Consider the following 482,315-nt stretch of genomic DNA (forward strand, 5'->3'; position numbering starts at 1 on the left):
AAAAATGAATTCAAGATGTATGCCAGAAAAATACACATGGAAACCAAAAACAAGCAGAAGACTCGGTATGCAAGAAATGGTGGAACCAGCCTAAGAATGCACGACCTTCGGGCAGCAGGCCCCGGAAGACACACGAACCAGAAGCTAGAACAGGAAGGCAAGGCGCTCTACGAAAAATGCCTTAAAGAAGGAAGTCGATTTTTTTCACGCAAATTAGATTCTTGAAGATTTAGGATGTTCTCAAAGCAAAAGGTAAAAGGAATGCACCTCTTGTGTCAACAAGTTTAATGTCTTTTTAGCGAACGCAGAATAAACACTCCCAGGATCATGGGAATTTGGTGCACAGGATCGGTCACCCAGGTGAGGGGAGGTTCGAGAAGCCCACTGGAGACCAGGAGGCAGCCAGGGATCGGACGCAACAGTGAAGGGTGACGTGCTGATAAATGCCCAATGCCTGGATCTTGGAAAGAACCCCTGACTTGTTCGATTTTTCAACTGTGGGCTGTAAATACTACTACCGTGGCCCATACAAGTTACCAACAAGAGGTCCCCGAGCAAGGAGTTGGGAAGAGATGTGTCCAATCAGTTTCTGTGAGCTGGTCCATGCCGGCCCCAGCACACCCCTGGTAGCAAGGTGCCGCCACACTTTGGGACAACAGGAGGAGATGTTACCCGAGCCCTGGAACCAGAGCCACTTGGTAGGAGATGGGACTGGAGAGGAAGTTTTGTTTTCCTTTCTGTTGGTCCAATAACATAGTTACGCTACAGTGGAAAATATTTACACAATTGTATTATAGATACTGTCTTGAGTAGAACAAAACAGTACCTATAATAATATAGATACAAATGGTTTGAAATCAACAGCCATCACAATGCAGTCTTATTAAGAACCCTACTGTGTGCCAAGCAGAGGATTATTCTAGGTTCAAGGAGTACAGAAGTGAACAAAATAAAGTCCCTAAGTTAATATATCACAATTTGTTTATCCACTCACCAACTGATGGATATTTGGGTTGTTTCCAGTTTGGGGCTGTGATGAAGAGAGTTGCTATAAACATCATTGTACAGGCCTGTGTGGCCATCCACACTCATTGATTTTGGCGACATATTTAGGAGTGGAATTGCTGTGTCGTATGTTAGACGTGTGTTCAAGTTTAACAAGAAATCACCAAAGAGTTTTCTAAAGTGGGTGTGCCCTTTTCTGCTCCCACCAATAATACAGGAGGATTCTGGTTGCCCCACATCCTCACCATTGCCCGTTATTGTCAGTTGAATTGTTTCCTGTTTGTTTATTTCAAGGTTATCAGGTCTGTTGAAGTTTTACATAAAGTAGAATTCATCCTTTTTAGTTCTGTGTGTTTTGACAAATACAGAGACGGGCAAAAGTAGGTTTAAAGCTGTAGTACAAATAAAGAATACAATAAGTAATAAATAATAATACAAGAATAACTCTGTTTTGCATACTCACAACTGTAAGCCTATTTTGCCCACCCCTGTATATACGTATGGTCACATAACCACAACCACAATCAAACTACAGAACTTCTAGACAGGCTTACTGAGGCACCTAATAGCTGTATGTTTAACTTGGTAAGAAAATGCCAGTCTTTTCCAAAATGGTTGTACCATTTTGCATTCCTACAACCAATGAATGAGAATTCCAGCTGTTCCATATCCTTAACACCACTTGGTATTGTTTGTTTTTTAAAAAAGTCATTCTGCCCTGGCCGGTGTGGCTCAGTGGATTGAATGCCAGCCTTTGAATCAAAGGGTCACCAGTTCTATTCCCAGTCAGGGCATATGTCTGGGTTGCTGCCTGGGTCCCCAGTAGGGGGCGCAGGAGAGGCAACCACACATTAATGTTTCTCTCCCTCTCTTTCTCCCTTCCCTTCTCTACAAATAAATACATAAAATCTTTTAAAAAAATAAAAAGTCATTCTAATAGGTGTGCGATGGTCTTTATTTGTGGTTTTAGTTTGCATTCGTCTGATGCCTAATGGTGTTGGATATCTTTTCATATGCTCATTGGATATTCACGTATCTTTTTCTGTGAAGCATCTGTGAAGTGTTCACAACTTACCCAATTTTTTGTTGGGTTGTTTATCATTGTATTATTGACTTACAAGAGTTCTTTATATATTCTAGATCCATTGTCAGATATATGTATTATGAATATTTTCTCTAAACCTGTGGCTTGCCTTTTCCTTACCTTTCTTTTGCAAGTGATTCATTTTTATTTTGTTTTTTAGTTATCTTGACAACAACGTATAATATTCTACAAATTTGGGACCTCTAAAGTTTTACAATCCAGCAATATAATGCTTATTAAAACTTTTTATTGGCATAAAATTTACATGACATAGCTCTGGCTGGTGTAGCTCAATGGATTGAGTGCTGGGCTGCGAAGCAAAGGTTTGCTGGCTTGTTTCCCAGGCAGGGCACGTGCCTGGGTTGCAGGTTCAGTCCCAGATCCAGGCACATATGAGAGGCAATCTATGTTTCTCTCTCACATCAATGTTTCTCTCCCTGTCTTTTTCCCTTCCTTCCCCTCTCTCCGGAAAAAATAAATGAATGAAATCTTCAAAAAAAAAACCAAAAAAAACCCGACACCTTCCCTCATGGAGCTTGAGGTAGTGACCATATGCTGGTTTTGCCTGTCATAATCCTCTCCCCTTCTTCAAGCAACAGCTGCTTCTTCTATTCTTTTTAAACACTTTATTTGCCCTGACTGGCGTAGCTCAGTGGATTGAGCTCGGGCTGCAAACCAAAGCATCGCAGGTTCGATTCCCAGTCAGGGCACATGCCTGGCTTGCAGGCCATGGCCCCCAGCAACTGCACATTGATGTTTCTTTTTTTCTCTCTCTCTCTCTTTCTCCCTCCCTTCCCTCTCTGAAAATAAATAAATAAAATCTTAAAAAAAATGATTTTATTTATTTTTAGAGAGACAGGGAGGGAGAGAAAAACATCAATATGTAGTTGCCTCTCGTGTTCCCCCAACTAGAGACCTGGCCTGTAACCCAGGCCCACAAGCCAGGCATGTGCCCTGACTGGGAATCGAACCAGCGACCCTTTGATTCGCAGGCCGGCACTCAATCCACTGAGCTGCACCAGCCAGGGCTAAGCAATAGCAACAGCTTCTTCTTAATTCTCCACTGGGGAGCCACTGCCCACGCATTTTCATCCCGTGTGGTGCAGATGAGGCTGACCACAACGTGTCCTTCCTGAGGTGGACATGTGACCCTTTTGAAGATGGTCATGTAATCCAGGCTTGGCCAGTGAGCATCAGCCCTGGGACATTTTTCTAGAACTACTTGGAGAATTAATTTTCCTTTTTTTTTTTCCTGTGGCTTTTGAAGTGGGAGAACTGAAGAGGCCACTGCTGCCTGAGAATGATGCCAGCATCAGAGTTTATAGGTAAGAGACAGGTGGCCATCATTTGAGCAGCTGGTTCCCGCTGTGCCTGAAGCTTATACAACCCCTGGGCTTTCCTATTCTGACTCAACAGAATTTTTTTTTCACTTAAGACCGGTTGAGTTGAGCCTACTTCCCCCTGACAAACATAAAGAAATTAATATAGGCATTAAGAAAAAAGGCAGGGTCAACAGAGGCGCCTCAGGGAATCTCCCTGGCCAACTTTTGAGACAGTTCTTACTGAACTCCCTTCTGCTGGATACGTGGGGCCTGCCCCTCCATTCAGTGTGTCAACAAGCCCTTAGAGAGCGGTATTTTCCACACCGATGATAACGACCCACTAGTGAATCATGAAACACATTTAATGGGTTATGGCCCGCACTTTTTTTTTTAATGAAATAAAATAGAAGGAACAGAAAATATCAGAGCGTATTGCATGTTGTAAGTCTAAGTATTGCTTATGGAAGTTTTCTTTCTGTGGTATGCATGTGAGCAGTGTATGTAAAACGTTTTTCTTCCTGTGAGATATGGTCAAATAAGTTTGAAAACTGCCACTGTAGAGCAATTTGTGGCAAACACTGAGGTTGACTATAGTGCCCAACAGCACTGCCCTCTTTCTCCTTCTAAGGGAACTATGAATTTGTTCAGGAGCAGAAGCAGTCCTGGCTGGTGTGGCTCAGGGGACTGAGTGCCAGCCTGTGAATCAAAGGGTCGCAGGTTCAATTCCCAGTCTAGGGCACATGCCTGGGTTGTGGGCCAGGTCCCCAGTAGGGGGCACAAGAAACGCAACCGCACATTGATGTTTCTCTCCCTCTCTTTCTCCCTCCCTTCTCCTCACTAAAAAATAAATAAATAAAACATTTTTTAAAAAGGAGCAGAATCAACCACATGTTTATAGGGAAGTTGAGTTGTGCAGAGTTAGGGGTGGGGGCTAAGACCTTCATAGCCCGGGGAGTAAGTGTTGATTGATCTAAGCCAGCGGCTTTCCAAGTAGACCCCAGAACCCCTGAGAGTCCCTGAGAACCTTCCAGCGGGACCATGAAGCCCTCCTTTTTGCAACAACATATCTATGTGAGGCCAGAATTTCTTTATATATTTCGAGCAAAACAACACATAATGGATTGAATGTAGAAGCAGAAATTAGAATCCAGCTTCTTCTATTCTAGTAAGAATTCTTCTTCTTCTTCTATTAAGCCAGACATTAAAGCAATCAAGAAAAATGAAAAACAGTGCCATACTTTTCACTAATTGTTTTTTTGAAAATATACCTACTTTTCATAAAAATTATTTTTTATATTAACATGTAAAGGGTAACTTTAAGTGAATGAATGAATGAATACATATATTTGAAATGTTCAGTTTTAACTTCTAATACAGCAAATATCAATCACTCTAGCCATGCAAACCAAAGCTCTTTGGGGTCATTAACAATGTTTAAGAGTTTGAGAACCACTGATTTAAGCCACTCATGGTTGTTTTCTTCCATTGCCAGTGATATTTATTAAGAATTTGATACGATTCCAGAAAAATGCAACTTAAAGTCTGCTAAGGTCTTCTGAGAAACTTTTCCTTTTAGAAAAAAAAAAAAGGAGCTGCATATGAGGAAGCAGTCCCTGTGCTTCTACCCCACTGAGTTAATGTCATGAGATGTGATGCCTGGAGCAGTGGCAGCCATTTTGCAACTATGAAGTTACAAGTCTGAGGACAAAGTTTATACACTGAGGATGGTAGAGTGAAGGAATGGGAAGAATATAGGTCCTTGAAGGCAGTGTTGAACCTCTGTAGCTACCAGCTTAGGACCACCTATCTCTGAATTTCTTGTTGTGTGAGATAGTAAATCTCTCTTCATTAGAACATAAGATCCACAAAGGCAGAATTTTGTTTCAATTTTTCATTTTTTATATGTGTTTTAATTACTGTCATATTACAGTAATGGAAACAGTGCTGGAAACATAGATGATAGGTAAATGTTTGTTAAATAAATTAATGACTCCTTAAAGATAATGCTTGTCAGCGTAAATTGTTATTGTTACTTAAAGTCAAAGAATCCTAAGTGTCCAATACTATTCCAGTTTCCATCTGTGGGTATCCCTTTCAGGGATCCTCTTCAGTAAGACTTCTATCAGTCAGCATCCCAGCCTATGCTGAGCAAGCTCTAATTTATAGACTCACAACACCATGGGGTTATCTCTGTTTCAGCACTTGTCACTCTTTATTATTTTTTGATAACTGCCTCTTTATTGGCTCACACAAAATCAAGTTTATTTCTCTCTCATGTAACAATGCAGACTCGGGTGGTTCTAGGGTAGTAGCATTGACAACCTTAATACACAGCTTCAGTCTCTGGATCCAAGGTAGCTGCTCCAGCACCTGCCATTATATCTGTATCCTGGAGGCCAGAGCAAAAGGGCAGGAGGAAGAAAAAAGACAAAACATATCCTTCCCTTTCCATGGAATTACCTGGAAAGGGCATGCATCATTTCTGCTCACCTCTCACATAAACTCACATGAACATCCCAGAATTTAGTCACAGAAGACTTAGATCCAAAAGAGGCTCATAAAATGTAATTATCAACTGGATAACCATGTGGCAGCTAAAACTCACAAGTTCCACTATTAAAGAAAGAGGGAAGAAGATATGTTAGTGGTCAACCAGCTATCTCGGCCACAGCACTTGGTCTGATTTGTCTAAAACAAGACTAAGCAATAGTAAATGCTAAGGAAATGCTCAATGAAAGAAAGAACAATGGAGAAAAAAATAGAACTCAAGATTCCTGCCCATGATGGATGTACCACTCATCAGGAGCAACAAAGAGAACCCGGAGGAAGAGCTAATAAACCACAAACAACACAAAACAATACTTGGAGACATGTTAAACAAATTAACATTGCCTCCTGGGGATAGATCATTTTGTCTGGCCCCACAAGATCCCTCAACCTCCTCATTTCCAAAGGCACTAACCCTCTAGAATGTGACCACTCTATGGAGCAAAATCTCTGTGGCCCATCCCTTTGCCTGTATCCACTTTCTAATGGACTAATAATAATAATAATAATAATGGCAACAATGGTCAATAACTGGACAATTGCAACCCTCATGAACTCAGAGACCTATGTAGGTTTAGCCTTGGTGATATGTCACATTCAAGAAACACGGTTCAACAGCCAAAAGTACTTAAAAAGGAATTACATTTCCCCCTCACATCTCTCAAGAACACTGAAAGAAATTCGCCGAAATGCTAAATAAAAGTCCCTGTCTCTTCCAGGCCACACCTCACGCGCTCTGCTCAAAGGGTGGTCCACGGACTAGCAGTGTTAGATTATCTGGCAGCTTGTTAGAAATGTACATTCTTGGGCTCCGCCCAGCCCTATTCAATGGGAATCTCTGACGGCGGCCCAGGTGACCCTTCTGCATGCTCAAGTTTAAGAAGCTGCTGACCTGGGTCCGTGGTTCTCAACTTGGGCTGCTCGTTAGAATCGCGTTAGGCGAGAAATCTGGATGCCCACGCCACACCACAGGCCAGAGGAGTCAGAATCTGTGGTGGAGGCATGCAAGCTCCAGCATTACGCAGCCAGGTTTAAAAAACTGCTAGACTAGGACTTAGCCCTTCCTCCTTTCCTCCCTTCTGTTAGGACTCTTTCTCGGAACCATGAGCCAATCAAACTCAAACTGGCTAAAGAAAAAAGAAACTTAGAAATGTTAAGACCTGTAGAACTGAGATCAAACGTCCAAAGCACTTCGATCTTCCAGCACTGCAGATCTAGCTGCTCAAAGATGCCGTCAGAATCTCTTCCCCCCTCATGCTCTGTCTGTGTGGGCTTCACTTTCTCAGCGTGATGGCAAAGACAGCTGGGGAGTTTCAAGAAAGGGGCGCCTCTGACAGTTTCAGCAGAGTAGGCCAAAGTGAATTCTCTGATTGGTCCAGATTGGATCATGTGTTCAACCCTGAACCAATCGCAGTGGCCAGATGAATGATGTCCTCTGATTGGCTAGACCTGGGGCACACTTGCACACAAAAAATTGAGGGACCCAGATGTGGAATAGAAGAACCAGAGAATGGCAATGAGGGCGGAAGCATCCACCACAGCAATGCTCAGCCGGTAAAAAATACAGACCTACTCCCTAACTCCTTCACTGTCTGTCTCCTAGTTCATTCTCGGGATCACAAAATTCCAGGGAAACTATTGGGCAAAAGCAGTCTTCTTGGAGGGCCTCGCTGCTGAACAGGCAAAGACTGAATGCTCTTTTCTTTGGGGGCGAGGGTGCTGTAAACATGTATATTAATGATTTAATCATGTAAATCAATATGGGTCATTCTGGATATACTTTAGGGAAGATTCTGAATAATTCATATTTGATTTGTAATGCATACATACATATTCTAATGCCAGGTAAGTGGAAAATTATACACCAGCAATACTGTTCACGCAAATAGGCGTCTTCATACACTGTGCATAAAGAAGGTGCCATGGCTTAATTGATAACAATGAAGCCAAAGAGACAGTAATTATAATTCCATTTTAATTCGGTATTAAGTTGTGTTTAATTGGTTATAATGCATTCAAAATACGTTTATGATTTAAAGGTTATTTTTCCAGTTTTATTGAAAAATAATTGACATCCATCACTAAATAAGTTTGAGGCATACAGCAGGATGGTTTGATTTACACATATTGTGAACTGATTACCACAATAGATTTTGTTAACATCCATCATCTCATATAGATATAGTAAAAAGAAAGAAAAAACAAGAGAAAATTTTGCTTCTTGTGATGAGAAGTCACAGGATTTGCTGTCTTGAAAGCTTCCCAGCAGATGACACAGCAGGGTTAGGGAAGTCGCATGTTGTACATGACATCCCTAGCACGCACTTACCTTGTCATAGGACATTTACACCTTTGACCACCTTCGTCCAGTTTCCTCTCCTCCCGCCCTCAAAGTCTTTATATGTGTACATGCTCATGTCTGTAATTTTACATAAAATTGTCAAGGAGACCATACCTTATATATGGGAGGGGGTTCCTTTTCTAATGAAATCTTTTTGATTTTCTCTTCTTTTTTTCTGGTTAGCTCCTCCCTCCCCTTTTCTCCTTTTCATCCCTCTTTCTTTTTTTTTAATGTTTTTTAAAGATTATATGTATTTATTTTTAGACAGAGGGTAAGGGAGGGCGAAAGAGAGGGAAACATCAATGTGTGGTTGCCTCTCATGCGTGCCCCCTACCGGGGACCTGGCCCACACTCCAGGCATGTGCCCTGACTGGGAATTGAACCAATGACCCTTTGGTTAGCAGGCCGGCACTCAGTCCACTGAGCCACACCAGCCAGAATTTCTTTCTCCTTTCTCACCTGTAATTGTATACTCTCAACTTCTTCTCTATACAAATACATATACACAAAAGTATTTGGATACATAAACAGTACAAATACATATAATAAGAAGATACATACAAACACACACATATGTGTGCTGGATACACAGGAGTTTATATAAATTGGATCATGTTGACCTCATTTTTCTACACCCTGCTTTTCTTACTTAACAGTGTCACCTGGCAGGAAGTGTTTTAATATTATGCCACCAATATTCTATAGTGTGGCTATACTACGATCCATTCAACCCTTCCCTACAGATGGATATTTACTTTGCTATTTTTGACACATAAATAATACTATATAAGTCTTTTTTAAAGATTTTATTTATTTTTATTTTTAGAGAGGGAGAGAGAGAAACGTTGATGTGCCAAAGGTATATCAATCGGTTGCCTTTCACATGCCCCCAACTAGGGACCTGGCCCACAACCCAGGCATGTGCCCTGACTGGGAATCAAACCAACGACCTTTCAGCTCGCAGGCCCACACTCAATCTACTGAGCCACATCAGCCAGGACACAATACTATGTAAGTATTTTTGCATACGTACCCTAAGAGTGGAATCCATCCCATCAAATGTTAAAAGATATTGCCCAGCCCCGGCTGGATAGCTCAGTTGTTCAGAGCATTGTCCTGGTATGCCAATGGTGTGGGTTCAATCCCGAGTCAGGGCACATGTAAGAATTAATCAATGAATGCATAAATAAGTGGAACAGCAAGTTGATGTCTCTCTCTCTCGCTCTCTCTCTCCTCGTCCTTCCCCCTCTCTCTCTGAAATCAATAGATTTTTTTAAAGATATTTCCCAAAGCCCATAACCATATACAAATGTAGAAGGGTTTCCTCCATATGGCCACCAGCGATAACTGTTACGGCTCATTCTTTGTTTTTTTCTCCCTCCTCATTCTTCTCCTCCTCCAATTGGAGTGAAATTCATTTCCCTGATGGCTAACACGAAATCAACCATCAGCGGTACTCAGCAGTCGCAGTGTTGTGTAACCATCACCTCTCTCTAATTCTAAGACATTTTCATCTCCTAAAAAGGAAATCTCCCTTAACAATGAGCAGTGATTCCCTCATTTCTTTGCCCCCAGCTCCTACCAATCAATCTACTTTCTGTCTCCATGGATTGACCTCTTCTGGGCATTTCATATCAGTGGAATCATACAATAGGTGGCCCTTCACACGGGACTTCTATCGCTTGACGTAATGTTTCCAAGGCCCGTCCACGCTGCGGCAGGGACCAGTATTTCACTCCTCTTCGTGGCTGGACGAGACTCCGTTGTGTGGCTGTACCTCCTTTGTTCACCCATTCACCAGCCCGTGGACATTTGGGTTGTATCTACTTTGTTGGCCTTTGTGAATAGTGGTGCTGTGAACATTCACGTACAAGAATTTGTGTGAATACCTGTTTTCAGTTATTTTGGGCATAGACCTAGGAGTGGATTGCTCAATCATAAGATAATTGTGTGTGCTTCCCTTTTCGAGGAAGCACCAAGCTGTTTCCCACAGGGGCTGCACCGTTCCACACCCCCGCCGACAGCCACCAGGCATTGGGCTAGGCCCCGCCCTCATCCAACACGACCTCATCCTAAATTCACGGATTACATCTGCAAAGACCCTGTTTCCCGATGAGGCCACGTTTACAGGTACAGGGGTTAGGAGTTGAACAGATCTTTTTGGAAGACACAGTTCAACTCACAATAGGGTGTAATGTCTTTTCCTACCCAGGAAATAGAAGCGGCTGTTGAGAAGCGTAACTAATTCAAGATAACACCGATAACAAAGTGTCTTTTCCTTAAATCATAGGAATTTCAGCTATTTGTGCAAAGACAAGGCCACGGAGCATTGAGTGGCAGCCAGATGGACTTGGCAGAACATCGCCGTGGATAAGTTGGCTAATTTTAGTTCCTGAATACTGCATTTGAATAACCCTTACTAGCTCATAGAGTGGATTACTGTTGAGTGTCCTGTGGATGTATCCAGACATGAAAAATTATGGCCGTGTCCACCATTCGGGTGCAAGTACTGAAGGGAGGATGAGGGGTTTCGCTATTCCAAAACACTGTGGCTGTCCCGACGTTTCCCCGGGCAGATAGAGTCACTTGGCTGAGCCAGCTACTGTCCCCAGCCTCTGACTCTCGTCCTCCTCCTGTTTTAAAAGCTGGGAAGCTTCTTTGCAGTTGTGGTTGCCAACTATGCTGCTGGATTTCCAGGAATATGTTTGCTTTTCTGATAAAAGGGACAAACAGAACTGGTTCCAGCCCTTCCCCTGCCTCTTCCTGCCCCGAACACTGCGGCGATGCCTGGAGCCTCGGCAGCCTTCTTCCTGCTCCACGAGGAAAAGGCCAGGATGCTCACCGAGCAGCTGGCTCTCTCGCCACCCACCCAGCAACAGTGGCTACCTGCTTCCAGAGTCCTTGTTTGGGGAAAAAATGTAAGCCGCTCTTAATCAAACTTTCTGCTGTTTATAGCCCCCAAACATTCCTCAGTGATTCATTTCTTATGCTACTTAAATACAACAGGACAATCCCGTAATTATAGTTATGATTTCATTTTGCTTGGCAATTCAAAACCCATTCCCCAATGTCAAATCTTAATGGGTTCCTTGAGAGTTGGTACCCCCTGGGATTTTTTTTTTTTTTTAATGAATTGGAAATTCAAGTCTTACAAATAAAGACAAAAACAAATCAGACCCTCCCCCATCGGGGAGGCTGATCTTCAAAGGGATCACATAAGTTCCCCGGAGCCATGGGGGCGGGGAGGATGGGGACAGTGACACCAGTATTATCTAGGTGGCTTTCTTCTCCTTGTAGCCAGGACTATCAAGAGATCCCTGAATTCTGTAGGGATCTGCACAGCCCCACTAGCAGTTGCTAGATGCTTTTAACCTCTTCCACAGTGCTGCAGAGTATGCAAAAAGCCATCTACCCCTGGTTCAAAATCTTACTCTTTTTAAAAAAGATGTTATTTATTTATTTTTAGAGAGATGGGAAGGGAGGGAGAAAGAGAGGGAGAGATACATCAATGTGTGGTTGTCTCTCGAGCGCCCCCTACTGGGGACCTTGGCTCTCAACCCAGGCATGTACCCTGACTGGGAATCGAACCAGCGACCCTTTGGTTCTCAGGCTGGGACTCCATCCACTAAGCCACACCAGCCAGGTTATTCTTTATGTTCTTTTGGCACCTTGCAACATAAATTTTTCTAGGTTGTTGTTATGAGCAGCGATTGAAACGATCGAAAATGTAGCAAAATTTCTCAAAATTACAAATAAAGAGGCCTTCCTCTCCAGTACCTGGCCAGGTGGCCACATGACCTGGGCAATCAGATGCTCCCACCCAGGAGTGTCAGCCCTTGAGCCAGCGCAGCAAAGGTAAGTGTGCAGTGAGTTAGACTTGCCCCGCACGTGGTGGTCAGGGGTCAGAGGCAGTGTGCTCGGCAGAGACAGTGTCTCGCTAAAGATGTGTCTCGAGGTGGCAGCAAGTCACCTGGACGGAATTTCCCACGCGTGGCCTCCCTTGTGTTCTGCTTGCTTTTATCTTTCCTGCGATTCTGTAAATTCCCCACCGCCTCCCAGTAAATCCCCTTGCCTTCTGGGTTGGCCGGTGTGGGTCTGTGTTGGTTGCAACAACCTTGACTGATAGAATTTGTACATGCAGAGGCTCTCTGGGAAGTGACAGGAGAAACTGGCGATGTGGCTGCTTTGTTTTTTAATTTATTGATTTTTGAGAGACAGAGAGAGAAAGATCAAATTTGTTGTTCCACTTAGTTATGCATGCACTGGTTGATTCTTGTATGTGCCCTAACCGGGGATCGAACCCACAACCTTGGCTTATAGGGAGGATGCTCTAATCAACTGAGCTACTCAGCCAGGGTGTGGCTGCTCCTGGAGAAGGCAACCGGGGCGTGAGTCAGGGTGGAAAGCACATGGCCTGTCATATAGGCCCTTCTGTTCTACTTGAACTTTGGTCATTTTAAAATCCCTTATGCATGACTTTTTAATGAATACAAAATTCAAAGGCCAAAAAAAATCAAATTTTATTTTTAGTTCAAATCATTGTCAGCTGGATGGCGCTGCTGTGCTCATTCTTTGGGTTGCTCAGTATGTGCGCCAACGCACTGTTCGTAAAAGTAAGCACAAAGGCAAACATCCCTGGAAAGCTGTGGAAGAGACCAGTCTGGGGCCTGCTTGTCCCGTCTCTACCCCTCTAGGGTGGATGTGGCTGGGTTAAGTCACCTTCCTGTTTCAATGAGGATTACCTGATTGGCTGAAAAAGAAGCAAAGCAGAACCTCATGAGTGAGCCTATGTGTCTTGTTTAGCTTCAGAATTTGAATTTAGTAAAAAGAATTTTTAAAGCCCATTTTCTTACTTATGGGCCTTCGCTTTTAAAGAGCTCATCGGAGTATTTCTACATCACACGTTGTTCCTCCTGTCTCATTTATTCCCACACACGGGCTCACTCATTCATTCAGCAAACGTTTGTCCTGTGACCTGCTGTGTGCTGGGCAGCAGGATGGGCGGGGCAGGAGCTGTGAGTTATTTAAACTCTTCTGGCTGTGAGAAACCTAAACCCAACTCAGACTGGCTTCAGCAGAAAAGGGGTGCATTGGCTTATGCAACTGAAAGCTTCAGGGGAGCCTGGCTTCAGGCACAGTGCGTTCCAGAGGCACCCCCGGATTTAGTCCTCATTTCTCAGCTCTGCTTTCTTCTGTGAGGGCCTCACCCTGCAGCAGTTTCTCCCGGAGAGAGTGGATGGCAGTGATGGCCTCCAGCAGTTCCAGATGTACTGGCTTAGCCACCCCCAGGGGAAGAGAGAGCTTTTTCCCCAGCAGTTCCAGCAGAGATCCTGGAATGGCTCTTACATGGCCCAGTTTGAGTCACAGTTGCCTTCACTTGATTAATTGAGACATGCAAGACACTGATTGGCCAGTGTTCAGTTACGTGGTCAAACCAGGAAGTGAGAGCAAAGTCAGTTTCATCTGCATCACATGGCTTGAGAGTAAGGGAGGGGTAGTTCCTCCAACAGAACACTACAGTACAGTGATCAGAAGAAGGAAGAATGGATATGGCCAGGAAAAAAACAACAGATGTCCAACTTCCGGTGTAACAAAGAGGAATAAAATACCCCAGGACTATAGAAACCCCCATGGCTGCTGGTGTGGGTGAAGACAGGGAACAGCTATGCTGAAGAGCAACCAGGCGGTCCTTGTCACCCACAACATTAGGATCGGGCATCTTCTCTCATGAACATAGATGCCACAGAACTGCACATTCACTCCACAGGGGACATGCACAGAGATGCCCACAGCAAGGACATGTGTGGGCAGGGAGGTGGAGGCGGCGCTGGGGAGCCCACTTGTAAGATGCGGTGGCTGCACAGAGCACAGGGAAGCCATTAAAGGAAGTGGACTTGATGCCCACAGGCAGGGGAGTGGACCTTAAAAATGGAACAAAAACCCTGGCTGGCGTAGCTCAGTGGACTGAGCACAGGCTGCAAACCAAAGTGTCGCAGGTTCGATTCCCAGGCAGGGCACATGCCTGGGTCGCAGGCCATGACCCCCAGCAACCACACATTGATGTTTCTCTCTCTCTCTATCTCCCTCCCTTCCCTCTCTAAAAATAAATAAATAAAATATTTCTTTAAAAATGGAACAAAAAAAGAAACTGAATGAACTCTATCACACAAGACCATTTGTGTACATGCAAAATGTATACTTACACTGTTAGTAATCAGGATAGAGTTATCCTTGCGGATGTGACTACAAAGAAGTATACACTAAAGCCCTGGCTGGTGTGGCTCAGTGGATTGAGCGTGGGCCTGCTGAACCAAAGGGTTGCGGGTTCGATTCCCAGTCAGGGTACATGCCTGGGTTTCGGGTCGGGTCCCCAGTAGGGGGCGCACAACAGGCAACCACACATCGATGTCTCCCTGTCTTTCTCCCTCCCATCCCTTCTCTAAAAATAAATAATCAATAAATAAAATTTTTAAAGTACACACTAAAGATTACATTTCTGCCCTGACTGGTGTGGCTCAGTGGGGCGGGCATTGTCCTGTCCCGCAAACCCAAAGGTCACACGACTGGGTTGCAGGCCAGGTCCCCAGCTGGCAACTGATCAATGTTTGTCCCTCACAGAATGATGTTTCTCTCCCGCTCTTTCTCCCTCCCTCTAGGTGTGGCCACGTGACAAGTTTCTGGCCAATGGGATGGAAGCAACTCCTGGGATCAAGGCCTCGAAGGAAGGGAGAGCCCTTCCCTCTCTTCCCACTTGGGAGCTGCAGCAGCCACCTTGGTCCCTAACGTGAAAACCGCATGTCGAGGATACTGAGCAACAAGCTGGAAGGAGCCTGGGGCCCAGCCTGGTGACACAAAGGCACTGGAACAGCTCTTGTTCCCTTATGTCCTGACTACTAGAGAAATAATCTCTCGTTGAATCTACTGTCCGCTTTTGGTCTTTGTACAGCTTTAGAATCTGCATACTAATGCAGTGCTCCATAAGTGTTGTTGATTTACTACTATTATTATTGTTATGATAATTACTATTTTATTGGCCTAAAGAATTTTTCAGCTATAGTTCAGCTAATTTCCTTGGCACCCTAGCCATGGAGGCTGTCCTTGTTAGAGTTCTTTAGTTACAAGCAAGGGAAACCACCTCGGGCTAAATTAAGCAAAACAAAAGAACGCATTGGTAGGCCATAGGGTAGCTTATTAACACAACAGAATGGCTAAAAGCCAGGCTTCTGAAAGGCCAGGGTCGGGTGCTAGGTCTGGACCTGGGTGGCAGGGGCTGAGCACTGGAATTATAGAGATTGACTGCAGCTTTGAGGGGGGTGCAGGGGGAGCTGGGAGGCCCTGTTGGCACCAAAGCATCTGGCTGGGGGGCCACTTCAGAACAGACATTGGGTAGACCTCTCAAGGAGGTGACATTTAAGCTGAGAACGGAGGATGAGAAGGAATTGGCCCTTTAAAATATTGCAGGAAATTGTCTCAGGCAAAATTCCTTTGGGAGGGGATCTTTGTTTCAAAAATACAAGGGGCCCTGGCTGGTGTGGCTCAGTGGATTGAGCACCGGCCTACAAACCAAAGGGTCGCCAGTTCGATTCCCAGTCAGGGCACATTCCTGGGTTGTGAGCCAGGTCCTCTGTTGGGGGCACATGAGAGGCAACCACACATTGATATTTCTCTCCCTCTCTTTCTCCCTTCCCCCATCTAAAAATAAGTAAATAATATCAGAAAAAGAAAGAAAGAGAGAGAGAGAGCGAGAGAGAGAGAGAAAGGAAGGAAGGAAGGAAGGAAGACAAGGTCTCCTTGACCTGTTAGGCTCAGTTGGTTGGGTGCCATCCCACAAAGTGAAAGGTCACTGGTTTGATTCGCAGTCAGAGCACAGCCTGGGTTGCGGTTCAGTTTCCAGTCCTGTTGGGGTGCACGTGGAGGTGCTAGTGGAGGCAGGGAGACCAAAAGATGGTGCGGTGGTGAGACAGGGACGGGACCTGTGCCCACAGGGTCTGCTACTCCTGGGTGTGGCGTGGGAGGGGACAAGAGGACAAGGACCACTCCTTTTGTGCTCCTCAGAGTTGAATGGAAGGGGCAGATTTTGGTCAGCCAAGAGGCAGTCAAGAAGTTCATTTGGGGGAGTGCCCTTCTAGTTGCTAGATGGGATGCCGCCTGGTTAATTGCTTAATAAAGCCAATTTTATTGTATTTGTATTTTTTAATTTTATTATTTTTTTACCCTCACTTGAGGACATTTTTTCATGGTTTTTAGAGAAAGAGGAAGGGAGAGAGGATTTAGAAAGAGGGTTGGGAGAAAGAAAGAGGGGGGCGGAAACGGGAATGTGAGAGAAAAACGCTGATCAGTTGCCTCTCACATGCATCGCGACCAGGGACTGAAACCGCAACCCAGGCATAGGCCCTGACCTGGAATCAAACTGGCAACCTTTCGATCCACCAGACTACACCCCACCAATTGAGCCATACTGACCTGGGCTAAAATCAATTTTTAAAAAAGAAAATTGTTTTGGACAATTGATAATGGCTGGACCTACCAGCCTATAGATTCGGACGTGCTTTGGAGAGGAGACATAATTGGGGAAGTCATCAGCACCGAGATGCCATTTAAGGTCTGGGCACTGAACAAGACCATCCAGAGAGAGGGCAGTACCCAGAACCCAAATGGACCCCCTCCCAGATGGCATTCCAGGGACGGCTCGTTTTTCTGCTCCCTTTTTTTAGTAAAAGTTCTCAAAGGCTTGTTTATAGTTGCTGTCTCCCCTTTTTCCCCTGTTCTCTCCTCAATCCACCTTGATCAGACTGAAATAAATATGTTTTTGAAAGTGAGTCAATTGAATGAAAATGAATCCATTATAATGACAGGGCAAGTGGATCCTGGTTAATAAAAATATACATCCTACTCTATTACCTAGAACCTAGTTCAAGTCCTCAAATATGCCCAACATGCATGCCCCAGGGCCTTTGCTCTTACCGTTATCTCTTCCTGGAGCATTCTTCCCTCAAATAACTGCTCCTCTCTTTACCTCTCCTCCCTAAAGTTTTTCTTTTCTTTTTTTTAATTTGTATTTATTTTTAGAGAGAGGGGAAGGGAAGGAGAAAGAGAAGGGGAGAAACACCAGCGTGTGGTTGCCTCTCACATGCCCCTGGCCTGCAACCCAGGCATGTGCCCTGACTGGGAATTGAACCGGCGACCCTTTGGTTCTCAGGCCAGTGCTCAATCTGCTGAGTCACACCAGCCACAGCTCTTTTTGTTTTCAAAATTGTGTTTATTTATTTTTAGAGAGAGGGGAAGGGAGCAAGAAAGAAAGGGAGAGAAACATCAATGTGTGGTTGCTTCTTGTGCGCCCCCTACTGGGAACCTGGCCCGCAACCCAGGCATGTGCCCTGACTAGGAATCGAACCAGCGAACCTTTGGTTCCCAAGCTGGCATTTAATCCACTGAGCCACACCAACCAGGGCTAAATTTTTTCTTAAATGTCTTCTTCCCAATGAAGTCTGGAGACCTCCTTCCTTATTTTTCTAACTGTGTTTTATTCATTCACTCATTCGTTGATCATTCACTCACTGATCATTCTTCGTCGGGAGGGCATTCATCAAAACAGAGATTCAGGCTGCTCTGTTTATTTCTGCATCCACAGCACCTAGAATAGTACTGGCACATAGTAGGCTTTCAAAAAAAATACCTGCTGAATAAATGAATGAACGAATGGACCCGATCATGAAGCCTGAACTGGCATTCAGAGAACACATGGCATTTTTGTAACAATCTTATGAGGTTTAGTCCTGCAAATTCCTCAGCAGGATCCTTGGGAAGGTCAAAAGGTCAAAGTCCTGATTGTTCTCAGCTTGCATTCACCATCTTTATCCATTTACCCCAGCGCCCTGAGCTCTCCAGGGACCGGTCCACCGCCCTTCCTTTACATTCCTCAGCTCTGAAGTCCCCACCCCCTTTCAACACCCTGAGTTCTTTCTGACGATGGGACGGACTGAGTAATATTTTCCATGTTAGTAATGGGGCTCAAGAATGCTGATGACTCAGAACTGAGCGCCCAGCCAAGAGAGCGGAACGCTGCTCTCCAAACATCCACCAGGGGGCGCCATTCCTCCACGGAGTTTAACGAAGCCTGTTATGCAAGAAGCTGAAGTTGGAGAAAGAGAAAAGGCTTTTTTGCCTGTAGTAAAATAGCCTTAGTTTGAGCAATGTGGGTTTGCAGGTGATGGGAGTGCTTGCTTTGAGGCCTAGAAAGAAAGTGAAAAAAAAAAAAAAGAAATAAGGTGATTGCGCGGGTTTTCTCCTGTTTTTAGTTAGATAGGCCAGCATTCAAAACCAGACTTTAGACTACTTTCTGGCTGTGTGATCCTGGACAAGTCACTTAATGTTTGGGAGGTTTGGTCGTCTCATCTATAAAATAATGACAATAATTGGGACCCCATTGCTGTGAGGCTGCAATGAGATGCACCTTGCAGGCATCAAGAGTTGATCTAAAATGGCACACGGTAAAGCCCATCACGGTTGTCAGTGATATCAATCAATTCAGAGCAGCTGGTCTCAATGCGCTTCCCTGGATCAGTGGCCACACTTGGGAACTTGCTAGAAATGCACATTCTCAGCCCCACCCGACCTTTTGATTAAGCTCTGGAGTGGATCGCTCCATTAGCGTTTAACAAACCCTCCAGGTGATTCTGATATATGCTCAAGTCAGCTTAGAGAGGTAGAGATTTCCCATAGAGCATAGCTGTTTGCAGAGGGAACTTGGAATTGAAAAAGATTATCTTCCCGACTGCAAAGCTGCACCTGGAGCCGATGTGCGTGTGTGCGCATGCGCAGACACACGTCTCTCAGTGGCTGAAATCCAGAAACACCCCTGCGAGTTCTCTTTAGAGCTAGTTTAAGGCTTTTACTGCTCTAAAACTGTGGTTGTCAGTCCCGGCTGCACGTTAGAATCAGTTGGGGCTCTTTCAAAACGGTCCGAGCCTGGCCCTCTCCCCAGACCAATTAATCCAGAATTTCTGGAAGCATCTGTGCTTTTGAAAACTCCTCAGGTGATACTGATGCCCAGCTGAGGATTGAAAACCCTTACACCGGAAGCACCATCTCATTGTTTGTAATGAAGCCTCCAGCGTTTTGGGGAGTGAGGAAAATGCTGAGGTCAGAGAGCACTGGGGTTCGGAGCCTGGCTCTGCTGCACTCTGAGCCTGGTTTCCTCAACTGCAGAATCAGAACTGTTACACCACCCTGGCTGGTGTGGCTCAGTTGGTTGGAGTGTCATCTGGTGCACCAAAAGGGTTACCAGTTCGATTCCCAGTCAGGGCACATGCCTAGGTTGCGGGTTTGATCCCCAGCCAGGGCTCATGCAATAGGCAACCGATTGATATTTCTCTCTTTCTCGCTCTCTCTCATAAAAAAGAAAAACAAACTAAAAAAAAAAAGGCTTATATCATGACAATAAGGATGAAACTAGAAAAACCACCAAAAGCACTTGGCCCTGGGAAGAAACGGTAAGAAGGGGCAGCGAACAGTTAAGCACTTGCAGTGTGTGGAAATCCTTTTAGGAGTACCATCTCATCTAAAGCTCACCCTGTTGCCCACTTCATGGTTTCTGGGATGCCAAATGTCGTGGGGCCTGGCCACCTCCAAGTCAGCCGCAGAGCCAGGACTGCAGCTCTGGACTGGAAAGCTGGGCTGGGGCCAGGTGGGGCAAGGAGACACTCAGAAGACAGCCGTTAAGGAGGCACTGACTCTCAGAGTTGTGCTAATGCAGTGTGGACACCTGAGGGCAAGCGCCTCCTTAAATGTGGGACACGGGGCCTCCCTAGCCTCCCCTTAGTCCCAACCCCCCTCCCCACCCCCACCCAGAGAGGTTGTCTTCTAAACTGCTAGGGTAGATCCCACTCAGCACTAAGGAGGGACAGGGTGCAGGCAGGTTTGCTGAAAAGCCTAATTTTGTTACAGCAACAGAATTTTCATCCCCTTAAGCGAGAACAAATTAATATATAAAAACATAAATGCATGCCAGGAGGTAAGAGAATTAATAAGCAATTTACAGTGGGCCTGTAGTGCAAGCATTGGGAGAAGTTTAACTCTTCAAATTTTTCAGTCTGCACCCTCCTGCCCCCAGAATTAATGAACAAATAGAGAATTAGTTTACTAAGTGTTACCTAGACGTGAGCTGCAGGGGGACCGTGGAGCAGGCACATTTCTGCTCTCCAGAAACCGAGCCTCCGGTCAGAAAAGCAGATTAACTCAGAGACCTCCCGTGCAGGCTGAGAGATGGAAGTAGTGAGCCTCATTCTACCGCACTTTAATTTACCCAAATACATGGATCGGCACACTTTGCAAAGAAACCTACGCATGTTAACATCTTATTTTTAACTGGGTTTGAACAGAGTTCAAAAGAGTGAGGAGACCTGGCTGGTGTAGCTCAGTGGATTGAGTGTGGGCTGTGAACCAAAATGTCACGGGTTTGATTCCCAGTCAGGGTACATGCCTGGGTTGCAGGCCATGACCCCCAACAACTGCACATTGATGTCTCTCTCTGTCTCTCTCCCTCCCTTCCCTCTCTAAAAGTAAATAAATAAATAAATAAATAAAAGTGAGGAGTGAGTCGTCCCTCGTTCCCTCCAGCCCGGGTCCCAGGCTCTCATCCCCAGAAGCCACCCCAGCTGCCCGTTTCGTTCCTGCGCACCCTTCTGGAAACACTCTATCTATTTTTCACTAATGAAAATGTTGTGCCTGAGTCTGCCCACCATTCCCACTTGACCTGGAGGAAAGGAGCAATGGACACTTGTCCCCACTGGTCCCAGGACCAGCCTTGGTCCCAGTGTGCTCGACCAACTGTCCCGGTGTGCCTGGGGCGGAGGGGGTTTGGGAATGTGAGATTTTCAGTTGTTTTGTTGTTTTGTTAATTTCTTATCCTCACCTGAGGGCATTTTTTCACTGCTTTCGGGGTGGGGGTGGGAAAGAAACATCAATTAGTTGCCTTCTCCTGCACACCCCAACCCAGGATCGAACCTGTCCCCTTCCGTGTACTGGCCGATGCTTCAGCCAACTGGGCCACACTGGGCAGGGCAAGATTTCCAGCTTTACAATTTGGACAACCCAGGGCAAAGCAGAAAGAGTGGTCCACCCAGTCCGCTCTGTAAAGTAAGTGTGACTCTAGCAATTGAAGAGGTATGTGTTGCATACAATTTACCTCTTAACAGCTACTTCATCTGGAGCTCAAAGAAACAGTTATTTTGTCCCAGTGGAAGAGGGGGGGAGCTGGCCAGGTTGGACCAACGGTGATGTCAGAAGGGGTGTTCCAGGGCAATCGTACAGTGTATGATTCATGCTTAACAGGCTGACATCAGAATGGACCTGCCCGTGTAAGTTTTTATTAACAGGCAGTGGCTTTGTTAGGATAAAGCTGGATTACTATAAAAAAGAGAGAGAGAGAGACTCCAATGTCAGCAATCACCAGAAAAACTCGTTGTTCAAGCAAAAGTATGTTGAGTCAGTAGTATCTCAGAAGGAAGAAGTTAGGGGAGGGAACGTAACAGGGTTTTAGGCTCTTAAACCTGGTGACTTCAAGACAGGTCTCGAAAGACAGGGAACTGGTTAGAATTGACAGCTTTAAAAAAAAAGATTTTATGTATTTATTTTTAGACAGAGGGGAAGGGAGAGAGAAAGAGAGGGAGAGAAATATCTATGTGTGGTTGGCTGTTGTGCGCCCCCTACTGGGGACCTGGCCCACAACCCAGGCCTGTGCCCTGACTGGGAATCAAACCAGTGACCCTTTGGTTTGCAGGCCGGCACTCAATCCACTGAGTTACACCAGCCAGGGCAGAATTGACAGCTTTTGACATATAGCTTTGGACTGATGGGCACAGCAAAGCAAGGGCCTTGAAGTAAGTGCAGACAAGCAACTTATTCACCTTGATTAGTAAGCTATCTTAGTGGGTTCACAGTTAGTTACACATTCCAGGAGCAAGGACTTCCTGCAGCAGGTAGCTGGCTCCCAGACTCGTTCCGCACAGAAGCAGGAAGGGACGTTGGTTGCAGTCTGCCTGACAGGCAGCTCTGCTCCACGTCATCATCATTCAGGCCCCTCGGTCTCTTCTGCTTCCTGCTCCGCCATCCCCAGGGTGCCGCATTTGTCTGCATGATCGGTGCCAGGCCGTCCCCTCCTCCTCACTCCAGCCTGGATACACTCAAGCAGGAGAGCACCTGGATGCCCAGCAGGCTGTCAAGCAGGTTTTCTCCTACCTTGCTCAGGAAAGAATCAGACAGCCCTGGATTGCAAGCCAGCTCTGCCACCTCTGGCTGTGTGACCTGGGGCAAGTCGCTTCCTTTCTGAGCCCGTTGACAGAGTTGGCTGCACTTGAGTCACATGGCCACGCCTAGCTGCACATGAGCCATGGTTGGGACCAGGAGGCCCTGCTAAAGGATATGCAAAAAGGTCAGTGCACTTCAAAGGTGAGTCTGGGACAGGGAAGCTGGCATTCCACGAAGGATTGCCCCAATAAATCTGTTCTTATGAATGTGCTATGTGCCAAGAAGAGTTAAAAAAGGAGTAGAGGGAGATTAAGGCCCTGGCCAGGAAGATCAGTTGTTTAGAGCTTTGTCCCAATACACCAAGGTTTTGGGTTCGATCCCCAGGCAGGGCACTTACAAGAATCAACCAATGAATGCACGAAAAAGAACAACAAATTGATGTTTCTCTTTCTCTCTCAAATCAATCAATACATTTTTTAAAAAACTGGGAGTGGGGGTGCCACCTTGGGTGGTCAGAAAAGGCTTTTCCAGGACAAAAATATCAAAGCTGAGGAGCAGATGAGTCAGTGAAGACAGGCTCGAGGGGACCTAGGGGGGCAAAGTTCGGAGCAGAGAGGACAGAGCCAGGCAGGCAGGAGAGGGCGCTGGCGTGGTGGCTCCGGTCGCAGTGGGGGCGGGGAGGGGCCGAGGAGGAGCTGGGACAGACGTAATTACGCTGAGATGCAGGCCTCTGGACCCGCTGCCGGGTTCCGTGCGAGTTCGCACACGCACACAAGAACGCAAGAGAGGAGGCAAGGATGACTCTCCAGCGCCTTTCTCAAAATCGTGGTAAAAAATACATAACATGAAAGTACCATTTTAACCCCTTTAAGTGGACAGTCCATCGGCACCCTGTATCTTCACATTGTTGTGTGACCCTCAGTACCATCCATCTCCAGAGCGTCCCCCCCACCCCATCTTCCCAAAGGGAAACTCACCATTAAACACTAACTTCCCCCTCCCTCCTCTCCTGCAGGCCTTAGCAGCCACCCTTCTCCTTTCTGTCTCTATGAATCTGCCGGCCGAGGCACCTCCTAAAAGGGGATCGTGCGGCATCCATCTGTCCTTCCGCGTCTGGCTCACCTCTCTTACACTAATGTCCCTGAGCTCCACCCCCAGGGCAGCGTGCGGCTGCTCGGGCACTGGTCGGAAAGTATTGTCGACCCCTCCTCCTGGAGTCGGTCTGGCCACTTGAGGGGCTCCTCCCAGCCGTGGCTCCTGATACTTTCTGAACTTGAGCTTGACCTGTCCTACCAGGTCCAGCGTGACCTATTCCAGAAAACTCTCCTTGGACACAGAATGGTGCATGGCAAGTGGGCTTTGGGATGCGAGGGAACAGCATCCGTATCCTGATTCTGCCGTTTACTTGCTGGGCGGCACTGGATGAGCCTCTCCGAGCCTCAGTGTCCCCATCTCTCGGTGCTTGTTCCGGCACTTACACGAGAGGACACTATTTGCCCAGCGCTTGGAGAGTAGGACAAATGTCACCTGTTCCCATGAGCTTGGACATCCTTGCTCTGTTAGTATCTTGTCAAAACCGAATGGTTGGCAGACACGCACACCAGCATTCTTGTCACTCTCTAGCTTTGTCATTTAAATCTCATACGAGACCTGACTTCATCTCTTCCTCCCAGACTCTAGGCTTTTGAGGAGTATCTCTTTGCACGCCCTCAGGACTGAACACTGGGCTAACACAGTGTGGTTTGATAAATGTCTATTCTGCCAGTGAATGGTTAAATCCCGTCCCTCCGTCTGTCTTCCCAGCAGGGCCGTAGCAGCAGCCCTGTCCGGGGATGAGCCTCTGTTCCTTACAGCGTCCAGCCCCAAGCCGGAGACTTTCTCCAGAAGCATCCCACAATCTCAGCTCTTGGGCACCATCACCCAAAATTGGCCCTCGCCTTAACACACCCAGAATGAAGCTCTTAAAGAATTGCCTTCACGTCCCTTCTCCCATCCATAGTCGAGAAGCATGCCCATCAGCCTCATGGCAATGACATCAAATTTAAACACACACAGACTCTTACACACTTATGTTTACGCCAAAGCTCAAATGTCCCGAGACCCACGGACCCAGCAATCCCACTTCTAGGAATTTTTCCTATGGATAACCCTTGCCCCAGACAGCTGAATGCGGATATTTACTGTTGCATTGTCTGTCATAGCCAAGGCTGGAAGCAACCCAGATGTCCATTGAAAGGAGATGGCTGAATAAATTATGACACAGCTGCGCAGTGGATACCGACTCCGCAGCCATTTACAACGAACGAAGCAGGTCTCTGTGGACTGGCAGCAAGCAATTCTCCAAGGCAAACTGATGAGCTTGAACAGCGAGGGGCAGGGCAGCGAGGGTGGCATGTCACTACTTGTATCCGCAGAAGGAGGGGACGGGGCTGTGCCTGCCTGCACAGGCGCTTTCTGGGGATAGGGACCGCCTCTGGGGAGGCCATGGAAGGGACGGAGGGGGACAGCATTTTCCCCTGGATAAATTCCCACGTCTCAGCTCTTGACCGTGTGCGTGCATTTCCTACTGAAAATCATTTTTGAATTCATGTGATACGTGTGTTGTGTCTTTGTGAGGAAGCTGCCGGTGTGGGGTTTCGGACCACATACTAACAAGGACGTGCCGTTCCTGAAAGGTTGAGAATTCTCAGTCTGTTTTCTGCTGAGTGATGTCAGCAGAAGCCGAGTGGGGCGACCTTGAGAGCTGATGTCAGTGGAGGCGTCTTTACATAACAATCCCCGGCCCTAGAAGGCACTGCACCCTTTACAAGGTGAGAGGCTCTTTCCTTTTCATGGCTCAGATGTCCTTGGCCCTGAGAATGCTGGGGAGTAACTGGGGCGGGCAGGCACTTGTCCAAGGTCACCCAGTTAGAAAATGCCCGAACCTGGCTTGAACTTGGATCTTGCCCCCTGCTCCTTTCACATGCTCAAAGTGACAACCTTCGGAGGTCATCTGAGACAGCCCAGCCGGTTCCGTGTGCCGGTGGTGGTTACCTTTGACCTCCACGTTGTGGACTTCTAGGGGACAGTTCTCAGGCCTCCTCCACCTTGACTGGGGAGGAGTGTTTGACAAGGTGTTCACTCCTTCCTCCCACAAACATTTGGTTCCCTGGGGTTCTAGAACACCCCTGTCCAGGGGCTCTCCAGCTCCTTAGAAATGTCTTGTCATGTTTGTTGGTTCGCTGCCATAGCCAAACCTTCCAAGCGGGGTAGCCCCAGGGATGGGCCCTTGAACTGAGCCTTGTCCCCCCAGACGCCTTGGTCCAGCGATCTTGTTCTGAGGGACGATGGCTTTAAACCCCAGCTAGCTGGGGTCCCTCCCACACGTAGGAGCTGAAGGTTCAGCTCAATCCCCTCCCTCTCACTCCCTCACCCAACCGCCTCCTTGACCTCCCCACGGGGATGACCAGTCGTGCCCCAGCCCCTTGCCTGTCCTCCCTTCCAGCGCCTTTCCTCACTGGCCCCATCTCAGCAGGCACCAGTCCGGTCCTCCCAGCCGCCTAGGCCAAAACCCTTGACGTCGCCCCTGCAACAACCCACACAAACCCTGTCAGCTGACCCAGCTCTCGCCCCTTCTCTCCCACTCCGAAAGTCTGAGCCCCCTTCACCTAAGGCCTGGAACATTCCACAGCCTCCCCACTTCTGCCCTTCTCCTGACTTCTGCTCTTGCCCCCTTGCGTCCCTGTAGCCCCAACCCTGTAGCCCGAGCTAGCCTTTTAGAACGTGTCACTTTTGTCTCTTCTCACTCCCGAAACGCGGTTTCCTGTCTCACGTAGAGCAAAAACCAAGCTCTTTAACATGGCCTACATGGCCTCCTGTTCCTCCCTTGCTCGGCGCCCTCTGACCTCCTCCACCACCGTTTCCTCCCACAGGGCAAAACCGGCCTCACCTCCTGCTCTTCCTCCAGCGCCAGCCAGTGCCCGGAGGGTGCTCTCAGGGCGGGGCTTCCTCTCCCCTCCAGCTCTGGCTTCTCGGCTGCTTGCTACCGGACAACTGGGGCTGGACGATTCTTGGTCCTGGGGGCTGTCGTGTGCCTTGTAGGATGGCACCCAGTAGCTGCCAGTAGCATCTCTGAGGCTGTAGCAACGGCCACATGTGCCCTGGGCACCACTGCCAACATGTACGGCTCCTGCAGACATCCCCGTTCCTCTTCCCTCATCCGTTCCAGTCTCCAGCAGTTGTCACCTCCTCACCGCGTCCTCTGTCCCCCTGATTCTCACTGCTGCCCGCTCCGAGCTCCCCATCCTCCTTCCCACTACATTTTTCTCCAGAGCACTCGTCACCATTTTTGGAAGAAATGATCTGCCCCGCCCCAGCAGGTGTGGCTCAGTGCACTGAGCGCCTGCTGCGTTCATCGCGGTATCCCCGGCGCCAGCAGCAGGACCTGGCGCATCGCAGACACCCAAGAAGCAGTTCTCGAAGGGACGAATGAACCCAGGCCTTGTACCAGACGCATGAGGCAGGGCCTTCGCCTTGAGGATCTCCCGCCCACTGTGGGTGCTGGGGGCAGACCAAACCAGTGAAGACAGGCAACAGCAGGCGGCCACCAGAGCAGGGACGAATAAGAAAGCAGGCAGATTGGCTTCCTGGGGCGGCTTTGAACAGCAGGGGTTTACTGTCTCACCCTAATCGAGCCGTGGGCTGGGACACGCTCCTCAGCAGCCTGCAGGGGTGACTCCTTCCTGGCTTTCAGTGTCTGCTGGTTTGCCGGCCGTCTCTGGCTGGCGTTCCTCCGCCTGCGGCTGCCTCACCGTGATGCTCTGACGTCACAAGGCCTCCCTGGGTCTCTTCACATCGTCTTCTCTCTGTGCGCGTCTGTCCCAGTGCCCACGCTTCATGTCGAATTAGGGTCCGCCCCGTGACCCTATTTTAAACGGAGTACCTCCATAAAGACATTATCTCCACGTAAGGCCACGTTCTGAGCTACTGGGGGTTAGGACTTCAATCTTTTGGGGGACACAGTTCAACCCCCAAATGGCAGGCCCCGGGAAGCAGAGGGTGCTGCTTTAGGGGTGGGGGTCAGGGAAGGCCTCTCCGGACTGGTGGCGTTTGAGCAGAGACCTGAACGAAGAGAGGGTCCTGTGGATTGCTGGGGGGACAGGCATTCCAGGCAGAGGGAGCAGCAAGTGCCAGGTGGCATAGTCAAGGTGCGCGCCTCGCCATGCTGTGAGGACTCAGCGACCTGATACATGCATGAAAGCTAAGAGGCAGGCCTGGCACAGAGTTAGCAGGCAGTCGATGTGAGTTGTTATTACTACTCATCCTTTTAACAGGCCCTGGCTGTGGGCCTGGCAGCCTTCTGGAGCTGGAGATCAGAATGAACTAGCCAGAGAGATGGCTTCCTGTCTTCTGGGTGCTCACAGCCTAGTTGTGGGAGGCCAAGGGACCAGCAGGTTAACGGAGAACAGCACGTGGTATGATTGTTCACAGATGCAGCGCTCACTACAACAGGGTGAGGGCACAGAGGGTGACTGCTGGGTGGGGGGGCAGTGGGGAGGGCAGGGCTGGGGTGGGGTGTCTCCTCTAAATAAGGCAATCAGGGAAGGCTTCTCTGAGGAAGTGTGCTTCAAGCTGAAGGATCTTTCCCAATGATCATGTTATTAGGGGAAATTCATGGAGAAAGGTCCACTGGTCTGGTTGAGATCTATGACCAGGTTGGCACTGGCCACGGGTGGGGGGAGGTGCCCCACAGGTGAGAATCCAGTCACTTCCGGTTAGTTATAGAAAGTGTGGGTCCTGATCAAATTAGTCTCAAACCTCAGACTTCCTTTGCCACCCACCCCCATAACCATCTCATTCTTACTACCAAATAAAGGAAATGTGAATGAGAAATAGAAAATCACATCCTGAGTCTGCCCCCAGTGTTCATGGTAGACTTCCAGCTCAGGTGGGAGCAATTAAGAACAGGTCCCGTGGATGCTGCTGTTTACCTGTCGGGGGACGTGCAGAGAGAGAGTTAATTGGTGCCCATCAGGTGGCTCCCGATTCTCAAAGGGCTCTCTGGGTTGGATTCAACCCCTCAAACACCCTGGGAAATCTTCTCCTCCTGGGAATGCATCTATCCCCTAATTATGGCGGTTTTCCAGCAGATGGGAAGGTGTGGTAGGTGTTTAACGAATGCCGAATGCGACTGTGTTGAATCCATTTCTTTGAAGCCCCTTCTTCGCAGCGAGAACCGCCCCCCGTGTGGCTGTTTTGGCATCTCCGTGGTTGTGTTTCTTTCCTTCGGATGCTACATTTTATTAGTTTGCTTCATTGTGGGAGGAAAGCCAGAAATTTGACTTAAACCTAATCCCACTTTCCTGTAGCGGGGGCTATAGAGAAAACACAGGAAGATAGACATGGGTTCAACACTGAGAGAGAGAGAGACAGAGAGAGACAGAGAGAGAGACAGAGTTGTCTTACTGTGTAATGGAGGCTCTAATGGGTTTGCATTCACTCATTCCACAAATATGTACGGACTGCTTACTGAAACACTGTACTGGGCTGCAGGAGTCCATCAACAAAACCTGCTCTCCATGCCCTGGCCAGGTAGCTCAGTGGGTTAGAGCATTGTCTGAATGCACCAAGGTTGCGGGTTCAATCCCCAATCAGGACACATATATACGAGAGTACAAGAATCAATAAAAAAATGCATGAATAAGTGGAACAACAAATTGATGGTTTTTTTTCTCTTCCTTCTCTCTCTAAAAAAACAAAACAAAAAATGACAAAAAACCCTGCCCTCCTATGGCTTACAGTTTATTGTACATTCACATCTGATTAGGTTCAAGAAGAACTTTAGCCTTGGCTGGTGTGGCTCAGTGGATTGAGTGCTGGCCTGCAAACTGAAGGGTCGCCGGTTCAATTCCCAGTCAGGGCCCATGCCTGGGTTGTGGGCCAGGTCCCCAGCTAGGGGCATATGAGAGGCAACCACACACTGATGTTTCTCTCCCTCTCTTTCTTTCTCCTTTCCCCTCCCTTTGAGAACAAATCAATAAAATTTTAAAGAAAAAAAGAAGAAGAGCTTTAGCATTAGAGTCCCAATGACTTGACACTTGACTTCTTGGCCCTCCCACTAAACAGCTGCCCTCAGTCTTCCTCCAGGAAAATGGGTCCAACCGTCTAGGTCAGGCAGCTCCGAAGGGTTTGTGGAGCGGCCCCCAGGAGACGGCAAACGGAAGAGCAAAGGAGGGTGGGCCCAGTGGCTGTTCTTTATGGAATCTGCATTGAATGCTGAGAACCGGGTAGGCAGGTAATTTTCTTAGCATCCTTACCCCACCCTAAGTGGCAGATGCTGTTACCTGCCTTCCCCAGAGGCAAAAACGGGTCCGAGAGGTTGAGTTCCTCTTCCTGGGAGGCTCAGGATTCCAAAACAGAAAGGTAACAGAGAAAACACTGCTGGGAAGGGTTTCATGAGGCCGGAGAGTCAGGAGTGCCAGATTAAATACAGGATGTACTCAGACTGAAAAAATTGTTCCTTGTTTATCTGAAATTCACATTCACATTTAACTGGGCATCCTGTTTTTTTTTTTTATCTGCTAAACCTAGCCACCCTCCGGGGGTTCTGACCTCAGGCTGGTGGAGGCCTGGGCTGCAGATGCGACCACGAGAGGTGTCAGGGTGAGCTCTGGTTCTGGGGCTGCAGAGCCAGGGGTGGGTGAGAATGGCTGAAAGGGGCGAAGATGGGCAGGCCCGGAATCCAGGCCAGGTAACCCACTGCTCCTGCCTGGGGGCCTCCGCGGCAGGCATTTCGGCTTTCAGCTCCTCAGCTGCTCCTTAGAGCTGCTGGAGAATACCAAGTAGGCTGGCCCAGCCCTGCTCGGGCCTCCTTCCGGCCACTCCCAAGCTCCCTTTGCACACAAATGCCTGCGGCTGCCTCTTGGGACCTGGTTACCCCAAAGAGCTGCCGTGTTCCTGCAGCCCGCATGAAGCTCAGCTCGGCTAGTCAGACTTGCACGCAGGGGGTTCAGGCATCCTCGGGGCTGGTTCATTCAGCCATCCCCTGTTCAGCATTCCCCAAATTATTTTTGATCACCTAGGAAGATACAGAACTGACAAAACAGACACTAAATAAAAAGTCATCAGGCCCCGGCTGGTGTGGCTCAGTGGATCGAGTGACGGCCTAGGAACCAAAAGGTCGCCGGTTTGATTCCCAGTCAGGGCGCACGGCTGGGTTGCAGGCCGGGTCCCCATGTGGGCGCGTGCGAGAGGTAACCCAGGTGCCTCTCACACACCGATTTCTCTCCCACTCTTTCTCCCTCACTCTCCCTCTCTCTAAAAGTAAGTAAATGAAATCTTAAAAAAAAAAAGAAACAGTGGAATTGACACCCAGTTATTACACACGGATTAAGTATTAAATTATGATTTCCATAAACACTGGTGAGGGCAACACGTGTATACAGCTAGGGGATCTGATGGACAGCAAGGTGTGTCCAGGAAGGTCAGCCTGGCAGAAGGGATTTTGCGGTGGGTTTTGAAGGATGAGTAGGAGTTTCCTGGTAACAACAGTGATAGGTAAGTGGTGTGAGACCCTGCAGACCGGCCCTTTCACTACAGGAGCTAGTTTAGTCCTGACTACGCTCTGGGGGGGTGTTCTTGGGCACATTTTACAGGCCCGGGGGAGTGGAAGTTATTTGCACAAGGTTGCTCAGTGAGTGAATGGCAGCATTAGGATTTGAGCTCTGGCAAGTCTGGTTCAGAGCCTCCCCAAACGGCTGGGGTCTGGAGCCCAGAGACCGGACCCAAAGTTGAAGGGAACCCTGTAAGCGCCGGATCCCCGCCAGGACTCGGTGAGCGATTTGAAACCGGCCTGAGAACAACGGGAAACCTTTGAAGAGTTTCTGAGGTGGAGGTTGGGGGATGGGGGATGCCTGGTCCAAATTGAAATTTCAAAAGATCCCTCTGGCTGCTGAGGGCGGGGGGTGGGAGCTGACCGGGACCTGGGGGCTGGTGGGAAGCGAGCTGCTGCTTCCTGCCCAGATACACAAGTAATGGGGATCCGAGCAAGCCACCAGCTCTGCAGCATGGTGCTCCGCGGCCGCAGTCGACAGTGGAAGGCGCCCAGAAGGTAGACCCCACAGGGCTCCAGGATGGGAGGTGGGAGAGGGAAGGTCCTGCCCAGGTGTGGTTTGCAGAATTGGATGGGGCAACGTGTGGTTGCCTGAGAGCACCTCAAAGTTGAGTTTTGATCCAAGGTCCCTGTGCCCGGAATTTCCTTTTTGTCTTGGTGTGGCTTTTGTTGTCGTCGCTGAATGAGTTCCGGATCGCCTTTGGGTGTTTCCTGTAACTGTGGGTTCCCTTTCTCCACGGTATTTGTTTCTTGGACTCTCAGAGCTCGGGAGGGCTCTGGCTTCGTTTTCTCATCGCTGCCTTCCTTTCTCAGATGGGCGAATGATTTCGTTTTTCTGTGCCTCGGTTTCCTCATCAGTGGTTCATAGAGTTTGTGGGGAGGTTTCAATTAATTAACATGCCACATGTGCTGAGACAGTGCCTGCCTGGCGGGGGTGAGGCGCTGGAAGCGTGGCTGCTCTTGCAGGGAAAGATGGTGTTGACCTTGTAACAAGGTCATGATGGAGGCAGGGTTGGCTGCGAGGAAGGGCGAAGGCCCACAGAAGTTGATCCAGTTATCTGGCAAGTACACAGGAAGCATCTCTGTGTACCAGTAATAAGCAATCTATTTTAAAATTATTTATTGATTTTAGAGGGAGAGAGGGAAGGTGAGAGAGAGAGAGGGAGAGAGAGAGAGAGAACATTGGTTTGTTTTTCCACTTATATAAATAAGTGGAACGACATTTATTGGTTGATTCTTGTATGTGTCCTGACTGGGTATTGAACTTGCAACTTCAGTGTGTTGGGATGACATTCTAACCAACTGAGCCACCTGGCCAGGGCAGCAACCTATTTCAAGAGGATGCGCCGAAGCTCAAGATATTTAAATTCACCCAAATGAATAAACATCAAGAGACTCCCAAGTGCTGGACCTGCTCTAGGCACTGGGGTTGCACATGTGTATAGGAAAGCAAATTTCCTGCCTTGAAAAGCAAACACGACACCTCATTTCAGAATGTGCTAAGTGCTGGGAAGAAAAATGAAACCTCTCTGGTGATGTAATGTGATCCCAGGGACCTTCTGGAGGAGGTGACATTTGGGTCCTGGGTCTGAAGCATCAGAAGGGAACAAGTGCAAAGGTCCATAAGGGGTTTGGCAGGAGACACCTGGCACATTTGAGGTCCCCATAGTAGGTCTAGATGGCTGGAGTAAACAGTCGACAGAGAGAATTAGCTAATTGTATCTCTGCCTATCGCCATAGATGAAATGGCTGCTATTTGACTTCTATTCATGTACAAATTGAAACTTTGTATGGTTCAACCTAATAGATTGTGCAAAAAGAGGATACATCCATACTAGGGCCGTAGGTGATCAAGTGGAGAGCTTGTGCAGAAACTGCTTTAAGTAAGAAGGAAATGCCATTCACTGGACAAATATTTATTGAGCAACTACTATGCCTCAGGCCTGCACTGGCGCCAGGAACACTGGCGAGCAGATAGATACACAAAGGCCCTGCCTTTATACAGCGACAAAAGGTAAGTCAACGAAATAAGGTGCTTGTATGTTGTGCTAAGTCCTAGGAAGGAAAGAACCCAGGGACATGTGTCAGAAAATATAAGGAAGTCGGTCTCAGTGGACCGTCAGGAAAGGCCTCTGGGAAGAGTGACATTTGCAATGGGACCTGAGTCAGGCGATGGAGCCACCATGTGAAATGGCGTTCCAGGCACCTAGGACAGGAGGCGGGAGCAAACCTGGGGAGGCGGAGGAGGAGCTGAGGGAGGAGGACAGAGTAGCCAGAACAGAGGGACGGAGAGGGGTCATTTGCAAGGAGATCACGGTGGAGACCAGTGGGGGACAGGGAGGGCTCTGCAGGCTGCAGGGTGTGTGCAGGGCGACAGGCTTTTCTTCTGAAAAGGTGGTTGCAAAGGTTTTCTGTAAAGGACCAGATGGTAAACATTTTAGGCTTCGAGGGCTATGGAGAGTCTGTTACAGCTACTTGACCCTGCCGTTGTAGCCCTGACGCACAGACCGTAAGTGACGGCTTGCCCACGGCTGTGTTCCAGTCGGACTTGACTATGAACACTGAAGTTGCAATTCCCTATAACTTATGCATGCCACAAATAATTTTTATTGTTTTTTTTTCCAGCTATTTAAAAACGTAAAACACTATTTTGAGCTCAAAAGGCCAGACATGAACAGGTGGTGGGGCTGGATTTGGCCCCTGGGCCGCAAATTGTAGACTCTGGTTTTAAAGTCGTGGGAAGCAACCTGGCCAGTGTGGCTCAGTTGGTTGGAGTGTCGTCTAGTAGACCAAAAGGCTGTGGGTTCGATTCCAGGTCAGGGCACATATCCAGGTTGCAGGTCGGATCCCCGATTGGGGTGCTTACAAAAAGACAACGAATCAATGTTCCTCCCCCCACACCCTGCCCCTTCTGCTCTTGTGAAAAGCAATGAAAAAAAAAAAAGTCCTCAGGTGAGAATTACAAAATAAAGTCATAGGAAGCCATTGGAAGGTTTGACTAGGAGAATAAAAGAATGCGATTTATGACGGGAAGGTACGAAGATATGGCTCGAGCTATCGTTTAGTCCTTCAACAAACACCGAGTCCTGTGATAGTGACAAAGCTGCTGGAAGGGCCGTTGTCTGTAAGCCACAGGTGTGTACTTGCAGAGTCGGCAGTGTAGCTGGGGAGCTCGAGAGCAAGCTACGAGCACCTACAAATAACCGCAGACTTCAAGGGCAAAAGGGAGACACAAAAAAAGCCAAAGTTGCAACGAAAACCAGCAAGGTGGCAGACGGGTGGAGTGAGCCCCCAGGAAACTGGTAGGAGTGGAGGGGAGGGCAGATGGAGGAATCGGGAATAGGGATTGTACCCGAGGTTAGATGCGAAGGCTGTAGAAGGGTTTTAAAAAATGTGATAAAATCCACTTTATGTAAAACTTAACAGTTTTTTAAACGATTTTATTTATTTCTTTTTAGAGAGGGAAGGGAGGGAGAAAGAGAGAGAGAGAAAAACATCAATGTGCGGTTGCTGGGGGCCATGGCCTGCAACCCAGGCATGTTCCCTGACTGGGAATCGAACCTGTGACGCTTTGGTTCGCAGCCCGCACTCAATCCACTGAGCTATACTGAGCCAGGAAACTTAACTGTTTTAACCATTTAAAAGTGCACAATCCAGTGGCATTTAGTACATTCCCAACGTTGTGCAACCACCACTATCTAGCTGCTTTTTGCTTCTTTCACTTGCATAACGCTGTCAAGGTTCATCCCTGTTGTAACGTGTATCAGTGCTTATTCCTTGTGACTTGGTTGAGTAATCTTCCATTGTGTGGATAGGTCATACAGGGGGCAAAAGTAGGCTCACAGGTGTTCATATGGGAAATAATACAATAATTAATGAATACAAATACAAGAATACACCCTGTTTCGCAGACTCCCAAGGGTAAACCCACTTTTGTTTCATGCTGTGTTTTGTTTGTCCGTTCATCTGCTGAAGGGCAGTTGGGCTCTTTCCACCTTTTGGGTGTCGTGAGTAGCGCTGCCCATGAAGGGTTTTGAGCAGGCAAGCGACATCTTGTTAACAGGATCCCCGTGGCTATCGCTGGCTGAAGAGCCCAGAAGAGGGCAGGAGGGGAGGCACAAGACCAGTCAGAACAGGACTCGTAGTCTGGACTGCCCAGTATGATTCCCTTGGGGGTGGCATGCACTGTAGCTACAGGGTCAGAGCAGAATCCCCAGGTGTCAAGGGGGATGGAGGATGGGAACCACTGGGGCAGAGAGGGCTGGAGGAGTTCTGTGGGTGACCAGGGCGGTGGCACCGATGGAAGGGTTTGGGGCCGATGGAAGGGTTGGGTCCATGTTCAGAATATACATTTGGAAGGCAGAGTGGCAGACTTGCTGATGGTTTGGAGGAGCAGGTTTGAAGCAGCTGGTGGAGGGTGATTCTGTGGGGTGATTCTGTTGGTTGGAACGAGAGCTCTGCAGAGCAGCCGGTTTAGAGTCAAATAGTTGGGTTGCCTTGTTCAAGGAGAGGTCCCAGCAGCTCCTCACATGGAGAAGTCATACAGGAGGCGCTGTGTTTGTTTGTTTGTTTTTTTAATTTGTTTTGAGAGAGAGAGAAATATCACTTTGTTGTTCCACTTATTTATACATTCATTGGTTGATTCTTGTACGTGCCCTGACCGGGGATCAAACCTGCAACAATGGCATATCGGGGATGATGTTTTAACGAACTAAGCTACCGGGGGCCAGAACTGGGGGCTGTGTGTTTTCATATCCTAAATTCACTGACTCTGCAGTACAACCTTATGACATAGGAAGTACTATTCCTATCTTATAGGTGGGAAACCAGGTGTAGAGTTATGGGAATTATTTGGGCTTCTGTTGCTAGGTAGTGGCTGACCTAGCCCCAGGTAGTTAGGGTCTTGAGTGTATATGTTCCTTTTTTTTTTTTTAAATAGGGACTATCTATGCTTTTTTTTTGGTAAGGATTTTATTTACTTATTTTTAGAGAGGGAAGGGAGAGACGGAGAGGGAGAGAGAGAGAGAGAGAGAGAGACATCAATGTGGGGTTGCTGGGGGCCATGGCCTGCAACCTAGGCATGTACCCTGACTGGGAATTGAACCTGCGACACTTTGGTTCGCAGCCCGCACTCAATCCACTGAGCTACACCAGCCGGGGCAAGTGTATATGTTCTTAATTATCTTTCCATGGGGCTCTCATTTAGGGTAGACTCAGAGACAGTGTGCACTAGATGGGAGAAGGGGGGATAGAAAGAACATTGTGGTGTAGTTTGAATCTGAGTAACAGAAAGATGGTGGAGGAAGTCGTGAGCTTGTTTCTGACTCCCTCCTTGCTCAGGTCCTCTCCCATGCACTGGCCTACTTTGGCTACATGTGGCCTTTCCTTTTTTTTTTTTTTTTTTTTTGTTTCTCTGCAACATTACGCTACAGAGTTCAAGCCTGCCTCAGGGCCTTTGTACCTGCTGTTCCCTCCACCTGGAAGGCTCCATGTTGACCAGCTCCGATGTCAGAGCCTCACTGGAATCCTCCCTCACCTACCTGAAGCAGGCCTCCCCTCGCCCCTCACCGTGCTTTGTCTGTCTTCATAGCATTGTTCTCCCTTTGATATTTCGTCTTGCTCACATATTTGTTTAATTGCTCATTACCTCCTCTGCTCTGGCTTCAGCTCCTTGAAAGCAAGAGCCACAGGCAGTAAATCTGGCTCTTAGAGGGAGAGGAGACGCTCCGTGCACTATCTGTGGACCGTCTGTGTCAACAGCAAGGATGTGCTTGCCCAGTTTGTTATGTGTTAATTTGTCATTTGTTAATCCTCATATGTGGCCTGACCAGGGATCGAACCCACAGCCTTGGTGTACTGGGAAGATGCTCAAACCAACTGAGCTATGTGGCCAGAGCCTGTTACTATTATCTTAAGTGTGCTTCCAAGAGATCCTATGTATAAGCAACCCTATTAAAAAGATACATACATGCACATACAGAGGTGTGCCTATTTTTTAAGAATGGCATTATAGTTCATATACTGTTTTTTTTAAAGATTTATTTATTTTTGGAGAGAGGAGGAGGGAGGGAGAAAGAGAGGGAAACATCAATGTGTGGTTGCCTCTAGAGAGCCCCCTACTGGAGACCCAGCCCACAACCCAGGCATGTGCTCTGACTGGGAACGGAACTGGTGACCCTTTAGTGAGCCGCACCAGCTCGGGCCATGTACTTTTTTTTTTTAACTCATGATATACTTTACAGTTTGTTTCACATCAGCACATTAAGAGTCCCCAGATTCTTTTTTCACAGCTGTACAGTATTGTTTTGTGGTGGGATAATGTTTATTTAATCAGTCCCTTATCGATGATGGCATGGTGACATCTGAGTAAACAGGTAACTGGAAGGCATTCAGGAGTGGGTGAGTATCGAGGCAGAGGAGAGTGGACAAGATGTTTGCTTAGAATGGGACTTTTAATCGTTCCTACCTTAGTTTCCTCATCTGGGAAATGGGACTGATGATTATAACGGCGCCCACCTCATAGGGTTGGGCAGGTCAATAGGTTAGTTCATGCAAATTGCTTGGAACAGTACTTGACGCAGTGCTGGGAACATGTCAGCTATTAGTGTTTCCCAGTGTCCTCCTTTGCAAAGTTGGATGGTGGAAGAGGAAGAAAACTGAGTTGGAAGCGTTTAGAAAATACCTTTTTAAGAGCAAGGGGAGAGGGAAGCAACAGCAGCAACTAAGTAAATACCGGCCGTACTGTGTTCTTGGTAGGACTGGTCCATCCAATGCTTGCAGGCAGGTGTTCTGATGGCTCCCATTGTACAGATGAGAACATCGAGGCACAGAGAGAATTGGGAACCTCAAGCAAGACTGCCCAGCTGGCAAGTGGGGCGGCTGGATTCACACCCGGGCAGTCTGATGCCAGCAGCCGCACGCCCAACCGCTGCACCGTTCTGCTGCTTGATGTGGGGAAGGAAGGAAAAAGGTTCAAGGTGCTGTGCCAGGGCACAGGCAGAAAGGCATCTGCTAGGGGGAGCAGGGGAGGAGATGGCGCGTGGGGCTGGGGAATCCTCTCAGAAGCAGGTGAGAAGGCAGGAAGGAAGGAACAGACATGTGAGGCTGGAGGAGGGAAATGGCTTACTGTTAGGTGGTTTGGGGAAGTGGGGAGACGGGCTGGGAGGAGGGGCAGAGGCAAGATCAAGTGCCAAGGCCTAGGGGAAGGAGGGAACGGAGCTGAGGCGGTGGAAAGAGCAGATGGATGATCGGAGTGGCTGCAGGGGAGTGAGTCCCAGGAGCACTTAGGCTTTTAGTCTGAGTGGGGTGGGAGCTACTGATGGACTTTGTGCGGGGGGAGGAGGTCTGACTTGCTACAAAAGGACTGCGGGCTGCCTCTGTGCGAGCAGCTGTGGCGTGCCCGCGCACAGGCATTTACAAGGGCAGAGGCAGGAGGCCACCCGGGTGGGGGACGAGATTTTACTGAGCTCGGACACATACCCAGCACAACGTTAGATGCTGAGAGCACAGCGGTGCAGAATTCAGACAAGTTCGTTGCCTTGGGGAAGCTCTCCCTCCAGTTCAGGGTTGTCCCAAGCGTGGCATTCCCGAGTTTGAGAGCTGACTAGTTCTCTGGCGTGGGTGGTGCTGGGCCACACCCTTTGCATCTTGGGCTGTTTAGCAGCATCCCTGGCCTCTGCCCTCTGGACGCCAGTAGCACAGCCTTCCTCCAGATGTCACAACTAGAAACGTCCCCAGGCCTTGCCACTGGTCAAGCGGGAGAGAGAAACAAATAGAGTGAACACCTGTTTGCTCTTCTTTCTATAGTAACTGCTTGGGAATAAGAGAGTGGGGAAGTGGAGGTCTGCGGCATCTTTCTTTGGATTTTCAGTTGGGTTCTGCATCCCTCACAGCTCCCCCCACCCACACTGTGGCCATCTGCCTGACGGTCCTGTACCATCCCCCCCTGCCCTTCCCGTCTCCCTCCATTTGCCTAATCCTGCCAGTCCCTCCTAGAAAGAAGTTAAAAAAAAAAACCCCAAAACCCAAAACAAAACCCTTCCTGGGGACACCTCTTCTTCAAGGTAGGGAGCCCTAATTGCCTCTTTGCGGCTGTAACATGACTCCGTGTTCCGAAGGGGAGCCCTCCGGTCACCGCGCCTGCCGCAGGCCTCCGTTCCGATTGGCCAGAAAGGAACAAAACAAAACAAGATATTTAAAACACCTCCCTGCCTCAATCCTGTCGTTTTGCATAACGGACCGCGAGGCCTGCTGCTAGCATGTGGCCAGATAACTCAGAGTGTGCTTATTTTCACAGGCAGCCCAACGGGCTATCTCGGGATGCAGCTTGCTGAGGCCGCTTCTCCTGCTGCTCGCCTGGCGGCGGGCCAGCGGCAGCGGAGAGCCATTTCGGGGAGGCTAGGCCTCTGCTAGCTGGGGTGCCTGGGGAAGGGAGCTGGGGCCAGCCCTTCCTCTCCTTAGAGACCAGCTTTATCACGGAGACTCTCTGCCTGCCTTCCTTCTGCCTGATTCTGTCCCCCGATTCTCTCTGTCCCCTGGGAATATTAAGAAAGACAGGCTTAATCTATTTTTATTAGCTCATTGCTTATTAATAACACCATGGAACCTGCTTGTTTGGGCCTGTGCTGGCTTTTCTATCCAGACGTATAATGAATGGTTGGATACTTTTTTTTTCTTTTCATGTAAGCCAAGGATTCCCTACCTGGGCATCATAGGACGGTTGGATCACATAATTCCTTGTCGTGGGGACTGTCCCGAGCACTAAGGGGTGTTTAGCAGCGTCCCTGGTCTCCACCCACTAGATAGATGCCTGTGGCACATTTCCTCCGAACTGTGCCAACCCTAGACCTACAGATGTTACCCTCATATTCCCCGGGGGGGATGGGGGCAAAGGCACCCCTGCTGGAGAAACACTGACTTGAAGGAATACACAAGCCTGGTTTTAGAAATGGCAAAGTGACCCCCTTGGACGTCTTGCTGAGGGTGGGAGAGGAGACTGCCCAGGGCCTTTGCTGAGTCTGATCTGAGGTTCTTGCAGCGCCATCACTCAGGACTTACAACTCGTCGTCAGAGGAGTCGACCTCCTGAAGAAAACCCGGCTCAGGCTCCTCTTTTGTTTCTTCCTTTGGAAGCGAGGGAAGATGCAGGGCTTAGCGGATGTGGAGTCATAACTGGGTCGGTAGTCTGATCCCTAGCCCTTGCCAGCTATGTGACCTTGGGCGGCTCACTTCACCTCGTTGGGCTCGGTTCCATGCCTGTAACAATGCTTCCTATCTGCTGAAGTCAGGGAGTGAAAGGCCGGCCAGTGCCCGGCCCGCTGTGAGCGCTCGGCAGCGGCCGGGACCCCTCCGTGCAGGGAGGGTTTGAGAAGGGCCGCCGAGTGATCTCTACGTGCAGACCAGCAACATCGGGCTGGCCTCTTATCAGCCACATTCCATCAAGCCCAGGGGTGGCCCTTAGTGGGCCTGCCCTGGCCTTCCTTTTCCATCCATCACTGTCCCAGGATTCCATACGCCACCATACCTCTGTCTCTGTCCCCAGCCCGAATGCACTTTTCCAGATAACCTCAAACCTGCCCGAATGCCGACAGCATTCCTCAAACGGAGCTGGGCTGCCAGAATGAGCCTGCAGCTTCCTGCTCTTTGCCCCAGAAAACATTTCAAGTGATCAAGTGATCAGAGAGCGGAGGGGAGGGAGGGGGAGGGTGCTGCAGCTGCTTATGCAACAAGCTCTCATCCCGGGTTAAAATCCACCCTGCGGCGCCAGGGGCACATTTCCTCATTGGGTCACGAAGTTAGCGAAGTTAGCCCCACGCAAAATCTGCCGCAGACTCACAGTCACATTTGTTTGCCCGTCCCCCCCGTCCTCCCCAAAGGCAGCACCCGCAGAAACAAACGGTATTCCCATGGGATGGCGGTGGAGGAAGCACAGTTTCATTAGCTCTGGCCTTCGACTCTTGTCCCCCATTTGGTCTCCCCGTACCGGCTTCCATGCCCAGGAAGAGGAGGCCTCTCCCTTCGGGTGTGGCCCAGGCCCACTGTCCCAAGTGCTGGCCTTGTGGAGGTGGAGGCCTCCCTCCCTGCATCCTGGCCTCTTTAGCCTAAAATACAACAACGACAGCAGCAGCAGCAGCAACAAAATCCCCTCCCTGGTCAGAAAGCCTGGGGCCTGCCCCTGCAGTGTACTGTGTGTCCATTCCTGGCTTGCTCCTGTTCGATCGGTTTCCCGGCAGGAAGAATTTATGTACACACGGTGGGCATCTGTTGTCCAAGGGGGGGGCATGGGGGCAGGGAGGGCTGGCCAGCAGCTCTGTTTTCTTTGTGGGAACCAGCGGGCGTGGGGCAAGAAAGCCCACGAGTCCTAATTTTAGGAGGAGACTCGGGGCACTGTTGGGCTACAATTTTACCTCCTGGCCTATGGCTGCCTCCCCTCTGGAAGCTTTCTCCAGCCTCTAAACACTGGTGTTTATTTAGTTTCTGTTGTTCCGACTTGCTGTGTGTGTGTGTGTGTGTGTGTGTGTGTGTTTTAAAGTCTTGTTAATTAAGCACCTTGTCTTAAAAAAAAAAGAAGAAAAAGAAAGCAAGCGTGGATATTTTGGGATCCTTTTGATTTGTCTTTTTCTTCTTAGGGTACAGACCAACTACAAAGGCAGCTTTCCGGAGCAAGCAGGCAAAGACCACCTAATACTATTGAAATGGGTGGGATTATAAGCAGCTCTGAAAAACTAGTTAATATTTTACTGGGCAGCAGTGCCAGAGATTGGGGGGGGGGGCGCTCCCAAGCTCTGGGCTGCGTGTGAAAAGCTGTTCCATCTGCCTTAGGGGGCGAAAAGAAGCCGTTCTCTGTGGAAATAAATTTAAGCAAGAACCCTTAATAAAGCTTGTGGGATTCATCTGCCCACCAAGGGCCCAGCTCCCTAAGCACACACATACAGGGGAGATTGTGACAGCAAGGGCTGAGCAGTGGGTGTAGGCCTGACTAATAATGGGGGTTCTTGTTCCCTCCCCGAGTTGACATCTTGCTTTCTCCCTCTGGATTTAAATGGCTTCTCAGACCGGGAGGCACTGCCTGTGCCCTGGATTCAGAAGGTACACGCCTCCTTGGGAAGCAAAGGCGAGAGACAGCGGCTCTCTCTCTCCCTCCCTCCCTCCCTCCCTCCCTGCATCTGCCAGGGGAAGCTGCAGCTGGTATTTTTCCATAGGCCTTTTCTGCGATCCCAGGGCCTAGTCTTTCCCAGCCAGGCCCCGAGTCTGAGAGAGGGTTAATAGGCAGGAAGCTGAAGGCATCGCAGGCTCAGACGGAAGTCAGATTTTTGTTTAACTGACAGGTTTAGCAGGCCTCGGCCGCGGGGGAGGGGACCGGGAGGGGAAGGGAAGTCCGTAGGTCTAGGCATGTGGCCTGCTAGGAGCGCAGTTGGCTTTTCTTAGGGTAAGGCCGGCGAAGGGGGGCTGCCTCTTGGCATCCTGGCAGGGAGGCAGGAACCCGCTTTGGTTTTTCCTTGGGAGTGCCGGCTGAGGGGGACTAGAGAGAGCATGGAGTCTGTGCCAAGGGGAAAATGGCTCTCCGGCCTGCTTTTTTCCAGGAGGCGTTCTGACAATGACTATGCAAACTTGACCACTCTGTTCCCCTCCTCCCCTCAGCAGCCTCGACCCTCCTTCCGAGGCCGAGAAGCCACTGCTGCTCTGTAGCTATTTTTGGGGGGTTAGCCTGTCCTGTCTGTCTGCCCCCAGCTTCCACAGAGGCCTGCCTTCAGCCCCTTTCTCCTGCTTAGGTCATTTCCTGGGGCTCCTCACTCCTCGGCTTCACTTGCCCCTCACCCCCCTTGCTGGATTCTGCTAGATTGTGCTAGGAAAGAGCCAGACTTCCCCCTAGCAGGGAGCCGCTCCTGTGGGGGGCAGGTGAGGGTGAGCCCTTTCAGCTCACCCCAAAAACTCTCTTCCCAGGGCCCCCCCAGGCCTCAGGCTTAGCTGGAGCAGGTCAGGCTGGCTGCACCGGTTTGCCCGTGCCGAGAAATCGAGCCAGGGTGCGGGACAAGTGCGTCTGGGGGCCCCTTTCCCAAGTTTTTCTTGCTGCAAAAGGCCTAGCTTAGCCTGTCTCTTTCTATGCACAGGATGGCTCTTGCTCACCAGAGCCTCACAAAGATAATCGCTCAGGAAGTGTTTCAGCCAATCCCGGGCCGCCTTACACTCCGCTCTGCCGGGCCAGCCAATCGGGGATGAGCTCTTATTAGGCGGCCAGATCATCAAGCCGAAGTGCCAAACCCTTTTTCTGTGAGAACTAGGAGCCTGTCCTCCATGTTTTATAAGTATTGACATTACACAGTGTTAACAATGCATCCACAGAGGTAAGCTCGACTTTTTAACCATCTTTTCTCCCCCTCCCTCTGAGACATCCGAATTGTGGGCGAGCAGTGTGATTTCTCTGTGGCTGGCCGTGCCACACTCACCCCCACAGCACTTAGGTTAACTTGGAACTGTTTAGAGAGAATTTTTAGCTAGCTTTCTTGGGTCACATGGCTAAGGAGCCATGAGCCACAGCTTGATTTTGCAAAACTGGCAAGGGCCTGGCACACCTTTGCTTCCACCAGGACATGGTGTTTCTGGAATAGTTTGAAGCTAGATCCTGGTATGCCAAAAAAGAAGCCTCTTTTTTTTTCCCTCCCTTTCCTCTCTCTTTCTCTGTCTCTCTCTCTCTGAGCAGTTCCCCCCCCTCCCCTGCACTATTGTCTTCTCTTGTGTCACATGCCTGCTGGGGGAAGAAAATGGAAGGTGAGCAGGCAGGCTCCTCTGTAAGCAGAGCTCATGGCAGACAGCGAAGCAGGCAAGTTTTCCTCTCCAGAGAGGTTCTGGGAAGGCTGGACGAAGTTTTGACCAGAGAGGACGCGTGTTTCTAAACAGAACCAAGCCCTTCAGCAGAGCAGGGCTAAGGAGAGCGAGCGCCTGGCTCCTGGGGCCTAGGTGGGTGGTGGTGTCTACATGGTCTTTTCTTTCCCTACAGGGTTTCTGCACTTGAGACTACATTGTTCAGCCTTTTTTCCTGACTTCTGTTGATACAGAGTGTTCTTCTGCAAGCCAGCCTACAGCCAGCAAATGTTGCTGAAAGTGTTTTCTAGGCTTTGGAGGAAGTTTTTTGGAGCAGGGATGGGGGGTGGGGGTGGGGGTGGGGGGGGAGGTTGGACAACATCCTGCAATAAATCTGGGAGGACTCTTTTTGGATCCCTTAGCTCTCTCTCTCTTCTTGCATGATTTTCAATGAACTAATGTAATTGTTTCATCCTTGGTTTCTTTTTCCTTTCCCCTTTTATTATTATTATTATTTTTTTACATTGTATCACCCTCTGCCCTTCTGTGTGATAGTGCAGAGGAAATAAAATCATGTCTGTGGCTCATGACAGCATTCCCTATTCAGTTGTTGGGTTGTGTTGTTGTTTTGTGTGTGCTTTTAATGATCCCATGTAACTGTTTAAAAAAAAATTTCCTTTTTGATCAAGTCCCAAATCTGCCAGCCTGTTCTCTCTTCTTAACTGGGGAAAAATGAGACGGTTGCTTGAACATGTTGGGTAAGTAAAGCTCTCCATTTCCTCTGTGACCATATGTACAAAGAGTTTGGCAAACATTTGGGGTCTGTTTGTGGCAGGGGGTCTTGGCTATAGCAGTGGAGGGCTTTTCATGAGCAGGAACCAAATGAGGGCTTTTTAATAGTGTCTTGATTTTTAGGTGACTTTGAATCCACTGTTTTTCCTGAGAACCTGCAGCTAGGATCGAAGATTACACTTCCTGTTAACCCTCAGACAGGGGAGACATGTGCAGTTCATTGTGACTTACCTGGAGACCTTTCATTGGGTTTGTTTGGATATTAGCTAGAACTCTGGGTAGGTGATCTGGTTGTGAAATATAAGAAAGTGCTTGTTCTGAGAGTCCCAGAGCCTTAAGCAAGTGGCGGGGCAGGAGCTGCTGGTGGAGGGGGTGGGGGTGTGTATGTGGGGGTGGGGTGGGGGCGTGTGTGTGGGGTGGTGGTGTGTGTGGGGACGGTGGTGGCAGGAATCAGGTTTTAAGATACTGACAGTGAGTGCAGAAACCCAACCCCCAGCAAACTTGGTTCAGCACTCACTGCACAACAGATTCGGCCTTTTTCCAAGTCTGACCCACACACATCTGTATGCACGCTTGCCTTTAACTTATGATTTATTTCTCGCTTCTTACACTTCCCCGAATCTCTTAATGTTGCAGTTAGAACTTCAGAGTGGGGGGGGGGGGAGTGGACTCTTGTTGAGTGTTAGCTTCAGAATTTCCCTAGAAGTTCACTGCATCAGTTCCCAGCCTGGAGACCAATCCAGCGTGACTGTCCATGCTGGAACTCCATTTGATTGCTGTGTTATGCCAACCTGATGGAGTCAGTAATTAATCCCTTTTTTTTTCCCTTTTAAATTACTGTCCAGCTTTTAGCACCTTAATAATAAGAAATGTACCAATTCTAAGTTAAGAAAAGTCTGTGTAAGGCCAGCTTCTTAGAGGAAAAGTGCAGGGAGTTAATGATGTTTTCTGTACCTAAAACAGGAACAGTGCTCCTGCCCCCCACAAGTAAGTTCAGACACTTAGCTATTCTCTTTGTTCTTATCTCCTGGCTGTAAATGGTAATGACATACCGAGGTTCTGGTGGCCTCCCTGGAAGCAGAATCTAATCACAAGACCCCTGGTTTGGTACCTCCAACGTTTGCATAATGACGTGTTTGTTGGGCTGGAAGGAAACCTAAGGGCAAGGCATTTGTTCTCTAAAAGCTCATATTAAAATGGCTCCCACAGGTTTGCAAAGCCAAGATCTGTTTTCAAATGTGCAGCCCCAGCAAATTCCCAGCCCTGGACCAAGCGAGCCCCTTGCCCTGGGTCCCGTGGCCACCACCAAGCATGAGTCTGTAAAAGTCAATTGCTTTCAAAGTAGCCCGATTTTCCAGTTCCACTTGGGGGGGAAAAAGAAATGTCTGCAATGCAGCAGGACTAGGTAGGCACAGCAGTGCTGGCTCCCAGAGCAGCCCAATGGGCCTCCTCTCTGCAGCTTCTGAACCAATAGACTGGGAGGAAAGGTTACAGATTGACTATTGCAGTGGCCAAATTGAGACTGGGCCTTCTGGAAATTTCCACCATCTTTGTTCCTTTTAGGAAAAGCAGATGCACCAAGCTGAAGAGGCTCCTGCAGTCCATTCTTAGGGCATCTCCCCCTGCCCCCCTTCTTTTTTATATCAAGGTAGAATGTTCTCTCTGCCACGTTGGCAAATTGCAGAGGGAGGGACAGAACACTGGGCTGTTTTCCCTTTCCCTTCTGCCTCCTCAGTCCCCAAAGAGGGTGCACAGCTGCAAGGAACAAACACAGACACATTGGAGCTTTTGATTCCTCTCTCCCCCTCCCTTTTTTTTTTTTTTTTCCTTCTTCTTCCTTCAAGACCCTCCAGGATGGATTCACTTTCTGCTTTGGGAAATTAAGTGGCATTCATGTGGGGGAGGGGGAAGTCACTGCTTTTATTAGCTCCAGAAAATGGTCAGTGTTCCATCTGTAACTAGGAATTAATTATATATAATCACCCACTAAACTTTCTACAGAGTTTTTCTAATTGCTGTGTACGACCATGGTTAGCTTGTTGGAGCCCTGTCCAGTTACGTTTACAATTATCAGCTCAAAGATTTGAGTCAGAAACAGTGGGGCATCTTAGATTATAAATTAGGGATGAAAACAATAGCCCCCCCCTTCCTTCCTTCCTTCCTTCCTTCCTTCCTTCCTTCCTTCCTTCCTTCCTTCCTTCCTTCCTTCCCTCTCCCCCTCCCTCCCCCCTCCCTCCCCCCCTCCCTTCCCCCCTTTTCTTTCCCTAGGTAGCAGGGGGGAAATGGCTTCAGGTCTTAAACAGGAGAAGGGGAAAGTGAGTCAATCTTTAATAAAAAGCCAGGATGGTAACCCAGAAAACCCTGAAGGCGGAGGTAGGTTTCTTGAGTCCAACCACTTCAAATGTGTGCTCTTTTTGTTTCTTTTGCCTTCTTTTCCCTTGTCTCTCCTGTGGCAGAGGCAACAAACATTTGTCAGCCGGGAAGCCCTAGATCTGGCTTTGCCTCTGGTTGACCCTGAACAGAAAGACACACGCAGAAGTGCCTTTGCCATCTCACAGCGGAGGGTTTTCGGAAGGGAATGTGTTTAGAAGCCCTTGGGTTGCTCTTAAATGCAAAAGCCAGGATTCACCCTTGGCTTCAGGTTGCCTAGGCTATGGCCGCCCTTCCCCCTCCCCAGTCTCCTTCCAGATAAACAAGCAGGCGGGAGCCATTTCAGCCCTGTAGCTAGCTAGCTGTGCTGCGAGGCTGTCCGTCCTCATCAAGATTACCCACCTACCGGCCGGCAAGGAGCCAGCTGCCCGTCCTCGCCCTGGCACAGCCTTGGGCACCATGCCCTCCCGTCTCCCCTGGAGCTAAAAAGCAGTCACCTTGAAACTCCCCACTCACAGCACTGCAGTTCTGAGGCCCATGCTCAGACCTGTAACCGTAAATTACATTATCCACTATGAGGCTATCCGTTTGGCCTTTGAAAGCGGGTTTTGCAAAACCCGTTGTTAATTTTCAGGGCTCTGTTGGGGGTGGACAAAAATCTAATTTGTGAGTATCCCGTGCATTGGCTGGGCGAATGTTTTATTGTTGTGTCTCTGCAGACTCCGATTGTCTTTCCTTGATGCTGAGTTAGGACTGGCTGGGTATTCGGTGGCCGTTTTCAGGCGTGCACACCGCCTTTTGGCTTTGCCTTGGCCTCAGAGCCGGGTGCAGCCCTCGGGCTCGGCTTTTCGGACGCTGTTGTCCTGGAAGCACGTTCATGTTATCTAGCTCCTTTCTGCTGTGGATGCAGAGCTGGTTTGTAAAATACCAAGAAGGGGAAGTGGGCTTCCTTCCCCTGCGCTGCCTGCCCCCTTTTCATATTCTTGGGTTTTGCGCAGACACCTGTCTCCCTGCAGTTTATGCCACAGGGCTGCCTGTTTCCTAACCTTCACCCACCTAATTCGAGGGCCAGGGGGGCCTCCTCTCAGAGCCTCATGGTAGAAGGCTCAGGATGTGGGAGAGGGAAGGCTTTTCCTTAGGAACCTGTGACTTCACAAACTCCCCCTGTCATTGCAGGGTTTTTTTTTTTTTTTTTTTTCCCCTAAGCTTCTAAACGTTGGGTTGCTGCTGGTGTCCTCTGGTTGAGCTTTTCCTGGTTCTGATATTTAGGAAGGTGGCTTTGAAACTAGCAGGGCTGCTTAAACAAGAGCTACAGCTATTGAACAAACTGCTACCATTTTAGCTTCAATACAGGAATGAGGCAGTGTTGCCAGACGCCATTTTAAGAATCCTGCATAAATAGCTTAGCTCCCGATGACGGCCTGTTTTAGGTGAGTGCTTATATAAAGCTGCTCTGCTAACCATTCCCTTCCCTCCCTCAATTAAAAAAAAAGAGAGAAAGAAAACAAATGAATTGCAGATTGAGGGAAGCATGGTTTTATAAAAATTTTGATGTTGACTATTTTGTGAGCTAGAAGAGGAAGGTGTTGTATCTTGGGGATTAACTATTTTCTTGCAGCCTGGACCAGTTTGGTATTTTGAATGAGAGTAAAAAGCTGGAGGAAAAAGTCCTTTGGAATGATGCATGCTTCTTGAATTGCTGTGCATTGATCCTCAGCTGTAGGACCAGAGTCTCGTGCATGCTGGTTGTGTATTCCAGATGGGTTTAGATATTCTTGGTTAAAAGGCAAATAGTAGGGGCACTTGGGGAAAGGAAAGATGTGGGCATTGTGTATCCAGGCATTTTTATATAAAAACTAGATTTTTTTTCCTTTCTCTCTTTCTCTCTCTCTCTCTCTCTTTTGGGAGTGTTGAGGGGATGGGGTTCCTAGGTATTACGGACCAGCCTTCAGTCCTCAGAATTAATAATCAGAAGGCTTAAAGCATCCTGGAGGTTCAGCAGTTCATCTGCAACTTTTAATTGCTCTTTTTCAGTGCATGCAGGTTAAGAAGGAAGCTTTGGTTTTCCTGCTCAGGCACTGGGGGAGAAATGTATTCTTTCTGGGACGGGATGGCATGGTGTTTGTTGTATTTGCAGGTGCTGTTATTTCTTTAATTGTCTGAAATGTGTCAGTTTGTGAAATCCAGAGGCAAGTGACCTAGGGTAACTGTGAGTGCCAGAAGGGGTGGTGGTGGTGGTGGTAACATAATATATACAACTAGTTGATGGTGAATTTTCCTGTTGGGGTGAGGGACTGTTGTTTGCTTTTCAGCCTTTCTTGGTGTGGGCCCCAGTCTCCTCTGCAGACCTTAACAAGGGAAAAAAAAAAAGTAATGTCAGTTTGTAACAAGGGCTTGTTGTTCCATTGTGTTTGATTGAAATAGTCCCGGGTTGCTGGCAGGGAACAGATAGGGAAGGAAAGATGCTGTATATTTCCTAAGACTTGAATGTGTTAATGACAAGAGTTCAAAGTCTTCTCTCCAGATGCAGCCGCCTTTTCAACAGTGACTGTTATTTGACTTTTTTTTTCCCCCCGAATGACTGAACAGTTCTTAACCTAAATTGATCAGGATCTGTGGGGCACGCAGACAGGTACAACACATCTCTTCTTACCACCACTTTTGATGTAATATTCATAGTTTTTTCTTTAATAAACATCCTAGTACTTAACACTAAACCAAACACACACACACACACACACACACACACACAACAAAACCACCTGAGTTCAGTGGTGTAGGAAAAAGGAAGTCCCTTTAGATGTGGCTATTCAAAAATGACTGATTTTGCATTCTGGTCTTTGCTTTTTGTAAATGAATTTTTTTCCCTTTTACTGCACAGACTCTGCAATTTCCTTTAGTCACATGCAGTGTATTTTGTGTGTGTGTGCATGTGTGCGTGTGTGTGCAGACACGGGTTCTCTTTGAAAGGATGGCTTGCTGGTCTGTGAAAAAGATGGCTTTCTGAAATTGTACTTGAAATCCTTGGTGAAAGCTGGTGGTGCTATTGCTAAAGTTAGGTGATTATGGTGCCCACCCCGTAATACTTGGAAAGATAAAAACAGCTTAACTTTTACCCCCTTCTTGTCTGCTCCAGAATTGATTATCTTCAACTCAGCAGCAAATAGCACCCCCCCCCCCATCACTAGTTTGCATTTTCTTAGCCTCTCAGCAGCATCTCCGCCTGAAGTGTTCAGCTCCTGTGGGCTGTTCCCAGCCAAATCATTGTCTTGAATGCAGCCCTGCTCCACGACCACGGTACCTTGGACTGTTTTCCTCCCTGCAGAAATCCTTCAAGTGGGTCTTGGGAGTTCTGTTAGGCATTCATGGTTTCTTTCCCTACTGGGCATTTTGGTGAGATCCCAGATTAGCATTTTTTCTCTCCATCACTCCAAAGGTGAGATCGGTTTCAAAAGTTGAGGATTTCACACACTTCATGCTAGAGAGGGAAACAATTCTGGCTGGCAGAAAGGTTGGGGTGGTTATTTGTTCTTTTGAAGTGGACCATCTACCCACCTCTGTGGGCTGCATGGGGTTTTCTGTTAAAGTTGATTTCCAGTCGGTCCAAGCAGGAAATGGTCGCCAGAAGCCCTACGGACAGCCTTTGGGGGGGTGTGTGTGTGTGTCTGGGTTGAGAACGGATGCCTCTGAAAGTGGAGTGAGTTACTAGTGCCCGGATCGCCTTCCTCCCCCCACACCGCCGTAGTTGTGCGTGTTAGCGGTGTGCTTCAGTGTAAAAGGCTGCTTTCTTCTGATGCAAACCATTTGTGACAACACGTCAGTTACTTCTTTGGAGATTTGTGTCACAGCCTGTCTCTACAGATGCGGTGCAAATGAAATTGTTAACGGGTCCGGTATCAGAGAGCTCAAGGTGTTAATGTTCTGATTTAAAAGCAAACTAGCTTGCTTCTGGCTGCTGGGACTAGTTAACTTCGAGGCCTCCGAGTTCTTATAATTTAATTCTGAGCTGTCCTCTCTTCCTTTCTATCTAGTTCCCATTCTGAACCCTTTTCCCCCCAACAAACATGGAACTCTCCCCTAAACACACCTCCACGTGGCCAGGCCTTTTGGGACTCATCTTCTGTCCCAGACAATCCCAGACCACGGAATACGGAAGGGACATTCTAGGCCTTGCTCTCCTACCCAGCCTCCCTCCTGTCCTGGCTTTGAGGCTTCCAGATGGAAAGTACCAGCCGCAGCAATTGGGGGTGCACCCGTATCTCGTTGAACCACAGTCGCAGGGAATTGCATTAGAGTAACTGTTGCGATTTTTATCACTTCACTGTCAGCCCGAACATTGGGCAAGTTCAGCACCTCACGTTCTGCACCTATTGAGGCAGCACTTGACTGGCTTGGCTTAGGGCGGTGGGGGTGTGGGGGTGTGGGGGTGGGGTGGTGAAGCTATGGAGTGGCCTGTGCTCTCTGTCTCTACCAGGAGGAGTTCCAGAAGAGAAAAGAAGCTTTCTGGCGGACCTTCCCCGCCAAGGGGCCCGCTTTTTTGCTTCTCTCCCCAACCCCCAACTCTCAGCCTCTCTTTCAAGTAATCCCTTCCTCATTCCACCTTTGTGGTGGGGGATAATTAGTCACAGCTCAAAAGAGTGCCGAATGCTCTCTCTGAGCCACGCCTGCCTGCTACCCAGAGGAAACCTCCATGGGGTAGGGGTGTGTGGACCCCAGTCCTCATTCCTGGGATCAGTGCTGGGGGGGTTGAGTGTTTGGAGACCGGGCCTTTTAGCCTGGGCAGATTTTTCCACATTGTAATTCTGTGCATCTTTTCATGCTCCTGCCTCGTCAGGAAATTGTAAGATTTGGCAGGGAGGTCTGAGAAATGCTTTTTTGCCTTACAGAATTCAGACCTCAGAATGCCGGATACTCCGAACCTCCTACCTGAACCCTGGGTTAGAATGGGAAACGTGTTTACTCAAGGCTGGGTGGGGCAGATTGTAATTGTGTGTCTAAAAAAAAAAAAGAAAAGGCTTTTTTGCACCCCCCAAGAGCATGACAAGTGGGATAGTAATTTGACTTAAAAAAAGAACAACTTAGGGTTTTAAAAATACTCCTTTAGGAGGCTTAACACTTTGTTTGCAATCAAGTGTGGATTCCCCCCCCCCCTCCGCCCCGCCCCGCCCCCATCCCTACATAAGGATGGGGGATTCTGTTCAAGTTGGATTTGTCCTTAGGACTTCTATAGACACCCCCATGACACCCCCATGGGGTAAGTTCTCCGTCTGCCTAAACCTGAACATCATTTGCTCTGTTTCAGCTTGGCTGAAGAGGAAATAAAAACAGAACAGGAGGTGGTAGAGGGCATGGATATCTCTACTCGCTCCAAAGGTGAGTCAAAGTCTTGTCTATTACCTATTCCAGAGCAGAGGAGGAAATTGGAATTTCTCTCTCTTATTGTAGTGCAGCAGAGTGTGTCTCCGTGAGCCGAGCTTGCGACACTCGTCTGATTCTGAGATGCGGGACCTTAGGAGGATGATGCGGCACCTGATTTATGGCGAAATCGCTCTTTGCTTTCCTTTCCCTTGCGTGCCTGTGCACGTAGGCCGACCTGCCGGGGACTGTTCGTGACGGCACGTTTTATGTCTTGACTGAGGGTGACGGGCTGTCTCTCTGCAGAGTGACTTTCAGGAATCGGAATTTAAATAAAGGGCGCTCTGGAAGGCACCCATCTCGAGCGGCTGCTCCGGCTGGGAATTGAAGAGCAGGCCTGTCTGGACTCACAGGAGTAGAGGGGAATGTGGGACTGCCGGAATGCTGGGGCCAGTAGTTGCACTTGGGACAAAGTTTAGCAAATTCGACCGAACACCGTTGATATTGGCTAAGACAGAAACCCGTATCAGACCCCTCCGACTTCTCGTTGGAGGGTTGGCACTTCGAGTTTGGCCTGTGGGCGATATTACGGGAAGCGGTTGCTCACGTTTGCCTCCAAGGGTGCTTGTGAAAATGAGGTCCTCGGGTGCTTTTCACGTCTTCGGTGGATGAAAATGCTCATCTCTAAACTTCGTGGTTGCAGCACGGCGCTGCAATGCCTGGGCAAGGCGCTGAGGGCCTGCCTGAGGGTGGGGGGGATGGCGCGAAGGGCTGGGGAGAGGGTTGGGACGGAGTCTGCCGGAGAGCCCCCCATCTGGTGGAGAGGAGAGTGGCACAGAAAGTGGCTGGCGCGAGGCATCGGACACCACAGAGCTTTTTGGAGATTTGCACAAGCTTGGCATTTGGGGCAAAGATGGGGGTCAGGTAGTCATGACTGCAACCTGGGAAGGGGGGGTGGACCCGACAGATGAGGAGTTGGCATGGTCCAGAGAGGGGGCCGGAGACCCCTCAGGTGGGAGGAGCCAGGCTGCCTGTGTGGGTGGTCTGTGCCTGGGGGGCGGGGGAAGGGAGAGGTTGGGAGGGTGGGCCCAGTTAGTGGGCCTGTCATTCTTCATCACAGCCCCCATCCAGCCAATGGGGGGCGGTGGGGGGGGGCATGAGCGGGGGAGTCGTGAGCAAGGAAAGAACCTTCCTGAAGAAATATGTTGCGACAGCTGAAGGGAGTGTGGCCCAGCCCCTTCTTGTGGTCAGAATGTCAAGGGAGAAGCCAGAGGTGGGACGCTGGGAGATGGGGGTCTGTTGCTGTTCAGGCTCCCGCGGGGCTTGGGCACCTTGTGTCTCTGTGCCTCCGGTTTCTTCTGTGAAACTGGGTGTCAGGTTAGGTTCTGAAATTGCCTCCCACCTTGGGCCTCTGCTGGAGAAAACCTCCTCACAGTGCTTAGGAAGGCTGTGCTGGACCAGGAGCTTTCTCTTGCTGGGTTCCTCCCGACCCCTTGTGAGGGAGGTGTTGTTCCCATTTTGCGGATGAGGAGACTGAGGCTCCAAATGGTAATGTCTCACGGGTAGTGAGTGGCAGAACCGAGCCTCTGCCCCCAAGGAGGAGGAGGTGCTTTCTTCCTGGAGCCTCGCTATGGAGACTTCTCCAAGAGGGTCAAAGCCAGGGATTGTCACTGGGGCGGGAGGCCTGCTCTGGTCAGGGCAACCCCTGCCCCCCATGTGCAGAGACCTGTCTTCTCTTCTCTCATCTCCCTGCATACTGCTCACCAGGTGGCATCTCCCTGTGACTGTGCTCCCTGAAAGCGACCACTCTGGGGTGACCCTGGTCCCTCTTTCTTATCTACCCCACTGCAGTCCTCCACCTAGAGCAGCCTGGGCGGTCCAGAAAGCTTAGATCACACCTGTCCCCTTTTACTAACTTCTTCCCCTGACCTCCAGGGATGCCCTGAGGCTTAGGTCTGAGGTCATCATGCCTTATCTACCTGGGCCAACCTGTTCACCCTGGGACGTTCTGTGTAGCTCCTGCTCTCTCTTCCCCTGACTCCACCTGAGCCACCTGGCCTCTTTCCCCCGTGTTCCTTCCGTGGGGCCGCGTACGTCCTGTGCCCTTTGCTGGGAACGTGGTGTCCCGCTGCCTACTTCTTGTCTCTCAGATTCACCTCCGACATCAGCCATCTCCATCAACTGATGGAGTTGACCGTGATCACCTGGCTCCGGTGGCATTGGTCAGTTTTCTCCCTCCCGTGTTGGACTCTTTAGAAGGAAGTCACAAGGCCCAGCTCAGGTGCAGTGGGGAGTCATATTCCTACCCTTTAAGGCCAGAATATCTACGTAAATTATTTGGAGAGGCCTTCAGTGGCCACTCAGTGCAAACAAAGGAGCCGTTCTGTCGTTTTTCTGTTACTTTTCATAATAAGCTTCTAATTTTAGGTTTGCAGATAAGCCGTGAAGATATTGCAGAGTCTCCCCGTATCACATTCCTGCACACACGCACACAGAGTTTTCCTCCTATCACAGACATCGGACGTTAGGATGGTTTACTTGTCATAATCAACGAGTTGATGTGACTGTGTTGTTACTAACCGAAGTCCCTGCTTTGTTCAGATTTCCTTAGCTTTCCCACCAAGGCCCCTTTTCTGTTCCACGATTCTGCCCACGACACCTCAGCGTATTAGTTATCGCGTCTCCTCTGTCTCTTCTCGGCTCCGGCAGTTTCACAGGTTTTTGTTTTCCATGACCTTGATTGTCTTGAGGAGTATCGTCAGGTATTTTGTAGGGTGTCACCTGGGATTTCTCTGCTATTTTTCTTGTGATTGAACTGAGGTAGACAGCAGGTGGGGGCGGTGATTAGGTTTGGGGAGCCAGTGCCCTTGCATCACATTACATCCGGGGCACGTAGTGTCAACTGATGGAGTTGACCGTGATCACCTGGCTCCGGTGGCATTGGTCAGTTTTCTCCCTCCCGTGTTGGACTCTTTAGAAGGGAGTCACAAGGCCCAGCTCAGGTGCAGTGGGGACTCATATTCCTACCCTTTAAGGCCAGGATATCTACGTAAATTATTTGGAATTCTTCTCTATGGGAGATTTGTCCCTTCCCCACGTTTATTTATTAAGTCATATATTTATATCATCACAGACTCTTGTTTTCTACTTGGGTTATATTTATTTACTTTTTTGCAAGAATTATTCTAGCTTGGCCCATTGGAAACATTTCAGTATCCTTTGGCTGGAGGTTGGCGGATTGATTGATTGGTTGGTTGGTTGAACACTTCCTCCCTCTATGCCTTGACAAGGGGCTCTAGGCTCACTCATCTTGTATAATTTTTCTGTCACCGCGCTGGCGTTAGTCGTTTCCCCAGGGGTCCTGCGTTCCTTTATCAGAGAAGAGCATTAGCAGCCAGGATCTGGGCACCCAGCGTGCTCATCGCCGCCGAGGCGTGGGGCGCCACTTTAGGTCCTCTCAGCAGACAGAGCAAGGGAACGCCCCACCCACTAACCCACCTGTGCGCACGAGTCTGTAGATATTTCTGTCTCTATCTCACATTCAGCGAGCTTATACCCTTGTCTCCAGTTCTGCTCCTTCTCCCTTTCCTTATCTGTAACCTCCCACCATCCGCCGCGTTTACTATTTCCTGGTACCTTTTAAGTCTAAGGTGTACAGCTTGATGAACTTCTGACGCAGGTACACTAATGGGACCATGACCCAAAAAAGATAATCAAACGTTTACGGTGTCCTGCAAGGTTGCTCAAAATTACTCCCGATTTTCTTCCTATTTTTCGTCCATGACCTTGGAGTTCTCATTTATTTGTTTGTTGATGGTCTTTGTGAGGATGTAGCCTCCTTTTCTCCCCTGGGTCCTTGACCCTCTTCTTCAGTGCCCCCCTTCCATGCGAGATACAGTCTGGCAGGAAAGTTTAGAAAACCTTGGCTTTTAGTGCCAGACTTCTGGGGTTCACATTCTGGCTCGTGCCCTGCCTCACTGGGTTATTGCTTGTGACTCAGTTTCCCCTCATACACGGGGATGGCGGATGAAGATAGAGGGTTCTGGTGAAGATGCAATTTGCTCACATGGACAGCGTGCCCAGAGCGGTGCCTGGGATGTGGTGGGCGCTCCGAAATGTCAGCCACGGTGAGAGCCGGCTCGAAGTGGGGCGAGCTTGTGTTGGTAAGCCCGTCACCCGGAGGTCCTACTTACCACGTTCTACTACTGGCCCCACTTACACCTCTAGGAAGAGGGTGTGGAGGGAGGTGCGGAAGCTGTGCCCCGGTGATGGAGGACTGTGTGGGGCTGCCTGGCAGGCAGGCTGCAACGGGAGCCCCGGAACCGGCGTCGGGTCCCGTTGGACTCTCAGACATTTGAAGGAAGCTGGGCTGCAGCTGTTTGGGCTGAGTTTTTCCCAGGCCTCTGCAGCCCTCGTCCTGGTGGGGAGTCTGTGAGCAGGGGAAGGGGTCACCGGGTGTCAAGGGAGACCTTTTTCTCTCTCTCAGGGGCATGGCTTTGTGCAGAACTGAGCCCCGTCATCCAGGGCCGCCTCTGTGCCCGGGGAACCTTTCTCATGGGGCCCCGAGGGTCAGGCAAGGACACCGCCAACACAAAGGGCTGGCGTTTTGGGACCGGCTCGCCGGGGTGCTGAGCGCTGAAGTCATCATGGTGGACGTGAGGTTTGCAAAGGCTGATGGGGTGAAGCCTTATCTCTCTTTCAGTCCTAATTATCTCAAAATCTGAGGTGTGGTGACGTGGGCTCGGTGAATGCATACTTAATCCTCCAGCTGTTTTGTCTTGCGGTTTGGGAGATTCCTGGCTTTCAGTCCCTACGTGACACCATCCCCGCCACCGACCCTGCTGGGGTTCTGTGGTGGCCAGCCCTGGAAGCCGGCTGCTGAGGAGCCGAAGAGGAAGGCCGTCGGCCTGCCTGAGGGGTCGGTGGGAACGCAGGAGGTCCGGGGCTGCCCTGGGGGTGGGTGGGTGGGGGAGCTGTGTGCGGCCTCCTCAGGAGCCACAGGGCAAAGTCCCCAGGGAGCGTCTCAGCCAGGGTCCCGTGTGTCTGCCCTTTGTCCAGGGCAGGGCTGGGATCCGGACACCGAGACCCATCAGCACTGCCGCACCGGGGGAAGAGACAATTCCTTAAAAGAAGATGGAGCTTCCCCGACTGCTGTGACTCAGGGGGTTGGGCATTGTCCCTAGAAGTGAAAGGTCACGGGTTTGACCTGGTCGGGGCACATGCCTGGGTGTGTAGGGTTTGGTCCCCGGTGGGGGAACGCAGGAGATGCAACTAACTGATCGATGTTTCTCTCTCCTGTCTCTCTTTCTCCTCTCCTCGCCCTTTTCTCCTTTCTCCAAAAATAAATAAATAAACCCTTTAAAAAAAAAGATGAGACGACTCCTTAGGCATCTTGGGAAACTGGCAACATTTTCCCCGTCTTATAGGTAGAGAACAGGCTGCGAACTCGGCTACATTTGGGAAAGTTAGCAGTGCTGTCAGAAACTGGCTCTGCATTCTGAAATCCTGTCGCCGCACCGGTCTGTCTGACCTTCCAGGTTCTCCGACTGAATTTCAGTCGGTGCACCCCCCCCCCCCCCCCGACACACGCTCCCTGACCAGCTGAGTGATTTCCGAGCCGGTGGTTGTCGCTGCACCAGCCTTGGCTGGCATTTACCGGAGCACTTTCGTCCTCGGGAGACCACGCTTCTGAGCTTGCCCGATGTCGGGTTGACATTTGTATGCGAGGGTGATGACCTGCGGAAGGATGCTCGGGCACACGACGGAAGTACTGTCTGGGTGTCCGCCGTGTGTGCCCAGCTAATGTCCTCTGAGTGCTTGCTCGGGGGCAGGTAGGATAGGCACATCACTTCCTTTGGTGCTCCCAGTAATGCGATGATGTAGGTGCGGTTTTAGTCCCATTTTACAGTTACGGACACTGAGGCTTGGGCTCATGAGGTGGCAAAGTGGGGAACTGGGGTCGGGTTTTATCTTCAAATTTAAACCTTCGTCTGTCCTTGGTTCTGAGCTCTGTCCCAGGGGTTCCGCGTCGGTGGGTGTCTGCAGGGGCAGCAGGCAGACCTGCGAAGGTAGCTGGCCTCGAGGGTTTCTGGGGCCTTGAGAGTGACCAGCAGGCATATGGCTCACCCGGTGTTAACCGGATTCTTTGCCCCGAATGTGGTCCGTGCAGCCCGTTTTCTGAAAGACCGTGTACGAACCCAGCAAAACACATCTCCAGGTCGGAAGGGGCTGAGGGCTGCTGTCAGTTTGCATTCTCTGCACGAGACAAGTCTCAGCGCAGTTTACTGCAGATTTCTGGCCACCCTCGCACGAGTCCGGACAAGCCCCTCGCCGGCCCAGGGACTTGAAGTCTGAACCACGACGGCCCCCGAGAGTTCATGCCACCGTACAAAAACTTCCCTGTTGGGGCTGCTCGTGTTTGGACGCTGCCCTGTGTGTGCATTTTGCCGTGATGATTGCGGGGTGCGGGTGCTAGGCTGCCAAAACCGAAACCGTTTTAAAAAATGTCTGTGTAATGTCACCCGCACAAGGGGAACGCGCCACTTGGAAACCGTGCCCAGATGCAGCGGAAGCCCGAGATATTAAAATTGCGAACAGTATCATTCTTGCTGAGATTTGCCTGGGTATGGATATGTTTTCTGAGACAGGATGCTGGAGAATATGCAATTATAGCAATTTGCTAACCAGCCCCAGACCTTAATTAGTCCAGGAGCCTCGTTCTCACTGTTGTATGTAAATTAAGACTGTTTCACAAAGGGATTGTTTATGAGGATGGAGATGAGCTAGAGACCTTCTGTCATTTTTTTTTTCTCCAAGGAAACTCTTTAAGAAAAAGTAACTGTAAACACTCCTAAATCACAGTGAGATGAAGAAGTGCTGAGGATTTTTCTTTCAAAAGAAAAAAAAAAAAAAGAGCATCAGTATTTTTAACCCTATTTTGGCTCGCCTGCATCTCCTGCAGCCCAAGAAGTGCCATCCGTGTGCTGTGCAGTGGAAAGAATTTGTTTGCGAGTCAGATAACTACCAGATTGTTCCTCTCCCAACAAGGTCTGAGATGCCCAGAACTCGGAAGATGGCGGGTAACGGCTTTCCAAGTCTCTACCTTCTCTTGGCCGGCATAGCATCCCGTGAGCATCTGTTCTCGGAGTCCTGGCGGCACCGCCTGTGCCGCGTAGCTCTGCGGGTTCACTTGTGCGTGAGCCCCACGCTTGCCCCCCTTCTGAAGCCTGCCCCACGTTAGATGATTTAGGTGACGACGTGCCTCCTGGGCCAGGACCCTGGGATCGAAGCGGGCTGTTTCCGACCTTCGTTTACAAAGACGGGGCTGCTGCCTTTTCCTCTTCCAGAGAGATGCCTGTGGCATGCACGGTCTGCATTGGAGGCCTTTTCAGAGATCCTGGCACTTTGCTTTTTTGGCAGAGAGGGGCAGCAGGGGGCTGAGTTTCAGACACTGGGTACCTCCTTTTGCTCCAGTGAAGGTGGATCCTTGACTGTGGACTCTCAAGGGGACCCCGTGTGGAAAGGCTGCTGCTCCCAGAGGGGGGACGAGGCAGGGAGTGGGGGGGTGGTGTCACAGCGCCTTCCCGGTGCTTCCCCCAGGCCACCCCACCCTCCCCTTCCCCACCCTGTCTTCCCTCCGCCTGCCCCAGCTTTCCTGGGAACCTAGAGATCCGTTATTTCACAGACTTTCTTTTTAGGCTTCACTGAGATGTAATTTACATGCTATACAATTCTCCATTAAAAAATATACACTTGAGTGGTTTTTAGTGTTCACAGAGTTGTACCACCGTCGTGACACTCAATGTTAGGACGTTTTTACCATCCCAGTAAGGAATCCCATGGGCGTTCGCTGTCCTGGCCCCCTCTCCCCAGCCCCTGACAACCACTGACCTATTTTCCGTCTCTGTGGATGGGCTTATTTTGGACAGTTCATGTAAGTGGGGTATACCCTACATGTGTCTGACTCTTTTCACTCAGAATAATGTTTTCAGGGCTCATCTGCATTACGGCACATCTGAGTACCCCCTCCCTTCTTACGGCTGCATCGTGCTCTGGTGCGGGTATACCACGTTTTGTGTGTCCACCCGTCTGTGGATGGACAGTTGAGTTGCTTCCACTTTTTGGCTGTTACGACTTCTGCTGATGCGAACATTTGTGCATGCGTTTTTGTGTGGATGTATGTTTTCATTATTGGGGTGTAGACATAGGAGTGGAATCGTGGGGGTCGTTGGTTCAACTCTGCTTAACCTCTTGAGGGATGTGGCCTTATTTGTATTCACTCTTTGAGGTGATTTGATTAATGACATGGTATAGGTTTTAAATGTACAGTTCTTTGTTATGTCATCTGGATATTCCATTTGTGTGGCCCCCACCTGGAGTCAAAAACGCCCAGTCCTTTGAACCCGCTCAAGTCTCCCCAACATTTATTCTCACGACCCTGTGTCTTTCCGCTGGACCGCTCTCCTGTTTCCAGCCTCTAAAGCCGGACTTTTCAGAAGTGTGTGGACTCGATTCCTGGCCTCCTCCCCTCTCGCTTTGCCCCACCAGTTGCGCAGTGGCTTCTACCCAGTCCCTCCCTCTGTACTGACAGTGCCCGCTGGGCTTCCCGCAGGCTCCACGCTGCTTTCTCGGGACAGGTGTTCAGCACCCGTCCCCCTTGACCTAAGGGAGTGTTGGACATCGCTGATCATTCTTCTCCTGGAACCATCGCCTCCTCTGGCTTTGTTGCCACCGTGGTCCTGGCTTTCCGAGTGTTTCTCCAGCACCTTCTCTTCTCTGCATCCTTTCAGTGTCGGTGCTGCCGAGCGCTTGGCCTGGCCTCATCCCCCCCTCCACCTCCGGCGTGTTTATTCCCTGGGGGATCTCGCCCACATCCGTGGCTTTGTGATGACTCACACGTTTTTGATTTCCAGTTTAGGTTCTTGCTAAGTCATGGCGCAGAGGGCCCGCTGCTCACCTGCCCTCTCTCTTTACTCACGGGTGTCTCAGACTCAACATGGCTGCTACCAACTTCACATCTCAGCCTTACCCCCGTGTCCCCCCGCCAACACCCGCTCCTCCTGCACCATGAATAAATCCCCCAGCACTCTGCCAGTGGGCAGGGTCTGGGGATGTGCGACTTATCCTCCATTCTTCTCTCCTTTTGCCATTTTGTGTCACTGACTTAGAATTTATGTCTTTTTTTTTTTTAAAGATTTTATTTGTTTATTTTTAGAGGGGAAGGGAGGGAGATAGAGAGAGAGAGAAACATCAATGTGCGGTTGCTGGGGGTTATGGCCTGCAACCCAGGCATGTACCCTGGCTGGGAATCGACCCTGGGACACTTTGGTTCCCAGTCCGCGCTCAATCCACTAAGCTACGCCAGCCAGGGGTGGAATTTATGTCTTGAAGGCCACTCTTATTCCCATCCTCCCCATCGAGCCTCGGGGGTCTTTTAGCTGGTCTCACCACCTCTGTCTGTCCGCTGCTCCCAGTCTTTCTGAGAGAGAGGTCATCTCCTCTGGCTCTTCCCTCTTATTCCAAACTGTTAAGTGCTTTTTTCCTTGGCTGTAGGATGAAGATCAAAATCCTAAAATCCTCATTTGCGGGTCGTTGCCCACCTTCCCAGCTCCCTCCCCTCCTGTCCCTCTTTTCTCTCTGCTCAGGCCCCCGGATCTTCCCGGTCTTCGGAAGAGCCATCTCTGACGGTCAGGCCCTGGCTTGGGCCTGGAAGATCCTCTTCTCTCTCTTCTTTGAACCTCCCGCCCCTGTAGATTCTAAGGCTCCAAATGAGGGTGGGTCCTGCCTTTTGTCTTAACTCATCTTATCTTTTTTTACCCTGTGCCCACGGTGCTACCGCTATGCCTGGTCGGGCGGGGGTGCAGTGCATACTTATGTTGAATGCAGGAGTGAAGGACTTGACTTTGTGTCTCCGAGAGATGGAACTTCTTTCCCGGAGAGGGAAGTAAAAGCGTTTCTGCTACAGAGGACGGCTTTGTTTGCAGCATAGTCTGTGCCTGGAAATAATTACCGAAGCTCAAACGTTCGTTCTCTTGGAAACGATCGGTGGCCTGTCTGTCGTTTTCCCCAGGGATGTGGTACTCTTTGAAATGGCCCCCTTCCCTCTGACTTCTTTCCTTCCCAAGGTATTAATACCACGTCTAGTAGTGGCCCTGGGAACCTGCCACCCTCCCTCATGGCTGTGTATAGGTCCTGTGGCGGGCCAGGGTCCCCCTGCTCCTCGCCCAGTCACACCTGTGCAGGGCCAGGCTGCTCTCCCTGAGGATGGCCTTTCCTTCACCTTCTCTGCATCCTTGGGGACCCAGGCCCCCTGGTCCTGAGCCTTCATTTACATCTCCTGCTGTGGAGTGCTTTAGTTTCCAAAGTCAAAATCACCCTGGAAAGTCCCTGTGAAAGTACACTAATCAGCTCTCATCAGACAATGTTACCGCATACTAAAGGTTTGCGCATTGCCAGGCTAGGCTAAAGGAGGAATCAAGGGCAAGTCCATATGCATGTTGCTAGGCATCAAATCATTATGCCCTTGAGGCATCTCGGATGGGCGGAGGTTTCTACAGTGGCCCTTGCCAGGCTCGCTCCAGTGTGGTAAGTATGGAGCTTCCACACCTACACAGTCCAATCAGGCAGCCAGTAGCTGAATGGGACAGTTTACATTTACATTAATTAAAACAAAAGATTCTTCCCTGGGTCTCACTAGCCACGTTTCAGGTGCCCGAGAGCCACATGTAGCTAGAGGCTGCAGCGTGAGGCAGCACAGATGGAGAACACAGCGTTATTGTGTACGGAAAGCTCTCGTACTTGAATACATTAATGGACTTGTTGTGAGTGCCGTGCTGGGTGCTGTAGGTGAAAAGAGACTTAGCCGGGGACTGGCACAGCCTAGAACATGCTCTGTAAGTGATTGCACTGGGGTCTGAGTTTTGTTTGATCCTCCTGGGGCTGCTCTTGTTTTGAAAAGCTCTGCAAAGAGAGAACGTGGTTATTTTCTTGTCTTCCCAAGCGGGCATTTCTTTCTTTCTTTTCTTTAAAGGTTTTTATTTATTTATTTTTAGAGAGAGGGGAAGGGAGGGAGAAAAAGAGGGAGAGAAACATCAACATGTGGTTGCCTCTTTGTGTGCCCCCTACTGGAGACCTGGCCCACAACCCGGGCATGTGCCCTGACTGGGAGTCGAACCTGCAGCCCTTAGCAGGCTGGCATCCAATCCACTGAGCCACACCAGCCAGGGCCCAAGTTGCCATTTCTTACTGAGGCCTCACCAGACTGCCTTTCCATCAGGCCCTTTGGCATCTTGGCACTGGCTGGGGGGGAAATGCCACAGGGTATGCTGGCCCGCCCTCTCCCCAGTCTTCAAAACGCTTTATTGTAGAATTCGTTTACCTGTGTGTCTCCTCACCTAGACTGATGGATATGGGGACCAGGTCTCTATCACTTTCTTGACAGACACGAGGCTGGCGATGTTTATAATAGTTGCTCAATAAATGTTTTCTGAATAAAATGACCTTTCAAGAAGTACAGACTAATTAGAATCTAAGGGGAAAAATAGGTTATTGGTTTTCTGTTTCAAACGGTCAAGTCCAGGTATCTGCTTTGACCAGCCAAGGTACACCCAGAAGTAGCTAAAACGCCCCCCCGCCAGGCAGTCCGTGTGTTCACCGTTTGCTGTATTTCCATCTGCACGCTGCCCTCTCCTGTCTCTCTGAAAACAAACTTAGATCAGTGGTTGAACTTTCTAGAACTTGGCCATTCTATTCTAGCCAAGCATCTGTTCTCTCTTACTCCTCTGTCTCCCTTCTCACCCTTCCCATTCACTCCGTCTTTAAGAGATTTTCAAGGTTAGATTGAATTATCCGACAGTTAAGAATGACGGAGACCCTGGCAAAGGGGAACTTTCCTTCCATCCGAAGCGGGCGGCTTGGAGGATTATTCCATGTGGAAGTGGGGCCCCGTGTGGTTGGACGTTCTGATTGCTCTGTTTGTTTGTGTGCTTAAGAGAGGCCAGGAATGGATCTCCTAGACTGATAGTCCCCGGGGGTTGCTGCCCTTCTTGATCTCTGGTGCATCTCACAAGCTGTCACCAGGGCTCTCTTCTGAATAAGTCTTTGGAGTCTTGTCCCTGATGTCCCAAACCATCTCCAATAACTTTCTGTCCCCACATAGTAATTGGGACTGTCTTTCGAACCAGGCTGTCATTGCTTGGGTTGAGACCAGATATACTAGGGGGTTGGTGAGAGCCATTCAACAAATAGGAATCTTTAAAATCTGGACTCCTCTCAAGGATGAAGGGGGCTGTTGAGAAGAGATCCTCAGACTTAAAAAGGGTCCAATAAGAAAGAGGGCAAAGCATCAGCACTGAAAAATTTGGTTGAAGGGTCATCACCGTGGGGGTCTCCCAGTGGGGAGCACAGACTGAGTGTTTTCCCTGGCACAAGTCACTCCTCTTTTTGAGCTAGATGATCTTCAGAGCGACAGCTCTCCCCAGGAGGAGTGGAGCTCCGGAGTGGAGTTCGTGGCCTGAAAGGACCTCGTGGGTTTCCCTTGTTGGTTTTCAGTAATTGTGTTCATACGCTGCACGGGCCCACCGCATTTTCAGGGTATACCTTCTTACCGAGTTCCCCGCTTTTGGGGAAATGGGCTCTTTTCGGCAGGAACCAAGAATGGCTGAGTACCTTTTGAAAGGGGATTTTCCTGCTCCAGTTTCTTTCGGGCCCTGAGGTGGCTGTGCTGCCTGCCTTTGTGTGATCTTCCCTGTGGACCTCGCAACGCTCCTGTCCTCTCGCTTTGCCGCAAGGAACCCTGAGACCGGGGGAGAAAAACTGGAGTTTCCTGAGAGTCAGGTCTGCTCAGCGCACCCGGCTGCTGCGTTAGCCATCTCCTCTTGCTCATGCGTTTTAGCTGGTTGGGTGTGCGTTTGGGGACACGTCCGGGCCAGGCCGTGTGCCAGGCACTGGGCCTCGGCAGAGAGAGAAAAACTGAGATGAAGCTCACGTTCTGGAGGAGAAACATAAACCAGTGAACCAGCAAAAAAAAAAAAAAAATAACACCCCATAGTTTATGGACATTTTCAGCTAGAGAGGACTGCAAGTGACGGGACAAAAGAAAGACTTCAGGGTGATTGAATGAAGCAGCTGGAGGCCGAAGTGGGCAGGGGAGGCTTTCTGGGGAGGAGGTGACATTGGAGCCAAAAGCTGAAGTTGCCACCTATGGGAGAGTTAGGTACAGAACATTCTAGATGGAAGGGCCAGCGAGTGCACGTGAGTTTAGCGCGTTTGGGGCCGTCGTGTTTAGGGGTCAGTGAATGGAGGAGAAAAGGTGAGCAGGGCTAGATCGGGGGGTGGGGGGCACATCTCGATATTGATCTTGATGAGAGGTTGGGGGTCTAAGGCCCTTGGCAGGTTTTATGTAGGGGACGGCGCATCTGAGTTTCGAAGGAGGCTGCTGCAGGGGGGCAGGGGGCTTGCACCAGGGCCGGCAGCTGTGCAGGTTGGACTGAATCTGACCGGGCAGAAGTGAGGGTGGGCAGGAAGGAGCAGCCCCTTCGCAGAGCCCTCGCGATGTGCCAGGCAGCACGTAGGCGCTTGCCTGCATCCTCACCCTGCGGAGGTTTGGCATGCTCAGTGCATTTTGCGGATTACTGGGATTCTGAGGTCAGCTCCCTCCCTGGCTTCCTGGGCCTCTTCTGAGCAGCGAGGACAGTGCCTTTGGAGGAGGCCCCGGGGATGAAGTTCAGGGATGAAGTTCAGGCTGACGGGTGGGGCCGGGTCTGTGGGCCACCTGACGCGGCCGCCTGCTTTGATCTGCGTGGAAATTCTGAGCCCTGAAGGGCTTCCCAGCCCTGCCTGGTTGGCCCCACACCAGCCTGGGCGGACTGAAAAAGCTTGTGATTCTCATCAGTGAACCTTTTCAGAAACAGGTTGGGAGGAGGGAGCCTGGTGCAAATCAAGGTGAAGATACAAAGAGATTGGGAAAAACTGGTTTGAGGTTTCTGGGTAACTGTTTTTTTCCGGGCCCTGGCCCCTCCTTCCCCTACAGGACAGAGTATCAGCAATAACTGGCAGCGCTTTGTGCCAGACGCCGCTGGTCCCCGTGCCCGCGCTGTCCCACTTAACCCTAACAGGCCTTTCGGGAGCGGTCCAGCAGCGCAGCTGGTTGGCTGCGGCACCGAGAGGCCGAGTGGCTTGCCAGAGCCCACACAGCTGGCAGGTGGCGGGGCTTGGATTCCGACCTGGTGGTGGGGCTCCAGAGCCCACGCGCTGAACAGCAGTGCCGTGGTGACGTGTCCAACACCAGGCATGCCTGTAGTGACAGAGAGTGACAGGGTGGCACTCACAGCCCCGGGGAGGGCAGATGACTGGTGCCGGTAAGGGTTTGGGAGCGGTCCCTGGCTGCTTTGACCTGCCTTCCCCTTTTGCCTCACTGAGTCTCACCTACAGAAGTGTCCAAAAATGCCATTTCTACCTCAGGGATTCTTGGGAGGATTCAGAAAATAGTAGCTCCTTAGTAAAAAAAAATAGCTGTGGATCGCACCAGCCCAGTTGGAGGAGGACATAGAGAAGTGTTTTCCTCGCTGCCCCTTCTCCCCCCAGTATGTGTGTTCACGAATTCCTGGTGTTTCTCCTGCTCTGCTTCTGTGCATCCATATTCAGCTTCTGATTCTGTGTTTGCATACTGAGTATATTTTGTATGCATTCTGTATATACTAGCCACTTCCTCAGGGGCTTTTCCCCCCTTGGGCCTCAGTTTTCTCCTCCATAAAAGGGATACTTTGTCCTGACCTCCTCGTGGAGCCGTGGTGAGGAGTAAGTCAGTCGATATTTGTGTTTAGAACAGTGCCTCGCAGATGGAGCGGTCACTGAAAGGTAGCTGCGATCACTGGTACTCGATCACTGTCACTTGTTGCCGGCTGTCCTCCCCCCAGGGCAGGGCCTTGCCGACAGTTCCCCAGGTAGCCTCGGTGTCGTGTTGAGTAGTTCTGCTCAGTGGCTGTTTGTTGACTGACTGGTTCCATTGTTTGTGTTTTTCCTCTTTGAAATCTGAAGTCAGGCCGCTCGGTGACAGACAGTGGGCATCGTTTTGGTGCTTCTCGGTCGTTCGCGGATGCCTCCGTGGGTGGTGTGTTGACACCGGGGTGGACCTGCCTGGCACCAGGGACTGTCAGTGTGTCCTCGGCCTTGGCTCTGTTGATGGTCTGGGCCTGATCGTTCACTGTCGGGGGGCCGTCCTGTGCACTGTGGGGTCTTTCACAGCAGCCCCAGCCTCCCCGCCCACTAGGTGCCAGTAGCAACCCCTCTTTTGGCCGGGCTGACAACCAGAAAATGTCTTCTGACATTGCCAGAGGCCTCCTGGGAGACCTGGGTGAGAACCCCTGCTCTACAGTCTTCTAAACACTTGAGTCCCTTCCAGGCGGCACGTGATTAATGTCGGGGGGCGTGTTCCGGGCTCCTGTGTGTCGGGGTCCCTGGCTGGGGCCAGGGCCTGGTACATAGTGAGTGTTACGTAAATAATAAGTATTATCAGACATGCCCTGGCCGGGTGGCTCAGCTGCCTGGAGCTTGGTCCTGTACGCGCTGAAAGATCCCCGGTTGAGGTTCGTACAGGAGGCAACTGATTGATGTTTCTCTCTCACATTTGTGTTGTTTTCTCTGTCTCTCTCCCCCTTCTTTTCTCTATAAAATCATAAATATTATATCCTTGGGTGAGGATTTAAAAAAAATTATCATCCATTTCCCCCACCCCGGGCAGTTTAAATGTACCTTACGGGGTTAAGTGTGTGAATGTGATCAGACAGAATTCAGAAGTGAGTCCAGCGTTTGTCTCCTGGTCCCGGGTGTGTCTGTGGGCCTTCTCGAGCTCAGAGCCCACGCCGCCCCTGTTTCTTGCACCCGGTTCTATTCCTGGCCTTTTTTCACTTGGGTTTTGTTCTGTGTACCGCAGAAAGACGTGATTCCCTTTTTAGTCCATTTTTTGGCTGCAGCATGGATTTTTGCATCTGAGTCCCCTGTTCATGACATTGAAGTTGTCTCCCGGCTTCGGGGTGCACGAGGCTTGTGCGGTGGGTGTAGGGCCCGTCCCGCTGGGCGCTCCTGGGTCTGTGGGCCGCAGGGTGCTTCCTTAGATCCCCCACTGAAGTCTGGGTGATGGCGCGCATCCTTTCCACTCGCGTAGTTGGGTGACACTGTGGGTCTGACATCTTTGCTTTTTCCCAAAGGAACATGACTAGGTGACTGTAGGGGGCCTGTCCCTTCTTCCTTGGTGTCTCAGAGAATTTTCTTATCTTCACTAATTAAGGGGGCTTTTAGAGAGGCCGGACCCTCCACCCAGGACATGTGGGGCACGTTGCCCGGTCATTAGTAACACCTCCTTCTTCCTCCGCCCCCTTCCCGAAGCCTCTGTATTTCCCTTTTCAGCTCACAGCCCACTTCTCTGCTCCAGCTGCTGCCAGCCAGGCCTTGTTTTGTTTCCGAATTGGCCCTCTGACGCCGCAGTTCCCCGTTACGGTCGGAAAAAGCCACCCACCAGCACCCGAGCTTTCTAGAACCTCTTCTGGCTCGGAGGGTGGGGCCCACCACAGTCCCCGCAGCCTGGGGAAATAATACAAATGGGTTTCTAGCCACCGGAACCAGCTTCTCCTGTGAAAGCTCTCCTCATCCAGCTCTGAAGTAAAGGCCAGAGGCAACCGGTTATTCCACATTTTTCTTTGTGGTGGTTTGGCTGTTTTAGGGCCTCAGACATGTACACACGCGGGACACAGCCTTGGGCCTGGCCTGCGGTGCGGGGTGGGGGGTGGGGGCCGAGGCTCCTCCTAAGCAGTTGGGTTCTGCCTCCTCCCTCTTTGTAAAATTGGAAAAAACTTGGCATTCTTGAATCAGGAAATTCCTGTTGAGATTTTGTGTTTTTTTTCCCTCCCCCCCACCCCAGAAGGCCTTATCCCAGCCGAGGGGCAGAAAGAGCTGCCTTGGGTTGCGATTGCCTCCAGTTGTTGAGGGCTAAACAGTGAATTCATTTGTAAATCAGCCTCCTTCCCCTAGATTGAAGCAATATCTGCCCTGGCAGGAGGGTTTGGAGGTTCACCTTTTACATGTGAATGTGCTCTTTAATCACCATTTCTGCATTATGGGAGGGAGAGAGAGAGGTTGGGGGGGAGGGGGGCAGAGAGAGAGAGACACACACAGGCAGACAGGCCCTGACACTGTGCAAATAGGGGGAAAGATTGGTTTCCTCGTTTCCAGGAGAGGCACATCAGCACTAAAGAGAACTTGAAACAAACAGGCATTAAAAAGCTGAAAACGCCCCAGCTCCCTTCTGCTGTCCTCCCTCCAGCCGGCAGAACAGACGCAGGTTGTTGTGTTGATCCACATCCGGTGGAATAAATGGCCCTTCGGTGCAGAGCACCGAAGACTCCCAGCGCAGCCGAGCCGCTGTCTGTCCGGGGTGATGAATTAGAGCCGAGAGCCCCGGGACACAAAGGCACGTCGCCACCCTGCCCCACACTGTCTGATCGCAGGGAGGTGAGGGTGTCCTTGCCCCGCCGGGAGACCTGGTGAGTACGACACCAGGGCTGGCCTGGTAAATGGTGACTCTTAGCCTGTCCTCTCTGCTCCTTCCTCCTCCCCCTGGGAGAGGCCACTGAGGATCCGGAAGCAGGAATGTCTGCCGCGTGTGAGCCTCTGTTCTCCTTGAAAGAGAGCCTAGGCCCTCTGAGCAGCAGAGCGTTCTCAATGGCAGGTAAGTGCCCCTCTTCCCGGGGTCGCCTGCCCTTCCCTGGCTTTGCCTGCCAGGTATCTGGGGTTCCCGGTGCATTGCCATTTGCCCACGTTGAGAGTGACCCTTAACTCCACTGCCTCCTCCCGGTTCCAGCCCTTCTCTGTCCGAGCTGGGCGGGAAGTGCGGTTCCCACGCGGTGGGGGAACCTTTCAACGGCCCAGCGCTGGCCAGGGAGCAACCACCCCAGGGAAGGAGCCTGGGGCCTCGTCTCCCAGAGTCTGTGGGTCTGGGAGACGTTCTGTGTGTGTGTGAGCCTGAGAGCTGTTTTGCCTGTGTTCCTCAGGACTTGGGCATTCTCTCCACTAAGAAAAGAATAGGGTTAGGGCCCCACCCCACCCCCTTCTCCTTTGCTGATTCCTCATTTCTTTTCTGGGCCTGGAGGAAGTTCAGGGCTTTTGTTTCATTGTGATGTAATTACTGGCTGCCGAGGGCCCTAAGATTCCTGGGGAGGGAGGCCTGTCTGGGTACCTGCTCTGTGTCTTTGGGAAACGCTGTGAAATGATTAACTCTGCTCTTGCTCTGCTGCTTCTGAGAACGGCATGCGGTTGTGTTTGAAGGAGGCTGTCGCGAGGGCTGGGGATCGCACTGGGTGCCAGGCCGGTGCCTCTGAGCCAGCTGCCTTTGCAGTTAGCTCGGAAGACCCGGGCTTTTCACAGTCCGATGGAAATGGAGAGATCATTTCCTGGGCTGATTCCGGCTTCCACTTGGTAGCCTGGCGTTTCTATAACTTCGAACCTGCGTCATTAATTTAACAGGCTCAGCTGAGCATCCAGGCTCTGCTTTTGGAGAGCAGTGGTGGAGGAGGAGGAGGAATGATGGTTGGCTTTGAAAAATAGCTTCCTTTTATCGAGTGCATGCTCTTTGCTAGGTATTACACTGAGAGCTTCATGTGGATTAACTCATTCAGTTCTTCAGTAACGCCACAAGGTCCTGTGACACCCACCTTACGGGAGAACGGAGGCACAGAGGTTACACAGCTTGCGCAAGGCGGCCCTGCTGGGCGGCTGCAGAGAACTAGGCACCCAACCACTGTGACACCCTGTCTGTATCCCCTGGACCAGGCCTACGAGAACACATGTCCCCTGACTTCCACGTAGGGTGACCAGCTCATCCCGCTTCGCCTGGATCTGGCCATCTCCGGCTGCCCCAGGGTTGGCCACCCTACTTCTGTGGCCCGCGGTGCCTGTCCACCGAGCAACCCTTTTCCTTCAGGCCCCGCAGGCTTTGCTGTGGACGTCATGTAGGACATTTCACAGCCACGATACACACCACAGGGCTGGGCCTTGTCGGCCTTCCAGCTGGGGCCCTTTCCTTCTCTGGAGGACACGGGTCCCTGTCATGGTGTGTCATTTCCCAGACTCGGGAGCATGGTGAGTGCTGTGACTCAGGCTCCGGATGTGGGCGGGGGTGGGAGCGCCCGTCTGGGACGCCTGGCTGGAGATTGGAGAGGAGTGTCATGGGAGAGGAGGTGGCAAAGGCCAAGTTCTGATGCCTCCATCGGAAGATTGGGGGGTGAGTGCACTTTCTGGGGGCAGCCTCTGAGATGCTGGCGTGCATCGTCTACGAGGGACAAGCACCACGGTCCATGTTTCTCCCAGTTAGTTCCCGGGGCTCCCAATCGAACGTCCCTCCACCCCGTCCCCCCCAGGTCACATCTGCAGTGGGGACAGAGAAAGGCAACATGAGAGTGTGCTCTTAACACCTAGACCCTGCATTAGGACATCGTCTCACCAGAGCTGAGACAAGCCTCTCCTAAGCCTCCCAGCCCCGCTGCCTGGGTTCAAATCCCAGCCCCCCCACTTGTGTGCTCTTGGGCAGTGACTTAGAGGCAGGACTCGAAGGGCATTTTGAACACTGCCTGGTACTTTGTATGTGGTAACAGAAAGCCTTAGCTGTTACTACTGTGGCTCAGGGGCCATGGCCGGGTGGTTCAGTTGGTTGGAGCATCATCCTGTACACCAGGAGGCTATGGGTTCGACACCCGGCTGGGCTGTGTATGGGAGGCAACCAGTTGATGTTTCCCCCGTCCTCCCTTTCTCTAACTAAAATTGCTAAGCATATCCTCGGGTGAGGATAAAAACAACGCCGTGGCTCAGGAAAGCTGAGAAGATCCTGGGTAACCTGGAAGTAACATGTCCCTTAAGTCAAGGGACATCTAGGAAGGGTTGAGCGGGGGTTGTGAAGTCCAGGGCTCATTTCTGGCGGCCCACAAGACGGCGGGCCGGGACCCGTCTCATCCTGTGCTGGGGTCCTGACACCCACAGACCTCCCTGCATTATTGAGATTTCGGTGAACTGTCTCAAGGAGCGGAACTTTCTGTGCTTCCTGCTCCATGCTGAGCTGTTTTCCTGAGTCACTGCTCTGTCCTTTTCCTCCCCGCAGCTTTCCTCCCTCGCCCACGTTAACTCCTTCAGAACCAGGCTTATTCGGGGGCCTGGGGGTGGAAAGTGGGGGGGTTGCTGGTGTGCCAGCTCAGTGGAGTCGCAAAGTTCTGCTACCTCCCAGAAAGGTCCTTCAGATCAAGGGGGGACCATCTCCCTGCTCAGAGCCTGATTGTCATCCTTCCAAGCTTATAGATCAAACGCGTTTAGCAATGCCGCCTCGATCAGAATTAAATCTTTAAAGAAGGGAAAAAATACTTGACTCAGCTTTCTGGGAAAGGTCCTCAAGGCTGCTTCGTCACCATGACGACAGCAAGGGCCACAGCACCCCGGAGAGGCCTGGCCCCCACCGGAGTGGGCAGGCCTTTATGTCAGGATGCTGAAATACCTCTCGTGCCTCTGATGGCTGCCATAGCCCGGTTTTTCTCCCTAAGAGCCTTCATGGAAAACTGTGGCTGTTGACGGATGGGTGTGCGTGTTGCTTGGAACCTATTAAATTTCTGCCCTTTGGATGCAGCCGCTGGAGCCCCGTTAGCTCTGGAGGGAGTTGGTGTGTTTGTAACCGGGAACAAAATTGAGGTTTTTATGTTTTGCCGAGACAAGAAGGTTGGGGTCCTTTGAGGTGAAGGCAGCCTTGGGTCCCCCGTTTCCCCTTTTGTTTTCTGTTGGGCTCCTTAGTTGTAAATTGCTCATGAGTGTTTTCATTTCCAGTGATCTCCCCTGCACCCTGTCCCCCCTTTCCCACGGAATTAAAGAATTCGAAAGTTCAAAAGGAATGTGAGGTTTAAAGGACCCTGTTCTTCTTGATCTTTATTGCTGATGACACCTTTGGGAAGGTGAAGTGGGCATGGCCCTTCTTCCCCAAAAGTGGCACCCACCCTTAGAACTGTGGCACGTGGGACCCACCCCGGAAGCACGGTCGTGGGCTCCAGGTGAGATGTTCTAGTCTGGCTGCTTTCTCTCCTGTCCTCCTGCTTTCCAGGTGCGGCCCTGGGGCTCTCAGAGGTAGTGACTGACCTGGGGTTGTCTCCTGGTCAGCAGTCTTTGGTCCCTCGCCACTCCTCGCCTGACTCCTATTTCCTGAGTCCCGGGCCAGGGCCAGCCCCACAGGTAGCGGTGGGGAGGAGAGGAGATTGGTGTATTGTGCTCTCTAGGTGTGAGAGTTCAGAGGCCGCCCCCAGGCACACTCCCAAGAGCTTTGCAAACCAGTCAAGCCTGTGTGAGAGCTTCTCAGTCCTCCAGAGGGCTTGTTAAACCCCTGGTGGCCAGGCCTCTCCGGGAGTTTCTGGTTCTGTAGGTCTGGGGTGGGGCCTGAGACTGCATTTCTTGCAAGTCCCCTGGTGAAGTCTCTGCTGCGAGCGTGGAGACCACACGTTGGGAACCATCGGTCTCAGCTGCAGGTGGGAACTCAGAACGCCCGAGGAGGAACTGACGCCCTTTCTGGCGTCAAAGGTTGGCTGCACGTGGGCTCGGCTGCCTGCCCCGTGCCCCAGCTCAGCAGCGGTGTCCTCCGGGAGTGTGTGGGAGGGATGTGGGGGCTCTTGTTTGGCCAGTGTTTGGGATTGCTGACGTCATTGCATGGGAGGGTGCCGGGGTGGCCCTTGCAATGAGGAAGAGCTGTCCCTTCCAAAATCCAGTAGTGAGTGCTCCGTTGAGAAACATCAGAGCACACCACGTAATTTTTCCCTAACGTGCCCTAATTTTCCCACTGGTGTGCCTTTCTTCGTATGCTTTCTTGCTTCAAAAGTTACCCCAAGATGGAGAAGAAATACAAAATCTAAACCTCGGCCCAGTTGCTTTCGGTTTTTACCCGGCCAGGATGCCATTTCTTGTAGGACACAGGTCCTCTGAGTTCCCAGAACACCTTTCGCACACAGCCAGACACTGACACCTGCGCGGAGATATCTGCGTTTGTCACATCTGTGGAGATCAAATCCCAGACACCTTCCTTTGATCAGCCCCGACTCTGTCCATGCGGCGCCGTTGTTTTATATCCTGAATCAGGCCTCCATCACCCACTCTTCCTGGCTTTGGTTTGTACCTCCTGCCTTTCCCCCCAATGTGAAATTGAACCTCCTAAATACTCTATTTTGATAAAGTTGTCCAGATACCTGGTAAATACTGTACACACGGGTTACACAGTGAAAAGCAATCCCTTCCCCACACCCACGCAAGTTCTCCCCCCCTGAGGCAACCACCAGTCCTTATTTAGAGCAGTTGGTTCATCCAGGAATATTCTAGGCTTAATACAAACGGGGAGACACATATATTACATCTGTTTTTTTGGGGGGAGGGGCATGTGTGTTGGTCCCTTAATAGTGCTAGGCATATGTTGCCTTTTTAACCCGATGCAGAAGCTCGGAGACCTCCGGCGTCAGCCCAGGCCGAGGCGCCTCATTCCTCTTGAAGGCTGCAGAGCAGCCCACTGTGTGGCTGGGGTGGAGTCGTCTTGTGCGTGCTTTGCTCCCCCGTGACTGTGGCTATAGACCATAGACCGTGTTTCTTGGAGGCAATTGCTGGGCCAAAGACCTTGTGTGAAAGGGAGAGTTTTGGTGGTGGAGTGGGGCGGGGATCCCTGGGGGATGGAGGAAGTTTACCCCGGGGGAACGGGCTGTTCCCAGCTGTGCCTTTTGACTGCGTTTTCTCACTAACTAGCTGCCGTGCGCCTCGGGGCCAGCCCTTTGGGCTCCGCAGGCCTCCTAGTAGACGTTTGTGGGAGGACCCCTGCCCTTCAGGGGTCTGTTCTCCCTCCAGGAGCCTGTGGTTGGCATTTAATTTCCTCTCGGGGCTGTGTCTCGGGGAGAGACCCTGAACATTGGTTCCGGCTTTTCCTGGGGCCTGTCTGGTGAGACTGGATTTTGTCACAGCCGCTCATTGTCTTGCTTTAGAGCCTGCCTGCCGCGACATGCTCCGCCTTTCGGACCAGAGTAAACCATTAGGAAGCCTTGCATGTGGCCGTATTGGACCCTGTTAATCTGCCCCGCAGTGGCTCCTGTCCAGACACAGAGGATGATGACACACGGGACACAGTCTGCGTGCTGGGACTTGCCTGGGAGTTAAAACTGGAGGAGGAACGTCGCCAGGCTATCTTTGGGGATAATCAGCTTTCCGGATTCCGTGTTTCATCCCAGCACCTGCACTCTTCCACGTAGCCCTTCCCTCGCCCGGTGTCTGTAGCTCTCTCATTTCTCAGCGTGTCAGGTGCGCCAGGCCGCGCCCTCATGCCATCCCTAAGCTGACCAGACAGCTGTCGGGCATGGAATGGATTCAGAGTCTTGCAGGTGAAGATTGGGGTGGTGGTGGAAGTGTATCTGGGTTTCAGTGAGATTCTGGGAGAATTAAAATAGAGAAGAATGAATGGACAAAGGCGAGGTGGGCGTTTTACAGATGAGAATCAGTGAGAATGTGATTTGGGTCGATTTCTTTGGAGGAGAGTTGCACGCGCAATGCCCACCGTGGGCTGGGGCCATGGACGCTTTCTGGCCGGTGGGTTGTATTCTTTTTGCCTTGGTTACACGTTGTTTGCCTGATAAAACATCAATAAATGTTGCCGTCGTCCATGATCAAGTATGTTCGCCTTTGTTTTCTTAAACGCGTGGCCTTTCTGGTCTGTCTTTCCTGGTTTCCTGCTCTCGCTGTCAGAACCGGATGTGGACAAGAGATACTTCTTTGGGATAAGGATGATGCCAGTGCCTGCGTGACAACTCGTGGCCGCTGGATCACAAGCCTTGTCAGCAGACAGCAGCAGGGAAGGGTGGGGATTGTGGCGAAATAGAGGCCCCATTTTCTCGTAGAAATGCAATGCATGCCTGGTATTCAGATCATTCTGTTGCCATAAGGCCCTGATCTGTTTTGTGGGTTTTTTTTTTTTTTTTGAGAGAAATCAAAGTCCGAGGTTATTTTGTGGAGCCTCCCCAATTTTATATTTTGGCAGCGAACTAAAAACGTTTACACAGATGTTCCGTAGGCCAAAGAGAGGCGGCCTGGCCTCTGAGATAGGTAACTGAATGTGGGGGCGGGCGGGTGTATTTTAGCAGGAGGGTTTGGGGGCAAAATGCCTGGGGTCCTCCACACCACCTCCCTGTGGAGAGGGGGGTGCCTGGGCCTCCCTGATTGCTGTAAAATGTCTGGTCCTGTGTGTCTCTTTCAGATCCTGGCTCCACAGAGAGAACGGCCCAGAAAAGGAAGTTCCCAAGCCCTCCGCATTCCTCCAATGGCCATTCTCCACAGGACACATCAACTAGCCCCATTAAAAAGAAAAAGAAACCGGGCTTACTGAACAGTAACAATAAGGAGCAGGTAAAGGGCCGCCGGGAACGGTGTCCACACCCGAGGGACAAAGGCTGGGTCTCAGGAAGCGCAGCTGTCTGGGTTTCTCTAAGAGCTGGCTCTTGGCATTTAACTCAGGGCCTGACTGGCTGCCATTGGCCTAGGACAGGAAAGGGCAGCTCAGAAGGGGCCCGTGCAGACATTTCTGGCGGGTGTTCAGATCTGTTCTGGGGACAGGGCGGGGACCCAGAGGCGCTGAAGATCCTGTGCTCTAGGGTCTGGGGCTTTTCCTTGGGTTTCTGTGTGTCCCCCCGCCCACCACCCCCCTGGCTGGGGAGGATTTTTCCCTCCAGGGCCTCAGCAGCGAGATAGCTCTCACCTCTGCCTGGAGGCATTTGTGTGGCTGAGGCATACTCCCTTCTGCTCTCAGTTTTCTCATCTGTAAAATAATGGGTTTAGGCCTGTGGGCCTGTGGGGAGACACCGCCCATTGCTCCTGGTAATTAGTCTCCCTTCCTTCTCACTATGCCGAGGCCCGGGGCAGCAGACCCCAGCCTCCCTGGGCAGCTGGGGCCAGTCTCCTAGATATGAGTGGCTATTTGCCACCTTGGATCCTGCTAATAAAGAAACCTTCTAGCTGTAGAAATTCTCTGATGCGGGCTAGATGCATTTCTGATTTAAAAAAACGAGAGGTACTTCTGTGTGGACCATGAGGCCACGTCTCATGGTGCCAGAGGAGACAGGATGACCTGCGGTTCTGGTACCACTTAGGCAGGGATTCCTCCATGTGTGCATGCCTTTCGTGCGCCCCGGAGTGCCGAAGTGAGCTCTGGGGATTTGAGGTTGAATAAAACAAGATGATTGCTTTCACGGGAAGAGAACCTAGCAGCGGTTAAATGCCCAGAACTGTGAGAGGGTGCGTTTCCGCACACTAATCTATTTTCATTCTCAAATTATATAGCGAAATGCCAGCCCTGCTTTTGCTCTATGGCTGTGGGCAAGTTAACCTCTTTGTGCCTAGTTTGCCCCGTCTACTGAAATGAGGATGCGACTCCTGCTATAGGTTTTCTAGGTTGTTAAGATGAAGTGAGCGAAATGACATAAATAACAACAACAACAACAACAACAACAATAATAATAATAATACTAAAGCCAGGCTCCGTACTAAGTGGAAAAACCACACAAACTACACAGGACATAATTCAGCAGCAGCTCTAGAAATGTCCTAGGCCTGTGCTGTTCTGTATGATTGTCACAGGCCGCATGTGGCCGTGGAGCACTGGCAAGCGACAAATGTGGCCCAGGAACCGAATTTCTAATTTAATTTAAATTTAAGTGGCTACCTGTAGGTACCGTGTTGGGCACTGCAGGTCTAATCCTATTAGAACTGGAGAAATTGGTGGGTCCGAAACAGATTTCTGGGGGGGCTGCCCCTTGAAGGACATACGGTAGTGTCGGTAATCATGAAAATGAAAGCGGTGCCTGTAGTGTGCTGTGCCCTGTGGCAAGTGCTGTCCCATGTTAATCTTTAAATTTTTTTTACTGAGTCATAATTATTAAAAACTTGATTTTTAGAGAGAGAGAGAGGTATTGATTTGTTGATCCACTTATTTATGCATTCATTTGGTTGGTTCTTATATGTACCCTGACCGGGGATTGAACCTGCAACCTCGGCGTGTTGGGATGACTCGAACCAACTGAGCTACTCACCCAGGGCTGGCATATGACATTATGTTAGTTTCAGATTCCCCCCCCCCGCCCCCTTACCTCCATTCTCAGGTTTCTTTGTTAATGTTACCCTGTGAATAAGGGCTGTAATCACCTCCGTTTTGCAGATAAAAACAGGTTCAAAGAGGTTAAGTTGCTTCCTTGAGGCCTTAGAGAGAGTAAGAAGCTGCCTTTGAGTTTAGGTCTCCCTGTCACCCAGGAGCTACTGTACACCTGTTGGGATTAAAGACTAAGAAAGAAACACAAAGGCCGCAGATAATCCCCAAGCCCTACTTCAGCCAGTCATTAGCTCCCTGGGCAAACGCTTCCTTACCGACTACCTGTGTGTGGGTCACCAAGCAGTTCATGCATTATTCTCTCCCTCCCCGTCCGTGTATTAACACCATTTCTGCAACACTTACACCTCACAACCACATCGGGGTGTCTGTCCATCGGGGTCCCCCTCTGGACCGTCGGCTTCAGAAGAGAGGCCCGTGTCCACACTGACAGTTGCTGTCTCCCCAGAGTCTGACCCAGGGCGGGAGGTGATGAATGCAGAACACGTTCAGGGTGTGGTGAATAGCAGGGCACGGGTGACTGGACCAGAGCACTGTGCTCCGACTCCGCCGTCCTGGCCAGTCCTGGGGGCAGAGTTTCCAGGACGTGGCACTGGAGGGAAGGTGTGGCAGGCCTGCAGGCAGGGAGGGCCCCTTTTCGCCCCCCTGCACCTGGGGAACTGGCCGTGTGACCTTGGCAGTCGTTTCCTGTCCATGAGCTTTAGTTACACTGCACAAAAGGGTTCGGACTAGGGACATCAGCAGGCTGATCGCAGGGGCTGAATGGCCAGCAGTTGGCAGAGGGGAGATAGTCTTTGCTGAGAGGAGAGGAAATGGCTGACCTTGACTCTGACTCACTGTAGCACATAAAGCTTCTTACATCCTATGGGCGGCCCCTCCCGTGCACAGCCTGCTTTCCTAAGGGGGACTTAAATCCTTTTTTTAAAAGAACACATGGCCTTCAGGATGCTTTCCTTTTTCTATTCCTTTTCCTGTCCTTTCTTTTTTAGAATTATGGAATTAAAGCCAAATTGTAGCTTGCACATGTTGTGTTTGACGAACATAATATAATTCTCTTTAGTCACCGACACTTGAAGATTATGAGATTTCAGATAACAACTTACATTCCTGGGTTCTTCTAAAACTCAGAATCCAGCCAATAGCTGGAGCTGAGTGGATCCTGCCCCTTTGGACGCAGGGTCTGTGTGCCCTGGTTTTCCACACTCCCCACCCCTCCCTACTGTACCATACCCTGCATGCTTCACTCATTCCTTCTGTCTCTAGCTTTCTTAAGTGTTTGAGTTCTTTTGATTTTTGACATACGAGATCTGTCCAGAAGGTATCCAGACATATAATACGAAAAAGAGGCATTTATTGAAGAAGATACAAGATACAAGAAACATTACACATAGGACAGTGACTCCTCAGTCCCCTTCAAAGTAGGCACCTTGGGACCTCACACAGTTCTCCCAGTCACCATCAGCTGCCCCATCACATTTTCCTGAATCTTATCAACAGTCTGAAATCTCTTCCCTTTCAAAGGTGATTTCAGTTTTGGGAAAAGCCAGAAGTCACGGGGCACCAAATCCGGGCTGTAGTGGGGCTGAATCATCTGGGTGATTTGATGTTTTGCCAAAGCACCCTGCACAAGACGTGATGCATGAGCAGGCGTATTGTTGTGATGAAGCCTGCTGTCACCAGTTGCTCATAGCTGCGGCCTCCTGAGCCATCCAAATACTTCCCGTGGAGGAATATTGAGGCTTAACACAAAATGTGATGCGGATTCATTGCTCTGTTCACTCTGTCATTGTGAGTGTGACGACCACACAGTACACATTCTCACTCAACAGCATCTACCGCCCCACTGTCTAGTACAGTGAAGTCATCATTGTTCACGCATGTGCATCCTGGTTGACTCTCCTTGGCTGCCAGGTTACATCAATGTCAGGCAGACTGTTCTTGTTATATGAACAATGGCTGTGCCTTTTCTGGACAGACCTCATATATTAAGGTTCTCTACCTCCTTCCTTTTTTCTTGTCCTCTATTCTCTTTTGTATTCTAATGTTCTGAAAACAAAGCCATTCTGGCCTTATTTTTAAAAATCCTGTATGTTTCCGTTTTTGGTAATGACCTTTTATTACCAAGTACAGGTATGGGTTGAGTTTTCAGGTTGGGACCCTGTTCTCATGTATTGGGGATTCAGTACTTTTAGTGGAGTTTCAAGAAGAGCTTTAAAACATACTGTATTTTTAGGGGGAAAAGTATTCTAAGATTTATAATTAATTTTTAATGCCTTTTCGTCCAGTGGTTTCACCCCTTAAGAAACTTTTGAAACCATGTAGGTGCCTTTTCTTGGTTCTACTCCGAGAAATATCCCAAAACCTAGAAGGATGCTCCTGGCTTTTTGTTTTGTTTTTTTTCATCGTCATCTGAGGACATTTTTCCATTGCTTTTAATGGGAGGGAGGGAGGGAGGGAAGGAGGGAGGGAGAGGAACCTCAATGAGAGAAAGAAGCTTTGATCAGCCGTTTCCCAGATGTGCCCAGACCAGAGATTGTAGGCACCAGGACTAAGGGAAGGAACCTGCAACCCAGCTATGTGCCCTGACTGGGAATTGAACCCATGACCTTTCGGTTACTGGACGATGCTCCAACCAGCTGAGCCACACAGGCCAGGGTGCTCCTGACATTTTGTGGAGGAGGGTCAGGTTGCCAAACACCCTGCAGTTGATGGGAGATGAGAAATAGCTTGTCCCCAAATGACATTAGGGCCATGACTGCAAAATAGCACTCTTATCTTTAGTTCTCGGGTCATCTGAGTTTGAAGATTCCTTTTGGAAGCCCTCCTTCCTTCCTTTCTCCCTCCCTCGTTTTCTTCCTTCTTTCCTTCCCTCACCAAAGTATTGAGAAGTAATTGCTAACAGACTCGTACAAAATGGCCTTAGGTATACTTTGATCAAATACGACAAAGAAATCATGGTGCCCTCCTCACCTCTGAGTCCAGGGTGCGTACATATCATAACTGGGCCGGCCAGGACTTATGTTGGTGGATCCATGCATTGTCTTCAAACCCTGGGCGTTTCACAGAAGTCCTTTTTTGGGCAGCGGCAGTGTATTAGCAGTCGAGCCAGTGCAGGGGCCAGCTGGGTTGCTGGTGTGGTCCTAAATCGGGCGGCACCGTGGTGGGTGCCCACCTTGCTGCCTTGGCCAGTGGGGCCGGGTGGAAGTGCTCCCCTGCAGTGGCCGTGAGCCCTGCCCCCCTCCCAGCCGTCGCCCAGGGTCTAGGCTGCGTGCCAGGGCCATTCTTCACGGTCTGGCCGGCAGGTGGCCTTCCTTTGGGGAGACCCATGCTTTTATCCAGAGTGGGAGAGCAAAGAGCAAACGCTGGGGCAAGCTGGGGCCAGGGCCCTTTCTTTGTGTGTGTGAACTCCGTGGCCCCTGTGGAAATTTGAATTTGTGGATCCCCACCCCCCATGCTTACCCTGGGCTCACACGACAGCCAGAGCACCCATCCCCTGGCTTAGGTAGGCCAGGCACCACAAACCGTAGCCTGTGGGCCAGGTGTGGCCAGGAGCCCGTCGTTTTAACTTAATTTAATTAAAATTTAAAAAAATTATTTTTAAATTACAGTTTATATTCACTGTTTTTTTTTCTTTTGTATTAGTTTCAGGTGTAGGGCATAGTGGTTAGATAATCATATAACTCACAGAGATCTCCCCCTGGATATTTCCAGTTACCCACCTGGTACCATACAATAGTTAATACAATTTTCAGAGCCTCTTTTTGTAAATAAAGTTTTATTGGCCCACAGCCACATTCATTCATTTACATATTGTCTTTCTTGCTCTGGTGCAGTGGTGGCTGGGTTGGGTAGTTGTGGCTGAGACCAGGTCATCTGCGAAGTCTTTATTATTTGCTGTCTTTCTAGAGCCCTTTATAGAAAAAGTTGGCCAGCTCCTGGTGTAGACTAAGGTGTTCTAGAAGTGAGTGAATGAGCCTGTCTATTTTCTCGTTAAGCCAACCTGGGGGAGAGGCATGGACATAGGAACATTTGTTCACAGAGCCTGCAATTACCCCGTAATAACACAGGCTGCAACCTGTTTGCCTTAAACCAGCAGGCGGGTAACACACCTTATGCTTAGGAGGGAGAAAAAGTCATAACTCATTTTACCTGAAACGATTTGCTTTTCCAGTTTTAAACGTTCCATATTGGTTATCAGATTGTTTCTGATGGAGCAGGAAACATTTACAAGGAGCAGATAAGGCAGGTATCTGATGGACAAGGAGATTATCGGGGAGGCAGTTCTCAGCCACAGCCTCCCCACTCCAGCAAAGGACAGAAATCTCCTGAAAAGAGACTGGATTAGCCTGGCCCTCTTGGCTCCTCCGGATCCTCTCGGGAACACCCGCCCCCAGCTGGGCGTGGGGCCGGGGCAAGGGCGTGGGGGACATTTCGTTGTGGAGGTGGCAGTGCCCTGGGTTCTATGAGATAGAAAGGACTTTGGTGCTGGTTAGGGATGTTAACTGCCCTATTTGAATTTTCCCCTTATATTTAGATCTTAATGGCTCTTCCTGCCCTATTATTAACTCACTGAAAGGAAGTCGAGCGCTGACATGGGGCTTCTGCTCTCATGCGAAAGCCATGAAAGCGGCCTAGAAGGCCCCGTCCGGGCTAGAGATCGTGTACTTGCTCGACGGGGACAGTTCTGGGGCGCTCAGGTTTGAGGCCTTGCTCTGGGCTTGGGGGTCGGATAAGTTGTTGGTTTTTTTTTTTAATTTTATTTTTCAATTACAGTTTACACTCAGTATTATTTTGTATTAGCTTCAGGTATATAGCAAGGTGCTTCGAAAATCACATACTTGACAAAGTGATCCCCCCGATATTTCAAGTACCCGCCTGCTCTGGTACGCAGTGATGACAGCATCACTGACTGTATCCCTGTGCTGTGTTTGACATCCCCATGACTGTTCTGCAACTCCCAGTCTGCACTTCTTCACCCCTTCTTTGCCCCTTCCCCCAGTCTGCTGCCAGATAAGTCTTTTTTTTTTTTAAGATTTTATTTATTTTTAGAGAGGGAAGGGAGGGAGAGAGAGAGAGAGAGGGAGAGAGGGGGAGAGAGAGAGAGAGAGAGAGAGAGAGACATCAATGTGGGGTTGCTGGGGGCCATGGCCTGCAACCCAGGCATGTGCCCTGACTGGGAATTGAACTTGCGATGCTTTGGTTCGCAGACCACGCTCAATCCACTGAGCTACGCCAGCCAGGGCCAGATAAGTCTTTTTAGCCTGGTTTTCTCATCTGCTGAGTAAGACTAGTGGTCCCCTTTGAGTGGTCGTGAGGACGAAAGGAAGATGTCACACTGTGTGTGACAGTGCGTTGACAAACGTGACTGACGGGGGAAGAATGTGGTAGCGGTGACTTTGTTCTCTGGAACCCAAGTGGATGCTCCGTCTTAACCGGCGAACCGAAACAGGGAACTGGCTGGCTGGGCTCAAGAATGACGTAGTCCTGGAGCCGGGTCTCAGAGCTCGAGCTTATCTGCCTGTGTCTCTGGGCTTGGTGCCATTTTCTGCAACTAATAAGTATCTACTGTCTTTGTTGCAAACTCCTGTTTGTGTGTGTGTGTTTTTAAAGATTTTATTTATTTATTTTTAGACAAAGGGGAAGGGTGGGAAGAGAGAGGGACAGAAACATCAATGTGTGGTTGCCTCTCATGTGCCTCCCCTACCAGGGACCTGGTCCGTAACCCAGGCATGTGCCCTGACTGGGAATCCAACCAGAGACCCTTTGGTTTGCAGGCTTACACTAAATCCACTGAGCCACAGCAGCCAGGGCTCCTGTTTGTGTTTTATTGGGCTTTGATGCATGCAGGCAAATGGACCCCTTTAGCCTGTTCATGATTTGGGCTCCTAGCATGGGGCTTTTTGGCCTGTGGATTTCACCCCCGGCTTGGGGCTTGCCACCAGGCGCCCCCCGCCCCCGTCCAGCAGCTGCCCAGACCTGTTGTGGCTTGGAGGTGGAGGCCAGATGGCAGTCTGTGACCGGGCAGCCCCGGACCACGGCGCTTTGGTGTGCAGCTCAGGGAAGGAGGAAATGAAAAGGCCTAGGTTTGGAATTTGCCCTGGTTTTGGAAACTGAAGACGTCTTGTGCCCCAGGCTCAGGAGAGTGGATCAGCCCTGCCTACCACACCATCAGGAAACTAGACTGAATGATGTCATTGGCCTCAGGACCCGATATGGTGGCTGACCGCTCCCAGCCCTGGCCCCAGCTGGTCACTAGAGCCCAGCGCCTTAATCACCGTGGTTTTTATTTTCTGGGCAATGGGTTTTCTTTCATTCTTTTATTTTATCGATATTTATTTTGTTTTGAGGGAGCAGTAGCCATGTGAGATTGATTAAATCAGTCATGAAATCGAGTTACTGGTTTGTGAAGAGACAAAAAGACTAACACAAAAGTTCAGACACTGACTCAAATACATGTGGGAATTGAGGGACCCCCATTTCATCAGAGCAGTTTAAGGTGGACTGTCGTGCCTTGTTGTACCTCTTCTCATTTCTCTAAATCCTGGAGCTTTTCTTTCAGACGAGTCACTGTGATGAGCAGTTTGCCCCTGGCTGTGTTCTGACTGCGTAGGGGCCATCGGGAGCCAGGCTCTAGGGCCCGACTTTGCCTGTCTCCAGGCTCGGTGCCATTTCCATGCACGCATAAACCTCTCCTTCCCTCGCTGCAAAAGCAGTAAATTAAGGCATAAAAGAAAATCAGATGAGATAAAATAAAAAATAAAATAAAATCATTGTTGAAAGTCTTTTTCTTGGTGGAAATGAGAGTAGGGGCCTTAGAAGGGCTGGTTGGTTAACAAGGAACTGGGAGGCATCCGTGAGGCCGTGTGCTAAGGAGTGTAGGACGAGCAGGCCTTCGGAGAACAGTAGAGCCTTCTAATGAGATCCAGAAGCAGGACCTAGGTGCCTGTAGCCTTGGCCACTCTCCCCGCTGGGGGTTCTAGCCATTCAAGTGAGGAAAAAAGACAAGTAATGTAAAAGCATTGGACACGAACAGATAGAACTAATATTACTTAGAGACAAGATTTATAATCAGTACACTGTTAGAAAATCTTAACACAGCATTTCTGTGTACCAACAATAACTATTTAGAAGATATAATAGAAAAAGATGCCATTCACCATATCCACAAAAATTGTGCAGTCTCTAACCAGTATACGAGATCTTTAGGGAGGAAATGAATGTTTTACTCAAGGACAGAAAAAAAATATTACGCGTGGAGGCTCATTCAAAGGTGTAGGTACTATGGGTCATGGCTAAGCTCTTATGCACGGCATCGAGGCCCAGAGTGGGCTGAGCAGCCTTCTGAAGGTCACACAGCCAGTTGCATCAGGTCCCCGTGACGCTGACCACCAGTCTTTCTCATAGTTCCTAAACAGGGTTCCTTACCGGTTTCCGATGGACATTTTTCCTGATGAGTTTCTTGGGAGTGATTTTGTGTGTTGGAGTGTGGCGTTGCTGGATTCTATAACATATCATTAGGGAAGTATTTCTCTTCGTATTTTGGCATAGAAAGAGGTCTGACTCCCATGAATTGGCTCCCCCTCTCATCTTTCTGCTGTTGTGGTTCTAGGTGGGTGAGGTAGGTAGACCCTGGCAATAGGAACCTACCATATTTAAGACATACAGCTTCAGCCCTGGCTGATGTGGCTGGCTCAGTGGATTGGGCTCTGGCCTGCGAGCCAAAGGGTCGCCGGTTTGATTCCCAGTCAGGGCACATGCCTGGCTTGCGGGCCAGGTCCCCAGTGGTGGCGGGGAGGCTCATGAGAGGCAACCACACATTGATGTTTTTCTCCCTCTTTCTCCCTTCCCCTCTGTCTACAAATAAATAAATAAAATCTCTAAAAAAGAAAAAGAAGTATGACTTTAGGGTAGCTTATTGGCTCATAATACTTTTAAGTATTCAAGGTAGATTTAAAAAATGATCACCCATTTTAAGTCCAATTGATCTGTTCTCCAAAAGTCTGCTGTTGACAGAGTCCCAGGGTAAACTGACATTGTTTTGTTGGCTTTGTACATTTAGGCTCACTGTAGTTTGGGCTCGTGACTATATCTACAATATTAGTATTGATAGCACTGTGTTAAATGCATACATCGTATCATCCCATTGAATCCCAACCATAATACCATGAAGTTAAATATTATACCCATTTTACAGATGAGAAAATTGAAGCTGAGAGGTTGAGACTTGCCCAGCATCGTGTAGCTAAAATGTAGCTGGTAGAGCTCAAGTTTGAACCCGGGTATGCCTTGGTTGTAGCCCTCAGGCTGTCCTGCTCCAGGGCTGCCTAGTAACTCTTAGACACCCGCTTTTCAATCTGTGTCCTCTTAAAATACAAGAAAAAAAAAACTGTAATGTGTAATGATCTGTAAACCCTGTATTTACTAGAGTAACCCAAGATGGCTTTTTAATGAATGTATGAAATGCTGTGCTTTTCTTTTGTTGTTATTGATGTATTTGTTCAAATTCCTTTTGAGAATGCACATTTGTTTTGAAACCACACCTGTCTTTCTTGCCTACATTTCAGTCAGAACTAAGACATGGTCCGTTTTACTATATGAAGCAGCCACTCACCACAGACCCTGTTGATGTTGTACCGCAGGATGGACGGAATGATTTCTACTGCTGGGTTTGTCACCGGGAAGGCCAAGTCCTTTGCTGTGAGCTCTGTCCCCGGGTTTATCACGCTAAGTGTCTGAGACTGACATCGGAACCAGAGGGGGACTGGTTTTGTCCTGAATGTGAGGTTAGTTCTTGGTGAATGAATGCATTGTCTGCCTCGCGTCTTCTCCTGGCTCTTTCTCCCTTTTATTTTTTACCTCTTCGAATCATCCAGGTGTAGGGAAGAGAGAAATTTCTTGCCTTCCACCTGCTCTCTCCCAGTCATCCCCTTCTGGGACCCACACTGGCAGTGTGGCCCCTTGGGAAAGACAATTGCCCTGAATATGATTTCGATTCTTCACGGGTCTCTGGATCCTTTGAGATCTGCGGCCTTCTCTGATTCTCTTGTAATGAACATTTCGGAAGCCGACTTACAGATCTTCACTTACTTTGAAAAGCTCTCATGCTCTTTTCCCCCTTCTTGGACGTTCTGTCCTGCTGCATCATGGGCTCATCGGCAGTAGCCACGCGAGGAAGACCAGTCTGGTTGTGTGCTCCATGTGGTCGCCGTCTGACGCTTTCGTGCAGGCAGCCGCGATTTCTTGCGTGCTTTTTAGGTGCTAGGGATTCAGCGGTACACAAAAAGAGGCACGGATCACACCTTTTGAGGAGGAAAGGACAAACACGGGAATAAATGAAGTTACACACAGTGTGTTAGGAGTGTCCTGGAGATAATGGGTTGCACTGAAGATGAGGACTAGGGCGCGAGGAGGGTGCGAGGCGTTTCCATTTTAAACGAAGAGATCCGGGAAGCCCTGCTAGGATTTGGGAAAGACTTGAAGAGGGGGAGGAATGAGCCACGTAGCCAGGGGTTTGGGGTCGGGGGACACCCCCAAGGCAGAGACGGCTGCAAGTTCAGGGCCATAGGCAGAGAAGCGTTCTGGCACAGTGAAGGGAGAGTTGTGTTCCTGTTAGCAGAGTCGAAACACTCTGCATTGAAACAATCACGGCGGTTTCCACTGTCTCTGGTGGCTTCTATTCTTGGTGACATGCAGTCTGATGCATGTTCAAAGTGCCGAAACTAAGAATGTCACCTACAAAATTACCTAATACGGAATGTCGCTTAGATTCAAAAGCATCCTGGAATTAGATCTCCAATAAGGGAAGGCTTCTAGGGGCGAAATGGAACGTTCTCCCAGATGTCATTAGTGGGGGAAAAAAGCCAGCCAGAGGGCAGTGTCTGTCGCACCGCTTCTGTGTAAGGAAAAAGAGGCAGGTAAGAAATGGAAGAGAAGAAGTCAGACACGCCCTCGAGGATGGTGACCTTTCAGTGGTGTTCTGTGTCTGGCTGTCTTTGGTGGCTTATGTTGGAAAGGTGGCCAGGACACGTGTGGTTCGGCTGCACCCTCCCGTTCAGAGCCTGCCCTCGCTCTTCTCCATCTGCCTTGGAGCCTTCCTCTGTTTCCTTTTTCCTTGGCCAACCCTTGCCTTCCGTACAATTACTACTTAATAACTTTGCAAAAAAGATAGTGGCTCTGAGAGGATGCTTTTGCTGCAGACCCCAGGTCTGGAGGAATGGTGCTGGCTGAAACAGGAGAGGTTTATTATCGTGCGTGAGAAAATCCCGGAGGCCGGGCCAGGCCTGAGGGTGCCCAGAGCCAGAGCCAGACTCTCCCCATTCCATCCTCGAGGCCGCGTGTCCCCGTGTGGCCCTCAGAGGGCCGCTGGGGATTTCATTACGTGCGGCGAGACAGAAATCCCCTAGTAGGAGTGTCTCTCTTCACATCCCTTTTTATTGAGCAGAAGGACTTTGCTCTCAGCCTCCAGCTGACTTGCCCTTGAGCTCATTGGTCAGGATTGGATCGCCAGTCCTTATGCAAAAAAAAAAGAAAAAAAAAAGCCTTGAAAAATGTGTGTCTGGCACTTTCAGTCTCTGTTGTGGGAACCAGGCACTGCCAGGAGAGGTGAAGGGGGTTGGGGGCGTGGCTCAGAGGAGGTGGGTGGCGGTTGAGCATGCCATCCGAGTGCTCGCCAGGGATAAGTTACCTGGAAGCAAACGGGAATTCAAACAAGCAGGTGTGCTGTGTCTAAGGTTTCAAGCCCCGGTTTTCTTCCGGGTGAGCTGGGAGGGCAGTCAGCTGAGAAGACTGGCCCTTTTAGGCTCCGATGGCCAAGCAGTTAGCGAGACACTTGAGTCCCTCACCATTTCCAGCTTCAGGGCGCCTCTTGCATTGTCCTTTTCCTCGAAAGTCCCCTTTGGGGGATCCACACATAGGAAGAATGGCAATGAAATCCAAATTAATTGGAGGGAACTTTCTCAGCTCTCTGTACACAGATGGTTCGAGTGTTTCCTGAGAGCTTCAGACTTTGCTATTTTCGTTGTTGTTGCTACTTCAGGGGTCTGGAGCTCTGAGATGCAGTCCTGGATTCACAGAGCGGCATCCGGTTTCCACGTTTCTCGGGGCCTCTTCTTGGGTGGGAATTTCCCTTAGCAAATGACATTTATTGCCCATGGAGATAGACAGCTAAATGACCCATCTCGTGTACGTTGCCAGAATGTCCCGGGGAGGGTTTGCATCAGTGGTGACGGAGAATTCAGTCATATTTATTTTCAGTTTGCTACCATCTCTTTGGTTCTTCTACCGTGAAGACGGTCCCATTCGGGCAGTGACGTCATTGAGTTAATGCTGGTTCATGATAGGAAGAGATCACCCCGAAACCATCCGTGGCCTCTGTTCTCATCCCCTTCTTGAAACCCGAGGTTGTAATAATGACGGGTTTCAGGTCCCGGCCTCGCCGAGTCTTTCTCAGATTCTGTCATCTTCGCGAGCACAGAGGCGCTTCTTACAAGGTCGTTGGTGGTCTTCCGACTTTCATCCGCTGATCCATGCGGTCAGCCGCCAGGTAGGCTGGAGGCCTTGCTGAGCGCAGCAGCCGGTGGTCACCTTCGGCCGTTAGTTTTCACGCGTGAGCTCACTGGAACATTCGGAGGAAAGGGCATTCAGCATGCGGAAAGGAGCTTTTTTCCCTAACTGGACGTGTGTGTGGTTTTTGGCTCGTAGAAGATCACAGTCGCAGAATGCATCGAGACCCAGAGCAAAGCCATGACGATGCTCACCATCGAGCAGCTGTCCTACCTGCTCAAGTTCGCCATCCAGAAGATGAAACAGCCGGGGGTAAGACGCCAGCGCCTCTCGGCATAAGCGGACGTGGAAGCGGTGACGGCGGTTCCGTTAACATCTTACTCCGCGTAGCTGGAGCTTTTCAGACACCCGCACGTAGCCCTTCCTGCAGGCCCGAATCCGGATGTCTGCACGTGAAACAAACACACGGTGTGACGGCAGGCGGTTCTCTGTCGTGAGCCCCGTGCCCTCGGGGACTTTCCCTGGGAAATGACACGTAGTAGGAAGTTCAGGGGGATTTGACGTTCTGATTGGTTATGTAGGAAGCCCTACACCACTGCATCAGGGAGGGGGAAGTTTGTGCCTTCCCTCGGGAGTGAGTAAAACTGCACTGCAGTGAGAAAGCTGGGTACAACCCAGTTTATTTATAGTCAAGGTCAGATGATAGAGCCTTCGCGTAAAACCGAACCAGCGAGATTTCCCGTCAAGGGTGAGGACTCGGTGAGTCCCCTCTGCGTGGCGGTGAGATCTGGTGCCCCGTGGAAGCGGGGCTGCCACGCTGAGCCGGAAGGTGGCGCCCTTCGCATGGTTTTCCTCCCGAGGACCAGTCTGGCCGTAGCCACGGTCGTTTTAGTTTTTTGTGACTGTTTTCGAGAAGATGGCTGTAGCATACCTTTCTTTTAAAAATCATCAGTCTGTGATGTCAGTGTAATTGCTATATTGTGACATCTTCCCTCCAGAAACTTGGGGACGGAGTTCTCTTTCTCTGCTCCGCACAAAGGCACCCTATGGACCAGTAGTAAACCCTGGTGAAAGTCTCCAGAGTTTGCTTTCTAAGTCAAATGATTCCAGAGAAATGTAGACGCTCAGGGTATTTAGTAGCCACTGTGGTTTAATTTCTTCCAAACAGTAAGCTTCAGTTTTGAGGTTATATAGTGGAATTTGATACGGTGGTGCGAAAGATTCAGAGCATGCCATTTGGGTATTGCTAAATTAGGAACCTAGCTGTCTCTTTAATAAAATGTCTGTCAGTGGAAGCAAGAGCATTATAGCCTCAGTTTGGTTAAAAAGACACAGTTTTTTTAAACCTGTGGAGTTTCACATGTTGAGTGACAAGGAATTACTTTTCTGCTTTTCATAGGTGGAATTTCATCTGCTGAGGACTGTTGACAAAAAGAAGAGAGTCATATAGACTTGTCAACGCTGTAGAATTATAAAAAAAAAAAAGAAATTGGAGAGAGTGTTAATTTCTCACATAAATTGTTTGATATAAAATCATTCAGGGCAGAAAGTTGCTGGGCTTGTGGTAGCATCTTTTAAGCTTACAGTGACCACACTCTCATTTTGGATAAAAGGCCTCAGTTGACGGCAGAGGGTAACCCATTCAGATGCCTTGCTTTGAGTATATTTTGGTGTTGAAGTAAATCTCTTAATGTTTTTTTATTTGTAAGTAAACAACACCCATAAACAAACCAGCCTTACATTTTCAGCTGATTCAAGTAGGGCTTAAGAAAATGGATCAACACAAAACACTTTGACATAGTTCCTTTGTTGAAGGTGCTTTGGCTTCTCAAAGGAGCAGGAAAATCTCACTGTTCAAATTTCCCCCCTCGGTGTAAATAAATTATCTGTTGGTACTTAGGGGAACTTTATTTGGTGTATCATCTCTAGGTACGGCCCAACTTCACTCTCATTCAGTTTTGATTATGGGCATTTTTGCAGTATATAGGTAAGCTTCGTTCAGAGTTCTTGGAGTTTTTGTCCGTCTTAATAAAGGGTGGGGCAAAAGTGTGTTTACAGTTGTGAATACGTGAAGCACAGAGTTTATTCTTGTATTGTTATTGATTGTATCATTTTTCCATTTGAACAACTGCAAACCTATTGTTGCCCCACCCTGTACAAGAGGACAGGACCTGTTCTGAGCATAGATCTTGAAAAGAAAATGAAACAGACCACAACTGAGCCCATGATGATTGATAAAATTAGAAGGGGAACCGATTTGGAGCTCCTCAACGTCATTCTTTTTGAAAACTTTTAGAACCGTATTGTCTGAAAATGGGACTCCATTCTTAAAGGGCTTGGCTGGCTTGGATGCTTGGTCTTCCACAGCAGAGACGAGCTGGCATCTGTGTATCCATCTTTTCCTTACAGACAGATGCATTCCAGAAGCCTGTTCCCTTGGAACAGCATCCCGACTACGCAGAATACATCTTCCACCCCATGGACCTCTGCACGTTGGAAAAGGTCGGCCTCCTTCCGAGAACCTCATCGTTGTAGCCCGCAGTTGTCACGACGACTCAGGACCCTCCCTCCTTTTTCGTGCCCCCGCCTCAAGTTAGATGGTCTCTCTCTGTTTCCTCGGCCCCATTGTTACTGGGTTGGAAGAACTTTGATCCCTGGAGTTCTTCCGTGACATTCTTTCCAAGATGGCAATGGAGTGTTGAAGTCCACGGAGTAACTCCAAACGTTACTTCTGCTCGTGGTTCTAGTTCTTCCCCTGAAAAAGTCATAGCTTCTTAGAATTAGTGATTTGATGGGTGTGAGTCTGGCCCCTTCTCCTTCCCCCTTTCGGAGGTGCTAATGAGGGCCCCGGGAGGGAAGAGGGGAAAGTTGAGTGTCTGGGAAACCTTCACATTAGCCATACATTTATGGCTTCACAGGTCGTGATTTATTCTACCATTAAGGGTATTTCTTTAATGCCTGAAGGTGTTTTAAGAGCTCATGCTAAATCTCCGTGCTGGAAGTTATACTTGTAACCCTTACGATTGTGCACGACATCCTGGTGCTGATTTTCAAATCGTTCGCACCAAAATCTGGGTCAAGAAAACACGGAAGAGGACAGATTGCCCCCCCCAACACACACACACAAGAAATCTACCCTTCTTTTGGAAAATGGCACATACCCTCGTGGCGTTCCAGAAAAAAGGCATTGAAATAACAGGGTTGGAATTCATAAACTAATAGCTTTGGGACTCTGGATACTTCTCTTAACATTCCCATATCTTGCCCCCTCCCCCCCGTCTATAAAATGGGGATGATAATAATGGCTTCATTGAGTTCTCCATTATGAGGCTTACAGGAGACTATTACTAGTAACAATAAATACATAAATATGTATCTATAATGTCCTGGTTCATTGGAATAAGCTGCTTGATAAAAGACAGCTGCCGTAAAATGAGAAAACCCAGGTTAGCGTGATGCATTCAATGACTGCGTTTTTATAGGGTTATAGATCTCAACTATGATCGCATCTTGGGAAATGAGTACAAAGCATTAATTAATTTGGCAAATGACTGCTAAGACAATTACGTGAGGGACGCAGGTGTTGCCGGCTGTGGCTTGCGGAGGCTCACGGGTGATTATGTCCCGGCTTCTCTCCCCAGAACGCTAAGAAGAAAATGTACGGCTGCACAGAAGCCTTCCTGGCCGATGCCAAGTGGATTCTGCATAACTGCATCATTTACAACGGGGGTGAGTGGCGCAGGCGACGCCTGCAAAGGAGTGTGCTGGGTGTGCTGCCTATCCTTCCACCCTGCTCTTCTTCATGCATCAGGGCCAGTGTCAGGATACTGTGTATGGATCGCCAATATTTGGGAATAGGGACCAGTGACTATGTGCATTTTGTAAGTATGACCTGCCATCCCAGCTGGCTCGTGGCTCTGTGATGCTGCTACCTGTCCTTGCAAAAAAACGTCGTTGTCATGAAGGAATAATTACATACAATCAAAAGCCCAGGTTTTCCGTGTCACCACAACCCTAATAAGACCGAGACTAACATTTTCACGGTCCTATTGTATTCCTACTTTCCCTTTTCCAGTGAGCCTGCCCCTGCTCTTTTGTTCTCGGTCGCTGTAGGTTAGTTTTGCATATTCTAGAATTTCATTTAAATGGAGTCCTAGAGATTGAACTGTGCTCTTTTGTGTCTGGCTGCTCTCATGCAGCATCGTATCTTTGGGGGGTTCATCCATGTGGTGTGTATCGTTTCTTTTTATTGCTGAGTGCTTTCGTTTGTTTTATCAACACACAATCTATTTACCTATTCATTGCTGGGCGCGTGTGTGTTTCTGCTCTTGGCTGTTAGGAACAACACTGCTGTGAACATTCTTGTCTGAGTCTCCGTGTGGACACAGGTTTTCATTTATCTTGGGTGAATACCCAAGAGTGGTATTGCTAGATCATTGAATTTGTACTTGACTTGATGAGAATTTTTGCCCAACTGTTTTTGCAAAGTGGTTGTATCCTTGTGCACTCCTTCTAGCAGCATGTCTGAGTCTTTGTTGCCCCACATTCTTGGCAACACTTGGGATTGTCTGTCTTTTTCATTTTAGCCATTCTCGAAGGTATGAAATATTAGGTGGTAATGGTTTTAAGTTGCCTTTCTCTAGTGACTAATGGTATTGAGTATCTCTTTATGTGCCTTCGTCATTTATATATCTTTTGGTAAAATACCTTTAAAAATCTCTTGCTCCTTTAAAAACTTGGATTTTTGTGTTTTATCATTGTTGTAGGGGAGCTTTATATCTGGGTAAAGTTTAATCAGTTGAGTTGTTAGGGGTTTAGAGGATTGAGCGTCTGGGCAGACAAGTCTCCTCCTGGTACCTGTCCCACTGCCCCAGCCTCTTTACTCCTGTCCTTTCTGTTTACCTCCTGGCCGACCCATCGTTCAGCGACCTGCCCGATCCCGCTCCTTGTGTCCCCAGGTCTTCTGGTCTCCTGCGGAACAGTCTTTACCTCTTCGTCTTGCGCTGGCTTTTTCTTATTCTTTAGTCTCAGCTTCTCAGGTCTTGTGACCTAGACCAATCGTATGCTCTCGTTAGGGACTGTCACAGTACCTGTGCTTCCCCGTGGCAGCACAGATGGCATTTTCTGGACGGTACTGGTTGTATCTGTTTGACTTGCTCACCAGGATGTAGGCTCTTTAAGGGCAGATACCTCGTCTTGTGCCTGGCATCCCCTTGGGTCTAGCGTAGACTCTTCGGTAACGTTTAAGGGAAGCTGAACGAATGGGTAGATGTTTGCTTAAAGCGCGTGTTTGGCATTAGTCGCTCAGTAGCAGGGTCGGGGTGCAGGGAGGGAAGAGCGTCAAGGCACTGAGACCTTGTGTAAAGATTTTAGACTCAAACGTACAAACACGTGGGTGAGAACTGCCTGGAGACACACAGAGCACAAGCCAGGACGGGCCCCGACTGGGGACGGCAGGAGGCAGCGGGGAGCAGGGGAGTCCCACCTGGTCTGGCGGGGTGGCCTCTGGCCACCCATGGTTTGTGGGAGACAGAGTTCTCAGATCTTCTGAGTTTCCAAGGGAGCCAGAAATCTAGGCGTTCTTGTGTATGTGTGTGAAATCCTTTTGCCCACAAACACACCATTTCTGTAAATAAGTCACGTTGGAAGAAAATGTGGCTTTCCGACCCTTTCGTCTTCTGCTTTGGTGCGAAGGTGAGGGAGTTGGAGTTACACCTGGGGCCATCTTGAGCTCATTAGCAAAGTGGGCTCATGGAAGCAATGACTTCTGAGCCTTGACTTACTTGTTAATGAAATGGGAATATTTGTATCTGCTTCCGATATGGCTTCTTGCTGCATTCACAAAAAAATGCGTTTTGGAGCACTGGGTACAGCAGAGCTACTTAGTTAAGTGCCGTCCTGGGTTGGAGTCTGGGACAGTGGGTGGAGTGAGCCTCCTTTCCAGCAACTTGAGCCTTTAAAGCGGGAAGGCATTTTTCAAATATTAATCCACGCCTTGCAGGGAAGCCCCACTAACTGCTCAGTTTCCGAAAAGATGACATCCAGGCCCCAAAGCTTGGCAGACATGCATGGGAGGAGTCACACGATTTGAACTGGGATTAGAAGGTTTTCAGCCTTTCAAAGCTTCATCCCGGGGTGGGTGGGGGGACGGCGGGGGGGAGCAAGTTAAAACGTTGTTAGAAGTAGAGTCCCAGGGTTGGGTGTTACACGTTTTCATTCGGATTAATCTTATTTTCTTATTCCCTTAGGAAATCACAAATTGACGCAAATAGCGAAAGTAGTCATCAAAATCTGTGAGCATGAGGTATGTGCTTCTCCAGTTGTGTTTGAAACGCGTCCAGAAGGAGGGTTGGGGCGGCCAACGTTGCCGTGTGCATTCTCCCAGTGGGTCGCTGGAGTGGTTTTAGGACTTGCTGAGTCACAGACAGTTCCCCTCTCTTTAAGGAAATGTAACAGCAAGAAGGAGGGGAGCCCCCCCCCACCCCCCAATATGCTGTAGAGCACCTTTACCTTTGTCGTGATCTACAGGAGTGGAAACGGCCATTTGTTTCTAGCTTTGAGTCATGGTCAAGCCCTGGACATGCCGAGTTTTCTTGGGGGCATAGATGGAGTTCATAATTCCTTCTCCCCCAAGTCTGTGGCACTGAGTCTGGTCCTTTCCAGTCTTGCGGAAGATGGCTGGTTGTTGACATTGTTTGGGGAAAGGTCCTGGCTCTTTCTCAGAGAGCAGCACAGCTGTCCTGGAGGGTCTGTCCCTCTCGCAAATACCTGCGGCGTGACGGTGTGCGTGAGTCAGACCCGCTGGGCCGCGCCGCCCCGAGGCTCGAGTGCTTGTGGGACAGGCGGGTGGCAGACGCCGTACGAGAAAGTCTTTGTGTGTGAGGTCCCTGTTTGCAAAAGCCTGAGATGGAACGGCCTTCACCCTGTCAAGCCTGATCTTTCTTCTTTTCTTTTTTCTTTTTCTTTTTCTCCTCTTTCTCTCTCTTTCTTTCTTTCCTTCCTTCCTTCCTCCCTCCCTCCCTCCCTTCCTTCCTTCCTTCTTTCTTTCATAAGGAAAACATGGATATCTTAGGGTACATTCATGTCTACAGATTTACATAGAGTTTTACAGTCTACATTTTCCACTTAGTTGGAGTGTCTCCCTAGGTAACTAAACACACAGGAAGAACAGAATTTTTCATGGCTGTTCTGATGGTTTTCTTAGTATAATTGTTAGAAGTATACCTACCAGGTCCAAGGCGGTAAACAGGCAAAGGCATTAGGTACTTTCTGATTGTCTTTTGGAAAAGCCGTAGCAATTTATGCAACAGCCTGGATCGGACGGACGTGGTTTTTCTGTGTGCTTTCCAATACCGAAGTTCCGGTTGGAGAAAGTACACGTATGCATGGTTCCCCTCCATCACTGTGACCAGCGCCAACAGGGGTGACCACTCTGATTTTGGTTTGCCTTCCTTTGATGACAGGCGATCACCGGCTGTTGTCGATGACTGTTCATTGGCGGTTCGTGTGGGTGACTTGTTCGGTTGTTTTCCCCTTGGGGATTCATGTGTTTCCCTGGACTTGGGAGCTGAAGCATAGGCCGTTGATTGGTGGGGTGCCCCGAGGTGGACTTGACTGGGCTCAGATACTCTCTGTCTGGCATTTTGGAATCGACCTGTCGGCAGCACGCTGCTGCCTTGTGGGCTGCAAGGCCAGGGCTGTCCTGGACCCGCTGTTCCCACTCTGTTCTACCCACTACATGTAGAGGAGGGGTAGACTGGGTAGAAAGAGGTATTACACTCCACCATTCCTTCCTCAGTTATAATTGCAAATTATAATTCTAAAATTAATACTTAACTGAGCACCCACTGTGTATTTGGCACCTTGCATGATGCAGGAGATAACAGGAAGCCCCACCTTGACAAGAGGGTGTAGTAACTGCGGGGCAGCGGTGAAGCGCATGAGCTGGGAGCCCGACTGCCTGGGTTCAAATCTTGGCCCTGCCACTTCGCTGCAGTGAGACCGAGACCGTGGTACTTGACATCATCTTGGGGCCTCCCTGTCTTCCTCTGTGAAATAGTGGGGGCTGAATTCAGATCCGCGATGGGGCTTCGGGAGCCCTTGGTTCTAAGGCACGATGATTCCTTGGGGGAAGGCGCTTTCTTCAGAGGGGGAGGGATGGTTAGTCATAGAATTCCCAGGCTGGTGTCAGTAGCACAGGGCACCATGGTATTGACTGACCGCTCCGGGTGGAGTGAGTGGAGACTCAGGGACACCGAGCGCAGCACGTGGTGGCCTGCATGGCCGGAAGGCAGTGGGGAGCTCAGACAGGTATGCCGAGGCCAGACCACACCCAGCCTCAAAAGGAACTGATCGGGTGTTTAGATTTCCTCCTTGGTTTCTCAATCTTGGCACTGCTGACATTTGAGGCCCAAGGATTCTTTGTTGTGGGGACTGTCCTGCACATCTCTACGTCATAGATCCCTATCATGGCTGGCGTTATCAGCCCTGAGTTGTGATAACCAGACCCGTCTCCAGACGTTGCTAAGTCACCAAACATCTCTGAGGTGTTAAGCTGCCCTGGTGCAGAACCTCTGATACGAGGGGAGGGACGAGATCGAGTGTGTGTTGGTAGAAGGTGGCTCCGGCTGCTGAGTCTGTATGGGGAGTGAACCGCAGTGGAAGCTGGGAGACTTGTCTCGGAGAGCGAGGGTGGCGGCTCAGGCTGCGTGGGGCGTTGGGGTCGGTGAGACGTGATCCCGGTGGTGTGACTTCGTTCAGCTGATGTTATTTGTCAGTGTCATCCTGCATTTCTCGAGGGCCTAGAAGTGGAAGGCCCCTGGGATGCCACATTCTAACTTTGGTTTTTGCGTTGTTTTGTTTTACAGATGAATGAAATTGAAGTTTGTCCAGAGTGTTATTTAGCTGCTTGCCAAAAACGAGATAACTGGTTTTGTGAGCCTTGTGTAAGTTGGATTTTCTCTCCTTTTCTGAACCCCATGCCCGGATGACTGGTTACCCAAGACAGCCTTCTCTTGGTGCCTGTTTAACCAAACTTTTTGGATGAAGTTTTTAAATAATTCGTTTTACTGATAAAAGCTACAGTAGAGCCCTGGCTAGTGTGGGTCAGTGGGTTGAATGCTGACCTGCAAACTGAAAGGTCGCTGGTTCGATTCCCGGTCAGGGCACATGCCTGTGTTACTGGCTGGGTCCCCAGCTCGGGGGGTGTGAGAGACAGCTGACCCATGTTTCTTTTTCTCTCTCCCTTCCCCTCTCTCTAAAAATAAACAAAATAAAGATCATAAAAATATATATATAGCAGAGTGAAGGTAACACAGGTAGGAGAACCCCCTTTGGCTGAAAGGTCGTGGGTCAGAGGCAGCATGGGAAGTGGGTTTATTAGCCTGGGCAGACTTCAGGGTTCAGAGTGGAAGGGGGCCCCTCAGGGAGAGTGAGGATTCGCCAAACAATGCCCACAGGGACATGAGTGGTACGTGGATGGGTCACTCACTGTTCTGTTTTAAGAGGTTGGGAACTATCTCCTTCTGGCTCCTTGGATCAAGTCTATGATATCTTCATCTGTAGGGGTCAGGGGCTAGTCCAGGGAGGAAAATCACCCTTGTTTTCCCCGCAGATCTGCATTTTCTAAGCTGGTCTTCTCCGGGGAGAGGTGTAATTTTGGAGGGGGCTGGCGGTGGTAGTGGAGTGTACTGGGGGACAGGATGGGGCAAGTAAAGTTGAGAATGAGAACACAGTTCGGGTCTCCTCCTGCCGTTGGAGATTACCACCTCAGTTGTTTAGGGTTTGAGTAGCCCTCCCTAAAGAATAAGCGTGGCTGATAATGCCCTGATTACAATCTAGTTAGAAGGCACATTTAGTCCTCCCTCCCACCTGACAGAGGCTGTAAGGGTTACCGTCTCTGGGCTGCACAGAAGGGTGGCATCTCTGGCTCCCGGCCACCCAGATAATGATGGCACAGCCCAGCCTCACACCCAGAGCTGTCAGTGCCCAGTTCCTGGTTTCACCCCGTAACCCCACTCCCACCTCCACCTCGTCCTACTGGCCACACCCCTCCGGGGGCACGCCTCTTGGGGAGACTGTGAGACAGTTATCTTGCAGCTGGTGGCCTCTGTCACCTCTACTTCGCTTTATCCCCAAACCCCAAGCTCTATGTGTGTGTGTCTCTTGCTGTCCAGTGCATACAGACTCTGCATTTTGTTTTTCTCTTCCTAGAGCAATCCACACCCCTTGGTCTGGGCGAAACTGAAGGGGTTCCCGTTCTGGCCTGCAAAAGCTCTGAGGGACAAAGACGGGCAGGTCGATGCCCGTTTCTTTGGACAACACGACAGGTGGGAGTTGAACATGGGCTGCAGACATGTAGTGTTCACTGAGCCTTGGCTATACCATTGGGTATGAGAGGGCGCAGAGGGGGTGGCCCCCACTTTGCTGAGGGTCCTGGTGCTGACCGGTGATCGTGTATCTGGGAGTTTAAAGGTGTCGTCCTGCGCTGTGTTCGGCCTGGGAGTGTGTGGGCTCCAGCTGTTGCAGGTGTGTTAGAAGAGAATCTTGCTTTCCTGCTTTTGGTGGTGAACCCAGCACTGGAATAAGGTTCCATGGCTATTGTAAATGTTGCTGTTCTTAAAAAAAAACCAATTTTTTTTCCTGGAGTAAATCAAACCACTGTGCTAATTGGTTTTGAAAATAATGTTCTCAGGGATCAGAGGCATTTCCCCACATCACCAGTAAATGGATCCCCTATCATGGCGAGGGGTAATTCCCCGCGTTCCTTTTCTCTGAAGCGAAAATGGGAAATGATAAGGGGCTGCTGTTTTGACAGGTGCGAGCCCTCCCTCCCAGCCTTTCTGCCCTCCCATTTCCCTTGCTCGCAGCGAAGTAAATTATTGCAGTGATTAGCAGTTCCCTTCAGAGCGCAGCCCCCCCGCGTGCTTGAGAACGACAGGTAGACCGAGATGAGCAGCAGTTAATACCTGAGCTCCATCTTAACAAGTAAAGTCATGATTAAATAAGGCACAGGCCCTCTGGAAGCCTCACCAAGCAGGTTGACGAAGTGTGGGAGCGTGTAGGGGAGGCTGTTTAGGACAGAATGCCAAACACGCAGGGTCCGGCACAAATAACGCCCCGCTTTGTTATCACAAAATCGTTCATCATGAAATCGTAAGTGTGTAAATCTCTAGCATAACAACATCGCCCTCAAGCATACCCTGTGACAGGTTAGCTGAAATGTTCAAATTAAAACTACAAATGATCACAGCTGTAGTATTACCCGACCAACCACACTCAAGCAGGCGTTACTTCGGCCGGGCCCTGTGTTGTAGACACAGCCACGGAACACACAGGACATACCGTTTATAATTCTGTGCAACACCGGGATCTGAAGCCCTGCTCTCCGCGTTACCTTCCACTCGTCGTCTTGCAAACCAAAGACAAGAGCGAATTCCAAAGTAATCCGTGAAATCATTTACTAGGAGCCCAGGCCGTGCAGTGTCGGGAGGCGGCGTGGAAGGTAGCCGAGATGATCGTGGGTTTGCTAGGAGGTACTCTATTACCCTTTATTTGATTTTGACCTTTTTTTTTGTTGGAAATCTTTTAAAAATTCATGTATTTGTTCATCCAAAGAAGTATGTATTTGGCGCCTGCTGTGGGCCGGCCAGCCAGGCTGGGTGCTGGGTACTGGGTACTGGGGGTTTAGGGCTGGGTAGGAAGACGCTGTCTCTCTGCCCCTCAAAAGGCTGACATTCTGGTGGGGAAGACAGGTACCGTACAAGTAAACAGACAGGCACAGTGGTCTTGGGGCAGGAGGTACGGGGTTGTGGGGGGCGGGGGGCGGCGGGGGGTTGTATGTGAGATGCGGTAGAAGGACCAGAGAGAGCAGCGGCTCAGGCTCGGAAGGGCCAGGGCCTGTTACGGGATGGGGGAGGGGAGGATGAAAAGACATGGGGTGGGGGAGGTGGGGTTGGTCAGCCCGCAGACCACATGGGCTGTTGTGAGGAATCTGGCTTCTCTTTGAAGAGCAGGGGGAATCGCTGGCAGGTTGTGTCGCTTCCTTAGAGCACGCAGGTGTTGGCCATCTCGATGATCTGGGATTGTTCTTACTGTCCAGTATAGCACAGTAGGATAGACTGAGGATACGGACCCAGAGGCACCCAGTGTTTGCAGGCCCTTAGAGTCTTTTGATTCTGCCTTTAGCTGAGCCACTCTGCACGGACATCCTAACTCCTACTGACAGCCGTTGAAGGTGACTCAAGGGCATGAGCTGTGCTGGCTCTGTTGCCAGATGCCACCTTCCCCGTGGGGCCCCTACATTTGGGAAAAAGTCAGCAGCACCAGTCTGATGTTTGTGAGGTTTCCTCTAGCCCCCGTTGGTGTCCCCTCGGAGGGATGTGCTGAGCTGCTGGGCTGCTTCTGGGGGAAGGAGGTGTACTGGGCGAGGTGTGACGGACACCCATAGTGGTAGAGGGGCGGCACGTCAGCCTTGCAGGCCTATGTCAGCTGGCCTTGAGCAGGGAGTCTCTGACAGCCGTTGGAGAAGCCACTCCTAAAAGGGCGAGAGTCCCTCCCTCCGCAGAGATGTCCTTCAAGCAGAATGGGGCCTGTTTGCTCACAGTCTGCTCTGGGTCAGACCCAGGAGCGCAACCGGGAGGCTCCAGGGGGGAAGAACACGCCCTTTTGCAGGGGAGCCTGCTTTGGGGTTGTAGAGCCAAACCGTGAGCCGGGACAGGTGTCAGGGAAACCCATCAGGACAGTGGAGTAAGCCTGGCTGGTGTGGCTTGGTGGTTTGAGCGTGGGCTGCAGACCAAGGGGTCGCTGGTTCAGTTCCCAGTTGGGGCATATGCCTGGGTTGCGGGCCAGGTCCCCAGTGGGGACCACATGGGAGGCAACCGCACATTGGTGTTTCTCTCCCTCTCTTCCTCCCTTCTTCTCTCTCTAAAAATAAGTAGATAAAAATCTAAAAAAAAAAAAAAAAGACAGTCGAGTAAGATTTCTTATAGGCCACAGACCATTCCATGTTCGTTGTCAAGTGAGTAAATCCTGGAGCCAGGGAAGGCTCTTCATGCAAATCAAGGCATGTTCTGAAGAGTCCCATCTCATGCCTTTTGTCCTTTAAAATACCTTGGTTTTCCTGTTTCATGTCATAGACACACAAGGTAGTATATAAAACTGTAGAAGACATTCTGTTAAATTCCTGCAGAGCTGGCGTTAACTGAGGGCCGACTGTGCAGCAGGCACTTTTTTTTTGTAGAAGCCGTGTTTCTGCCCGTTTTCCCGATGCCAGATCTGAGGCCCAGAGCTAGAAAGTGTAACGCCAGCTCCCCTGTGTGACTCTGCGCCCCCCCCCCCCCGCCCCCACCCCACGACATTGCCCCCACAGACTTTCTGTTGTTAAGCAAATCTAATTTTCCTTTGAATATTTCCTGGGCCTGCTTAAAGGAAAAGAAACACTCACTTTCCTGAAATCACTTGCCAAGCAGCTTCATTGAAGGCCCTTAAGAACCTGGGGAGGAAAAGGTAAGGCCCCGATACCAGATGACAGTGTGGGAGAAATGCAGTCACAGTGTCCGCAGGGCTCATCAGCGCCTGGTGGTGCCAGGACTGGGGCGTTTCCTTTGCTCCCCTTGGCGCCCCTCCAGGTTGAGGCTCGTCCTCCAGCTTGGTGATGGCAGCACTGAGGCTGGCTCAGGCCAGGGGAGTCACTTGCTTGCAGAGAGCCCTGGGGATCACTCCCATCCGGCCTGGATTCTCACCCACCCTGTTGTAACATGTGGTGGAGTCCAGGCCATTCCGACTGGCTGCAGTTGGGGTTCCTCTGGTCTCAGCAGAGAGATGGCGGAGAGCTGGATGGACGGGAAGCCAGTCCTGGCCAGCACTCGGAGAGAGCAGACTCCGCTGGGGTGTGCAGTGTTAGGGTGTGTTACTGTCAGGTTGCACACAGCCTGTGCGCTTGCTTTATTTGTCCGGGGTCGCTTTTTCCTTAAAACTAGGGACAAGATGCCGACTGTGAAACTTGGGGCAAAATGTAATAGAAGAAGCTCATACTTTGTTTCTCTTTGAAACCTTGGAAGGCTTGGTAGGGTGGGGTTCAGATTCCTGCATAGATAGGGGGTGCTCGCTGTAGGCTGGCTGGGAGCTTCACTCCTCCTCACGGTGCTGTTTGCTTCCTGCAGCTGGGCGCCAGGCTGGAGTTCCTGGGCTGGGAAGGACAAAAGGCTGCCTTGGAAGGCACACTCCACCTGGTTCCCAGCGGCAAAATGGCTCAAAACGTGACCAAGTCACACCTTGGGTCTTCCAGTATTGGCTCTGCCTTCTGCAGAGCGTGGGAGTGGTGCGCCCATATCCTGGCTGTGGCCACTCAGGGCCACTGATTCCAGAGAAGCAGCTCGTGTTCTCGCGAAGGCTCTGCAGGGCACAGGGTGTGTGGGGTGTGGAGGGTGGGAAGGCAGGCCCAGCCTGGGGAGTGGAGGGTGTGTCCCGGAGGACTACGGGGCTGTTTTCTCGTTATTTTCCATGTGAATTATTTTCACATTCAAAACCACGCTCCTCCGTGGAGGGTTATGGTTTTTCCGACATTTCCTCCTAATCCCATGGAGAACTCCAGTTTTGAAAGAGTTTCTTCTTGTTTGAGTGCAAAAGAGTGAGATTGGGGAATAATTTTCTCTTGGGAGGTGTGGTCTAGGATGCAGTGACTATTTTGTTATTCTCTACCAACCCAAAGCCAAGGGAGAGTTATTATTTTTTTTTAATGGATTAAAGTGACTAAGTCTATTGAGCCCTTTAATGTTTTGGCTAAGTTCATGTTCACGTTCAGTCCTGATGATAGAATGTGTTTGTTACGTGGATCGTTTATTGACCATTCCAACCAAGTCATTTTAGAGAAATGGAATATGCATTTAAAAGTCTTGGCAAGCCTGCTAGGCTAGTTGGGTTTGCCTTAAGAAAAAAAAAAAAAACAATTCTGAAAACAACTGGAATGTTCGTTCCGCCGACAGACGCACGGGTCAGGGAAATGCGGTATGCGTACACGGTGGGACATTTTCCCTCCTTAACGCGGGAGCCACGGCACGGCCGAACACCTGGGGGCCTCCTGCTGCGTGGACGAAGCCAGTCGTGTCAGGGCAGTCACTGCGTGATTCCATTCCAGGGAGGGCCCTGAAACGGCCACAGTCATACGCTCAGAGTGGAATGGTGGGTGCGGCCATTTTTAAGGCTAATGAAAGGGAAAGTCTTTGCTCTTTCCCCCAAGCCCGGGCAGGAGGACCAACTCTGCCTAACGCTGCTGCCGGTCACTGGCAGAAAGACCAGGCCCCACCGTGCTGCCAGCGCAGGCACACCGGACACCGGTGCCCCGGCTGGGCTCACCAGGCGCAGCCGTGGTGCTCACTGCAGCTGGGGCGACCGACCCACAGGAAGGGTCCGGCAGGCACCTAGAGTCTCTGCCGCCACCATCCCACCGGCCCCTTCTCTTTCTAAGCTTTCCTGACTACGAGGACCTCCCTGTCCTGCCTTTTCCCATATTTTCAAATCTAAAAATCCCTTATCAGGGAGACATTTAACAGCTGACATTAAAAAGCTGAATTAGTTTAAAACATTGCTCATATTCTTTAGAGAGCTCATTGCCTATGGTTGAGTATTTGTAGAACCCCTTAAAAAAACTCCTTAACACATAAACGAACCTTTTCTGCAATTCCTCCTGCCGCAAGCACGGCGATTACAAAACCAGTTTCAGTTTCACGCCACCTGCACTCTCAGTTCCTGCTTCTTGCTGGTGAGGAGAGTGCGGTGGGTCACAACTGTGCTGTTGGGGGAAGGCAGTCTGGGAGAGGGGTACTGGATATTTGGGGCACCCTAACCCTGCTTATGGGTCTCAGTTTCTCTTCCCAGTCGTCTAGACCAGCTAGCTGGGAGGGCTTGGAGCACTGGGTGACCAGCCCTTAGATTGCGCCTCCCTGGATGAGCCAAAAGTTAAATTACGGGAGATGGAATTCCCTATGAGTACCCTACACGTCTCAGGGATTAGACCCCAGACACCTCCACGAGGCCCCCACTCACGTAGGGACGCCCGAGAACTAGAGCTGGAGGGAGAAAGGGCCTCTTTTCGTCAGAGCTTGGTGGCTGCCAAAGCCCTCATATAAACCTGGGAAGCGGTCTTTGGAGTTCCATAGAAACCAAAACTTTCACAAGCTATTGGCTTCCCTGATGCAGGCTGACGGAGCGAAAGGACAAGGATGGAAGGTGCCGAGAAAAAGTGGCCTTTGGCCAAAACAGGTTACCTGACTGCCTTTTTTCAAGGCCAACTCTTTGCTCTCACTCCCACGCCTGAGAACTAAGTTTTCTGTTTTCAAAAGTGGTCGCAAGAGAGGACGACCTAGAAAGAAAAACCTATTTCCCTGGAGTCCAAGGCATCCTACGACATACCCAAGAAAGAGTGCGGGTTGTCGGCCCTTACCTGGGCTGGTTATGCGTAAATCCACCCGAAGTTGATGCGTTGTCCACAGCAACGGCTCGTAGCCACTGGCTTCAAGAAAATGATCCTGATTCCTTCCGGGCCCCACGTTGGGCGCCAGCTGGCACGGCCACCGACTGGCAGTGACCGTGGAATGCTGTGGATGGCTCGTTGAAACACGAGAGAAACATACACAGAGACAACCAGGTCCTGTGGGGAAGTAGGGACGGAACAGCCACTCTCTCTGGTGGGGAGCGTCATGGCCACCCTCCCTATGGGAGAGCGTCCCGTTCTCCCCGCTGAGCAGGCTTTTGTTGGGTTCGTTTGCATAAGAATTCAGGTAAAGCTCATCACTCATTGCCAGGAAGTAAGGATCAAACAATAGGTAACAAGGAAGTCTGAGGGCCTATTTTGAGTCAGGGTCAAAAGAGTTGTAAAACTTTAAGGAACAAACTTACTTCTTCCCTGGACCCTTATCATTCAACTGAGAGCATTCTAAACAAAGCAGGTTTCACAGGATTTTACATATTCTTTCTTAGGCCTGATCACCGGGGGAACCTGCCCTTTCCAGCACAGGGCTGCACCACCCTGTCATTGTTTCAGGCTTAGGGTGGAGCAAGGGAAGTAAGGCAACCAAGAGATAAGAAGATTTTCTCCCAGCGGATGAGAACTCAGGCTATGTCAAAGCTGAGAAGCAAGGGTCCATCACCCCCTTTTGCTGTAGCCCCCAAAGTCCTTCCTTGGGGGCCTCCCACATGACCGTGCCTGTCTTAGGTCGTTCCCCCCTTGGGGAATCTTACTCGTCATTGGCTAACCGACCTAGCACTGGGGGCCAGTTATGAAAGAAGCAGCAGAAGCAGCGCTCCTGCCAGGGAGATAAGCTTGTCTCCTTGGTGGTATACGGTTCCAAGGTCATTCCCTCAGCCTTAGCCCTGGCGGGGGCTACAGCTTCTGATACCAGGCAGGGCGGTTCCCAACAGGGTGCCAGCGGTTGGGGGAGGCCGAATGGGGGACCGCTATTGGACTGGTGTGGAGTTTGGTGAAACAAGGTGAATACACTCTGGGGACCTGCCCACTGTGCAGCCCGGTGCCTGCAGTCGGCAGTTCCTGGCCGTGGGCTCACGTGTTTGTTAAGAGGGTAGAACTCACGTCCTGTGCTCTTACCGCAATGATGTTTATGAGAGAAAAGCAGTTAAAAATCTTGGAAATGACCAAAGTTGACTTAACCTCTCTTTTTTTCTTTTGCCCTCCTAGGGCCTGGGTTCCGATAAATAATTGCTACCTCATGTCTAAAGAAATTCCTTTTTCTGTGAAAAAGACTAAAAGCATCTTCAACAGTGCAATGCAGGAGATGGAGGTGTACGTGGAGAACATTCGCAGGAAGTTTGGGGTTTTTAACTACTCTCCGTTCAGGACGCCCTACACGCCCAACAGCCAGTACCAAATGCTGCTCGACCCCAACAACCCCAGCGCCGGCGCCGCCAGGATAGACAAGCAGGAGAAGGTCAAGCTCAACTTCGACATGACGGCGTCCCCCAAGATCCTGATGAGCAAGCCCATGCTGGGCGGGGGCGCCGGCCGCAGGATCTCCTTGTCGGACATGCCCCGCTCGCCCATGAGCACCAACTCCTCCGTGCACACGGGCTCCGACGTGGAGCAGGACCCCGAGAAGAAGACCATGTCGAGTCACTTCAGCGCCAGCGAGGAGTCCATGGACTTCCTGGACAAGAGCACAGGTCAGCCCCGGGCGGGGGAGGCTGGGGCAGGCCCTCGGGGGCTCGGGTGTGCACTGGCGCACACCTGGCTGACCCTCCCTGGCCGGCAGCGCCGAGCCAGGGGGAGCTTCCTGGAGTTTTACGCCAGTGGGGCGGATTTTAATTTTAAATGAGCCACGCCCCTGAGTTCCTGCAGGCCCTTTTGCAGGGAGGCGGCTAGACGTCCTTGCAGGCTCAGCCCAGACGCCTCTTAGAATAAACCACAGCATCTTCCCGCCACAGCTTTTTCTGTCTCAAGCATTTTATTTTAATGGAAACATTGTTTTTCTGTCAAAACCATGCAGTCAACATCATTTAGTGCTTAAATATCAGAGAAACATGCCAGGTAACCCATAACAGTCTTTTCCCCATGTGCTGTCCCCCTCTTTAAAGGTTGCCTTGTTGAATAGTTGTCTTGCATTTTTGTGTTTTTTTTTAAAGATTTTATTTATTTAATTTTAGAGAGGGAAGGGACGGCGATAGAGAGAGAAACATCAATGTGCGGTTGCTGGGGGTCATGGCCTGCAACCCAGGCATGTGCCCTGGCTGGGAATTGAACCTGCGACACTTTGGTTTGCAGCCCGCACTCAATCCACTGAGCTACGCCAGCCAGGGCCTGTCTCGTGTTCTTGACACTTGCTACAGCGAGGTGGTTAAGACTGAGGACATTGGTCTCAGATTCCAGTTCTGCTGCCTCTCCCTGCGTGGCTCTGATCGGGGTACCTCATCTCACAGGCCGTACTTCCGTCATGCGTAACATGAGGGCAATAGAACCTGTCCCCGGGGTTCTGGGAGGGGTAAGGGAATCAGAGAGCAGAGTGCTCAGCATGGTGCCCGGAATAGATAGTAAGTGCTACAGAAATGCTGGCGACTCTGTTACTTCTTTCGGTGGTTGCTGATCAGATGCCTGTGTGCATGGCGGGGGGTGGGGGGGTGCGGGCACTGAGGGGGTCTGTGCTGGCCGAGTGTGCAGATCATAAGGGTGCCTTGAATTCTTTCTACCCAGACGTAATTTGGTTGCATGTTAAATACTCAAGAATTCTACTACTTCCACGAGGAAGTAGGTTTGCTGTTGTTTTTCTTGAAACATGGCCTTCACTGTTTATTCTTTGTTATTCTACCTCTCAAGATGTGGGCCCGGAGAAGCTTCCCTGCTAAGCATGCTGGTAAAGGCAGCCAACCCTCAGGCTCCGTGCTGGGGAGACCCCAGGGCACATGCCCCATCTCTGGCTGCAGCCTGTGGTTGCCAGGCAGGACTGTGGACTCATGGTTTTCAGATCTTCACACTGTTCCAGAGACCTGAGAAATCTGTATTTATGACATGAAAATGTTTTTATATGAAATCTCCCGTTATTAAATGTCAACTCAAAATATTTCCGAATATTTTTCAGAATGGATAAAGCTCACCTACAGGCTGGACTGCTGGTCTTAGACCTCCAGCCAAAGCAGAGACCTTGGGTAGCTTTTCAGACTGACCACCCCCTCCCCACCCACCATCTGCTTCACTCAGAACCGTAAGGAGCAGGCCTCGGTTCAAGAGACCACAGGAGGCCCCAGAGGATGAAATGATAGGGACTCAGTTCACTGTGAGCTCCACCCACTTGGGTTGTGTTGGTTCTGGTTGGTTGGTTACTTTCTCGTGCTGCTTGTAGCTGTTCCCACAATGGCTATAGGTGGAGAGGAGAGAGCTAAGTAGAACCAGTGGCTTCTGGTCCTTGAAAGTAGAGGCTGCAGCCTTCCTCGTTCCCATCCCAGCCAGGTGTGCCCCGTCCCAGATGACGGAACTTGGCTGACAGTGTCAGAAAGGCTTCCCTTTGTCTGCCCAGAGTCCTTAAAAGCTTACGCGGATTCCCACATGGGAGTCCATTGAACAGAACACGGTGGGCGCATCATCACCCAGACTCCCCAGCCCGTGCATCCCCACGGGGTGCACGCTGTTGAGAAAGTGCTATAACCTGGGCCTCGACCCTTGGCAGGGGTCACTGTTGCCTGAACTTTCATTGCTCCCCCAACTACCTATTTCATTAACATTCTTACACATCAGACCTCTGATGTAGCTTAATCCTAAGCTAAATAAGTGAAATGTGGAAGCTCGTGTGCTTAAATTGCTCATGGTATTTTTTTTTCTAAAATCCATGAAATGAGTACCTAACTTACAAAATAACAACTCTTGGGGCCCATGAACCCCCTCTTGCTTCTGCTCCGTATTTCGGGACACATAGTTTCTTTCATGCGTTACGAGAATACCTACCCTGTGTCGCTGCTTCTTCCCTGGGGAGGTGCAGAGGTTGAAATGACATCAGGAGTCCTGACAGAATTCCCTCATCATTTGAGTAGGTTTTAGATGCTTTAGTAGACTTGAAAGTTCCTTTTCCCAAATATAATCCCCTTGTGGGTGTGTGTCTGGGTCATTTGGATAATCATGAGTACAGGAAGAAAAGGTGATACAATTGCTTTAATCTTATAAATTGCCCTCTTTTCTGTTAAGAGCCAGGCAGTAAATATTTTAGGCTTGGTATGTTTCATGAACTGTTAATCCTTTTGATTATTTCCCCCAGCCATTGAAAAAAAGTAAAAGAAATACCCTTCTTAACTTGCAGGTCACACAAGAACAGGTGGTGTGCTAGAAGTGGCCTGTGGGCTGGTTTGCCAGCCTCTATTACAGACTAAGAGACACGGGGCCAGTCTCTGCATTTTATGGAAGGCAAGTTGAGGTTCCTATGAGGAGTGTAGGGAGGTGTCCAGGGTCCCACCCCTGCATCCTGAATCTAGACCGTTTTTTTTTTTTTTCCCTCTGCACTCTACTGCCCTCTGCTGTTTGCAGTGATGACAGCATTTAGTGGAAGCTGGGGAACATTTATTGAAATGCTCCCATACTCAGTCAGACAAGACTGTGATTTATCCAAAACTGTGTTTAAAAAGAAGAAGAATGCCATAGGAATAGAAAAACCAGATTAGTTAAGACAATGAAAAATGTGTAACCAGCGACATAAAATTTAAATTACATAAAACTTTTATGAGAGTTTAGAAACCCTTCTCTCGAGGTGGGGGGGATGTTGAGGAGCTCAGAGTCCTGTGTCTCTAATCCTTAGAACTGGATTCATCCTTCTAAGAAACACTTGGTTCGGCCTGCAGCCTGTCACTCCTGGTTTCCTGGAATCCTGTTGTCTTAATATTCAGAATGGTTTATCTTTTTTGGTGATTTTTCTCATTCCTCCTGTATCTAGACCTCCTGGCCAGAATGGATGACTTTGCCAATACTTGGCTTGTGGGATCCCAATTTAAGTTGTTAATAATGCGTCAGGTCCTGGGGCCTGGTAGTCACTGCCCTGTGAGCTGATGGTCCTTCAGTCGTGTAGCTTAGGGCTACGGCTTAGAGAGAAGGGACAGGTTTCCATAAACCCGTCTTTATTGTGACATCATTATGTGTGTGTTGTAGAATAATTGTTATTCATAAAGGCTAAAGCCACACAGTGTACCACCTCCCACAGTCAGCCCTCAGGTTCCGGGACTCTCCCCATGTTGGTTTATAAGCCGTATTATTAGTGGGATGGCTAGGCAGGCGTGGGAAGGCGTGAGGCTGGGAGTGGGAGGGGCTGGGGTGACCTGAAGCAGAAATACACCCTGATCGTGACCGAGGACAGGTACACACGTGTGCACACGTGACACTTCCCAAAGCACGTGCCGCTCTGAGCTGAGCTTTTCTTACTACAGGGCACAGGGGCCCTTTCCTCCTCCTGGTTGTAGCCAAGTGGGAATGGGGGAAGTCCCAAATGTTTTTTTAAAAGGACTTTCGTTGACTTCCGGCCAAGACGGAGGCATAGGTAGACACACTGTGCCTCCTTGCACAACCAAGGTAGTGACAACAGCAATTTAGAAACAGAATAACCAGAACTGACAGAAAATTGAACTGTATGGAAGAAAGGTGGACAGCCAAGGAGTTAAACATTCATCCAGACAGGTAGGAGGGGTGGAGTTGGGCAGCAGGGCGGAAAGGGGTCGCACGGCACACAGAGCGTTGGGACTGGGCATGTAAGACCGCAGTGGGCAGACCCTGGGTGCGGAAGCGGCAGCTGGCAAAATCCCGGCCGAGGGGTGGCAACTGGCAGGCGCAGCAAGGTGGGGATTGTGAAGCAAGGCGCTGTGCGCAACCCAGGATCCCAGTGCTGCTGGGAAATAAGGGCCTTGGGGCACTGATTGAAAGCACCTGTGGTGGTTGAGGCACAAGGAGAGGCTCCCAGTCTCACAGGAGAGGTCATTCAAAAGACCCACGGGGTACACAAGCCCACCCACATGGGAATCAGCACCAGAAAGGTCCAGTTTGCTCAGGGGGAGCGTCGGAGGGGACTGAGGTCCCATGGAGAGTGGAGGGAGAGCCATTGTTCCCTCTCGGACCCCGCCCCCACATATATCGTCAAAACCCAGCGACTGGGGTGCCCCACCCTGGTGAACACCTAAGGCTCCACCCCTCATACATAGTAGGCGTGACCAGACTGAAAGGGGGAGAAGGGGTGGCTCGAACAGAAGAAATGGAAGCCCCAGAACTGATCCTTTTAAGCAACTGAGAGATAGCCAACCTATCAGACGCACAGTTCAAAACACTGGTGATCAGGATGCTCACAGAACTGGTTGATTTTGGGCGCAAATTAGATGAAAAAATGAAGGCTACGATAATGAAATGAAAGAAAATGCACAGGGGACCAACAGTGATGAGAAGAAAACTGGGACTCAGATCAATGGAGTGGATGAGAAGGAAGAAAGAAACAACCAAACAGGAAAGAATGGAAAAATAAGAATTCAAAAAAATGAGGAGAGGCTTAGGAACCTCCAGGACATCTTTAAACATTCCAACATCCAAATTATAGGGGTACCAGAAGGAGAAGAGGAAGAGCAACAAGTGGAAAACTTATTTGAACAAATAATGAAGGAGAACTTCCCCAATCTGGCAAAGGAAATAGACTTCCAGGCCGTTCAGGAAGCTCAGAGAGTCCCAAAGAAGTTGGACTCAAGGAGAAATACACCAAGGCACATCATACTTACATTACCCAAGATTAAAATGAAGGAGAGAATCCTAGAAGCAGCAAGAGATAAGGAGACAGTCACCTACAAAGGAGTTCCCATCAGACTGTCAGCTGATTTCTCAAAAGAGACCTTGCAGGCAAGAAGGGGCTGGAAAGAAGTATTCCAAGTCATGAAAGGCAAGGACCTACATCCAACAAAGCTTTCATTTAGAATGGAAGGGCAGATAAAGTGCTTCTCAGATAAGGTCAAGTTAAAGGAGTTCATCATCTCCTAGCCCTTATTTTATGAAATATTAAAGGCTCTTATCTAAGAAAAAGGAGATAAAAAACATGTATAGTAAAATGACAGCAAACTCACAATTATGAACACCTAAAATAAAAACAAACTAAGCAAACAACTAGAATAGGAACAGAACCACGGAAATGGAGATCACATGGAGGGTTAGCAACAGTGGAGTGGGAGGAGGAGAGAGGGGGAAAAGGTACAGAGAGTAAGTAGCATAGATGGTAGGTAGAAAATAGACGGGGGAGGGCAAGAATAGTATGGGAAATGTAGAAGCTAAAGAACTTATGACACATGAACATGAACTAAAGAGGGGAATGTGGGTGGGAGAGGGTGTACAGAGTAGAGGGTAATGAAGGGGGGGTAATGGGACAACTGTAATAGCATAATCAATAAAATGTATCTTTAAAAAAAAGGAGTTTGTTCATTGGCTCAAATTAAAAACCAAAACAAAACAAAACTACGTGCTACATCAAATGCACCTGTGAACTGCTCATTCCTGGATTACCTGTCTGCCATGTCTGGTGTGGCCTGTTTAGCATTTTTTTTATGTTTTCCCTTAACCTTGTATTCTGCATACTTTTTCAAGTTAGTAAATAACCCTTCAACACAGCATTTCTGTCCCACCACAGACGGTTCAGGGACATTCTGCCACCAAGACTTGTGTAGGACAGTAAGTACTTTGAACATGAACATGCAGGTCGTTGGCAGGGTTTTGTAAGGGGAGGAAACTTAACATGAATCAGTACCTCCTCCACCCCACCCCACCCAGAGAGTTGGGGTGCGCGGGAAGGAAGGGACATTTTCTTCTAATTCAATTCTAAGACTCATGTTTCATGTAGTCAGAACAGGGCTGAGCACAGGCCAGGGTTTTGTAAATGTAGATAATAAATGATGTGTTTTAGCCCACACTTGTGAATTGCACGTCAAAGTGTAAAATCTTATTAAATTATTGGTGACTTCAAAGGCTATTAGTTCTTCCTTTGGGCAAGATTTATGGCCTTATAAAAGGATTAGCATTCATTTCAAAGCTTAATTGAAACAAGCATTTCCCAATGTCTTTTTTTTTTTTTTTTTTTTGCTTTTGAACATGTCTAGAGTGATTTGAAACAGGGTTTCTCGATCTTGGCACTGTTGCCGTTCGGGGCCGGATGACTCGTTGCTGTGGGGCTGTCCTGTGCACCGTGGGACGCTTAGTGGCATCTCTGGCCTCTGCCCACTAGATGCTAGTAGCACACCTGTTCACAATGACGACAGCCAAACACGTCTCCAGACATTGTCACGTGGCCCCTGGAGGTCGCAGTCACCCCTTCGGTCCCTGTGGAGAACCACTGATTGAGTGTATCATGCTTTTGAATTTCAGCCCTGACAAAATTCTGATTGCTTCATGTTTATCTTTGTAGCTGTTCAATATTTACATTTAATTTTGTCTCTCTTTTTTTTTGAGCATAAAATATTCCTTTTAAATTTTAATATTATAGAGTTAATAGCAGATCATGTTTACCCCAAGAGATGACAACTGTTAAAAATCGGCTGTCCCTTCAGATTTTTGAATATGTAATCACAATGGTAATACTTTCTTTTTGTGATGGAAGGGGAGCATGCTCAGCTTTTTGCTGCTTTCAGTTTAGCCGTGTTTCTGTGACTTCTTGTGGTGCCTTGTGCGTAGAATTCTAGTCGTCAGCAGCACATAGATTGTACGTGAATATGTCAAATGTTGGGATCATGACTGAATTTTGGGAGACATTACTTGGGGAAGAAACCTGGTTTTATGAAGTAGTATGAATGCGATTTATTTTCCTTCTCTTGTTACCCTTCCATTGCGTTGAGAGAGAGAAGGATCAGTGTGAGAGAGAGAAACATCGATTGGTTGCCTCCCACCTGCACCTGGATTAGGCATCTCACACGCCCAAACCGGGGGTGGAACCTGCAGCCCTTAGGTTATGGGATGACGCTCTGATCCACTGAGCCCTGCTGGCCGGGATGCAAATGTTTTAAATGTGGATATACTGATTTGTATTCTTAATGTAATGTGCCCTTGCTAGCTTTCTATTGCCCAATGCTGTAGGCATTTTGGCCAGCCTGGTATTTTTTTACATTTCTCTAGATGGCCACAAAGAAGCCAGAATATTTCTCTGCTTTGTACATGAAGATCTGTTGAGTTTCTGAGAACCACATTTTGCCCCATATTGCCCCCTCGAGAATGCTTGGACCACAGTGATAGCTGTGGAGGTGGCGGTCAGTGGGCTGTTTGGGGTATATTTTCGAAGGGGTGTTCAGAGGCCCCGCTGAGAAGCTGGATGAGTCGAGGCAGGAAGAACTGAAGTGGCCTCGGCCGGCGTGGTGGGCGGTCCTACCATTGACAGGTGTTGAGGCAGGTAGGAGGTCTGTCACAAATCGGGTAGGCAGGGCATATGGCACTCAGTGGTGGGCACGGGCCACGCATGGTCCCAGGTGTCTGTGAGGGTGGTCCCTTTGCTGGCTTGGGTGGAGAGCGAGCCAGACCTGTCTCCGTGGGAAACCAGTGTTCTCCCATCACCTCTGCTCTCGCCATACCCAGGTGCTGTGTTTGAAAACTGAACACCTAAAGCATGTTTCTTAAACCTCAACACTGACGGTTTCTTAACAGCAGAAACTGTTTTTTATTGATCCCATGTTTGAAACAAAGGAACTTTATATGTTTGTGAATTTGTGGCTTGTTTCTGTTATTTATTTTTAACACACACACACACACACACACACACACACACACACACACACACAATTATAAAGATGATGACCGTGCGGGTGATGTAGCTACTACCATCCCCTGCAGGACCACACGTCGGCCAGGGCTCTGTAGGTCGCCTCCCAGCCTGTCCTTTTCCTTTTTAAACTCGATCTCTTAAGCAGGGAACGATGAGGTCTCTTGTGGTGGTGGTATCTTTGCATATTTTTTGTCCTTGTTCCCTGAACAATTTGGTTTCCTTGTCCCACAGTTCCTTGCAGTCCCCAGCCGTGCTCTGCTGGCGGGCTGGGCAAGACCCCCTCTGCTGGACACGCTGGTTAGCTTGTTTGCGAGAATGTAATTAGAAAAGCCTGGTTTATGATCCTCTGGGGGAGTCCATTGTACCCACATCTTCAGTCCCTGCAGAGTTCTTGGGAGCAGGTAAAACATAAATGAATGCATTATTTAAAAATAAAATCAACCCAAACATCTTAATACTAAAGGTTTTATTAGAAACATTTAAGTCTTTTAAAATGTCTTGAACGTCATTTGCTCATGTTTCTCTGGGTAACAAGCCCTTTAGTTCTGCTTGCTGTCGTACTAGAGGTTATAGTCACCCAAGGTCTTAGCAGTAATAACAGCCCCCGGGCGACAGAAGGCCGGGTACCCAGCCAGGCACTCGTTAATCCATACGGCAATACTGACTTCACTCCGTATTCAGAAAAGCTTAATTCTCGAAATAATTTCCTGTGTTTATTGAGCACTTGCTAAGCACCAGTTGACCTGGGTTACCCCATCTTGTCCCGCCTCCTCCCTGCGTTTCCAGGGTTGCAGCTGCTTCAGCACCACTGACGTTGGGGGCCCAAGATGATTCCTTGTTCCGGGAGGCTGTCCTGCGCACCGTGGGATGTTAGGGGCACCCCCGGTCTCCCCCCACTAGGTGCCGGCAGCACGCTGTCTGCTGTCTGCAGCCGTGGCTCCGTGTGCCCTGGAGGGGAGAAATCACTCCCGAGTGAGGACCATGGGTTTAGGTGATTGAAGCCAGAACCCTACAGGTTAATGGGGGATAGAAAATGATACTACACCAAGAGCAAACAGTAATATCGTCCTTAATAGGTGCCAGGCGCTGTTCAGATGATTCATTGGTTTGATCGTGACAACTGGAGGAGGGTGGGTACTTTTACCCTCCCCTTGTGTTGTGTTGTCGGTATTCCTCTGTGCTGCTGCCGGGAGAGGAGATTCAGAGACAGCAGGTCACTGACCCGAGGCCGCCCAGCCAGTGCGTCAGCAGCGGAGCTGGGGTGTGCGCCCTGTCGGGCCCCCAGTCCGCGCTGGAGTCCACTTCTCTCTGCGTCTCGAGCCTTCCCCGCTCTGTTATGTGAACTACGGCGTTGGCGGGTCCTGGCCCTGGACACGCGTAGGCTACCTCCTGTATACTGAGTAGCCACGCTGGGGTACGCGTGTATCCGATTGAATGCTCACTCTGAGCACCCCTCTTTGGCAGCCCAGGGAATCGAGGCAAGCGCTTTGGACGTCCCCATGACGTCTTGGTGCCTGACGCCTTTGCCATCAGCAGCTTTTTCTTAAGGACCAGATCGCCTCAGAGTCAGTACTTCCTTTGTGTCTGAGGAGAGCTGGCTGTGTCATCGCCACCTGTCACACATTGAGTAACAGGGCCATCCCAGTGACGCCCGAGGGCAGGATCTCCAGGGGCAGGCTCTAGGAGGCCCACCCGAACCTCCCCGTTTAGTTAGATGGTTTGGCGTCTGTTCTGCCTCCCCCTACCCCGTGGATGAGGGTCAGGGAGCAGCTCGGAAGCAGGTTTAAGGTATTTATAAGAGCCTTGGGAGTGGATCTGGCCCGCCACCCTCCTGTCTGAGTTTGAAGCACAGTAGAAGGGAGATAATTTACCAACATCTTGTCGTTGCATCTGGGGTTGCATGTACTTCCTTCAGCAGGCAGAGCTTTTGAAATGGGAGTCCCAAGCCCTCCCAAGGGGTCAGGTCGGCTCCTGGCAGGTGCGGTGGCTGTGGGGGCCGGCCCCCCCCGCCCCCCGCGCCTCCCGCAAACGGACGGCTGCCATTTGTAAGCCTGGCTCTGGCCTCTGCATCTGGGCCGTGGTGGGGGCTGGTTTAATCGCTATTTATTTTGAGATTTACACCCGTGAATGGGCCAAGCTAATTTCAGTGGCAGCTTAGCCGATTTGTCTTAGAGCTTTGTGTCTGATAGAATAACCGGGGAGGCCTCTTTCCTTTGTGGCTGTAACGGTTTAACACTGGGGGGAAGCCCTTTGCTTTGAAAGCAGTGGCCAGCCCTGCCCGCTCCACCCCATCCATGCTGCTCTGCTGGCCCGTGGCAAAATCAGATACGTTTCTCTGCTTTCCCTCCCCCCACCCCCACAAGCTTGACTTGCCTATTTCCTTGGAAACCTGCCTTTTAACAAGTGCCCTACTCTTTTCAGCGTCACCGGCCTCCACGAAGACGGGACAGGCGGGGAGTTTATCTGGCAGCCCGAAGCCCTTCTCTCCTCAAGCGTCCACGCCACTCACGACGAAAACGGACAAGACATCCACCACGGGGAGCATCCTGAACCTTAACTTGGGTCAGTGGGAATGTTTGCAGGTCTCTTTCTCTGGCAGCCGTGAATAGTTTCACACGTCGTGATGTGCTCTTTCCTGTGTGGTTCTCGAACTCTGAACTCTCTGAGCAGGCTGTTGAGAAGGTACAGTGGGTGAACATGCAGAGACCGATACAAGGAACAAGTTAAGGGGTTTCCTGGGGCCCGAAGACATGCAAAGCTGTTTATGGTGGAGTAACGCAGGCCAGTGTTTACGACCTTACTTGCTCTTGACCACAGTGACCCAGTTCTCATCTTGTAAAAATATGTATTTGAAGTTTTATATATATACACTTCACATATATCAAGTATTATGAATCGGTATTTGTCTTTTCTCTGCACAGTGTATTCTGATACAGTGTTCCCTCAGTTCTCTTCAATTTTTTTTTGTAAGCACTAGTTTAGGCCAAAGTCAGCAAAAATTGGCACTGGAAATACTGATTCCCTAACTTTATGAAGTTATTGTTTTGTTGATTCCTTCCAGTGCGGTTCCCATTTTTTTTTTGAGCATCTATTTTGTGCTATGTACTGCTTCAGAAACAGGGCAGAATGTGGTCAGTGGGGGGCGCTGTTGTTAGGGAGCTTGGGTTCTAGAACCGGTTGGAGACTAATCAAGGTAGATCAACAGGAGGGCGGATACCATGAGATAAAGTGGGAAACTAGGATAAGGAGAGGGGTGGGCAGGCTGGGGGTGGGGAGGAGAGGCAGTGGGAGGGGCAGGGAAGGCCTGTTTGAGTGGAGAGCTCCAGGACAGGAAAACAAGAGCCAGGCCTGAACCAGGAGGAACATTCTAGAAGGAACAAGAACTTTACAGGCCCTAGGGTAAGGAAGGAACTGCGTTTGTTACAGGAGTGGCAAGGAGGCCCAGGCAGTGTGTCCTGGTCATGGGAGGGGGGCGGGGCGGTGAGACCATGAGGTCAGAGAGCACAGGGCCCCTGAGGACCCTGGTTTGCGCAGTGGAGGGCTGTGAACTGACTGAGCACGTCAGAGGGGCCTTTTGGCTGCTGGGTGGAGACAAGCCTCTGTCCACCCAGGCAGTTCCTCTCTTCCCCTGAGTAACACGGTGTCTGGAGACATTCGTAGTTGTCACAACTGGGGGTGGGGGGTGCTGCTGGCATGCAGCAGGCAGAAGCCAGGGATGCTGTTGAAAGCCCTAAGTAGCCCCCCCACCAGGAGTTCTTGGGTTGTCCAAGTAACCGTGTTGGCGGGTGGGCTGTGGCAGGAGGAATCGGGACCGAGAGCGCAGTTTTAGATTCCCAGTGTTGGGTGCCCTGGGGCTAGGTCAAGGCAGGAGGTATATTCTGATTTATGCACGGGGGTGGGTGGGTTAAGAGCAGAGGCTCTCACAGCGCTAGGGCCGGGGCGGGGCGGCAATGCCGGCTGCTGGCAGTGAGTGGTGCGTGTTTGCAGGCCAGGAATGCCGTCACACACCCTACCGTGCCCCCCTTGCTCACCCCCTCGAATGGCAGTAGCGCTGAGATTCGGATCCTAGTCTAAGGCGGAAAGGAAGAGTGAGGGCCCTGGGGCACTTGAGTGAGGAGGGTGGTCCGCAGACGGGGCTGAAAAGGCCCCCAGGACAGAGACGAAGCCACGCCCTGGAGGCCTGCAGCTCAGGGTTTCGGGAAGGACGCCTGAGCCGGAATGCAGAGCCTTGGGGTCAGGCAGTGCCTTCCCTCCGGCTTCCTCTGGTCCTCAGGTGCCCTTTTCAGGTGGAGAAATGAGGTCTGGAGAGAGTTGTCTGGAGAGAGTTTTCTGGTGCTCGGCATGGCAAAGCCTGACGGTGGTGGGGCTGGAGCGAGCCTGTGTCTCCGTGGAGGCCAGTGCCTGGGTCCCCCCAGGTCCCCTGTCAGTGCAGCCCCTGTGCGAATTCTCATCTCCTCGTGTCTCCCAGAGGGTGTCTGCTTTGGGCTGAACACACTCAGCAGCTGCTCCCCCATCCTGGTTGCGACAGAGGTGTGCCTCGCTGCTCTCAGAACAGTGGAGAGTGGTCAGAACAGAGCACCTCGGCTTGCTTTCTCGGCTGCTGGGAGGCGTCCTTTGTTTCCCTTGGGACCTTGGGAGTCAGGCATTCTTCCGGAGACTCGGTGCAGAGTAGGGGCCCTGGTCTCCCCGAGATTGTCTGGACTTCTTTTTAAATCCTTGCCCGAGGATACATTTGTTGATTTTACACACACACACACACACACACACACATAGAGAGAGAGAGAGAGGGTGAGAAACTGGTTGTTCCCTCTTGTGCACGTCCCCACTGTGGACTGAACCAACACCCAGGCATGTGCCCTGACTGGGGATCAAACCTGCGACCTTTTGGTGCACAGCATAATGCTCTAATCAACTGAGCCACCCTGACTAGGACTTGACTATTTTTTTTTTTTGAAACGGAATCAAGTGAGGAAGATCTCTGTGTGGCTCGATGGATATGAGCGCATCTGCCAGGGTCTCTTGTCTGAATATCGTTCCCCTGAAGGGCCCGCCATTCTGTGGCTCCTGGGAGTCCATCCATCATAGTCTGCCGACAGCTTTTGAAGAAAGAAATTTTTTTTTTAACCAAAAAGGAAGTGGTTGTATCTCTCTTTTAAAAAGTTTATTTGGCTTTTGTAAGTCATGAGTGCGCATGGTAAAAGAAATTTCTAAGTACAGAAAGGTGTTTCGTGAAAACCCACACTGGCTGCCACCTCTGATCACCTGCCTCTGTGCCACCTCCTTACAGGTGACCTCTGTCCCCCTGTTGTTAGCCTCTGTGGAGAGCTCTCCTCGATGTACGCCAGTGGTTCTCCGCCTGGGGGATGGGGTTCCCCAGGGGACATGGGGCAGTATTTTTATTGCCACAGCCGGGATGTGGGTGCTACTGCCATCTAGTGGGTGGAGGCCAGGGTTACTGTGCACAGGACGGCCCAGTCCCCCACCACCACCTCCCCCAACAAAGACCTGTCGAGCCCCAGCCGTCACAGTGCGTTGAGAAACCCCCAGAACCCACACGTATGTGTATCTGTGTTTCACTTCCTTGTTTCCTCCCCCACACCAGTGCTGGCGTGTTCTGCCGCTGGTGCCTCTTTCACTGAACGGGCTGCCTGTCTGGGCCCGCGTACAGGGATCTGCCTCTGTTTTCCGTCAGCAGCTGTGTTTGATCCATCTCAAGGCGAACTGTGACTTATTTATCTGGGCACCTTATTCACAGACTGGAGGTTGTTGCCCACTTTTTGCTGTCGAACAGCTGCGGTAAAGAGCCTTTTGCCCACGTGGGAGTATGTGTCCATCCGGTAAATTCCCGGACGTGGAGCCCCAGGTCGGAGGGCGCGGACAGTTGACATTTGGAGAGATACTGCCCCGTTACCCTCTCAAGGGGCCGTTCTGGTTGACGCGGTCTCCAGAAATGTGAGATCCTGCCTCTTTCTTCAGCGCCGGTATTTTCTTTAATCCCTGGTTTCCATTTATAGCCCGAGCTGTCTTCCTATTAGCTGAGCAGTTCACAGTGTTGGCAGTGAGTGTGGATTCTGGAGATGTTCCTGATACAGAAGGGCAGGGGTGGAAAGAGTCTCGATAAGCTACTGTGAGCTGAGTAAGACAGCAGCCCCTCCCTTCTCCCTGTGGAGGAGGAGAGGCGAGCGCGGCTGTGAGTTCCAGGAAGATAATTGCATTTGGCTAAACTGAAGGTGTGTCCCCAGGGACCTGATCCCAGCACCGCCCCCCCCAACTTTTGGTGGTCTCCTGTTAGAATAAACATTACAGTAGCTTCCTGGTTCCAGGGGCCTTATTTTGTAAAATGAGGTGCTTTACTTTCTTTTCACTCCTCTTGATTATGAGGTGTAGGTCCCTTTCTCTGAACCCTAAAGTTTGGACGAGTGGTTCCGTTCACACGGATATGCCAGGATTCAGCCAGATCACAAGGAGATTTCTTGACTCAGTGTTGGTTGAATACAGGGCTGTCAAGCACAGCTGCATTAGAATCACCCAGGGGACTTTGCAAAGGCCATGCCCAGGTTGCACCCCTGGCTGGTTAATCCAGAGTCTCTGGGGAGGATGGCTAAGGCATTAAGATTAAAATAAAATTCTAAAGCGAGTTTCTGTATGCAGCCATGTTAGCCGTCCCTGGGAGTCCTACAGTACAGGGGATGGCAGATTTTACAGCCTGCGCACCAAATCTGGCCCCCCCCCCACCTGTTTTTGTAAATAAAGTTTTATTGAAACACAGCCACACGCATTTGTTCACATAGTATTTCTTTTCGCTTTTGCACCAGATCCTGTGTGGTCCCCAGAGCCTAGTTTACTCTTTGGCCCCTTCCAGAAAAAGTCTGCTGATCCCTGGTATGGTAGTCGTGTCTTTAAATAGCTGCTATTTGGAGGCTATTAACCACACAAGAATGTTACTGAGGACGTTGATGAGCATATCACTTGGGTAGCAGACCTCTCCCCAATCCTGCTTCATGGGAAGTATTTTTGTTGAGATACTTAAGAAAAGATTTTATTCATTTTTAGAGAGGGGGGAAGGAAGAGGGTGAGAAACATTGGTGTGTGAGAGAAACATTGACTGCTGCCTCTTGCACGCCCCCTACTGGGGACCTGGCCTTCAACCCAGGTGTGTGTCCCGATTGGGAATCACACCAGCGACCTTTCAGTTCACATGCCGGCCCTCAATCCACTGAGCCACACGAGCCAGGGCGAGACACTTCTTTTCTAACTTATGCTTGAAAAGGCTGTCTTTTTTTCTCTGGAGTCTAATATGCTCCTCATTTAAAAAAAATTTATTGATTTGAGAGAGATAAAGATAGAAACATCGATTTGCTATTTCACTTATATATTCATTGGTTGCTTCTTGCATGTGCCTTGACTAGGAATCGAACCCACAACTTGGCATATGGGGACGATGCTCTGACCAGCTGAGCTCCCTGGCCCGGGCTGCTTCCTCATTTCTGAGAGCAGACATTACCAGACAGACGTCATATTCTTCCTTTTGCTGTCACATTCGGTGCTTCACTGTCGAAGCCCTTAAGTTCTCTTTGTATTGTCTTTCATCGGACCTGCTCTTGTTTCCCTGGGCCTCCTCCTACTTGCTGTTTTGTCACTGCTTCCCTCTCTGTCTTCTCTTCAGAAGGTGCTTCTCCAGGAAACAGACATTCTTCCCCCTCCAAAGTGGCCATGCGTGCACACCTGTGAGTGTCTTCCGTCCTGGTGCTGGTGGGCTCTCTGAAGAGCCTCTGGTCAGCATGCGCATGTGCATGGACACACGTGCCAGGAACACACGTGCATACCCATGCACACTTGTATACATACACCCTGATACGGTTTTTAGAGCCTTTTCTTGAATGCCAAGGATGCTGTCTCTGTTTCCTTGGACCACTCACTTCTTGAATCTTCTTGGCCATCCACCCTGAGTGTGTTTTTGGGAAAAGGCCCATCCTAATCTTATCATAGTGGAGGCCTCGTTATGGTGACAGAACCAAGTCTGAGCAATTTGTTGCTCTGGTCGCCTGTGGGTATGTTGGGTGGGGCATTTGGGAGGCCGCCTGTGGTCCCTTCACAGGAACCAGTCTGGGCGAGCAGGGCAGGGAGGAGCCCTGTTCCTGGGGGAAGGAGACAACAAAAGCCAAGGGAGAGAGTGAAGGCTTTGAGTCTGTCTCCTGGGGGCGGAGGTGGCCTTTGGGAGCAGAGTGTTGCAGGAAGTCGGGGCGTGAGCTCTCAGCTCGTGCGAACAGGCTGGAAGGTCGCTTCTCCTCTCTGTCCTTGTTTCGACGCCACGTGTTTTCTGACTGATGCTCTGGGATCAGTGCGGGTGGGACAGGTGCCCACGTTCCCTGCTAGGGGTCGGTCGGAGGGGCTGCCCGAGGTTGGTGGGCGGGGTGAGAGACGATGCTTCTGCCTGCAAGGTCTCTCATCATCGCTTCCTGGGCCTTCCCAGCCTCCTTCGTTTTGTCCCCTCTTTATATTTCCCGACCCTGGAGGAGGCAGTTGAGGAAGTGGATGAGGAGGTAGGGAAGCAATTCAAGAAATGCAAACCCATGGAATCTAGTTGAGTTGGTGCTATAAAGCACCCACGGCAGAAATTGGCAGGGGGTGTGGAGAAGGGGGTGCCCTTGGCCATCATCTGCAGTCCGAGTCCCTTGCCTGGGATTAGGGCAAGGACCTCGGCCTCCTTGTCCCTGAGCGAGAAGACACAGATTTACTATCCAGGGCTAATCTATTTACCTTCCCTCAGGTGCTGTGAGCCAGAGGGGGGAGCCAGAGCGGGGAGGGACGGCGGGCTTGCTGGGAGGAAGGTCTGCCTCTTTCCTCTCTCCCCTCCCTTTCTCACGTGAGCTCCAGAGTAGGTGGAAGAGGAATAAAGAGTGAAGTCCCCGTGGTGAAGGAGGAGCTGGGGCCCCAGTGTCTCTCCTCGGAGGGGCTCGGCGTCTCTCTTGGATACAAGCCCTCGCTGACGTGGGCCTGGAGTTCGAAGCACTCTCCGGCCAGACGTGGTGTCAGCTTATCTGCTAATACTGAGATTGAGCGTATTACTGTAACCTTTGGCTTTCGCGATTCCCTAATGATGCTGAGCTCCACAGGCAGCCATCTGGCTGGGATCATGCATGGTAAATGCCGAAGGCGACCCAGGCGATTGTTTAGCAGACTGAGTAAACCTGCCAAGTGCTTTCTTGGGGCCATTATCTCCAAGTCAGCCCATGCCATTGGGCTGATGACGTTGGGACCAATGGCAAAAATGTTTCAAATTTTTTTCCTCCCATGTTCTGAATGTGTGTGTGTGTGTGTGTGTGTGTATGTGTGTGTGTGTGTGTGAGGACACTGGGTTGCGAGAGTCGCCTCCCCCCGCCCCGCCCCGGGTGCCTGGGCTGATGAGCGCCTGACGGTGTCTTGCAGACCGCAGCAAGGCCGAGATGGACCTGAAGCAGCTGAGCGAGTCTGTCCAGCAGCAGTCCGCCCCCGTCCCTCTCATCTCCCCCAAGCGGCAGATCCGCAGCCGGTTCCAGCTCAATCTCGACAAGACGATAGAGAGTTGCAAAGCACAATTAGGTACGTCTTTGGTTTGCTTTCCTTGCCACCAGTGTCGTCATCGTCACCAGTAGGGGTGCCACCCAGGTGAAACCAGAGCTGGGTCCGGGCTGCTTTGAAGCTAGAATTGTTCAATCCATTAAAATGTATTTCCGCCCAGGGCAGCGTGTTTCGGATTTGTTAGCTAGTTGTTCAGACAGGCCCTGCGAGTCCCTCAGAGCTCCTTCTTCGCTGGGGGCAGCCTGCAGACTCGAGGTGCAGGAGGCGAGAAGCTTTAGGAGCAGAAAGGCCCTCCTGCGTCTGCCCTCTGCAAACCCTGTCGGTACCTGTCAGTGTCCTGACATCAGGATCGAGTGTGTCCCCAAGTGTCCCAACCAAAACCTCCTCCTTCAGATTGGGCCCACCCCACCTGGCAGACCCATCCTGCTTCTGTGTCTGTTGCCTCCCTTCCTCTGTCCCCGTGCTGCCTGCACTCATGCTGCCTACCTGAACTTTGTCCTGAAGGCTGAGCTCAGTGTCACCTCCTCCAGGAAGTCCCCTCTGACTGCTCTCCCCATCTGCCCACCGCCTTTGATACTGTATTGCTCAAAAGCAACAGTAGTGCATTTGTGTGGGGGCTATCCTTCCCTCCCAGGTAGCCTGGGAGCTCACTCAGGGCAGGGAGGTTGCCTTATAAAGATTTGCCTTCTCCAAGGTACTGGGTCTTGTGCACAATGTAATGCTCTGGAATATTGGTTGAATAAGTAAATAAAACCAAGGGGGCATTTATGAAGAAATAGGGGGTGATTGGGCCTCAGGGGAGAGAGCCACTCCACGGTAAGGTTTACGTGTCAGGGGCTGCTTTGGACCTGTGGGTAGGGAAGGAGCTGCAGTTTGGCGTCACCTGGGCTGTCGGAGGAGTTTGGTTGGGACACTGATTGGCGTGGATGAAGCTTTGCGGTCCATTTAAATATCCCTCTCGGGTCCTTCCATGCAGGTGGTCCAACTCCTTGATTTATTATTACTGTGAATAAGAATTTTAGTATGTCTGTTTACTGAGTGCTTCCAACGCACCCTGCACTGTGCTTGGTGAGCACTGCACAGAGGTTGTCCTGGGAGGTTGATGACTGTTATCAATTGCATTTTGCAGATGAAGAAACTGAGGCTAGAGAGGTAGGTCCCTGGTTCAGGGTTACACAGCTCATGAAAGCAGTGGAGCAGGGGTTGAATTCCTATCCTTTGGGCTCCGGTACCTAAGCTTTTCCTGTCACATGTGCGGTCACACCGTCATGCTCGTCCTCCTTATGTCTGACTGCAGTGGCAAAAGCCCGAGGATTCAGAAATTATACCAGATCTGGGTTTTTGTATATTTTGACATCTCTCTTTTTTTTTAAAGGTTTTATTTATTTACTTTTAGAGAGAGGAGAAGGGAGAGAGAAGGAGAAGGAGAGAATCATCACGGTGTGGTTGCCTCTCACACGCCCCCTACTGGGGACCTGGCCTGCAACCCAGGCATGGGTCCTGACTGGCAATCGAACCAGCGACCCTTTAGTTCACAGGCCGGCGCTCAGTCCACTGAGCCACACCAGCCAGGGCTGACATCTCCTCTTTTTGATCGAGCCCTGGTGGAGGCGGCCCAGTGATTCTGCCGGTGTCAAGCGCCCAGGGCTGTTCGTGGCTCTGCCCTTTTGCGAGTTTGTCTTCACTGTGTCCAGGTCAGGACGTCATTGCTCTGGAATGAGCACAGGACAAAGCGTTGACTGGGATTTTCTCTTTTCAGAATTTTAGGGTAGAGTATTCGTCACCTGCTGCCTGGTGACGCTCCTGGCTGGTAGCAGGAGACAAAGGCGGGTTAGAGGGAGCTGCCCGCAGAGATACACTTTGCCCGTCATCATTTGTGTGCATGTGGCACGCCTGCTGTTTTGTCTCTCTCCCCTTTTGATAGACACGTGGAAGTACGTGTCTTCCCCTTGGCTCCGCTGCCGGTGGACGAACAGCACACACGCAGCGGCCGTCCACTCTCCATCAGCGCAGAGGGCGAGAGGGGCGGGCCGCTGGGTCACCTGCAGTCAGTGCCGCCCCACCTGACGGGGCCAGTGGCCTCTCATCCCGGGCCAGCTGTGGCCTCGCAGGCCTGTTCCCCAGAGTGGCCAGGTCTGCACTCTCAGCAGACAGCCCCCCATCTTCATTTCTGGGTGAAATTTCCTGCTTTGCGAATTGGGCAACAGGTTCCAAATTCAAAATCCATAGGCAACAACAAACTACCCCGTGAGCCAAGCCGTTGCTCCCCAAGTCAGATGGGTCGGCGGGTCAGGTGCGGCTCGTGGCCTGTGAGTTCGCAGCCTCAGCTCGAGCCTTGGGCTTGTCTCTTTGCGCCCTGGACTCACCCCAGGGTTTGGGCCTTGCCCCTGTCTTGGTTGTCTCTGTGTCCTAGGACAAGTGATTGCTCTGGGCCTCTACTTTCTCCTCTGTAAAATGGATCAGCTTTAATAGTTTATCTCTGGTGTTCCCTTCCATCCCTCCCGTTTTCCATGTCCCAGTCACCAATATTGCAAAGAGCAAGCTCCAGATAAAGTCAAAACTTGGGTTGTTTGGTCCCATGCTGTCTTTGAAACCCTCTCCAAATATAAATGCCACTTGTCACCTGTCTTCCTGGAGGTCGCTGCTAACCCCACCAGGCCGGTTGTGATACAATTTGAAATTTTTTTTTTTTAATTTCCAGCGTTTGGCATGGAAAATGTTTGCGTGTTTGGTCCTGCTCTTTGTTTTGTGACAACGCCACATTCCGGGTTTTCTTTTTGAATTTAGGCATCAATGAGATCTCGGAAGACGTCTATACGGCCGTGGAGCACAGCGACTCGGAGGATTCCGAGAAGTCGGACAGCAGCGACAGTGAGTACATCAGTGACGACGAGCAGAAGTCCAAGAATGAACCAGAAGACGCAGAAGACAAAGAGGGGAGTCGGCTGGACAAGGAGCTCTCCGCTGCCAAAAAAAAGCCCAAACTGGCAAACCCGGTGGAGGTCAAAGAGGAGCTGAAAAGCCCGTCGCCACCCAGCGAGAAAGCAGACTCAGACCCAGCCAAGGAGAAGGCAAGTCCTCAGCCCGAGAAGGACTTTGTGGAGAAAGCCAAACCCTCGCCCCATCCCACGAAAGATAAACTGAAGGGAAAGGATGAGATGGATTCCCCAACAGTCCACTTGGGCCTGGACTCCGACTCGGAGAGCGAACTTGTCATAGATTTAGGAGAAGACCATTCTGGGCGGGAGGGTCGGAAAAATAAGAAGGAACCCAAAGAACCATCTCCCAAGCAGGATGGTAAGTGACTAAACCGGTTTCCGCTTTTCTTGATTTGGTTTCGAATGCTGCCTTTCATTTGTAGGAGCAAAGCTCTGTGACCCCGGAGTTTGATTGGCTCGAGGTCACTTAGCTGGTTATCTCATAGGACCAGGACTTAAACTGGGCCCCCCCACCTCTTACTGCTCAGTACCCGGCGTGGTTGATTCTTTTTTTTTTTTAAGATTTTATTTATTTATTTTTAGAGAGGGAAGGGAGGGAGATAGAGAGAGAGAGAGAGAGGAACATCAATGTGCGGTTCCTGGGGGTTATAGCCTGCAACCCAGGCATGTACCCTGGCTGGGAATTGAACCTGCGACACTTTGGTTCCCAGCCCACGCTCAATCCCGTGGTTGATTCTGAGTGCAGAAAAGTAAAAGTCTCCCAGAAAGTAGTAGTTGCTCTTGGTAATCAAGGCACGTTTAGCTCCAGCAATTTCTTTCCTAGTATGTCTGTTTATTTTCCTAAAGCGTTTGGCAACATTTAGACATTTGACAAGGCTGAAATTGTTAGAAGCCTTCGCTTTGAAGGTCTTGATAAGTTTGGCTTCCCTTTCTTCCCCTCATGCTGGCCAGGCATCTCAAAGTGCGTTTTCTTAACAGAATACGAGACCATTATCGAGAATTGGGGTTCCAGAGTAGAGGGTGCTTCTTGGGGCACTGGAAATCCAGGGGGCGTGACACAGTGCGCAGTTGAATTGATACTCCACCATGCTGGCACTCGGTCCACCTGGTTCCAGGGTTTTCCAGCACTGGCACTGCTGACACTTTGTGCCGGGTAGTTCTCTGTCCTGCGCTCCTGGATTCCAGCGGCACCTGCCCAGCTGTGGCGGTCCGAAGTGTCATCGCCCCAGCACATCGGCCCAACCCCGGAAGGAGCGCGTGAACGCTCGGAAGGGCGTCCTTCCTGTGGACAAGGTGGTCAGCATGTTTTCTGGTTGGTTCGGCGAGCGGGCAGCGAGGGGATTCCAACAGGCACAAGGAAGGTCGTGAAGAATGAGCTGAGGGCCCCGAGAGGCATTGCCTGGGGACAAAGGAGAGGTCACCGCCGTAAAACCTTACGAACTCGGCGAGGAACTTAAGGGACCGCCAGGTTTAGTTTTGGCTCTGCCTGATTTCTGACAGGAGCTGACTTCTGAGCCATACCCTTGAGTAAGATGGGGTTCTCTGCCCTCGGGGATTTCTCAGTCTGGCCGGTTCAAAGGCAAGTCAGAGATGGGCCTTGAGAATCTTTGCTCTGTGGTTACGCCAGCCTGAGCTGCTCGGGACCCTCCGCCGTGCAGGTCACCCAGACAGGCCAGGATGTCTTTGGATGGGACAGAGGGAGAGAAGGCAGTTACTTGAGTGGGACTGAAGGACAGAGAGACAACCCCACCGTCCCAGGTCCTCCCTGAGCTGCAGGGATGGCCTCTGAAAAAGGCAATCACGTGGCGGGACCTCCTCTGATGTTTCAGAGAACAATAGGAGTAGCATTTGTTCCATTTGGGGGACTACTTGGGTGCAGATGGCAGTGTTCCTATGAATGGATATATTTATACCAGTTCTTTCTTTCAGCCTTTTGATTGGTTGGTTTTATGCCCCTTTCTCTTCCAGAAAGAACTTATAACAGATTGACAAGAATACATAATCATGAGACAAAATGCAAACAAAATCAGAATAGTGAGAAGTTTGGGGAAAGTTTATATGTGGAAATACATACTATTTTAGTCTTGCTGTGAGCTTCCCAGCAGTCACAGCAAAAAGGGAAATACAGTTCCTTAAAAATGTTACATGTTCCAGAAAACAAAAAAAACATTCAGTTACTTAAATGAAGTAGAGCTCTTCCTTGCACTGCTCTCTGAGGGAAATCTCTTCAGGAGACCCTGAGTGGTGGATGAAGCTGAAGATGATTCTACAACATAATTCAGTTAGATCAGATTCCTAGCATTTGGGGCAAAACCGACTAGTCTTAAATCCATAATCCCTAATGGTGATTTGGGTCTTGAAGAATTGGCTTCATGTTGGACTCCGCAGTAGACAGAGCACCTTTTTTCAACAAAGTGTTGCTCCTTACACATTTATTAAGCGAAGGGCATTTTGGAATGTGCTGTGATGACCTCCAGCTTACCTTCAGCGAGAACTACGGCTTATGTGTAGAATGTGAATCTTCAGATAATAAAACAGCCTTTGCAGCCGGTGACCGCAGAACAGAGGCAGAGGGAGCTCGCCTAGAGACCTTTGCTATGCCCACAACACCAGCAGTTTCTGTCTTTCTCTTAAAAGGCCCTCCTTTATGTCCAAGGCAGTGACCGAACCCTGGAATGAGTAGGTTAATTGGATGGGACAGCTTCCGGTGTGCTGGCCTTCAAGAAACGCGCCCTTTGTTGGGCTCGAGGCGGTTGATCGGACCCTCTTGAATTTCTGGGACAAGTGGAATTTTCCATAGCCCTTTTTTCTTCTCCATAAAGCATCAGAGCCCCGTAGACGAGAAATTAAAATGCTTCAGTGTCTAAAGGAAACCCCCAAGGGGCACTTGGAGGACGGGTGGGATGCGTGATTGTGGCAGAGCCGTAGCCCGTGTGCAAAGCCTGCCGTTTGCTGTTACACGTCTGGACAGCAAAAAAGACCTTTTCGTGGTTGTCCTTTGTGCGGGGGGTGGGGTGGGGTAGGGGGTGGATAGAGTGTGGATTAGGCTAGTTAATCAACAATAACAACGTGTTTTTTGGTAACTTGGCAGAAGATGGGGAGGCCCTGAGTGTACTTTTGCAGGTTGGAAACCCTGCAGGTCAGCCACCCCATACGGCCTCTTAGAAGGGCTGAGTTCAAAGCCACCTGTCCCCCTGGAAGGGGCAGGGGCTCTATCCAGTGTCTGGGAACGGATGAGGGCTCCGCACCGTGGGGAGTTCCCCTTCCAGCCCTGCCCTTGAACTTGGCTGAACTCTCCTCTCCAGAGGAGCAGGAGCGCCAGCCTGATGTGATAGCCACCAGGAAAGCCCCCAGGTAGAAAAGCCAGCTTCTCTCTTCTCACTTTCCCTGGCACTCCAAACCGCACAGCTCACCGCAAGGTCTTCCTTAGAGTCATCCAGCGCGTGTCTTTTCCGGGTGCACTAACTCTGAGAAGGCTGGCGGAACCTTCATGAAAGGAGTTTGCCGTTCAGGCACATTGTCTAGGAGCGGAGGGCTGCCTTAAACCTGTGTGGTGTGTGGGGTCCTCGGGGCCTCCTCCCTGCGGGGAGGCTCCCCTCCCCGGTGGCCGGCACCCCTGCAGTGATAGACGCCACCCCATGTACAGAGGAGCCCTTCCACCGTGCTCCGTGCCGCTGGCTCTAACCTGCCTTCCGGCCGCTCCCCACTGCCTACCCTCACTTACCCGCAGTGCGGTGCTCCCTCTCCCTCAACACGTCTTGGTGGATGCTGTTCCCCCCAGATTCTCACCCCTGCCTGTTGCAATCCTACCCTCTCCCCGCACAGTCCAGCTCTTCCCAGAACATACTCCATAAAGTAGCTTATTTCAAATTTGAGGCATTCACATTTGTTATTTTGCCATTCCCAAGTCCTGCTCGTATCATTATTGACTTAATATTTTTATTGGAAGCAACCTTCTCTTTAAAAAAAAAACAAGTCCGTGTTGGACTTAAACTTGACCACCACACAATAGGTGAACCAGTGTCGTGTGCTGCACCTCACGACGAGGCAGGAGTGAGTACAGTCAAAACAAGAACAAGGTCCCCCAATCCTGGATAAATCCCATCGTGTGGGCAAGGTCCTGGTCTTGGGGCGGAGTACCCTGTAGGGTTAGGTGTCGGGGCTCCGTCTCGCTGAGACGTTGTCCTGGAGGGACTCAGACGAGGTGAAAAGGGTGCTTTTGTTTCTGAGCGGTTCAGTGTTCTTGGCTTTGGCCATTGGGAAGCCATCTGGGTCGTCCCGGTCCCTGCTTTATCTAGCCGGAGGGTTTCTCTTCGTCCCTGGGTTAATTCAGGTGGGTCTTTCTCGAAGCGCTGACCCGATTCTCACTTTGGAAAACAAGACACTTGTCAGTGATTCAGTTCATCCACTGCCGCATCTGCGAGTTGACGGACAGCTTGAGGGCAGGGGCTGGGCCTGGTTGACCCGTGTCCCCCAGGGTTCTTGACCTTGCTGACTTGGGTCTCGGATGTGAGCAGGCTCCCCTCATCGAAGGAGGGCGTGCTCCTCTGGGCGTCCTCGGGGACAGAATTTGCTGGGCCTTCCTGGCCTTCTGTTGCTTCCCCCCAGAACTTGCGGGAGTGGAGGACCCTGCAGGCAGACCTCAGTCACGTGACTTTCTGTTTGTTTTTTTCCATGCATCGGCTTCAGCGGTAGCTAAAGCTCCGCCACTGTCCACTACGGCAGGCAGCCAGTCTCCCCCCGACACGCCGGTCCTCACCCGCTCGTCCTCCCAAACTCCCACGGCTGGGGTCACGGCCACCACCAGCACCACGTCCACGGTCACGGCCCCGGCCGCCACCGCCACGGGAAGCCCAGTGAAAAAGCAGAGGCCGCTTTTACCGAAGGAGACTGCCCCGGCCGTGCAGCGGGTCGTGTGGAACGCATCAAGTAAGTTTCAAACGTCCTCCCAAAAGTGGCACATGCAGAAGATGCAGCGCCAGCAGCAGCCGCCGCAAAGCCAGCAGCAGCAGCCTCAGTCTTCCCAGGGGACGAGATATCAGACCAGACAGGCTGTGAAAGGTACCGAGCCCCTGTTCTGTTCTCCGTGGCACCCGCGCCCTTTTTGCCACATTGACAGGAGAAAAAAAAAAAAACCAAAACCATTGTTTTATTTTTTTTTCAGTTCCCGTTTGTTTCCCGGCTGTCACATGCTGCGGGCCGTACACATTCCACGTGGCATTATTTTTAAAAATTGTTTTGCAGCTCGATTTTTTCCATTTATTTACAATTATTTTTTTATTTTACAAACAATACGTGGTGTGGATTCTCCTTAGAAAGGGGGCAAGATATTTACACGAAAGTCTGCTGCCCCAATGGACTGATCTTTCATTTTATGGTTCTCCCTTTCTCAGCGGCCGCTGTTAACTGTAAAACCTTTTTTATGCATGTATGCATATATATTTACATATATATGACTCTTCATGAAAATACTACTTTTTTTTTTCCTTTTTTCTTTTTTTAAAACATAAAAATGGTACCATTTTTTTCACCCATCAGCATGTTTTGGAGATCCGTCCATGTCAGTACATAATAGCCCTACCTTATTCTTTTTGACTGCTGCGTAGTATTCCATAGTTTATTGAGAGCGCTCCCCTACTGATGGGCATGTAGGTTGCTTCCAGTTTTTTCCTGTTGTAAGCAGTGCTGCATCGCATACCTTCGTGTAAGTTTCCCGTGCATACCTGTGAACCTCTTGGCGTTGCTTTGGAAAGAGTACAGGGAGAAATCGGTAGCAGGGGCTACCTTAGTGACTAGGGATTAGCCACACCCACAGGGAAAGCCAGCCTTGGGCGCCAGTTGCTGAAGTTGTAGAATCAAAATATCCTCCAGCCGTGCAGGAGGCTCCCTCGGGAGCCGATGAAGGGGCAGAGTTCTCGCTGGACTGGGGTGCCTGTTTGCCTAGCTTCGTGAGCACCGACATAGGTCTTACTCCACGGGGACCCTGCACTGAGACCCTCGAAAGTTGGGCTCCTTGTTGGAAACTCCCGTGTCGTGAGCGCACCCTATTGGGAGTAGCTTCAGGACAGGAGGGTGGAAGGCAGCAGCCAGAGCTTGCATCGGGCCTCCCAGTGCAAGCCTTCCGAGACGGGGGAGCAGGAGGACCAGAAAGTTGGGCAGGCAGAGTTGGGGTGAGATGGACTGATCTCCCAGTTTACAGAGTCGGCGGGCCAGAGCCCACCACTAAGGGGTTGTGAGGTTGGAAGGAACTGTCCCCGGCTTCTGTGTTCTTACCCCGTTGGCGGGACAGCCCCCCCAGGGGAATTCAGGCCAGGAGAGGCTCACGGATAATGGGACGGCGCACAGGGTCCACATGCCTGTGTCAGACCACCCAAGCGGGGCGCTGGGTGCAGTGGTATGGACGGGATCTGCGCCAGTGATTTACTATTTGCAGTAGGGGAAATGTCCACTGTGAACTGAAGTCACCTGGGTGTGTACAGGGGCGACTGGGTGTTTAAAGGGGTCAGGAGGGGGCAGTGGGCACTGAGGAGAGGCGGGGAAGGGGCAGCGTACACCGAGTGGGAGATGGGGGATGGCACGCAGGAAACCCTTTGGGGTTTGCTGATTACGCCTTTCGAAGTCAGGCTCCTGCCTTCCCGTAGACACTGGGAGAGAGGTGCCCTGCCTTTAGGTATCGGATGGGACAGCCGATTATTTGGGGGGCCTCGAGTTTTCTCAGGCAGACACTTTAAGCGGGGCTGGGTCACCGAGGGATGTTGCCTGGAGCTGTTAGAAGCTGTGTTAGTGTTTGTTCAAGCCTCTCTAGGTCAAGTTTGAGGGTTATAATCAAGAAAGGGCTCAGAGGAGCCCGGCCAGCGTTTGGTGAAGGAGAGAGCCCCTGTCCCTTGAAAGTAGAAAAGCTCACGGGGGTGCCTGTCGGCCCCACTCCCTCACCGCCGCTTCGTGCTGGGAACGGGGCCCTCCGGCGGCAGCGGGGTGACCGGGGCCCTTTGTTTCCCCAGCTGTCCAGCAGAAGGAGATCACGCAGAGCCCGTCCACCTCCACCATCACCCTGGTGACCACCACCCAGTCGTCGCCCCTGGTCACCAGCTCGGGCTCCACAAGCACCCTCGCGTCCTCAGTCAGTGCAGACCTTCCCATCGCCACCGCCTCCGCCGACGTCGCCGCGGACATCGCCAAGTACACTAGCAAAGTGAGTGCCAGCGGGCGCCTGGGGGTACGTCGGGGCCCGGCGTCCTGATGAAAGCCAGTTGGGTGGTTGTGGAGGACACTGGCCAGCAGTATCCAAGTTGGCTGTGGTTGTTCCTCAACAAGTGAGAAAAATATACACGGAGACAACCAGGTCCTGTGGGGGAATAGGAACAGCAGGGCCACTCCTCACGCGGGGAGCGCCTTGGCCACCCTTTCTCCTGGAGGGCGCCATGTCCACTCCTCACGTGGGGAGCACACGCTTGGCCACCCTCCCTGGTGGGGAGAGCACCCTATTCCCCCTCTGGAGAGGCTTTTTATTGGTTTCGTTTGAATAAGAAGTCAGGTAAAAGCTCATTACTCAGTGCTAGGAAGTAAGGATCAAAGGATAGGTAACAAGGAAGTCTGAGGGCCTATTTTGAGTCAGGATCAAAGAGCTGTAAGACTTTGAGGAACAAACTTCTTCCTTGGACCCTTATCATTCAGTTGAGAGCATTCTAAACAAAGCAGGTTTCACAGGATTTTACATATTCTTTCTTAGGCCTGATCACCCAGGGAACCCGCCCTTTTCAGCACAGGGCAGCACCACCCTGTCATTGTTTCAGGCTTAGGTGGAGCAAGGGAACTAAGGCAGCCAAGAGATAAGGAGATTTTCTCCCAGATGATGAGAACTCAGGCTATGTCAAAGCCAAGGAGTGAGGGTCCATCATCCCCTTTTGCTGTAGCCCCCAAAGTCCTTCCTTGGGGGCCTCCCACGTGATTGTGCCTGTCTTAGGCTGTTCCCCCCCTTGGGGAATCTTACCCGTCATTGGCTAACAGACCCAGCATTGGGGTTCTGTTATGAATGAAGCAGCAGAAGTAGCGCTCCTGCCAGGGAGATAAGCTTTTGTCTCCTTGCTGGCTTATGGTCCAAGGCCACTCCCTCAGCCTTAGCCTATGCGGGGGTTACAGCTCCTGATACCAGGCAGGGCAGTTCCCAACAGGTCGTGACCTCGCGGGTCTTAGGGGCTGCTTAGGAGGGCAGACCCTGTTCGTACTGAGGAGCTCCAAGACTACATGGTAACATTTGGGTCCGAAGTTGCGTCTAAGCGGAGAAATGTACAATAGACTTGAGTCTTCCTCTAGGAGGGGGTTGGTCCTAACGTCAGGGCCCAGCAGGAAGATGGGTGGCGCAGCCTCCAAGGGACCCTCCAGAATCCAGGTCACTCGTTAAGGACAGATTTTCTGTTCCTTCGGTTAACAACAGACTGGGGGTTGGTGGGTATTGCTGTTAGAAGCCACGTGGAACCAATGTGACAGAGGCTTAATTGTGAGACTTGAGGTGTGACATCCACGCCCAGTTTTTTTGTAGGAGCCAGAAAGGCTCCTACCCCCACCCCCGGCCCCCGCCCTGGGGCACAGAGCCCTTGCTGAGGGGTGGGTGGGCGGGCAGGCGTCCCATCGTGTGCGAGTTACGCTGCTTTCTTTTTCTCTCTTGATTTGCCACCTGCTTTTATGCTTCCGCTGGATTCGGGCAAGTAGGAGTTGGAGGTCTCAGTGACACCCGAGGGTGCTCTGGAGGGACGCAGGGACGTTTCGATAGACAGCTCGGGGGCAGGAATAGCTGTCAGAATGTCAGCTCCACAAGGACAGGGGGTGGTCTGCTCTGTTCACGGCCAGGGCCCGAGCAGGCCTGGCACCCAGGAGGTGGTTTGGTGGGGTTGGTGCGTGAGTGCGTGTTGTCCCTAAGTCCTCGTCACGCGTGTGTTAGTGTCAGTAACTGTCAGTTGTAGCTGACGAGTAATAATCTACGAAGTACTTCATAAATTACCAAGTAGGTAATGATAATTTACTCTTTAAGAGTGAGCCAATTACTAGTGAGTTACTGATAAGTCAACCCTTAAGTCTATAGAGAGAATGGGTGAAAATACTTAAGAATAGTTGTCTCTTTTGTGAGGAAAAGAGTTGCTATTATGTTGCGTTAAAGGTAGACTCTTTTTTAGTTCTGGATGCATGAGATACACACCCATTCACACATCATTTTTTTACCAGTGAGTTTTTGATGGCTATGAAAAAAAATTTCTATCAAGGTGTACGAGTCACCTGTTGCGGCATGACAAATGCCTACCAAGTGTAGCAACTCCAAACATCGCCAGCTTCTTAACTCCCCGTCTCTGCGGGGCAGGCTCAGCCGAGTCCTCGGCCTCAGAGCCTCTGGCTGAGCGCAGTCCTGGTGTCTCCTAGGGCTGGGGTTTCGCCCGGAGATTGACAGGGGAGGGACCCACTTCCTCGGGCTCTGTTTCTCAGCTCCTGTGGCCTGGAGGCCACTCTCATTCAATGCTGCGTGGGCTGCCTGGACATGGCGGTTTGCTTCATCAAAGCCAGTGAGAGACAGAGCTGGCCACCTTCACCTTCGCCGTATTCCGTTGCTAGAAGCAGGTCACTGGGCCAGCCGTCTCGGAGTCTGTCTCTTGCTAAGGTGACACCAGCAATAGCTTAGGTTGGCTCGGCTTTCACTCGGGGCCACACGCTGTTGTAAATGCTATTTGTGTGTTGCTCAAAGTGGCAAGTCGATGAGGTTGGTGCTTTTTTGCCCCCATTTTATAGATGAGAAAACTGAGGTCCCGCGAGGCTGTGCAGCTTGGCTAGGGTCACATAGTCAGTGAAGGATTGTGCTGGGATGTGAATGGTGTCAGCCAGGATCCAGGGAGCGGCTCTGCGCTGGTTTGTGAGTTCTCACGCAGCCTGCTGACTGCGGATGTCTAGATGGGTCCACACACTGATTGTGCTTTGCACGTGGCTTTTGAAAGCACTCCTGCTTACAGTGCGATACCTAAAGAGATCATCAGAATCCAGTCTTGGGGATAACTTGGTGTCTTCTTTAGCACGTCTGCGCCCTTTTGAATAAAATGTGTGCATCGTGATCAAGTCCCCAAACTTCACAAGGGGACGATTCAAATGCCAGCTATTTTTGGCCGTCCTCAGGTTCTGCCTTTACCCGTTCTGCACCTGCACTAGTGTTGACTTAACGTTATTACTTAAATTACATTTTATTTAAATGGGCCTGAAATTAAGTCTGCTCTCACCAGATACTCTTCCCTGTCCACTCCTTTTGTTTAAGGGAGAGATTTGGTCTTGTCATCCAAGTGTTAAAGGCACGATGGCGCCAAACCCAGACTTAGGATCCGCACGTGAGTTTCCAGGGAGTTGACAGGAGGCTCATTTTTCCATCACTGATTTAAGGAGGTGCCTGGAATTGCCTAAATGGTCTCTCGTTCTGCTTGTACTTGAGCCTTGTATCGCCTGCCATCGATGTGGTCCACGCTGTCTGCAGACAGAGGGGAACGCAGCCCCGGGTCTGCCAGTGGTCCTCGCCCAGCCGGCCCCCCCCGTGGCCGCCCCTTCTGCTCGAGCAGAGCCGTTCGATAGCCGTTTTCCATAGCCGTTTTCTCTGCCGTGAAGAAAGTGAACACGGTGACGTGTTTTTGGAGCTGACGGACGTCCCTGTCTCCGAGGTGACCCCGAGCCGAAGACCCCGATCTGTGTGTTTTGGCAGCAGGGCGCTCCTCGTTGACGTTGAGCCCGTGGCTATATTTGGGAGTGAGAGTGGACGTCAGTCCACAGACTCGTGACTTCTTTAGGCTGGAATGCAACTGTGGCGTTAGGGATAAATATCGACTTCATCCATTTTCTGAGGTTTTCACGTGAAGCGCTTTCGTCTTCACACTTTAAGTCCACGTGGACGGTGCGGCAGGGTGAGGGGGGGCTGCGTAGAATGACCCCACGTACAGCGAGCGACACAGAGTTGTTTTTCTTGGCAGTGTCCCACTGTGGCTCCCCGGCACACGGGAAGCGGGGATCCCCACAACATACTTGACTCATCTCCCTGCTCGTATTTTGGGGTGAAGTTGGGGTTACTCTTTCAGGGGCTGGCAGCATTTTCGTAATTACATGCTCACGTGGGTTTAGTTTTCTGTAAAGATCAGATGAGCACCTACTGTGCTGGGCTGCAGTCTGTGCGTGCTTCTCTCGTTCAATCCTGCACACGCCCCGAGAGGGGCCACTGTCACCATCCTTGCCTCCCACGTGGGGACACTGAGCCTCAGAGAGGGTGTGAGTGGTGTGAGGTGGTGCTGGGACAGATCTTGGGCACCAGACATGAGTGAGGGTGCCCTTTGCCCCACCTTCAGGCTGCAGAACACGGGAGACTCGGCCATAGTCAGGCGGGGCCTGGTCAGTTGGCACGTGGGAGGAGGTAGGAGAGAACCTTGTCCTGCAGATGCACGTGGTTGTCCGATTCCTGGATGTCCGCGGTGGACCGGGGCTGATGCCACACCCTGGCTGGTGCCCTCAGGGCTCAGTTAGTTAAAGAAGCTGGAGGGGCAGTGCCCTGCTCACCGACATTAAAGTCACACCCTAGCTACACCCGCACAGTGGATTATATATTTTTGGCTCATAAAAAGGCACGGGGCACTGATACAGCCGTGAGTGCAGGGTGCTACATCCAAGAAGCCCGTCCGGAGGAGGGCCACAGGCGGTTGGGCTCCGCATGCGTGCAGCCTCTGGATTGAGCTAATCCGCGCAGACAGAAAGCGGATCGGCGGGTCTCGGGAGTGCGGGGCGATGGGGATCCTGGGGCGTGTGAAAGCTAAGGGGGACTGGAGCGTCTCTTCGGGGTCGTGAAGACCTCCTGAAATGGATCGTGGGGATGGAAGTAGGACTCTGAATGTGCTGGGAGCCATTGAACTGTACACTGCGAACGGGGGACTGTAGGGGTTACCAGTGATATCTCAGTAAAGTGATGGTGGTTTCTGTTTTTAAGGGGAAAGAATTGAAAACAACAGCAACACTACAAAACAGTTCCTCCCTTGAACCCACTGTGCTGTGCTGGCCACTCTAGACACAGCGGGGGGCCAAGTTGGGCTCTTCTGCCTAGCCTGTGGCTGCAGAAAGTAGCTTTACGATTGTGAGGTTTTCCTGGAGTAGGAGGCGGGGAACTTGTGGGTGGTCCCTGTTTTTCTGGTTGATATCGGGGTTTCGCCGGCTCAGTACTTGTGATGTTTTGGACTGGGTGATGCTCTGTCGTAGGGGCTGCTTGGTGCACCCCCCGGTGTTTAGGGCATCTCTGGCTTCTACCCAGTAGATGTCAGTAGTCGCCCTCCCCCACCTCCCACCCCTCCCCCACCTCCCACCCCTCCCCCACCAGTCCTGAGCTCCCAGTGGAGACCCGTTGCTTTATATAGGAAGGGTTTAGATACAGGCGTGTCATCTAGAAGAGCATCTGGGAAGCGGTCGCCTGAAGGTTTCTCTCTCTGTCTTTCAGATGATGGACGCCATCAAAGGGACGATGACGGAAATATACAACGACCTTTCTAAAAACACTACCGGAAGCACCATAGCCGAGGTCAGGGAGCACACGTGCTCTCGCTTTTGCCGCAAGTGTTTCGTGGGTGCTGTGGGGTGGGTGGCCCCTGAAAACATGTCTCCAAACATCCCTCCAGGGTCCCGGGCCCAGCGCCAGGCTTGCTCGGCCGACGGGGGCTGCTGGGGAGGGTGTGTATGTCTCTGGGCTGCGCCGGCCGGCTGCTGTACTGGGGGGACGCACCCTGCTGTGGGTGATCAGCTCCTTCTTCGTGAAACAGCCCCGACCAGGGCCTGAGTTAATGGTGCTGAAACTGGGAACCAAGTCTTTCTGCTGCGTGTAAAATCGGCTCCCCGATCTTCTCCGGAAGACAGGGCTTTTTTTATGCAAGTGATCCTTGTTGTCTAAGACTCTGTGTGCTGAGCCTCCGCCGCTCATGTGATAGAGACATGCAGGAATCTCGTGCAACATCACAGACCGACGAGGGTCCGGCAGGGCTGGGCTAGCTGTCGGGCGAGGCAGAGAGAATCTTCAGGAAGGCGCCCCAAGAAGCCTGCATGGACAGAAAGGCTTGTGTGAGGGGTTTCACGGGGGATCAGTGGATTGCCTTGATGTTTTTGCTGATACGACGCTCTTTCAGATTACGTCGGGACATCCAGCAAGAGGGGAACATGTTGCTTTAAAGAAACCTCCCCGCCCCTCACCCCCCACAATACTTCATTGCTGTTCGTTATTTTTTAACATTTAATCACTTTTTATTTTTCAGTTCCAGTTGGTTGTACACCCCAGTGATTGGACATTCTATAACTTACTGTTTATCCCTGTAAATCTTGTACCCATCTGACCCCATGCATAGTTATTACGGTATTATTGATTATATTTTCTAGGCTCTACTTTACATCCCGTGATTGTTTTGTAACAAGCAGCTTGTACTTCTTAATCCCTTCACCTTTTTCACTCATTCTCCCGTCTGGCACCTGACAGAACGCTCTGTCTGTGAGTCTGTTTCTTTTCTGCTTGTTCCCTGATTTTGATTTTAGATTCAGTTGTTGACAGATGTCTGTTTCTTGTCATTTTTTGTTAACATGAACAATATTGTTTTGACTTTTTTTCCTTCTCCTTAAAGGAAACCCTTTAACATTTCACGTAATACTGGTTTGGTGGTGATGAACTCCTTTAGTATTTTCTGGTCTGGGAAGCTCTTTATCTGCGCTTTAGTTCTAAATGATAGCTTTGCTGGGTAGAGTAATGTTGGCTCTAGGTCCTTGCTTTTCAGGATTTTGAGTATTTCTTGCCAGTCCCTTCTTGCCTGCAAAGTTTCTATTTGAGAAATCAGCTGGCGACAGTCTACAGGAACTCCTTTGTAGGTAACCAGCTGTTTTTCTCTTGATACTTTTAAGAAGAGTCTCTCTTTCTCTCTCTTTTTTAAATATTTTATTGATTATGCTATTACAGCTCTCCCATTACCCCCTCTCCATTCCCCTCCACCCTGCACGCCCTCTCCCACCCCATCCCCCGCAGTTCATGTCCTTGTGTCATAAGTTTTTTAGCCTCTACATTTCCCATACTATTCCTGCCCTCCCCCTGTCTATTTCCTACCTACCATCTATGCTACTTATTCTCCGTACCTTTTCCCCCTCTCTCCTCCTCCCACTCCCCTGGTGCTAACCCTCCATGTGATCTCCATTTCTGTGGTTCTGTTCCTGTTCTAGTTGTTTGCTTAGTTTCTTTTTGTTTTAGGTGTGGATGTTAATAATTGTGAGTTTGCTGTCATTTTCGTATACGTGTTTTTTATCTTCTTTTTCACAGATAAGTCCTTTTAACATTTCATAAAATAAGGGCCATTTCATAAACTAAGGGCTTGGTGATGATGAACTCCTTTAACTTGACTTTATCTGAGAAGCACTTTATCTGCCCTTCCATTCTAAATGAAAGCTTTGCTGGGTAGAGCAATCTTGGATGCACGTCCTTGCCTTTCATGACTTGGAATACTTCTTTCCAGCCCCTTCTTGCCTGCAAGATCTCTTTTGAGAAATCAGCTGATAGTCTGATGGGAACTCCTTTGTAGGTGACTGTCTCCTTATCTCCTGCTGCTTCTAGGATTCTCTCCTTCATTTTTACCTTGGCTAATGTAATTATGATGTGCCTTGGTGTGTTCCTCCTTGGGTCCAGCTTCTTTGGGACTCTCTGAGCTTCCTGGACTTCCTGGAAGTCTATTTCCTTTACCAGATTGGGGGAGTTCTCCTTTATTATTCAAATAAGTTTTCCACTTGTTGCTCTTCTTCTTCTCCTGGTACCCCTATAATTAGGATGTTGGGACGTTTAAAGATGTCCTGGAGGTTCCTAAGCCTGTCCTCATTTTTTTAAAAAATTCTTATTTATTCATTCTTTTCTGTGTGGTTGTTTGTTTCTTCCTTCTGGTTCACTCCATTGATGTGAGACCCAGCTTTCTTTCCATCACTATTGGCTCCCTGTGTGTTTTCCTTCATTTCACTTATTATAGCCTTCATTTTTTCATCTAACTTGCGACCAAAATTAACCAATTCTGTGAGCATCCTGATCCACCAGTGTTTTGAACTGTGCGTCTGATAGGTTGGCTATCTCTCGGTTGCTTAAAATGATCAGTTCTGGGGCTTTCATTTGTTCCTCTGTTAGAGCCATCTTCCTCCCCCTCCCCCCACCCTTTGGTCGCACCTCTTACGTATGAGGGGTGGAGCCTTAGGTGTTCACTAGGGTGGGGCACCCTAGTCGCTGGGTTGTGACGCTATGTTTGGGGTGGGGTCCGAGAGGGAACAATGGCGCTTGCTCCACTCTCTGCGGATTTCAGACCCTTCCGCCGCTGCCCCCAAGCAAACTGGACCTTTCAGGTGCTGATTCCCATGTGGGTGGGCTTGTGCACCCTGTGGGCCTTTTAAACGACCTCTCCTGTGAGGCTGGGAGCCTCTCCCTGTACCTCAACCCCCACAGGTGTTTTCAATCAGTGCCCTAAGGCTCTATTTTTCAGCTTTGGGATCCTTGCTTCACAATCCCCACCTCACTGGGTCTGCCGGTTGCCACCCCTCGGCCTGGGTTTTGCCAGCGGCTGCTTGCACGCCCAGGGTCCGCCGCTGCTGTCTTACACGCCCGGTCCCAACGCTCTGTGTGCCGTGTGGCCCCTCTCCGCCCGGCTGCCCAGCTCCGCCCCTCCTACCGGTCTGGATGAATGTGTCTATTTTAACTCCTTGGTTGTCCGACTTCCATACAGTTCAATTTTCTGTCAGTTCTGGTTGTTACTCTGTTTCTAAATTGTTGTTGTCCGTATGTTGGTTGTGCGAGGAGGCACAGTGTGTCTACCTGTGCCTCCGTCTTGGCCGGAAGTCCCTCTCTTTCTCTTTAGGCTTTTGCATTTTAATGATGATATGTGTTAGCTCGGACTTCTTTGGGTTTATCTTGTCTGGGCCCCTCTGAGCTTCCTGGAGTTGTATGTCTATTTCTTTCCCCAAGTTAGGGAAGTTTTCTATTATTTTTTTTACATAAGTTTTCAATTCCTCGCAGCCAGTGAGAGGTCGAGCTTCTGGGATCTCTTCGTGAACTGCACCCAGACCTGCCTTTTAAGTCTGACTCTGACTCTTTCCTGCAGATCCGCAGGCTGAGGATCGAGATCGAGAAGCTGCAGTGGCTGCACCAGCAGGAGCTCTCCGAGATGAAACACAACCTGGGTAAGGCCTGGCGGGTGGGTCTGCACTGAGCAGGGTTCGGGGTGTGACCTTCTCTGCACCTCCTGAGTCAGGCCCAGGTGTGAACTCAGGCAAATGTGGGCCTGGGGTGGTACCACTCCTGGGGAGACCGCGGACTCCCGGGGAGTCCAGCCTGGAGAAACCGGGTCTAAAAGCCAGTTTTAAAGCACAGTCATACCTGGTACTCGTCGGCTGCTGAGCTTGTCAAACCCTGTACTCGTCCCATTTTGACGAGAAAAAGTGTTTCAGCACTTGGCGCTTGCCTGGGTTTTGTCGCACTTGCTAGAACTTGTGTGAGTCACAACGCCGCCCCGAACATGCTTCATCCTCGTCGTGTGCTCGGTACTCGTCGGTTTCGGCACTCGTCACGAGTTCCGGAACGAATCGGTGACGAGCACCGAGAAACTGCTGTGCCTCCTTTCTTCTCTGCAAAACACCAGCCTCGGCATCAAAGTAATAGCAGCAACAGTGCTAGCAGCTCCTCCTTATTAATCTCTTTACTCTGTGCCAGGATCCGTTTTAAGTGCTCTTCCATGAAGTAGCCAGTTTAATTCTTACCAAAACTCTTATGATTAAGGGCTTTGCTATCCCAGTTTTTAGGCGAGACTGAGAGGCGCAGGCATGTTAGGGGAGTTGTGTAAGATCACAGAGCTGGGATTCAAGTCCAGACTTGCCCCCTTCTCCAGTGAGTGCTGAGTTTTGTCTCTGAGTCTGAAATACTCCGTGCCCCCCACACTGTAGACAAAGCTGCTTTGTGGGTCCCTGCATCGGACCGACGGCTGTTTCGCCTACCATTCTGTGTACATACTGTCGGAGGTTTTTTCCCCCAAAGGTAGAGCAGGTGTCAGACCCTCACGTAGCACCAGCCGCAGAGTCCGAATGCGGGAAGCCGTAGGCTCTCCTGGGTGGCGAGGCACACCCGGCCGTGCACCGCTGGTCACTGGTGATGGACTGGGAACTCACGCCTTGCAAATTCAGATCCTTATTGAGCCACTCAGAGGGGGAACCCCCGACTCTGTAGCTTGTTGCCGTTCAGGAAGTTTATTCGGATGTTGCTTCTCTTTTCTAGTCAAGTCAAACAATATTTTTATGCAAAGGCTCTCCAGTTTCAAGTAGTGACTGAGCGTTTGGGTAAGAACCACCGGTGGGCTGACCAGAGCCGGCCCCTGGTTACAGGCGGTCATGAGTGGTGGAAAGGAGTGTGGCCAGAAGGGATGTCTTCTTTACAAGGGATTCATTTTCCTGCCTGCTCTGTTTTGGAAAGGTCGTCCTGTTTTAATTTCAGAAAGAGGATCTTAGGGAATTGAGGAAGCTTTTATTTGAGTGTTCGGGTTGCTCCCTGGTGGATTGCAAATGGACTTAAATTCTTTGAAGTAAAATGAAGAGAGAGCTCAGCAGACTCAGTAGTTGGATGCCCTGTGAGCATCATGTCAGCCGCCACGCCCTGCCTGCTAGATGTCCTCAATGCCACCAGGCGGGCTGAGAGGGAGTGTGTCCGAGTTCTAGTCCCGGCTCTGCCCCAGTTATTAGCTGTGTGTCCCAGTTTCCTGCCCTGTGGAAAAGGTACTATAGTAGTACTTACCTGCTAGGATTGGTGTATTGATTAAATGAGTGAATATTTACAAAGTGTTTAGAACAGGGCATATAGGAGGTGCCATATAAATATTCTATAGAAGAAAAGGCTTGTACTTGTGATACAATTCAGAGGGAGTTTAGGGGCCCTTGTTTGAGGGTGTGTTGGAAGGCCCCCCCAGAACCACTGTGGGGCTGTCATTTCCGCTATGTTGTTACTGAGCTGTTGATCCACGAAGGTCATAGTTAACTTAGCCGCCCGGTCAGGTGCCCATGTTCCAGATGAAGACGTCGGGGCTTGGGGGGCGGGGCTACACAGCCGGGGCATCCCCGAGCTGGGACTCACGTCTGATGTGCCCTGAACAACCCCACGCCCGGGCCCGGGGACGGGGGATGAGGCCAGTGTCCTCCCCGCTCTCGGCAGAGCTGACCATGGCGGAGATGCGGCAGAGCCTGGAGCAGGAGCGGGACCGGCTGATCGCCGAGGTGAAGAAGCAGCTGGAGCTGGAGAAGCAGCAGGCCGTGGACGAGACCAAGAAGAAGCAGTGGTGTGCCAACTGCAAGAAGGAGGCCATTTTCTACTGCTGCTGGAACACCAGCTACTGCGACTACCCCTGCCAGCAGGCCCACTGGCCCGAGCACATGAAGTCCTGCACCCAGTCAGGTATGCTGTGCAGGGTGTCCTGTCCCTGCTGGCTGCAGCGGGGGAGGGGGGTGGCGGGGGGCCGCAGGGCCCCAGGGGCAGTGGGTGGGGGTGCTCACGCGGTGGGGGCAGCTTGCCCAGCCCCTCGTCACTCTGACTCACACACAGTGTGTCTCGTACACACACAGCAGTGTGCACGCCACATGTAGCAGAGACTCGAGGTGCAGGTGTCTCAAACCTTCGTGTCGTTTGCCAAATATGGGGCTTGTCGTGACAGCCCAGGTGACGTTAGACCCGTGTGAGTTGCAGTGGTTCTCAGCTGGGGGCCATCTTTGTGTCCCGTCCCCCAAGAAGTTGGCAATGACTGCAGACATGTGCGGGGGTTATAACAGAGGGGGGCGCTATTGGCACCTGGAAGGTAGAGGCCGGGGTGCTGCCGAACCCCGTGCAGTGCCCGGGGCAGCGGCCCACACGGGGCGGGGGCACCTGGCCTGATGTGCCAGTGGCTCTGAAGTGGAGAAAACCTGCAGTTTAGGCAATCCCGGACTCGGGGCTTTACATGGTTAGGATCCCCAGTTCTGATGCCGAGAAGAGAGTGTTGGTGTGGATTCCATTCTTGGAATCTCTAACCTGGCGCAAGCGGGTCCCAGGCCAGGAGACGCTGTCCATCTAGAACGTATTCACAGTATCCTAGAAGTAATTGTTACAGCTAGCTTTTATTCACGGCCAATGATACTAGCTTCATGTGGTTAGAAGCAAAAGCCTCCATTTTAAAGGCTTTATATAATAAATCAAAGTGACATGGATAATGTGACAAGGTGGTGTGTGTGCAGACTGGCAAAATTTCCCAGGGCGATGTGGAAACGACCAAGCGCGAGAAGGGGAAGCACATCCTCTAGGGTCGTGGGCTGCTTGGTCTGTCGAAACTGCTCAGCTCTGCCACCGCACGGACAGTGTGTGCGTGGCAGGGGTGGCCGTGTTCCCATTCAGTTCATTCACAAAAACTGGGGGCACTGGGCTGCCGACTCCCGCTCCCTCCTGCCCTTCCGTTCTGTTGTTTTTAAAAAGGCAGCCGTAAGCTGTATGTCGCTGTGTCCTTTAACCTGCCTGAGGGCGATGTCTTCTTAATCGCCGGTTTAGATCTCTTCCAGCGGGACCGTTGAGGCCCCCTAAGTTCTGGAATGTGTCTGATGACCCCCTCCCACTATTACGAGATGGCCAGAGCCTCCCTCGGCTTTCCTTTCCGTGTGGCATCGTGGTATCCATCCTTCCGAACCTCCTCTCACACGCCCTCCGTTCCCGCCTGTCCAAGTGCTGTCCACCTCCCGAGGCCCGCGCCCCTGACGTCATGCCGCACTCCCCGTGGGTTGGTTTCCCCTGGGCTGGGATGGGAGCAGTTCCACGGGGCTGACGCAGGCCGACACCTGTTCATGAGGGCTGCCGTTCCGGGTGAGCAGTAGCTGGCTCCTGGTTTTGGCCTTCGTGTATTCTATGAACATGCTTCCGTCTCCAGAAGAAGTTAGTGAAGCATGAGACACTGTAACAATGAACATATATTTTTTAAAGATTTTATTTATTTATTTTTAGAGAGGGATGGCAGGGAGAAAAAGAGAGAGAGAAACATCAATGTGTGGTTGCTGGGGGCCATGGCCTGCAACCTAGTCATGTGCCCTGACTGGGAATCGAACCTGTGATGCCTGGTTCACAGCCTGCGCTCAATCCACTGAGCTACGCCAGCCAGGGACAATGAACACATTTTCACACAAGGTCTGGGTGCAGCTCCCGGAAGGAAGACTGGGGGTCCGGCCACCGTGGCTGGGGCTGAGGGGCTGCTGCCTCTGTCACGGCACGTGTGGTTGGGCCAGAGGGTACTGGGCGGTGGCACGGCCCCCGGCATAGCTGGGGTCCCCACAAGCCACTGCCCTCCTCGTCTCACGTGTGGCTTTTCTGCCCTTCGCCCCCAGCCACCGCCCCTCAGCAGGAAGCAGACACTGAGGTGAACACGGAAACACTAAACAAGTCATCATCCCAGGGGACCTCCTCCAGCACGCAGGCAGCCCCCCCAGAAACAGCCAGCACCTCGAAAGACAAGGAGACGTCCGCCGAGAAAAGCAAGGACGGCGGTGGCTCGGTGAGTGTGCGCATGCCGCTGGCCAGGGACACTGATGCTTTGGGCCGGGCGGAGCCTCAGGACCTGTCCCCATCCATGCCTGCCAGCTCCTCAAAGTCGCCTAGGTTTGTCTGCCGTCCAGGTGGGGCAGTCAGACTGCAGGAGGGGACGAGCCTTTTCAGCGGTGGGCACGCGGGCAGGGGCGGAGGGACACGGAGTCCCCGCAGACGTGCGTGTGACGTGACATCTGCGCCCTGGTGACTCTCGAGCTGTAGACCAGCCCTGCCGCGTGGACCCTCCCGTGACGACGGGCGTGTTCCGTATCTGCCCTGCCCAGCGCGGTAGCCACTAGCCACGTGGGCCTGCGTGAGCACTTGGGCTGTGGCCAGCGTGACCTGGGACCTGGATTTTTTAAACTTTATTCTAACGTTTGCCATCGCAGGTGACCAGTGGCTTCTGTGCTGGACAGTGGAAGTTGCCTCTCTCAGTGTCCCAGTGTGGGGGACGTGTTGTCTCTAAACACAATCACGGGTGACACAGTGATACTTTCTCACCTCTTCAGTCCTCATGTATTTATTTCAGGATGCATTGGGATTAGGGGGGAAGGTCATGGTCCCATCAGTCAGAACCCTTTGATGTCACCAGTACTATTGCCTAGTGAGAGGTGCATTCATACAATTTTGGAGTCATACACTTCCTCCTGTTTTGGATACGGCAGAACTCTGGGGGACTGGCAGGCCAGGGAGGGAGCGTGCTGGCAGCCGAGGCCACAGGGTTGAGGAAGGGTCCGCCCCAGGGCTGCGCTCCAGCCGTCTGCAGACGGGGTGTAGGGAGAGGGCCACCCCAGCCGCCCTGGCCTCCCTGACTTCGCTCGCTGGGCAGAGGGCTCGAAGGCACCTTGGGGGCAGAACTGAGCACCCCCAAGGATCCCCGGGCTCCCTGGGGGCTACAACGGCCCCAGTGCCTTGAGTCCATCTCTCTCTCTTTGTGTTTCTAGACCCTCGACCTTTCTGGCTCCAGGGAGACGCCCTCCTCCATTCTCTTAGGCTCCAACCAAGGCTCTGGTACGTTGCCCCCTGGTGGGTGAATGGTGCTGGCATTCCACACGGGCAGAGGGGAAGCCGTTTTCTCAGAGAGAACTGGAAGGGTTAATGGTTTTCACACTGCCGTGGATCCTTAGGGATCCTTGGGGGTGCCCGGGGCGGGTCAGTGGGGGTGAGGGAGTGGCTGGGCAAGGCAGCTGTCAGACCCCCCTCTCGACTGACCAGCACTGACCAGCACACCACGTCCTCCCTTCATGCTGTCGATAGGTTCTGCCACTTTAAGGGAGACGACGTGTAACGAAACCAGTGCTACCACAGGCTAATTGATACAAACAACAATGAAGTTCCTGTGGCATCTCATCAATGTTACAATGAAACGAGGTTGAAGGATATGGCGTTATTTGAGGACCTGCTGTATTTATTTATTATTTGTTGGGGAGCCACATAAAACTCCATCTGGATAGGGGGTGCTGTTGCCGACCTGGGCTGGGGGAGAAGACGTGCTTTCAGGTGGGGCAGCTCTCTGTCCCTAGGGAAGTGACCGCCGCACACGGAACCGAGTGGACCTTGGTTCCTGATGTGCCGTCACCTGTGTTTGGTGGACGAGGGCACTTGAGTCTTTGGGGAAATGAAGAGCTTCAGGCAGATGATCTTTCTGTAAAAGCCTTTCCTCTCAGGGACTGACTAACCTGGTAGACTGCGTCTTCAGATTTTCCGAGACTAAGTTTTGGTTTTTCTTTTCTGTGAGTTTGAGCTGTCCTTCTTTCTAACCCGGAGGGCCTTTCCCCTGCACCCTTCTGAACCTGTTTTGGGCCGTCCCAGAAGGGTTCGGAGATGGTGTCTTCGTTGAGGACAATTCTGCTGACTTCAGGGTTTTCCAGCGTTAAGATCCGGTTTCTTTCTGTTGGATAATTCAGCAATTTTTGTTCCACTTTTGCGTAGTGGATGCCTGGAGGGAGTGGTGGCTGGAGGTCTCCCGAGGGGGCTGCGGGGGGTGCTCAGACGGGGGGTGGGGGGGTGGCCTGGACTGAGTTTAGGGGAATAGGGCCTTGGCATTGACTGCTACCAAGCCGCCTGTTGAAAGTGTAACTCCCTTCCCGCTTCCTCCTCAGCTCCTGATTGAACCTGAGCACAGGTGCAGCTTGGCACTGAGCTGTCTTCTGCAGTTCTTTGATATTTTCTCGTTTTTAACAGAGAGAGAGAGCAGACTGTAGGCCTGAGCGGCAAGGTACCTGCTGACAAATGTAACACTGATTTGTTTTTCATTGTGTTTATTCATAGCGTTGCCTTCTGCGCATGGGCAAGTATTCATGGTTTTTCCTGCTTTGGGTGGTGATAGAAAAGCTTCTGTTTTGTTTAACGATGAGTTTAAAATAAAAACGTGAACTAAGTAATAGGTAGGAGGGTTGTAGAGGTGTCAGAATCGCCTGGTGGTATGAGAAAGGCCCCAGTTGGAGACACACTGTTTCAGACAGGGGGCGCTGTGGAGCACGTGGCGCTGCAAAGTGGTGGGAGCATCGGGCAGTGGGGAGGCCGCTGGCGCCCTGGTGGGGAGTGGCTTCTGCTGCCATAAGCAGGATTGTAGACAGGGCCGTGGTTGGGAGCCGTGACGTGTTCCATTTTGGAGGTGACGGAGGTATCACCTGGACCAGGGGGCGGCAAACGGTGAAGGACCACGCGGTAAATATTTTAAGGTGCGTGGGCCATGCGGACTGTGTGTCCCAGCTGCCCGACTCCGCCGTTGTGTGGTGACAGCGGACGTGGAGAACACACACGCGTGTGTGGCGTGCTCCGGTGGAACGGCGTTCGGACAAACAGGCATTGGGCCGGGTTTGGGCCGCAGCTGGCTGGCTGTCACCTACGGCACACAGGTGTCCAAGGGGCTGGGGAGGGAGGTTCTGCTTCACTGCAGGTTAGAATAAGAACATGAACCGAGTAACACATAGGAGCGAGGAGGCAAGAAGCGCTGGTAGAGGCTGGCGATTTGGTGCCAGGTGGATTGGGGCAAGAACACGGTCCCCAGGAGTCTGTTGACTGGATTGGGGTGGCAGGAAAGGGGAGGGAAAGGCCCTCAATTCTATGGATTCCTGGAGGGTGCACAGCATTGGCTTTCTGCAGAGGGATCAACAAGAGTGCGCTGAGTGTTTCTGGGGCCAGCCCCCTGGGGGGGAGCGGTGAACACGGTGGACAGTTCCCCTGGGGATTCTCGGGCACTGACTTCTAGCTCTTGGTGTTGGTGGCGGGCAGATGAAGTCTCATGGAGGAAAGTGGGCTCCAGAAAACACTGGGGTTTCTGAGCTCGTTCTAGGCTTCTGGGACGGGAAGAGGAAGAGGCTAGTTGGAAGGGAGAGAGGGTTCGTCGGGGCATGAGCTTCCTCGGGGTGGGCGTGGGCCTGGGCCTGTGGCTTGTCCCTCAATGGAAAGATTCGAATAAAGCATCACATGTGCGCAGTTAGAGGGAATAAAAGCAGACGGGAAATGAGTGCCTGGGCCCAGCCTCGCCGCCGTGCGCCTGATACTTCCTCCGTGTTGGTGAGTCATGTGCTTCCCTGCGCTGCTGGTTCTGCGCTTCATCTGCAGAAGTTGCTCATTGATTTTCAGCTTTAAGTGACGAGAGCTGGGCTCATACAGGACGCCTCTCACTGTGTCCCAAGCTACCTGCGTCACTATTGTATGTGCTTGTGTGGTCGGTCCCCCGGTCTAATACAGCTCTGGTTTTTGAGCTCTCACTCTGTCAGCCCGGGGGCAGCACTTCCTGGCCCCTGCCCCGGTGGCCCCTCTGCCCCTCACTGCCCCCGCCCCCGCCCCACCGTCTCCCCCAGGACTTCCCTCCATCAAGGCTGAGAACGCGCACTCTGTTTTGAAATGGTCGCCGGAGGCTGTGGGTGGAGGCTGCGCCCGAGTGTGGCCAAGTTCACGTGCTGGGATCATGTTCCCGTTCTTGCACGGTCTTGCTCTTTCCAGGAGTTCCTGTTTTTCTCCCCTTCGATCGTGTTTTCAGTGAGTTCCTAACAAACTCTCCACTGTTACTGGTTATTTTCTGGAGACTCCCTTCACGCCCGTGATGTTTGACTCTTCAGTTTCCGGTGTTATGTGTTGGTGTCCGACCGCCCATCGCGGCTGAGGATGTGGCCCCTTCCTCGGCCGCCCCCCTGTTCTGTGCCCGCCCTTGGCCGTGGGTTAGTTACGACTCGCCCTGAGAGATCTGACCGCCTGGGGTGCTGCCCCCCATCATCCCGTGGGTTCTGTTTCCCTGGCTGAGTTAGGCTGCTGGCCGCCGGTGGTTCTGAGGAGTTTGCTTTCAATGTTTTGAGGACCCGTGGCTTACGGAGCTGCCTGTTATACCTTGTCCACCTCGTGTCCGCCGTGAGGCCGTGCCGTATCCAGTGATTGTGCCCACGGTTTACTGCGCGTCTCTGAAAAGCCCGAGAGCCCCGTGAACGCGAGAGGTTGGGCCCGGTGGCGGGAACGAGGCGGTGCTGAGAGCAGTGGCCCGTCCATGGCCAGGAGGAGCGAGTCCCCGGGCCCGTGCGGAGTTGAGCTCTGGCGGACTCCGAGGGGGCCCGGGCTGTCTCTCCAGCCTGCCTGTGTCCCCGCCGACGCCGCAGCCCGCCAGGTGCACCCCACCCACCCCACCCGGGCGTAAGCAAGGCCCTGGCTCACGGAGGCCGCCAGGGGTTCCTCCCGCCACGCGGAAGGCCCGTGGTGCGCGTGTGGGCCCCCTTGTGGGTGTTCTTTTCAGTGATGGGTCTTGCTTTGGCTTGCGTGTCTTCTTAGCCGGGCCTCCGGCGGCCATCGAAACTACCAGAGCTCGTGGTTTGGCTTCTTGAGGGGGCATTTTCGCTCTTTTCCTGAAGGCTCCTAGATGAACACTGGTCGTCCCCCGCACGCAGTGATCGGCCACACCAGCCGGCGCCCTGTGTTGTCCTGTGTGCGGAGCCAGGGCCCACAGGTGCCGGGGGGCGCTGCTCAGCCCGGCTCCCCGCCCTTCTCTGCGTCACCGGAGCTGGGGACACTTGCTGTGGCTGGACTGCGTGGTTGTAGGATTTTCTCACATGTGGTGACGACCAACATCAGCACTCGGACACCTTCCGGAAGATCGAGAGGGGCGGGTGTTGTGCATTGGGCGGAACGCTAAGAAGAGGTAGAGTGAGGGTTGGTAAGGTGGGGGGAATATAGTCAGTAACTTTGTCATAACCGTGCACGTGCCAGGTGGGTACTGGAAGTATCGGGGCAGCACTGTGGGAAATGTGTGATTGTCTAACCACTAAGCTGTACGTCTGAAACTAATACAAATAATATTGAATGTAAATTAATTGGGAAGAAAAGTAAAAAAGGAAAAGAGCCAGCCCTTGACCCCAGCTCTGCAGAATACTGCCCCCTGTTGGCCATTGGTGCAAGCGATGAAAGCGTCCCCCCTGTGAGGGACTGCAGCCTTGGGAGGTCCTTGTTCTGGTCAATCCTGTCTTCCAGAAACGGCTCACAACTCAACAGGCCGTAAGCAGTGTCATGCCCTGGCCCGGGGTGTCCAGCCCGAGGCCCAGGGGCTGCATGCGGCCTAGGATGGCTGTGAATGAAATCCAGAAAATTGTAAATTTACTTAAAACATTGTGAGGTTTCTTGTGATTGTGTGGTGTGGCAGATTTAACGTGAGGCCCAGAGACGCCAAGAGGTTGGACATCCCCCCGACGACGACGTGGCCCCTTCTTCACTCTGATTCTGTCTCTAAACCTGCAGTTGACTTCTTTCCGTTCAGTAGTCTCACCCTGCCTTGGGAAATGTTAAAGAGTTTGCCCCAGTCTGTCTGAACCAGGCAAATGGTCTCAGTTCTGCTGCTGTGCTTACTCAGCCGTCCAGGCGTCCTGTAGTCTTGGAAGCTCCTTAAAGTCTCATTCTGCTCCTGCACCCTTTGGTGACCCTCACTGTCCTTACTGGGGACCGGGTGGTCCGTGTTCCTAGCTGGACCTGACTGATCTGGTCCACATTCCTTATCATCTGCTTCTTTGGGTGGTTTGATGTAAGCCTGTTTTTCGAGTTGCCTATATAAATTGATGAAAGAAACTTTGTTGATATGAATAAGCAGATCAAATGCCAAGTTTTGGTGCCTTTTTCCCATGCCCAGGGTCGGGCACACTGACCCAAGGGTGCTTGGTGTCACTGACGTCATACAGATGCGCAGTTACAGCAACTTTCTCACCGATCTTGAGCCTCTGTGAGCGTGACGCCAAAGTGTTTTTCCAACCAGCGGGTGTTCGATCCTAAGGAACATAAGTTGTCCCACCTTTGTCCTCTTCGGCCCCACCAGTGCCGGGGACCCCGTGGGGGCAGTGTCTGCCCGCCAGAGTTGTGTGCGGTGAGAGGGGGTGGTGGCTTCCCGGCCCGGCGGCAGGGGCCCGGGTGCTGACCGCCCCTCTCTGTTCCTCCCCCCCAGACCATCCCCGGAGCAGCAAGCCCGGCTGCTGGAGCGGCAGCGACGAGAAGCGAGGCTCGTCGCGTGCCGAGCTCAACAGCGGCACCAGCGCCAAGAGTCTGCTCCCGAAAGAGTCCCGGCTGGACGCCTTCTGGGACTAGGGACAGGCTGCGCCACAAGCACGCCGCCCCGCGGAGGAAGAAGAAACCAGACCCCAGGAGAACAGGGCGCAGCCAAGAAACGTGAGGCCGAACCTCCGCCCGCAGACTGGGGAACCCCCCGGCTCGCGGGCTCGGCCTCCGCCCTGGGGGCGTCTACACTACGTCACATCCGGCATTAGCTTCGACTGAGGACTGTTAGACCCACCCGCCACCGATGCTTTAGATGTAAATAATGTACAATTTGTGGATGTCACCAAACCTAGAGTACCTTCCCCTTTTTATATTTGTATTGACTTTAACTTATAAAAAAAAAAAAAGAAAAGCAATGGAAAAAAAAAAAAGCAAAACCCCAACAGCAGAAGGAATGTTTTGGTGTTGGCGAAGGGGGTGGCCCATCAGCCCGGCCGTCACACACAGCGCTAAGGGGACTGGGCCCGGGGCTGTCTGCTGCCCAGGGGAACTCGAGCTGCGTTCATTCAAACCGTTCGGACGGGGCACAGCGGGATCGTGAGTTTGGGCGCGGATCCTGTGCTGCCGTGGGCACATGAAGTCAAGCCCTTGGCCGCTCTCAGCTACGACGTTGCTAGGCTATCAAATGCAAGCTGTCTGGACCAGGACACGCGGAGAAACTGGTTTATTTTATGGGATTTAAACGATGACTCTACTCCTAAAAGGGAAAAACCTAATGTCCTTGTTTACAGAAGGGAAACAAACAGAAACAAGCCCCACTCAGCTCAGCGGCGGAAGAACACGGAACATTTCGCGTCACAAGGTCTGAAACGGCGAGATCCTTTCTTTGCATTGCGGTTCCTTTAAATACACTCACTTGGAAAGAGACACACCGCGCTCCTCGGGGGCGAGGACTCAGAGGCAGGGCGCCCGCGGAGGACCCTTGAGTCTGGGGTGAAGCATGTCTGTAGTATTTATATGATGGAATTTTACATTTTTATGTAAGCATGAAACCAAGGCAGTGGGAGAGGACACGCCCGCCATGCTGTCGGTTACACTACGTAAGCTGTAGTTCCATTCTGTATGTCGTGTAAAACTAAACGCATCGAACAAAGCGGAAGGTGATGTATGTATATGGGAAAATTAATTGTACGATACCATTCCAGTACATTTTGTTGTACATTTTAGTCTCGTTTACTTTCTCCTCATTGTCGATAAGAGGATGCGAACTGTACAGTGTCCAGCTAGTTACCCACCTTAGAGAAGAAATAAAAAAAAGAGTATTAGAAGAAACCAGGAGGGAAAGAACATTTGTGAATTGCAGTTGTCAAAACAAAACAAGACAAAACAAAAAATAGCCTAGCTGGCCTTATTTGTGAAGCATAATTGCTTTTAGCATATGGAAGTATTTTTTCACATTTTCTTTGTATAAAATTTGTATTAAACTTAAATATCTTTTTTGATGGCGGTGTTTCTTTGTGGCTGAGCCAGTGGACTCACGGTGTGTTCTTTTGGGTTGCTCCCCCCACCCCCCTAAGTTTTTAAGATTCTTCACCTTTTCTAAATTAAACTGTTTTGGAAAAATGGCTTGGTGGTCCTGGAATGTGCAGCCTTCCACGTGGTCGGCCACGGGCCGCCGTGGCAGGCGCGCAGGGCCGGGCGCAGGAGTCAAGGGCGCGAGAAGTCAAGGGCGTCTGCGTGGGGGTGTGGGTGTGGCATACAGGAGGCCACCTTCCAGTCGAGTTCCTTGAAATTTTTTAACAGAGATGTGAAATACAGGAAGTCCTGGGTCAGTCCCAGAAAGACAGTGGGGAGGGAGGGAGTTGTCTTTCCCTGGGAGATTCGGGCCCTGTGCTCGTCTTTCCGTGGGCAGCCCTGCCCGGGCCCTCCCCATCCCTTTCGTTTTATGGGTCACATTATTTTGATATTTTTTCAACCACTTGAAGATAGAAACACTATCCACAGCTCACAGGTGGTACAAAAGCAGGGAATCGCTGCCTTTGGCCCTCAGGCCGTCCGCTGGCCAGTGCCGTGAGAGGAGTGAAACGGCCATGTAAAAGTAAATGTTTTTCAGTTACAGTTGTTACAGACTGTTGGTTTCCGATGTGACGTGGTGAGGAGGCACGTACGAGGTGCTCACCCTGAAAAGTGTAGCACAAGAAGGGGATGTTTTAGGGGACATTTGACCTGAAACCTGATTGAAGAGCTGGCTGTGGGAAGATAAAGTGGGGGAGCATCCCAGACAGAGGCAGTGGCCCCAGAGGGCCTGGGGCACATGTGGACTTGACGTGCTTGATCCACAGCAAGGAGGCCGGTGTGGCCTGGAGGAGTGAGCAAGGCAGGGAGGGTACCGGCTGTGTCTGGCCCAAGTGCTCCCCTGGTGGGGGCTGGGGCCAGGGTGAGGTTTTCCCCTTTACCCTTGGTCCTGCGCCAAACCGGAAAGGGCTGTTCGCCACTCTGCGTGACCCCCCGCTGGCCCTGGTAGAAACAGGCCCAGTGACTGGTTGAAGGCGACAGAGCTAGTGAAAGATTCTAATGGGACTCCTTTTGAACTGCTCTTTCTGATAGGGTGTTAGCCAATTTTTTTTTTTTTTAAGTTAAAAAGTTTAGTTTCCTTTTATTGGGTGTATGCGTGCACCCTCCCTGTATTCCTCACTTTCATCTGAAGGCCATGGAGCAGGTGGCACAGTCTGGGTGAGGGGAAGAGCCCCCCCCCCCCCCCTCCGGGGCGGCAAGAGGGAGGCACAATCGCCCCACCATCCTCTCTCAGCCCTAAGGAGCTGGGCCCTTTCTCGTTTCTCGTCCCTGGGCCTGGTGCACCCTTCCATGTCTGGCACCTTGTTCTCCAGGTTGTCTTTCTGTCTCAGCCTCTGACTCCTGAGCAAAGTTCACTGTCTCTGTTTACTGCTGTGTCCCTTGACCCCCACATAACCTCTGCCCTTACCGCCGCAGCTGCAGCGTCCCCTAGAAGAAAGGACTCCCAGGAAGGAGCGGCTTATCAGTGGTTGAGAAATGGTTACTTAAAAAAAAAATGTGCACTTCATGTTTACTGATTATCTCACTAGGCGATGCAGCCATATGCCTGAACTGTGAAGAGAGGGCTCCGTGTTTAGTCCCGCACCACCGCGCACCCTGCGGTCTCTGCGTTTCCACAGCAGTGCAGAGGACGTTCTCTCCCCCTTTGTGTGCATAAATGGTAGCATTTGATACCCACACTTCTGTCCTGTCTCCTTTGTCACGTGACCTAAAGCCTGGGCTGTGGTTCTATGTTGGTACCTGCCTGGCGTGACCCTGAAATATGGAAGAGGACAGTGCCGGTCACAGCCCCCCCACGGACGGGTATGCAGATTGTCACACTGACAGGACACACAGACCTGCGCTCCCGTGACGGTCATGAGCTGTGTGAGGGGGTTCGGGGCACGCCTGCCAAGTGGCTGCACTGGAGGGCCAATGAGGGGCCAGATTAGAGGGCAAGGACTTGGACGATCCAGGCCGGGCTGCGAGGCCCCCTTCCTCTGACTTCAGTCTGGGTCCAGCATTTTCAGAGGCCCAGTGTCCCTGAATCTAGGAATGAGGAAAAGAGGGAGGGCACCATGGCACCTGCCCTGGTCTTTGCTCCTTCCTCTTAGCGACGGCCAGGCAGGACGGTCTAGGGGTGACCTTGAATGCAAACAGGCACTCCCGCCACCTGGTGGCCCCTATGCGGAACTGCAGCTCTGGAGACGGAGCTGGTCGGGGAGAAGGTGGGCTGAAGTCGTTGGTTTATTCAGGGGACTGACTCGGTAGCAGTCTGAGCCAAGCGCTGACCAGAATAGATGTGGCCTCTGCCCTTACCCATTGGACACGCTCACTGGGAAGCTGCCAGATGTGCATATAATGCCATCTGGGTGGGACAGGCGCGTTGAAGGCAACCAAGCAGGGTAAGCAGGGGGAGGTGGATGGCGTGATTATGAGGGCCCGTCCGAGAAGCTGCACTGTGAGCAAACACCTGGAGAAAGTGGGGACGGAGCTGTGATGCCCCAGGCAGCGGTTCTAAACTCTGGAGGAACATGAGAAGCCCCTGGGGAGATGGGAAACAGACCCAGGATGCCCAGGTGCCACCCCAGCCCTGAAGAATGACATCGGTCTCTCTCTGGGGCTTGGCATCTGTCTGTCCTCTGGCAAAGCTCCTCATGGGAGGAGTAGCCAGAGTGACTCACCTGGTTGGAAGAACATCCCAGGGAGAAGGAAGAGCAAGTGCAAAGGGCCCGAGGCGGGGACCTGGCATCTTTCCAGAAGAGACGGCAGGCCAGTGAGGCCAGAATGGAGGGTTTTGGGTGGGGGTGGGGCTGAGCGCTCAGAGGGAGAAAGGCCTGGGTTGGGGTGGCAGGTGGGATGGGTATGTCTGGATTGGCTAAGCCTAGGCTCCACGTGGGTGTAGGTGATTGACTGAGTCTTCAAAGTACCTGGATGTATTTGATTGGCTGATTGACTAAATCTGAGTACCTGGGTATATTTGATTGGCTGCACCTGCATACCATCTGGGTCTGATTGGTTGAGTGTAGGTCACATGCTTAGAGTCTCACTGCAAGGGAGGCTAGAGATGTGAGATTCTGCCTGTTTCTGGTACAGACTCCCAAGGTGGGAAATTGCCCGAACAAAAGAGTTGACAAAGACCTTGACAGCACCCACGGCAGAACTGTCTGGAGTTTCCGTCAGTCAGGTCGGGTGTAGAGAGCAGCCGTCACCCAGCCAGTTAGAGCAGAAGGGTGTACTCTGTACTGGGTCAGTTTGGCGAGGCTGGAACTGCATTGCCCAGAATCCCTTTCCTTGAGTGGTTCTGAGTTAAAATTGACCAAAAGAGCAACTTGTGTGAGATTTTTGAAGGTGGAAAGAGCAGCCTCTTCTCTAGCAAGGCCACTGTGGCCAGACGTGGCGACAGACAGCTGCCGACGTGCCTGCAGGCTCCACCCAGTCCTCGCCGTCCTCTGCGCTGCATCCAGGTGGCCTTGACCCGTGGATGTCAGGGCCCGGCTCACCTCTGGGCGCTTGGCGGCAGAGGCAATGGTTCCACATCAGCTTCTCACCAGTGCCCCTCTGCAGACCCACTCGGATGGCCGGATGTGCCTTGCCGCTTCTCGGGTTGCCTGGCTGTTGACTCCCGATGCTCATTTTCCGACCTTGACCTCCCCAGCTCCTTCCACCACTGTGTAAAGTCCAGGTCCCATCATAAATTATTTACCCCAAACTCCTGGGCCAGATCTGACCGCTTCCCTGATTGGGTCTGATTGACATGTTAGGAGTATTTACAGAATCCCAAGGAAGACCAAGGAAGCCACAGGGCAGGACTGAGTCAGCAGTGCGGGCCGGGGGGGTGGGGGTGGTGCTGCTCCCCCAGGATCCTGGAGCGTGGCTGCTGACTCCAGGGGCAGATGCATCTGCTTCCGGGGCTGCCCTGCACCAGCTCTGCTCTGGCCACACCTGCAGTCTGGACGCCCCGCGCACAGCCAGCTACCTTTCTCCCCACTTAGCTCAGTACCTAACAGCCTCTGGGCACGCAGCTGATGGGCGGGCCCTCCATCGCTCCCAACCCTGGCTGTAAGGGAGTCTGGCGAAGGGTGTGTGTCCCCGCACAGGCGCTGCTCATTACTGGGATGTCTAAGTGGCCTCAACAAGCCAATTTACCACTGAAACCAGGGCAGGGCCTGACGGAGATGCTGTGGGAATGAATCCCTTCAGGGTGGCTCAGGCGGCTGCGGGGCCACACTGCCCTCTGGTGGTCAATGGAGAGTACAGCTCCGCCTGCGCTGAGACTCTACCCAGAACAAACTGTCCGTCGCAGATCCACGCAGCCACCTGGAGGTGTCTCAAAAGCATCGCGAGTGAATGGATCCAGGCACAGAGGGGAGCATTCTGTCTGGGCCCGTGTCTATGAACTAGATCAGGCCAGACTGGTGACAGACATCAGGATTGGGATGGACTGTGGGCTGAGGCTGGGAAGGGCCAAGAGGGAGCTTTTGGGGGCGGCGGGTGGGGGGGGCGGAAATGTCTCTGTCTTCCTCGGAGTAATCACAGGTAAAAATACATCAAAATGCGTAATGGCGCTTTGTGCAGTAAACTGTGTGTAGTTTACAAAATAAAGCTAGAGAATCTCAAGTTCATGGGGAATCTTGTGACCGGACCTCCGCCTCGGCCCCTCCCACTCCCAAGCCATTCTCCCCACAGCGGCCAGGCGGGTTTTTGAAATGTCCATCAGGTCAGGCCACTCTCCTGCTTAAAACTCTCTGGTGTCTCTTTGTTGGATTTAGAATAAAATCCCTACTCCAATAAAGTCCAAAATCCACCACCAAAAGGGTCCCATCAGACCTGGCCCGGTCTCTTTCTTTCCCCCTCGCTCACCTGGAAACTCGGTGCCTCCCGCGCCTTTCTCCGGCTTTTCTCATCACCCGGGTCTGCCCTCGGCCGTCACCTCCTCGGAGGCCCTGACGCTGTCCCAGTCACCCTACTGCGCACCCTCGCCCCACCCTCGGGCCTCCTTCCCACCGTGGCCAGGGTCCGGGGAGGAGGGCAGCCTCCGTTGCTGGCAGAACAGCAGCGGTGCCTTCTGAAGGTCCCAACGTCCGCCAACAAGTCCCACCATGATCACCCCCGGGATGAGCAGGGGGCGACTTGATGGGCCCGAGTGTCTCACTGGGAAGATGCCGTGGTCTCTTCCAAAGGGACCCTCTCAGGACCCCTTTCAACTGGCCTTTTTGATGTTGGCTAACTGCAGCCTCCAAGATCCACCTTCGCCTCCCCGCTGAGGGTCACACAGCTGTCTCTCTCCCTGACCTCAGGACAAAGCCTGTGCCGGGCCTGTGGGGGATGGGCCGTGTGTGCTGGTTTCCCGCTCTGGCTGGCCTCCCTCTGCCTTCCTTCTCCTGGGACCAGGCTGGAGGGTGAGAGAGTCTGGGTCTCACCGTCAATCTGCCTCTTTCCTTCAGGTTCCCTGCACAGGAATGTCTGCTCTGTCGTGAGGCGGGCCGGCCTTGGTCCGCCTGCTTCCGCACGTCGAGGAGGGCGCTGGGTCAGGGGCCGACCCTGCCTGACCTGGTGGCGTGGAAGAGTGGCGACAGCACCACCACCACGAACCTGCCAGGACTTTCCCCGCTGTCCCCGGCCCACACTGCTGTCACCACCGGGCCCTGCTTGGGCAACGGTGGCTTGGCGAGAGGCCCCCGGGGAAAGGGCCAGTGGTGTCATTTGGGGGAAACGGTGGCTAGAACCAAGCTCCGTCTACCATCCACACATCTGTCCACTCGATCACCCCCTCACTCAGCCGTCTCTCCAAAATCACACAGCCAGCTGCCCACCCGCCCATCTCATCACACAGGCACGGGGTCATCCATTCAGTCCTCCGTCCAGTCGTCTGTCCACCCATAATCCCTCTGTACAAAACCGACTCATCTTCCATCTCCACCGACGTGGCTACTCCAGCCAAGTGGTAACCCTGGATTTCACCCATGCGGACAGCAGGGGAGCCTATGGTTGTATTTAGCATCTAATCAGGTGGATCCAGGCTCTGCTTGGAACACTGTAAGCAGCACAAGTACTACGATGTCCTCAGAAGGTCTCCCACTGTCCCTTCCTGCCCCATCGTTTGGGTCCTTGGCCCACCCACTGGAAAAGAAAAGGTCTTGTCATTGGGGTGGAAGTTGTGTTTTTCAGCCCTCATTTTCCCCAATTCTTTTAGTAACAGCCTGATGATTATTCCTTTGGGGGACCAGCTTGCCCCAGCTTTATGTGCAGGAGAGATTGAACCCCAAATCCAGCTCCATGGAGCCTGTGACTCAGGTGTGGCCAGCAAGACACACTCCTTGTCAGATCCCCTGGGCAGGAAGTGCTCTCTTTCTGCCAGTGCGGTTTTGCTAAAAGGGTCTCAGAGCAGCCTTTGCACACAGGGAAGAACCTGCAGGGGGAGTAGGGCCACATAGGAGAAACTCATTTGAGCACCTGGATCCAGCTATGCCTGAAGACAAAAATGATCATATCTCAAGTTTCTGAAGATTTTTTTTTTTTTTGGCTTAAGCAAGTTTGAGTTGGATTTTATTCCTTTGCAACTGAAAAGGTTCTGGAAAGACCCACAGATTCGGAAGCCGCAAGTGCGGCAATGAAGTAGCAACACCTGACCCACTTCCAAATGTAAACGAGGTTTTATTTAATGCCTTTTCTCCGTCACAAAGTACCGCCTCCTCCCCACGAGCCCCTCATCCTAAAAAACAAGATGGCAGCATAAGGCACGTGCACTTGCCCACATGACGTCAGGTCAGGTTCTTAAACACAAAAATAAGCGAGAGTCTTCCCACTGCCCCGAGTCGCCTCCCTCGCTGATTGCTCAGAGACGGTCACCCCCCGAAGCACAGCCTGGAGCCGAGAGCTGCGGCCGGAACTGCGCACCGCCCCACATGCCATTTAGAAACGAAACGAGACCAAGGACTGAGAAAACCAGCAACACAGGAGCGAGAGCGTAATACCGGAGTAATGGGGTTAGTCCATAAATTAAGAAGAAGAGAAAAAAAATACCGAGCCTGTCCCCTCCTCATCACCAGCCCTCCCCCAGGTCAGCACTTCCTCGCGTTTGTTCCGCGAGACTCCTAGAAAAAGTCTGGACTCCGCGGCAGCCCTTGTCCCCGAGGTTAAATGTTCCGCAGCCACGGCCGGGCACTCTGCTTCCCAGGACCCGCGTCTGGACTGAAAGGACATCTGTTGAGAAGGTCACCGGACTCGTCCTCCTGGCTGTAGGGACCCCGCCCAGTGTCCAGCATCTGGTGGGAGGCGAGGGGCCCGGGCGGGGGACGCACCTTGGAGGGCAGGCGGTGACTCCGTGGGTTCTGCTATAAATACTCCAGCTCCAGGGCGTGCCTCAGCGCCTCCAGGTCTGCGTGGCAGGATATCCGCCAGAAGGGCATGTTGTGCTGCAACACAGAACGCCAGGCGCACAGTCACCCCCGCCCCGCGCCCCCGGGCGCCGCCCCCACAGTTAGAATCGCACGAGACGCCGACGACTTGCGTCAGCCGAGCGTGCGGGCCTTTTCCAAACCGGGAGGCACAGCGCGTTGTGCGCCGTCCTTGGAGCCACAGATAATCAATCCGTAGAGAAGACGCAAACGTGGTTATTTCACCTCTGGGTAAGCGCTACGAAGGAAATAGAAGGGCGGAGAAAGGCGCTGGTGGGAGGGTGTGTTTTTTGCTAGCTGGTCAGGGAAGGCCTCTCTGGGGAGTCAGGGGGTCAGTTAAGCAGGCTACAGAGGATGAGGAGGAGGAACCGTGCAAACATGTACGAGGCAGTCGAGGGAAAAGATCGCAAGTGCAAAGCCCTGGGGAGGGTTCGAGCTTGGACTGTGGTGGTCGCTGCATGACTCCTGGCACATAGTAGGTGCTCAAGAAATATTCATGGAAGGAGGGAAAAGAGGAAGGAGGGTGGGTGGGAGGGAAGGTGAGTTTGTCAAGCGAAGTCCTCAACAAACACATCTTTCTTTTTTTTATTTTTATTTTTTTACAGATTGGGCCTGCTAGGTTCTGGCAGAACCAGCCTCTGACGTTTAGAATGTTCTCTTTTGCTTGGGGACAGCAGATGACTGTCCATCGTGGGCAACCCATGCTATCTCTCTCTTTTTTTAAGATTTTATTTATTTATTTTTAGAGAGGGAAGGGAGGGAGAAAGAGAGAGAAACATCAATGTTCGGTTGCTGGGGGCCGTGGCCTGCAACCCAGGCATGTGCCCTGACTGGGAATCGAACCTGCGATGTTTTGGTTTGCAGCCTGAGCTCAATCCACTGAGCTATGCCAGCCAGGGCCCCATGCTATCTCTTCAGTGGCTTCTGGGGGTCCCTGCTGCCCCCACCCTCTCCTCACCCTGGCCAGGCCTTCCTTCCTCTGCAAGGGGTGGGTTCTGGTTGCCCCCCGGCCAATCCTGTGCCCCTTGTAAGAGTGCAATTCACTTTTCCGGGAGGAAATGAGCAAAGGAGGGAGGGAAGGCCTCGGCTGCCCTGTCCCATCCCGGGCCTGAGGGCTCCGGGCCACAGGTGGATTTATCCCGTGTGGAGTGGGGGAGACAAATGACACGTTGAAATGCAGATATTAACAACACTGTCAGCCCAAGCAGCCGGAGCCCCCTGTCCTCTCGCCACATTTCACGCTGCGCAGGTAGGTGTCTGGGGCCTGGGCTGACGACTCCCATCCATCAAGCCCGGGGGGCTGCCGGCACTGGGCATGTCTCCCTAATGGGCTGGGCCGCTGCTTCAGACACCTGCGAGGACTCCAGGGGAGTTGGGGTATGGGGGTGTGGGCCCTAGTCTTCTGTGGCAGACTCCGCTGTCACCTGACCAGTTCAGGGGTGCAGATGGACAGAGTCTGAAACTCCCAAGTCTGTCTCCTTCCTGCCAGGTGTTTGGAGTGAAACAGTCAGTTTGCATGTACCAGCTGTGTGACCTTAAGTAAGTTAACGAACCTCTCTGAGTCTCCGATCTGTCTTCTGTAAAATGACACCCACTTTGCTGGGGCTTTTGGAGGACTGACTACGATGACGATGGCGGTCACACAGCCGTGGTTACGGGCACGAGTGTGGGTGGTTTGCCCCTGAGTTCTCTAATGCGATCATTAACTCTGACCTTCTGGCCAGTCACGTGTTACACCTTCCCTTTGTGTTTCATTCCGGGATCACAAAGGGGTCATTTTAAAGTGTCTGCTCCCTCTCCGACCGGGGAGAAGGTGGGCACATGGCAGTGACGGCTCCATGGGTGTCTGGGCCCTCTCCCGGTGAGAACCGGGGGCAGGTGCCGGCTACTCGGGGCCACAGGTCTGAGCTGCTGTCTAATCCAACTTCGGTCGAAGCAATGCTCAGTGTAATGGCTGTCACCTGCTGAGGGCAGAGCTCTCTTCTGTATCTGAACTTGGAAGGCGGGGAGGGGCTGTGGACGTGCCCTTGAGCCCTGGAAGTGGGTTTCGGGCAGGTTCACCGCGGACAACCGTGCTCTTGACCTGCCGTGGTGTTTCCGGAGCTCCGGCAGTTCACGGGGTGATTCCTGTGGCTCATGCCACTATTTTGGCCATGTCTTGTGTATTTATTTAATGCTTTTCACTCTAAACCAATTCGTTTTTAAAAGTGAAAGTAATCTGCTTTAAGAGGAGGGGCTCAGAGGAAAAGCTGAGGTCCTCCCCAAGGGCCCCGACTACCTCCCTGACCTCCCCTCCCACCGCTGCCCACCGGCCTGGCCCACCTGTGTGGCCCGCTGGCTCCCTGCGGGAGGCTGTAGCCGTCAGACCTCTGACCTTCTCGTTCCTCTGTTTTAATGCCCTCGCTCTGATACCTACTTGGCTCACTTCCCTTCCTCCTCCCGGCTTTACTCGGATGCCACCTGGCAGGGAGGCCTGCCTGGATCATTACCTGTACGTGCAACTTACCTCCCCCCACCGCCCAGAGTCCCCTGTGTTCCCATTCTCTGCTTTACTTTCCCCCAAAGCTCGGCTCACCACCCGACACGCATGTTACACTTAGGTGTTTACTGCCTGTCCCAGCCTGCGAGCTGAGGGAGGGGTGAGAGCCCTGTCGGCTGGCACGCAGTAGGTGCTCAGCTAATGGAGCCGACACCCCAGCTGGAGGATTTGTGGTTAAGCCACCAATTATGCAGGTACTCCTTCCAAGACAAGAGGGGACCATGTCCTGGAGAAAGAATGAAGACAGCTGGGGCAGGAGTCACAGGCAGCCCGGGTCTGGCCGGAAGGGCAGAGCGGGGGCCGGAAGCCAGTCTGGGAGCTGTGGGAGGGAAGCACTGCTGAAGCTGAGCCTAGAGAGGTAAGTCCAGTGGGGGGGCGGGGTGGGGGGAGCCTTCCAGGTGGGTGGAACAGAATATGCAAAGCCTTCTGAACTCCCTTCTCCTGAGCCCCTCTCCCAGCCCCCTAGGGGCTTTCCTCCTCTTATGGGTTTTATTCTCTGAGACCCTTAACGTTTCTGCATTTCCTTGGAATGTGTTGCTGGGGAGGGAAGGAGGAAATCAGGTCCCCCGAATTAAGCCCTGTGACATTAACAATCCACTTCCCAGGCCTCTGGGTGGGGGGTGGCAGGCTCCCTGGGATTCTGTGGACAGGCCCAGACCCGGGGTTTTGGCAGCTGTTTCTTTCCCAAGAACAGAGCCGCGGCCACCAGAACCCCTGTCCTCCTCCTCACGGGCCTGAGATCACAAATGCAGGACTTTCTTTCTCATTAGCGTAATGCTGTCTTTATTAACTGGGACGGGTTCCTGGAACATGTGATCAGTAGGTATTAAATAAAACACACACACGTGCACCTACCCCCCGACCGGCCTGCCCGCCGGGGTCTCTGGGCTCCCGAGCAGTTGTCCCAGAAACAATCCAGGGCTCCCAGGGGCGGCAGCCAAAGGCGCAGAGCGGGATTTGCAGAAGGAAATTACTCGGGATGCTTCTGCGATGTGCACACGGGCCTGGGCCGGCCAGCCAAGAGCCTGGGGAGGGGGCCCAGCCGGCCCTGGGGCACAGAGCCCTCGAAACCACTGCACGGCTCAGCGGGGGAGGAGGCAGAGCAGCTGAGAGGTGGGAGAAGTACCTTTTTCGCTCCCTGCTCCTCTTCGACCCCGTCGCCAATCACGATGTAGACAGCCTTCCTGCCGAACCTCTGCATTATCCGCTCGAAGCAGCTCTCCTTCCCTGCACACCCGGAGGACCGGAGGAAGGGGAGAGGCTCGGTGAGGACAGAGCGTGGGAACAACGACCCCCCATTAAGCGTTTGCCTGGGTGGCCGTCCTCCTATGCAGAGGCACAGAGTGGTGAAACGGCCCGCCTAGGGGCTGACAGCGGAAGAGGCAGGCTCCGGAGTCTGTGCGGCTGTCTGGGTCGGAGTGACGGACCCATTTTCCAGAGGGGATCGATCTGGAGGCTCTGAGCGGCCATGCGATTTGCCCAGGATCCCAGAGTGAGGACACGGAGGAGCGGGTGCTCACGCGTCCACCCACTTGTGACTGCCTCTCCTTGTCACCTTTTCCCCAGTGTCTGGGATTCAGACCTTACATCATCCTGATTGGCTCAGCAAGTTTGGTAACCGTAACAACGGTGCTAATAATGGTACCAATCACCGCCACCGACTTCACGACAGCCTGGGCTCTCTGCTAAGCGCCTCACCCACAGCGGGGTTCCTCAGCCTCGGCGTTACAGCCTTCTGGGCTGGACACTTCTTTGCTGTGGGGCTGTTCTGTGTGTCTGGGTGCCAGTAGCAGCTCTTCCACTTGTGAAGGTGAAAAATGTCCCCAGATGTTCCCACGTGTCCTCTAGGAGGCAAACCGCCCCCACCCTGCCCCCTGCTGGGGGCCACTGACTCACATGAATTCACTGAACTACCACAGCGATCCTTAGGAAACGGGAACCAACACACTCCCATTTCAGAGATAAGCAGACTGAGGCTCAGGGTTGGTGAAGTGACTTGAAGACGAGGAGAGCAGGGGGAGGAACGATGATAACCACAGAGTAGCTCCCACTGCTGAGCGCTAGTGCTCTGCGGCTAACTGCTCGGTGTTTTATACGCACTATTGAACGTATGAGCTTGGTGATGCGAGAGCATCCATTTTACAGACCGGGAAGCTGAGGCAGAGAGAGGTGAAGTCACTTGCCTTAAGGCAAGTACAGGGCCAGGATTCGAACCCAGGCTGCCTGCCTCAAGTGCTGGAGCTCGGAACTCCTCTGTTACACTGCTCTCTGGGAATCAGCTCTGTGGCAGGCCACTCCCCCCTCTGGGCCTCTCCTCCTCTGCAGGAGCAGAGGCTGGGTCAAACTAGCAGATTATAACCGTCTTGAGTTATCAGAATCACATGCCCTTGGCCTTTGCCACACCACTGCAAGGCAGCCTACTGGAGGAGGTGGAGCCTGTTTCCCACCCCACTGGTGCTGGGGTGGCCACGTGACTTGCTCTGACCAATGGCAGGGTTAGGATCCCCCCCACCCCCCGTGAGAAATGTGGGTGGTTTGGCTTGGCCTCCTTCATGTCTGGCACGAGAACAATGTGGCCCTGAACAGCTCCGGTCCCACAGCGAGGAGGCAAGCGGAGCAGACAGGGAGCTGGGGGAAGCCCAGCAGAGCCACAGCTGACTCACGGACCCCGCCGTGAGACATAAAAACCATCGGGATGCTTGTTACGCAGCGCTGTCATAGCAGAACCTGACTTGGAAAAGTTACGGTTTTTCAGTTAAAACATGGAGCTGGTGACCAAATCCCGTTCTATCTCCACGCTGACTGCTTCTAGTTTTTGGATCTCTGGGCTCCCCACGTGGGAGAGAAGAGCCACGCCACCACGTCCCTGACGGCACTTGGCTCCTGTGACGTGGGGGTCCTGCCCCAGAGTCTCTAATGGCGTCTGGGGCCTGGCTTTCCGGGACTTCAGCATCTACATCATGCTCAGGCCTGGAATTTTAGTAACGGCAAAAACTGCTCGAAGAAAATGCTTCTGCAGTACCAGTTGGTTTTTGCTCCAGAAAAATCAAGGGCAAAAAAATTCTAATTACAAACATCTTAGCCATATTTGTGTGTTATTTATATTGTATTTATTTATTTTTTTTGTGATATAAGAATTAAAATCCCAGTTCCCTCACACATACAAAAACCCAAACAAACCCGTATGTTACTAATTTCCAGTTACTACACTGTCTTATCTCATCAAAGCTCTGAGCCTAAGGCTCGTCCTCATTGTTAATAAGGGAGGGGACAAGTGTCAGGGAGGCGAGAAAGCAGGCTAGCACTAAATGGAGACTCTCTCCCAGAAAGAGAATTAAAAAAACAATACTTTTCTCTCTATGTGGTTCAAGATTAAAACCCCTAAATTAAAACTCCTTTATGTACCCAGCTGTGGGGGAAACTCTTTTCCTCCTCTTCCTTAGTCATAGCATTCCATGAGTTTCACCTGTGCTTGCAGTCACTTAGCTGTGGACTACATTTCCCAGCCTCCCTTGCAACTAGCTGTGGCCACAGGGCTGTGGTGAGCAGAAGTAACTTGCACCCCTTCGGAGTCTCGGCTTTAAAATATTGGATGGGCGATACACCTTCCTCCTTCCCACCTTTCCATAAGCTGGAAAGCCGACGTGGCAGGACCCCAGTCTGACCGCACACGAGGATAAACCCGTAGGAGACGGTGGAAAATAAAATGGGAGGAACCTGGGTTCCTGGGTGAGCCCAAGGAGGGGGCGGCCCCAGCAGCCGGATCGCTCCCCTCGGGTCTGTTGACACGGGAGAGAGAAATAAGCTTCGACTCCTACGTAAACCCTTGCGTTTGGGCTGTTTGACAGAGCAGTAATTATTGGAAAACTGCTCCCAATCAGTTTCCCTAGGAGCAGAGCCCGAAGGAAGTGGGCTTTCGGGGATGTCCTGGGGATCGGAGTCACCCCTGGGACCCTTGGACGAGTTCCTGAACTTCCCGAGTGCCGTCTCCCTCCGCCTCGCCCGCGCCGCCCCTCCCCGCGCCGCCCGAGCTCCGGACGCCCCTTACCCGTCTTGGTTGCGCTGTAGATGTTCTCGATGGGGAACACGGAGCCCAGGCCGTACAGCAGCACTTTGGCCAGCGCGGGAATGAGCTGAGTGGTGGTGACCAGCACGTTGACGCAGTTGGGCCTGAGGACAGAGGAGGCTGCAGAGCGGGAGCCCCGCGGGACCCCAAGGCGGGGCCTCCTGCCCCTGTGGCGTGAACCCGGGTGTGGGGAGCATTCGGGTGGGGCTGGGAGGGTCTGGCTAAGGCATCCTCAGGGAAGGACGGGCCTGAGGGTTCTCAGCTGTTCTTTTAACCCCCAAAGCTGCCTGCCATGTTGAAATATAAGACGGTGTAATACGCAGACGTGTATTGAAGGGCCACACACTGAAGTGGCTGCTAGGGCCTGGCAGTCACGGAGCTGAGTGACAGGGACCAAGCAGGACAACAGGGAGGCGGGGGGCCGGGGTGCACCGGAGGCACAAGCCAGCGCTGACATTTTGAGAGGACCCAGAAAGCTGGGGCGATGGATTAGCTTTCCCTGTCTTTTTGGCGCAAAGTGCGCATCCCACGAAACAGCCAGGATCAGCCGGCAGCTCAGGGGCCGCCACTCCGCAGCCACTCACCGGCTGGGCCACCGGATTTCTGACGCTGGTGCAGGGGAGGAGTTTGCTGTCTGGCCCAGATAACCTTACTCAAGAGCACGAGACAACTTACTGGGAGGCCTGGGATGAAGCTGGACCCTCCTCACCTCGCCTCACTAGGGACCCACTAGAGAGGGTCACTGATGTTCTATCAAGTGGTTTTGGGGCAGCGGCGCTGTGACTGCTGGGTGGACGGGATGAGACGGACTGATGTGTGAAGGTCTCTAGCTTTGCGGGGCCTTGATAAGTCACCGCGGCTGTGTGTTTGCTCAGCCGTGGCCCACGGTGTCCGGTGCTTTGCACACCTCAGCCTGGCCCAATGTCTGGAGAGTGTGCCGAGTGAGAATCTGGGGCGTCCCACGCCCCCCGAGTGTGGAAGTGGAGGGGCCGGCACCCTCGAATGGGAGAGAGTTCAGCGGCACCAAGGCAGGGAGGGCTCCCACTTACCGGGAATTGATGAGGTTCAGTGCCTTCAGGGAGTGCGTCAGCCAGAGGTCGGTCAGGGCTTCCAGCTCGGCCCTGAGCTGCAGCCAGGTCTCTCTTTTGGGAGCGCCTATCAAGCCTGCGGACACGGGACATCATGATGCGGCAACTGTCATTTTAGGAAGGTCTTGGGGGGGTTGGGTTAGGGAAGGGGAGCCTAGTGACCTTGAGGTTTCAAATCAGATGACATCCAAGGTCAACTTCGATCCAGTAATCTTACTCTTATTTTGGGATTGACTGAATGGTCAATTAAGCCATCTGTTGATTGGTGCACCTATCCACCCATCATCCATCCATCCATCATCCACCCATCATCCATCCATCCCCCACCCACCCATCCCCCACCCACCCATCATCCATCCATCCATCCATCCATCCATCCATCCACCACTCAGCCACCCATCATCCATCCATCATCCATCCATCTACCACCCATCCACCCATCATCCATCTACCCCCATCCATCCATCCTTCTATCCATCATCCATTCATCCCTCCATCCATCCACACATCCACCCATCATCCATCTATCCCCCATCCATCCATCCATCCCTCCATCCATCCACCCATCCCTTCATCCATCCACCCATCCATCCATCCATCCCCCACCCACTCATCCATCCCTCCATCCCACACGACATTCAGAAGGGCCTTCTGCATGGCCAGAGTAGTGACAGGCACTAAACATACAGACATAAACAAACATCCCGATTACACTGCTTACTCTGTTACCATGGAGACAAAAATTAATAAAATAAAAAATAACAGTGACTAACATTGACTGAGTGCTTCCTGCGGGGAAGACCCTGCTCTTAACGTGACATTTCACTGTATTCTCCAGGCGCCCTGGAGCGGACACTCTTTTTATTCCTTTTGTTAACGCTGAGATGTAAGCGACCCGTCACGTCGGGTCCGTCAGGGGGAGAAACGGGCTTTGTGACTTGCTCACAGCAGACAGGAAATGATGGTGACGGGTCCGGCAGCCAGGCCGCCGACCTCCAGAGCCCACTTCAGCTGTCTCTCGGCCTGACTGTCACCTCTCAGCCAGCCCTCAGTGCCCTTAAGGCAAAGTTCAGACTCAATGGCCCGTGACCTTGCCCCTGCTCATTGCCGATTTCATCTCCTGGCACTGCCCTGGTGTCCGTTCCAGCCCTGGAGGCCTCCTCTTTGTCCCCTGAAACCCCAACTATGTTCCTGCCTCAGGACCTTTGCACGTCTCCTTCCCGAACCCGAACCACTCTCCGTGTCTTAGCTCCTCCTTCCGGCCTCGCTAAATGCTTCAAGCTCATCATAAATGTCGTTTATTCTGGAAGGCCTGCCCTGGCCAGTGCCTTCTGTTTTATAGTCTCCCGACACACTGCACCTTGCCTTCCTAGCGTGTCTCCCCACTGCCGTTTAAAGTGTACCCGTGTGACAACGTCTGCCTCCGCCGCTAGACTGCTGGCTCTGTGCGGGTGGGGACCAGGGCGCCCTGTGCACCGCCTCGGCGGCAGCCCCTGGTGCAGAGGCTAGCACGGGGCTGCCACGAGTCCGTGTGTGTGGGAGAAAGAATGAAGGCGCGGGGTGGAGTGCTGCCTGGTGCCTGGGCTGCCCCGACACCGCGGTCTCCGCACAGAAGACCCCAGCTGTCCCAACCCCTCCCCGTGGCCCGCGGGCCCTGTGCCGCCTGGCGCTGCCGCCTCTCTAGGCCCCTCCCGTCCAACAGGCCTTTTCGAGCTCCTCCGTTCTCTGGGCTTTTCATGCGCCATTGGTGGTGGACACTGCTAGTTGCCTTCCACTGCCCATGTTTCTCTTTAATAATGAGTGCAACAGAACTAGAAACAATCTCAGTAATAAGAAACGTGATTGTCAGCTAAGTACATGGCCCCCAGGCTAAAAGGCTGCATTCCTCAGTCTCCACCTCGGTCCTCACCAGGCTAGTTCTGGGGTCCAGAGACAGCTGAGGCGGGAGTGGGGTGGGGTGGGGCAGGGGAGGGGGGGACCGCCCACTGGCACCCGCCAGCCCCGAGCTCCCCGCCTGTCGACACATCGGGTAATTTCCCCTCGGTTTATGGGAAAGCAAAGCGGCCTGGCTGAAGCCCTGGGTATTTCCTGGGGCTTAACCTGGACGGGGAGCAGATGGCCTCGGCCGGGGGACTGCAGCCCCGTTTCCTTCGCCCCCGCACACCTGCTCCCCGCCGCTTTCTCCGTGCAGGGTGGGCGAGCCAGCAGGCTGCCCCCAAGCTCTCTGCTTCCCTCCTGCGGCCCACGGGCTTGGGTGCGAGAGGCCATGGAGTGTGATTAAGACACGGCGGGGGTGGGGGGTGTCATCTTGGGCAAGAGGCTTCCTCACTCCTCAGCTCCCTCCGCCTCCAAGGGACGACAGTGCTGAAACACTCCTGCCTTCTGCCAGGGGACATCACGAGGGTTGCTCCGAGTGAGCGGATGTCTGTCACACTGTCAGAACATGCCTGGCACGGAGCAGGTGCGACCCGAGTGGCAGCGGCCCTCCTTGGTGGACGTCCCTCGGCCCGGGGTGCCCCCCGAGCAGCGGCAGACCCGTGTGCCCAGGGGCGGCCCCTCCCCGGCCCACTCACCGCCCACGTTGTTCTTGTAGGTGTTGTACATCTCCTTGACGCGCCGGTAGCGGAAGGCCAGCTTCCTCATCCAGTCGACGCCACCGTGCACACCGGGTCCCAGGCACAGGTTGGCTCCTGGGGCCGCACTGTGGAAGCCGTCGGTGGAGAAGTTGTACGTGCTGGGGAGGGGATGGGGAGAGACAGTGTTAATGTGGGGGTGGGGGGGCTCTTCACCGGGAGACCCAGGCCCCATGGGACCGACCCCTGGACTGTGCGAGACAGCTGTGGGCGTGTGCGCTCCGGGAGGGGCGGGACCACGGCTTCCGTTGGCTTCCCGAAGGGGGGGGCGCATCTGGGGCTCTTGCCGAGTCTGCGCCCACGTTCCCTCCTCTTGGTGTGAAATAGCGTCTGTTTCTGTTCTCTTTTCTGGGGGGTCTGTCCCTATGTGCTGTGAGCAGCGGCCACACGAGGGAAAGCCTTTCTCTTTTCCTTTGGAATTTGTGGATGGAACAGAATTCCAGAAGAAGGGTTGGGTTTGGGTCACCTTGGCAGCAGAGCCCAGAAGGAAACCTCGGTCGCTGCTGCTTTGATCCCCAAATCCGCCCGCTTCACCGCCCTCCTCAGGCCCGCCTGCTGACCCTTCCTTCCCTGCCCTGCGGGCACCTCCATATCTTGCTACAGAGATTCTGTTTTAACTTTTTTATTTGTTACATCAGGCAGAGTCGATTGCTGGTGCTTTGCAGGTGCAGCCCTCGGCCGCAGTGCGGCACGCTGGGCCGAGAAGTCCCACGGGTGTGTGCAGAGACTGGGGACACACCGAGGCAGGGTGTCCCATGGGACGGACAAGCAGAGCAGTGGCTGGGAGCCAGAGGGGAAGTGGGGGCGAGTCCCCACCTACAGTGGCCCGAGTGTGCGCAGGGAAACTCCAGCTCTGCGGAGAACACCACTCTCTCCCCTACCAGAAGCCTTGGGAGGTTTGCAAAATCACACGAGTATCGCTTAGGCTTTAACGCCGCAGGAAACGCCAGAGCTGCGTGTACAGTGCAAGCAGATGCTCCTAAGACAAATAGGAAAGTCTCTTCAGAGAGGAAGAGCCCGGAAGGAAACACGTGGATATGGTCCCCTGGGCGTCTCTGGGAGTGGGTTTGGCTGCCTTTTTTCTCTTTGCACTATTTTGCTCTTTCTGGATTTTCTGAGTTTAAGAGTGAAAAAAGAAAGGCGTTTAATTTTTTTTAATGGTCTCAACGTTTATTTTGATTTTAAGAGTCTCTCTCTCTCTATATATTTCCTTTTTAAATATATCTTATTCATTATGCTATTACAGTTGTCCCATTTTCCCCCTTCACTCCGCTCCACCCTGCACACCCCCTCCCACCCACATTCCCCCCCTTTAGTTCATGTCCATGTGTCATAAGTTCTTTAGCTTCTACATTTCCCACACTATTCCTGCCCTCCCCCTATTTTCTACCTATTGTCCATGCTACTTATTCTCCATACCTTTTCCCCCTCTCTCCTCCTCCCACTTCCCTGTTGCTAACCCTCCATGTGATCTCCATTTCTGTAGTTCCGCTCCTATTCTCTTTGTTTGCTTAGTTTGCTTTTGTTTTAGGTGTGCTTGTTACTAACTGTGAGTTTGATGTCTTTTTTTACTGTTCATATTTTTTATCTTCGTTTTCTTAGATAAGTCCCTTTAACATTTCATAAAATAAGGGCTTAGTGATGATGAACTCCTTTAACTTGACTTTATCTGAGAAGCACTTTATCTGCCCTTCCATGCTAAATGAAAGCCTTGCTGGATGTAGGTCTTTGCCTTTCATGACTTGGAATACTTCTTTCCAGCCCCTTCTTGCCTGCAAGGTCTCTTTTGAGAAATCAGCTGACAGTCTGCTGGGAACTCCTTTGTAGGTGACTGTCTCCTTATCTCTTGCTGCTTCTAGGATTCTCTCCTTCATTTTTACCTTGGCTAATGTAATGATGATGTGCCTTGGTGTGTTCCTCCTTGGGTCCAACTTCTCTGGGACTCTCTGAGCTTCCTGGACTTCCTGGAAGTCTATTTCCTTTGCCAGAATGGGGAAGTTCTCCTTTATTATTTGTTCAAATAAGTCTTCCACTTGTTGCTCTTCCTCTTCCCCTTCTGGTACCCCTATAATTCAGATGTTGGAACGTTTAAAGATGTCCTGGAGGTTCCTAAGCCTGTTCTCATTTTTTTGAATTCTTGTTTCTCCATTCTTTTCTGTGTGGTTGTTTCTTTCTTCCTTCTGGTCCACTCCATTGATTTGAGTCCCAGTTTTCTTTTCATAACTGTTGGTTCCCTGTGCATTTTCCTTCATTTCATTATCGTAGCCTTCATTTTTTCATCTAATTTATGACCAAATTCAACCAATTCTGTGAGCATCCCGATCACCAGTGCTTTGAAATGTGCATCTGATAGGTTGCCTATCCCTCGGTCGCTTAAAAGTATTGGTTTTGAGGCTTTCATTCTTCTGTTTGAGCCATCTTTTTTTTTTTTTTTGGTCTGGTCGCACCTGTTACATATTAGGGGTGGAGCCTTAGGTGTTCACCAGGGTGGGGCAATCCAGTCACTGCGAGGTGACGCTGTATGTGTGGGCTGGGTCCAAGAGGGAACAATGGCGCTTGCTCTGCTCTCCGTTGGACCTCAGTCCCTTCTGCCACTTCCCCCAAGCAAACTGGGCCCCTCTGGTGCCAGTTCCCATGTGGGTGGGCTTGTGCACCCCATGGGACTTTCCAAGGACCTCTCCTGTGAGGCTGGGAGTCTCTCCCTGCGCCTCAACCCTCACAGGTGTTTTCAATTAGTGCCCCAAAGCTCTATTTCCCAGCGCTGGGATCCTGGGTTGCGAGCAGTGCCTTGCTTTACAATCGCTGCCTTGGTAGGTCTGCTGGTTACAGCTCAGCTGGGGTCTGCCAGCTGCCATTTACACGTCCAGGGTCTGCCCGCTGCAGTCTTGCGTGCCTGGGATGCCTTACGTGCTCTGTCCCAATGCTCTTTATGCCGTGACCCCTCTCCGCCTGGCTGCCCGACTCCGCCCCTCCCACCGGTCTGGATGAATGTGTCTATTTTAACTCCTTGGCTGTCCGACTCCCACACAGTTCAATTTTCTGTTAGTTCTGGTTGTTATTCTATTCCTAAATTGTTGTTGTCCCTATGCTGGTTGTGCGAGGAGGCACAGTGTGTCTACCTATGCCTCCATCCTGGCCGGAAGTCTGCATTGTGAATTCTGGAATCAAGGAGCCAAGCAGCTCAGCACGAGACAGGGTTCAGAGGAGCAATCCCCTGTATTCCAAGCCATCCAGCTGCAGGGGGAACTTTAAAAAACAGACATCCCTAACCACCAACACCACTGATGCATGCGTGGGAAAAAGAAAAAATAAAACACCCCAAACTGGAACCGTGGCTGCTCATGCCCTGAAAGAGAGAGGGGTTCACAGTACTTACTTCATGGAAAGGACAATTAACCTTGACCTCGGGGTTTATTTGCTCCATAAATTGAGATGTGCTGGCTAGCACTGGAGCCTTGCTCCTTGCCAGTCTTGGTGGCAGAGGGATTTTCTGAAGGGCTAATTGAAATGAAGCAGCCATCTTCCCACCTATGACTTCTAGTCATAGAAGTGCTGGGCTTTGAGAAGATGTGCCGGGCTCGGGGACAGAGAGTTTGGTGTCTTTTTCTGGAGGGGCTGGAAAACGCACACTTGGGAAGCAGACACTGAGCGAAGTTATTACTGGCCCCAGAGGCACAACATTATTTGGTCTAATAATATTATTGATGGGCCTACAGGCATTGAATTGTGATAATTTGGGAACAGCACAGATGAACTATGGTTCTGTTTTTATGAAGTTCCCAAGAGGTGGAAAGGGGCAGGTGTGGAAGATTCTAGCTACATTCTCCTGAAAGCTGTCTCCTCTTGAGTGCTTGGGTACCCGATTTCTAGAATTCATGTCCTGGGAGTGTTTTTCCCCAGAAACCAGACAGACATACCACTTCATCATTCAAGACATATTTTTTTGAATAGCAACCATATGAACTTTTATATTAAATAATATTATGTATGTGAATGAATGCAATCAAACCTTTGAAGAATGTATATCAAACTCTTATTGGCCGTATTCCGAGACGCAAGCCAGGAGCAGTTGACGTTTTTATAATATGCACGTATTACTTGAGTAAGGACGGAAAAAACAACACAGAGAGAGATCAACATAAATGGGGTCACAGCGAATTTGTAGGAATCTCAGCAGCAAGGAAGAGGCTGCAGGGTGGGGGGGCGTGGTTTCTGAGCTCTGAGGATCACGTGTTCCTCTGAGCTCAGAAACCACGCCCCCCAGTTAACTGCGGGCAGGCGGGGCTCATCCTGATAACCAGCTCGCCCCTCCCCTCCTCTTCCTTGTGAAAGGCCAGAGCCTTAACCAACCCAAAGGGGCATACTTGACTCCCCCCTCCCCGCTCCTACCTTAAATCTTGGCCATTGTCATCCGATGAGACGTCGTCGACATGGATCTGGTCACAGTCCTACGGAGGATTTGGCAAGAAGAGAAAAAGAGGGAGAAGCGTGGCGGGTTAGTCGGCTGCCGCCTTTAAGAGGCGTAGACGAGGGGCAGAGTGAGCGTCGGGCTGAGAGTCAGAGCCTTGAATTCAAGTCTGAGCTTTGCCATTAAAGGTCAGTGACCCTGGGGGAAGCACTGGCCCCTTTTAGGCACACCATGGGGGCATCCCCTTCCACCCCCAGGTACACCAGGACACACGGCGGAGACCTTTATGTCGTCCCAGCTGCACCCCTTTGCCAGGAATGCGCTTCCGCCTTCGCCTGCTTAGTGCCCCTCGCAGTCTCTGGGCATTGGCTCTGGACACACCCCCTTCCTGAGACCCTCTGTGTCCCACGGTCTGTGACAATCACTTATGGGGCACTTGCTCCGTGCCAGGTATGCCCCCAAGGACACGCCCTTCCGTGGGCTCTGATGACATGGCGCTTGCCGCCAGCTGCCTAGTCTCAGTTCCCTTTGGGGACGCACCTTTTCACATGGGAGTTAGGACCACAGGGAGGCGGACAACAAAGGTGGGCACGTGATCCAGACTCAACCAATCAGAGGGACCCAGCATCCCTCTGATCAAGGAGATTGCTTCAGGGTGAGAGCATGCGGTCGAAGATGGACCCAGTGGGAAGCAGGCCTGGGACTAGGCCTGGGACTTCTGGGAAAGGGGCACTCTCTGGGAGCTGGGGAGTTTGGTCCCCCAGTTCGGCTGGAACCGAAACCAGGCCACCGTGACCCTGACCGGCTGAACACAGATGTCCACGTCCTGATCCCTGGAAACTTATGTGGCAAAAGGGACTTGGCAGATGTGCTTCAGTTAAAGGTCTTGAGATGGGGAGGTTTTCCTGGGTGCTCCAGGTGGCCCCAAATGTAATGACAAGGGTCCTGTAAATAACAGGCAGAGGGCTATTTGATGACAGAGGATAAGGACATCGGAGTGATGCGCTTTGAAGGCAGGGGCGGAGGCCACAAGCCAGGAAGTACAAGGAGCAGGGCAGTCAGAGGACGGATGGGAGCCCCTCAGAGCCTCCAGAAGGAACCAGTCCCCCGACACCTGGAGGAAGGGAAACTGATTTCGGACTGCCAGCTTCCAGAAGGTAAGAGAATACACCTATGTTGGTGCAAGCCGAGAGTGTGCAGTGACCTGTTGGAGTGCAACTACAAGAAACTGACCCCTGGACTGTTTGGTTTCAGCTGGAGGGTTGGGTTTCTGTCACTTTGCAACCAGGAGCTAAGGGTGATGCTGCACACCCCACAGGAGCTGCATGCAGCCACACCAATCCTGTGGCCTCTGTCTCCATCAGGCAGGACGTTTGGGGGTGCGGATATGGCAAACACAATGAGTGTGCCGTGCCCCAGCGGGAGCTCGGACCCGGGATCTGACCGCCTGGGTCTGGATCCAGCTGTGTGACCCTGGGCAGATGGCATCATTACTCAGAATTCGGCTGGGACATGGAGATAATGAAGGAACCTTTTTCACAGAGCGGAGGTGAGGAAGGGGAGATGCTGCATTGCAAGCGTCTAGCACCGTGCTTGGCACACAGTAGGCGCTACATAAATGTGTTTTTATTATTGCAAGGAACACGGGGGATGCTACATGGCGATCCCAGTTGAGAAACTCTTTGGAGAGTGCTGGAAAAATCTGGGGAGAGGGCACTGAGTGGCCACCCTCGAGCCAGCAGATAACTGCCTTACGCCTAAACCTCTTCTGCTCATTGGTTCATATTTTCTCTCCTTCCGTATTTCCAGCCACTCTCACCGATGCGTGGTGGTCTCAGGTGCAATCTATCTCCCCCTCCCCAAAGCAGCTGAGCTCTACGGTGCACCCCAGGCCTAAAAAAATCTTACAGTCACGTTAATATTGTAGCAATTAGCCACATGTGGTTACCTACAGTTCGAGTTCAATGAATTAAAATGAAATAGACTTCAAAAGTCAGTTCCTTAATCTGATTTTAAGTGCTCACTAGCCACCTGGAGCCAGTGGTTCCCGCACTGCGTGGTGTGAGTATTTCCACCATCACAGAAACTCCTGCTGGGATATCGAGCGACAGAGAAACAAGGCTGACGGCTTCTCTTCTAGGCTAAGTAAGGTCAGTTACGGAAGAGCTTGCAAGCTGGCCTGGAGACCTGGTGTGTTTAGCCACACTGTGCCTAGCATTTTTTTTTTTTTTGAAACAATATCCAGTGTGTGAACCCAGGGAGTCTCTCCCCCTCCCCAGAGTTTCAGCTACTTTGAGGATTCACACGCCCTGGCAATGCAGGGCTTGCATTCCTGGATCCCAACAAGCTACGGCCAGGACTTCCGTTTCCGGTGGCCCACAGTGTCTACTGGGCTGTGGTCCTCTTCCGTCGCCTGGTTGCTTGGCCCCTGTGGGCACCCGCGTTTGAGACCTCTGCTCCACAGCCACCCTACAGAGGTGGGGGGGCGCCTTAGGGACAGCACTGCCGGCGTGTTCATGAAAACTGCATTTAAAAGCCCACACGGACCCCACAGGCCCAGCACGAAGAAAGCAACAGGGACTGCAGACCCCCCCAGCCCCCTGCTTTGCCTGAAATCGGAAAAACACGCCCCTCTGCCCTCCAGCCCTTCCCTTGAGCTGCTCCGAAGCTGCTCTGGGGGTCACGCGGGCTCAGGACCCCCGGCAGGGTCCCTCGGCCTTTCCCTGATGTCACCGGAAAGGTATGTGGGAGGCTCTGGTGTTCTCATTTGCGAGGGGATTGTCGGGGGCGCTAGAGTGTGACAACAGTAGCGATCACATTTCGGACTCAGTGAAACACCGTGGCAGGCAGCGAGACGCTACCTCATACCCCACCAGCTGACCTGGATCGAGTTACCTGCCAGGCGGCCCTGAGGGGAGGGGGGTGATGCTCGGATGGACGCAAGGACAGTGCTGAGCTCTCAGGGAGGCGGATCCCACGCCCCTCAGCTCTGCGGCATGTGGGGCAGACCCCTATGGCCCCGGACACCGGCTCTGCACAGCCCAGGGTGCCGAGGGACTTCCTGGGCCAAAGTGGGATGGTCGGGGTGGGGGCTCTGAGCGGGAGCAGCTGGCAAAGACAGAGGGAGGCCCCCTCCGGCTCGACAAGGGGTCATGGGTGGGGCGCAGCCCAATCCTGGCCTCCAGGAATTGACACCTTCTGACTCAGAGACGCCCACCAAGAACTGGGAAACCCCTGAAGGTCCCTGGAGCGGATCACAGCTAAAATGAAGTAACGGGATAACCATTTGGTGCAACCCTACCCGGCAGCTCAGGAGAATAAAGTGGATTTTCGTGTTAGCACATGGAGTTGGTTCCAAGACGCCCCGCAGCGTGAAAGAAGCGGGCGGGGGAATGTGACCGCGCTCTGGAGCGGGACCTACCGCAGAGGGGCCGGGAGGGTCCAGCGAACCACACGGGGCAAGCTCTTCGGAAAGGGCCTCTCCCACAGCACACGTCGCGTCCACGTTTGGGAAAGTCACGGCCATTATTGCTATTCTGCATTCTATAGGCCCGACCTCCGTGCCCCGTACAGTCACGGTCAAATTAACTCTGGGTCACCGCGGGGAGGGGCTCACGGGTGGTCAGCGTGCTGCGAGGGCCATCGGGGAGCCAAGCAGGCAGCTCCGCGCCCGCGTCTGGATGCTTCGCACCCACGGGTGTCAGGGAGCCAGGCCGGCGCAGACGGGGGCAGACATGTCTGGGCCCACACGCCCGAGACCGTGCACTTGGCGTTCAAATGCCCCACCCGGGGCTCCAGGCCCCACCTTGCCGTTTGCTAGGTGTGTGATCTTGCGCGACTTGTTTAATACCTTTGAATCTTTTTTTAAATAAACTTTTAATTTTAGACTAGTTTTAGACTGACAGGAAGGTTGCAAAGGATAGACAGTTCCCACATACCCGAGTCCATTCCCCTCCCTGTTACCGTCTTACATTCGGTTGGAGACTTTGTCGCAGCTGATACGTAAATGCCACTACGTCACCATTAACCAAGGTCAGTTCTTTTTCGTTCAGATTTCCTTAGTTTTCCACGAAGGTCCTGTGTTTCTCCTCTAGGATCCTATCCAGGGCACCCCATTCCCCTGTGTCATCTTGTCTCTTTAGGTTCCTCTGAGCGGTGACAGTGTCTCCGACTTCCCTCGGCTTTGATGATGATTTCAAGGAGGATCGGTGAGGCATTTTGTAGAATGTCTCTCCGCCGGGATTTGTCTGGTGTTTTCTCATGGCTGGACTTGGGTGACGGGTTTTAGGGGGGAAGGTCACAGCCATTCTTATCACTGCACATCAAGGGCATGTGTTATCAACACGACCTATCGCTGCTGACAGTGACCTTGATCCCCTGGCTCAGGCAGTGTTCATCGGCTGTCCACACCGTCCACTTCCTCTCCCCCACCTTCCCATAGTCTACTCTCTGGAAGGAAGTCTCTATGCCAAGTTCACAATTCAGGGTGGAGCAGCTAAAGAAATTATTTGGAATTTTTCTTTTTTTTTAGACACTATTTTTTATTTTATTTTTAGAGAGAAATGAGGTGATGGAGAAAGAGAGGGTGAGAAACACCAATATGTGGTTGCCTCTCTAATGCCCCCTACTGGGGACCTGGCCCACAACCCAGGCATGTGCCCCCTGACTGGGAATTGAACCGGTGACCCTATGGTTTGCAGGCTGGCACTCAGTCCACGGAGCCACAGCAGCCAGGGCTGGAATTTTTTCTTTGTGGAAAGTATGTCTATTTTTCCACACCATGTTTATTGTGTGTCTTCCCTGCCCCAGCCCTAGAACCAGCCTTTTCTTCAAGGAGCCCGGGTTCCTTGTAATGGAAAGTGGGTTAGAAACCGAGATCTGGGTGCTGGGTGTGCTTGGTGCTTCAGTAGTGTCATTGCTTCTCAGTCCTCTTGGCCACAGAGCCAGGTCTTCCAGTTTTGCTTTTTTAAAAAAAGTTATGAGCCCTGGCCTATGTGTCTCGGTTGGTTGGAGCATCGTCCCATGCACGGAAAGGTTGTGGGTTCAACTCCCGGTCAGGGCACATACCTAGGTTGGGGGTTCACTCCGGTCCGGGAGTGAACCAGAGGTAACCCAGTGATGTCTCCCTCTCTCTCGGAAAATCAGTAAATGCACCCTCGGGGGAGGACTGGAGGAGAAGTTATGGAACACGGCGAGTGCATTTGCTTACAGGTGGGCTACGGTGCACGTGAAAGGCCTGCCAGCCGGTGCCGGCGATGGTCCCGGCCCGGCTGTCACCGGGGAGCTGCGTCTGCCGCTCAGACAGTGTCCACGTGCAACTGAGGGGAAGAGGCACAGCACCCCAGGGAAGCTACCTGGGGGACCGCAGGGACGCCCTGCCTTTGATCAGTGATGACAGCAATTTATCCACTTGTGGCGTGCTCAGAGTCCAGATTCAGTTTCGGGTGACACTGGTCTCACAGGATACACGGGAGAACGTCCCATTCCCCTTCACTCTGTCATTTGTGCTGGACGGGACTTGGCCTTCCCTTCCGCGTTTGGTGGGGCCCGTGTTTGGAACTAGCTGGACCTCGGGCCTCTTGCGGGGATGACGTCCCATGACCGTTTCCATTCTCGTGGTCACTGCTTCATTCTATTTTTAAATTCCCTCTTGGGTTAATTTTGGTAATTTCCATCTTTCTGAAAAGTGTCCACTTCACCTAGGTTTTCAGATTCATTGCTATAATTCTGTACATACTATTCTCATAACTGAAAAATAAAAAGAATCTCCCCTGAACCTGTAGTCATGTCCACCCTTTCACTCTGGACGTTGGTTATCAATGGTCTCTTTTTCTCTTCTCTCTTTTCTCGTTCATGCTTGCCCAAGGCTTAACGGCATCCACAGTCCTTTCAATGACCAGTTCTTACTAGTTTCCCTGTGCTTCTAACACATGCAGCTGAAGGCTGGACATTTTGTCTGGATCACCCCTTACCTGCATCCCATGGTTTGGATACTCGCAGTGCCCACTGCTGCTCGCTTCCGAACAGTAAGCTCAGTGACCCGTATCTGTGAGAACCCATTCGAATGAAGCTGGTGACAGCCGGGGTTTCCCCAACCTGCCCTCCTGTGGTCCGATCCCACTCCTTTTTTGTCCTTGGCTGCTCGGAGACCCGATTGCAGAAAGGAAATTGTTGACAAATTTGCTTTAGAAAAATGACTCTTGTCAGAGCCCAGATGGACTCCCTGGTCACTCCTTCTCCTTGGAGGCAAGTATATTTTTAAGTGAGATTGCTTAATGCGGCTTCTAGACTAGCCAGAGGGGCCTGCTCCCCGGGAGGGGGGGAAACCTGGGCTATCTTTCTTGCGTTGTCTAAATGTTTAACTTATCTGATGAGCATTAAAGAGGCCGAGGGCCGCACTGCATTAATGGCCGGTTGGGCAGGGCGCCTTGGAGAGCGGCTCGGCGCTGACACGGTGAAATATTACTCTCCCTCCCAGCTCCCGCGGAACCGTAAATCAGGCCTGCCCGGATTCCAGCCACTTTTGAGTCCCTCCAGAAAGTTCCTTCCCGGAGCTCTGGCAGCAGGCTGAGGCGCTCCCCCTCCGGACTGCCCGCCTGCCTGGCCGCTCCTGAATCGGACCCGAGGTACCTCCTGCCGGAAACCTTTCGGCTGACCTTGTTTCTCACGAAGGACTCTTCTTTCGTGCACCCTGCAGACGCGGGTTCCTTCTCTGCCCCACACACAGGGCGTCTGTCCACAGGCAGGAAGAATAGATGTCTCAGCTTGTAAGTCAGCTTGGCCTGGGCTCAAATCTCCACACTAGCTCAGGGACCCTGGGAAGGGGGCCTCTTTGGGCCTCAGTTTCCTCATCTGTGAAATGGGGATTTAAAAAAGTCCCCCTCGCTGGGTGGTTGGGAGGTCTCGGTAAGAAAATGTGAGTCCAGTGCCTGGCTCGGGGCCAGGGCCCTGTGCACGCCAGTGCCGGGCAGGCTAACGTCTGGGTGCCCCCGCTCCCCTGCTCTAGAACGGGGACACACACCGTCTGCACGTTCCGTGGCTGCCGTGAGGGTTGAACGGGGCCGTGTGCCGGCAAGCCCGAGCGTGAGCACTCAGCAGGCAGCACCCGCCAGCTGCGGCCGTGGCTGTGTTTGCTACCCACTCCCTGCTGGGCTCTCTCCTCGGCTCCAGCCTCAGTCCGCACCCTCGTTTCCAGAAGTGCCTTCCGAGCCTTCGTGTACGGCTTTGGTGCCGTCGTGGTTCTCTGTGGTTTCGGTCGTTCTTCGTGCGACTTCTGTGTTGCATGTGCAACCCAAGATGACAGCTAACTCACGGAGGAGTTTTCTGCCTTTTGTCTACCTTCCAGTTTCGCCCATGGAACTGCCACACCCCTGGCCGCCAGAACTTGGTTGGCCGCCTCTGCCAGGCTCCCCCGCCACTCCAGCACCCCCTGCTCGCTCTCTTCCTTTGCTCCCCTGGTCTGCGCTACTGCACGGGCCTGCACTTCCTGTCGGGAATCTTCCTTCTCCGGCAGGGCGGTGACTGTCTTCCCTGGGAGAGGCCGCGCAGCAAGTGGACAAGCTCCAGGGCTGTGGGCCCAGGCTCGGCTGCCGGGGTCTGCATGTTGCCACTGCTGACGGTGTGACTTCGGGCTGCTCACTGAACCCCTCCGTGCCTCATTGTCCTCACTTGTAGAATAGGTGTCATGGACCGAATGTTTGTGGTCCCCCCCCATCCATACGTTGAAGCGCTAGCCCCCAGTGTGGCTGCATCTGGAGACGGGGCCTCTAAGGAAGTCATCGTGGTTAAATAAGGCCATAGGGGTGGGGCCTTGACCCAACAGGATTAGTGTCGTCATAAGAAGACACTGGAGCTCTCCCTCTTCCTCCCCACCTCAGAACACGCGTCCTGAATGGCCTGAGGTTCAGCTGAACGTGGCCCCTACCTTGCCTCTGACCAGTCCTTAGGCCTCACAGACTCTTCTGGGAACCACTGCTCCAGCATGGACACGCGCTTCCCTCCATACCCCTCCCGTCTGTTCTCCACCCGGCCACCAGAGGGAGCCTCTAAACCATAAATCAGATCATGTTGCTGCCCTCCAAGGGCTTCCTGTCACCCTTAGAATATTATCCAAATTCTAGTGATGGCACAAAGGCCGCATGGGATCTGCCCTCTAACCCCCACTGTCTTCCACGATCCTTCCTGCTCCTTCTTCTCCAGCTGCCATGTTCGAGAAACCTGCCCCAGGGCCTTTGCACCGCTGCTCTCTCTGCCTGACCCACTCTTCACCCAGGTCCTCACCTCCTGCACATCCCTGCTCAGGTGTCAAAGAAGCCCTACCTGGTTCCGCCAGGTCAAGCCACAGCCCCTGTAACTGCCTCCTCCCTGACTCTGCCGGTCCCCTCCGGAGCACTTTCTCTGACACTGCACGTTCTGTTGTTCGTGGTCTGCGTCCCCAGCCGGAAGGGCAGTGCCTTGAGGGCGGGGACCCGCCCACTGAAGCCACAGCACTGGGAGCTGCGTAGGGCCTGGCAGAGGGTGAGTTCCCCGCACATGGCTGCTGCTGACCTCAGATGGACAGAGGATCTGACTCTGTTCCCCAAAACCCGACCATCCTGCAGGAGCTGGGTCTCCACTGGACTCCCAAGGTCTTGGGGCCTCTCCCCAGTCCCAGCAGGCCTTCTGGGAGCCACAGGGAGGTGGCCTTTAGATTTTAACAGGGGCTTTTCTAAGATTTTATTTATTTATTTTTAGAGGGGAAGGCAGGGAGAAAGGGAGGGAGAAGGAGAGGGAGAGAAACATCAATGTGTGGTTGCCTCTAGCACACCCCCTACTGGGGACCCAGCCCACAACCCAGGAATGTGTCCTGATGGGGAATCGAACCAGGGACCCTTTGGTTCACAGGTTGGCACTCAGTCCACTGAGCCACACCCGCCAGGGTGTAAACAGTATGTTTTCACATGTGTAAGTCTTGACTTCCCCATCGTGTAACATGGCTTCAATCCTGCTGAGGGGCCCTGGGGACTTCTGGCACTGGAGGGACAATTTTGAAAAAAATTATAGAGACTAAAAACAAGCTGCCGTGCCTGAGTAGCTTCAGCTGGTAGTTAGGGTCCCTCCGGGAGAGGGGCAGCTTTGCCTTCGGGGCCAGCGAGGAACAGCAGAGGGGGCAAGGTGCTGGAAACATCTCTTGAAACATACCAATCCCGCAAAATACCTGGTTCTGAGCCTCAGGTTCAACCAAGACTCACAAAGCGCCTACTATGTGCCTGGCATTTTCACTGCCAACGAGCTTCAGACTCACGTATTTGCCCGTGATCTGGCACCTGCGCAGGGGTGTCCCAGACGTCTTGCACCCACGTGCCCTGGACAGAGGGGCAGGTCTCTCTCGCTGCACTCCATGCCTTCCCTGTTCTGTCCACGTCGGAGAACAGCACCGTCGCCCTGGTTGGCCCACACCCAGGAACCGCCCATCGCATCAGCAGGTCCTCCCCGCGTTACCTCCACCCCAGCGCCCACATCCTCTTCCCACCTCCATTCAGCCCACTGTTCTGCTTTTCTGGGGACGACTGCAGTAACGTCCTGCCGGTCTCCCTGCCTCCGCCTCTCCCCTCCGATGGCTCAGGCTCCACGTAGCAGCCAGAGTGGCCTTTTTAAAACCTCAACCGGGCCATGGGTGCTCCTGGCCCCACGGGTGCCCCCAGCACTTGTACATAAACTCGGATGGCCGTGACCACGTCAGGCCCAGGCCTCCCTCTCCAGGCCCGCCTGGCCCGGCCGACCCAGGGCGCCCCCATTCGTTACTGCCGCCGTGGGGCCTTCTCTCTGCTGCCGGGTCACCGCACACCTGTCCTCACCTCGGGCCTTTGCACTCGCTGATCCCGCCTCCCTCGACCTCTGCCCCGGCGGGCTCCTGTCGTCACGCAGGCTTGGCTTCACCGTCACCTCCTGGAGAGCCATTCCCTGCCCTCCGGAGTGCTGGTCCCCATGCTACCCCCTCTCACGGCCACATCTCATCGTTCCGTTTTTCACAGCCTCTTCACTGTTCACAAACGCCCTTGCTTGTGGACTGGTTTGGCTGGTCACTGCCTGGCCGCTGGGGATTCAGGGCGACTCAGGCAGACATGGCCCCTGCACTCATGGCACTGACATTCGAAGCAGGAGACTGGGAAAAGCTAAATCTGCCCCAAAGTTTTCCACTACAGGGGCCAATAACCTCCTTTTTTTTTTTTTTTGATAAAGCAAGTTGGGCTTCGCTCTTTGCAACCAGCCAAGCCTTTGCCACGTTAGGGCCCGTAAATACGAGCTGGATCCAGCTGCCGTGTTTACTTTGTTTTGCTCTGTTTCACTCAATGTGTCTCCTCCTCTCTTGCTCTCCTCATCTGCCCGCCCCTCCTTCCCTCCAAGACACGTCAGGTCTTCGTAAAAGGAGACAGCACAGTGCCACTGGCTAAAGAGACAGTCTTGGGCCCCGCTGCCGCTGGGGTTCCCCGCCCCTCCAAAGCTCCCTTTCTTCATCAACAAGCTTCTACCTCGATCCTCTTTTTGAAACAGGTGTTGGGCAGAGAACAAGCCTTTTCGTAGACAGGAGGGCTGAGGCCCACGTGGCTTCCCTAGACTGAACGGAACGCAAGACTGATGCTTCCAGCAGGGATGCGCCCCCCGGACTGGCGGACTGCAGGCTGGAAGGAAAACCTGCCTCTTTCCCCGAGGAGGAGTGTCGGTCATGCGCTGGGCTGGTTGGGACAGATTTGGAATTCACGGTCATCATATTTCCACTTCACCGTGTGGTCCCCAGGGATTTCATAGGTTCTGGGGGAAACATCCCTACTAGGATAAATAGAATTGTTCTTTCATAACCAGTTTTATTTTAGGTTGCCTTTGTTTTTTAATCTGGTAAACCAATAATGAGAACATAATTTACAAAGCCACAAGACCCTCCCTCACATTACTCCTCTCATTAACCAGAACACCCCTCTTCACCTTGGAGAAAGCTGCTTGCTCTCTTATTAGAGGTAAGCAATGTATATATTTCCTTTTTTGCTTTGACTACCAGGAAGCTCAGGGATTAACTCTGAATTTAATTCCAGTAGATTGCTTAAGCCAGACTTTTTTGGTTCAATGCCTTACTCTAGCTTTCTATTCCTTTGCTTTAGTGGTTTCATTTAAAATATGTTTTCCATTTGAAAATTTATTTCCAAATCTCTTTGACGCAGGCTGGGCATAAACGAATGAAATTTATTTCTGAAGCTCCTCTCCCCATCTCCTGTCTCCCTTGGTGCTTGCTTAGAGGCACAGGAGCAGATACTTTATTTATTTATTTTTGAAAAATATTTAATTTCTTTATTTTTAGAGAGAGGGGAAGAGAGGCAGAGAAACATTTATGTGGTTGTGTCCCCAACCAGGGACCTGCCCCGCAACCCAGGCCTGTGCCCTGACCAGGGACCAAACTAGCGACATTTCTGTTTGCAGGCTGGTGCTCAACCCACTGAGCCACACCAGCCAGGGTGGGAGCAGATCCTTGAAATAAGCACAGTCCCTCTGCTTGCTCTCTTTGTAAAACACATTTTTAGGGCTTCCATCCTGGCCCACTGCTAATTACTACTGACCCAGGGGGATCTATACTAATTTGCCTTAATCAACTTACTAAATAGCAAATTTCGGGAGGAAGAAACGACGCAGCCGTTATTGGATTAGTAGAATTGCCAGCGGACATCCCCTCCGGAGTGGAGAGAGAGGCCCATTAACTGCCCAGGGAAGCCCGGGAGATAATCCAGTCTAGTGTGTTTTTAATCAACTGTCGCTGGTCCTAGTTTTATGCCTCCTTAGGGGTTGCTAGCCCAAGTTTCTAGTCTCCAAAGGAAAAAGAGGAAAAAAAAAAAGGCAGCGACTCGTCCCCCAAACCAGATGCAGGTGGTTAAATACGGCAACTATGAAATGAAACCAACCTCCAGGTCATTGAAGAACAGATGGGTGTCTGCAAGGTTGAAGATCATCTCTTCCATCATCAGGCCGATGCGCACGGACGTCGTGGTGTCCTGTGGGAGGGAGGGGGGTGGGTCACCTGTGAGCGAGCCTCGTCATCTGTCTCCCTCTCCCCCGAGTCCCACCTCCGCAAGGCCTTTCTTCATCTGCACGGCTCACGCACAGCTTGCTCACGGCTTGAAACGTGTTTCCGTGTGGGGTCAGGGTGCTAATGTGCAGCTTCTGCGATTTCCCTTCTAGATTTTCATCACTTACATTTACCCTCTTTAGTATTTCCATCTCCCCCATAAAAGTCCCTGGAATTGCAACTGTGTTCAGTGCTGCAAGGAGCAGAATGGCCTCTTGGAAATGGATGTCTTCAGAGAGGCAGGAGAGATTTCAGGGGAAGCGGTATAAACTATAAACTACCGGAGAGCTGGGATGCAGGCTGTCTCTTTACAGCAATCTCTCTGTGCACCTCCTGGTATTTTAAATGCCACTGACAATAGAGATTAATTATAAAGACAAACACACAAACAAAACCCACTAGGGTGCATCCTAAACCAGGGAAAATGAGGCAGCCATTAAAAAAACGAAGTGATGCTAGTGCTATTGACATGAAACTGTCATGAAGAAATACAGTATAAGTGACCAAAGCAAGTTGTATCACAGTGTCATGTGGGACACATCCGGCAATAAAATGGTCCATTCTTGCTCTCCCTTTCTTCTCTATAGACGTGGCGTGATGGATTGCATTACTCTGCACCCACATTTGGGGTCCCTTCCTGAAGAGCTTCTCCCTGTAGGAGGGTGAGGTCTACCAGGGGATGTCTACCTAAATCTCATCTGCTGTCTGTTTCTCTATAGCTCATGAGCTAAGAATAATTTTTTACATTTGTTTGGACAGTGCATCATCCATGGCTGCTTTTGTGTGTTGAAGGCAGAGAAGAATAACTGCAACAGAGATCCTCTGTCCTGCAGAGCCCAAGATGTTTACTCTGGCCATTCCCAGTCTGCGGGCCCCTGATATAGACCTTCCCTGTTAAACTCAGGTGTGACCATGTGACTTGCCCTGGCCAATGATCGGTGAGCAGAAGTAATGCTTCACTTCTGGTGGGAAGCTTTAAGAGTCAGTGCATGGTTTGCCACACTCTCTCTCTTCCCACATCACAAGACTAAGTGCTACCCAGATAACAGCTACCCTGACAGCCTGGGTTTCAGAGTAAAGACGATGTGAGTTGGGGCTGCAACAGACCACGATGAACACGGACCATCAGTGAGATTCAGGGAAATGTTTGTTATTGCAGCATAACCTCGCCGATCCCAACCAACGCACGTGGAAAATATGTAGCGTAAGGGTTCTCCGCCCTGGCTGTACAATGAAATGATGTGAGGAGCATTTTAAAATCCCGAGGCTCAGCCCTGACCGGGTAGGTCAGTGGGTTAGCGTGTTGTCCTGATACACTAAGGTTGCGGGTTCGAGCTTCGGTTAGGGAATACACAAGAAGCAACCGATGCATAAATAAGTGGAACAACAAATCGATGTTTTTTTTTCTCTCTCAAATCAATAAATAAAAAAAATTAAAAGAAAAAAATCCTGAGGCTGAGGTCGCACCCCACACCTGTAAAATCAGAATTGCCGAGGATGGGATCGGGGAATCAGGAATGTTTAAAGCTCCGCCCCGTGCTTTCGATGTGCGGCCAAGGTGAAGAACCACGAGTCTAAAAGGACGTACAGCACTTAGTGATGTTCCTGGTTAATATTTATCGCATGTTTTCTCCGTGCCGCTGTGTAAGTATTAACATTTGATTCAGGCAAAGCTCTTGGAGGTGAGTACTATGATCTTCTCACTTTATAGATGAGAAAACGGAGGCTCACAAAGCTTAGGTACCCTGCTCAAGGTCACCTGGCTAGGAAGTGCTGGGATTTGAACCCAGAAGATCCGAGTCCAGAGCGGCACTGCTTTCCAGGAGGTCTGGAAGGGGCCGGGGAGGGGCACAGGGGCCCTCGTCCTGGCGCTCTTATACCTCGCTTCCTGTTTTTCACCAAAAGGCTGTATTGCTTCTATTATAAAAATAAATAATCAACGACATCAACCCTTCTTGACCCCTCAAAAAAATGTAGCCGGTGATCTCAGCTACACACACACACACACACACACACACACACACACACACACACAGTGGAGCACGAAGCCCAGGAACACAGCCAGCCGGCGAAACACCTCATCAGGGCCCCGCCGCCAGCGCTCGGCCCTCGGAGCCCTGGCCGGACGCCGTAGGGGAGAGCACTCAGTGGAGAGTGAAGACGAAACAAGGAAAACAAACTTTTCGGGGCCAAGGAGGGAATCACTGTGTGACCTCGGAAGAGGTTTTGGGGGTGACTTCACGCATGACTCACACCCCAACCGTTTCACCTCTGCGTAACGGCACATCCCTTCTGGGCCGGGCGGCCTGTGCCCTGACCACCGGCGACCGAACGCTGGGCAAGGAGCAAGAAGAAGCTGCTATTTAGACTCGTCTGCAGAAAGGATTTGCTTAGAGACATGTCCTCTCCCAGGCCAGCGCACAAAACAGGGAAAGTAATCATTGTACCCAATACGGCTTATCTGTGGAACATAGTTTGTAGGGCTTTAAGAAGGCAAATGCTCGGTGCTGACAGGGCAGAAGAGACCATTTATTGACGGGGGGGGGGTGTGTGACCAGAAAACTCACGCGTGTGCGATAGGGCAAGGACTGAAGAGAGAACTGAATTCTTGGCTTCTAGTCTGGGAAGCCAGAGAACACGCCTAAGGGGGAAAAAAAGATCAAGAAGTCGTAACGTAGATAGGTTACTTAGAATTTGGAGGTAAATGCCAAAAGACTCAGCATGAGTTCAAAGCTGTCACCTCTGGGCAGAAAGGGTGGGAGGGGACACTGAGGACGCTGTTTCTCATTACACTTCTCTTTGGAAGACTGGCTGAGTTTTAGCTCTAGGCATAGTTGTCTTGGATTAAAAAAACTAAATTAAAAATAAAACATTCTCAGTAATTCCACTTCTCATGATCTATCCTAGGAAAAAACCCCACACATGCATGCGAGCAAGGGATGAGTAAAAAGATGTTCCTTTCAGAACTGTTTGTAAATAGGAAAAGACTGGAAAATGATTTCGCTATCCAGCCAAAGGTGATTAGAGAAATAAAATAGAGTAGTACATCCAACCATGGAAAACTAAATTCAGTTGAAAGAAATCAAGCTGACTTTCATGTATTAACATGGATACACCAAAAAACATATTATTGAGTAAAAGTAGCAATCTTCTGAAAGTTATATACTGCCTGTTGTTACCAGGCAGTAGACCTTGAGAGGTTGTACCATGTATTAGAGACACACAAAGTGTTCCTACTGCTTCCCCATGGGCACTTACATATTTGTAGATATCCGGAAGGATATACCTGAAGTCAGAACAATGATGACTTCCGGCCGGCAGAGAGGTGGGGACAGGAATTAGCGGTGATGATGATCGAGCTAAATCAGCATGATCTAGAATACACTAACATTTTAGAGAAGAGAAGGGATTCAAATATTTATTGTATGTTGAATAATTAAAACAAAAATTCAAAGGCACCCAAATGTTTCTGAGGAGAACCCTTAGAATACCTACGTATTCCTTGAGCATTCTCGTTATTTCTGGTTTTCCTAAAATCTGCTTGCATGTTGCTCAGCGGATTGTTTTGAACCGTGGAGGTGGGACCTCCATCGAAGGCACTTGATAAAAACTAATTGTACAGAGGCAGAAAAGTCTGGAACAGCCCAAGAAACGTACGAGTGTCCCGGGAGTTAAGCAACGCAGAGTGTTACGCTGGCCCGGGCCACATTATCCAAGTAGAAAATATTTTTCCAGGCCTGCAAAGACTGAGAAACTAAGAAAAAAAACAACAACCGATGGAGACTCAGCATTAATGAATGTGAAATACATCTGGAGTAAGGGCAAGACAAAAGCCATCGGTTTCATTGTGAGCTGCCTGCTGCCTACATCCCTAATACACCCCCACAAACATACCGCCCTGGGCGGCAGGCTTCAGCCACCCTGTGCGGCTTGGAGGGCGAGGGCCCTCGTCCTGACCCAGCATGCCACTCAGTACAATAAAGCCTAAAATGTGGGAGCCTTCACACCATGTTCCTCAGCTGATAAAAGGCCACTGACCCACTCAAGTCCACTCTGATCCCTCTACCCTGCCACGAGGCCGTGAGGATGGCCTGAGAGAGCGTGTGAACAGCCGGCCGGCCATGCAGCAGGCTCCGCCAGCGCTGGCCACGGGCACGATGCCCCCAGCCCACTTTCTCACACCCTCGAGCGGAGAAGCTGTTTCTGTAAACCCAGCCGGAACACCCACGCAATCAGAGGGTTCCATCTCACATGAAAACCATTTTCTTCATCATTACATGCTCTTTGGAGTAAAGAAAAAAAAAATCAGCGGTTAATTTCCTAAACAAGCAACAGCAGAAACAGATTTGCTTTTTAAGAAATGATCCATTTAAACCAGAATGGAGAACGGAGAAAAGGGAGTTTTTCCAAAACAGACTTCAAGTTGTCACTTGTCCGGCGAAGGGCTGTGCTGGGGGCCGGTGGGGCCGGGGTGGATGGAATGTCATCTTGCAGAGTTCGTGGGTGGTTCTCTCCCAGCGAAGGGACCAATCAGACTGGGGCACTGCAGGGGTTTTTTCAGCGTGCCCTAATGTTCTACAGATTTCTCAGGGTTCGTTTGGTTTTGATGACAGCGAGCTGGGCTAAGCACGCATCCACTGACGAGGCTCGCGGCATTGGGCACCCCTCCCCCGACCCCAGGCAGATGCCAGGGACCTGATTGCAGCTCCGTAACTGAATTACTACACATTCTCGGTGAGGTTCTCTTAATGAGAGGAGATGGCGGGGACTCCCGCCAGATGGACCACTCTCAGATCTGCCTTGTGGATTGGTACGTTATCTTGTGACCTGTGGCTGGATTTTCTGGATGGAGGCGAGAAGGTAGGAGCGAAAACAAACAAAAATCTTTCTAAAAACAAAATTAATCAGATGTCACACATGCATGAAGAAAATGGCACATGGATTCCTGGAGGTTTAAAAACCCGATGCAAAAGCTGGTCAGGGTTAATTAAGACGAGGGCAGTTACACGAGTTTTCTCTCAAAGGTCTCTGTCACCCCCAACTTGACACGCTCCCCAACATAAGCTGTAACCCCAGAGGCCTGCTTCCCAATTCCGACAGGCTAGGAGGCAACTGTTTTCATTACAAAAATGTCCAGGTTGTTGTTTTTTTAACCAAAAAAGTTGTTTTCATGACTCACAACTCTATTTGTCCATTAAAGAATTCCCTTTTCTGAGTTTTCCAAGTTTTTATACGAGATGGCTCTAAAGGGGGTTTAATTCCAAGAAGTGAGATCCACATTCAGTGATTCAGCGTCACAACCCTTTGAACAGAAGACAGGCGCACCCCACATTCACCTTGAAATTGGCTTCCATGACTGTGGTCTTTTGAAGGACTCCCAAATCTTCACCATTGCTCTCACTGAGTGTGTTTACAGGAACTAATAACGTCAAATCACGTACTTTATTAGGCTAAAGGTGCTTAAGGCAGATTATTGTCAGATTAAAAAAAATACACGCCCAATCTAGAAGTGTCGATGCCCACCGTTAATGAAATAAACGACCCTGTTAACGAAGTTGCACTTCCAACGTGGGAAGAAATGAGCAGCAGCTGCCCTGTGAAAATCAGCCCCCATTCTCTTCTCGGGGCTCAGCCTGGCTTTCCTCCCTAATCACGGCCGGGCTTGGGAGGTGGGGGGGGACAGAAGGAGGCCCCTACTGCCTCTGAGCTTTTGTGCCTTTCATTTCCTGGACTTGAGGTGGAAAAGCAGAGATGCCTTGTTAAATCCCCACTCCTCGCTGCCCCGCCCCTCCCCCAACGCCAGAAATGGCTCCTCGGAAACCAGACGCCTGGGCTGAGACTGGAAACCAGATCCCTGCAGCCGTCCCTGGAGGGCCCCAGGTCCCTTCTTGGCTCCCCAGCCTTTCTCTCCACTTATGGGAGCCTGAGACTTTTTAGGGTGCTGTCACACGGGAGTCAAAAAGAGGTATGACGTGGGGAGACCCATTTTAGGAACCAACTTCAGGGGCTCGCTAGGTCCATTAATGGTATCAAATGCAGCGTTTCCAAAGCAAATGTTCAGACAAAATCCAACCGACCGACCGACCAACCAACCAACCAACCAAGAAACCAACCGCAAAGCAAAACACACTCAGTAAATGCCGTCCTGTTCTCACAGCGGCCTAAGGTGAGCCACCTCCAGGTCAGCTTCGCTGGTATCAGGGCTGTCTCAGGTGCAATGCCAAGGTCAGGTCAGGGCTCCCGAGGTGAGGATGGAAAGCCCGGTCTTGACCCTGAGATGCTTCGCCTCTGACATCCTGCGTGTTAGGTTCCCTTCCGGTCCCAGGCCTCCGACCGAGCAGACCCCGTCCCGGGCGTGAGCCCTCCGGGACCGGACTGTTGGCTCATCTTTCCTGCTCCAAACACGTCTCTGCGTGCTCCCAGGGGGCGGAAGTCGTGGTGGCTCCAAAGAGACATCTGGAGATTCCTGAACAGTTCCCTCAGCACAGAGCTTCTCAGAGGCTGAACTCGGTTAACCCTGCTTCGTGCTCCTCCCGGGGCGTTCCCGAAGGAGGCTTGCGGACCACGCGGAGGTGGCGGTCTGGGGACGGGACGAGGCTGTCAGGCAGGCACGCGCTGGCAGGCTCACCCGGAGCTGACGTCTGGGTGAGGGCGGTCAGCTCCTTGGATGTGTTCCTGCCACACGTCCGGGGGCCTGGGGAGCCGTCAACATCACCGAGATAATTAGTGACGTTGAAAGAAGCGGTTCGGTCCAGTTCTTTATGGGGAATGATCGGTGCGTGCATTCCCATTGCTTCCGTGTGTTTGCAAAATGTCTCTGGAGCGAAAAACGTGAACATTTGTGAATCGGGAATTTTCAGCTTCGGCACAGCTGACGTTCAGAGACAGGTCCGTCCTTGTCGCGGGGGCTGTCCTGTGCACTGTGGGATGTTTGGGTGCAGCCCTGGCCTCTGTCCACTAGGTGCCAGCAGCACCTGTCACCCAGTCGTGACAACTGAAAGTGACCCTAGACACTGCCATATGTGTCTGGGAGGCAAAATTACCCCCTCTCCCCCTCCCCCCGGGGAAACCACTGCTCTAAAAGGTTTTAAAATAATGAAAAGCCTTGGTCCTTAGTGCCAGTCAATCAACTTGGTACTTGTGGAGTGGGCAACCTTATTAACGAAACTGGCTTTCTAACTAAGTGATGAGCTAAATTAAAAAAAAGAAAAATCTTACAACCAGCGTAGTGGGAGATGCTGTTCTCCTGTCTCATCTCTTGTCTGCAAGGGCAGTGAGTGGGACCCGGTAGGTAGTTCGGGACCACTGCGGCAGCCAGGAACCCGTCTGCAAACTGGGCTCTGCCCTTTCTGCTGGGAGCCCTGCGACTGGGGGCAAGTCGCTGTGCCCGGTTCCTCGTCTGTCCGGTGTAGGTAGCTGCAGCATTGGCCTCCTGACGTGATCGGGAAAAGAGAGGAGCTGATACATCACGGAAAGTTCTTGAGATGAGCAGTGGGTTCAGAGCACACACTGCTGCGGGGCGAGTCCTTATCCGCAGCAGAACGCCTTGCGGGGCGGGGGGGGGGGCATTGGCCACACCCAGCACTTGCACTTGGTTGTGTTTCTCAGGTACCGCCGGAAGGCGAGGTTGGGGTGGGGGGTTACTGCAGGGTTGGAGCTCAGCCTGGCCTTTTCCCACCCAGCCCTTCCTCCTCAGCTCAGCGCCCAGACTGCCGTGAGCCAGGCTTGTGTCTCGGAGGGGACCCTGTCTGGGCTTGCAGGCGTTCGCTGCCAAGGGCAGGCTTGCCCACTCTGGAGACGGCTCGCAGACGCAGGCAGCCCGCCACCTGCATGTGCCTCGCTCGTCTTCTGTGATCACGCTGACGTCCCGAACGTCAGGACAATGGGCTCCTGCACCTAGCCTGGAACGGAGACCTCTCCCCATCCCCTCCCTTTTAAAGGAAAAACACACGAACACACAAAACCAGTCAAAGCCATCACACCATGGGAGCCAACTGGGTCTTTAAAAAAAATCACTGCCAAGTAGCTGTTTACAAGCTGAACAAATAATTACTCTGCCACAAGGAAGAAAAGTATTAATTAAAGCTATTCATTAAACAAGCCGCGCTATTCTGCCGGGTTTATCTCTTGGAAGTGTCAGCCAGAGGTTAGGGATGGATTAAGACACAATGCAGGGCTTTGCCAGTGAAATCTCCTCCTTGTGGTTAGCTTTGAATAATAAAGTTGTCATTAAAAGAGAGAATTTAATGGTTTTAATTGGGTTTAATTACTTGGAAACTCCTGGAAAACAGATCAGCTTGTTCAAAAGAGGAAGACAAGAAAATGATGGTTGTAAAGAAAAAACAGGCTGATTCACATGTTTGAACAGTCAAGTTAAAAAAAAAACCCAGTTTCTTTGGCGGTTTCACAGGAGAACACAGGAACCAGAAAGGACCTTCTTAGCTCAGCAAATGGGCCTGTTTGTACCAACAAGAATTCCACCGAAAGCGCTGTGAGACAAATCCCATCGTCCCCGAATCACGGAAGAGTCACACGGATGACAAATGATGAAACTGCGCTCGGATCGAAGAGAACAAAGGAGATGCCTAAACGGGTTCCGCTTCGGGAACTTTATGCAACACCTCAGTCTCTTAGACTTTTTTATCCTTTGGAAAACGTTCTTTCAGCTGGAAGTATCTAGCAGCCTTTAAAGCATTTTCCTAGGATGTAAGTTTACAGACAAAAGACCCCCAATAAATAAGTAGCTAAGCGGAGCTGTGAACGTGGAGTTGGGGCCCTCCGTCCTGATGAGCCCCCTCCCGAGGGGTCCTTGGGACTCTGAGTGTTTAGAAAATGAAAGTTCCAAACAGACCTCGATGGGCTGAGCCCCCCACCAGGCCCAGGACCGACGGCCATCTCAGCGCGGGGAGTCCACAGACATTCACACCAAGTGCCTGACTCTCAGCAAGTGCCTGCCGCAGCTGCGCAGCGCCGACACCCATCAGCGCTGTGAGCCTTCCACTTATTATTAATTGTTATTATCAGCAGTAGCGATACTTCGGCATACCTTCCATAGAGAGGACATTCTTCTACCATCAGCAACATGCTTCTCAAGATGCAGTTCTTTGAAAGACAGCTGTTTACTAATTTACTATTATTTGTTATTATAGTTTATTAACTTCATCCACAGAAGCTGGGTACCATGCATTAGGCGCAGTTCTAAGCAGTTTCCCCGTATTAGCTCAGCGAGCCCTCCCCCGCCGACCCCGCGAGGTAAGTGATCGCCGTTACATGCATGCTACAGCGGTACACATCGAGGCACAGGGAAGCGATATGACTTGCCCGCGGCCACATGGGTAGGGAGTGGAGCTGGCTTTGAACTTGAGGAGTCTGGCTCCAGAGCTCCTACTCTAGACCAGAGGTGGTGAACTGCTCCATAAAGGGCCAGATAGCAAATATTTCAGGCTCTGTGGCCCGTATGATCTCTGTCACAACTACCCAGTTCTGCTGTCCTAGTGTAAAAGCAGCCAGAGACAATATGTAAACGTATGGGCATGGCTGTGTGCTAATAAAACTTTATTTAAAAAAAAAAAACAGGTGGCGGGCAGATCTGGCCAACTCCTGGTGTAGACCATTATGCCCACTGGCTCCTTGCTCTCAGACACTGCAAGTCCCTTCCCACGTGGAGCTTACAGTCTGCTGGAGGGGGCGGGCCTTGAAGCACTAGGACACAGCTCATTTCAGACAGTGACAAGTGTTCTGAGGAAAGTGAAACGTGAGGATGTGCTGGAGGGGTGAGAGCGAGTGAGCGAGCGAGGCCGATGGAGTGCGTCTGTGTCTATGTGTGTTGTGGAGGGCTCTTGGACAGGGTGGTCCTGGACGTCCTCTCTGCAGAGGTGACATTAAAGACCCAAATGAAACAAAGGAGCCAGCCACAGGACGATGAAGCAGAGGGAACGGCCAGTGCAAAGGCCCCGAGGCAGGAACACATGTGGTGTGTTTGGAAAGCACTGTAAAGTGTGATATCTGGCACGGGGAGAGACTGGGGTTGGACCAAAAGTTGGAAGGTTGGCTGGGAAACCTGGGGGCCTGGTGATTGGCTGTGGTCAGCCCGGGGAGGCCGAGGGACTTAGAATCGTCTTGGCAGTGCTGGGTCTGTCCCCTTCTCTGCCACTCACTAGCTGGGTCGTCTTGGGCAGGGCCTCGGCATCCTTGTGGGTAGGGCGATGGTCACCATGTCTGCCTCGTAGTTTTGTCTTAAGGACCAAGGAGATGACACACGACCCAGTGCCATACATGTGGGGAGAGACGTATAGTTTTTATGCATATAATCAAAGGTTTCTGGGTATGGGTTACCGTATATTGTCGTGTATAATGAGCACGTTTTGTTCAAATTTTTGAGGGAAAAGTAAGGATGCACATTACACATGGGTAGTACTAATTCTGCATCTATATAAATGTTTTTCAATTTTTTATTCTTATGCATTAAAAGCATAACTGTAGACAAGCCATAATGATATCTGTATGCAAAATAATACCCTGGAATATGATAATCAGTTTTGTTTTTAAATATAATGAAATAAAAAATTGAATAAAAAAAATCAAAATGAAAGATTTTGTTCCGGAAAGTTTGGGTCAAATACGTGGACGCGGGTGCGCAGTATAGACGGGAGTGCATTTTACACGGCACGGTGCGGTGTAAGCTACTGACTGGGAGTCACTGTGAAAGTAAATACCTTTTTCTTTTAAGCTCTAGACGCATAAATTGGGCAATGAATGAAATGGACCTACTCCTCAAAAGACCACCAACACTAAAACTCACCCAGGATGACATAGCGGCAAGTATGAGAGAAATGGAATTCACAGTCAAAACCCTCCCACCACGTAGTCTTCGGGCTCAGATGGTCTCACTGGGGAATTCTACCGGACGCTTCAAGGCGAGTTAGCACCAATGCTCCACGGCCTCGGCCAGCAAGTAAAAGAGGAGGCGACGCTTCACAACTCATTTGAGAAGGCCAGTGTTTCCCTGCCACCAAAACCAGGTGAAGAGAGCATTTATAAAAAATAAAAGAACAAACATAAACACCCACATTTTTCAAGTAAAAAATGTTCCTTGTTCACCAGCTCCAGGAAGTCTGAGTTCCTTCCGAGGAGCCCACAGGGCCCCTGGGGAAACCAGCCGGTCTTTTGAGGTCAGTGGGGCAGGCGTGGTTCTTCCAATTGCACGGACGAGCGAACCTCTATCTAGTTCCAAAATACTGTCACCAGCTCACAGAGAAACTCCACGGCCATGAGGCAGCGGGTCCCCAATCTGTCTCTATGGACTGACCTATTCTGGACGTTACGTATGAACAGAATCACACTGTGTGTGGCCTTTCATGTCTGGTTCTTTCTCCTGGCGTGATGCTTTTAGAGTTTGTCCGTGTTGTAGCATGGACCAGAACTGCATGCCCTTTTGTGGCTGAAAGATACTCCATTGTATGCAGACCCTATGATGTATTTACCCATTCATCCTCAGATGGACTTTTCCAAAAAGACTCTTCTACTGAGTAATTTCTACATTGAGGTCAGCCCCATCAGAGGAGCCTGCGTGGGAACTTGCTCACCCGGCTCTGCCCTCAGTGAGGTCCACAGGTTCACTAATTCACAGAAGAAGTGTGGGCAGCAGGCCTGCTGGGAGGAGACTTCCTATTTCCCTGTCAAAGGCAACGCCCGATACAACCGCCTTGACACCTTGCTGCCATTCACCAAGAGACACCCTCATCACCGAGGGCTCTTGGGATTTCCAGCCATCTCAGGAGCCCCATTGTTGGGAAATAAGCACCGTAAAAAAGTGCAGGTGGGGCCCCGGGGGGTGGGGGGGTGGGGAGGGGAGGCAGCTTTTCAACCTGCTAGTTAAGCGTAAAGGAAAACGGGTCCCTATTATTTCAGTCCGCAGGGCGTCTGGGATTTTTTTTTTCACCACTTATCATTGTGAGCAGCAACCCCTATATTTACAGAGGACAAAAGAGCTCACTCTGCCCCGACAGACAATTTGTTGCAGGGTTTTTTTTGCATTGGAGATTTAAATCCCTCTTATTAGTATTTTTTTCAGATGCCCTCCGGCATTCCCTGGAAGGTGGGGCTAGCGAAGGGGGAAAAAAAAGCTGGCAAGAGCTGCTGGGGAAGCAGCCGGCATTTGTTAGATTTGTGGGTGGAAAATGGGGCGTCTAAACTCGCCCGACACTCTCCGCCGAAGTTGAGGGATCCTGCGAGGTCTCTCCAAGCGGCGGAGTCTCTGCTAATGAGCACTTTTCTGACAACCCCAAGCCATCTCTAAAATATATTTTATGTTGGAAATAATCCTTTAATGCTCTAAAATACATAAGCAGAGGCTCTTGGCAAGGAGGCCCCCTGGCTCAGGGAAGGGCTATTACAGGGGATTAAATCTACAAAGGGTCCCACTCCCCCCGCCAGCCGGCGGCCCTGGGAACCTCTTTCACCTCTAGGACACTCTTCCAAGCTTCCAGCCTGCTGCCCAGCGACCCCCGACCCCCGCGAGAGTGACAACTGCAGACGTGTGCCTGTCGCCCTCACTGGGTGGAAGGGAGTGACGCCTTAAGTCCCCGACCCTGGTCCGACAAAGCAAATAATCAGTGCTGGGGAAGGTGATCAGGGCCACCATTTCTTTATTAGCCACGGAGACTAAATACCTTTTCCTGAACTGAAAAGAGAGCTGTGGCTGGGGCGGGGGGGGGGGGCGGTGGCGAGGATTTAAATACAAGGTTTAACCCCCAGTGGGGGAAAGAAATCTCCGACTTCCTCAGAAAATCCTTTCCAAATTGTATTCATCTTGACTTAATCCACATCTACTGAGTGAATTAGGCAGTATTTATTTTGAAAATCTATTTTATAGAGTTCCAAGGACTCTGTTTTCCTTGGGCCGAGCCGACTCCGTTTCAGATCTGGGGGCTGCGGCGAGGGAGGGACAGGGCCGGGCTCTCGACTTCCACGGGCCAGCCTCACACGGCTAACACAAGGTAAATAAACACAGCTGAGCCCGGAGGAACGGGGAGGTTTTCTCATTAAAGAAATAAAATAAACAGATGTCCTTAAGCACTTTGGCTTGTGTTTTGTCAAAGGGTGGAAAGCTCTGGATGTCTGAAAGGCAGAGAGCGGCATCTCAAGGTAGATGGTGGGGGGGGGGGCGGGCGGGATGGGGGTAGAAGAGAAAGGAAAGGCAAGAATCCGTGGTTCCCTAAATTAACTAATAGTCCTCCAGAGAGGGCACTTTGGATTTGAACCGTAGCAACTTCTACAAATAGTTTTTAACTGTGGGGTCATAAAACCAGGGTTTTTTATTTCTTTCCCGGTTTGTAAAGCAGTAACGGACCGGCCAAGCTGCGTATCGCCGACTGGATCTGATTGAATCCTGATGGCACCGCGATGGGGATCGGATTCCGGAATCCGAGCCGGAACCGCGTAACAACGCCGCCGCGGAGGGGCGATGCGGGGGAGGCCTGCGGCTGGCCGCGGGGGCGCGGGAGCCAAGACCTCACCGGGTTCTCCCTCCCCAGCCCCTTCTAGGTTCACAGAGAGGCTGGCTGGATCCATGAGCAGAGCTGTCGCCAGGTGACTTCACGGCTTACGTCTTGCTCCCCAGACTAATTAACGTGTGAAGGAACCACCTGGAGGTCCAGTTTAGGCGTCCATTCCAGTTCCGTGCCTCTGGGATGGGGCCTGAGAGGCGGACCACACTGCAGGTAGCCGGAGGGGACTATGTTACAACAGGGGTCTGGCAGTGAGCAGTTTCCGTTCTGACCATGAACTCTGAGCATTCAGACCCCCTTGACGCCTTAGTCTGGGTCTCCCCGAAGCAGACCCCCACCCAGCCTAGGATTCAGGGACAGGCAGTTTACCTGCTAGGTGACCCTGGGAAGCATTGGCGGCAGAGCTTGGAAGTAAGGGGGCAACAGGCAGAGCGTTAACAAGGATGGGCCCGTGAGCGGGTCGCTGCTGTGGGCAACTGGGGCTCTGTCCCCCAGCGTGTCACGTGGGAGACTGTAAGAACACCCCAGAGTGTCACAGGTTCCCCGTCATCATGCCTATGGAAATGGAGAGGCTTCAGGGACAAAGGTGTGGCCTTAATGACGCTAACCGAAGGTGCACCCCCAGCCTTCTAATCAGGAGGAGGACGGTGCTAGCCTGTAATCAATCAATCACACCGAGAAGGGAACCCCTGCGGCTGTGTGAGCCGAGCCCCGTGGAGCTGGGAGCCTCCATCGGGCGTGAGGGCCTGGGAGGAAGGTTGGAGGGACCTCTCCGAGGAGGGGACACGGGATGAGTGTTGCTGCCCCCCGCCCCCCGTCTGTTTGTTGGAAGCGGAGGCGGTGGGTGGTGGCAGGGATTTAGACCACACTGAGTGAGCAGGATCCCCGGCAGGAACATGGATTCCCAAGACAGACGGACTTTGGGAAGGAACGAGCCGGCCTCCGGGGAGGACCCTAAGGGCACGGTTTGGAAACCCCGGGCAGAGCTTGGAGTCCGGTTGGAGGGGACCAGGAACCCCCACGTCCCAGAGCCCACACAGAAGACCCGGGGCGGGGGGACCCGTGATCTCTGCCCCACATATCCCCCATACTCTGGGCACGAGCTGGCCTTGGAGCAAAGGTCACAGACATAAATGCCTGTGGGGGCGGGGGCTGCACCACACACGAGTGGAATGGCTCCACGGCCCCCCGCCCGGGTGGCATGCGGAAAACTTCACCCAGGGGGTGAGGGGGCTGAGGTGACCGGGGGGACGTGTCCTGTCAAAGGGTCTTCACTCTCTGAACATTCAGGCCTGGTGGTGTTAGACCTTCTCACTTCCCAAGAGAAGTTGAGACATCAGGATTCTGATGTAAAATATTCCGATGTAAAAATATTAGCCACCAATGCAGAATCTAAGGAAATGCCAGGGACCCAGTTGCACCTGTCTCCCAGCCAACTCTGACCCCGGACTGCCGGTCTCAGGCCTCTCATCTTCCAGACTGAGCAGAGCACCGGCCCTTTAAAAGCGTGACTGACATGGAAGGGAGCCTTGGAGGGGGTTCCACTCAGGTAGGCGACGAGGGTCACCTGGGTCCATCCCAGGTCCCCGCCTGCTAAAGTGTCACTGGCCCCGAGCCTCGAGGAGTCACCTGCCCAACACTCCACAGCCTCTGCGGAGCCCCCGCAGTGGGCCCGGGGGAGGCCGGGCCGGGCCGGCTCCCAGCATCCTGGCCCCGGAGAGATGAGGGCAGGCCCCTGTCTCGTCGTAAATGTGGATATTTGTTCCCTCAAATCTCATTTCTGCAGTGCTTGCAACCACACGTGCTGACAAGTCCCTGCCCGCAAGCTATTTATTTACTTGTTTGTTCAACAAATATTTGTCCGGTGGATGTGCCGGGTCCTGCCAGCTGCCAGGGCGAGAAGCTTGGAACACACCAGACTCGGTCCCCGTGCTCTGGGAGCTCACAGCCAGGCAGGAGAGAACTCCCAGTGGCGCTTAACTTCTATCCCGAGGACGTTCGTGTGAATCCCGGGGGCGCCGCTTAGGGATAGAATTAAGGGCAGTGGGCCACATCCCGGCTTTCATTCCTTGCGAGCTGGGTGACCCTGGCTCAGTCACTCCACCTCTCTGAGCCTCAGTTTCTCCAGAAATGGGTAGGATAGCAGCAGCTGTGCCTTACAGGTTGGTGGTGGGGATTCAATGAGAGAGAAGGAGCAGTCCATTAAGGATGCTCATCACACAGCTGTTTGTGCTGGGGGGCAGGTGGGGGAGCCTGGTGTCCTCCCCGTGGGGACCGGGGGTAAGGAAGACATGGAACTCTGGGAGCAGGGCAGCGGCTAGATGCCGGGTCTCTCAAGAGCAGCACTACGGACACTGGGGGCCGGACCCCTCTCTGTCGTGGGGACCGTCTCTGGGTTGCAGGACATTTAGCAGCATGCCTGGCTTCCACCCACTGGGTGCTACTAGCATTCCCTAAGAGGGGACAACCAAAAATGTTCAGGACACTGCCAACCGTCCCCGTGGGGCAAAGTCACCTCCCGTTGAGCACCGCTGCCTTAGGGCCGTGGAGTCGGGCATGCGCAGTGTGGAAGGACCTATCTGGAACCACAGCGCAGAGGGAGGGAAGCGAGAAGCGTAGGGTAGTTCAACAAGGCCATCAACACATGTAACACATGAAGGCACACCAAAGAACACACGTTTTATAGGATAACGGACAAAAAGCTGCACATGAAACCATGGGGAGGGGAGGGAGAAGAGTACAGTGGGTTCACGAGGAGACACACGTCTGTATCTACGTGAAATGAGAAAGGGGCCTCGAGTGGGCGGAGAATAAAAGTAACTCGGAGTCTGCTTTTGAGGTCCAACTTCTGAGAACAGTCACAGCAGAGTACTGGGCATGCAGCAAACATGCAAAAATGGGAGTATTTGTCCAACAACAGCAATTTGCTGGTTGGCGACGGAGGAGAAGAGACAGGTCCATTCAGAGGCAGACCACGGACGGAACGTGGGACATCCCTGTGGCCCAGGGGTGAGAACAAGGAGTCCCGTTGCGTCTGTGGCTGGTTCTGCCTTCCGAATGTATGCAGACTGCTACACTTCTCCGCCACTTGGTCCGAATACCCATCATCTTCCAGCCGGATGGGTGCAGCAGTCTCCTCGCTGGCCCCTCTGCTGCCAGCCTTGCCCTTCTCTAGTCTGCTCTCCCCAGGGGAACAGCCAGAGGATTCTTTAAAAATATAACTCAGAACCTGGCTGGCGTAGCTCAAGTGGATTGAGTGTAGGCTTCGAACCAAAGTGTCACGGGTTCGATTCCCAGTCAGGGCACATGCCTGGGTTGCAGGCCATGGCCCCCAGCAACCACACATTGATGTTTCTCTTTCCCTCCCTCCCTTCCCTCTCTGAAAATAAATAAAATCTTTAAAAGAAATATATATAATATATATATATAATATATAATATATATTATATTATAATATATATATTATATATAATATATAATTATTATATAGCCGCTGTGAACCCTGAGTAATATATATATATTACTCAGACCCTGCTCTTCCTCTGCTGCAAACCTCCGAGGCCCCCACTTCAGAGCCAAGGCCAGCTGAGATACTGCTCTCCCCTTTGCTTGCTCTGTTCCAGCAACACTAGCTTCCTTTAGTCCTGTAAATGCACCCGGCAAACTTCGGCCTCAGGGCCTTTGCACTCACTGTTCCTTTGCTCTTCCACCACGGATCTGTTCCTCCACTTCCTTGAAGTCTTAATGAAAAATTCACCATCTCCATGAGGCCTCCTTGCTTGCTCACCTTTCCCTTACATTTAATTTCAACCCCTCCCCCCTGCGATACTTCCTGTTGCAAAGGACACCATCAATAAAGTGAAAAGACAAGCTGCATGCCGCACGAGAGAAAATATTTGCAAATCACTTATTTGATAATAAACTTGTACCCAGAATATATAAAGAACTCTTATGACTCAACAATAAAAAGACAAATAAAATAAAAAAAAATGGGGAAAGGATTGAATACTGTAGCTATTTTCTCCAAAGAAGATACTGCGAATGGCCAATAAACACACGAAAACATCATTGGTCAGTCATATAGTCAGTCATTAATTAGGGAAGTACACATCAAAACCACAACGAGGTACCACTTTCCACCCGTGAAGAGGACTATGACACAGAGACAGACGGAAACAAGGGGTGGTGAGGATGGGGAGACGCCGGGGCCCGCACACCCCGGGAACGTAAAATGCTGTAACTCCTCTGGACAACACGCTGACGGTTCCTCAACGTGTCAAACCTCGTGTTACCATAGAACCCGGCAACGCCACTCCTAGGTTCGAGTACATACCCATGAGCACGGAAAACGCGTGTCCACGCAAAAACCAAACCACAGGTGTTCACAGCAGCGTTATCCCTAAGAGCCTAAAGTGGCGGCCACCCAGCTGTCCATCAGCTGGTGAAGGGAGAGGCAGAATGCAGTGCAGTGGAAAAGCAGGTGGCCAGCAAAAGGAAACAAGGACCGAGACACGCGATGGCACGTATGACCATTGAAAGCGTTATGCTAAGTACGAGAAGCCAGACACAAAGACCGCGGACTGTGTGACTCAATTCCCAGAAACGTTCAGAAGAGGGAACCGTCTGGAGAGCGGAAGTGGACTAGCGGTTGTCAGGGGCTGTAGGGAGGGGAGGGGGGAGGGTTTCTCCATTGGTATGGGGTTCCTTTCCGAGTGATGAAAACGTTCTAAAATTAGTGGTGACGGTTGCACAACTCTGTGAATATCCTACAAACCCCCGAATGGTGCACATTAACACAGGAAATTTATAGTGCGTGATTATATCTCACTGAAGCTGTTATTAAGAACACACACACACGCCTGGACCTAGAGTTGAGCTTCTGGTGGGTCCTGAGCCGCCTGGAAGGCGAGTTACGAAGAAGGAGCCTGGGCTGACCCGCTGCGAACCCTGGGAGGACCTGGGATGAATCCCTTTTAGAACCCCCTCCTGGCCACAGGCAGAGACTCCCGACCACCTTGCAGTTGCCTGACCTCAGCGGGAAAACAGAGGTCAGGGACAGGGGGAGAGGTCGGGAAGGAGGTGGCAACGGCTGGCTGCTCCAGCTGTCCAGGGAGTCGCTAGTGGATCCACAACCCGCTGGAAGGTAGGACACCAAAGGGAAGCCCTGGCTCTGAGTCTGAGTTGGGGGGCGGGGGGTGGGGTGGGGTGGGAGAAACGGAAAGGAAGTGGAGAGGTGACAGCATCGCTGGAGCAGCACTCGCTCTGACTGGGGACAGGAAGGGAGCCCGGTCTCTGTTTTAAAACTCAAACACTCTGTTTTGCATCATCCCTTCATCCTTTTCAGTGTCTGTTGGTCTTATTTCCCTAAGTAAACAGTGAGTCCCCCGCCCCTTTGGCTGGGACCACCTTTGGGATGGTTCCCGCTTCCGGCACAGTGCTCAGCGCGAGGGCCACAAGCAAGCAGCCGCTGCTCCCTGGCGTGGAGGTGCGGAGGGCCTTGGCCTTCAGAGCCAATTCTGGACCTCCGAAGCGCTCACCCTCTTCTGGAAAGTGCACCTCAGTTTCCTGTGGGGACCGTCCCCTCCCTACTGGGTTTACTCGGTTGGGAGGGGGCTGGCCTGAGTTTCTGCTCCATCCATGCCAGGAGTGGGCCTGTGACCGAGGCTTGCCGATCAGAGCCACAGAGGCTGGTGTTGGGAGGGGTATTTGCCTCAGTTTGGGCCAGTGAGGTTCGAGCCTGGGGTCGCGCTGGCATTGGGAAAGTGGAAGGTCTCCTTTTCTTAGTTGGGATTGCCAGGAGGGAGTCACTATATGAAGAAGGTTGGCTGAGGGGCGCAGAGACACCAAGCTCTGAGAATGCCGCTTGAGCTCTGGGATCCAGCCCAACCTGAATTCCACATACCCCTGCGTTTCTCATTTCTTGTGATGCAATAAGTTTCCATTGTAGCTTAAAGACTCCATGCTTCAAGCTGAGAGTCCTGCTTGATACTAGGCATTAATAATAATGGCTGCAGCTACTGGAAAAGCACAAAGAGCTCTGGGCCAAAAGTCGAGGCCATATTTTTTAGCTCTGTTATGAATAATCTGACTACACAATCTCCTTGTGACTCAGTTACTCTGTCTGCAAAACGGGGCTCCCACTCTCCTGCTCCTCTACATCTTCTGTATTTCTCTTTCAAGTTCATAGCTGTGGCCCAGACTTCTCTTTGGAGCTTCAGACCCACAAATCCAATTGATCAGAACTTTCAAACAAACTAATTTTATTTTTCCACAGTATTTTTCCTTCATTGTTCTCCCTCTTATTACATGGTAGTTCTTTCTAGAAACTGCTAGATGTCCTCCGATATCCATTCTTCCTTTCTCTCTCTGAGAATATTAGTCTCTGAATTGTATCGGGTTATATGACTAGACCACATTTCCCCAACTCCTTTGCAGCTAGATGTGGCCATGTGATCAAGTTCCAGCTAATGGGATGTGAGTAGAAATGATATGTGCAACTTCTGGGCCTGGCACTTAAAGAGAGGGACAGAAAATAAGAATAGAATGAAAGGGAGAGGGGTGGACTCCCTTTTTCCTGCTCCCTGTTCTAACTGCCTGGAAAGCAGATGCAGGAGTGGGCTGTGGTTTATCGTGGTGACGAGGGCAATGCTCCAGGGATGGCAGAGAGTAAGGCAAAGTTCCCGGGTGCTGAGGAGCACCCTTATCAACTTGAACTGCTGCACCTGGACTGCCAGGTGAGGGAAATTCAGTGGTACCTCAGTACCTGTCATTAATTTGTTCTGGAACTCATGACAGGTGCTGAAACCGATGATACTGGACAATAAAGCGTTTTCTCTTGTGGGGCAGCACTGTGATTCACACACATCCTAGCAAGTGGGACGAGTCCCGAGCAATCGCCAAGTGCCGAAACACTTTCTCCTCATCAAAATGTGACGAGTACAGGGTTTGGCAAGTTCTGAAGCCGACAAGTACTAAGGCATGCCTGTATTCTATCTTCTTTAAGCCACAGTTATTTTGAATCTCTCCAAGGGTTGTTGGATTGAGTAAATTAAAAATACTCATTCCTCACCTAAGAGAGAGATGGAGCAGGGCGTGGAAAATTCTAGAAGAGTAATGATGTTGGCCTAGGACACCTGGGGGCTCCAAGAGCTCCTCACCTCAGCTTTCCCTGTCTGTCCTGGGAGCCTGAGGTCTGGCTCTCGTTCTGTCCTGGGTGGTCTTACTCTCTCTGAGCCTCAGTTTCCCCTTAGGTTCTGTGGAGCCTCATTGGGCGGGATGGCCTCCTAGGTTCTTCTAGCTCTGACACTCTGTGGTTCTGTAATTCTAGGAAGAATGTTGAAATCCAGATCCCCGTGGGGCCAGGAGGGCCCCATAAACAAGTTACACAGGCCAGGTGGGGGCTGCGGACGGGCTGTGGAGCGAATGGCCGGCTCGCAGGGCAGCTGCTGCTCCGCTCCGCGGACTGCTGCCTCTGGGGAACACACGCCTGTCAGACTTCCTAAGTCTTCAAGAAGAGCTCAAGAGCTAGATTGTTTTTGTCTGTGTGATCTCCTGATTTTTAAATGCTGGCGACAAATTCACATTTTTTTCAAGCACTCTAGAGGCACACAAAACAACGTCTGCAGGCTGAATCTGGCCAGTGGCCATGAGTTAGAAATTGTTTGTTTTGACACTATTTTCCTTCCTTCCTTCCCTTATTTAACAAATATTTATTTGACGGCTGCTATGTGGCGGGGGTTGGGGCACGGTTCTATGCACTGGGGATAGAGCAATAAACAAACAGGAAAAGGAGCGCCTGTCGTCATGCAGTCTTCACTCTAGAGAACGTCCCGCATCACTCGTGCACCAGTATTTATTGAGCCATTCTGGCCCATGCACTGTACTTGGAGGGCCGCGAAAAATGTTCGTGGCCCCTGCCCTCACAGTACCTACGTCCTCGGAGGGAGAAAGACAATAATTGCAAATGCAAAATGCAGTGATGGGGAGAGATGCAATTTAGATGGAGGGGAGTGGTTAGGAAAGTCCTCTTGGAGGAACTGAAAAGATACATAGGATTTAACCTTGTGAAAGAAGTTTCTAGAACATTCTACATACGCAGAGGCTTCCAATGTGCGTCTCCCGCATGTCCCCTCAGCTGCCAACATTCCTCTACATGCAGAGATTTTCTACTGTTAGCGCCTGTGATTCCCTTTCCTAGAACTTTCTCGGGAAAGGCCAGACATGCAGGGTGGTGACACCCTGGAGAAGCCCTCAGCCCATGATGGGAGGGAATCTGAAGATAAATATCCCAGCACCTTCACTCCTCGGGCGGGTCAATTCTGAGATGTGTTTACACACATCTCAGGGGTCCCTGGGGTCCCTGGTGGGCCCGAGCCCCAGTTACCCACGGCAGTACCCACACTGGCCGCCTCCCCGTCCCGTCTCATTTTCCCACTCTGCATCGGGGGCTTCTTGGACTCCACCCCCAAATGAACTACCTGCACTCACTCCCGTGAGGCTCTGCTTCTGGAAGAAGCCCAGCAGACATGGGAGAGAACACGGCAGGTTCAAGGACAGACAGCAACTGGGAATGAGAAGGAGGAAATGGGGCTGGAGAGTGGGGCAAGGGCCAGCTCACGGCGGGCCCTGGAGGCTGGGGTCAGGGTTCGTCACTGGTGGGGCGCCACAGATGGTTTCAAAAGGGGAGTGACAGGACCAGGCTTGTGTTTCAGGACCAGCCCTCTGAGAGGCGCTGTAAAGGGCAAGAGTGGAAGCTGGGAGACCAGACAGGTGGAGGTGGCACGCTCAGGTGTTAGGGTTGGAGAGACGTGGCTGGCAACGAGGAATCATGTGGACCAGGTGGCAAGGGACTCAGAAAGCATCTCTGGGCTTTTTCGCTGTCTAGAGAGGGCCCACCATTTGGTTTACGGGCTGGCAGTGAGACACACGTGAGAATCACTAGCATTGAGAAGGTGACAAAGCCCTACACAGTCATGAGAACTGATTGTAGAGAACTTCACCGTGGCTCTCAGGGCAAGAAGAGTGAAGGAACGCTTTCTAGGGGAGGTGACTGATCAGGGTGGGCAGAAAACCCACAGAACGCCCAGGCCTAGAGAGCAACTCACTACAGGAGCCCCCGCGGCACAGCCCACCTTCTCCCAACGGTGGCCAGCTTCAGTCTGCCATCCCCGACCTCACCTGTGCGTAGTCCAGAATTGTATGCCGGGTTCCCCGCAGGCACTGCTAGACATATTAACGGCATTCCTACCCCGTAAGAGATTTCTGCACTACCAACACCATTTTTATATTCTTTACAACATAATGGCAGACGATAAATCTATCTTGCTAATTGCACATCCAGCTTGTTATAACTCCCATAAAAAAAAAACACAAGCAGCTGGAAAAGCCATGAGGTGATGTCAAATCATATTCCTGGTTTCTAAACAGAAACAGAAATATTTTCCAGGCGCTGGCGAGTCTCAAGGTTCCTACCCAGGCGTGGAAGCAGCTGCCAACAGGTCACTCACCTCACATGAGATGGCAAACTCGCCAGGCCTCTGAACCTCCGCCCCTCCACCCTCCCCTGTCTCCCTGAAGAGACGGCAGACGCCTGGAGCACCCACATGTGGTTTGTCCAGAGGCCCACAGGATGAATGCAAAGAATGGGCAGGATTCAGGGTTTAGCAGTTGGGTCCATGTTTGCATTATTCAGGTGGGTTCCATGTTCCTTCCATTCACCACCAATCAGCCAATAGCATTTGCCCAGAATGCTAACTGGATGGTTCCCCAACATGATTTGCTGATGACACATTTGCAAAGCTGTTGCTAAGTTCCACGCTGGAGCTGACAAAACACCTCCCCCTCGTCTCAGAAAATGGAAGGAAAATGAAATTCATCTGCTGGAGACACTAAGATAAACAACAGGGAAGAAGAAAAAGACTTCACCTCCTTTTTAAAGCTAGGATTAGTGGTTTGGGTTGCAGTGTATCCTGGTCCTCTTAGAAGGGAGACAGCCAACGACTATGAGCTTATGTCCTATCAAGTGGCCGTTGAATGCTTCATGTGTTGGAAGAAAAGGCATGGCAGACAATAGAAAAGGAAGCTAATTAAATTTTCACATGTCAAGGGAAAATTCCATCAGCTTTCTCCAACCGCCCCAGAGGGGCAGCTTTTGTTTGAGAGGCTGCCTCATAAACTGCCCCCACAATTCCCAGGACAAATCAGCTGGACAGACAATCTTGTTGGAAAAACAAAAGAGAGAGAGAGAGACAAATGGACTCTTACCTTCCCGTATCTGGATGCAAAAGTCCCCGTGAGTAAGGAGTGAAAAATAATTATTGTCTCATCCAAGTCCCACACGAACACACGCTGTGATGAAAAGAGAGGAAAAGAAGGGAGACAAATGGATTCGCTTGCATCTGACTTAATGTCTGCAGAAGTTAATTCCCTGGAGGGAAAGGAAGTCTTGAAAAACATTATCTTTAAGTTATAAAACATGCGACTCACTGATGAGTCCTTGAGTCCCCATCCAACCTCAGCTGTGCAAAGAATATGCTGATGGCCAACTGGGGCTCTTCTCAGCCCAGCTGATGCCAGAACCAAGAAGCTTATTCTTGCCTTCCACATAAAAGCTCAAAGAGGAGGAGTTCCATCCAAAAACAGCAATAAAAATCATATAACTCATTTGACAAAATGAAATATTGCCCTTTTACATTCGCAGCTCACCATTAAGTCCAACTACTTCTGATCATGTCTGTTTTTCATGAGTCCGGTGGCTGACTCTGAAGAACATACTTACACGTTTGTTTATGGACGTGCCAACTTTAGACAATACCTTTTGACTTGGTGATCTGAAAGATCTGAGTTTAGCTCCTCGTAAGCTCCACCCTTTCTCCAGAACGCTTTATTTTTCACATATATGAACCCCTCTCTTCCTAATTCCATCAGCTTCGGACAGTCTTCCTTGGCTAAAGCAGTAAACCCGACAGGGACAGTACAGATATTGGAGCCCCTATACTTTCCCTACTTCCTTCCCTCTCTAGTATTTATCAGCTTTACCCTGACTTCTGCACTGTTGATATGGATAAAATGGTTTGTGCTTTTGGTTTTATAACTATTCTAAAGGCTTCTGTGCTCTGTCTTTATGTTGCTTTTAAAAGTTGGTAACCAGTAGGCCCTGGCTGGCGTAGCTCAGTGGATTGAGCGCAGGCTGCGAACCAAAGTGTTGCAGGTTCGATTCCCAGTCAGGGTACATGCCTGGGTTGCAGGCCATGACCCCCAGCAACTGCACATTGATGTTTCTCTCTCTCTCTCTCTCTCTTTCTCCCTCCCTTCCCTCTCTAAAAAATAAATCAGTAAAGTCTTTAAAAAAAAAGTCGGTAACCAGTAAAGATGACTGTTCACTGCAGAGCCAAGTAATGTACTAGAATTTCACCTTCTCCATGTGTCCAATGTGCTAACCCCAGAGCCACTTTAAGGAGACTGTTTCTACCACCAAGGTCATATGCATTCCCTTTCTTGCACCCCAGCCGATTAAAATCATGCCATATCTCAGTTTGTTCACAGAGGAATCATGCCTGCTAGGTATAAAACTTTTTGTTTTTGTTGGAGTTTACGACTTGCTTTAATTCTTTTCTTGTTTCCAGCCATGTGCCTTCCTTAGAACCTCAAGTTCAGCCACACCCTCTGTATCAAAAATGTCCATCCCCTGAGACAGATGGCCCAGCATGGTCTGGACCACCTTCAGGCTCGCTGCAGAGCTGGCGTTCTGAGATGTCTCTTTACTGTTATTTCTGAGTCAGGCCGGCTGTTTCCTGGATCCTGAATCTCTGTCTTTCTTGGGTTTCTTCCTTGTTTTGCGTGAGTACATCCTTAAGTTTCTTCTTCTGAAAGGGTGCGTAGAAAATAATCTTCCAGAATTCTTGTGCATCTGCTGATACCTTTATTTTTCTCTACAGTTCCTATGGGCATAGGATTCCAATAGGAAAAAAATGTCCTCTAGTTCTTTGACAGAATTCCTCCCTTTTCTGGTAGTGAGGTTCCTGAGTAGTCTGATGTTTCACCGGTCCTCAGTCCTTTATAGGTTTTACTTCTTTTTTTTTTTCTAGAGTTTTTAAAGGATCTTTTCTTTATACTTGGTATCCTCAAAGTTCCACAAGGATATAGCTAGGTATGATTTTTTTTTCATTCACATTATTCACATTTTCGATCTTATTTCTTTAAATAATTTCCTCTCATCATTTCCATTGTTCTTTCTTGCTGAAGTTTCCATTATTCAAATTAGATATCCTGAATTGATATGGCCTATCTTTAAAAAAAGTGTTTTCTATAATTTTATCTTTTTTCTGTGTTCTGATAGATTTCTCAAACTTTCTCTTCCCAGTCTTCTATTAAACTTTTGATTCTTGCTGCCACTGAAAAATTTACACTGACTTGTGCTTTGTCTACAGGCTGCACTTCTTCGTTTAAGGATGCAAGATCTTGAATCCCTCTAGGAAAACTAATCAGCATTTTTAAAAGTTCTTTGCTGTTTCTTAAATTATCTTTCTTGACATTTATCTTATTTATTTATTTTGGCCTTTATTTCTCATACTGTTAGTTTTCCCTGTTTTTCTGGTGATCATGACTTGTAAGAACAAAAGGCCTTACACAGGTGGTCTTGGGTGGGTGGGGGTGGCACTTGGGGACAAATGCATCCCTTCAGTGTGCCATTGTCAACGAGCCACCTTTAAAACCTCTCCGGAGCTCAGTGGCGGTATTCATTCCCCCATTAGCACTGGCCACGCCTTCAAAGCTAAAGAGACGGGTGTCATCTAGCAGCAAAAGGGTCAGTTAGTGCAGGGGTTTCAAACAAGTGGCAGACCTGAGCGTTATTTTGTGGATATTTTGGTCTAGTTATACATTTGTGTACATGTATATGTTGGGCCATGATGTTAAGTATAGTTCTTACTTTGGATCACAGTAAAAAAAAAAGTTTAGAAACCACCATTTTTGAGGGATTTAAATAAATACATTAAGTCCTAATTTATCTGAACTAACTAGATTGGATCAGTTACACTTAAGAGAATTTGGTTAGAGAATTTTTCAAAATCAGCAGATATTTTCAAACGTAATGCAGGCTCCACTGATTCACCTCCTGCAGCCCCTCTGAGGGAGAGCTGGCCCTCTCCCCACCGCTCTGTCCCCTGCCCTGGTGGTCATTCTGCAGGTGACCCATTCTGCAGGTGGCCCACTGGGGTTTGGGTGAGGGTGGGTCACTAAGCCCAACTGGGTCAGAGGCCTTTCCTTGGGCACATGGGGCCCAGAGGGAAACAAGTCGTCTTTGGGTGGTTGGTGGTGGCTCCACGTGAAGCGCAGGGAAGGCCAGTCTGCAGAGTGGCAGGAATGAAGGGGTGAGTGATAGAAAGAGCACACTTTTGGGGGACCTGGCTCCAGCCAGAAGCAGAATGAGCTGTGCCCAGCAACCTGTGCATGGGGCACTGCAAAGACACAACTGCTCGGAGATTCTAGTGCCTTCCCTGTGGCATGCTAGCGCCTCTCCTGCGGAGGTGGGGAGACGGGCGTGAATGCGCATCCTTGCCCCGTCCACCCGTGGTTCCAGTGTCTTGCTGATGCTCCACTGTACCCTGCCCCTGGGTTCCACGAGCCTCCCCGTATCCTTCCAATAAACTCTGCTTTTTCGTTTAAGCTAGCTCAGGCTGGTTTCTGGCACCTGCAGCCGAGGGGCTTAAACTAATACACACTCAGAAGTTTCCCCCTTTCCACTTCTGTACAGAATTTCTCTCTCCTGGGCTTCCATCATTAGCCAAGCTGCAGAAGACTTAGGAGGTGCGACCCGTGCGAACCCCGCCTGCTGACATTGAGCACAGAAGTGAAACACGGCTCACACCTTTTCAACTGTTCCTGCCCAGTGGTTCTGACCCTCGCATCGAGAAGCAGATGTTTCCAGAATAACATCACCCCACACTCCCCAGCTTCCATGCCACCTCCACCGCCTGCTCGGTCTAATGGAAAAATGTTTCCCTACCCGCACGGCTCCCGACCGGGGGGCAGAAACCATGCGTTAGGTGATCAAATAATTTTTTTTTTAGATATTAAAGTATGTGTTGCTCTCTGTGGTTTCTATAGCTGTGCAACTTCAAGTTGGCAGAAAATCCGCAGGGATATGGGAGGCAGGAAGCAAGGACGATCTGAAGTCGGTGCATTTTTACGTTTTCCTCTTGCCTTTTGCTGACGGGATTGTGTGAAGTCTCCTGGATTCTGGAAGGCGGGGCCCTTTGAGAATGAGAGGGGAAGCAAGAACAAAGTCCCCTGGATTGAGATATAGCCCCATGAGTGGTGCGGACACTTGCGCCATGGCAGGCCCCCAGGGCGATCAACTCCCAGAGGGGATGGCTGCTGGGAGTGGACCCAAATGTCGGGGACAAGCGTGACGTTCCAAATATTTAATACCTAGGGTGACTGGAACAGATGCCAGCTGTAAACGACCAGTACATTCCTAATAGTGAACACCGGTTAAGTAATATATTTCTACTAGTGAATATTGGCTAACTAGTATTGCCTTACTAGTGGTGAATGCTAGCTACGTAATATAGCCCTACTAGTGAGTGAATACTGGCTAACTAGTGGACACTGGCTAAGTAGCACAGCCTTACTAGTGACCACCAGCTAACCAGCAGAGCCCTCCTAGTGAATGTTGGCTGACTAGTACAGCCCTACCAGCGAGCACTGGCTAAATACCAAACACCGTGGCAATGAGCAGTTGTTACTTGGGCCCCCCGAAAACACCCGCTCCGGATCACAGCACCTGGCTCTCTCTTCCCACGTGTGCTGTCTTGGCGGGAATGTCGATCGGGAGCAAGCGCAGGAGCCAAGCCAGGCCGGTGGGTGGCTGTCTCCTCGGAACTGAACACGGAGGGAGGTGGCCCTAGAACCCAATGGTTCACTCTGCTGCTGGCCCCCCAGAGGTTGCCTGGATTCCTCAGCACAGCCTTCGTGACTGTTCTTTCTAACCCTGGTTTCATGACTTCCTCCCAGTAAATTCCTTTTGGTTTAAGTAACCGGAACTGGTCTTCTGTGCCCGATGCACGGCATGGAAACCCCAGGGAGCGGCTGGCCTTGCCCTGACCACTGCAGACACCGACCGTGAGGAGCGTGGCAGTGACCAAGCCACACTGGACATTAGAAACTCCTACTCTGTTTTCTGAGGCCACTTGAACCCTGGGATTTTCAACGATTCTGGGAGGAGAGAGGCCCCAATAATAAGACAGCGTTTTCTACCACACAGAGCGGATGGGGCCTCAGAGTCAAAGTTACCTTAATTTTAAGGAAACGATGAAAACGGTATTTCTTAGCATCTCTGAATTTGTGGGCTGAGCTTTGCCTCGCTTGGACAGGATTGTGAATCGGGGAGTGATGATGATGCATTGGGATTTCCTGGCCCCGGAGCTGGCTTGGAAATACGGTGCACACACCCACGGCCCACTCAAGGCAATGAAAGGCATGTCGCAAAGAAGTACAAACTCGGGTACATGGCCGTTTTTCCCCCTTGATAGTAACAGTTGCTTCTGGTTTTGGGGGAATCCATCTGGCCTCTGTACTCCCCTTTTAATTTTTTAAAAATGTCAGTGCCTGATCAATAATCCTACACGTGCTTTATGACAGTGAAGGTTGGCACGTCCCTTAGACTAGCGTTCTCAGCCTGGTGTGTACACTGGAACCCCCTGGAGGGCTGAAAATACTGATGCCCGGGCCCCATCCTCAGGGCATCTGATTTAATGGGTCTGGGGTACAGCTTGAGAACAAAGGTTTCTCAAAGCTCCCCCAGAGATTCTAGGGTGCAGCCCAGGCTGAGAACTACTGTCTGAGAAACTCAGACTCTCATGCAGAGTCAGAAGCTCATTCGAGCCAGCCTCCTGTCTCCAGGTAGACAAACACCTAAGCCATGCTGGAATCACTAGGGGGCTTTAAGAACTCCCTGCAATGTCTATCTAATTGCTCTGGGGTGGGGCCTGGGCATCTGTATTTTTAAAAAGCATCTGATTGTAATGTGTAGCAAAGGTTAAGAACCACTCTAACCCAGCTGGGAGGGTCCACTGCCCACTGTCATCGCGTGGGGGGGGGGTGTCTCAGCGTGTGGTCCCCAACCCAGCAGCATCAGCAGCAAATCCTCAGGCTCTGCCCCAGACCTGCTGAATTGGAAACTCTGGGGCGCGGCCCGGCAGACTGGGTTTTCATAAGCCTCCACGTAATTCTGCTGCTGCTTAGGCTTCAGAACCACACTGTTCTTCACCTCCTCCAGGGTCGCTTTTCCTAGCCCGTCCATCAACGGCGTTTCCATCTGGACAATCTACTCTTCCCTACTTTTCCTGCAAGTGCCGCCCTTTTCTCTGTGCCCATGCTGTGTGAACACCAAGCACGTGCACCAAGTACGCCCGCAGCTACTTGGACAGAACTCCGTCCCCTGCCCTCCTATTCTGGCCACAGGTGGAGGTGACATTCGCCACATCAGAGGCAGCTGGAGTTACCTCGATCTCATTGTCCCCTGCGGGGGAGGGGTCACTGCTCCGCTTAGACCGGCCTCGGAGCTTCCCGTCGGAGGCCCGCAGCGGCCTGTCCGTCTCTCCCTCTTTGGCTGGCGTGGAAGGTCCGTTGTGTGCGTTATACTCACCTGGGGAAGAAAAGGGAAGCTTCGCTGAGTGTCTCCTCCTGGGAAACGTCACGCCCATCTAAGGCCAAAGTGCTAGGTCCCAAAGGCAGCACCCAAGGCAAAGATCACATAGAATCTAAATCACTCTTGACCGTCCCTTAAATGGCCCATTCGTACTGATTCATTCACCCAACAAAAGTTTACTGAGCAGGCATGGTTCCAGGCACCTAAATTCTCACAGCACCTAAACGCTAGGGAAAGGAGTGACATCAGACAAGCAAGTAAATACATAATGTGCCGGTGGGGGGTGGGGGACATAGTTATAGAGGCTTCGTAAATCGAATGGGGGAACAAAGAGGGCAGGGAGGTGACTGGTTTCCATGGGGCCAGTCAGGCAAGGCCTCACGGGTAAAGGGACGTCTGAGCAGGGATCTGAGTCAAGTGAGAGCAGGGCCCCTGGGGGAACTCATAGACTAACATAGGAAGAAAATAAATATTTCTATGCAGCTGGGCCCCAAATTCTTCTACCACGAAGAGACCCCCTCCCTTGGGGTTTAGGGGGTGTTGGAGAATTCTCTATGTTCCCACCCCTACACCGCTTGTTCCATTCTCTATTAAAAACTAGTCTTTTAATCTCTACTTGTGAGAGTTGTCCGTTCGGGAATTAGATGAGGTTATATACTTGAAAGCATCCAGCACAGGGCCGGCAATTAGATGCCAATACATGAACTGAATTGAGTCTGGCTCCACGAGGCCCACGTACCCTCAAGGGTCCGTGAGCAGGTGCAGGGCAGAGGGCGGCACTGGCCGCTTCCCACCGGGATGGCGTTTCTGGACACAGGGCACAGACAGGCTGCTGAGCTCCTGCCCTCGGGTAGTTGTCTAAGGTCCCCGAACAAGTGAGTTGTACCTTCCTGGGACACAGGTGCCAAAGCCAGCACCCAAGTTGTATTATGGGTTTTTTTTTAAGCATATATGTTTTCAATGCATGGTTTTAAAAATGAGACTTTATTATCTTTGTGTAAGTAATGAGGGAGCTGAGGCTTAGTGAGAAGATGACAGTCTGCGGTTACCCTGCAAATGAGTGCTAGACCCAGGACTAAAGCTTGGGCCTGCCCTGGTCACTGCAGGGCAGAACTGCGGAGCCGTGTGCAGCCTCAGAGGACGTCCCATCCCACTTTCTCATTGTACAGCTGCCCGTTTCGCTCCCAAATGCATCCGGTGGGCTCCGCCTCTCCTTCCCTAGCTGCCAGTGCTTGGCTCACCGTGGGGAAAAGCTTTTGTCTAAAAATACTTGGCAATGGACTGAATATTTTTCCTACCCTGGAAGGACTATTCCATCCCAAACCCAAAGGACTGAACTTCATTTATTTAATGTTATTTATAAAGCTTCTTAGCAGACTAAGGACGTAGTATTAAGGAAAGACGTGACTTTGAGTTGTCAGGACTGCTGGGCCCTCTCCAACTTGCCATTGTTTTCAGGACACAGCCTTCGAGATTCCCAAACATCAATCTAGTGAGGACTTTCTTCTGGAGGAGGAGGAACAGGCAGTAAATATATTCACAGATGCTTAGGAGTCGTGTAAATGAGGTTTATTCTCATTTACTTGGTAGTTCTGAGGATGGGAGTGTAGAAAAAGCATTTGTAGAAACCATTAACATCCGCGTGAATATTATTTGAAAAATGGGAGAGATGTCAGCTACCCAGACTGTCTAAATGAGGTGTATGGAAAGCCAATTTATTTAGAGATGCCAAAAAAAAACAACCACCTGGCCCTTTGCCCAACATTATCCTTCTTGAGAATGAAGAGTCAAAGTAGAGGCCACCATCAGGTACACGGGCTAGAGTAATGTGTGTAAACCTTTCTTGGAGTCATTTTACTTATTATTTCTCCCTTTTTTATGTGTTTGCTGATTCAACAGCTTTACTGAGGTATAACTGACATACAACAAACCTTGTGTGTTTAGAGCACACAACCTGGTAACTTCTGACCTGGGTGTAAATCTATGCCACCATCATCGCAGTCAAAATGATCAACAGACCCAGCACCCCTGAGAGTTTCCTCATAATCCCTCGTAACCTTGTTCTCCCCCCTCCCAGGCAACCATGGATCTGTTTTCTTTCAGTATAAATTAGTTTGCATTTTCTAGAGTTTTAAACAAATGGAATCATATAGCATGTGTGATGTGTGATATACAGCAAATAGCATGTGTATTTGTCTGGCTTCTTTCAGCCAGCATACTTGTTTTGAGATTCAATCCATGTTATGTGTGTTGATTCCTTTGTGTTGCCGAGTACTATTCTGTTCTATGGATATACCCCCAATTCACAAATATTTTCTCCTAGAAGTTTTATATTTATGTCTATGATCTATTTTGTGTTATTTTTTCTATGCCACGTGAGGTATGGATTGAAGTACAGTTTTTCTGACTATAGATATCCAGAATCCTTTGTTGAGAAGATTATCTTTTCTTCATTGAATTGCCTTTAAACTTTTGTCAAAAAACAGTTCGTCCATATACATGCAGATTTATTTCAGAACTCTCTGTCTTTGTCTATTGATCTACTTGTCTGCTTATGCTGATACCATACTGTCCTGATTATTGTGGCTTTGTAGTAAGTCTTAAAGTCAGAGAGTGCGTGCCTTCCAACTTTGCTCTTCTGCATCCGAGTTGCTGAGGCTGTTCTAGGTCCTTTGCATGTGAAGTTCGGAATCAGCGTGTCAATTTCTACAAAAAAAGCCTGGAATGTTGACAGAGATTGTGTTAAATCTACATATCAATTTATGGAGAATTGGCATCTTAGCAATATTAAGTCTTTTAACTTATGAACAAGGTATATTTCTTCATTTAGTAATGTCTTCTTTAATTTCCCTCAGTAGTATTTTGTAATTTGAAGTGCACAAGTTTTGCACATCTTTTGTGATATTATCCCCAAGTATTTCATATTTTCTGATGCAACTTTAAATGACATTTTAAAATATTCTATTTTCTAGTGTTTGTTGTTAGAATATAGAAACACAACTGATTTTTACATATTCACATGGTACTCTATAACATTGCTAAACTCACATTTTAGTTCTAGTAGCTTTTTTTGTAGATTATGCCTGATTTCCTACATAGGTAATCATGTCATTTTACTTCTTTTTACTTAAGTTTTGCTGCTTCTTTTCCAATATGGGTGCTTTTAATTTATTTTTCTTACGTTATTGAACTGGCTATAACCTCTAGTATAATGTTGAGTAGAACGGATAAGAGTGTACATCCTTGTCTTGTTTATAATCTTTGAGGGGAAGCTTTTTTTGTAAATGTTCTAATCAGTTTGGGCTGCTGTAACAAAAATACCATAGACTGAGTGAATTAAACAAAAAATTTATTTCTCACAGTTCTGGAGGCTGAGAAGTTCAAGATCAAGGTACCAGCCAATTCTGTTCTTGGTGAGAGTTCTCTTCCTGGTGTGCACATAGATGCCTTCTTGCTGTATGGTGGGGAGAGAGATATGATCTCTCTCATGTTTCTTCTTATAAAGGTACTAACACCGTTCATGAGGGCTCTACCCAAATACCGTCACATTGGGGACTAGGACTTCAACATATGACTTTGGGGTGGAGATACAAACATTCATTCTATAACATGCCTTTTTCTGATAAAGTTCCCTTCCATTTCCACTTTGGAATTTTTGCCAGGACTAAATGACAGATTTTGTCAGATGCTTTTTCTGCATATATTGTGATGCTCTCTTCATTTTTCTTTCTAGTTCATTAATATGGCAAATTATATTGATTTGCAAATTCCAAACCAGCTTTGCATCATTGGGATAAACCCCACTTGGTCATGGTGTATTACCCTTCTTCAATATATTGTTGAACTTGATTCACTAACATTTTGTTTAGAAACTTTTAATCTATGTGTATGAAGGATATTGGTCTTTAGTTTTCTTTTCTTATAATGACAGTGTTTGGTTATGCTGGCCCTCAGAATGAATTGGGAAATATCTTTCATCTTCAGCTTTCTTGAGGAATTCATGTAGAACTGGTAATTCTTACTTAAGTCTTTGGAAGAATTAATCTGAAGCTATCAGAGTCTGGCAATTTCTCTGTGGGATGATTTTTAACAAAAAAATTCAATTTATTTCACAGGCATAAGCCTATTTAGGCTATTTCTTCTTGAGTGAGCTCTGGAAGTTTTTGTTCTACAAGAAATTTGTCCATCTTATCTAAGTTGTTGAATTTATTGACATGGTGTCGTTAAAAAAATTGCATTATTTTCCTTTTAATATTTTAAAGATCTGTAGTGATGCCAACTCTCTCATCTTATTGGTGATTTATGTCTCTCTTTTTGTTTCCTCTATCAGCCTACCTAGAGTTTTATCATTTTTATTAATCTTCCCAAAGAACCAGCTTTTGGTTTCACTGATTTTTTAAAACATTGTGTTTCTGTTTTCGGATTTCATTGATTTCCATTCTGATCTTTATTATATCCCTTATTCTACTTACTTGGGGTTTTAATTTGCTTTTCTTTTTCTATTTTCTTAACGCGAAGATGAAGTTTTTGGTTTAAAACCAAAATCTTGGTTTTAAATCTTTCTTTTTTCTAATATATTCATTTAGTGCTACAGATTTCCCTTTAATACTGCTTTAGCAACATCCCATAAAATTTGATAAGTTGTGTTTTTATTTTCTTTGAGTTCAAAATACTTTTAAATTTCCCTTTGAGGTCTTCTTTGACTCATGGTGTATCAGTCAGGGTTTTCCAAGGAAAGAGAACCAATGTAGCATGGATTATACTGGAGACAGAGCAAGAGATTGTATGAATGGGCTCACTCGGCCGCAGAGGCTGAGAGGCCTCACCGTCTGCCGTCTGCAAGCCGGGGAACAGGAATGGTGGTCGGATAATTCAGGCTGCGTTCGAAGGCCTGAGAACCAGTGGAGCTGATGGTGCAACTCCCAGTCGGAGGCTGGAGCCCTGAGACCTGGGTGGTCACTGATGTCAGCTCTGGAGTCCAGAGGCCAGAAAACCAAGAGCCCTAATGCCTGAGGTCAGGAAAAGATGGACGACCTACCTAAAGAGGCAAGTGAGACCGCCCTTCCTCTGCCTTTCTGTTCTCTATGGGCTCTCGCTGGATTACACGATGCTACCCAGAGAGGTGACAGTGACCTTTCTCACTCAGTCTACCGATTCGAACGCTAATCTCTCCCGGAGACCCCTCACTGGCACACCCAGAAACAGTGTTTCACCAGTTGTCTGGCACCCCTGAGCCCAGGCAAGTGGACCCACAAAATCACCCATCAGGCACGGGTTATTAAAAGGGTGTTATTGAGCTCCCAAATATTTGGGAATATTCCAAGGACATTTCTGTTATTTATTTCTAATTTCATCCTACTGTTTTTCAGAGAACATTATTTTTAGGACTTGAATCCTTTTAAATGTAATGAAACTTGATTTAAGGCCCAGAACATGTCTGTGTTGGTAAAAGGTCTCCTGTGTACTTGAAAAGAAAAATGTCTTCTGTCGTTGTTGAATGGAGTGGGCTACAGGCCGTCTATCACAGCTGATCTTTTCTTTCCACTCCAGTTCCCTCCCCGGAGAAAATGTTAACCATCGCTTTTTAATCCTTTCAGAAATTTCCTGCGCAAACATGGGTTTTCAACTATACTTACGCTTAAAAAAATCCCTGGGATCATATTATACCCACAGTTCTACACCTGGCTTTTCTCCACCTCTCATATCACTCGACGAGAGATCCATATTAGTGCAGACACAGGTAGTTCACTCTTTTTAACAGACGTATAGTACGTCACTGGCGGACACGCCGAGACTTATTTAATCCGACTCCTGTTAATGGATCTTCAGGTTGTTTCTAGTCTTTTGCTACGATGCTGCCGCAGTAAATATTCTTTTTACTTAAGTCATTGGACCTATGGGGGAATTTATTTTTAGAATAAATTCCTACAAGTAGAAAAATGGGGTTAAAGAGCACAAGCATTTTAAATTTTGTTAGAGGTGGCCAAACTGTGCAGAGAGCCTTCCAAGTCTCTTCTTCAGAGATTTAAAAAGAGTTTCTCCTTCTATTGACTAAAGGAAATGATCTAAGAAGTTTAAAAAACAAAAACTCCTCCAACTTCTTTTTAGATAATTTGTATCCTACTTAACATTTAAGAAGAAAAAATTTCTTAAGCCCCCAATCCTGATTTGTCTTTTCTCTTGAGTAACATCCGATGTTCAGGTTTTGCCCTCTATCTGTATCAGCAGAATGCCCTGCGATCTTCTGCAAATTGTTGGGCCTTCACGTGACTGTTAATGTGGGTCCCTGCGTGCTGCCCTGCGGCGGGGCTGGGGGCTGGGGGCCAGGGAGGCTCATCAGGCAATGCAGAGTGAGTGTGATCTGTCTGTCAGACATAAACGTCTTGAGCCGCTGGGGTTTTGAACCAACCACTCAAGAAGATCCTGGATAATGTCAGAAGTGGAGTTTTTATGGGCAAGTTTAAGAGCGTGTGTGAGTGTGTGTGTGTGTGTGTGTGTGTGTGCCCATGCACATGCGCTCTTCCTTTACGACAAACATCGGGTACAAGAGATGAGGTCTCGGTTGCAGCTGACGATTATTTATGCCATTAGATTTTACGTGACCCTGTTAGACACACAGTAACGACCATCTCAACCACTCATCATTGAACATTAGACCAAAAAGAAATGAAGAACAGGGGGAAACAATAAAGAAAAAATTCAAAGGGACACAAGGAGCCTTTCTGTTTGCTCCTGGCGGGGAACAAAAGTGACCTTCCCGCATGAGCCAGGTTCCTGCGAAATCCGTCTTTGGCATCCAGGGCATCATCAAGTTACAGAGAGACAGCGGCATCTGCATGATTTCCTGATTCTCTGTCCTCTCTGGACCCCGTGTGGGGGGGCCCCATTCTGAAAAGCAGGATGGTCCAGGACACTTCAGGATGATGCCAAAAAAAAGTTTGTTAAATTTCATACCCTTCAAAGAAAGCAATTTGGAAATGGTTAAATAGATATGATACATTCATTAAATACTCTGTAATGGGATCACAGTGACCAAAATCCATGCTCAAGCCCTAAATTTCCTCAAACGTTGACTTAGAAGTGCCTGGCCACATTGCCTCCTTATGTCCCCAACCCAAGGACAACGATCTCACCCCCAGGGGGGAAAAACACATGGCCTGAAAGCGACAGGGGCACCAAAGCCCCCAGGAACCCAAGAGGCGGGTCTTCGCCCTCGCTCTTTTTCTAACCACGACCGGTGAACACACACTGAGCGAATGTTCACACCCATCACGCTCACTGGCTTTGGCCGAGCTCCATGATGCCAGTAGCTTTCAGACAAGAAACAAACGGCGGTGACGTTTCTTTCCGTTTGGACGTCCTAATGTGTTGCTGTCATGTCACTCAGCGCGGATGAGCCCAAACCACCCCACAGAGGAGAGGACATGGGCACGGGGACTTGTGGAGTGAACGAGGGAGTCCGCGGGCTGATGAGTTAGCTGCGCAGGGGTCTGCGTCACGCAGGGGCCGGGACGCGGACCCTCCGAGTGTTGCTCACAATCTAGGTGGGTTCCGTAGGTTGAAAGTAGAACTCTTAGGGAAAAATTTCTGACTTTTGAATATGGTGCAATTAAAAACACACCACACGCAGGGAGAAAAGCCAACCAAATACATCCGAAGGCTGGATTTCGCCCTCGGGTGACCAGTTCATTACAGCTGGGACCCACACCCAGTCCCTCCTTCCTGGAGGAGCTCGGGTCACAGCCATGAGTGGCCTTGTGACAGCGACTGTACGTACCCGCAAGCGACTCAGAACTCTGGTTGGGGACGTTGTGCGACGTGTCCTGGAGGACGTAGGTGGACGTGGAGATGGGGGACGGGCAGATGCTGCTGGCCGGGACGTACGGGGGGCTGTAGGAGGGGCTGTAGTACTGGGGGTACTGGCTCTGAGGGAAGCCGGCGTAGGAAGGGTAGTCCTGCAGAGGGAGACACACAGGCGGTGAGTGGGGGCGGCGAGCTCGGGTCTCCAGTCGGCGGGTCACAGGCTGGCGAAGGCGAGGTGCCTTGTGGGATGGGTATACTCTCCCTGTCACCCATTAGAACAAACGCTCTCTGCCCCAGAAGCAGACCCTAAGAGAAGGATGGGGGATGGAGGAGATACCCTTTGAAGAGTGGAGAAGTGAAGCAGTGAAAAGAAGAGGGGAAAGCAGGTAGTCCAGGGGCCCTTAGGTGGGGACTGGAGGGAATTCTCCCCGAGGAACGCTGGATTGGTATACCGCGATCTCAAAAGGATCTCTCCAAGGAGCAAGGGAGCTGGGTTGTTCGTGCGCCAACTCCGGCCAGTCTTTGAGAGCAGCTCCCAAGGAATTTCGATTCCCTGGCTCTTCCTGCTTGCCCTAGGCATTGGTTCTAGAAAACACCGCTGGGCCCAGGGATGCAGAGATTGGCAGCTGGAGGTCAGCAGGTGCACCCGGAGGGACGCGTGTGAGGCAAGTGAGCATCCTTCCTGCTCACTGCCGTGCCCCCTGGCCTGGGACAGTGAAGGGCACATACAGGTACTCAGTAAATACTTGGATACTGCCCTGGCTGGTGTAGCTCAGTGGATTGAGTTCAGGCTGTGAACCAAAGGGTCGCCAGTTCGATTCCCAGTCAGGGCACATGCCTGGGTTGCAGGCCAGGTCCCCAGTATGGGCCATGTGAGAGGCAACCACACATTGATGTTTCTCTTCCTCTCTTTCTCCCTCCCTTCCTCTCTCTCTAAATAAATAAATAAAATCTTAAAAAAAAATACTTGGATACTAATTAACAAATGAATGACTAATAAAGACTCCATACCCACATGCCAAGGTGACATTTTAGGTTCATAAGGGGCACAAATACAGCAATAACTACATGGCATTAGGGATCTAGAATCTTCCATGAAGGAGTTTTCGAGATCAAAGAATGCCAATCCTCTTTCATCAAGCTTTGCCTAAACCAGTGAGATATTCCAACTCCCTCATAGTAGTCATTGTTTTAAATATTCTGCTTCATCATCACCATAAACCACAGCTTCTCAGCCCTGCGAGGGATGCGTGGGAAGTTCAGCTTCTTGGGCCTGCCCCGGACCTACTGCCTCAGGATTTCTGGGGCGCCACTCGGGCAGTCTGCGTTTCCGGCAAGCTCCCGCGGTGAAGCCGACCAACACCCAGGGGAAAGAACCACGCCTTAAAAAGTACTCTTGTATTGACAAGTATTGTATCTGTATCCAGTATACTGAAAGTAATACAAAAATGTATCAGACAATTTTCACGTGTTACAGGGTTAGAGTTATTTAGGTTCTTCAGCTCACTGAAGAAATAGTGCATTCCTTATATTTAAATATGTTAACTATTCCTAAAGCCCATCTGCCTTGGGTAGTTTCTTATTTTTATTTTTTAATCCTCTTTGAGGTTATGTTTATTGATTTTAGAGAGACAGAAAAGGTGGTGGGGAGAGGGAGAGAGAGAGAAAGAAACATTGATTGGCTGCCTCTTGTATGCACCTCGACTGGGGATCGAACCCACAACCTAGGTATGTGCCTTGTGTACCAAGTGAACCCATAACCTTTTGGTACATGGCATGATGCTCCAGCCAGCCAAGCCGCCCAGCCCGGGCTACCTCAGGGAGTTTTAACACTAGCTCGGAAGCATGTTCATCCTGTGCTTTGCACTGATTTTAGCCTGAGAGCGAAGGCGCAGTGATAGCGGAGTTCTTGGACATCTTCCGCAGGTCAATTCTTAGTTCACTGAGTGAGACCAAGAGAACCAAGCTAGGATCCAGCACTCATCTTTACAGTGTTGACTTAGTCCGATGTAACCAGCATTAGTAAAGCCCCCACTGTGTGCTGGGCGCTCCACGCTGGGAAACAGAGGTGAAGAAGATAGACTTTTCCCCTTGAGAAGCTCCCAGTCCGCCGAGGGGCACACGCACTTGCATTCACATATTCTACATTCAACAGCCAATGGAGTCTCGGTCTCAGGTCAGCATCGCTTCTGGCATCTCGGAAACCTTCTAGGAACTCCACTTTCTCTGCCTTGTCTTTCCAAGGGCCACTTACACAATCTCCCCTGTGGTAGCCCAAAGCAGGGGGTAACAGACTGGATTTCGGGTGGGGGTCATGGGCTGGAGGAGGCATTGCAGGTGCCCTGGTTTGAGAGGACCCTGGAAGGAGAGAACCGAGGCGGCAATGGTGGACCTACCTGGTGCACACTTCCAAACCCAGCCGCGCCGGTCAGTCCGTTCGCTCCTTGATAGATCCCCGCCGTGCCTGCAGGAAGAAGGGACGGGGGGTACAGGTGAGGTGCCTTACCGTCAGAGGGGGTGGTGGAGGAGCAGGATGCCGCAGAAAGGTGGGGTCTCTGAGGTCCGACAGGTTGGGACGGAACCTGTGACCTTGGCAAGTTCCCAGACCCCTCCGCACCTCAGTTCTCTCCGTTCCGAATAAAATAAATAATACCTCCTCAAAGAATCGTGGTGAGAAGCCAATGAGATCACGCCTACAACAGTTTCCGGTCACAGACAATTACCCTTTTAAAAAGCATATTTTCCCATTGTTTCCAACTGTGGATCTGTACATGGAATAGTGACTGTTCTATTTTATTTCAGTGCACAGTTCAGTGGTAGCCAGTACCTTCACATCACCGTGCAGCCATCCCCACCACCCACCTCCAGAACACTTTTCATCTTGCAAAACTAGAACCTTTGCCCGTGAAACAAAACTCCCCCGTCTCCTACCCTCAGCCCCTGGCACCTACTTCTGCTCCGTCTCCGTGAATGTGACTACTTTAGGTACCTCATAGAAGTGGGCTCGCACAGTGTTTGTCCTGTGATGACTTATTTCATTTAGCACAATGTTACATTTCAAGTTTCACCCCTGCTATGGTGCTTGTCCGAAGTTCCTTCTCCTTCTGGCTAAACAATACTCCTTATGTATACACCATAGTTTGTTTATCCCTTCAACCATTGGTGGGCACTTGGGTTGATTCCACCCTTTGGCTATTGCAAAGAATGCTGCTTTTTGGGGGTGCATTTTATACGCTGTAAAATCCCCCCTTCTAAGTGTCAGTTGAAGGACTTCTAAAGTGAAAAACTGCTGTGACTATGACGCAGTTTTAAGACATTTCCATCCCCCCCAGAGTTCCCTGCGCCTGTTTCATCAACCCCCAGTCCCGTCCCTGGCCTCAGGCAGCCACTAATCTGTTGCTGATTCTAGAGTTTTGCCTTTTCTAGAGATTTCAGGGAAATGGGATCATACCCATGTACTTCTATCTGGCCTCTTTCCCTCAGCATAATGCTCAGAAGCTCGTCCATGTCTTAATGTATATCGGTAGTTCATTCCTGAACAGTGGTCCACGGTATGGACGTACCACGTCTAAGTTTTGGTTGCCACGGATAATGCTGCTATGAGTATTTGCAAACGTTTGCATTTGCCTTGGGTAGATCCCTGGGAGTAGCCACGTGGAGTCGTGTGATAAGAGGGTGTTTCTTTTTTTAGGGACGGGGCGCACTATCTTGCAAAGTGGCGGCACCACTTCCCCAGGTGACCGTCCCACCAGCAACGTAGGAGGGTTCCGGTTTCTCCGGCACTTCCTTTGCTCCATCTGGTTCATGACGGTGTTGCAGTCGGTGCGTAGTGGCGTCTCACTGTGGTTTTCAGTCGAGTTTCCCTAATGACTAAGTACGCTGGGCATCTTTTTGTGTATATGGGCCATTCATACATCTTCTTTGATAAAGAACTATTCAAATCTTTTGCCCATTAAAAAATAGTTAGGTTTATCCTCATTACTGAGCTTAAACATTTGGATAAAAGTTCTTTGTCACACATATGATTCGAAAATATCATCTCCCAGTCTGTAGCCTGTCTTTTCATTTTCACACATTCTTAACGGCGTGTCCTTTGATGAACAAAAGTTTTTAAGTTACAATTTTTTCTTTTATAGATCTTGCTTTTGCCGCCTAACACAAGGTCATTAAAATTCTTTCCTATGCTTCCTTCTAAACCTTTTATAGTTTTAGCTCTTACATCTAGGCATGATTTAATGTAAATTAATTTCTGTATATGGTATAAGGGAGGGTCTAAATTAACCTCTGTGCACACGGACAGGCAAGGGTTCCAGCACCGCTACAAAAGTTTATTCTTTTTCCCACTGAATCACTTGGCACGTCTGCCAAAAATTAACTGCCAACAAGTGTGAGAGTTTAGTTTTGGACTCTCTCCTGCCCTGCGCGCGGGTGTCTCTGTCTGCCACCAGTGCCACCCAGCCTCGTGGCTGGGGCTGCACAGCCAGTTTTGCGGTCAAGTGGTGTAAGTTCTCCACATTTGTTCTTATCTTTCATGGTTGTTTTGGCTTCTGTGTACACATTTAGCATTCGTGTGTCAAGTTTAGAATAAGCTCGTCAATTTCTACGGCCCAGAAGGACACGGTGCCACATTCTTCAAGTGTGTCAACCCAGGGTTTCACACCCAGAGACAGTCTCCTTCGGGAGCGCATGGAAACCCCAGACGCTCTCAGACGAAGGGAAACTTAGAGACCCGTCGCAGCATGTCTGCCGGGAAAGAGCGGGTACAGAAGGTTCTCGAAGCAGGAGATTCACAAATAAAAGGAATCTCGAAACATCAAGAAGAAAGAAAAAGAAAAGGAAAAGTGTAAGGGTGTGGGTGAATGAAATCTCCTCTCTGTGTTTATGTCACCACCTCAATATACAGTTAGGTTCATGACACTTTGCTATCAAATTTTTGGGAGAGTTTTTTCAAAAGTGTTCTGTAATTACATTAAATATTGAAATGGTTCCAAAGGCCAATCTACAAAGTAAATGATACCCACGTGTGGGGGTGGGGGGGGGCTACGTGCTGGGCACAGGGATGGTTGGGGAGATGTAAACTGCCAGTAAGTGCTTTCTCGGGGAGCTTGGGGGGCCCAGGGAAGGGGCCTGTGATGCCAACTGGGGAGGGGGGGGGGAGGGGGGGAGGGGGGGGAGGGGGGAGGGGGCGGGGCCGGGGCCGGGGAAGGCTTCCTGGAGGAAATGACACCTCCACTATTTCTGAAGGATGAGTAGGAACTAGCTGGATAAAGAGATTGGGAACCAGGAACACGGCCCCACCCGGGCATTCTCTCCCGAGTCCGTGACTCGGGGGCCTGTTGAGGGCCCAGTGGTTCGAGGGCCCAGTAACCACAGACTCCGTCGCAGCTGTGCGGTGCGCTGGGGTCCCATCCTGTCCGCAGAGGCCTGCCTGGACACATCTGGCAGAAGGTTTAGGCCAGCCTATTTCTTTCAGGGTTATTGTTGGGGTCCTGGTTGCCATGGCAATCCTACTGGCCTTAGGAAGACTCCTGGATGCAGTGTTTTCTCACCTGATTTTTCTTGAGTGTCCACCTTCTCAGTGACGCCTCAGGGCAGCTTTGCAAACAAAGTCCCTTGAGGCTCTTTGTCCCAAACACCTCTTGTTTGGTTTCATTCTGGGACCGGGGAGAATCTGAAGAATGGACAGCTGAACCAGCTGCAGGTTGCTGAGGGCGGTCACAGAGCCCCGTGGTGAGAGAGCCGACCCCTGCCGGTGGGACCCAGGAGGGAGAGGGTGCGTGGCCCCAGAAAGGTGGTGCCAGTAGGCAGTCCCTGGGGGCTTCTGCAAAAGGATGCGCCTCGAGCTGGGATGTGGAACACCGACTTCTGGCCTCCGTCCGGCTGGGGGAATGACCACTGAGGGCTGGGGAAGGCAAGGACAGGAGGAAGGAAAGATCCTCTTTTAAGGTGATGGGGGCAGGTCCTGCTAGGGGCTCCCCAATACTCACTCACCCCTCTTCCCTCACATTAACAGAATCTCTGCTTTTAAGCTGGGTACACAGCTGATTAGAACAAGCACTACATCTCCCAGCTCCCCTTTTGGCTGGTGTGGCCACGTGATGAGCTCTAGATAAGGACGAAGGAGCTGCCCTGACTGGTGTGGCTCAGAGGGTTGGGCGTTGTCCCGCAAGCCGAGAGGTTGCTGGTTCGATTCCTGGGCAAAGCACATGCCTGGGTTTCAGGTCAGATCTCGGGTTGGGGGTATGCAAGAGGCAGCTGATAGATGTTTCCTTCACCCACTAATGTTCCTCTCCCTCTCTTTCTCCCTCCCCTCCCCTCTCTCTAAAAATAAATAAATAAAATCTTAAAGAAAAAAGATAGAGGGATTAATGTGTAGGACTTCCTGGTTGTGCCCTCAGTGGGCAAGGGTGGGTCCTCCCTCTCCCCCGGAATGGGGCCAGTCCTCTCCCTCCGTCATTTTCGACACTTTTCTCCTCATCACCCCTCCCTTGTGGAATTTTAATAGTACAGATGTACTGTGTATCTGTTCAGGTATTTGTATATATTTGTGCTTAAAACATAGAAAAAGAGTAAGATATTTTTGCCCCCCTCCCTGAACCACCTTTTTCCCCTCTCCGGGTGGCATTTCTCCCGCTGAACACACATCTGAGTGACTCGCTGTATCTCACACTAAGTTAAGGAAAACCCGCTCCTCCCCCACAGTGAGTGCGGGAGGCACTGGATCGCAGGCGCCTGGAGGCGGCCGCTGGTGTCAGGGGAGACCCCCTGGTCACCTCGGGGTGTCGTGTGCATGACCTGCCCCACGCTGCTGTCCACCCTCCAAGGCGGACATTGTTACTCGGTTTGCAGAAACCGGGTGTCGGAAAAGCTCCACGGCCCACCCCACAGCATCGAGCCCATGATGGCAACTTGAGGTGAAACAACGCACAGCGAAACCAGTTTTCCCACGGGCTGATTGACAGAAACGAGAGTAAGTTTCTATGGCATGTTTCTGGTCACGAAATCATCACCAAACTTCTAAATAAAGACCCCAAATACTCCTAATATTAAACACTGAAATAAATGTGAACTATACACACACACTTAAGAAAGATGAACAAACACAAGTGAGAGAATTCTTTTCCATCCCACTTCTCCCAGTTCAGGGTCGAGGACGGCTGGAGCTGATCCCGGCAGCTCAGGGTGCAAGGCAGGGCCCACCCTGGACAGGACCCCCTTCCACCCCAGGGCGCACGCACACACTCACGCAGACCGGGACGGTGCAGACACCTCAATGCACCCCCCGTGCACCCACCTCTGTAGGGTGTGGGAGGGAACGGGAGTCCCTGGAGAAAACCCACACAGAGGTGGGGAGACCGTGCAGACCCCACAGACAGGGGCCCCGGATGGGAACCGACTTATTTTCTCATCAATGTTACAACGACGTTATTCGAGGACCAGCCGGCTATAGGAGCATAAAAGAGTGGCCGCCCACCTGTGGGCGGGCTCCTGCGAACCTGGCACCAGGTGCGCCATCAGGAGGGCACACGGGCGCCTGCCACATTCCAGGGCGGACTGTACGGGGCGGGGCGGACAGATGGGAGCCGTATGCACGTGGGCATGGCCAGTGCGGGGGGGATGCTGCAGGAAATGCCGAGGAGGTGAGCGCTTTCCGGACGTGTCTCCTCCCTTCCCTGCTGAGGATGCACTCCCAAGGCGGCTGCCCGCAGGTGGGCAGTTTGGTTTCACTCTTCCCTCTTCCACCAGGAACTCCTGGCCACGAAGTCGCAGGCGGCGGGCGGGTGCGGGATCAGAGGAGGAAGGTGAACACGTCAGGATGGTGTTCTGACAGACACTGGGGCTTCTCCTCCCGAGGTCACGGCAGGGTCGCGTGCCCTGAGCCGGGATGCCCGGGTGGGCAGAAGAGGGAGCAGAAATGAGTCGCCCAGCGGTTGGGCTCCAGAGCTCAGTCCCCAGAGTCTGGGAGGCCTGAAGGAACAGGCTAACGTCTCTGAACCTCTCCGTGAGAGACCAGTTTTCAAATGCTTGCCTCTGGGAGTGACAATGCGGGTTCTCGGCACCTGCCACAGGCAGTTCTCCTGAACTGGTGTGATCACTTGTGTGATCAGTCACCTGTGTGATCAGACAGCTCCCGAACCGGCCAGTACCCTGGACTGACACGAGTCCCTGATCAGGTGCTTGGATGTCAGGGCAGCAGTGAACTGCCGCGCAAGTTTCTCACTCTAACTCTTCATTCTGTGCTTATGTGTCACAGGCCAGTAACGCTTTGTGGATGGACCCCTGTTGTCGGGTCAACTAAGAATTGGGCTGATGTAGGCAGCTGGCTTAATGAGACGTGTAAGGGGGAGCAATTCTCCTGGCTACAGACACGGGATAGGGCAGGAGGGAAGGGAAACGGGTAGGCAGAGAAGGAGGGTGAGCATGCGGTCCTGGGCAGAGGGATTCTATTCTCTGTGCCCACACACACTGCTGAGAAAGCAGCAAGACCCCCGAATTGGAAGCGGCTGTGTGTGCTGAGTCCGAGACAGGCAGAGCTCAAAGCCTCACAGGCCCGGCAGGTGAGGGAAAGAGCGCAGTCGCAATGATCAATGGCGGCTGACAAAGGGTTTCAGTGTTGAGGCACAATAGGGAATGGTGGAGATTGTGGCAAACTGGAATACACAGTTTCTATCCAACAGGGTGGCAGTCTGCAGCAGACATTATTTGGCATTCCCAACTCTTTTCTGTCTTGCTAGCTTCTTTCTTCACTTTCCCGGCTTCCCTTGCAGCTCCAGGATGTCCATGTACTCTAGTTCTGGCCAAGGAGCCTTCTGGGAAAGACTTTTCTTTTATTCCTCTGCTGGCTCCTCCCCTAGATTATGTAAGGATGTAATGCCTGGAGCTACAGCAGCTATTTAGGGACATGAGGTAACAAGTATAAAATGAAAGCCTACATGCCGAGGCTGAAGGGGTGAAAGGATGAAAAGAACCTGGTCCTTGGAGATATAACAGCTGCCAAACCAACCTTGGGGTCCAGACTTCTTGCTAAATACACAATAAATGTCATTATGGTTAAGCCGGTGTTAGTTGGGCTTTTTGTTACTTGCAGCCAAAAGCATTCCTAACTGATACAATGCTCCTCAGCTCCAGCTGACCTCTATCACCTAGAAAGGTGAGTCAAATGTAGCCAGGGCTTCTGATTTTTCAAGAGAAGTCAAAAATTTGGGTTAAAATTTTGTACATAAAATTCCCTAATTTTTAATGTGGGCAACAAATGCAAAATAGTTGGGCAAACCCAAAACAAACATATGTTAACAGGGTAGCTGTGCCTGTGGATTTCTAGTTTGTGACCTCCGGTCACAACCCAAGATTCCGGTGCCCACTGTGGGGCAGACACAGCAGCGAAGGGCCCGGACCGGAAGGGGCCTCCTGGACCCAGAGAGTGGGGGACTCGGCAGTGACCGGGGTCCCACTGACAGGCAGAGAACCGGATGAGCCCCCGGCACCACCACACACTGGCACCGAGTAAGATTCCAGATCCACGGCCAAAACTCGGAAGAGTTTGGGGAAAGCCCCCAAAGGCTAAGACGGAACTTCCCCACCAGCCCAGGGAAGGGGTGGCTGAAAATAGAAATTACGGTGAAATGCCGGAAACAAAGTCAGTTCTATTGGTCGCCCCCTTGAGCCTGCGGATTGAGATGTACACATTTCACGCGAGACACAGAAGAATTCTTTATGTCCCCGGAACTGTGCCTCCAGCAATGTCCGGCGCCTGCCACGGCAGCCCTTCGTCCCCTTTTGTTATTCTGCAAGACGTTGGGTGCTCATGGGCAGTTAATCCAAGTTCACGGGCACATCTCCTCACTAGTCCACCCAAGGGCCCTCTTTTTCTACTTCTGTCCATCATTCTCCACAGGTGGGAGTTCTAAGGTCTGCACACATCCTTTTGTCTGTATGTGTTCTTGGCAAAAGGGCACTAGTGGTCTGTGGGCAGATGCATCCTTTCTGTAAATTCTGTGTATATTCCATGTGGCTTCTTAGTTCTTTCCACCCACCACCAAGTTCTCAGGCTCCATACGCACTGCCACGAGAATGCTCCACCTGCCGCCCAGGCCCCCTCACAGGTGTTCTGTATCTTGCTCCTGCTCTCTGGTCCAGAACATCACCTGAGGCCCCTCCTTCTCCCCCCACTGACACAAGGCTGCCCTGTGGGCCTGTACATTTCCTCAGGACGTGCTCCCAGTGGGGCTGCTGGCCCCGAGGTTGTACGGACCCCGTGTCCCTAAGGCCTGGGAGAGCTCTCTGCACGGCTGCCAGGCGCACGTCCTGCCTCTGGTGCCCATGGTTCCCAGAGCCCCATGCCCCCGCTGCTCCCGCAGTGGGCATAATCGCTCTCGCCGATTTCTGCTACCCTAGCAGGACCACCACGATAGCGCATCTGTTGCCTGTAAGGTACATGTCTCTGCTTCCTCGGGACTCTGCACGTCCGTCCTCCTGGACTTCTCTTCCTTGCAAGGAGACGGTGACAGCCACCACGAAAACCTCCCTTCTTTTCCCAGGCCACGCTCAGCTTTCACGTCACCCAAGCCCCCGGAAGCCTCTGTGACTGGTGTTAGCAGTTGGACAAATAACAACAACATCCCCCTGTTTACTGGGCACTTATTACACCCGCCCCCCCCCCCAGGGCCCGTCATTGCACCCGCTTTATCTTGTTCAACCTCCACCGCAGCCCTAGGAAGTGGGTCCCATGGGGAAGCAGCAGAGCCGGAGTTCAGGCCCAGGTCGCCCCGACTCCGAACCCCAGGCTCCGGGCCAGCGAGCGGCCCTGCCCTCGGAGCAGCTGTGGGGAGAGGCACAGGTCCTTGCCTGCCTGCCTCCGCGTCTTCAGGTCAACCTGGTTTCACCGTCACCCAGAGGTCTGACACGCCACCCCAGGCAGTACAAAGAGAGCCTCCCAGATAATCTCGATGAGCAAGCGTCCCCTCCTCCGCGCGACCTGCCTGGAATCCATCTCACAGTTTCGTTCCCCACAGCGAAGGGATGTACTGTACCAGGTCCACGGTGACACTTACACCGGGGCATTCATTCATCTTAATTAAGTCTTACTGGTGCCAGTATTAGAATACAATTGTGTGAAACGTGCCAAAACGATAGGTGAACAAGGCCTGGGTGTGTACCTGGGGGTGATGTAAAAAGAAGTCAGCAGTTAATGCCAGAAATGCAGAGGCCACAGCACGCAGAGAGGGGTGAGCCTGTTAGGACCCCCCCCCCCCGCCACAGCCAGGGCCCCGATTCTAGGACAGGACAGATCATAGGTCCTCGCGGGTCACCTTTTCTGTTTCTCTTCACCCAGAACACAAAGTGGGGGAGGCCAAGCCCTGGCCCCGCCCTTTCCCTACTCTTCATCCACTCAGACAGTCACCATTGACTCACTTCATCTCTGCTGAGCGCCTAGCGTGTGCCGAGACCTCTATCTCGGGAAAGAGCTGGGGGCTGCCTTCTTGGGTTTTCGAGCCCGGGAGGGGGTGGGAGACAGTGGAGAGTCCGTACATCGCTGGCTGTTGGCCCTGGGGACTCGAGGCAAGTGGCTGAAATGTCTAAGCCTCAGTGTTCCTGTCTGTAAAATGGACCGAGCAGTTTCTTTACTTGGCTCGTTAGGAGGCTTCTGTGAGATGAGCATTGGGGGTGGGGGCGGGCCCAACACGGAGCAGGGACTCAGTACGTGGCCGCGGGGACTCTCAGCTCCTGTGTGTCCGTGATTGCTGCCGGAGATGCCAACGACGGCAGCATTTCATTGATTTACCTGTTTTCTGTTCTATAGTTGTGGGAATAAAAACAGGCGGGGAGGGTTAATAAAACAATACAACGTGGATAGGGCCGAACAGCCGATCCTGAGTGAAAACAAAGGGTTTTGAGGATCCGGGTCGATCTCTCAGCTTCGAGACTAACGGTGCCAAATGGCCCGCGTGCCGGGAAGAGGGGAGTCCGCCTGCGTCTGCCTGACCCTGCGTCGTCTGGTCCATCTGCCGTCTCAACAGTCCACGCACGCGCCCAGGGCCCGTCCTGCATCTTTGCTCCACGTGGAGGCCAGCCCACATCTGCGTTTAATCAAATCAGTTGCTAAATGTCACAATGGCCTCATTCACAGGTAGCGTAAAGCATATTTAACTGGTAATAAAACAATTCGCATTCCTGAGAATGCCCTTTCAGAGAGGCTGCCCTGTCACTGGGCCTCGGCCACACGAGTCAGAAGGATGCCGAGGCAGCGACGGCCGGGGTGGGGGGTGGGGTGGGGGGGGTTTGGGGGGATGGGGCCCGAGGGGGGTGAGGGTGCTACAGAGGAGACGGCTACCCTGTGCGGGCCGTGCAGGCCGTGTGTGCGGTGCAGAGTGAAGCGGGAAGAGGCCAGTGCAGAACTGGGAGGTCGCTCTGAGCGCACGAGGCGAAACCCTGGTATGTGTTCATCTCAGTGGGGCGGAGGACTGATGAGGTTGGAGGGCCTCTTAGAGGAGGTGGCAGTTGAGCGGAAGTTAAACGGGTGGGAAGGAGCCAGCCACGTGAAGGCCTGGGGAAGAGCATTCCAGGCTGGGGGGGGGAGAGCAAAGGCAAAGGGCCGGGGGTGGGAGGAAGAGCCAGAAACCGAGCGTGAGTGAAAGGGAGAGAAGGTGGGGAAGGGCGGCGCCCACGGTGAGGTCAGAGAAGTCTCCAGGGGCTGAATCACGCAGGCGGGGCGGTGGGGAGTCACGGCAGGGCACTGGCCTTTGTTTCTGATTGCAGTGGGGAGCCCCAGTTCGAGACTTTTAAGCAGGGGAGTGACATGACCTGAAACAACACGGGAAGGACTGTGTGACTTCCTGACTCGGGGCGGTGGGGACAGATCAGGGGGTCACAGTGGGTCCCGAGACCAAATACATTCTTCTTGCTGCCAAGGGTCTCCTCTGGAGGGATTCTTGGGAATGGTCGCCCATAAAGGGCCAGAGTGTCTGAGACAAACTATAGATACTGGCGAGAGAGCTCACTGATAGAGTGCCCTGGGACAGCAGTGCGGCTACACTGCCCCGGTGGGAGTCTGGCAGGGACGGAGTATGTGACCTGGACGCACCAGTACATCACATTCCCCTGCCCACCGTGATGGCTTTAGGGGTGTGCACCTGCACTAAGCAGATCCAAATAAAAGGGAATCTGCAGATGTTGCTTGGTAAAAAAGAGGCTGGAGCTGCTGCAGCCACTTGGTCACCATGAGGGCCCTTGGGTATTTACATAACTGCCCACCTCAGAAAAGTGCTAACAAACCAATTTTTCAATGATCAGATGTGCCAGAGATGTCTGTTGAAAGAACAGGTGGATGATGGAATTGTTCTCCTTGATGTTCCCCACCCCCCTTATAGATCTAAATATCATCACCAATGTTTGTGGGTAGGGCCTCTTCAATACCCGCCAAGTCTACCCACTTTCCCCCATCTCCTCCTCCACCAGCTCCACCTCCTTGCCCCTGTCATCTCTTTGCTCAGGGACTGCAAGGTCTCCCCATTGATCTTCCTGCCTCTGTTCTGACCCTGGTTCAACCCATTATCCTCTTAGCCACGCCCAGCCCTCCCTCAGACAAATAAGAGCCGCCCCGGCTTCCCGTTGCATTTCGACCTCCTGCTCGCGTCCACAGGACTGGCGTGGCCTGCCTCTGTTCTGACCTCACTGAACCCCACCTTTCCACCCTGCTGTGGGTTAAATTGCATCCCCTAAAAAGATGTATTCAAGTCCTAGCCCTCGGTGAACGTGACTTTATTTGGAAAAGGGGTCTTTTCAGATGTAATCCGGTTAAGACGAGGTCGTAGCAGATCCCGGTGGGCCCTAATCCAAAGGTCTGTGCTCTCACGAGAAGAGAGAAACTGGAACCCAGACGCCGGGAGGGAGGAATGCCGGGTGAAGGTGGAGGCGGAGACTGGAGAGGTGAATCCATAAGCTAAGAGACAACGAGGATTTCTGACGACCGCCAAAGGCCAGGGGAGACACGAGGAAGGACTCTCCCTGGAGCCTCCAGAGAAACCGACCCTAGAAACACTTGACTTTGGACTTCTGGCCTCCGGAACTAGAAGTGAATACATTTTGTTGTGTGAAACCACCCAGTTGGTGGTTCTTTGCTACAGCGGCCTTAGGAAGCCGCCCCCCCCCCCCCGCCTCCCTCCTGTAAGGGTGTCTGCGTGTGCGCCTCTCTCCGCCCAGACAGCCTTCCTACTGTGTAGCCTAGCGCCCTTCAAATGTCAGGGCGCGCAGGAATCGCCTAGAGAGCTTGTTCAAGGCCCGAGTCTGCAGGTTCGGGGTGCGGCCTGAGCTTTCTAACATTCTCCCGGATGACGCGGATGTTGCCAGACTGGGGACCGCAGGTGGAGGCCCTGGCCCCTCCCACATGGGCTGCCCCTCCTCAGCCAGGTCTCTGCTCACATGGGACACGCCTGGGCACCCCTCCCCCCGCCCCAGCCACACCCTGCACGCTGTCCTGCTTTTGTGTTCTCATCTGGCGGCACTTATCGCCCCCTGACATCGCCGTCTGTATTCCGGGGCCCGTTCATTGCCCGTCTCACTCCCACAAGAGCACCCGCAGGAGAGCAGAGGCTCCGTCTTCGGCCCAGTGCTTTACGCCCAGGTTCTGGAAGAGCAGGCAGCTCTCTGGAAATCATTTCGGAAACGAGAAAGAAACGCCTGTCTGTCTTGTTCTTGGCCCTCGATTCCCCTCCTAGCACAGACCTGGCACAGGACAAACATTCAATAGCTATTTACCGAGTACATGAATTGAAAAAGTGAGTGGACTGACCACGGTAGTTTCTGATACGACTGAGCACATACTCTGTGCCGGGAACTACGCTAACTCTCCACCTCGGTGATGCTAGTTCACCCGCCACCTGACAAGAACTAAACAAGGCAGGCTCTCCTGTGATCGACCGTGTCACCACTATTTACTGAGCACCTACTATGTGCCAGTCTGTCCTCAGCCCTAAGGACAACACAGCAATGGGCCGGAAGAAAGAAATCACTCCTCCGTGGAGCCAGTGTGCGAGTGGGAAGTGGATGGTGAGATGTGTAAAATAACATGTTGTGGATGGTGCCAGGAGCTGGAGACGACCTGGGATAGGAGCTAGGCGTGCAGAGCACAGGTGGAGTGTCCAGGCAGGTCTCGGCATTTCAGCAAAGGTCGAAGCCCAGAGAGGTGAAGCCACTTGTAACTTATAACTTGGAGATTATAACTGGCAGAGCTGGAATTCGAACCCGGGACTGCCTGACTCTGGGGCCTGTGGTTTTCCATCTCTGTGTTCTCCTACTTCCAACCTGCTGGAATTTCCACCCCACTGGAAGGTTCGTGAACAGTTTCCACGGGGGTTTGATTTCATGTAGCTAAAAATTCCTAGCTCCCTCTTCCTCCCAGCCCACCACTAGCGGCTGTACTGGCTGCAAGGGGTTCTGGCTCCTTTGCAAACCGATGGCTGCCTGCCGGGCTGTTTCGGTCACGTTTTTGCGGTGCCAGCCGCACGCACAGTGGCCACGCTGCCTCGGCGAGGCCCTGTGCAGAGCGCGTTTGTAACTCCCTGGCAGCCAGACCTCAGCAGCGAGAGGAGAGTCTGCTGGAGGCCAGGGGCTCGCCAGGGGGCAAAGAGGCCAACATCTGGCTTGCGACAGGGTGGCCATCCGAAAAGCCACAGTCCAGCCTCCGGTCTAAAGTTTCCTGGCAGTAAAGACAACCTCCTCCAAATTGATACTTTTTCAAATAGGGAGGTCACGTGCTCACCAGAATGACCTCCCACGGCAATCCTCGAACGCCTTGTAAGGTCGAGAATCCTACATCTGTCCCGCGTCACGGGCAAAGAGCCTCGTAAAACGGCGCATTGTTCTCAGGTGCCCCCACAGGAACGCCGGGGCGCTGCCCCCCCAGTGTCGAATCCGCCCGCCTGCTTACAAAGCTGCCCATTTCTTTCGAGTGTTTACCATTAGGAGTAGGGTTCCTCCCGCAGACCCGTAAATTCCAGGCGGGTCCTTCTAATGCACCCCAGGAGGATGTGGGAATAACTTACGCAAAGACCGCAGCTTCCCTTAAGATGTCTCCCACTTTCAGATCAAAGCCGTCCTGTCCTTGGTCCTAACAGTCGTAATTCACTCCTTGCCCTAAAACCTCATGTTGCTTTTAAAGATCTGATGGTCCAAGCAGCTGCGGACCTTGGCTTTCATCTCGGCTGGATTTATTTCCCCTTCTCTGGTCAGCTCTTCCAGTCTCAATAGTGTAACTTATTTCCAAAGTTCCAGAAGCTGGGCGTCCTTCTTCCCCACTCCTACCATCGCTAGTGGGTGATTTTTTTAAAGATTTTATTTATTTATTTTCAGAGAGGGAAGGGAGGGAGAGAGAGAGAGAGAGAGAGAAACATGAATGTGCGGTTGCTGGGGGTCATGGCCTGCAACCCAGGTATGTACCCTGACTGGGAATTGAACCTGCGACACTTCGGTTCGCAGCCCGCGCTCAATCCACTGAGCTACGCCAGCCAGGGCGCTAGTGGGTGATTTTTAAGGCTGTCTTAAAACTCGGCGGGGTGTTCACATTTACAAAGCACATTCTATACATGAGGTCAGCCCAAGGGGCAGCCGTGGCCCGGCCATGAGTCCTGCTGAATAGTCTGTGTTTATATTTTCCCCCTCTCTCTGCACAAGGAAGCACTTAAAGCAAGCGGTCACAGGGCATGGGCTCTGCGGGTCAAGGTTAACATCACCGGTAATAAGGAAGACCGATGTCCCGTGTAGCCCCTGATAAGATGCACTGAGGATATGATATCGCTTGTGTGGTCTCCTGGCCCCAAAAGCGCCACCTCAACCTAATCACAAGGAAAAACATCAGACAAACCCAAATTGAGGGCCATCGGACAAAATGCCTGACCAGTATCTATCAGAGTGTCAAGGTCACCGAAGACTGTGGGTCTGTCCCAGACTGAAGACCAGAGCGTCACCACAACCACATGCCACGTGGGATCCTGGATTGGATCCTGGAACGGAAAATGGACATTTGTGGGAAAACCGTGCATTTCGAACGAGTTCGGTCTGTCGTTCACGTGAAGGCACCCGAGTTCTGGGTCTGCAAGGTGCTCCCGTGGCAGGAGGGGGCACTGCATGGGAGCCCTCTACCTGTCTCTGCGACTTTTCTGTAAGTCTAAACTTCTTGTAACATGAGAAGTGGAAAGAAAAAAAGAAAGAAAGAAAGCAAGCAAGCACAGATTCTGACTGACAGAGTTTGAATCTGCTACCTACTGGCTACATGACCCTGTGCAAGTTTCTTAACCCCTGTGGCCTCGATCTTTCCATCTGTAAAATGGGTATGGAAACAGCACCCACCTGATGGGGTGACTGTGAGAATCAAGAGAACGAGTATGTGTAATGCGTGGAGAGCTGCACTGATACTCAGAAATGTCGGCGCAAATGCCGTCCGCTGTTGGCATCATTTTGCTCGCTGCTCCCACGCGCTACCTCCCTTTGGCTGGGAGAGAGTGAGGGGAACTAGGGGCAGCGGTTCGTATCCCCTGTCAGCATATCAGCCTGGCCCATTGCGTGATATCTGCCAGGGAACTGCTGCCCAATGTTTTAAAAACGAACACAATAATTTTATATAAAAGTCCAGATTTTACGCTATCCTTGAACAACAAAGTGAAGGAAGCTCTGGAAAATTGGGCCTATTTTCTCACCAGCAATCATAAACTGCAACGAGTAGTGTATACTCATTTAGATGGAGCGCGTGCTCTCCATGTGACCACACTCCCCTCCCTTCCCTATTGCCTCCCCGGCACTAAGGAAAAATTCGGCCTTACAGTTAAAACGTTTCTGTGCATCTGTGGTTGGCTGAATAATGCTCCTCAAAGATGTCTATGTCCCACATGACAAAAAGGACTTTTCAGAGGAGATTAAATTAAGGATCTCAAGAAGGGGAGGTTACCCTGGATGATTTGGGTGAGTCCAGTGCAATCACAACGGCTTTCCTAAGAGGGAGGTAGGAGGGTCCGCATGAGACAGGAGACGACATGGAAGCAGAGGCTGCAGCGATGTGCTTTGAACGCAGAGGATGGGGCCACAAGCCAGGCAGTGGGGGCAGCGACCAGATGAAGTGGAGTCTCCCCTGGACCCCCCAGATGGAGCCTGGCCCTGCCCGCACCTTGGTTTCAGATTCTGGCCTCTAGAACGGTAAGGTAATGAATCTGTGCTGTTTTAAGTGACTCAGCGTGTGGTTTTGTTACAGCAGCAGGACACGGACACGGCGCTCATGTCTCTAACGAAAACAAGGGGCAGAAACACAGGACAGGCCACCCAACTTCCCTGGGCTGCTCAGCCCTCTGTGCTCACCTGTGTGACCTGTCCTGTTCCTGGGGACCTTTGTGTCTGCTGCCCCCAGGCCAGGAGCCTCATCTCACTCCTCGCTCACTCGCTCACCCACTCAGGTGCGCGGGCTCTGTAACTACTGACGGAGGGTGCAATTCAGAAGGACCCAATCCCTGCCCCGGAGGCTCTTACAGTCTAAGTGGGTATTCAAGGGGATTAAACACAACATTCATTTAAGCTTCTAACAGAGAAAAATCATTGTCCTTGAAGACACACAAAATGAGTTTTAGAAAACGGGCAAGTCGCCCCAATGTTACGTAAGTTCTGACTTCACAGCAACCTGGAGGAAACAGGCATCGTACCCCGACCTGACTGCCTGAAAAGTGAGAACAGTGACGCTCGGAAAAGGAACACGTTTGAGGTGGTGCAGCTGGTCGGTGGCAGGCCGGCCCCAGCAGCAGCCCAGGCTCGCCCCCTCTCTCCAGCAGGAACACGCCAGGCTGCTGAACTCTTGAACTCCCCTAAACGGCCTGCACTTAAGCAGTGGCACATTTTATAGTGACCGACCTGGCCCAGAGCTGGCCCTGGGCTGGGCTGTTTGTGGTCTCGGCCACTCTGTGACACGTTATGAGCAGATGGAAGGACTCGTCTGGAAAAACCAGACCGGCAGTGACTGCACACTTGGCTGGGAGGACCTGGACCCCATCCACCCCCACCAGCAGCCTCCCGGCAAAGCTCACACGCTGGACATCGGTCCCGAGAGGGCTGGGAATTCCAGAGGGGCGGCCTGTAGCCGATGCTCTGTGTGCAGGGGTGACAACAGACAGGGTCACTGTCATCCTCGGGCACTTCCACATCGGCCATGGGTGGCAGGGCCTGGTCACCGCCCCCACTGTTTGTTCCTTCCTTCTCCTGCACGGTAACAAGGCGTGTTGGAGCTGGCCCACGGCTATCTTGAATAAATACCACATCTCCCTACTTCCCTTGCAGCCAGGCACCGCCAAGTGTCTGAGATGCAGCCGGTGTCACGGGACTAGATGTGCGGCACGCACACCTGAACAGGAAGGTGTGGCTCTTTCCTTCCCGCTCCTTCCCCTCGCCGAGGGACGGTCCAGGCCTGGTGTGAGCCGTGCTGGGCCGTGTGGGGGAGGGCAGCCACTGGGGACTGTGGAACAACACCACGCACGGAGCTTGGGTCCCTGACTCACACCAACCTGTCACGGAAGAGAAGACTAAACTGCTACCCTGTGAACCCCTGTTAACTGTGTCTTTGTTACAGCAGCTGAGCACGCCCTCACGCTATTCCCAAACCCTCACGCACCACGGAAGCCAGACAAGACTCTCAAAGACAAGGTTCTGCCGATTTTCCCAAAAAAGGCTCTTGTTTCGACAGCGATTCCATTCCTTTGGCAGATGTCGAGGAAAAGGCGGTGGGGCAGCGGGCTGGGGCAGCCCCAGACCAAAGTTTGTTCCCGTGACAAATCCACGCGAACGTGGCATTCCAGCCACTCTGAAAACTTATGAGATGTTCTTAAGACAGAATGAGGGAGGTTACCTTTAAAGACAGGGCGGGGAAAAGAAGTAGATTTATAGTTGTTCGTATGGAAAATAATACACTAGTGAATAAATAACAATGCAGGAACAAACGCTGTTTCGTGTACTCACACCCGTAAATCCGCTGTTGCCCCGCTCTGTAGGGCTCCCAAGAACACCCCTGAAGCCCGTCTTCAATTCTGGCCCTCCCATCTGGGGCCGGGGCCCCTTCCCCCCTCCCTTCTTGAGCCTGGGCTGGCCTCAGGACTTGCTTTGACCAACAACAGGTGGCAGAAGTCCTCTTCTGGAACTTCCAAGCTGAGGCCGGCAGAGACCTGCTAGTTCCCACCTTCTAGGCCCTGGCCCCCCCTGCCGCGCTGTAGGGAAGCTGACCAGACCCCTGCAGGAAGAGAGGCCGCGTGGAGGGGAATCAAGGTGCCCAGCCTACGGCAGGATCAAAGAGGTTAAGGAACTGGTCAAAGCCCACCCAGCTAGAAAGCGATGGGGAAAAACGCCAAGACAGGTCGAGTCCCAAACGAAGGAGAAACTGCCTTGTGGGCGGGCGCAGCATCGCGGGAAGGGTGCTGGCGGGACACGTGAGCAACGGGGCCCACGCTCGTGGCCACGGGCAGCTGGAAAGAAGCGAGACCGGCTCCGAGGCCACCTCCCGTCCTCGGCTCTAGCTGCAAGGCACCTGACACGTTCTTCCTGAGACTCCAGGCGACCTTCCCAGGCGGAACGTTTCAAACAGTCCCTTTCCACGGGCTCCCTGCCTGCGCCTCCCGTCGGGCTTAAACAGACATCTGCACCAGGGTGAACTTTCATTCCCCTGGAATAGGTTTGCCAGTAAAAACAAAAGTGGCCTCAACATGCAGAAGTTCACAGAAAAGCCCTTTTATGGGAAAATACAACATTCGTGCTCTCGGGCACTGAGCTCTGTGAGAGAGGACGGACGTTCTTTTATCGCAGCTCCCTCGAGCTGGGGGCGGGGGGTCTGAGGGATTAACCCTCTCTTCCCCCCCCATTTCCTTCTTGAAGCATTTATAGTTGTCTAATGGTTGCCTACCCAACATCCGTGTCCTTCGACCAAGGGATTCTATGACCAAGGGTGACCGTATGACACAGATCCGGCCACTCCGACAAAACCTGAAAACTTCTGTTTTCCTGATCATGGCTTTGCTCCTTCTGGATTTGCTCTTCTTCAGCCTGCCTGGAATACGGAGGTGAGGGCTGGTGGGGAAGCAGCCCTCGTATGACTGTGAGGTGGCATGAATTACAATGAAAGCTAGAGGCTAAGGACAGCAGGGAAGACAGACAGAGGGAAGCAGGGACATTGGGTTTTCTGTTGCTTGGGGCCGAATACACTCTAATACTGCGTGCCAGATGCTACGGGTCCCGTGGCATCAGGGATGGTTTCTGCCATCCAGATGCTCCAATACAGCCCAAGTCTTGCACTTCACAGATGAGCAAGCTGGGGATCAGGGACAGAGACAGAATTTGAACCCAGATTTATGTCTCATAGTCTTCCTGCTAGTCCAGGGGTCCCACTGTGTGGCAGCGATGCACAGTGGTGCAGTAAAAGCTGATTTGAGCTGACTTCCCTTTTGATTCTCTTTGAATCTTTCTCAGAGGCAGCTTGGCTCAGAGGTAAGAGCTCGGACTCGGGAGCCGGGCTGCCTGGGTTCAAATCCTGGCTTCACCGCTCATGAGCTGAGTGGCCGAGACATGTTACTGACCCTCCCAGCGGCTCAGTCTCCTCCTCTGTAAAATGGACACAATAATAATTTCTATGTTATACAGTAGTTGCCATCCTTTCCTGCTGTAGCATCTGGGACACAGTAAGCATTAAATAAATAGTCCTTATTCCTGGGTCAAAAAATAAGGTCTCTAATGCCTGCTCATCTCCCTTGTTAGCTACGAGAGAACAGCCTCTAGGTCTGGAGCCTTGGTTAGCATTTAATCACACTGTTTCATTTTCGGTGAATTTATTTTTGCCGGTTCCTTCCATTTACGGCAAACAATGTGGACTTTCCACTGACGGCAGGGCCATAAATTTCCCTTTTCAAATGAATTTATTTTAAGCCAGAGAAGTCTTTAAATTAAAAAAATATAGTACGGCTGGTACGTACATGTGACAAAGTCATGAATGTGATATTCGAGCGCCTGAGGTCTGGGAGACACTCTCTGGAGCAAAGGAGACAAATCCGCAGCACCCGCCCCGCACTCCCCTCCCTCGGCCCCAGCAGGCATCACTCATCGATCCCCGCACGCCTTCCCCCGGGGGCCAGCAAGGCCGCAGGTGTTTATGGAGTGAAGTTCACCAACGGCTCCCTCCACGGGCCCGGTTTCCCCCGACAGCAACTGGAACCTGACGCTGTGACTTGGCGCTGACAAGATCGGAGTGGGCAGAAAGGCTGTGGGGCCTGGTAGATGTAGGACCGGGTTTTGACCAACTATTTAGAAAGTGTTGAGTGTGACTTGCACAGACCACCCCCGGAAGGGCACCCAAGAACCTGGTGACAGGGGCCGCTCCGGGAAAGAGTCGGGAGTGGCTTTGGGGCAGGGGCACGCGCTAACTATTCAAAAGCCTTAATGCCGTGAAAGGAGGGGCATGGGGGAGAGGGAGGGTTCTGGTGAGCTAGAGCTGACAAAGTTTCTGAATTTCCTGGGGATCGGAGGGCCCTGTAAACACCGGAGAACAGAAAGCAGGTTTGGCTTCAGAAGTGCTACTGCCATGGATGGGGGTGGCAGCCGAGCTCCTTGTCCTGTTCCAGCAGGTCAGCGGGTAGAGTGCCCATTGCTGGTCACCTAACGTCCCTGGGCGGGGTGGGGGGGTGTTATTTATGTCCCCAACCAGGCCTGAGCTGCTTACCTGCAGGAGCCCCCGGGGGTGCTTCTGGCAGCTCTGAGCACACGGCTGGGGGCACAAGCCCCTGAACCTCCCTCCCTTCCCCTCCCCTCCCCCGCCACACACTCATTTTCCAGAGACAGCCCAGCACCGCGTTCACAGCACTGGGTGTTGACCAGCAAGCCTGAGCTCAGACCCAAGCTGTGCTACCTCAAGCAGGCGGCTTAAGGCCTCTGTGTCTCAGTCTCCTCCTCCTCCTCTGTCACAGGAGGCCGATTTCAGTACCTCCCTTCTGGCACTGGTGCTGCAACCACGGGGTGCACACAGAACGGCCTGCTGCTTTACGGCCGTGGTTCTCACTGGGTGACGACGAGAAAGGGGGCTGATGGCAGGGGGGTGGGCTGCGCGTGCTGAGTGTCTCAGAGGCCAGGCCGGGTGCTGACGTCCCCCCCACCCCCTGACTCTGCACTTTCCCACTGGTCCTCACATCAGTGCTCCACGGTGGGCCCCGCTATCCCCATTCCACAGAGCAGAAAACCAAGTCTCAGACTGCGGACGGAGCGTACCCAAAGCCCCCTGTTCAGAAGGTAGATTCCAACCAGATCACATCAGTCTGTAAAGACCACACCGTTTCCACTGCCCTACAGGACAGTATTTACAAACTGGGCAGACCCGCGAGTGGGCCGAGAACCGTGTCTGGCAGACGAAACCCCCACGTAGGAAAGGTCAACGTCAGCGCTTAACTCGGCTGACGTCCGTCTGGGGCACAGTCTGCACCAGGCGAGGCTGAACGCTGCACAATACTTCGTAATTTAATGAAAAAGCTGAAGCCCAGAGAAGTTCGGCAATTTCCCATGGTCACACAGCAAGAAGCAAAACAGAATGTGAACCCAGGCAGGCCGGCTCCACAGCCGGGGCCCTTACCACTGCCAGATAACCTGCCTCAGCGGAAGAGAAGACGAAACACTGGATCTAGCTCGGACGGTGGGGGGGCGTGTTATTGTGATACTTTATTTCTATCGTGTGTATATCTGCGTCCACGTGCGAGTGCCCCACAGTGTTCAGCTGTGAACTGTAGCTCTTTCTTGGGACTAGACGAGGGGACTCGCGAACCTTTTCTGAGAAGGGTCAGACGGTCAGTTTTCTCTGCCTTGCCCACGTGGTCTCTGCTGTAACTGCCCGACTCTGCCCCCTGCTGTGTGCAGGCAGCCACAGGCAGAATGTCCGTGAATGGACGTGGCTGTGTGCCAATAAAACTTTATTTGTGGACACCGAAATTTGAATCTCATATCATTGTTATGTGTCATGGAATGTTATTCTTCTTTTGAACTCCCTCCCACCCCCAACCATCTGAACGTGTAAAGACCATTCTCAGCAACCAGGCTGCACACACGGGTGGAGGGCAGGCGGGGCCTGTGGGACCCGCACCTGGTGTAGGTCAAAAGCATCTGAAACTCGCTGGTACTGGGCTTTCGTCCACACCTGCCCCGCTGTTCTAGAAGTCTCTATTCTCTTCTTTAAAAAGGCCCCTCGGAGACAAGGACTGCATGATGCTGCTGCTGTGAGAAATGTGAAGTTGTCAAACACTGAGGGACAGGAAGGAGAATGGCGGTTGCCGGGGGCTGGGAGGAGGGGACGGGGGGAGCTGTTACACAGTGGACGCAGTTTCTGGGAAGCGGCTCCGGAGCTCTGCGGCACAGACATGTGCAGGGGGAGCAGTGCCGGACTGGACACTTAAAGTGGCTAAGAGATAAATGCTATGCTCTGTGTGTGTGTGTGTGTGTGTTTACAACAATAAACACACACACACACACACACACACACACCCCTCAGGGATCCTCCCGACATCTGTGGGTGTGTCCCAGGAGCATTCGTGTGGGCAAAAGCAACAGTTTGTCTGTCCCACTCCAAGTGTGAGACCCCTGCTGCATGGCAGGGGACAGGGGGGCCCTTCCCTGACCTTTGACACTCTCGCCTAGGGCCACAGGAAGCCAGAATTCTCCCAGCCTGGGTCAGGGCAGGGTCACTAACGGGCTGCTCACCGCCTCCTGCCCTTCACCTCGGTCCACGCCCCTTCTGTCTCCTGGACGACTGAGTCACCACCTCGATGGGTGCCCTGCACCCAACCCTCTTTGGCCGACAGTGCTCTCCGCATCCCAGAGCCTGCTGGAACCTAGAGCGTGTTGAGCTGTGCACCCCCTCCCACCCGGGACCTCAGGACATGACCTTATTTGGAAATAGGTCTTTGCAGTAACCAAGGTAAGGATGGAGACCAGCTTCCTCCTGGGCTGGGGCGGGCCCTAAGTCCAGTGAGAGACAGAAAAGGACAGAGACACAGAGACGAGATGATGACGTAGGGATGGAGGCAGAGGCTGGAGGGACACCATTACAAGCCAAGGGTGTCCTGGACCCCCAGAAGCTGGAAGAAGCAGCAAGAATCCTTCCCTTCAACTTTCAGGAGAGGTGTGGCCCTGCTCACCTGGATTCCGGACGTCTGGCCTTCAGAACTGAAGGAGAGTACCTTTTGCTTGTTTTAGGTCACCCAGTTCGTGGTGATTTGTGACAGCAGCCCAAGGAAAGTCGGAACCTCAGTCCAATCCTGTCCCTCCTCTGAAGCTGCAGCCCTTGCAGTGGCCCGCCCACCTGGGCTCATCACTAGCTCTGAGCACCATCTCTTCCCTCCCCAACCCTCTCTCCCTCCGCTCCAACCACACCGGTCCCTTTGCTGCTCCTCAGACGCGCAAGCCCACTGCCCGCTTTGCAGATGTTCCTTCTGCTGGGAGTGCCCTCCCCCAGACCTCCTTGTCGGGCTCCCGTCCTCTCCCTTGGTCTCTGCTCAGGTTCCCCTGGTCAGCGAGGCTTTCCCTGACCCCCGCTCCCACCTGAACTAGGACGTGCCCTGCACCTGCTTCCTGGTCTCCTCCCCTGCTCTGTGTTCTGCACGAATCCGTCCCTGCCCGAAACACTTCGAAAAACAGAATCTTATTTATTGTCTCTCTCTCCCTGTTAGAATGTAGGCTCTGCACAGGTGGAGTTTTTATCCGTTTTGTCACTGCTGTGACCCCCAGCCCTGGTGCAAGGTGATTACTATGTGCAAATATCTGTTGACTGGCGAGTGAGTGAGTGAGGGAGTGCAGTGTACAGAACCCTGGAGGCTGTGAATACGGTAGTTACACGGCCAAAGGGAATAAAGCTGCAGATGGGTTTGAGGTGGCTGACCTGCTGACCTCCAAACAGGAAGAGCATCTTGGATTACCCAGGTGGGCACCATGGTACCACCTAAAAGTGGGTGAGAGAGGAGAGAGGAGAGAGTCAGAGAGAGATGTGACCACCGAAGATCAGGGCGATGAGACACAAGCAGGACTTGACCCACGGTCTCCAGCTCTGAAGACGGAGAAAGGGGCCATGGGCCGAGGCATGTGGGCACCTCCAGAAGCTGGAAAAGGAAAGGAAACAGGCTGTCTCCTCGAGCCTCCAGAAGGAGCTGACACCCTGCTGACACCTTGGTTTTCGCTCGGTGAGACCATGTGTGATGTTTGAGTTCCAGAACTGGAGGATACACCTGTGCCGTTTCGAGCCGTTGATCTGGTGGTCATTTGTTTTAGCAGCCACGGGAAACTAAGGCAGTAATACTCAGCAATGATAACAATACTCACGAAACGTCTCCTTGGTGTCACGCTCTGTTCTCAGAGTCCTACAAGTACTGACTCCTTTAATCATCACGACAGTCTCCCAGCAGCACAAAAGACGAGGTGGGGACTCACTCCTATGACCCGACTCTTCCAAAAGAGGAAAAAGACGCCCAGAGAAGTCAAGCTGCTTGCCCGCCACATGGCTGTTAACTGGTAGGCCGGGGTTTGCACTCGCTCTGAACCCTCACCCTTGGTCGTCGGGATGACGTGAGGTTGCGTGGGCCAAGGTGCAGAACCTACTGGAAGGGAGCGGTCAAAGACAAGGACTTCTGACTCAGTTCTGGGGGAGAATCGGGGTTGGTGCTGAGCCTGAGGCAGAAGGACAAATGCTCATTTCTATCTACGTTTACCCAAACATCCTCCCATGTTTTCAACCAGGTGGAGAAAGTTATTAAACACGCTCCCGCCAAACAGTATGACTGCACATAAAGCCCCGTGTGGCCAGATTTGTTTGCACAGCCTCACCTCCCACCTGGTAGGACGCCGGTGACCTGTGTCCTGAAACCATGGGGCATCTGGAAACAGCTGTTCCCCTTACACCAGGACCCAGCGTTGCAGGACAGACGGACGTCAGTGGCCTGTCTTCATTTAAAGTCCTGATACTTTGTTTCTCAGGGTTCTTCTGCGTTGACTTTGACTACTTTAAATGTTGCTCCTTCAATTTGCCACGTGGGAGAATACCTTGCTTGCCACACCTTCGCCCCGGCCCTAACACCATGTCCCTTCCCAGCTCTGGGGCCTTCCTTCTTTGGACCCTCAGGTTTTCTCACCTGTCACGCGGCAGTGAACTTGCTACAAGTGAGGCCCCAGGGGGTGAACTCGGGCACAGAGCTCAGCCTGCTGCCTGGCCCCGGGAGCCCTCGCCCTGCGTTAGTTATTTGCACGATTATTCAGCACCTGCCACAAAACTGGCCATTGATTCGTGGCGGCCACGAGGAGGTTGGTAGTCATTCAACACTGTCAAACAGAGGCTGGATATTAGGACGCGCTATTAGAGTCACCGCCTCAGGGTGCTAAGCCGCCCTGAGAAGAGAACAAGGCACACGCTGGAGAGGCAGCTATTATGAAAATTTTTCCCCCTGGGGGAGGGGGTGGTGGGTGGTGGCGGACAGAAGGGGCCGGTTTTAAAACAATAAAGTCGATTTGGTACGGTCTGCTTCGGTGTTTTGAGATCTTTGAAAGAGATATTGTGTGGCTATGGGAGGGGGGCGGCCGGGAACGGGGTTATATTTATACTGTAAAGAGTGAGCCCTGACCTTTGCTGGCAGCGGCCTCTCCTCGGTGAACTTGCCGGGGTCTGGGCCGCCTCTGCCGCCACAGTCTTAGACTGAGACTAATGCAAGCCAGCTGAGCTGCAGGGGCCTTGACTGACCTGTTTCGCTTGGGTGGTTTCAATTTTTGCAGAGCCCAGCTATCCCAGGGACAGCTATCTGGGTCCCCAGCCTCTCGCTGCTAATGCAGGGACCCTGGGTGGGTGATACTGTGGGTTGACTTGTGTCCCCAAAACACGCATGTTCTACTCTTAACCCCTGGTACCTGTGAATGTGACCTTCTGTGGGGATAGGGTCTTCGCAGATGTAAAGAGGTTAAGGCGAGGTCATACTGGATCAGAGTGGGACCAGGCCTGATGCCTGGTTTCCTTATACCAAGAGGGACATTGGGGCAGAGACACAGAGGGAGGATGTCATGTCAAGACTAAGGCAGGGATGGGAATGCCCAGGGTTGCCGGCAGCTGCCAGGAGCTGGGACCTGGGGGTGGAGCAGGTCCTACCTCAGAGCCTCCCCGAGGAACCAACCTCACCAACACCTCGACTTCAGACTTCCAGCCCCGAGAACTGTGGGACAGTGAGTTCTTGCCCTATAAAGCGACCCAGTTTCTCGTGCCTGGTTATTGCAGCCCCCAGAAGCGGACTCAGGGGAGCTGGTCGGCCTGCTGGGATTTACCAGTTTCCACGCCGACTCTGGCGGGCACAGGGCCGTGCGCCCAGGGACAGCCGGCCTGGCCTCTGGACGGCCGGATTCAGGAATGCCTGCTGGCCCTGCCACTGGGAGGCTGGGTCGCCCAGGCAGAGCGTGTCCCCTCCGGGGGCCTCCAGGCCCACGTCTGTGGAAGGGCAACGCCGACCTAGATTCGCATGTCCTTATGCTCCCCCATTCCTTCAGGCAACCTGTGCTGCTGTGTTACTTAGCGTCTCCCTTAAATCTGCTGGCGAGGGACTTGCCGTTTTGTAAAACGAAGCTTTTTCCTAAACCATAATATCCATAAAGTCATGCCTCGTTTTTACTTAAGTAAATTTGTCTGAGAATTCTATCACTACTGTAAAGTCAATAGCACTTGCCATCAATAATAAAAACATGAAAATAAAAAATACATGGAAAACAAATGTTCATAAGTTCTAGCTAAAAACCGCTGCCTGGCCCTGGCTGGTGTGGCTCGACGGACTGAATGCCGGCCTGTGAACTGAAAGGTCGCTGGTTCGACTCCCAGTCAGGGCACATAACTGGGTTGCGGGCCAGGTCCCCAGTTGGGAGTGTGCAAGAGGCAACCAATGGATGTTTATCTCACACATTGATGTTTCTCTCCCTCCCACCCCCGTCTCTAAAAATAAATAATTAAAATATAAAAAAAGTTATTAAAAAAACCCCTGCTGCCCATCAAAGTCTCTAAACCTGGGTTTTTCCTTTGACTTTATTAAAAATAAATATTTGCAAGGACTAGGGGTGTTAAAGATATACTAACACTAAATAGAGACTTCCCTATTTGCTGTATTATTGAGTCAGCAAACCTGAAAGAAGATAGAAAGAGACGTAGCTTCTCTACTATGTGAACCAATCACTCTTAATTCCACTTTCGTGTACTGTGTAAAATAACCTCTGTGCCAATAAGTCGTCAGGAGTGGCTACAATATGCTGGGGTAACCGACATCTCCGATATCTTGGTGTCTTAAACACAATCAGAGCAGATTTCTCCTTCATGTCCTCTGAGGGTCTGCCAGGGCTCTGTTCATTGGAGCCCCTCAGGGGCCCCCCGTGCACCCCCCAATCTGAGCATGGTCAGAGATCTTGGAGGGTCTTATACTGGCTGCTGAGTGCCCTGGCCTGGAAGTAATATGGTCATTTCTACCCTCAACTCAGTGACCAGAGTTAATCAGTTGCTCTCCCCCACACCCCTGCCTAGACACAAGAAGGGGCGGAAATGCCTTCCTTCCACTCCAGGCCACTTGGGGACAAAGTAGGGAACAGCACTAGGGGCAGCCGCGGTGACTTACCCAGACCCAGAGATGAGCTGACCTCAGTGAACTCCTACCAGGGCTGGCAAACTATGGCCTGAGAGCTGGCCATGTGTTTGTGAAAGTGACGTGTACTGGGACACGGCCACGCCATCCGTGTGGGCACCGCCTCCGGCAGTGTTCCTGGCGCCGTGGCAAAGCCAAGTGGTTGTGACAAGGACCGCACGGCCTGCAAGTCCGCAGAATACTTCCTCTCTGGCTCCTTTCAGAAAGCTGACCCACGACTGAGATGACCCCTCCCATCCCTTCTAGAAGCACAGTTCTGGAATCTTGAGTTATGTCTAGTAGGTTTTGATGTTCGGTTTTCCTTGGCCTCCGTTCCTTTGCTCTAGAGCGATCAAAAATACTCCACGGACTTGAGTCTCCACTAATATCATAGACAACTTCTCGAAAAGAGTATCTCAGAATTCCTTAGACACAACGGCTTGTGTTTATCAAGCACATACTGTATGCCAGGGGCTATTCTGTGTAGTTCGCGGACACTTCCTGCCTTCGTCTTCACAACAATCCTGTGAGTGGGGACAACTGCTGTCCTCCTAGCTGGAGAGGCCAAGGCATAGAAAGGCTAAGTCACTTGACCAAGGTCACACAGCTTCGAAGGGGCAACGCTGCGATCTTCACCTCGACAGTCAGGCCCCCGAGGCCATCACTCACTTGCCCGCTGCTTGGCTCTGCTGGGGACCGAAGCCATCAGACTCGCAGCTAGTGCTGTCAGTGGTGACGGAGGCACCTCCCATGTCTACGAAACTCTCAGAACCCGTGCAAGGTGAGAAAATGTCCCCGGTGAAAGTTCATGTGTGAATTCCCCATCTTTGTCCATTTCTCAACAGCACTCTATATACTGAGAATGTTTTATAGAGATTCGACTAACAAGACTTGAAGAATGGCTCTTCTGTGGAAAAGCCGTCTCCATTCATTAGCTCACTGGCAGACAGAAGGGACTATAAACATCGGTCATCTACTGCTTTGGTCTACCCACTGTGCATCACCCCCCCCCCCATTTCGTCTTGCCCCAGGCATGGGCATGTGACTCAGGAGGGACCAATCACAATCTCTGACCACAGGGCTGGTTTCAGAACCAATCAGAGATCTTTTATGGGGTTTTTGAAACTGGCTCTGGGCATGAGAAGCCTCTTTTCCTCCAGGTTTTGATAATTTGCAGAGAAGCCCGGCGGAGGTGGGGGTAGCTGGCATGGCTGGGGAGAACGTGAAAAACCAGAGAGGCACACTGGTCTATCCAAAGTCACACAGCACTTAGTCTACTTAGTCTACTTAGTGGTAGACCAGGCCCCAGACCCTCTCCAGAACCATTCGAGCATGAGTTCTACAAGATTCCATACGTTCTCCACGGCCATAAACCATGGCCACCCCAGGTTACGCTGCTGTCCTGGCATAATTATTAGTGGTGTCCCCTTTCACACCAAAACTACGTCCAGGTTTGGGCAATAAGTTGTGTGGTCACTCCCATCAGTGGTCACTCCCACTACTCAACAGAAAAGTCTTTTTTCCCCTTCATTTTAATCTAGTCACTTACATTTCATTCAAAGAAAGCCAGAAACTTAAGGGGCTTACCAAATTACCTTTTGATACATTTAATATATGTTCTTAAGAAGGAGGAACTAGCCAAACATGTCAAAATCATGTGAATACAAATATACTCCTTGTGGCATCATCTACTAGACCAGGGTCAGCAAACATTTTCCGAAGGGCCAGACAGTAAATATTTTAGGCTTCTCAGGGCAAGAGCTGTCTGTTGCAGCTACTCAGCTCTGCCATCGTCGTGAGGAAGCAGCTCCAGACAAAACCAACAGGAATGGGCGTGGCAGTTCCAATAAAACTTTATTTATAAACGCAGGCTGCCGGTTGGTCAGCCGTAGTTTGGCAACCCCCGCAGGAGATGGAAAATGCTGATTCCCCCTCACATGCCCGTCATCCTGTAGTCTGTTAAATAAATCGCGGCGCACCGATTCAGGGGAGCACTATAAAGTCGTTCCAAAGCAGGCTTGCAAAGAAAGTTCAATGAGATGAGAAAATGCACACAGTATTTAAAACCCACAAAATCTAAATCTATGAGTTCAGCAACATCTAAATCTGTCCGAGACTCCACCATATGCTGAATTAGAAATGCAAGGGGAACCGGCAGAACCGAAGAGGAAGGGAAGCAGCTTCACAGGATGCCGAGAAGGCAGGTTACTAACGACAATTCCTTGACTGTGCTTTTATGGTGTGTTCCAATTATTCCACAGTGAACACATCCTTTTAAAGTCGAGCAGAAAGAAATTATTATTCAAAAAAAAATCCAGCCTTCTCGTCGCCAAGCCATCATCAGAAAGGACCTTATACATGTCCAGAGTCCCAAGCTGTAGGTAATGGCCCACCAGTGGGACACGTGCTCAAGTCATGTGTCCTAACCAGCACCATTTCCAACGAAACAGAAGAGGACCGGGGTTTCTTTCTGTTTGTTTTCTCCTTCAGTGGAAGGGGAGAGAAAACACCAGCGCGCAGCACACGCAGAGGGCGGTTTGTGTGGAAACTTGGCGATCGGTCATGCGTGCGGGAAGCCGCACGGGAAGTGCACACGGGGCTGGGGTGGCGAATGTCTTCCTTAGTGTGCCCTGGGAGCGAACAGGGCTGCAAGCGCTGGTTTCCAGTCCAACCCTCTCCTTCCGCAGATGCGGAGGCTCGGTCCCGAGAGAGACTGCGTGATCCCCCTCATTGCCCCACGCTGGGCAAACGCCCCAAGTTGAGCCCACTTGCCCGTTTTAAGAACCTGCCCCAGCCTTTCGGGCCAGGGCAATGGGCCAGCCCTCCCAAAGTGCACTATCAAATGTCCACATGATTAACGACCCCACGACTCCATGGCGGTTCACAGGCATGAGATAAATTAAAGCCTCTGAACAATAAATTCCACAATTCTGGGCCTTCGAGGGCACAAATCCCACCCCTCCCCCAGGTGGAGTCTTCCTGTGCATCTTTTTAGCCACACCCCTGTTTTGGTCCCAGGGGTCTGGAAAGAGACCAGTCAGAGAAGCCCGGAGGACCTGAAAGGTCAGGCAGTCGGCTGGGGCCCACACGCAGCAGCTGCTGGGATGACCCTGGCCTACGGTTCTGGGGGTGGCACAGTCCTTTCCGGCAGCCAGTGCTTGGAGACGGCAACTTAGGACTGGCGTGGCGGAGAAGGGAGGGCTGGCGAGACCTGGCAGGCTTGCTACGGAAGCTGGAAGGGGACCCTGGCTGAGACAAACACACACAGAGACCGGGACCCCAGTACAAAGTAGCAGGGACAGCAAATGGCCCAACAACCGAAGCTCCAGGGCAGCCACCAACACTCCTGGCAGCAACCCTCCTCAGGGTAGAAAAAGAACAGAGCTTGCAAGCTTCAGAGGTGGTGGAAGTAGTGAGATGTTGGAAACACCGTAACTGCCCATCCAAAGGGGAATGGCCAAATACCATGGTGCATCCATAAGAATAACAACAGCCAACCCTAATGAAGAGCCCTGATTATTCTAAGCACTGTTGTGAACACCCCCATGCTCATATTAGCTGGCACCCAGCCCTCCAGGAGCCCGTGGGGTCAGCTACTCCTACAGACTCCATTTCACAGGCAAGAAAATCAAGTCTCAGAGATGCTGTTTGCCCAAGCCACACGGCTGGTAAGTGCTGGTGCTGGGATTCAAACCCAGGGCTGGGCTTTCTCCGTGGAGTACCAGGAACCAGAAAATAGAACAAGGAGGGTTTATTGGAGCTCACTTTGGAAGATCTCCAAGGTTTGTTATTTAGTGAAATACACAAAAGACAATTTTTAAAACAAGATGCACAGCAGGAGAGTATTTGTTTAAAAAAAAGGAACAATCTTCCAGCTGCGAGAGGAAAAAAACACACACACACACACAGAAATTACAGAAAGGTACACACTAGTGTTACTTATGTAATTCAAAAGAAATACATGAAAAATGTAAAAGCGGAACAAAAGGCAAGGGGGTTAGGCTCGGCAGGATGAAACCCGGGGCTCTCGGACACTGTAGAATGTGAAATAACGCAGGCAGAGATCACCCCACTCCAGGGGGTCAGAGGCACGCCCAGCAAGACCCCTCGCTCCCCTTTACCAACCGTACTTTTAGGAGCAGAAAAAATGGGATCTGCTCTAAGGGCACAGATTATGTCTCCCACAGTCTGACTGCGGCGGCTTCTGAGTAGAGACAGACTTGCAGTGTCCGTTTGTCTGTCTGTGTCTCTCTGCTAGTAAAGGGCTCCTGGCCTGAGGCTGCTTCCTTCCTGCCCCCACCGCCTGTCCCTTCATCACCCCCTTCCACCATCCGAGCAGAAGGAGGGCCGGCGCCCGGGCTGGGGGCAGACCGCTCCCCACATCTGTCTGTGAAGGATGACCGTGGTGGGGCTTGTCGCTCACGGGTAGGGTCTGAGTTTTTTATTTTGTTTTTGGTCCATTGTTGTTTTCTTTGTCTCTCACTCAACCCCACCCACCCCCCCCAACCCCGCAGTAGGCAGGCCACGAGTTGGCTTTGAATCACTCTTAGGAGCTGTGCCGCCCAGTACGGTAGACACTGGCCACATTGACATTGAAGTTGTGATGAATTAAAATGGAACTAAATTAAAAATCCACTCACTCCGTTGCACCAGCCCCATGTCAATGCTCTGTAGCCACCCACGGCTGGCTGGTGGCGCCCCTACTGGACAGCACACACAGAGACGACGGCAGAGCTGTCATGGCCGCAGAAGGGCCTGCAGCACGCGCTGCCTGAGCGAACCGTTCACTCACCGCCGCTCTCAGTCTCCCCAGCTGTTTGCACTGGTCCTCTCCAGTGGCTTCTGGAGATGGGGGTGACCAGACTAGAAAAAAGGGCCATCCATGTAACCTCCGCATGTCCTAAATCCACAAGACTTCAGCTGAAGCAGGAGGCAGCAAGCCTGCCAAGACACGCGAAGGTGACGAGAAGGTGACCACTGGGGCGGAGGTGCTGCGCAGTGCGAGAGTGCTGACAGGCATCAGGACACCCCGCCCACGCCGCCCACGCCGCGGTGTGCAGAGGCGGTGCTGATTCACACCGGGAAACCTGACTGCGGTCCAGGATCTCCCAGGCTCGCGGGAGGCCAAGCCTGGCTCCTGTCTTGACTGACACGGTGAGACCAGACAGACGCAGCCTGCTCAGAACTGGCTGGGCCGGGAGGGCCTGGGATGTGCGGCTGCCAAAGGGAAATAGGGAAGTGACACTACTTTCTCAGGAGGCCACTGGGCTCCGGGTCAGCGCTAACCACACCCCACCACTCGGGTCCTCTGGGACGTGCCTCCGCTGCAGGGGAGGACCAAAAGGGGTGGTCTTCCTGGTTTCCCAAATCACCACGTGGGAAGCAATTTTCTCCTTCCACTCCTGGTCTCGGGACCTGCGGTTCAATTAAGAAATTATGGAACCGCATTGCAAGACAGAGGCATGGAGACCAGCCTCGCGCATGTTCACCTGCTCTGCAAGGTATTTCAAAGAGAGTGTTTAAATAAGTTGCCAAAATTGGAGAAAAAAAGATTTCACGTTAAAATACAGGTTTGAGGATTACCTTGCAAAATGAAAAGAATTGGCCTCTTGGGGGTCCCATCTAGTGTAACGCCCGCCGCCCAACTCTGAGGGGCCTGTGCTGTCCGGTTGGCCACAGCCCCCTCCCTTCCTGCAACATTGCGCCTCCTCGCTCCTCTCTTTTATTGAGAAGAGTAACGTCCCAGAGCAGAGTCAGTTCATAGGACAGCCACATCATGTTAAAGAGAGTAACAATTTGTTTCTGACTTGAGATGTAAACATTTCTTCGCAGTCTGCCATTTGTTGTTTGTTGTGTTTGTTTTCGCTGTTCTGACTTTGCTTCTGGTGTTCGGTCTCATGCCAAAGAGAAAAAAAAATCCACAAACTTGTCAGTCTTTTCATGGGTGGCTTCTGGATTTCCGAGTCAAGGCTAGAAAAGCCTTTTCCACACCAAGGTTATAGCAATTTTGCTCATTCTCTTTCTAGTACTTGTATGGCTTTATTTTTGATATTTCAACTGTTGATTCATTTAGAATTTTTCCTGGTATATGGTAACAGAGGATATTTTTTCCCCCAGATGGCTAACCAGTTATGTCAACCTCATTTCTGAATAGTCCATCTTTTCCCACTGACTTAAGATGCCATGTGCCCCCTGTTCTGAATTCCCTGATACGTTTGTCTCTTTCAGGGTCACACTCCCACCTATTAGTCAGTCAGTCTGTTCGCATACTAAAACCATGCTGTTTTGACTACTGAAGCTTTATAGTATGTTTAGATATTGGGCTGCCTAGCACCCCACCACTCTTCTTTGGCACTGTTTGCCAAGTCTACTCTCCTGGTTCACAGAAAAGGAAACAAATTGGTCAAAGATCTGAAAAGATGATGAACTCTGTAGCACACTTACAAATCAGTATTACACCGAGGTGCTCTTTTTCATGCATCGGATCGGCAAAACCTCCGATGCTTAGATGATGCTGGTTGAGGAAGCGGGTACACACAAATGCGGCTGGTGGGTGTTTAAATTCGGAGACTCCGGATGGAGTATAACTTGCTACCAAATTTAAACACTGACTTTCCCCCTTGACCCTGAGTCCCACTTCTGGAAACTTGCCCTCCAGCTGTATTTGATTGATATATTATATATTATATATTATATCTGTATATATGATATACAGATAGAGTTATTCATAGACACATTGGTGGTAACTGCGAAAGACTGGAAACACCCAACAAGGAGCTGGTGAAATAATTTACAGAACGTCATTCAATGGGACAATAGGAAGCCATGAAAAGTTCCCCGGGGTAAGTACTGAATGAAGAAAGCCAAGTGTAGAAGAGTGTGGGTGGCATGTTGCCCCTGAAAATAAGACTACATGTAAGTGTTTCTGCCATACTGAGATGTCTTCTGGAAAGGCTGTGCAGGGTCCAATATGCATTAAAATAACAGGGCTTATGAGAAAAAGTAGGTTCGGACAGACTGTTCAAAAGCAATTCAACTTTGTAATCAGGGCGTTAACAGAAGCAACACAATCCCAATAAAAATAATAGCATGGTGAAAAAAATAAATAAGCAAATAAAAAATATACAGCGAGGTGTTACTTTAAATAGAGGACTTTGCTTTAAAAAGGAGGTGAGGGCCTCATGACAGAAGGGGGTACAAGGACAATGGAGGGGCTGAATGACGGAAACAGGGCAAAAGGTCCGAAGATTGGGGGGAACTGCAAAACACGTTCTTCAGACACAGGGCACGGGGCCACTGAGGCCAGAGGAAGAGCGCGGGGCCCCAGGAGCAGAGCCGAGGTCCCACAGGGCTGCTTCCCTTTCCCGGGTCAGGGGCCTCGCTGTGATCGAATGGCCTGAAAACATGCACGTGAACTGGGGCAGCCTCACTTCCGCTTCTGGGCAAGACTCGGTCACAGGAGCCGGACTTCGTCTCTCATGTGAAATAGTTTACAAACTAGATTTCCAAGGCTTTGGGCAGCAGACAATGAGAGACAGTGATGCTTGAGAGAGCGGAATGAGTGGTGAGCCGTAGGACTGCCCTGGTGTGGGGCGTTGCTGGGGAGGGGTCCCAGGTGGCACCCAGGGGCCTCTGACAGGAGGAGATGCAGCTGCCAGGTCAAGGAGGCCAACGTGGTGAGAAGCAGTGGAGCTGAAGGCCAGAAAAGGGGCGCCACACAGAGAGAGCGCAATGCCAAGGACCGCTGACATCGCCCTTGAGTGCGCACCTGAGCACCGATCGGCACACACCTGCAAGGAATTACTCGAGGCTGGGAGAGAACCACCTCGGAAGATTAGAAGGAACAATCCTCAGAGCTCATAATAGAATCCCAAGCTTGTATTCCTCTTTTCTCGGACCACAGCTACTTAAAACTGAGAGTTCAGTTTCTGTTCCGCCCAGGCAGCGTGGGAGACCTCATCATTCATGGAGCACTGGGCAGACTACTCAGAAAGGCGTGCCTCGGCAGTGGGGAAATGGGTTAGGCCAAGAGAGCCCTGGACCAAAGGTTGCTCTGCCCTCCCTAACAAAGCTTAAGGCAAGACCTGGACAATGCAAACTATTTCCATGCAACTTAGCTGTCTCCCAGAACAAAGCTCAAGAATATTCATAGGATATAAAAATGCACACCAAGACAACAAGGTAAAACTCACATGTCCAATAAAAGCTCATCAGGCATGCAAAGAAGCAAGCAAATATGACCTATAACAAGGAGAAAAAGCAATGAAAACTAACCCAGAAATGACACAGATGACAGAATTAGTAGCTGAGAAAATTAAAACAATTACTATAACTCTACTCTGTTCAAGGAGCCAGAAGAATGACTGGACATGTTAAGTACAGACATGGGAAATGTTTTTAAAACGACCCAAATCAAACTCCCAGAGATGAAAACTACGTATGAGACATGAACGCAGCCCAGGGTGTAATTGACCACAGAGCAGATGCCGCAGAAGAAAACTTAGTGAACTTGAAGACATGGGGGGGGGGTGGATATTGAAAGAAATCATGGCTGAAAAACTTCTGAGTTCGACGAAAACGATAAATTCACAGATCTAAGAAGCTCCATGAACCTGAAGCCCTGGAGTCACGAGGAAGACTACACCAAGGCGCGTCAAAATTAAACTGCTTAAAACCGGTGGTAAGGAGGAAATCTTAAAAGCAAATGAACCAATCCACCTTTAGAATTCTACTGGTGTAATTCCTCATTTATGACTCACACTTGAGTTACTTCCTGTCAGAGAAACATGCAATATAACAGACGATGTGTTCACGTTCGCTCCTATTTGCAACAGGACATTCCGGAAGGGCCCGTAGAACCCAGTGGAAGTGGTTGACCGTGGGGGCTGGAAACCGAGCGGATGTGGGATGTGGCATGAGGGTGGGAGAGAGATTTCTGCAGGTGTTTACACCAGGTAAATGTATAACCCTGCTGGAAACATTAATATAAAGGAAGAGGAACTTCGAATGTATCTTTTTCCTTATTACAAAAGCAAATATGTCAGCCAGAAGGGAAGTAGGGAGTGACGGCTACTGGGCCTGGGGGTCCCTTTTGGGGTAACGAAAGGTCACAGAATGGAATCGTGGTGGTGGTGGGCACACACACCTTTGTAAGTACGGCATGACCCCGGATGTGTACACTTTAAAAGGATGAATTTTCTGAATTCTATCTGAATTCTATCTTGTCAAAAAATACATGAACAAAAGTACAAAAGAAAAGGAATACATGCATGGTCAACATGAGAGAAATATTAGGGAATCAGAGAATTCTAACGCAGGAAGGGGCCCGAGGAGCCCCGCAGCCCGGCCTTGCCGGTGAGCACAGCGGGTGAGTCTGGCGAGAGCGTGCCCGTTCCAGTCTGCCCGGGAAGGCCGACTCGGAAACTCCGTTCTTGGAGAGTCACAAGGCACGCCAGTCTGCAGGGGCTCTGAGAGGTCCTGGAGCAAAGACATCTGTTTAACTTGGTGCCACACACCGTTTACCAAATGCATTTGATGTATCCGACCATGACTTTCTCTGACCTCATTGCCAGACTAGGAAACACAAATCACGGTAGTTCAGTAACGTGTCCAAAGTCACAGATTTTCGGTGCAAGAGATGGTGCTGGATTTCATGCATCTGCCACACACTGGCTTTGGATGTCTAGGGCCGAGATCACGGGCTTATAAAGCCTGTCACTGGATTCTTCAATTTCCTACACACCCTCGAACCACATGTTTCCATGTGGCCCCTGAACAGCTCACTTTGGGTTCTGAACTTCAGCATCAATGTTCCCCTGCCTTCGGTAAATACGAAAGGGATTTCTGTCAAAGAGGGCTCCCACTCTTTTTAAATCCCCCTACACCGAGGAGGTTATGCAGACGTGATGGCTCAACAGTCTCCAATTCCAATTTCTCTTTCCTCTGACCCCAGCTACTTGAACCTGAGTGTTCAGGAGAGAGCGTGAACTGGGGAAGGACTAGACCATCAGACTTGAAATGAGGATGACAATAATAAAACAGTGATGACAACAGCTAGCTGCAGGGCACTTAGTTTGTGCCAGGCGCTGCTCTTCATACTTCACACCATTAACTCACTTAATCACACAGCAGCCCATGTGCAGGTACTATGAGCACCCCCATTTTACATGGGGAAACTGAGGTCGTAAGAAGTAACTTGGTTCAGTGCCACGTGCTGGCACCTTGCAGAACTGGGAAGTTAACTCAGCCTGACTTCAGAGTTACTGCTTTTAACTACTGCGTTACGGAAAGAATAATAAAAAGAACACCCAGCCTTTATGGCCTCATCTGATGGGCTCAAGAATCACTCCGTTTAGTGCCCCCAACGGGCCCTTTGGGCCGCCTCTCTCACTATGATGCCAATTCCACAGGTGAGGAAACTGAGGCACGGAGAAGTCGAGAGCCCCACCCAAGTCTCGCCACAGGGTGTGGGACACGGCGGGACTGACCGCAGCTGAGGACCGAGCTCTTAACCCCCAGCAAGTTCTTACGGCGCACGCTCAGGCTGTTTTTTTCCCTCTTCCTTTTTATCTTTGTGGTCACGTCTGTGACTAGCAGTGTTCTAAGGAGGAGCCAGGAAGAAACAACAGCAACACAAAATCAAACCCATGAGAAGCACATTTCAGCTCTAGAAACCCCTGGGTGAACTTAAAAAAAAAAGAAAATAAATGATTATGCAAAGGCCTAGAGTGAGTGCTGGGAACTTTTCTGCGTTTATTGGACCTGCGGTGGAGAGGTGGCGTTATCCAAACAGATACAGATCTCAAACCAGGGCCTGGAGGGTGATGGCTCTGCGGAAGTTTCTGGAAGTTTCTGACGTTGTGGTATGAGACCAAGGGGGAGGCCCCGGGTTTATCAAACACGCTCGCTCTGCGGCCGCACACATGAGCCACCCTGCCGCGGCGCCTCCACAGTTCCCTCATCTGTGAAAGGATGGCGTGGCCCCCGCTTAGGGTCTTCTGCTGCTACAGAATGAGAATTTCAATTCCTAGGGAGGAAAAGACCCGTTTCCGCTTCTAAACGTGGACCCATCTCATTCCGAGTCATTGTTTTTGGGCCCGTGACTCCGTGGGTCTCGGGCTCCCGCTACTCGCCCTTCTTGGTCTGAAACACGGAGCTCGACCGACCACTGTCTTCCCTCCCGAACTGCGCGCAGGGGGGTCTGAGAGGGAGGCGCTTCTCCTCCGGAGCGACTTGGAAAAAAAGTTAATAAGAAGCACATGGGCATGGTGTGTGAGTGTTCTGCGTGTTTGTGTTTGGAAAAAAAAATACTTGAGGAGGACTATGTCAGGCTTGCGAAATGCCTGGGCTGTCTCAAGGGCGGTTTATGGCCATTAGCATCAGACTGAAGGCACTTAATTGGGACAAAGTCCAGCTGCTGCCGTAGCCTTTCTGGCATCTTGGCCATCAGGGAGATTAAGAACATAACCTGGGTTATTCTCATGGTGGGGCAGGTGAGACAGAGCGAGAGATGTTTTTCCAATTGTGAGGGGCTGACAGGGGTGGGAGGTGGGGGTGGGGTGGGGTGGGGCCTGGGCCTGCGCTGACCCATGGAGAAGCATCTTCTTGAAGGGCCCACAGGGTTGGGAGGGCAGGATAGAGTGGCGGTTGTGTTCCTGGGCTCCGGGGTGCAAGTGCCTGGCTTTGAGTCCCACTGCCACAGCCAAGCGACCTTGGCCAAGTTACTTTACCACTTTGTGCCTCAGTGTCTCCACCTGTAAGACGGGGACCACGACAGAACCTGTGTCGTCAGCTCCTGGGAGTATGAAGGGGAATGGCATGTATGCAGAGCTTGGGGGCCCCGGAGGAGTCCAGGGAACAGCACGTGGAAGATTGGCACCAGCTCTGGAATTCTAGAAACCCGAGCCTGAGTCCCAGCTCAGAGCCCTCACTGGCTCTGTGTGATCTCGGGAAAGTCACTTCTCTCTGAGCCTCCTTTTCGTCACCTGTAAAGCAGAGCCGATGGTGCCCACCTCCCGGGGGCGCTGTAAGGACTGGGGAAGGAAGGGTCTTATTCTACACACCCTGGTCCAGGGAGGGCTCCGGCTTCACCCTCTCATCTCATCTCCCCTGCTCACCACCGCCAGACTCATGAGTCTCCCTGGGAGTCCTTGGACAAGGGGAGCCTTTTGCTGCCTCAGGGCCTTTGTGCTTGCTGTTCCCTCTGCCTGGGCTGTCCTGCCTCCAGCTGCCCACATGCTTGGATCCTTCTCATCGCTCAGGTCTCCCCAACCACCTGCCCATGTGTCAGCACTCCCCAACTCACTGCCCATAACACTGTTCTGTTTTTTTGTCTTTCACAAGCGTTACCAATATCTGTAACCATCTATTTATTTGTTAATTGATGACAGCCTGTCTCTCTCCCATGAGATAATGGTCTTTGTTGACTGCTGTACCCTCAGTGCCTAAAAAGGTGCCAGGCATACAGCTGGTGCTCAATGATACAGAATAAATGAATGAATGGGTGGATGAGGAGCTACTCCTACATAACTTGACTCACTTATCATACGGGGTGGGGAGGGGGTGTCAGGCTCGAGGAGGGAGGGCTGTGTTGGCTCTTCAACCTCTGCAGCCTTAATGGCCCCGAGGCAGTGAGTTCCATTGCTATTGGCAGAGCTGGAAAAATCCTGGCTTGAGATTGGCCCAAATCCATGTTCAAGTTCAGTGTCTTCACAAGTCTTTTGATCTGCAGTCAAATGCTCTACCACTGAGCTAAACCCCCGCCTTACACAAGTCTTTATTATTGGGATTGGCACTGCAATTCACTCTCCACCTAGGGAAGGGTCCCGGGAGCTTGTACCCTTCAGTGGATCTCAGAGAGGCCACTGCAGGATGACAGAGGTAACAGCAGAGGAAGGGGAGGTCAGGCAGCACCATAGTAAAAAGCGTGGGCTTTGCGTGAGGCTGGGGGGCTGGGATTCCACGAGACCTCCAAGAGACCCAACTTGGTCTGTGTCCCATTGCACTTGTAGATCAATCATTGCCTCTATGTCTCAGTTTCCTCCCCGGTGAAATGGGACTAATACCAGCAACAATGCGCTGGAGGGTCGTGAAGGCTGTATCAGATGACCCAGCAACGTCAGGTGGTGAGCAACACGGTGAGCGTTTGGTCCAGGCTACTGATGGTGTCCCCAGCAGCCTGAGGCAGACTTTAATGTGGAAGCTACTCCAAGCACTGGGCATTAACGCTCATCACCAAGCTTCTCTTACGTACCCCTAAGGTCATTTGCTGTCCTTTCACAGTGTTTTTTTTTCCCTGACAGGTTGCCCCGGACACCCATTTTTATAAAAGTAAAGTGACAATACGTGCCAGTAGTTTTTTTTTTTTAAAGGAAATAGGACAATCACTCATTAGACCACCCCCTTGTCATTACCCCTTTGGGTTTGCATGTGATTTTTCACACCCTTGGTGGTCACTGTTACCAGCTTTCATGAAGCACAAAAAATGCCAGGATGAAGATTTCCAACATTTTTGCCATCAGCCCTCTGTTCCGTACATCAGCCCTGACGTGCCCCCAGTGAGGGTGAAAGAATGGAGGTGGGCGCAGGAGAAGCCACTGAGCCAGTTCCTTCGCGCGCCTGAGGAGGGAGTCACACACTGCAGTCGTCTCTTCCCCTTCTAAGGCCACCTGCAGGGGAGGCAAAGCCCAGAACCTCCCGCTGAAATAGCTCCTTTACCTGCCTGGCCAGTATTTGCACCACCCAGCGTGTCTCCGACTCTACAATGGACTTCCTGTCTCATCACACTCAAAATCAAAGCCCTCTGTGCCCCGTGTGATTCAGCTCTGCTTTCTCTCCAAGACTTTCTCCTCTGTGAACCCCTGCCTAGGCTCCAGCCCTGCTGGCCTCCGTTCTGTGCCTCAAATGCACGAAGACATTTCCCTCCATGCAGCTTTTGCATGGACTGTTCTCTTCCTGGAAGGCTCTCTCCCCAGGTCTGCAGAGCTGGCTCCTCGCTGTGGGTCTCTGTCCAGCATCAGCTCTGCAAAGAGCCTTTCCTGATGACTCTACTCAACCTCACCCATCCCACCCCTCTTGACCCCCCACCTGCTCATCACTCCCTATCCAGACACCCCATTTACTTGGCTTCATTGCACTCAACTCCTCCCGAATGAGCTGGTTTATTTGTGCTTTGCTTAGCGTCAGTCTCCGTGAGGGCAGATCAGGATAGATTATCCTGCCCACCCCTGTAACTCCACTACTTGAGATAGAGGCTGGCACGTAGTAGGTACTCAATAAAGCTGTTGACCGAATGAATGAACGACACCCTACTCAGGCAATGCTTTAGAGAGGACAGGGAGGGCCGCAGGGCCGCACTGACCGTGCATCTGGTAGGTGTACGGGCTCTGTCCAGTGGGAGGGGTGCTGAAGCTGGAGCCGTAGCCGAGGAATCCACTCTGGCCGGGGGAATGGTTCAAGCTGTCTTCTGTCTTGATGCCTTGGAAGGAGGAAGAAGAAGCACCAGGGACACGTGATTAGGATGCTTCCTGGTCACCTGCAGAAGAGCTACTGAGTCAAGACAGCCTGCAATTTTATCAGCATCCAAATGGGGAGTTGCAAACCGGTGGCTGGCGAGCCAACACTAACCTACACACATATTTTGCTAGGCCTGCCTCTTTTTAAGGGAAATCTGAAATTCCTTGTTTTTGTTTGAAAATCAGGAGATTTCACCAAAAAATCTGGACTTATGGTTCCTCTTGAGCAATGGGATGGTGTCACGCCTGTGCTCCCAAGTGACAAGCGGCCCCTGCAGGCTTCCCTGTCTGTGGTTCCCTGGTCACCACGAATGCAGCACTGTCTCCAGGACGCTGAGGCTGGTTTTAAGGTGCTATTTTTTTCACTGAAGTTGTACATTTTTATTTAACACCCCAGGACACTATGAAAAGCGGGGGAGAGGAAGGCAGGGCAAGGGGGCCTCATTATTCTGCACGTGTGGTTGGCTTCACGCTTCCTGCCTGGCTCGGACGGTGCTGAGTTTACAAGCCCCCACTCCACAGAGCAGCGCCTCTCATGACTTCCAGTTCACCAGGAGTTTGGGTGAGGGTGTTAAGTGAGCCAGCCTTCCCCTGTAAAGATGATACTATTTAACCTTGAGACACATTCTGTTTTTTGTTGTTGTTGTTGTCGAGGGGGGACCTGTTTATGAGAGGCCAGAGTTAAAAATCTCCCTTCTGTTTCGGCCAAACTCTGACAGCTTCTCCAAAGCACAGGCACCAATTCCAGGAGCAACTGGCTGAGGAAGGGACCGTACGGAGGGAGGAAGGCTGATCCATCATCAAAAGCCCATACATTGTATTTTTATTGAAAGTATAATAACTTTTGCTTATCTTTGTCTCTCCTATAGGTGTAAAATAACATGCTGATACTATTTAAGTTTGCATTTTTAAAAGAACATTTCTAGTTCTGGGGATGGTTTTGTACTTGTGTTTTCCCTCCTTTTCACCCATTCGCTTCTATAAGTGAAGAGAATGCTTAGTAGGGGGAGAAGGGTGGATTTTGAGTTGTGAGGTCTGTGCTGGAGTCCTGGAAGGTCTGTGGCATTCCTGGGTGACTTGGACGGTTTGTCCTTATGAAGTAAGACACTGATACATACCAGCAGGGTTGTTGGGGGAGCGAAGGAAGGGGAAAGAATAGACATGTCAGGCTCTTAACGAGGTGCCTAGCAACGCACACCTCCTGCATCCTCACAGCAGCACCACAGCCCAGGCAAGACTGCCCTCCACAATTTAAAGGTGTGGAAGCTGAGGTTCAGAAAGCCAGGCTACGCCCTGGCTCAGCGGCCTGCGAACTGAAAGGCTGCTGGTTTGATTCCTGGGTTGCGGGCCAGGTCCCGTCTCTTCCTTCTCTTTCTGCCTCCCTCCCCTTCTCTCTAAAAAGAAATAAATAAAATCTTAAAAAAAAGCCAGGCTACTCAATTGGGGTCTCACAACTGGCCCATAATTCAAGGTTATCCTTTCCGTCTCTGGGCGCCTCTCAGTAATGGGTGTGACAGGATTTTGTGCGGTAGCTGGAGGGAGACTTCAGGAACAAGGATGGGGACGGCAACGAGCAGACTTACAGGTACTCTCTCGGCTCAGTCTGCTAGGAAGTTTTAATGGCACCTCAGTGCACCTGGAGTCAAATCTAAGCTCCCCGTGGCCCCAAGGTCCTGCCTGGGCTCTGCTCGCCCTCTGACCTTGGCCCTCCCCAGGCACCCTCACTCACTCTTTGCAAGCTGTCTGCCCACTCGTGTCGGTGGCCAAGTGGAGAGCCGAAGGACGGGCTATCACCGCATACTCAGCCAGTCCCCTGAGAACGGACTCTAGCTCGTTCTGACTTTTTAACTCCCACCACCGGGGACAGAGTGGACACGCCACCTCATGCACTGTTGGAGTGTTTGTCTAGCCTGGGTATGGGAGGCGGAGCTGCTGAATCCAAGAACATGTACAGTTTTTACTGTAAACAGACACAGACGAACTGCAGGAGTATGTTCGTGCATTCACCCATTCCACAAACAGGCAGGATAACACTCTACGCCGGCACCAGGGGTTGCAAGCTACGGCCCATGGGCCAGATGGGGCCCTCTGCCTGTTTTCGTACATCAACTTCTATGGAGACCCAGACAGATCCATTCATTTGCATATTATCTGTGGGGCTTTCGAGCTACAATGGTAGAGTTTGGTAGTTATGACACTGCGTGGCCTGCAAAGCCAAAAATATTCACTAACAGGTTTTTTTTCATGGAAAAAGTTGGCCGACCCCTATTCTGCACAAAGAAATGATCAACAGAGGGAACAATAAACGTCAAACCCAGCGCTGGGGGTACCCTCTGAGAAGAGAGGGGGAGAACCTCCCTTTCCGTGTTATTTTTTAAGTTGGACGGTCAGTTCACGGGTGTTTGTAGCGCTGTTCTTTATGCTTTTACATAGGTCCTTAAGTGTTGCATAATAAATTGAGGGGAAAAACCAACCCAATACTTCCGTGCCTCCAGTTTGCTCAGTTGTGTTATTTCCCTGCAACTATTTAAACAAAGGCAGTGACACTATTTGCCAAGGAGCAATACAAGTTCCCTAACAAGACTCGACAAGGTTTCCGCAGGCCGTGAGCAAACACCGCTTGCTCAGGCCCAGGCACATGTGAAGGGAAACGGCTTTTCATCCCACCTGCCACGACTCAGCGACAAGGCCAAGTTCAGGTGTGAGCAGCACAGCAGTCTGGCTTCCACTGCACCGACTAAGCATTTTTCTCGAGCCAGGCCCTGCGAGCTAAGCCCTTCCGATAAGTCAGGGTTTTGCAAATTAAGGTCCGTGGGCCAAATCTGGCCCGCGGCCTGCTTGTGTAAATAAAGTTTTATGGGAACGCAAACACACTCATCACATATTAGCTGGCTGCTTTCACGCTTCAACGGCAGAGTTGAGTGGTTCTTATCAAGACTGTGTACTCCACAAAGCCGAAAATATTTACTATCCAGCCCTGTGCAAGAACAGGTAGCTGGGCCCCTGAGCAGACGATCTCACTGAATCCTCACAACCACCACAAGGAGGCCAGGATTAGGTTGGCTCCACTGTACCAATGACGGATGTCACCCGGGGTCTCTGGACCAGTGAGGGGCAGCGCTGGGGTGTGAGCCCAGGACGTGCGTGCTCTGACCAGCGGTGCCGTGTGGCCAGAGAACAGACTCTCTGAAAGTGGCTGAGACCATAAAATGACTTTGAACCAAATTAATTTCCACCGGATGCCATGTTTTGTCTGGGAACAGGATGAGGTTTCTCTTCCATGATGAAAAATAATATGGCTTCGTTTTTCTTGGCTGTCGGCCAGGCAGGGTAACTTATGTGTGCTGGTGTCACAGGTCTTTCAGCACAGGAGGGACAGAAAGTTAAAAATGATGCCCACCCCCGTTGGCCAAGGCCTGTCACAGGTGGTTCCCCCAGGATCTGTGGAACGCACTTGGCCTTGGGCTTGGACCTCCGAGCCAGGCTGCCGGGCTGAATTCCGCCTCTTCCGCCCACCCGCTGGGTGACTGTGGGAGAGTTACGTGCCCTCTCTGAGGCCCTGCTCACTTATCTCTTGAGAGGGGATAATCATGGGACCTTCCACTGAGAACCAGAGGGGGCGGCAGCTCAGCGATGCTGACCATGACCAGCGTCTGACCTGAGGCCCCTCAGGACTTGTCACTGCTACCTCCTCAACTGCTCTCGCGTCTGTCTCCTCTGCCTGTCACTGCTCTGTCGCAGGCCCCCACCACCACCCGCTCGGGCTTCATCAGTCTCCCCACTGGACTTCCCGTCTCTCCTCTGCTTCCCCACCATCTGACTTCCCACGGCAGTGGGAGCGGTCTGTAAAGCACCCGGACTGTGCCCTGCAGCCCTCTGCACACACCCCTGCCACCGAGAGCTCCCGTTTCACTGGTAATCAAGTCCCAACCCCGCCCCAGGGCCCTCAGGCTCCGCCCCCCTTGTCCCCCACAGTGCTCCAGTCACTGGGCTTCTGGGACTTGCCAAATTCCTCCCCATCCCCGTTCTTCCCACCGTGGTCCCCTTCTGCCTGGACGCTCTGCCTCCCGAGCTTGCGCATGCTCATTTCTCAGTTCTCAGTGGAATCCGCCCTCATCTAAACGGCCTGTGTGGCGCTGGGACCTAACCTGTTCTTCCTTGTTCTGTTAGCTCTGAGGACCTTCTTCTCTTCCTTGACACCATGCATGTGCCCCAGGGCACCACTGGCTCTCCTGGGTGCCCAGCTTGCCAGCTGCAGATCTTGGAAGTTCTCTGCCTCCATACTCAGGCGAGCCAATGCCCATTATATCTCCATCTTGCTATCTCTCTATCTGTCTATCTCAGTGACCTATTTCCATCCCACTGGTTCTGTTTCTCTGGAGAACTCTGACTACCACAGACAGGGACAGGTGCACCGTGGATGGTGGCCCTGGTTCACTGAGTCTCCCATTCTTAGCGATAAGGTCTCACGGGGTCTAGAGGTCTTGTTTTTGCCTTCCCAGCATCCATTTCTCCTTCTGGCACCAGCACTGTGTTTTCCTTTAAGAGAACCATCCCTCCCTCATATACAGTCATGTGCTTCAACCTCCTTATCTCTCTCTCCTTCTTGCCTTGCTCTAGGTATTGTCACATGACCCAGTTGGGCCAGTGAGGGTCAATGTGGGATTCTGCTGGACCAAGTGGGAAAGATGAGCTCTCCTTCTGCTGGGAGTGCTGGGCAGAAAGGATGAAAACCCAGAGTGGACAGGCACCATCTTTGCTGCCACATGGGAAGAACCTGTGTGGGAGAGTAAAACCAACTTGGAGGAAACATCTGAACATGGAGTAAGATATATTCCTCCTAACATCATTTCAGCACCTGGATCCAGCCATTCCTGAGGTCAGTAAGTTCCCACTGTGTGAATCATTCAATTTACACTTCCCCCTAAGCCAACCTGGGCTAAGTTTCCAATTCTTGCAGTCAAAAGAGGTCTTGATACAGTCCGTAGAACTTGAACAATAATTGAAGTGTCCGTCCTTCTCTATCTCCAATACAAATGAACCTGGAATCATGTATCATTCTGTATTTAACTGAGGCAACAGGAAAGAAGAAAGACCATAATGTTGGGGCCCCAGGGGAAACGCAAGGCCTTTGCCTGGTACTCACTGTAAGAAGGTATCCCATAGGCTTGTGCTGGAGGGGGGTAAGCTGCGTAGGGGGTGGCCTGCTGGATCCCCGCACTGTACTGCGTCTGGCCGTAGGCTGCCATGGCCACGGGAGGCTGGCTGGGCAGGACACGTGGGCAAGGTCTGCAAGGAAGGAGAGAAGATTAAGTCTCCAAGCCCAGCCCGGCATCCCTTCCCCCTTATTTCGGTGTCAACACCACCGTTTTCCTTTGGGTATTTACTCTTTCCAGGGCAGACACAACCTACGTGTTCATCAAACTCCATTTCATTTTCTCTCTTCCTGGGCCCTAGAATGATTACATTTTCTGTGTTCCTTACAGTCAGGTCTGACCATGTGACTGGGTTCTGCCCAGTAGAGCATATAAGTCACTCCCAGGTCTGGCTAATAAAGCCATCCCCTACGACCCTCCTGCCCTCTCTCTTCCTTTATCAGCAACTATGGAGGGTGCAGGTTGAGACCGCAGAGCTCTACTATGGACACACGCTGGGTCTTTGAGTCAGTGTGTGGGGAAGAGCCTCCCTGGAGAGTTTCATCCAATCCAGTCACACACTGCATTTTATGTGAACAAGAAACAAACCTTTGCTATGTTCAACCACTGAGACCAGGGTTTGATTATTGCAGCATACCCTATCCCACCCTGACTATCTATCCTAATTTAGACACCTTTACAGTTGACTGCAGCTTTAACAGGGCTGCCAATCAAGAAGCCCTGCTCTTAGCCAAGGGATGGGCAGCTGATGGAAGACCATCCAACCAGACTCAGTCCTGGAAATTTAAACCTTGGGCTGAATAATTCATTCTAACAGTCACACTCAGAAGAACCTATTTTTTATTTCTGCCCTGTTGCTTGGATCCCGGAACCTGTCCCATCTGTGGTTTCTTGAGGCCTGATTACTCTGCTTTCACTTACATTGTGAGCAACTCCAAATCTTCCAAAAAAAAGTCCTTTTGGTTGTATGAAAATTTTATGAACAACTATATGCCAAACAATTGGACAATCTGGGAGAAATGGATACATTCCTAGAAATATACAGACTTCTGAAAGTCGATCAGGAAGAATCAGAAAATCTGAATAGATAGATTACAACTAACGAAATGGAAGTAGTAATAAAAAAAACTCCCACGAAATGAAAGTCGTGGACCGGATGGCTTCATAGGTGAATTTCACCAAACATTCAGAGAAGAACTAACACTTCTCCTCAAATTATTCCAAAACATTTGAGAGGAGGGAAAACTCCCCAGCTCACTTTACAAGGCCATCGTTATCCTAATTCCAAAACACAATAAAGACACTGCAAAGAAAGACAATTGTAGACCAATGTCCCTGATGAACATAGATGTTGAAATCTTCAACAGGATATTAGAAAACCATATCTGCAATACATTAAAAAGATCTTACACCACAATCAAGTGGGATTTACTCCGGGGATGCAATGTTGGTACAATATCTACAAGTCAACAAATGTGATACACAACATAAACAAAAGGAAGGATAAAATCACATGTTCATATCAATAGATGCAGAAAAAGCATTTGACAAAATCCAGCATCCATTTATGACAAAAATTCTCAGCAACGTGGGAATAAAGGGAACACACCTCAACATAATAAGGCCATATATGACAAACCCACTGCCAGCATCATACTCAACAGGAAAAAACTGAAAGTGTTTCCCTTAAGACTGGGAACAAGACAGGGATGTCCACTTTCACCTTTCTTATTCAACACAGTACTGGAAGTCCTTCACCACAGCAATCAGAGAAGAAGGAATAAAAGCCATCCGAGTTGGAAAGAAAAAAGTAAAACTGTCATTTGCAGATGGCATGATACTGTATATATAGAACCCTAAAGATTCCACTAAAAAACCTACTAGAACTGATGAATATGTTCATCAAGTAGCAGGATACAAATTAAATACCCAGAAATCAGTTGCATTTCTATGCACCAATAATGAACTATGAGAAAAGAAAACTAAAAAAACAATCCCCTTTACAACTGCATCAAAACACCCCCCCGCCAAAAACCTAGGAATAAATTTAACCAAGGAGGTCAAAGACCTCTACTGGGAAAATTATAAGACACTGAAGAGAGAAAGTAAAGAAGATAAAAATAAGTGCAACCTTATAGTTAATAGTTAGGAAGAATTAACATCATTAAAACTTCCATACTATTCAAAGCAACCTACAGATTCAATGCAATTCCTATCAAGATACCAATGGTGTATTTCACAGAACTAGAACAAATACTCCAAAAATTTATGTGGAACCCCAAAGACTCTGAATAGCCACAGCATCTTGGAAAAGAAAAATAAAATTGGAGGAATCATGCTACCTGATATCAAACTATACTACAAGGCCGTATTAGTTAAAACGGCATGGTACCGGTATAAAAACAGACACACAGATCCATGGGACAAAATAGAGAGCCCAGAAACAAACCCATGTCTTTATGATCAATTAATATTTGACAAAGGAGACAAGAACATACAATGGGGTAAAGACAGTTTATTCAATAAATGGCGTTGGGAAAATTGGACAGATATGTGCAAAAAATGAAATTAGGCCACCTTCTTACACCACACACAGGAATAAATTCAAAAGATATCAGAGACTTAACTGTTAGACTCGAAACCATAAAAATCCTAGGAGAAAACACAGGCACTAAAATCTCAAACATTTCTCCTAGCAATATTTGTTTCTGACATATCTTCTTGTGCAAGGGAAACAAAAGAAAAAAAATAAACAAATGAAACTACATCAAACAAATTTTTTTTTGTATAGCAAAGGAAACCATGAACAAAGCGAAAAGACAACCCACTGAGAAGGAGAATATATTTGCCAATGATACAGCGGATGGGGGTTAATATCCAAAATCTATAAAAATCTTATAAAACCCAACACGAAGAAAGCAAACAATCCATCTAAAAAAGGGGGAAAGGACCTACACAGAGATGTCTCCAAAGAAGACATAGAGATGGCCAACAGACATTTGAAAAGATGCTCAATGACACTAATTATCAGAGAAACGCAAATTAGAACCACAATGAGATATCCCCTCGCACCAGTCAGACGGCCATCATCAGTAAATCAGCAAACAACACGTGCTGGCGAGGGTGTGCAGAAAAGGGAACCCTGCGTTCTATTGGTGGGAATGTACAATAACAGCTTGGTGCAGCCACTGTGGAAAGCGGTATGGAGATACCTCCAAAAATTTCAAATGGAACTGCCTTATGACCTAGAGGTTCCAAAGAAACCCAAAACACTAATTTGAAAGAAGATACGCACCCCTATGTTCACTGTGGCGTTATGTACAATGGCCAAGTGCCCAACAGTAGATGAATGGGTAAAAAAGCAGTGGTACATTTACACAATGGAATACTACTTGGCTGTAAAAAAGAAGGAAATCTTAACTTTTACAACAGCATGGACGGACCTGGAGAATATTATGCTAAGTGAAAAAAAGCCAGTCAGAGAAAGACAAGTACCCTATGATTTCACTCGTGTGTGGAATCTAATGAACAAAATAAATGAACAGACAGAACAGAAATAGACTCAGATACAGAGAACAGACCGACAGCTGGCACAGGGAAAGGGGGTTGGGAGGCTGGGTAAATTCAATTAAAAAATAAGACAGAAACCTCAAAGAAAAAAAACCCAAAAACCCTTTTGGGCTTTTTCCCAGCAGAGCCACAGGGCCCTGACATCCTGTATCCACCTGCTCTAACTGGCAAGTTCGCCGGTCAAGGTTACTGGGATTCCCCAGATGTGTATCTGATTCCATTCTGGTTGCGTCACTTCAGTGAGAACCTGCCCGGGTCCAGAGCTCCTTCTGCAGGTGAAGCCTCACGGCAGGTGTGAGAAGGGCGCAGCGCTTTATGGAACGATAAAAAGGTGGTCTCCTGTCTCTCTTCCTTTCTTTTTGGCTCCTCCTGTGATGAAGCGCTGGGGAGCTGGTTCCAAAATGCATGAGAAACTCATCTGAGCTGCGGACGCCCGGACCAGTACCAGAGGGCGTGTGATCAGCCCGTCCCTCTTCTCTGCAAGGTGCGGGGAACTGCCTCCCTTCGGCTGGGACTCAGCAGTGAACCTCATCTGAAATGTTCCCCATTCACACCTGTCCTTCGAAGTAGAAGGTGGGAATCTGAGATGATCAGCTCCTACTTCCCAGCAAGACCAATTTACCCGACCCTCATGAGACTGGGGCTGACGTGAAAACCTGGAGAAAAGACGGCGGAGCTCTCTAATCCCGAGGCCGTAAAACAAGTTAGGAAGATTTAACAGACCTCCGTTGCTACTGACAACCCCCAAAACGTCTGGAGGGAAAGGAAGGCTGAGAGAGCGCACTCCTTAGAAACTGCTTCTCCAGGGCTGTCAAGGAGGGAGCTGCTGTCTAGATAAGGAGTTGCTGGCCATGCCACCAGGCCAAGGCCAGGGGGCTCCCCAAGGCAGGTCCCTGAGGGCCCTGGGTTAGCTACGTCCGTCCCTGAGCTCTCACTGCCCTGCCCACACCTCCGGTGGGGCCTCTATGCTGCCCGCGTGTAGTGCTGAGATTTCTGATTTACCGGCCTGTGTCCCCTACTGACTGGGAGCTCTCTGAGGGCAGGGACCCCCGAGGCTCCAGGGCTGTGTATAGGATTTGCCACCGAGGAGCATTGGGTGAACATTGGAGCAGGAAAAAAAGGGATGAAAGTGGGGAGAGACAGGGATGGAGAAGAAGAAAGGGATGGGAAGGGAGGAGGGAAGGGGAGGGAGATGGGGAAAGAAAGAAGGACAAGCCCTGGCTGGCGTAGCTCAGTGGATTGAGCGAGGGCTGTGAACCAAAGTGTTGCAGGTTCAATTCTCAGCCAGGGCACATGCCTGGGTTGCAGGCCATGACCCCCAGCAACCGCACATTCATGTTTCTCTCTCTCTCTCTCTCTCTCCCTCTCTCTCTCTCTCTCTCCCTTCCCTCTCTAAAAAATAAATAAATAAAATCTTAAAAAAAAAGAAAGAAGGACAAAGAGAGAAAGGGGGAGGGAAGAAGGGGAGAGAGAAAAAGAGGAAGAGGAAAGGAAGAAGGAGAGACAGGGAAGAAGGGAGGGGGAGAGGGCCTGAGAAAGGGTCTGTGTGCAGGGGAGGAGAGAGGAAAGAAAGAAAGGCTGAATACAGAACGGAGAAAGATGAACACACTCTCAGCCAGCACTCTCAAAACACTGTTCCAGGCCCTGTCCCAGGTGCGTTTTACATGTGTTCGTCATCCCACGGGCCAGGCCGCGGGACCGCCCCTTCTCCGGATGGTGAGACTGAGGCCCGGGAGGTGGCGTGCTTTGCCCAGGTTGCTCAGCTCGTCCGTGCCGCCCTTGCCCTTCCTCCCCGGGAGTCTGCCTCCAGGTATGTGCCGTCCCTCTCCGAGAAGGAAGAAGGCACAGGGCACGGGGAGACGAGGCAAAGGGGCAAGGCAGGGGTACTCACCTCGCCAAGAGCTGGGGCACTCGTGGAAGGGCCGATGCGGTGACACCTGCAGGGGAGAAGACAAGGTTGAAGGGCTTCAGCCGTCAGGGTGCTGTCCCACACAGGGTGTGCCTTCAGACGCCGGCTTGCTTCCGGGGGGAGAAACTCGGAGGGCTGCCGCCGGGACTTTCTCGACCACAGAGGCTTATTGGAGGCACGTCTTAGCGCTCTCCTGCTCGAAAACCCTTTCTGGGTGAGCTTTGTCCCCAGGTACGACTTGAAGGGCTACAGGGAAAGGATATACAGCATCTCAAAACGTCAGGGTGGAATCCCTCTCCCCACCCACTGTGCAGATGGAGAGACTGAGGCCAAAGGGTCGGAAAGAGGGTGCTTGGGCCAGGTCACAGGACCAGATAGCAGCACAACTGGGACCGGAACTCGGTTTCCTGACTCTCGACATCCATTTCCTTTTTCCAGTGACATCGGTTTGATGCTCCTCCCTTCCCCCTGCCCCAGTTTCAGTCCACGGGGTTCAGGTGGGGCTGGGAGGGGAGGCGCATCCTGGATCATCTCCTAGGCTGCAGCCAGGGCATGGAGCAGGCAGAGGGAAGAGGCCCCTGACTCAGCTGGCTCCCTGGGCACACAGCATCCAACCACTGGATGGGAGACAAGAGAGCAAGTGACGAAAAGGCGATAGAATGGAGTGGGAGGGACATTTGCAAGAGTGAAATTTCACCAATGGACAGTTTACTTCTACGTCGTCTCTTACAGCACAGCTCAGTCCTTGCTGCGGAGCCCCAGGAAATTCTAGACAACACGCCTGTTGATGGCCTTGCCTTGCCAATTCACACTCCTCGGCACGCCGGGCGGTGGCTAGGGTGTCCTTGTGCCTCCGAGAAACGTTCCAAGGTCCCCAGAGCTCTGAGCCTCTCTCAGGCCCTGAGCTGGGCGCTCAGAAGACCAACTTGCCATCCAACTCTACCAGCGAGCAGCCACGAGACTCTGGGCAGGCCCCCTGGTCTCTGGGCCTCAGGGCCCTCCCTTGAAAGCGGGAGAAGAATCTTTATCTCCCAAGGATGCGTGAGGATTCAACGAGAAGATGATAATGATATCCATCACGGACGCGGTGCGTGTGGCATGCCAGGCTGTCTTCTAAGTACGTTACCCGATTCATTACTTTAACCCTCATACCTGCCCCATGAACGGGGCTCTGGTCGTGTCCTCCTGTCACAGGTGAAGACCTGGAGGCACACAGGGGCCAGGTTCCTTACCCGGAGCCCACAGAGATCGTAAGGGGTGGACCTGTGACCTGAACCTGGGCGGTCTGGCTCCGGAGTCTGTCTCTGCAACCGGGACACTGCAGTCCCCAGTGATGATCACCCACGGAGAGCAGCGTGCAGCCCCACAGAAGGTCACTGCGCGCACCAGGCCCCGCGTCCCCTGCTGGCAGGCCTGGTCTCATTTAGTCCCCCCACCGGGGCCAGGCAGCCGAGGGGGTTCTCCCCAGTGGACAGATGGGCAACCGGGGAAGCCTAAGTGTCTTGTTCAAGCCACACAACCTACGGGCTCGGGAACTGGGACTTGACCCACCTGACTGCCAGGTCGGTTCACCGGATGCGTTACATTCTGTTTGAGCCCCAACCCCCTGGGGTGAGCGCGGGAGTCCTGAAGCCCATTTCGAGAGCTCCAGTTGGAAGTGAAAAACGGAACAGGCCGTATCAGCATGGCTGCTCAGAGTAAGGACAAACTATGCGAAGCTTTTGTTCCAGCCACAGACGTGAAAGTGTGTCGTGTGTTGTGTGTTATGTGTGTGTGTGTGGGTACTGAACGGCTGGCTGTAAAAACAGATTTCTTACTGTGTGTCGTATTGAAAGAAGAGTTGGAACAGTCTGATCCCAAGGAAAGCGCCCCCACCCCCCAGCACAGCAGGTGCTCAGTCAATGCTAATTTCCCTTCTGGGGGGGGGTTTGCTGCTCCGGGAAAGGCCCCTTGTCCCCTTCCCCAGCCTCCCCCGGGACTGGAGAATGAGCTGTCTCGTTCTGAAGCGGCCGCAGTCCCATTATTGGTAAAAGACCATATCTGAGTGTGTTTGTTACTGAATTAAACACTGTGAATATGTTTTCATTAATAAATATGTAAATGTTCATACGTCTCTGAATCTATGGCAACATTCCTATGGGCTGCGATTGATTTGGCGTCCTGTGAGTTTGAAGCCAGAGTGTTCACCCCACAACTGCTCCGCCACGCTGCGCGTGCTCCCCAGCAGCAGCGCTGATGGTGACTTACATCCACGTTGCCAGTGGGGAAAGCGGCCCTCGTGACCTGAGCTGCCAGAGCCAGGTCTGGTTACTCCAGGCTCCCCATGTGCCTCAGAGGGATGTGGCTGCACGTGCAATGGGGCAGAGAGCTCCCCCACTGACTTCTGAATGCAAAGCTCTAAGCCTCCTCTTCCTGCCCAGCCTCCTACGGGTGAAGGGAGAAGGATGAGCTCGACAGGTGGCCAGAGCCTCTGGGACGAGCTCATTCATTCATTCACACCTCCCACGTGCCAGGCATGTGCTAGGAACAGGGTTCCCGTAGTGAGCAAAAGTACCAGGGTCCCTGCCCTCCTGGACCCTCCTGTCTAGTGGGGAGATGGAGGGCAAAAAAAAAATAATTGCATAAGTAAGTACCTAATTATGACTATAACAAGGTACAAGGAAGACAGTGGATGGTGTCGTGCATGCGCACAGGACTGGCCTGGGGATCTTGCTAAAATGCAGACATAGGTCAAAGAAGCTCCCAGGGGATGCTGGCACAGCAGACCCAGAGGCCCCGCTCTGAGCAGCAAGCATTTAGACCATGAGCTAATATAAGAACTGCAGTTACGAAGAGCTATTGCAATTCTGGGTTCATAAAAATGAACCTCCGTTCCTGAAGTTATAGACTCAAATGCATATGGGGGCCAAGGGGGTAACATAAACGAGCAAAGATCCAATTTTTATATGAGGAAACTAAAGCTGGGGTCTGTGTGTGTACGTGCACACTTATGTGTGACTGTGTGTGTGATTGTGTGAAGTAGCTTGTCCAAGGGCACGCCCACTTCATTCATTCATTCATTCACTTATCCATGCATTCAACTAATGTTTATTATGCACCTACTGTGCGCTAGATCTACAACCCAAGTCTCAGAATGTGTTAACCTAATGTTCCTTGTGAAGAAAGCACATGGGCAGAAGGGGCTGGACCCAAATCCAAATCCCGACTTGGCTGCAGTGGAACTATGTGACCTTGTGCCCACCACCTTCTCTCTCTAAGCCTCGGTTTCCACATCTGCAAAATGGGGTGACATCCATTCCTGCGGGGCTGCTGCAAGGATTCGCAGGCGGGCACCTGCCGAATGGCAACCACTCAACGTGCTGCAGCTGTCATTAGCTCTCCGTTCTCCTGGGGCCCTTGCTTAGGCCACTTAAACCCGGGAGCCCAGTTTGAATGTTCACAGGGTTTTTTTTTTTAACCTCTCACTGGGAGGATTAAGAAGCTAATGATTCTGAAAGCAGCAACCACTATTGTGATGTCTAAATTGGGCCCCAGGGGCCGCTTTCTAACTGATCCCTGTCAGACGAGACAGTATCTAGGGAGAGGCTTTGAGGCAGGTCTCTGCTGTGAAAGGTGCGTGTCTATAAACCGTGTCAGCTCATCTCCCTCGCATGGGTGGTGCAAACTGCTCCCAGGCCGGGGACAGGGACAGCAGGAGAGAGCTCAGTATTAGGAGTCCAGAAGCGAGCACCCAATTCTGACTCGCACTGAGTGGCCAAGTGACAGTGAGCGGGCCGTTTGTCCTCTGTGGGGGTGTTTGTGAGGAGAGAGCAGAATGAGGCCAGCAGAGCCCAGAGTGTGGGGACTTCAGGGGGTACGGGCATTCACGCTCTTGGATTTAAATCATCGTGAATTTATTTCAATGCACATCTGAATCATAATAACAAGACTATCGGAGTCTTAACTTTTCATTTCTGGAGCTGGCCTGAAGTCACCCTTTTAAAACGAATTACTGAAAGGGAGTTAGCTGTTTTAAAGGCGAATGAGCAGCAAGGGACAGTGTGAATCTACGGCAGGGAAAGTGGCTTGGGACCGTGTGGAGGTTGGGAGACGCCAGCACCAGGGGAAGTCCTGTCCCCACGGAGGGCCTAGGTAATCCATAAGCCTCAGTGCCCTTTCTCATGAAGAGGGGATCGGCAAGATCCCCTAAGGAAGAGTGGTTTCCTTAACACGAAACCACTTCTGCTCTTTGCGGTACAGGTCGTTCCGGGTGCCAGCTCCCCCAGGAAGGCAGCCGGAAAGGCCTAGAAGTGGGAAAGGTGGAGGTCACCTGAGGCTCCCGCGGGTAAGGACCCGGCAGAGCGCTGGCAGCTCAGCCGGGCTTGGGCGGAATGAGCCAAGGTCTGCCAGCCCCAGGCTGGCAGCGGTGGGCCGGAGTCCCAGGGCCCAGGAGCCGCGGGGAGTCTGAGGGGACGGTGCAGCCTGCTCTGCAGGGTGGGGGTTCACCTCTCTCTTCGAGGAAACACTTAATGAGGTTATAGCCTGGGCTTTTGAACAATGTGTCTGCATTTTAATAGAAAAAATTTCTCTGTTCAGCTTTACTTTCTTAGTTCCACAACTCTCTCTCTGTCCTTCCATAAGATGGGGTGCAGTTCAAACCCAGTGTTCCCTTGGAGGGTGATGAAGGAGCCGCTACTATTTCTCAAGCGGTTCCTACAGGTCAGGCACTGTGCCGCAGGGCCGCACGGGTCCTTTCTCTTTTATTCCCCGCAACAACCCAGTGAGGAAGTTATTGTCTGTACTTTACAGACCTGGGAAATGAGGTGGGGGGAAGTAAAGGAAACTTTACTAAGGATTAAAAGCCAATATCAACTTGAAATTATCTGTGATTCCTCAAGACTACTCAGTTTCCATCCACCTATCCATCCATCCATCCATCCATCCAACCACCCACCCACCCACCCATCTACCCATCTACCTATCCACCCATTCATCCACCTACCCATCCACCCATCCATCTATCTATCCATCTACCCATCCATCCACCCATCCACCTATCCATCTGTCCATCCATCCACCCATGCACCTATCCATCCATCCATCCATCCATCCACCCACCTACCCACCCATGAATAATGTTTAGGGATCTGCCATGAGTCAGGCACTGAGGTATGCACTCATTTGGGACACAAATTTAAATGCATGTACAGGAATAAAGAGTTGTCCTTATCTTGGAGGAATTCAGCGTCTAGAATGATAAACTCGTCTGGAGAGTTTTTAAAAATCCTGTTACCTGGGTCACACTTCTGGCCAATCAGATTCTCCGAGGGTGGGATCTGGACATTCTATTAAAAATGTTTTTAACTTCCCGGGATATTCCAATGTGTAGCCGGGTTTAAAACCAGCACTGGAACCTGGTTCTTAGAGCGTGGCCGCTGGACCGGCAGCATCAGCATACCTGGGACCAGTTAGCAGTGCAGATTCTCAGGGTCCCTGCCCAGACCCGTACAGAACCAGAAATCCCGGGGGTGGGGCTGTGCGGTCTCTGTGCTAACAAAACTTCCGGGGGCGGGGGTGTTGATGCACCAGAGGATCTGAGAACTACTGAGCTAGCGCCTCGCTACTCAGAGTGGCTGGTGAACCTGAAGCGCCGTCAGCATCACCTGGGAGCGCGTTAGAAATGCAGACTCTTAGGCTGGGTCCGAACCTGCAATTTAACAAGGTCCCGGGTGATTGAAGCACATTCAAGAGGGAGAGACACACGGCGAGCGTTCTGCAAAGCCCTGAACACCACGCTCAAGCCTCTCTAACCACTGGCCCACAGGCAGGTCTCTCTCTGTCACATTGCTGCTCCATTTCTCATGGAAATCACCACCACCCCTTATGCGTTTAACAATTCGGTGTGTGCCCCTTCCAGGGGAACATGAGCCCTGGGAGTGGGTACGTGTCTGTCTTGCTCACCACTATATTCCCAGCACCCGCTCCAGGGCCTGATCCGTGGCAAGCATTTGGGGACAATTGAGTGAACAAACTTTCATCATCTAGGCAGGAGACGGAGGCTCCGAGAGGGGTAGAAATGCGCCCAGCTTCGCACAGTGAGCTGAGGACGGGGCGGGGACACACGGGGGGCCTGGCTGAGCCCCCAGCCTGGAGGATGTGACGTGTAGCGACCCTGGGAGCGGAGGGCTGCTCACCCAGCAAAGGCCCGGAAGGCCGGCAGTGGGTGGGCCTGGATCCCCACCGGGTCCCCAGTGCCTGGTGCACAGGTGGTGGGTGCCTCAGACAGTGAGCTGACTATCTGAGTAGAGAAATGAAGGAGTGATGGAGAAACTACCAACCCTCTCCGTGGAGGGGCTCGGCAGGCAGAGGGGATGCTTGGAGAGGGGGAGCTTGTTGAGGCAGAAACGGAGGGGCAGGGAAGCCTGGGAGGCTGTGGACCCACTCCCAGCATCTTCCTAGGGCAATGGCGCACCTGCTCACACAGCAGCCTGCAGGGCCATCCCCCTGCGGCCAAACATTAAAAAAATAACCTCTGTGTTCATCCACAGGCATGGCTAAGTGAACCGGGGCTCGGTCATTCTTTGGTATACTAGGAGGTGTAAAAAAAAAAAAAAGAGGTAGGACCTGGCTGGCGTAGCTCAGTGGATTGAGCACGGGCTGCGAACCAGTGTCGCAGGTTCGATTCCCAGTCAGGGCACATGCCTGGGTTGCAGGCCATGACCCCCAGCAACCGCACATTGATGTTTCTCTCTCTCTCTCTTTCTCCCTCCCTTCCCTCTCTAAAAATAAATAAATAAAATCTTTAAAAAAAAGAGGTAGGTCGTTCCTTATGGGGTCTTGAGTGAACAAAAGAAATTATAGAAAGTATGTGTGATATGATAGCTTCGTGTTTCCAAATTTTTCTCCCAGCAGCACTATATTTCTATAGTAAATATGCATATGTAACTGCATAAACACAAATCACAAACCATGGTGACTGTTACTTCTGGAGAAGAGAGGAGAAGACCGGGAAGAGCAAAGGAGAGCTTGGCCCGACGTTTCCAGCCGTCACGAGGACTGTACACATTATTCACGCAGTACCTGGCGACTACAGACGGATCTGTCTCTTAAAGAAGAGGCGGGATGGGCAGGCACTCCGGGCAGGGGGACGGCACGGGCCGAGGCGGCGAGGCGTGAAAGTCCTCGGCGCTCACAGAGGGTAGCGCGCATTCCGTCCTTCGGGCTTACGGTCTCGCAGAGCGCCCTGTCTTCTGTCTTCATTCATTCGACGAATACTTCCCAAGCACCTACTGTGTGTCACACCCTGTTCTCAGCAGCGGGGATACACAGGCACCTGACGTGGGCAAGGTCCGCCCTCCGGGAACTTAGCCTCTGGGGGAGACAGACAAACGAGTGGGCACGTAACTGCTGACAGGCAGTGGGGACAGGGAGGAGGTGGAACGGGACATGCAACAGTGTGGCTGGGTGATCTGTTGGCTGTCCGGTCAACACTGACCCAGAATCCGGCCATTCTCACCACTCCATCCGAGCCACCGTTGCTTCTCACTGGGTTGTTGTAACGCCGTCCTCTCTGGTCTCCGGGGGGTCAGGGTAGAGGCCGACGTCTTTTCAATAGCTCACAAGGCCCGGCGTGGCCTGGCCCTGGTTCTCTCTCTGACCTCACGTCCCCCGCTGCCTCCTTCTCGCTGGGCTGCAGCCACACCAGCCTCCTCACTGCGCCTCAAGTGCTCTGGGAACACGCTGCCTCGGGGCCTTTGCACTTGCTGGTTCCTCTGCGCATAAGGCTCTCCTTCCCTGTCATCGTGAGGCGCCCTCCCTCGTCTCCTTCAGGTCTTCGTGCAACTGTTACCTTCCCGGTGACATCTTTCCTAGCCACCTTAACGAAAACTGTAGCCCACACCTCTGCACTTCCTGTCCTTACTGCTCCACCCCCTACAGTACATCAACATTCACCCTGAGATGCATTTTATTTCGTGTTATCGTCAGCCTCTTGCTCTGACCGTGCCCAAGGGCAGGTTCTAAGGGAACAGGGTTTCATGCTCTCTTCCCAATACTTAGACCAATGCTGGGCATGTGGCTGAGACAATATGTGTTGAATGAATGAATGAGTGAAGAGTAACTGTTAATGGAAAAGACCTCTCTGATGAGAACTGAGGGATGAGGGGATGGCCCTGAGGTTGCGGGAAGGCTGGTCCAGGCAGAGGGCACAGCAAGTACAAAGGCTCTGAGGGCAGAATCGTGCTTGTGAGTTACAGCAACGGGGACAGGCCTGGGGCTGGGCCCAGTGAGCAAAGGGGCCGGGGGATGAGATGAGTCAGAAAGGCCGGCAAAGACAGACGAGTAGAACCTGGAGGCCAGGGTAAGAGATTTAGATCCTATTCTCTATATTAATTTTTTTCCTTTTATTGATTCTAAAGAGGGGGGAAGGTGGGGAGAAAGAGGGAAAGAAACATGGATGTGAGAGAGAAACATCCATCGGTTGCCTCTTGCACGCGCCCTGACTGGGGACTAAACCCACAACCCAGGCATGTGCCCTGACCAGGAATTGAACCCATGACCTTTCGGTTTATGGGATGATGCTCCAACCAACTGAGCCACATTAGTCAGGATTTCTATAATTTTTTAAACACTACGTCTTCTCTATGTTTTATTTATTTCATCCTCACGTCAGTTCTGTGAGGTCGGTGAAATAATGATTCCTGTTGAACAGACAAGGCAGGTAAACCCCAAAAAGGTTAGGCCACTGGACCAGGGACCCAGGACTGGATCCCTGGAGGTGAAGCTGGATGCACTGGGAACCGCTGCTGCGGGGCTTCTCGGCTCCCTGTTCCCTGCAGAGCCCCCCTGAGTGCAGGCCACGTGGCTCCTGCCTCCCTGGGGTCCTCCACGGAGCTGGGCCCTTGGAGCTGAGTCGCTCAATAATGTCTCTGTGACAGGCGGAAGGGCCCAGGAGGAGGGAGGCAAGGAGGTCAGGCAGGAAGAGCAGCCGGTCTGGCTGCACCTGGGGCCACAGCTAGGGTGGAATGTCCCCTGCAGATCCCCAGAGTTCACGCCCATGTCAAGAGAAAGAAGTGTGTGTGTGTGTGTGTGTGTGTGTGTGTGCGCGTGTGTAACCTGACCCCTGGGCCTTGCCCTGCTTATAATTTGGGAGCCACTTACTTCTCTCTGCCCCATTGCTTCCACCCCCACGGCTTCAGCCTTGGCAGACAGCTGGCTCCAGGGTGGTGGAAAGGGCACGGGCAGCTCGAGTCACAATAAGGAGAGAGACAGCATTTGTGGGGCCGCTACTGTGGGGGAAGGACATCGGGGTCTGGGGACTCTCGGAGTTTGATGGAAATTGATGGCTGAGTTTAGAAGGGGGGACTCTGGAACCAGCGGGCCTGGGTTTGACGCCTGGCCCTGCCATGAGGCTGTGCAACTTTAAGCCGGTTACTTAACTCCCCCATGGCTCAACTTCCACACCTGTAAAATGGGCTCATAGCCTAACAGGAGCGTAGTAATTACATGAGAGACAGCACTGTGTACCGATAGAACAGACTTCGGAGTCAGACTGCCTACGTTCAATTCTGGCTATCACTTCGCTGTGCCACCTTGATCAGGCTGCACGACCTCTCTGTGCCGCAGCTTCCTCATCAGGAAAAGGAGGTTAATAACTGTGCCCACGTCTCACAGTTCTGGGGACTGAATCAGTTCACAGACGTTAATGTCTGCACACGGCCAAGTCCTGGCTCTCGTGGTGACGGAGGAGGAGCAGCATTAACTAGATCTGCATTGCTTTGAACAGCGCCTGGCACAAAGTATGTGCTCACGAAACTTCCGGACACAAGGCAGGGACTCGCCGAAGGGACGGCTGGCCCTGGGCTCCTCCCACTAGCGGCAGCCAGGCAGGAACACGGGCCCACTGTTTCTAAAGCAGTGGGCATGTCAAAAGAAACTTGAAATCCAGATTTTTATCCGAATTGTCCCAATCGTTACAACTTTTATTTAAAACAGTGTAACCCAGCCTTGGCTGGGTAGCTCAGTTGGTGAGAGCATCGCCCTGAAACACCAAGGTTGCAGGGTTTGATCCCTGGTCAGGGCACATACAGGAATCAAGCAACGAGTGCATAAATATGTGGAACAACAAATTGATGTCTCTCTCTCTCTCTCTCAAATCAATTTAAAAAACAGTGTAATCCACACAAAGCCGCACGGGAGGGTGAGACTTGGTTGTGAGCTGCCAGTTTGCAGCCGTGGCTCTGAACGCACTGTGGGTATTTGGTTCAGAGGACGATGGCATGGAGTTACAAGTGTGACCTCTGCACCATGCCCCCGGGGTGTGCCAGGCACTTTGCAGAACATCACCTCATGTAATCCCCGTGACAAGCACCCCGGGAAGTGGGCCGTGGCCACGCCTCCACTTGCCAGGTGACAAAACTGAGGCACAGAAAGGTTCCACGACTCGCCCAGGATCACTGGGCTGCTTGGCAGTGGAGCTGGGACTCGGAATTGGAACTCCATGCCTCGTCCTAGCTCTGCCGACTCTGAAGTGAAGACGGTCTTAAGGTGGCCTGTGCCTCTCCAGGGAGAAAAGGGGGACTGCCTTGGAACGGGGCTCCCTACACCTTCGCAGATTCTCAAAGGGGCGGGGGCGGTTTACACGCGCGCTCCGAAGTGCCAGGGAGAAGGAGGGTGTGTTCTCTGCTGTGCGGTTTGGACGTGGGAGCCCGGCCCCTGCGGGTGGCACTTCGAGCAGGGCTGTTCCAGCTTCATTACTAGCGTGTAAAGGAAATGTCACTGTCTCGGGGACATCGATAATTCCTTCCAGAAGCCTGGGGTTGTTTAACAGCAAATTCCTTGTGATGTTAGATTCGACTAGACACACGTCTCTTTGGTTTTTCACGACAGTTACATAGCATTGGTGCCCCAGGAGCTGTCATCAGACGCAGATCGGGAAGGAGGGACAGCCGGGGGTCCCAGGGTACCAGCCGCAAACCCCGGAGCAGGCCTCGTAAAGGGTTAAGCCCGGTGGTTAAACAGAACAGCTTCGTGCCTTGCGTTAACTCCAGCTCTACCAGGAAGGCCGACAGGTCCCAAACAAGCAAACAATAGCCGGAATTGTTCTGGCGAAAACTAGTCCGGCTGCATCATTTGCCAATCATTTTAAAAACCAGCTTAACTCTCCTCTGCTTCCTTGACTTCAACCCAACCTGAAAGCAAAAGGCGGACGAGTTCTTGTCCCCACATCAACCCCCTTCCAACGGGACGCCTGCTTGGATGCCGAGACGATGGGAGAGCCCCGAGCGACAGAGCAGAGGCCCAGGGCGCACCCGAAACTGGCTGTCGTCTGTGGAGGTGTCGGCATGTCCCGGAACGGGAGACTGGGACAGGAAGTTCGGGACCTGAAGGAGCACACTTGCACCTTGGGTGGCCAGCCCAAATTCTCATCAACGTACGCTGAAGTTCTGGTCCAGAGGCGACCATCCGAACGGCCGGGGGAGAAATCGTTACAACGACAAGTGGTACCATGGAAAAGATGGGTGTCTGCGGATGTTAGCCCCTTCCTGGGTTCTGTGGGGTCCGCAGGGACCACCTCCGGTCCACCGTAACCCACGCCAGGCCTACCTGCGACGTCACTCAGAGTCCGGACATCGGCGTCGGCAGTACGCTTCGGTTGACCCAGACAGGTGCTGTTTACAGTAAGGCTGGGTGAGATCACGAGTTCTAGCATTTCCTTGTACCTGCAAGAAAACAAAGGGAAACGTCGTTTATTCATTAATTATGCATGCGTCCTAATGATTCCTACTTCTTTCCCTAAGCGTATAAATGCAAAAGCTGATTACCTACAGCCAGTCTCGAAATTCTACATAATCACAATTCACTAAACTTTTCATGAATTGAAATGAAGAACGCGCTCCCCTCCGGAGGCGAGGCCCGCTTGATTAAACCTTTCCCCTCCTTCCTGCCGTGTTTTGCCATCAGAAAAATTACACGTGTTGGTCTCTCTGAAACACATTCTGAATGAGCTGGAGCGGCCCAGGGAGACTTCCCAGGAGAGGAAGGGAGAAGCAGGTAGGGGGAGAGCGTTTGAATGCGCATTCCCAAGAGCCAGAGGCCCGGGGAGAAGTCGGAGTTGGCTGCAGTTTAGAGGGACAAAGGAACACGGTGTGACATGGCATGACATGTTCAGACAGAGAAAGACTCATAAGGCATCACTGATATCACGTCCCTCGAGGCAGCAAAACTCGCAGCCTGTCGCTGTGGTCCCTCCCAAGGACGAGTACACGGCTCCTGAATTACTCTCGATTTCGATAAAACGTTACGGGGGCAGGGGAGGATAGGGACAGTTCTCCTGGGTCGTTTTCATCTTTTTATGGAAAGCTTTTCCCACTCCTGCCCTGCGTCAGTACTTATTCCGCTCCCATCCCTCCCCACCGAGGTCAGGAAGTGAGGCTTCTGGCCAACACACGGAACATCGTGCACGGCAGGTTGCAAGGGGCTGAACTGTAACCAGTACTGTGCGACGCTGGTTCAAGCTATCCTCAGAGAAAGGCTAAGTTCATTGACGGCACGTCAGTCTCCAAGGGCAGGATCCGCTATCAATGTGTTAATAAACACAATGCACCGACAGAGGGTAAAGTGGTTCTGAACTCAGGTTTCATTGTGAAAAGGTTGTGGATTCAAATCCCAGGGTCACTACTTGGCATCTTGAGCAGGTTACCAAACAGCTCCAAGTCAAAAGTGTTCTCTGGGCAGCGGGGATCATCAAAGCACCTCTCTGACAAGGTCACGGTGCGGTGGGAAGAGATGGTACAGGTCAACAAAGGACTTAGTAGGTAGCAACCTACATGCCCATTCACTACCACAGGAATGAGTAACTAGGCAGTACGCTCACAGAATGGAGTACAATGCAGCCCCGAAAAAGGTGAAACAAAGCTCTGCACAAGCACAGCACACTGCCAAGCGAAGTACTGAGCAGAGAGGCAGAAGGGCACCCAAGGGATGATACTACTTCTGTGGGGTGCAAGAATACACAAACCAGTAGTACACACTGTTTAGGGACACAGACACGTGCCGTAAAAGTAGAACAGTATGTGTGGGGATGATAAACACCGATGTCAGGACAGTGGTTAACTCTGGGAAGAGGAGGAGGATGCGATTCGGGAAGTGGTGCCCTGGGGATTTCAACGGTGCGCGTAACATCTTATTTAGCTCAGGGGTTGACACTGACCATAGCCTGTCCAAAGCCAATCTGCCATCTGGTTTTTTTTTTTGTGGCCTGTGAGTCAAGAATGGCTTTTACATTTTTAAATGGTTGAAAAGAACAAAAACAACAACATTTCATGACATGTGAAAAATTTGTAAAATTCCAATTGCAGTGTCCATAACGTGATGTGTTTTGGGGATGCAGTTGTGTTCACTGGTTAACTGAGTTGTCCTTGACCATTGTCACGCGGCAACTTCTGAGTGATTGCGAGACAGACCCACAGAGCTGGAAATATTTAGTATCTGGCAGAAAATATCTGACAACCCTGGCTTTCGTTGGCCAGCGAGGTGATGAGCGGACCGCTGTTAGGTGGGTACCACACATCCCTGTGCGCCCGAAACACTTAATTATTAAAACAGAAAGAAATCACTCATTCCAGGACTTAACACACAGGAAGTGCTTTATATATACTTTTTAATCTGGTAAGAGAATTCCGCTGCTTATTTATACCAGCTGACACGGGGGTTTAGCTCCTAAATCTCCCCAGGGACACATGCATGCTGTGTTTGCCCGTTTCCCTTTTAATTTGTTTAATCCTAACCTGTGGATATGTTACTGATTTTAGACAGGAAGGGGGAGAGACAGACAGCCACACAGCCACACAGACACAGATGTGAAAGGGAAACATCGATCGGCTGCCTCCTGTATGCACCCCAACCAGGGATGGAACCCTCAACCTAGGTCTGCTCCCTGACCGGGGACCAGAACCACAACCTTTCTGTGTACGGGACGACACTCCGGCCAACCGAGCCGCCCGGCCAAGGCTGCCTGTTCTCTTCGTCCCCCAAAGCCACGGACACGCCAGGAGAGAGGCCTAGGAGCCTTGCTCTTTTAATACATCAAGCATATAGTACGGAGCTCAGCAAATGGCAGACACTGACCCTGCTGGCTGTAGGTGCCAGAAAGTTGCACACTATCCACACTCATTCCCTTCATCCTTTTGGGTGTGTGCAAATAATTCAAGGTTAAAGAATAAACAGTGATGTTAAAAATAGCACTGGTCTCTAAATGTCCAGGTGCCATGAGCACGGGTACGAGAGGCAGCAAAATGGGCTACCTTTCTGCATCCTCAGGGCTGAAACATATTTAACGCCATTGCCAATGTTTTAAAATAAAGTGACTTCACAGAAGAACCTAGAATTTCAGCTTCTCTTGAAAATGAAAGGATAATGCCACGTTTCTGCATGGCAGCGCTTGCCTGGAGCCAAGTAGTGGCAGACCAACTTAGTCAAGGCATGCCACAGTCCCCACCCCTCCCTAGTGCCTTACGTTTTACCCTTCTTTTCCCTTGACATTTCCTCCTGGTCTCCATAGGCCTTTGCATTTGAGATCCATTCTATTGTATCATTTTGGAAAAGCTTGACAAAGAAGGAAATAGCAATGTGACTTTTGGCCTCAGTCACATGGCTTATTTATTTTACTGAGTGTCGCTGTCATCCTCAAGAGCTCTTACCACATCCAAACAGCACGTGTTGACATTACGGCCGGGCAGGAATGTGTTTGTGAGTCTCAGCTCTGGGACGGAGCATTACTCCTGGGGCTTTCGGTGCACTCACCCCTTGCCTACTCCCCTCGCCGACCAAGCCATGTGGAAACAGCCTGTACCTCCACCACGGTGCCTGCCCAGAACCTTGTTCACTCTGTCATCTGACTGGCGTCTGTTGGGGGGTGGGAAGGAGGAAGGCCTGGAGGAGGAGAGGGATTGGCAAGGAGGCAGGGAGGAAATCTATAATGGAGCCATTAGCTTCTTTCTGCAAGACTTTTAAAAAATTCCTGTTTATCCTCATTTTTCCATCCCGCCCTAGACAATGATGCTGATGCATTAAATATGTCTTCTTGAATGATGTCACGCTGTTTTAGGTGTGATGCATTTTAATTTACATGAATAATGTTGTATGTGAGATCTCATTGTTTATCGGACTTTCTTTCCCCCAGTCTGCACCATGAGTTTAAAATGTATGCATGTTGCTGGGTGACAGCCCAGCTTGTGGCTAGAATTCCGTGCTGAGCTCTGCTCTGTCGTATCTGCGCATCGCCCTGGGGATAAGCCTCTAGGAAGCCTGTCCCTCTCAGCCGCAATAAACAACGCTGCAAGGAACATCTTCACTGAAACAGAACGAACATCTAAACATATAGAAAACATACACTAACAAAACATATCGATGTGCATGTTTGCACACTTTTCCTTGTAGTCCCTGTACCATTCCAGATTCCCGGCAGAAGGACAGAAGCATTCCAGTTTCACAAATCCCTGCTAACACTTGGCGTTGTCCACTCTTCTAATTTTTGCCAAGCTGATGGGTGGAAAATGATATCTCCTAGTTGTTTTAATTTGCATTTCTATGATTACTAGTGAGCTGAAACATATAGTCACATAATTATGGGGCATATGAGTTTCTGAGAACTGTCTATTTATATCTTTTATCCTTGCCCACTTTTCTACTGGATTTTCTTCCCTTTTTCTTTTTTTTTTCTTGTTGGTTTGTTGGAGTGCCTTGTAGAATCTAGGTATTGGCTCATTGTTGATTTTATTTTTTTATTGTTTATTTTTAATATAAATTAGTTCATTTTATTGGGGTCTTTTTAAAACATTTTTTAATTGCTGTTCAAGTACAGTTTTCTCATTGTTGGTTTTAGATGCTGTAAGTTTTTCTTAATCTTTCATTTTCTGTGTTCTTTATTTATAGTGTTTTATAGAATAAATGTTTTATATATTTGCCCAATAATTTATTTATTTTTTTCTAAATGTAAAAATTGTTTCCCTAATCCTGGGATATTAAAGTTTGTCTACATTTTAAGCTATCAACTTGGAATTTTACCTTTCATATTTAAGTCTTTAATTCATCTGAAGTCTTCCACTTGGTATGATTTAAAGTTGCATTTTCCTCCAATATTGGAGAAAATGAAAATAAGTCGAATTTCCCTGAAATGTATTAAGCTGTCTAATTGAGTCAACCCCCCGAGACATGCTGGCCTAGTCTGCATTTTTGGTTCCATCTCATTACACCATCAAAAATAAAAGCTAGAAAACATTGTTTCAAGGCACTGGAGGGCGACCAAGGCAGAGTCCGAGGGCCCAAGGTCCCAGAGAGATGAGAAACGGACAGAGTGAAGCTGACCTCTACCACTTTTCCTTGCAAGACATTTGCCAATTTATAAACACAGAGGAAAAAATTAAAGGCTTAGCGTTTTCTAGCCTCATTGGGCTGGTGTGTGGGGGGCGCGGTGGTGCAGCACAAGAATTGGAGTTCAGGGCTACTCAACTGGAAGGCAGTGGGCAAAGATCGTAGAGATACGAGAACAATAGAGAGGTGAGCTGACTATTGTTGGCAGTTACTACCTCGGGGGCATTCGCTGATACCTAAGCTGGGGGGCGGGGGGGGGGGGCAGGGAAGCAGGAAGGGGAGCTAAGGAGGCACCTAACGAAGCAGAGCGTTTGGCAACCTCCCAGGACCACGGAGGCGAAATTTAGAGTTCATGGCTCGCCAAGGATGAGAGGCCTTGGTAAACACACCAGGCTTTTCTTTCTTAATTTTTTAACATGTTGTTTCTCCATGATAATTTAACATACACCAGGCTTTTAACCGGCACCCCCAAAAGGTTCCTCCCTGGGAGTTGCGGCAGAGCAAATAGCTCCTGCCTTGAGCCGTCTTAATCCTGCACTGGATCAAAGTGATTTGCCACCTGCCAAAAGAAAAGTAATTTTTCTCTTAGGGAAGACGTCATCTTCTAGAGTCTCCGTAATTTTTTATACACGGTGCTTAGCATTTAATAAAAAGTGACCAGACATGCAAGGAGACAAGACCAAATGCTCAAAAACCCAGACGAAAATCCAAACCCGTATAAGATTCAGATATTGGGATGATCAAACATGGACTCCCCAACCACTGCGATAATATGATCATGAACCTGGATTTAAGGTGTAGAATGCTACAAGAGACCTAAAATCTCTTCCAAAAAATCTAATGGAAATTTTAAGACTGAAAACACAATCACTGAAATTCTGAAATGAATAGAGCAGACTGGACGTAGAAGAAGAAAACATGAACGACCCGGAGAAGTCAGCAGACAAACCTCAGGAAGAAGGTTGGAAAACAGGTTTTTTAAACAGCACGAAAGCAGCGTGGGACACGGAGAAAAGGTCTAACATGCATGCGACAGAGGCCACGGAAGGGGAGGAGAGAGAACAAGGCAGAGACAATATTTAGTGAGAAACTAGCAGAAACATTTCCCAGACTGATGAAGGGTACCAAGCTAAGGGAACAGAAAAGTTCTGTGGATCCAAAGCAGGATAAACAGCAGAAAAAAACCCCCCCGAGCATGCACGTCACGGTCAAACAGCACATGGGCGAGAATAGATTAACCCTTAAGAGCAGCCAGAAGGGAAAGAAGAGACGAGTTAATGTTCAAGAAGGAGTAATAAGGCCTTCTCAACAGAAACGATGGATATTAAAAAAATGGACTCTCACCTGCCAATGTAGAATTTTATGCCAGCGAGAAAATCTTTCAACATGAAGCAAACCCAAATTTGGATTGTTTGCCACTGGCAGACCTACACTACAAAACAACGCTCTGCAGGCAGGAAAATTCAGCAAGGAACGGAGAACAACATAAAAGGCGGACACGTGAGTAGGAAGGGGATAAACGAAGTTAACTTGTTCTGGGGACCTTGTGTTTTCCTGGACGTCATAAAAGTACTAACTTATAGTGAACTTTCAGACTTACCAAGGATGCATGCTATAATGTGAAGGGTACCTACTTAGAGGATAATAATTAAAAAATGGCTACTAATAAGCTAATAGAGAACAAAATGAAGTAATAAAAATACTTGATTAATCCAAAAGAAGGGAGAGGAAAAAAACCATAGAAGAGGTGAAACAAATTGCAAAAAAAATTAAATGATAAATTTAAACTCATTTATCAATAACTGTATTAAATGCAATCATTTAATACACATTTACATTACACTAATAATTACATAAAATGGAAACATAAATTATAAGACAAGGTTTATAAGACTAGATTTAAAAAAACTGCCTACATGATTATTATAAGATTCTTTTAAAATATAAAGATACACAAAGATTCAAAGCAAAATATTGTAAAAATTCATATGATGCGAATGTTAAAAGAAAGCAGAAATAATTTCAAATTGACTTGCAAATAAAAACTATTATAGAGATTGAGAGGAATATATAGTAATGATAAAATAAGCAATCCACCAAGATATAACAACTAGAAGGTTTGTACTTAAAAAAAGAAAACATTTGTCCTTCTTCAGATTAATTTGTATGGTAATTGACTCCAAAGGAAATAAGCCAGTTGCCTGAGTCTAGATCTTTGGTAGGCAATGTAAGATCTAAAATTCAAACATACTTATCACAACATCATCCTTCAGAGGCAAATAAATAACTACCACTAACAGAACTGAAGCAATAGAAATATTCTGCTCACAGCCCTGGCTGGTGTGGCTCAGTGGACTGAGCACCGACCTGTGAACCAAAGGGTCGCCAGTTCGATTCCCAGTCAGGGCACATGCCTGGGTTGCTGGCCAGGTCCCCAGTAGGGGGCGCAAGAGAGGAACCACATATTGATGTTTCTCTTCCTCTCTTTGTCCCGCCTTTCCCCCTCTCTAAAGATAAATAAATATTTTTTTAAATGAAATGTTCTGCTCACAAAATAAGCAGGATCTTAATTTAAGAACTGGACAACTGTTCTTTCCTGCCACAGCTTAGGTGGCACTGCCGTCTTGCAGGAGCAAACCCCTCACCCAAAGTGCAGCAATATGAACAGAGTTCAAAAAGCCCTTCCAGAAAGTCTGATCACAGCTCTCATTTCCCAAGCACCTGCTACATGCCAGGCAATTTTCTTGATTACTTTTACATTACCTCCTTTAATTCTCTCAGCCACCTTGGGAGGTGGAATTATCCACCCTCTATTTCCCAACAGGCCGACTAAACACAGGCGTAGGTCTGAGCAAAGCGTCGGCACCAAGGAAATGTGAATCATTCCTGTCTCTCGAACCGATCCTATTCCACCATGACGCTCTAAAAAGATGCTTTATACATTCCAGCACAGGGTGGGTTTTACGTTCATGTTCTGTGGGTCATATTGTTTTATTATGGAATTACATGGAGCAGTGGAGGAGGGAGGCTGCTATCTTTGGTGTTCTGAGACCTCTCAAGGTCTTAACCTGGCCCTGATTGTACCACTCAGTTTACAGGTAATAGAAATAAAAATAACTAACACTTAAAGACCACTTACTCTGGAGTCAAGAGTTCTTTGCATGTGTGTGTGTGTGTGTGTGTGTGTACACACATATATATATATGCTCATTCAATCCCATGAAGCGGATGAGGAGCTGAGGTTCAGAGAGTGACTGGTGGTTAGGGCTGGAACCTGGATTCACAACCAGGGGCTCTGGCTCTGGGGTCTTTGATCTTCACCACGGCTTGTCAGTAAACCTAGTTAGTATTTGAACCCGGGGCCCAGGTCCAGTGTGTCCACTAAGCCACCCCTGGAGTCAGAGCACCCCTCTCTCCAGCCCCCCTGCTCTGTCATCTACTGCAGGGGCTCCCATCCGAGCTTTGTCTTACTGGCTGTGTGACCTTGGGCAAGTTATTTTGCTTCTCTGAGCCTCAGCCATGAGGATGGAGAAAATACCTGTGCCCTTCCTGGCAGGTAAGTCAGGGAAGGCGTGAGCGAGTGGGTACCCCACACAGGGGGGCTGCCACGGACGTGATCTGTGCTCGCTCAGACGAAAGCCCGGCACGGACACTCCAGGCAGGCACTAGGAACTGCCACGGGGATCACCCGACAACCACGGGTTCCTACTGGGGCCTGATGGACAGAGCTGAGTTCTCATGCCGTTTGGGGGGGGCTTCCTGCCCGTCTCCCCCGTCTCCCCTCCACACAATTACCTGAAACAGGAGACCGGCTTATCCTCTTTGCAGGAGAGGGAGGAGAGAAATCAGACAGTCTAACAGAATCTGGGGGGAAGACAAAGACTTAGCTTCTCTTTCATGAAGGCAGAGAAAGGGAGCAAAGGCATGGGATTCATTTACAAAAAAAAAAGTTTCTTCCCCTGAGCTGCATGGTTGCAAAACCCCTATACCCCTGCTGCTTCAGAACCCGGCCCAGAGGAGCAGGAAGAAAGAGGCATTGAGAGCCCCGCCCTCTGGCCTTTTCCTTGGCCGGCTGCTGCCAGCGGCTTGCACCATTTGTTACCCTTGTCACCACCCCTGTCCCCAGGGACTGAGAAGCGCTGGGGGAGCGTGAGGCTGCTGGAGGAGCCTGAGAGATGACAGCTGGAAGGTGGGGGGTGGGGGGCGACTTCAAAGGCTGGGACGGATCAAAAGCAGATGGAGGCTCCCAAGCGGGTGGGCGGCTCACCTTTCCACACCCCCCTGAGCGCTCTGGCTACCTTGGCTGAGAACAGTGGCCCTGCCTGCTGGATGGGGAGGACAGATGGCCAGTCGGCCAAGGGAGCTAGAGAGAGGACCAACTCCTAACATCTTTCAAGAGCCGAGAAATCCAAACCTGCCGACAGTAATCGCAGGCTTCTGGATAGACAGCAGCTGCGGCCTCCACCACCCCCATTTGATTTCAATTCGAAATACATCTGCCGAGTGCAAACTGGCTTCCCCCCATCTCAGGGGGAGAGGTGCTCCCACCAAAAGCCTGGGATCGTCCCCCTCCTCCCTCTCCTTCAAACTTCAGACCCAATCCATCACCGGGTGTCATCAAGCTTGCCTCCTAAACATCCATGGAACCCACCAGCTGCTCTCCCCCTCCACGGCCATCGCTCGGGGCCACGCCACCGCCCTCTGTGCCTCGGACAACCACTGTGACCTCTGCACCCATCTCCCTGGGGCCACGGTGGCCTCCCTCTGTTTTTTCCTCCCTGCTGTGGTCTAAGGGACTTCTGACAACATAAATGAACCTGCCCCCTCTGCTCATCCTGGCTTACAACCTCCGACTGCTTTCTGTTGTTCTGAGAAGGAAGCCAAGACTTCTAACACAGCCTTGACCTGGCTCTCCTTCCCTCAGTGGCTCAGTCCAGCACATGGGGCTTTGCACACGCTGTTCCCTCTGCCTGGAACACCATTCCCTCTCGCTTGCCCTTCGGGGCGGGTCTCAGCCCTAGCATGATTCCCCCAGGCCCTCCCCGAGTGAGGCCCACTCCCCTACTGCAGCTTCCATGCGCCCACCTCCCACCCGTTCACCAGGCAGTGGCTGTAACCATTTCTACAGGTGTCTGTAAGTTATTTAATTTCCATCTGTCTTCCCAACCAGACTGTAAGCCACCTGGTGAAAGCAACTGTCTGTTTTGCCCGCCATTACATTCCCAAAATCTTCTGCAGGGCCCGGCCCTTGAGGGCTGTCTAATAAATGTGTCTGGTGTAATGGATGAATGTGGTGTATGAATAAACGCACCCATTCAACCAGTATTTACCAAGTGCCTGCTGTATACGTGCTAGTCACTGCCATCGTCACCACCGCAGATGGGACACTCACTGACGTTCCTGCCCCTCCAGGCACAAGCTTGAGACCCCCTGCTGTACTCTTCCCAGCACTGTATGAGGGCGTGGTCGGCAGTACCTGGGTGTCGGATGCGACAGTCCCCGGGCCATCCCAGAAGGGAGCAGTTGTCCAAAATCTCCTGCCCAGAGGACACACAGTGCTTGTTAACTGTGGCTATTTTGCCATTAAGCTCTGCCTGGTTGTCCTGTCCTCGGCAGCCTGCTCCCCCGCCCCCCGCCCCCACAGGTTTACTTTTCCAGCTTTACTGAAGCATAATCGACATACTATATAAGTTTAAGGTGCACAATGAGACAATTCGATACACATACATATTGCAGAATGACCTCAGAGGTCAAGCTAAGAAAGCAGGAGGAGAAAGTGAAGGTGTCCAGAGCCACAGCATGGAGAAGGAAGTCATCGTTGAAGACGAAACATGGCAGGACAGCCATGGCAGGACAGCGGGTTCCTGGGATTTGGCCTGGCGGGTCTTGTGGCAAGAGCGTCCTTTCTGTGGAGGAACTGCCTCTCCCCCATTCTCAGTCCATGTGGCTTGCTTGGGTGGGGCTGACCCTGAGCCTGGCAATTAGCATCTCCCATCCCTTGGTCTACAGTGATTGGCTCAGGGGTGGTGGTCATGAGCCAATGGGGGCCAATGAGAGGCCCAGGATAAACTGGAGAAGAGATGTTCTCTCCCACTGGACTGATAACAGGTGCATTACACCTCTGGACTTCATTGTGAAAATTAAGAGTAGGAAATTCGAGGGCTGCTGTTACTGTGGCCGACCTGGATATCCACAGAGAGGGCCCCACGTCCTACAACGGTACGGTCAGAAGCCTTCCCTCCTGTCCACATCTCCATCCCCCCCCCCCCCCATCTCCCTTACAACGGGGAAGGCGTCACCTAGTAGGAGCTTGGGGGCAGGGCTGGGATACATAGGGAACCGTCTCGCCAGATGAACAAGGTCCTTTCAGTCTCTTCTCCGAAGGCTGTGACTGTGAAGAAGGCAGACGCAGTAGGGACACAGCTGATGCTAAATTCACTCACTGATTCATTCACTGAGCCAGGCTGCCAATCAATCATTCAGGATCACTGACTCTATTGGTATTGCATGCCAAAAAGGAAAGTCTGCTTTTTGACTAATTTATTTCACATTTTTTTGAAGGCCAGGGATTGTTCTAGGCACTGGGGATACAGTGTCGAGTCAACAGACAAGTTCTCTGCTCTGCGGAAGCCGACACTCTAGAGTGGGACTTGCTGTCCAGTCGCAGGTGGCGCTCATCAGCGGGTGACCCCGAGGGAGCCAGGCTAGAGGCAGCCGAGTCGCCAAGACGTGTCTCCTCCAGCTGAGAAAATAACTGTCCCCTTTCCTTTCTTAAGATAAAAATTGAGCCTCCCAGGTCATATCTCAAAATGTTTGTAAAGAAATATAAACTTTTCAGATAAAATTAAAGTTGTCTCTGGCCATAACACCCCGCCAGCAGTATCCACAATCACTAACAGGACGAAGAGCTCTGAAGACCTTCCTCGGGCCACCAGCACGCACAAACGCCCACTCACACCCTTCAGGACAGGACTTTATCGATGTGTTTTAACCAGTGCCATTGATCGGTACTTCCTGTTCTAAGACCTTTTTCGTCCTGTTAATAAAATCTTGATGTTCTTTTCATGGCATGCCGCGGAGATGCAGCTTACTCTTTTTCACTGCTGTATAGTATTCCCAGGTGTGTCTACCCCACCGGTCCTTTTGGCCAGTCCTCGGGTCTCTCAAGTTCTATTCTTATTATAACTGATGCCACACTGTCCGGGGCAGGCCCACTAGGGTGCACATGTGCGCAGCCAGCACTCTAGGATTGATGCCCCAAAGTAAAACGCCTGGGTCCACCATTTGACATTGTGAAGGGCGTTGTCAGAGTGGCTGGTCCCGTTTCTATCCCCAGTGGCATGTCCCGCCCTCCCCCTTGCATTGTTTCTATTCCTGATCTGAAAGCTTTTATCCAGAACTCTCTTAGGAAGACAGAGCCCCATGATTTTCATATGCCCCCACAGCAGGCTACCCCTCAGCACCACTGCTTAGCCTTCTGTTCTAGGGAGTCCTGCCAGGATGGAGAACCAGCCTGGGGCTAGAATCTTAGCCCCAGACTAAGCTCTCCCACTGGGGCCTGACAAAGTCTCATCATGTGACCCTGGCGCAGAACAAAACCCGTGGAGGGGCGGGTTTCCTTACGCGTCCCTCATTCCCGATGGCCTGTCAAACAAGGACCCTTTGTTTTTGGCGGATCCAGTTTTGCTGTCCATGGGGTTAAAAAAAAAACACTTTTATTTTCACTTTAATCAAGATTCACAGGAAGTTGTAAAAGAGAGTACAGAGAGGTCCTGGGTACCCTTCCCTCAACCTCTCCCCACAGTGATTACATCTTACGTGACCACAGCACAAGGTCAAAGCCAGGAAACCGACGTCGGTGCCAAGTGCGTCTCTGTGTAGCTTGGTGTCATTTTATCACATGGGCAGATTCCTCTACCCACCGCTGCACTCAAGACAGAGAACTATTCCATTGCCACCAAGGTCTCCCTCCTGCTGTCCCTTCACGGGCACACCCAGCCTCGCCTCGTCCCCCCCCCACCCCCGACACCCCTAACCCCTGGCCTGCACTACTCCATGCTCCAGCTCTATGATGGCATTTTGAGAACGTCACAGCAATGGAATCATACAGTGTGAGACCTCCTGAGATCGGCTTTTTTTAAAACAAAAAAAAAAACATGACTAAGTTTCATATGCCTGCGTTTTACAATGCGTTTTTCTAATACTCACTAGGCCCACAAGAGGCAACCTTCAAAAACGTCCCCGATGTGTGGGGACCAAGCGGGACGGGACCACACACGTTCTGCTGATTTCAGATTGGGTTCCGCAGGCCCCGGAGCGGAACGCACAACTTTATAGAGCACTTCTCGTGCAGAGCCATAAAAAGAAAGAAAAAGAAGAAAGCCCACAGCTATGACTCTTGCTCCAAGGGAAGGCAGGATGGCTGGAGAATGTCGAGTGCTGGGGGCCAGGGGGAGCCCCAGGACCACGCCCCACAGGAGAGAGGCGAGTGAGCGGCAGGCTGGAGGCCGCGTTCCCTTCAGCTGCAAAGGCATTTTGCTGTGACTGTACGCACAGCCCCTGCCTTCAGTGGATACCACACAGGCGTCGCCACCCATCACTGTCCCTCTCCTCCTTGCTCACCCAACCACAGCCGACCGCAACGACCTGGCCCCGTTTTAAACCGTCTTCAACCAGGGAGAGACTCGTTCTGAGATTACAGAGCAGGGCGTTTTGAGTGGAGGGGAAAGGATGGGAGAAAACTACAAGCGACATGGTAAGAGAAACTGAACACTAAAAACTGAACATCAGATTATCTTCAACTCCACCCACATCCTTCTGTGTGTCCCCAGGAAGCAACGGCCATCACGAAACTGAACATAACAATAGTCCGCGTGCAGGAGAGCCAGGCACTGTTTGAAATGCTATTCACGTTTGAGCTCGCTTAACCTTCCCAATGGCCCCCGCAAGAGCGGCAGAACTCTGGCCCCATTTTACAGATGAGGGGACCAAGGGCTGCAAGGCTGGCATGTGCCTGAAACCAACTCTCAGTAGCGGAGGTGGACTTCATAAAGCCGGGACACTTGACTTGGAATGTCCTCCTCTCCGGCCATCTGCCACTCACAGCGGCAGATGTCTTAAAATTAATCTTCCCTGATGACTGATCTCCTCTGATTACATCGTTACCCTGAAATTGAAAGGCCCGGGCAGTGATTCATGAGTTTCTAAATGTTTTTGTTCTTGTTTTGAGGTTACCTCCATTTTATGCAATTTCGTACAGTGAGGTTTCTCTCCTCTCCCTCTCTCTCTCTCTCTCTCTCTCTCTCTCTCTCTCTCTCTCTCTCTCTCTCTCTCTCTCTCGTAAGATGCTTCATGGAGGGCTAGAACTTTTTTTTTTAATGAAAAATCTCCAATATTTGCAAAAGCAGACAGAATAGTAAAATGAATCACCAAACACCTATTACTGAGATTTAACCATTTTCAAGATTTTACCATAGGAGTCTCTTCTAAGCTGTTTGGTTGGTTTGTTTTTCTCGTTGGTGAAGTTTTTAAAACAAATTGAGACTTCAAGTCTCTTCTTTCCGCCACACTGCATTAAAAATATGGACACCTTCTAGTGTCACACCTGACCGAATTCACAGGATTCCGGTGCCACCTGGAACACTGTCCCTAAGCAACCTCCACCCCACCCCGCCCCCAGCTGTCTGCACATGGCCTTGGAAGGGTGGTTTGGAAGATTCGGGATCTGAACAGAGTCCACATTATATTTGCTTTCTCACATTTATTTAATCCGGAACAGCCTCCCCCTCTTTTTTATGCAGACTATTGACATGTTGAGGAAACAAGGTGATTCGTCTTGAAGAATATCTCACGCACTGGATTTTTCTGTTTGTATCCTCATGGCGGCGTTCATTTGTTTCCCATTTATTTACTTGAAAATTAAGTTAGGTTCAGGTTCATTGAAGGGTGGGGGGCAGTAACATTTCAAAGTCCTTCCCATTGCGTCAGGAGGGGCGCAGTGTCTGGGTGACCCCCCCATCTACCGGCTACACTCTCCTCCCCCCATTCTGAAATTCCCACAAACCTCTGATCTGATGGCTTCATCACTCCTGGGATGAGTCAATGACTTCATTAGGGGTTTATTCATTTTAAAAACATTGAAAGGAGAGAGAGAAGAATATTACAAGAACATTAACGCGTATTCTTGCAGATTGCTGCCACAGATCTCTCTTCACGGTGCTCCCCCAGCCAGCCTGTGGGGCAGGCGGAGCCAGCAGGACCTGGAAGTGGGGCGGGGGGACATGCGGGCTCCCTCGGGTGCCTGGGTGCCTGGGTCGGGTCCCAGCTCTGCCACTCGCTCGTGGTGCAGGATCTGGCTTGACTCAGTTTTCTCAGGTTTCCAACGGGGATAAACATGGTATCCGCCTTGCAGGGCCGTTGTGAGGCTGAAAGGACTCACCGCCTGTATAGCCCTTAGAACAGAACAGGATCCGATTGAACTCTCTTCTGCACCCCCCATGGGAGAGGCCAGCATGTTAAATAAAAGTCCTCAGGTCCCACTGCTAATGACAGGCAGAGCTGAAAGGCAACCTCGTTCCACTGCGTTACGTCCCGCCGACGGAATGTCTCCCCACATTTTGAAAATAACCGAAAATAATTAGGAGAAACCCCTTTTGGCCATAATGACTTCTGAATGGCTTCATCTAGCGCCTAACCCAAGGCCCCACATGACGCGGCCCTGAGCACCCCTCCGCTCCCGGCTCCTCGGGGACGCCGCCCTTTCGCATGTGCAGTTCCTTCCGCCACAGTTCCTCGTCCCCAGACCTTCCCGGACCGGCCCTCTCGCTCCACCACTTAGGTGTTTTCTCAGACGCCACCTCCTGGGAAGTGCCTTCCCTGACCACCATATCAAACCCATCCTCCCCTCTCTCCAACCCCCCAACCTCGCCCCCAGCTTTCCATCCCCGATCCTGCTGTACTTGTCTTCACGAGGCCGATCGCTGTCTGGAAATATGCTGCACATTCACCGTCTGGGGTGGCGGCGGGGCTCTGCATGCTTGGTGTCTCGCGTGGCGACTGACATCGACGCTGAACAATCAGCCAATGGGCAGCAGTGAAATGAACGCTGGGGGAAAAGCCTATAGTTTCGCATAGCCTTATACACAGAATCACGCATGCACTGTTTATCAATAGCACTTTCAATATTTCATTCTTATTTATCGATCTATTTATTTATTTAATCCTCACCCGAGGACACGTTTACTGATTTTTAGAGAGAGAGGAAGGGAAAGAGGGTGAAACACTGATTGGTTGCCTCCCATATGTGCCCCACTGGGGATCGAACCCACAACTCAGGCATGTGCCTCTGACCGGAGACCAAACCTGCAATGGTTTGGTATATGGGATGATGCTCCCACGAACTGAGCTGCCTGGCCAGGGCAACACCGAGCCCCCGGCACTGCTGGCCTGCAGGACCCCAGGTGTGCCGGGGCGGAGTCTGCTAGGTGGTCTCCGGTACATACACCTCTGCGTCTCCCCTGCTTCTGCCATAAAGAAACTCCTGACTCCTAGCAGGGCACGCGGCCACCAGGAATGAACGTCCCAGCTTCCCTTGCAGTTAGGCTGTGGCCATGAGGCTCAATGACGATCAGGATGGAATCAAAAGTGATGCATCCGACGTGCAGAGCATGTCCTTACGGGAGGGGGGCAAACCCCCCGCTCTTCCCTGTTCCCACTTGCCAGAATGGCGGGAGAGCCGTCTTGGGCCACGGAGGAAAAGGTGGTGTTTTAAGGATGATGTGACAAGACGGAAGCCATCTGGGGCACGGACGACCTCGCAGAGCAGAGCTGTTGCGAAGGCTCAGACTTCCGCACCGGAGAGAAACGCTCTTCTCTGCCACGCATGGCCCTGAGTTCAGCTCTCTGTTGCACAGAGTCACACCTGTGTCTGTCTGTCTGTCTCTACTTATCTGCCACATGACGACTGTCTTCAGGGCACCACATGTGTGTTTGTGCTCCTTTGTGCAGCACCGGGATGTTACGGGGAATTCTGAGCACACACAGAAATACCCAGACTCATCAGTGAACCTCCCCATGTCTGTCACTCAGCCCCGGTGGCCACGGTGAACTCAGGGCCAGTCCCAGCCTGTCCCACGCCACCACCTTCTCCTCTTAGGGAACGGGAAGCCAGTCCCCGCCAGCATATGCTTTTGTCTCCAAATATTTCAGTAGGAATCTCTAAAAATAAATCAAACAAAAACCTAAAGACTTCTTTCAAAAACACAGCCATAATACCATGATCATGCCTACAAAATTTCCTTAATAATACCCGAAAAGATATTAATCTATTTAAGCAAAAACTATGTTGTGTATTTTTTGTCATTCCCATTTAAAAATACACTGTGGGCAATTTTCACCGTCAGTGCACCTAGAGCCACCTAATTCTCTTCACTGGCTGCAGAGGACTACATTAGAATGGTGCACCGAGGTCTATTTAGCCATTCTCCAACTGTGGACATCCGGGTTATTCACCGGTTTTCTTTTGTTTTGGTTTTGCTATTTTAATCAGTGATGCAATGAACCTCTCTCTATCTCACGTCTCAGCCCGGGTACTCCTGACATTTTGGGCTGGGTGGCTCCGTGCTGTGAAGGGTCGGCCCATGGATTCTAGGCGGCTTGGCAACCTCTCTGGCCGGCCGCCTTCTCGCTCGGGAACAGTACCACCGCTTGTTCCCCGACTTGTAACGACCACAAATGCCCCAGACATTGCCAGATGTCCCCCGGGGTTAGGATCACCCCAATTCAGAAGCTCTCCTCCAAAGACACCCACTCGGCAAGGAGAACACTCTAACTTCGGCACCCGAGGCCGGCAGAGAGATGGAAACGGGTTTTCAAAAAGGCAGCCACTTGAGAGAAGTATCAGTTCACACCCGCCCTGGGGTTTAGTCAATTCCTCAGCTGCGCTCCAATCATGCTTACCACGAAAACCTGAGAATTGATTCTTCAACAAAGAACTGCAGTTAAGGGTCTGCAAATTTATCGTCTCAATTAAAGACCCCATTGAGTTGATCTTTTTCTTTTTTTTCTTAGCACCGTGCCTCGGACAGGTATCTATCTGATGGAAGAACGAGAGATGTGTTTGATAAAACTGGCCCGGAGGTGGTAACAAGGTCCTAACCCCCATGGTCTGGCACACTTCCTGTGGAAGGGTTGTGTTTGTTTCAGGGAACATGTGAGCCGCTCCGCATTCCCCTCCCCCCTACATTCAATGATACATTGTATTGTAATGGTATTTGTATGCAAAAAGGGGAGGGGCTTCCAATTCTAAGTGAAACCTAGACTCAACAGCCTTAAGCACACCCCTCCGCTGAGATCTGCCCTTGGCCAGGTTTAAAATCCAGCCAGAACCTGCCTGAGAAAATGAAACAAACCCCAAAAGGGTGCACCGAGGGCTGAAACAGGCCAAGGGGGTTTCTAACCAGGCGTGAGGCTCCAGTCGGTTGGGTCATCTGGTGATGCCTCAGCTGGTGACTGAAGGGCCCTGGGATCTGTCATTCTGGGTCGTAAAAGCATAGTTATAGTCAAAACAAGTAAAAAACAAAACAAAAAAATGATAAAGACAAATATAAAGGAAGACAAGAAAAATGAGAGAACTCTTAAGGGAGATCTAAAAATAGAGTTTTATAGATAGTCACAAGGGTAAAAGTCATGTATTCAGTCCACAAACACTACAGAGCACCCACTATGTGCCAGGCACTGATCTCGTTCCTGGGATCCAGGCGGGGGTGGGCAGGGCAGAGGCCACTGCGGGCGCCCAGGACCAGCACCGGGGCAGATTTCACTGCGGGCCACGGAATCCACGCTTGCTGGGGAAGTCCAGCCACCAGCTCTGTCCGCTGAGAGGCAGACCAGACAGAGGGACAGCGGAGCCAAATCTTTGAGAAAGGCCTCCTTGTGCGCCAGCCATCACCTGAGGTGCTTTATGTATATTGGCTCGCTGAATTCTCAAGATAGCCCAGAGGTAAGTAACATTGTCTCTCCCTTTTAAAAAAGAGGAAACTGAGGACCATAAAGATGAAACAACCTCCACCAAGACACAGAGCTGGGCGGGTGGCCGGCACCGAAACACCTCTCAGACCAGAGGTTCTCAGTGGGGCGTGACTTCGTCCTCCTGGGGCCACGTGGCAATCTCCGGAGACACTTGTGGTTGTCACGACTGGCGGGGGGGTGCGACAGTGTGGATGGACCTGGACGGTGTTGTGCTGAGCGAAACAAGCCAGCCAGGGAAAGTCAAGTACCACATGATTTCACTCGTGTGTGGAGTCTAATGGACAAAATAAACCAACAAACAAAACAGAAACAGACTCATGGATGCAGGGAACAGACTGACAGCTGTCAGAGGGGAGGGGGGCTTGGGGCACTGGGTGGAAAAGGTGAGGGGATTAGGGAAAAAACCTCGTAGCCACAGAGAGAGGGAAAGCAGGGTCAGGGGAGGTGGGAGAGGGTGCAGGGGGGATGAGTGGTGAAGGGAGAAGACTTGACTTTGGGTGGTGAACACACAATACAATGTATAGACGATGTATAATATAACTGCACACTTGAAACCTGTATAATTTTATTAACCAATGTCACCCCAATACATTCAATACCAATCTAAAAATAAATAAATAAAGGAAATGGTTGAATAATAAAAAAAAAAAGGCTGTCCCCACTCCATCCCTAGAGCTTAGAGCGATGCCTGGCAGAGAGAGAGAATGTGCTAAATAAATATTTGTTGCATGAATGCATGCATGCACGCATCAATGAATGAGATGCAAGAGTCTGTAGGGGCTCACTCAGCTGTATCCTGGGTGCCAAGGACAGTTTGCTCGCACATCGCACTCTAAAGTTCTGCAAACACTCAGCAGGGCTACCGTCCTTTCCCTTGCCTCGAGAGAGGCAAACAGAGACAGCAGCGTTCTCTTCGGACACAGTCCTGTGACCACAGCCGGTCCCCTCGCTTCCTTAGCGGACTGCACACCCCAAGAGAGAAGATGAGGCGAGAGAGAAACGTCCGAGAGAGGCAGCCAGAGCGTGCTGCAAAAGTCAACAGACGGAGGCTTGGGAATCGGTCAACCCTGACCGGACAAACACGTTCTCGAAAGGGCCACTCGTTCTTGCAGGGAACGGCGGGGCCGGCGGGAGCCGGGAGGGCTGGGCTGTGCCAACCCGGGAAGCCAAGAGGCCAAGAACAAGTGCCTGGGGGGCCGAGCAAGCCTGGGCCTGCACCAGCCAGGTGGGGTCACCTGTCTCCATCCTGTGCCAAGGGAAACAGTCCCCGAGACGAGACAAGGAGCAGGCACACTAGGTCAGACTCAGGGGCTAGGCAGCAGGCGTCCAGGCCTGGGCCCTGGAGTGGCCCCGTGGGGCGGCTGGAGGCTGCCCCCTCCCACGGCTGCGGGTGGACCTGGGCTCTGGGGCCTCGCCAGGCCTGAAAGGTTTGCAGGGCCGAAAGGGAAACCACACACGGTGCCTTGGCCCCTTTTAAACGGGGCTTCAGTTGCCTAGGAGCGAGTTGGCTGTGAGCCCGAACCCCAGTCCTGGCGCTTGTATTACTGTTTGACCTTGAACAAGACTAATATCTCACACGTAGAAAGGGTTCGCAACTGAGGCCAGGCTCAGTGCCAAGTACTTGGCACACGGTGCCTAATGATGAGAGTTAATACTCATAATGCAGGTCAGCAACCCGGGGGGCAAGTGGCAGAGGCGGGATTCGAACCCAGGGAGCTCCAGCTCTGTTCACCACTTACCCTTGTTGGCGAACTGTAGTAGCACCAACAACTATCATTTATCCAACATTTCCTAAGCTCCGGTCGCTCACTGCCCTGAGTGCATTATTACTCACCGAATGTACTGCTCATTGAATCCTCATGACAGCCCTTGGCTATTACCCCATAAATCCAAACTCGGGTAAAACAGCCCGGGGAAAGTACCCAAACAGAGGCTGCGGAGCACAGACCCTGGAGCCGCACTGCCTGGCTGGGGTCCCAGCCATGCGGCTTGATGGTGGCGGTGACCTTGGCCTCTCTGGGCCGTAGTTTCCTCATCTGTACAGCGGGAATAATCACAGCATATACCAGTGCGGCTGCTGCGAGAGTACTAAATGAGTTAATGCTTGAGAGCCTTTAGCAGAGTGTCTGGCAAAGAGAAAGGGCTCCGAAAAGAGCCCAATACCTGTCACGCCTGCAACACCTGGGCCACAGGACAGGGGGCAGGTCCGGCTTTCCAGGGAGGGGTAGGGGGCAGAACCCGACGCTCAGCCTGCAGCCCTCCGGCCCCTGCACCTCGCACTTCTGTGGCCACATCCGTCCCTTCAACGCTGCCTGCAGGCCCTCCTCGTGCTGGCTGCCGCTGGGGCCCCTCCTCACTCCTGGACGACCGACCCGCTCCAGCAGCCCCTGGGCACTTCCCAGCCTCCACACGCCTGGAGTGAGATTTTAAAACATCGATCTGACCTTGTCGTGCCCCCATGAAAACCTCTTTAATGACTCCCCGTCGCTCTTGGGCTCAGTTCCAGACTTTCACAGGGGTTAAAAACGGTGGCTTTCAAAGGCCTTTGAGACTCGCTGTGAGAAACACATTTTGTACTGCAGCGCAGTGCGCACCTTTATGACCCTCGAAATGAAGGTTTCAGGAAACCACACTGAAGTCACGTGCGACACACATGAGCACTCCCTACTCTGTTCTCTCTGAATTTCCCCGCAGTGCTGGCGGTGACCCCCCAAATCCGTTTCGGGGCCCACAGATGCACCTCGACTTGCACTCCGAACAACACTGGGTGGAGGACCCTCAGACCCAGGCCCCGGCAGCTCTTCGGCCTCACCTGGCCTCCCTGCCTCCTCGGAGCCCAAGTTCTGCTCATTCTGAAGCCCTCTCGCCACTGGGCCTTTGCACATGCTGTTCCCCCGCCTGACGCACTCTCCCTTCCCGTCCACCCGGCCCAGCCACGGGCCGCCTCCTCCGAAGCGCCGTCGGCCCACGCAGTGAATGTCGCCTCACCATCACCCGCGGCCACCTTCAGGGCCTCGCTACACGTTGCATCATCCTGGCATGTTTTTTCACGTTTGTTTTTGTTTTTGAGCTGCTGTTGTTGTTTTTTAAACCGGTGCCCAGTCCCCACTGCGGATAACATTGATTCAGACATTTCTGGGGGTGAGGCGTGAACGTCAGCTTTTAAAAGATGACCAGTGAGTGTACTGAGCCCCCTGCCCCCCACTATGTCCGGGAAGTCACCCTGTTTCTTTTCCTCCAGGGCAGTTATGACAATCTAAAGCAGCTTGTGAATTTGTTGATGTGGTTGCTTGTCTGGGATCCAATAAACCGAGAGGGAGGAGCCTTCGATTTCCCCGCATCCCTCCCCCTCCCCCCAGGGCTGAGGAAGATGCCTGCACGTGGGAGACTGGAGGGGTCTGCGGCCAAACCTCTGAGAAGCAAGGTGGACCTGCCAGGTCAGCTTCCTGAGGGCACCTCCTACGGTGCTGGCTTTCTTTCCAGTAGCTGCCAAAGACGCTCACTTGTTCAAACCTACAAAACACACCCCACACCCAGCAGGCTGCGGGGGGGGGCCCCGTGGCCCGATGGCAGAGCAGGGACTAGGGACAGCCCACAGCAGGGCTGGGGGACGTTCCCCGTGAAGGGCCGTCCGGTGTTTCTATAAACACTGCAGGCTTTGCGGTGACGCCGTCTCTGCTGCGACAGCTCAGCTCTGCCGCTGGAGTTCTAAAGCAGCTCTGTGTAAATGCATGGGCATCGCCGTGTCTCGATAAAACTTTATTTACAAAATGTTTGGTCCTTGAGACATAGTTTGCCCGTCCCTGCCCCAGAGTGCAGGGCTGAAGAGCTGGACTCATGGAGCCCAACCGTGTGAGCGTGGGCAAGTCATTTCACCGCGCTGAGCCTCAGTTCCCGCCGGGAAGCATAAAGACACCCAGCTCACAGGGCGGTTGGGGGAGGGTTAAATGAATTAAAGCGCAGAAAGCACCCCAGGTAGCACCTGACATCCAGTGAACACGTCGGCAGATCTCTGCTGCCTGTGCTCCTACTCTCTGGAAGCAGAGCGTCCCGCGACCCACCCCAGCTGCTCCTCTGACCAGGTGTGCTCCTCGGGCACAGTGTCTCTCTCAGCCTCCACCTCTGCGGCTGCACAACGAGGCAATAATCGTATCCACCCTCCAGGTCGCTCTGGGGTGAAATGAGCGAATATAGGCCAAGTGCACAGGGAGTGCTCACCGGCCAAAGTCAACAGTTCTGCATTGTTCCCCAGAACAGTACCAACAGAAAAACAAAGCAAATCAAAACAAAACCTGGGTGCATTGCGGCCCCTGCCCTGGGTTCAGGCACCTGACCTGGCCAGATTCAGGGAGGTACGGCTGGGGGGACAGGGGCGGGGCCCTTCTTAAAGCTGTTTTCTTGCAAATCTTTCCACACAACCCCTTCTTGAGATTTCCGAAGGCAAATGAAGACAAAAGGCTGGCATTTCTGACCCGCCCCTGCGCCGTCCCTCTGCGCCGGGTTCCCGCTGACCCCAAAGGGACCGGACCCTGGGGGGCTTTCAGAGACAGAGGAGGTGCCCGCCTGGCGGTGGCTGGGTCCAGGTTCCGTAAACGGGCGGTGGGGGTGGGAGAGGGTAGGGGAGAGCCGTCATTCTGTGACTCTTTTCTATGCCACAGTGGGAGCTGTGGAAAGGAGGGGTGGTGTGCGTGTGTGTGTGTGTGTGTGTGTGTGTGTTGGGGGTACAAGCACAGAGATGTGGGAGAAAGGAGAGGGCGCTGAGGGGGAAGGGGGTGCAATGAAGTCCCACAGAGGGGCAGCGCCTCCCTCTGATCAGCTGAAACAGTGATGGGGGCGACTTTGACCCCAGGGGACACTGGGCGACGTCTGGACGTTTTTGGTTGTCACAACTAGGGGGCAATGACCTGTCGGCTGGACTTGCCTCTGAAGCACTAGGGACAGAGCTACACAATAAAAGGAAGCTGGGTCCGTGGTGGACCACGTACAGCACAGCGGTCTGCCAGGAGCACCGTTACTGGTCTTTACGCAGTGAGAAATCAGCTGTGACTGTGTGAAGCTCTGAGACCATAGGTTTTACTTGTTACAGCAACTAGCATTCCCGTAATCAACGCAGCCACGGCCAACAGTGAGTAGGAGCTACACCAGTGGTCTTGGAGGCCATTGCATGGATATCACTGAGGGGAAAAAGGAAGGCGCTAAGGATGTGTGATATGTTATTTAAAAAAAAAACAATCAATGATTCCTTCTTCTCTACCCCTCACCAAGAAAAACAAACCAAAAACTGACTAAAACCAAACCTAAATTAATCTGTTTAGGAATAAATTCGTATGGGAAAACATGTGGAAGACGCAAGGTTGGGAGCTGGTGAACTATGGCCCGAGAATCACATCCGGTCCACCTGCCTGGGGTGTAATGAAATTGTATTGAAACGCAGCCATGCTCTTTGGCATACGTATTTCTATAGCTGCTTTCACGCTCTGACGATGGGGGTGAGTGGTTGCCATGGAGACCGCACAGCCCGAGAAGCCGTAAACATTTCCTATATGGTCCTTTACAGAAGAGGTTTGCTGACCTGCGCACTGGGTGACCAACCCAGGAAAAAAATAAGGATGTTGCTACATCTACAAAGTAATGAAGCAAAACCAAGCTCGATGTGCTGGCGTGAAATGCCCACAACACGGAAATGGAAAGTAGCGAGTTACGGGGTCCACAGTCTGATCCTATTTTTGGAAAGAGAAAATGATACAGATTTGTAGGATGGCTTTTGCGCCTACTCCGAGAGAGCCCACCTCCAACCCTTACGTGAGTCCTGATGAAGGGGAGACTGGAGGACCGCCCACTTTCACTCTGTATACTTCGGTGTCACTGCGACATCGTGATGAACACATTCATTAAAAAGAGAAAAGCAGTCAAGGAACAACTAGCCACAAGAAACTTGAACTCGAAGGAATGTAAACGTTGCTGGTGACATCGTTTGTTGAGTGGAGTTCTTAAACCTCTTTCAGATTCTCTAACTGCCAGGCTGGGGCCTGGCTGGCACACAGTAGGTGCTCATTAAGTGTACGAGGACTGCATGAACAGGCGTTGGAAGAGAATAATACAGCAAGAGCATGAGAAAAAAAAGAGAAAAGAAAAGGAAACCCCCTCCTCCCTTTGCTCACCCAGCAAATACGAGGACATCAACCCGGCCGAGAGAGTGTCCCCGCATGTGCTGACCTTCTAGTCCGACCTTCAGAATAACCCAGGTCACTGTTGTTGCTCCTTCTTCACCCCCAAATCAAAGCAAACAAACAAAACACCAAGAACCAGCCCTTTGCCAAAGACGTTCGGCTCATAGACAGGCCTCTCCTTGGCCTCGCGCACGCCTCGTAGCGAGAACGGGGCGTCCTCAGAGCCCACTGGCCTGGGGTCCCGTTCAGGGTGGGTGGGAACTGCTCCAGGCTGAGAACGAGGGCGTGAGGAGGACCAGGGGACTCTGGGAGTGTCCCGGTGCCCGGGGAACGACACCAGGACACACACGCGTTTCTCCAGTCGCTCACCAGCTCAGAGGAAGGAGCGTCTGTTTCTGTTGTTGCTCGTTTAACGCAGGTCACTCATCAGCACCGTACTTCTGGAGCGAGCAGCACAAAAACCGTACGGACGTGCTCCCGACCAGGGAGCTGGCTGCCCAGGGCCTGTTTGCTGCGCAAACCCTCGGTCCGTGAACCGCGAGGCAAAAGGAGGGGAAATTTAGAGAGAAACACAGCTGTGTGGGTGTCAGCCCTGTGAGCTCCTGAATGTACCAGCTTTATTTTTTTCGGAATCGTTCTCCTTTCTCGCTCCCTCCCCCTCTCTCTCCTTTCCTCCCTCCACAAATATTTGCTGACCTTTTACCATGTGCCAAGCATTGTTCTGAGGCTGGGGGATGGAACAATAAACAAAACAAACTCCCGGCCCTCCTGGAGGTGGCATTGCAGTGGGGGAGACAGACAGTAAGCTGGGAGACACACACGTATTCTAGGCAGGGAGATCAGGGAAGGCCTGCTGGAGGAGGTGACATTTGCACAGACACCTGAGGAGACAGGGAAGAACAACCAGGCAGGGCAGCATGCGCAAAGGCCCTGGGGCAGAGACGAGCCAGGTGTGTCTAAAGGACTGAAAGAATAATACGATTGGAATGTGATGACGAGGGCAAAAGGGATAGAAGAGCACGTCCGAGAAGCACCCAGGGGCCAGACTGCGCAGGGCTGCTGTGGGCGTGGCAAGGCTCAGAGTACCGGGAATTCACTTGGAGGTTCTGAACAAGGGTGGCGTGACGGTTCCCAGGAAGAGGCTCCTAGTGTACTTACAACATCCGTGCCTATTCGAGGAAACTTGGAAATCACAGGAAAGAGACGGGAAGAACAAATGTCACCCCATGATCTTAGCAGCTATACCAGTAGCTCTCAACCAGGATGATTTTACCCTTTAGGGATACTTGGCAATGTCTGGAGACATTTGGGGTTGTTACACTGGGAGAGGGGCGGGGTGAGCTCGATGCTACTTGTGTCTGGTGGACGGGCGCCAGGGGTGCCCGGCACATCCTGCCATGAATAGGACAGCCCAGCCCCCACAACAAAGTATCCATGTCAGCGTTGTCCAGGTTGAGAAGCTCCGCTCCGGGCCAATGTTCTGAAACCTCTCCCCCCTACTCCTAACCTCACTAGTTCCTTTGTACGTTTATCTCTAATGTCAATTAGCTCTCACTGAATGTTCTATGTTGATGCTGCCCCGTCCACAGAACATGAAAACCACCATCCCCCCCGATTTGGGCAGACACGACCTAGGATGGTCTCGTATTCCTCAGGGTGAGGTGTCGTAACTGGGGTGACATATTGTGGTGGTTGCGGACACAGCTGCTGGGCCCTTCCTACCCGCTGGGTTAACCTGGTGAGTGACTGAGCCCCGTGACCTCCGTTTCCCCAGGTGTGACCTGGGATGAACAGCGAACCTGCCTTGGAGGGTCGGCGTGAAGGTTAAATGGATTCATACATGGAAAGCACCCAACAGTGGCCCACTAAGTACTGGGAAAACACTAGCTCTTATGATACTTATCTCTTCCTTTTTCCTAAATTTTAATATTAGAAATAATGCTGTTAAATTTTTTTTTAAAGTAGAGTTCCAGGACTTCAAACACCGGGTCGCTTCGAGTGGAAGGATACTTGAAAACTGAATTACACGAATTGTACAAAACAGGAAGAAATGGAAATTTTGATGAGGGCCCATTTTCCATGCCCTTAGACACAGAATGACTTACTCTCATTCCCCTGGGGAAACCTCTTAAGTCTTGGATCCTAAAGTGACTGGAACTGCAGCCTGTTCCACTGAAGTCTCTGGACGCCCTGCCCTGCCCTGCTCCCCCGGCGGCGGTGGGGCCCACCTGGTGCGAGGCTCTTTCGGAGCGAGTGACCCTACAGGGGAACCGGGGGCCTAGACAGGACTCAGCCCCACTCCGTGGGCTCCTTGCCCTTCGGAGGAAGAGCTCCAGGTGGCGGCTCTGGGGTGGGGGGCAGCCTGTGGGGGAGCCTGGCCGTCACATTTCCTTGGGCACAGCCCCCCCCACGCCCCACCATTCCCTCTCAACAAGGAGGCAGCGAGAGCTACTCCAGCGACTGGGTGCTCCCTCCGCGCCGCCGGGCCCTGCGCTGAGCACGCTGTGTGCGGAGCGGAGAGAACCACGGGCTCTGGGGCCAGACCGCCTGGTGCACACGCCCACCCAGCGCTCCCCTTGCCCCCGCCACTCGGCTTCTCCGTGTCGCGCTTTCCTCGCGTGTCAGATGCACGTGACAACAGTACCTACTTCATCGGTCAGGTGTGAGGATTCAGTAAGTTAATATGTGCAAACCCCTTAGGACCGTGCTTGACTCGTGCTGGGCCATCAGGAAATGGTTAGATATTACTATGACCTCACTTGAACTTCCGGCAGCTCTATGAGGTGGGCGCTCTTCTTAGCTCCCATGACGCAGATGCAAACTGGAGCAAATGGAGGTGGAGACCCGTGCCCGAGCCCCACAGGGAGCATGTGGCACAGCCGGGGGTTGCGACCAGAGCAGTTTCCTTCCACTCTTAACCTCTGGGCTCTACACAGACAAATGCCCAAAAGTCTTAAAATGGGTATCAACTTAACACCTAAACAGAAATCTCAAGCATTTAAGCCAATTTCAAGCAGTCCACTCATTTAATAATGTTTACTGAGCACCTACTGTGTGCCTGAGAGGATGTAGGGATGGAGTAACCCCCACCATCTAGGGCCTCGTGCAGTCTGAAGACGAAGCTAAAAAAGTGGAGGAGAACAAAATCAAGGGTCAGAAAGCAACTGAATCTCAATTGCATTGTCTGAGCCCTGATCCAGCTATACCTGCATGCAGCACCCAACCCTGGACTTCCAGTTCCTTGAGCCCATACATGCCTTTTCCTTGCCACACCAGTTCGAACTGGGTTTTCTGTCACTTGTTACTGAAAGTCTTGACTGGGAGAGTAGGTTTGGCCCGACTTACTCTCACACTTAGCAGGACAGCTTCTAAAGCGTTAAACCCTCCCTAACTCCCCAATTTCACCATTAACTTCATATTTGTTCCACAAAAGAAGATGGATCATCTGTGTTTTTAGTGTCACCTTATGAAGCAGATTATAGCACATTTCCAAGCAGACCCCTTTGCTCCTTAAAAATAGGGTCTCAAGTGCCAACAGAAATGTATCCTTGTGTTTGGAGCACGGGAGACCCTGCTCCACGTTGGTGGGGTGTCTCAGGGGCAGCACAGACGGCGGCCTGGCGGCTAACACACTCTGGAGTCCAAGAGACCTGCTCGGATCCCGTCTGTGTCCGCCGTGACCTATGACCTCGGCACATTACTCAGAGCTGCAGTTCACTATCCGCACAGTGGGAAGAGTGAGAGCCTACTTCCTGTGCTTTCTGAGAGAACGGAATGAGATGATGTATGCAAATCACCTGACATAATAAATACCAAATGTGTATCATAAAACAGATATACAGTGAACTGGGCTTCCGGAAGTACGGATTTCAACACCGCATTCACGGAGCGACCACCTCGCACCTGGATGGAAAACATCAGTGCTCCTACAGAAGCGAGGCTACACGTCCGTCTGTAGGTCCAGAATTCACAACTGCCTTGAAAGTAGGGTAAAAGTTTTAAGAATGAAGCAATAGTGTGTGTGTGTGTGTGTGTGTGTGTGTGTGTGTGTCTTGGACAGGCTAACCATTAGCAGAAGAAAAAATGCAGAGGATTTTCAACTGCTTCTCCAACAATGTTATCCGGCACCACGCCTGCGCTGGAAACTGAGGACGGAAACCTAACAGGCACCTCGCCTCGTGGGGCGCGGAGCTACTCAGCGTCCTTCCAACCGTGGCGCCACACCCACGGGTGGGTTGAGGAAGTCAACTCAGGGAGCCGTGACCGGGGTTTTCACAAAATGAAATCGAGCCTGTGACTTGTCTGCCACCTTAATAGAAAATACGGGAGTGCATCACAGATAGTAAGAGTAAGCACTGCTTCCTCAAACTCGCATTCCCATGTGTGTGTCGTGTAGCACGTGCATGGCAGGGACACATCTGTGTCTGTATTTTTGTGGTGTGTCATGATAAGGTTGTGATAGATAAGTTTCTTTCTGATGGACATAGTGAAAACAGGCTTAAAAGCAGCGGTCTAGAGCTTTGGAAAGAACACTAGGGTCCAGGAAAAACCATCTAAAATATTTGAGGACTAGGCATGAAAGAGAACCGGGAGAAAAGAGCTAAGGAGGCGGGTCTGGAAAGCTAGCTTGAAGCCTCCTCGTGTGCGCGCACACACACACACACACACACACACACACAAAAGTGTTTTCCAGCCATTCTCGAATTCTTTAGGGCAGGGGTTGGCCAACGTTTTCTGTGAAGGGCGGGAAAGTAAATATTTGGGGGCCAAGGGGCCTCCATTGCAAATCTTCAACTCCATGAATATAGTAGGGGAAACAGCCTCAAGCGATACACAAGTGAGTGGGTCTGGCTGTGTTGCAATAAAACTTTATTGACAAAATAGGCAGCTGGCCAGGTATGACCCACAGGCCGAAGGCTGCTGATTCCTGCTCGAGGGGATCGGATAAAGAAGTAGAGACAGGCTGAAACTGCAGGAAGGACTTGCACTGCAGATCCACGCAAGAACTAAAGATGACTTTTTGTTAGAACAAAGTCCCCATCTTCTACATGAGGGGTCAGCGAACCCCTAATCATGGGCCGTGGGCCACAATCTGGTGGCCGTCGGTTTCCGTAAAGTTTTATCCATGTGTTGTCTAGGGCTGCTCTCATGCAACGGCCGTGCAGTTGGATAGTTGCAACAGAGACCATTGGAGAGCAGGGCCTGGAATGTTTACTCTCTGGCTCTTCACAGAAAGTGCCTGCTGACTCCTGGCCTACATGGCCGCACGCATGCCCGGCTCCTGTTCAAACAATGGTGTTGGTGGCTCAGGGTGGACCCGGGGCCACATCCAGAAAAGCCCTTAGAAGAAGGCAGAATGATATTTTTAATAAAGTCAATAGGGCGGAAGCCAAAAATGAATCAAAGTAACCCCTGGCCCTGCACCCTGGAGAGATTCTGACCGCAGTGACGCTCCAGAAATGAGTTCACAGCTAAGACGTGCGCCATAAAGGTTACAATAACAAGAACAAGAAATAGTAATAAAACACAAAGCCATGCACCCTGTCTCCATGGGCAGGACCTCCCAGGGTTTTGAGCTTAGAAGTAGGAAGGGGGCAGCCCTGGCCCCTGACGGCTCGTCTTGGCAGAGCCTTTGACGGTCTTACAGGGACCCGATGGGCGAGGTCCAGAGGAGGAAGAAGTTCAAATGCAAGCAGGCACTGGAGAAAGACGAGCTCGGTCACGAAGCCTTGAACTCCTTCTGGGAGACGGGACCCAGATTCTGAGGTCAACAGTTATTCTTGAGAGCCTTAGTGCTCAGGGTCTGGCCTGAGATTCAGCTCAGCTCTCGGGACTGGCTTGTCCCGCCACAGGCTGGAGCGGGAAGCTCAGAGCCTTCTGCACCGCGAGACCTCGCCAGGCCACTGTCACCGGATGATGGCTTCATCGGATTGTCCCGGCCCTTCCATCCTCCGCAGCGAAGCCTGCCAAAGTTCTGCAAAGCTAAATCCAAACACACCATCATCATATCAAGAGCTTGCTCTAAAAGCTGACCAGGCAGATAGGAACAGCAACGACGCACTCCCTTCCTACGGCACGCCCAGAAGGGCCCAGCAGGCTGCAGAGGGGAAAGATAGAAGCCGTCCAAAATCATCAAAGCCCTAACGATGACCAGAGCGGAGTGGTGAGAAGTCTGCAGTGCAGACCCTACGCAAGCCCGAGCTCCCCGAGTCCCCGCTGAGCACTGCAGGACTCGCGGCGGCCGGCACTCCCACGGGCTCCCAGGGCTCCGTACACGCCCCACGGTGCCTCTTTGAGAACTCAGTAGAAGGCAGGCAGAATAATCCCCCGTTTACAGAGCAGAAACACTGAGGTGTGGGAGAGGCTGCTCAGCACTCTGAGGTGTCTTGCCTTTGGTTAAAAACAGGAAGCTTGAGTTTTCTAAAAATCCATCAGACAGTCACGGAGCGTCCAGCTCAGCTGCCCTGGCTCCCTGCGGCCGACTCTTACACAGCCTTGGGGAGGGGCAGGCACCGTTCTAGACACTTCACAGAGAAGATCTCGTTTAATCCACAACAGCCCTGCGATGCAGACTCTGTGCTTATCCCCACTTTACGGATGAGGAAACTAAGCCCAAAGCGGCTAAGGCCACCGGATGAAGGTGGACCTTCCCACGGTTACCTGCAGGGGCGTGTTCTTCTTAAAGAACCCCATGGACTGCCAGGAGATGGTAAATAGATTTAGTGTCTTTACCGTTTATGGTCCTCTCCTTTCCCACCTTGTGCCTCTTTCTCGGTGCATACCAAACACCAAGTATGTAAGGTGAGTGAAATGCTATGGTCTGCAGGTTTGATCTCCCCCAGGTTCCTGTGCTGGAGCCTGATCCTCAGCGCAGTGGTGCTGGGAGGCGGGGCCTGTGGGAGGTGCTCAGGGCATGAGGGTGGGATGGGATACCAGTGGGATTGGTGTCCTCATGAAAGAGGCTCCGGAGAGCTCCCCTGCCCCTTCCTTGTGAGGACACGGCGAGAAGACAGCCGTCTATGAACCAGGAATGGGCTCTCGACAGACACTGAGTCTGCCGGCACCTTGATCATGGCCTTTCCACCTTCAGAACTGTGAGAAAGGAACGTATAGTGAACTAGATGAGAAATAAACGCCAGCCCGCCCGTGGTAATTTGGTACAGCAGCCCGAATGGACTGAGACGGACATTGACACAACAGACCTTTTTCTGAGCACTCACTGTGTGTGGTCTGGTCCTACTGAGTGAGAGCTTTATAGCAAAGAGCCTGTGGAATCTCCCACCAACGCTACAGAGCGAACACGGTTGCCTCCGTCTCAGAGGTGAAGATGCTGAGGTTCAGCAAGTGCCCTGAGGATGCAGTGACGTCAGCGGCTGGCAAATGCTTAGCCTCTCCATGCAGTGCTAGGCACCCCACCTCATAGACCCCTCACCCCACGCCTGGAACACCCCCTCACTCTCTCACTGCCCAGAGGAGGAGACCAGGCTGCTATGGGCCCGAAGCTCGTGCAGCCCTCACAAATCTGCCACAGCAACAGAGATGTCCACCCCCAGGAGGGGGCATCCTGTCTGTCCCCAGCCCGGGCCCCTGTTCTCAGGGCTGGAGTGAGCATTTCCAGACACACACTTGCTTCCCGGTCTCAGCTGCTCCGGGAGGCTCCCTGACAGGGGACGGCCAGAGAAGAGGGGCCGGGGGAGGCTTCCCCCCAGAGAAACCCGCTCAGGGCCCAGCATTAACCCCAGGAGCTTTCAGCCTCCTCCCTGTTTGTTTGCAGCACAAGCCAACTTCCTGGACTTGTGAGAAAAGCATCCTCTTTTAATGAGAAAGTAAGGGGTGGGAGAGATGAGGTTGGGGGTGGGGGGGCGGAGAGAGGTAAGAAAAAGATAAAACGTGTGCGAAGAGCTTCAAACCACGAAGAGGCTCTATTACGGAGAGGTATTTTGATGTAATCTACAAAAATGAGGCAATAACATATTAAGTTTCCCCTAAACTTTTTCAGCCCCCGGAGTTATCCAGGAGGGGAGCTGCAGGGACCAAAGCGGTTCCAGCTTCCTTCTGCTTGCTTTGGGGCTGGCCTTTTTTTTTGCTTCTCTCTGGGTGAGCCTTCCTGCCCACATCCCAGATCTGGAATTCTGATGTTCCCCCGAATGTGGCCCCTGGCTACAATGTTCATTGAACAGCTGACAAATGGTTTTGGGCCCAGGGAGGGCTATGCTGCAGGCTGGACACCTCAGTGGGTTTTCCTCCTTGCCTCTCATGACAGGTCTGTGAGGTATCTATATCCTCTCCAGGAGAGGCTGAGATCTGGAGAGACCACGCTCATTTAGTCATTCAACAAACTTGGACACTTCCTGCTTACCTGCGCTGTGCGAAGGCCTGCACAGCAGGTCCCTACTGACCTGCAGGGCTGGGCTGTCCGTTGCGGGGGCAGTCCTGGGCACCACGGGTATTGAGCAGCATCCCTGGCCTCTACCCCCTAGATGCCTATGGCTTCCTCACCCCCGCTGTGATGACAAGCAGAAGTGTCGGCAGACACTGTTAAATGTCCCCTGGTTGGTTGGGGACCGCTGCCCTGCCTGGGTCGACTCACAGAATCCTCCCTGTGAGGTGTGTCTGCTGGTGTCCTCAGTTTTAGATGGGGGACCCTGGCCTGGGGAGGGCACGTGGCCTGCCCTTGCCTGAAGTCACACGGCTAGTGTCAGAGAAGTGACCAGAGTCCAGGGAGCCTCATCCCACAGCCTGGTCGAGTCATTCCTCTGGTGCCCGACCACGTGGGTCTGTACACCTTCCGGCTGGTAGTTGGAGGCCTCCGGGAGGTTCCGGGTTGGAGGTGGATTAACCCAACTCGGGTTCTCGCAACTACACGGGAAACGTCCCCGAGTGGCAGCGGGCCTGCGCCCCCTTTCCCATCCTGTCCCCTCACCGGGTACTTCTGTTACAAAAGGGTGCCTTTCCTCAGGCCATGCACTGCACCCTCCTTGGTGAGGAGTGCTCTGGAACGCATGTAAATAATAAGAATGCTAGGTATAATCGCTTCACGATCGACAAGCGCTTTCATAACCTTAAGGGCCAATATCTATATTGTACTCACCACTAAGCTTCAGCAGTTTTACACTATTCCATCTAATTCTTATGGCAAGCCTTTGAGGTAGGGGCTATGAGTATCTCCGTGTTACAGACGGGGAAACTGAGGCACGGAGAGGGAAAATCACTTGTCCCAGGTCACGCGGCTGGTAGGTGGCAGTCTGCACTCTTAACCACCAGGCTAAACCGCCTTGCCATGGCTCACTAAAGTTCCAGCACTGTACGCACTGCAGCGGGTTTATTTTCTTACCGTAGCCCTGGTGTATAGGTGTTATCACCCCATCCCAGGAGTTTAGAAACTGAGCCTGAGAAAGGTGAAAGAGCCTGCCCAGGCCACACAGCTAAGAAGGGGCGGGGCCAGGATTTGAACCCAGGAATTCGGTTACAGACATTGTGTGTAACCTACATCATGTCACGAAATCCTTCTAGAACCTCCCCGGGGTCTCTGTGCGGTAGGTGGGGTGACTTGCTCAAGGTCAGGCAGCTTTTAGTGGCAGAGCCAGGACTTGAACCCAGGTCTGGGGGGTGCCAAGGCACGGCACCCCCCCCCCCGCCCCCCATGGCGCCGCCCAGCATGCTGGCCTCAGTGCCGGCGCCCCTGAGCAGCCTGCTCTGCCAAATACACACTGACAGCCAGCAGGCTCGGGCTCTGGAGGGACAGATGTCTTACACATCTCCCACCGCTTCCTCGCCATTTCCCCAGTGACAGCGAGGGCAGCAAGCAGAACGAGACGTCCAGGTGGTGAGACAGATGGCCCATCGGGAGGCCGGGGGGCCGGCAGGGACATCGTTCACCTCGGGGTCACCGGCTCGCTCTGCAGGTCGCATGTCCCCCTCCCGCAGCTGCCGGGGCTTCACCCAGGAGAGGCCTGGTCAGTGCGGACAGCTGGCCACGGCCCCTGGCGCCACCAGCTGCCTGGAGCTGTCCTCCCCTCCCTTAGCCCTCTGTCACTTCCCCCTCCCGGAGTCCTTCCCTTGGGCCTGGCCACCCTCACGGAACAAAGCACTGAGGGGGCCACCACGCTGGGCCCGAGCCCTGGCCAGGCGGGCGATCTTTGTGCCTTCCCTGGGGCGTCCTCATCACCATTCGAATTTTGTGCCTCCTCCTGGGTGACCTCCATAGTTGCTGTTGTTTTCATTTATTTTTTATTTGTAATAGTAGCCTCTGCAGAGTGGCTAAGACACCCAGACACCGCAGGGGGAGTACCTAATTCTGGGTCCCCACTCAGGACCAAAGTGGTCTTGGGCAAATGGCTGAACCTCTCTGTGCTTCCGTGTCCTGGCCTGTGAAACGGCTGTCACGATACCCACCTCAAGGGCGGCTGGGAATATCGTGAGAGGCGGCAGGTGGCAAGCACTCACAGCCACTCCTGGTCCACAGTGCGTGGTCAGTAAGTGTGAGCTGTTCTTAGTGCAGATTTCTGTGTTGTGTCTGCCCATTCTGTCTGGGACGCCCTCCATCCATTATGTTTTTAAATCGGGGTGAACCCTTGGAAGGCCAGACCGAGCCTCTTCTCCTCCATGGCTGAGATATCGGGGCGGGCACATCACGCTTCTTGTGTGTCTTCGCACAGAGCCTTGCGCCCACGGCGGGCACGCAGACCGTTCATCGAATAGTAGTTATAAAGGGCTACGTTTTACTGAGCACTTTCATCATACCCGGTGCTGTCCCTGTGCTGAGCATACACTGCCTGGTTTGCTCTCCCCTCAAACTCTGTCTTGAAAATACGCCCATTGTACAGATGAGGAAACTGAGACTTAACAGAGGCGAAGTGACTTGCCCGAGAGAATCAGTGATCAACTGGGACTTGAACTTTCACCATGAAGTTCACTTCATGGTGAAAAGCAAACCCATTCTGGGAAGGAGGAAGGCTAGCGTTTTCATGGTACCACCTCTTACCAATAGCAGACAGGAAGCGAAGAACTCTGATTTCTAAGAATATCAGCCCTGCTTTCTCATAGCAAACTTCAAACAAATTAGTTTTTGTGGTAAGGATTTACGGTAAGTCCTTCTCTTTCCCTGGAAGATGCACGCATTACTCACCAGGACCCTTTCCACCGTGGCTGACAGGAAATTCAGCCCAGACTGGCTTCAGTAAGAAGGGGAACTCATCGCCTCCCGTAACTGGAAGCCTCAGGAGTAGCGAGCCCCAGACAAGACGTCCCAGTGACCTCTGCTTCCTTGTCCCTGCCACTCCCCTGCGAAGTCCCCTCCCCTGCGGAGCCAGGGCTGGTCTGTGTGACCCACAGAATGTGGCAGAAGTGAGGATATGCCACTTCTGAGATGACGTTATAAAAACTGGTACTTCCATCTTGGCACCTTATCCCCCCTCTTTTTCTCTTCCTCTTTCATCATCCGCGCAGGCGGAAGCCAGCTGATGTGCCGAGGGCAGCCGTCGGAAGATGCCCGCCTGGACGGCTGCTGAGGCCTCCTGCCAACTGCCACGAGTGAGCTTCGTGGCGCGTGGTCTGTGAGCAGCCCCGGCTGAGCCCCGGGGGGCAGCCTGGGGACAGACCCAGCAGCAGGGGATCCGGTGAGCCTCGCCCAGAGTCCTGACCCACGGCCGTGGGATACAACAAATATGTGCTTTGCAATTTTGTTTTATAATGGGGGGGCAATTTAGTATGCAGCAATAGAGAATTACTACAACCACGGAAATATCTGGGGGGGGGCAGGGAAGAACATTTGCAAGTCAACAGTTGGGCAGAAACATACCAGGACAGAGTGCCGGTTAAGCTAATGTGGCCAACTTTTAACAGTCGGTGAATCCACGTGACGGGTATGTGACGTTCATGCTGCCATACGGGTGGCTTTTCTGCAGGTTTGATATTTTCCAAATGAAAACACTGGGGAGAAAATCAGGGGAGGACAGACATTGGAGCCAGGCTACCCGGACTCTCCTCTTCCGGCTGTGTGTCCATGGGGCTAGTGAACATCTCTGGGCCTCAGTTTCCTCGTACGTGGGGATGCGATCAGCACCTCTCTCGCAGGCTGTGGTGATGGGTAAATGAACTGACACACGTACAGCTCTTAAATCAGGGCCCGGTTCCGCAAAGAGGCAGATTTACTACCTCGTTCTCACTTTGTACCGAGGACCTGGCAGAGAGACCTGGCACATGGTAAGCCCACAAGAAATACTTGCAGGATGAATGAATGAAAGAGTCAGTTTTCTAACCAGCGGTTTGCAGGCTCCTCTCAGTTTTGAAGCGTTCCTCTGTTCACTGATGTGGCTAGAAAAATCTCTCTGGAATCCAAGAATTCCAAAAGGCCTTACTGGAAGCAAGTCCTGAACGACTGGATTAAAAAAGAAAAAAAAAATATCAAGGCATGATGAAATGCATGCCTTGGACTCCCAGCTAGAAAACCGAGGAGGAACAGACAATTGTAGGTTTCTGTTGCAAACAACAAGGCCATTCTCTAGACTGGCTTTCCCGTGTGCCAAGCAGAAAATCACCACAATCCCCCAAACAAAAGTCTGTATAAGGCAATAGTCACTAACCCTTACCAAGTGAGTCCAGCATCCCAGGCTCTCTAACTGCCTTACATCTCAGACTTCATGTAATCCTACAGCAACCCTAGAAACTAGCGCTAGTGTGCTTTCCATTATACAGACAAGGCACAGAGAGGTAAAGTAACTTGCTCAAGGTCACACAGCTTTGGAAGGTATGATCTTCGGCAGTCTTGGATCAAGTTCTTGTAAATTAAAAATGTGTAATGTGCTCTGGCTGGCGTAGCTCAGTGGATTGAGTGTGGGCTGTGAACCAAAGTGTTGCAGGTTCGATTCCTAGTCAGGGCACATGCCTGGGTTGCAGGCCACAGCCCCCAGCAACCGCACATTGATGTTTCTCTCTCTCTCTCTCTCTCTCGTTCTCCCTCCCTTCCCTCTCTAAAAATAAATAAATAAAATCTTTTTAAAAAATGTGTAACGCTGCTAAAATCCAATTCCCCCTGAAGTTCCTCCTGTTGGTTCACGCACATGCCTCCAGCCCTAACACCCCGACCAGCAGAGACGTTTTCCTTTGGAAACGTGAGCCAGTTCGGGCTGTACTTTTTATTATACAAAGGGATTTATTACTCTGCAATCGAACTGCTCCAAAGCAGTGTTGTCTTTTTCTTCAGAGGGCCAGACTGTCGTAAATTAAAAGGGCTCTCCATGCGGCCCAGCACTAAGCCGGGCCACTTAAGATCACTTTGGACTCTGCCCTCAGCTGACCTTTCAAACTGCTTCTCAGGCATCACTGCTTCTAGGACCGGAGCGGGGTGCTGATCGCGAGGGCCTTACTCTTGGAAGTGGAGCCACACATTATTCCAGGCACAAGAAAGAGAGGACATCCCCAGGCCACGAAACAGAGACGCCGGCTACAGTTGTATTCTGGGAACGACAGAACCGTGGGGGAGTGCAGGACACCCCCTGGTTGTCCTGGAGAAATGGGACAGGGCGGGGACGAGCCTCATTGTTCTGTGCTGCTTGAGGAGAGATGGGGAAATTTTCCTCAGACAATGTCTTGCCATCCCAGGAGCAATACTGAACCCCCATGTGCCCTTTGTGGGAGGAGACGCTGTCCCTTTTTGTCCCCAAACCAAATGCTGTCATTTCTCCTCCAAGTATCTGATGGGAAAATGGTAATATTGATAACAGCCACCATTGAATAAACCCTTATTATGTCATAACTTCACTTAATTATCACTGCCATTCCTGCTCGTTAAAAATATACTGCTATTCCTCGTAATAATAAGCATTTACCTGACATACATGGAGACTGTATTATGTGCCGCAAACTCTTCTAAGCGCTGTGTGTGACTTAATTTATAGCGGCCCTGTAAGCAGGGACTAATTTTAGCCCTATTGTTTTTAGCCCTATTTTTTCAAATGAGAAATCTGAGGCACAAAGAGGTGACGTCATTTGCCCAAGGTCACACAGTCACTAAGTGGTTTACCTCTCCACTGAAGTACTGGGTTGGCCAAAAAGTCTGTTGCATTGTTTTTTTTTTTTTCTGTAAAATAACACACTTTCAATTTCACCAATAACTTTATTGATTTGGATATTTTGAGTATGTTGGCTATCTCTCACATGGTATAACGTTGGTTGTTCTCAATTAACATCTCGATTTGATTGCTATAAACCCCAACTGGTCCACCCACCCAACTGGACCGTAGAGTATCATCCAGTGAGAAATCTCTAGCATGAAACTTCGCAAACCACTTTTGACACGTTCTATCAGTCACAGCACCTTCCCCGTACATTGCACGAATCTTTTTTGGTGTTTCAGTTGTATTTTTACCTTTCTTGAGATAATAAAGCATAATATGCCAAAAATGTTGTGTATTTTCTTCCATCTTCAATATTAAAATGACTACACAAATATTCACCAATTTTGATTTTTTTAAAAATGCACACTGGTAGACAGCTGTCACAATACAATCTTTTAACAAAATTGTTTCGAATGCAGTTAAAGACAACTATGCCCTACTAGAGCCATCTTACAGAAAAAAACAAGTGAACTTTTTGACTAACCCAATACATACCATCGTGGTCCCCATAAATAATAGCAGCTAATAACGTCACCATCCACTGAGCATTTCTTATGGGACCAACACTGCATGGCCCACTTTGCTACCAGGGCCCCTCGACGTGGGGGCTGTCATGAAGCCATTCAGTCAGTGGAGGAGACTGAGGCCCAGAGAGGTAAGGCAGATCGCACAGCCAGGAGTGCAGGGGAAAGCAAGGGCTCAAATCTAGGCTGAGTACCTCCGTTGGCGGCAGCCTGTGCAAACAGATGCTAGAAAACTTCTCCCAGCAGGCTGCCCTGACGTGGCGCCAGGCGAGACTGGAACCCTGCTGCGAGCACTCGCTCTGCGGAGCGCAGGCCTGGCCTTGAGCGGAGCTCTGCTGCGGGGCGACGGTGCTCCAGGCCCCAGCCAGGCTTTCCTGTCCTGCCTGGACCCCTGCGCCAGCCTCCGCCTGGCCTCCGGCCTCCAAACTCTACAGAACGTAACCAGGGACTTTCGTTTATACACACGCTAGGTGCTCGGTAAGTGTGTGCTGGATGAATGTGTAAGTTCTAAAACACAAATTAGACCGCAGGCCTTTCCTCTTTGGACCACTTGACATTCAAGGACTCTGGTCACTTGGCCCCTGCTCGATTCTCTAGCCCCCCTCAGCCAGTCCAGCTTCCTGTGCTCCACCTACCTGAGCTCCTTCATGTTTCCTAAACATGCCAGAGTACACCTCTGGGCCTTTTCTAATGCTGTTCCCTCTACAATTCCCTTGCCCTGCTTCGGTTGCCATGTCATGTCCCAGCCCACAAACGCTGATTCGGTCCACACAGACTCAAATACACAGTGTGTTTTCAGGATCTATTGAATACCCACTGTCTGTACCTGCCCTGCTTCTGTCTTCTCTTAGGGTCCCGACTTTCCTTTGGAGAACTGCTCTGGCTTCACGCTCCATCCACGTCGTCTGGACCATGCTGACACAGCGTGGTTTTTGAAGGGGTGGGAGTGGGGGTGGGGCATGTCTCAAGCCCGGCCAGTCAGATCCTTGCTCCATCCCTGGCCATTTCTATTGGTTCAGGGACAGGCATGTTTTCTGAGCCTGGCCAATCAGAGCATTGCCAATGCCTGGCCATTGTGATTGGGTCACAGATGGACACGTGACCCAATGTGGACCAGTGAGAGTTGAACCTGTGACGTTGGAGGAGCTTTGGGGAAAGAGACCCCTGAGGGAGTAGGGATGGGGTGCTGGTACCGAGTTGATCCTGTGGTTCTTGCTATCCAAAGCCACATGGGTGGGTTATCTCCTTACCCGCCAAATTCATGGGGTGGGGCCGGCCAACGGGCAGCGGCCCCTGAGTGGCTGCTTACAGACTGTGTGACCATTTGGCACTTCCTCAAGCCTCTTCCCACATTCTGCCACCCCCAGCTCTAAGGGGTCCCTTTCTGCCTCGCCCTCCTAGAGCTACCGTCTATTGAGTCCTGACCACACGCTCGGCACAGTGCCAAACACTTGGCGGGCCTTCTCTCCTTTACATCTAACATGATTCCAGGAGGAAGATACTGATCAGACTTCCCATTGCACAGGGGCAGAAACTGAGGTTCTTAGAGAGTAATCCCTTTGCTTATGCTTAGCAGAGCTGGGGCTCAAGCCCTATTCCAGATTCACCCCCTCTAAAACCACGTATGATCAGACAGGAGGAGGCAGAGATGATGGCACCTGGTTTGAGGGATGGAGGCCCTTAGCCACGTGGAAAGGAGGAAGTGGTCGTGGGGATGAAGAGGGTTTACCAGGTGGGAAAAGTAGCAAAGGCCTGGGGATGGGAACCCGTGGGGTGGGGGAGCATCAAACAATTCCATCTGGCGGATGTGTGGTAGGGCAGGAGGAGGCTGTGGTTTGGGGAGGGTGAGTGTGAAGTTCAAAACAATCGAACTGCTTAATCTCATCCCACCGCCGTCCATTCCTGAGAGGTCTCCCAGCTAGGCACGCTGAGTCGTTCAGGCAGCCCTGTGGCTTTCCTGGCTGCCGAGCTGGCACCCTGAGTGAATTTCAGGGGCTAGGAGCTCAGCGCGCTGAGGACACAGTGTTCGAGCTATTTGTGGCCACATGAATTAATAATCTCTTCCATGTGCAAAGATATTTCCATGATTCTCCGGAGACTCCTATTGGTGGTGGGGAAGGCGAATGCTTGGATGGCTTCTCCTCGGGACTCTCCAGCCAAATGCGGCTACTCCTGCAGGCCGGAGATGATTGCTCAGTGGTCAGCGAAAAATCGACCCAAATTGCAACCCCAGGGCTCATGGCAAAGCAGCAGAGTCAGCCACTTCAGAGATGGTGCCTTGCAGTACGTCACGGGGGCCGGCGTTCCAGGTCTGAGTATGTGGAATGGATTTAGAAGCTTGCAAGTAAGAACAACAGCTCCTATTTTTCGATGCTGCGTATCTACCTGCCAGGCATGGTTTTACAGTATTTCGTTTAACCCTCACAACAGCCCTATGAGGAGGTGTGATCATTAGCCCCATTTTACAGAGAAGAATACTAAGGCCTAGAGATGATAAGTAACATGCCAGGGTTTCCAAGCTGGTTTAAATAAAGGCATTTGGCTCCAGAGCCTGTGCTGCCAGCGACCATGCTGCCAGCTGACATTTCACCCGCTAAAGACCATTTTTTTTTAAAGTTTCAGATTCACAGCAAAATTGAGAGGAAGCTACAGAGATTTCCCATACACCCCCTGCCCTGCACATGCTTAGCACAGCTGTAGCTGCGTCCACCATCAACATTCCTCGCTGGATGGTACATTTATTACTGCCTACAGGGGTACATTATTATTGCCCAAAGTCCACAATTGACATTTGGGGATCACTCTTGGTGGTGTACATTCTGTGGGTTTGAACAGATGTAAAATAACATGTCGCCATGGTTACAGCATCACAGAGAGTAGTTTCACTGCCCTCAAGGTTCTCTTTGCTCCAGCTGCTCATCCCTCCTTCCCCCACAACCCCTGGAAACCGCAGATTCTTCCGCTGCCCCCATAGTTGTGCCTTTTACAGAATGTCATACAGCTGGAATCACACAGTGTGTTACTGGCTTTTTTCACTTAGTGATATGCATCTAAGGTTCCTCCATGTCCGGTCACGGCTTGCCAGCTCATTTCTTTTTTAGTACTAAGTAATATTCCATAGATTATTTGTTCATTCACCTACTCAAGGATATCTCGATTGCTTCCAAGCTTTGGCAATTATGAACAAACCCATTATAAACACCTGCATGCAGGTTTTTGTGGATATAAGCTTTCGATTCCTTTGGGGAAGCACCAAGGAGTGCAATTGCTGGGTTATAAGGTAAGAAAGAGTACGTGTAGTTTTGTAAGAAACTGTAAACCTGTTTTCCAAGTGGCTGCACCAGTGTGTTCCCGCCAGCCGTGAATGGACTTCCTGTTGCTCCACATCCTCGCCAGCACCCGGGGCTGTCCGGCCTACCTTAAAAAACTTAATGAAACAGCAGCACCTCCTCTAAGAGGTCCACAGCCATCAGAAAAGAAAAGGTTCAATCTGTACTTTACCGCCAGCCCGGGGTGGACCTGGAGTCAAGTCCGGGCGCCGGTCTTCGTCAGCTGGTTTTCTAAGTTCGGTGTTGAAAAGACTTGTCGCACCCTCAGCTCAGTTCCCCTGGGTGAATCCCCCCCCCGCCCCCGCCACCGCTCTCTCGGCCTCAGATTCCTCATCTGTAAAGTGGACATCGTGACCTCTAGTTCACAAGGTGATCAAAGACAATATATATGACATGTCCAATCCCATGAGGCCAGCGGTTCTCAACCAGGGGTGCTCCTGCCCCCCTGGAGACATCTGGCAACCTCGGGAAACATTTTTTTTTGTTGTCACAACTTGAGATGAGAGGGCAGGAGATGCCACCGGCCTCTAGGGCTGCGGAGCGCCCTGAAGCGCTCAGCACCCCAAGCCAGAACCGTCTGGCTCCTGAACACCAGTCCTGAGAGGCCAAGAAACCCTGCGGTGGGCATTCCAAAGTGGCCTCTGTAGTTAATATTTCTCGGGGTCACGGTGAGGACAATGGGTCAATATTGACATAAGGCTCCTAGCAAGCGCAGTGCCCAGCACAGAGCAGACCCTGCAAAAACAGTCTGCTTTCTCCCAGTCTCGCCCCTCAGGGCCCCAGTGAGAGCAGAAAGGCACCCAAGTGGCCCGTGCGGCTGTTTATCCGTTTCTCTTTCAACAAGCCCCTGCGCCTTCTCTGCAGAATTCCTCCACCTGGACAGTCTGGAAACCACGCCACAAGCTCCTCTTTTGGTCAGCCTCTCTGTCCCAGTTGCCTTCTGGTCCTTTCTGCGGCATTACCCACTGCCCCGTCCTCTCCCTCCCCTCAGACCACAGAGAAGTCTCACCGCGGGCGGGGGACAGCAGAGCATTGTGCGGATGAGTCTGACTTGGGTTCTCAAGTTTAAAAAAAATCAGCTGACAATCACCGTGTCCGTAGAACAAAGCAAGTCACTGCAACTCTCCGAGCCTGTTCCGTTATTTCTAAAATGGGGATTAATTAAATACGATGATATATTTAAAAAAAAGCTCTTAGCTCAGAATTCAGTAAGTGGCAGCTATTATCATCTGTCTTTTATTTTTGAACATTTTAAAATTTTTTATCAAAGTCCTTGTAAGACGTACATGCAGTTATAAAATTCACACAATACAGAATCGATACATAGGCGAAATCTCGCCTCCAGCCCAGTTCTCCGGGGGTATCCACTGTCAACTTTTCTCAGCGGTTCCCTCTGGTAATGAACTCCACATCTCCAAAGAATACGCTGACACAGTCATTCCTTGATGTGTCAGTTTTAGGTTTGATTTTACACACGTTCCCCTTATCCCATTTCATCCAAATCAGAAGCACATTTTCATAGAATCCCAGAATCTTAGCAATGGAAAAAGACTTGGACATGAGTGAATCCTGATACTTCCAGACTTCTGCATTCCACAAACTGGTAATTTTATAAAGGACACTGCACCATCCAAATATAGAAAGGGCATAGTCTCAAAGAACAATCCTTTAAACAAACATCCATTTCACTTTTCGGATGAAAAACTTTACTACTCGGTCCCCTTGGCCCTGGTACGTAGAGAAGTGTTGGCAAAGCTCTGCTCCAGTCCTGCTTCCTAGCTCAAAGCTGGAATTGCTGTGTCATCATCACCCAGGCTCTGCTTGAATGCTTCTGGGGACGATCCACTCACTATGGCACGAGGCAGCCTCCTTGCGGCATCAGAAGCTCTAACTAGTGCGGAGTTGGAACTATCCTTGCAACCTTTTATCACATGATGCTAGTTCATCCCTGAGAACTCCGATTTCCTCAAAAAGGGCCTTTTCTCCCCATTATACCCTCAACCCACAAGCTTTTTCTTTTGCCTCCCACCCCTCACCAAAGAGCATTCCAGTCTCACGGTGCCCTTGCAGCCTTCACACTGGACTTTCCTTCCCCAAACACTCCCCACCTCCTTCGGATGAGATTCCACGGGACTATGAGATCCCGACCCCTCGACAGTTCGTTGTGCAGGCCCTCCCTTCCGTTCAGCTTTGAAGACAAACTTTAGGTGACTGTCACCATCATCATCACCACCACCACCATCATCATCATCTTCGTCATCGGTACAACACATTTGTGAGGCAAAGCACATCTCCAGGCCTGTCCCACCCCCCAGTTCGCTGAGCCTGCTCCAAAGCCTCAGAAACAATGCTTCCCTTTTGCTGTTTTCTCACGTTCCTCTCCCTAGGATGGCCTGCCCTCGCTCGAAGTAGCTGTTGGCAGCGGGACCGGCATTTCAAGCAGCCTGGGTGGGAGAGCGGGCTGGAACACAATGTGCTCTTGTTGCAGGGAAGACATTGCTTGTAGTTCAGAGGCAGAGGCCCACGGCAGCCGTGCGGTGCCGCTTCCGGGCCACACCACCGTCTAGAGCCCTTCCACGCGGCAGTCCCTGGACGCCGTCCCTTCCGCTCCATCCACATCCCGACCCGGCAGAGGCGGCAAGGGAAACCCCGGCAGCTGAGGTCAGTTTTGCGCGCACACACGTAACGTCACCATCCCAAGCCCTGGTGACGTCACATGCCCGATTATTGTACAAAGGAATGTGATGGCAAAGTCCCTTTTCCATCCCACTATCCCGTCGTAGCCACTGTCATCGGTTTCCTGTGTGTCCTTTCAAAGTGTCTTAATGTAAACAGAAGCAAATATGAGGTATATTGCTATTCACTTCACTCCCATTAAAAAAAAAACAAAGCCCTGGCTAGCGTAGCTCAGTGGATTGAGCGCGGGCTTCGAGCCAAAGCATTGCAGGTTTGATTCCCAGTCAGGGCACATGCCTAGGTTGCAGGCCACGGCCCCCAGCAACCGCACATTGATGTTTCTTTGTCTCTCTTTCTCCCTCCCTTCCCTCTCTAAAAATAAATAAATAAAAAATCTTTAAAAAATACTTAAAAAAATCTTAAAAAAAAACCCCCAAATAGTAGCATGCTATACTACTTCCTTTCTGGAACACCCTTCTGGAGGGTTTTTTTTTTGTTTTTTTTTTACCAGATTCATGTCTAGAGTGTATAGTCATTCTATTTCACAGCTACGTAGCACTCCACTGCGGGCAAACCATAACCTACCTAGCCGGTTCTCTCTCTGTAAGAATCTGTGTCATTTCTAAATGTCTGTTGATACAAAGAGGCTACAATACTTACACACGCTACTTTGCACACGAACAACTGCAATAAATTCCTAGTGGTGGGATTACTAGGTTCAAGAGTGGTGGCATTTGTAATGTGGAGGGCAGTTTGCGGGGGGTCTATCCGAAAGGACCATATACAACAGATACACACTCCCGCCTGCAATAAACGAGCGTCTGCTCCTCCACTGCCTTGCCAGCAGAGCACGCCAGCAAGCTCGGGATCTTCTGCCAGCCTCCAGGGTGTTGTGTTAATTGTGCATCTTTTATTTTAAGTGGAACTGAACATCTTTCCACATATTGGAGGGCCATCTGTGTTTCTTTTTCTGTGAATCGCCTGATCAGATCTTTCATTCATTTTTTTCTAACAGATTATTGTTACCATTTCCTTACTGATTTCTCTCCAGAGCCCATGCCTGCCTGGTGATTCCTTTTTTATTCAATGAGAATCGGCAAGTGTTTGGTGTTTGCCCCCCAGCACCAGCTTCAGACTTTCTTCTGGATGGAAATGAATTGAAGTGAATGGAAATGAGGTTTAAAAAAATCACTGAGTGATTTAACGTTATCCAGAGCTTTCTATTGGCATATCCCCTAAAAACCATTGGATGTAAGGTTTTCCAAGCTTTGGGACACACTGGTTTAGTAGGTAAGAGTGGGGATTCTGGAGGGGCTGACTTACGTGCGAACACTGCTTTCTACCGATTTGCTGTGGGTCTTGTGTGCTTTCCCTCCTGAAATGAGCATGTTAACCACACCCAATCCCAATGTCAGGGGTGTCTGAGGAGTAAGTCACATAATGTGCCTATGTCTTGCTATTCAAGAAAAACCATACACAAACACATGTGTGTGTGTGTGTGTGTGTGTGTATGTATATATATATATGTGTGTATATATATATATCTGGTAGTAATGTTTTATACCTTTTATTTGGAATTAATTTCAAATTTACTAGTACAAAGAACGCTTGTGTACCTTTCACCCAGACGCACCTGCTGTGAGCATCTCATCCCGTCTGATTTGTCAGTTGCATTCTTTCTCTTTCTCTCTCTCTCTTGTCTATGCACACACACACACACACACACACACATTTATTTTTCTGGGCCATTTAATAATAAGTTATATACGTCATGGACCTTTACGCCTAAATACTTCGGTGTGTATTTCCTAAGAACAAGGACATTCTCTTACATAATCACAGGACACTTATCGACATCACGGAATGTAACACCCACACAGTATCTTAGTATCCACCCTAATCCACTGTCCGTATTACAATTCGTCAACTGACCGATCTACCCCTTTATGGCATTTTCGCCTCCCAGGTAGGATCTAATCTAGAATGAACTGCACTTAGTCGTCACCTCTTGAACATCCTCTAACATTTCCTGTGCCTTCCTCTCTCACCACAGGGGCATTACTGAAGAATAAGGTGCCCTGGGGGGAACGGAACGTCCCACACCTGGGTTTGTCTGCTGGCTTCCGCATGAGTAGACGCAGGTTATGCGTTCTCAGCCAGAACACTGCGTGGCCGACGGTGAGCCCTTCTCAGGGTGCCGCATGGCCGTGCTCCCCTTGAGATGACGTTCATACCCAGTCACTGCATCATCTGGCCTTGCCACCGCACAGTGGCCATTTCCCCCCCTTGGAATCCATAAGCCATCTTGGGGGGCAAGATCCTTTAAGAGTATGCAAATAACCTAGTCCGCCTCAACACCCCCACCCCAGATTTCGTATCTATGGATGGCTCCCGACTGAACCATTCTGCACTGTACTGGTTGCAACATGAGGTGTTCCTAACCCATCCTTCCTCCCACACTTGCAGCCGCTCCTTGTCTTCTACTTCGAACGATGAACCTCCCTCTCTCCTGTTTGTCTGCTTGTCTACTTACTATTGGTACAGACTCATGGACTCATACTTTCTCGATGCTGTAGAAGTCACCATGTGCGGCTCTACTTGTCCCAGATGAAAGCCAGCTACTGTTACATTTCAAAATTCACTTATTTTAATATAAAACCATCCACGACCCTATAAAAGTTCTCAGAATGTACAGTAGAGCATATGAAGTGAAAAATAAAAGTCTCCTCCCCCCACTCCACATTCCATAGATAGCTGTAGTTAACTATTTCCCTCCCATCTTCCAGAACTTCTCTATGCATCTAAAATTTCTAGCAGCTTTACCCTTACTCTGACTTTTTTAAAGGGTAACACAGCTAGGGTCTTCCCTGACCTCGCCTAGGCTGCTTGCCAAATCCCTTTGCAACCCCCCTCTCCCAGGACAGAGGAGTCCTGGGTGTTAAAAACTGTTTATCTTCCTCCCCAAACCGAAAGTCGGTGAGGACGCTCCAAGGAGAAGAAAAGCTAACGTGCTTTCCCTCCCTTCTGTGCCTCAGGTTCTTCATCGACAACACTAAGCCAATGTCGATGTGCAGAAACAGGAGTCCAATCGCTATAAAACGGCTTTAAGAGCGCTTTATAAAGGGCGGAGTTTTATTATGATGCAAGGAAGAGGGGTAACTCAGTACACGGGACCAACTGTGTCAGTAGCAAGTGGGAGAAGAGTCCATTCAAACTGCCTTGGCGTAAGTGAAAAAGAACTGAGTAACCCATGGCTCTCGCTTTAGGAATAGCGGGATGCGGGCGCTCAAGTGATGTCATGAGGAGTCTGCCTCCGTGTCCTTCCTCCAGGTGGCCTGCGTCCCCAGGCCCGCCTCTTCTAAGCTAAATGGCCACATTCTACTGGGTTAGCCAGCCGGAAGGTACCTGTCCCCAAGAATTCCAGCGAAGTTCCCAGGACTGGCTCCCACTCAGCTCGAGCCACAAACTTGTGCGTGAACCAGCCCCTGAGGGCCGGGGGGTGGAAGGTTGTGACTGGCCGGGTCTCGCTTGGAACCAGGGGAGTAAGGTCTATACCGGGTCACGGGCCTATGTCTGGAACTGGGAGTGATTAAACGTCCTGGAAGTGGGAACCAAAGAGGAAAGGAAAGAAAGGAAAGCCAGAAAATAAAATGGAAGCTAGGCTTCATCCACTAGAGAAGACTAAAAATGGGAATGAAAGAAAATAAGTCATCAATGTACTTTGTAACGTGCTGTGCAGGCATGAGGGGGTACAGGCCAGGCCTCAGCACAGGGCCCAGATCCCAGAGCCCAGTAAACATCCGGGCTTTTCCTGTCTCACCTACTGGTCTCTCTGTTTCTTGAGGGGAGGGCTGGGGTCCTTCCAGCCCCAAGTCTCCATGGCTGCTGTCACAGCCTCCCCGCCCTGGGGGCTCCCCAGTGAAAAGCCAGGCAAGGTTTGGTGACTGCTAGATGTTCTGGCAGGGTGTGGAGAGGTGGCACCTGGCCAGCCTCCAAGCCAGGAAGACGTGATTGGGAACGTCAGACGTTCAGAGGTGAAGCCTTGCTCAGCCGCTAGTTATGGTTACCTCTCGGATGAGAAGGTTCTGGGTTGGTCTGGAAAAGAAAACGACGATCTGCGTGGTGCTAAAACCAAAACGGGTGAGCAGAGCTCGAGGCGAGGTGTCGCTGTCTGTCGACCACGGTGTCCCGACAGCTCCTGTGCCCCCCAGAGGGGTGGTGGGCCCTGCGTCCCCAGACAAGCTGCAGAGGGCAGGCTCTGGCCGTCCGCAGAGGCGCAAGGACGAGTCCTGCAGACACCGCTCTGCTTCCTGCCTTCGTGTCACGGGCCCCTGGGGTGAGGGAGACACGCCTGCCTGCCCGCCTCCCCGGGAAGGGGAAACGGCGAGGGGTCCGGGACTCGCCCACTGACCTGGTCACACCTCAGGAGGAAACAGAAGCTGCCCGAGGATTCTCAGACTCCAGGATTCCACCCACTGGAAGTCTCAAAAACAAGAAAAAACTGAGAGAACCAACTTAAGAGGTGACCATTTTGATGTGCCAAGTGTTTAAGAACTACAAACGAGAAATGTTATCGCCATGAAAAGACAACACGATACCTTCAAAATGGAAAGGAAATAAAAATAAGAGACCATTCTTTCCACTGAACCAGCCTAACTGTATGAAATGCTCTTCATCCACCTCCTCTTCCTCATTTTGCCCTCTGTGCAGCCTGAGAGTCATGAGTTTGAATCCCACCTTTGCCATATCCCCCGAGTCACGTGGCCCCTCTGAACCTCATCCTCATCTCTAAAACGGGACAGCGGTTCCTCCAGGCAGGCCATCCCCACATTCATTCACTGCTATTTCTTGCACACACCCTGCTGGATGCTGGGAATACCATGAAATGACAGTCAGAGTTTCAGAGAGTCAGAAAGAATTATGCAAAAGCTCTCACAGTTAGGTATTTCATGATACGTTTAAGTGCTCCGAGGAAGTACAGGATGTTGGCAGGGTTGATGAACTCGGGGGCGAACTGACCCACTGCCCGCTTCCGAGTATTGTGAGGATGCGCTGAGTCAACCACTCACGACTCCGTCACGCCCACAAAGCACCTGTACTGTTTACCTATGTCTCTTTAAATGGACTCTTTCTTCCTTCAGTGATCGAGCCTCATTGTAAGAAATACTGCTCCTTCTCACACTGGATTGGTTGCCTCTGTCTTTTTTTCCCTAACACACCCAGAAGGGAGCGTGTCCGCATGAAAAGAAAGTTCCAAAGCTCACTTTGGAAAGCAGAAAGAGAATCTTCACAGAAAGTTCTGGCATGCAGAAGGTATTCTGAAAATGTGACGCTCTTTTCTCTTGGTCAGCTCTCCTGGAAAAAGAGTGGTGGTCGTTTTTAAAAGTTGGTGTCCCCGACTCCTCTCTCCATGAGCCCCCCAACAGGGCCCAGAGAGAAAGTCAATCTTAACCTAACCTTAATCCAGCTCACTGGTACCCCATGGAGGGGGAGTTAAACCCACTTGGGCTTTGCACCCGGCTTACATTTACAGCCAAGCCCAGAAGTGCCCATCCCAGAGCCAGGGAAAAAAACACTTTCATCCAATTCTGTTCAGGGGAAATCCCATAAATCAGGAACACATCACACACACTCACACATGTGCACGCACACATACACACGCATGCATGCTCACACACGCACACACACTCTTTCTTGAGCAATTAAAGATTATTTAAACTTTTAAAAACTTTTTAATTTGGTTTAATAGCATTTCAGGTTTCAGAGAAGTGGGGCAGATGAAGGTCAAAGAAGTTTAATTCTGCCTTAAAAAAATAAGAGGGAAGGACGGCCCTGGCCTGCAGGGGCCACGGCATGACGCCGACAGGGGAGGGGCAGGGAGCCTCAGCGAGTGGAGGGGGCTGCCTCCTTTAACACTGATGTAGTCTGTTTGCATATTAAAGCCATAGGAATTTTTGTAGCATCAGTTTTTAAACAAATGGCCCTTTCAATGTGTGTTCTGTTTCTTTATTTTTGATAAAGACACAATTTCAAGAAATATTTTACTTTCCTCTTCATTCCGGCATTAAGAGGCCCAGGAAGGCAAGCTCTCTGATAGCAAGCCACACTCAGCCCTGGTGTCCAGAGGTGCTAGAGGGAGGGGTGGAGACTGTGGCAAAGTGAAGACACGCTCTGCTCAAAGGGAGTGGTCATTACTGGGGTCCTCAATTGTCACCATGCAGGAATGCAGACCTCATTTGGCTGATCTCCCCATGGTCCAAGAGAAGCCAGAAACCTGGGTTTTTATATGGAATCTCCTGATTTTTAAATGCTGGCAACTCATTCAAATTAAAACACTCTCAGGCCAAGAAAAACACATCTGTGGGGTAGAGGTGGCCACAGGCTGCCTGTTGGTGACCTCGGATAAAGGAAGAAGAAAATGCATCTGGAATCCAGAGATCTGGGTCTGGCCGAGGCTCAGAGACCGAGCGGGCGGCGCTCCTCCCCAGCCTCTCTGGGCCTCAGTTTTCCCATCTGTATAATGCCAGCGCAGGCCAGATAATAGTGCGCACTGCCCTCTAGCTCAGTCGGCAAAAGCAGGAGATGGAAAGGCTGGCGTATCGAGACTATGAAGGTGGGGCTTAATTTGACACCATTTCCAACCCTGGTAATCCGACGAGAAATGTTTCCCTTCCCAGGCTGAGGTTTTTGGAGGCAGTGGGCGTGTTTTTAAGAAAACACAACACACCAAGTCGGGAATTTCATCAGGAGAAACGTGGCAGCCCCGGATGGGCTCACATCTGCGGATCTGCTTGTGGAGGGAACATGCCGTTCCGTCTCCGCCAAACGACAACTCAAGGCAGGAGGCTCTGCGGGGCCGAGGTCGGCTCCTCTGGGAGCCCGGGGAGCCGAGAATGGCCCGGGACCGGCCGCCTGGTGAACAAAGCAAAAACACAGATAGAGGCCTGCAATCTCAGGGACGCCCTCCTCTCCGCCGCCCCCGCCCCAGAAGAGAAAGGAGGAGGCCAAACCGCGAAGCTGTCGGTTACCATAGGCTGCAAACCCCTTACCCTAACCCAGCTTCTAAGATAACTCAGTTTTTTTTTTTTGTCTAAAATTAAACCTAACTTTCTAATTCCGTCTCTCAAACAGTTCCAGTCTCGAGACACGCCCCTCCCGGTCCCATTTGCCGTGTGTGGGCTCCGGGCCAGGCGGAGCGCTGAGAGCCATTTGTGCGGGACCTCATGCAATCAGAGAGGAGCCCTTCAACATGCCCATTCCACAGACAGAAACACTGAGGCCCGGGCAGGTAGAGCTCCTCATTTTCTTAAGTGTGAATTTTACAGGAATGTCAGTCTTCATGGGGTTAATCCAACAAAAGAGTCCGGCGATGGAGTCACTGAGCAGAACCAACGTGCCCGGACTGACCCTTGAGGAGCTCTCTCTGAGCAAGGGACAGGGTCTCCGTTCCTTCTTTAGCTCCTTTTTGGGGTGGCTCTGCCTCCTTGTCCTCAAAACAAAGGGAGGGAGGGGCCCAGAGAGCCGGGCACACGAGGCAGCAGCACACAGCCCTGGCGTGGTGGGCATCTGGCCTGGCCACGCTGTTTGACCTCCTCGGGTCACAGTCACAGCCTCCCTAAAATGGGATAATGAGAGAGCCCACTTGTGGGATGGAAGGAGACCAAGGTGCACATAAGCATTCGCTCAAGGCCAGGTTCACAGGAGGGGCACCAGCCTGCTCCTCTGCCTGTCCCCTCCTCCCAAATGCTAGGCCCAAAACCTTGCAGTCCCCTCGGAATCTATATCACTTCCCAGATCATTCCCTCAGCGAACGCCATCGGCTCAGCCTTCAAAACGTACCCAGAGTCCAACCACTTCTGCTGCCACCCTCAGGTCCAAGTGGCCGTCACCTCTTGCTTAAACAGTCCCTGCTCTTTTTTGCAGACTATTGTCACAGCAGCCAGAGGGATCCTGCTCAGGATTAAGTCAGATCCTGTCCCTACTCCGCTTGGAGGCCTCATCATTCAGAGTACAAGCCAGAACCCTAACCGTGGCACAAAATGCTCTCTCGCCTGCCTCTGGCTATGTCCCTGACGACATCTCCCGCCCCGCTCCCCTCCCTCCGCTCCAGCTACAGTGGACTCTTGGCCATTCCGGACACACCGGGCTCTCTCCCACTTGGGACCTCGCACGTGCTCTCCTGCCAGAGTGTGCAGAGAGGCCTTCCCGGCCAGTGCCGTGCTGGAGCCGGCCTGCACCAGCCGGCTGTGAAACCATTGCTGGCTGGACATCGGCCCCAGTGAGAGTCTTTACACAACAGGAAATGGCAAGCACTGCAAAGCAGTGCCTTTTCTTTCAAGAAAAGGAAACCAGACCGAGGCTGCAGTGACTGCTTTATTTTAAACTAAAATTAAACTAAAAACACTTCTCTTCCCTATTCTACCCAACCCTCCCTAACTGCCCTTCCCTGATTAATTTCCTTCATAACACCCGACACACAGTTACACGCATATATATCTGCTTATGTTCTGGTCTCCCTTCCACCAAAACGCAAGCTCCAAGAGGGCAAGGACGTGGTCAGTTTTGCTCTCAGCTTCCTGCGCCTGGAACAGTAGCTGCTTCACAGTAGGTGTTCGATAAATAAGCGTCGAATGGACCAATGGCACCTATATCATTATTATAGGAAACCTAAGCACGGATGGATTTGGAGCACTGGTTTTAGAGTCAAAAAGAAAACATCACATGGTCCCCAGCCCCAGCTCACGGGCCTGCTTTCCCTCCCTGGGCATGCGTGTCTCCTTGGGTTTCCATGGCAAAGATGCAGGAGGCAACACACGGAACCAGTCTTGGGGAAATTCACGCTCGGTGCTGTAGCTTCACAGCACCAGCATTGGCGTTGGCGTCCAGAGCCGGCCCACTGTTCGCAAAACTTTTCAAAGTAGCACCCACCGAGGCCTCGCTGAGGGAGAAGCTGAGAAGCGCTCCAAAGACTCTTTAAGGCTGTCCAACCTCTCATCCAACGCCGAATTCCTTCTCCGGCATCTCAGACAGGCCGTCACACGGGGTCTCAATGGTTGGCAAGTGCACCTGCGATGGAGCCAAAATCAGCCGACTCGGAACCTCCCTGCCAATGCTGGGCCCGTGGGGACACGATGCAGATCAGTTTCCCTCGCTCATGGTGAGAAAAACCTTTTTGCCAAACTGGTCGAGGGCGACTGGAGCCCAGGAAACGATTTCCTTCTGAAAGGGGTAAGGTCCCGATGTGGGCATGTTAAGCGCCATCCCATAATGCACCAGACAGACCTCCACAACAGGAAATTGTCCAGTGTCTGATGTTCACAGTGCGAAGGCTGAAATATCTCAACTTACCCAAAGACATACTTTTTTCTCATTTTCTTAATACTAATGACCAGCTTGGTTTACAGTACATTGTCCCACTTATGATGGAGTCCTGGATATAGGAAAGATGTCCCTTTCGTCTTACATCTGCTCTAGGACAGCCATCCCAACGATAAATGGCAACTGAACCTGAGCCCCAAGGTTGAGGAGATAATAGAGAGAGGTGGGGATTGTGGCAAACTGAGAACTCATCCATCTAAAAGAGACAGTCGTTTTCCAGCCCTAGTCAATGGAAATCATGTGGAAATGTGGGCACAGTGTTGACACATCTGATTTTTTTAATGGAAGCCAGAAATCTGCATTTTTGTGTGAAATGTCCAGACTGTCAAACGTTGGCTCTATTTTCTGTTTTAAATGTTCTGCAGACCAAACAAAATGCATCTTGGCTGCTGGCGAGCAACCTCTGTGTTGCATCAGACGTGACTGCCGTGTCACTAGCTGGAACCCGGAGAAGCCTGGTGGAAGCGAGAATGGGGGGCAAAGCTCGGAGGAGGAAAGGAAGCGTGGGCTGACCACCAGAGGCCCTGGGACGTGAGGCCAGCACAGCCGGGGTCACCTCTTCCACTGCAGGCGATACTGAAGCGTTTCCAAAGGTTCCTCCGACGCCCAGGGCATCTCCCACGCTTGGCTGGTGTGTCCCCAAGATCCAGTGTGGATTTCGTGTAAGATGTCGCCGTGAAAGAGAGGACCCTCCCCAAGCACCCTTGTTTGAAATGAAAGATAATCCTCGAGGCCTGTGGGAAAGAACAGGTGGGAGGCGGAACAGCAGCCAGTCTTACGGGCGTGTTGGAGGAGAAAGGGAGATGGCACATCAGAGTACAGCACGGCACATGGGAAAACAGCAGATTTCACCCACGGCACTGCAGCCCAGGAGAGGCGTGGAGAGGGTCTGTCTAGAGGTGCCTTGGAAGGCAGTTTAGGGGTCCAAAAGGAACCAGCGTACCCCCTGCTCCCAGCGACTGTTGCTGACTGCAGTTTGGGAATCTACCTCTTTCCGACCCCATCCCTAGTTCCTAGAGGATGGCACCTAGGGGCGGCACACGACCAAGCACAGAATCCTACGGATAAGGATTAATTAAGAGATGGGCCTATCCCCTACATCTGAGCTCTTGAACCAGCCGTACCTGAAAGCAGACTCTCCAGAACTTTTCATTGACCCACGTCAATAAATTTCCTTTCACGTAAGCCATCTCGGAAGTAAGCTTTCTGTTATTTACAAGCAGAACAATCTCAGTGGCTCTGTGGCCCCTTGGCCCGGTTTTTGCTGACATCCAGCCTTGGGGTGGGGAAGGCAGACTATGAGTTCAGTGTCATCGGCCTGGATATCTTGGTTCTTTAGAGCTCTGAGAGCTGAGCTCACTTCCGGCCCCTCCCCCACCCCCGTAACCCCTGCCTAATGACTGAACTTTCCAATCCCCGTGTGTGGAATCCTTCAAACCCGCCCCCCCCCCTTTTTTCCACTTCCACGTCTGTAGCCGTTGGAAACTATCACCCCGGTCCTTGCGATGCGAACAACACGAGAAGTTCTTTGCCATTCTAAACAGTGGCTGACAACCATTTATGAAACCTGCAAACATTTCACCAGTCCTAAATCAACCCCAGATGACAAAATAATAATCATCATGAAACTAATGAAAACCCGAAGGACGTGGATTTGGACCACATTGCCATTACCCGTGATGAGGGGCGATCGGGAAAAAAACTCTTGAGAAAGACAGAAAAATGAAGCAAACTGATTGCTCCTTGGAAGAAGCCTCAGCCCCTATCCCCCTGAGACGCGAGTCCTACTTTTTCCTGGAAACAATTTTTTAGCATCTCTTGGCATCCTTCTGGTCAGGAACTGGTGGAAAGAAAAGGAAAGAGAGAAGGGGAGAAGCCTCAATGCCTTTTCACGGAAATGAGATTCCCAGGGTCCGTGGCCACGTCTGGGAGACTGGCCACAGGCTATGGGCCCGTACGTGCCTTTTGGTGGTCCCTCGCCGTGATCTGAACATGAGGGCAATTCTCATAAAAATCCAGATCTCACTGTCGTTTGGGAAATCAGAATACATGGCAATACAGAGCCTACCTTCTCCCCCCACCCACCCCACCCCCTTCATTAACCTGTTACCTGTCTGGCCACTTTGGGTATCGGGGTTTGCAATTACGGATTTCATATTTAGGTCCTATGTATCTTTTTTTTTTTAATCATTCCGAAAGTATAGTAATTGTGACCTCAGACATCTCTGACTGACACAGAATGGCTGCTGGGTTCACACAAGGCCCTGCCGGATCAGGCCCCTCCACCAGGCCCTCACCTCCCCCTGCCCCCCTCGGTCACGGTCACGTGACCTCCCCCAGCCCCACCAGCCTCCTGCTGCTTCCCTCACAGGGCTTCTGAACTTGCCCTTTCTTTTCTCTACAAGGTCCTTCCCCGGCAGCCTCGCTGCTCCAGAGCCATACTCGCTGGCGCTCTACCCCGGGTGCTTTCATCTACAGTCTCTTGAGTTTTCCACACAGGCTTATCGCCGACGGGCTCTCTGTGTCCTTCACGTATTCGTATGTTGACATTTGGTCTTTCCCCACTTAACTGCGGCTCCTCAAGGGAGTGGATTCAGGTTGTGTCTGTTCACTGCTGTATTCTTCAGATCCCGAGTAGCGCGCCTGGTACACATTTTTGAATGAATGGATGAATGAAGTTCACTTTTCCATATTCAGGGGGAAACAGGGGTGAGGAAGAGGAGGGAGGTGAAAGGAGGCAAACTCAGGAAGTCTGCCCACCTAGTCACCGGAAACCAGGCAGACCCTTCTAGAGAAAAAGACATTTCCCACAATAGAAAAAAGGGAAAGAGAAGAAGAACGAGAGTCCCGAAATCGGAGCCTGGGGCAGCACTGTGGGTGCAAGGGTTTTGATGAATGCTGTTCTCCACCGCCGACCCACGCGACCCAGAGACCCAGCTCTTCTAGGGGCAGGGTGGAGGTCTCTTTGTCCCGGGCTGGCCACGTGACTGTGCACAGACTCCACTCCCCGACGGCTGGGACTTCCAGGCTGTGGCCTGAGGACTCGTCCTGGCAACGTCTCACATGGGGACGCAAAAAGCCAGTGTCTCTGGCTGGTCCTTAAGTCATCTGGAAAAATCTGAGCTGTTTTCCAGCCCGAGCCTCACATCCCAGGAGTGCTTCCCTTCTCTCCCACCCCAGACCGTAGCGGAGTGCGCCAGTGCCCTGCAGGAAGACAGGATTTCTATGGTGACTTTTTCCTCGACAGGGAGGCAACGGCATTTAGCCATCACTCGCTGTGTGTCAGGTGCTCGCTGCTAGCTCTTGTGATGTGGCTTCACTTCGCACATGAGGAAACGGAGACTGGGAGAAGTTGTGTAAACCCGAGGTTATGTGGTTGGTAAGTAGTAGGCTCAGGAATTGAACCTGGACAGACCAGCTCTTAACCCCTGCATTACGCTGCACCTGAAGCTAATAAGATACATGAATTCATCTTTGTGAAACACCGAAAATTCACCGCTAAGACTGATGCCCCCTGCGCTTCCCTCTCCTGCCTATCACTAATTAATTGTCCAGTTAAATGAAGGTGAAACAGGAGGTGATTTAATTCTTTCTATGGTGGTTAAGGAGGCAGGGAGTGCAGGAGTTATGAAGACAACCTCCAGAACCATACATACTCCTGGATGCAAAGCCTGGCTCTGCTGCCTACTTGCTGTGTGACCTTGAGTAAGGCACTTAACCTCTCTGTGCCTTAGTTTCCTCATCTCAAATGGAAATACCGATCGCACTCCCTTCGTAGAATTGCTGTGGAGAATCAGTGAGTTGGTGCCTGCACTCGTTCCGAACAGATCCTAGCATGGAGTAAGCACTCAGAGGTTATTTTTATCCACTTTGTAATCATCCAAAGGCTAGTCATTCTTCTTGCAAAGACATGAGACACAGGCTAAATGTGTGAGACACCAGTGTGCCCTGACGCAACTTTACCGACATCCTTGAGAAACACCCTTTATTTCACTCTATTCCTCCGAGGACAGAGTACAGAAATACATTTCTGGTTAGCAGAAGGATGGTTATTTGGGGCATTCATTCATTGTAGCCAATTGCAGGGTCAGAAGTAAAGGATTTCATCACCATGAACAGATCTTGGGGGAAAGTCCCCATTTCAGATTTGCGTTTCTCAGACCTCGCTCAGGAGTTCTGCCACACTTGGGTGCCGCTTGGGCTGGCTGTTACCTGAAGGGCCTGATTTTAAACCCTTTTTGTCTTAAGCAGTGCAAACATGTGAAACCATTGGTTCACCACGCTGGTCCTACCTTCTCCAAACGCACGGTAAAATACAGACAAACCACTAGAGAAAGGAAAAGTCGATGTGGAAAGGGTGCGCGCCCCACTGAAAGGGAGACTGCCCTTCAGAGACTAACGGAGTCTTCCAGAATGTGCCAGATCCCGAGGCTGCAGCTACCTGAAGGACAGTCAGGAGTATTTCCCAGCGGCAAGCGTGGAGTCCTCTGGGGGGGCGGGGGCGGGGCGGGGGCGTTCAATTCCACGAATAGCCTAAGGACGCCACTCTCAGGACGTGCAGGCTGCATTCCCACTCGCAGTGCGTTTACGCCGTGTCACAGATCCCACAGACGCAGCATTTGCCCCGTGAACTGGTGATGCGTTCGGAGCTCAGGGGACCGAGGTGACCTGCCCATCGTCCCACAGCAGGTGGCGGACGGAGTGTGGAGTCCACCGTACACCTTCCCCAACAGCTTCCCAACCTCTGACAACCCTGCTGCACGGCCCCCCACGAGAGCCAGGGGCCTGGCCTGCTCTGAGGAGGAGGAGGGCACACCCCCTTGGTTGGCAAGAGGCCGCAGAGGTTCTTTAGGAGACTGTCACCTAGAGAAGGACGTCACCAGCCCCTGCCATTACCTTTCCCACTTGTAGTTCCACAAAGAGCCTGTGCATTCTCAACGCAAAGGCCAGTGAGAGACCATAAAGACTCAGCCTCACTGAGGGTGGAGGACGCCCCACAAACGTCAGCACCAGCCACGAAGAACCTCCCCCACGGATACCCGCGGGCCGGGAAGACGTCTCTGCGATGGTCTGTGTGCTCGTTCCAGAAGGGCTGCAGGTCGTGTGGGGGATGTGCCTGTGCTGCTTCGGGTCAGACAGACCTGGGGTGGCATAGCCCTGGGGCAGCAGCTCTTTGACCCGCCCCAGCCTCGGTTTCCCCATTTGTTGAGGGACACACGTCTGTCATGGGGTCTTTGTCATTGCTGAGGCTGAAAGGAGTGAGTTTTGTGTCTGACTCCTAATAACGCCCATGAAAGGCTGTCACGTCCGCTTCTTCCCTCTCCAATTCTCCTCCTTGCGTATTGAGAGTATCTTGATTCAAACCTCTCAGAGAGAGGCAGGCTGGTATCCCTCGATTCTTCAAAGTCCCAGAAGTTTGGGGAAGTGTCACTCATCCGATGATCACACAAAGTGGAAACACCCATAGGGACAGCTAACTCTTACACACTCTCACCACAGTCCTATGCAACCTTTCCTCCCTGTTCTGGGGAGAGGGAGACTGAGGCACAGCTAGGCCTGTCGGTGCCGGGATGTGAACCCGGGCAGCTGGGCTCCCAAGTCCCAGTGCTCAGCGATGCGCTCCGCCATCTCTAGGCCCCAGGTCAGCTTGCGGGGCCTATCAGACCTGGAACATCCCGAGTGTGTGCCACTCCAGGCTGGGGTTAGGTGGGGGCCACGCGTCCTTGGCAGGATAAGGTAGCAGGAGAGAAATGAGAAAACTTTTGTTTTTCTTTTTCAGTTCATTAAAGTTCGTTGGGGTGAGCAAGAACCTCATTTTTTTCTTCCCAGGACTTCCCTTTTATTTTAATGGGGAAACGTGCATTTCAAAGGCCGCTCAATAGCCGTGTTGAAGTCTCAAGTTCAATCACAATGTCCCCATTGTGGCTGGGGGACTCCTTGGCCTTTAAGCTTGGGTTATAAAAATTTGGTCTGAGCCCAAAGTCTGGCTTTAATAGAATATTTTAATTTTGTTTAATGAATATTATTTTTAAATCTGTTTGGCAGTTTTAAAATGTGTTCTTTTATTTTCAAATTAAAATTTACTGATGTTCAGTACTTTCTTGGGGGTGGGGGTGCAGCAAGGAGTGGGGGTGATAATAATACAAGCTACCATTTATTGAGTGCTTACTATGTGCCAAACACCCTGCTATGTACTTTACATGTGCACCCTGTTTTAACCGTCACACCGCCCACAACAGAGGCCTTATTGCCTCCGGTGCCTGGGAAGGGGAGAGTCGGCCCCTAGCCCACGGAGGTGGCACAGTTAGTGAGCGGTGAGATCCAAGTTCAAAGTCTGTGCTATCAGCCACAGCCCTACAGGCTCTTGATATTGAAACAGGACTTGACTGGCCAATAGCTCAAAGGCACACTGCTGGCCCAGGATGCAATTCCCTGTAACCTCAAGCGTGGTCGCAGCTGACGGAGCACAGTGGCTACTTTACTGAGTGCAGGCAAGCCCTGCAGCGAGGCGAGGGGGTTCACATGTATCACCTCATTTAAATTCTCACAAAGCCCCTTGGAAACAGTTACTATTGTTGTTATCATACTATCCCAACTTTATAAAGGGGAAGTTGAGATCCAAGGAGCCTGAGCCATTTGCCTAGAGTCACACAGCCTGTAAATAATAATAATAATAATAATAATAATAATAATAATAAAGCAACTGACAGCCACATAATTTGTACTGTTTGCCACATACTATTCCAAACACTTGATTAACTCACTCTCCACAGTAAATCTTTGAAGAAGGCATATTATTATCCGCCCTGTTTTACAGATGAGGAAACCGAGGCACAGAAAAGTCTGGCAACTTGCCTAACGTTCAGCAGCTGGTCAGTGCTGAGCAGGGAAGTGAGCCCAAGCAGCCCGGCCCCTGGCTCCACACTCGCCACCTCCAGCCTCTGCGTCAGGGTCAGGGCTTCAGCTTGGGCAGTCCCGTCCCCCTCCACACCTACCTGGTCCCCACCACCTCTTCTAAAAATGTAAAAACACATATATATTCATGTATTTCTAGAGAGGGAGAAGGGAGGGAGAAAGAGAGGGAGAGAAACATCCCTGTGTGAGAGGAACACCCATCAGTTGCCTCTCCCACGCACCCCAGTGGGGGGCTGGGCCCACACCCCAGTCATGTGCCCTGACCAGGAATCGAACCAGCAACCTCTCCCTTTGCCAGACGACCCTCAATCAAGCGAGCCAGGCTGCTCAGGGCTCCCCACCACCTCTGAAGGAAAGCAGCAGGCTGTCCTCTGCCTGAGGCGGGGAGGGGGCCGTGGTGTTGCTGGGCACAGTTCTAGGCTGCTCTTACTGACCCAGGCCTGGCTTCCCCGGGCAAGCGCCGGCAGGGCTGGGTCTTTCCCTGCCTCCTGCCGCTTGAACGTTGGGAAGCTCCGGAAGTCATCACTGCCCTCTGAATTCTCAAAGGGAGAGAAGAGGCAGTGAGATATTGGCAAAATCACACGGGAATCCTGCTATCAGATGTGCCAGATTGGGTTTCTGATTGCCTCTGGATGCCTGGTAATTAGCCCAGCGCCTAGAACACAGCTCAGTAAACACAGGTGGGAAAAAAGGAGTGAAAGGAGGAATACATTTGTAATTCTCTCCTATCACAGGCACTGCATCAGGCTGGTAGGAGGCCTCCGGCTAATAATAAATCAGTGAAACAGTGTACAAAATGTCCCAAGAGCATGTTCTTCCTTGTCAACAAAATTTGTCTTGTCATATTGCAATAGCTCAGGAGCCAGCAAATGTATTCTGCAAAGGACCAGGCAGAAAATAGTTCAGGTGTTGCAGGCCAAGAATCTCCGTTATCGCCTTCACTACTCAACTCTGCTGTTTTAGCACCAAAGCAGCCAGGGGCAACCGCTTAGATCACCTAACTGTGGCGATGCAGCCAGTACTTCCAGAGATGCCAACACCAAACTTCCCTTAATTCCCACAAGGACGGGCTGGAGAGTCTGTGATAATCAGCGCATGTCTCATTTCTGAGCCCTACTTTTTTTTTAAAGATTTTATTTATTTATTTTTTAGAGAGGGAAGGGAGGGAGAAAGAGAGAGAGAGGGAAACATCAATGTGCGGTTGCTGGGGGTCATGGCCTGCAACCCAGGCATGTCCCCTAACTGGGAATCGAACCTGCGACACTTTGGTTTGCAGCCTGAGCTCAATCCACTGAGCTATGCCAGCCAGAGCTTCTGAGCCCTCCTTTTGTACCCGATCATCGGTTCATATCCCCAAGGCGAACTCAGCTCTCCAGGGCAGCTATGGAGAAGACAGGCAGCTCTCCTAACCCCTGAGGCACAGGCTGGGTATTCTGGTGCCTGGGAACCCAAACTACACCCAATCCCGGCTGTGACACCAGCCATGCAACTTTGGACAAGTCACTTCACCTTCCTGAGATTCAAGTTTTGCATCTGTAAAACAGAAATACAAACAATGGCACGTCCCAATGAAGGCTATTTGGAGACAAAAATATAAGTGTTTGCTTAGCTCCATGCCCAGCACACAGTAAGCGTCTCATAAATGTGGACTACTTGTTATTTCCCAACAAGCCTTGTGTTCTCTTAAAAACAAACAGAAAAACGAATTCACCAAAACTAAGCGTGTGCGTGCACTTGTGTGTGCTTGTGCGCGTGCACACACACACCAGCAAAGCTGAAGGAAAAGACATTTCCAAAATCGGCTTCCCAAAGACACTCCAGCGAGGCATTCCAGGGGTTCCCAGATGTCAGAAGCGTCTCCACTTTCGTTCGAGCCCCTCAATCTCTGCTGCCCCACGCCCCACCAAAAAGCCTGCTTCTGTGTCCTTTTATCACTTTGCCTTTCTTGTCCGTGCCAGCGCAACGCTGAAGACATCGGAATGTTTCAGACATTTGCTGAGCTGAAGACATTCCTTCTCCTCCCCCGCCCCCCACCCCCTCCACACCCAACATTGGCGTCTCCAGAGAGCATGGGATCTTTAGCCAGAGGACGGCTCAGGCCCGTGGCAGGCCGGAGGTGAATAATCTTCTCGGCCCCATTCTTGTTCACGGCTTGATGGGACTAAAACTCTGTTTACAACACAAAGGGCAAGTCCCAACTGGTAATGCCACATGACACCATCCCTGGGCGAGTCACTGCTTCCTGCTACTGCACCCGTCACACAAAAGGCCAGAGGTGCAGGAACCTGGCCTCTGTGCTCCTCCCCACCGCCCCCTTTCCAATCAAGGACATGCAGACCTTTGCTGGAGAAACAAATGTTTCTAGAACACCCTGAAACCAAAGACCCTATATGTGCAAACAACACACACCCACAAAAGAAAACAAGCGTCTCTCCACGGGCGCCCTTTCTGTTCCTCCTAAAAAAAATGTTTTCTCCCTACGTGGAATTTCCATCAGCACGCACCTGCACTGGCCCCAAACTTGGGGACACAGTAGACTCTCTCTCCGTCTCTCTGGTTTTCTGGGAGTTGCCAATCAATGAAGACCTAAAGGTTTGTACTTATGCGTCATACTTCAAATGCTAAAAACACATACATGTTTTCAGGAATAAAAAAATTGTTTTGGAAACATACCTTCGCCACGAAGTTACTACAGGAAGGGGCTGGGAGGCGAGGAAACTGACCAGAGGAACAGGAGACATTTCCGACCTCTGGTCTCTGTGTGTCCACACACCAGGGATGGAAACATCCACTTGGGAGTAAGAGGCGGCCCCTGAACCTGCTTTTCCTCCTGAACAGTGAGTGAGAGGGGTGCTCGAAGGAATGGAAATTCCAGCCCTCTCCCATCTCGCTTTCACCCAAGGACGCCTTTGGTCGTCCTCAGAATACAAAGCAAATGGAGCCCGTGCAACCATGGGCTCAGAACCCCCTTTCTGCGTCCCCTTCGACTGAACACATCCATCAGGCAGGAATTCAGACTTGGCCGAGGTACGGAGAACTGGTGATTTTCCCCCTGTTTTGGTGACCTTCATAGGGCTTATTTATGCACTTCAAGCTCATGACCTAATACATGTTGGTTTGGCTTCTCTCCTCATAATAGCAGCCTGTAAAAAGCTTTTGAGAATTCCCCGTGTTTTCTTATTTTGGGTCAAGAAAATAAAATCGATATCTAAGTACCCTTAAAAAATGGTCTGCACAATCTAAAAATTTGGAAAGTTTCCCCCGAGGGGGGGCTCAGGATAGCTCTTAAAGCCTCAAAGATCATCAAAGCGAAGACCCACATTCGCCTAAATTATGAAGGTGAGCTATCTGGTAACAGCATATGTGAGAATTAGCTAAGAGGGACTTTTTGACATAAGTCAAACAATGACATTTTAAACTCACGCTAAAGCAATTACCGTGCGGAATTTTCCGTGTTTTTCCCATTTCTTAAACAGAAGTGTATATGTTTTCAGCATAGTTTCTTGCTGTAATTTTCTTTCTTGGCAAACTCACATCTTACCATGAAACCCAAAGTATGCATGCTTCAGAAACAATAATGGTTGAAACAGACTCGGCTGTCTCGAGAATGATTTTTCTTTACGAAATTAAACTGTCTCTTGGCGAACACACTGTGCGTTTCGGTTAGGAGAGCCGGTTCTTGGGAGATGACGAGAGGAGAAAGGGGAACTGACGGACCCAGCTGATGCGAGACAAAAGTGAGTCTCTCCGCTCACACAGTAGTCGGGCCCTCCACTGCCTCCTTCTTTGGGGAGAGTGCTGTCGATTTCATCACAGTTACATTTTCTTTAGTTACATTCACAGAGAGCTGACAGCTCCCCTTGGCATGTCTGCAAGTGGATATGCACCGATATGTTCCATCTGGGGATGCACAGACTTTTAAAATCTAACTTGACTGCATGCTCCGAAAGAAAACAGAAGCGGGGGAACTCCGTTGCCATTGAAATCTCACACGGGGTCCTGCTAGCAACACTATTGCTACTAGACGGCGACATAATTGCTAGCCTCTTTTAAATACTTTGTTCGTTCAAAAAATAATGTCTACGTTAGTGTGATCAGGCCCAGGCAGCGCAGCCGCCGACACATCCTGAAACTCGGTAAGAAGAAACCGGTCTCCCTGGCTGGCTGTCGCTGGCTGGCTGTTCGTCTAAGTTCCTGCTGCAGATTTCCGCGTGTATCTGAAACAGGGGCAGGCTTTTCAAAGCAGCGTGAGCAGACACATCTGCGCCCTAACTGGTAGCATCGGAAGGGCGATGACAGGGATGACAAAGCCCCTGCTGCAGACCCGGGACTGTGTGCACAGGCCCCCTCATCCATCCTGCCAGGCGGCCTCTCCCAGTGGGGGCCCCCGCGCAGCGCCCCCTGACCCTTGGCCCGCCTGTCCCAGATCCGGGCACCCGATGGCCTCCCTGAACCTTCCAAGGGGCAAAGAGAAATGATTGCAGTTACCTGACTCTTGGGACCACCTGTTCCAAATTATTCTTCGCTCTCCAAATGTTTATAATCTAACTCTCAAACAACGACCCACCCATAGCGACCCAGCACCTTCCAGTAAACTTGACTTAGACCGCCTCCCGTAACATTTTAGGGCCTCCCCACTGCCAGTACATTTATTGACTCCCTCAAGGAACTGAGATGTGTGGTGCTGTGCTATCTATCGAAGGAACAAATCAAATTAGCCCTTGTACACAAACAGTCATTTTCCTTTATGGAATCATACACAGCCTGCTAAGTCTTGCAACTCACAAAGGCTTATAGCTGTATTTTCTAAATACTTAAAATGTTTTTTTCCCCCGTTTAAAACAACAACAAGGAACTTCGGGGCAAAGTCAGAAGGTAGTTGTGTTCCATGCACTTAACAGCATCCAGAGTCAGCATCTCCGTGCAGGGGAAAGAGGGCAGAACTACTCCCCGGGCCAAATGTTCACAGCGCGGGGGCAGGCGCACGTCGGAGGGCCTGCGTTCTGGTTTCGCTTCGTCCGTTGCCTCTCACGAGGCATTTGACTTCAGACTCCGTTTCCTCGTTAACAGAGTTGGAATAACCATAATAATAAATGCCTAACTCAAAGGGCTGTTTGTGAGAACCCATCCTAAACACACATGTCTGAGGGTTGACTTCAGGCCTGGCATACGAAGGCTCAGTAACTGGCAGCGACTTCTGTCATTGTCATTAGCGCAAGCATATAATTCGCAAATGGAGAGGAATGGCCAAGGGGGAGGAAAAGGCAGCACAAATAAATTTGAAAACCTGTGGCTGTTTTCACCCTCTTTCTCCCCGAAGGACAAGTCCTTTCTTACGTTGAAACTGATTTGAAATCGCATGTAATACAGAACAAGTCCCTGCCCTTCTGATTGCTTTCCAAGGAGAAAAGTGGGCCTGGGCCAGTCACTCCGAGTATTCGCCGCCTGATTGAGGGGAGTTGTGCCGGGATTAGAGGAGGTGTTAGTCAAACACCATTAGGCCAGGTTAAGATCTTCAAACAGTGAAATGAAGCATTGTCTGGAATTCTCCGCTAATTGTTTCCCTACCAGAATCTTCTTTCTGTTTTGTGTGTTTGGGGCTGTTTGAACTGCCCCAAAGTGGGGGGTGGGGTGGGGGGGGTGCTCTTCAGGAAGCTGTTATGATTTGGGGGGATGGGGATCAGGGAGGAAGGTGGGGAGTGGGGCAGTGTGTGTGAGTGTGTGTGTGTGTGTGTGTGTGTGTTTTCTGTCAACAGCCTGTGTTTTCTCAGCTCTGGGGTTCATTCTCTGGAAAGAGATTCCTTTTGAGTCGCATCCACCAATGCCTTTTACGGAGCAGCTAGCTAGGAGAAAAGTTTCCTTCCACTAACAAAACCAGACTTGGCACAGGCAGGCGGTTCAGCCCTCGGAGGTAACTGAATAACCAGCCACTTCACGTCCGCAGACGCCACAGATAAGAACTACGTGATTAGGCGAATGCCACCTCTACATAAAATCTTCCAAGGAATTCGTGCCTTCCCACCCGGCCTACACACACACAGCACACTCAACACTCAAACATACATCACAAGCACCTCTGACCGGGGGCCACCGCCTAACACTTACCCTTTTACTTGTCCCCCGAGCCTTTTTACGTTAACGAGGCCTACCCAGCCTAGACCAAACCTTACCCCGGTTGTAGCTCCCACCCATGCTCTTCTAGGAGATAATGCTCTGCTCAGGGTGTGTGTGGATACTTAGGGGCAAGCAGATACCGAAACAGGATATCCCCACCCTCTTCATTTGCTCCTGACAGCCCCAGGCTCTCTCTGTGCCGAGAGAGGCATCTGTCATGAGTGGCCGGGAAGCCCACTTACGCACCATGACGGTCTGCGATTTTATTATACAAGGAGTTTATTGCTGGCCTAATTAGTCTCAAACCGGGCATTCCAGCTGAGGACACCCAGAAAACATCTGGTGGAAGGAGCGAGGAGCAGCCCTCGTTCTGAGCTGCTTATGGTTGCATTTCTGCATAGCTCGGCTCTCCTGCCCCGGACACAAGTTATCTTTGGAAAAGTAGCTGAGAAAATAAGGAAACGGTTTCTCCTTTGTGGGAAAGGAGTCCTCTTGTCATGGGGGGAAGCAAAAGCGGCTTAAAGTGGACGTGCCTGGACTGGGTGCCCCTTTCCCCCGAGCTGCAGGGATCTCAAGAGCTCGCTCCAACCCAAACCAAGTGTCCTCAGCTGCACCACAGGGCGTTTTCGCCGAGGACTTTTTTCATTCCCCACACAGCAGCTAGCGTTTTATCAGTTTATCCGTCTGGAACAAGGCTTGTGATCTCTTGCATGCAATTTAAAGCAGAAGCAATACCCCAGATTGGAAACAGTGTGTCTTGGGCGTTTTTTGCCAAGTGGTAATTCTATAACAAGTCAACAAATCATATCTCTTTATGATGTACTTAATACACAACAAAAGGCATGAAAAGAAGATTAGAAAGCGTAAGTGATTAAAGCAATCTGTTTTCTACAAACCCCCAAGTACTGGGATAACATCTTTATTTTATTTATTTTACTTCACTCCCCTCAGTCATTTAATATTTAGGAAAGAGATTTACGTGGCTACAGAGTATTCTCACATACGCAGCTACTACACTAGGTGAGCTATTTCAAGGTGGAGGAAAAATTGCTCATTCCTTTAAGATAAAATAATAATACCGTAAAGCTTAAGTTGCAAGAGAAGACTAGAGTAGCTATTAACTATGTATGGGACAAATGAACTCATTAAAAGGTCCAGGCCCTTTGAAATCTAGCCTGCATTGGTCAAAGTCGCAAAATTTGGAATTTCCTCCAAAAGGCAAGAAGATTTCAAATATAAACATGATACTATGAATAGTCCAAAGCAAGATTCAAACCATCCTCACTTGTTATATACAAGTTTTGTTAAGTCTCCTTAATCTGAGGATGTCTAAATGCAAGGAAGTATAAAGTTTAAGAGGTTTAAAGTGATGGAGAGAGAAAAGTGGGGTTGGGGGGGGGAATGGGTAAAGTTGCCTGAAAGATTTTTTTCATCAAGATTCCTTTTAAAAGGAGGTGCCCCTCTCCCTTCCCCCAAATGGGCCAGGGAGAGGTTACAGAGCTGCTAGCTCAGAACTCAGGCTGGTAGCCGAAAATTTCACTCAAGCCAGAAAGGGCTCATGAAATGAATACATTTGGTTTGAAATACAACAACCGTCCGCTGGTCATAATTTCCTTTGGAGGGGAGCTCCCTAACTCAGACATAATTCAGCACTCAGATTCTCACTCGGTGTTTGTAAATCATCCCGCCTCCCCTCCGCTCGGGCCATCGGCTCCCCCATTCTGATGCTCGCTGTTTCGCTGCCCCTCGTCATGAAACGGCACCTCCACCAGGAGTGATTTAGACTTCGACGTTATTTAAAAAAAAAAAAAAAAGCTAATGAAAGATTACGTAGCATTTCGGGGAAATGGGGAAGAAAAGAAAATAGTATCTACAAAAATGCGATATCAGCGTTGCTTTTTAAAAAGAAATCATCATTTCGAACGCAGCCGCGCGCACGCTCGTCCCTCGGCAGCCGGGGCTTCGCTGGGGGGTGACAGGGACCTCACGCCGCCAAGGCGCCTCGCTTTCGACAGCTGAGAAATGCGCACCGAGGGTTTTGTGATGCGAGTGCTTTCACCAGCCCAGCTTTCCTAGCATTCCCCGAGCTGAAAAACTATTTATCTGGGGGCAGGAAATATACTTAGGAGCGAGGGCCAGCACAGCCCTTTCACCCCCGGACCTCATGACCAAAAAAACCCTTCCATTCTCGACTCCCTCCATCACGACACAATCCTCTCCTCCTTCTAAGCATCCTGTGGATGTGAAGTTTTTTAAGTTTCGGCTCCGACTTCAGCAAGCGCCAGGCAGCCCCTCTGACACGAAGCCCCGAGAGCTGGACCGGCGCGGGCCGAGCGCAGGCGGGCTTTACAAAAGAAACGTAGCCTCAAGGACGAGGCTCAGCGAGCCGTTCCAGCCCCATCCCTGGGATCCTAGCGATTGCGCCTCGGTGACCCGATCCATAGCGCCCAAGGGCGAGCGTTGGGTTCCGGCTCCCGGTGCCTCTTCGGTCCGATCGCGGGAGCGCCCCTTACCGCGAACCGCCCGAGCCACAAAACTAACCAAACGCATAGTCCAGAAGCATCTATCCCACTTGCGCGCCATGCACTTGTCCCGCGCTCGGGAGTGCAAACTTCAGGGTCGTTGCCCCACGGGCGTACGGGGAAACTGAGGCCCCGGGAAAATCCGCCCCGGAGCCTGGGACGGGTTTTCTCGAGAGAGGATCTGCCTGCTGTCCCCGCTGCCCTTATGCCGGAGGAACCCGGAGAGCCCGGGGCGTCTGGATCCGGCCCGCGCGTCCCCAAGCGCCCCGACAGCTGCGGAGGCCCGGGCCTGGCAAGTGCCGCAAAGAGGCGCCAGGCGAGGGGTTCCGCTTCCACCCCTGCCCGGCAAATCCCGGCGGGCGGCCTGGGGGTGGGCGCCGCGGAATGTACTCACCGCGCGCAGTGGAGAGGGCGCCCCGGCGCGGTGCCGGCTGGCGGACCTGCGGACGCGGGTCCGAAGCGGTGGGGCGACTGCGGCGGGCAAGTTGCCGCCTCTGCTGCCGCCGCTGCCTCCGCCTCCGCCTCTTGGGCTGCAGCGGCCGCTGCCTGAGCGGGGAGGACCGGCCCCTTCCCCTCCTAGGGCCGGGCCCTCCCTCTGCCCCCGCCCGGGTCCCCGCGCCGATGCGTGGGCGCCTGGGGGCGCCGAGGCGCGGCGGTGGGCTAGGCGGGTGCACACCTCCGGCGCCGGGACGCGGGGCTCGGGGCTCTGGCCCTGCAGCTGCCGCCGCGCTGCTCTCAGCGCCTGCAGCCCAGCCGAGCACGCTCGCTCCTGCCGGCCCTGGAGGAGGCGAGGGCCCAGCCTCCTCCCCACCCACCGACACCCCACACCTCCCCCCTCTGAACCCAGGCACGGCCTCTGAGAAAGGAAAGACTGCTTGGCAGGGACAGCAATTACCCTGAATTCATTCATTCATCCGCCCCTTTATTCAACGTATATCGTCTACTGTGGCAGGTACAGCACCTGGGAGGTTTAGCTAGACCGAGACGGACTAGTTTTCTCCGCTCCGGGAACTTACATCCACATGGGAACACAGACCACAAGCAAACAATCAACTAAACAATCAAGACAACTTCAGAAGTTATCATTACTATGGGGGGGGGCAGATTATGTGCTGTGGCAAGGGGAGGGACAATGATCTTGGAAGACCTCTCTGAGGATCTGACACCTGCTTTAGAAGAAAGAGCCGTTGCTGGTGGCCTCTGTGGGAGGAGGGTTCAGGGATCCCCTTTCAGCCATTCTACAGATAGGGCCACTGAGGTCCCCAAAACTTAACTGGCTTACCCAAGGTCAGTGGTGTAACCCCCTCCCTGCACACACCCTGAAACGAAGGCACCCCACTTCCCCACCCTCTCATGGCCACCTCTCTCCATCCTCCCCACAATAAACTGGCTTCAACAGAGTCTGTGTAGCCTTTTTCTCCCTCTCACCTGCTTTCTAATGTCTGTGAACCCTGCTGTGGGGCACCTAGGGTGCTTCAGTCCCCAGACTGTACCAACCACTGCCATTTGTTAAGCTCAGTCACATGCAGGGTGCCCGGATAAATCTGGATTTCACAGAAACGAAGAGTGAATTTCAACATCAGTATGTCCACTGCAATAGGTGGTACCTACTTACCCTTAAAAACTAGTCACTGGTTCTCTGAAGTTAAATTTAACAGGGTGCCTTATTTTTATTTTTCTTTGCTAAATCTGGCCACTCTAAGCCCCACCCTTCCTTATTGCCTTTCATCTCTCAAAGAGACGGAAATGTAGAAGCTGTGAGCTTGCCCCTTTCACAAATGATCAAGTCTAAGTTCAAAGACGGCAGAAAGCGGCTGAGCCAGCGCTGAAATTCAGGTCCAGCTGACTCCAAAGCCCTTGATTTTGAGGTAATGATATAGAGCCCTGAAGTCCAGTAGTGGGGTTCCCAGGAAGCTGATGAAACGTAAACCTCTGGGCCCCTCGCTTGCAGGGCCCCTTACTAAGGCCTAGACAGAGGCCTAGAAACGTGTCCACATGGTCACTGGTTCCTGTAAAACCAACAAAAATTCGCTTTTGACATCTAACAGCAAGCAGCAGAAACCACCGCCTCTGTCCATTTAGATTCCCCAGTGTAGCACTTGACCTTGAGTAGGTTGGGGTGGAGTGGCCACTGGCATTTCGGGGATTCAGCCAAGGGCAAGTTCACTGGGGACTTGGTGATGTCTGCGGTATCTTTCAGCTTCTTAAAAATCTGAATTTGTTGTGATTTCTTTTCTTAATTGGAAGAAAAATGTACTTTTGTACCTTAATTTTGGACTCCTCATTTTGTATTCTTTTTCTTAAACAAGACCCCCCAAGTAGCGTAGGCAGCAGGCCCCACTGCACCCAGGTCCACCTCCGGTCACAGCCTGTGCCAACCCCGTCTGCTCCCGGAACTTCAGACAAGCGCATGGCGTGTTCCGTGAGCCCGGGCGTTCTCCACGGGGGCGGGGGTGGGTGAGGCCTGCCGCTTCAGGCTGGAGGTGCCTCTCCTGCTTGCCGGGTGCAGAACGGACCTAGGCACGTGGCCTTGATTTTCTCTTCCCTGAAAATGAAAATAAAAGATAATAAATGAAGATAATAACACCATCTTGTGTTATCATCGTGACAAGCCCCTGAGATCCCGTTCGTAAAACACCTTCTCCTCTGAGTGCTGCTGGCACTAGCAGTTGCTCACGTATTATGACTCTGCATACAACGGCATTGCCCGTCACACCTTTGCAAGAAGCTTCCAGGCATTATCAGGACGGCACCTGACTGCTCTCCACGGGTGTTTAATGTGTCTTGGCCCATGAGCCTCGACATGCCGTTGTTTAAACAGCGTTAGTAGGCAGAATTTGTTTTCCTTGAAGGAACAGCATGAAAGACACTAGAATAGCAAAAAAAAAACCCAAATGAATTGCATGCAATGAATATAAGTGTGTGTGCGTGTGTGTGCATGCGCACGTGCGTGTATACTGGATGGAGATGTGAAATGCACTTCTTTCTGCAGACCATGGGGAGAACACTGAAGAACACGTATTAACTAGGGATCATCTGCGGGAGGCAAACTCCTTCCAACCGTTTTACTCTTTCACCAGAATCTGCTCCATTATCTCATACATCGCAGCCACGCTACGCCCCTGGGAGATCCACAGGAGGCAGGTGCTTATTAATTTTATTTTTCCTTCTCTTAGGGCAGTGGTTCCCAACCTTGGCTGCACATTAGTGTCTCCAGGGGAGCTTTTAAAAATCCCCGTGCTGGGGCCCCACCCCAGACCAATTAAACCAGGCTCTGGGGGAGGGACGGAGGCATCAGTATTTTTTTTAAAGCTCTCCTGGTGATTCCAGTGTGTGGCAGAGAGAGGGTGAGAAGCCCGGTCTTTGGGAGAATAAGAACTTGACCCCAGATTCCCAGCAGATGAGGCAGAAGCTGAGTGAGATAGGACCGAAGGCTCCCGATTCTTAGTGAAGACCCTCAACCCCAACCACCTTCCTGTGTAAGATTGCCCCCTTTTTGCCCCTTTCTTTCCCTTGATTTTTTTCTTGTGAAGAATTTGGGCTCCTTTTAGAATGATCCCAGACAACATTTGAACATGCTAAACCATCAAACAGATTCTTTGGAGTGTAGACCACAGGCATGCCAACCCTGAAAGACAACACTTCCCCCCTCCAGCGTCTTTCACGTAAATACCCTCTGAAGCCAGAAGAGCAGCGTGACCTTGAAAACGGCAAACTTCACAACGTATCCAACATGCATGTACGTATCCTACAAACACACGTGCACTCTCCATGCCAAAATCATGCCTTATTTCTCTACACATTTCTTTCCCACGTGCAAAGACCTCCTCTATGGAAAAAGTACTCCATTAAAAAAATGTGTTTATTTAAACCTTGGCTCTTTCCAAAAAGGATTTGAGGTGGCATGCAAAAACATATATATGGCAGCAGAAAAAAGAGCACAAGAAAAAACAGTGGAGGGGAAACATGGGGAGGAAAGGATGAAAGTCAAGGGTGAGGTTTGCGCATAAAATGTGGGCTAGGGGGACTGAGACTTAGGTGCTGAGCTTCCTGGCAGCCAATGCAAAGAAGAAAATGTGATCGATTACATTAGTGCCTTTCCAACTTTCTTTTAGTCAAAAGTAAGCATGTTGTGCCCGTTTCAGAGGCACATACCAGAGGACACACACACACACACACACAATGGAATTATCTTCTGGAGGGTGGGTCCTTTGTACTACAGGCTTTTCCCACTAGGTGAGTGTTCTAGGAACCCATCTGTAACAGTGTACCAGCTGGTGCTGTTGTGAGAGGCTGCGTTCAGCTTTAGCAGATTCCTTCTGAAGACTCTTCCAATGCGTTTCCCCCTTTCACGACAGGTGATTTACGAGCGCACCTGCCCACACCACGCCAACTGTCCGGCAGTGCTGGACCAAAACCAGCATGACCCCTGTGCCCTGCCCTCCCTATTCACCAGATCTCGCCCAAAGCAACTTTTTTTGTTTGTTTGTTTCCCTGGATGAAAAAAGTCCTCAAAAGGAAATGTTTTGCCGACGGGGAAGAGGTGAAACCAACAAACAAAAATGGCAGAAGCACTAAAAAGCATCAAAATCGATGAGTTCACAGACTGTTTTGAGCCATGTAATAAACATCTCGATAGGTGTACTGCAGCAAATGGAGGATATTTGGAAGGGCAGTGAACTTTAAACATGTAAGAATAAATACACAGTTTTTATAAATAAATTCCATTTTGGGGGGGGGCGGTCCCCATCGCATAGTAAAACTGAAATAAAACAGGGAGGATCAGGATGGCCACCGCACAAGGATGACACACAAGTTAGTGAAACATTCCATATTTTCATGGGGGAGTTGAAGGGCAAAAAGGTCAAGCAGGCGAAGAAACTCAGTACAGAAAACGGTGGTGAAGGTTCCCAGCCCTACCTTCATGCTTCACACCTTTCTCCCGTGGGTGCTTGTAAGGGTCTGGAAGGAACCCCGAAAGCTCTGCACAGCCAAGACTGAAAGCCATGGGTTTCGAAGCGCTTCGCTCTGTCCACGACTCTCAATGTCCATAAGCCAGGAACAGACAGAGCTACTTGAACAAATCGGTGCTTTCTCTGATATTGACCAGGAGCGAAGTTTTCCCAGGGGTCTTTATAAAAGGGGCACACGCTGTGTCTGTGCAGGTGGGGCAGGGGGCTTTTGCAAACACATGAAATATAAAATACTCCATGACCCTCCGCTGGTTGCTGTAGTTCAGTGGATTGAGCACAGGCCTGTGAACCAAAAGGTTGCTGGTTCGATTCCCAGTCAGGGCACGTGTCTGGGCTACAGGCTAAGTCCCCAGGAGGGGGCATGTGAGAGGCAACCACACATTGATGTTTCTCTCCCTCTCTTTCTCCTTCCCTTCCCCTTTCTCTAAATCAATAAAATCCTCAAAAAAACCTCCATTACCCACTCCCAATTTTTGTATATAGATAAGAAATATATTTCTCTCACATACACCCTATCCCTAAAACACAAATGCAAGCATACTCAAACATACCCCCAGTAAACAGGTTCCCAATAGACCGCCTCTTTGTTTTTGACACCCAAGCTTCTTAGAAGGTACATTTCTCATAACCTACAGACAACTATTTATAACGAAAAACACAGATTTGTGTCCCTGAAACTCAATGTAACAGTTCTATCAAAACAGCACACAGGGAAAGTAACTTTTCTGCTATTGTGGAGAGAACATTCGAATCACATTTGGGAAAGTCCACCAGGCAAAGAAGGGGACATGTCGTGGGGTGTGGCTGCGTCGTCACGCACTCATCGACTGTTTGTTGAAAACTTCCCTGCTCGTCTGGTGGTCGTGAAGCCAGGCTTTAAGCACTTTGGGTCCTAACAAGCTAGTTCAATACTTGGTCAGCATTTTGAGCTCCTCGTTCCGTTATAGAAAACTACTTTGGGGCTTGGGTGGCCGTGTCACACACGAAGACTTTTTTCCATTTAACATCACAAGACACCAACTCTTGGGTATACTTTTAGGCAGAGCATCGGAACTTCAGGATCACCCATGTTCAGTGGAAGACGCTGATGTCTGCAGGGGGAGGGAGCTTCGAGACACCCAAACATGCTGCCCTCAGCCCGCACGGCCCCTCCAGACACAGTCCTGTGGTTTTCACCTGCGCTGCATTCAGGCTCTGCTCAGACGCCCCCACCCCAGACAGGCCCTTCCTGACGTTCTCTGTCCAAACCAGCGTCCTCAGCCAGCACAGCACGTATCACGTATGTGCCTGTTTCAGAGTTCACGGTCCGTCTCCCCCACCAGAATAGCAGCTCCGCGTGAGCAGGGACTCGACTGTCTTTGCTCATGGCTGTGTCCTCAGCGCCTGGAACAGTGCGCCTGGCACACGGGGAGGAGTTCGATTGATGGTGGGTGGATGCATGAAGACGAAGTACGAATGAAATGGGACGGCTTTTGATGCTGCCCAGACTGACCACAGTCGTGCTGCCCTTTCTCATTCCCCGTACTGCCCGCCCCCCGAAATAAATACACAGGAATAAAAGGGACTGAGAAGCCCGTTCTTCTGAGGGACCACAAAGAACTCAAAATAAGGTCAAGGTTGTCTTCTCCTTTTCTCTTACGCTCTCTCTTTCTCTTGGTTCTTCCGTGAAAACCTCGAGGATTCAAAGATGAGGAAGGGAGGCTAACCCAGGTGGCCAAAGTCCATCCTTCCCTTCAGGGACTTGTTAGGAGGCAACAGAAGGCGCCAAATGAGAGGAGCATGAGATGGAGCTTCGGCCAGAGGATGCTGGTAAAACCCAGCAAAGGAGCAGCCTCTGTGCGTGCAAACCTCCAGTTATGAGCAGCTTTCCAGTCGGCGTGTGTGTGTGAAGAGTGTGCACACTGCTCCAGGCAGGTTCCCGCAGCCACGCTGGGGCGGGGGTGGCTTTCCAGTAAGACCCCCAGGCACTTCTACCCCTCCCTTCTTTGGCATGCCCTTCAAAGACCTCCACTTTTTGCTTTTTTTTTTTTAATCCTATAGAGAGAAAGCAGATAAGATGGCTTTTAAATACATTTGGCTTCTCTTTCCTCCTTGCCTTTAGTTAAATATATCGTCTTTGGTGGTGAACAAAGCCAGCTGGTCTTCAGTATGTATCAGGGGCATGACCTTGGAAATGTTGACTGGGAGACCTCGGAGGTCTCCAGAACCCAACCAGATGTTGTTGTAAATTCTAAAAGACTCTGTGGTCCTGAAGACGTGGGGAGTACCCAGAGAGACTATAGGAGTCCCTCAAGTTCAAAGGTCTAGAGACTTCCTGTCAAGATGGCAGAGTAGGCAAACACTGTGTCAGCCTCCTTCCACAGCCATGTCAAAATTACAACCAAATTACAGAGCAACTGCCTTGAGAACCACCTGAAGTTTAGCTGAACAGAATTCCTGTAAGTAAGGATATTAGGAAGCCACGTGGAGACTGGGTGGGAGGGCAGAGATGATGAGAAATGGGTTGGTCTCCCACCCACACGTGGTGGTAAAGAAATGCAAGGGATATCTTGGCTTCGGAAAGCCCCGCTGAGGAACAAAGGATCCCGGCCCCACACTGGGCTCCCCAGCGCAGGTCACCAGGGCCAGGAAGAGGAGTCCCCATGACACCTGGCTGTGAAAACCAGCCAGGATTGCACCCCAGTGAGGTGGGCAGCTGCTGTAGTCCCAGGCATTCCTCTTGAGGAACCCGCCAATGGGCTGGTTTGCTCACAGACTCGCTTGCTTTAAGCTCCAGGGCTGGGGCAGCAGCTTGAACAGCACCAGGGACTTTGGGCCAGGAACTAAACTGACCAGCTGCAGGGCGAGTCCTGGAGGCGCAGGGGTCAGGGCAGCCTTCCCTGGGGACAGAACTGCGGGCAGGTGCCACCGCTCCTTTGTTCAGCCCTTCCCCACATCCAGTCACAGTTGCAGGTGGGCCCCGGATCTGAGCTCTCCGTGAACCAAAGGTCTAGAGAACTTTTGAGCATGGAACACGTTGAGAGCAAAAGGGATACTATTAGTAGTAAAGTAAAAACCAGGACTGCCCCAGGCAAACAGGGACAGATAGCCATGCTGCCTAAGCAGGGTGACTTAGACGTGTCCCGAGAACCAAAGATGTATCAAATGTAATCAAGTAATCACATGGGAGGTAGCTGCAAACTTCCAGGAGTAGACCAGGGGCCGAGAGCCGCCCTTCCTGCAGTGATGAATCGACATAACGGTTCTCATTATGGTTCAGGGCAACCCATCCACAGTTCTGACAACCCTCCAGTGCCCTGGACCCAATCACTGGTTGTTACGCAACCTCATCATACTGAGAAATGTTCTCTCCAAACCCATGGGATGATACAATGAATTCCTATGTGGATATTGAAATCACTTTCCCTGGATTCTGCAGTTGCTTATCTCTGACTCTGCAGGAATCTCTAGAACATGTGCCAGGGATCCCCTGGGCCGTCTTGGTGAAGTCTAAGGGCATCATCTCAAAACAATGCTTCGACCTACACAAAAATGCATGCAATGAGCCCCTGGGGCTGGGAGCACTGCTCATCAACAAGAAAAGAAAGAACAGATTCTTACCTCATGTCACACGCAAAAATCGACCCAGAATGGATCACAGCCCTGAACGTAAGTCCTAAAATCATGAACTTTCTAGAAAACAACACGGGAGAAAATTATGGCAACCTTGGGGTAGGTTAAGGTTTCTTACACCACAAAAAGTCCAAACCATGGAAGAAAACATTGATAAGCTGGACCTCACCAAAATTTAAAACTTTTGTTCTTTAAAAGACAAAACTGAGAAAACAAAAAGACAAGCTACAGACCAGGAGAAATGGCGCAGGTATTTAAATGGTGTAGGTATCAGACAGGTATTTAAAAAACATAAAAGGAATATATAACAAATATATGAAGAACTCTCACAACTCAATAGATGACAAATAACTTAATTTTTTTAAAGGGCAAAAATTTTGAACAGCAAAAATTTTAAAGGGCGAAAATTTTCGCCATCATCACTCATCAGGAAAATGAAAATTAAACTATAGTGAAATACTATTACACATCCATTAGACTGGCTAAAATTAAAAGACCGACTATAGCTAGAGTTGTCAAGGATATGGAGCAACTGGACTCTCTTACGTTGCTGGTGGGAATGTGAAATGCTATAACCACTTTGGGAAACTGGCAATTTCTTAAACAGTTAAAAATTCCCCCACCATCTGACACCTAAGTGAAAAGAAAGCAAGTCCACACAAAGATTTGTATATGAATGTTAATAGCAAGTTTATTTGTAACAGCTAAAAACTGGAAACAGTGTAATTGCCCACTAGCAGGTAAATGAATAAACAACTTGTGGTGTATCCATACAGTGAGTTACTACTCAGTAATGAAAAGGAGAAAAGCAATGTATGATAAACACACAGCATGGATAAATGTCAAAATCATTAGGCTGAGTGAAGAGGCCACATTCTCACTCCTGCTCACAAAATAGACTCACAATGCATGGTTTCATTTATGTAAAATTCTCAAAAATGCAAACTAATTTATAGTGACAGAAAACCAAGCAATGGTCAGCTGTGGATGGGTGTGGTAGAAAGATGGATTATACAGGGGCAGAAAGAAACTGTTGGGAGGGTGGAAAAGTCCATTGTCTTGATTGTGGTGATGGTTTCATGATATCTCTCTATCTATCTATCTATCTATATATATATGATAAAATTTAACATTTTATTTTCACTTTATGTTTCAATTAAACCTCAATAAAAATATTAAAACATTGGGATATAGTCATGAGTTTCTTTATTAATGCATTAAATAAGGAACATCTAGCACCAGGCCTCATAGCTTCCATAATCTGGAAACAATGCTGAGTATAAAAATATTTAAGGATATTTGTAACAACCACAATATAATACAAAAACACCTGTGATCTGTATTGGTGACAGAGTCACAGGTCCTGCTAATGTTACTATGGTTTGTTGCCACATTCATATTTGAAGGGAATGCTAAATTTCACTTAGAAGCTGGTGAAGATAAATACACTTCTTTTCCATCCACATTTACAGATTCCCCCCACCCCCCTACACACACACACACACTGAATTCTATCCATGGACCCCAGGTTAAGAGTCTAGCAGGAAGCGGCCTCAGCTAACTGACTGGAGATAATAATCTCCTGAGAAAGTAAGCGTATTTAAACCCCAGGAATATTTAGAGTTTATTATAGAAATATCAAGAATGGGAAAGAAATTTTAACAGTAAGCATATTTTAACTGAGATAAAATTCAGAAATAAATGTGGAAATACGTGACAGGGTCCAAAATCCTGATAGTAATATTTTTGTTAAGAAGGAATCCATTTCTATTTAATTAATGTACATATTTTAAGAGACTGATGTTTAAGAGGGATAGGACTATTAAGATAACATGTTGGTCAGACCTGTTGAGGATAATTTAAAATTGAATCATTGCTTAAACATGCAATTTTAAAAGTAAAGTCTTACTAAGTTTCTATGCAATCATTGGAGAGCTGAAGAGAAAAGATGTACTGTTCAAGTGAGATTTATTAGATTCATAAGAGTGGATTGAGTAAGTAGGAACATTGGACATTTGGAGTGCTCGCAAAGAAAATCCAGAATATTAAATTTAGAAATGCCTTTTCAAATGTTTAAAGGTGTTTAATTAGCTAAGCTTATAAATAGTACCAAATACTAATCAATGACTTCCTTAAAAACAACGGCTGATTTTTGTTCTTCTGTCCTGAGAAATAAAACAACAGATCTGAAAAGGAAACGTAAAAACACAAGCAGGAAAACTAGGTTTGGGAAACTGTCATTTTCGTGGTTCCAGATTATTCCCTAGACTTTGTGTATGGCCTGCTCTGGTACACATCCCGCCCAAACTCACAGCACGCAGTGTGGAGGACGGAAAATGGAACGAGCCACGGAGACCCAGGGTCCTCCTCTCATCTTGCGTTCATTCTTCACCTAAGTGTCTCTCCTGTCCCCTTGTCGGGGCCTCTGCCACAGAGGAATGAACCACAGATACAAGAAAATTCTTTTCAGTGACCTAAGGAGAAGAAAGGTCGCTCATTACACTGGGCTTAGGAACAAATTTAAATGACCGCACCACTTAATTTTTCAAAATAGCAGAATACAAACAAAATGCTAAACTGGTGAACAAATGTGCATTCATTGCCAAAACCCCAGTTGGTTTGGACAGCATTTCCCCCGGTTCCTTCAGCAGAGCCGAATCCCTTGGCCTGCCCTGTCCGGCACTGCAGAAAATTCTCAAGGGAAATAAAATAGCCTTACAATAAGCATTTTTGACAATTTACAACATGAATGGCCACTAAAGACCAATATTTTAACTTCCCTTCTCTCAGAATTACTGGGAAGATACAAAGTAAAATAATCTTTTTATGAGGATTCTTATTTCCTCCATTTGAGGTCATTTCTTCCTTTATCAGATAATTTCCTTTCAGAATTCAGACTGGATTATTTAGGCTATCAGTTTGGCTGCTGTGACAGACAGATATTTCTCATAAGTAGCTTTTATTTGATATTCTTTTTTCTCACTTAGAAGTCTGGATAGGTTATTGATGGCTGCTTTGGTGGCTCTGCGGTCATGTAGGATCTAAGTCCTTCTGCTTTGTTGCTGTGCCATCAGCAACAAGTGGCTTCCATTCTATAGCCCAAAATGGCTGCCCTGACTCCAGTCATCACATCTGCATTCCAGCCAGCAGGAAGGGGGAGAAGAGCTGTAGGGCTCACTCCTTTCTCCTAAAGGAACTTCCCAGAAGTTAAACGTATCATCTCCATTCACATCCTATTGACCAAGCCTAATGACATCACCATGCTTAGCTGCGTGGGAGATTGGGAAATATAGACTTTAGAAGAAGCATTTGCTAGATGTAAAACACATAAGCTATGAATAGTTCAAAATACATTTATCAGGAGTTCCTACAAATCAGTAAGACCAAGCCAAACGATCCAGTATGGTAGTGAATAAGGAGCATAAATGTGCACTTAAACCATGAACTAGAAGAGGCCAATAAACATTTAAAAAGACACTCGACTTTATTAAAACTCCGGAATACACAAAATAAAATACTCTGAAATATTATTTTGCACCTTCCGATTGGTCAACACGGAAAAGATGAGTAACAACCATTCTGGGTAAAGCCGCGAGGCAGTGTGTATGCTCGTAAGTGCTGGCAGATAAAGAAGTGATTCAGCCACTGTGGAGGAAGGGTCAACAGTCAAATATATGCATATATTTATAAATTATATTTTAAATGTATATATTCATATTATTTTATTTTAAGTTTTATATATTCATATAAATCTAAAGTGTGCATACCTTCCATGGCAGAAATTCAACTTCTATTCATCTGCCCTGGAAAAAGAGTCCTGTAGGGAGGGCCCCAGGAAGCATATATAAACATCCTCGTCAAAGCGTTATAATAGCAACAAGTTGGAAACCGGTTAGACCAATAGGGAATTGGCTAAATAAATTAGGGTATAAACATTGCAGCATTTAAAAAGATAGAGGTGTATGCTCATAAAATCTCTCCGGGATATCATTAAATGAAAAGAAATTACAGAACGAATATGCAAAATACGGTCTCATTTATGTTTTAAAAATTACACCAAACACAGCTCTCTCCCCCTCCACCCCTTCACCCGCTCCAGATGGTCTGCAAACATACCCCTAAAGCTAGTACCAGTGGTTATTTAAAGGAAGGGAACTCGTTTTAGAGGAAGGGTAGAGGAGGAATCAAAGGCAACTTCAATGTATATGTATTCTTTGATTTTTAAAATGATAATAATGTATTAATGTATTTGTGGAGTAATTAAAAATAAATTGTACAACCAATCACTTTAAAAAGACAAATTATTTGACGTTAAAAGAAATAATACATGTAAATCCCACAGCACAGACCTGGCACACAGTGCAATGCTATCGTTACCCTACTTTTTGGTAGGTGATTTCTGACAAAAACCTGTTCCCCAGGAGGCAGGATCCCAGGTTCCCGACTCGATCACTAATTTGCTTTGTGACTGTTCCCATTTCTGCTTCCCAGTAGCTCATCTGCACAGTGAAGGGGTTGGACTGAGGTCTCCCTCAGCATCAACATTCTGTGATTAGACACATTTTGCAAAAGCCCACGTAAATGGACTGCGTGTTGGTTTTCTATTGCGGTGTCACATACGGTCACAGACAGAGTGGCTGCAAACGACACACACTAGCTCACAGCTTCCGTGGGCCAGGAGTCCAGGCTCGGCCTCACCGGGGCGCCGGCACGCACGGCCAGGCTGCGCTTTCACCTGGAGGCCGAACCACCAGGGGAGGACCCGCTCCCAACCTCCTGTGGGTTGTTGGCGTGATGTGTTGCCTGTGGCCGTAGGAGTGAGAACCCCGCTCCCGAAGCGCCATGCGCGGGAGGCCGCCCTCGCATCCCAGAGGCTGCTTGCCGTTTCCTGCCACGTGGTCCTCACCACGGGCCGTTCCCGTCACCAAAGAGGGACTCGTGCTCATCAGAGGGAGCTCACACTCACCTTAATCACAGCATGCTCACCACGGGGAGTTCACACTCACCTTAGTTCACACTCACCACAGAGTTCACACTCACCACAGGCAGTTCAACTCACCGTGGTAAATTCACACTTACCATAGACAGTTACACTCACCATAGTGAGTTCACACTCAGCATAGGGGAGTTCACACTCACCCTAGGCAGTTCACACGTAGCTGTTTGAGTCTAATGGGCCAGACTCTCTCTTACCCGAATGCATGCTAGCGTGACAGGGTCCCCCCCACACTCCTATACACACACAAAATATTTATATATATTTTTATGTATAAACTTCCTGTGATTTGTATGTGTATAAATTAAATATATAAATATACAAATGTATATAAATTATACATGCATATATAAAATTATACATGTGTAAATTATATAGAAATGTACATAAATTATATATAATATTATAACACACACACACACACACACACACATATAATCACTGGAATGACTTCCTTCACCTTCACCACATAATGTAACCTAACTAAGGGGGTGACATTCCATCACCTTTGCCATATTCTGCTGGCTGGAAGCAAGTCCCAAGTGGCCCTCCCCCCGCACCCCCCCCTCACCGCCGCCATCTACTGGATATAACACCACAGAGTGGAGACCACAGCGACCACCTTAGAATTTTGCCTGTCTCAACATGTCAAAGTTGCAATTATTTTTTAAAAAACAGTCTTCTATCTTTTCGTTGATAAAAGCATTTAGACAGTGGAGTAGGGAGGAGGAAAAGGAACGTATCAGGAAGGTAAAATTTCATTGCCAGCATGGAGTTTTGCAGCAAAGATGGCAAAGCTTGCCAGCTAGAAATGTTATTTATGATTCAGAGCCTACTATATACACTAATTTTAAGTCGTCCCTTCAAGCCATCGAGCACTGAAAAATACATATTTAAAGAGCAGGTGAAATTGAATCACCTCTAGACAATTATTTTGAAAAATTAATTCCTGCCTGATACTAAAAAATATCAAGGCTATCATTTAGATTGCATTTTCCCCATAATTTTTTTGTACAGACATATTAAACGCTGAGCACTGGGTGATTGGCATGCTTGGAGGGCAAAGTTAAGATTAAAGAATCAAATAAAATGAGTCCCTTGGAAAGCTGTATTTAGGCTGAGATCATTTGCATGAAACTGTGTGAAGCAAGGAGGAGAAGAATTAATCCGATACCCTTTCAAAAATACAGCAGTGCCGACCTAGGAGCAGGCCCAGAAACTGCAGACGGATGGGAGGAAGAGGAGGGGAGAATGGATCTTCACGCTGACAGTGGCCAGTCGGGATGGAGTGGGTTCCTCTGAGGTTTTCAAGGCCTCCCCTTGATGTCAGGTGTTGAATCCGCCGTTCTGAGATGGAAACTCGCACTCCATCTGTACGGGGGCAGCGTCTTCCTCCCCAAGACCACGCTGGCCTCTTGTACGGAGAGAAACAAACGAATCCGCAAATGCTTTTCTACACTGGCCTGATGAAATGTTCGTGGGGGCCAGGGTTTGGCTGGCCTTCTTGGCCTCCCAGCAAATGGATGGTTTGCCGCAACAGTGAAAACAAATGTTGCTGTTAGGGAGCCACTTCCCAGGCGAATAAACATCTTCAGCAGAAGTAAACATGGAGAGTATTAGGATAGGGCAAAATAAAGTCCTTTCCAGCTCATGTTGTCAGTGGAGTAGAAATGTAGTTACGTGTGAAAGTGTCCTAAGGCAGCTGGTTTCAGGGTGGATTTTGTTTGTCCAACATAGTGTTTCAAAAGAGTTGTTTTTTTTCTTTTTAAATAGATGCCATTATTAATAACAAGAAAATTTCCTGTATCTCGATTCCTAACTTTTCCTGAAAACTGGAGCATCTGTCAACACTAGGCTTACATTCCTGCCTAACTGGCATCAATTGATACTGAGGGGTGGTTATTCTCTCCAGCTCACCACAGTCTCCACCACCCCCTATTGTCTCGCACCTGGCTTCCTTCATTCATCTCTACTCCCTGGCTCCTGTAGGATTTGAATTTGCAGCCCTTAATTAGATGCATAGCTAAGCTTTTCAACTTGGAGGACATCAAGTCTAACCTTCTGATGTAACAAGTGGTAAAACTGAGGCAATCACACAGTTAGGTAGACACTGAACTGAACTAGATCCCGGTCTCCTGCTTTTCCTGCCCGGATGTATGGAAATATTCTTGGTATATAACACTGTGTAAGTTCGAGTGTACAAGACGTTGATTCGATACACTTATATATTACAACATAATTATCACCATAGCATTAGCTAACGCCTCCATCCTGTCATATAATTTCCATTTCTTTTTGTAGTGAGAACCTTTAATATTCACGCTGTTAACAGCTTTCAAGTACATAATGCGGTATTGTTCCTTGCAATCACAATCCTGGGCGTCGGATCCCTAGAAATCCTTCATTTTCTAGCTGAAAGTTTGTGCTCTCTGATTTCTGAGTGAGTTCTCTTCCCGCTGTGGCCCTGCTTCTGTTTCCCCACATCCATCAGCAGGAGTTGAAATTCTCTAACTTTCTTGCCAATGACGTGACTAAAATGTACTATTAAAGATTTTTTTTGACAAACGCGAAATGCTCGGCATCTGTTCGAGCAGAGGGTCTGCTCTGAGGCCCTTTGGGGACCTCCGACTGGGATGTGTCCAAGTGTTACCACGGCAGAGTAGACCAGATCACCCACCGGGACCGACATGACGATGTAAGAACTTTTCCTTCTAATATATCATTTTAATCTAAAATAATAAGACATTCAGCTTGACTCACAGTTAATGTGCCCGTTGGCATGGTGCCCCAAGTCCGACGGCGTTCAGAGTCTCGGGTCCCTGAGCGTGTCTGAGACATCCAGAGAGAAGAGCTGGAGACTTCCGGCACCTAGGGCTGGGGAGCAGCACGCTTCTTGGTAAGTCGATTAATTTATGCTGCGGAGAGATGAACAAATGCTACTTAAAATTATGTGTGTGCCCTCTCCTTTTCTCAGACAACTGTCATCTCCCCCGCCTATTTTTTTAGAAAGTCCTTCACCTTGGCAGGTCATTAGAGAAACCCTTGAAATGGGTTTTTAGATTTTAGGGGGAGCTGAGAACTTTTCTCTTTCTCAGCTCCCGCCAAAAAGAATCACCTCCTTTTGGTCGGGCTAGATGTTCCAATCCATGCCGGTCCACCATTCACTGAGTAGGCTGGCCCCCTGGTCGCTACCCGGGAGCATACACCCTGGTGCACTGTCTTGTTGCGCACCAGTAGCTGCCTGCAGACCTCTCGAAATGAGAGCTTGAGTTAGAGTTTGCCAGACACTTTGGGTGAAGGGGAGCCCCATCAAATGGCCTTCTGCACTGGCTGCCCACGCGGAGGAGGCGGCAGAGTGACCACAATCTGCCCCTATCAGTTCTAGCCTCCTGCCTTTACGCACACACCTTCGCGGTGACCTGGGGTGCCAAGCTCAGGTTTGGAATTCTTGGGCTTCTCCGTGCTCTGGTTGGAATGGAGCCCAGCCCACAACCTGTTACTCTTTTCTTTCTATCCTTAGCTCCACCTTACTACGAGGGGCTCAGTGCACGCCAGTCTGAAGATCCATGCTCTGTCCCACCCCTTTGGCTTTCCCTGGGGCTGCAGGGCGAGTATCTTGCTGAGGCACCCTGCTCTTGGGAGGCCAGCCCTGGGGAAGAAGCTCACACAGCCCTGGAAGGAAACCCCAGGCTCCCGGGGTGCACGGTGTGGGAGACCGAGTGTGTGCTGTGGGTGTGTGCATTCTCCTGGCCCCGCTGACTCCACCCCCTTAAGGGGACACAGCCCAGCTGGACCAGATGGGGGCTTTGCGGCCGCTCCACTTTCAATTGAACCGACCCCTCCCAAATGGCAATGGACAAGTGGCCAAAGGGATTCCTTGGGGAGAAGATGATGGGAGTAACGCGAGCATGGGAAGAGGGCAGAGTTCGCATTCCTCCCGCTCCAGCCTCTTGGTCAGCTGCGCTCCTATTCTGGGCCTTCAGGGTAAAGGTGGCACTTGGAAAATGAGAGAGAAAAAGAGAGCTTTTTAGGAGAAAACTGGACTGTGGACAGAGCAATCTGAAAGCAGATGTTTGGGGGATTCCTGTGAAGGGGTTACTGCTGATACATTGACATGATGGAAAACTACGAAAATGACCTATAGAAATGCTCAAAACTGTGCATACTTTGAAGACCTGGAAACAAAATTTTCTGATATGATTGCAATCATCTCAATCTAGTATTTCTACAGATTTGCAACTCTTGCGTTAAAAGTGTCGAGATTCAACACTTTTCGATTTGTTTTCGAGAACAAGAGCTTAACCTCAGGGAAGACAGAGATGATCAAACAGATGCCAATAAACACCTTCAAAAGACTGGCATTTGGAATTGGAAGGTGGAAAGCATGCTTAAAAAATAACTTCAGCAAGTGATACCCTTCTTTCTATTGGAAGACATACGTTTACATATCTTTGTGGGGTGATTTTTTCATTTATGGCAGCCTTTAGAATCAAATGTTGGTGTAAGCTGTACCATACAATTTTACACCAAGAATTTCAAAATAAGGAAGGATATTAAGTCGCACTGTTCCATCATTCAAATAATAATAATAATCTAGTGAGAGTGAAAAGAGTTCTCCAGTGTCTTTGAATAATTTTTCAAAATATCACTGATTTCTTCATCATTTCCTCTTTCCATTTTTATTTGCCTATGCTTTACCATTCACAGAACATGTTATTATGTAATATATGTATGTGTATGTATTCAATAAGTAAGTCAATAAATATGGAGGGAGTTTTTGCAGCATATCATGCCCGATTGGAAGTTTGGACACCACTGATTTGCGGTAGAACGTGATTCGGGGTAAAACCGAATGGGACCCTCCTCTCTGCCATCGACGCGTCGGCAGGTCGATCCGATAGTGGAGGCTTTCTCTCTTCTTTTCCCTTCCAGACCTTTTCAAATACATTGTGCCATCTGCTTCCGGAGGAGGAAGGGGCGTGGTTGTTAGTCTCCTGCATGCAGCACTCGGGAGCCTCTGGTTTCTATTTCATAATCCCAGCGATGCAGGCAGCCAGGAGGCACAGTTTGCTTTTGGTTAAACTCTGGGTTTTTCGGGCTGATCGGAGGAATCCTGTTGACTCAGCCCCAGACGGAGAAGTCACTGTGGAGGGCCGGAGACGGTGGGAGCCGGGGAGTGGCAGTGTGCCTGCTGGTGCGGTGTGTCGGACACCAGAGGGAGAGGAGCTGGCGGTAAACATCCCCAGCGTGCACAGAACCCTCACTCACCCTTCTGTGGGCTTTATGTCTGTCGACTTTGCACTTCCCCCAAGTATGGTAGGAACTATTATTATTCACCCCAATGTTCAATTTTGCATTTTGAAATTGCAAGAAAAATTGTAGAACTAGTATAGAGAGCTCCCACGGACCCTTCCCCCAGCTTTCCCTAATGTTAATAATTTACATAACCGTAGTACCAGTATCAGTTCCAATGCCCCAAATTAATGCTGGGGCAATGCTATCAACTAAATTACAGACCTTATTTAAAGTTGACCGGTTTTCCCACTCGTGGCCTTCTTCTGTCCCAAAATCCAATCCGGAGGCAGTGCATTTAGATGTTTTCTCTCTTAGCCTCCTCCAATCTGTGACAATTTCTGTATCTTCCTTATTTTTTTCGTGGCTTTGACTCTTGTGAGAAGAAACGGTCAGTCATTTTGAAGAATGTCTTTCCATTTGGGTTAGTCTGATGTTTCCTCGTGTTTAGATTGAGGTTGTGCATGTTGGCAAGAACATTACACAAGTAACAGTGCATCCTCGGGGCATCTCATGGGGGCTAATGGTGTGAATGTGTCCTATTACTGGTGACGTTAAACTTTGAGCCCGTGGTCAAGGTGGTGCCTGCTGGGTATCTCTCCACTATAAACTTACCAGGTTCCCCTTCGTAATCAATAAATACCTTGGAGGGGTGGGCTGCTTTGAGGCTGCGTGAGTATCCCGTTTGCAAACTTTTGCCCCCTGATTTTAGTGTTCATAGGTGGCCCTTCTCTACAACGATTATTACTGTGGCGTTTGCCTAATGAAATTCACGCTCAGGTTGTCTACGAAGCAGGTGGAGCTCACGGAGCTGCAGCGACTTGTCCACGGCCACAGAAACCATGACCCTCGTCTGCTCACTGTCTTGCCATCACCCCCATCCAAGGAGAAAAGCCAAAGTCTTGATACGCATCCAAAGACTGCCTACAATCAGGCCCCCGTGACGTCCCCAACTTTATTTACGCCCCACTATTCCCCGCCCCCATGTTCCCTTGGGTGACCGGAGCGGCTTCCTTGCTCTTCCTAGGAAATGCTCCCACACCCGGACCTTCGCCCTGGCTGTTCCACAGCCTGGGACGCCTCCCTTTCGCCAATATCTGCTTTGCTCGTTTCTTCACTTCCGTTAGTCTCTGCACAAATGTCACCTTGGTGGTGTGGCCTTCCCTGACCGCCCTCTGTCTCCCTCCCACAACTCTGGCGCACTTTCACCCTCTTCCCTTGTCTTTATTCTCTCCACCTGACATGCTATTTTTTACTGATTTTTTTAAAAAAGTATGTGTGCAAATAGGTGATATCGCTTGCCTGTCAAGCCTCCTCACTGTAATCTCCACGAGGGCAGGGAGTCTGTGGGTTTTCATTACTGCTATGTCCCCCGGGGTCTAGGAGAGTGCTGAGCACGTGGTAGAGACTCAATAACCGTTGTTGAATGAATGAATGAATAAACTTTGGAGCGTGAGCGAAGGACTTACCTCTGTTTATAGGTAAAAGAAAAACGCAACTCAGAGCGACTTCTCTCCAAAGAGAGGCTAGAGACTGTCCTAACTGCAGGTCCGGAGGTGAGCAGGCTACAGGTGGATGCTCTCAGGACTCTGGCCTCACTGTCTGGGGGAGTCTCAGCCCTCCAGGTCTTCTGCATGTCGGCTCATTGCTGGGCTGCTGCCCCAAGAGTCCGCAGAATCATCTCTCCCTCTTCAGTTCTATGTTGCATGCAGGAGGTTTCACTCTCATGTAGGTCCCCACCAGGCAGTGGCCCCTGCCCTCTGCAGGCTTACATCGCCTTCCCTTCCAGCTAGTGTGTCCAATGAAAAGAGAGGACTTCTCTTTCCCAAGATTTCCAATACAATTCTGGGACTGGGGCTCACTGGCTCAGATTGCATTAGCTGCCCATCCCTGACCAATCACGGTGGATGGGTGGACCAGATTCTCTGATTGGCCAGGCTTAGGTCATGTGCTCACCTACCGGGTAGGGGGTGATCATCATCCCCCACCCCAACTGTGTGGACTGGAACTTGGTGAAGGAGGTTTCAGAAGGAAACTTGGGGTTTCTAGAAGAAAGGGGAATGCATGCTGGCTGGGAAAAATTATTACCATTCTGCATGTCAAATTTTATGTACCCTCCCTGGTCATACCCACTGGGATTCTGCTTCTTTAGGTCTAGGGAGGGGTCCAGGAATTTGTGTTTTTAGGAAGCATGCCAAGGGGATTTTGATTTACAGCCAGGATTGGGAATGACTAGTTTATGGAATTCGCTTCAACCTCCCTGGAGTAAGAAGGGGGCCCATTTTCACAAATGTGATTCTAACGTTTCTCAGTTGAAACACATTGACAAGAGTTCATGTCCATTGTGCTGAGACTGTGGGAGGAGACATCTGCTAGTTTGTGCGCTCAGTATCCTCTCCATCCTCCTACACAGGGGCTGTCAATTTCATGGGCCTGGTCTCTCCTGCCTCAGAGCTGACCACGTGACTCAGGAAGACCAATCAGACTACTCCATCTCCCTGGCTAGAGAGCGTGGTTCACAAATAGGCACAGGAATCCAGCCAGACCAATGGGAATCCTTTCTGGGGCTTTGTTTGGAGCTGTTGGGGAAGTTTTGCTCCATTTACGTTGGGAACACAAGTATGAGGACCACGGGAACCCAGAACTGTGGGCAGCAGTGTTTGTCAAAGTGGGAAGAGGTTTGCCAGCCCATGAATAACACCAACCTAAAAGACAGCAGAGGTGATGGCTGGACAGCAAAGGTCCTAGTGATGTACTTTTAGTGCCCTGGATTCAGCCATGACTGAAGCTGACACGGCCACTGGGCCTTTCAGTTGCACGGGCTAACAACTTTCCTTTGGTTCATTTACACCATTAGGGTTGTATTTCTGTGGCTAGAAACCAGATGAGTTTTCATTAACTTGGTATGAGCTACAACCACCTCAGTCTGAGACCTACTGATGAGGTAAAGACTAGCATGAGAAAGGCCTTTTAAATTATGCAGAACAAACCATCCCATGTAGTCATATAAATATTACCCACAAGTCCACATGGATATTAAGTACCTTCTATGTATGAGGCATGGTACAAGGCATTATAGAACAAGAAAGGAACATCCTAAAAATGAATAAGATACAGTCTTGCTCTGGAAGCCTATGAAATTCTGTGCAGTCATTCTTAAACTTTTTTTGTATATAAAAGTTACACAGGGAACTTAAAAGTGCAAAGTCCTAGGACTCACTCCCAGAGATTGGTTCAATAGGTCTGCAGCAGGGCCCAAGAATCTGTGTGTTTGACAAGTTTTCTCCATCTTACCCCCTGCTGGGGCTCAAAAAAATATTTGAAGACATAATGGCTGAACATGTCTCAAATTTGATGAAAGACATGACTTCACAGATTCAGGATACTCAATGAACCGCAAGAAGAATACAGACGATAAAGCCATGCTGAAGTCAATCTAAAAAGGAAGCTCATGAAAGCAGCAAGAGAAAAACAACATGTTACATACAGGGGACAATTTGGTTAATGTATGACACCTGCTGAGAAACTACAGCGCACAGAAGAGACTGGAACACCATTTTTAAAATGATGAAATAAAGGAAAATAAACCCTGTTAACCTAGAATTTCACGGAGGAGATTTTTTAAGAATGAGGAATATTTTCAGATAAAAGAAAACTAAGAGAATTTGTTTTTCCAGCAGACCTGCACTATAAGAAATGCTGACTGAAGTTCTTCAGGTTGAACAAAAATAATGAAAACTTGGTATCTCAGGAAAAAATGAAGACTACTGCAAACGTTAAGTAGCTGATGAATACAAAAGGCAATGTTTTTGCTTTTTTCCTTGTAATCTCTTTATAAGACATATGACTGTTTAAAAAAATTGTAACACTGTCTTGTTGGGTTTACAATGTATGTTGACTTGATACATATAACAATTGTAGCATAAAAGCTGGGGGAAGGTGGACCTATATGGTTACAATGCTTCTACACTTTACAGGAAGTAGGATAAGACTAATTATAAGTACAAGACCATGAAAATTTAAGCATATACATTTTAATTCCTAGAGCAACCACTAAAAGAATAACACAAAAAAGTATAGCTAAAAGTTAATACAAAAATCTAGTTACATAACCAATTGTTATGGCCTGAATTGTGTCTCCCTAAATTCATAAGCTAAAGGCTCAACCTCTAATACCTTACAATGAGACTGTATTTGGAAGTAAAGTCTTTAAAAAGGTAATGAAGCTAAAATGAGGTCATTAGCATGGACCTCAATCCAATATGACTAGTGTCCTTATAAAAAGAGGAGCCTGGCCAGGTAGCTCAGTTGGTTGGAGCATTGTCCTGTACACCTACATGTTGTCGGTTCGATTCCCGGTCAGGGCACATAACCTAGGTTGAGTTAGTCTGGCAACTGCTGTCTGGTGGGGACCTGGTGGTTGAGTTTGTCCACACCTCGAGGCACGTGGTGTAGTGCAGTGGATGCCAGACAGACAGACTTGGTTTGGCATTGTGGCTCTGCTCCTCTCTAGCTGGGTGGCCTTGGGAAGGTCACCTCAGCTCCACGAGCCTGTTTTCTCACCTGGGAAATGAGGGGTAGGAGTCTCTACCTCCAGCGGAAGATTCAGTTTTGTAGATTCTGCAGCTTACGTAACTTTGGAGGTTCTTTTGAGAGTAAGGGTAGAAACGGTCTTACTTTTGCCAATATTGCAACACACGCTGTCATGAGCTTATTTCGGGGGCCCTCCCGGGGCTTTGGAAGAGGCTGTGCGAGGGACGCCTGAATTTCAATAGCCTCTTGCTAAGTCCACCTTTGCTAACCCACAGCATTTTATTCTTCATTTTTTGTGTGATGAAACTAAGTAAGGCATGTATAGAACTACGTGTTGAACCATAGCACAGAACAGCTAACAATTAAATAGCAGGTTCCTTGAGCCGGGAGTGTTTGAAGCACTTGACATGTATTATTTAGTCCTCACAGTGAGTTTCTGAGGTAGGTGCAATCGAAGACTCCATTTTACAGATTAGAAAATCGAGGCCCCAGAGGTGAAATGATTCGGGTGGTATCTCCCAACCTGTGAATGATCTGGCAGCCTGGCTTTAGGGACCCTGCTCTTAAGCACTGGACTTTCAGGCTCTTGCTGAAAGGCAGGGATCTTTATGACCTTTTCTTGAATATGGTGAGCACACTCTATCTCAGGAAAGTCGCTATAAGCAGAACGAGACGTTTATCCTGCAGTGCAGGTAAAGCCCCGTGGGGCCCCAGAAGCCTTGTTTTCTGAGGACTGAGCTAACAGTGAGAAGACATTCCTCATCCCCCCACCCCACCCGGGAGGTTGTGCGAAAAGACCACCCCCCAGAACACGATACACGCCAACTGCTTGCCAGAGTTCCAATTCCCCAACGTGACACAGTGAACTCTGAACTCGATTAACTCCTGCTTCTCCTTTATATTATCCCCAACAGGAGAGCGGGGGACAAGTCCAGTTCCACTTTCTGGGTAGTCTGCATGCAGAGAGACACTTGCAGAAATGGACTGACTGGGGTTGCTGAAGGGCTACCTCTGCCCATTTCCCAGAAGTGCTTGGGCGCTTGGTTGTATGTGCCACAAGAAATACAGCTTTTAAAACCAAGGCACATGGCATGCCATGGCCCTTGGCAGTACCAGCAAACCTCTTCTTTGCACCGAGGAAAGACGTCCCTTGAATGAATCACAGAAAGAAACATGGTGGCCAGGGCGCCATCTTTTCCTGGAAGAGCACATCTGGGCTGTTATACCCGCTGGAGGGGCGCGGGCCACAGAAAGGGGTTACGTTGGAAAGCACAGTTGCCGGATTGCATGGTTTGCTTTAACAGTGTTGTTTGCAAGATCCAATCTTGAAAAGCAACGCTTCTCCCCTCTCCCCTCACTTGCCACGAAGCTCTTTGCTCATCAAATGTGAAAGCAATCCAGAACTTATACTCTGTGTCTTTGGACCCTGCAGCGGCTTCTCACTGCCCTTGGGATCAAGGTTAAACCGCAGCGTGGTTGAGATGCCCTTCGGGACCTGGCTCCTGCCGGCCTCCCAGAGTCGTCTCTCACACGCCAAGTTCAGATGCAGCACCTCACCTCCTGAGCGTTCCCCATTTCCTCCAAAGCGTCGTGGGCTCTCTTTGGTCTTCAGGGCTTCTCCTGGAACCCTCCGTTCCTTCCTCCTTCCCACAGAACAGAGATCAGCCATTTTTTTTGCTGGCCCAGCATAATCCCTTCTTCTAGTACCAGCACCTCAGTCCCGTTGGGAACCCACCCTCCCCCAGACTCTGCCCACGTGATTTGGGTAGGTGTGACAAAACCATGGGGGCAGAACTGGACCGATGTCTGGCCAAACTAGAGTCGACCTCAGGACTTCTGCTGGCGCTGCTCTAAGGTAACTTTCTACTCAGGGTTTCCATGGACAGGAGGTCAGCCCAGAGCTGCTCAGGGACGTCTTTGCCACCACAAGAGGGAAGCCTGCTTCAACATGACCTGAAGCATGAAACATGAAAAATGTACTCATCTCTATTGGGTTCACACTCTGTCCAGTGAGAATGAATGAGCCAGAGCTGAGTGAAACATGGATAAATCTTAGCAATAAAATGTGTTTGAAAAACAATTCCTTTTAACTTATAGATAATATGGTATCGTTTTTTTATAAAGCTTCCACACAGGCAAATTGTTTTACAAATGCCACACAGAGGAATTCAGTTCCAAGAGATAGAGACATTTTCCTGATATCACTTGAGCACCTGGATCTAACCATACCTGAAGCTAACTATTTTTGGACTTCCACTTACATGAACCAGATGTGTTTGTTATATGAGTCGATGTATTTCTATGTTGGCTTAAGGCAACTTGAGCTGAGTTTCTGTCAGTTGCAACTAAAACATTCCTCAAGAATGCACTTTCTCCTTTATTTGATTAACTCTTATCCATCCTTCATATACTAGCTTAGAAGCCTCCCAGATTCTCAAGTCTGGGTTGGGACTCTCCACGGTACATCCCAGAACCTTCTATTTTTCACAAAATTGTTTCTATTGGCTTCTTCGATTCTCTTGGCTTCTTCGATTCTCTTCCTAGACTCTGACCCTAAGTACAAGTCTTCCCATGGTATTTACCATTGCCTCCCACTCTCTCCCTGGTGTACCGTAGGCTGTTAGTGATTTTTCTTGATCAAATGATTTATTCAGTTAAAATCACTGAACCTGTTTCTAGGAGGCTACAGTTATCGATTTTGAGAGATTGAGAGTCAATGTATGAATTCCTTTGGTGAGAATTCTGAGACTGAATCAAGATTCATCAAGAAAACAACACTGTGGTTGATTAGTGATGTCTGTCACAAGTCTGGGAAGGAAGGACTGTGATATGTGTGCCAGGTGCCACCATCTTCGCACTTTATTATTGTTCTTTGCTCTTCATTTGCTTCATGGGTGAATATTTTCTCTTTTTAACTAGATTATAATCCCCCTGAAGGCAAGAATCAGATTTTTGGCTTTTCAAGCTTTACAGTTCCTCTGGATCAGACATACAATTGCTCAATGAACATTCATTGGCAGACAGACTTACGTTCTTTCTAGGTGATGCAGTGGAGACTTCACACTGTAACCGTCCAATCAGCCTCAGCACTTGTCCACGGCCGATAAGGGAAAGGCCAGGAACTGGTCCCCCACTTTGTCAGGTAGGAAAGAGAGAGAGACGAGGCACGTGGCCACCTGTTCCTCCTCTTTCTCCTTGACGCTTGTGATGGTTAATTGCATGTGCCAACCTGACTGCCAGGGGTGCCCAGACTAAGTATTCCTTCTGAGTGTGTCTGTAAGGGTGTTTGTGGATGAGATGAGCACCTGCCCAGGTGAACTCAGTAAAGCAGATTGCCCTTCCCAGAATGGGTGGGCCTCAGCCAGTCCACTGAGGGCCCCAGGAGAACAAAAGGCAGAGGAGGGAGGAATCTGCTCCTTGTTTGCGTCCGGCCTGCCTGCTGGAGTGGGGACATCTCATCACATCTTCTCTGGCCCTTGGGTGGATTTAAACCGTAAGCTTCCTTGTTCAGGTCTTCAAACTCAGATTCAGAATTACATCCCCAGCTTTCCTGGTCGCCAACTGGCAGACGGCAGATCGTGGGACTTCTCAGCCTCCGTAGTTCTGTAAGTAAATTGGCCAAAATAAATCTCTCTGTATCTAATCTCTCTCTGTCCATCTACATGTCCACCTCCATCTCTACCCTACTGGTTCTGTTTCTCTGGAGAGCTCTGACCTACAGTGCAGGTGCTATTTCACGGCATTGAGGAGCATGAGCTCCTGTACTAATCAAAGGGTCGCAGTAATTCCTAAGAGTGAAATAAACAGGCTTCAAGCATTCCCAGGAATGCAATCAGCGAGTGAGCAGGATGATGCCGGTGATCTCAGCTCCGCTTGCCATACCCTACGCTCTTCTCTACTGCAGGGGCTAGAAAGCTGCCAGCTACAACCCCAGACTCCCTGCCTGCTGGCTTCCTGCAGGTTCCACCAGTGAGAGCCATTCGGGGGTTAATGGGAGGTAGGAGAGCAGGGAGGCCACTTTCCCAGCTCCTGGCGATACCTCCCACGGGTGGCAGCGGCGGCACCAGCACCAGCGGCAGCAGAGGCGGCAGGGGTCACGTGACGTGAGGCTTCTGGCCCTGCTCAGACAGCTCGTTCTGACCAGCAGCGGGCTCAGAGGCACCACACCTGTGGACTCAGGTAGCCTCACGTCCCCCTGTTGCTCTTCCAGTACCTTCAACACCTTAATAGTCAATTCGCTGCTTTAAATTCCCTCTGTGAAATACGACATTGGACACTTGCTGATAAAATCAACTGGTGTCACATGCACTTTTGCGGTTATCTGCCCAGCCTGTGATCCCATTTGCTGAGAACCGCCTACCATGACCTAAGGGTATGGAGCCCCGTGGCCAAGCGTTGACCCCATGAACCCCTCCCGCCTTGGCCATGGTCGACTCACCTGATTCATACTGGGCCCATCAGATTTGCTCTCCAGGGAATTGGAACATATGACACACGGTCACTGAGCGGTCTCTGCTATTGCTCAAATTTAAAACAAGTCGATCTGTGCAGAGCAGCAGGCCTCACCTGGCATGACACTGTCTCCCAGAGCAATGTCTGGAAACATTTTTGGTCATCTCAACTTGGGCGGTGCTACTGCCACCTAGTGGGTGGAGGCCAGGGATGCCCGTAAACGTCCTGCATCTCACAGGGTGGTCCCCACAACAGAGTGATTCCGTCCAAGATGCCAGTGGTGAGAATATAGAGGCTGGAGGTTTGGGGGTGGTCGTCTTGCCCCCATACCTGCTGGGGAAGGAGCACAGAGCTGCCAAGTGAAAGAGGAAACACTACCGAGTGTGGATGCACAGAGACATTTTATTTATTTTCCAATGAACTGGTTCCTCGCAAACCCCCTCCCGTGGGGAAAAATTTTACTCATCTCTATTGGGTTCAAACTCTGTCTAGTAAGAATGAACGAGCCAGATCTTTGTGAAACATGAATAAATCTTAGCAATAAAATGTGTTTGAAAAACAATTCCCTTTGACTTACAGACAATATGGTGTCATTTTTTATAAAGCTTCCACACAGGCAAACTTTTTTACAAATGTTGCCTAGGGAAACATACATATTTGATAAAACTCTGAGAAAAAGGCTGAAAGATGGACACAAATTTGGCAATGGATTTCTCTTGGGGTAAGGTCATGGGGGAAGGGTACAGGGTCAATATTATTAGGAATATTTGGGGGTTTAAGTTGGGTGCTGGGTTCACAGGTTTTTGATTTATGATTGTGCTTTGTAACATATATTTTACATATGCTTCTTTGCATGAATCAATTACTAGAGGGGTCGGTGCACTGTGGCCCTTTGGGCAAATCTGCCTGTGGTCTGGTTTTGTCTGGTCTGCAAGCCAAGAATGGTTTTTACATTTTGAAACAGTTGAAGAAAATCAAAAGAAGACTTTATGACACATGGAAATTATGTGAAATTGGAATTTCAGTGTCCATACGTTTTATTGGAACTCGGCCACATGCGGCTCCTTTATAAACGTCTATGACTGGTTTTGCTCGACAATAGCAGAGCTGAATAGTCTCAACAGAGACCATACCGCTTGGAAAAAGCGGAAAATATTTACTACCTGACCCTTTATAGAATAAGTTGTGCTGACCCCTTAAATATCACATTAAAGAAGAAAAAAACGTCAAACTTTCTAACAGAAAGAGCCCAATTCAGCAATTCCAACAGTTCTCCTCCTTCAGGCTCAGCCTTGGGGTTAAGTGGGTCCCGCATTTCTGTGTGGGCTCTGATGACCGCCAGGTGTTCGGGGGCAGGGCGAGCACAGGTGGCCTGGGAGGTCTGGAGGGAAGGTACCTTTGCGCCCACAGCTCCTCCTGCTGTTGCAACTCCTGGCGTTGCTGGGGGCCCTGGGGCCTCCTCCGTGTCAGCTGACGGCTGATACAGCTGGACATCTGTTCTTCCTCAGCGCAGCCAGGACCCGACGAGTCACTTGCTCTCTCATTAGCTTTGTGACTCCCTGAGCCACCCACCCCCATCCCACCCCAGTGGCTGCTACACCCTGAACTGACCCTTTGGTCTGGGCAGTCCACCTTCCACTCCAGGCTCTGCAGTGGGTTACGCTGCCCTTAGCACCCAGGGCCCACGAGGGACGAGCTCGGTTTCCACATAACTGCCTTCTGAGTCCCACCCTATGAAACCACAGGGACCGCCAGGCCTCATCCTCATGACAAAGGGACCAGGGACAGCAGGGAAACCAAAAACACCCGGGCTGCCCTCGGCCTCACCAACCCAAGGCTCAAATTTCACCTCCACGTGACCCTCTCTGGGTAGACAAGTCAGCCAGAGAAGGCCGGAGAGAGGACCCAAAGCCTTACACGGGGACTGAGGAAGGAGGCCTCTTTCCGCAGGTTCCTCACAGCTGTCTGATACAAGGTCCCATCTCCTGGCCCCAAACCCAAGGTGGGAAATTAAGATACAGTTGTTGGCTTTTCTCTCCTTGTCCCCACCCTGTGATAAGTCTCAAAGCTTGGATCCAAGGAAGGGAGCAGGCTGCACGTAGAACGAGCTTTAAAGAGCAAAATTCCGGCCCTGGCTGGCATAGCTCAGTGGATTGAGTGCGGGCTGCGAACCAAAGCATCGCAGGTTCGATTCCCAGTCAGGGCACATGCCTGGGTTGAGGGCCAGGTCCCCAGTGGGGGCCACATGAGAAGCAACCACACATTGATGTTTCTCTCTCTCTCTTTCTTCCTCCCTCCCCCGCTCTAAAAATAAATAAATAATTTTTTTAAAAAAAGAGCAAAATTCCCTGCTTATTTCTGCAGGGACTCGCAGAGAGGACAGACTTGTGTTGCCCAGAATGAGTGGCATCGTCGCCTGGGCCCCAGCAGATTTTCATTCTTGTCTCGTACCTGCCGAGACCGGCCTGTCTGTTTGGACTTTGGAATCCACAGGACACCCCAATTCCCTGCAGCAAACTCGTTTGTTTGGTTTAGAAGAACCCCGTTGCAATTTTGTTTAAGTTTCTCTTACTTTCAGTGAAGAACCGGATTAACCCAACCCACCTCTCAAAGAATTCCGTAACGCATTCACATCTTTTTGCAGACGTGTCCCTGTTTGGGGGAGGGGGGAATTCTCCCTAGGCACGGGTATTTCACCGCTGATGACGTCTTTAAACACCACCCCCACCAACACACACCTTTACTCAGATCTTTAGTCCGAAAATGAAAATCAGCTTCTCCCCAGCATCCTCTGCTCTTCAAGGTGTTGACTGATCTTTCAAGGAGACAGTCTGGGAGAAACCGTGAAGGAGATGAAAGCGTATTTGCTCAGTGGACTAACATGCAGGCGCTGAAGGCAGACAAGAAGCCTGGCGCAGGGTCGCCAGTCCCTGCAGCAGCCACCATTGCCGCAGACCCTGCTGCGCCCTGGGCTCTGGGCTGCATTTGGTCCACACTTCAGCGCCTTGACTCCCATCAACACCGTGGTCTAGCTGTTACGATTCGTACTGCACAGACGAGGAAACCAGGGCAGAGAGCTGCTGTGTGGTTCGCACAACTAGGTCTTACAACTCACGCAGCCCCAGTTGGGAGGCGGGCTCCCTCGGTGACAGATCCTCAGCTCATACGCACGTGGCTCTGTTGCGTATTCAAGAGCCAGGGGTTGTACCAGGGGTGGGCCACTGGGCCTGCTGGCCACTGGCTTTTGTAAAGAGTTTTCATGGGAACTCAGCCCCGCCCATGCGCGGAGGGCTGCCCGTGGTGGCTTTTTCCATGCGAAGACGGCCTTGAGTCGCCCCAGTAAGAGACCGTGTGGCCTTCAAAGCCTAAAATATTTACTCTTCGGCCCTTTACAGGGAAAGTTTGCTGACCCCTGGTATAGAAAATAGTTTACAAAGTGTAAAACAGCAAACCACAGAACTGCAAGGATACTGCTCCCCCCACAAATGACGCTCATGGGTGGTGGTTAGACGAGGCCGGAAAGAAATGTGGATATGTGTTTCAGCAAACAGATAAAAGATCTGGATTGGTTTTTCTCCCCCGGTGGGAGGGGAGGCTTAAAGTTGTCCTAACAAATAAAATTCCAAATTAAGAAGGTGACTTAATTTTTTTGTGTGTTTTTTTTTTTTGTTTTTTGGTGCTGAACCCCAGGAATGAATTGATTGGATTTTTTAAAGACTAAGGCAGAAGTTGGAACATCTCTGTTTGCATTGGATGGAGTTTGTGAAACACACAAGTGTTTTCTCCTCGGGTTAAAACTCTGCACTCCTGAGAGACGGTCTGGCTCTTGCTAACTTGTCAGGAGCGAGAAGAATTCCGGGCGTCTCAAAAGGCAAATCATTGCAAATTGTGGGAAACACTGAGATCAAAATCTTTTGTCTTCTGGGGAAATCTGGAAACTTTTACTGGCTTGGAATAGGACATTTTGAGTTTTCCGAGCAAAACCTGGGAGCAGGGCTGGGGGGCGGGGCGGTGGAGGGTAAGGAGGAGAAATGGACGAAATAGTCCCAAAAGGCTTTTTCAATACTGCCGAGCCTATGCTGCTGTAACCTCGGAAGGGTGTGTGTGTGCAGAGAGAGGCAACGTAAGCCAAGCCGCTGAGATCACAGAGTGTGCTACTGTCTAGGTGACTCTGCAACGCGACGTCTCTGTTGCTGCGTGCGAAAAATGGGGGAGGTGGTGGGCTTTTCTCGTTGGGTTGGTCAGGAGGAGAAAGTGGCGTCATGCACATGAAATGCCCAGGACAGGGTCTGGTGCAGATGATGCTTTTTGTTAGTTTTGAACTTGGTCAATCACAGGATGCCCATCTCAGACCACAGACTGAGGTGAGTGACAAATGCCATGTTCCTTCGTGTCCTGTAAATCAGTACTTCCAAGAGCACATGCGGCTAAAGTGATTTCGGGCGACAGCAGGTTTGGGTACATGGACCTGGCTTTATGTAACAGGACTCACACGAGAGAAATTTATTCCTGTGCATTTCTCCTTGAGTCCTTCAAGGATGAAGTCTCCCTGGGGTGCTTGTCTGTTTTAGACTGTGCCCTAATTCTGACCCACTTCTCTGTGTAACAGAGAGGAGAGGCCTTGGGGAAGGGTGGGGAGCACTTAGCTGGAGTGTTATATGGCATTCCTTGGCTGTCACTGGATACTATTTTTTCAGTTCCCTCTTTATATCTCATTTTTATTAGTGATATGAAGTTCCTCTGACGAATCACTTTATCTAAATGGGAAAGTAATAGGCTTTTAAAGAAAATATTAACTAAACGTTAGGACTGCTCTCATAAAATATAGGAGGTGGCGTGTGGTTAGGGTAGCAATCTTGGAGGTAGGGTTGCTAGGTTTAACAAAAGAAATTGTAAGATGACTAGTCCAATGGAGATTTTAGATAAACAAATAACTGTTCAGTGTAAGCACGTCTGAAATACTGGGGGAAGGTGGTCAGAAGAGAAACACTAACCAGCCCCCCAAAGCTTGCGCAGCTGATTTCTTTTGAGCAACGTTCAGGGCATACTTATGCTAAGAAGTTAGTTGCTATTTATTTGCAAGCACTTTTACATTCAGTAAATTGATTACTGTGTAAAATAACTACTAGATGGGACTGGCTACCCAGCCCCCTGTTCACAGGTAAGGAAAATGAGGCCAAGAGAGGTGTACCCGTGATCTGTGCTGTGTAACAAATCACCCCCAACCTTACTGGCATAAAACAACAGCGATTTCTTCTTTCTTGTGGTTCTGCAAGTTGGCTGCACCGTTTCTCTGCTGATTGGCTGAGCTTCTCAACGTGACTCCGTACATCTGGGAGACTGGTTGGGTGTGAAGGGCCCAAAGCCTCCCTCCCAGGTCTGGCCAGCTGCCCGCTAGGGCACCTTGGCCTCCCTCCACGGAGCGTCTCATCCCCCAGGAGGCCGGACTGACTGGCTGCCTTACAGCCAGAGGTGAGAGCAGAAGCGTCAAGGTTTCCTAAGATCCACGCTCTGGGAGTCCCACCGTGGCATGTCTGCCATGTTATGTCGGTGAGTCAAGGCACAAGACCAGGCCCAGACTCAAAGGGGTGGAGAAATGGATGGTGCCTCTGGATGGGAGGCAAAGCAGTCTCATTGCGAAGGGGCGTACCTGCTGAACGGGCGGAATTTGTGGACGTGAAATAATCAATCACGAGAGGCGAGCTCTTTTGACCCAGGTCCCTGCCAAGAAAGGGACAGAGGTGGAAAGGGACAGCAAGGCCAGAAGCAGGCAGAGTCTTGCGAAAATGTTTTAAACAAGAGGCGGAGGCCTGTGATTCAGCTACGATTCCGGGAGACTCGGTCTGGTGTCATGGGCAGCCGGGGCTCGTGGTTAGCTCTGGCGTGGAGGCCTGACTCAGTCTGTTCGGGCTGCTATAACAAAAGACCAGAGAGTGGGTGTCTTCTAAACAACTGGAGTTTATTTCTCGCTGTTCTGGAGGCTGGGAAGTCCAAGGTCATGGCACCAGCAGATGTCGTGCCTGGTGGCAACCTGTTTCCTGATCCATGGCTGGTGTCTGTCGCTGTGACCACATGGCAGGAGGTGTGAGGGTGCTCTGAGGGGCCTCTTTGATAAAGGCACCAATCCCAAAACGCTTCCCAAAGGCCCACCCCCTAAAACCATCACCTTGGGGACGAGGGTTTCAACATATGAGTTTGGGGGGATGCATTCAATTGACAGCAGGACTTTTTAGCATTCAAATTTCCTTCTTTTAAAATATTTTACTCCTTTATTTTTAGAGACCGAGGAAAGGAGGGAGAAAGAGAGGGAGAGAAACAGCGTTGCCTCTATCACACCCCCAGTTGGAGACCTGGCTCGCAACCCAGGCATGTGCCCAGACGAGGAATCGAACCGGCAACATTTTGGTCAGCAGGCCGGCGCTTAATCCACTGAGCCACACCAGCCAGGGTCGAACATCCTTTTTAATGAAAATGTTTCTTCCCTCGGCAACCTTTAGTCGTTCAGGAAACGCTTTCTGGGCCTGCCATTCAATCTTTGCAGTACCGGCTGCCAGTGTCTGTTTACCTCCAGCCCAGATTCGGCCCCTTCCTGCCCTGTCAGCATCGGCTATGGTGTGTCCAACGGGCATTTCACACTCCGCATGACCCAGCCTACCCGCGGGTCTGGCCCAGGGACACTGCCTCCCGTGGCTTCCTGTTCAGAGCCCCCACTGGTTTCCCTCCCCTGACCTTCTACAGCAAAACATCCTGTTCCTCCACACAGCACCCTCCAGCGGCCTCCCGTCTCACTCAGGGTCAAAGCCAAAGTCCTGATCGTGGAGAGCAAACCCTGACGGCCTTTCCTTCCCAAATCCTATCACCTGTCTGACCCCACGTTATCCCACCCCCTTGGCTCCAGCCACCCTGGTCTCCTGGCTGCTCCTTAGGTACTGCAGGGTCACTCTCAGTTCGAGAGCTGGGTCCTAGCTCCTCCCTCTGCCTGGTTGCCCCTCCCCTGTAATATGACCTGAGGTAAAAGCCACGCCCCTCGACGATCCTCTTGGGGGCGGGGTGGAGGGAATGAAAATTTGAAACTCAGATCACTGATTGGTTAGGAGCAATTAAAAGGATGATTCCAAAATCCTTTTATTTAGTCTTGAATGAAATGACATTTATAATCAGAAGCCACACATTTTCAATAGCACTTTCATAGAAAGAGGAATTTTAAACCATTGATGCAAATATTCCAAACTACAAAGCATGGAGCCGGTCATGACATCCGGTCATCCAGCTGAGGGTGCGAACTGTTGGGTGTTCACAAGTCAGGCCTTGAAGACCTCATACATGCAAACATGAGCCGGGGGGATGGGGAGCATCTTTCCTGTCAGATTTATGCCCGTTCCACAACTTGTCCTCATAAAATTCAATTCCACTAAATGTTTCTTTAATATGACTTTGAGTTTGAATTTATAAACCAGCCTATGAATATTTCACTCAATGACAAGGACTTCACCGCTCTTCCCAGTCCCTTGGACTTAGGGGGAAAGCGTTTTTTCCTCGTTAAATTAAGTTATGATTAGTACATTAAAGCAAATAAAAGTAAGTTGTGGTTAGAGCAGATGTGAGAAAAATGATCTCGACGCCCCCCCCACCGCATTCAGCGGCACCAGTAAGGGAAGAGGCAGAGAGAGGCGGGCGATGGAGGAAGTCCTGGCCGCTCCCACTTCTGCAGCTGTCCGCATGCGGGTGGGCAAGCGTCGTGGGGACAAAATAAATGTCACCTCCAAAAGGACTTTGGTTCAAGTCCCTGTTTCTGCCCTGTCCAGCTGTGTGACCTTGGGCAGGTCGTTGCCCTTCCTCTGAGCCCTCCTTTCCCAGCTGTGGAGACCGTGCCCACCCTCAAGGCGCTGTGAGCCCCAGGCGAGAGGGTGGCTATAGAGCGTTTATTTTGCACTGAATGTGGGACATAGTTCTTGGGCTCTTTCTCTCACCTGAGGCATCTGATGACACCTCAGGATGCCTTTGATCCTTGAGAACTTTCAGAGCCCAGAGAAACAATGAGTCCCAGACTGGCTAAATCACTCGGCCAAGGTCACAAAGCCAATGAGTGGCGGACCTGGGATTTGAACCCACATATGTCTGACTCTATCTAGTGCTCTGTCCAGTATATCAGTATTTCTGGAATTTCCACCACCTTCATCTCACACCTTTTTGCCAGATATATACACCACCTGCAGTATTATTTTCTTAAAGTGCTTCTCTAAATCAACTGATTTTTATTACTGCAATAAATTTATGTAAATAAGACACACTAAATTTCTAACTTAAAATGGAGAACCAACATCACCGTAACATAAAGACAGTAACTGTAACATTTTATACATAAGTACATACACGTATATACATACACACACGTATTTCTAGAAGGAAACCAAAACAATATTGTCCGACCCCGTCTGGACCCTGTGGCCTGCTGAGAGCATGAGCCTGGAGCCATCTGTCCTGGTCACAGAGGGCAATCAGCACATGTCAGAGAGTGTTCAGGACATCCGAGTCCCCAGGTGAGACTCCCCTGGGTGTCCTCAGAGTGACTGAAAGACAACTGAACGGAGATGATTAATGCTATTACTGTGTGATAAAGTGTCATTTAATATAATCGTGTAGAGTATACAACCAAACGTCACTTCCCAAACACTAGGGGAGACGCCCTAGTGTTCACTGCCTTACACTGAGGGACCTCCATAAAAGGCCTTGAAATACACTATTTTTCAAAATGTTATGATCACAGCCTATGGCAACAATACATATCCGCCTTATGTCCTTATGTACATCTGCATCCTTGTCTGCGGCTGGAACCGTGCACAACAAAGATGTTGATGCTAATCTGCACATGACTTACTAAGAATTTGTTTCACACACAGATGGTATTTCCTTCCAATTCTTTTCCTTTTCCTTGTCGATATGATTTTGAAAAATGCTAACCAGATCAGTAAAGTAAATACTGAAGTTGCACCAAAAACCAATGATAGATAAAAGCTAAGAAGGTTTGGGAGCAAGGGGATGGGGGGGAGGGAGAGGGGGAGAGGGGAATCTTACTGTGTCTAAACAACAACCTAGGAGAGTGATGATGCTCACAGCATGCTTCAGGGACCCTGGGCCCCCCCCCCCATCCCCCAGGGAATGCACAAGGTCAGACCTCTGTCTGCTTTGACAGACCAGCGCTAAGATGCTCCCTGCCTTTCCCATTTGCATTCTCTCACAAGTGTGCGGTGGCGTTTTCCAGAGGTTACAGGGTATATGATGATGCCATCCCCCTCTTACTAACAAGTAATGGGCATGCTATTGTTTTCTTCACATAGATTAGTAAGTATTTCAAAAATGTCTCCGCTTCGATTTCTCCTGTGGTAAAAAGTCAACAGCTACAACCCATGTAGACACAAATTCTTTGGGGTCCTCTGTACTTGTTTAGAGTATGCAGGGGAGCACGAGGCCAAAAGCCTTAAGAGCAGCTACTTAAAAATAAATAGCTGGATTAATGAATGAAGCATGAAGTTGTGTGGCAAGTTGAGGGAGAGAGAGAAAGCTTTTGTTGCAATGTGGTGCTCAGGGAAAGTTTCACATGATGCATGGGGAGCTCCCCAGGGCACTGAAGGTTCAGATGGGGTTATTTCGTCAGGGGAGGGAAGGCATTCCAAGAAGGTGGCTCAGCACGTGCAAAGGCCGGGGGGTGGGAAGGGGAATGGGCGGGGTTGGGGAGGGGAGCAGCGTGAGACCAACCTCGCTCAGTTGGAAGGTACAGTTTGGAGGAGACATTCTGGGATCAGTGTTGAAGATCCTTGCACCCCTCGGTGGTCTCTGAAGCTGACTCAGAGTCCCCTTAGCCGGAGAAAACCGAACAGCCTGGTCTGCACTCCCTGAACGCCCCCTCCCGACGCTCCTGGGAGCCGAGACCTCACCCACGGGTCCCCCATGTCGCACGGGGTGGGAGCCCGCAGTCCACCACAGAGCTGAGCAAAACCCAAACTGTTTCTTTTCTTTGGAAGGCCTCTAGAAACAGGAAGAGAGGCTGTTTTCTAGGATTTGCCAAGAGTTAAGTCATTCCTCGCTGATACAAACAATTTCTCAGGTTACTCTTTGGGGCCCAGGAACATTCGTGAACTGCGCTGGGTTTGAACTCTTGAACTCTGAACTTCAGTTCCCTGGGTCGTCTGCCTGGGGCTGGGGCACTGCTCTCCGGCCCTGCCTGGGCTTTCAGAGACGTGGCCCGGCCACCTCTGGGGTGAGACCTCAGAGAAATTCCCACCCAGAGCTGTCGTGAGGTGTGGGCGGACTTCGGCCTCTCTCCGGAGTTAGGCCAGCGGATGCCAGCTTTCCAAAAGTGCGAAGCCGGGTATATCCCAGGGAAGCAACGCGCAGACGTCCAGGCGGTCACCGAGAGTGCACGGATTCAGGAAAGCTTGTCGTCTGGCGTGCCATGCCCTGTCCCGAGCACCTTGAATGTTTGCTCTCACTTCCTTCTCATAGCCACCTAGGAAGGCGCTGCGCAGTGGTTCTTGGGGGGTAAGAAAAACCTTACTCTTCTACGCGTGAAACACAGACACACAGTACATGTGTGGTGTGAAAATTCCACGGGGGTGGGGAGGTGAACTTAGGGGGAAGATGTCTAGAACAGGCTCCTGAGGGAGGCGATCACGAAACATGGCGAGGCGCTGGTCTGGACATCACTGGTATGCCAAGACCTCCTCTCGGCGCCCCCAGCCTGGGGAGAAGGTGTGGTCCCTCGCTTCCTGTCTCTAGCGCAGTGCTCATCCAGATGGGGGTGGCCCGTGGCTTTACGGGAGGCCGTTCCTGGTCCTGGGTTAGTGCTGGGGCCAGACTCAGCTTCGTAGGTGGGACCTGCACAGTCACACGGGGCCCAGGCTGAGCATGGCTCTGCATTGGGTTAATGCTCTGCTGTCACGGTCTTGAAATTCTTAATGATTTTTAAATGAGAACGCCCCACATTTTCTTCTTGCACCGGGGCCCTGCAATCACGTCGCCAGGCCAGCCTGGGGGCTTTATTAAGTTCCTGGGTTTGAAGCCAACTTTACCGCCTATCAGCTATTTGAATCAGGCAGATGAACTAACCTCTCAGAGCCTCAGTTTCTTCGCCTGTGAAAGAGGCATAACGTGGCGCTTACTTCAGAAAGTTGTTGGGAGTGAGGATGGTCTGGGTTCATGTCTGTGAAGGGCACAGCCCTCCCCGGCATGGAGTAAGCGCTTCCTTGGAGTTGTGACGATGATTTTCAGTCTTCCAGAGAGCAGGCCTAGAGCTGCAAGATTCTACCTGCGGCTCTTCTTAGCCAAGTCCGTTGGTTTTGCCTGGTGACGGCTCTGATTGGTTTGTTTTTGATCCACATTTGTTCTGATTGGTTTGTATTGTCTACATTTGTTCTGATTGGTCAGTTCCTGAACTTTACTTGTTTTTTAAAATAGCGGGACCATGTCCCCTGATTACAACTGTTCTTTTCTCCAGGTGACCCTCTCCTCTCCCTGACATTCTGGACCCTGTGAGGGTCCTTCTCCACCGGCAAACCATCCCCCCTCCTGGGACCCATGTCCTGCCAGTTTAGGGGCCATCCAGGCCTGTGGCGCAGTGGTCTAACACATTTTCATGATGGTCGAAGTGCAGTGTTGCACCCAGATCCAAGCTTGAGACCTCACATCCATGCTGAGTGTGAACTGGGTAGGTTTTGAGAATATTATCTCCATGTTGTTCCCCAGAACTTATAAAACTTCTTCTTTTTTATGTTGAGGGGCATGTCTTACTTCCTCCCCGTACCCAATGAAAGGAGATCTGCTCCAAGGTCAGGGAAGGAAGGATCAGATCCCAGGACCGTGCGTTTGCACAGGGAAAGGCCATCTGTGATCTGGAGGGAAAGGCAGCAGAAGAGAATTAGGAGCAAACTCTGTCCCAGCTGTGCCACCGACTCCCTGAGGAACTTGGACGAGTCACGTACCTTCTCTGGGTCTCTGTTTCCCCATTTGCAACATAAGGACTAATCAGTGGCTTTTTGGTTGTACGTGACCCAAAACAAACAAACAAACACAATTCAAACTCACATGAGCTGCCAATGGAATTTTATCAGCCTTTGGAACTGTGTGTGGCTTCAAGCACAGCTGGATCCAGGTGTCCTGTGCCTGTGACAGAAGTCTCTTTTCGTCTTTTGTCCCAGATTTCCCTTTCTGATAGGCTTTTCCCCAAGCTGGTGGCAAAGGTGGATGCAGCATCTCCAGGTTTACCTCTCACTAGTTCAATATCCTCCTTTGCTGACAGTTACAGCAAAGTTCCTGAGTTCGACTCCAATTCTTTCTTCTTAGAGATTCTTTCTTCTTGGATCACATGCTGGTCACTCAACCATTCACTGTGCACCGGGAGGGGCGATATTTTCATTGGCTAGGCTTAGGTCACACGTCTACTCTTAAACCAATCACTGTGGCTGGGTGAAGAATACTCTGATTGGCTGAGCCTGGGTCACCTGCCCACCCTGAACAGTCTGGGTGGGAAAACTTCCTCAAGGAATATTCAGGCTGAATTAGCTGGAGGAAAAGAGATTCCTGCTGAGATGGCAAAATTATTTTATTGGGGAGACGTTGAGGTGGATCAGCAGTTTATAAACTGGGCTCAGAAGAGACTGAAGGGAATCTCCAAACATTCCAAACATTCTATCCATGTTAAAATAATGCATTCACATGGTTCAAGACTCTCCTGCTTTCACTCTGTACCTTCCCGCTCCTGTCCCTCCAGTATTTCCCCTCCCCAGAGGCAGCAAACGCTTTGAGTTTCTTGGGCATCTGTATCAGTGTCCCCACTGCTGCTGTAACAAATGACCACAAATGTAGTGACGTAGAATAATAGAAAGTTATTATTTTCTCCTTTAAGAAGGAGACAGAAATCCTAAGGGATAGAAATCTGACACAGGTCTTATTGGCTAAAATCAAGGTGTCATAAAAACCTAACAAAAAGCAGCTTCGCACATGCAAATGTGTCCTATATCTACTGAAAGTGCACAGCCGATAATTGCCCGGGGTCACGGCCATCATTTATTTTTAAGGAAATGGAATGCGTAGCACATAATCAAAGCCAGTATTGCTTTATGAAACTCTTGTTCCAGTCTTTTGTGGGCAAGTGCCTGTGTGGGAACTGGGTCATGATATCATAGGTATTCTTTCTGCTATGAATCATAGTCAAAAATGTTGGGAATTTATGGATATATAGTTCAGTGGTTATGTGAGGTTTTTCTGGGCTCAGACTGTCTGGTTCTTTCACTTGCCAGCTGTGTGACCTTGAACAACTGAATGTGTCTGGCCTCAGTTTTCTCGTCTGTAAAATGGAGATAACAATGTTACCTTGCCTTAAAGGGTTTCTGGGAAGATTAAATGAGCTGAAATGTACCAAGTGCTTAACACAATACTTGGTACTTGTTAACCATTGTTGTTATCGTGTTCGTATTGTCTTTCTTATTCCTTTAAGGGTGGAGAGGAGTGAGCTTTTCAGGGGAGAGAGAGCAGAGGTTAGAGAGGGATTTCTGCACAGACAGGAAGAGTGGCCTCAGCTCAGAGAAGGGGAAGCTGCCAGAGGAGGGCCGGGTGTGCGAGGCGTGCTCACGCCAACCCGGACCAGGCGACAAGCCGCGCTGCAGCAGAGCGGTGCTCACTTTTCCAGCGCAGGTGGGGGTGCGGGGATGCAGATGTGTTTGCAATCTGAGGCGGTGCCAACCACAAACCCACCAAAATTCTCCAAGCCTGAGCACAGACTAGTTGATTTCACTCATTCGTCCAGTCAGTCAATATTTATGAAGTTCTCAGTGTGTGTCAAGCATTGTTCTACGGGTGGCGACTCCTGGAGAACCAGCGGGGCAGTGTCCTTGTCCCCGTGGTGTGCACAGCCTATAGCTGTGCAGGCATTAGACAGGTGGGCAACTACAGGTGTGTAGGATGGTATTAAGGAGAAACACAGAACACTAAGGACAGGTAAAATGAGGCCTCGGATGTACCTGGACAGGGGGCACAGGGGGAAGTCCCCGTGCAGGTGTATTTGGCCAGCTATCTGCACAGTGACTAGAAGTGAGCAAGGCCAAAGAGAACTTCTGGTGGAAGGTGACATGGCTTTGTGTAGGGACGATGCAGATTCAGCGAAGGAGAAAAGCATCACACAGGAGCCGGGGAACATGGGACTTCGGACAGCTGCTTGAAAAGAGGTTGTAGAGAAGAGAGGCCGAGGTCTTCTGGAGTCCTGGGTGGGGAGCAAGCAGCATTAAGGTCTTGTGGGTTTGGGAAGGAACAAAACAAAACAAAACTTGAGAGTTGTTGTAGAAGGCAGGCACGCCAGTGTTTAGGGAGAAGAGGGATTGGAGGCAGCTGTTCAGGGGGCTATGGGTTGGGGGCCAAGAAGGAGTGATGAGGAGGCCCAAGTCAGCTGTGGGCCAGCTGTCCAAGGAACTCCAGACCCCACGGCACTGTCTGGCAGACTTCCAAAGGTTCTACAATATCAGGATCTGTGGGTGAGAACCAACAAGCTAAAATTTCATTCAGGTCCATGTCGAGGTCAGCCTGTGGAGTCATTCATTTATCTAGCAAGCATTCATCAAACAATGCTTCGAAATCAGAAAGGCCTGGGTTGAATCTGGAGCCTGTCGCTTATTGCATTTTTAAGGGTATGTTCACTTGCTGCCTCAGTTTCCCCATCTGTTACTTGGGGATGGCAATACCTCCTTTCTCAGGGGGTGGGAAACATTAATGTTGGGAATGGGCTGACCACACTGTAGGCTCCTAGGAACTGTTGGTTCCGGACTCCAGACAGGGCTTAGAGGACACACAAATGAAAAAGGCAGGTAGCTGTAGTCTTCTGGGGGAGACAGACAAGAGAAGCGGTCAATACTATACCCTGTGACAAAGGACACAATGATGGAAGCATTGAAAGCTGTGGATGCAGAGAGAGGGGATGGATCTCTTGGGTCAAAAACTCGACTGCCAATGAATTCATAGGACATTCCTCAGAGTTCCTCAGGTCTCTTTTAGTTGTAAGTGACAGACTCAAGTAAAACTGAGCTTTATTGGCTCGCACAATGGATAAGTACCAAGGAAAGGCTTCAGGTCTGGCTAGATCCAGGTGCTCTTTGGAGGTCCTAAGCACTTGTTCTCACTCTGTGTTTCTAATCTGTTTTCCTTTGTATTGGCATCATTCTCGAGCAGGCTTGTGGTCAAATGGCCTCTGGTTGCTCCAGGCGTATTTCCTGTCAGTTTAACTACTCCAGTACAAAGAGAGCTTTTTTCCTCAATAATTCCAAACAAATGTCAAGCATTGAGTCTCATTTCATTGGTTGGGTCATGTATCTGTCTCTGAACCAATCACAGGGGCCAAGAGGATAAACTATGCTGATTGGCCCTGCCCGAGTCACGTGCTCAGCCTTAGAGCCCAGGTGGGAGTGAGACTGAGCAAATTCAAGTGCACAAGACCACATGATTCTGCTCTCCTTCATTAGTTTTATTCTCAAGTATGCTGCCACCACAATGGGGCAAAATACACCCCATTCTTTGTCCTTCTGTTGTCTGAAGAGGAGAAAAGACAAGGCCATTTGAGTGATTTCTCAAAGCAGGGGAGAGGGGAGGACTCCAACAGCAGATACAACACAAAGTGACTGAGAGGTTGAGTCTTAGGCTGCCGGAGACTAGAACACAAAGACTGAAATAAGAGCTATTATTGGCTAAACACCCTTCCCCCCACCAAACATGTGTAAGGGTCATGAGGGAAGATTGATAGTTCTGCCTGCATGATGTTTTACTGAATGGGACATTGGTCCTTAATTTCAGGCATTCTTTGTGTGTGTGTGTGTGTGTGTGTGTGTGTGTGTGTGTTGCACGTATATTTAAAATGCTCCTCTTGGTTCCTTATCCCAGGTCCTGTGCTATGGCCAGTAAAATGCGCACCCCACCATTGACACTCTCGGGCAGGTTCAGGGAAGAATGACCCGGCTTCCAGGAATGGACGCATGGCTCAGGCCTGGTCCGTGAGAATACTCCACCGTCTTAGCCAAAGGTGCAGGGACAAGCCAATCCGAGGCCTCTCCAGGATGACTCTCGAGCAGACTGCACAGGTTCGATGGCATGTGCTGAGTCCACACACTGCAAGCCTAGAGCTGCTGGAGCTAAAACATGGGGCCCTGGGACAAGACAGAGAGAGCTGTCACGGCGTCATCGGAATACCAATTCTACTTTGCCTAAACTCCATGTCTAGATATTTTTTTAGTTACTTAACTCAGTAAACTCCCCACCTTTTAAGTTTTCAATTGAATCTTTTTGAGATGAATTTCTGTCCCCTGCAACTGAAAACACCCTGCTTAATACAGAGATCGTCATCATTCCCGTCCCACCACACCACCGTGCAGAGCACGACTCTCGGCCCAGCTCAGTGCTTGATGTTAGACGCATTCACTCTGCTCAACAAGCCATCTCTTGAGTCCCTACTATGTGCCAGTCCCAGCACCAGTCTTACTGATACAGATGCAGGTGACACGCGGCCCTCGGCCCTCATGGAGACACATCCACAGCTCATCATGGCAAAACTCAGGCTGTGTTAAGGGTAGAAAGTCATTCCGCGCAAAGCCATTGGTTCATCTGTGGTACGAACAAGAGCTGTACTGACAAGGCCGTCATTGCAAGTAAGGCTCATTTCCTGCCAGTTTAACCTGTCCAAGGAATATGCATTATAGAGATGGAGAGAGGACTAATAGCAAAGTAGCAAAGAAATAGCAACATGAACTAAAATGAAATGGAAATAAAGTGTGATTGGTGCTCAGGTAGAGGCACAGCATGCTACGGAGGTGTGTAGTCTTGGCCAGGTGAGGTACGTGACGATTAACGTGATAGTTAAATTTATACGTCAATTTGACTGGACCACAAGGTGCCCAGCTATTTGGGCAAACATTATTCTGAATGTTTCCATAACGGTGTGTTTGGATAAGATTAACACTGAAATTGTTAAACCGAGTAACGCAGACTGCTGTGGCTAGTATAGGTGGGCCTTATGCAATCAGTTGAAGGCCTGCATTGGAACAAAAAGGCTGACCCTCCTCCAAGTAAGAGAGAATTCTTCCTGTGTGATGGCTTTGGACTGGGACATTGGCTTGTTCCTGCCTTTGGACTCAAGCTAAAACGTCAGCTCTTCCTGCGGCTTGAGCCTGCTGACCTTCAGACTGGAAACACGCCATTGGCTGTCCAGGTTCTAAGACCTTCGGACTTAGAGGTGGACCTACACCGTCACCTTTCCTGGGTCTCCAGCTTGTCAACTTACCCTGAGCGTGTGGGACTTGTCAGTCTCTGAAATCACACAAACCAATTCCTGCCCCGGCATCAATTTCTCCAGCTCCACTATTTATCAAAGCAGAGAACAAACTTAATGCCAAGGTTTGTCACTCCTGGTACAGTTAGGGAAGCTCTAGGTCATATTTGCTTATGGACAGAGATGCTAAAACTCTGAATAAAATGCCAGCAAATATAATTCAGTGGCATATTATATCATGAGCAAATAGCACCTGTTCAGGAGGCAGGAATGGTTCCTCATGAGAAGATCTGACAATATAACTCATGGCATTATGACATTAGCAAATTCACAGAGGCAAACCAGAGGTTACATACGACTATGCTGGAACAGCATTTGCTAACATTCTACCGCTGTTCCTAGGAAAAACTCTACTTAAAACCAAGGACAGAAAGAAACTATGTGAATAGAAGAAAAATAACTGCTACAAACCAACAGGAGACGGACTATGATGCATGAAACATGGAATCCGGGCCCAGTAGTGTAAGAAACAAGGCAGGATGGCGAGGTCTACGCCCTGACTTCAGTTCCTGGCTAATGTAATTATACAAGGAAATGGAATGCAAAGTGTAAATATTCACAATGAGGGGGCACAATTAATCTCTTTCTTGGCAGACGGTATAACTATACCGTTGTACTTCCCACCGGCAATATTTAAAAATCCCCGTATTGCCATATTTTTTGCCAGCACTGTGTATGGCTCTTTTCAACCTTTCCCAGTCTGGCTGCTTATTTATTTTTTTTAAAAAAAGGGAAATCAATCTCATGATTATTTTCATTCTTTTTTTTTTTTTGATCATTAGGAGAGGTCAACAACCCTTTTATTTTTCTTTAAAAAAAAGGAGGTGGTGAATTTAGGAATTCGTTTATTTCTTCGAGCCACGAATAATCAGACTGTCCTTTGTGCCACGTGCTGTGCTCCTACAGGTGAGGTCAAGGGACTGCGGAGTGGGGACAGAACCTAGACATCCGGCCAAGGCTGTGGTTTTGGGGACAAAGAAATCGAAAGCACAGAGGTCATGATTTGCCTGAGTTGAACGGTGCATTAGTTTGAAAATCTGGAACCACAACTTGGATCTCCATGCTCTTTTTACGACAAAAAAAAAAAAAAGCCTCAAAAAATAAAACAGATTCCTGCAGACTATTTACCTGGCAAGTATGATTTGGGGCGAGGGGGTTGGAAGTGAGGCCGGAATGAAGGGAAGTGGTTTAGTCCAATCTCAGTAGCTGTGGGGACCTGGCTTCCGGCTACCGCGCTGCAAATGTGACATTCTGCAGTGGGTCCCCAGAGTTCCAGGAGAGAAGCAAACGTCAGGAAATTAGCTCTGTTGGCTGTCTTTGTCATTCTGAACCCCTCACCCCTACCCTTTCCCCCTCCCCAAACCCATTTCAAAAATCCGGTCGCATTTTTCTTGCCTCTGACCCTGGTGGCTGAAATTTCTCTCTGTATCATAAAACCTGGGGGTTGTAAAATTCATATTGTAGCTTTAAGAGCCACATCTGTTTTAATCATTTTTCTGTTTGTTTTAAGAACACAACGGGATTTTAATGGCAGCAATAAAATGGAAAAGTTGAAGGAAATTATCACAGATTTGTAAAGCTATAAGGCGGGTTCCTCGGCTCATGTGAGCTGTCAAATTACAAAGAAAGAACTCAGTTGCTTTTATTGCAGGCAGCTCTCTGGTTTAAGCGTTTCTCAGTTTAATCTACTGATGAGAATTAGCATTTGATTCACTCGGGCACTCCTAGCAGCTTTGGTACATGGTGCCCTGATGGGCCAGACCGGTGAGACTCACGCATCTCAGAGATGGAGGGAAATCCAGAGAAAGAGCCTGAAAGGGGCGGGTGGGGAGTATTGGGTCTGGCCAATCAGACAGACATGGTTTGAATCCTGACTCCACCATGTTTAACGCGGTGCGTGGCTGTAGGCAAAGTCCTAACTCCTCTGAGGGGCTCGTTCTCCATCCACATATGGGGCTACGTGAGCAAGTCTGGCAGTGGGATTGCCCGAGGAAACCACTGAGCGCGTTGCCAGGCAAACAGGAGCCGCTGCGTGACTGGCGGCCGTCCTCCAGTTCTCCTCCGATGAGTCAGCTCTTTGCAGCAGCCACCGTAAGCGGTGTGCTGTGTGCCTCCTCGCGCACCGACCCCGTCTCACCCAACGGTGCTGGCTGCCCTGCCAACACCCGTGACTCTCCTCCTGAGGTTCCTCTTCCACTTCCAGCCGCTTGCTTGGCCCAGGGGTAGGGCGAGCCGGAGCGCTGATGTGTTAATGGCCCCAGAAGCAGCCGGCACCCAAGGAGAGACGGGCGTTGGAGGAGAAACGTCGCTGCTCCCTCCCCCTGCAGGAGGCACGTGCTCTGCGCTGCCTCCCAGAGCGCCCCAGGGGCACTTGGGAAAGACTTGGTAACGCAGTCTTTCAAAAAAATTTAAAAAAAAATTTTTTTTCAGTTGCAGTCGACATTCAATATGATATGAGTTTCGGGTGTACAGGATAGTGGTTAGACACTTGTGTAACTTAGGAAGTGATCCCCCCGATAATCTAGTACCACCGGACACCATACCTAACCCAGTCTTGACTGGCTTCTTTCTCTTCTCTGTCTTCTGCCTTAGTCCAGTCGGGCCGCTGCAACAAAGTACCACAGTCTGGGTGGCTTATAAACCACAGAAAGGTATTCCTCACGGGAAGCTGGAACTCTGAGGCCAGGCAGCCAGCATGGCAGCGCTCCGGGGAGAGGCTGCTTCTGGGCTGCAGACGTGGTGGAGAGTGAGTGGGCTCTCTGGGGCCGCTGTCATAAGGGCACTAATTCCATTCAGGAGGGCTCCACCCTTGTCCCCCCGAATTACCTCCCAACGGCCCCACCTCCAAATACCATCACACTGGGGAGGAGATTTCAACGTGTGAATGTTTGGGGGGGTGACACAGACATTCAGATACGGCATTGAATGCACCAGGAGAGAAGGGACGAGGAGCACAGGAGGAACACGAAAGTGGTCCCTGGGTGCTCTAGTAACTTCTGACTGCCAGTATCGCCATCCCTGCCTGGGAGCTCCTCGCCCCGACACTGTGGACAGCCTTGCTGCTGGCGGAAAGAAGTGCCCACTTGTTAACAGTGCACCCCCAGGGGCTCCGAACCAGTGACTCTCGGGAATTAGCATATAAACACCGAGCTCCCTCGCCCCTCGGGCAGAATACTTCCGAGGCGTGTACTCTGCACCCTTTCCAGGGTCCGAGGGAGGGAGCTGTGATCGCCCACGTGGCCTCTGGCTTGATGAGGCATGCTGTGCTGGACACTCCTCCCTCCTGTCTCCTTCCCTGCTTCCCTTTGGGTCGCACCTCTCCTCTCTCAAACAAACGACATGCGCTCGAATCCTTGTCCTGGCGACTGCTTCCCGGGAAACCCAGGTGTTTCTGCCATTTGAGTGAGGAGAAGAAGTCAGCTAGGAAAAGAACTGGGTAAGAGTAAAATGAAAATGGAGCCTGAATTTTTTCTTCTTTTGGTGGTGGTGCCATTTTCTGAGACATGGGAGACTGCATGAGAGTGAGGAGGAATCGCAGATCACGGTGGAGCAGTGAAGAGCACGGAGTCTGGAGCCAGGCCTCTGGGTTCATATCCCAGCTTTGCCGCTCACCGCCTGCAGGGACGGAGGCAAGTGGTGCAACCCCGCGATGCTTCGATTTCTGTACAATGGGACTGACAAGTACCGGTGAGGACTGGATGCATTAATATAGGTGCAGCACCTAGAACAGTCTGGGTGCAGCAAGCACTCTTTCATCGTCATCAGTGTTCTTTGATTACTATTATTTTTACTGCTGCTACTGTCACTGCTTTGGACATAAGATTGCGATGCCTGTTGACATCCAATTATATCTGGCCCCACTGTTTCTAACTCTCCAGGGACAATGTGGTGAGATAAAGCAGACAGAAAAGGGTCCTGAAACCCCTTTGTTTACCCTACCGTCTGCCCCTCTGAGCTCCAGAGACCGTGACTGACTCGCCCGGGTCCCAGGGCTGGGCTGGGGGCTGCTGCACGGAGCGGAAACTCAGGGTGTCTGCTGCGGGCATCAGTCCACCCACAGAGTAGCTCTCTCTGGCCACAGGTAAGGGGCATCAATGCCACGGTGTCAGTAGGAGTCCAGATCTAATCCGTTCAGGGACGGATTTCATTATCCCCAAGGCAGCTCCAGGGTTTTCTGAGTTTCTCCATCCCGGAGTTGCAAGGTTTTCCTGAGTAGGAAGTGTGTGGTGCGGGGCCTTTGCAGGCCCGAGACCAGGCGGGGGCAGGGCCTGCGGTAACCTGAGCCTCCCAGGCTTTGGCAGCAGGGCCTGCTGGGTATTTCTCACAAGGGAGTGAGGACGGAAGGCTGGCCCAGGTAGGCACGCCAGCTCCCGGCTCCTCTTAGACAAGGGCTGAATATAGAGCTAATGACTCTGCCGCAAACAGCAAACGCCCAAAAGGTGCTTGAAAAACTGAGCCCACGGGCAGTGGAAGTGTCGGTTGTTAACACCCTTTGGAAGGCGACTGACAACATCCAGTGTCTGGCTGAACTGTGTTAGAGTCGGAGACCAAAGGGAAAATGTGCATCCCTAATACATATGCTCTTATGTAATTTTTTTCATGGTTTACTTCTTTCCAGAAGGATATTTTGAAAATATTAGTAATGAGTTTGCTTCTATGGAAGCCAGGAAAGTACAAACTCTGTTTAGGGCATATATCAAATATTCAAGTATAAAATGATGCTGAGTGTTTAGTATGCCCAGCTTTCAACGCTCCAGTATATTTTTTCAACTGCTTTAATGTTCTGGAAAGCGTTATCATTAAAGGATAAATAAAAATATCGATGTAGAGAGAGAGGCACGCATTTCCTTTGGCCACGGGCTCCGATGTAGCTTAGTATGGCGCCGCTAGATTCTCTCAGTAAAATTTCAATATTTTATTCACTAAGGAGTGTTTTTAGCATGAATTTTGATTTTTAAAACTATTACATTTGATATGACTTATCCTGATTACGAAGTTTGTGTGTGTCTGTATTCTCTTAAATTTTGTGCCCGGCTGAGTAACTTGACCACCTCACCCCAGTCTCAGTCCAAACCACGCCGAGCCTGACCCTGAGCTGTCTCTCCCAGGACCCGATGTGGCAGAGAAGCTTCGCAGCACAGGACACAGAGAAGTGCGCCCCGTGCTGCTCACGGCGGCATCGTGGAGGCGACCACAAAGCCCCACCCCTGCTCCCAGAGGTCTGCTTCCATATGTGACGGTCCGTCATTGCGTGGCCGACACCATCGCTGTAAAGGGTATATATGATTGCTTTGATTCTGCCGGCTCCGAAGAACGTCTAAGAAATATTAAGACGAAAGTTAGAAAATCATCTCTACAATGAAGCTGCTATTACTATTTGCACTGTTTGAAATGGTTTGTGTGCATTAGCTCAGTGACTCTCATGTCCTTTCTAAAAGGTTGCGGAGGAGGACACCCGGGCTCAGAGAAGTGAAGTAATTTTCCCAGGGACACACAGCAGGCAAACCGCTGAATCAGGTTTTTTTGAATGAGGACAGTCTAGCCCCGGAGTCCAAGTGAAAGTGCTTCTCATTGGATTTCGGAGTCTGTATTTATGTATGTATGCATAGTGTAGAAAAAAATCACGGAGCCAAACACAGAACTATTACTAATGGTCATCTCAGGTGGAGGTGAACGTATAGGACACTTCAGCTTTGAATCTTATGTAATTTAAAAAAGTGTAACATCTTAACGACGAATATGCGTATCTTAATAAGAAGAAACCGGAAAAATACACGATTGCATACGTACTGTGGACCAGAGCCCGTGCTAGGCACTTTCAAAGCACTCAGCTCTCCGACAGCCCCATCACCACACCGTGCTGCAGGTGCGAAAACCGCTGCTGGAAGAGGTGAAGGGCCCGACCAAGCTTGCTGAGCTCCCAGGCGCTCCACGGGGTCAGAGTCAAACCTGGGTCCCCAGAGCAGGACTACACCACATACTGTGTGTTGCTCTGTGCCTTGCATGCCTTCGCTAGTGCCTCGTAGAACTGTACTGCACATTTGCTCGTCAATCCGCTATTGTTGGGCGTTTAGTTTACCAAAGGGGCTCACTCTTTGCAGCGAGGGGCACAGCGGAGGTCACTTGGCCAGAGGCGCATGGCGAGGGGCGGGGCGAGGGGCAGGGCCGAGGGCGTGGCTTGGTCCCACGGCCTGTACCTCCTGTACCGTTTTCTCCGAGGCCCCTTTCCCAGATTCCAAGCCTGAAAGGAACCTCCTTGCGGTGAGGGGGCCCGGCTCTCATCCCTCCTCCGAGTCCCCGGAGGATCCTTGGTGCCTGCTGCCGCAGGCGGCACCATCTGTGCCGCGCAGGTGTGCCCGGCCCCCCGGCCAACCTGAGGGCTGCGAACACTGGGCCGATTGTGGCCCCCGCGAGCCCGGCTGGCAGCTGCGCCCGGACTGCCATCTGCGTGCGCCCGCCGGGCCGCCGGGGAAGGCCCGCGAGGGGGGTTGGGGGGACGGGTGTCGCGGGGAGGGGCCACCGGCGCTCACCCTTGACGGGCCCCATTCAAGCGCTGCCAAGGCCTAATTGATGAGAAATGGCCCCGAGCAGGTGCGAACCTGTCTCCGGAGGCGGTGGGGGCCGGGAGGGGGTGGCTGCTTAGTGGGAGCGCAGCTGTCGAGGGGTCATTACCGCCGCCGCGGCCTCCCTGGGGCGTTCCAGCCTGGAGGTGGGGTGAGGGCGGAGCCAGAGAGAAAGCGATAGGGGCGGCTAGGTGGTGGGCGAGGGGGTGGGGAGGGGATCCCGAACTCCTTTGTCACACCAGGATCTCCAAGGAGCGCAGTAGCTCCTGTGACCTTCCTCATTGGATACTGAAGCCAGGTGGGACCGGCCTCACACGGAAGGACACCCGAGGAGTGGCAGTGCCACCAGGGACTCCTGTTCCAGGCTTGTCCCCAAGAGATTCTCAGTGGTGCTGAGGGACCCCTCCGCTTACATTTCATTTGTTTTTCTACTTTGGTTTGCGCATGAAATGCTGTAGGAGGGTTTTGAACACATGGCGTGTTTTCACACTTCTGAGCACCCTCTTCCCCCCAAACATCAATCCAAATGCAAAGCATGCTTTTCCCTAAAAACCACGTTTATGGGGCTGATTTGTACAGAGTTCCCTGGGCCTGGCGGACAGGCGGGCCAGTGATGTGGCAGGGGTCCCAGTGGGTGGCAAGCCCCTCCTCTGCAGGGCAAGGCTCCTGCCCGCCTGAGCTGCTGCTCCTTGGTCCTTGGGACCCAGAGGAGAGCTCACTTAGATGTAATTTCCAAAGACTCAAGATAAGGCCCTTCTCAGCGCAGCAACTCAGGGACAAGGAGTCTTGCCTCCTTGCTCAGCTGCCCCAAGGCCAGCTGGGTGGACCCCACGCTCTCAGCGTCAGACTCGGCGCCAGGTTTTCGCCTGCAGCGGCATCTCCCAGCAGCGGTCAGAGCGACCTTCTCAAAATGAAAATCAAAGTGCGCCCCCCACTGCTGAAACCCCTCTAAAAATTCCCTAGTCACGAGAAGAAAATGTGGGTGCCTCCCGTGGCCCAGGGTCCAGAGAGCGGGCTTGCTTGAGGACTCCCCCTTTTCCTTGGTATGTGTCAATCCTGCCTCATTCAGGCAGTTTTCCACAATAAGGTGCCTACTCGGTGCCGGACGCTGCTCTAAGCTTTTAGGAGACAGCAGTGAACAAAACAGACACAGATCCCGTCTGTACCAGACTGGCGTGCTAGTGGAGGAGGCAGACAAGAAACAGACAATTAAATTATAACAGTGTGCCTGACTCTCAGTCCTTCAAAATGGTCCCAGTTGCCCTTTCCTCAGGGCCTTAGCACATGCTGTTCCCATTGCCCGCCACACTGTTCCTTACACATTCACGGGCTCGGAATCTTCAGAGCTTCGTTCAGTGTTGCCTTCTCAGTGGGGAGGACCACGCTGTTTCCTGACCATGTTATTGAATATCGTGCTCTTCACTGGCATTACCCGTTCATTTTATTTGGCTTTGTCACCGTAGTTCTCATCACCCTCTGACATACCTCATATTTATTTGTTGATTGCTGGTTATCTCCGATATCTGTGTTAAGCAAACCCCTCACCTACATTCCCCAGCATCCCTTGCGGCTGGGCATGACCAATAGAATGTGGTGGAGGCGGCGGACACCACCTTCAGGCCTGGGCCAGCAGCCCTCCAGCAGGATCTTCCGCACTTGCTCCCCTCCCTCGGGGGCTGTAGTGCAGAAGATGGAAATCATCGCTGAAGTCTGGACGAGTCTGTTGCGTTGGAGAAACACCTGTCCCCTGAGTATTGGCTTCCAGAGCTCCACCTATGGGTGGTGGGCAGAAGGGCTGTGGTGAGCAGAGCTGCAGTACCGGTGGGATTTCGGTCGCGAGTGGCTGGTCATTCCTCTTCAGTGAAACCACTGACGACTAGGTCTGTGCTCCTAAGGTCATGACCGCTGAGGACATTGTTGACCCCCCTGGAGTGGGTTGAATAGTGTCCCCTGCAAAGAATAGGTCCAAGTCCTAGCCCCGGTAGCTGTGAATGTGACCACCTTTGGGATGAAGGCCTTTGCAAATGTAACTCAGGTAAGGATCTCAGTGTGAGCTCGTCCTGGATTAGGGTGGGCCTGAAATCCAAAGATCCGATGAGAGGTGTCCTTCCAAGAGACCAAAGAGGAGACGCACAGAGACAGGGAAGAAGGAGGGGTGCAGGGGAGGCAAAGACTGCACCCCTGCTGTTGGAAGCCAGTGACTGCCGGGGCCGAGGGAGACAAGAAACGATTCTCTCCTGCCAGCACCTTGACTTTGGACTTCTTCTGGCCTCCAGAACTGTAAGAAAACAAATTTCTGCTGGTTTAGGCCACCAAGTTCAAGGTAATTCGTGGCAGCGACCTTGGGAAGTGAATACACCCCGCCCCCCTTACAAAAGAACACACCATTTGCTTTCTCTCTCTCTGTGGAACTCCGGCCTGGCCAGGAGAGCAGGGGTGGGAGTGGGGTTACCCACCTGGAGGCCGACGCCCTGCAAAGTTGCTGAAGCTTAGATTTCAGGGCCTGTCCTTTGCCCAGGGAGCCTTTTGTAACCCTGGGAAGGGCTCTGGAGCCACGTTCCCAGGGCCACGTGTTTGTGAAACACGCCCAAGTTCACTGCTTTCCCTCCTCTTCCTCAGACCGCTGTGGTGGGGCGGCAGCTCAGGAGTCCGGCCACAGGCGAGTTTGGCTGGGGTTGTATTCAGTTGGCCACACGAGGTGTTGTGTGTGGCTCAGAGTCACCTCTGTGCTCGGTGAAGTCATTGCTTGTCCTCCAGGTGAGAGGATCGCGCCCCAGAGAATGCCTCCTGCCCCCTGGCCTGGGGATGGACGTCGCTGACCAGCTGATTGTAGGCGCGCATTTGAGATGAGCCGCCGTGCTTAGAAAACCCGAAATGTTTTAGCTCCTGTAGGAAACAAACTCAACAGTGGTTTCCCCGAAGGTGACAGCCATCCTACCAAGGTATGCGTCGTGAGCTAAATCGCGTCCCTCCCAAACTCCTAGGTTGAAGTCCTGGCCCACAGCAGCGAAACTGGAGAGAGGGTCTTCCGAGAGGTAGTGAAGTTACATTGAGATCGTTAGGGTGGGCCCTCATCCAGGAGGACGGGTGTCCTTACAAGAAGATTAGGAAAGACACACACAGAGGGGAGTGTGCTGTCTTTTACATATGCAGACGCGGGGAGCGGATGGCGACCTACAGGCCAAGGAGAGAGGCCTCAGAAGAACCCAGCCCTGCCCACACCTTGCTCTCTGCCAGCCTGCAGAGCTGTGGGGAAGTAAATTTCCGCTGTTCAGAGCGCCCCCTAGCGCGTGGTGCTTTGTAATGACAACCCTAAAAACTAACGCCGTGTGTGGCGTTTGTTACCAGATGGAAGAAACTTCTGCAAACTTAATTTTTTTTCTGACCGAAGTTTTAGAGGTACAAATGAGTTACCATTCTTTTTTCTCTGTCAAAAAATTATATTTATAAGAAGACAATCAAGAAATCTGTGGTAAAAAAAGGGAAGTGGTCATTGTTTCTTTCCTCTGTAAGCTAAAACATTTTAGGGTGTTCCAAGTTTTCTTGTGAAGTGACTAATCTTAAATCCTGGTGGGATTTATAGCTCTCAAAATGGGCCAGGCAGTTTATTAATAAAAAGTACTGCAATTGTTTTTTGCTGGATTTTGTGGTTTGTGCCTGCTTTTAAAAAGTAATTGGCTGTCTTTTCTTTCTTTCTTTTTTTTTTTGGAAGAATGTATTTATTTATTTTTTAGAGACAGGGGAAGGAAGGGAGAAAGAGAGGGAGAGAAACAGCACTGCCTCTCTCTTGCCCCCAGCTGGGGACCTGGCCTGCAACCCAGGCATGTGCCCTGAATGGGAATCAAACTGGCGACCCTTTGGTTCGCAGGCCAGCGCTCAAGCCACTGAGCCACACCAGCCAGGGCTGTTTTTTTCCTAAGTATTTATTTTATGCCCGAGTTGGTATTTATAATTTTGTCTTCTTCTCAAAGAGGGCTCTGCAGATAGTAAAAGCTTCAGGCCCAAGACTGGAGGTGCCCCACCCCCCACCCCTGCCCCATCCATCCCGGCAGGTTGACACTTTTGGAGACCCCCACCCTCCGGAGGGGCCCTCTCGGCCTCCAAATACTCGAGCTGCTCCCGTTTGGGCCCTGTTTTCCTAAGAGGCGAGCGCTGAGTGCAGACAGGAGAGATGCATAACTGATGAGACTCCAAGCCTGGCTGGCGGAAGGGTCAATTAATTATTAAATATAGACTCAATGGGGAGAAGTTTCATTATGGGGTCATTTAATTAAATGGCAGGCCAGAGGGACGTTCCAAGAGGGGATTTCAAAGGCTCTTGTTTCTGAGTTTGGTTCTGGACCAGGACTAGGGAGGGGCTCTTCAACTTGGAGTCTCGGTATGAAGCCACCCTCCCCCACCCCTTCCTCCTCTTTTTCCCCTTCCCTCCCTCTACTCCTCTCTCCTTCCTTCCTCCCCTGCCTCCTCCCTCTCTGCCAACCTTCCCTCCTTCATTATTTCAAATATATGCATTGAGCGTCTTCTACGATCCAGGCACGGTTTTAAACATCCGGGCTTCAGTGGGAAGACACAGGGTAATTCTGCCAGGGAGACCAGTAGTAGCCAAGTAAAGGAATAAGCAAACAGAAGGCATCTCAGTGTGGCTGCCCTGCCTAGCTGAAAACGGGCAGATGGGGGACCATCTAGGTCAGCTCGTCGAGAGGGTCCCTCTGAGGCATCAGTATCTGGGCTGAGTCCTGCAGCACGAGAAGGAAACTGCTGGATGACAAGCAGGCAGAAGAGCGCTTCAGGCAGAGGGCACAGCAAGTGCAAAGGCCCTGAGGTGGGACAAGCCGGTGAACTCCAGCAGCTGGATCGGAGTGAGGGGATGCAAAGTAGGCTGTGAGGTTCAAGGGGTGGGCAGGGGCCTAATGATGATTGATGGACAGGGATTTCTTTTTCCATCGGCACAGGGGTAAGCTGCTTGCCACTCACTGTATTAGTCAGGCCATTTGCAGCTGTTTGTGATGGATATCCAACTCAAGCTATCTTATTTGAAAGGGCAGAATGTATTGAATCATGTTTCTGAAACAAAAACAAAAACAGAGGTAGCGGGCTTCAGGCATGGCTAAATCCAGCGGCTCAAAAAATGTTGATATGATAATGAATCTGTGATTCTCTGCTCCCTCTCCTCTTCCTTCTCCTCTCCTCTCGCCTCTGTTTCCTTTTTCAAGTGGGCTTTCCTCACACTGAGGCCCAGGTGACCTCCAGCAGTTCCACACTGTAATCTCCAAGCTCAGAAACTTCAGAAGAAGAACACCTCTTCCCAAAAAGTTTCAGCTAATATCCCAGCTTCAAATTTCATTAGATAACCCAGGTCAGTTGCCCACTGCTGAACCAATCGCTGGTTGGGAGTGTGGGATACTCTGACGGGGCAGGACTTGGATTGGAGGACAGATGGGTCCCCACAGGCTGGGGAGGGACAGGTTCCCCAGATGAAAACCAGGGTCCTACGGCCAGAAGAAGAACAATGGATTCTGAGCAGACATAAACAACAGATGTCCATTACTCCTTTTGGACGGACAGTCTCTCCTTTGCCCACAAAGGGCTGTTGTTTTGGAGAATCCATCCCGAGGAATTAGCCCATATTGACAATGGGCATGCAGGAGCCACGGCCATTGACATAAATCCCGATCACACAGGATTAGCAGGCACGAGTTTTTGAGTCAGAAAGACAGCATGGAAATCGGGAAGTGCTCAGACTCCGGCGCGCAGCAAACTGGAGTTCAAGGTGAAGAGTTCAGGGAAGGATAGAAGGGGAAACTGCCCATGAGCAAGAGGAAAACCCCCGCAAAAAGAGTTGTGGGTTTTTGTGTACTTAACACTGGAAGCTCAAAATGTTAAAAGCCACCAAAAATGGATAAAGTAATAATTTCTGGGGGGAGGGTATCCTGATGTGGCCACTGTGAAGAGTAAGCAGGTACAGCTGAGTCCGATGAAGTACAGGGGAGAGGGTAGGACCCAACCTTCTCCGAGGTTTCAGTCCCACACAAACTCCTGCGGGGTCCATAAGAGCACCCACCTAGGGAAGCCACTCTAGCATCCGTGTGGGGAGGGAAGGCTACTGAGTGTCCCTTACGGATAAAATGTGGGTGCCCGCTCCCAGCTCTGAGCAGCCGTCAGGGTGATGCATGAGGCGTACACACCACACCGTGGCTCGATCCTAAGAACCTAGTCCTGTGTGGAGAGAAAGATGGAAGAGCCACACAGCACAACACCATTTACAGAAGATACAAATGTATATCTCTGCAAACTAGGACAGATAGTGTAGCAAGACGCACAAGCCAAAGATACATCTCGAACACACCAGAGTGGTTCCCTACATATCATCGTAGAAGGGTGAACTTCAGTCAGAAGTGGACATTTGGAATTTTAGAATAGGAATGAGAAATAGATTCACTTTTGGCCACGCTGGCTTTCTTGCATAATAATTATCGGGAAATTTGAGGTGATAGCTCTGACGCCTCCAGTGTGGGACTGGTCTCTTTCCTCTTGAGTCCTTCCAATGGGGCATCGGGTATGGAGGGTGGACAGGCAACCCAGCCTGGGGATAATTCTCTTGTGCTACGTTCCAAGTCACTTCCGGAAGCTGGCATTTTGATGCACCTTGGCACTGTCCTGGATCGGACCGTCCCTGAACTCCACCTGAGTTCCCCGAGAAGGACATTTGTCAACTCTGCCAGTCTGGAGAGTGTGGGCTCTGTCCAGGTGGGGCTGGTAGGGTTTTGTTTCCAGTCAAGTACTTTCTAAATTATAAAAACAATATGTATTCATTATGCATAACAAACAAACACCCTTATCTTACCTCCTGCAGGCAATGACTGCTGACAGTTCGGTGTTTGCTTCCGAACAATTCTCTGAGCCGACACACACGTGGCTAATTCTACTTTTTACAACTAATGAGATGATACCCCGTGTGTCTGTCAGGATCCAGCAGGAAGCAGATGGCACGTTCAGCCTGGGTAACAGAGGGGAGTTTGATGAATGAAATACTGACAAGGTGTGGAGGGCCGGGAAAACAGTAGGGAATGGTGCGGCTCACTGGGGGGAATAACACCGAGGTTGGCGGGGTTGGCGGGTGCGGCGGAGCGATGGCCTGTCCAGGCCAGAGGGCTGCTGGGAGGGAGCCGGCACCAGACCAGGCAGGGAGACTGTGGTCCTTAGTAGAAGGACCTGAGAATCCTTGGTGCCTGGCAGGGGGCAAAGGGGGACGAAGACCCACCCTCACTCTGCTCCTGCCCTCTGATCACCTGCCGGGGCCTGGCCCCCAGGGGTCACCCTCTGGGGTGGGTTTGGGGGCAGCTGAGGAGGCCCACACTCCCTGCCTCCCTAGACGGCTTCCTTCCATCAGTGGCACAGGCGGGGAGTCGGGGCTTTGGGAGGTATGTTTGTGAGGAGCCAACAGGACTGCCTGGCGGAGAGGCTGTGCGGTGTGAGAGACAAGGGTGACCTTGAGACCGTGGGACTGGGTGTGGCTGGGCGCTGGGGCCATCAGCAGGTCGGGGGGCCGAGGCAGAGGGGGACGAAATCAAGAAGTCAGTTCGCTTAGGCTCTGTCCAGAAACGAGAAGCGCTCTCTACAGCCCCCCACACCTTTTCTTGCTCGAGGATCTTCACCCAGACGTGTCCCCGGACGAAGGTTCAGGGGGGCTGAGGCCGGGCCCCAGAGCCTCCGGGTCGGACTCTGAGGGTGGTTCACTAAGCCGCTTCTCAGGGTGAATTGACAAGGTCAGGTGCACGAATGCCGTAAACAATAGAAGAGACACATTAGAAATGACAGGCATAACCAAACCAGAAAATCCTCATTTCTAACCAGATACATTAAGTATCTGTTTTTCATCTCTGCCCCAAAGATGTGCACAGCTGTCTGGCATTTGTGAGCTGGCTCAGGCTGCTTAACTCCCACCTGCCTCGCTGGGGTCAGGCCTCTTCGGTGAACTTGGATGTTTATGCCACTGTTACCAGTGGCCCAGACCTGCTGAGCCAGCAAGAGATTTCTGGCTGGCAGACGAGGGGGCCCGGCTTCCTTGAAACCAGGATGCTGGAGGCGCTGGAAGGGGCGTCCGATTGACTGGGTTCAGAGGCAAACCTAGGACCCAAGGCAGTCTGATGGGACAGCAGACAGAGTCCCTGTTCTCTCCCAGCCAGCGGAGGAAATGGGGCTGGGTCAGCGGGAGTGGGGTTCTGAGTGGGAAGTAACATGGAGAAAGAGCGAGGCATTTTTACCTGTTTGGTTGTTTTGGGCTTGGGTGATAGAAGCCACAAGAAGTGGAGAATGAAATAACTGTCAAAGGCAGACACCGCTGGTGGAGTCGACTACCCAGCAGCCACTCCCCTTCTCTCTCACTCACACGACGCTGATTTTGTTCTGGGCGCTGGGTCGAGTTCCGTAGCAGGAGTCAGTGATTCCAGCCAACCACGGCAGCTCGGTCTTCCTTGGACAGTGATTGGACTGCGGGTGGACATGTGACCCTGTGTGTGTCACTGACCATATAATGAAAGATTTTCCTCTGACAGACAGAGAGTCAGAGATTGATTTGTTTCCCCTTTGGAACGATGAGTGTGATGCTCGGAGCCGTGGCAACCATATTATAACCAGGGTTGGGGAACCCAAGAGAATGAGTCACAGAGGCCCAGACTGAGCCCCGACCTTGCAGAGTGCTTGGACCGACCCTGAAGCCGCTCTCATTCGGACCAGGGTTCCTCAGTCTCAGCACTATTGACACTCCGGAGCCGGTAACTGGCATGGGAGCTGTCCTGTGCACTGCGGGGTGTTCACAGCATCTCTGGCCGCCACCCAGTAGGTGCCAGTAGCACCCACATCCCAGTCATGACAATGAAGTGTCTCCACGGACATTGTCAAATGCCTCCTGGTGGGCAAAATAGCCCTTGGCTGAGAATGACGGCTCTGGAAATCTTGTCAAATGGTATCGTTGCTTGGAGGGCTGAAGCCACCGCTGGCTGGGAATCTGGGCCCTGCAGCCCCAGCTGCAGGTCGGACTCAGTCCTGGACCTCCTGCAGCTCCCGGTCTGGGAGTGGAGACAGAATCGTTCGTTCGTTCGTTCGTTCATGTTTTTGTTCATGTGTTTATTTATTCAAACAGATATTTCCTGAGCCCTAACTATGTCTTGCACCCTGATCCAGGGGCTGAGCATACCACAGGGAACATAGCAATGATGTGCCCCCAAGAATCTGTGCCGGGAGGCGCCGATAACAAAGCGTGTACAATCGGTCAGGCGGCGATACCGGTGGCGGAAAAACACAGGCGGGTGGAGAAACAGGCGGTGCCAGGAGGGGATGTTATGTCACGTTCACACTGGCCATCAGAGGGCTCTTCTCTGACAAGGCGACACCTGAGTGCAGGTGCCGCTGACCAGAGTGGGAAAATCTTTTGTGGGCGAAGCAAGTTTGGGGGCAGAAAACCAAGGACTTCCTTTTCAGACGTGTTAATCCGAGATGTTCATAAGGTACCAGTGGAGATGGGGAGCGGGCCGTGAGAGACAGGACTTGGCAGAAACATGTGCCGTAGCCCCCCGCCCCTTTATCCACAGGGGATGCATCCTAAGACCTCCCCCCAGTGGGTGCCTGAAACTGCGAATGGTAATGAACCCAATATACACTGTGATTTCTCCTGCACATGCATACCTATGATAAAGTTTAATTTATAAATTAGGCACAGTGTGAGATTAATAATAACTAATAATAAAATAGAACAATTATCAGAGTTATGTGAATGTGGTCTCTCTCTCTCTCCCTCTCTCCCTCTCCCTCTGGTAACAAATCTGATCACCGAGACAGCCACTAAGTAACTGACTCTAAGGTGTGTGCTCTGCAACATCACCCTGAGCGCCCCAGTGCAGTTAAGCTCCAGCTGCCCTCTGTGGACATGCACTGGATACCACGCCCTGAGGGGCCACCTTCCTCCCCGTGTTGCTTCTCACCGCCCCCCTCCCCCGCCATGCTGTTTCCCATACTTTCCAAATACGCTTCTCGCACTGGAATCCCTTTCTCAGGCTCTGCTTCTGGGGAGACCCCACCGAAGACACCCCACGTTTCCTAGCTCCACCCTGGGGCCAGAGGTGGCTCTGGTCTCTGGAAACAAAGTGACCAGGTCCCCTCTGACCCTGTGGTCGGAGTGGACAGATCCCAACCAAGCGCAGGAATACATCAACAAGAAAATCATCAGAAAATGCAAATGCCTCGCTCGGAGAGATCCACAGAGTAAGGCCTTAGAAACTGTCTGGGGTGAAGGCCAGGTAGTCGGGGTGGCCAGGCAAGGCTTCTCCGAGCGGGCATCAGCCCCGAGGAGCGCTGGAGGAGGGTGCTCCGGGCCCCGGGCACAGCCAGGGCACAGGCTGGGGGGCGGCCTGGGGAAAGCGGGGCATGTTGGGACAGCAGAAAGGAGTGAGTGTGACAGAGGTCAGAGGGGCTACAGTGGCCAGAATGAAGAGTGGGTAGATGGATGGATAGATGGATGGATGGATGGGTGAATGAATGAATGAATGAATGAATCAGCAGATGACCTAGAGCTGTAGAAATTCAAGAGGAGGCCGTCTGAGACAGATCTGTCCCAGCCCCTGATGGGAGAGGGGACCCCGCCATCCAGCAGGGCGGCAGGAACCCTTGAGAAATGTCGCAGCTGGACCAGACATGCTGCTTGGTACTTTCACAATGGTTTGGAGGTCGGGAGGTGGAAGAAGGCGGCCAGACGAGGTGGGGAGGGGAACCCCCCACTGCCTGCCCCACCGGGGCCTGGGAATCTGACAGCATCTGTCACCAGGAAATCACTCGTAATCGCCTTAAGGGATAAAAATCAAGTCGGGGAAGCTCTTAAAGCCCAGCAGAGTGGGTAAGTGGGGCAGCCTGGCCCGCTCCTTGCAGGGGGAGGGCAGGCCGTTCCCCGGGGTGGGGGGGGGTGTCTCTGGAGGCTCCTGCCGCCCAGATGCCGGAGGCCAAGGGGGCGGCGGTGTCCCAGGAAGCGCTGCTTGTTGAATGATCTGTGGTGGGTTGGGGGAAGCCTCCTCACTCCCACGTCATCGCTGTGCCTGAGCGCCCACCCCTGGAGTCATGCCCTTGGACTTGAGCTCTCCTACCAGAGACCCTGTACGTACGTACCCGCAACACCCAGAAGAGAGAAGCACGTTGGCACCTGCCAGAACCTTCGTCCAGATACTTCGCTGGTTGCCAGTGGGACCCATGATGGGGTGGGACACGGGACAGGTAATTTTCAATGTGCTGAAGGCATGTAACTAGTGTTACCATGAACTTGTGATTGTATGAGGTAAAAACACAATTCAAATAGAATTTATTGGTATTTTGGTATATTTTCATTGTTGTAAAAGATACATTAGCCCTGGCTGGGGTGGCTCAGGGGACTGAGCACCGAAAGGTTGCTGGTTCGATTCCCGGTCAGGGCACATGCCTGGGTTGCGGGCCAGGCCCCTACTTGGAGTGTACAAGAGGCAACCCATCGATGTTTCTCTCACACATCAATGTTTCTCTCCCTTTCTTTCCCCCTCCCCGCTCTCTCAAAATAAATAAATAAAATCTAAAATACACACATACACACATTATATAGAAATGACCATTTTAATTCTTTTTAAGTGTGCGATTCAGTGGCATTAAGTACATTCACGGCATGCAACCATCCCCACCCTCCATTTCCAGAACATCTTCCTCACCCAGACGGAAACTCCGCATACCTTTGACAGTAACTCCCCCCCACCCCGCCCCAGAACGCCCCCAGGAACTTCTCGGGGACTAGAAATGCCCCCAGGAAAATGGCCAGCTCGTTGCAAGTGCTCAGCCGACTTCACCTCTCGCCACCGCCGCCTCCTCCAGGCTGCATCCGAGACGGGCTTTCCCTAGGGGATGTCACGATGGCCGACTGAGCTCCAGCCGGTACGTCCTCGCGGCACCAAGTCCAGAGGGAGAGAGAAGTGAACTCCCTGGGCCGCTGCTCAGGCAAAAGCCGTGGGGTGTGCTTGGATCGCCCACCCTGGCTTGTCCGAAGTCACGCTGCTGCGGACCAGACGTTGCGTCCACCCAGACTCCCGCGCTGAAGCCCAGTCCCCGCTGTGACGGGGAGGAGGCGGGGCCTCTGGGGGGTGGCTGGGGCACGGCTGTGCCTCGGAAGAAGAGGCACGAGGGCGCCTGCTCCCCTTCTCCCTGCCCTCCGCCGGGGGAGGGGAGGACAGCTGTCTGCAAACCAGGAGGGAGCTCTCATCAAACCCTGGATTCACTGGCACCTTGATCTTGGACTTCTCAACTTTCAGAACGGTGAGGAAGACATGTCTGTTGTTTAAGCATGTTGTTGTGATAGCCCGAGCTGAGACACTGTGATTCCCCGAACCGATCATGGGGGTCGCGGGCCCTGATTGCCTGGTTGGCTTGTGGACCCAGAGCGGGAGAAAGTGGTCTCCTGGATGAAGAGCAGGGCTCCTGTTATCTGCTGAAAGCCTGTGTTTGACTTTCACGGTGAGCACAGATTGTCACTACGCTATTCACCTCAAGACACCTTTTCAGGTGAGCAGATGACGCCATCCGGGCCGCAAGTGTCACCCCAGAATTCTTGCTGCCGTGAAACGAACGCGGGTTGCTAAGCTGATTGAAGGAAAGCCCGTGTCTGTTCGAGGCCACCGTGCCGAGAGGGCCTCCTGCATCCGAGGCCGACGCAGAGCAGGCAGAGCCGACACCTGGACGGGGACCGGCCCTGATAACGCGGGTGAGGGAGGCCCTGGGGCCAGCCCAGCTCGGAGCCAGCCCGACCTGTGGCTGCTACAGTTACGGGAGCCAACAAACGTGCCTGTGGGCTGAAGCCAGTTCGAGGTATTATATGTAGTCACTTGTGGTCCAAAAAGGATTAATGCTCATTCATGACCACACATCATTTAAGAAGCATGCAGCTAGATAATTTCTAAACTCCCCTCCAGCCCAACATTCTAAAAAAAAAATCCCTTCCCTAATTTAACGACAAAGAATTTTATGTTCTCTGGGATATCTTGCCAAGGCAGTGAAACTTTTTCTATAGTCACCAACTCACTGTCCAGCTTTACTACCACTCCAGCCACTCTTCCTAGCCTGTCCCTCTGTCCCGCCCCAGGGACAGAGGATTGGGAGCACTGCTGGATGACTGGTGACTGCAGTGAGAGGCTCTGATGAGCCGACTGTTGAGCAGAGTCAGGGAAAGGTGAGGAAGGGAGCCGTGCAGGTTTCCGGAGGAAGCGCATTCCAGGCAGAGGAATGGCATGTGCAAAGGTCCTGAGGCGGGCGTGAGCCTGCTCCGTCCGAGGGACTGGGGGAAAGAGCGTGAGGGGTGGAGTGGTAGGAGGCAAGGTCAGAGAAGAGATGAGGGAAGGGGCAAAGTGTGGGGGGAGTTGGGAGTTAATACTAACAGGATGCTCAGAGTTACACATTTGTTTGGTCCAGTGATTTTCCTCCCCAACTTTATTGAGATATAATTGGCATATAGAGTCGTGTAAGTTTAAGGGATACAGTGTGATCATGTGATCACAGTAAGGTCAGTTAACACGTCTTCCGCCCCACGTAACTACCACTGTGCTGTCGTTACAGGGAGAACATCGAGGCGCTAGTCTGCGGGCAAAAGTGTGCGACACTCTCGACCGCAGTGGCCGTGCTGCAGGTGGTACCCACGTTCTCAGTCACACACGTATGCCCGAACTCCCACAGGCCACACACACACATTCCGACCTTCACACACATTGGCCTACGGACACGTGAACGTCCACACTCACACAGGGACACATGCCCACGTCTTCCCCCGCACGACCACCCTTACATCCTTTGCCGGGGCACACATACATGCACACACCAGCTCGCTCACCCACGTTGTCTATGACACGTGCTCGTGCACACGAGCACACGCACAGGGGCAAATACACGTGCACACTCATTTCTATTCCCTCACACACACGCGCTCACCGGTATCAGCCTGCCCGTACGCTGGCTCGCACACGGCCCCAGATCCCTGGCCTGGCACACCTGTGTGTGTTGGCTGTCCCCACAGTCACTTCGGGCACAGAGTCAAACACGCAGGCAGCCACCTTCTCGTCCACTCACTGCCACCGCCCCCCCTCCATTTTTCTCATCGGGGTTCATTAATCACGGGGTCAAGACAGACATTTGAAAATCATCCCGCTGGTACATGATTTCAGGGAGAGCTGGGGGCGGGGCCAGTTCACTGCATTTGGAAATGTGCTTCTCCCGGGAAACTCTGGAGAAGAAAGAACAAACCCTCCACTGAGGAGGGAAAGCCGAGCTCGGAGCAGGGATTACGGGGATCAGCCAGGATCATCTCGCCGCTTTCATTAACCCCAGAGTTTATTTTCCCCTCTCCTTCTTGACAAGTTCACGGGAGACTGGCAGCCACAGCCGCGGGCGGCCAACTCCACCTCCCAAAGGAGAGCTCCTGGGGAGCTCCTGGGGGCGGGGGCTGGGGGTGACCTGAGCCTCTTCAGTTCTGCCAGGATGGTGGTTGAGGGGGGCCCCTCCACCCCACCCTGTCCACCTGGGGCCTCAGAATGGGGATCTGGAAACAGGATCTTTGCAGATGTAATTAGTTACGGATCTCGCAGCGGGCCCTAAATCCGATAAGAAGGAAAAAGACGCAGAGATGCAGGGGCCTTGTGAAGACGAAGGCAGGGATTGGAGTGATGCGGCTACAAGGCAAGGAACCCCAAGTTTTCTGGGGCCTCCAGAAGCTGGGTGAGGCAAGAAGGATCCTTGCCTACAGCCTTCGGGGGGAGAATGGCCCTGCCAACCCCTCGATCTTGCACTTCTGGCCCCCAGCACTGTGAGAGAGCGCATTCCTGGTGCTTTATGCCGTCAAGTTCGTGGCACTTTGTTGTGGCAGCCAGAGGACGCAAGCACCGATTGTAATGGGCTTGTGCGTGACTTGTGCAAGCCCCTCACCCTGCTGGTCCTCCATGTGCTCACCTGTAACATGCGATGCCCTTGGACGTCAGAGCAGTCGGCAGAGGTGTGGTGGGCGTCTCCCACGCGCCTGGCATCTTTACTACAGAAAGTCAAACAGCCGGGAGCCCTGCCCCATGACGCTGACATCCCAGAGGGTGGAGAAAGATCTTCAAGTGAAAATAGGTACAATTCCTGGTGTGGCAGGACGTGATGAGGGGGCCCCAGCTCGGCCTGGCCTGCAGAAAGTCGCCCTCGGCTCTGATGCCAGAATCCTAACCATCCAGGCTGGGCATTTGGGTTCAATACATAAGCTCAAGGGGAGGGGGCTGGAGAGACCAGGGGCCAGAGGATGATGGGATCTGGGGCAGCTGGGCAGGTGGCATGAGGGAGATCCCCAAACCTCCCCATGCAGAGTGAAACTGGGGTGGCGAAGATGCTTCTTCGGGTTCCTAACCCGCCCTGTGTCTCCCCCAGGTCTGCCCACCTCCTTCAGGTCACGGGGACACCGAGACCAGGGGACATCTGGAGCCCATTAGTGTGGCATCAATTCCACACGGGGATGTTTTGACTGGACCCTTGGATGGGATTTCTTGAACATTAACGGTGTTTATTTTCCAATAAAGATTCTGAAGTCAAGATTACTGCCTGGCCCCTTCCAAGGAGAGAGACCCCTCTGACTCAAGGGTCCTTGGGTCTTCCAAAGAGGGCCGTGGAAGCGTCAAGACACAGTGCAGCTCCTTGTAGGTGGCCAGAACCCAAGGTCAAGACCAACCCTGTCTTGAGGCATGTAGTCTCTGTCGCAGTTATAACACTGCCCCTGCAGCACAGAAGCGACCACAGACAAGGCCGTGTTTCAATAAAACTTTATTCGCAGGTGGCAGGCCACAGTGTGCCGACCCCTGCCCTGTGGCAGCCCAGTGCTCACTGGGAGATGTGGGGCCTGGTGTGTGGTCAGCACGTATTTGTTGATTTGCTGTACAACCTTGAGTTCATGCCTCCCTCTCTCTGAGGCTCTGCTTCTGTGTTGCTAAAATAAGGAGGCTGGGCCAGCTGAGCTGTGATACTCCGTGAATTTCAGGGTGCCCACAGCATTTCTGTATTAGTTTACCTGAAAGAGGTGTGTGGTGTGGGGGCACGCCATGCACAGAGCTGTCGGTTTTCTTGGTCCCCCTCTTTGATTCCACTTTGTATCGCTACTCCTTCACCTGAAAGTTCTGGTCCTAATTACTGCGAGGTAATTAGGGTTTTCCCAGTTCACAGGGGGGCTGCCGGGCGCCCTTCCTCTCCCTCACTCAGCCACCTGTCATCAGGACTTTTCGTCGTAAGTGACGGAAGCTTAAGTGTGCTTAAACACAAAGAAAATTCATTGGCTCGTGAGACTCAAAAAGCCATGCACGATAGGGCTTCTAGCAGCACATTCTGGAGCGAAGCTCTGAGAAGTGTGAGATCTCTAGATGCAAACCTCCCAGATATATTTGTCAAGTTAGGAAGAAGGGAAAAAAAAACGTGTTTAGCTTCATTTGTCACGGTTACGTGTCAGACATTTGGCACATGGGCCTCCACTTACACTCTCGTCGTGGGGCCCACGGGTGGGCTGGGCCTGGGCGAGCGGCCTCTGGCCGGGGAGGAGGGCGGGAGGGCGCCTGGGGACCGCTGCGTCCCACCCTGGCTGTAAGGCCCGGAGCAGGTGGCCGAGCCTCGCCCTCCGAAACGGGACTCAAAATAGAGTCTAAGTCACGGGGTTATTGTGAGAAGCAAGTGAGATAACGCGTGCAGACGAGCTCGGAGAAATCCTATACAACGTGAAGAACTATTATTGCTGCTGGAAGTGATTAGAGGTGGACACGGTTTCATCACCCTCGGGAGAGACGGAGCCCGAAACCGAGAGGATTCTGGGAAGTGTCTGCCCGGAGGGGAGCGGAGGAGCGCTGCGTGCGGAGCCGAGATAAGGCGGCGGGCCTCGTGTGGCGGGAAATCTTAGGAGCTCCATAAACATTTAGCTTGTCACCCAGACACCACCTGGGATCTACCTGTGCTAGAAGGTTCTGGACGAGGCGAGCCAACTGCCCTGATATCTAGCCTGAAGCCCTCAGAAAAGGAAGGGTCTTCTCTACCCTGTCCTGCTCCCCCACCCCTCGGGGGAAAAAATCTAGACGGAGGTTGGGAGCCGTGTGCACAGACCCGCAGCGATGAGACACTCGGAGGCAGAAGGAAAGGGAATGGGTAGAGGGGGGGGAGGGGAGAGAAGGGTGGGGGGTTGCGAGATGGAGCAGAGTGGAGACTCCGCCCATTTTGGAGCTGGGAGTCCACAGACCCTGCCCAACCCCCTAGAAAGTGGAGGCTCAGAGAGGTCAAGCAACCTGCTGAAGGCCACACAGCTCAGCGCCTGCCTCAGATGAAAAAAGGTGAGCCCAAAGAGAGCGTGCTCCGCGGCAGGTGATAGGAGGGAGCCGTCGGAGGACGGAGAAAGCTCCTCCAAACAGACCCCAGCCAGCAGGGTCAGAGCCGTGCTGGGCGGCAGGAGAGGAAGGCAGGAGCTTACTAGGCTCCTGCAGGTGCCAGCCTGCATGCTGGGTGCCTTTCTCGACTGACTGTTGTCCCTGGATTATTCTTGGTCCCTTTGTAACAGGGTGCAGCCAAGAGGGGGGAGGGGCCCAAATAGGGATTTGTAATGGGGTCCAGAACTCGGCGTCCAGGAAATATTACAAAAATATATATAGGATGTCCTCACCCCCACAAGTCTGAGCTGGGGGATGGGATGCATGGAGCAGGACCACTGAGAGTTGTTTTGCATAGCAACAGTCTTGCAGATAACCTGTAGAACAGTCGTTTAACATATCTCTAACCTTCAACTGGTTTCATAGATACGTTAAACAGCCGTGGCCATGCTTTGAGCCAGGCGGATGGGAGTGACTTCAACCCAGGATGTAACTGGGGGGCAGCTCCCCCTGGTTACAGCGCCTGCGTGAGAGCTTGGAGATGATTGGCTCCATGCCATGGGGCCACACCTGCTCGGATTTACTATGGCAGTCCAGTAAAGCTGGAAGAATATGGGAATGCTGGCAGTGTAGCCAATTGTGGGAGGAGTTGGAAATGGGGCTGCAGAGGAAGATTGGTGCTGGGATTTAAATCCAGGCGCGGCAGCCACGTGGTGTCTTTTTGGGGCCACGCAGCTTGGGCAGAGAAGAACCACGGATTTCTATTTCTTTTTCTGAGGTACGGTACCCCGGACTGGGCAGAAGGGGAAGGAAGGACCATGTGTTTGTGGGTGTTCTAAAGGACTTTGGGATCTCAATGAAGACATTAAGTCTTTACTCTTAAGTTTGTATAACTTTTTAAATAAATAATCCCTTTCCTTTTCACCAATCTCTGGCATTGAGAGACGCCTTTCTCTGGTAGTGGGCAAGGCGAACCTAGTACAGGGTGGGGGAACCCTGGGGCACAAAGGTGGGTCCATTTGGTAATAGTATATCATTCCCCTCTCTTTCCGAGTCTGTTCTGTAACATGTACACGCAAGTGTAGTTTAGCTTCGTCTTGCTTTATTTGTTGCTTTCCTTTGGTCTTCAAACCACATGCCATGCCAATGAACTGTTGGGAAAGCCAGACTCTGTCCTTCTGGCTGTTCCCATCCAAGTCTTGTGCAAATATCCTGTGGTCTGGGGTGGCCTGAGTCACGGATGGCTAAGCAGTACACAGTCCCCTCTTAATGAGATGTCCAGTTCCCTGTGGTCCCTTCAGGACAGGAAGTCCCAAGCAGTCATGCCACGGTTAGGGTACAAAACCTTTGGTGCGATTAGGGGTCTCTCTAGCCAGGGCCTAAATCCCCCAGGCGCACCGAGCAGCCGCCGGCTCTGAGGGGCAGGGGTCAAGGGCACAGACTCTGGAGCCAGACCACCAAAATTAGAATCATAGCTCTACCACTTCCTAGCTGTGCAGACTGGGCAACTGGCTTAGCCTCTCTGTGCCTCTCTGTGAGATGGACATAGAAAGGGATGATATGAGTACAAGACACTGTGTGCCTGGCACAGAGGAGATGGAAGAGGGAGAGAGGATGGCGTAGAAAGAAGGGAAAAGAGAGAGGGAGGGAGGGAGGGAGGGAGGGAGGTCCAACTCTCCTGGCCTCCCAGAGTCTGGCCCTGCCTTTGTCCCAGCCCTCCTCAACCTCAGCTGGCCTTCCTCTTGACCTCTGGCCCCCCTGGCTGTCCAGCCTGGCCCATGGTGACTCTCTGATGCTCTCCTCTCTGGCCTCCCCCTGGATGTTGTTTCTCACGTGATCTTCCGTGACCTTGGCCAGACTCCAGGTCCCAGTGTTATTACACCCATCCGACAGGTCGGGACACCAGGCCCAGCCAGCCAGGGGCTGGGATTTGCCCCCGTCCCACAGTGAAGCAAAGGCAGGATGCAAACCCCGATCTCCTGATCCCCAGCCCCATGATGCCTGCTCTTCCCAGCCGGAGAGGCTGCCTGGGTGGTGGCCAAGCACCAGGGGGTCTCAGTGGGAGGGGGGGCAGAGGGGGCAAGATTGCCCGCCCCCTCCCAGAGAACATTTGGCAATGTCAGGAGACATTTTGGTTGTCCTGACTGGAGGGGGCGGGGACACGAATGGGCATCTATCTAGTGAGTGGAGTCCAGAAATGCTGCCAGACGGTCCTGCAGCCCACAGGGCAGCCCCGCGCTATAAAGAGTTCCCCAGCCCCACAGGACAGCGGTGCTGAGGCTGAGCGACCCTGGTCAAGATTTACATGCAGACTGGAACCCACGACACACTGTTTACCCCCAGGCTCCTTTTCTGTAACATGGTGATAATGACACGGGCAAGCCCGTAGAATCTGGGGAGGAACACACGACCCAATGCATGGAGGGAGAGGAACCTGGTGGCCGGTGGAAAGTGGGTTTCCTCAGTCAGCTGCGTGGAGCTGGGGAGGGGGTGCACCAGCAGGGCTGGCTCCCACAGTGCCCCATGACTCCACTCCAGGAAGTGGAAGGGGGGACAGCAAGCGTCCACACCGAGCCCAAGTGGCACCCTTGTGTCTAACAGAATTTTGAGTTCCTCCCCGCCTCCCTGCCATCAGCATTTGAGACTCTGAGTGTTAATTTAAAAGGAGAAACTGCATTATCTGTTCTCCGTTCAGATCCGAGCTTCTATTTTAATTTGCCTTCATTATCTCTTTCTCTTATTAAGAACAGCAAATCTGTTTTGTGTTTTCATTATTCCATTAGCTCAAGGAGGCTCATCAGTAATGTGGGGGAGCTGCCAACATAAATAGCATTATTTTCATACAGGCGACGCAATAATTGACTTAAATCGCTATCCTGCGGAGGCTGCGGCTCACAATTAGAGAAAGCGTGTGATTTGAAAACGAGTTACAATTGATTGGATTTCTGGGGAAACCAGGTTTGGAATGTGTTAATTGCATTCCGCCCAAACACCAGGTCCAAATGAAGCAGCCGGAGATTTAGGGAAATATCAAAATCTTCTCCAGAAACGGCCCAAATTGCTTAATTGGAGAGGAGAGATCTGATTAAGACAGGGGGCTAATGGCCTCACTGTACTTTGGAGTGACAGGCTGAAATTCTCATCTTGGAAGCTCCTCGAGATAAGAGGGTGCCAAGCCTTGAGTAGTTTTATGGCCCGGCTGAGTTGGGGGGCAGGTGTCAGTGGTACCCGCCCCCTATTAGAACCTGAGTCAGACTCTGGCTCACCTCTACGCAAAGCCCGCCAGTGGCGTCCACCTCCTTCTAGGGAACAGCCACGTCCGTACAGATCACATGGCGTGCAAGACCCTACGTGATCAGGCCCATAAACTCGCTGACCCCCTCACTCGCCAGAGGCAACCAGAGTCCCTTGTGGTCTGGCCCTTACGTCTCTTTGGTCACCTCGTCTTTCATTGTTCTCCCCTCCCACTGCTGCCACCAGGAATTAATAAAAGATCCCTGATGTTCTGCCTTGCCAGAACCGTTGCCTGTGTTCTTCGGTGCCTTGTTCAACTGCTTAATTCCTAAGCCGCTCCCAGATCTTACTTGGTTCATGCCCCTCCCCCATCCTATCCTTCCTCTTAAAGTTCCTAGGCATTCATAGAAAAAAAAAATTAGCAGAAAACTTGTTTTATGTGATTAGCTACCCCAGCCCCCCAGGTTTTTGGACCTTTCCTCTCATCCCCTCAGCTACGTGGATAAAGTGGGAACAGGCTTATTTATACCCAATGACTGTACTTCCCGGTCACAGTTGATTGGCTCAAAGCTAGGCCCTAATCCAAACTGGACCAATCAGAATCCTGCCCTGGGAATTTGGAATGTGACCTAAGGATTTGAATCTCAGTCTGGCTGCACTTTTATGTCTTTCTCTTTTGCTCTCACTGTTTCTTAATTATTCTGCTTAATTTCCTTTTTATACGAAATTTTACATAAATGCATACATGTAATGGTATGCATTTTTAAGTGCAGTATTTCATTCCTTTGTTCCTATCTCCTCTCACTTTCACCAACATCATTCCTGTAACGCAGCACTAGGAGACCCATATAAAAACTCAGAATGTATCCTTTCAAAATATTTTCATTTCTGCCTATGTTTATATCTATGTTTATGCCTATGTGATACATACAAATACATGCATATGGATTGGTATTTTTCTATTATTCTTTGCATTATAAAAATGGGATTCTGTTTACACTGTTTTCTGCATTTTTTTTCTCTTATTCAAAAACATCTCCTATAAATCTCTCCAGGTCAACCGATAAAGCTCTAACTCAGTTTTGCACAGGTGACCTGATGGTCTGGGTTGAGTCAGTGCCTGAAAGAATGGCTGTTATTCCCAGAGCAGAAGCAGAGAAGGTGGGTCTGAAGGTGGAGAAGAAGGAAGAAGGACCTCAGAGAAAAACTGAGAGAAGCCACAGAGATTGGTGCCCTTGGAATTGGGGCTGGCATGGGTCCCCTTGCCTCTCAGCCTTGGGAGGCCCCACAGCTTCTGTGTAAGAAGCAGCCTCCCAAGGGGCTAAGCCAACTTGGTGGGGATCGGTTGAAACTAACAGTCTTAACTAATACATGGTGCTTTATGCCTGTTGGGGGCTTAATTTGGACCTTGAGTGGGGAGAGTGGGGCTAGCCAAACTCTTCAGATAATGCCATTTTATCCTGATTGGTCCAGACAGGCCCCATCACTTGGCTGATTTGTTCATTTGTGTATCAATTCCTTTTATTCAATCTTCTGTTTCCACCTCCCACCACGGTCCACTGCTTGGGTGTGTGTCTAAAGTAGGCAAGAATGGCTTTGTGTGTATGAACTCTAAAATTATGTACATGGCATTATGTGATAGACGACATTCCCTCTTTTCTTTTATTTTTTTGTTTGTTGTTTGGTTTTTCACCCCAGGTGCAGAGGACCGAGTCAGCCATCCTCCTCGTTGTCACATGATCATCCTTGGTGAGGCAAGGTCAAGTTCTTGCTGTACAAAGCTATTTAGTTCCTCTAATCTCCATTCTCCGTCCCCATTGGCATGTTTGAGTATAGTCTTCTGGGGAGGCCGGGGTGTTTTGCAAAACACGTATCATTGCTTTGCATGCATCTGTGCTTAATTTATGGGCGGCGGCGTTGCGTGGTGTGTTTAGACATCTCCGTGTTGCTGTGCGCACATCTGGGGCAGAGCTTGCAACTATCTCATAACCTCCCTCCGTGAGCACCTGGCATGTCTTACTAACTGCCGAAGGACCATTCAGAGACATCGAATTATCTTTGGTTATTTGCATGCTCTTTCATGCTCACACCAGAAAGACTCATCTTCCTAGTCTGGTTCAAGGAACAAAGGCAACGCCAGAGTTTACAAGGCAGAGAAAAGAAGCAAAGCGCAGGCTGGCAAGAGTGAATCTTGTTTTTGAGAAAGAATCTTGAAAAAAAAACAACACAGTGCATCTTGTTTTGGGGAGGGTGGGTGGGGTAAACGAATTACCTGGCATCTAGTGAAGAGGTCAATTTGAAATTCTTGTCAAGTAGGGAAAGCAATGAATCCTTCTGGCTCTTCATGGATTTTCTGAAAACCTGGAGAGTATGATTGGGGAGCACCAGTGACTGGCTGTCTCTGAGGGGTGCCCGAAGGTCCTTCCACCCGCACCTCCGCCCTCAGCCTGCAGGGCTGGGCCGGCCCCTCCTCCCAAGAGCTCCACCCACCGTCACAGGGGAGGAGCACCCAGGCCGCCCCACCTCCCCTCTCCTCCAGCCTGCGGCTGTGGTCGTCCGAACACGTGCGTCCTGCGCAAGGACTTCTCTCGACCCTGCATCCTGCGCAGGTATGGTAGATATGCCCCCCGAAGGGGCAAGAAATGATTCTCGGAGGGCTGGAAAAATATGACTTTAAAAAAAATGGTGGTAAAATGCACAGAGCATAAAGTTCGCCATCTTAACCGTGTTTAAACATACGCTTCAGTGGCATTAAGGACATTCACCTTGTTGTGCAACCAGCCATTTCCAAAGCTCTTTCCGTCTTGGGAAACTGAAACTCTGCCCCCATGAGACAGCACCGCCCCAACCCCCCGCCCCCAGCCCCCGGCCCCCACCCTTCTACTTCCGGTCCCCACAAACTTGACTATTGGGTGCTTCACATACGGAATCGTCCAGTATTTGTCTTTCTGTGACTGGCTTCTTTCACTCGGCATAACGTCCTCCAGGTTCATCCGTGGCGGATCGTGTATCAGAACTCCCTGCCATTGTCCGTCTGGGCCGCATTTTGTTTATCTACTTTAAAATCACGCTTTTTTTTTTTTAGCCCTGGCTGGCGTAGCTCAGTGGATTGAACTCGGGCTGTGAACCAAAGTGTCACAGGTTCAATTCCCAGTCAGGGTACATGCCTGGGTTGCAGGCCCTGACCCCCAGCAACCACACATTGATGTTTCTCTCTCTCTCTTTCTCCCTCCCTTCCCTCTCTAAAAAATAAATAAATAAATAAATAAATAAATAAAATCTTTTTTAAAAAAGAGAAGTGCTGTAGTAATCCTGATATCAACTATTAAAAAAATAAAAAATAAATAAAATCACACTCTTCTTACATATAAAGGGCAGCGATACCCACAGCACACAAACAGACGTACAATACACACAGTGTCGCCGGGGCATTAAAGTGTCACTGGTGGTGGAGGGCAATCAGGAAAAATGCCGGAAAAGGCTCCTTAGGGGACCACGATTGCTGCTGCGCAGCCCAGAGGACTCCGTGTTGTGGGGCGCCGGGCCCACTGCAGGGTGCTCAGCAGCACCCCTGGCCTCCACCCCCTCGATGCCCGTCGCATGGCCCGAGTTGTGACAACCAAGCCCATCTCCAGGCACTGTCCAGTGTCCCCTGGAGTGAGGGGCTGTCCCGGTTGAGAAGGCCTGCCCACAAGCCAACTCTCTCTGAGTGCTGCTAAGTGGCTCTCTGTGCAGCGTCCTCCAGCCAGCAGTGTTGGGCGTCGCTGCTGGGGACAGGGCTTGGTGGAGGAGCCTGGGCAGAAGCACGCGGTGGCCCTGAGGTCGGAGGAAAGGAGCCTTGCCAAGTGTGGCCACAAACCGGATTTCCTGGCACAGAGTCCGTGTGGCCTCTGGATCACCTTTCCCACCTGCGAGACCAGAGCTGGACAGGACTTTTGTCCTGTTCCTGGGCGTCAGGCTCCAGAAGGTGCTTTGAATGGACAAAGCGCGGGTGTCCGCCTCTCACAGTGCCCTGCCACTCCCTGCCGGCCGCAGGCTCGGCCTTGCTGAGCACGCCCGCCCGCCCGCCCTTCCCCACCCCAGGTGTTGGTATGTGCTCGTTCCTTTACCTGACAGGTATGTATGGAGCGCCCACTACCTGCCAAGGAAGGAGCTAGGCTCTGAGGTGTGACCTCGAACGAGATGGGCCCGCTCCCCACGCCAGCCCCACCCAAAAGCTTTCAGAAGACTGGGGGCCTGAACGGCTGAGCCCCCTCCAGCCTGGGCAGTCAGGGAAGGAATTGTGGAGAAGAAACACTGAAGCCGAAACCTCCAGGGTGAGTCCCACCTGCCTCCACAGGCTCCGAATAAGGGCGGCTGCAGTGGTGGCCCCCTGCATTACACAGTTACCATCGGCTACTGCCCCTTTCCCCGCCTCCCCGGGGGTCCCTGTTCCCAGGAGGAGAAGCCAGGGTTCTCATGACTTCATCACTGCCGCCTGCCCTCACTTCTCTCCCAACTCACCTTCTAGCACTTTCCCTCCGCTCACTCCTTCCCTCCTTTTCAGCCACACCGGTCTCCTGGAGGATCTTTCGTTACATATTTGAGACATTGTTTTTAAATGTGTGGCATCAATGCCTAGTACATATTCCTCATGAAAGCCCTGTGAGTTCGAGCAGTACTTCTCAAGACTGAATGCGCACGCCAAGCCCGGGGCGGTCTCGTCAGCCCTGGCTCTGGAGCAGTGGGCCTGGGCGGGTCCGAGATGCTGCGTGTCCACCAGCCCCCAGGCGGTCCCAGGCCCCTGGTCCTCTGCCCCTCAGAGCGGCCTGGACTCCGCCACGATGGCCCGCATGCCTGGCACAGATGAGCGAAACCAGGTCAGGAGGGCTGGCTCGGTTGCGAAAGGTCCTGGGCTGGGAGAGATGGGCCGGGTTTGGAAGTCTGTCAGACACCCAGAGGTTCATGTTCAAGGCTATTCTGACAGACTGCATGTATCTTTGTACCCTAACCCTGTGTATAAGATGGCTCCACTGTAAAAAAGAAAACAGAGGGCTATATGTGTGTACACACACACACACACACACACACACACACACACAGGGTCCAGCAGAAGCAAGGCCCACTTGAGTGTGGTTGGTAGGGTAATAATATGGGTGTAATGATTTATAGTTTTCATTTGAACGTGTTACCTAAAATGTCATACAGTGTGCTTGAGTGGGATATTGTTATGTTACAGAATTACATGCTTGTGATTATGTAATAAAAGATGTTGTAATAAAATGGGCATTATTTGTGTGTGTGTGTGTGTGTGTGTGTGTGTGTGTAAAGAAACAAATGTACCAAAATACTACCAGAGGCGGAAGCTGAAGGAAAAGTGTGGGTGAAGTTTTTCTGCCCCCTCTGTCCATCGATTGAGAAATATTTATTGAGCATCTACTATGTGCCTGGTGCTGTTCTACGCACCGAAGACAAGGCAGGGACTAGAGAATTGCACAACGCCCAGGTGGGAGGAGACAGACCATAAACTCCCAAATCAGTAAACCACAGAGCGGGCTGGGGACTGACTGTGCCTGGGAAAGCCAAATAAAGCCAGGCCAGGGGCAGGGAGCACCAGGTTTGAGGGTGGGGAGTATCAGGGCAGGCGGAGTGAGGGTAACGCCTCACGGAGAAGGCGACAGCAGCAGAGCCAAGGTTGGAGGACAGGAGGGAGTGGGGCTGTTTGGGGAAAGAAGGTTCCAGGCGGGGAAACAGCACGAGCAAGAGTTTGTGTGCAAAACACCAAGGTGGCCCGTGGGCTGCAGCAGAGAGCGAGGGGACAGTGGCTTGCGGCCCTTTCTGTGTTTTCTCCAGGAAGGTGTAGAACGTGCGTGGTCTCGGGAAGAGAAGCCCTTCGTCATCTTTAAGGGGAGAGAAAAGAAGACAGGGAGGACGGAAGTCGCCTCGTGTCTGGCCCGCACACCGGACAGCCTTCCTCTCTTGGCTGCGCAGGGATTGGCTTCCTGGAAGCATTGCTTTGTCAAGGCCGCGCTTCCCTGGGTGTCACGTGGTCAGCGTGAGAGCTGCCCCCTGCAGGGGTTCGGTGCCGTGTGGCCTGCGGTCTCAGGACTGAGGGCTGCACCCCCTCCTCCCCTCAACACCCCCAGCCCCGGCCCACCACCCAGAGGAGCAGACACACAGAAACGCAGGCAGACCACACTGACCACCAAGGCCTCCCCGGGGCACCGGGGGTGATGCCAGCCCGGGGAGGGAGTCTCGGACAAAGATCCGAGGTTCCCCCTCAGGAGGTGTCAATCCATTAACTTCACCCGAAGGGCAGAAAATAATTTTTCAATTACTGGTAACGGGAAACAAAATAATGGGAAATCGCAAATGACAATCTTTTTAAGACAGCCCTGGGGCCACTTTCAGCTGACCCCGTGCATTAACCTAGCAGGGAGGTTCTTTCCTCGGCTGCTCCCTCCTGTGTCCTTAATAGCATAAAATAAAAAGATTTTAGATAAGATTTCATTCTGTGAATCAATTGGCAAACCACGCTAGGTTTCACAGGGCATTCTGGCCTCAATCTAATGGAAGTTATTATTTTCCTAACGAGAATATCAATACTAAATTGGGTCCTGTAGCAGAAAGCATATACAAAGGATTTTTTTCTCAACTGGAAATCTCTGGCTGCGTCTGAGCGCTGCTTCGCCCGGCACCTGCCAGCGGGACAGGAACGGGGACAGGAGCGCTGCTTCGCCCGGCACAGGAACGCGGAAATCTGCCGGGAGGACCGGATCCCCAATTCTCGCTCTGGTAGCTCCGCGGGAAAGTCGGGCCCCTCCCTGGCTGCCCGCGCTGGCCTTTGTTCTGTCCCTCACGCTGCGGACTAAGTGCTCCCCTGGACCTCTGCCTCTGCAGTTTCCGGCCAGGGCCGGATTGCTCGTTCTGTCTTCAACTGCAAACACCTTCCACTGAAAACGTCACGTGTTCGTTCGGGGAAGCTGGGCTCAACTTCGACCCACCGTCTCCGTTTGGTCACTGTCTCAGCGAGCTTCATGTCGCTACAACCGTCGTTACAGACAAACTGATGTAACGTTTCTGCTGGTTGTGCAGAGACAGGGGGACACGGACGTAGCAGTGAATTCCAGTCTGCACTTCAGTGGTGGCGAGTTATGCTAATCAGGGGTCTGTTCTCCAGGCTGCTCCCGGATCATCGTGTAATCGGGGAGGCCACACCCAGCGGCAGCGGCTTCGGCGGCCCCACCAGCTCTGTGTCTGGTCAACAGCGGAGGCTTTGCTAATTGGCGTGATGGACGTTAGACTAAAGGGTCATCACTAAACACCGTGGCCGATGATTAATTAGCCAAGTGGATGTTAGAAATGGGTCCTCTTTGGTGACTTCAGTGCTACTCAAGAGAAGTGGACTGGGGACAATATTTCTTATTTTATTTTATTGATTTTAGAGAGAAAGAGAGGGAGGGAGAGAGAGTGAGAGAGAAACACCGATTTGTTGTTCCACTTAGCTATGCATTCACTGGTTGATTCTTGTATGTGCTCTGACCAGGGATCGAACCCACAACCCTTGGCATATCAGAACAATGTTCTAACCAACTGAGCTGCTTGGCCAGGGCTGGAGAAAATATTTTAGAGCAGCTCCCTGCCACTTCATGAGCAAGTTTCCATAAGCTGGGACTGGGCTACCTAATACCATAGCCACGGCCACATTGTGGCTATTTCAAGTTCAGTGTAAATTAACCAAGGTTAAAATAGAATTGATAATTCAGTGCTTCAGTTGCATGAGCTGAACTTCAAGTGTTCTATAGCCGTAAGTGGCCAGAGACTCAGGTCTGAACAGCACAGAGTAGAACATCCCAGCACTGGAAGAGGTACATAGGGCAGAGCCAGTCTAGGGGATGGCACCCCGGATGTGATCCCTAACTGGCCTTGGTCCGGACCCCCGTGGATGTTAGACACATCCAGCTGCTGGAGTATTGTTGCCCCTGCCCCAGTGAGCCTGTCCTGCAGGGCATTTTCTGAGCCTCAAGAGGACGGGGGCTGGCAGTCCGCTGAGCGTTCGGAGGGACTTGGACGGCCGTGTCCTCTGCCTGTTAAATGAATGCTGATTTGCGAAAGCCGCATAGGGTCTGAAACGGGCTTTTATCAAAACCCAGACGCCACGCGCCAGCTGCTCCATTTATTCTTGTATTTACTTAGTAAAGATTTATTGAACACCTACTAGGTGCCAGGGCTGGAGTGCACAGCAAAGCCCAGTGGAGTCCTTGCTCTCCTGCAGAGTGCATTTTTGGTGCTTCAGGGGAGAGGGGTGGAGCAGACCGCAAGGAAACAAACTAGTGAGACCTTGTCCGCCGGCCATAACCTGGAGACAATCAGGCGGCATGTGCGATGGAGGGCGGCTTGGCGGGACCCGGCCAGGGGCGCATTTAATGGAGCAGATTGGACACCACGGCGAAATCATTGTCCTCGGTGCTGGAAGCCCTCCCTTCCAAGGCTCTCTGCTGTGCTCTGGACTCCCAGACACCCAGATGTCTGCACTGGAACGAAAGGGCAAGTCCCTTTGCCCTGGAATGACCTCTAACAGGCTATGGGACCTCAGCAAGACCATTAGCCCGCCGAGGCTGTCCCTCGGTTTCCCTGTCCGCACAATGGAGGCAGTAGCGTGATGTGTGCAAACTGTGGGCGGTGGCCCATCAAACAAGTCTGCAATCCGGTTGGTGGGTTGTAGCCATCATCCAAAAAATGAAATAGAAAACATCAGAGTGCGTCGCATGAATAAAGTACTGTGCCGTTTCCTGTGCGTGTGTGGGGGTGTGCATGTGTGTGTGCAAGTGCATGTGTGTGCGCAGGGTCACCATGTAAATTGTGGTGTTTACCGGGGGCTGCTGGGAAAAGACTGGGGGCATCGCACTGGACCAGCTCCCCGGACCTTCTCGCCCGAGCCCGCTGCAAACCCGCCGCCGTCAGCCCGTGGGACCCGCCGCCGGAACAACACGCTCACGGGCGGAGTGGAAATCGAATCAGGGAGTGTGTTCTGAGCAGCCATCGCCTACATTTTTATTGCTCCCAATATGCAACAATCACATTAAAGCTACATTTGAAAACTTGTAATATTGCACAGAGGCTTGGAATTTCCTGGGGATCTGCTCCTCCTCCTCCGCCCCCCACGGTCTGCAACTCTGAATCCCTCTCTCGGGAGTGCAACCCCTCGGCCACCCCTCACTCTGATGCTCTCCCTCCGTGGGTTCTTCTCATCGTCCTCATTCACTCATTCACTCACATGCAAACTCACTCATTCATTTGTCTGTTAAACACCCATGTCAGGAGGGCCTGCTGTGGGCCAGACACCATGTCAGGTGCCTGTGTTTTGCTTCAAAAGCACCCAGCGGGAGGGGGTGGGTGGCAGGGTGGACATGAAAGAAGTCAGGCGGACCAGGGGTCGGGGCGGAGAGGTGGGTATGTGGGGTTGAGCTTACGGTTTCCTCTACTTTCATCTGGATTTATAATAAAATGTTTATGGAGAAAGAAAAGTCCTGTTGTGGCTTTGCATGTCATTCAGAATAAAGCCGTGATCCTTCCGATGGCCGACACGGCCCCAACACCACCCCCCTCCTCCTGACCCTGACCCCCTCCTCTACTTCCTCGGCCTTCTCTTCCGGGGTCACCCCGGGCTCCACCTCCTCGGGGCCTTCGCACTCGCTACTCTCCCTCCCGTCCGCCTAGCCATCCGCCTGGCCTGCTCCCTTCACGGGTTCGGGCCTCTGCTCAAAATGTCACCCACTCAGTGACACCTTTCGAGATCACCCTGTTCAAAACTCCAAACCCCCTCCTCCTCCTTCCCGGCCTCAGTTTCTCCGCAGCACTTACCATCTTATAAGATATTGTATTATTTACTGGTTACTTTCTTTATGGCTCCCTAGAGCGTCAGCTCCATGAGCAGGGGGGTTCTGTCTTTTTATTCCCCGTACACCTTCGGTGTCTAGACAAGTGACTCCCACATAGCAGGTGCTCAGGAAGAAAGTCTGTCGCAGGAACAGACGAGGCGCAGACACAGACACCAATACAGATATTGGTGTGAAGGGGACTCTGGTGAGGGTTCCCAGGTGGCGGGACCTTGGGGGCCCGCAAGTCTCTTCCTGGTGCCGACCCGTGTTTTATCAATGTCGCTCCAACGCCTGGAAATTCCTTTTGCAATTTGAAAGAGAAAACAAGTAATGATTTTTTAAAAAGTCAAGTGCAAGGGATTCCTGTCCTCTCATCCCAGAGCTGAGTCTTCGTCCTCCTCTCCCAGTGCCACTGCTTTGTGTTTGCAGGAAGGACGCACAGGGGCGGGATGCCCTCCGGGGGCCCGGCCTGGTGAGCTCGGCGGGGGAGTGGACAGACGGGGCCGCGGGCACGTGAGCCCTGCTTCCTCCCGCCAGTGTCCGGATATGGTGCTGCCATCTGCCCAGCGGCGCTAAGAAGAAACCCAGGAGGAGCCCTTCACGGTCCCTCACTCCCCACCCCTCCACAAGCCCCATGGACTTTTTTCCAAAATAGATCTTGAATTTGATCACATCTCTCTGTCCTCTCCCGACCTGGCCCCAGCCATGGCCATCTCTTGTTGAGCGACTGCATTAGCTTCCCAGCCGGTCTCCTCCTGCAGCGCCCCCAGCCCCAAGAAAACATGTAAAGAGCTGGTCGGTCACCCTCGTTTATCGACCTGTCAGAGACATCTCACTGCTCCCAGAAGGAGGACTGGAGTCCCCTCTGCGGTCACCCACCGGACTCACCAGTCTGCTGCTGCCCACCCCCTTCTCTTCACCAGGCCTTCAGCCAGGTGCCCTCCCCCCCCCAGCCCCTTCTCCAAATGGCCAGGCTTGTTCCCTGCGGCAGCACTGCCTTCCAGCTCCTCCCCAGGCTGACTCCTGGTCCTCACCGGGGCCCTGTTTGAATGTCCCTCCTCTAGGAGGCAGCACCCGCCGCCCAGAAGCTCTGCTCCTGCACCTGAAACGACCCTGGGCATGTCTGTCTCCCCACACCTGGTCTCCTTGCTTGTCACAGTCCCCCCACTGTGCTCAGCACAGCCTGGCACACAGTAGGAGCTTAATGCACAATTGTGGAGGGGAACATCCACCCACGCCAGAGCTGTCAGTCACTCTGAGACCCAGGGTGGCATGAAGAGCTTGTTGGGCAGCAGGAAAACCTTCGAGAAAACTCCAGGCCACAGAATCACGCCTCCAGAACAATTACACCTGCGCTAGAAGACATCAAAAGAAAACAAAACAAAACAAAAAGTTAAACAACTTTCCCGGGAAAAAGACAGGAAGGCTCACTGTTTACATTTTTAGTTGTTCCTGGAGGTGGGACTATGGGCAGTTTATTTCTCTCCGTTCTGCTTTTTTAGATTTTCCGCATTTTCTTTAGGGCGCATCTATTTCCTTTACAGTGAAAAAGCTATAGGTGGAAAGGAGCGGAGGAATTACTCTTGCGCCCTCTGCTGCTCATGTTTGGGTACTGCAGAGCAGTTCCCAGCCCTGCCTGAAGTGGCACATTTGGGGGTGCCAGGGAAAGGTGTCCGACCAAATTTGGAAGCAGACTTTTCCTGTGAGAAGAGGGATCATGACTAAGAGCTTCATCCCCTGGGAGTCTTTCCAAAGTCCCCTGTCCTCTCATCCTCTGTAGAAGACCCCTAGAACTCCACCCCTCCCAACCCTCCCCAGCTCTGAAGGAGCCCCTCCCTCCCAGGCCCCGCCCCACCACCCTGCCCCCGTGGACTCGAATCGTGGGCGGCGCAGGAGGACAGCTCAGCCAGGCTTCCTGGGCGGACACTGTCTGTGTTTCCCAGGACGCGTTACTTAGTTGCTGTGGATCAGTCTCCTCGTCCGCTCAATGGGAGCGCAATAACCCCGGGTTCTCGGACTCAGCAACACTGACACCCTGGCCGGGTCGTTTTTGTCGTGGAGGCCGTCCTGTGTGTTGCAGGGAGTTGAGCGGCATCCCTGGCTTCTGGCCGCTAAATGCCCGCAGCCCCTCACCGCCTGGTCATGGCAGCCCAAAGCGTCTCCAGAAACTGCCAGGGGTCCCCTGGGGGCACAGAAACCGCCCCTGGAGAAGAACCACTGCACTCTGGGTTTCTGTTTTTACAGCCGAGGCCGCCTCGCTCGATTTCTGCCGCTAGAAGACGCTCCGGAAATACCAACGTGAAGGTTTAGGGATAATCTTCTCTGATAAGAAAAGGAGGGTGGAAAGATGAGCCTAAGACTCCCTCCTCCCCGGCCGCGCCCCCACCCCAGTTGCTGCTGCCTGCATGCAAGGTTAGCTCACATTCCTTGTCCCCACCCCACCCCCCACCCCGTAAATAGTAAATGTCCCCCGCCCCTGCCTCAGCAGGCCCCCGGCCGCAGAGGTGGGACGGGCCTCCCAGACCCCGTCAGGCCGGGCCTGTTGTGCTTGGCGCCGTCTGCGGGCCTCCACCGCGCGCTCGCGCAGAACGTATTCAATTAACCTAGAAAAATAACAGCACAAAGGGTCAGAGCCATTGTGAAAAAGAAGAGGTGGTGAAAAGATTCTGGCAAACAGGTCCCCGGTGGGGGTGGACACGGGAGGCCAAAGAGCTCGGCTGCACTCAGCAGAGAGGGGGCATCGGTGTCCCCTCAAGGGGAAGGGGCCAGCTAGGAAAACAAACATTTGCTCCATTCTTTGGCCCGCGAGCCTCCCATTCTTGAGCGTGGAGGCAAAGAAAATACAGTGGGATCCAAGCCTCCCCCAGGTTCCTCCCACGCAGGAGCAGAGAGAGCCACAAGGTTGGCTCAGAAAGTGCTTGCAGGTTTGGGGGTCCTGCTAGGAGTAGGGGGACTCTTACTTCCTCCGTTCTTGGGGAGAGAGGATATTTCTACCCCCCACAGCCTGGGAGCCGGAGAGCAGATAGAGGAGGTGGGGGTGTGGGGAACTTGACCCTGGCCAGGTGGCCTCTGATGCCGGCAAAGCCCCTCAGGTCTGGAGTGTGTATTAAGGACCTGGCACTGTGCCAAGGGCTTTGCAAACTTTATCCTGTTAAATCCTCATCACTTCCTGACATGATCGCTTCCAGTCACCCATTTAATCACTCAGCAAATACTTGTTGAGCACCTACTGTGTGCCAGGTTCTACGCCTGGTGGTAGAGATACGATGGTGAGACAGATGTGGGGGTGCAGAGCAGCTTAGTCTTCCACATGGCCGGTGGGCATGGAAAATGGTGTGGCCACTCTGGGAAACAGTCTGGAAGTTTCCATATAAAATTAAACACACACTTACCTTATTACCCAGCAATCCCACTCCTGGGCATTTAACCTAAGGAAATGAAAATCTCTGTTCATGCGAAAACCTGTACGTGAAAGTTTAGAGCAGCTCATTTGTAATCGCCCCAAACCGGAAGCAGCCCAGAAGCCCCTCACTGGGGAGTGAAAAAACAAACTGTGGTACATCCACCCAGAGGGCTGAACCTCGGCAACAGAAAGGAGCAAACTATGGGTGGATGAGACCACAGGGGTGAATCTCAAAAGCGCCATGCTGAGTGAAAGAAGCCAGTCTCAAAAGGCTCTCTACTCTGTGACCCATTTCTATGACATTCTATAAAAGGTAACACTTCATGGGCACAGAGCAGATTGGTGGTTGCCAATGAGCCTCTGCAGTTTTCTTGGTCTTTTCCTCATGGTCACAAAATGACTGCTGCAGCTCCAGACCTTCTGACTACATTCAAAGATACGACAGACAGAAGTTTCTCCTGTCCTTATCATATCACACAGGAAAATTTTCTCCCAGAACCACCCAGGAGAAAGTCATTTACATCTCATTGGCCAGAGCCAGGGCATATGCCCACCTATAAACCAATTGCTGGCAAAAGAGAATGACTCAGACTATCACCATTGACCCCTTGGGGCTAGAGGTGGAGCATCCCTCCACGGAGCACCTAGCCGTCTGTTCTGCTGGAACCAAGTGCTCACAGCCAGGAGGAAGGGAGGACCGCTGTCGGGCTGACACACAGTCTTCTGCCACAGGCCTCAGCACGGGCTTTTCCGTGTTATCTTCGGATGAGGTTATCCCCACGTCACAGAGAGGCGCCGCCAGAACTGGAGGCAGAAGAGATTATAGAAAATCATTAAACTTGGGACCCACTATCAGTCTATGGGGATTACCGTCTTTATACTTTATGTGTGTATGTGTGTGTGTTGGAGGTGTGAGTTTTAAAAATCTAACCTTGTAAGAGTGACTTCAATTTTGGTACCTTTTGAGGGGATTTTGTTTTCCTTTTCTCTCTCTTTTTTCTTCCTAGTTTTTTCACTATAGAAAGAACTAGTTCAGGCTTTTTTTTTTTTTTTTAAATCTCTGAGAGTCCCTGGCTAATCCTGGCAACAGCCCTGCACAGGGGGTTTATTATTCCTCTGGCACAGATGGGGGGACGTGATCCGGTGTCAGAGAGGCGCTCCTCACCACCCCCATCACCTATGGGGAATGGAGTCACCCTGATTTTTATTAGGGAAGCCCTCAGAGAATGAGCCTGGTATTTCACTTAAAAGGTTGGTCGATTGGATCGTGATGGAGCCAAGATTTGTCCTTATCATTCATCGAGGGCCCCCAGTCTTTTTCCCCTCCACCCCTGTACCCTCAAAAGTATAGCCTCAGAGCACTGCTGCCCTGAAAACACTTATCAGGTGCTTGGTGCGCCCTCGTGCGTCTCTATGGTGTAATAACACCCTACGAGTTTCAAAACAATCAAGACAGTAACAACGATGATAATAGACGCTGTTAACACTTATTGAGCACTGATGTGCCAAGCAATGCATTAAGAAATTTAAACTCACCCAAGGTTTTCTTTGAGAAAAACTTATATATGACTACAGAAAAAAAAAGAAATAGTTCACAGGGCACGCAAAGGAGGACATTGAGGAGTTGTGTACCTCTCACCGTCCCCCACCTGAAAGGTGCCTCCCAGCGCTGGGCAGCGCACAACCTGGCCGGCCCTGCGCTGCGGTCCCGATACCGGTCTGTGTGCGAATGGACCTGCGGGACAGGCGCTTAGACGTAGAACTGCGTGTGTACGCAGCCCTTTCCAGGGGGCATTCCTGCCACTTTCGATCCTAGCACTGGCACCGTGGTCGCCATGGCAAACATTTTTCCCACTATTTCTTTGACTCGATAAACCATGATCGAGCACCTACTAGATGCAAGGCATGGAGTCCCATGAGAGACTGACTGCAGGATGACCGGGGTCCCTGGGCCACGTGGGTACGACTTGAAGGTTCTCTAGGAGGCAGAGAGGCTGCAGCCCACCCCTGTCCTGACGGGCTTTGTCACCCCCTGGGACTGGCACCCTTTGCCTGTGCCCAGCCTCTCCAGGAGCTCTTCCCTGGAATGAGATCCGACAAGCAGCCACTGGCTGGTGGGGGCAGCTCAGAGCAGCGGGTGCAGCCAATGGGAAAACCAGGGCTTTGGAGTCTGACGTAGGTGGGGGCGAGACGCAGCTTTGACATCCAGTGTGTGTGTGACCTTGGGCAGGTTTCGTGTCCTTGCGGAAACCTGAACTTCCTTACCTAGGAAGTCTGGATAATAACAGACTTCACAGGTGTCACAGAAACCAGAGCGCTTCAGAAGTATTTGCTGAGTGAATGAATTGGTGAAATTCTTCATGGGAGTTATGTAAAGGAGGCATACAAGCCCAGGCAGGTCTCAGAGTAAATGCTTGATCATTTCTCCTCCTGAGATACGATTTCTCCTCTTTTTGTGTCAGCCAGGTCTCTGGATTTCAAGTGAAAGGAAAAAATAAACTGCACTGGCTTAAAAAAAAAAAATGTATCGACTCACTTATCTAAAGTGTTCATGGATGGGTCTGACTTTGGACAGGAGACGCTCAAACGCTGCATCAAGGATCTGTTTCTCTCCTTGTCCTCATGCTGCCTGTGGTCTCAGCCTCATCCTCATCCAGGCTCTCCTTGCTGGTGGCAGACACAGCTCTAGGCTCACATCCTAGTCCCTCAGCAATCAGTAAACAAAGCAAACAAACAAGCAAACAAACAAACAAACAAAGCCTCTCTTATTAGATTTAAAAATAATTCCCAGGACCGGAAGCACTCTTGACTCTGATTGTCTTAGCTTTGGCCACGCCCCCGCTCTTGAACCAATCACTGTAGCCAGGAAGGTGGGGTAGGAAATGCCCTCATTGGCCTGCTGGGAGATGGGGTGGGTCACCAAGGAGAATCTCTTCAAGAGCTATCACCCTGAGGGTGAACAGAAGTTCGAGATTATGGCTGCTCAGCCTTTGCAAGATGATGGATCACCCCCAGCCGCAACAGAAAGTGGCTCTAGAGTGGGTTAAGGGTGTGGACTTTTCCAGGAACTGGTTCTGAATCCCGCCGGAGCAGGTGGCCTGGGATTGCCTGAAGTTCCCAGTGGGAGGACAACCTGGAAATGTGAGGGATCGTGTGGAGATGCTAAGGGTCTCTGGGCAAAACTGAAGGTGGCTGGGCAGAGCAGACCCATCACCCGAGCCCTGCGGAAGTTCATTCAAAGGTTCCCAGCAGGGGAATTGCCAAGAAACGGCGCCCCAAACCCACCCTAACAAGAGAAGAAATAGGCCGCAAACACCCACTGAGTCCGGAAAACACGATGCCACATCCTAACAGCACCATCCAAGCAAAGTCTGCATGCCCCTTACCTCTGGGAGCCAGGTTGTTGGGGGGCAGGGGCGGGGAGAAGCAGTAGAGTGGGGGAGGAGAAAGGTGTAACACGAATGAAGTTTGGAATTATGACTTGACATTTTAATTACTGAACATAAGCTGGTGTTACACTTGGAAGTGACTGGAAGACATATGATGGTTCTCATCATCAAACTGCCCTTTATCATTCATTATCTAGGAGTGAGCCGAAAAGCTGTGGGAACTGTCCAATAGCTCGCGTGGAGCCCGATGGAGAACTATCCCACAGGTGTGTTTGAATGGGCGGTTGGAGGGAAGAGAGAGGTGACGCCTGCCCCTCTGACTTCCAGCTTTTCGGTGCCAGGGCATGTCCAGCCCACACGCAAGCTCAAAGACACAGCAACGGCAGGTGGGTGGGTCATTCTTGGTTTCCCACTTCAAGGCATCAGCTCAGGTGGTAGGAAGGGTGAGCCCGGGAGGCTGGAAATCTCAGGTGCTAACATGAGGGTCACACTGTAACCGTCTCCAACAAACCACCCCACGGTGCAGGCAGAGAAGCTAGTGTGGCCACTGGTGTGAACTGAGAGAGCTTTTACTGTATTCAGTCTGAAGTTGGTGGTCCAAAGCAACGAAGAGCTTATCTGGAGCTAAAACCTTAGAGTTCCCGCCAAGAGCTACCTGATCTGGTTGCCTAACCATTGGAAGACTGTCAAGGATACTGTGGAAACTTATTTTGTGCCCAGCATGGTACAGATAAGCTTCAGGGAGACGGCAACAACCCCTGGCATCCAGAGGCGGTGCGGCTGCCGCCTCCAGTCTCCTGACTTGACATCTGATTGACAGGCGGCCTCAGAGAGCGCCTTTGGGATCGTATCTCAGTAACCACCGACCCGCCCGTCAAACCCAGAGACGCAGGATGGCATCGGAGCCCAATCTGGAAGAACTTAGCAACTTCACAGTTGCCAAGTGAAGGGGCGTGGGGATGGGAAATATGGCCACAGAGAAACCAGAAAAGCATGGAGTGATGGGGAGGAAGAAAGAAAATGAAAACACTTGGTTTCCAATGGCAGATTCTGTCTTTGCCAGGAAAACGAATGTTGACTTGGTAAGCACATAATTCAATTTACTACACGCCCAGAAGCGAGGAAAAGCCAGCCACTGGGAGAAATTGCTGATACGATTCTTAACATTGGCAAAGACAATGTGTATGTGAACTTAGCTTCGTGTGAAATGCTTGATAGTATAAAGTGGTGGAGGCCTCCACGTTGTACATAGGACATAGTGTGGTCTCAATGGTGTGACAATATCGATCTCTCCAAATACCTGTCTTCATTTCTAACTAGCTTGATTTATATTCATGGACAAAAGACTAGACGAATATATACCAAATTTTTTTTTGTAACTAGTAGGGCATAGGGAGTTTTTATTTTTGATCTTCGTGTTTTTCAGTGCTTAAAATTTTTTCTAAAGGAAAAAGTGTATTCTTAAATACTTTTTCACCTAGCTGGTCCTTTTGTTACTGGAACAAGGCACACGTACCTGAACTCACATGAACACACACACAGTGTCAAAGGTTCTGAATGGGGAATTACTCCCCTCTTTCTTCTTTGCAACACTTCCAGGCCCCACTGCCTTGACATGCCTACTGTTAGAATTATTTGTATCTACTTTTTAAGGTTGTTACCATTAAATATTTATACCAAGAATGAAAAGCTTAGCAGCAAACCAAGGGGTTCAAGCCACATGTGACAGGATGAACCTCTACTCTGCGCCACCTGGTGTCTGGACTTGAGAATTGCAGGCTCAGCGGGGCCCCATCTTTTTCCAGAGAAGGCAGAAATATCCCAAATTTCAAAAGTTAGCAACTAACGAGTGATGGTCTAACCACTATGCTGTACACTTGAAGCAAATGTAATAATATGGAAAGTAAGCTGTAACTGAAAATGTTGCAACTAACTAATAAGACCTTATAAGTAATATCTGGACCAAGTAGAATGCATCTGAGGAGCAGTTTCCATAGCTTTGTGGCCTCTGCTTTAAGAACTAAGCGTCGAGTGCTCGTCCTTAAATCGTCAACCTTGAACACTGTACGGTGATGAGAAATGAGGAATTTTGTTCACATACTTTCCCTCCTCGCTTTTATTAGTTATCTTACTGCTGGTTCTACCAGTGGCCTTTGTGAGTTTACATATTTATACTCCATTAAAAATTTTTTATCAGCTTTCAACAGCATCTACAGTGTAAGAGGAAGAGAGCATTCTTTTCAAAACCTCTTTAGTGCTCAGAATTGCTCTTTATTCTGTATCTGCAACATCCCAGCCAGTTTACATGCACTCACTCGTCATTCAACAAATATTTGTTGAGGGTCTAGTTATGCGCCAGGTGCTGTTCTAAACTTGGGAAAATGCAGTGGCAACCAAAACAGGCCAAATACTCTGCTGTTGTGGAACTTACATGGTAGCAGGGGGCGTGGATAACGAGTTTACTGGTCGGTGAGACAGAGAGTGTGTTAGATAGAGAGTGGCAGGGGCCAGGATGGAGCAGCGAAGCAGGGAGCGACGAATGTGAAATGTCAGTGTGTGTGTGCACATGTACATGTACCATGCATTTATGTGTACATGTGTGTGTGCACGTGTACCTGTGTGCATGCACATGTGAGCATAAACTTTTAGCTATGGGGCCAGGGAGGGTCTCCCTGAATAACAGGAAGACATAACATACAAGTATGTGCCAAGTGCGCAGTCTCACCACCAGGCTCAGAAAGAGCTGAGGGTGGGCGGCCGAGTGTGTGGGAGGTGCTGGGAGGGAGAAAAGATGGGGCCAGAGAGGCGAGCAAGGAGGGCCTGAGGAGTGGGGACAGAGGCTCCCCGAGGAAGGCGGGAGCCTCGGGGAGCTCAGCTCAGAAGAGCGACATGGGCTGACTCAGGTTTTTGAAGGGTCCCCTGGCTGCGGTGTGGAGAATTGGCGAGGGGCAGGGAGAGACGCAGGGAGACTGTTACGCCGATGTTGTTGCTGCAATCTAATCTAGGTGAGAGGCGGTGGTCGTGGCAGCGATGGTGAGGGAAGAGGTGATGAGAAAGGTCAAGTTCAGCTGAGCCCGGAGAATTTGCTGACAGATTGGATGTGAGCAAAGGAGAAGGAAGAGCTGGGCGTGCCTCCAAGGTTTTGATCCAGCTTGCGTCATCTGTCATCAGAGATAAGATGTTAGGCAGATATACACCAAGTTGTTGTTAGTGATTATATTTCAGTGATAAGGTGTGGGTGGCTTTTATTTTTACCTGTTTCTAACTACTAACTATTTTAAAAGCAAAAACTGTATTATTATTGTTGTTGTTGTTATTTTAGGGTTTTTAGGCATGGCAAGGGTGTACTCAGTAGGCAGTAAAAACACTTCCTACTTGGTTAGATTTTGTATTAGTCAGCACTTGCTGCATAACAAGCAACCCTATAATCTTCAATTAGCGTTCTTTCTCACTTTCAGATATGTGAGCTGCCCGGTACAGCTGTTCACCTGGCTGAGGTCAGGTTCAGGGGTGTAACAAGTTTGCCATTCTAGAGTCTGGGTTAGAAGGGCCGAGGTCTGTGTTATGGTAGATGTTGGAAGTTCCCAGAGGCGTGAGAGGAAACACCCAATGCCTCTTAATCTCTAGGCTGGGAACCCGCAACTTGTGGCTTCAGCCCACATCCTATTGGCCAAAGCAAGTCATGTGGACAAGAACAGCATCATCGAGGCCACAGAGTATACTCTGCTGGGGGGAGGGGGGAGTAAATAGTTACTGAATAATCATCTAATACACCACAGCTTCAATTTGATCTTTATTGCTTGTAACAGTTTTACTAAGACTTTTCAAACCTTTGTTACACATTTTGTGTTTATTGCTGAAACTTTTGACAATCCAGAGAGATATTGATAACCAAAATAAAATTCCTTCTTATTCTACTACTTAGAGATAAACGCTGGTGGTATTTGGTTGAGTGACCACTTAGAGTAGAAAATTCACGGACATCCCAGATCAGGGTGGGCTGCATCGTTGCGACAACCATGACCACTGAGCACTGGGCTTAGAGTTGGCTTCTGGAAAGTCAAAGAGACAGTCACCCAGCCGTGAGTCCCCAGGGGTTCTGTCATCAGGGTGATTCCAGCCATCTAACCAATGAAACACACACGGTGTGTCATTCACCTTCTACATCTAACTTAGAGGTTTGGAAAAATCTCTTTCTTGCTTTAGATATTGAAACTGGATTGAGCAGCTTAACATAAATGCAATGTTTATTATCGCGAGAATAACATGCTACAGAGAGAGCTTTTGGGTTCAAGTCTCAGGAACCAGCATCCCAGCCTGTCCAATCAGGAGAGCTGGGGTGGCACCGGACCCTGAATCTGGAAGGCATCAGCAACGTTGTAGGTCCACACCCAGCGGGGACACACACACAGGCTGTGAAAGCCACTGGCTGTATGTGCGATAACACTCATTAGAGCCTCAAATATTGTCCCAGAAAAGAAAGGATTCAAATGAACAGTAAGAGAGGCTGTGTAAAGTAAATACTTTAGGGAGACCTGAATCTGGGACAACAAATGTTTTAATACAATTTTAATACAAAGCAGAGCTAAAGAGATGAAAAAATCATCCTGAAAATTGTGTCATATTTTGGTGGGCTGCCATTCACCTCATTAAATAAAACAATTTTTTAAGAATTAAATTTGATTTTGTTATTCCACTTCATTTGGAATACGAAGCTTTCAATGTAACCAACCACCTACTTGGGACTTGGGAAATTTTTGCATCTTGTGAGGATCCATTAAAAGCAGAATGTCAGCTTTTCCACTTCAGATTTCACGAGGAGGAAAAACTCCAAACCCATGTACCAAACCGTCCATGAAAATTCTTGTCTACCCTGGACAGGACCCAGCATGTGGGGGTCTGGAAACACTTTCAGAGCAGGGTGCTGGGAAAATTTGGAGCCTCATGTTGAAATTCCACCCTACCTCCTCTGCCACAGATGAGAAAATATTTGCTCTGGAAAGCAAAAGGAGCAAATATGGAAACTGAGTCTGGCCCTGCATCAGAGCAGGGTCCCGGGCAGCCCTTGGGCACAGGAGCCCTGCCCACACCTGGGGGGGAGTTTCAGGGGATCCCCACTCTCTATGGGTGTGCTGCCCTTTACAGCTTGGAAAGTGATTTCCCATCTGGTACCTCAATCAGTTGTTCTCAGACTTTTGAGGTAGGACCTGCGGGTGCCCCCATTTTACAGATGAGGAAACGGAGGCTCAGAGAGGCAAAACTGGCAAGTAGCCGAGGCAGAACTCAAACCCGGTGTCCTGACTGCTCACGTGCGCTTCTGAGCCCCCTCCCCTTTGGGCCAGGTCACCTTCTCTCTGTGTAGCCCATCACCCCCTGCAGCTCCCTTCAGATCTTTTTTGTGCCAGGGAACCCCACGATCCTCAATCACATCGGAACTGAGACGTAAGTAAACCCCACGGTGAACACCAGGGCAGATCACCCATCTGCGCAGCGGGTGGGAAGGCAAATCACTTTAAGGAAAAGCTCTCAGTGAGTAGTCTGTGTCCTGCAGCACGGTGAACAACACGCAGGTGCTGAGTGCGGGGCACGTTTGTCTGAAGGGGCTAAGCAGGGACCAGGGACTGAAGTGGTTCCGGGTTATCGGGGAGAAGAATTTCCCAGCATCCACCCTGCAGATCAGTGAACAGACCCCATCTCTTTCCTGATTGGCCCTAAAGACCTCGGCGTACCTAGTAGGTACCCCAAATTAAAAATAACTTTTGATGCCCCCCTTTCTGAACTGCCTCCTGGCCCTCGCCCTCATTATCCTCATCATCATTTTGAGCACCTACTATGAGCTCGGCCTTGAACTAGTTGTGGACACAGAGCATCTCTCCACAGTAAGTGTAATGGGGAGAATCCACCCAAAGGCTATAAAAGCATTTCTCCTAGGCTGACAGGAGAGGAGAATCGGGAGAGGCTTGGGAGTCCCTGGGGAGGGAATTGGATTTAAAGGGGCCCCAAGGACAGATTTTAGCTGGTAAGTGTCGAACAACTGCTCCCCAGGGGAAAAAGTGTGTGTGTGTGTGTGTGTGTGTGTGTGTGTGTGTGTGTGTGTAAATCTTCCTGGAATGAAGAATGTGTTTGTCGCACAAAATGAACACATTTACAAATAATAAAAACACTTTTCTGAAAATACTCTTTATTATAAATTCCATACCACCAATGAATTCTCACAGAATGTTTATTAATTTTTTGCCAAACTCCTGTCCGCACGAACAGCTGTGACGGCCAGGGAGCCTTGGCCCAACAAAAGCAGACTACGGACAACTGTGGACAACAAGCTCAGCGGGAAGCCGCTCACAGCTGTGGCTCCCACACGGATGGACGGACAGACGGACTGATGCTGGTGCACTTTCTGCTCACGCCAGTGAGCCGGACGGGAGGGAAACAGCGAAGGTGGAGGTCGGCGCTCCGCCGTCACTGACGTGGGCAGCGTGCTGGCTGGACCGGATACCGGCTCCCATCCTGGGGCAGCATTTCCTCAGTTCTTGGTGCCACTGCCAAGGCAGCGGCTTTAGACACAATGGGCACAGATTTAAGTTTAATTGTCACATTTAACATTGTAGCCATTGTGTTCTGAGGACTGTGAGACCAACACGATAAACCGGGCCTGGATTTGTAATGCTCCCTAATCTCTGTGGTGTGAATGCACTCCCCACGGCCAGTTTCAAGGGACCGATGGGCCGTCATTGAAGGCGGGGCCAGCAAGAAATGGGGCTCAGTCTCTCCCCTGTGTCCCTCCCACGATACAAAAGATACAAATAACTTCGAGAGCACAGGTCATAGTAAACTTGGGGTAAAATAAGGAAGTGATGAGTTTTTAGTATGTACCTCCTTTGTTTTTAATACAGTTTATTTCATTATACGTTTAAGGAATTTAATTTCTTTTAATGGCCGTGTTTAACAACCAGCTTGCAAAGATCCTGGAAACTGAACAATCAGCTCTAACACGCCAGTCCAAGCGGGCTCCGGCATGCCACTGGGTCTAGGGGAAGTACAGACGCCCCAACTTAAAACAGTTCAACTTGTGATTTTCTGACTTTGCAGTGGTGTGAAAGCAATACCCGTCTGTACTTTGAATTCTGACCTTTTCCCGGGCCAGTGATATGCCGTATGATACCCTCTCGTGACACTGGACAGTGGCAGCGAGCCTCAGCTCCCAGCCCGCCACTCCATCGCGCGGGTAAACAGCCAATACTCCGAGGTGTATTCGTTTTGTCAGATGACTGTGTCCAGCAGGAGGCTAATTGGTGCAAGTGTTCTGAGCATGGTTAAGGCAGGCTAGGCTAGGCTGTGGTGTTTGGTAGGTGAGGTGTATTGAATGCATTTTTGACTTTATAATGGGTTCACTGGGACGTAAGCATGTCGTAAGTCAAGGAACATCGGTTTCTAGAAAGGAGAGGGGAGGGGTTGAGGGACCAGAGTCCTGGGGGGCTGCATCAGCACCCAGGTGGGCAGGCACGGTGACGAGGCCTCGCCCAACGCCAGCACCCGGGCCTACTAGCTCTTCATTCTCAGCATCCAGGAACTCCTTGCCAGTCCCTTCCTCTGCCAGTGGCCTCTGGGCTGAGCGACCTGTTCGATCTCTATCTGACTCACCTGTTGGGGAACAACCCTTTACAACGTCCCGAAGGTGGGGGCCTGGGTACTGGGGTGAACAGACGGCCCCCCACTCCCTGACTAGCTGAATGGGACCAGCTGAAGACCTTCCTGCAGGGAGACAGGGTGACATACAGCCCTGCGGGCATGATCCCCCACCAGACAGAAGGGGCAGACCCTGGGGCTCGAGGGAGCTGTTTCTCACCCAAGGCCTGCAGCTGCCAAGAGGTGCAAGCAGCACTGACAACCAGGTTTGTCGGCCGCCAAAGCATCTTTCTGCACGAAAACCCAACCAGCACCATCCTGGCAGCTCGTTCCGTGCTCTTGGACTTTAGCGCACACAGCTCTGGACTGCTCTTGGCCTCTCCGCTGATAAAACCTCCATCCCCCAGAGAGGCGATGTGTGACATGAGACCAGGGCCTGTGTTGAATATCTGTTGTAGTACCAGCATTTAGAATCCCAATCCACCAGTGTCAGAAGAGATCTTAAGAACAACCTGGTCCAGGTGCCCCACTCTACATATGGGGAAAACTGAGGCCCAAAGTCACAGAGCAATGTCACCAGTGGAATCGGGACTAGAACCCAGGCCTCCTGTCAACCAGCCTGGGCTGCTGGTGAATGGCAAATGTTCTGGGGAAGAGAATTAGGGGGGTGAACAAAACTGATCTCTAAAAGCCAAAAAAGCAGGCTTCCCCCTCACTGAGAAGTCCCAGCCAGATGAGAAAAGAAAGCGGAGAATACGGTATCCTCAGCTGGACTTAGGGGTGATACCAGGAGGGACTTCCTGCCAGGGCTGGTGCCCCAGAAATTCTTTGAGAAAGCCCAGGGAACAGGGGAAACGCGATAGGATGCTCTCACTGTAAGTACTGCAGAGACGTGCAGAGTCAGTGGAAAAACCGAGGCAAGACGGCAGCTCCTCAGAAACCCTCAGCGCCTGAGACTGAACATGAAGACTTCTGGGTTCTCAGACTTTCGTCCTTTCCACCCTAGCACACAAGACCTCCTCTGGAGCGGGAGTCAGTCTCAAAGGACCACCTAGGACTTGAGCTCTGGGGCCCAGGCGAGCGGGGAGCTGGAGACAGTCTGCTAAAACCATGGTTCCGGCGTTTTCTCAGCAGATGGACTCCTCAGGAGGCCACAGAGACCTTCATGCGGCTGTATTGGATGCCAGCTGTGCTCTGCCTGTGGCCAAAGCTCAGGGCGAACCTGTCGAGCAGAGGTGAGTAGTCAGGGGGTGGCAGGGCCTGGGGGCCTTCCTGGAGGAGATGGGAATGGAACACCCCCCGGGACCCCTCATCCCATCCCCGCCCCGCTCCTACCTGCCCCTTCCTACTTCCTGCCTTGATATGCATTTCCACCTTCTGAATTTCCCGACTACTCCTCTGGGTCTCCCTGTGCCTGCCCTTGCCTATTTCGTTGGCTTGCCTAGTTTCCGTCCCTCTCCCCCACTAGAGTGGAAGCTTTGTGAGGACAAGGCCTTCTCTATCTTATTCTCAGCCACATAGCCTATGGCCCAGGACACTGCCTGGCACATAATAGGGGATTCATAAATAACCACTGGCCCTGGCTGGTGTGGCTCAGTGGACTGAGTGCCGGCCTGCGAATCAAAGGGTGGCCGGTTGGATTCCCAGTCAGGGCACATGCCTGGGTTGCTGGCCAGGTCCCCAGTAGGGGACGTGTGAGAGGCAACCACACATTGATGTTTCTCTCTCTTTCTTTCTTCCTCCCTTCCCCTCTCTAAAAAAATAAATAAAATCTTTTAAAATATATAAAGAAATGTCCACTGAATAAGTGGATTAAACCCATAGTTCTTTGCATGAGGTTTTAAAAGGCCGCAGTCATAATGTTTGGTTTCGCCCAGCTTCCACGACTGGAAGATTCTCTGGTTTTAGAGAGTCTACTCTTCCAGCCTCTGGATATTCCACAATTGCACAATTTAAAGGTTTAATCTGGGCTTATAGTCAAAGGAAACCCTGCTGTAGAAAGATACAAAGGCAGCTCAAGGACACATAAAGACGGGGGAAAATGCACAGGGTCCGGGCAGTAGGAGAGGCAAGCGGAAGAGATACACGCTCTCTAGCAGAAGTCCCACAGTGGAGCGCTGGGGTTCGATGGGACTCTCCCCCCACGCCCGCCCTGTCCCCCTTACCGCCGCCTCTGGAATTGCTGGTCTATCTCTGCCAGCGACTGGCCTTTCGTTTCAGGGACAAATAAGTAGATGAAGCCCAGACCAAGGACCGCGGTCAGCCCGTACAGCAGGAAGGTCCAGGAGAGGCCGATGGTGCCTGGGAACAGGGGGGAGGGAGTGAGGGCAGCGCGAGGCCAGCTAGCTGGCTGGTTCCAGGTCGCACGGGGAAAGTCGGTTCACCTACACAGGGTTCTCCAGACGGTCGATTTGCAGAAAGACCTTCAAACAGGAGTAGGACTCGCTGTCCCAGAGATGGGCAAAGGGTCAGGGCTCAGACCACAAACCCTGACAAGGGTATTTTGTCTTTTCTAGGGGAAGCCCGCTCACCCACTCAAAAACTCTAGCAGGGGAGTGCGCTCGGGATCTGAAAACATGAACGGAGGGAAAGCAACAGTCCCCTCAGCAGCGAACCAACTGCAGGACGCAGGCTTGGCAAAGCCCAGCTCCGAAAAGAATCCTCGCTATTTATCTGACACCAGTTTTCCTTTGGGGAACGACTCCGCGCCCGCTTCTGGTCCACTAGCCCGTGAGGCTGTCTCCATCCCCCCCCACCCCCATCCCAGCCCCTCGGTGGGTATAGGACCCAGGCCAGGAACCTAGGGTATGGAGACAGCCCTCCAGCCACAGTGATTGGTTCAGGGGTGGGCATGTGATCTTGCTAAGCCAATGAGAAGCAGTTTCAGGTCTCGGGGAGGAGCCACTGACAAAGAAATGCTCTCTTTCCAGGGGGCTGCCAGTTGGAGGAGATCTGCTGGCAGTCGTCTCCCCACCCCGAGGCGTCTGCCTGAGAATGAAGCCCACGGTGTGGGAAGCAAGCAGAGTGGAGAGAGATGAAAGATGGCCACAGTCGTATTGGAGCTTCTGGATCAGCCATGCTTGAAGCTGACGGCCCTCCTTACAAAAATATTCCCTTTGGTTCATGAACTGGCTTGCAGCAGGTTTTCTGTCATTTATACCCGGACCAATAAGGAAGCCCTGGAGCTGTCGGGGGTGGGCGGGGGGGGGGGCTGGGTGGGTGGCGGGCGGCATTATTCCTGCATCTAGAAGGAACTGGACCAAGGAAGTAGGTCAAGAGGACTCACCGATGAGGTCGAGGAAGGAGAGGCTGATGAAGAGGTTGGCGGCCCAGTTGAAGCTGTTACAGAAGGCGAAGGCCCTCCCTCGGATCTCCGCGGGGTAGATCTCGCTGAGGACAAGCCAGGTCACTAGGACAGGAGGGCAGGGAGGGCTCCTGGGCTGGGGCCAGGGTGGGGCCGGCGCCTGCACCCACAGGCCAGCAGACAGCCTCCCACCAGTGTGATTCACACAGAGGCAGGCTCCTGCCACCACATTCTCCCCGCTGCTTCCCGACCCGCCTGTAAGGATCCCTTTAGCGTGACCAACAGTCAAGGTTTCCCCAGGACGGACGAGGGTGCCGGGGACACAGGAGTTTCAGTGTCTTGGGCAAACCGGGATGGTTGGTCACTCTATTCATTAAATTCCCTCCAAGTAACATCTTTTGAATGAGCTAGCTATCCAGAAGCTAATTCAGGTGTTATGAAGCCTGAAGCTTTAACGATTTGGGGGCTTTTTTTCTTTTTAGTAAAAAAGATAAAACCAGGCCCCTGCCCTCCAAAGGAGTGTCTTCGAATGAGTGAGGGGCCCTGAAGCTAAAGCTTCACTGGCTTTACAGTCCAGGCCCCTCTAGTGTCCCTTCTGAGACCCCTAGGGACACCGTCCCCCAGCTTACCCCTGGGAAAGGCAGAAAGCTGCGTGACCTGCAGGAAACGCCCACCTACCTGGTCCAAATCCGAAGGAGAAGGCGCTCACGAAGAGCATCATGCAGACCAGCGCCGTCCAGTGCATCAGGGCTCGCCCGGCGGCAGGAGGAGGCGGTGCCTGGGAGGCGGAGCTTAGGGCTGTCCCAGGAGGGGTTGTGGGGTCCCCCGCTCTGGGGTGGCGCCTGGTTTTCTCGGAGGTTGATGAGACTGGCTGCCCTTGGTTCTTGCTGGTGATTGGCAGTGGATGTGAAGACAATCCCATTGGCTGGTCCTCGTCTCCAGGGAGGTTTGCTAGCCCGGTGGCATTGGGCATGGCCAGGCAACTTGGGCCTGAGTCCATGGGCACGGCAAAGCTGACGAGGCCTATGCCGCTGACCGACAGGGCCATCAGGGCACAGCCAGCTAGTAGCAGGGCCCTGCGGCCCGCTCGGTCCACAAGCCCCATGGCAGTCAGGGTAGCTGCCACCTTGACAGCGCCCAGCCCCACTGAGGCCAGCACTGCGGAGGATCCCCCGCGGAAGCCGACCGAGTGAAAGATGGTGGAGGCATAGCACAGCACGTTGGGCTGCCCTGTTAGCTGCTGGAAAAGCACCAGCCCCAGCCCCACGGTGGTCCGGCCTCGCATGTTATCCCGTTCCCTGAAGAGGTCCAGAAAGGAGTATCTTGGCCTCCCCGGGCCCAGCTTGGTGGCCTCGCCTCCCTGGAGGGGGATGAGGTCCCTGTGAGCCTCGGCCTCATCTGTACCAGCAGGGAGGACGAGGAGGCTGAGGGACTGCAGGACCGCAGGGGCAGCGGCCCAGCCGAACATATGCCGCCACCCCCGGGGGACACTGGCCAGGGCGTAGTTGAGCGCGTAGGAGAGCAGGATGCCTACGGTAATGCCTGCCTCGTAGAGGGACACCAGCACCCCCCGCTGCCTCGGCCCCACCAGCTCTGATACGTAGATGCAGCAGGCCATGGAGGAGAGGGAGATGGCAAAGCCGGCCGCCGAGCGGCCCAGGACCAGCCAGGCCAGGGAGCCAGCCAGGCCCAGGCTCAGGCTGCCTGCCAGCAGCACCGCGTTGCTCCCGAGGATGGCGCGTTTCCTGCCGTAGCGATCGATGAGGAAGCCCCCTACCAGGGAGGCGAGGAGAGCCCCCAGGAGCAGGCTGCCCACCAGGAACTCCTGCTCCAAGCAGCTTAGCCCGAAGTCTAGTTGCAGCGGCAGCAGCGCACCCGATATGATGGCCAGCTCATAACCAAAGGTCAAGCCACCCAGCAAGGACACAGAGGCACACAGGGGCAGGAGGGGGGGTGGATGGCCTGGAAAACAAAAGTGACAGGGATTGGGGTCAGAATGGTTCCTTGCCCAGAGCTTCTACCCATCCAACTCCACTCCATCTGTCAGTTTCTCCATCCATTCATCCAGCTACTCCATCCGTCCACCCACTCATTTATTTATCCACCATCCCTCAAGCCATCTACTCATCATCCACCATCCCCCCACTCCTTTCTGTATCCACCCACCTCTTCATCAGTCTACTCCAGCCACTCACCTCGCTGTCCACTCACTGATTCATCTACCCACCCATCCATCCTTCACCCCCATTCACTCCTTCCTCCATCCATTCACTCCTTCCTCCATCCATTCACTCCTTCCTCCATCCATTCACACGTCTGTTTGTGGATCAATCTACCCACCCCTTCATCACACCCTCCTCCATTAATCCATCGGCTCCACCCACCACATATTCATCCATTGATTTGTCCATTCACGTGCCCCTTCATTCCCACCAACATCGATCCATTTATTGATCCATCTCTCCGCAAATACATCCACTCATCTCTCCATCTTTGTATTCCACCCCTTATGTACCCGTACATGCAAGCACCCCCCCACCCATCCAACTGTTCATTTAAAGACTTATTTATCTGGCCTCTGCCATGCACCAAGCCATATTCTTGGGGCTGGCAATACAGTGGTGTTGTTAAGGACCTGACGTTCTAGTAGAAAAAGGCGGATGATGAGCCAATAAGTATATGCTGTAACTTACACTGCAGGGAAGGGGATCACTGAGAGTGGTGGAGGGGTTCTATTTTAACCAGGGTAGTTGGCTAAGGCCTCTCTGAAGAGGGAAAATTCGAAAAGAGGGTAATTAATGAAATGAGGGTAAAAGTCCCATAAAATCTGGAAGAAAAACATATTCTAGACAGAGGGGACAGCAAGAACCAAGGCTCTGAAGCAGGACAGGTTTGGAGATGTTTGAACCATCACTATTAACATGAATAGCTAATGCGTATATGGCACTTACTAAGTACCAGACCCTGCTTTAGGAGCTTCGCATGTGTGTGCCCACTTAACTCCTCGTTTACAACGCTGTTACACATTATTATTAGCGTCATCCTCCAAGGCATGGAGAAGCTAAGAAAGTCTCTCATGGCCACACAGCAAGCGTGTGGCAGCACTGATGTAGCTAGAGAGCCCAGGCTTGTAATCCTGTACCGTTCAGCCAGGAGGCCAGAGGGGCTGCGACACAGCGAGCGGGAGCGAGGAGAGAGGAGCAAGAATGAGAGGAAATGAGGAGGCAGGAGAAGTAAGCAGGGGCCGGATCAGGTGGAGCCACGAAGGTCATGGGGACGACGATGAATTTCGCCACCGGCGGTGGAAGTGTTTCCAGGCTTGAGCTGGGGAGAGAGACGATCTAGGACAGTCACCAGCACTGTGGATATCGAGCACTTGAAACCTGGCTCACGTGATTAGGGAACGGAATTTTCATTGTATTTAATTTCAATTAATTTAAATGTAAAAACAGGCACTGGTGCTGGAGGCTACCATGTCGGCAGTTCAGTTATACAGTTGCCTTTGATTTTTTAAAAAAGATTTATTCATCTGTTTATTTTTTAGAGAGGGGGGAAGGGAGGGACAAGGAGGGGGAGAGGACCATCAACTGCCTCCTGTACACGCCCCCACGGGGACACGGCCACAGCCCAGGCGTGGGCCCTGACCGGAAATCGAACTGCCGACCCTTTGCCTTGCAGGACGACACCCAACCAACGGAGCCACACCGGCCAGGGCTACTTTGAATTTTTAATTCACACATTTAAACTTCAATATTTCTGGAAGTATCTAGAGTAATCCGGCAGTGTCTGTCTCACCCCATGCCCTTCGTGAGCCGGCCCAGCCGAGCCACCCAGACCTGACCACGGCATCCATAACACCATACCCAGACCTACGGAGTGTTTGCTCCAGACCAAACGAGTTCACGCACTTAAAGCGCTGCTCTGGGAGCTGTAAGAGCGATAACTCATTTGCTTCTCACCACAACTTTTTGAGCTGGGGTTCTGTATTATTTATGAATGAAGAAACAATCAGAGAGGTGACGTGATTTGCCCACGGTCAAAAGCAGTGAGTAGCTGTGCCTGGATTCGAAGCCAGGACATCTGGCTCCACGGTCCGTTCTCTTCGCCACTCCATTAGAAAACCTCGGCATGACACGATTTCAATCTGTCATCTCTTTTTTCTGCCTCTCCTCGTCTCTGTTAGGCAATATTTGTGCAGGGGGAGGAGTTTCATGGGTGGAAGAATGCCCCCTCTTCTGCTCAGCCTTCTCCCCATCACTTCTGCCCCCCGAGGGAAATAACCTCCTGCGTTCACCGGCTGGCCTCGGCCCACCTGTTCACGACCATCAGCAAACACTCTGGGGGGATTGTGCTGCCCAGGTGCTGGCCCCGCGTCACCCCCTCGGTTCTTGGGAGTTCGCAGCCAGAAAGGGAGGTCCTTCCAGTCGACATGAGGCAATCAAGTGGAAGCACAGAATCTGTTTGCCACATCCTGGGTTCCTCTTGAGGTGAAAGGGAACCAAGCCAAAGGGTTCAGAGGCAACGTTGACTGTCTACAGGTTTTCCTGGAAAATGCATCAGAGCAGATTCTAGTCACGGTGGTAAGAGAACAGCAAACATACACATGAAATGGAACAGTCGTAGTAAGTCGTCAGTTAGTGAGTATCTCCTCTATGCAACTGTAGGCGCCTTCTTCAATTCATCTTTGTAACAGTGCTAGGTGGTGCAGCTCCGGTTACCCCCATTTTGCAGATGAGGAAACTGAGGCTCCGAGTGTCCTCACAGCTGAGAAGCAACAGGATCAGGACTGAAACACCGACCCATCTGACTCCCGAACCTACATACTTAAGAGCTTTGCTAAACTGACTTGAAGCAAGAAGGGCTGATCAGAGACAGGCGGGGTGTGAGAGGGAGCAGGGACACAGCGGGTAGAAGGGGAGGGGAGGGAAGCTCTCAGGAAAACCCTGTGTCACGAAACATGGGGAAAGGACACTGTCCCAGCGGCCACAAAGGGCAGTCTCAAAGGAGTCGGGGCCATGAGACATCATTCCCACAAGTCTTCCTCAACTTTCCAAGCCACATTTTTCACTGCCAACCAACTCTGCATTCTCCGTGTGCTTATGCCATATTGCAAGTTCATTGATGTGTCCTCCTTATGAAATTGGACAGGACAGGACAGAGACACTGTCTCTGTGTGTCCAGGGGTTGGAGGCGGGGGAGCCCAGCTTCACCCTGACACCCAAAAGGGGCTGAATGGGGTTTTTGCTGAAAGAACCAGTGATGGAGTTGGGGACCAGGGTGGGACCACCATGTGGCATTCCAGGGGCTGTGTCAGGGACATAGGGACCTGATCTAATGCTACTCAGCAACCCCAGGGATCCTGTGACAGCCTGAGTCAGATGGTGTCATGCTGCTCAGAGCCCTCCAAGGCTCCCCCTTCCCTCTGAAAACAGCCAAGGTCCTCACAGCGACCTTCGAGGTCCCACAGCATGCGCCCCCTCTCACTCTGCTCCTCCGGTCACGCCAGCCTCCTTGCTGCTCCTCCTCACTGCAAGCACGTCCCCACTCAAGGCTCTTTTCCAGCTCTCACCTCTGACGGGGAGCCTTCCCCTCCGGGCCAAGGGCTCCTCCCCTCCTCCCCTCTGCTCTTCGATCACACATCACCTTCTCCTGAGCCCTCCCCTGGGCCTCTACTGACAATCACAACCTCCCCATAGCATCCAGCACTTGTATCCCCTCTCCCCGCTTGTTTTTTTTACCTCCACGATACTCATCACCATCTGAAATAACTATATGTTTTACATATTTGTTGTTCTCCTCTACCAGAATGTCAGCCCCAAAGAACAGGAATTGTTTGTTTGGCTGTCTCCCTGATGCTGAGGACAGTATGTAGCATATAGTAGGCACTCAATAAATACTCTTTAAATAAATGGATGAATGAATGAATGAACTCTGGGGATGCAGGAAGTTCAGAGAGAAAGGATCTTGGCTCTTGAGCATCTGGCGAGGTCCAGGGCCTGGAAGGAGCCATGGGCAGGAATAGAGCAAATCCTGGCCCCCAAATTAGGGCTCTGGAGCTGGCATTGGTGGGCAGTTGGGCCGTTACCCTGGGCATGAGAGGCTGGGTGGTACAGGGGTCAAGAATGCAGACAGGAGCCAGAGTGCTGGGGTTCTATCCCAGCTTCTCTTCTTTGCAACCGTGACCCTGTGCAGCTCACTTAACCTCTCTGGGTCTCCCCATCCATACAGGAGGAAAATAGTACTACCTGCCTCGTGAGCCTGCCTACCTTATAGCCGGTGCTAGCGAGTATGATTCTCCACAGAACAACACAGAGTTTTTAAAACACAATTCAGGTCATGTCCCACTCAAGCTTAAAACCCTTCTCTCCCTTCTTATGCCATTTGGAATAAAAGCCAAGCTTCTCACTATAAACTACAAAACCCTGCATCATCCAGCCCTTGCCCAGCCCTCTGACTCTCCCCTTGCCCACTGTGCTCCAGCCACACTGCCCTGGACCACACGAGCTCGCTGCTGCCTCGGGGCCCTTGCCCTTGCTGTTCCTTTAGTCTGGAAGGCCCTCTCTCAGATCTTAGCAAACCCACTTCTTTCGAGTCTGAGGCTTGTGCTGTCTCTCACCACCCAGCCAAAAAGCAGAGATGGGGGGTTGGAATAATTGCGCTTGTATTAATCTCAGAGGCCAGCAATCTGAGAAGGTGGCAGGTAAAAACCCTAACACCCACCTCTCCTTGAGCTTTCAGAGGCAGGTTTACACAGGGGGAACGTGGGAATTGGGGAGGGGGGAATTCCAAGGAGAAGCACAGACATGCGGTGTCTTTGGAGATTAAGGTCAGGGGGAGCTGAAAGGGGCTTCTGCAGCTTCTTCCCAGGCTGGCTCCCTTTGTTCTGAGTTATCTCTCCGTTTGCCTCAGCCTTCCTCTCTTCCCGGACACCTGCGGTTTAAGGCCAGGGAGGGTATGTGTCCTGTGGTTAGGGAGGAGTGGTATAAACCATTTGTTTTCCTGTGTCCTCCTTAGGGGAGATAAGGTTAGGGGAGATAAGGTGTCGTGATTCACCAGGTGGCTGTAAATTGCTCAAACTGATGGGCCTTCTTTCATTTCCTTGTCTCAGTTTCCCCATTCCACTTGCCCAGGAATTTTCCTAGGTCCTACTATCTGTCTCAATACCTCAGCTCCAAAGCCTCCTGGGCCCGGAGGCCCTCCCTTCCTGCTTAGCTAAAGAACCTGCCTCCCTCCCCGCTGTCACACCACCTCATTCTACGTGTTCCTCTGAGTCCCCAGTGTCTGCCACACGGTAGGTGAATGAATGACAGAATGACCCTTTGAGGCTCTGAATCCAGAGAAAAATGCAAAAAGCCTTGGTCCCTGTAGCAGCAACAAAGAAATTCCCTACACCCCCACACAGTGCCTCGTTCTACTCCCCTCTGTCGCTGTTCTGTTGGATTATTTCCAGAGCAAGGGTTTCGTCCGCTTGCTCACCGCAGCATCCTCAGCCCTGGTGAACAGAGGTGTTCGGGTGAATTGATTAATGGATTTTGCTCCTCGTGGAGCCTCTGTCTCTGCATCTGCAGAATAGAACGATTTCACTTGCCTGGGCCTGTTGTAAGGCTGGAAGCGGATAAGAGAGGGCCTGGCCCAAGTGAGCGCTCGATATTAAGAAAGGAGCCCTCCCAAGTCACTTTCATCTGGGCAGAAAGGAGCTTGGAAGGAAGTTCGCGCAGATCCCTTCCCAGGCCCCAGGCAAGGCCTGGTGTGCGGGGCTCGCCGCCCGCCCGAGTGGGCGGTATCTCGTCAGGGGGTGCAGCAAGGGGCGGAGGGGCACGCACTTTTGGGGTCTCGGGGACTCCCCGGCGGGAAGCGCCTGATCGCGACTTACCCATGGCGAGCAGGACACCCAGGCGTGCTGCTGGCGCTGAGGAGCGGGGAGCGCATCCCCGGGCCGGTGTCCCCACAGTGGCCGCCGACAAACTTTCTGGCCGGCCCGCCTCCGTCCCTCCCTTTCTGCCCGCCCGCCCCTAGCGCCGCTGCCACGTAGGCCGGCCCTGGCCCCCTGTGTCTGGAGGCGTGAGAGAGGGGCGCCGGAGCCAGGCTGGGAGCCCCACTCGCTGTCCTCCCGGGCTGCTGCCCGTTGCCACCCCGGTTGGGGGCACACACAGGCGTTCCCCCTCCAACCACCCACCTCCCCCCTCAGGAAAGAGACTTCTCAATTACAGCAGTCCACATCAGTCTGGTCTCCAATGTGTGTACACACACACACACACACACACACACACTCGTGCCTCTACGGTGATGGGGACACACACATATTCACTTCAGCTGCTCACTCTCCCAGGGATTCATCCTTGATTCACTGGACACAGGTTTGGACACCTCCCAAATGACCCCAGGCACTTTGCCATCCGCTTGGGGATGGGCTAGGAGAACCCAACAGATTTGTTTGTTCTTGTGCAATTTGCTTTTTAGTCGGGGAAGAAGAGAGTTAAATAGCAAGCCAGAGAGGTACCAGCTAAGGTGAAGGCAAGGCAGAGAATTAAACTGGGGTGATGGGGCAGGCACAGGGGGACTGCTTCGGCCCAGGGGTCTGGGAAGGCTGCTCCGAGGAGGGCTGAGCCCTCAGGTTCTGGGAAGAAGCAAGAGCAAAGGAACAGCCCTGCTCTTGGAGTATTTAAAACAACAACAACAACAACAACAACAACAACAACAGAAATAAAGCCAGAGTGTCTGGGGCACGGCAGGTGACAGGGAGAGTCTAATCAAGCATTCCAGTAGCATCTTCAACAATGGCTTCCCTTTTGGGTGTGCAGGACCCAGTGACTCATTTCTGACAAACAGAATACAGCAAAAGTGACGATGTCACTTTGGAGATTAGGATGTAAAAGACTTCATCTTGCTTGTCCTCTCCTGATCTCTCACTCATTCACTCTGGTGAAGCTGCCTGCCATGCCATGAGCTGTCCAATGGACAGGCCCACGTGGCAACAAGTGACGGGGACTTCCAGGCAATAGCCAGCAAGGAACCAAGGCCCATGAAGGTATACATCCTGTCACCAATCAAATACTGACACAGGCAAACAGAAAACACAGTCTGTGACAGTGCAAAAGAGAAGAGGTTCATGGGGACGCCAGAACTAATAAAAGTCGATTTTCTCTCTTCTGAGAAGTCAGGAGGGCTTCCCCGAGGAAGTGATATTTGAGTTGAGAAGGAAAGGGCGTCTAGATGGGCTAGGAAACAAAGGGAGGGAAGAGCAGCAGGGAATGGCAGGTGCAAAGACTCTGCGGCCAGAGGGAGCCGGGCAGGAACGAGGAGAGGCAATTGTGCTGGAAGATTCAAGGGCAAAGGGAGTTTGGTGGGAGATGAGTCTGGAAAACAGGACACAGTAGTTCCACACAGGACCTCGCGGGCCTTTAAGTACATGGGGAGCCATTGAAAAGTTTTAAACTAGGTTTCCTGCCATGGAAGCCAGAACCAGTCTGACCATAGCAAGCCTGAGACCTGTAAATATGTTTGCACAGTGGATTTTCCAAAGGCGGGGCTCAGGCAGATTTGGTAACTGTAAGACTAGAAGGTTATGTGGACACTATCAATGAGCGATAACGCAGCCACACACTTGGGAGGCTGGGCGTTACAAATCGTGTTGGTTTTGGGTGGACTTTGAGTAGTCCGGGCTGGTGGAAGTTGCTGGAAACCACAGCATGCCACCACAGAGGGCCTGATGTTTGAACAGGTGACCTGCGCCGAGATGAATGAAGCTGCGGAGCTGAGAGTTGGCGTCACGGGAACCCTAGGACCAACGGGCCTTTTTCTACAGTATTTCCAACAGAGTCCCAATGACAGACAGGCGAAGGAAAATGAATATATGCAAGGAATATATGCAATACAACGCACACCCTCATGGGCAACATCTTCATTTTAATAAGCAATTATCCAAGTAAAACTGATTATCTTCGTAGTGAGAACGATGAAATTGAAACTCAAAGAAATGATTTTTTTGCTGCATTACACAGTGTCAGGCACTTGTGGTTATCTCCTTAATAGTAACGCCCAGCTCCAGGAAAGAACTGAGATTCGGGAAAAAGTTTTTCGTGAGCGGGGCCGCCGTTATCCGGAAAGAGCCGAAGAGCTGGGAGGCGGGGCCCCGAGAGTCTTCTCGAGGTGCTTCGGCAAGAGCCGGAAGGCTGGGAGGCGGAACCACTTCCGCAGGGCGGAAGTGCCTGCGTTTGTTTGGCCGGAGAGAGCCGAGGGTTTCCGGAGCCAGCCGAAGCATCTCCGACGGCCCTCGGGCAGAGTCGAGGGTCGCCGAGGCGCAGTAATGGCGGCCGCCAGTGCTGCGGCGGGCGAGTCCGGCGAGGAACCGGTGGCGGAGGCCGATACGTTGGCCGCGGCACGGGAGCGGAGCAGCCGCTTCTTGAGCGGACTGGAGCTGGTGAAGCAGGGTGCCGAGGCACGCGTGTTCCGCGGCCGCTTCCAGGGCCGCGCGGCCGTGGTGAAGCACCGCTTCCCCAAGGGCTACCGGCACCCGGCGCTGGAGGCGCGGCTCAGCCGGCGGCGGACCGTGCAGGAGGCCCGGGCGCTGCTCCGCTGCCGCCGCGCAGGTGAGACGGCCCGGCTCGGAGACGTGGGGAGGCCCGAGGCTCCGGGGCCTGAGGCTCCGGGGCCAGGGCGACGCGGTTGCGGGAATCACCTGCACCGCGTGCCTTCTGCGTGGCCTTGGGTATTTAAGAAATGTCATCCTTTCCTCCCTCTCTTCATTAATTCTTAAGGGGCCTCTTGGCCTTGCAGCAACGAACATTTGCGCCGTAGCCATTGAGCCTGGCTCAGTTCCAGGATCTGCCACTGTTGCTCGACGTTGAGCATGTTATTTAACCGCCCTCAGTCTCGGTTTCTCCTGTTGTACCATCTCTGTATTTGATCATTGTGTCTTCATTTCTTTTACGAACCAGATGTTAAGTACAAGTAGTCGCCCTGGAGCTAGGCCCTCGGGGTGCATGTGTCCACACTACTGTAGCCTTTCAACCCGTTATTGAACCTCTTAGCCTGTTTCCTCACCTGTAGAATGAACTCCCAGTTGCAGTAATAATCTCCTAGGGATACTGGGACCAGTAGCTGAGGTGTGTATGCCACCTGTTACATTGGGCTGTGTGACTGGCACATAGCGCTTAATAAAGTTAGCTGTTCTTAAATCGCTTATTTATTTTTTCATTAAAACACCACGTGCACCATCACCTCGGGAACCTGTTCTCAGATGAGAAACTGAGTCTCAGAGAGGGGAAATAACTTGCCCAAGGTTACACAGCTACTTCGTGGCCCAGCCAGGTCCTCAGCTCATATCCCTCTGACTCCGAAAAATGGGCTTTTCGCTTTTACACTTCCTGTCTTTCTTACATTGGTACTTTTAGACACCTGTGTACACCAGGACGTCGTTAGGTACCCGGAGATTGGGAGGAAATTCAGTAGTGAACTAGCATCCTCCTTGGATGTAATGAAGTTATTTGTGTGTTCGTATTTTCTTTTTGCATCCTCTCCAGGATGTGAGTTCTATTAAGCAGGGATTGTGGTTGTGTTATTTCCTGCTGTATCCCCCCCCCCCCGCCCCTGTCATATATTCCCAGTATCTAGAAGTGTTCTGAGCATGATTGACATTCAATACAGGCTCATTAAATATTTGGAAATCTTGTTCTCATGTTATAGAAGCAGAAATGGAGGTGTAGCGAAGTTGATGTGACTTTAAGGTTATACAAGTGTCAGCGGTGTTTAAATGAGGTTTTATTCAAGGGTCTTAGAATTTGCAAATCAGAAACACTACCCGGTAACACCCAGAGTGTTCCGAAGGAAAGAGACAAGTTGGGAATTCTAGTAAAACGTTCACTCTTGAGAAGAATCAACTGTATCTTAGCCTCTGCATTGGTCTGAGATGGTAACCCTCAAGGTGAGTGACGGCCTGTGCAATGAATGTCAGGCAGTCTGGACCATGAATATTGTTTCCAAAGTTCTTCAGGGACTTATCTATGGTATTTATGTATCTCTCCAGGTATGGATACAGAACTGAACAGTTTAAGTCCTCAGGCTAGTTCAAGTGCAGTAAAATCTCATGCTTCAGCCCACTTGGTCTGCACCAATTTGGTCAGCTGGGCTGTGCAGACTCCATTGTAAGTCAGCTTAGCTATACTGACTGCGTCTTGTTTGCTTCTCTCCTTCCTCACAACTAATAAGGAAGGGAGGTGGGGTTGGATTCGTCCTTCCTGACCTTGAAGATGAATCTCTAAGCCAGTACCCTGCTTGACCTCTTGTTTGTGCCCTTGTCAGATAGATAGTTCTTTACTTGAGCTGCCCTTACCCTTCTGGTTTGCTTTTGTTTTTGTTTTTGTTTTGTTGGCAATAAGCAGGAACGAAGCCCGGTCACACAGGGCGGGAAGCTGCAGGGGGCTCTGGCACTGCCGACCTTCGCCGGGGGGGCGGGGCGGGGGGGGCGGTGTGAGGCGCAGTCATGCCGACCATGAGCAGGGGCAGCTCTCAGATGAGTTACGTTAGACCGTTCTGCAGCGTTTCTAAATCGTTTTCCTGAGATTAGCAGATATACACTGTAAAAAACTGGACCGGTCTTGGGAATTTAAACTTACCGTTAAAAAAAAGAAGAATCTAATTCAGTCACTGGTTACGTCTTGATTGCAGGCATATCTGCCCCCGTCGTCTTCTTTGTGGATTACGCTTCCAACTGCTTGTTCATGGAAGACATTGAAGGCTCAGTGACTGTTCGAGATCACATCCAGTCCATCCTGGAGACTGAGAAAACTCCCGAAAGGCTCCTGGGCTTGGCCCGGACCATCGGGCAGGTTTTGGCTCGCATGCACGACGAGGACCTCATTCACGGCGACCTCACCACCTCCAACATGCTCCTGAGACCGCCCCCGGAGCAGCTGGACATCGTGCTCATAGACTTCGGGCTGAGTTTCATCTCGGCGCTTCCGGAAGATAAGGGGGTCGACCTCTACGTGCTGGAGAAGGCCTTCCTCAGCACCCACCCCAACACCGAGAGTGTGTTCGAGGCCTTTCTGAAGAGCTACTCCGCCTCCTCCAAAAAGGCCAAGCCAGTGCTCAAAAAGCTCGACGAAGTGCGCCTGAGAGGAAGGAAGAGGTCCATGGTCGGGTAGGAGCCTGCGCGGGGCGGCCGTGGACAGCGGGGCCTTTTGCTCCGAGGACGTTTGGAGGAACGCCGGGGGCATGGATTACACCTGAAAAAGCCAGGCTGTCTGTATGTGCTGCCTGTGGTCAGGCTCGTCGGTGTCGTCATTACCTGCGGTCGACTGTTCTCCCTGTGTCCGCCCCATGTTGTAGGCGGGACTGAGTGTACAGCGCACCAGGGATGGGCTTCTGCCGCAGGTGCACGGGTGTGACATTAAAGAACGTCGAACCACGTGATGAGAAGATTATTCTCTCGATTCCTGGTGAGACCGGAACAAAGTCTCGGGGACAGCGTGTCTTTGGCTTCTCCGTTGTGTCCCTGACACGCTTCTGAAAGCCACTGTAGAGGGAGGCACCCCGCGCTTTTAAAACGAAGTAGAGTCAGAGACTGGGAGATAACACATGTGCCTTACGTGTCGTGTGGTGAACACTGTTTTGTGAGATTTTAAACATACGTATATGCAGACCAGGGTATGTACTGGGTTTTAATGTAAAATATATCTTTGAGGTTCATGGTGGGGAAAAAGATGAAAAATACTTGACTAATTTCTCTTAAAAATCTTTTATATGACATTGTTTTTGTATTTGTAACTCCGTAATTTTATGGTTAACTCCTAATTAAGACAAGCCATTGAATACAGCTCCTTTTAGTTTATATAGGTGAAAGAGGGAATCACTTTGTGTCACAGACAGTAAGTAGACGTCAAAACTGGGGAAGTGGCTGGGAATGACCACAGCGTGGCAAAGCCTGGTGCGGGGGAAGGCGGGGGAAACCAAACTGAGCTGCCACGTGCCACTGACCGGCTCACACTCACCCTTGCCCAGCCTCGGTTGCTTGCCCCGGAGGAGGTGTGCGTGGGAGGTGTGGTGAGACCCCTTCCCCCTCGTTGGCTCCGGCTGGCGAGCGAGCGTCCCGAGGGCCGCCGTGTGCCTGGCGCCGTGGCGGGCACTGAGTGCAGTGGGAGCAAGGTGGACACGGCGCCTGCTCGCTTGGAGGGGACGTGCGGGTGGACCGAGTCCGACCTTCGTCTCCGTTTCCTTCAGCACGGCCAGCGCCCTTCCTGGGCCACCGCAGTGACCCATAGAGAGAACTAGTGCCATCATCTGGTCGCTGTGTGCCAAGCGTTTTCATCCCGGATCTGAAACAGCTCTGCACTGGGTGTCGCCCCGTTTCATACACAGATGGAGAGGTGGGCTCAGACTGCGGGCAGCTTGTCCGAGACCGCACAGGGAGCAAGGGGCGCTTTCACCTGCCTCCGAAGCCCATATTCTTTCCACTGACCCTTTAAGAAGCGACACGCTGGATACGACAGGCCTGTGTTAGGGCACGCACTGACGGTGCGGAACATTTCCCACGATGTCCAGGGGCTACGGGAGCTGGCGGTTCTTTTTCAGTGAGTGTTCTCCCCACAGCAGAGGGCTCGTTCCTCGGGGTCCTCATCTGTACCGTGCGGTGAGTTGAGGCTAACGGGGACGGGGCTGGGGAACGACTGGCCGACCCACGTGTGCGGGAGGTAAGCAGCAGATCCCTGGCACTCACTGCGTGCTGGGTGCTGGAGATGCGCAGGGAGCACGAAGGCTGCCCGCACTCTCCCGGGAAGCGTAATCTAAGCACCCACGACACGTGTGCTGTAAAGGGTGCTGAGACCCTGAGCGAGCTCGGGGGCAGGAGGGAAGGGTGGTCAGGGAAAGCCCCTGATGGAGTGCTCAGGGAGCTAAGGTGTGCAGGAACCGGGAGACAGGATGTGTGTCCCGGCAGAAGGGCGTCGTGTGCAGAGTCGGTGAGGGGGGAACATCGTCACGGGACAAGGCCAGTGTGGCTGCTTTGCAGCGAGCCGGGAGGGGGAACAGGACTGAGATCAGAGGTGGCTGAGGGCCTTGTGACAAGGTTGGGTTTTATCCTTCATGGGCCATGGAGGGTTTTGATCAGGGAGACCTGTTTTGAGAGGATTCCATTGGTAGAACAAGGACTAAAGGAGGCAAGAGTGGAAGCAGGAAATCAGTGAGGTTACGCAGCTGACCGGGCCGTGATGATGGTAGCCTGGGGGTGGAGGTGTGGGCGAGCATGCTGTAAACCATGTGACGCCCACTGGTGTGAGTGACGTGGCCGCCAGCAGCCGTGGGGAAGCAGAACTGACCTCTGCAGGCACTGAGGGGGTGGGGGGTACTGCAGACTGGAGAGACTTCACGGATGTTCCCAGGAGTGTCGTCTTTGCATACTCGGCCCACGGCCACTGATGGGCCTAAGCGGGCAGCGGAGCCCTTCCGCAGTCCAGTGTCTCACAAAGCACGGAAACACCCTCTGCAACTCCGGATCGCTCAGATCCCCGTGAGGACAGCCGGTGGCACCCATGGCTCTGTGTGAATTCCCACCTGAAACCCCCCAGGCAGGAGTGACTGTCCCCACATTATAGATGAGGAAACAGCAATGCAAAGTACCATGTCCTAATGTCACAGTATGTGGCAGA

General features: G+C 51.2%; 4 protein-coding genes, 1 long non-coding RNA gene and 1 pseudogene across 21 annotated transcripts; 3 read left to right on the top strand and 3 right to left on the bottom strand.

Annotated features, from left to right (window-relative positions):
* Positions 1–37,275: 37,275 nt before the first annotated feature.
* On the bottom strand, positions 37,276–40,755 carry LOC123815148. 2 transcript variants are annotated; one of them, XR_006785026.1, is made up of 3 exons: positions 40,194–40,755; positions 38,616–38,882; positions 37,276–38,077 (listed from the first exon to the last, which is right to left on the bottom strand). It is a non-coding gene; the product is annotated as an uncharacterized LOC123815148 (long non-coding RNA). The 2 variants fall into 2 exon arrangements; XR_006785025.1 differs by having other exon boundaries at positions 37,276–38,080.
* A 1,744-nt stretch (positions 40,756–42,499) lies between these two features.
* ZMYND8 (zinc finger MYND-type containing 8) lies at positions 42,500–157,488 on the top strand. 16 transcript variants are annotated; one of them, XM_045832830.1, is made up of 24 exons: positions 42,500–42,563; positions 43,246–43,479; positions 52,401–52,471; positions 75,484–75,876; positions 76,746–76,894; positions 87,212–87,430; positions 90,348–90,461; positions 92,559–92,651; positions 93,791–93,878; positions 96,398–96,453; positions 99,017–99,094; positions 100,362–100,477; positions 107,842–108,323; positions 118,814–118,954; positions 125,822–125,974; positions 128,741–129,250; positions 133,582–133,953; positions 135,894–136,084; positions 141,383–141,463; positions 145,041–145,119; positions 147,134–147,373; positions 149,317–149,483; positions 150,460–150,526; positions 155,937–157,488. In XM_045832830.1, the coding sequence occupies exons 4-24, from the start codon at positions 75,852–75,854 to the stop codon at positions 156,074–156,076; spliced, it is 3,561 nt and encodes a 1,186-aa protein (XP_045688786.1). In that variant the 5' UTR covers positions 42,500–42,563; positions 43,246–43,479; positions 52,401–52,471; positions 75,484–75,851; the 3' UTR covers positions 156,077–157,488. The 16 variants fall into 16 exon arrangements, with proteins under 16 accessions (XP_045688786.1, XP_045688782.1, XP_045688792.1 ...); XM_045832826.1 differs by lacking the exon at positions 75,484–75,876; XM_045832836.1 differs by lacking the exon at positions 75,484–75,876 and having other exon boundaries at positions 133,582–133,821.
* A 6,689-nt stretch (positions 157,489–164,177) lies between these two features.
* EYA2 (EYA transcriptional coactivator and phosphatase 2) lies at positions 164,178–367,430 on the bottom strand. The gene is made up of 16 exons (XM_045832978.1): positions 367,059–367,430; positions 296,125–296,240; positions 284,524–284,569; positions 279,053–279,195; positions 273,753–273,869; positions 232,124–232,191; positions 229,702–229,879; positions 221,779–221,921; positions 215,537–215,620; positions 191,602–191,691; positions 179,656–179,714; positions 175,207–175,367; positions 172,595–172,709; positions 171,528–171,649; positions 168,606–168,706; positions 164,178–164,958 (listed from the first exon to the last, which is right to left on the bottom strand). Exons 2-16 carry the CDS (start codon positions 296,228–296,230, stop codon positions 164,878–164,880), a joined length of 1,614 nt encoding a protein of 537 aa, XP_045688934.1. The 5' UTR covers positions 296,231–296,240; positions 367,059–367,430; the 3' UTR covers positions 164,178–164,877.
* Positions 367,431–371,403: 3,973 nt separating this feature from the next.
* Positions 371,404–371,503, top strand: LOC123815454 (annotated as a pseudogene).
* A 90,402-nt stretch (positions 371,504–461,905) lies between these two features.
* SLC2A10 (solute carrier family 2 member 10) lies at positions 461,906–474,861 on the bottom strand. Its single transcript, XM_045833581.1, has 5 exons — positions 474,545–474,861; positions 467,350–468,633; positions 466,654–466,776; positions 465,533–465,668; positions 461,906–464,589 (listed from the first exon to the last, which is right to left on the bottom strand). Exons 1-5 carry the CDS (start codon positions 474,546–474,548, stop codon positions 464,511–464,513), a joined length of 1,626 nt encoding a protein of 541 aa, XP_045689537.1. The 5' UTR covers positions 474,549–474,861; the 3' UTR covers positions 461,906–464,510.
* A 2,029-nt stretch (positions 474,862–476,890) lies between these two features.
* TP53RK (TP53 regulating kinase) lies at positions 476,891–480,420 on the top strand. Its single transcript, XM_045833018.1, has 2 exons — positions 476,891–477,260; positions 479,338–480,420. Exons 1-2 carry the CDS (start codon positions 476,978–476,980, stop codon positions 479,814–479,816), a joined length of 762 nt encoding a protein of 253 aa, XP_045688974.1. The 5' UTR covers positions 476,891–476,977; the 3' UTR covers positions 479,817–480,420.
* Positions 480,421–482,315: the final 1,895 nt, after the last annotated feature.

The sequence above is a fragment of the Phyllostomus hastatus genome, unplaced genomic scaffold, assembly GCF_019186645.2.
Source record: "Phyllostomus hastatus isolate PE091 unplaced genomic scaffold, TTU_PhHast_1.1 phas_contig_17, whole genome shotgun sequence".
NCBI lineage: Eukaryota > Metazoa > Chordata > Mammalia > Chiroptera > Phyllostomidae > Phyllostomus > Phyllostomus hastatus.

Excerpts from the sequence above, each read along its gene's own strand:
- TP53RK (XM_045833018.1), top strand. The coding sequence starts at position 476,978 with ATGGCGGCCGCCAGTGCTGCGGCGGGCGAGTCCGGCGAGGAACCGGTG. Across the intron at positions 477,261-479,337 it reads GCTCCGCTGCCGCCGCGCAG|GCATATCTGCCCCCGTCGTC; the intron begins GTGAGACGGCCC and ends TCTTGATTGCAG.
- EYA2 (XM_045832978.1), bottom strand. The coding sequence starts at position 296,230 with ATGCTAGAACTCGTGATCTCACCCAGCCTTACTGTAAACAGCACCTGT. Across the intron at positions 191,692-215,536 it reads TTGCATCCAGATACGGGAAG|GACACCACGACGTCCGTGCG; the intron begins GTAAGAGTCCAT and ends TCCCTCCCACAG. Across the intron at positions 175,368-179,655 it reads GACAATGGCCAAGATTTAAG|CACGTACAACTTCTCCACCG; the intron begins GTAGGAGCGGGG and ends TCCCCTCCCCAG.
- ZMYND8 (XM_045832824.1), top strand. The coding sequence starts at position 44,669 with ATGAGACGGTTGCTTGAACATGTTGG. Across the intron at positions 44,695-52,400 it reads CGGTTGCTTGAACATGTTGG|CTTGGCTGAAGAGGAAATAA; the intron begins GTAAGTAAAGCT and ends GCTCTGTTTCAG. Across the intron at positions 100,478-107,841 it reads TTCTTTGGACAACACGACAG|GGCCTGGGTTCCGATAAATA; the intron begins GTGGGAGTTGAA and ends TTGCCCTCCTAG.
- SLC2A10 (XM_045833581.1), bottom strand. Across the intron at positions 466,777-467,349 it reads CTCCTTCGGATTTGGACCAG|TGACCTGGCTTGTCCTCAGC; the intron begins GTAGGTGGGCGT and ends CTCCTGTCCTAG. Across the intron at positions 464,590-465,532 it reads CAGCAATTCCAGAGGCGGCG|GTTCGCCCTGAGCTTTGGCC; the intron begins GTAAGGGGGACA and ends TCTGCTCGACAG.